Here is a 555,687-nt window from a genome sequence, read left to right on the forward strand (position 1 = left end):
TCATCCGTTATTTTTAATTATTATTTTTTTAGCGTAGGTACGCGTGTAGAGATAAAAATTGTCTAGATAAAATTTAGTCGGTAGTACAGTGTGCTTCCAATTGGAGAAACCTTTTTCAACAACCCGGAACACACTCCAGTATATTTTTGTTTTGTTGACATTTGTTATTTTTTGACATTTCCCTTCCACTCTGTCATCCGCCTTCACCACAGAGGAGGCGCTCTCACTTCAAAAAAAAAAAACTGTAAATGCCTGTCAAAACTTGTCACTGTGAGCCACACACAAGAAAAAGCAAAAAAAAAAAAATCAGTCCAAAGAACTCAACGACGACATTGAATCCCTTTTTGCATAAAGAAAAATTCAATAAAATCACAATAAAAACCAACAATTCCATTCAAATATCCATTAACATAAAACTCAAAGTGCGTCCATCGACACTATCCCACTCCAATTAGATACAAATTGCATCCCAATTGACCTCGCGCTCTCCGTCACACAGAGACCTCATTGCAAAACTTGAAAAAAAGAAAAAAAAGTAAAATAAAAAAAAAAAACACCAGTACCCGCAGCAGCCAGCCAATCAACCAACAAAACCAGGAGAGAAATTTCCAAGGAAAAAAAGTGAATCACAAAAACAAAAAAGAAAGAAATATGAATAGAACTATTTAAAATATAATATTTTCTTCTTTTATTAAATTTGTGTCTCTCTCGATTAAAACCAAAGATGATGTAAACTTGTATGTTGTAAAAAAAAAACAACAAATAGAAAAAAATCACAAAAAGAAGAAAAAAAAAATAAACCATAAAGATTTTTCCGAGACCCGTGTGCTGCCCGCTGAAGTGCGGGGGGAAATGAAGTGTTTGCAATGGGGTCACAAACCTTGGAGATACTTCGCCAAGGCGTGTGGGCCTCTCTAACCGGAGGCTGGTTCTACGATCCGCATCAGGATGTCTTTTGCAATACTGTGCATTTGTATTTGTGGCTGTTTTTGCTCTGCTCTCCTTTTGTAGCTTATTTGGTAGGAATTAGTTCTTTGTTATTCTTGACACAACTCGAAGATCTTTTCTAACATGTTGCTTTTTTTTTTGTTATATTTTCCTAGTATTTTCCAAAAACCCTAATAACATGGGGAACGTATTGCTTATCAACGACCCTTGTCATCACTGCGGTGAAAATAATCAACATGGCCTTGCACCGGCTGTACGACAAAGCGCAAGCTATGTCCGAATCCAATTTGAAAAATCCATTTTTTAAAGGCTCCAAGGATATTGAGAGGTAAAATACAAACTATTTTTTATTCTTTGATCTCTTTTAATATCTTTTTGTTTGTGTAGAGAGGAAGAATGCGGAATTGAAATGCAAGTTTTGGGAAATGATCTCCCATCGAGGACGTCAGTTGACCAAGCAATCGCAGCCAGCGATGAAAACAGTATTTTATCGATGGAAAACATCAATAGTACCATTGGTAAGATTGTTAAAGTTCTTACGGTTGATTTCTTCACATAGTTCTAGAGCTGAAACCGGTTTTAGTCCTAAAGTTAGTACTCAAATCAGTATGGACGCATTTCTTCAACCAACTACATATCAGGTCCTAAATCTGTCAATTTAGGACCGAGTACTAGCTAAGGGGTTAGGAATACCCTTAAAATGTTATAAAGTTACATTGCGAGCATTTAGGAAAAGAGGAGAGGGTTAAGTAGGAGACACCGATGTACATTGATTTTAAACTTCTATAGATTGTAATGCGGAGGAAAGGCAGAGCCATTTAAAGCATTCCACCTACAGTGGACGTCCAGTATAACGAATGATATAATGTTCGAGGTCATTCAATATAACGAGAGCGTTCGCTATATAGATCGGCTTTGGCTTCTCATTTTAAAATTCGAAATTTAATTTCTTTATGAATAGTTTATTTTTGTAGATACTGTTAATACTTAATTTAATAGTCCTGCCATTATTGTACTCAAATTAAAAAAAATATTTGAAGAAAATTAATCACGTAACGACATTATCTCACTTTTTCATATTAAGATTTAAATTGTTTAGCTTTTTTCTTGAAATTAAATAAGTTAATGTTGCTTTTAGTGCCCATCGCAAAATATTAGATAAGGAACTGGCGACTTCTACTTAGAGCTGTAGCAAATCGTATGTATTCGTTACTAAAATGCGGGTATTCACTTCAGTAACGAGTAACGAAACGTTACTTTCTAAACAGTATCGTTACTCGTATGTTTCGTTACTGGTACTGAAGTAACGAAACATACGAAAAGTACGAGATACGAAACATACGAGTAACGACGCGATTCCAGTTTCAATACTAAATCCGATGTAAGAGATACGAAATGAAGTGATACACTCAATTTGTGGCATTTCGCATCTCGTGTCGGTATCGTAACCATAGTCAGAATGCTAACTGCAGATAATTATCTGGAATTTACTTTTGTCTCGATTAAAACAGTAGTGCCAAGGTTCAATAATCATTGTGTTATCGATAATTTATACAGAAATATCAAAATAGACGTTTTTGTATTTTCTCTATTTGGCAGAAATATGTATATCCACTACGCAACCAATCTGTTTATGGCCTTGGTGTTAATGGTATTGATATTTAGCTTAAGAATGTACAAACATTTTTTGGTTTTTTCAAAAAATTAGTTAATTTTCTGTGCAAAATATTCAACACAAAAAGAAGCAGAGAAAACTAGGTTTGAAAATCACTCTCAATAGAAAAAATAAATAAAAAATTGTTCGACATGGTTGTATTAAAGTGTTAATATTTCGAGATCTGCGTGTTGCACTTTTGAAATAAAGGTCTCTAAAGAATTGTGATAAGATTACTGAAAGAATATAAACAAAAAATTACCAAAGTTTTGTCTAAAAATTTGGAAAAAAATCAAAAAAGTTTCCACGTTTGATAAAAAAAAAACGAAAAAAATTCAATATAGCTACCTTTAAACTCTTATTACATGAGAATGCTGCAACTAATTTTAATGTTTATGACCTTAAAATGTAGCTTAGATTATAGAAATTGTTATTGGTTTTTTTCCGAAAAAAAATTTTTACACCCTTATACCAATGAACGAAACATACTTAAAATACCAAACATACGAAACGTATCAAATACATGAAATATACGAAATGTACGAAACACACGGAGCATGCGAAAGTAACGAAAGTAACGAAACATGCGAAACACACGAAACATACGAAATATGCGAAACATACGATAGTAACGAGTAACGATATTATTGATGCGAAACGTATCAAATACATGAAATATACGAAATGTACGAAACACACGGAGCATGCGAAAGTAACGAAAGTAACGAAACATTCGAAACACACGACACATACGAAATATGCGAAACATACGAAAGTAACGAGTAACGATATTATTGATAGTAGTATCAAAAGTAACGTATACATGCGGGTACTCATTTTGTCGTTACTTTTACAGCCCTACTTCTACTACTTAATTTATTGGATTTCCAATAATAGTCCTACTAACAACCTGCTTATCTTCAATTCGTGATCGAGTTCAACTTTGTTGCAATTAGTTTGTTCTTCTTAATTGTGATTTTAGTACGAAACTAAAAAGAGACAAAAGCCATTTTTGGAACTTAAACAATAGAACAATGGAAACAAGGACACATTTATTGTGAATTTATCTATGGTTCGTTATATAGAATAGCAAATTGTGACCATCGTACGCTATTTAGAGATGTCAATGTAAATTTTAAGAGCGTTCGTTATATCGAAAATTCACTATATCGGGTATTCGTTATACTGGACGTCTACTGTACCAGTTGAACGGCTAAAATATGAGTCTCTATACTAGAGCTGTGTCAATGGTTCATTTTAAAAGATTCAATCGTTCATTATGTCGTTCAGTTCAATTATTTGTTCTTTTCAATCGTCCATTTTTTCAATCATTTTGGATTCTTTTCTTTTTGGTTTCAAATAAATTAACTTTTTTATTTTATTTATTTATTTTAAAGTAGGGCATGAGTCTTATAAAGTTTTGCATGCCTTTAAATTAATTTAGAGATTTGAATTTAAATTAAATAAAATCTCAGTTCAATGATTCGTTCTTTTCAATCGTTCATTTTTCTTTTCTTTTTGGTTTCAAATAAATTCCATTTTTTTTTCAGTTCATTTATTTATTTTAAAGTAAGACATGAGTCTTATTAAGTTTTGCATGGTTTTAATTTGATTTAGAGACTTGAATATAAATTAACTAAAAACTGAGCCATATATTGAAATCGTTAATTTTTTCTGTTTTATTTTTGTTGATGTTCTTATTTCCAAAACCTTTCGTTGACTCTGATCTTTTTCTTGCCTTTGAAGTTTAAAAAGGATTAAAAAATGATTACATCTCTAGTAATCTGGTGACTGCAATTAATCGATTCAAAAAGAACTAATCAATCGCGATTGACACAGCTCTACTCTATACTTAACTGTGCGGCCGGAGTTGGGTTCAAGGTAGAATATATGAGCATTCCTAGCAAGGCGTGTATTGCGGTTTGTTCTTTTAAGACTTGGTCCTAGCTAGCTTCTCAAAATCTTTAGTACTCAAATCGGTACCAAGTGATTTCTTCACATAAGTACTAAGCGCTAGTACTGTCAAATTGGGACCAAGAATGAGTTAGGACTCATTTTTAATTAGAATCTCAATTGATCTACCCCCGCGTTTCGAAGTTATTCAACTTTAAAATATAATATATTAAAAGTAGTTTTTTCTCATTTTTTTCCGATTTTTTGACGAAATTATTAGGTTTTTCAAAAAATTTGGCAAAATTTTCGAATATTTGTATTCTATGTTGTGTTTTGGTTTCACAGATTCTCTTATATAACTCTCAAACCCCTAATACTATCATATTAGATTTCTTCAATAAATTCGAATTATTCATTTTTTCAACTAAAAATTATTTCAATCAATTTTTCGCGTCCGTTTTTTTTTAATTTTATAAATGCAATTTTGTAGAGCGTTCAATTTTATACAAGAAAATGATTAAATCTAGCCTTTTTGATGAACCATTAAAAAGATAAAAAATTCTAAACATAAATACACAATCTTTCCCATACAAATCGTATGGGAAATAGAAATTTGCGATGCGGCGGTACTAAATGTTAACATTAAGGGCTGAAACTTTTACAGTATTTTTTTTTTCGTCATTTCCAACAATATTTTCAACAATGCCTTGAACAAAAAAAAAATCTAATCTAATATATTTTATGTGTATATGGCTAATTTACTTGAACACTTCCTTAACACAAAAAAACTAGTTTTTCAGAACACGAGTTCTAAATTTAGTATCGATCTATTTTTGTATGTAAAAAGTTAGTTTCTAAAACAAAATTAGTGCTCTTTCTCTGTCAGTTTTTAATGTTAAAAAATGACTTTCTGTAGGATTAAAGATAACTTTATTCTTATAACTTCTGCATTAATAACTCAAAACTTTTTGAGTTATGACAGCATTCATGAAAATGAGCGATATATAAGTACAAACGTCTGTCTGAAACTGTCGTTAACTGAATATGGTTCTGCTGGATTAAGGTCAGCGATCCGTTTATACCTCGAGTACTTGAATGACACCTTCGTCTTTTTGATGACCTGTATTTCTGCATTGTCTACATTAACCAGATCATTCAATACAGCTCTCATGAATTCTTTCTTGATTGTGGAATTTCTTGATAAACAAATCGAATTTCTTTTGCTTGTTGACTTCTTGTTAAGTTTCACCATATTTTTTTTTCTTTTTTTTTTATTATTTTCTACTTTTTATTCTGTATTTATTTTGTAAAATTGCCTTAAATATCAAAATAAATTGAAGGCTATTGTCAGTAAAAATTTCCCTGGGAATGTTTCCCATGTTTAAGTTTACCCCGGAATTTATTGGTATCGGCAATCAATTTGCCAGGGGGATTTAGACGTCATGTCATACGATTTTTTGTTCCGTGAAAAAAAATTCCGAGGGAGATTTACGATCGCACAAAAAACTCCGGGGGAAACAAAATTACCCTGGAGATTCACGATAGGGCCCATTATTTCAAACATTAAAATATTGTCAAAATAACAGACCAGTTTTATACGTATTAATTCTTAGGACCGTTTTGTAAACTTAGATCAGGACCTATATACATATGTACATATGTGAAGAAATGCTCGGGTTCTAATTTTTAAATAAGAGAGTACCATTGATAGAACCAGGCCTAGCTAGAAAGCTGGGTTAATACTTTTGTGAAGAAATTGGCCGTTAACTTCCTTTCTTTAAAGTCTCATTCTTCCTTTTTCAGACTTAAAAGTTGATGTTCATCGAAAAAACAGTTCTGAATCCATTGAGAGTATATCATTTTATGCGTCCTCTATATTGCCAGCAACATCAAACAGCCACAACATAGCCACAACCTATTACAAAGATCCCGCAATATCGACATCACATTCGATCACCATTCAACCGCATCCGTGCTCTTCACGCGGTGGTGGGGGAGCAGTTGCCAAGAGCAAATCTGAGCTAAACACTAAATACCTCGCAGTGTATCCAGAGCACGACGATCAACCGAAAGCACAAGATTCATGTTCCTCATTAAGTCATCATCGCAACAAGAACGACGACCAGAAGTTAGCACCAGAAGACGGCTGTGGTGGTGGTGTCGCAACAGCTGGTGGAAGTAGTCGAAGAAGACGACAAAGACTCCGTTTGGAGCGACAAAACAGCTTAGATGCTGCTGCTGAATCTAGTATATTATCCCGCATCGAGAGAATACCCCGCGATTCCACTAAACCAAACAATAATTCCTGTAGTCATCATCACAATACCACACAACTTAGCAAATCAACGAGACTTCAAAGACATCGCAGCTCAGAGACACACGACGAACGGCAAAAGCACAACAGCCGGCATTTGTTCCTTCCCATTCATCATGAACAACCGCAATCATCTTGGATACTGGGTTCGTCGTCGGACATGTACCTGGAGGATAATTGCTACACAAAATCCGATCTGGGCATTGAGAAAATTGAAGGCACCGCTAATCGCAACAAAGTGGGATACCTAATGCTTCAGCATCCGCACCATCATCAACCGACTCCGATGAGAAAGGACTCGAATAGCACAATGTCGGCCCTACAGCTGCCGGTGTCGGCGGCAGTGTCCATTAATCCAAAACAAAGCAGTATGAAAAAACGAAGACATTCCAATGCCACGTCCCTGTACAAGGTGTCACAACAGGCTCCATCCACATCGGGTGCGTCCACGGTGCGGAGGATCAAAAGCGCCGCTCTAGAAATTTCTTGCCCGCATCCCTCGGTGTCGAATTTGACACCACATCCGAACAGTGTGGAGGCGATATCGGGACAACAGATAAAAAATCCGTTGTCAGCTTTGTTGCCTCCGCCGAGTAAGTGCCTTGTAAGGAATCCACATCTCAATCTCTGTCCGAAATTCGGAAGCTTTACCAATTCCAATATGGCAATTATGGAACCGGTCTATCCCATTGTGGAACAGGCCGATGAGAAGACCTCTTTAGACTTGGATAGTTTAGAGAAAGTAACTGTAGATGAGGAAGAAGGCAATAATCGAGATGATGACGATGAAGGAGACGGAGAAGAAGAAGACGATGACGAAGATGGTGGGAAAGGGACTCAAGCGAATAGAGATGAAGAGGAGGATGGAGCTGGAGCGATGTCGAATCCACCAACACAAAGGCAACGTTGTTCGACAACAGAATCTGAATCTGAAGTGGAACGCCCAAGGGCCCATTCTACAGACTCTGAGACCGATAACAATGGCTCACGTTCACCCCTACTTACCAAATCTATGACCAATAACCAGAAACAACCAAAACCTCTTGTCAGTATTCGACAGCACATCATCGACATAAACCGCCAAAATAACGGCGAAGGCGGTGACTCTGGTTGTCCATCCAGTGATTGCGAGCAGGTGAGCGCCAGTTCCAAGGACATGCTGCTCGCGATCGATGTAAAAAATCCTGCTCCAATGGAGCAAATTCCAATTCAGGTTGACCAAATAGAATCGCAAGACGACAAAGCTACGACTTCGACTTCAACGACGACAACCGGAGCGGATAATACAACTTCAAAGAATCTCGGTGCTATTCCAAAGGTCGTCAAATACAGGGAAATTAATGAAACCGGCGGCGGCGATGATGGAACTGCCGACGGAGAGGATGCCAACGATCAGCAAGTGCACAAGCGAAAAACTGCCAGTCGGACGTCATCATCTACGTCGTCCAGGAGTTTAAGCGAAGAGAGTTTTTCCAATGACATTTATAAAACCTTGTACAAAGACCACTGGGTGTTGTATAGTGGGAACGGAGGAGGGCAGGCGGGTAACACAGCTTCCTCTGTTACTTCCCACCATCATCAACACCACCACCATTACCCATACTCAACAAACGATTCCCAAGCGGGAATCGGCATTGCTGGAGGTTACGCTTTCGATGGAGAGTACATGTTGCCTCTTTCTGATCGAGTGATGTACATGCGGGAAAAACTGCGACGATCTTCCAAACAAATCTCAGATCCCGGTGGCAACTCATCAATTCTCGAAGAAGAATTCCCCCCAGTTACATTGCTTCCACCGAATCGAACGGCGGCGGCAGCACTCTCCATTCAGGGTCTAATAAGTGACTTTGAAGATTCTTCCGCTGCCGCTGTAGATCAGAACCGTGCGAGGTGTGGCACTGCAGCAATGCTAAATGTAGAACCGCATTACTGTGATTATTGGCGACCGGCATGTAGTCTTGCCACTGCAGTCGCCGCTGAGAAAGCTGCTCAGCCGAAACGCTTCTACAAATACCAACTAAACCTGCTCGGAGCTCATCATGAGGTTAAGATCGAAATGGATCGCCTGCAACTTCTGGCTCTATTCGATCGCGACCTGCATTGGTGTCATGTACTGCTGGCGATTGTGTTATCAACTGGGGTATCATTTTTCGGTGCCATCATTCTGCAGCTGGAGTATTATCGAGACTTGTGTGCATTTCTGTTTTGCGCCGTGATAGCAGGCAGTCAGTATTCTCTTATGAAGAGTGTTCAGCCAGATGCTGCCTCACCAATTCACGGATTTAACAAGACTGTCGCCTATTCTAGAGCGATTTATTTTACCGTGTGTTCAGCTTTGTTGCTGCTGCTTCATCATACGCTTCAGTGCGATGCGGAAACGAACACCGCTGCTCTCATTCATCAGAAATTTAAATTCTTCGGGATTGTTTTTGTACCGGAGGTTGTGTTGGGAATGTTGCTGGATATTTTATGCATCGTTTTGCTAAGTTTTCCAATTATTTTCAGTCTGGGTCTTCTCCCCCAGATCAACACCTTCTCAATGTATTTTCTGGAACAAGTTGACATGCATATATTTGGTGGAAATGCAGATAGTAGCTTATTGGGAGCATTTTTATGCGTGATAAGATCTATGTTGGGTGTTATGCTTCTCTATGGACCATTGTATGCTGCATTGGTAGAAGGAAAAGGGACTCAATTTATTTTGTTTTCGATATTTTGCGGAATGCTCATTCCTCTTGGTTATCATCTCTCTCGATCGGCGAGTGATTTCAGTCATTTGTGGGCTCTCATCAAAACCAATATCGCCAGTACATACCGTGACGATGATGATGAACTTAGCGGAAATAGTAAAATTGAAAAGCCAAGTACTGCGACGAGTGGGGAACAAATTGAAATGTCATCACTCCCAAAGAAGTCGTCATCGGAAGAACCATGTGAAAAGAACACCACCACAAACGATGTAGAGAGACCACCCGCCTCGTTGGAAGAAGACAAAACATCCACGGGCACTACAACCCAACCCGATGTCTCAACTTTGACTGGTTCCGATTCGGAATCTCCCGATCCCCTGCCAAAGAAACTTCAATATACCGTTAATACCCGCCTCAAGAATGATTTGGTTGTGACCACTCTGTTGGCGACGATAATGTTTGGACTACATTGCAGTACAGTTTTCACTGTGCTTCAACCAGATCTCAATGTCGTTCTGTACTCGTTTGCTGGAGTGTTTGGTCTACTGCTTCACTATGTGATTCCACAGATGCGCAAACACATGCCGTGGTTGTGTTTTGCCCGTCCGATTCTGCGCCAAAATGAATTCGCTCAATTTGAGGTGTCCGATGCTGCCAAAGTTATGTGGTTTGAAAAACTGTATATATATCTGTGCATGGTGGAGCGTAATGTGCTATTCCCATTGATAGCGATATCAGCTCTAACGGCAGATTCAAAGGCTGTAGCAGAAAAGTTCGGAGTGGAATGGGGGACACTGATAATTGCCGTATGCTCCTTGAAATGTAAGTAGATATAAAAACTATCATCCTTTGGCTTATATGTTAAATGCAATTTTTAATCTTTTTTAACTTTATTTAAAAACATTGGTGCCAATATTTTATATGTTGTGTATTTTGATTCTGTTTAATGATAAACTTTTTAAATAGTTTTTAAAGCAGTTAGAAACTTCATTTTTCGATTACCCTTTCATATTTTTAATTTATTTTTGCAAGCTAAAGGTTCACCCATTACAGCTCAAAGCTGGCCACTATTACGTAAAACGAAACGAGCAGCAAGTAAACGATACTAAAGCAAACTATAGTCACGTGATTATGTAAAACGAGTAAGTCGTAAGGCCAAACTAAAACGAAAAAATGTGTTTTTGATGCGCACAGCCATTCTGACAAAAGCCAGAACGATAACTAAAAGCACTCTTTGAGTTTTCACTAATTTTCACGGCTTATCTGCTGAACTGATTTTGTGCTATAATGTATTGCTTCGTCCAGCATCATAAACAGGAACAGCTTTTATACTTGGTATGAAGTCTGTTTAAACTAGAGCGTGTAGCTTAAGAAGCGGTCTATAACCATCGTTTATAACTGAGAAGCAAATTATTTAACATTTACGGCTTACTTTTTCAAACAGAGAAATATGTTCTTCAATTCTTTTATTTTATTCAATAAATATTTTTTGATTAGTTTCAATAATCTGAAGCACGAAATTATAGAACTGTGTGTAACAGGTATAAACGGGTTTGACTGTATCTTTATGGTTTATGTTGATCGTAGACAAAAATTGTAAGGCACAAAATGTAGCGATTTTGTGAAGATGAAGTACATTTCCAATGTAAGCTTCTTTTTATTTGGCTTTTGCATTGTGGCTAGTTTCAAGTCTCACCACTTTTTGGTTTAAATGTACAAATAATGCCAAAAATTAATTTTTCTATATGTACTAAAATAAATGTTTTCCATCGTTTTCTTCGTTTTTACTTAAATTTCGACCACTCTTTGTTTAGAGTGTGTTACAATTCAAGTGATGCAAATTTTTTGTATTAAGGAATGCAAAAAAATATTAGTAGTATATATATATATTGTTTTTTGTTTTTACAATATTGTTTTTATTTTTTTATTTATTATTTATTAACAAGCACTTAAAAGTAACTAGCTAATACATAGTGTAAAGAGCATAGCTGTGAGGACTATTAGCTCTGAGTGTTTGACAATAAATTCAAATTTTAATATTTAGGTTTGATATTGTTTTTATAAGTTCCGCTTTTTTAAACCAAAACCAAAATCTGCTTGCTAATGATCGAAACGACAAACGCTCCTGTCTTAAGCAAAATTTGTGTCTCTGTTCAAGTAATGCGCAATGTACTCGTATGCTAAATCTTAAATGATGTTTTAAAGACTAGTATTAACAGGCCAATCACTCACTGACTCTGTAAAGTCAACGTAAACCAAAGTTAGAATTTGTATAAATGTCACATGAGTAAAAAAAAAAATAATAATAATACAAATTAGTATTAAAATTGAAAAAGCTTATCTTCTAACTAAGAACATGTTAACATATTCTGTAGATAGCAGAATCATTACAATCGTTTTAACTCAGTATTAACATCATTTTATTTTGTAGCTCAAGCTTAAAGCTTCAGAAGACCTCAACAAATCGTCGGTCCAAAGGAAAAACTCACTAACTACATAGGATAGGAACAGCAGTTAGTGAGTTTGTCCTTTGAACCGACGAAATACTGTAGTTTTTAACTAAATATTAACTTTTATAAAGATTTTAAATTTTTTGTTCATCAGAGAATGCACTAAGCAAAAGCTCATATCGTCGGTGGACAGCCAAAATTCACTAACTAAAATTTTGACTAAAAATTACCTAATGATGCCAAGTGATTTATTTAACATGTTTCTATTGATTATTTAGAAGCTTTCCTATACAAAATTAAAAAAAAAATACCATTAATTTTTTTTTTTGTTTAAAACGTTTTCCAGCCAAAACATCGAACTTTCTTAAAAAAGTGCAAATGCAAAGTGCATATTTCTTTGAGAAAATTATACTTTTTCAAAACTAGTTTTTTGATAGCAAGTACCTTTTTAAATAATTTCAATAGTTTTTCTGAAAAGCTTCCAAAAGCATGTGCTTCGTTTGTACAAAAATTACCAAAAGCTTTTTAATCATATCAACCTTCTCAAAGCCTTTCTTCTAAGCTACTACTAAACCACGGTTTGATTTTTTTTGGTTAGCTGAGACTACGAATGAACACTTGGAACCTTAGATTTAAGGATTTATTATATGAGTATCGGATCCTGAGGGAACTCGGCTTAAGTACTCGAACTGGCAAACTCTAGATTTTAGTTTTAGATCTGCAAACGCAGGAGTCCTTAATACTCAAAACCTTTTTTGACCTTTTTTTTGCAGTGGTTAATGATTGAATTATTTTTTTTTTAATGTATTTTCAGTTGTTCGGAATGCATATTCGGATGCAACAAATCAGTACCTGATTATAATATTCACGGTGCTTTTCTTTAAAGTTGATTTTGTATTTGCCAGCGAAACATTTCTCATTGATTATTTCTTTGTATCATTGGCCTTTCGAAAATGCTGTGATTTTTTGTTAAAGGTAAGAAAATAGCCATTTCATATAAATCTCTCGAATAAATTCCTACATTTTACCATAAATTTTCATATTTTTTAGCTTCAATTTATTGTAACCTATATTGCCCCATGGCAAATAACATGGGGTTCTGCATTTCATGCTTTCGCACAGCCCTTTAGTGTTCCTCATTCGGCGATGCTATTCCTACAAGCCGGAATCAGTGCTGTCCTATCGACTCCGCTGAATCCGTTTTTGGGAAGTGCAATCTTTCTTACCTCTTACGTGCGGCCAATCAAGTTCTGGGAACGTGACTATAACACTCGCCGCATAGACCATTCAAATACTCGACTAAGTTCACAACTGGAACGTGATCTCGGAGCTGATGACAACAATCTGAATAGCATATTTTATGAACATTTAACAAGGTCCCTCCAACACTCACTATGTGGGGATTTGTTGATGGGAAGATGGGGTAATGTTAACCAAGGAGATTGTTTTGGTAAGTTAAAGGGATGTTATTATTTCTGTTTCAATTTTTTAACTCGAAATTCAGTTCTAGCTTCAGATTATCTAAATTGCTTGGTTCACATTATCGAACTGGGCAACGGACTGTGCACTTTTCAAATGCGAGGCCTGGAGTTTCGAGGCACTTATTGCCAACAGCGAGAAGTTGAAGCCATCACCGAGGGTGTTGAAGACAACGATGGTTGTTGCTGCTGCGATCCTGGCCATTTGCCCCGAATGCTGAGTGCAAATGCAATGTTCTCTACACGATGGTTAGCATGGCAGGTGGTGGCAGCTCAATACGTCCTCGAAGGCTATTCAATTTCGGACAACTTGGCAAGTGCTACTCTTCAGGTTTTCGAATACCGAAAAGTTCTCATAACATACTACATAAAGGTAAAACGAAATAAATTCTTATGTTATGACAAGTTATAAGCTTCCGAATTTCAGAGCATTATTTACTACGTAGTTAAGAATCCAAAGGTTGAGCGATGGCTTTCAGCAACAGGACCCATCCAAGACTCTCTCGCCGACACCCTTAACCGACAGTTTGTTGATTTGGATCCAATTTTCAACTACAACTTGGACGAAGATTTTGATCTTCGAGCGTTGGGAATAACCCGATCAAGTTTTTGCTCTGTGTATCTCAGTTGGATTCAATTTTGTTGCGACAAAAAGAGAGACTTGATTGTACAACCGAAAGAACAACCCACACCATCAGTAAACAAAGAAACCATCCAACCAGAGCCAAAACTCCGTAGAGCCATCCCTACTGATCATTTAAAATCACTGCCAAATAGATCTCCTACGATAGCAAGAGACTCTTCGATTGTGTCCCTGTGTCTTGCATTAGGACTACTCGCACGGCGTTCGCTAGCAACAGCCAGTCATAGCTCCCTAACCGGAGTTGAGTTCTTCTTACATGGCCTGCATGCACTCTTCAAAGGCGACTTTCGAATAACATCGCCACGCGATGAATGGGTCTTTGCGGACATGGACCTCCTACATGCTGTTGTAGCTCCAGCTGTGAAAATGGCACTCAAATTGCAGCAGGATCACATTTCTAATCCCGATGAATATCTGGATCCTGCTGCTTTACATGAGGCGATCACATCGTATTCGAAAGATTTGGTAATATCCCATGAAGCCGATCCGGTTTGGCGCAGTGCAGTGCTGAGAGGAGCTCCAAATCTTCTCGCTCTGCGACATGTGATGGAAGACGGCTCCGATGAGTATCGAATCATTCGGCTAACGAAGCGATTTCTTAGTTTTCGCGTGATCAAACTCAATAGAGAGTGCGTTCGTGGCCTATGGGCCGGCCAACAGCAGGAGTTGATCTATTTGCGGAATCGCAATCCTGAACGTGGAAGCATACAAAATGCTAAACAGGCTTTGCGGAATATCATTAACTCGTCTTGTGATCAGCCAATTGGCTACCCAATATACGTGTCCCCTTTGACTACGTCATATGCGGATACCAACGATCAGCTGAGTAGTGTCATTGGTGGACCAATTACACTGGAATCAATCAAAACAAATGCAATCGCTTGGTGGCATCGTGTGCGCGAAAGATGTCGCGAAGGTTGCAGCAGTGGCAGTGCTACTGTAGAATCAACAGGTGACACCATTCCAGATATTCCTTCGGTATACTTCTCGCCAGCGACTGCCAATAATCCCAGTAGCATAACGTACGGTAGTCAGAGTTTAGCTGCTCCAGCAACAAGAAGTGGTTTGGTGGGGATGCACAAGCCAACGAGTTCAACTCTTTTAGCTGGGTTGCTTAATCGCGAGCGAGAGAGTCAAGAAAATGGACCCATAATTCGAGAGCCTCGAGTACGTAAAGGTCCTCCATATATACCACGAGGAGATCGTGAAAGAAGAGCCACCCTACCTATAACTAGTGGAATAAGTACAAATGGTGCTGACTCATCCAGAGAGCTTAACGAATCAATGGGTGGTAGTAGTACTACTTCCGAATTACGTCGCACAGATTTCTCAGAGAGCAGTCAATATACAAAGATGTCAACTTCATCGGGTAATCTTGGCATAGGAAATATCATAACCACACCCGGAGACTATCCGAGAAAATCAAAAGGTCCAATTAACTTAACCCGTACTGAGATTAAGTCAGAAGATAGTATTTGCTCGCCCATAGAGCTGAATAAAAAAGTCATTATAGTTGATGGTATGGAGGTAAGTTATATTAAGTATTTGTATTACATTTTTTTTTCTTTAGGTTTTCCGGAAAAAGACTGCAAATAAAAAAAACTGCTGAGAATATTGTACCATTTTTGGGTTATCATTAATTAGCAACAAGTTAATTAGTTTTAAGGGAAAAAAAGACCATAATGTGGGAATTTCCCGATTATGAGCCTTTCTCCCAGAAAACATTTCCTATGAGTATTCATACTGAATAAAGTTGAATATTTCTGACTATTTCTATTGCTACGTCAATGGTTTTCGACTTTCCTTCTCGGCGACAGAATAATACTTTATTTTGTTTATTAACTACTCCTGCATTTTAATACCAGCAAGCAGATCAGATTCTTGGTAAAAACTGATAGGCGAACACACAAAAATGCCATGTTGTGAATTCGTATGCTTCTGAGACCGTCTCGATTTTTGTAGATTGAGCATGCTATCGAGTTTATTCAGTCATTTGGCCAAATCGTCTTCAGCTACTTCAATCTGGCTGGTAGGACATCAGCAACAGGGAACTGTATTCTAAAATCTTGAAGGTCACTTTGAGCGTATTTTAACCGTTATTTTCAATGGAGAATCAGCCTTATAGCTGTTAGTTGGTTGTCTTTGCTGTTTTCTAGCTTGGAAAAGTGTTCTTTCTATATTCAACAACAGCAACATCAATTTTATCTAGCAAGGTAAACATAAGTATACATCGCTTCCTGTATCATGATTTAAATGATGCCTTTGAGAGAGACAAAAACTGAATGGTAAGCTTTATTACTTGTCTATCGGGAAAGCCAACTGAAGAACGAAGAAAAAAAAAAAAACGCTTCCGACTAAGCTTTTTTATGACCAAATTCAGCACCTGAACGTTGACCGTTTCGGTTCCTTAATGCTAAAGGAAACCGGTTATTGCAATGCAAAACCCATGATAAAATAAAAACAAGGTATGCTCGTTAAGTTTTTGACAGTTCTACTATGACGTCATCATAGTCTCGCTCGCAAATCAAGGCAGAACTATAACTGGAGAATTAGCAGTCGGCAGCTAATGTAAAAATCCTTCGTCAAGTTTCTTTGTAAACCTTCAAAAGCCTAGTTACCTATAATGAAAACCGGATGCAAATCTGTTCTGATAAGATTGTTTCAATCGAATGCGAGCACTGTTCCTCTCCGTTTCGTTCAGTTGAAACATTGAACGATAAGTTAATATCCTTAACACCGTGTAAAATTTTTGACACTATTGAGGTGAATAAAAAATTTGCAGCTGTTAAAAATTTATTGGGCTCTGGGACCTGGTTAAATTTGAGTTAAATTTCTTTTGCAGATGGGTTTGTTTTGTTTTTTTATTAAAAATGATTTTAATGTCAGAAAAGAGGCAGAGAAAAATATTAAACAATAAGCCATACAGCTGAAATTTTTTTGTTCACCTCAATAGTGTCAAAAATTTTACACGGTGTTAACTATTTAACGCAATTCACACACGGCCTTAGTATAAAATATTTTAAAATTGCTTCGGCCTTGAAATCTGCTTACTAGTTTAATAGTGCAAAGTGAAACGTGCAAATGTTGAGTGGCAATCTCACGGTCACTCTTATTTGGATTCTATTCTAAATTGGTTTTGAAGATAACAAAAAGGCAGATGATCTGGTCAGGCAAAGATCCCCTTCATGACTCACTTTCGGAAAGAGTAAACATTTTTTTTTTGAAAAGTGAATCCTTCAATGAGAAAAAATTAACTCTCAGACTGACAAATCGGATAGGCTTTCGAAAAAAATTGAAGTTTCTTAAATTCAAACAAATTTGTCCATAATCAATGGGTTCTCTTCAATTCTCTCTCGCATTAAAATTCAAGCGTTGCGCTGCGATTTTCGCTCTTCAATTCTTCCCGACAGCAAATAGTTTCGTAACCTTTTCGTACACCACAAAAAAGAGCTATGTATAAAAAGAAATTCAAATGTAAAATAAGGGCCGTGTTTACTAAGTAAACTGAGTAAACATTTTATGCTCTAAAAAACAACAAACGATTACTTTTATTTATTATTGTTGAAGGGTTAAAAAAGTATAAGTTTAGACAAAAATGCTCTCTGTAAACCAACAGATAATAAACTTTTGTTTATTCTAACAATGATTTGTTGTTGTTACCCATGCAAAATTTTACTGAGCTAAGCACTGAGTTACCAAAAAACCACGGCTAGCTATTTTTTCAACCAGAGTTATTTGGTCTGTGTTCGATATTCGCTCGGAGCGCGCTCTGAACGCACTCTGAATAATAATACTAGGTATTTTGTCAGAGCGCAAGCTTCAGAGTTGTCAAAATCAAATCAGTTGTTGTCTCTTCGTTGTTCCTCTGGAGCCGGGAACAACGAACAAACCTATAATAGTGGTGAGAAACTTCCTCACAATGTCATATTATCATTATCATCACAATAAATCAATTTTTTGTCTAAATGCGTCCGACATTTTTCTGTCAGTCATTCTTACTTTAAGCTAATAAGTTTCTTGTTAATAAAATTTGTTGCATATTTTGATAACAGATATTTAAACTTTTCTTAAATTTACTTATTTTTTCCCTTTTATTAGATCTATGACTGCCTTGATATGGGTCGACGCATTGACGTAGTTTGGCCAAATGAAAAAATGCGTGCAAATGGAGGTCGACTCTCTTGGAACGACTGGTCGCCACAAGAAGGAATGGTTGGATATGTTGTGCACTATTGGTCGCCAAATCATGCCGATCAACGATTTCGATCACATGTCAATCGAACGTTATATCTGATTGAAATCGGCGAACATTATGTGCCGGTTGGTGAACGTGGTATTAAAGAATATAATCAAATAGTTGACAATAGAGAAAGTCTTAGCCGCTCATCTACAATAACAAATGCCATCGAATTAGGATCGCCCGCCGAAGAAATTGGCACAATGACAACATACAATAGTGCCGAAGCAATAGTAGCAACCATCGACCAGGAAACCACCATGAGCGAATCAATGACTGAATTAACAACGAGCGAAGTATGACAAGTACCTATTTACACTTTTCCTCCGTCGTCGCAGTTTCCCTCAGTATATCCAGGCCGATTAAGTTTTCCTTATCGCTGGTGGCATTTTTAACTTTAAGAGCATTTCTCTCTCTCGTCTCTTTCTCTTTTTCATCGTAGATTCTTTTCTCTCTCTTCCTGTACATATTAAATGCAAAGCAAACAAAATTGTAAAAAAAAAAAACAAAACAAATTATTACCCATACATAAAATATATATATTTACAAGTACTCAATAAATATTATAGTTTTGTAGAAGGAATAATAACAAAAAATAGTTAATAAAACAAAAAACAAAAAAAAAAAAAACACAACTAAGCAAATATCAATTGATTATTATGGTTAAATAAAATATATAAATATATATTATGGATAAGCTCTCATGTTGCCTTAAACGATTAGACTGATTTTCTATTTTTTAACGGATTCATTGTCATTTTAGAAAAACAAAAAAATAAACAAAAAAAAAAAACATTAAAGCAAAACAAACAAACAAAAAAGTGTAGCCTAGACAAATAAAAAAATAAATAAATAGAGGTTGCAGATAGATAGAAGGACGCATGACCATTCTTCTCTTCTTCTTCTACTTCTACTTCACAAAAAAAAAAAAAAACAAATTTATATTTAAGAACAAAATTGTATTTTTTAAATTGTAAATAGTTATGTTTTTGTTTACTTGATAAGTTTATCATTATATCAACATTTCAGAATCCCACTCCCTCCCCCCAATCATACACACACAAATACACAAGATTCCTATCCAATTTTGTTTCTTTTCTAAAAGCGATTTTAAAAAAAAGGCTTATTCCCATTTTCTTCTTACTTATTAAAACAAAAAAATTATAACATTTTACTTCTTAAAATATAAAAAACATAAACAAAAAAAAAAAAAAATACCAAAATGCAAAACACAATGATACTTATTATAAACAAACTGACAAATTGAATTATATAAGTTTTCACAGTTAATAAAATTAATAATAATTATTCATTGAAAAAAAGTAGGAAAACAAAATAAAAAATGCTGAACTAAATTAAATCAAGAGATAAAAAAAGAAGAAATGAAAATTAGAAGAAAAATAAAAAAAAAAATGCTGAACTAAATTAGAAGAAAAACAAAATGAAGAGAAACTTATACATTTAAAAAAAGGAAAAATAACAAATAATTATTGCATTCTAGTGTATTTATTTTAATTAATTAACAAAACAACAAAAAATAGAAAAATAATAAACTTAAATAAACAAACGAAATAGAGTTATATAGGAAAAAAACAAATATAATAATAAAATAATTATCGAAAAAAAAAATACTACAAGTGTTATGTAAATAGAACAATTACAAATTCAGCAAAAACATTTATTTAATGATATTTCTCGTAAATGGATTCAATAAAAATTAATTCAAAATATATGTTCCGTTATTTTTATTTTTAAATATTGATAGTTGTCGAACCAGAATCAAGGGGCACGGTAGTGCCCAGCCAAGTTCTCTAGCAACTTTGGCACTACACCCTTATTTACAGGAAACAACTCAGGCCATTTTCGACCCCCCTCTAACTTCCACACCAAAGATGCTAGAAATTTCAAACTCGCTACATTTATTGAGCTTGTCAAAACCAAACTCCTCACAAAATTTAAGCCTTTTACGATGAGTAGTTTCTGAGATATAGGGCTTCAAAAATCGCAAAAACCGTAACTGACTGACTGACTCACTCACTCACTCACTGACAGATCATCAAAATTATGGAGAACTTCCCGTTAACGTAGAAACTTGAAATTTTACACGGTGATAGGGCTTGTGGTGTATACAAAGGGAAAAATCGAAAATTTGAGATTTTCAATTCAGGGGGCGTGGCATCCGCCCATTTCCGCTGAATTATCATCAAATATTATAGAGCACTTCTGATTATCGTAGAATCTTGAAATTTGGTAGAATGGTAGAGCTGGTAGTTTGTACAAAGGAAAAAATTTAAAATTTGAGAATTTCAGCCAGGGGGCGTGGCATCCGCCCATTTCCGCTGAATTTTCATTAAATATAATAAAGCACTTCTGATTATCGTAGAATCTTGAAATTTGGTAGAATGGTAGAGATGGTAGTTTATACAAAGGAAAAAATTTAAAAATTTGAGAATTTCAGCCAGGGGGCGTGGCAACCGCCCATTTCCGCTGAATTTTCATTAAATATAATAGAGCATTTCTGATTATCGTAGAATCTTGAAATTTGGTAGAATGGTAGAGATGGTAGTTTATACAAAGGAAAAAATTTAAAGTTTGAGAATTTCAGCCAGGGGCGTGGCAACCGCCCATTTTCACTGAATTTTCATCAAATATAGAGATTTTCAATTCTACAGCCATACCTTGCAAAAAGTAGTGAAATCACAACAAAAACATTACTGTTAAAAAAAGAGCCAAGTTCTCCTATGTTGAAATTATGCTGGCACAAAAAGTACTGAGATGTAAAAGTGTACCAAGTTCTAAAGCTTGGGTTCAAATTCGTATCAATAAAATTTTGATTGTTTACTTGGCAATTTTTGAAATAACTTTAAAAATCGGTAATTAAAAGAAAAATTGTCAAGAGAACAATCAAAATTTTATTGATACGAATTTGAACCCAAGCTTTAGAACTTGGTACACTTTTACATCTCAGTACTTTTTGTGCCAGCATAATTTCAACATAGGAGAACTTGGCTCCTTTTTTAACAGTAATGTTTTTGTTGTGATAATTTTTACCTGAATTAAATAAACGTTTTCCGCTTAGCAGCTTTTATGTTTCTTCGACTCTAAAACGTTAATGCAAAGAGTTGCCAACTGCTTTTCCATTTCACTAGAAAAAATAGTTCTGAACAAACCTAGAAAACTTTCCACACGAAATTCATAATAAGGGTAAAGTGAAATGCAATTTTTTAGGATCGAATCTTGTTGACAAGGAATATTTCAAGGCGAAAGGGGTGGTAACCATGACCCTATATCAAAAATTTTTGATTATTTCCATTGCAAACTTTTTAAACAATACTTCAAGGGGCGAGTTAAATTGAAATGAAAAATAAGTTGATACTGAAATTGAAAAAAAAATTACTTTGCAACTTTTAAAATCGGAACTTCTATGGGCAACCCTATTTAAAGTCTACATCACTTTATTCATCATATCTTTGCAATTTTCTGACAGAATTTAACAAGTAAGCTCATTTGGACCAAATATTTTGGTATCAGGAAATGACTACCTTCTACTTACAAGCAATTGTTGAAAAATTCAATTTTTCAAAAAGTCAATATAAAAAATATAAAATGCACTGCTGGGTGCTTAGTTTCACTTCTAGTACTGATATACTGGTAAACTTTTAGATTATAAGAACTCTCTTTATATGGGTAATTTATATAGAGAACCAATAATTTAAAAAAAAAAAACGAAAAATGCTATTTTCCCCATTTCCCATTTTTAGTTTTTTTTAAGAAAAACTAGAAATTCAGTTTAACTGGAATGGCTTTGAATAGTTGGAACACTTAAAAAATGTTATATATGATAGGTTTAAAACAGCTCTGAATGAAAAAAGAAAATAATTTTATAACAAACAACTACCACGAACAGGAATAACAAGTAAGTCTTAAGCAATCTTTACTCTTTAGCTTTTTAAAAATGTATCGATCGCTACATGTTTTCGTCTTTTAAATATTCTGCCCTAGCGAGGTATTCCGTCGGAGCGGAGATTTTCCGCAACGCATACTTCGTCGGAGGTTCAAATTGCATTCGAGGTATCTTTCATCGGAAAAAATACTAGACAAATACGACGACGCTCCGCATCGCAATAATTTGACATGCGTCACTTTCAAGATTTTAATAGAGATGTACAATATATACCGATATATCGATAAGTTGGTATATCTTCCGATATTTTTATATAAAAACACCTAAATACATTTAAATTTTCATATTAATATTTAGAGAGTTTCAATTCATAGTTTCTCATAAGTAAGAATGTCAATGTATGGTAAATTACGCCCGTTTGTTATTAGAAAATGAATCGATATTGCGATATTTCTATTCAACAAAATATCGAAACGAAAAATATCGATAATTTTTTTTTGAGAAGGCCATCTCTATAATTATCACAAATGACAAAAAAAAAACAACAGATGAAAAAAAAAACAATTCAAAGAATAACAAACGAGTTGAAGTTATTTTATTAAAAAGTGTCCATGGCAAGTGTCGCGTTATTTTTGGAGGCCGAGTCCAAACAAATAAGGGCAAACAAACTCAAGAAAAAAGGAGGATTTTAAAAAGTGAAAGAAAATTTATTTGTGAAAATTTATTTGTAAGGCACTCCGCTCGCCAGTGCCCGCAATTTATTTTTTGTTTATCAATAGTTTTATTTCATAGTGGACTTATGTATAGTCACGAACATCCTTTTTTCCATTCACCAACATCCCTTTGTGTTGGTCCAATTCAATACAGCCACAATTTTTGGTGATCTTTTTGTATACTTTTGTTTTTTTTTTTTCGTTTTGCCTAGACACAAAAATCCATAATAAATAAAATTTTCTTACTAAAATACTTTGTTTTCTTTATTACTTACATTTTAATTATTTATTCCGCAACAAAAACTTGTCGGAGGGTTTCGGAAAAAAAATGATTCGTATCTGTCAAGAATACAACCATAAGAAGTACTTCATCGCAAGCAATGACATGCGTTGAAATTTGTCGGAGAAAATCTCCGATCAGCGGATCGGAAAAATACCTCGAAGCAAAAAGTCTCCGATTCGTAGAAAATCGGAAAAAATCCGCTCCGACGGAATACCTCGCTAGGGCCGATTATTTTCCCGAACTAATTGTCTTTTGGCCTTTGTTGCATATCCCGATTTTATCCTATTACGCTGCTGATGCGAAACGAAAAATCCCACATAAAAACAGAGCAATAAAACTGGAATAGAAAAATTTCATTCTGTTGTAGCTACGCTGTTCGACCAGCGAAATTAAAAATTGTACAAGATTATCTGGAGAAGTCTCCAACTCTTGTGTGCGAAAAATGAAGTTTGTGTTTTTTTTCTTTATTTTTGTTATTCATTTCGTCAGTGCATGTTTTTCTGAAATTTGTGTTTGGATTAATTTCATAGTTTTTGTGCTTGTTGTAAGAGTCTTAATGGCCTTGGCCAATTACTTAGGCAGAAGACAAGTTTTGCTTGGTTTTCCTAATTTTAACAGACAACAATTGCACCAAGATTTGTTCAAACTGTTTAAAATATTTACCTGGTTTTTATTTTCAAACTGTATTCTTATCTTTGACAATTTTTTAACATCTTTTTACTTTAACTACTTTTATTACAAAAATGTTTTATTGAAATGTAATTTTTTCTTCTCATAATAAAAGGCAAATTAATTTTTCGCAAATTGATCACTATGGCGTATGCGTAACATTTTGCTCTGTATCAAACATAAGAATTTAATGAAAAAAATTCTATCGCTGGCCAATTTTGTAAAGACGGAAAATCTTACAAAAAAGATTATAATTTTGAGTTCTATAAATCGGACCTTCAAGATAAAAATTAATTTATTGATAAGAACGTTCGACCTTATTACTAATCTCACTGTGTATCGTGCCTTTTTTTGTGAATATTATAAGAAACTGGTGGGCGTGAGAATAAGCTTAAGAATTTTTATAAAAAAAATATTCCCACTCAGCTTCCTGAAAACAGAAACTGTTGAACAAGAATATGCTATGAGATCCAAACCTTCTGTGTTAAACCCCCCTTGTTAACTAACTAGATAAGAAAAATGAAAGAAAGCAAATCTATTTTTTGACATTAACATAACTTACACTCTCGTTTGTGTTTATTTTTATTAAAATCTATCTACAATAAAAAAAAAGAAAACAATTCCTAATTTATCAAGCATTTTCAATAGGTGGCCATATGTGTACCAAATCAGACATTGTCACCTCAAATAATAGATCGCAGTATTGTTGCATCAAATCTACAAAAAAAAAATATTCAAATAAGTACAACAATTTTAATAAAACTATTTAAGTTTAACTTACAATTAGGATCTTTCTCCCATTCATCTAACAACGCTTGTCTACAATGAATTTCTTTTATGAATAATGCTCTCTTAAACTTTGTCACATTTTCATTTAGATTCGACCAACTCTTTGTAATCGAAGATGGTGTGACCTTAAGTTTTGCTTTGAAATCCTGGAGTTTGGGAAAAACATCTCCATTCAAAAAGAACATACCAAAATAACTGTAAAAATAAAATAAATAATAAATAATTACATCTTCAAAAAGATAATTTAACTCACCAGCATGCTTTTTCACTTAAAGGCATTTCCACTTCAGCCAACGGTATCTCCCAGGCAGCTTTTCCAAAAGTCGCATCCACAAAACAATACACCTTTCCTTCATCGGAATTGTATTTCGGCAAAGGATCCTCCTTAATAGAACGAATATTGCACAATCTCGGAACATACAACAGCAACCATTCTGGTTCGATTGCAGTAACACCCCGAATGAAAAGCTTTGTTGAATCACCACTTCTAGTTTCATAGGCTTCCTGGTAAATCACCCATGTTGGTTGTTTTTTCTTCAAAATCGACGATGAATGCATAAAAACTGGTTCCTCCATTTCCAAACAATTGTATGCGTTTTTCATTTTTCTTTTCTGTTCTTTGTCATTGATATCATCGAGTGGTACCTTCCTGGCTACTCGATCACCCATTCCAGCAAGTAAAATTTGTCGCAAAAACTTGGCTTGCTTATCAGTGGGAGGAACCATTTCAGGATCTACACAGAGATCGACATTGGCCATGTTCAAGTTGATCTCATTCGTCAGTTGCACACGCAATTTACGAACTTCTGTGATAGCTTTGTGTCGAATTCCATTTTCATTACAAAATGTTAACAATTCACCCTTCGATCCTGCGTATTCAGCAGCTCCAACTGCTCGCAAGAGTACCATAGGATCACCAAGAAGTTCAAAATTTCCTGTCGATGCCCATGACTGACGACGTGGATGCCATTTATTACCATCGTCTTTTTCCTTATTCCCACCGACTTCGATGAGAAGTTCTTGAACGGAGAGTGCTGCCACCAAACAAACTGTATACGGAAGCATATTCTGTTGATGACTCAAAGCCAACATTTTGCCAAATCGAGGGGCCACCGGGAATCTTGATATAACATGCCCCAGTTTCGTTACAGGTGGAACACATTTTGGATCTTCTGGATTATGTTTAGGACCGAGAGCTCCCAACACAATCAATCTAGATTCGGCGGCTTGAAGCTGCACCGCATCTGGTGGAGATGGAAATGGGAAGTTGATCACCCTGTCGATTCCCATGCATCTCATTTGCATCATTAAATCATCCACTGGTTTCTTTTGGATGTCTGGCGTGCTAAACGATTCAAATTCATCGTTATAGACCGCACTGGAGTAGAGACGATAACAATGTCCAGCACTCGTACGTCCAGCTCTACCAGCTCTCTGATCAGCCGATGCTTTACTTGTGAATGTGACGACGAAGGCACTAACTCCGGTTATTTTGTCATAGAGACGGGTCTTCTGTCTTCCTGAATCCACTACGTATTTAATGTTGGGTATAGTGAGAGAAGTTTCAGCCACATTCGTACTCACTATGCACAGTCTACATCCCTCAGGAGGTGGTCTAAATATTCTACTTTGTTTTTCAGATGACAAGAGGGAATAGAGTGGAAGCACCCAAAGTGGCTGGGAAGTTCTTAATTCCTCGCCTACATCCTCATCATCAGATTCCTCGTTTTCCTCATCGATATCCTCCTCCGCTTCGTCAATGTCTTCATGCAGATCAGCTTCAGTATCATCGCTAGGAAGCTTATAGTCATCCAAATTGATTTTGGGAAGAGAAATCTGGGAAACAAACTTTTTCTTGGACTTTTTGACATTCTTTATCGCTTTTTTCATATCAAATTCATCATCGTCTTCAATGTCTACTTCTTTCTCAGGAGAATCTTCTTTTGTTTCAGCAGAGGAGGAGGTTAAAGGTTTATCCTCGACTGCTGGTTTATATGGAAACATTTTTCTAAGCTTCCTCACCAGATAGTTGACCTATTAAATTATATACGAATATAAAATTATATACGAAATCAAGTAAAAATGACAACAATTATAATAAGAAAATAAAGTAAAATTTTAAAAGTACAATAGAAATAAATGATTTAAATATATGGAATTAAAGCAGCATTGGCTGCTTCTGTGAACAATGGGGACTTGAAGTAAACATCGAAAAGTCAAAAGTTATTATATTTTCCAGATCCAATCGATCCGAAAATCCGGGCAATTACTTGTTGAATGGAAGAAATAAATACTAGTACCTGGTAGTCGAACTTAATTCAACATTGGACTACAAAAAGCACCTCAATGAAAAATCTAAAGCAGCACAAAGTCTCATAAACATAATATATCAAATTTTCAACTCAGTTATAAAGTCTACACACGCAGCACAATTGTGGGGATGAGAACGAAGATATGGAAAAAATCCAAAGAAATTTTATAAAAGAAATATTCTTTTTACCCATAAATACGCCAAATTATGCGATTTATTTGGAAACAGGTTTACTAAAGTTATTCACTATTACATTTTGCAAGCTTATTACTTTATTCAAGTCTTAGGATTTGATGAAGATCGAATGACCAACAAGATGATGCTCTATGAAGTAAGAAACAAAGATTGGTGGTTTTGTTAATGGCAGAATATTGGTGCTTCATTCGGTGAAAATCTTCAAAGGAATATAAATAGGGTTGGGGTCAAAATTCTGCCGGGGTCAAAATTCTTTTGTCAAAATTCTGCTTTCAAAATTCCTGCTTTACAAAATTCTGCTTTCAAAATTCTGCTTTTCAAAATTCTGTTTTTCAAAATTCTGTTTTTCAAAATACTGCTTTTCATAATTCTGCTTTTCAAAATTCTGCAAAAAATTAAAAAAGGGTTTGGAAAATGTTAAAAAGCGCGCGCTTTTAAACATTTTCCAAACCCTTTTTTAATTTTTTGCAGAATTCTGTAAAATCATCTTTTTGAAAAATTATCTGCTTATTTGATTACTTACCTACATAATTTGTCATTTTTTAAATGCGAATTAATTTTTGTTTTATAAATGAATAAATTTGAAAATATTAAGAAAAGGTTTTTAATATTAAACATTTCCGAAAATAACTAAAAATTTATTAATTTATCAAATAAAGATGAATATTCAAAAATTTGAATGAGAAAAGGAATATACAACATCGGTTCCAATTAGTATACATATTTTATTTGAAAGAAAGTCAGTATATGCATTTCAAAAAATATTTGCGACACTTAAATAAAAAAATTTTGGAAAGTACCAATGTTGAATTACATTAATGAGGTGTATTTTATAAAAAAAAAAAAACAGAATTAGCAGAATTTTTTTTGTTCAAATATAATGCTGGCAGAATTTTGAAAAGCAGAATTTTAAAAAGCAGAATTTTGAAAAACAGAATAGAAAAAAAGCAGAATTTTGAAAAACAGAATTTTCGCTGAAAAAGCAGAATTTTGAAAAGCAGAATTTTGAAGCCAGAATTTTGACCCGATCCCATATAAATAATATTAACGGTGCCAGCATTATATTTGAACAAAAAAAATTCTGCTAATTCTGTTTTTTTTTTTTTATAAAATACACCTCATTAATGTAATTCAACATTGGTACTTTCCAAAATTTTTTTATTTAAGTGTCGCAAATATTTTTTGAAATGCATATACTGACTTTCTTTCAAATAAAATATGTATACTAATTGGAACCGATGTTGTATATTCCTTTTCTCATTCAAATTTTTGAATATTCATCTTTATTTGATAAATTAATAAATTTTTAGTTATTTTCGGAAATGTTTAATATTAAAAACCTTTTCTTAATATTTTCAAATTTATTCATTTATAAAACAAAAATTAATTCGCATTTAAAAAATGACAAATTATGTAGGTAAGTAATCAAATAAGCAGATAATTTTTCAAAAAGATGATTTTACAGAATTCTGCAAAAAATTAAAAAAGGGTTTGGAAAATGTTTAAAAGCGCGCGCTTTTTAACATTTTCCAAACCCTTTTTTAATTTTTTGCAGAATTCTGTAAAATCATCTTTTTGAAAAATTATCTGCTTATTTGATTACTTACCTACATAATTTGTCATTTTTTAAATGCGAATTAATTTTTGTTTTATAAATGAATAAATTTGAAAATATTAAGAAAAGGTTTTTAATATTAAACATTTCCGAAAATAACTAAAAATTTATTAATTTATCAAATAAAGATGAATATTCAAAAATTTGAATGAGAAAAGGAATATACAACATCGGTTCCAATTAGTATACATATTTTATTTGAAAGAAAGTCAGTATATGCATTTCAAAAAATATTTGCGACACTTAAATAAAAAAATTTTGGAAAGTACCAATGTTGAATTACATTAATGAGGTGTATTTTATAAAAAAAAAAAAACAGAATTAGCAGAATTTTTTTTGTTCAAATATAATGCTGGCACCGTTAATATTATTTATATGGGATCGGGTCAAAATTCTGGCTTCAAAATTCTGCTTTTCAAAATTCTGCTTTTTCAGCGAAAATTCTGTTTTTCAAAATTCTGCTTTTTTTCTATTCTGTTTTTCAAAATTCTGCTTTTTAAAATTCTGCTTTTCAAAATTCTGCCAGCATTATATTTGAACAAAAAAAATTCTGCTAATTCTGTTTTTTTTTTTTTATAAAATACACCTCATTAATGTAATTCAACATTGGTACTTTCCAAAATTTTTTTATTTAAGTGTCGCAAATATTTTTTGAAATGCATATACTGACTTTCTTTCAAATAAAATATGTATACTAATTGGAACCGATGTTGTATATTCCTTTTCTCATTCAAATTTTTGAATATTCATCTTTATTTGATAAATTAATAAATTTTTAGTTATTTTCGGAAATGTTTAATATTAAAAACCTTTTCTTAATATTTTCAAATTTATTCATTTATAAAACAAAAATTAATTCGCATTTAAAAAATGACAAATTATGTAGGTAAGTAATCAAATAAGCAGATAATTTTTCAAAAAGATGATTTTACAGAATTCTGCAAAAAATTAAAAAAGGGTTTGGAAAATGTTTAAAAGCGCGCGCTTTTTAACATTTTCCAAACCCTTTTTTAATTTTTTGCAGAATTTTGAAAAGCAGAATTATGAAAAGCAGTATTTTGAAAAACAGAATTTTGAAAAACAGAATTTTGAAAAGCAGAATTTTGAAAGCAGAATTTTGTAAAGCAGGAATTTTGAAAGCAGAATTTTGACAAAAGAATTTTGACCCCAACCCATAAAAGAAGCTTGATGGCTTCTTCTTCTGAAAGCAGAATCATATAAAGCCCGCTACAATACAATCTTTATACTAACAACTATTTCTGCGATTCTTTTAACCCTAAGGTAATATCTTTAGTTTTCCAAAGAAGATGTGAATTATTAAGTCTCAATGGAAAACCTAATAATAATAGTTTTGACCAGTTTTGTTCACTATGTAACACCAAATCCACAGAAGACTGTTTAAATTTTATAAGTACTTGTATATGTACAATTTTGAATCGAGTGCTTTGGAAAAAGTACTTTCGATACAAGAGACAGTTCAGACTGGACAAAACTTATTAACTAAATATTCTATATAATTTTATAATTTAAGTAGTTTAATTAAATTAAATTAAACTACTTAAATTATAAAATGTGTTTTTGTTTATCGAATTAAGCATAAAATATGAAATTTTGTTTTATAATGGTGTTCAACTTAACTCCAGATTCTTTTGAAGTCTTTCGTAGTTTTGTTTCCTTCTGACAGAATTCTTTCTCTACTCTCATAAATTTGACAGACTTCCTTATAGTATAAGATCCCGCCATAGGACGACCTACCCTCAACGTAATACCAGTTGGGAGTTATATTTTTTTAAAGGTAGTGTCCAAAGAAACAGTTTGCACATGGGTTGGCTGGCATATGGTTGCCATGTTTTAAAGTTAATTTTTGAATTTTGTGCCACCTTGCTTGATAAGTTTTAGAGGTGTAAAAAAATATTATGTCAGAGAAAATATGGACGTTTAAAAGTCAAAACCGTGAAATTCGTATCTGCGAAATTTCTGATTTAACTTAACTTTTTGGATTCTTTGTTTTATTTAGAAAAAAATATAAAAAAAAAAAAACAAATTTAAAAATATTTTTTGAAGGGCATATTAAATATATTAAAACTGCATACTTTGTTTTTCAAACTACCTCCAAAGTCTGGATTAAGGGACAAAATCCGTTTCCGGCTTATAAGTATTAACTGATGTTAAGATTTTTTTTTTTTTTCAACTAATAAAATACATAAAATACATTACCTCTTGTTGTCCTGTGACGAAAACTAAAATCCCTCCTTCTGGAAGCTTTGAATGGATCTTCATTGTCTTCTTATAGGCTTCTTCAACATAGTTATCAACTGTTGTCTTTTGAAAGTGAATTGTTACCGGAAACTGACGTGCTTCAACTTTAATAAGCGGTGGAGGTAGACGAAACAGTTTCGAGTTTTCCAGAAAATCTTCCACCTTCAATGTAGCTGACATGATAATAAGCTTCAGAGGATTACCACGCTTCACTCGGAGCGGTACAATACGGGAGAGTAGACCAATTAGGATATCAGTATAGGCACTCCTTTCGTGAGCTTCATCAAGTATAATCACAGAATACTTCTGAAGCATGAAATCAGATTCAATTTCTTTCAGAAGTACACCGTCCGTCATGAATTTGATCTTTGTCTGTTCTGTAACATTGCCTTCGAAACGAATCAAGTAGGAGACTTCTTTTTCACTAAGATTCATCTCGTGAGCTACACGTTTCGACATGGATATGGCAGCAACACGACGAGGTTCAGTGATTCCAATCATTTTATGCTGGCCATAACCAGATTCGTAGAGGAATTGAGGGATTTGTGTAGTTTTTCCAGATCCCGTCTCACCAGCGACAATGATTATGGAGTTTTCATTTATAATTTCCATTATTGTCTGTTCTTCTGCAAGAATTGGTAGTCTTAAACGAGCTGTTTGAATCTCTGGATCACGATTGACAGGGATAAATACAGCGGGTTTGGAGGAAACCTTTGGTTTTTCTGGAATTTTTGTCTCTTTTTCAATGACAACAGGTTCTTTTTTGATTTCAGGAAGAACTTCATCATCTTTAGGCCCCTCCTCTTTCTCTCCTCCTTCATCAGACGATGAGGACAGATCACCTTCCAACCCAATTACATTTGGATTCTTCTTTTTTGCCTGGGTTTCCCCATCGCTATTGCTTTCATCGGCATCATTATAGCCTTTTAAAAGTTCTAATCGTTTGCGTTTGTTTATACCAGCAATGCTACTTACCCTGCCAGCGGCGTCTTCTTGTTGTTTTTGTTCTTTCTTTCGTTTTTGTTTTTCTTGAATGGCATCAAAATTGCCAAAGTTCTTTAAACCGATTGTTTGAACTTGACTAATTGATTGATATAAACTCAATTCATCAGGAGATATTTTAACTTTTTCAAGACCTTCAAGGATAGATGCTCTCTGGGAAAGACAAATTCTCACATGACAATTCTATTACGCAGATAAAAAAGGTTCCCAACTTACCTCTTCTTTTTTACGTTTTTTGTCAACAATAGTTTGCAAGCGTTTCCTTTGTTTTTTTGTTAGAATCTTTGTGTGTTGGATAATTTCTGGTTTGGTTTTTGTTTTACGTTTTTGAGAAGGTAGAACTAAAGGATTTGCATCATCGTAGCCTGAAGCAGTGGCAATTGAATCGCCAAGTTCAAGTTTGATCTGGAAGAGAGACGCAGATTTTAACAATGGGTTTTTTATTATAAAATTTGTATATTTGGGTACTTTTTTGACTTCGGAATTGTCGATGGTGGTTTTGTGAGATTGCCGAGCTTTGGCATTAAATACTTTTTTACCCATTATTTGTGTTTTTAATATAAAATAAAATTTATAAAGAATAGAAATTGGTTTGTTTTCGTCTTGCACATCGCACGTGTGATGAATTATGACAAGCAATAGAGGTTGATAATTTTGACAGTTCATTTGCGATGTTTTTTTCGGGGTGCGTTCGTAGATGAAATTAAACTGCATTATCGACTTAAAACTGAGACTTCATTAGGCGAGTTTGTTTTGGCAAAGCTATCCGCAGTAAGATTTCGCAAATATTTTATATGCAGGCACCAAATTTATATGCAGACTCCAAGGGAAAACAAAATGTAAACAAAACAATTCGTCAAAATTCTATCCGCAGTTTGGTTTAACTTCTATTCTTATCGGCAGCTGCGTGTTGTTTTTAGAATGCATATAAACGCCCACTGTGGTGCGTTCTTTTATTCGACAATGTTAACTATTGTTAACAATAGTTAACTTTCATCGTTCCTAAATGAGAAAAAAGTTACAAAGTGTAACATCGTGACGTCACAACATCGTTCCTAAATCCAGTGTTGAAGTGTCAAATAGTTACATTTTGTTACTTTTTTCAACTCAGCTCCTGGACTTGAGTTTCAATGTTAATCTGTCAAACACAACTAAATGGGGAAGAGAGGGGATGATGTGAGAAGAGAATTTCTTGTTTGTTTCCGTATTTGAAATTATTGAATGCATATTTTTGTTTCAATTTGCTTAGAATTCAATTAAAAAGAATTATTTCAGTACGAAATAAATTTTTTCTTGTTTATTCATTCATAAAATTAATCTCAAAAATTTTTCTTTTGACAGATCAACAAAATGTAACATTTAGTCGTTCCTAAATCAAAGTTGACATTTTGTAACAAAATCTAACAAAAACAAATACAACGATATTTTTGACATAACAACAATAGTTAACATTGTTCAATAAAAGAACGGACCACTGCGGATGCGAATAGCAATGCCAAAAAACACAGCTATTGTAATTTCTTCGATTTTTTTTTTAAGTTTTTGAACGATCTGGAATTTTTCAAAAACTTCAGAAAATATTTATTAATATTGTTGCTGCAGTAAAACACAACATTATTATGCTATTGGATGACGAGTTCCTTTGGAAGTGAAAAGAGTTCAATAATAACGAAGCCCGGTTCTATGGTGGGTGGTAAAAGTACTACAGTACATACATATTGCTTACCAAACTAACAATTTTGCTTCTATAAAGCTTTATAGAAGCAAAAGAAGCATGTATAAGGCTTTACAGAAGGAAAATTGTTAGTCGGGTATACTCCTCTTAACATGGTATACATTATAATTACCGTTAGAAAATGCAAAAAACATTTTTTTTACTACTTCGTACCTTATGCTTTTATATAAGAAAAATTATTTCAACATATTTAGTAACGGTTTTTCTTCTTTCAAGACCTGTTTAAATCTTTCCGATATCTTTTTTACTGCACGAAATATCTTAAGATGAAGTAAATGGGTTTGGCTTCATATAATCAAAAAGGAGGATAATTTCTTTGGTAGATATAATTTTCCAAGCAACTGAAGATATATCTCGGGCAGTTAAAAAGAGATTGGAAAGATTTAAACAGGTCTTATAGAAACCGTTACTAAATACATTATGTTCAAACAATTTTCTTTATATAAAAGAATGAGGTACGAAGTAGTCAAAAAACGTTTTTAGCATTTTCCAACGAGAGCTGATTATTTTTTAACGGGTGTTAACTTCTAATGTCACACCTTTTACATCTTATTTGAAGATATTCTCAGATAGCACAATAGTTAGAATACTTTTAATATTAGAAACAATAGCCCAAAATTTTAAATGATTTAGTAAAAATGGCTAAAGCCATTTTAGTAATTTATTAAGTCAAAAGCAGACTGATTTTGTCGCTTAGTAAATTACTAAAATGGCTCATTTTAATAAATCGTTTAAAATTTTGCGTCAGTGAAACACATTAATGTATTGAGTGTTAATGTAGTTAAATACTTAATTTAGTGAGTAGGTAATAAATAAGAGCGAAAAATATACAAAAATATGCCTATGCTATCATGGCATATGCATTGTTTAAATTTTAAAGAGTAGAAGAGGACCAAAAGTAAAGAAAGTCCAAGGATGGAGTTGAAGCATCAAAGGATAATAAGTTGGCATCGTAATGAAAATTCCACAACAGCTAAAGGATCGTTGGAAAAAAAGATCTATGGATACTTTTAACGATTTTCCAGAATACATATTTAAAAATTTGATACTTTGCACTTTTTGTAAATAGTGACAGTTTGATATAATAATTAGAAGTAGGCCAAAATGTATTTGGGGTGTTTTTGACCCCTCAATGCTCCATCTCTAGGTCCGAAAATTGAGTTCCAAGATTTTATTTCATTACAGTTTGTCAGTTACAAGTGAAGCTAAAAAAGCGTATTAATAAAAAATAATACTGAAATATAAAAGGTACCTTTTTCTTATACCTACCTCCTAAAAACTACATCAAAACAAAATTTCAGCTTAGTTGAAGCAGTCAAAAATTATCTGTTTTTTTCGCACTTTTTGAGGGTGCCTGTCAGGTGTTAGACTATTATTTTCCTGTATACTTTCGTGCCATCTATAATATGCAAGATCACATCCTTATTGAGAACGGTTTTTTTTGTTTACATGTTAAGTAATGTTATTAGATCACTAACAAAGTTTCATTTGTTGCAATTTTAACTTTTTTGGTCAGTAATTTTGGTCAGTGTTATTTAATAAAAACATTTAGCTACTTTCACTTAATTACTTCTTTTTGAAGTGAAACTTTTTTGCGACTTCCAACTAGGTTGCGTTAAACGTTTATAGCTACCATGGAAGGGGTATGAAAGCACTGTTGCGTTAAACGTAAAGCGCTCCTGGGGAGGGGGAATAGAAAGACAAAGAGCGTGCGTGAATGCGTAACGAAGTTTCACTTCTTCCGCGTGAAAAGACTCCACGCACCATTTTTTTTTTTTATTTTATATTAGTTTTAGAAATATATTGCAATTTTTTTAAATTCAATTCATTTAATGAAAATATATTTATATTTCTTTAGTCAACACAAAAGTTCTTGGATATTTGTTAGCCGATAAATATTAGGGCGTTTGATTATTTAATTTCGTTTTTAAGATTACTCATACGCCATACACTTTTTTTTTCAAATTGCAAATTAGTAAAATTTTATTATACTATCCTTCTCTTAAACTTTTATTTGTTCTTATAGGATGGAAAAGTACTGAAAAAAAACATTTAATCAAAATATAAAGGTAACTTAAGCTAAATACTTGCAATGCCATATTTGATTGTTATCATTTGATTTGTGGCGTATTTATTTTTTTTTTTAATATTATTCATACTGTTGCGAATTGGAATTTCCAAAAAGTTAATTTATATAACAAATACATAGGTACCTACATACATTTCCCTTAAATAATATGGAAAATCCCATTCAAAAAAAATTTCCCTTTTAACTGCAATCCATATTCAAATGATGAAATCAACTTAACTATTCAACCAAAAATATCCTCTCATCCTTCGAAACACTGAAAATATCCTTTTTACCTATTTCGAATTTAACTGAACAATACGTCCTACCCTACCACATTTCTCACCCTCACTTGATCCATTCAAGCTCATTACAACGCATACGCAAAACAACACACACACCTACCCCATATTATTGCCATATCGCCACAAAAATCTCGAACAACGAAAAATTCGAAGATTCGAATTTAATATCGGTCGGTCGGAGTTTTTATTTAGATTTTAAGGTAGACATCAATCGGAACGTTTTAGTGTATCGCAGTATCGTGTACAGTTGAAGAACTATTAAGTGCAAAAAACCCGAATCAAACATACAAAAAAAAATATATATCCTAAATTTTTGAAAAAATTTCATCAGATAACTTAACACAAGTTAAGAATCAGTTTTATTTTTAATTTAATAAATTTCTTTCTTGAAAGATATATCATGTAAAATCCTATATAAAAAAAAGTTATTCAACCAACACAAAACCAAACCAAATACAAAAAAAAAAAGAAAGGATTTTCACATAAAATTTAGAACGTAAATTTGTCGTGGGTTCAATTTTTTTTTATAGTCATTCCTTTCTTTCGTACGTACACTCATCCGCAGTGGGTATCTGAAAGTATAGAGAACGTACTAGCAGCCAGAGCAAAGATACTTTATTTTAGGGGTGTGCCTGGTAGTTTCGATTTTTTTCTCTCGACTCGAACACAACTTCTCATCAATCGGGGTCGTCGGAGTTTTCTAAATTTTTTTTTTGGCTTAATTTTTATTCCAAAAAAACGCATATACAAAAACAAATTTAACACATAAAATTACTTACATTTTTTCTCAATTCGAAATATAAATGGCTTCTTGTGGGTTTTATTAAAAAAAAAAAAAATTGAAATAAAAAAAAGATTCAAGTGAAAAAAGTGAAAGAAAGAAATTTTGGTACAATTTTTGTATAGAAGAGAAAAAAAAAATCACCTACATAAGCAAAATGTCTTTACATTTTGTTACATGTTTGTTTGCATTTGCCCTCATAAGCAGTTTAGAGGTAAGTTTTTTTTGCACTACCCGTGAGTTTTTTCATTTTACAATTTTTTTGGAAAATCAAATCTAGAAGAAAAGTCGGAATTGTGTCTCTAATTAGAATTCTAACAAGTCGGGGAAATTTATTAGAATCTTTTTTTTTTCTACCTACCTACTTCTCGAGGGTTGCATATTCAAATCTTCTAGTACGCATGTATCTGTTTTTTTTTTTTTTTTTATTTTAAATTTTAGAGAATAGATGAAAATATAAAGAACTTAAAATTTAGCATACAAAAAAAGCAAAAAAAAAAAAGGAAAAAAAAAACATAAAGAAAGAAAGAAATTCCTGTACAAGGATATCGATCTCTCGCTACAACAACAAAAACAACAACAAGAAATCGACACTTAAAGGAATTCCCCATATAGAAAGCACACCATCATCCACCAATACATGCATTTAGTGATTCACCGCACTCACTCACTTGTACGTTACACATTAGCACTATACCAAGAGCCAGCCAGCAGTAGCAGCAGCAGCAGAAAACAGCAATAGGAGCAGGTTTCTTGTTGAAAAGGTAACCCTAAGCCCTATAACCCTCTCTACATCCCCCCAACCAAAAACCACAACCCCAAACGAACTCATCGTATCGTCGTTGTCGTGAAGTTACAACACAAAACGGACTACCACCACTAATACACACAGGTATATTGTAGGTATAGCGAGTATCTAACAGCAAAGTAGCGAGCGAGCGAGCGAGCACCTTGCGCTGGGAAAAAGCCTGCCAGCTATTTATTTTCGACCTATAGATACTATACAATTCGAGATCGAGATGCCATGCCAGAGTGCCAGCTTGTCGAAGGACCTCTTTTTTGAAAAACATTTCATTTAAAATTTCAACACACTCTATACGATGGATATGATGTTTGGTTTGGTGGCTGTGCGGTGCGGTGCGGTGATGGGTGCTGCTCCTGTTAAGTCCTCTCCATCCTTGATTTATCGAGAAGAGGAGACACCGACACCACCAAGCGGAGAGAGCACAGTACGAAATTCCATCCGAAAAAAGGATAAATAGATATAGCTTATATTATATGTAGATTGTAGATGGAATAAGGTACCCAAGTACCGACCTATCTATATAAAAAAAAAAAAAAAAAAACAGCTAGGAGATGATGGTTGCTTTGCTGCACACGAGTAGGTTTTAAAGGCTTTTTTCCCATCTCCTGTGCTCTCCATCGGGCGTATAGATACTCAATTAGTCGAGATAATTGAATTTTAAAGATTTTTAATGGGATGTATGCTAATGACTGCAAATTCCATTATACTCGTTTGTAATGAAATTAACTGCAGTGCCTATCCTATCGTATTCTCTATCCTATGCAGAGCACAATTCGTCTCTTTTATTTATGATTTAAAGGATACAAAAAGATACTTTAATAGCGGCGACACTTTTCAAATGAAAAATGAAATTCTCTCGTTTATGTTCATGTTATTACATTTCATTGCATGTGTGTGTGTGTGTGTGTGTGTATATGTATGGGCTGTGTGTGTGTGTATTTTTTTGCTTTAGGTAGGAGTAGGGGAAGGACACCCTATTAATTGGTAAGGATATTGCTTGTAGCCAATGTGCTTGCGCACTCTTGCATAACTTCGTTTTGGTGAGTCACCCAAGTCCTTACGTACCGAACCGACTGAACAGAGCCAGGCCAGGATATTTCATTAGTCATACCATACACATTGAAGCAAAGGATATGAAATGACAAAATAAGTGTAGACTTTTTTTTTGCACTGTGTACTTTTCTTCGTCCTCGTCCACTTCCATATCCACCACACTCTTGGGAGGAATTTTATTTGTTTTTTTTTTTTTTATATATTTTTTTTTGTTCTGTCTTCTTTTAAAAAAGTCCTTTGTGTTATGGAAGAAGACTCTCCTGGATTTCTGGATAAAAGGATATATGAATATATGGGATATAGAGGACAAAGAACGCGTTTAGACGGCTGGCTTTTGTCTTTCTTTAAATCATCAAAAAGTAAATGTCAAAAAGATGTCACAAAGAGAAAAGGGGGAGATGGGGTTAAATGGGTTGCAGTTTTTCAAAGTTTTTTTTTTTTAGTAATAGAAAGGATTTGTGCATGCGATGGAAGTTAAAAAAAAAGGAGCAATGACCTTAGTCACGAAGTCCGTTTGTGGCGTCCACCGTACGTTACCATAACCACCTCTTGAGGGTCTCAAACAACAAACAATAACTCCCCCAAACTCTCTAGAATTTTCCAAAATAAACAAACGAATATTGTTATCGAGAGGCTTTTATCGATTGTTTTTTTGTATCTTTTACCAAAAAGAAAAAAACTCAAGACAGTTAAAAACATTAGTTAGACAGGTACTTAGGGTTGATATCTTGAATTCGAGTCACAATTAGAATCATTCTTTTGTTGTTGTTATTTTCTTTTTGGTGATTTGCTATGTGACATTATCGGTTGAGAAAGATTTGTTTTATGGTAATTTGAGCAATTATTCACCTGGGCAAGGATGAATCTCTTCCAGTTCCATGAATTTTATTATATCGTTTGAAGATTACAACTCTTACTGCTCCGAGAATATGGTGATTATATGCCTGCTATCTAAAAATATATGTCGCTCTGTGTCGTGTTCTCCATTGTATGCCACACGCAGGAAAAAGGAAATACCACACCCAGTCTCACGTGGGCTATATATTGAAAGTTTTCTATTTTTTCTCTTTTTTTTTAGAAAAAAAAACGAATTAAGAACGTTGAATCGTGTAGTAGTTTCTAAAAAAAGGACCTACATAATGCGATTTTTAGCTTCGAAAAAAAAAGATACCTTACACTTTTGTTGAAGTTTTAGTTGTGTTTTGACTTCGAAAAAGTAAGTTTTTTTTCGGGGTTGAAGTTTGTATTGTGTGCATGTGATGGTAGATGATGGATTGTTTAAGTTTTTCGTTTTTTTTTTTTTTTGTTTGATTGTGCGGAAGGCTATATTTGAATGCCTTTGGCTAGACGTAATTTCATTCACGACATATCGTCTAGATATGGTCTCCCTTAACCTATGTTTTTCTTTTTTTTTATTTCGGTTTTACGTAATTGTTATGGGGTTGATAATTTTCATTGGGGTAGTCGCATGAAGGGATATGAAAAGAAAAAATGAGAAAGACAATGGAGAAAAATCGTTTACTAATCGATTTATAATCAAGTTTTTTGTGGATTAGAACCAAAACCTTTCGGAAATAGATTCAATTTTTACTGTTTTGTTGTATAGAAGTGCGTTTCAGAAGTTTATCTTTCTAATTTTAATTTGTTCATCGCATGCGTTGCGTTGGCATTTACAATTGACAGCTTGTTCATATAGGTACACATTAGGTTACGTATACGCCAGACGCAACTGAAAAGTAACTGATTTTTTTTTTTATTTTTCTGTCTTATTCACTTGTTTTATCTTAATTTCTGTACAAAAGTAATGCGAGAATAAAAATAAAAAGTATTTTTTCAATTTACTGTTTTTAAAATGGATCATATTACGCTATTCTATTATACTGACGTTTTGTCGAAAAGTAGAATCAGACATCAATATGTTAAAGGTTTGTTTGATGCTCTTTGTACAACTGCTCACTGGAAACTGCGAAAGCCTTGATCAATGTTCGAGATTTTATTGTTTTCTGAAATTAATAATCGATTTCTGTTATTTTTCTTTAACCCTTTCGGACCTAGCGTTACTCTCATGTAACATTTTTTTTAAAAATTCGTAAAAAATATTAAATTAAACAATTTTTTAGGTTACGATGGCTTAATTGAAAGATAATAATGCCTAGTTACTGGATTATTACAAAAAGTTAGTCAAATATCATACCTTTAATTTTTTCAAATTTGAAATTCACATTTTTTTTTGCAAAAAATTTTTTTTTATATATGGTCATAATTGTGAAAAAAAGATATAAAAATTATTAATGCAGAAAGTGTTTTGTTTTTTTGCTTAGAAGAAGTAGCATACATTATAGTTTCATAAAAAGTTATTTTCTTAGCTCTCCGACTTTTTTTGGTGGTCATAGGCAATGCATGTTACTTACATGTAACATGAGAAAAACACATTAGTTTTGCTATTTATTATTTTGGAAAATAACTTTTTGCTATTCATATTTCTTAGTTGTGATGTTTTTCACCCGATAATACCGAAAAAACATTTTTTAATATTGATTTTCATAGCTTGGGTTCGAAAGGGTTAATAAGAATAATGCTTTTGCAGATCTCTCGAATTCTGCTAAGGAACACAGTCATTTCGTCGCCGTAAAGCAAAATTGTTCTAAGTCACAAAAAGCAAATTTTACAGGGCACGATTTTTAAGTTTCAAATTAGTTTAATACTACAATTTTCTTACAAGTACGTTTTTTCCTTAAATAAAAAGTGGACATAGAACAATGCTCCTAATAGGAGCAATCTTTAGTTCGAGAGAAGAACTGTGGTCTCCAAACTTCAGAGTCCAGACCTTGCAGTACAGAGAAGATCTTCCAATAAATAAACTGGCTCTTTCTGCAATCTAAGAGAAAAGTAATAAACGTTTAATTTTCTAGCAAAAGCAGTTTTAATGCTTTGAACTTTGTCAAAAGTTCTTTTTGATTGTTCTCAATTATTGAATAAGACATGCTTGACGAACTGGTGTAATGCTAATTGTGATATTGACTTGGGACCACCAAAATTTTAGATTTGCGTGATTTTATGGAAACTATAATCAGGTTTCTGACACCAAAGAGTCTTATGTTCTGTCGAAATGTTCTGTTCAGCATATCTGGTTTTAAAATATGGTGTCTGTTACGAAACTGTTAGAGTTGTTACCTAACGATCGTTCAAAAAATATATCGTTTTCATCACCAGTATAATCCGAAGGTCTCAATGCGACCAAACTTAAAGACGGGACGTACTCTTGTACTTGTTTTAGAAAATTGTGTTCTTGAGAATTTCTAGAAATAGTACCTACTTTTGAGTGCATTTTTGACTAGTGTTACTTTCATTATCGGATTGTTTCCAGGAAAAATTAAAATTGACTTCCTTAACCTATCATTCTTTCAACACTAGCTTTATAAGGCTTTGCTTGTTTAGTTTGTTTGGACGAAAGCACTACCTCAAGGTTGTTGCTATAACATTAATTGATAAGCAGGTAAATTCTAGTAACTAAGTGCCGCACAGTTGATCCTGATCGAACCTAGTAGTATGAGTATCGTTCTCGTAAAGAAGCCCTATTAAAGAAAAGAGTAAGTTTTTTGTAACTTGTAAGACCCCTATCAAATACATTTTCAGCACACATTTCATTCAATTTGGAAAATCATTTGCCTACTTTTAAGCAAAAATATATATACGGCGGATTATTTTAGTTTGAGGTTAAAGTCCATTATATTTCCCAAATTAATATCATGAAAAGTAATAGCTAGTCGCAGCTCATTTCGGCACACAGAGAAAAATATGACCCGCTAAAAACTAACAGATTGCCATATTGTTTTACCGTCCATACATTTCATAAGGAAATCTTATTAAAATCAACGATTAATAAGGTTTTTTTAAGGAGATTTCTTATTATTTTTATAGAGAAAATCTTATTAAAATTTGACTGAAAAGTTGATTTTTTTTGCAACTTAGCACTAGAACAAAAATCGCGATCAATATTTTCATGGCAGGTTGGTTCAGGTGGTAAGGTGGGCGACTAATGATTTGAAGTCTCCAGTTCGATTCCCAGCCTGGTCATCGTTTTTTTTATTTTTTTGCAGATTTTAAAACAATAAGGAAAACCCGATTGTTTTAATAAGGTTTCCTTCTTGGATGAAAACCATAGAGAAATCTTATTGTTTTTGTTCTATTTTATGTGGTCTATTTTTCTCTGTGTGAGTTCACAACTTTTTTTTTGTTGATGAAATCAATTTTTTGTTATCAATTTCTTTTCGAAATATGTTATTATAGTAAAAAACAATTTTTTAATTTTTTAAATAGCCAGTCATTGTTTAGCAAAATTGTTAATTTTCGAGACCGCTTGTGGGACAGTGTCGATAAGATAATTGTGTTTAGTTTCCGGAGTCTGGGTGAATACGAATTTAATGAGTTTGATTAAGGCCAGTGTGGCAAACAAAATGCGTTTCAAAACTGCCATCGGAATCACAGACTGCTAAGCCATAACATATTATTATTTATGGATCCAAATCATCAGAACATTCATATTTTATCAAACAAAAACTGTTTGTACCTACTTATAAAATAGTTTTGACACTGAAACTGGCCCTTAGGGACACTAGTGCTGGGTTGTTGATGGCCAAATCAGCAAACCAAAGTGTTTGACCTCGAGTATCAATGACAGCTGAATAAATGACACTTAATAAGTCTTCACTTGAGTGCATTTTCTATGCAAAAATATGTACTATATTACCTTCCCTGAACTTAATATCATTATTTCGTCAATGACATCAGTCCTGTGGTAGTTTTCATTAAGGTTAATTTTATGAATGAATATCATAGTTCTTTCGAAGGATTCACTAGTTGAAATTTGAGATTGATGAACTCTCAAAATACATAATAAATTCAATTTGGAACTGTTTTCATTGACAGGGTTCTAACAAAAGAGCATCAGTATTTCTCCTTTAGTTCCTCCTAATATATGTACCTATATCGTTTAAATAAATTTTATAAAACTTTAGAGGTTATGTAACCTCTTGAGATTTATTTCATGTCATTGACTTAAATATTTTATCAATGACATGAAATAAAAAAGCAAAAGAAAAAGCTTCCGTTTCCCTTAGAGACTTAAAATCCTAACACAATGAAACTCCTTTGGGAATAAATATTTTTTTTTTTTCAGCTATACCCTGAAGGCCAAAATGATTCATACATAGCCCTCTGAATCATTATTACACAACATTTCAATTATTTACGGATATACATACTTTAATTTACTATTAAGTGAATCAATTGAATGAAATTGAATTTTAAAGCCATAAGTGACATCAACTTTAAATGCATTTTGCCTAGATGCGACAGTTGTCTCATTTGTTACTTTACTGCTGTCCTTTTTAATAAAAAATGTACTTTCCGCAGAAAGGCTTGACGTAATCAAATTAAAGAAAAGTTTTTAGTTTTTAATGGTGCATTGGAAACCAGTACACAGTACACACATAAGAATATTATATATTGTGTAGGGTGTCCCAATAAAAGAGCGTATATTGAAAAATGCTTGTATTTTTTCTTTGCGAAAGTGGCAGTTCTAAAATTTTGACAGTTGTAAATGTTACACTTCGTAAAAAGAAGAATGGAATATTATTGGGAATTTTCAATAAAAAAATTTTTGTGTTTTTCGTTGGTTGTTAAGGATTAAAACATAAGCAAACCAACATTGTCGGTAAGGTAGTAAATGTAATAAACGAACTGTCAAAATTAATAGAAAACCTTTACATTTATATTTGACATTTAACGATCTGATTAGCTTGCTGCATTATTAAAGACATTATTTTTGTAGCGTTAAAGTTAGCAATAATAGCTTCGTTCCCTAGGATCAAAACTACTTACACTAACTGAATAGCGATTTTCAAATGAACGGACTTTTAACGAAATCAATGCAAGTTCCATTTACTTGGCCAGAAGAACATGAGTGGATGTAGTATTAAATGTACTAGATCATCGACGGAAAAACGCATGATTTTAGAATCACTTTACACCTCGTATCTCTTTCGCACTCATTGCAATAACTTCCACCTCTATTTTAAATTGCATGGAAACTCATAAAAACGATGAGTTTTCACGACTGTATAGCCAGGGTCCATGAGTCTTATTACCAAAGGAACACAGGTTTTCGTCCAACAACTTAAAATCATAGAAAATAAACGTAGTCATTAATTTAGACCCTTTGTGAACCGACTAGCCTTTAATCAAAGAACCGACCAAATTTCCTTCAAAAACTTTCTCAAGTATGTATAACATTTATAGGTCAAACTTAACCCACAATATTCTCCCAAAAATTCGTTCATTTACCCTACACTCTGTTGTTAACACTCAAAAGAAAAGTATTCCCCAATCCCCACCTTTGGGGATTAAGACCTACATATTTTTCTTTTTAATATTCACATATCATATTCATATATTTCACACGACCCAGACATTTCAATTTTTGCCCTTAATATGCTTTCACATCTTGAATTCGTAATTATTTTATATCTGTTCTTTTAGTATAATTCGTTTTAATACGTTAAAATGCCTTTTGAGTATTTGGATTAAGAATTGGTGTTGTTGTAATATAAAACGAACTTTATGAAACTCATGAATCACGATATTAAAAAAAAGAAAACATCAACTTCATTTATACCTACAGCTTCTAGTATATTTTATTCAGTTCACTCACTTAGTTTAACGATTTTCATAAGATACAATGAAAGCAACAATATATGTACTTTTTTAGGTACCTACATAGTTTCAATAGTTTACTTTAGAAAAGTCATGCAAATAGCTTTTTCTAAAAATAAATAAATCCTTCTTTATTAACCATTGTTTCTTTGTTGATCAAAAGGATAACTATAATATAAATATGAAAAGAAAAGAACTACATTTCCATAAAAAAAATACCTTTGTTATACATTTTCGAAATTAAAATAAAAGTAAAAGTAATAGTCTAAGAGCTCACAGGAAATTTTTGGTGTGAGTGATATAGCATAAAATGATGGCTATTTTTGGATAAGTCTGAATTGTAGGTTTGCTATCTCTAATGCCAGAATTTGGGAGATTTAGGGCCAATTTTTCAACAGTCAGTTAAACAGTCAGTTAGTACTTATTCTCCTGATAGAGAAAAAATCATTTTTTCAACAGGCAGATATAGCTTATTCCTATGAATAAAACTATCTGCTTCTTTCAGAGACGAATAAAAATTATTCTAGGGAATAATATCAATAAAAATACTGTGTCAATTGTCAAAGCTGCTTTGAAATAATTTTGACAAAGAATACAGAGGAACACAAGAAAACAAAAACAATTATAAATAAAAAAGACGTTTAGTTTTGAATATTATTGAATTTGACAATTTTTTTTTTGTTATTCTGTAGAATAAATTATTTTTGATTGAAAAATTCAATGTTGTTATCCAATTGTTTATGAGCCTAATAATTTTATTCGTCGAACAGTTAACTGACTGTTTATTAGAAGATGGAAAAATCGGCTCTTAGTGAAATATTAATGCAGTCTTTTAAATAATTGGTATATCAAAAAAGTGGCCACACTTAGCCAAATATTCATTGATAAAAACCAAAAGGTATGAACTCAGAGAAAAAAATAGTTAAAAATGGCTATTGATTATTATCCACATTAACAATTTTAACAAAATAACTATTTGAATAGTTAATATTTGATATTTGATAGATAATTAAACTATTGAATAATCAATTTTAACAAAATAGTAGTTAAAATTGACTATCTCTTTAGTTAATAGTTAATTTGGAGAACACTTGGATTGACTATTAATAACCATTTTTAACTATTTAAAATAGTTTTCCCGATTTTAACTATTTTGTTCTCTTAGTGTGGGCAAATTATGCGTTTTCGAGTCTTTTTAAGGAAATGAACGAGTGAAGTTCACAGAAACCTATTGTAAGAAACTTGCACATTAGGTATTTCGCTGGAAGAACGCGCCTCAGTTTCTGCTGAATAGGAACTAAAATTTTGAGACAGCAGACTTTCACGTAGACAGCTGCTGTCTTGAGCAATGTCAAAGCTTAAAAACAATCAAAATCAACACGGCCACACGCGAATGATATCCTCACTCACTTCTCACTTCTGGTCTAACGACGCTGAATAGGCCATCAAACACTCACAAAGAGTTTTGAGTAAGGAACTTGTTTATCTGAACGAATTCGCTTCGGATCTTGGGACGCTGAATGGAAACGGAAGCTTAAGACAATACCTTGTCAGGATGGATACGATTCAGCACCATGCGTTTTTTTTTACGTATGATGCAGCTATTTGACTCTACAAAAATTATACACAAGTGCGGTAATGGTGCGTAAATCTACTGAAAAATATAACCACTCGTGCGGTGACGCTGCGGGAAAAAAATTCATGCAGGTTCCCAAAACAAAGTTGCGTCACCGCTGGGCTTGTATATGATTCTTGCATAATCAAATGGCTGCGGTATGCGTCAAAAAACGCATGTGTGCACCCGGTTTTATTATGTTGATCCATAATTTCTCAAATTTTAATTGTGTTGGAAAGGTTTGGGGCTCCGGGCACGTTGTCCGTTTGTAAATGTCAAATGTTCTTTGAGAGAATCCGTCTTTAATGAATTCATTTGAAGACTTGTAGTTTTCGATTTTTTGTGCATTTTGCCAAATTGATATTAATATTTCCATGTCTGATACCAAATATGTAAATGCAGATTTAGTTGCCTTTGTGTGTTCCAGGAGTTTTTGAGAATGACTTTTCTTCACAACTGTGCTAGAACGTCTGATGCTATAGGTCTTTGAAGTTTGTTGTCGAGTTGAACGTTGAATTTTTGAAGGCCTTCTGTATATACAAAAAGAAATTTTTTCTCCACATCTAGAAAACATGCAGTGGTGATGCAATGAATGTTGAGTGCTGAAGTGACATTCAGAAATGATTTCAGCAACCAACGGATGCAATCAGGGATGATCCCGTTACTTCACAAGCCTTATGCGAATGAATTCTTCTATAATGTAGTTGTTCATGAGAATAGTTAGACTTGTGAAAGTCTTCCAGCTGGTTTCTTTTGCTTAGATTTGACGTTTGTAACTGCTATTTTTCAACATTACATAATTGAGGGTCGTTCATAACATGATTTGATGTATTAGTGTCATTAAATGGATCTCTGGGGCAGTGATGTCTAGTGCATGTATAACAAGATTTTACGCAGAATGGCTGAGTGTGAAGTAACATTGACGTAGTTGGCAAACGCTGCAGATGATGGCGTCTTGTATGGAACTGAGTTTTTCTTATTATTCTATTATTTTCTATTCCAAGAGAGTCATCTCTCTATTGTAAGAAACTTGCACATTAGGTATTTCGTTGGAAGAACGCGCCTCAGTTTCTGCTGAATAGGAACTAAAATTTTGAGACAGCAGACTTTCACGTAGACAGCTGCTGTCTTGAGCAATGTCAAAGCTTAAAAACAATCAAAATCAACACGGCCACACGCGAATGATATCCACCGTAACGCGATTGAGTACATTGAGCCTTACTTTGGACGAACTCACTTCTGGTCTAACGACGCTGAATAGGCCATCAAACACTCACAAAGAGGGCTGCTGCATTGGGCTGCATTTAACATCTAAACATGCCAAAACTATCAATAAATATACATGAGTTTTGAGTAAGGAACTTGTTTATCGGGTTTTACGCTGAACGAATTCGCTTCGGATCTTGGGACGCTGAATGGAAATGGAAGCCTAAGACAATACCTTGTCACGATGGATACGATTCAGCACCATGCGTTTTTTTTACGTATGATGCAGCTATTTGATTCTACAAAAATTATACACAAGTGCGGTAATGGTGCGTAAATCTACTGAAAAATATAACCACTCGTGCGGTAACGCTGCGGGAAAAAAATTCACGCAGGTTCCCAAAACATAGTTGCGTCATCGCTGGGCTTGTATATGATTCTTGCATAATCAAATGGCTGCGGTATGCGTCAAAAAACGCATGTGTGCACCCGGTTTTATTATGTTGATCCATAATTTCTGTGCTGGAAAGGTTTGGGGTTACGGGCACGTTGTCCGTTTGTAAATGTCAAATGTTCTTTGAGAGAATCCGTCTTTAATGAATTCATTTGAAGACTTGTAGTTTTCGATTTTTTGTGCATTTTGCAAAATTGACTTCAGAAAACGTCGTCGGGTCTACCGGGTATTAATATTTCCATGTCTGATACCAAATATGTAAATGCAGATTTAGTTGCCTTTGTGTGTTCCAGGAGTTTTTGAGAATGACTTTTCTTCACAACTGTGTTAGAACGTCTTATGCAATGAATGTTGAGTGCTGAAGTGATTTTCAGAAATGATTTCAGCAACCAACGGATGCAATCAGGGATGATCCCGTTACTTCACAAGCCTTATGCGAATGAATTCTTTTATAATGTAGTTGTTCATGAGAATAGTTAGACTTGTGAAAGTCTTCCAGCTGGTTTCTTTTGCTTAGATTTGACGTTTATAACTGCTATTTTTCAACATTACATAATTGAGGGTCGTTCATAACATGATTTGATGTATTAGTGTCATTAAATGGATCTCTGGGGCAGTGATGTCTAGTGCATGTATAACAAGATTTTACGCAGAATGGCTGAGTGTGAAGTAACATTGACGTAGTTGGCAAACGCTGCAGATAATGGCGTCTTGTATGGAACTGAGTTTTTCTTATTATTCTATTATTATCTATTCCAGGTATGACTCTCTTTCTGAACTTAAGGTTTTGTGGTGAATGATGGAATGGAAGATATTAGTCATTACACTACACAATATAATTGACTCCTTTACTACTTGACATTCATTATTGACTATGTTGAATTCTTGGTAACGGAGAACTTGCAGATCTTGTTAACGTTATCCATGGAGATGCTAATAACAATCCTTTTGTATTTTTCAATTCATAGGAAGAGTTTCAATGTTTCTATCAGTTCAATTCTGTGGAAATTGTTAGTATAATAAAAAAAGGATTCCACTATCAATTTCCGTGTTCTGAAAATACTTTTTTGCTCAAAAAATGACAAAGCTTTGTAATCGACAGTTCTTGGAGCTTTTTAAAACACGCAATTAAATATTTTGATTCCCATTTTTGTTTCACTGTTTAGAAGTTGACATTTACTCCGAATTTAATTGGAGAACTTTCTTCCTAGCCTGTTGAATTCTACTCTAATTTTTCATATTTTATTAACAAGCAGCAACATAACGAGGGGTGATAAGGGTTTTAAAATCAGGACTCGAACTTCCTTCATGTAACATGTACTCGTAGTTCTATAACGAACTAAAATAAAGTTACAACAAAAAAAGTTAATCTAAATACATGTACTTTTTGTATTTTGTTATTTAAATAATTGAAAATTTCAACGTTGCAAGTAGTGGTGTGACCTCAATGTAAACAAATTTCGAAGGTTTAACAAAAATAAAATAGCATACTAGTTGATGAAACGCACTATAAATTGCTATTTCTATAAATATATACAACTCTTACACCATTATATCAACCCTAGTAGAAAAAAAGTTCACTATGGCGTATACGTACTTTTTTTTAATTATTTTCTTTTCAGAAGAATTTTTTTTTTCATCAGTTGTAAAATATTTGGCTTAGGTAAATGAATTCCAGTACTATTGGCTTTCAGACTATATTTTGGTATTTTTTGTGAAGCAAATTACATTTTATAGTATACAACATGAATTTTTTTAACAATGAAAAGCCAGCCTTCCAAAATCACATCCAGAAGGCCGCATTTGAAATTGGGATCTCCTTGGTACTCGATTAAGATTCAAACATTGTTCACCATCACCGAACCTTGGATATGAAACAAAAGAAGCCAACTAAAAAAAAAAAAAAAAATACCATCCCATGAGGGTCATTTCATTGTGTTCTTCCCATTCCCCATAGGAATATCCTCAAAAAAAAAAAAAAAAAAAAAATTCCTCTCAATGACAAACCATCACCATTAGCAGTGTGTAATAAAAGTCTCTTAAAAAAATATTCATATATTTGAGCTAAAATAAAATATACAAAAAAAAAAAAATAAAGAACTGACTAAAACTTAACATAATTAAAAAATCTTCGCATTGTTCATCTCTGACATCTACACAAACCCACACACACACAGACACACAAAGTCAGAATTATAAGGCAAATACATGCATATAATAGGACTCTTCTGTTCTATTTTCTCCATAATTACACATTCTTTGTGTGTTATGGAAAAGAAGAATATGTTATTATGAGAAACGAGAAACATCATCATACTAGGCGAGAGCTGGAGTATAATATACTATATGAAGAGATAAGAAGCATCCAAGAGAAATAAAAAGGACACGCACACACAATGTGCGCCCCCCCCCCCCATAGCTTGTATCTTATGGAAATGTAGGGCATAGTGCAGTTGAATGGTGTTGTATAGTCTTTTGCAGTTTCATTCTGCACTGGATGTGGGCTACCCTATTTTGTTTTTTGTATTTTTTTTTTTTGTTGTATTTTTTTGTGGGTTCCTTGGGTATCACTAAAAGTCCTTCCACCCATCCAACCCAGAATGCTAATAGCAAAAAATAATAATAATATATCATTGTTAAATTAAAATTTATATGAAAATGGGCAGAAATGGGTTCTGTATTTTTTTTTTGTTTTTTGTTTTAAGTCCGAACATAGAACAATAGGCCATATCACAGAGATACTTCCCACACAGCCTCTTTAAGCTACATAGACATTATTATTATTAAGATCCTTGAGAGTAGCTCTCTGGAGAGGAAAGTATGGCGAAAAGTTATATCTTTCCTTTGCCCTCTTCTGAGGGAATATTAAGACTTCTTATATTACTCGTATGTGTGCTGTTTTTTTTATTAACAAGAAAGGAAGTGAGATAGAAAAAGTTAAAGGGTTTTATATTTTTTTATATAGATTTCATGCTAAAGGAAGATGATTGAAATTAAATTGTTGCACCATCATGAAGTTTGGTTGTTTGCTGCTTTTTATTACGATTTCAAAAAGACTTGATTAATAGGTCAAAGGGTTGTTTGTATCTTGTATATATATACTTTTTTATAGGTTTATAGAGGATGGTTTTCTAAGAAAATTTGTATTACAGTTTTTGAACATTCATGGAAGCCATCATATACTATACACCAGCTTTATTGGGTTATAACTTGTATGTAGGTACATGTGACTGGCTTTAACATTAGGTTCAGGTTAAATGGATAAACTTTTGGTCAACGTATGGTCTTCTTGGATGAATGGTGTATTCTGTTTTTCTTTCATATTATAAATATCGATCGGTCATGTGGACTTACAGTTTGGGGTGTTACGCCTCGATAAGAATGTAACACATTTTGGAGTAAATTTTGAATCTTCTCCTCTCGTTTTGAAATTCGATATCCTTTTTATCCTTCGTTCTATTCATCATCAGATTAAATATTTTTATGTAACAAAGAGCTTTATAAGAAGATCTGTCTTTAACATGTTTGTTAGATATTAAAAAAACACACCAAAAATATAAAAACACAATACGTGTTGTGCTTTGAAAGCTTGTTATAAGTACGGTGACCATCCGTCCCGGTTTACCCGGGACTGTCCCGTATTTCTACAGCTTGTCCCGGGTTTTTATTTAAGAAACCCGGGACGTATAAGTGTCCCGTATTTTGTAATTTGTCCCGTATTCGGACGTTCTCTGATTTTTGTATTCAATATTTTAAAAACTTTGTACGGAAAACAAGAAAACAGTGGCTGGAAATTAAAATTTTTCAAATTTTTCGGATAAAGCATTAAGCCTAGTATGCTGCTGAAGCAAACCGAAAATTTTTCTATGTCTCCAAAGTCAAAAAACTTTTGCTGCAAGAAAAATTGCCTGGACAAATAAATGGGAGTGACAAATGATTGAAAAATCTCCATATATTCTAGCACAGATAAGAATTTCGTTACCTAAGCTGCGTATTGTGCAACGAAAATCAAAATTTTGTGCTGGTTTTGTATGAAAATTTTCGTTTCGGCTCTCCACTAGGCTTTAGTTTTTTTTAAATGTTCGTCAATTATTTAGTTCCACCAGGTAAAATGTTTTCGAATAAAGAACAACATATGGAAGAGTAAAGAACCCAGATAAATTCCAAATTTTTTGAGAAAATGTTAAAAGTTGTGTTAAAGATCATACAATTTCAAAATCATTTAAAAAAAAAATTAAAATTTAAAAAAACAGCTCTCCCGATTTTGATCAAAAAAATATTTTTTTAGAAATTATTAACAGACATTAGCTGTGTTTTTTTGGCATTGATATCCATATTCGCAGTTGGCGTTTACATGCATTACAAAAACAACACGCAGCTGCCGATAGGAATAGAAGCTAAACAAAGCTGCGGATAGAAATTTGATGAAGTGTTTAAATTGATGTTTTCATTTTTCTTGGTGCGTGCATATGAATTTTTGGTCAATGATGATATTTGGGAAATCCTACTGCGGATAGCTTTGCCAAAAAAACACGCCTATTATTATAAAACCATTTTCTTGACCTCTGATTTCGTAAACGACTTAAATGATTGCAACAAAAACCTCAAATAAAATCGTTTAGGAAATCTTGATATCAAAATAAAGAAGAATTGAAGAATTGAAAACTCATTTAAAAAATTTGATTTTATTTGAAAAATCAATATTTTCAAAACGATCCAACGAATTTTTTATCTGTACCGAGTTTCGCTTCCAGAAATATGGTCACCGTAGTTATAAGTTACTTGGAATGAGAAGATTAGATGAAGCAACGATGGAAAGAGACAACAAAAGTTCAGCTTCAAGTGAATTTGAATTTTACAGAGAGTTCCCAAGAAGTTTAGGTCTTCCCGATTTTTGGGGACCAACATAAAAAAGGAGTCACCTATATAAATTCTCCTCCGGTGCTCTTTTTACTCGATAGAACGGTGGAACGATTACTAAGAATGTTGTTCTTGATGAGAACACTTTGGGGAAGCATTCAGTGTCACTGGCTGAATCTATAAGTCGTTGCAAGAATTCACTCGATGTCGTTGGTGCTGCTTGTAACAATTCAGCGGAAATGTTGTTCTTAAGTGTTTAGATCGTGGTACAGATCTCATCTCTACTGGGGTGTATGTGGTACGCAATCAGGAATTTGTTGCTTCGGGAAAGTCAGCAAGTACACATTTTCATCGAAAATGCGGTAAAATGCTCCTTTCCATCATATTGAACTGCTCTTCACCCGAAGCAGGTTCCCATCTATATCTTTCAATAGCTGGTTTTTGGAGCTCTGAACACCTCTGAGCTTCTTGGTTATCCTAAAGACTGTTCGCAACTGTTTGAGTCATCTAATGTTTCTTGGGTCAAAGCGTTGATATGGTTACGCTTGTAACAACCTACTTTGCACTGAACCTTATTATTTTTCATGCGGTATGTAGGTTCCAGCTCGGTCCACGGGATTCATTGGTCTAACAGTGTTAAACTTATGAATTCGGATGATTCCATCGGATTTCCAAACTGGTGGCTACATTTTATATCTAACAGAAAGGTTATTAGAATAAATGCCAAGCTCATGGGCTCATGACACATTTAGCAAAAGAAAAATGAATAACGCTGAGAAACAATACACAACGTCAAAAAAAAGTACATTTGACACTCAATATTTTTGATAACAGTTTTTCTCTTGGCTCTCGACTCGAGAAACTAAGCATGTTCATTCACACAAAAAAAAAAAAACAATGTTTAATCAATTAAAATAAAATGCACGACTGGGTCGCACGTACTTGCTCTTGTCGTTCACAGTATCTTTATCTTAAATATCTATTGGAAATTTAAGATTTTGTAGAAAAAAAATCAAAAAAAAAAAAAGCAAAAGTTTAAAAATTAAATTAAAAATTTTTTTTTTTTTTAATTTTTTAAAAATATTTTTTTTTTCACATTTTATACTTAATGATCTCTGTAAATTTTAAAAAAAATAACTAATGCTTTGATGAAATATATGAACTTAAAAAATATGTCAATTTTTGAAAAACGGCAACGCCATATTTCCGTTCTCCGCTTTTTTTTTGAGAAAAACTAAAAACGCAGTTTTGTTAGAATCAATAAGAGTATTCCGCACACCAAATTTGATCGAAATCGTTAGAGCCGTTTTCGAGAAATTTGCAATACCTCGAAAACGTTATATGGGAGGTATGCGTTAAAATGGAGATATTAGGTGTGTTTTTTTGTTTATCTTTATAGATTTTGTGCAAAAAAACGACATCGGGATTTTTGAAATCCATGCAAACATTTGGCACCACTGTACATATACTTTGGCAGCTGTCTGTCAAAAATGTTGCTTTTGTTTTTTTTTTATTTTAACTCCGAAGTGGAAAGGCCATTACATCCATGTTGGATGCAAACAAAAATTTTCATATGGCCATGGCATCCATGTTGGATTCAAAAAAATTGTTTTTTCACAAAAAACCAAAAATGATCTGTATATTCTTAGCTACATTTTAAGACCATGACCATTAACATTAGTTGCGTCGTTCTTGTGTTATAAGCGTTTGAAGGTAGCCATATTTAATTTTTTTTCGATTTTTTAAAAATCAAATGTGAAAACTTTTTTATTTTTATTTCTAATTTTTCGAAAAAACTTTGGTAATTTTATATACATATCTGTTCAACAATCTTATCAGGATCCATTTAAGACTTTTGTCTGAAAAATGCATTGCGTATATCTCGAGATATTAACATTTCAATGCAACCATGTCAAACAAATTTTTGATTATTTTTTTCTATGAGAGTTTTTTTCAAACCTCGTTTTCTCCGCTTTTTTTTTTTGTTAATATTTTCAGATATTTTTGTATGAACACAACAAATAAAGTACCTTGGCACTACTGTTTTTATCGAGAGAAAGTAAAATCTGGATAATTATCTGGATTTTTCAAAAATCTATACAGATAAAGTTTTTGTTGTTTTTAACACGTAAATTGTTTTGATTTCAAAAATCTCGATGTCGTTTTTTTGCACAAAATCTATATAGATAAACAAAAAAACACACCTATTAAAAAATAAAAAAAAAAAACGGGTCTAGGGAATTACGTAAAAATCATCTGTACCAAGTTTCAAGCAAATCCATCCATCCGTTTAGGCCCTAGCTCGATGTACAGATGGACGCACAGACGCACAGACCGACGGACGGCATGACGAAAACCACATTTTTGATCTTCTCCATCATCGTAATGTTGGTTTTGATTAAAACCTCGATGATTTTTTTTTTCTACACGAAACCAATACTTGCCCTATAGAGCAAGTAAAAATGGATGATGCCCATCATATACAGGGTGTCCGGTAGAAAATGGATAAGCCTAAAATGGCTGATAGGTGCACTTTTGACTGTTCTGAAACCGAATAGAAAAAGTTTCTATCGCAACCAGTTTAGAAAATATTAGCTTTTTTTCGTTCAGTGTACTTTAAATCTCATCATCTTACATTTTCTTTAACCACAACCACGAATGAATGAATTTTATAAATTTCTTATTTTTATAATTTTCTACAATAATTGGCTCACTACATAAGAAGTTAAAAGTTTTTAAAACTGTTGCATCTTTTCTTTAAAAAAAAAAATGAAATTAGTTTTTCGATGCAAAATGTAAAAAAAAATATTTTATGAAAATTTTCAAACACCTGTGGTATAAAAAAGATCCATAGGAACGTAGGTGGCCAACTTTTTTAAAAATATGCGCGTCCAAAGGGGATTGCAGAATGGTAAAAGTTTTTATCAAATCTAGAGTTACTAGCAAGTTATTGGTACCAAAGTGCAAAAAAAGCCTATTAATTTAATAAATTATTTTAACTGTAAAATCTTAAGTTCTTCTTAAGCAATGTGAAAGCTGCCACAAATGCATGGATTCATCAGTTTTTTTAATCAGTCATATTTGACAATAATTCTTCTTACACATAACTACTAAAAAAAGTGTTATAACTGTTGAACAATGGCTATAAAAAAATAATTTAACTTTTTTTTTAATGCAAAGTAGAAAAAAAAATATTTGTTTGCTAATTCGCTAATAACCAGTTTAAAAGATAAAATAAGAAGTGGCTCACAATATTAACTGTAAATTAAATTGCATCTAACAAATATTGGATGTTTTTCGTAGCTCAATAACATTGGGAATTGAAAAAAAATTCGAAAACATTGCAACATTTTCGATGAGGTTGCATTGGGCCAACTGGACCAAAGATCTCAATTTTTCTTTAAAAGTCAAAACTCAAAACAAGCTGTCCCGATGCACAATTGTATGCCCATGCTTAAACTGAGCAAACAAATACTTTTTTTCTACTTTGCATTAAAAAAAAGTTAAATTATTTTTTTATAGCCATTGTTTAACGGTTATAACGCTTTTTTTAGTAGTTATATGTAAGAAAAATTATTGTAAAATATGACTGATTAAAAAAACTGATGGAATCCATGCATTTGTGGCAGCAATGTGAAAAACTTAAGATTTTACAGTTGAAATAATTTATTAAATTAATAGGCTTTTTTTGCACTTTGGTACCAATAACTTGCTAGTAACTCTAGATTTGATAAAAACTTTTACTATTCTGCAATCCCCTTTGGACGCGCATATTTTTAAAAAAGTTGGCCACCTACGTTCCTATGGATCTTTTTTATACCACAGGTGTTTGAAAATTTTCATAAAATATTTTTTTTTACATTTTGCATCGAAAAACTAATTTCATTTTTTTTTTTAAAGAAAAGATGCAACAGTTTTAAAAACTTTTAACATCTTATGTAGTGAGCCAATTATTGTAGAAAATTATAAAAATAAGAAATTTATAAAATTCATTCATTCGTGGTTGTGGTTAAAGAAAACGTAAGATGATGAAATTTAAAGTACACTGAACGAAAAAAAGCTTATATTTTCTAAACTGGTTGCGATAGAAACTTTTTCTATTCGGTTTCAGAACAGTCAAAAGTGCACCTATCAGCCATTTTAGGCTTATCCATTTTCTACCGGACACCCTGTATAATAGGGTGGGTCAAAAAAATCGAAATTCTTTTTTTTGATTTGGTACTCCGAAAAATCGATTGCTAGACCCCTCTAGAATATACACACCAAATATGAGCTCTTTATAGGTATTAATGGGAAGGTCCTCCGCTTTGCAATTTTCCATTTTTACATCAAGCTTCTACTAAAAAAAAATAATTTTTTTATAAATTGACTTTTTAGCAAATTTCTTTTCATATTCTTGTAGGAAATTGAATGCTCTACAAAAAAGGCCTTAAACACTTTTTTCGTTTATCTAACCGTTGAATAGATATTTGAGGTCCAAAAATCGAGAAAATCTTTAAAAATTCGTTTTTTGTTCTTAATTTTGTAACAAATTGAAAAATTATAATTCTGTTAAGATGAAAGAAAGTATAATTTATGTCATCTAAAAAAAAATAATTTTTTCCACTTGATTTTACATTATTTTTATTCTGTTTTGGACCATAATTTGTAAGACCAAAATTTGTTGGACCAAAAATGTAAGTAGAATTACTTTTTTTTTAAACTCGAAAACAGATGGTGATATCCAGAGTATTGCTACAAGCTTAAAAATTAAATAAATATTTATGTTAATATGCCTTTTAATAAAAAATCATCGTTTATCGTATTATAAAAAAATTTGCAAAATATTGTTGCTATCACAATCTTTTTTCACACAGTACTGTAAAATGTTTAACCATAGAAGTGGTAAGTATTAAAACCTACTCCTACACTGTTTCGTTTACACAAGCCTGAAGCATGAAGCATTTGTAATTGCATATCTCGAATAAGTCGTTTGTCGTCGTTGGTTTTTTTTTAATCAACGTCACTTTGTGAAAAGATTTTGTTGTTTGCTCTGTTTTTCTCCCTCTCCTCCTACTTTTCGTCCTTCATTGCAAGGACAACAAAATCTATCAATGATTGTGAAAGCAGCTTTTTCGAGCATAGCAAGAGTATCATAGGCTGCTTATAACTAGTGGCTTTCTATAGGTACGAATTGTTGTTGTTGCTGTTATTTTGAATACAAGTTAAAAACATTCGTTAGAAAGTTCTCGTAAAATGATTTTTTTTCCTGTTCGTCATTCTTTACTCCCTTGTACCTTAGTTTTGAAGAAAAACTTTTGACTCTGACTTTTTGATTAGAAACTTTTAAACCAAAAAGTGACTGTTAAAGGTGTTAACAGCTTAAACTTAAAAGATGCTATGACATATTGTTACAATTGCACCAAGTATCTACCTTCCTACCTACTGTTCTGTTTCTGTAAACTTAATTAAAATTTCCAAGTAACGAGAGAAGACTTTGAAGTAATTTATTTATAGAATACGATGGAATAGTTTTTGAGGGAAATTTTATTTGCAGTTTATGGAGAAACTGCAATAAACTTAGTTACACTGGAAATTTTCTAATTTACTGTCTTAAGATGTGAAAAACATTTTTAGCTTTAAACTTTCTAATTAATCTATTATTGTCGTTGAGTGTTTGAATGAAAAACAAAAAATACTTGAAGCTACTTATACTTAGAATCAGTGTTTATTGCTTAGAAATCCAAAAATAATTTCAGAGTGAAAGAGTGTTTTTTTTTTTGTTAATTAAGTAGACAGCAAAAAAGGGTTTAAACTTTGAACAAAGATCTAAAAATGAAGTAATCTTTTTGGGTAGTTTTATGAACCAGTATAATTGGTCAAAGACAGCACATAATTCGACTTATTATAAGAAAAAAAAAAATATAAATACAAATTCGAAGAGGAGTATTTTATGAAAAGAAACTCGAATCGAAAATTGATTTTTTCATTCCAACCAAAATAATAAAAAAAAGTTAAATAAAAAAAAGAGAAGAAAAAAGTTTCAGATACAAAAATAACAAAAATATTACTCAATTATCTAAAAAAATTGGATTTTTCATAAATTATTAAGAAAACTTACAAACTTCTTAGAAGAAAATTGCAACGAATTGATTTAGGCCGTTTAAAGGCAAAATGAACGTTTAAAGGCAAAAAACAAGCATCTTAAACAATTAGTGAAAAAATACGCTATTGATAACTGCAAAAATAACCAAGATTTTACTTTGAACTCTTCGAAAATGCTCTCACCTTACATAACCTTAGAAAAGAATCAAACCACTTTAGTATAACGCAGTGGACGAAGCGAAGTACATACATGTTCACATGAAATCTTTGGCCGTCCATTTCTTAGCCTAAGTTATTTTTGTTATGAATTGGCCTTTAGAGCTGCTTTCGAAACACCATCAGAAAATGTATAACAAAGATCAACAAATGTCAACTCGCTTGATTGATAGCTCAAGAATAGAACAGTAGCAGCAACCTTTAAGATTAGTTAAGAAATAATGTTCCACATACACCAGAGTGACCCCTAAGAAATAAATAAAAACAAAAAAACGATGGGTAAGTAATGAAATAAGTTGACCTTTGATATTCAAACACTGACTGTCAAAGTTATATACTTTTTCACTGGTCACAAACAAAATATGTGTATATAAATGGATTCAAATTAAAAATGTGTGTGAGGCTGTGGATACTTTTCGTGGCTGAACTTTGAAATAAAAAATTGTGGATGTTTTCAAAGAATATTGATAATGAAATGAATAACACCAAAAACATGTTTGAAAAACGTACTCTGTCAACTAGAGTACTATTCAATGTCAAATACAAGCAAAACCATTATGTACATTATGTACATAGCAGATATTATGCTTTGAAAAACATGAAAAAAGTATAAAAACATCAAAAGATATTTCTTAAGGCATATAGTTTACTCATCTACACTAAAGTAGCTTGTCTCTCCTTGGGCTATTCATTATTACGCTCGATTTGAAATGTGCCTTAAGGATAGCTGAACCTTCTGATAGTTGTTTAGAAAACAGTCTCCCAGCTACTTATCGATTTAAATCAAAATTTCTAGTATACCAGTATTCCAGTTGTAAAGATTCACCAAGATTTTACTGCACAAGCTACATGTTCTTAAAATAACCAATTCAATTTTAGCAATACTTTAAAAAAGTGGAGTCCTCACAATTAATTCAAGTCAGCAGAGGATGGACTTGTATGCAAAATGAAAAAAATCTATTTTTTTGGAAAGTTAATTTAACAAAAAAAAAAAAATTCGAAAGAGACAAAAAATAAATTAATTATACGTACAAAATACGTTCAGGAACTGTATGAGTTTCAATATTAAAGACAGAAGGGTACACTTCTTATACTCATATACTTTTTCACTGTCTTTAATGGGACAAAAAATAATTTTTTTTTTAAATTTTTTGGGAATTTTTTTTTGAATTCGTAGAGCACTTAATTAGTAACTACATATTCATACTTTACCCTATTCTAAAACTAATAGCCTAAGGCATTTTTTTATATTTCCTCTGCTAACTTAAAATCAAGAAGAATATTAATTTTTTTCCTAAAGTAGTTTTACTCACCTTTTACCATTCAGGACATTTTACATGATCCAAAAGAGTTTTTTTTAACGTTTTTTGTTTTATATTCAATTTAATTAGTTTGCTTAAAAACTTACATATTCTAATTATGTTTTACTGAATTTTTAATTTTATTTAGAGCCGATTTTTCCATCTTCTAATAAACAGTCAGTTAACTGTTCGACGAATAAATTTATTAGGCTCATAAACAATCGGATAACAACATTGAATTTTTCAATCAAAAATAATTTATTCTACAGAATAACAAAAAAAAAAATTGTCAAATTCAATAATATTCAAAACTAAACGTCTTTTTTATTTATAATTGTTTTTGTTTTCTTGTGTTCCTCTGTATTCTTTGTCAAAATTATTTCAAAGCAGCTTTGACAATTGACACAGTATTTTTATTGATATTATTCCTTAGAATAATTTTTATTCGTCTCTGAAAGAAGCAGATAGTTTTATTCATAGGAATAAGCTATATCTGCCTGTTTGAAAAAATGATTTTTTCTCTATCAGGAGAATAAGTACTAACTGACTGTTTAACTGACTGTTGAAAAATTGGCCCTTAATTTGTTTTATTTTGACTCTGACAGGTAACTCGATTATGCTTTTTTAGTTTTGTTTAAAAAAAGATTACGTATACGCCACAGTTACCGGTTAAATTTCAACTTTGAACTTTGATACAAAATTTACTACCACTATAACTAAATGCAATCAGTTAAACATGAATTTAAAAGTCAATTTTGAACAGCTAAAATAAATACCTTTTTTAAAGCATTCAGAAGATTGGGGGCAGTATTAAATAAAATTCCTTAAAAAATATTAAATTAATTTTAATAAATTTAGATCATGGAGCAAGCCTTATAAAATAAATCTAATATATAAAAATCTCGTGTCGGAGTGTTTGTTACCAAACTCCTCCGAAACTGCTGGACCGATTTATATGAAATTTTGTATACATATCGGGTAGGTCTGAGAATCGGCCAACATCTGTTTTTCATACACTTAAATGGTAAGGTTGGGTCCACCATAAACTTTTTTTTATTTCTGAGAAAACATTTTTTTTTAATTTTTTATAATTCACTATTGAAAAATACATATAACTCTAAATTTTAAACATTCTAAGACCAACGAATGTTTTTAATCGCCATTTTTGTTGAAAATCTAAGTGTTTTATTATTGTGAAACATTTTTTATATTTTTGTTTTTGTTTTTTCTGTAAAAAAAAATATGAAATAAAATCACATTTTGTGGAAAACGGGGAAGGGTATAGCCTGACTCAAGACAACATGATTTTGTTCAGCCCGTATCAGGCAGCTTGACTCAATACTCTGGGGGTTTAATTTTTCATGAATTATGAAAATTTTGTTATTGGTTGGTGGTTGGAGTGGTTTAATCTAAATTAACACAAATTCACATTCTGAATATAAGCATTTAGGCTCTGTCATTTATCCTCAGCTTGAAGATATCAATCTTGACTGTGCGATCGATAGAACTCAAGATATAAGCTGTTTAATAGCCTGTTTTCACTAGAGCCCAAATGAGATAATTACGCAAATTATCGCATTTCGAATGTCGCATCGACAAGATTGAATTCTTCAGGCTTTGGGGAGATGACAAAACATCAGTCTTAATACATATTCAGAATGTGAATTTGTGTTAATTTAGCCTACTCACGTTATTCAACCCCCCCGAAAACCAGGCCGCGATTTAAAAATGCTAAACTTTTAAATTCGTTGTACGCATAAGGCTTTAAAATTGCATACTCACATTTTGGTTATATGTAGGAACTTGCACTCCCAAAATTTGCTGTAATACCAAAGACAAAAAAATTTCAAAAAAATTATTTTAATAAAAAAAATGTTTTGGTTGGACCAACCTAACCATTTAAGGGTATGGAAAATAGGTGTTTGCCGATTTTTCATTTCATAAAAATCGGTTCAACCGTTTCGGAGGAGTTTCATAAGAAACACTTCGACACAAGAATTTTATGTAGGTATAAAATTTGTTGAGAAACGATTTGTGTTTTTATTAAAAAAGGTTCACACACTACAGAGTAAAAAATTGGAAATAAACACTAGAAAAGGTGGAACGAAGTTCGCCGGGTCAGCTAGTATTTTATATAAGTTAAGAAAATAATTGTAACTTGATGAATTTTTAAATTTTGAATTCAAATCAACTGTCCGTTTTTCACTAATTGAGGTCGTTTTTGAGATATTTCAATTCAAAACTGTGTTCTTTCTACATTTTTATTTCAAATCACCCTGTCTCCACAAAAAAAATATGTCTCCTGACTGCGAATTCCACTTTATGTACTTGATTTAGATTTTATAACTCGCAATCAATCATTTGCACAATTTTTACAGCTTTTATATTCAAAGTCCCATTTCCATAGATGACTGTATTTCTGGATTTTCATCTACACACAGACCAAAAAAAAAAAGGGATGCAAATTGTCAAGTGATAGCTATGCATACATATATCTGCTTCATTGAAAAGCCATCATTATATTGATGGTACTCTGCATTAAAAAAAAAAGACCTTCTCCATTTTGTATGAACTAAAATTGCTTTGGTAACCCAGTTTGTGCGATTCCAAAAAAGAGACATGAGCTTTTGAGTTTTTTTCTATTCCTTTTATTTTTATCCCTTAAGCAGCTTCTGCTATTGACATGTTGGATATTCAATTTCAAGTAATTTTGTTCAATCGGTTCCACAACCATTCCAATTCTACAACAAATAATAAAAACTAATCAAGGATTCAAATCCGCTTTTCTCTATTTTTTTTTTCCTATACCCAATACAATAAATTCTTTATTATGTATGTATACATTATATATGTGTACATATCTACTTCAAAAAAAAGTGTATTCTAACCATTTTAAATTTCTATTCTTTTTTTCTTTTTTATTAAAAAAAATAAGGCTGCCTCACCCCGATGGGAACCACAAATTGCAGTTCTATGTGAAGCTGGACAAGTTTTTCAACCACAATTTCTATCCGAAGAAGGTCGATGGGTAACGGACTTGAGCAAGAAGACACCAAGCTCAACATGTCTCCGGGACAAAATGGATCTTTTAGATTACTGCAAAAAGGTTCGTATATACACTCTTAGATAGCCTAACATACAAGGTACATATAAACTATTATGTAGAATCGACGTAGAAAAATACGGATACGCTCTATAGATACGGATACGGATACATAAAATATACATATTAGATACACAAATAAAGTATCTACACTCTGGTACAAGTAGAATGTAAATATTTCCTCTCTCTCACATGTTGACTCCTAATGATGCGCGCTGCTATCCCAATATAGAATTTTAAATTAGCTCAGTTCAAGGCTGTTCCTTATGCTCGTGTTCCATGTACCTTATGCACATTTATATACGTTTTTTTTTTTTTTTTTTTCTTTATTATTTGTTGTCCTTTAATGACGATGACGAGAATGATGATGATGCTATAGGAAAAAGGATGTGCGATGATGTTGGCTCCGGAAAATAGACCCTAGAATTATTTTTTGTTCTTATTATGATGAGGAAGAAACGGAAAGAGAAGAAGAAATTTATGTTGAAAAGGACATTATAAGCATGGATTGCCTAGCGGCGCGGCAGCTCTTTGTACCTATAAAAAAAAAATAACTAAAAAAAAAACTAAGAACAAAAAATGTGAAAAAAGAAATGTGGGTGGTTTGTGGGCGAAAATCAATACTCTCGTTTGGTATTTTTTTTTTTTAATGCTCATCACGCATGAAGAATTTAATAAAGTTTTGTAAGTTTATAAGTCTAACCTTGGAATATATAAATACTCTTGTATAGATGTATCCTTCCTATCATTTGCTGTGCTACTCAGCAAATAATAATTACCGTATATTAGAGTTTTTTTTTCTATTTGTATATCTTTAAATATCCTTTGTGGTTATTTTTCCTTTGTCTAATATTTGCATTTGTATTGTTTTTTTTTTTCTTATGTGTGTATGTTGCAATACAGGTCTATCCAAATCGCGACATTACCAATATTGTTGAGTCATCTCACTATCAGAAAATCGGAGGATGGTGCCGTCAAGGAGCTATGAATTCAGCCAAATGCAAGGGGGTTCACAGATGGATTAAGCCATTCAGATGCTTGGGTAAGTTTTTTTTTTTTTATTTTCAAGAGTTATTAGCTATCAATTATTTTATGCATTATGTTTCATAAAAATTGAGGAAGTAGCTTTGCATTTTAAGGTCAAAGAAAAGTATTATTTAGCTTTTTAGATTGTTTAATCATCTCTTTGCGTACAATAGATTTCTGGTAATATAAAAACCATGCTTTTTAAATAATCAGGAAGGAAAATTGTGATTAAGAAGGTTATTTTGTACAGATTTATATTTTTTGTAATCCTGAATAATTGGAGACAATTGTCTTCTCTTTAAACCTGACATTAAGGGGGGAAATCCCTCTGGACGACACCTTTTTAAATATTTTTTTATGAAAAACTGAAAGCACTTATTGAAATTTGGAAAAAGACAAGATATTACTGACATTATTAAGTATTGAAAAAATTTTTTTTGAAATGAAAAAATAACAAAATGGCGGCTCTGGAGCCTTTCAAAGTTGACGCCTCTAGTTTACGCCGTGCAATGCACAGGTCCAGGAAATAATCTAAAATCAAAAAGGAAATTTTTTTCCGTTAGATGATATTAGTACGCATTGCATGAACCTAAATTTATATTTTTTAAATGAAATATAAAAATTAGAAATCAAAAAAACGAAAAAAACGATGTTTTTTTTACAAAGAAGTAGTTAAAAAAAATATTTACTGTACAAATTTTATTCAACTTTTAGGTTCCTGTTGTGGCCAATAAGTTAAGGAGTAATTTGCTTCAAATTTCAAGTCGATAGCTTCATTAGTTTTTGAGTTATATTGCACGGCGCGGAAAAAAACTAGTTTCGAAAAAATTGCGTTTAAAGTTTTCGTTTTCGTACTATGGTACGTTCGGAGCGCATTGGTTTCGGGACTATCTAGGCACTTTTGAGGCTTCATTTAAGGCTAAGACCACTGAAAATAGTTTCTTCGGTTGATAAATAAATTTACTACGCAAAAAAAAAATAATGCAAAAATAAAAAATTCCAGAGGGATTTCCCCCCTTAATTTGCGAAAATATGTGTAGAGCCTTTTAAGCCATTTTGTCATCTTTCCTATTTTACATCAGTACTGAAAAAACTACAATTAAATGTTGACATATACCACGAATGAATAAAAAATGACTTGCATTTGTTTTAATAATTGTCCATTAAAAAAGTGCACATACACCACAGTGACCCTCAAAATTCCTTCTAATTTAATCACTTATAAAATACTGAAACGAATAATAAGTCGAAAATTTACATCTGGGTTCTTTATCCACAAAACCATGCGTGAAAAACCACAAGACAAAATGGCAGAAAGTAGCAAAACTGTTTATTTATTTTGTTTATGATGGCCAAACAATTTTAGCATTTTGTTGCAACAAATTTGTATATACACATGGCCTTTATACAATATATTGAACTCCTTTTCTTTTTTATCTTCTTAAATGGTACACATTTAAAATAACTTACTTATAGTTAATACTTTTATATTCCCGAATAAAATTAAAAAATATTTTAAATATACAAAAATAAAATGTTTTCAAAGAACCACATTTATATTTTCAAGTTGTGATTGGTTTCTTTTTTGGTATTAGGGAATTTTTCAATCTATGAATTCTTCAATCTATGAATGCTTCAGTTTTAAAGCAAATGTCACATTTTTGCCCAACTAAGTACTCAAACATTTTACATGACCCTAATTCAGTGAACCGTATTTAAAAAAAAATGCACTACAATATTTCGGCAAGTTACCTTAAAAGTTGGTGTGTTCAATTCTCTTTTCAAAATGTTATAACATTGTTGAGAATATTTCATAAAAATAAAGGAAATAAAAATGTTTTTCTTAAGAAATCCGACTTTTTTTATTAGGTAATTTTTCCATATTATTTAATTTTTTGAAGTAGTAATGTGCTGATTATTTAAAAGATAAAATAAACTGAAATTATATTCTAAAGGTAATAGTTGGTAGACTATGTTTTAGAATGGGTAAGACACTAAATTTCACTTCACTGTAATGAATAATTAAAATAAATTATAACCGATAATGCACTTTTTAGTTGTTTTTCACACAAATAAATTGAATTTTGCAAAATTAATTCTTTAAATAAAAACAATCTGCTGTCATGTTGACAAAAAAAACTTTCCTAAATTTTTAGGGAAAATTTTCTTGCCTAACTTTCCAGTCAGCTTTCCAATAAAATGACCTAAATTGGAAGGATTTTTTGTGACAGCTGACCAATCAGAGACCGAGAAATTACCTAAATATTTAGTCCCTAACGTTTCTGAACCTGCCCATTGTTAAATTCCGAAATTTACTTGAGAATTTTAGAGGTCGCGTGGGGCAGACACTAAATTTCACTGCACTTTAATAAGTAATTAATATGAATTATAACCGATAATGCACTTTTTACTCGTTTTTTCACACAAATAAATTTAATTCTGTTACCCTAATTCTGTAATTAAAAACAATCAGCTGTCATGTTGACAAAGAAAACTTTCCTAATTTTTTAGGGAAAAATTTCTTGCCTAACTTTCCAGTCAGCTTTCCAATAAAATTACCTAAATTGGAATTATTTTATTTGACAGTTGACCAATCAGAGGCCGAGAAATTACCTAAATATTTAGTCCCTAACGTTTCTGAACCTGCCCATTGTATGAATTTCTGACTTCTAGGGAATGAATAAAAGTGAAAGCGTTCTTCTTCATAATCTCCAACAGAATTAGAAAATCATGTTAAATATTGACTAAGCACCATACAATTTGGAAAGGAAGAAAAAGAAACTAATGAAGTACTAATCGGTCTAACCTCTAACACCTTTCACGAGAAGTCAGAATTTTTTTTTTTTTTTTGAATCCAACATGGATGCAACGGGGCCTTACGAATGGTTTTGGTTTTTTGTGAAAACAAAATTTTTTGAATCCTTCATGGATGTAATGGCCATACCATTACCATTTTTGACAGACAGCTGCCAAAGTGTATGTACAGTGGTCCCAAATATTTGGACGGATTTCAAAAATCCCGATGTCGTTTTTTTGCACAAAATTTATATAGATAAACAAAAAAACACACCTTATATCATCTTCCCGGGATAAATTTGAATTGAAGTTGATTTGACAGATTCTATAGGCCGACAGTTTATTCGGTCTCTTAATTAGTATGAAAATGTATGATAAAGTATCGCCTGACCAAAAAGTTTGTTTTGTTTTAAATACTTGTTTTAAATACATAAATATCAGTTACGAAATAGACGAAAAATCTTTAAAAACGCTCAAGTCAACAGCAATTCAAATCAGTTACGGAAAAACGAATTTTAATGAGAAAATTGTTTTTGACCGTATTAAAAAAATCATGCAAAAATAAGAAGTTTTATGAAGATGCCGGTGTGTGGTTCTCTGATTAACGCGTGTCATATGTGAAGGAACATCATTAGGCATAAGTGAATAGACCCAAAATGCTCATGCACAATCAATGCGTTTCACATATAACCGCAATAATCAACTCTTTAAATTTTTCAAAAAAAAAAAAAACACGTATACCCCACAGTGACTCATCTTTCGATATTAAAGAATTTACCTTGTGGAATATTGACTTAAGAACTAAATTGATAGATAAGTTGATAATAAAAATCATTGAAGGATATAACTGAATTAAATGCCTATTCTAAAAAAAAAAAATGCGTCTCAAAGTGATTACAATAATGTTGTATTTTTAAGCAACTGTCAAAAAACTCAAGTAAGGGAAAAAAGGTGTTCCCCTGTTGACTTTTGATAATATATTTTTTTATTTCTTAGTTCAAAACAGTTTGCTTCAAAACTTATTTAGTATTATTTCTTCTTATCTCAACTTTGTTTTGATTTCCAAAAAACATATTAATTTTTTTTTAATTAAAAAAAAGAATATTTTTGTACTGTGGGACTAAATTTTCAATATCATTTGCTAGGTAGTCTTGTTTAAAAATAATAGAAGTTTGCTTCGTTTGTGATTCTCCTAGTTGAGCATTTGCATAACCAAGAATCTTAGTCCGGCATTGTGTTATGACATTGATTCAAGCCAAAAAACTGAAGAGCCTTAAAATAATTATTTACCTAACAATGAAGAACAAAATCTCATTTCCAACACAATCAGTAGTGCCATAGTCTTTAAGCAAACTACTTTAGAACAAAAAAACAAAAAAAAAAATATCGACTGCACTTGACGGATATGACAGCTTTTAAGCAATTGTAAACACTTTTCCGTCTGATTGCAATTGAAATTCTAGCTCACGAAAATGGAGACTCAATGACGACATTGATTGCCATAATTGTATTCATTCCAAGAAAACCCTTTTTTTTTCTTCTTCTTTCTTTTCAACGAAAAATGTATGGAAGAAGAAAATAAACGAACAAAAAAATAATGAATGTTTTAACAAAAGTGGCACAGAAAAAAAAGTGCCAGAAAAAATCTTTTTTTTTTTTTGCTAAAGTGCCAGCAATTAGTGGAGGCTTTTTGCAAGCAAAGTAGTTTTATAATATTTTTCTATTCTTAGTTCTACTTCATGGATTGGTCTTGTTTGGTGCGCTTTTGATTCATGAAGTGATCATTTTGATTCATTCTTCATGGATGGGTTATTTTTGTCAACTGAACAATTTTTTCTCTTAGGGTACTTATTCACTGTTCCTTCAGACGTTTTTTTTTTCTTTCTTTTTTTTTTAGTGTTTTTGTCTCTTCTAATGTTAAAAATATATCTTGAAATGAATAGTTTTGCTTGGTTAGACATTTTAGTGGGTAAAGTTAATGACATCAAGACTGAAGTTGCATTTCAATGCATAAATGATGCTTTGGAGAGTAAATGAGCCAAAATAAAAAAATATTTTTTTTATTTAAATTGGGTCAGTTCTGGTTGTAGGTTCTTTTAAGATAGTTTTTAAAGCAATTCTACATCAAATTAAAGCTATATTGAACTTAATATATAACTATGTTATGAGATTTTGCGCACAGCGCACGGATCACCGAAAATTTTTAAATTAAGTTCATGCGTTAAGTTGAAACACCTTAATATTTATTCAGTTATTTGGAAATACAAGAAATTACTTTTTTTTTTACAGTTTTATACAGGTGTTTTCTTGTTTCCGTATCTATACGATACGGAAGTATAGTGTTTTCAATTCAAAGCTCTTCACAAGGTTAAATCCTTAAGATCCAAGAAGAATTTCTAATGTATGCCTTATTTGGTCACTATGGCGTATACGTATATATTTTTTTGAAGCAATTTAAACAGTGCTGTAAGACAAACTTCTCGTTGGTGATTTATTATATAGACTACGTTGAATCTTCACAAGAGTGTCAGTGCTACTAAAAAAAATATCTAAAAAATAGAGGCTTGATTGCAATCCGCAAGAAGTTACCCAGTTATTTCGGAATTCTATAACTTTTTGAATCGAACTTTAAAAAATTGGTATTGGAAATCATTTGGCGGACGCAAATCAAGTTTATGTCTTAGCCAAATGCAAGTAAGACATCTCTTATGGTAACTTTATTGAATTTTTTTTAAGAAGTGAAATAATTATTTTTTTAGGAAAATTGATCCGCCACCTTTTTATCAAGACTTAAGCTGCTAGGTGTACTACTTTTCTTGGAATTATCATTAAGATTCTTTTCACCTTCTTTTTCTTTGCTGAGCTTTCTTGGAAAATTCTGAAATTTTTTTCATGAACAAAATCGAAAATATTTTTAATATTCCTTAATTCACATATTTTTTTTTTTTTTTTTTTGAAAAAAAATATGTTTTGTAATGAATTTGTTTTCCATTACCTGCAAATTAAAAGAAACGTTTGAAAAATATTTGCAATAAAAAAATGTATTTATTGCTACTTAAAAAAAATTCGCATTAAAAAAAATTTTATTGCAACTGAAAAGTATTTTCATGGAAAATAAAATTTGTGTATCAAATATTAAAATAAAAATAATTTGCATTGAAAAAAAAATCAATGTAAAATGTGTGCATTAAATATATATTTTTTTCAATATTCATCGAATTTCTTACAATTTTGGCTACTTGACCATAAATTAGGTTCAATATTATGGTTTAAATAGCTAACCAATAGCCAAATTGTAAGAAATTCGACGAATATTATTTTATAAATATTAAAAAAATTTTAAATTTTAATTCAATGCAGAATATTTTTTTATTTGATATGACAAATTGATAATAAAATATAAAAAAAATTCAAAAAGTGACATTTAAATATCATCCTTATAATAAAAATGTTAATTTGATATTTAAAAAATGTTAAATTGATATTGGTTTTTTTTTCGTTGTAACTTTGAAAATATAGACAATCAAGAAAATTGCTAAAACCTGATGTTTTGGTGAAGGTTCATTTGGTATCAATGACTTGAAATTTAAAAATAAATAAATTTGTGACACGGAACCCTATGAAGAAGCAAAGTCTTCCAAATCTCAATTAGAGAGAGAGATCTACAATTTACCGCCGAATCCTGACGGCTAAACAAAAATACACTTTTTCATGAAAATGATACTCCTGGAGGCTTTGTCAATTCCTCACAAGAGGCAATGTTTTTAGGTGGAGGAAGCTAGGATTCTTACTTAAACCTCTGGCGTAAAAGTCCATTGCACCACGACGTACTATTTTTTATTCGATTAATTCAATATACTATGGATAAGTACTTTCCCCCGTATTTAACAAATCCTTGTTTTCCTGCTTTAAGATGCAAAGAAATACAACTGCGAGATTTAACGATATGTAGTGAAGCTGGTTTATTGCGAAAACTTAAACGAACTAATGATAGTTAGTTAGATACTCAAAATGTTTTCAGATTTTTTTGAATTAAAAGTTCTTTCTTTTCAAAATATCATTTTTTTTTTCACAATAGCCGATTTTTAATTCTCAATTATTCCTTTTATCCTTTTGTCACAGAAGGTCCCTTCCAATCCGATGCGCTTTTGGTACCCGAAGGCTGTCTCTTCGATCACATTCACAATGCATCCCGATGCTGGCCATTTGTCAGGTGGAACCAAACCGGAGCTGCAGCATGCCAAGAAAGAGGCATGCAAATGCGAAGCTTTGCAATGCTCCTTCCATGTGGAATCTCCTTATTCTCCGGAGTTGAATTTGTATGCTGTCCAAAACATTTCAAGGGTAATTAACAAAATGAATCAACATAATTAAAAATAAGTATCATTTCCTTCTTCTGTAGAAGAAATTCGTATAAAGAAAACCGACTTGCCAGTAGTGGTTCCTGAAGAGATTGTTTCAGCTGATGACGATGACTCAAACTATTCGAAAGACTCTGCCGATGATGATGACGATGAGATCATGAACGACGATGAAGACGACGATATGGTTGCCGATGAAGCAGCTGAAAATGATGGTGCCGCTGACGAAGGAAATGCCGAATACGACTCCAATGAAGAACTCGAAAACTACGAAGACTTAGACGACCAAAATGACGAAGCATGGGACTCAAATGCCAAACCCAAAGCAACAGAAACTTCAAAAGTAGCCTCTTCATCGGAGACTTCTGCTCAAGTTGTCATCACAAAACCATCATCAGCTGATGCCATCCCCTTGCCACCACAACAACCCCCATCTACCAGCCAGCCCACAGCTGATCCCTACTTCACCCACTTTGACCCACACTATGAACATCAGAGCTACAAAGTAAGTCAGAAAGTAAGTGATCCTTTTTCCATTTCAATTTCACGATATGACATATTCTAAAACAAGGAAGCCCAACAGCGCCTTGAGGAAAACCACCGAGAGAAGGTTACCCGTGTGATGAAAGATTGGTCAGATTTGGAAGAGAAATACCAAGACATGCGATTGGCTGATCCAAAAGCTGCTCAAAGCTTCAAGCAACGCATGACAGCCCGTTTCCAGGTTTGTAACATGTTTGTCAAGTTGTTCAATTTTTTTTTTTTTTGTTGTAGTCGGACTCCTGGTAGGTAGGGTCCATGTGTGTGTTACGTTATGTTGTCATTTTTGATATCTTGGTGTTCATGTGGACTCTATGGGAATGTAATTTTAGACTTCTGTTCAGGCACTCGAGGAAGAAGGTAACGCGGAGAAACATCAACTCGCTGCTATGCACCAACAGAGGGTGTTAGCACATATTAATCAAAGAAAACGTGAAGCTATGACTTGCTACACTCAGGCCCTTACCGAGCAACCACCTAACGTAAGACCATTCTCCGATTTTAGTCTTGAGGATGCTGAACCATCGTACTTTCCTCCCCAGGCTCACCACGTTGAAAAGTGTCTGCAAAAGTTACTGCGAGCTCTGCATAAGGACCGCGCTCATGCTTTGGCTCATTATCGTCACCTTTTGAATTCGGGAGGTCCCGGTGGTCTTGAGGCAGCTGCATCAGAAAGGCCACGCACTTTGGAACGTCTTATTGATATTGACCGAGCTGTAAACCAATCAATGACAATGTTGAAACGTTACCCTGATTTGTCATCAAAGATTTCGCAATTGATGAATGATTATATTTTGGCTTTGAGAAGCAAAGATGATATTCCCGGATCAGCATTGGGCATGAGCGAAGAAGCTGAGGCAGCAATTTTGGACAAGTATCGTATTGAGGTTGAACGCAAGGTTTCGGAGAAGGAACGACAGCGATTGGCTGAGAAACAAAGGAAGGAACAGCGGGCAGCTGAGAGGGAGAAATTGCGAGAGGAAAAACTTCGAATGGAAGCAAAGAAAATCGATGAACTTGTCAAGACACAAGCCGACCAAGAATTGCAAGCAAAGGAAGCCAAGGAAGCAAAGGATGTTATCACAGTTGTAGATCCAACAAAAATGTCACATAGCGAGAAGGAGACAACACCAGAGGAATATAGTGATGCAACAGCAAGGTAAGAAATTCGATTGAACCTTTTTGAAAAGTTTCTAATTGTTAGCATTTTAGCACCAAAACTCAAACTGTGTTACCGACAGTCGATGATGAGGCATTACAGCGCGCTGTAGAAGATGTGGCAGCAGCTGTTGCCCACCAAGAAGCCGAACCACAAATGCAACACTTTATGACACACGATTTGGGTCACAGGGAATCGGTAAGTGAAATTGATTTTTGAGATATTTCAGCTGACTAAATTTTTTGTATTTCTTTTTACAGAGCTTCTCTCTTCGTAGAGAATTCCATACGCATTCCCCACGAGAAGGTAGAAACGTCTACTTTACGCTATCATTTGCTGGTATTGCATTGATGGCAGCAGTATTTGTGGGTGTTGCAGTGGCCAAATGGAGAACATCTCGCTCACCACATGCGCAAGGCTTTATCGAAGTTGATCAGGTAGGTGTTAATTGAAAATGATTTGTAAGTTATCGACAAAATTGTGTGGTTTCTTTGTATGGCCTTACGCCTTAATGAATATTAACTGTTAATAGACCTTTTATAAGAATTAATTATTTGTCGTGCTTCTCTATTTTGAATTATGTTAGACTGCTTTTAAGCATTGCACTTTAAGTCATTATTTCTAATGTATTAAGTCCATTGAAACAAATTATAAATTTGGAATTCGATACAAAGGAGTATTAGCTCTTCTTCCAAACTCTTCAATGTATTCTACTACTCCTGTTAGAAAATAACCAAGACTTTAATGCCTATAATAGCCGTCAAAAGTAATGTATATTTGTAACTTCAGCTCTGTGCGGTATGATTTGATATATTTTAATAACATTAAAACAGCACCTTCAGCGCAATTTAGGTGGTACAAAAATCATTTCTCAATTTCGATTTCAAAAAAAGTAACAAGTTAAAATTATTCTCTTTCGAACTTAGAGTTCATTTCTTCAGCCGAAAGTTGTAAATACATAAATCAATTTCTATACAAGTGTCTTAAGAGTTAATTCATACCCAGTAAAAAAAACGCAATAAGTGCATTCCAGCGGAGCGTAAAAAGTTGTTCAGAAAATCATTGATATGTAAAAGAAAAAAGTTCATGTTCTGAGAATAATTAAACATAAATCGAAAAAACTGTTGGTAGGCAAAGTTTTGTTGCTTATAAGCAAAGCGGATTTGCAAAAAATATAATATACATACATATACATTAAGGTGGGTCGTTTTTGGGTTTTTTTTCGAATTTCAAATCGTAATAGCGCGGAAAAGTTGTGAATGATGAAAACTAAGAAGGGACTAAAAAATATTCAAAATCGGTCAATATCTTCAATCCGCGCATCGGCTCTAAAGCTTGAAAAAATATTATTTTTACAAAAAAAAATTTAAACACCCCAAAATCTTAAGCTAAATATTAAGTAGAAAAAAAAATTGTTCAAATTGGGTAAGGACTTCCGGTCGCACATGCTTTTTGAAATTTGTCGAAATATGGCAAAATTCCTATTTTTACGATTTCTGTTTAATGGTTTAGACTATTTGGTAAATTATTATTTTTACCAAATTTGAAGTAAAAATGAAGTTGACACAATCAGTGAATGCTATGAACTCGTTAAAGATGTGAAAATCTGTCGGTCAAGAGGGATTTGACTATGTATCATTCTCCTCGTCGCACAGTGGTGCTTTATGGCGTCAAAAATCATTTGCACGGCCATTTCTTGACGAAAAGTCATGAAATTTGGGACACTGAAGCATATGAGTATGAGAAATACGAAAAATATTCCAACTTTTATTTTTTCAAAATGGTGGTTCCAGAACGGCGGACAGAACAAGCGTTTATAGAATTTTCTTTTACAAAACTGAATATACCTAAGCTATTTTTTGATTAAATTAGCACATTTTTTACATCAAAATCCATTTTTTACACACAAAATCCCTACACTATGTGAAAAACCAATTTAAGTTTAATTGTAAATGTTTAAAATGATTTTGGGTTAAAGACAACAATTTTAGAGTCAAAGTCGAGCTATCGTTAAGTCAATTGGCAATCCATTTTGCGTTTCTTGGGTATCATGACATCTCACTGTTGAAAATATACTATGATAAGCTGCAACTTAATTTTTCAGATAACAATTTAGATGTTGTTTTTTTTTCAAAGATGTTTGATATTAATTTGCATATAGTTCCTACAGAAATGTATACTAAAATAAATTCTTGATCAGGATTTTGGTACTTAGTTTTTGTGAAAAAGTTAATTGTGGTTCATATCTGTATTTTTGGTTCTAAAAAAAATCAAAAACTTCCCTTAAGGTTCCAGAAACAGCAGAAGCTATCAAGTTTGAATTTAATCGATCTTTAGGTTACAGCTATTTCAAAACCAATAATTATCCGTTTTTGTGTAATTATTGACATAAGGTAATTTCTTACATGTTTTTTTATTTTGTAAGATGTATTTAAAATATTGTACAAATTCGTTTGTTTCTTATGTGTTGAACATCGATTTCAGATCTGTACACACAGCTTATTGAAGAGATCAGGATATATAATTAAACCAGTACATATACCGATTTTTTCTTTAAAAAAAGTAGGTTTTATAGTTCAATTTTTTGAAAATACTTCCAAAGCATCCACTAGACTGATCAGAAACGACTCGTCTGATTGGAACGATTTGTTTTATGCAAAATCTTTCCAAATTTTTTGGATCTAAATTATGAGTAATAACTTAAAAATTTCATACTTGCTTTGGTCTTAAATCATTTAAAAAAAAAAAACATTTGTTTTTTCAACGACCAACAATTTAAAAAAATTTTCATCAACTGTTGTACTTTTTTAAAGCTCAAATTAATTTTAAACGATCTTCTTTTCCTTATGGGATGAATATATATATATATATATTTTTTTTTTAATTGGATTTAAAAAATCCAAGAAACTTGGCAGCAAATACAAATAGGGTAGGATGGTATAAGAGTGCGCGGTTGATAAGAGTGCGCAAAGCGATTTTCTACGGTTTGAAAGGGAATATAAGACTGAATGCACTTATTTTGGGAAGATCTAAGTGAGTTTGATCTGCTGTCAAAATTTCATGTAAATGTGTTTGTAAACAGAGGTGCTAGTTCAGTTTAAGTTTTTTAGCACTTTTTTTTCCAGTTTTTCTTGCCAAACAAATTAAATTTTCCGCTTAACAATAAAAAATAACAATAAACAAAGTATGGGACATTGAAAAGTCGACAAAAAGAAACATTTAAGGAACACGTAAGATTTTATTACCAATCATTGTGCAATACATATATATTAGGGTGGGTCAAAAAAATCGAAATTAATTTTTTTGGTTTGGTACTCCAAAAAATCGATTGCTAGACACCTCTAGAATATACACACCAAATATGAACTCTTTATATTAATGGGAAGGTCCTCCGCTTCGCAATTTTACATTTTTACATCAAGCTTCAACTAAAAAAAAATCATTTTTTTATTAATTGACTTTTTAGCAAATTTCTTTGCATATTCTTGTAGGAAATTGAACGTTCTACAAAAAAGGCCTTATACACTTTTTTCGTTTATCTTACCGTTTAATAGATATTTGAGGTCCAAAAATCGAAAAAATCTTTAAAAATTCGTTTTTTGTTCTTAATTTCGTAACAAATTGAAAAATTATAATCATCAAACGCGCAAGACATATTCTTGTTGGAAATTGATTACTCCACAAAAAAGGTCTTATTAATTTTTTTCATTAATCTTACCATTCTAAAGATATTAGAGGTCAAAGTTAAAAAAAATTATAAAAACATTTTTTACTTTGAAAAATTTTCCAGTTCACTGAAAAATTATTATTTTCAAATTAGCAAGATATATTCTTGTAGAGGCTTAAACGTTCTACAAATAATTCCTTGACATCAAATTGATTGCTTTAACCGTTTAGAAGATATTCGAATCCAAACCAATTCCCACTGATTTCAATAGTTTTCTTATGACCCACATGCATTGTGATTTGGATACGAATATCTTCTAAACGGTTAAGGCAATCAATTTGATGTCAAGGAATTATTTGTAGAACGTTTAAGCCTCTACAAGAATATATCTTGCTAATTTGAAAATAATAATTTTTCAGTGAACTGGAAAATTTTTAAAAGTAAAAAAATGTTTTTATAATTTTTTTTAACTTTGACCTCTAATATCTTTAGAATGGTAAGATTAATGAAAAAAATTATTAAGACCTTTTTTGTGGAGTAATCAATTTCCTACAAGAATATGTCTTGCGCGTTTGATGATTATAATTTTTCAATTTGTTACGAAACTAAGAACAAAAAACGAATTTTTAAAGATTTTTTCGATTTTTGGACCTCAAATATCTATTAAACGGTAAGATAAACGAAAAAAGTGTATAAGGCCTTTTTTGTAGAGCGTTCAATTTCCTACAAGAATATGCAAAGAAATTTGCTAAAAAGTCAATTAATAAAAAAATGATTTTTTTCTAGTAGAAGCTTGATGTAAAAATGGAAAATTGCGAAGCGGAGGACCTTCCCATTAATATAAAGAGTTCATATTTGGTGTGTATATTCTAGAGGTGTCTAGCAATCGATTTTTTGGAGTACCAAATCAAAAAAATTAATTTCGATTTTTTTGACCCACCCTAATATATATTCTTCGATTACATGTCTGGACGTGTAAGAGTGCGTACCATGATGATGTATAAGAGTGCGCGGGTTAAAAAAGCAGTAAATGCTTTCCAAGGCTTCAAAATAACTGGCATTTGTTCATATACCAGCAAACAGCAGCTAGAAAAAGCAATTCCAACCAAAAAGAAACCAAATACAAGTTTTACAAAAACAAGCGAATGAAAGTAACTAGGAAATATTGAAATTTTCTCGGAACCAATAATAGAAGACTAAATTGATTGTTCCTCATGCAAGGAGTGATGGGTTGAAAAATACTCTGTTTATTTAAAGATAGGCAGTTTTGTTTGCGACTTTTGTGCGAAATTACACCTGTACGCAGCTGCGCACTCTTACAAACTAAGCCGCGCACTCTTACACAATAGTGTGTATAAGAGTGCGCAAATGACCTAATGTGGTATTTTGTTTATAACTATTGAATTAATACATTTTTGTTACCAGTTTTAAGTTTTTTTCGTTGCTTTGATTATAAACTAAAAACTATATACAAAAAAAGTAGTTAAATTCTTTTTGTTATTGTTTTATTTGGTGTTTTGTCTAAAATGCGCACTCTTATACCACCTTACCCTACTCAGTCTTGCATTTTAATGGTTGTAATGATTTTTCTAGGTAAAAATGAGATTATTTAAAAAATGTTAGTTTAATGAATTGATGTTTATTAAAATTTCTAAACATGTTAGATCATAGAAAAACGTTTTAAGACCGTTTTAACTGCCCAATAAAATCCAATAGAAACTTCGTTTTTTCAATTGAAAAATATTCCAGTATTGTTTACATAAATATTATTTTTTCAAAATATTCGTTTTAAGAAAAGTTGTACGCGAAAATGTATTTTATTATCATTTTCGATTGTTTTTCCGAAAACCAAAATATTTTTCTCTCAATTATGTATTCTATATATTTTTCAGACCGCAGCATTACCAGTGACACCAGAAGAAAAACATGTTGCGAACATGCAAATCAATGGCTATGAGAATCCAACTTATAAGTATTTTGAAGTTAAAGAATAAACCACATTCACTTTCAATCTAAAGCGAACAAAATAAAACCAACTTAAAATTACAAAAAAAAAAAAAAACCAACATCATCAGTTCTTATTTTTCATAAGAAACAAAAAACCAAAAAAAAAATAAATTCTATTTTTATTGTTTGTTGTTCTTGTTTAGAATTATGTGTATCAAAAAAAAAAAAAAAACAAAAAATATATATTAACTAAGATGAAAAAATTAAAAAAAAAAAAAAACAAAAAAAAACTCAAAACACACTCAATATACTTATTAGTTTTATTTTTTAGTTTAAACAAAGAAAAAAAAAATAATACTCTCATCATAATAAGTTAAAGCAACTACCTAAGAGAAAACAATAATAGCATAATAATTTATTTAATTAAATTAAAAACAAAACAAAAAATAAAAACATTTAACAAAACAAAAAAAAAAAAACTTTTAAAAAAGGTCCTTGCTGTGAATTTGATGAAAACAACAAACAAAATCATTTACCAAAAATAAAAAAAAAAACAAAAAAACATATAATTCACTAGTCATACTAGATTTAATTTATTTTTATCTTTATTTTATAAATTTATTTATTTTTATTTTAATTAAGTGTGATAGATTATGATCTCAAAAAATTTTTGAAATGTATTATTTTTCAAAACTCAACTATTTAAATCTCTCCAAAAATTTGAACAAAAAATAAGAATAATAAAAAAAAATCGTTTCAAAAAAATGTGGAGAAAAGGCAAAAAAACAGAAATCAAGGATAATAAGTTTAATATTTAAATATAGATATTATAATTATATAATAAAGAAAAGAAATGCTAGGATATAGGCTAAAAAATACATTAAAATGAAATAAAACAAAAAAAAAAACATGTTTCTTATATATAAATATATTGGTTTTTACTCATGTAAGATATGAAACACTCAGATTGTAACTAAAAAAATAAAAGGATTTTTTCGTCAAATCAGTCAAACCCAATTCTTTCCATCAAAAAATATATCAAAAAACCAAAAAAAGAATCCATCCCAATGTGCGTTGTCCCGAACGATTAAATGTGTGTGTATTTGTATATGTTTATCCCTGTTGTTTTCCTCCCCCCCTACAAAATATAAAACGTTTTAAGCGCAATGACATGTTTAATATAAATATAAATGCAATTTTTTATAAAATAAAAAAAACAAAACAAAACATAATTATTGTAATTTCTTATTATAAAAAAAAATAATACAACAACTGATTCAACATTTACAACACATTTTTACTTAAAATCACACTCTTTTCAATACAAACAAATTATCACACATAAATAAACAAACTTTTTATTAATAAAAAAACAATGTAAATTAATAAAATTGGCAAGACATATATTTTGAAAACAATTTGAACTACAATAATGGACGAATTATGTATGTTTCACGATGAGACTGTTGGTGAGAAAGATTTATGGAATGATACCGAATTTTTTTTTTCTCAGAATTGGGTGTTAAATGTTTAACAATTCATATAAAAAATGAACTTTAGAGAAGAACTTTTCAAAAATGCATTTAGCAGAAAGCCACATACTTACTGAAATGCCTCTTACAGTGAAAGAATCTCTTTCTGAGTTACTGCAGACTTTTTTCAAGGGGTCAATATGATATCTTGCAACTCTTCAAACCTGGGACTACTTTAAGAATAATTTGCTGTATACAAAATATCTATTTGACAAGTTCTGGCATTTTTGAAACACCAATTCTTCGGCTCTCTGATTTCACTCTCTGCTAAGAATGCTGATCCACTTGGAAAGAATCCTATATTTTTACTGATTGTTCAGTAATATTGTCCGGCACAAAAGAAAATTTATAGTTCAAAGGATCGGTGGACAGAAAGCTTGTATTTCAAGTAAGAAGCTTGTTAATAATTTCAGTCTTCAAACTGAAGTATATCAGCTGTATTGTAGGCTAATTCTTTGCCGAATCTCTTAGAAGAAAGGCATAATTATGCCCTTTTATTTAATTTGCAGTTCAACAGGGTAAAGTATCAGTACTCATTTTCTATTTAGTTCGTGCTTGTGTCCAACCGCAGACCTATAAGGTTTTGTAGACTAGGCTGATCAATTTACTGAAGAAGCAGTGATCTACTAGGTTAATTGTGAAATGATTTTTTTGGTTTATTTCAAACGAAACATTTGTGAACTCTAAGAGCAATAGGTTTTGCCAGTTCTTCAAAAAATGCGAAAGGCAAACAAAATTGGTGGGTCCATAGCCTTCTTGTTGAACGATTCTCTTGAGGATTATGGATTTTTTAAGAACATTGTGTGTGTTTTCCATCTGACCCGTAAGCTATTGAGGTAAGCTTTCTGCTAGAGTTGTTACTGCTCACTTAGATAAATACCAGAAATTTCTAATATCTAGACGACAGTAATGTGGTTTGGAAAAAGTGGAAGTGCTTAAGTTTAATGAATGTTTGTGATCGTAGATGTTGCCATTTTTATAGAAGTCCTCCAAAGGCTATTGCCACCTTTAAGCTCTACCTTCACAAGAAGCTGTGGTGTTTGATTGATAGTCCATCGAAGTTTCTTGTTCATTGTTCTCCAGATGGTTCTAAGCAATGTAAGGTTTAAATAGTTGCATCACCTGCCTGGAGCTATTGTTTTTAAGTGTAGAAGAAGTTACTCTCTTTTGACATGTTTCATAAAGTTGGAAGCATTCTTTAGGCTTTGGTCGAATTCTATTCTAGAAAAACTTGTAATGGAACAATATCATAGATATAAAAAAAATGTAATATTTTCATCAATGTTGCATATCTCGGATTTTATCCTTTTCCATGGTTTGCTAAATAAGTTCTTTCCTGATATGTCGAAAACATATGGTAAAAATGCATTCCAAGGCATTAGTTTCTGCAGTGGAAGAGTGCTAGATAGCGACACACAAAGGTATGTAACATAGTAGATATAGGTTTCACTCAAGAAAAGACAAGACATAGTTGAAAGCTCTTTGTTCCCAATGACCTTTTCATCAGCGCTATCACTTCTTGGTTCACCACAGCAATCACATACCGAAGAGTATCTAATGAAGTTCTACTTCACGAATCCTTGGCTCCTTAGAAAAGCAAGTTTCAAGCTTCGATACGATTTAGGTAATAGCATTTATCTGATATTGGCTTTAAGAACAAAAAGTTTTGCCTTAAATAATTGCATTCGAAACCCCTCTTTAGGTCAACGTTAGGTTATTGCAAGAACTTCAAACATGCGATGCGATTTCAAACTCAAATGGGTGAATTGAGTACTATACCTAAATTTTAAGAAACTGTGGATCTAGAAGAATTTTCAACAATTTCGATGGTCTTGATAACTGTCTTTAAGATTCTAAGACGTGTTTTTGAACTTTTTCAAAATTTCGAGTGTAGGTCATCTCAAAAAAAAAGGGTCAACTTCAATATCTCAAACTACTGATCAATGAATTCAAAAACAACAAACTCAATTTTTTAAAAACAACTTTTGGATCAAGATAAAATGTATTAAATTTTGAAACCAGTCAGCAGTCTCAAACAGTTTCCAGACATACTCCATTTTCGTCCAGAAACAATGCACACTCAACATTTTGTGCTGTGAAACGTTAAACAAAAAATCCGAAAAATAAGTAAAAACAAAATACAAGATATTCAACAGTTATCCAAAATACAAACAAAAAAAAGTAATAATTTTAACTAAGCAAAACAAACGAAATAAAATTCTTATATACATCAATACAGAATATTTATTGAATGCTTTTTAAACAATTTTAAAAACAAAATTAAAATAAACAAAATAAATTAATAACTAAAAAAAAATAATAACAAACAATAACAATACATTATAATAATAATAATACATAATTATCTTATTCACATTATTTTTGTATAACAAAATTAAAACATAGAAAAAAATATGATAAAAAAATAATAAACACTAAAAACATATTTACAATGCTGCCCTCCAAGTTTTTTCAACAAAAAGAATATTAAAAAAAAAACCTTAAAAATTTCTCATATATTTATATATATTTTATTTATAAATAAATATATATAGATATTACCTTGCCTAAGCCCTGAGCTGCTGAAACACAAAAAAAAAAATACCAAAACAAACAAACAAAAAAATACATATATCACCTTAGTTGCACCACAAGAATCTTATAACAAAAATAGGATTAAAATTTTAAAATTTGTGGCTATATACTCTATCTCTCTATATGAATATGGAAATTATTAAAAAAAAAAATAAAAATTGCTCGTTAACAATACCCCCGCCGCCGCTAAAACTCCTCAATCCCTGGTAGGAACAAAATTTAACAACAAAAAATACTTACATAATAAAATTTCTTTGCATATTTTTTCTTTTTTTAATTTTTAAACTTGTATTTGTTTTTAGTGGATAAATTAATAATTTTTTTTTTCTTTTTAACAAAAAACAAAAAAAACTTAATAAATATTCAAAATTAAATAAAAAAAATAAATAATAATATAAAATAAAAAAAAAATAAACATCAATGATTTATATATGAATAAAAAATCATTGAAAAATCAATTCGTCCTCTTTTATGAAAATAAGCTTAAATAAAATAATAATAAAAAAACAAAAAACAAAAAACGTTAAGAGTATAAGAGCGTTTATCATATAGTTTAGCACAATATATTTTATAAAGAGAAAACCAAAAAAAAAAATAAAAAAACAAAAAAATAAAATAATAAATGCAATGTAAATGTATTCATATGTTCTTTTTTATATATAATTATTATGTATAATGAATATATGTGTATGAAATATATTTATCTGCTCGATCTATGCATTTTTCTTTTGTATATTTATGCAAAAATGCATATTAATAACAAAATAAAAATGTCTATTCGTTTTCATATATATATATATATACTTCTTTACAGAAATTCAAAAAAACAAATTGGGTTTAAATATATATATATATATAATATATATATAATCTTTAACAAAAATACAACAAAAAAATGATGATTATAATGATGACATATAAATGAAGAAAAAAAAAAACTAATATGTAAGTAATTTCATTATATTTTGCAATTTATATTGAAAAGTTTAAAAAGGAAGAAACAAAAACAAAAATCATTATTATTAATAATAAAACATAAAAATAGTAAAACAAATACAAAACTCAACTCAAAAACTCAAGAAAAAAATGTATAACACAGTGGATGCGCATTGCTTTCTTAAACAAAAAAAAAAAAAAAAATACAAAAAATAGTATATAAACAAATTATAAACAAGAAAAACAAAAAATTTTAACAAAAAAAAAATCATTATTTGTTTCTCGATATTATTTTATATTCAAACACTCATAAACAATATTTGTGTATGTACATTCAAATAAATAAGTAAGCAAACCTGTGCTGATTAAAGAAATAAACAATAAAAAAAACATCATGGTATTTGTTTAAATTTATTCACGAATTGAAATTTTAACAAATTTATGTTTCGAGAAAGACGCTTTAATAGTGGAGAAACTATAGAAAATTATTAGGGAACCCAAGACCCAACCCAACAGCTTATTAATTAAAAATATTTTAAAAAATAATATGTTAAAAATTGCCAATGTTGCCTCATTGTTTTTCAAAATTGAAATTAAGTTTTTTGTGAACAAAAATAATTCTTTTGCTAAAATTTTATAAATTGAATGATACCAAAAGACTGTGTAGGGGAGAGTGGGGCCAAATGTAACACTTTTTTCTAAAATCGATGGTTCTCCTACAAATTTGAAAGTGGGTCAACCAGACCTTTTTTAAATTAAAGACCCATGTTTTAGCTCCAAGATCCATCATAAAAATTTAGCAAAACATAACGGTAATGTTGAAAAATAAAGCTTCCAAAAAAAAAATCGTGTTGTTTCAACTTACCCCACATACGGGGCAAAGTGTAACACATACCGGGGTAGGTTGTACCAAGAACTAAAAATAAGAGAAAAATACCTTTATTTGTTTATATTTATTTATTTTTAATTAATAACAATAAAAACAAACCTCAGTCATGAAATTTTGGTGCAAATTTGTAAAAAGTGGAGCAAATCCAAGATTTCCAGAGAAAATTTGACAGTAGTCTTAAATAAAAGTTATTCGAATTCATAAATTCTTTTATAAGCTTTATGAATTCAAGTGGTGGTTCAAAAATGTGTTTCCAATTTCAAAATAAATACAAATTCAATTACAAGCATTCATATTCAGGGTTGTTAATTATATTAGGTAAACAATTTTTCAGTATAGGTAGGTTTTTACATGGTACAACTTGCCCCGGAAAAATGTTACAACTAGCCCCAGCATGAAATTTGGCACATAAAATCAATTTAAAAAAAAAGCGAAATTGATATAGACATAACATATACACGCAATTTGAGCCAAAACACAGTTGCATATAACAAAAAAACACTTAGCACTCTATCTTTTTCGGGTAAAGAGGTAGACCAAAAATAAAATTAAAAAAAAAAGTTACAAACATGCATTTTTTGGGCACCACTAGTGTAACTTCTCACCCTGTCGTCTAATCTTCATCTGAAGAAAATGTGCCGGTAGATATGCAAAAATTGAGCATTTTTCTCCTTTACGCGTTTCTTAATATTGAAAGGAACATCGCTTTTTTTAGCTGTTAATTCTTACCCCTGTTACATTTAGCCCCACTCTCCCCTACTTAGCAACCAGACCACAAACAAACTTTTGGTTGTGAATAAAGAAACCTTTGTTTTGAATGTTTCACTCGTTCAATTGGGAGAAAATTTTTGAAAATGCATTTTTTTAAGCAAAAAAAAAATGGTTCAAAAAGACCAAAACAGTAGTTTTTGAACGTCCATATTTTATCCAATTTTAGCCGAATTAAATTTTGGAGGCCATTATGTTGAAAGATAAAGTACCTATCTTCTTTTCTTCTTTCATGTTTAAGATCTATAAATGCTCAAAGGATACAAATGGACTAATTAGTAAAAACATCAAAAATGTCGTTTTTTTCTCTTTTTTGAATAGTTTTTTTTTTTCAAATATTTTGATTTTAAACATTTTTAAAAGGATACATATCGATAGGAAATATAATTATCTACAAAAAACTACTCAATACAAATTTTCAAATTTGTCTTGTTTTTCAAGTTATAGACAAAAACTCAAAAAGTAACAAAAAGAGCCTAAAATTTTGATCGTTACAAAAATGGTCATATCTTTGTATTTTATCCATAGATTTTAAAGAAAAGTATCTTGTTATTTTTTTTTCAGAAAGTGTTGTACACATGCAAAATTTAAAATTATGTGGATTCGATTTTTTCTTTTAGTAAGAATTTTTTTTTTGTCAAACATTTTCTTCAAATAATCGATTTTTTTTAATGTTGTGATAGATTGCATTTAAATGTTGTGATAGATTGCATTTAAATTTCTGGAGTTACCCAAAAAACTTATTCAAGTGTTTCTTGCTTATTTATTCAGCTTTCAGATGCTGGTTTTTCTGTTCAGAATGATTGTTTATAACTTAGACCAAATACTATAAGTATGCAAAAGACAAGAAATTTTGAAAAGTCATATCTCGAAAACCTATCCATAAACATTTTTTTAGATTATGTTTTCTGGGCTAAAATCTATACGAAAAGTTTAACGGCACTTGGTGTCCAAAAAAAATTTATTTTTTTGTAAACTAGTGTAATTGAAAAATTTTTGTTTAAACAAAAGCTAACCCGTGAACCTTAGCTTTTGAACTTTTTAAATTATGAAACAATCTTGATAGCATTTACTGGGTCAGTTCAAAAATTCTTTCCTCAATAAGGTTACAAATAATGTAAATTTATTTTATTACGATAAATGTAAGCAAATATAAACTTTTCTTGTTGAAAATTTACTGCACCCTCTTCTAAATTCACATTTTTCGAGAGGTCGATCATTTGGGTTCCAGTTCACTTGTTGTCATTTCGCACTCTTCAGCTTGAGTATGTTCTTGAGAGTGTTATTTTATTTGAAGCACTTCATAATTGGACAGCGCGTTGGCTGTGATTTCATTTATTTTTTTTTTTTTTTTTGGTATAAAATTCCTAAACTCATGCATATCAGCTCATCCACAAGTACGCTAATCATTAAATATATATTTTTTATAACTTAAGCAGGTAATAAATTAATGGAGACAATACAATAATTTTTTGTTTAAATCGATAAGCTTTTACTTAGTCATCGAAATAGAAACATCCAATGAACGGTAAGCTAGACGATTCAACCAATAATAAAATAATAAAAGACTCGATGAATTTACCAATTGATAATAATAGTTTTTGTACTAGATGGGTTTTCACTTGTTATTTTTAACTAAAAACTTATCTTTTTTGAAATGTATTTATTTAATCTTGTTTTTTTTATTTTATCTTGCAATCTTGGTGGAACCAAAAGTTAAAAAAGCTTCATAAAAATTTAAATGACAAAACTGGAAATTTTTAAATTACGAGTTACTATTTTTAATCTTAGTAAAATTAGTAAAATACATTTTTGCCCAGTTTGTCGATTTTGTTCATCATTGCGAATTTGTGGGTACATTGATTTATTAATTGATGATGATTTCTTTACCATTTTGCTGAAAGTGAAAAGGATGATATTATCAGTCAAAACGTTAACATTTGCTTATGCAATGATTGTACAAGTAGACTCAACACGTCATAGTAATCAAGACCTGCTGTGATTTGGAGTAGTTTTTAGCTCTGTTTTTTTTTTTTATTTCGATAACACACTTCAATATTATTTCCAAATTTTGTATTTATTTTTTTTCCAAATAGCTTGTAAGAGCAGCTAATCTGTTTGAAAACATTCTTGTTTTCGTGTTCAGATCAAGAGCCGATAGAATTGAAAAATAAGGGAAATTAGCTTACTTAGGGTACGGTTATAGCGGTCAAGAAAATAGACCAATAAGTCCACAGCAAATTTTGGGAGCGGAGGTATGTATAACCAAAATGTGAGTATGCAGTTTTATAGCCTTATCCGTTCTAATAAAGAATTCAAAAGTCTGGCAGCTTTATATGGTTTTCGAGGGGTTAAAAAACGCGAGTTTTCCAATTTATGTGAGTAGGCTAAGTAAGCAAAAATTCACATTCTGATAATTAGGAATGAAGCTCTGTTATTTCCCCCAGGCCTCAATACTTCAATCTCGGTGATATGACAGATAGTAATCAAGATATAAGCTTTTTTAACTAACCACATCAGCTCTCTTCTTGGAGAGTTTTGAAATCAAAATAACAAGCAAAATGTTAAACAGAAAAGTCTCCAAAACAAAGCCACTTAAAAAGCTTATATCTTGAGTTCTATTAATCGCATCGTCAAGATTGATGTCTTCAAGCTTAGGGAAAATGACAGAGCATCAGTTGCTGTATAAAGAATTTGAAATAGTTTGAATATAGCCTACTAATATTAAATCGAAAACTTACATTTTTCAACCCCCTGAAAACAATATAAAGCCGCGATTTAAAGCTGCCAGACTTTCGAATTCATTATTAGAACACATACGGCTATAAAACTGCATACTCACATTTTGGTTATACCTTCACTCTCAAAATTTGCTGTCGGCTCTTAGACTAAAATGAATCAGGAAAAATTTTCAAATAGATATTTTGTGATATTTTAGATTTGAAACAAAAAATGCTATACCATCAATCGATCATAAATGACTCAAAGAAATTTTTATTGAAAAGAAAACTTTCAATTGAACTATTTTGCAAAAATTGTTTTTATTTGTTTTCCTGATGCAAATTCATTTTTCGTGCCAGCTGATTGACATTTGAAACAAAATGAAACAAATCGTTCCCCTAAAGTGTTTCAAATTTTTCCTGTTCCACTGCAAACGAAAAACTTGTTCGTGTGTATTTCAATCAGAAAAAGGGTTTTGTGTTTATCAACTGACATAACTTTTCTTGATCGCTATACATGATAAGTAAGAAAAAATATACAATTTTATACTGTTTCTTTTTTTTTCCTGATGCATTTTCCTGCTCGCTATAACCGGCCCCTTAGAGTTAAAGACACAGGAAATATTGATTTATCATTTTCACAGTCATCAAAATAAAAAATAAAACACCAGATATAAGTGCGTCGATATCACCAGATATACGTGGGTCAATACCTATTTTGAAAAATAGGTGGCTTTGTTAACCCCTTGTAGCCCCATGTGACATTTCTGTAACAAACCGAAAAAGATCGCCCAAAAGCTGTGAAAAACATATTTGTATTCTTTTAAAGCTTCTTACATAATCTTTAAGAATTGCTTTATGGAAATAATGCGCCATATTTCTAATAAATAGCACCAATAGTTTTTAATTGGCAGTTAATGTTGAAAGTTTGGCTTTTTTGGAAAACAAGCAAATTTATGTAAAATCTACGCAATTCAGAAAAAATATTTTTCGTGCATAAACGGGGTTTTATTTTTGGATTTTAGGAATGCGCCTAAAAATAAATATTAGATAGCTTTTTGTTTGAATTTTTGCATTTATATACAAAAATAAATTATTTAAACTTTTTTTTTTACTGCGTAAATTTCGAAATAACTAAGCAAATAATGAATTTATTGAATTTTTAAAAAATACGTGTTTTATTATAGCTAAAGCCCTTTCGATTGACATTATTAATTTTAAAATTTACGATGTTGGGTTACAAGGGGTTAAAGAAATTTGGCACTACGCAGTGATTCACCATTGTATATATTATATTCTTATAGTACTCTCATGAAGTAGAATTTTCTGTTTTGCGTCGCCACCGCTGGAATCGCTAGTTTATTTTATGTTTGAACCTTATGCAGAAAATTGAAGTGCAGATCTACCAAAAGATGTCGCTAAAGTATTTTCTTCGATTGATTGTACTATAGAAATATATATACAATGGATTCACAATCAAGTTGGGTATTGTTCAATTAAATTATAAAAGAGCAATTTTGATCCGTAATGAAGTTTTTCTTTCTATGCAAACTTTTGGCTATACCCATGACATCCGTCAAATATAAGAAGTTCAACTATTTTAAACGTGATGGTAAAACAAGTAAAATGCACGATTTACTACGTCCTTGATTTTAGGATAAATGTGCTTTAATGTTTAAGATTTTTTATTAAAAAAAGGAATAGGTAGATATGATTTGATATTTTGAGAAATCTCACAAGAAATGTACTATGTGTGTATATAAAATTTATTTTATATGCCATTATTTCTGTATGAAAAGAAAGTTCGAGAAAAAAAAATTCAAAATTTTGAAAGCCACTTAAAAAAATAAAATAATTGATGTATACACGGAGAAAAATTTCATTAAATGTCTGCATATTTTATTTCCAAGATGACTTCCATTTTAAAATAAGCGGATAAATCTTCTTAAGTTTTTGAAAGTGCAAATTTAAAAGAAACCCACTTAATTTAAGCGGAAAATTATTTTATTTTTATGTGGAATCACTAGGAACCTACAACAGTTTACTCACTAGGCTTTACCATCAGCCTATCTCAATGTTGGAAGTAAATTTGATAAACTGCAAATAAAGCTGAAGTCTGAAGATAATTTTTTAATTTTTGTTGGTCTTTTTTGACGTGATAACTGATAACGTCTTACAAACCGATGAACCATGGCAGCCACCACAAAAAAGTGACGCCATTTTCTTACGTTCCACTCTCGCACTTTCGCAGTGCGGCAAAAATTTCAATTAAAAATTAAAAATAAACTATTATTTGAAAGATAATAACCTAAAGTTAAATACATTTGATGGATTTTAAAAAATTCCATCTTATAATAGGGTAAATAGGGGTAAAACAAAATTTCAAAAAATTGGCTATTTTCTAAACGCGACAATTTAAAGAGTTGAATTTTTTTTAATCAATAGATAAATTTATTGCAAGACTGACAATGGTATTGAAAAAATTCTAAAAATTTCAAAACATAGCTATTAATGGTTTTCTAAAACTAAAACATGAGGTAGACCTTTGACAAAGTAGTGATTATAGGTAGTGGAATTTTTTTTAGACAATTTGAAAAACGTCATTCGAAAGACAATTAAAAAAAAAATTAGGAGTCTGAAGGCTTGGCCACACCGGAGGGTACGCGGTAGCGGTACGGGTAGCGGCAACGATATTTGTATTGAAAAAATTCCACACCCGAACGTTGATGTGTCAGTTTGGAATTTTTTCCATACAAATACCCGTACCGTTACCTGTACCTCTACCGCGTACCCTCCGGTGTGGCCAAGCCTTGATACGGATTTTTTTTTTAAGTTTTAAGCGTTTCGAAATATGAATTTTTGAAAAACACCTACTTATTTTGGGGTATTTTTGGGTGAGTTTTGATTTTTTGAAATTTTTTGTAGCATTCAAAAAATCTCAAGCTTATAAAACATGTAGTCTATGACTGTGCGCATACATGTGTCAAAAATTGGTATTTCAAAATGGTTTTTGCCGAATAACGGGAAAAACAATTTTTTTTATCCCAAGCTTTTTGACCTTTTTTATCCGTTTTTTATTTTTATCTTTTTTTCTTCAACAGATAAATAAATGAAATTTATATTGCAGATAGATAATAGACAGGACTATATCTGTGCATGTTTTTGTATTAAAACTTGAATAGTATAATCTTGAGATATTAGGCTATTTTTCATATTACATGGGCAATCATAATTCATAATAAAGAAAATCAGATCAGTTGATAAATTCTTAGAAGTCACAGAAGAAATCTGCAAGTTTGGTTGACATGAAAACAAATTTTGAAAAATTACTTTTAACACCAGGCTTTTGTGGGAGCGGGTCATAATTCTGCTTGTCAAAATTCTGTACGACAAAATTCTGTGGGGTCAAAATACTGTAATACCATAATTCTGTACGTCATTATACTGTAAATACAAAATTCTGTACGTCAAAATACTGTATCAACAAAATACTGCCATGCAAAGTTCTGTTTTGTAAAATTCTGTACGGCAAAATACTGTATATCAAAATTCTGTAAAAAAAATATCGTTTTGATAATGTAAAAAAGTGCGCGCGCACTTTTTTTTTGACATACAGTATTTTGTCATACAGTATTTTGAATACAAAATTTTGCAACATACAGAATTTCGACCCCAACCCGGCTTTTGTTTAAAAGATTTATGTACGTTAATTTTTGTTTTCAAGATTTCAAACGAATGGTAAGTATGAAACTATTTTAATAGAATTTCACAAAATAAAATATTTGGAACAAACAAAACGATCATTTAAAAATGGCTGGCTATAGTTTTTTCCAAGGGAATCGTATTTTCAAGAGGATCCTCTTGGATTTCCGCATTCAAAATCTCATTTTATTGACATATAAAAATGGATTCAGACAATGTATTAATTTTGTCAATTGATGACGAATATTTATCTAAAATAACAAACTTCTTACGTAATATTAATTTAATTGAAGAAATAAAAAAAAACTCGTATGTCTGTGTACATACATCAAATAACAAACAACACAATTTAAGTGCAAAATAAAATTAATTAAAAACTGCAAAAATTGATAAAATACTATTTGAACGAGTATCTTTTTTTCTGTTGTTTCATTTCCTATAAAAGATTCCTTCATTTTCTTAGACAAATAATAAGTAGGTAAAATAAAATTGCAATTCTCAAAACCCTATTTTTTATCAATCATAATAAATACGTAGATACCTCGTAGAGTACTTAAATTCTTATTTAATTTTGTCCCCATTTTTCATTTTTTGCAAATAAAAAAAATCAGTCCAGTTATTCCCCCACTTATACACTTGTCTTCGAAAAGTACCTACATAATATGATATTGATAAACCCTCTCTCTCTAATGGCACAAATTGTCAGCGAACAGAAAAACCTTATTCAAACAAAACCCTTATCGGCGATATTATTTTTCTTATTTAAACAAGGAGTAAAAAAAAAAGATATAAAAGTCTAACAAAATAAATATAAAATGTCTCTCTCTCGATACAAGGTATACAGTTATCACACAGACTGATAAGGAAAAATTCGCTGCACAAATGCACATTGCACAGCAGCAGCACACATGACAGTTGACAGTAATTTATATGTGTATAGGTAAGTATATTTAATACAGTTCCTCATAATAAATATTGTCAACACGTATCACTTCCCGCTAAGCAAATATTGACAGATGACAATTCGAAAATATATAATCAATTAAAATGAGTAACGGACTGGCCCTTAGGCCCATCAGGCTTAAAAGTTGAATAAGGGCGCTAAATCTACATTCCCCTTTTTTAGAAGTGCTACGCGCATGCTCACTGGGTAATGCGTTTCAATGTTGCAGGCTATCCATTGCTGGCTTACTTACTTACTTAGGTCCTTAGGGTGACCAGGGCCCCATTGCACGAACCACTGTGCACTTTGCATTTTGCAACTTTGCAAAACAATACTTTTCTGCAAAGCAAAAGTGCAAAGTGTTTTACCAAAAATTAAAAGTTCCCCACTTTGCACTTTGCAATTTTTGATGTTTTTTTTTGCAATGCAAAAAGTGCGGCCGTTGCACCAACTAAAAATGGAACTTTGCGTAATTTAAAAAGTTGCAAAGTAAAGCAGTATATAGTTTCAACTTCTTTTCGTTGTTAAAAAAGGTTTAAATCTTCTTTTTTTTGTTTGGTGCAATGAAATCAAAGAATTCTTTGCAAATTGTCAAAACTTTGCGCTTTTTAGAAAAGTACTTTGAAAATTTGTGGTTGGTGCAACAAAATTTGCAAATAAGGAATTTTTGTTTTAAAAAATTCCTCTTTGCAAATTGGAGTTTGGTGCAACAGAATTTGCAATTTTAAAGTGCAAAGTTGCAAAATGCAAAGTGCAAAGTGATTGGTGCAATAGGGCCCAGTTCCAGCGGCACTACAAAGCATTGTGGATTTTGGCCTTAACCAACTAGCTTCCCCAGTCAGCTTTATCCTTCAAAGTAAAATTATTGAGGTCCCTTTCCACTTGCGTACATCACCTTAGACAAGATCTTTCTCTACTGCCCTCTGGGTTTTTAAAGTCTATGCCTCTGCAGGTCTGTAGCATATAACTAGACTGGGACGATAAGAGTATTGTATAGGGACACTTTAGTTCCTCCAGACTAGCCTTTTGCTGGTCAAATACCTTCTCAAACAAAAGTAGCAACGCAACGGTAAGCAAGAATAATAATTTTTCCTTTAATTTGAGAGCTGTGCTGGTGTTCTTGTCTTTATTTATAGTGAAGCCGAGGTATAAAAAGTCCTTTACTACTTCAAAATCACGGCTGCCTGTGGTGACGTTTTGTCCAATACGTTGGTTTTGTCACTTCCGCTTCGATGCTTACTAAAGTGCCACTAACATCACGCTGTGTTCCTCGAATTATGTCAAGGCGGTAGCACAGATTTAAAACTGTTCAAAAAGTTAAGCCCAGAGAAATCTCCGGGCTAAGCAACTAAGCCCAAGGAGCTAAGGTGTTGTTGCTTAGCCCAAATTGCGTTTTTTTTTTTTTGTCAAGTTAAAACCGGTTGTAATAAAAAAACACACCTTATGTTAGCTACTTGGAACTTTCGGAAATTCATAATACTGGAGTAATGTTTAACGTCTTGGGGTTTCCATGTTTCTTTATGAATGTTGAAATGCAGTAAACGCATATGACAACTAAGCAAAAGTCGTTGGATTTTTAGTCTTTTCTTCCATGGGGACGTGAGCGCAAAAGAGGCTTATTATAAAGAATTTAGCCTTGATACCGAACGTTGTGAGGCGTTTGTTAATGCTGTAGCAGTCACCGTACTAGTTCTTTTAGCTTTCTTTTACCCAGCCCTTCCCATCGCATTCAACGCCATACAACGGTCTAAAGGCCTATTTAAAGACCTAACTTTCCACGTGAAGATAACAAATTATTCTCTGTCTTTATGTATTTCGTTACCAGGGTTCGTCATCAGTAAAATCCATCCATATTCGAGGCTTTTAGTCTTTCCATAACTATGTACATCCTACTCCTGGCCGGGCAATTACCCTGACAGCATAAGCCCTAACCTGGTGAGCCAGGCCCCTTAATAACTACAAGAACTGGAAGCATATTTTTTTCAACGTTTCTATTTTTAATTTTGATCATTAACGGTGAGAGTTTAAAGTGTTTCTTCACGAAAGCTGAAAAAGAAAAATAAACAAAAAATTAATATAATAGCCCTTGGTACCTAAAAACTTAGTTCTACATAATTTCCGCCAACTTCCGCCATTTTGTTTTATGATTTGTTTTCCGCATGAGTTAGTGGGTAAAAATACTTTACCCATTTTCTGGCTTCGAAATCTTCGCATCCCATATGCAAAATTTTGACATTTATTTAATGGCCAACAACCACTGGTGTAATTGTTTAGTCCGGTATAAACTTGTTTTAACTATTTTGTTTGCGTCTTAACTGCGGGTCACTGTGGCGTATGTGTAACTTTTTTATATTAAAATATCTTATAGGTTAATACAAATAACAAAAATTGCAAAATATAGTAAATAATTTCTGTATTTATTAATTACACTTCTTCAGAACCTTGGCAGACAAGGGTGCGTTTTGATAAAAACCTATGGACAATAATGTCCCTCAATTTAAAATTTGTTTCTGTTAAAAATAATTCAAAACGAACTGCCCATTTCTGACCTGGCCAAGATAACAAACGAACGAATTTGGTTTCAAATAAATTGACCAAAAATACCAAATCAATCAAATGAGCCTCAACTAAAATTTCCTCTATTCCACCCCTGATAATAAGTCAAAAAAATAAGTAGAACTTGGTTTTGTGTCATTATTAATAACAAACAACCAACAACAATTTGCTCCCCAATCGCATCATGCAACCTAAACCAACAACAACAAAATACATATATATCGAATTTTATTCATAAATAAAAAAATAAAAATATAAGTAAATATAAAAGAATTATTTATAAAAAAAAAAATAGAAACGAAAAAAACACGTTTGTTGGAGATAAGACAAAGTTTACCTGTGTCTGATAACTTACTTTGCACACTGTGTGTATGTGTTTTTTTTTTTTATTTTATTTTTTATGCTGATAATGTATTATGTTTATTATCAACGTCGTCCTTCCTATCACAGGTATCAATCAATAAATTTTTAATACTTTATGACTTCAATACTCAAAATGTTAGGATCAGTTCGGTGGAACTTGTGATAGAAGTCCGATAGCATACGGGTTGATCGTCTTGATTCTAAATTTAAGTACTCAGTCTTAAAAAGAATTATTAACGATTTTATTTTATTTATTTTTGTTTTTGGTTCGAAACGAGATTGAAACGCGATCGCTAATAAAGTGTTGGTTTTTTTTCTTGATACCATTAAAATTATAAACAAAAATATTTTAATTGATATTTTATTGTGTTTTAAATAAATGATTATTATAAAAGAAATAAGAAAATAGTTTGAAATAAAATTAAGTTTGTGTAATTTATGCAGAAATGGCACATTTTAATCCATCAAGTTGTGGATATTATGATGAATATAGTGCTTATAATAATTACAACAATGTGTACCCGCATCAGGAGTATCATATACAAGCGGATTATGAATATAAATATGAGTAAGTTTTATGAATCTTAATAGAAAAACATTCTTAGTTTGAAAATGACACTCCAAATTATATATTTCCTCATGAATGACGAGTAATTAGTACTTTACTCTGAAATACACACAAAATCCGTCGGTAAAAACGCGTTTTTGGCAAGATGTATTTTGACAACGTGATAATCCATTCTATTTATATTTCCTAATCTTCAGTTGAAAAAATAGCCCTAAATAAAATTTGTAAAACAAAAAAAAAAATAATATTAAAAGTTCAAAAGTTTGAAAACACTATTGCACCCAAAAGAGTCATAAATCTATGCCTTACTCAGTAATTTTATCATTTAGTATAAAACATGTTGGTTACGAAATTGTAATTCAAATAATTTTTTGATCTTCGATTCAAAACTCAAATAAAAATTAAATTGGTCACGTTCAGGAAACATTAGGGACTAGATATTTAGGCAACGTCATTTTCTGAACGAAAATTTGAGGAAATTGACTAAATTAGTTTGGATATGATGCTATTGTCAAATTTCAAAATTTACTTAAGAATTTTACCGATCGCATGGGGAAGACACCAAATTTCACTTAACTTTAATGAATATATAATATTAATTATAACCGATAATGCACTTTTTACTCGTTTTTCACACAAAAAAATTTAATTTTGCTAAATTAATTCTTTAATTCAAAACAATCTGCAGTCATGTTGACAAAAAAAACTTTCCTAAATTTTTAGGGAAAATTTTCTTGCCAAACTTTCCAGTTAGCTTTCCAATAAAATTACCTAAATTGGAAAGATTTTTTTTGACAGCTGACCAATCAGAGACCGAGAAATTACCTAAATATTTAGTGCCTAACGTTTCTGAACCTGCCCATTTTCTCATAAAAGACAAGCTTTAACTATTCAGAATCGTTTGCTAAGCTTTAATAGGTAAGCAAATAACTTTTTTTTTAAATTCTGGTTTAGAAAACGACATTAGTAATTAATTAAAAGTTTTTAAAGTTTTAAGGTTAAGTTGACAGAAATTATTATCAATTCCAAAAGTACTTGTAAAAAAACTCCAGTGTAAAAATTAAATATTTTCTAATTTCTAATCATGATGATTAAAGAAGAAAGAAGAGAAAAGTGAAAAAAGGATATCTGGTTTTGCAAAACAAGGCTTCAATTCTCAACAGCGTTTTGCGACGCCTGCTTTACAAAAATGTGGGTTCAGATTCAGTTTATTGAATCATCCAACGAAGAGCTTTACAAAAAAAAATTTCCTCAAGAACTACCTACATCTTGAGACATACAAAATTAAAATAAGTTAAGTCAAATAAGAATTCAACCTCAGAATGGATGCTTAATTTTTATAGGCTTAAAGCTTTTATTTGTAAATTTGTTGGGACACCTATTCTTTAACTTACATCAAAGGTAAAAAAAAATTTATTTCGTGCTTTCCTAGGTCCAAACGGAAGATGCAAGTTCATAAAATTGAAACAAATATTTTCAAGTATTTAAAACATGCTAAACTTATTCAATGTAATCAAGGCGTTTGGTTTGTAATAAAGTTATTAATTTAACTTTTATACTGATATCATGCGTTGAAATAATCATAAATTTCGTTAGGGTTGTCGATTCGTCTTTATTTTGGTTCCTTTGAATTCATAAGTATAAAACACGCCAAAATACATTTTTATTTTTATGAACCCGCACTTTTTCTAGACTTTTGATAAAAGTTGTTAAATGTCAAAACAAAAATAGGATTTATTTCGAGTATTCATAAAGGACAACTTAAATGTAGTTCAGTAAATGAGGATTTAAATGTAGAGCATCTGAAAAAAATGTGAAGTTTAAATCTCAGTTTTCGTAATATTTGAACGAAGAATTCTTCAATATCTTGCCGAGGACTACTTGCCGCACGAAAATATGTAAAAATCTTAATGATTATTTATTATGAATCTAGCACATGATTTGTCATACACGGAGATAAAAGACCACCTTAAAAATAATCCGATTCGGTATTAAATTAAGCGGATTTCTGCATGGTTTTTGCCAACATGACTTTCGTTTTAAATTTAGCGTATCTATAGGTCTTCTTAATTTCTTGAATGTGCAAATTTTAAAGAAATCCATTTAATTTAAGAGGTAAAACATCTTATTTTTATGTTGAAACATTTTAATTTAAAATAACTGGCAGCCACTGGAAATCGTTCCTAGTTCCTACAACTTTTGGGACTCTAGGCGATCAGCCTATCTAACTGTTGGAAAAAATATGATAAACCACAAGTATAGCTGAAGTGTGATAATTTTAAAATTATTATTTTTTGTCGGTTTTTTTTAATATGAAAATTTATATTAAGATCAATGGAAGTTAAATTTAAATGTAAAAGAATTTAAGAATTTATTTTTAGCGGAAATTGTATTTTTTAAGAGATTGGGATTTAAGGTGGGCATCATCTTGTTTTAAGTTGCCCTTTTCTCCATGTAGGAACGCTCTTACGTAAGTTAGAATCCCAAACTCTTGCATTCGATATACAGAAAACCAACCGTTCAGGAAAAACACTATTCTGCTTAGATTCAAACTTCAATATTAACAAAAAAAAATATAAATTTAGCGTCTAATTGTGTATCATCAACAAGCAGATGCTAAGTCAAGTATGACCAGGTGATAAGTGCAATATCAAGAAGAACACGAAAAAACCTCCTCCTCCTTCATATTCTGAAGTTACACGAAGGATATTCACCAGGACCAATATTATTCAATTGTCATTCGATGTTTATTAACTACAAAACAATTACACATTTCCGTAAGAAATTCAATAAAGTACAAAACCGGAACAGAGTCACGCCGCACCGTGCCATGCCGACTTCGTTCTAAAGATCCACTCATTATCAACTTCCATACCTTTTCTATATGCGAATCGAATGCATCCTAAAAGATGCAGCCTATTTACAAAAGCTGTTCATACATCAGCATCAGCATCGGCATCTTGTTTTCTGAATGACTCTCCAGGCCCTCAATCAATCTTGTGTATTTTTTTACACCTTTACCTGCACTTATGTAGTTTTTCCTTCCAATAAGTGTTGGAAATCACAGTGAGCTGGCGAGTAAAACTAAACAAAGTAAATTCCATTGTGGTATTGTATCTGTATCTCTATGACTTTGAAAAACATTTTATCATTTACACAGCATAGTCTAAAAGGTCAGGGTTCCGATATGTCTATCCCCTCTTCTATATGTATTTCATGTATCCTATAGATTCTTCCGAAAGAGACAGCAAGGCGACCTTTGTGTTTGCATTATTTCCTCTGTGACCGGATGTAACTTCCTAACAATCCTCAAAAATGAATGAGCTAGGCAAAAGAAATAATAAAAAAAAAATCGAATTAAATGTATTTTTGAAAGTACATTCTCTCTCTTCAACTATTTACCGGACAGCAATAGCAATTGAATCTTGACAAATGGGTTTTAGCGTTTTAGATTTTTTTTTTCTTTAAACGTTTCGATTGCAATTTGTTTCGAATGAAGGTAGCTGCGCAAAGCATATAGATAGAGTGCGGTGTTGTTTAGGGATTGAACCTAACCGATGTGTGATTTGTCATATCCATTAAGCACCACAGTGAGTAATTGCCTATTTAGAGTTTTTTCCTTAATTTCATTATATTATACCCTTGACACCTTTTTTTTTTTAATAATATTGTTTGCGTGCAGGGAATAGGTATGGGTTTATAGGGGATGTGCAGTGGGATGGTTTTTGGTGGTGGGAATTGGTTTGCCAAATAAAAAAGAAACGACATACTTGAAAAATTAAATTAAAAAAAAAATCTAGCTATTCATAATTTTACATATAAAACAGGTTTTCTAGTTAGCTACTCAAAAGCATTAAACGTAAAGAGTTTATTGCAGATAACGGAATAATAAAGAGATTTGCAACCATATTAATAATTTAGAAATTTCATCGGGGTGATTTATTTGAATTTTATAGGTTAGGTAGAAGGAAATTGGTGAAAAGAATGTTTAGGATCGGTTTTAGTGTCTATGTACATTATGTTCAAATTTTAAAACGACATAATATACTACCAAACTCCCAATACTAGAAGTATTAGAATTTTTTTTTTTTTGAAAACTATATCAATAAAGAATGTGTTTAACATTAGGTACCTACACGGGTCGTTAGAACGCGAAACTGCTCGAAATTTTATGCACTTTAGATTTTTTGATGCAGAAATGTTTCTTGGGGTGTTAATAGTAATGTAGGTTAAATGATTTTTTAAAACCCGTTATCCAACTATTCGCTTTATCAGTTGAAAAAAGCATACTTTTACTACCTACCCTCAAATCATCTAAAAAAACTTAAATCATTGGTTTATTTTTAGAAGAAACATGAAACATTTTTTAACCGCGTTTCAATAAAATTTTTATCATTTTTAAGTCTTCTAATATTCAATTCAAAGATCATTTTAGTTTTCTACCCTATTTATCAACACTGGTCAACAATTTTTATGCTACGACAATAAGATTAAATAATCGCGGTAAAAACAACAACAGCGAAACCACTTTTGTTCTCAATTTTATCATTGGCAATAGTGATGGGAACTATCGAATAAAAACTATCAAACTATCGATAGTTGTAAAATATTCATTCATTCGATAGTTTTAAATCATTCATTCATTTAGTTACAATTTTCATTCGAATAGTTTTTTCATTCGATAATTTAGTTACTATTTTCATTCGAATAGTTTTTTCATTCGATAGTTTAGTTACTATTTTCATTCGATAGTTTAGTTACTATTTTCATTCGAATAGTTTTTTCATTCGATAGTTTAGTTACTATTTTCATTCGAATAGTTTTTTTATACGATAGTTTTGTCATTAAAAAAGTTTTTTTTATTTGATAGTATTTTCTTTTGAACATTATTCTTATTCGATAGTTTTTTCATTCGAATAGTTTTTCTATACGATAGTTTTCTCATTCGAATAGATTTTTTTGTACGATAGTTTTTTCATTCAAATAGTTTAGTTATTATTTTCATTCGAATAGTTTTTTTTTATACGATAGTTTTTTCATTCAAACAATTTTCTTAAACGATAGTTTTTTCATTTGAATAGTTTTTTAATACGATAGTTTTTTTCATTCAAATAGTTTTTTTAAACGATAGTTTTTTCATTTGAATAGTTTTTTCATTTGAATAGTTTTTTCATTCAAATAGTTTTCTTTAACGATAGTTTTTTCATTTGAATAGTTTTTTTATACGATAGTTTATATTCGATAGTTTTTATTCAAATGAATAAATGAATGAATGAAATATTCGATAGTTCAAATCATTCAGTTACTAACTATCGATAGTTCAAATCATTCGATAGTTCCCATCACTAATTGGCAACACACTCAAATAAACATAAACTCCAACAACGTTAAAAATAAAAAGCAAAAGACAATTTTCTGTTAATTCAGTTACGATAAAGTACCTTAAGATAAAATTGTGGAAAAGCATCATAAACATGTTCTGTTTTCGGGTTCGTTTGTCAAGTTTTTGGGAGCGGAGAAAATGTCTATCATGGGTATTTCTGTAATCACCTCCCAAAAAGAAAAATGTATTAATTTTAAATATATGCAACGACAAAATGACTAAAGAATGCGGTTCTGAGCCTGTACATATTTTAGACCCATAATTGAGTCTTAATTCAAATTCTAAACTAAGGAAATCAGATTCAGTTCAAATCCCCTTTTATCAGGCCCAGAAAAATATGTCAATATAAAAAAAGGAAATTTTGAATAAAGATAAATATAATCCGTTTAAACCCTGTAAAAATCAAAATGATTTTCTTTTCATTATAACTAGAATATTTTTCGTACCAAAATACCATAGCTATAGATATCCACTTATTTTACTAAAGATTCCGTTTGTTTTTAGCATGTCTATTTTTTCTCTGTGCATTTTTAATAGCCTGTTTTCACTAGAGCGCAAATGAGATTATTTCGCAAATGAGGTCAGCTCAGATTTCAAATTCAATTTTTTTTTCTACAGAATTTGACATTCGAAATGATATAATTTGCGTAACTTGGGCTCTAGTGAAAATAGGCTATGAGTTTATTTAAACCCATTTTGAAACCTGTTCCAAACCATGAAATAAATCGGTTCACGATAGATTAGCGAAATCAAACATCAATAAGAGCAGTTACTGTTAAGATAGGGGACTGTCAAACAAAATGCGTTTTTAATAAAATACTGCAAGGTATTTTTTAGTTAACATGTTCGCTGTTGATTTTGGAGACTCAAAAATTTTTCGTTTTTACTAGACTTTAATAAATTATTCAAAATCTGCAAATCAAGAAAATTAATTTTTATTTTAAAAACTTAACTTTGGTTTTCTAGTACAGCAACATATTAGATATTAATTTGTATTCAGAAAAAGAAAGAAAGAAACAGTTTATGGTCTAAAAGCAGATGAAAACCTTGAAAATAAAAAATTGAATGAAAAAATTGTAAATATTATTTTTGACAAAACTCAATAATTTCATTAATACCTAATGTGTAGGTTTGGAAATTTGTGAGTAATAATAATTTTCGACACCCCAAAAAGGAACAAAGTCTAGTGACTAACAACACTCAACCCCCAAGTGCTATTTTTTTTTAAACCTGTCTGGTTCGTTTGCCGAACGTTAGCTTCGTATAGCCCAACTTTTTTTTTTCTTTTTTCATTTCAGAAACTAATAAAATCATAATTTTGTTTCCTATGAAAATATTGTTAGTTTAAGCCCGTGGTTTGTTAGTCCAATTTTTTTTCTCAATCAACTATGACAATTCTAACAAATTCCATCACAAAAAATAAAGGGCTTAATTGAAAAAAAAGTGGCAAAATGGACAATTTTTACACTGAAACAAAAAAACTAGTTTTGATTTTCAAGAGGTTCTCATAATTTTTGAACTAAAGGTGGGCAAACGGAAAAAAAACTTTGGGCTATCCTCGGCTAACCTTGGGCAAACGACTTAGGCAGGTTTGAAAAAAAATTGCATTTGGGGGTGTCAATTTCATATAGGTATGTAGCTATTCTTGTAAATGTAGACTCCAACTGCAGAAACGGATAACGATACCAATTTTAGTAAAATGCAAACCTTCCGTCTTATGTTTATTTCAATATTGGCTGTCTCTCGCAGAATTTTCGTGTTAAGCGAGTTTTGAAAAAATTCTAAAATATAAACAACTAAATAATTTTTATGTTTGTTCTTGATCGATTGAAATAATTTAAAATTTATTGCCATTACTTTAGAATCTATAGTTGATTCAATTGTCCGCACTCTATTCGGCACTTCTAAATACTAAATAATTACCGGATTGCTTTTTTTCAGTAGTTGTTATTATTATTAAGGCAAAAATATATCAACAAAAGAGTGCTTTAGGAAGTGTAGTATGGTAGCATGCTACCAAGTGCCACCACTTGAACCGGATACAAAACCATTTTGAAGTCGAAACACTTTTCCTGAGTAACCCTTATTGCCATTTACCTATGCCTACTACTACTCGTATATTAGTTATTATGAGCGTGTAAAAGCTAAATTTTTTTGTCTGATTTTTGTTGTTATTATTGAACAAATATCAATTTTCGCTTCTTATGATTTTTATGCGCCGATGTCACGAAAACCACTTAAAAAAATTTACTTTATAAGACCCCAAAATTGTCCTGCCATGAGTACTGGTATAGCAACTTTGCATGTTTGTGGCGCATCTTGATTTTTTTTATATGTGTCTCTTCCCAGGACTCGTTAGGTAAGGATATCTATAGAAAAAAATCGTGAATCCTTTTCATTTTTTTACGTGCCAGTGCCAGTGGCATTTGTGAAAGTTCTCATCATTTGAAGTACACATAGTATAGTACTCCGCCACCGTTTGGGATTGGGATTATAAAAGACACTAAAAAAGAATTTCTCATATGTACAATCCTCGCCCAACTTGCAAACGATATGACGAGGACGAAGAAGAAGACGACCCCTTAATGATAATAATTGGGCGGGTGAAAGAGTCACTAGAACAATAATAGCAGCACGATACTCATATACTACTTGTAAACGGCAATAAAAATAATAAACATAAAAGAGAAAAGAAATTAGTTGGATATATACCTGCTGCGGTCTCCCAGGATCTTCCTGGTTAAGCCCGGTATCTGTCGTTGCTTCTTGCCGCGCAGTGCCGCACCGAAACGGTACCACCAGGAGTTAAACACGGAAATTCCCTTCAACCAAAACATATGTGAGCTCAACTATTGTGTGTGTTTTCCATCAAACAAAAACACAGCTTAAGAGTATTTCTATAATTGACATCCTATTTTTGCAAAACAGCTCAGGTATCCTTGTGCACCTTGTCTGGGATATTTTCGTTCACAAAAATAAAAATAAAAAAAAAATGTAAGAAAGTGGGAAAACATTTTCGTAAATTCCATTATGGAAACAGTATTAGATGAGGATTATCCGAGGGTATGATTTGAAACCAATTACAAGCGATCGATTCTTTGTGCAACCGTTTTGTGGATGATCCACCTTTTTTTTTGTTTTTTTGGTGTTTGTAGATGCAACTGATCCTTAGGCAAATTGGAAAGAATGCCAAAGGTGACAGAGTGGAAATAATTTTGTTTCTTGGTTATTTTTTTGTATCAATTGAATAAGAAAAGCGGTATCGTTTAATAGTTTTGACAGATATTGAACGCAAGAAATTGAATTTTGACAAAAGTGGATTTATAATTTTTTTTTGTTGCGAATATGAGAAAGAAATTTTGACAAGTTTAATTTTAGTTTTCGAGCTGGTGTTTATTCAGGATTTGTAATTATGGATTATTGCATTATTTTGCAAACTGGAGAAAGAAAATCATTGATAGAATTCAGCAAAGAAAATCGAATAAAGGTTAAAGCAACCTGTAAAGTAGAATGCATATAAACAAACCTTCTTAAGAAAATATCAAATATGAATAGGCGGTTGTGGGGCCTATATTTCGTTAGGTACATTCAATTTGGGACACAACAATTGATGTAAGACCTATAATAGTTTACAAAAAATAAGCCTCCTGAAATTTCCACACATAAGAGTGTTAGCAGCTTCAAGTTGTTTCTACCTATGTTAAAGAATTGGTTTTTAAAAGGAATGCTTTCGAGTTTCTTAGATCCTTAACATTGGTACTGTTCGGTTTTCTTTGGTTTGTTGTGACAAAAAAAAGTGCTGTGAAAACTGAAACATCAAGCGAGTGTTTTGAAAGGTTCCATGAGATGTGTCAAAATGTGTTAAATATCGGGATGGGAATAGTAAATATTATGTAGGTCTTAACGCACTTCAACCAATTTTAAGTTGCATTCAAGGTGAGTCAAAGTGCTCAACTGCGAAATTTTCAAATGTAATAGCTTTTAAAAGTTGCATTGCTTATAAAAATTAAATACCTACTGCTTTTACAATTTTCATTTAAATTAACATCTTTGGCTCGCTCAAAATATAGGAAGAAATTTGGATTTTTAGAGATTTTTGAAATACATACTATAGGTATGTTGTTTTTAATAAATTTAATTTTAGGCTTTCACTTAAAAAAAAAAAATTCCAAGAAAAATATTTTAAGCTTATATTTGTTGAAATTGAACACACACAATTTAATTTTAGGCTTTAGAAAAAAATCATTTTTTAATATAAAATCGTTTTTTTTTTTTAACATACAAAATTCTAAAAAAAGTGACGGAATGACCTATCATTATATATCTTTTTGTAAAGCAAAAAACTCTTTCTGTATTTTATGTTTTAAATCAAGTTATCTCCTCAACTTGTTTTAGAAAAATTAATACGCAAACTCAAAATAAAAAAAAAATTCAAACCAATTTTTTTTTCTTTTCAAAATTTAACGTTATCGATTTAAAGTCAAAATCTGAAAAAACGGATGATTTTTGAACAAATACTTTTGAAGGTGTAAACAAATATCTTAAAGGAGAAAAAAGAATTATAACTGGCTCTATACTTCAGTCAAAGCGTCGGAAAAAAGGGATTAACCTTGCGCACAGAGGCACTGTCAGTTTTTACTTCATGGATCGATAGGGGTATATTTAAAAGTCTTAAACCCAATTTCTCACCACCTGATCATTTTTTTATAGCGGAGTAATTCCCAAAAATGCATTTTTTTGGGATATTTTACTTCTAAGTTAATATCTTTGCTCCAAATTGTTGTAGACAAAAAAATAAACATACATTCTCTTCCTTATAATATTTTCTATCGTTGTATGTAATTTCATTGTATTTGAGTGAGTAAATACAAAATGGCATCCATTTAAAGTCAAATTCTTGTTGTTAAAAAACACATTTTTTTCATTATTTCGAAAAAAGCTTATATCATGATTGACATTTTTCTAACTTATTTTGTAGCCCTATTTATGCCCTGCATTTTACAGAAATGAGCTCATTATCACCAAAGATGGCCGAGCAATTGATAAATGAACGCATGCAAAACCGGTGCGAAAACACCCAAAAATATCGTTTTTTGGGAATAACTCGGCTTCAGAGTGTCCTACGACAAAAAATAAAGCTATTGATTGTTTGTTACAACATTTTCTATCGATTTGGTGCACATTATTTTTGTTGAAACAAATAAAAAATAAGTAATATTAAGTCAAATACGTTTTTTTGTTTAGCTAACTCTTGCCATATTATTTTGTAAACGGTGCAAGTATTGGCTAACAAAATAAAATACTGTTGTAGTCCTTTAAATTATCTACAATTTAAAAAAAAAAAATTAGCTCTCTACGACCCACGGGAGCCGAGTTATTATAATTTTAAGAGAAAAATGTTTTTATATTTGTTTTTGTGTCCATACAAATAAATTGAAAACAAAAAGATATACTTTACAATAAATTTTTTTATCGATTAACAAATTTAATACAAGAATGAAATATTTTATTTTGACAGATACATAAATGAAGTTATGGCAAGACTATATTTTTAACATTTTCACATTCAGAATTCAGAGATATTGGTAAAAAAAAAATTAGATACCTACCTTTTATCTGAAAATTTAGGTTTTTATTCAACTTCAACCGATATGAGTGAGCCAAAGACAAACGATATTATTATTTTTTCTTACATACATATTATTAAACCTCAGACCCTTATACAACTTTTGACCACTTTTATACAATTGCAAAACTAGAGTACTTTTTTCAGCCATATAAAAGTGACACACCCTAATGTACATGATTACTTACTGGTTTGTGGATTGGGCCTCAATCCACAAGCCTCTCCAGCCAGCTCTATCCTAGCTGCTTCTCGTTTCGCACGATCGCACTCCTCAATCAACTAGCGTGTGCTACCTAAGATGAGGACTTCCTCTTCTACGCCATTTTTCAGGAACTTTCCGGTCCGGAGTATCGCTTCTCATGACCTAGCCATCTCAGGCACTGCATACTCTACTGGCTAGGTTAGTGTCCTTGAACAACCCATGCAGTTCGATGTTATATGTTCTTCTCCAATTACCATATTCCATCACCATCAATGCAGACGTCCGAAAAATGTTCTTCTTGAAACAATGTAAGGAGTGCGTCGATATACATTCCATTGCTCCATATAGCAGAACTAAGTTGATAAGAGTCTGGTATAGGGACACCTTAGTTGCTTGAGAGAGGGCCTTGCTGGTCAATTGCATTCTCAAATCAAAGTTGCAGCGGCTTACAAGAGTAATCCTAGGTATGTTTTGTTTAAGCGCTGCGCTGAGTTTCTGCGTTCTTAGTGGAAGTTAGGTAGACGAAGTTTTCTACTACCTCAGTTGTGGATCTACATGATACATGTGCACTCTACGTTTTGTCCAATTCGTCAAGTGTCTTGGTTTTACTCTTATTAAGCGTTAAAACCATTTTTACCGCTTCGGCTTCGATGGTCACAGCATTCAGCTGTGCTCTTCCGATTATGACAATATCGTCGGGATATGCAAGCAGCTGGACGAACTTTTTGGCATCAAAGCTTTCTGTACAGGCGGACAAGCTTGGCAGGGATGCCCAAACCAGACATGGCTCCATACAGTTAGTCCCTATAGATACTATCGTACTTTGGCCTTCATAGTCGACATTGAATGGTGCAATTTGCCTTTGGGCGGCGGAGTTGGTTTCGTCATCGTCATTGTAGAATATGCAGAAGTTATTTACCAAATTCTCAACATCGCCCTCTACTTAACTACGATGTTTCCTTGGTCAGTGCAGAGTTCAGTTCTGGATTTATAAATGTTCTTTATTAGTTTTCTGGTAAAACTTCCGAAAAACTGTCGAACCTGTTGCATTTTATTTGACTACACGGTCGGCATATAAGTTTTCAGATTTTTGTAAAAGTTTGGTTTTTGAGATAATGTGTCTTTTTTCAAGCTATTGCCCCTTAAGAATCTATATAGTTTTGATTGATAAGTTGATACTCAAATTTATTTATGATCAAAACAAAAATATATACGAAATATTATATCTGCCATTAATTTAATCGAATTCAATTATTATTTGAACAAAAAAAAAAAAAAATTCAGCAAGTATTACTAATCTCTCAAAAAATACTTGTATAGATAATTTTCATTAGATCTTGAGTATTTTGTCAACATAAACAGTTGAATGATATTTTTTCAATTAATATTTTTGAAAAAGATAAAACCTTATTAATTAAAACAATAAAAACAACACGGTCAAAGCTCGTAACTAGTTTCTTATATTTTTCAAAGATAAGTCTGTACACTTGAAATACTATTTTAAATAATAATCATGACTTTTTTTTACAAGTACCTACCTTAAATACAAATACAAAATATATGTGTTAGGTACTTGTGGGTTTTCATTTTGGATAAATCTTATCAAAATTTAATAAAACAGAAAACAAACAAAACGGATGTCAGAAAATAATAAATTGATATGAAATTTATATAGTAGGTAGTTATATACAATGTCCAGTTCGATTTCGTAAGAGTTTTTCAGTTTATCATCATTATGCGAGTGAGGTTTTGATCTAAATCGATAAGTTTATTGATTAAATTTTATTTATTGACTTGGTTCTTGAAAAGGGTCAGAAATAAGCTTGTTGGTTGTTTTGTTTACATACAATTTAATCTATAATAATAAGCTCTCAATAATTTTTTTGGAACCATGAGCCATAAAATCTTAGACAGATGAAGGATGTTTAAATGTTTTTACCTAGTACATCAACAATTATTTTATTGTCCAGAGATTTTTTATTTTATTCACGAAACAAAAACGAGAAGAAAATTTGTTATATTCTTAATCGTTTAACATCAAAAACAACAAAAATGCAAAAGTTAAGATTGGTACACAATTATTATTGTATTTAAGATTATAATTTACAAAAATTAAACAGTTTCCCCTTCCTAGCTAAAGGGGGGAAATAGACACCCCCGTCCCACAAAATGTTTGTCTTGTTTTGACTCAATCTACATGCTCTAGTTTTTGGTATATTCCTCCCGCATATCGTTTCTCCTAATGGTTGCCAACCCAAAAACCAAGTTTCATAGCTTTGGTGTACATAGCTCTGGTTTTTCATACCTTCGGATTTTCATAACTTCGGTTTTTCATAACTTCGGTCTTTCATAACTTCGGTCTTTCATAACTTCGGTCTTTCATAACTTCGGTCTTTCATAACTTCGGTTTTTCATAACTTTGAGGCACATAACTCTGGTATTCATAGCAAAAACCAAGTTTTATACCTTTGGTGTACATAGCTCTGGTTTTTCATAACTTCAGATTTTCATAACTTCGGTTTTTCATAACTTCGGTTTTTCATAACTTCGGTTTTTCATAACTTCGGTCTTTCATAACTTCGGTTTTTCATAACTTTGAGGCACATAACTCTGGTATTCATACCTTCATCGGTAATCGGTTTCCCGTTAAAAGGGCATCATACAAAAATTTTATTAAGGTATATCAAATATCTGTTGGAAAATTTGGTTTTGTAACATTCAAAAATATTCGGACGTAGGCTTATCACGTTTTTGAACATTTAAATAAATTGAACTCAAAAAAATTAATACATTTGTGATGACTTTCCTCAAGCCTTTTATATATTTGGTTGATCCGGCTGTCAACAAAAGAGACTACAAAAAAATATGTCACAAGAAACTTAGTTTATTCATTTAATGAATATGTACTTGAACATTTCGTATGTACCTACATACTTTTTATGTATTTCTATCAACATGTTTTAATTTTTTTATCGGTGTCTTATCCTAAATCTTAGGACAATCACAATAACTGGCTATCTTTTGATAATATTAAAATTAATTAAAATTTTGATATTTGTAGTTATCTTACTTTTTAATAAATTGGTTTATAAATTTCATAATAATACAAAATATTTATACATTGTGAATTAAGTGAACATTAAAACAACTAAATTATAAAAAAAATCTAAACGTTTTGGCATTTTGCAATCAGTAAGATCGATAAAATTATATACATTTGTAAGCTCTTAGAGATATTTCATTTAAATGGATTTTTTGACATGAATACTTACAAATAATATAAATACTACATATTTATGTATATTAAATTTAAAACCAATCCTTAGAACTTGACACACTTTTATATCTCAGTGTTTTTTGTGCCTGCCTAATTATTTCAAGATAGGAGAACTTGGCTCTTTTTTTAACAGTTATCTTGTAAGCTTTTTAGAGCAGGCATTTGATTGTAATAGCATTGAATAGTTACAAATGGAAAACCGACGAAGTTACGAATACCAGAGTTACGGGCGACAGAGTTACGAGCGTCAAAGTTACGCGAAACCGAAGTTACGAAAAACTAGAGTTACGAATTCTAAAGTTATGTTAAGCTATGACATGTGATTTTTGGGTTGGCAACAATTGCAAGGAACGACATGGAATTATGGAAATACAAACAAGAGATTAACATTTTTCTCATTGGTCAGAACTTAATGAGTAAAGCGAAAATGGGTGTTATTTCTTGTAAAATTTTGATTGGATAGGTATAGATATTAGAGCGGGCGGCCACTGCAGAAACGCTCAACTCATCGAGCTAAAGAAAATTTGAAATGGGAAGTGAAAGAGGGCTATTAGTAGTTACGAAAACCACAGGTCTTCCCGTTCGCATCCTGGCACGATTGGCGTGGTAAAGTGCATCGTGCATCTCATAGAGTTAAAAGACAATATTGGTGTCAAATTAAAGGTGCTATTGTCAGCTATCAAAATTCAGAGGTCTTCCGGGCGAAAGTCTGGCAGTTTTGTCATGCAGCCCGTTTTAAGGTTAGAAGCGATAAAAGTGAGTTTTTTCATAAAGTCTTGTTTTTTGGTATTTTGGTGGATGAGTTAAGGAGTTTTTTCACTATAAAATAAAAATAAGAGTTATTAGCATTTAAATATAAAACGATGTTTTGGAAAAAGCTTGATAGTTTATTAACAATGACCCAAAGTATATGCAAAACTACGAATAATTCACAAAAAGTCTCAAATAATACGCTGCGCCCCTTACAACTTATCGAATTAAAAGGCGACTTTAATTTCAAATTAAAGCTTATAATGTCTTTTTTTGAAAACCAGAGGTCTTCCAAGCCAAAAATTGGAAGTTAGGTCACGCAGCTTGTTTTAAGGTTAGGAGCGTTTTTCACTTAAAACGTTCAAGCAGGCTGGGGGGTGAAATGACAAGATGTGGCTTGGAAGACCTCTGGTTTTCAAAAAAAGACATTATTAGCTTTAATTTGAAATTAAATTCGCCTTTTAATTCGGTAAGTTGTAAGGGGCGCAGCGTATTATTTGAGACTTTTTCGTGAATTATTCGTAGTTTTGCATATACTTTGGGTCATTGTTAATAAACTATCAAGCTTTTTCCAAAACATCGTTTTATATTTAAATGCTAATAACTCTTATTTTTATTTTATAGTGAAAAAACTCCTTAACTCATCCACCAAAATACCAAAAAACAAGACTTTATGAAAAAACTCACTTTTATCGCTTCTAACCTTAAAACGGGCTGCATGACAAAACTGCCAGACTTTCGCCCGGAAGACCTCTGAATTTTGATAGCTGACAATAGCACCTTTAATTTGACACCAATATTGTCTTTTAACTCTATGAGATGCACGATGCACTTTACCACGCCAATCGTGCCAGGATGCGAACGGGAAGACCTGTGGTTTTCGTAACTACTAATAGCCCTCTTTCACTTCCTATTTGAAATTTTCTTTAGCTCGATGAGTTGAGCGTTTCTGCAGTGGCCGCCCGGACTATATACTTACCTATATGGTTTTGTTTTTGTGAGAAGATCGCAAAAACGTTGAAATATTTAAAAAAAAACATGAGTATACTTATGTAAGTTTGGTGGACATAATTGAATTTAACTTCTTATTTGTCCAACTAATATTGCAAATACGTAATTTTTTTTTCTATTAATTAATATAATTATTCATAGCGTATTTTGTAATAACTACTTTGTTATTATTTATATTAAAATAATAACCAAACCACCCCTTATTTTTACAGACGTTATTTTGGTGTGGTGAACTGTTGTTGCAATTGTTCCCAACCCAAAAATCACATGTCATAGCTTAACATAACTTAAGAATTCGTAACTCTAGGTTTTCGTAACTTCGGTTTCGCGTAACTTTGACAGCCGTAACTCTGTCGCGCGTAAATCTGTTATTCGTAACTCCGTTACCATTTCGTTACAAATAGAATAATTACAAAATGAAGCAAAACTACCGCTATTTAATCTGGTGGCGCTAGTATCACCCGATGAGGTTTGTGTATTAAATAAATTAAAAAAATGGTTTAAGAAAATTATTAGTTGAGGCGCATTCGACGCCGATGGTGCATGTAATCTGCGGTAATACTTTACTTCTATTTCGTCCCGTTTCTGCTTGAACCTCGTAAGTACATTTTTGTCCCTATTCTTACTACTACCAGCTCTACCATTCTACCCAGTTTCAAGATTCTGTGATAGTCAGAAGTGCTCGGTAATATTTATGATAATTCCGTGGATACCACGCCCCCTGAATGAGTAAGTTAGTCAGTCAGTTACTGTTTAGTGATTTTTGAAGCCCTATATCTCAGAAACTACTCATCCTAAAGAACTGAAATTCTGTGAGGAGTTTATAAAGAAGTTATAGGGGGGTCGAAAATCGCCTGGGTTGTTTCCTGTAAATAGGGGTGTGGTGCCAAAGTTGCTAGAAAACTTGCCTGATTGAAGGAGTTATAAAAGAATAAAGGAGTCCATTTACCAAATTTAATTTTTATTTATGATAGCCTTAATTGTTTTTTAGCAGTTACTTCATAACTAAGTGACTTTATTAATAAGCGACTTAATGAAAAGTGACTCAATTATTTGGGGGACTTCATATTAATGCTGAAAACATTGCGTAAAACTAAATACGGAAAGATAGATACCAATAATGTTCCTTTATTAGGGATATCATTCATATTTTCATACGTACAATAAGACTGGAATGTATAAAAATACAGTCATTGAAAATATATTTTTCATTCTTTTGATAAAGTGATATTTTGTCTAGATAATCCTAATTTTATTCCCAGACCAAAAAAAAAATTATTTTTTTTTTTTAAGAAAACCGATAAGATTAGCCAGAACACAGGAGCGATCTGATAAGCAATTAGTCACGGCAATAAGACGTCTGATTGTCAAAACACGAGTTTAAACAATCAGTATTTGACACAAATATCACTGATTTCCTTTTTTAATTTTTATTGGTAAAACAAGTATAGCTAAAAGCTGTCTATATCTTTGGAGTATATGATTTTGTTTCAACTTGAGAGTAGAATGGTAGCCATAGCCATTGTGTTTTTGAACTTGATTTTTTTTGGGAAAATTACTGATAAATAACGTTACGTATGCCTACTTCAAGATCCGAATTCGGCATGTAGTTAAATAAAGTTTCTATAACAACAGATCAAACACGATACTAATCTGTACTTAAAAGCTTTTAAGATCCGTAAGTATTTTTTGACACTCTTGGCAATCCTCTGAAGTTGACTAAGTATTTAAAAACACTTATGACGTGAAGAGCCATTTAAGCAATCAGAAAACAGAGTTGAGCACGCGTGTTTTATTTATTGGGTGTAATGACATTTTAAGAGGCACTTTTTTGGACACTTCAAAGTGTTATAAAATATTTTGTGAGTGCGCCTACCTCAGTTATGTTTATTTCTGTCATCTTAACACTTAAAAAATCTACGATTACTTATACGATATCTGCCTACTTAGATCAATAGATACTATCAAAAATCTTGAAAAACTTAAATGTTCGACTGTCACATAATTTTATCTTTTAGATCTTCTTTAAGATGGAGTGGCATATCTTCTATCTTAAGTTGTGTAAAGATATTCAAACACATTAATAGGTACAGTTGTGAACACAAAAATAGGCATTACAGGAACATGTGCTGGAAGCTAAACTACTAGCCTAAAGTCTGCTAAAAGCACCATTACTAACGAAATAGCATGTAGGAAAATGAATTAAATTCGTAAACGATTGGCCCAAGATGCAAGTGAGGAACTTTCTATGCACTAAGGATACCAAAATAGTTACTTTTGGGCGTAGGCACCATAAGGACAATATCAAAAGACCTTTGAACTAAAAAAAACGAATGGATGATACTTTGCCAAATAGCTAATTTACCAATCAGTTCGCTAAGTCTTGATTCTTTTTAGATTACGTGTTTCGAGCTTATGCTTCTATTTTAGATGTTGCTGTGTTGCTCACTATTTCAACGGGTTATTCTACAATATCTCAGATGAACTGGTAAGTTTTTTCCAGTTTGTAAAGTTCAATAGGTAACAGAATAGGCTAATGTGAAATTTGTCTATGATAAAATGGCGGCGTAGTTCAGGATGATCGCAAACTCCTATGTTTCCATCGGGTGACCAACTAACTCCTACAGTTTTTAACCGATTCGATCGGGCTGAAATTAGTTGTGAAAATTAACAATACTATTCCCCAATGAAGTACGTATCTACGTAGGATTTATTGATTTATAAAGAAATGGCAGTAGTTTGAAAATAATTCATTTATTCCAAAAACAGAATTCGGTGAAAAAAAGACCATAAAATCGTTAATATTTCAAAATGTGGATAAAACGTGGAAAAAAGGTTAATTTTTTGATGGTTTCGTATCTTAAAGTCACATAAATCAAAGTAGTTCATCTTTGAAACAAAGATGTTTCAACTTCAATTTATTTTTTCCCTCAGTGTAGGTATCTTTTCCAGCGAGAGACTTGCTCACTGGGTCCACTGATTGTCAAACTCGGCTTTGGGTTCCGCGTACTGCGTTGCTGAATTGGTGCTGTAACCAAGTTGTTCAAGATGATTGCTGTATTGGGCAACGGCAAACATTCAGCATCCTTGCTGCCACTTAGCAAACCATTACATTACTAAACTCATGAAGTTATCTGATTGGGGTAGGTTCAGTTCAGACCAACAGTCTTTCAGGACAAAAACTATCAGTGATCTCAGTTTCGTCTTTGGCCTAATCCACACACGACAATTATATAACAATTCCACAAACAACTAAGGTCACAACCGATCCTTCTGATATTCCACCAGGATATGTAAGGTCTCTTACAAAAATTCAACCATCTTCTTGATGTGATTGACGTGTTGCTCATCAATTGATGTATTTGGATACTTGATTTCTCGATCTTCTTCAAACATACAGTCTTATTTTCGATAGAACCTGATCACAGAAGGCCTTTTCCAATATATCCTTCAAGTTTTCGCAGCTGAAAAATCTTTCCGCAAACAGAATTGCACAGAATGCAAATTCTTATCTCAATCAATAAAGCAAACATTGCAAAAGTTGAATTGAATAATTCACTTTTGGTTGATAACAAAATACAAAACTGAAGTAATACTTTGTTTTAGTATATGTTACAGTACCTTGCCATATTATTAGGCCCAAGCGAAAAAAATACAATTTTTTGCTTCATGTTGCTGAATTTTTAAAGTTTTTGTCGAAATATCTTGAATTTTTTGTTGTCTCACTTGCTTACTCTTATCATGTAGATACGGATTGACTAAAAAACATTTAAAGAATTCAAAAATTTTAATGAAAAATAACGTGTAAAAGGGGATAAGCTCCAAAAGAGGTTTTCTATGGAATTCATGACCGGAATATTCCAGACGGGTCCAATACTTAAATTTTTATATCGAGGAATAACGTGACATTCTTAACTTTATGACAAAAGCACCATCTTGCATAAATAGTGAAGCTCTGATCGTCTGGTTATTACGTAAGATTCTTAGATTTTTGGCAGTTTATTCTTTCGTAGAATACCAGACGAGCAGACCTTCACAGTATGTTATTCCAACTTTTTTTAAGTCAATCCGTATCTACATGATAAGTGTAAGTAAATGTAAGTAAATAAGACAAAACAAAATAAAAATATTTCGACAAAAACTTCAAAAACTGAGATACATGAAAATTTGTAGTTTTTTTGCTTGGGCCTAATAATATGGCAAGGTACTGTAGATACCATGTTACAATTTATATTACTAACAACCTACCTACTTTTACTAACAAATATGTATTTTTAAAATCGAAAACTAGGTTATGTCAATATCAACTTACTTTCAAACTGTTATGTTACATTATAATGTGCATTTTGAAATTAAATACCATCAAATGGACTAAAAATCTATCGTGTCAACGTAGTAATTTTCCAATCTCTAAGTCGAATCACTACTAGGTTAGCTAGGTACCTACTAAAAGTTCAATACGTAAAAAGAAAACTCCACACACCCTGTCAACAAAAATGCATGCATTACACACAAATTACTGTTTATTAGCTACTATACTCTCCATATTATTCAGAAATCCTTAAACAAGTCATGCTTGAGTGTTAGCGAACAACAACAACAAAAAAAGAATGATAATAATAACCGAACCACTAACTATTTCGACGGCACTCGTGCTTTAGGAATAAATAAATTACCCTTCTCTTCCCCCTTCAACATACAACTATCAAACTATCTACTCTAAGGATTAAATTCGTTCTTGCTATTGAAACGAATATACAAAAAAGTATCCAACAACTACATCTGCTCATTCGATAGATATCCCTCCTTAATAACAATGAAAACGTCCTTTAACACAGCAGAAAAAAAAAAACCTAAAAGGATTCACTCCAGCAATAATAATAATAAAGCTGGAGCCTATAATGCCAACTATACAAAAGAAATATAAAATACAATTCGACTAACAACACCAACAACAACAACAATACAAATCAAATAGCAAATAGTAAAAAAAAAATCAGGATACGAATTCCAGAATAAGGGGCGTGCCCATATCGGCTAGGTCTCTGAAGTACCAAAAGTACCTTCTTATGTAACAATAGCCTCAAACTCTGCACAACTTAAACCCAAAAACCAACGAACAACCCTCGCTCGCCTCACTCAAGTCCTGCAGCCAGCTTTTCGCGTGTACATGTACGGAAAGGACTCTTCAAAAGTATCGCACTCAAGTTCATTTATGCGCTTGCCTACGAATACACTCAAACGAAAAAACCTCTTCACACACCACTTCAAAACGGAGCCCTGTGATTGGCTCAGGTCTCATCATCTTCCCTTGTAATCCCTGAGTACCTAAACAGGCCTCCAGACAATGGCCGGGGGTTATGCTGTGTTCTGTTGGTTGGCTGGCTGGCTGGCTGGCTGGCTGGCTCTAGCTGAATGTATGAGTCTGTTATTGTCAGTCGCTGTGTACCATCGTCCTTGTTCGCTAAAGAGGCTAACCACTTTCCACCATCATAAGTGGCCTGCTCGTCGAGGGTTGAGTCAAGTCGATGATATTGACGGCGTATTGTACTCAACAAAAAAAAATAAATAATGTTTTATGTAAGTGTATGTTTGGCAGTGTGTGTGTGTGTGTGTGTGTGTGTGTTAAGAGGAGGACATTCGAGAGGCCGCCAAGAGGACATGAGAAGAAGCCACTTAACGTGGACTGTTTTAGTTCTTGATGACACTTCAGTTCGTTTGAAAGCGGAAAATATTTATCTTCTCGTGCCGTGTGCGTTGTCGGGAGTACGTTCGTTCAGCATCATCATACATCACGCAATAAATTATTCTCGGCTCATTCGCGATTATCTCATATATTTTATAATATTATATGCATATTTCTTATTTTTCTGTGAAACAATATAATAACCACCTATAAAAACCTGCGGTCTATTGAAACAGTTATACATTTTTGGGATATTTCCGTGCTTATTGGTTTTGAAAACTCTAGTGAATGTGATTTTTTTGAATTGGAATTTTATTACAATCATCATCAAAGTGGCTGAGAAACGGAAACGGTCTCCGTCGACTTCGCGGTCGCCGATTGAGACGGTTAGTGTCAAGGAAGAGCTAAGAATACCGTCGTTTGGACACGCAATGGGAAGTCTTATGCATCATCATCATTCGGCAGCAGCAGCTGCTGCTGCACCATTTTTGACCTGGTCACCGATATTGCTGCCTCCATGGGGACATGCATTGCTGCCAGCGGCTTTTTATCCCGCTGCTCTGAGGAATGCTTTACCTGGGTAAGGCACAGTTAACTTTTGGATATCTAAAACAATTTTGGAAAATTATAGTAGAAGTAGCTAAAAAAAAAACATCAATTGTGAGCAGTTTTTCGCCAAACTTTAGGTTTTAAGCTATTATTGTAGAATGTAAAAGTTTTCTCTTTAACTATCAAAACCAGCTAATACAACTAAAAGTTCTGTAAAAACTAGTCAAATGTTTACAAACAAAATAGCCGCCAGTACAATTTTACGCCCGAACTAGTCCAAATTTTTCCAATTTGATATGTAGGTACATATATTTAACTTTCAAGGAAAATCGAAAATAAATGACTTACAAAGATTGTGGAACGCATTCAATTTTCACTCAAAAATCATCAGTCCGAGTGAAATTTTTCATACCACACAGTTCATATATCTTGTTTTTTGTTTCTCGCATTTTCCATATTCCATTTTCAGTTTCATGCTCAAAATGGTTTGTTTATTTATTTATTAAGAAACTCAAATACCATCCACAATTTCCGTCGCCATTTTTATTTACGGAAAACTGCCGTACAGAACAGACCTACATTGCCAAATAAGTATGTTCTTCAATGTGAAAGGATAAACTTCATAGCCTATGAGAATTCTCTCATTTTAGGTCAAAATGTTTAACTGTGTCAGTTCCCATTCCCATGGACCTCAACATAAAACATTTACCCTTAGATACTAATTCTTGTGTAACGTTATCTAAATTAGGTAGAAAATGACAATGTTTTCAACTCTTTACAAATGTGAAAAATCTAGAGGCATCATTTCAGGCGTTGCAACGCGTTGGTCAAAATTATTAAAAGTTTTAGCGGATAAAATAGAAATTAAAATCCTAGTTTCTGGATGTCGGAACTCGGAAGACTGTGGTGCTTGGTCAATAGTTGATTCTTGGTTTAAAACTCTAAAGGAAATACAAGAACATTTCTTCGACGCTATTTATCTATAATTCTAACTCTAACACTGAACAATAAGAACTGAGTAAACAATCATCTTTTTAACTTCAGGAAACCCATTTCTTTCCACTTGACATTTGCTTCTTTATTTACCTCGTATAAACTATCAAAAATTAAGGTATTAACAGTAGTATACTGATGCAGGAATTTGAAAGTATTGCGACGCTACGCAAAGCCAAAGGACTGGCCAATTTGCCTGCCTAGATGTGTTAATTTATATTTTTAAGCCGTAACTTTAGTGGTACATACATTTTAAAAATTGTTTCGGCAAAGTTGAACATCCAAGTACCACAAAGCGAAAAACAAGATACAGAAGTTCAATAAATTTCTTTAAAAATAATCCAATCAAACAAATCGTTAAATTTTTTTTTGCAAATTTCCAATAAATTTGTGGCTTGCCTGTACCGAACTAAATAACATTTCTTTATTTCCATACATCATACGTTAAAGGACTAAAGGAGATGTGGTGCTCCGTACGGAAAATTTAAACAATTTATTCATTCACCCAAAAAGTTTAATCGCTAAAAAGGTTTTTCATTTTAGTCTTTTACAATGATGTGTGACATTTTTTTATTTTATTACAAAAGGTTATATGTATTTTCGAACTGTTGGACTATTAAATAATCTAACGATATAGGTACTAATTGATTACATGACCGTCAAGAATCTGGCTGCCCACGCTCTGTGAGGACTATGAAAGCTATTAAAGGAGTGAGCTACGATCGATCACCAACCTGCATTTTTGTGAAAAAGAAATCAAGATCTCGGCAAAATTAACCAAAGCACTGTTTTGGAGGGAATTGTTAAACCCAAAAAATGCTTGCAAAATAGTAGCTCATAAGGCAAAAACCAGTCAGGAATGATGTGATGATTAGCCAGCTGGTAGTCCCGAACTCAACTCTTTGGATTACAAATTGTGGTTCGTTTTATATGGAATGGCTTGATACCGAAATATATTGAGTTTTTTTAAACGAGCTCTTGTCCGCGATATTTATATTTTCCAATGAACAGATCCGTTATGACATTAATGATTTACCAAGTCTTGTGTTAAGGCAAATGGGGGGTCATTTTCAATAAAACTTCTTCAATACATGTAGCTAACTATGTATTTGAGTAAAAGTAAAATTTTTACATTCCTTTTTGAAAATATCAGCACGTTTTCATTTCGTGTAGATAAATTTTACTTATCTTATTTTTTAAGACTAGACTAGTTAGCGATAGATAGTATATTTCTCTCTGCAACCTGATTATGTTCGGGTATTCTGAAAGGTGCCACTGTTTGTGAGGATCATTTTTTTAAGGTGTTTTCTAAACTAGCAGTGTTGTTCCAAAAAATTTTTTGTGTAGTGACAACTTTTAGAAAAATATAGGTACTCACTGAATTTTTAATTAGGTTTATGAACATTTTTCTATACAAACCAACCTTGTCTGTATTCCGATTTATCCTTTCTTCAACAATAAACAAATAATTGTAACTTCCTTCTTAAAAAAAAGATTTTAACACCTAAAACGCTTGTTATCCATCTTGTCCAAAAACATTTCCGAAATTTTACCTATAATCCCATGTAAAATTATTTTCTCCTACATTAACTATAATTCCTTTTCCGGAAGCATTTAATGAGTTTCTTCATTACAGATCCGATTAAAAATAACGAACTGAGAAAAAAAAAATCAAAATTTTACTTTAAAAACCTGTGAAAAGCCAATGCACACAACAAATAAATTGAAATTAACTTCTTTCGGTTTTGGTTCGTTTGTTTATGTTTTATAATCATCAGATCATCTCAAAAATGTTTGTCAGTGTTGAGGATAACAAAAAAAAAACTTTTATTTTTGTTTTGCAATTGCCCTAAGCAAGTGCTACAACTATAATATTTAACATATAGGTAATCCCCTTAAAATCTGACCTCAAACCTTTAAACATACAAAAATTTAATTAAAAAAATAAATCTTGGGAAAATCCTCAAATAAGAGGATGTGTTGCATTACAATATTATGTAGATACCTGCGGAAAAGACATTGACACCTTTGCACCTCGCAATGCGTGCGAAATACAAAACACATGTTTTAGATTGCTTCGGGTTTTTCAGTCAATTTTCCATCGATATCTTTTGGTTTTTCTGCGATGTGTCTGTTGGAAATTTTAGAATTCCCCATAGTTTCAATATGCCAGGTTGTCTAGCAACATCAATCCTGAATTGATCTGAAAATAGTTGATATTTAACTTCTTGGAACCTTGTTTAGTGTTCACGCATTATTATTTTTTTTTTTTATTATACATTTTGGGCGAGATATGATGCGCGGGAATTTCCTTCAATCACATCTGGAAAAGAAGTGGCACCTTCTTTTTATTTATACTCTCATATCCTATTCCATTCTTAACACATTTTTAATTGTTTCCATTATTATTTACAGCCTCTTCGATGCTAAAGTTCCACCTTCGCAACGTTCATCCGGATTTCACATATCGGATATTTTGAATTTAGACGGTGCCGACCTGAAAGTTAATGGTGCCGAAGGTGCGGGTGTTATTGCTGCTGCTGGAGCAACAGCAGTACCCAGTGAAGTCACAGTCCCTCCTGTAATTGTAAATAATAATAATAATAGTACGAGCAATAACAATAATAGTTTGAATCATCAAAATTCAACGGATGGCAGTGATTCGGCCGACGCACAAAGCAATAACAATAATAACAATAACAAATCCAGTGCCGACGGCAACCATGATGTGAACGCAAGCAATCATCAAATTCATGGAGCAGCGGTAGCAGCAGCCGCTGCGCATTTAATTGGAGCTAGTGGCCATAATACTGGACAATATTTGACTGCGAATGGAAGTTTCAGTGAGGATATGGCAACGTATCCTTTGACGCATCCAATGCTACATCCTGGACGGCCTTGGATGAAGGAAAACGATCTTTATGGTGAGTTGAAATTATTTAAGGAAATAATAAACCGTAGTAAAAAAATGATAAGGTAGTGCAAATTTTTAAATGTGACATGGGACTGAAGTTTACAATGAGAAACACAGATCACTCTTACCGAACATTGAAACAAAACTTGACAAAACTTTAAATGCGAAATGTATGTGTTCATTTGTGGACATTTACACTGCCTTACTAACATAGTTTTTGGTACTGGTTTTACAGTCAACACACTGACAAAAAGGGTACCTTAAAATAAAATGATGTCCATCTTAAATCCCACTCTCTTAAAACAATACGTTTTCCGCCTAAAATAAGTGGAATCCGCTTAAATTTTGTTAATTTTAAGGTGAATTTTATTTCATTTTAATGTGAATTTTTATCTTAAAAACCGACAAAAAATAAAAAATGGCTGCCAGTTCTTTTTAAATTAAAACGTTTTCATATAAAAATAGGATGGTTTTCCGCTTAAATTAAGTGGATTTCTTTTAAGAAGATGAAAATTAAGAAGATTTATTCGTTTAATTTAAGACAGAAGTCATCTTGGCCAAAAAAACATGCAGAAATCCGCTTAATTTAATTTGAAATCCGCTTGTTTTTAGGTGGTCTTTTTCTTCGTGTAGATACAAGAAACAGGGATTTCCACAGCTTTTAACTTGTTCTGAATCAAAACTCTAATAAGTTTATTGATCAATCTCAATCTAGATATAGATGTTTTGACCATGTTGTGACGAACGGAATTCCTTCTTCGAATTCAATCAGACACTTGAGCACAGTTTTGTTTTGATATCTTACTGATTTCTTTATGATCTCGTTAGCAACCCATCGAAAAACGATAATACAAAAATTGTGGTGAAACTATTATTTTTATCTCCTAAACTTTAGATAATTTAGTTTCTAGGGGGTTTTTCTAATATCAATCTTGTTAGAAAAAATCTTCAACAAATATAATGATGAAATTCAAACTATCTCAATTTAATAAAGCTACTTTTTTAACTGGTTTTCAATGATTATGGCAAACTGGTTTTCTATGATTACGGCAAACGTCATTGAACCTATTTTTAAAAACTTTCATCTTATTTCAAAATCGAAGAAATAATAAATTTGACGTCAAAATGACGCAATTGGTAGCTATTGTTCGCCATAATAAACTATTTTTTTTTTAATTAAAAGAGAATTCTTTACTTTTTTTAATTAATTAAAATCTTACTTAGATATTAAAATAAAATATATTGACGCCAATCGATTGAAAAGCATAGACATTTTGTTCAAATCCGAATAAAAATTAATTACTTAAAAGAGATAATCAATACTAAATTTGTGTAGATTAGAAATTTATTGATTTAAAAAAAAATAATATTGCTATCTTTAAAGTGAAAACAATTAATCGAAATTATTATTTTATTTTTAACTTCTGTTGTTGTGGTGATAATCACAAGAACAAAAATAGAGTTAAAATTAAAAATAAAAATCTAATCCGTCTGGGGAAATTCTGAATTTAGAAAGGGAATTCCTTGGATTTTGTTCCTAGGTAAAATTACAAAATTCGTGCTAAATATATTGTTGATAACGGAAATAAAATAGATATATTTCAAAAATAAAAACCAAAGATAAAAGTATTTCTTATAATTCGATGTTACTTCAATTAAATTAAGGGCCAATTTTTCAATAGTCAGTTAAACAGTCAGTTAGTAGTTATTCCTAAGGATAGAGAAAAAAATCAATTTTTCAACAAGCAGATATACCTTATTCCTATGAATAAAACTATCTGCTTCTTTCAGAGACGAATAAAAATTATTCTAAGGAATAATCTCAACAAAAATATTGTGTCAGTTGTCAAAGCTGTTTTGAAAGAATTTTGAAAAAAATACAGTGGAACACAAGAAAACAAAAACAATCATGAATAAAAATGACGTTTAATTTTAAATATTTTTGAATTTGACAATTTTTTTTTTGTTATTCTGTAGAATTAATTATTCTTGATTGAAAAATTCAATGTTTTTATCTGATTGTTTATGAGCCTAATAACTTTATTCGTCGAACAGTTAACTGACTGTTTATTAGAAGATTGAAAAATTGGCTCTAAATTAAATTAAATTTTGTTCATGAAAAATAGGAATCCACTAAGATCTGTTTAAAGATCTTAAAAGGTTTGATATTTGGTACGAATGACGAATCTAGCTTAGGATTATGTCCAGTTGCCAAAAAGCCGCCACATTCGTATTTTGTTTTATGTATATGTTTTATATAAATCGTACTTTAGGTATTATAAGTAACACATTAAATGTTTATTTTTTGGTTTACGACATACTGACTGCAGCTTAAATATTCGTTTAGACGCAAAGATTTTTTGAAAAATGTAGGTTCCAGGCATTTTTTTAAGTCAAAAATAAAACGATATTTCTCATTTATCGGTTAAAATAATAGACATCAAGAAATATATTTGTTTTGGTAAGAAAAGTTTTCATTTCATTTTTATTCAATCTAATATACATATGTACCTGAACCCGAAAAAAGCGTTCCAGGAACACTTCCGTAACTCGAAAACTGAAACTCGAATTGCTTAAGAACACATTAGAGTCAATTAGATTAAGGTTTTTCTTTTCTTAAAACCACATACCTATACACAATATTCTTAATAAATTTGTACGTTTCTTATCCATCTAACGTACAAATGAAAGTTGACATTATATAAATTTATCATTGCACGATGCACACCTATTTTATTATGTAGATTAACATATTAAATGTTAAGTTAGTTTTAGTTTCATTTGTAAATAGCGTACATCAATTATCCATCATTCCGTGAACGCTTGTTTAGGGTTATAGATATTTAGATTCAAATTTAATTTTTTTAAGTGCTCAAGATCTACTCAAGATCAAAAATTTTTCGTTTGTGATAAAGCCAGAACCATAGTTGGCGGATGGAGTCGGAAGCTACTGTCAATTGTTGCTGTTTTCTTTGTATTTTCAATAAGTTTTCATCCGTTGAGTGCGGTTGCGAGTGCTGTTTTCACCCAGAGTACGCACCTAGTTTTGAAAAATCATTTTTAACAAAAAATTAATAAGTAGTAAATTCCCTATTAGCTGGAGATGTAAGATGTTCCTTTGTTCCATAGATTTTCTAATTTTGTTTTGGGTTGATTTCAAATATTTTGTCTGTTTTTTCCTAATGATATTTAGAGGCGTAAAAAACATACAAATATTTCACCTCCGCTCCGCTGCAAACTTGACGTATTTTCAAATCCTTCCAAATCTTCTTCATGTGTGTCGAATTTACATGACTTCTCTAAAGCCCTTAAATAAATGTTTCTTTCATTGTTTTAAAGGAAAATAGTTTAACCTACTAAAACGTGATTGCTGAACAATTTGGAAAGTACCAGTTACTTCAATCTTCTAAGGATTTCCTTTTTTGAATATTATACAATTCCAATGATAAAGTTGGAAAAATATGTATGTTTTTTTCCGTCGGCAATAGATTTAAAGTTAATCGGAGGATTATTTTACCAAAACTTTGGCATTGTTTAGTGACTAGTACTCATACTCATAAACAAGGACTAATGAATAGAAAGTCTCTCCAAATTTAAAAAAAATTTAATTAGGTAATTAAATTTTAAAAAAATTAAGATTTTTATTGAAGTTTGTCTAAGCTCTTAACTCTTTTCGAAAACGACATCTCATTATCTACTACCACACACGCTTAGTGACTATAAAAAATAAATTACAAATCAAAAACCAAAACATAATCATTTAGAAAAACATCTGCCTTTTTATAAAAGAGGACCCTTTACAATAATTGGGATCGATGATACCTATACCAAAAACCAAACAAACATAAAAACTCACAATACTCGTATATAACTTTTTAACTTACAATTAATGAGATGAATAGGCAAACGCGTATCAACTTTTAATGTAAGTTAACATGGAAAATTGTTTTGGGGTTTTTGTTTCGTTACACACACACCCCTAATTCATCATAGAAGAGTCGATTTATTTCTATTATAGATATAAATGTAGGTCGTATAATTTGTTACTCTGGGATGTTTCCGTTTACACCTATAAATGTGTCCTGTAAAAGGCTTTTTTCCATCCCTGATTTCCAATTCGATTGTTTGATGAATAATACTGACTTAAACTCGTTGTATATCGTTTTTTTTTTTTCTAACCCTGATTTGTCACTTTCGTTTACCTTTGAATTATTATTGTAGCTCTATAACCAGCAACCCTCAATAATAGAGAACATAGTACAAGGACACACGAAACGGTATGACGATACAATGAAATAAACACAATGACACAATATGAATTCCGGACGAACCCCTATGGTGTCAACCTCAAATAGAGGTGTGATCTAATATGCCATCCTTCCGGTCTGCTGTGATGTTCGACAATTGTTTAGAGTTGTTTCTCTACTATCAAATGAAGGAAAAACGAACGTTAAGGATGTTTTAATGGTATCTCACTATAATAGTGCGGTATGTGCTGTACCTGCGCGCGAATTGACAACGTTTAGCGAAATTTAACGGTTATTTGAATCCAACCCTCCCCTAATAACGCCTATAAAAAAAAAAGATTGTGATTTGTTTTCTTTCAAATATTTGTAGAGCTTCTATGGTAATGATTAAAACGTTTTATTTGCTTTAAGTAAAATCTGTTTAAATTAACCAGATATCTTTTAAGATGATCAAAAACAAGAAAAACAGAACTTTTTTGTCCAATTTTTCAACCAGGATTTATCAGAGATTTACAACTATCATATAATTATTATACAACACTATCTAATAAGAACCATTTTTTTATGATTTCCAGGTATACAACAAACAGCCAGTCCAGACAGCACGTCGCCAGTAACTTCCGAGGTCTCCTACACCTATATCGGTTCCAACTCTAACTGCCAAACATCACCAGCGCTATCTTCCGACTACAAGACCTACAGTCGATCTGCCGACGAATCCACAGATCAACTTCAAAACCTCTCCAATCCAAATGCAACCATCAACAAGAACAGCGATGACAGTATCATTGAAGATGGCATCGATGAAGAAATAATCGACGATGAAAACGATCAAGACTCGTCAGGAGGTGCTGGCCAAGATCCATCTGTCCCGCATAAAAAACGAAAACGTCGAGTTCTCTTCACCAAATCACAAACATACGAACTTGAACGAAGATTTCGCCAACAAAAGTACCTAACTGCCCCAGAGCGTGAACACTTGGCCAGCTTGATACGATTAACTCCAACTCAGGTAAAAATCTGGTTTCAAAATCATCGATATAAGACAAAACGTGCCCAAAACGAGAAGGGCGTTTATGATATGAACGGTTCAATGCATCCTCATCCGCATCATCCGTCGGCGCTACCATCGCCACGAAGAGTGGCTGTTCCGGTTCTAGTCAGAAATGGAAAATCCTGCCTGGATGGCAAGCCACAGGATTGTTTAACCTCATCGATGCAATCGCATCATCATTTGGTGCTGTCGGCAAATGGGGCTTATCAACATGGTTTACTTCCGCCGCCAGGTCATCCAAATCGTGGTTGGTGGCCTTAATGGTTCTAGAAGAATCGTTTGACGATTGGAAATGAAATAAAAAAAGGCAAAAAAAAACAAAATAAATACAAAAAGTAGTGCGACTCGAATATTGGACAATAAATTAAACAAAAACAAAAAAATTAAATCAGAGATCAAAAGAATTTATAGGATTTGTGAATTTAGTGCAATAAAGTAGGTGAAAAATATAAATTTAACAAATCGCTCCTAAATGCACTGCAAATAAATAAATGGCTGCCGCTGGCTTGGCGCCAAAAAAATGAGAAAACAAAAACGAGTACATAACTAATCAATAAACAAAAATAATAAATAATATTTATTCATTCTATAACTGTTGTCTTTTGTAAATATTTACCAATTTTTTTTTTCTTAATTCAAATTCAATCTGTTATTATATGAGTGTAAATAGTAATTTGTTCATAATTTATAATAATATATAACTAACTTTTAATACTGTATAGGTTAGAGTATGTACAAATTAAATAATGGGCATTAGTGACCATAATTAATTAGATTTTTTTTTAATTATTATTTATAATTGTATAAAGAATGTATAAAAACAAATTATTTTCAAAGACAAAAACCACCAATTTATATTAAAAACAAAAACTTATAATAATAATAGTAATTTGAGAATTGTGTAAAATTTAAAAAAAAAGAAAAAGTTTTAATTAAATAAAATGAACTATAGATAATTTATTTTAAAGCAATAAATGAATTTTGTTTTTATTTTTCAATGCATTCTATATCTTTTAAAACTGTCTAGAATTTGACAGTTAATTTTGAGAGTGGAAATACGTATAATTTAAGTATGAAAACCAAATTTTGTAAGAAGTATAAAGGAGTTGAAAAGTGTAGCAGCCTACTTGTAAAAAATGGTTTCCCTTATTTTTTGTGGATTCAAACTGTGAAGTTTTTAATAAAAATCGTGGCGTTACAACTTTGAGATATTAACGCGTGAAATTCGTATTGCGAATGCATTTTGCATGATAAGGTAATTTCGTTATAGGTACCTTGTTCCATTTTTGGAAAACAGCCTCTTTAATTTGTTGTTCTAGAACACTTAGAGAACATTTATACCAATAATATTCTTTTGTTTTGCTACGAAAGCACTCGACTTTGTAAATTGATAAAAATCTTTGTTAATAATCTTTTTTATCAAAAAACAAAACCGACTTCCATGGATTTTATGGTTTTTCTAATAGTTCCTATGTCTTTAACTAAACGAAATTGAAATGGGACCACATTGCAGCCACCAGCTTTCCAATACAAAAAGAATTATCAAAATCGGTTCACTCAGTTCAAAGTTATGAGGTAACAAACATTAAAAAAAAAAAAAAATACAGGCGAATTGAATACCTCCTCCTTTTTGGAAGTCGGTAAAAAACATTTTATTCGAAAATTATTTGACCGTTTTCCAAAACTTATTAATTACATGGTTTGTCCGTCATTCGAATTTCCACTCATTCGATACTATGTTTACTAACATGGATTCTTTTTATATAGTGGTAAATAACCATAATGTCCGTTTTCGCAAAAAAATTGCGACGCCATTTTCCCACTATGCGAATTTTTGAAAAAAAAAAAACTAAAACTGCAGTTTTGTTAAAATAGCTTTGACTCTATTAACCACACCAAATTAAATCGAAATCGTTAGAGCCGTTTTTAAGATCAATGCAATAAATCGAAAAATTTTTATCGGAGGTACAAGTTCTACGTGAGATAAGCCCTCAAACGATCGCCTGGACAGCTTTGCAGATGTTTCGAAATTGAAATACCTAATATTAATTTGTATTTGGCTCTTATAAAATTACTTAGTTTTGTTTCTTCTCTTTATAATCTTTTGTGGGGCCCAAACATCTGTCTTATTTTTGGACTGATTTTCTTTAAAAGAAGGAAAAATCATCGTAACCGTGTTAACTGGTGTAAGAAAAAGGGCAAACTGCTGAATAAATCCAAGTGAAATAGTTCTTACTCAACTTATTTCAGTTAATAAGAAATACTTCTTACTTGCATACATTTACTCCTTTCTTCAAAATTCGATGTTTTTTGTCAAAATACTTTTACAAAATTTTAAACTTTTAACCAGTTTAACCTTTCAAATTTCAAATAAGTGATTGAAGTTGCTTACATTTGGTATATGCCGGTGCTGCCAGATTAGCTAAAGAAGTGTTATCACAAAACCTTCTAATGCTTTGTTATTCTACGATTTCTAGCAAAGGGGCCATTTAACATTGGTGGGCTATAATTGTAGACCACCTCCTCTATCTATCGAGAGCACATAATAGTTTCTGGTTTCATACTTTTTAGAGAGTCATTTTATGCCTTAATACTCCTAAAAATGCAAAATCACAATCAGTTGGCCTCAGAAATGGAGTAATCCAAAACTAGACAGCTTGCCGCCGATATCTAAAGTCAACCCTGAGTACCCCACAGATGGATCAGTATAGTGTGAAGCAGATACGTGAGAGGATTATGATCCCCTCTAGATCTAGATCATAACAGCGCCGAGTTATAGGAAGAAGGTAGGTCTAAAACATGTCTTTTCATTCGATGCAATTAAAAAAAAATCATTCAGCGCAGGAGTTTGTGGATTTTGCTCCCAACTTTGTTGATTGAAAATTGAAAAGCCTTTTGAATATGTGCAGGTACATAGGTACATTGAAGTTTTGCATCAGTTAACTTGTTAACTATTATTTTTGACATTATGCGGGCTAGGGCAACTTCAGCATATCAGCGAATATATTTTATTGCGGATTTATAAGCTTGCTTAAAATTTAGGATTTTTTAATTGCATATAGCGGAATTAAAAACAAAATAAGTTTCAATACTTTCCAAAAACACATAACCATTGTTTATCGATTTAAAGTCAACTAACTCATTCCTAGAAAAAAAATTGAATCATATAAAATGAACTTTAAACTCAATTACAGAAAAACAATGTGATGAATCGATGGATACTATAATTTTCACATAAAACAAGATATAATCTATAAAACTTAAAATATATAATTAACGTAGAATATTTATCAAAATCGATTAAAATAGCCAATTTTATTATTGGTTTATCTACTCATTTATTCCCGCATTTAGATATCTTTGCACAAAGATATACCAATCTATTAAAAGGGCTTAGAAATATGTGGCTTTTTATTTACATGTAATACGAAGATGATTTTTTGGCGGTGCTTAGATTAATACTAAAAATAATTCTGTTGTTCATCACAGGTAAAATGGTTATCAAAAAGTTGTGTATCAACAAATAACTATTACAACTCTACAACAAAATCGTTATCTGATTAATTTGTCTTATCATGACTTTATCAGCAGGTTGATCGACAATATTCATTTTTAGTTATTGTATTTCATAAAAATGTATTTATATTTTTTTTTTTGTACATAGATACCTTAGCTGCCTATAACCACTTGAGAGCATTTTTTTGTATTTTATTTTTATTGGAACACATAAATTATTTTTTTTCAATAATCAGTGCAGTGATATCTACAAATGGGTAGGGTATTGAATTTCAATGGGAGGAGTCTTTGAATTCGATTTGCTGGAAATTATTGTAACACTTTAAATTTTAAACTAATGAACACATTGTTAATGAATTGGTTGTTGAATTATGAAAAAATAAGAAAATGGTGTGTAGCTACGATTTGGTGTGGTGGAATGTCAATACCTACTTCGGATTGCACATGATGAACCGCTTGAAGTCTTTGAATTTAAAGAAAAAATCAAAAACATGGATAAAGATTAATAGAAACATCTAAAATAGTGCAGTGCATTCATAATTTGACCCAGCACTCTGTAGCGTCCCCAAATTTGTTTTTCCCATTTGATAGAGGATTGGCTGAATATCATTACAATGAATTTTCACACTCGTGAAATTCACCTTTCGGCCGCCATCTTAGATTTTATTTTTTGTTAATTTCTATTTATCCAACATAAAAGTTGTATATAAAAACGTAGACAATTAAATTTCGCGTCTTTTATTACCGACTTCCAAAAAGGAGGAGGTATTCAATTCGTCTGTTTTTTTTTTTTATGTTTGTTAACTCATAACTTTGGACGGATTGAATCAATTTTGATAATTCTTTTTGTATTGGAGCTGGGGCCTGCAGTGTGGTCCCATTTCAATTTCATTCAGTTGGCTATATAAACTATGAGAAAAACCATAAAATTCAGTTTTGATCCATGGAAGTCGGTTTTGTTTTTTTGTTAAAAATGATTATTTTAACAACACTTTTTCGATATTCTGAATAATAAAAAAGTTACAAACCAAAAAAAAAGTAAAAACAACGAAAGTAGTCCAAAGTATCTTTATCTTAAATATGTAAAGAAAATTTGACATTTTGCTAAGTCCCGAGAAAAAAAAATTTTTTTAAATCGAAAGTTAAAAAATTAAATTTTTAAAATTTCTTTTTTCAAAAACTTATTTTTTTAATTTAACACTTCAAAATAATACGAAATACATGTCTGTAAATTTTGAATAAAATTGGCTTATACGTTGATGAAATATATGAACCTAAAAAATATGTCAATTTTTAAAAAACGGCAACGCCATATTTTCATTCTCCGAATTTTTTGGGAAAAACTAAAAACGCAGTTTTGTTAGAATCAATAAGATTATTACGTACACTAAATTTAATTAAAATCGTTAGAGCCCATATCTCGATGTACAGATGGACGCACAGACGCAAATGACGGCATGACGAAAACCGCTTTGTTGGTCTTCTCCATTATCGTAATGTTGGTTTTGATTTAAACCTCGATTTTTTTTTCTACACGAAACCAATACTTGCCCTATAGATACGGTGACCATATTTCTAGAAGCGAAACCCGGGACGGATATAACATTTGTTGGATCGTTTTGAAAATAATGATTTTCAAAAAAAAAAATTTAAATGAAATTTATGTAGCTTTACTCTTCCATATTATGTTCTCCATTATTCGAAAAAACTTTTCCTGGTATAGCTTTTCAACCTGAAAAATACAGGCTGGAAAATTTTGCTTTTCGTTGCACATTACCCAGCTTAACCAACGAAATTCTAGAACATTTGGAGTTTTCTGTCGTTTGTCACTCACATTTAGCTGTCCAGGTAATTTTTCTTGCTCCTACAGAGTTTTTTACTTGGAAAATTTTTCGTTTTGCTTCAGCAGTGTACTAGGCTTAAAGCTTTGATCCGAAAAATTAGAAAAATGTTTAATTTCCAACCACTGTTTTCTTGTTCTTGTTTTGCATACAATAAGGGACTGTCCCGGGTAAACCGAGACGGATGGTCACCGTACCTATAGAGCAAGTAAAAAGATAGTTTTTAAGTTTTTATTAAAATTATGAAAAAACTTTCCGAGAAAAGATTGTTCACCTTTAAATTCTCTACAACTCTGCTGTACAAATTTTATTTGTATCGCTATACTTAAAAAAGTAATAAAACTTTTTAATACAAAATATTAAAAAAGAAAAACAAAGAAATATCATTATACGAGTAATAAACTGAAACTTTAAATTTATGAAAACCTCCTTGATTTTCAATTCAAAAAATTAAATTTCATTAAATTTTAGCCTAGTACGCAGCTGAAGCGATATGAAATTTTCCATACAAAATTTCGTTAACGAAATCTTGAACGGAATTAATTTTTTTTAATTTTCGCTTTAAAACTTATTTCAGATGTTTTTTCTTGATTTTTTTTTATTTTTATTTTTATTATTTTTACTTTGCTATAATACCTGATGGTATTTTTTCGTTCCCATGTTCGTTTTTGACTTTGGAGACTTCAAAATTTTTCGTTTCGCTTCAGCTGCGTACTAGGCTTTAAGCTAGAACTTCATCGAAACACAAAAGCAAAAAAAGTATACAAAGTAATCAAAGTATAGAATAACAATAACATTTAAAAATTTAAATTATTTGATGAATTTGAAACTTTTTGTACTTTTTTCACTTTGTATTGCTATGTAGTTCAGGCTTTAGTCTTAAAAATTTAATTTATTCAAAGTATTAGAATTAAATAAAATTTTGGTGTTGCCACAATTTTTTCGTAGAATCTACTCCAACATTTTTAACAGCATCTCTAGGAAACTCTTCTTTTCAAGTTTCCTACGGGGTATATCGTAAATTTTAATTTCCGAAGTTAAAATTATTTTAAAATCTTTAAGCAATCTTAAACCAAGTCACAACTAAAAAGTTTCACAAGTTTTATAGAAGTCTTATACAAGCTTTTAGATATAATTCGTAACATTTAATTTTTTTCATATAAGAAACTGAAATGTTACTTGGGTAGCTGCAAAATTTGTTCTCAATCTTGTTAGTGTAATTATCCAATGTGTATGAAAATTTTGAAATAAAGTCATTGAACATACATACAATAATAAGTACCTAATTGTTTACTTTCCGGATATAGATAGAAAATAAGTTGTTTCATCTTATATGTACATAAAAAACTCATATTTATGTAAGAGGTCCAAATAGTAAACCTCACATTACCTTTTATTTCCCAGCAGATTAAATTCTTTGTTTGCCTTTCACCAAAGACCGTCAAAATGTCAAACCCTCTCAGAAGAATAAAAAAAACTACGCTATGAGTTATGTCCAAACTTCATCCTTTCATACACACTCTTTGACAGCCACTGTCTCCAATCAGAAATCTTCGGGGTACAGCATCGAACGCTATAACGTATAAATTGATTTTTTATTATCATTTTTTTTTTGTTCATAATACACAAATACAAAATTTATTTACTACTTCCGGATCTAGCTGACCGACAAAAAATAACAACATCTCCTAAAAAGAAGAATCAAGTTATTTCTTACGTTATTGTTTGATGATTTTCCGGTACCAGATTTTTTATAAAGAAAAAAAAACTAAATATACAAAAATTAACAATAGAATAAAGGAAGTGGAAATAAAAAAATAGAAAATCCTAACAAATGTAACTACTACAATAAGAGTTTTACTTATTTTTTTGCTTTTCCGCCTCTTGCTCAGACTTGGACTTGGACACTCTGATGCCATACACGAAGGACAACTAGGCTAAAAGTCAATCAATGACATCCCTGTCTATTGTATCTAATGGCATACAATAAAGCGGCTCTTATGGGAAGAGAGATGCAATGTATCTTTGAACTATAATACACATTATATCGGTGGGGAGGATTGATACAGGAAGAATGTAGACAAAAAAAAAATATTTTACTGCGCAAAGACGATTAGCCTCGTTGTGCTTGTAGAGGATATGGTCATCATCGCACGGAATCAGCCCTAAAGGGTAATAAATCTTTCAAAATCAATTTTTGTTTTTTTTTTTATATTATAAGAGTGTATTATGGCCTGATAGGTCTAAAGGACTTAAGTCAGCAAATTAAGAGTGTTTAATGTTGTTTTTGATCAAATAAATAAAAAACTAGTAAAATAGTCCAAGCAAGAGGATAATGTAATGAAAAATAGGAAAACTAATAGCGACATTTAAGTAAGATACAAATAAATAAAGAAAATTTACATTGCTAAAGTGATGCATTACACTACATCCCCAATATCTGGTAGTTTTAATAAACTTAAACTTAACAACTTCAAAATCACGCTCCATAAAGTATATAATTAAATGTTTTAAACTTTCATATTCGCGGTTTGAACACATTTTAATTAAGTATTTTTCGGACTTACCGCGACATATTTTCATATTGTCATATTTTATATGATTAAAAGTTTAATTGTCGCGGTAAGTCTGAAAAATACTTAATTAAAATATAATTAAATGGTTAGGTATGTGATAGTTAAAATAGCATATGGAGTCAAACTTTCTCAAGCGGGACACCTAAAATCGACATTCATGGCAAATAATCTAGTTTCGTCAAATTTTCACCAATTTTTCATTTTTTTGACTGTTTAAAGGTCTTAACCCCTTGTAGCCCCATGTGACATTTCTGTAACAAACCGAAAAACATCGCACTATATTTCTTTCCTGTAATATTAATTGATCAGTTATAAAAATTATTAATATTGAGTATTTTTAATTTAGGCTTTTATGGTCATTGAATTTTTAAAGCAATTAAAAGACTAATCCATTAATTTTCCCGACGTTTCGTTTGGTTTTTTGCCAACATCTTCAGGGGTTTTTTTTAAATTTTATTAGACCTTAAATACAATAACAATTTTTTAGAACATTTCTTTTTTTTTTCTCTTAAATTAATAACTTACTTTTGTCGTGAAATTACATTTTTATACATAGCTATTTTTATTATTAATTGTCAAAATTTGTTTTTAATTTTAGTTTTTATTTAATTTATCAAATAAAAACTAAAATTAAAAATTTAATTTATTAAATAAAAACTAAAATTAAAAACAAATTTTGACAATTAATAATAAAAATAGCTATGATTACAGGAATTTTTGTAGTGACCTCTTCAAATAGTATATATATGAAAAACTTTGATGCAGGCTCCAGGTCAATGACCTGGTTATTGACCTGGAGCCTGCATCAAAGTTTTTCATATATAAAAATAGCTATGTATAAAAATGTAATTTGACGATAAAAGTAAGTTATTAATTTAAGAGAGAAAAAAAAATTAAATAAATTATTAAATAAAAACTAAAATTAAAAACAAATTTTGACAATTAATAATAAAAATAGCTATGTATAAAAATGTAATTTGACGACAAAAGTAAGTTATTAATTTAAGAGAGAAAAAAGAAAAAAAAATGTTCTAAAAAATTGTAAAAATTTGTTTTTAATTTTAGTTTTTATTTAATTTATTAAATAAAAACTAAAATTAAAAACAAATTTTGACAGTTAATAATAAAAATAGCTATGTATAAAAATGTAATTTCACGACAAAAGTAAGTTATTAATTTAAGAGAAAAAAAAAATGTTCTAAAAAATTGTTATTGTATTTAAAGTCTAATAAAATTAAAAAAAAAAACCCTGAAGATGTTGGCAAAAAACCAAACGAAACGTCGGGAAAATTAATGGATTAGTCTTTTAATTGTTTTTAATTTGTTTTTACCTTCAAAAAACACTAAAAAGTGCCGATACGATAATCATCCGCAAATGACTTCGTACTCGGTGAAAATGGACCCCAGCGCGTGCGGTATCTGGGGGGGAAAGAGGCGTGGGAATTTAAATAATTGCTTTAAAAATTCAATGATCATAAAAGCCCAAATTAAAAATACTCAATATATTTCTTTCCCTTTAAAGCTTCTAACATAATCTTTTGCTCTATCGAAATAGTACGCCATATTTCTAATAAATCGCACCAATAGTTTTTAATTGGCATTGGCAAAGTTGAAAGTTGGGCTTTTTTTTTGAAAATAAGCAGATTTGTGTAAAAACTATGAAATTCAGAAAAAATAGTTTTTCTGGATAAACCAACGGGGCTTTATTTTTGAATTTTAGGAAAGTCCCTAAAAATAAATATTGGATAAATTTTGTTTGAATTTTTACATTTTTAAATTAAAATAAATTATTTAAACTTATTTTTGTACCGAAATAAGTAAGTAAATAATGAATTTATTGAATATTAAAGAAATACGTATTTTATTATAGGTAAAGGCCAGTCGATTGACATTATTAATTTTAAAATTTACGATCTTGGAATTGAAAAGTTGGTGAAAATTCAATAAAACATGTGGTTTGATTGAATCAAAAATATAAATTCTAAAATAATATTTATTTCGAAATCAAACGAAGTACTTTTTATAGAAAACGGTTGAGAATTTTTGAAGTTGTTTACATTTGCTTTGTTTGGTTCATGGTCGTCATTGCTATAAAAATTATTCACATTCCATTAAATTAAAAGTCACCATTAAAGAGATGAATTTTTTTATGTGATTTGACACTGTTTGCGGAATAAATGACGTTTTTTTAACAAAACATTAAAACACAAAAAATATTTGAACACAATAGCAACACAATATTTAAATACACATATTTAAAAAGCTATAGAAGTTCATTCCTATCTGATAAATTTAAATTAGATAGATTTAATGAAAAGTTTTTGAAAAAATGGTCCTCAAACTCAGAATTATAAAAAAAATGAATTAGTGATTTTTTTTGCTCAAGATTCTTCGTATTATTTTTCAAAATTATTTCAAATTTGTTTGCTTGCTAAGCGCGCATCGTGTCCCATTTAACGCGCTTCTTTTCTCTCTTGAAGCGCGTATTTTTTGAATTTGATACTAAATTTAAAGTTCAGTAAGTATTTATTTAAATTGGGTTGGGGTCGAAATTTCATAAACCAAAATGCAAAAAGTACGGAATTCCGAAAACCTAAAATCTCTGTGAATTTTCAGTGAACCTTAAATTTGGTTCAAATTCAGAATGGTTCGGTTCGGTGATATTATCATTGAATAATTACAAATAGAAGTGGACACCCAGGGAAACTTCCGCTGTAAAATTGTCGTCGCTAGTATCGTGCGTTGAATTAAAAAAGCAAAGCCAACAATCCAAAAGCCTATCCAGCAACCCAAAATCAAATCCTAAACAGCTTATACATATAGATAAAAGTTTTCCTATTTCAAAAAGTGAAGATAGCCTAGAGGATAAGGTGAATGTCTGTTAAGTTTACCTGCCCAGGTTCGAATCTGACGGGAAATTGAGATTGTTTTTTTTTACATTACTAGAATAAAAATTAATTAAATTTCTCAAAAAAAAAATCTCCGCAAAAAAAAAATTCAAATTTTACCGGTATTCGAACCTAGGCCAGTAGGAGTAAAAGGCATCATCCTTGTTCTCTAGACTAATATGACTTTTCAAAATACGAAAACTTATACACTCCGCTTCAACTGAATAAGCACACAAATTTTCAAAGGTATTTTGTCCAATTTTTTCTAAGATTGAGCTTTCATGTAACATTTGATGATGTTAACCGTTAGCTTGTGATGTTGAGAAACCAAATCAGAAAGAATAATTCTCAAAGTACCGCTATTTTTTTTCGTGTTCTCTTACAAAGCGTCCCTTATGAAAAAATGCAGTATTTTTTGCGTCAACTGAATAGACACACGGTCTTTAAAGGTCAATATCTTCGTTGTTTGTGAGAGTTTTGAGGTGATTGGCATACCAAATGAAAGGTTGAAATGTTCTTAGTGAGATTTTGTCATTTCATTAAAATTTAAAAAAAAGTAGTAGGTTAAAAGCTTTGAATACTGTCGACAGAGCTAAAATTAATTTCTTAACGGAACAAGTACTGACCGGGTCTGCTATAGCTACCAAAATTGATCGGAGTTTTAGTGTGTTGCCTATTCGTACCTCAGAAATAAAAGTTCGTGCAGGAAAAATATGAATTGCGGTAAAAAACGGCAAAAATAGCAGTTAATCGACGAGAAATTTTGAGATCTGGCTCCAATTCATTTGATTCTGGGGCAAAAATCAAACAAAAAGCTGGTGTTTCTGCAAGTGTTTCAACACTCAGCAGAGTAATTAACAGCACGGATCATTTTAACTCATTGAAAGTCCAAAAACAACCACCTTTAAACAAGCAACAAAAAGGTATTCGTTTAGAATTTTCTAGACTCCATATGAGCTGGAAAAATGAGTGACGCAAAGTGGTTTTTTTCATTCAAAAAAGGTCAATTTTGATGGCCCCGATGACTTCAATTATGAATCCATCAAAATTGACCTTTTTCGAATGAAAAAAACCACTTTGCGTCACTCATTTTTCCAGCTCATATGGAGTCTAGAAAATTCTAAACGAATACCTTTTTGTTGCTTGTTTAAAGGTGGTTGTTTTTGGACTTTCAATGAGTTAAAATGATCCGTGCTGTTAATTACTCTGCTGAGTGTTGAAACACTTGCAGAAACACCAGCTTTTTGTTTGATTTTTGCCCCAGAATCAAATGAATTGGAGCCAGATCTCAAAATTTCTCGTCGATTAACTGCTATTTTTGCCGTTTTTTACCGCAATTCATATTTTTCCTGCACGAACTTTTATTTCTGAGGTACGAATAGGCAACACACTAAAACTCCGATCAATTTTGGTAGCTATAGCAGACCCGGTCAGTACTTGTTCCGTTAAGAAATTAATTTTAGCTCTGTCGACAGTATTCAAAGCTTTTAACCTACTACTTTTTTTTAAATTTTAATGAAATGACAAAATCTCACTAAGAACATTTCAACCTTTCATTTGGTATGCCAATCACCTCAAAACTCTCACAAACAACGAAGATATTGACCTTTAAAGACCGTGTGTCTATTCAGTTGACGCAAAAAATACTGCATTTTTTCATATGGGACGCTTTGTAAGAGAACACGAAAAAAAATAGCGGTACTTTGAGAATTATTCTTTCTGATTTGGTTTCTCAACATCACAAGCTAACGGTAAACATCATCAAATGTTACATGAAAGCTCAATCTTAGGAATAAATGGACAAAATACATTTGAAAATTTGTGTGCTTATTCAGTTGAAGCGGAGTGTACCAATATAAGCTCTTTGAAATGTATAATAATAATTATTATTTTTTTTATGAAGGTTTAAAAAAATTATTAGTTAAGACTCAACTCGAAAATACATGATAGTTGAGGCGCAAATCTGTAGTTCATCTATCTTCCGGTACTCTTAGGGCCAGTTGTACAAACGTGGTTCAGCCTCGGGTCAGGAATTTAACCCACCGATTTCGGTGGATTAGCTGCGGGTCAACTTCGGTTCAAGCATGGATGTGGCTATTTTTACATATGTGGACCTTGCACGGGTGCTAAACCGGAACCTTACCACCGATTTCAGAAGATAAAAGTTGCTGATCCACGGATCAAATATTTGTACAACTGGGCCTTATAGTCGCATGAGTAATCTGCGGTGTCACTTCTATTTGTAATTATTCAATGATATTATATGGTGTAAATGAATGAATATTTCAAATTGTAGAAGCTTGAGACTTAGCCATTCTCTACTAATAAATCGATTTTTAATCCAGGAAATTTTAGCAGCTAGGGTCAGAAAAATTAATTTATGATTTTGTATGATTGGTATCGCCGTAGACTTTCATCCTAAATAGCAGGTTCAAAGCATACCAAAATTATTTTTATGAAAAGATTATTCGTTTTGTTCAGATCAGCATTGTAAAACCTTTAAAGATAAAGTAGTTTCATTTCACATACCAATAAGAAAAGCCAAAAGCGTTCCATTTATCCGCCTCTTATATTTGCTGTTTGAGTAAGTAACTGCAAAACTTGCCGGACCCTGGTTTGTTATCCTTTCGTTCATTTCAAAACATGACTATGCACTTAAGGACAACTTAAGTTCGTTGAATAGTCTTTATTCTATGGTCAAGTAAATGACTTATTTTGCTGAATTAACTTGACCACTGCGATGAACATAATGGTTTCGTATATCTACATTCTCATTCTTATCCTTTTCGCTGACACATTGTTTCTAATTCTATACAAGTATGATGCTTTATAATAGTAAAGCGCATTTCTATATAAATCATCTCAGTTATTATACTTACATACACTCTCCACAGTCCACACACAGAATTACAAGCTTATTCTTTACTTCATATAAATATCTATAAGTTTTTATCTATACTTTCCACTTAAATGGGCACACACTTATAGTATATCATTGTGTGTGGGAATAGTGGTCATAAATTGAGATACAAAGTTGTCAACACAAAAATATGCTCTTTTGAGCTCATCCACAGGACACATGCTACTTGATCGAATCCGGAAGTATAATATTCAACCCCATAATCAACCAATAGAGCATGAACTCATAAATCATAAATCGAACAAGATTCTAGAACTTGATTAAAGGTTATAATAGAATGCTTTCTTTATTTTTTTTACGGACATTTGCATCTTGACCAAATGATGTGTTAACTTTTAACACACATTTTTGGAGATACCCCGCATATTTTGATGGGATTTGTAAGGAACAAGATAATTTCGACCTTACGTTGAGTGAGAGTCATGACAAAAGTTATGAGGTTTTTTTTTTCAAATCAGTTAAGCTTATTTATGGAAGATTCTATATTTTAACTTTACATTTGTGGGAGACATTTGTGGATACAAAACTCATGTTTTAAAAAGTTTAACGTTTGGAAACTTTAAATAAATATTTTTTGATCACTTTTTAATCATGGCTGCATGGCGTGACGCCATTTTCTCCCGTTTCGACTGACGTTTTTAGCAGTATGGTGTAAATTTGCAGTTTAAAATTAAAAATGGAATATAACAGATACAAAAATCGGCTATAGTTTATTTGAAAGTTTATAACCTAAAGGTGAATTATGTACCAATAAAGGATTTTTATTGAAAAAATTAAAAAAAAAAAACACCACCACCAATTATGATCTCAGGATTTCCAATTTTTGGAGATCTCAAGAAAATAATAGAAAAAAGACAACTGGAAAGTCATAGTCGAAGAAGCCGACGAGTATAGATCTGTCACTGAAGAACTGAGCAAACACAAAATTCAATGGCACTCATACGAGAACAAACTACAAGGCCAATAAAAGTAATAGCCAGAGGTCTTCATTCCTCGTGCTCTCCCGAGGAAGTAGTGGAAGATCTTGTACAAAAAGGCTTCAAAGCTCTAGATGCAGTCAATCTATTTAAGAATGAGACAATAAAAAACTCCTCTGGAGAATCGACGACAAGTAAGAGGTTACTACCTTTATTCATGCTAACTTTTGATAGTAAACAAAGTGTCGAGGAGATTTATAAAGTAAGATCAATCTTGGGCATAGCTGTTAAAATTGAACCACTCCGAAAATCTAAAGTTGTTCCGCAGTGCAAACGTTGCCAAGCTTTTGGTCATACCCAAAAATACTGCAACCGCGAGTTTGCTTGTGTAAAGTGCGAAGGAAAACATGCAACTAAAAATTGTCCGATGAGCAAAGATCAGAAAGCAAAATGTGTGAACTGCCAGGGTAATCACCCGGCAAGCTATAGAGGCTGCCCAGTTGCCAAAAAATTCCAAGAGTTCAGAAGCAAAAATACATCTGCTAGAGACAAACCCAGAAACACAGTAAATACCGATTTAACTGCTGAAAACAATACTAAGAATGAACCGCCTAAAAAAGCTGTTCAAAGTAAAAGCGATGAAAATAAAGCCTATTCTCAGATTCTAAAAAATGTGCGGAAGAATGAAGAGACTTCCATAAAAGAAATGCTACACCTCATTCTTCAAAGAATTGATAAACAGGATTTGAATATCAAACAGTTAAGCGAAAAAGTCGCTATGATGATGGACAGAACACTTAAAATCGCTGCATGGAATGCAAACGGTCTTTTACAACACTTATCCGAATTAAAAATCTTTTTAGATCTAGAACATATAGATATTTGCCTGGTGTCCGAAACTCACTTCTCCAATGGGCAAAGTCTAGATAATGTAATAGAAAACTATTCATGTTACCACGCTCCACATCCAGCTGACAAGGCAAGAGGTGGATCGGCGATTCTTATAAAAGAAAGCTTAAAACATTATGAAGAAACCAAGCTTACTAATGAAAATATGCAAGTAACAACTATTAGTATTGGTATGAAAAAGAAAGAGTTTAAGATAGCAGCTATATACTGCCCACCAAGGCGCTCCCCGACAGAAGATGACTGACTATACAGATCTATTAAATCTTCTTGGGCATAACTTTCTTGTTGGTGGAGACTTCAATGCGAAACACACCCATTGGGGTTCAAGACTTATATCAACAAAAGGCAAAAGACTTTTCCAAGCAGGCCGTAAATACAATTGCGAATTCTATTCCTCCAGGTCGCCTACTTACTGGCCTTCCGATACTAACAAAATACCAGATCTTATTGACTTTTTCGTAGCTAAAGGAATCAAACGAAATCACATTAGTGTCGAAGGTAATTATGACTTGTCATCAGATCATACTCCAGTGATTCTAACACTAAGTGAATCGGAAGTAATAGAAAAAAGTAATCCAAAGCTTGTAAATAAGAAAACAAACTGGAGTGATTTTAGAGAAAGGCTTTTAAGTTTTATAAATTTAAGATCTCCCATGGATACAATCGAGCAAATTGACCATGAAGTGGAACAATTTATTGCTGATGTGCAACAGGCCGCTGAAGAAAGTACTCCAACATTTTCTAATAAAAGACAAAATGAAATAAAATATCCTTTAGAGATAAGAGAGTTGATAATAGAGAAAAGAAGAGCTCGAAGAAAATGGCAAAATACTAGATTTCCAGATGATAAAACAACGTTTAACCGTATAAGCAACAATCTTAAAAAACAAATTTATAAATTCAAAAATGATTCACTCAGTACATTCCTAAAGAATTTAACGACTGATGCTTCAACCGATTTTTCGCTATGGAAAGCAGCCAAGCGCCTGAAAAGACCGCAGTTACTAAACTCTCCCTTGAAATCTCAAGATGGGAAATGGATCGGTAACCCAAAAGAAAAAGCTAACCTTTTCGCGGAGCATCTTGCGAATGTTTTTAAGCCATACCCCCAAACGCGGCTGAAAATAGCTTACAGCTTGTTGATAAGATAGATGAAAGTGAAATACCAATTGTAAGATTAAAAGAAATAAAAAGTATGTGTTTACATCAACTATCAAATAAAAAATCACCAGGTTACGATCTAATTACTGCTCAGGTTATGAAAGAAATGCCTTTGAAAGCCTTCATAAAACTCCAATATATAATAAATGCATGCCTTAAGCAACGGTATGTCCCACACCATTGGAAAATTGCTGAAGTTATTGTCATACCCAAGCAAGGTAAGCCACCTACAGAAGTGACGTCTTACAGACCAATATCGCTTATACCAATTATGGCAAAAGTTTTTGAAAAACTGCTTCTGAAGAGACTTAGCAAAATTATAGAAGAAAGAAGGTTAATCCCAAATCATCAGTTTGGCTTTAGAAATAAACATTCCACGATAGACCAAGTTCATAGAATAACGGATGTAATAGAAAAAGCATTAGAAGAAACACAAGTCTGTTCAGCTATTTTCTTAGATGTTGCTCAAGCCTTTGACAAGGTTTGGCATGAGGGACTTGAGTACAAACTGCAAAGGGATCTTCCCAGACAGTACTATGAAATATTAAAATCGTACATCTCAGACCGATTGTTTAGAGTAAGGTACGATCAAGAATATTCGGAATTGAAGAAAATAGAAGCCGGTGTATAACAAGGAAGTGTCCTAGGTCCTACCCTGTATTTACTATACACAAGGGATATCCCAGTTGGGAATCACACCATAATGGCTACTTTTGCAGATGATACCGCAATTTTGGTACCCGACAAATGTGTCTCTAGGGGAGCAGTAAAGCTGCAATATGCCGTCGACACAGTCAGAGATTGGACCGAAAAATGGCGTAACAAACTCAATGAAACAAAATCTTCACATATAAACTTTACAAATAAAAAGATAAACAATATTCCAATATTCATTAATAATCAAGCTGTACCTTACGCCAATACGGCCAAATACCTTGGAATGACTTTGGATGCAAAGCTAAAGTGGAAAGAGCACATCAAAAAGAAAAGAGAAGAACTAAACTTGAAATATAGAAAAATGTACTGGTTACTTGGTAACAACTCTGATTTATCAACCCAAAACAAAATAATGCTGTATAATCAAGTACTAAAGCCTGTTTGGACCTATGGTATCCAATTATGGGGCTGCACAAAGAAAACAAATACCGAAATCATCCAAAAATTCCAAAACAACGTCCTTCGTGGAATAGTTAATGCACCTTGATACCTAAGAAATATCGATCTACATCGTGACCTACAAATAGACGCGGTTACAGAAGTTGTTAAAAAATACGCTGTATCGCATAATCAGAGACTGCAAAGTCATACCAATTCTGAAATGGTGTCCGTCTTGAATACAAGAAACCATGTTCGGAGATTAAGAAGAACCAAGCCTCATGAGCTTATGGTCTAAAAAAAACATGGGAAAGTATTAAAAGTTTAAACTTCCCCCAAAGTGATTTTACAAAGTTAAGAAAGAAAAATCTGATGTCGATCTCTCAAGATTGGTCCTGATAAAGAGGTGGTTTTAGTGGTTAAGAGTCCCACACTTCTTGGTGTCGAATACTGCCAAGTGTCTTTTGAAGATTTCCTCCCGTCAAAAAAAAAAAAAAAAAAAAAAAAAAAAGTTATGAAGGGTTTTTTAAAACAAAAACATGAGGTAGACCTTCGACAAAGTGGTTATTATGGGTAGGGGAGTTATTTTACATAAATTTGTGTTAGTACGGATTTTTTTCATAAGTGCTGCGCTTTGGAATATGAATTTTTGAAAAAAAAAACCTATAGGTACTTTGTTAAGGGTATTTTTATGTGTTTTTTTTCTATTTTTAAGATATTTTCAAAGCGTTACAAAGGTGTAATTTTTTAGTCAGCTATGATTTGTTTTAAATGTTTGGTTTGCGTCCTAACTGCGGGTCACTGTGGCGTATGGGCAACTTTTTTTATATTGAAATTTCTTATTAGTTAATAATGGTACACCCTTTAACCAGAAATATTTTGATGGGCATATTTTATAATTTTTTCTATATGATATATTAAAGTGCATACAAAATTTCATCAGCTTACCACTTATTTTCAAGGAGTACATGGTAATTTGTTGGCTCCTGTTCTCTAAGGAAATGACTATTTAAAAAGAGTGAAATAACATATTACATGATGGTTCAGACATTTTGGTACCGACTTTATTCGATCAAGCTTTAAAAAGTACCTCGAAATCATGTATTATAATTAATAACGCTTGTATCTACCCTCCCGGCTGGAATACAAGGTGGCCCAATATCTCAAAATAACTCTTAAATTGATTACTACCAACGATATAAATTTCATGCTTTTATCACAAAGTGCACGATTTTGTGCACTATAATGAGAAAAGAAAAAAAAAAGGTATTTTTTTTTTCTTATGAGTTTATGATTATCGTCCGTAAACCGATTTTACAGACAACCACTTTTTTTATAGATTCATTTATAGATTCTTCTGGCAAGGCAAATACAAATAATTAAGAGTTACACAATATTTCATATAATATTTTTGCATGGGGTTAAAAATGCAATAACTTTTAACCTAGAACCCATCCAACACAAGGCCAAATAAAGAAATCGTTCCTGAAAATCTCTTTATCATATTACCATGCAACTACAAAAGTTCCTACATACACTGCTTTGCCATGGATAAGGATTCAGGCCATTAAATTCCGGAAGCGTCTAGAAAAACTTCAGTTCTTTTTTTGTGTCCAAATAACAACCATATAATAATACACAAATAACAAAACTGTCATAGAGAGCAATGACATGGTCGTTTGCTTAACCGATGTCAAAACGGGCAACCCAGCAGCATCATCAACCCTTCCGTCTAATAAATTAACAATTTTAACAAACTGTTGTTATATTTTTTTTATTTTATTATTGTGCTCAACTTTAAAATACGTTATCCCACCCACAGTCAATCTGGGGTTTTTTTTCAAGTGCGCACTAATTTCCTTGGCTTCCGTTTGCCATTTACGATTTTGTCAACTCCTTTTCCCATACACTCTAAAGCCATTTTTTGACAATTTTCTTCGAAATGTTTAAATTTTCCGGAACTCGTGTATTGGATGATGGGTAATTTAAAATCGTTGATTTTAAAATTTTGCGTGTGAGTATGGTGACTTCCGATGGGCTCTTGAATCCTTTTTTATTCTTTTTTTTTTTTATTGAAAATATTTCATTAAGTAAAGTGATGGTTGTAGAGGGTTTATTTTTTATTATTCAAACGGGGGTGATTGGTCTTCTATTCTTGTCAATTGATTTTGACTTCGAAGAAGGGAATTGAGGATATTATGGCATGAAGTAAAAAAAAAATAGAAACGTTTTATACGTTCGATATGTCTTTGGAAAATTCAATCTTCCGCACCAAAGCATTTTGCTGTCGTCAAATCCAGTAGTTTGCAAATTGTATGTGATTTATTGAATTAAGAAAGCAAACAAAATAAAGAAACTATAAGATTGCAATTGATTGTGTAGTGAATATTTATATGTTTTTTGTTTCTCAAATCATGGCAATTGGATTTAATTGAAAGAGTAAAAAACATTGGAAATATGTGGAAGCTATTAGAGAAATTGTAACTTATCGTTAAGATTGAGCAGACCAATCATAGTCTAAGATCCCGCCTAGGACGACCTTGCCTCATCGTTATACCAGTTGAAAGTTATATTTTCTTAAAAGTAGTGTCTAAGTCATATACAGTGATTTCTCAAAAGCGTTATGACTTAGTTTTTGGCTCCTGTGTATTTTAGAAGTATTAATGTCATCATTTCGCCATTTCATATTATTGCCATCTGGCTATTTCGCCTTGTTGCCTTTTTTAAGTCTATTTTACGAAAAACCATTTTCTAACCACGCTTCATTTTACGTGAGATAAATCCATCATTGGCCAGGTTTTCCACAGAACCAAAATTGACCTGTGAAATAGAATAGCTTATCATCAACAAATAAGCAGATTATTTTAAAACAGTCATATATCAACCGGATTCCGGTTTAAAAAAAAAATAAAAAATGATATTCAAAAGGATACATTTCCGATCTCTTACATTTGCTTACTTATTAACTATTTAACCACTCGCATTTAATAGTTGTATTCTTATCTGAGCCTTAACAACATCTAATAGCTCGAAAAGACAATATTGTTTCTGTTTAAATCCACTTGGGGTGATAACACCGATTACACTAACCGTGGGAGGGTTGTTCTTATATCTTCATTCTTTGAACAAATTCTATTCATCCCCTTGTCTTGTTTGTACCGATTTAATATAAGGTTGTTCTATTAAGCCAATATGTTTTGTCGAGCGGGCCAATTCAGATCTCGTTAGAAGATTGAAATGCTATGCGCATATAAATGTATTTTACCACCAACTGTGCGAGAACTGGGGAGGAAGACGGGTGGAAAAGCATACGTTTGCATTCACACGCCGCCGACAACCCGAAGAAGGGTGCTTTGACAACAATTGCCTTTGCCTTCGTTTGTAAGTCTTTGAAAATGTGGTAATAAAATTCGACAACCACCAAATTCATTAACACACATATATTTATTCTAAATTTTATTCATCGTCAAGAACCAATTGTCGAGCGTCATCAATCAAGTTGCGATTAATTTAAAAATAACAATATCTCATTTAATAGAGATTTTATTTTATTCATGAGGGGATTTATAGTGGGCTGAAAATGTATTTAACCTGACTGAGAGAAAAAAGGGATGCGGTTTTCAATTTGTGCGGTTTGGTGTGTGTTGATTAAAGAATTTTAAGTCTCATTTAACAACTGCGTGTTTGGTTTTTATTAATCTAGTTTAGGGTTTCGTTTCCGATTGCCTAAGTAAATTTTTGGTAACAAAAAATCTAATAAAACAGCTTTCAATCTTAATTAGAATAAGGGTTGTATGTAATTTTACTTTGGTCTTTTATATGATATCAGATATTTAATATAACGGGATTATAAGTTTTAACTTTTAAGTATGAAGGCAACCATTTTTTGTATATTTTTTAGCAGTATTCGCTTCTTTGAAAAAAATTCTAGAAGATATGAATTCTTATCCATAGGGAATGAAATCCGGAAAAGTTCGTTTTTTCTGGCAACACTGATCAGAATTATTTGGTCATCGAATTCCAAATAAAGTTATTTTGCCAGGAACCCCGTCAACACCGGTTTTAATATACCAAAAAAGGAATAACGGAACTCTTCTTTACAAACTTTAAACCGCTTTTTACCACAACTCAACTTCAAGAACTGCTAAACTACATGATACGTCGCAATGTTCATTTTTCGGGAGCGTATCGTAATCCCGCTTTTTAAAATCCAGTTTTTCGAAAATCGCGAAAAAAAAGGTTTAAAATCCCGTTTTATAAAATAGCGATTTTTTTTAAATCCCGTCTTCTGAAATGCCGCTTATTCAAAATCCAGATCAATTATAATCCCGCATTTTAAAATCCCGTCAAATCCCGAAAATCCTATTTTTTACAAAATACATGCATTAAACTAAATAAAAATTAAATGCACGACTGGGTCGCACGAACTTGCTCTTAGAGTTCAAGTTGCTTGCATATATTTAAGACTTTTTAAAAAGAAATTTGGAAAATGTAAGTACCTACTATATGGGTACAGAAAAAAAAATTTAAAAAAAAATAAAATTCGTTTTTTAAAAAAATAATATATAATCTGAAACCAAATTGCCCCCCAAAACAAGTATGCAGTTTTGATTGATATATTAAGATGCATTTTTAGAAAAAAAAATTCAAAAGCGTTAGAACCGTTTTTTAAAAAACTAATTTTTCCTAAATAATTTTTTGGAAAAAAAGTTTTAAAACAAAATTGGTATGCTATTTTGTAGAAATCACTAATCAATATCTAAAAACAAAATTTCAAAAAATCTTCAAAATTTTTTTAAAAATCCAAAAATTATTTTTTTTGAAATTTTGCTTTTAGCTTATATTAAAATTATATAAATGCTTCTTCACAAAACGTTTCTTCGAAGATAATCGGATTTGAAAAAACGGTTCTATGGGAGGTACCGTTAATAATGATTCTCAAAACAAATTTTTTTCATTTAAAGATAGACCTTGTCTTAAAACTTGCATTTGAATTTTTTAAACAAAATCGTTGGAGCCATTTTTGAGCAATTTTAATTTTACTAAAATTGTTATATGAAAAGTACCCTTGGTCCAACAAAATGAATTCCAAAACCCCGCTGGAGAGTCCCCAAATAATGCTACATACCAAGTTTGACATCGATCGGTCCATCCGTTTAGACACGGACACGGACAGACAGACGGACTTCCGGGACCCACTTTTTTGGCATTCTCTATCATCGTAATGTTATGAAAAATGCTATCTCAACTTTTTTTATTTTTTTACGAATGCATAACTTGATATATAGTATGTACCTATATCGCAAGTAAAACTCATGAGAAATAGACAAAAAATGAGCAAAACTGATTTTTTGCGTCAAAACCCCACAGTATACCTTACCTACAGGTGAGCACTAGGGTGGTTCTTATTTTACTCTTTTGCGAAAATTGATTGCGATGCCCCCTAGATTGGTTCCAAATCAGGAAAACAAAATACCCTATTTTTTCATATTTGTATGTCTAACCCTTCCTGGATTAAAAGGAAGAAAGATAGTTACTCCAATGTCCTTTTGTGCCAAAAACCATCACAACTTCAAACGTTGAGCTTACATATTTACGGACTACTTTGAAAACCATTTCCAATAACTTCCATCAGGGGATTCAGAATATAGGATAAGTATTCAGCTAGCGCAGTCGTATTAGGAAAACGCTGCGCTGGGTTCAGTAACCAGTGACCTAGAGCCTAGACTTTTCCAAACCTGAGAACATCTGAGAGCTAAGCTCGAGACATCATTTACAGTTTTGATAAGATCTTACATCTTAAGGCTTGGCCACACTGGAGGGTATGCGGTAGCGGTACGGGTAGCGGTGAGGGTACTTGTATGAAAAAAATTACAAACTGGCACATCAACGTTCAGGTGTGGAATTTTTTTAGTACAAATATCGTTACCGCTATACCGCATACCCTCCGGTGTGGCCAAGCCTTTACTTTGTCCTGAACAAGTACCCCAATTTGCGGAAATTTTTCGTCGGATTTTCTAATTTTAGTAGGACCGGTATTGCAGTGATTTTTTTGCGATTCCTGAAATTAAGCGTGACATGATCTATTTAGAACAAGAATTTCTGTCTTTCATAGATCATAGATGTTCTTATAGAAATGCTTAATCGCTAATATCAAACTTTTTTTACAACTTTCAATACATTTTAAGATAAAACAATCAACTTCACAATTAACATAGAGATTCCTAACAATCGTGTCGATTCACTTCCGCTTCCTGCACGTTTCATCAAAATCTAATAAAGCCATCAAGCCACTTTGGATTGCCTTTTCTTTCCAGTCTTTCACTGCACCCATTAAAATTCTATACAATAAACCAAAACTGCACCCAAAACATCATAACACGCAGTCTATCTATATTCTCAAAATACAAAAAAAAAATAGTATATTCTTGTATCCTTTTATTGATGTAACTTCCAAGTCAATTAAGTCAATCACACGCCCTTTTAGACGAATTAAGTGCTGCCACCGAACAATAGCTTAGAGCGTTTGCTTGACACGAGCAAAATAAAAGGACTATCCGAGGAATCAAAAACCATGGTATCACCACCACCCGCACTCGATCAGGTTCAGTCAGTGAGGAATCAGGATATTAGAACAGGAGCTAGACCGAAGCCTGAACCGAAAGTAAGCAACACCAAAAAGAACAACACAATTATTGCATTTGGTGGCTTTGTGTGAGGATGTATGGACACGTGGCTGCTGAGTTACCAAATTGAATTTCTCTTGTTGCATGTTGCATGATGGGTTTGTTTGGTTCTTGTCTGTCTGTCTATTTCGGTTTTTAAATGGGGATGGAAGTCCTACATTTTCGAACGCATCTAAATGACTGTTCAAATTAGTTCGCTCATTTACATACATGTGAGAACGGTGAATGAGTGCGTGCGTGTAATGTGCTATGCAGTGAGTTAAGCAATTATGTCAGCGATGAGGTTATTTGTTTGTTATTTTACACCTTCCACGGCGATGAAACGAGGGCTAGCTACCAAGCACAATGGCTATCATATAACTTTGCTTTGGTTATGTAAATGGGTAAGTAAGTACAAGCCTTTTGTGTGGCATGAAGTCATTAGAAGTCATCATCAATTTAGAATTTTTTTAAAGATCGACTCAGATATGAAAGGCTGAGAAACACATATTCAAATGAATTTGCGCAGCTCGTGGGAATCAATTGTCAAAAGGATGTCATTGGAGAGTGAATTTATTGTTTCAGGAAGTGAAGGTCGTGGGATAATTGCTTCGTGACAATAAATAAAGGCTATGTTTTCATAATATGTAAACGACAAGAGACCTGGGAATTGCGTGGTAAGTTTACTTTGGTGCTAAAATCAAAACAAATAAACTGGATTACAGCTATAATTGACTGTCAATACAGCATTACTAGGAATTGCAATACCACTAGTAGGAACTGTCAAAAAAAATCGAAGTCTACATAAGAATGAGACATTTCAAATTGATGATGAAGAATGCCAAAAAAGTCGGTCCCGCAATTCATTTTGTCTGTCTGTGAATCTCTCTGTCTTAATCTTAAGCTAACCACTAAGGTCCATTTTCTTCACTCGGAGTTGAGAAACTTGAGAATTTTTATATTAAAAATTCTCAAGTTATGTTCAACTCCGAGTGAAGAAAATGGACCTAAGTTGATTTGCTTCAAACTTGGGAGTCAATTTCAAAGACCCGCACCAATTTAAAAAAAATCTGACCTGCGTCAGTTTTCAAAAAGTGACGTGCGTCAGTTTCCGAAAATGACATGATTCTGTTTTGAAAGTGACGCGTGTCAGTTTCCAAAAAATTTCAGTTTTCAAAAAGTGACGCGAATCAGTTTTCAAAGAGAGGCGCGAGTTAGTTTTCAAAAAGTGGCGCGGTTCAGTTTTCAAAAAGTTTGTACACAGAGAAAAATATGACCCGCTAAAAACTAACAGATTGCCATATTGTTTTACCGTGCATACATTTCATAAGGAAATCTTATTAAAATCAACGATTAATAAGGTTTTTTTAAGGAGATTTCTTATTATTTTTATAGAGAAAATCTTATTAAAATTTAACTGAAAAGTTGATTTTTTTTGCAACTTAGCAGTAGAACAAAAATCGCGATCAATTTTTTCATGGCAGGTTGGTTCAGGTGGTAAGGTGGGCGACTAATGATTTGAAGTCTCCAGTTCGATTCCCAGCTTGGTCATCGTTTTTTTTTATTTTTTTTTGCAGATTTTAAAACAATAAGGTTAGGTTAGGTTGAACGGGGTGATAATCCGACAAGTCGAGTTATCCCACTCGGATCTCGATGGATCCATTGTGATCCCCAGGGTTAGGGTGGGCAGGAGTGAGGATGGGTAAGGGAAGGGTTTAGGGAATTACGGGTTGGAGTTAGTGTTGTGGGCCTCCCTGAACCATCCTGAAATTTGGATAAATTTCAATATGTTTTTCAGTGGCAAGGACGAGACGTCATCTAACTCATCGAAGAAGTAATCTCCGAGAGTTGTTTTCCTACTTTTTGCTAAGCTGGGGCATTCACAAAGGAAGTGGTATGAGCCCTCCTCCGCCTCTTCGTCTTGACACCCTCTACATAAGTCTGATGAGACAATACCCATCCTACTCATGTGGGTTCCCATTGAGTTGTGACCCGTAAGGATACCAATCAATAGGGACAACTGAGGCCTGCTTAGCTTAAGTATGGTTTCAGTTTTGTTCTTAGAAATGGTCGGCCACAGATTTCTTGAAACACGACAGGTTTCAAGAGCTGACCATCTATCGTTTGCAGAGTTCAAGAAGCTTTGTTTTATTCTGCAACAATAAGGAAAACCCGATTGTTTTAATAAGGTTTCCTTCTTGGATGAAAACCATAGAGAAATCTTATTGTTTTTGTTCTATTTTATGTGGTCTATTTTTCTCTGTGTAGTGGCAATCTAAATGGACGAAATGATCGATTGTTTCTATTAAAGTGAGAAATTGCTAATTGAAGAATTTGTTTTCAAAAATCTTCAAAAGTATACCAAACTAAGGAAAATTGGATGCTCTTCAACTTTTATGATGAGGAAAAACTTTGTTATTTATTATCGTCTATGTTATTTATTATAGAAAAAATAAAAAAAAAAAAACCGAAAAAAATAAAAATTAAACGACATAACCTCAAAAGTATTGTTTTCACAGAAAAACAGTGTATGCACAGGAAATGATTTTTATATTATCTACAAAGTTTGATTGCATAACTTATTCGGTGAAGTCAATAGTTTGGGAGATATAGACCAATTTACGTTTTTCAGCTTTCACCAGGGGTGGGTGGTGTCCCGAAACGCAGGACTTACGCATTACGCTTTTCTAATACTTTTATCTCAGATTTGAATAAATCAGCCTTCCTATATTTCGTTTCACAAAATGCCTGTTATTTTACAAACTTTCCTGTATTAACTTTCACTTTCAATATTTTTACATATTTCCAAAACATTTTATGTTCTTATGTTGTGAAAATTGAAGACTTACAAGATTTATCAATGATTTTTGCGATTTCACTGCTGTTATGTTTTTATACCTATGATAATTTGAAAAATTTCAAAAATGTCTGATGAATTTCGAAAAGTCCACTACAAAAAATCAATAATTTTTGGCCACTTGAAATATGTACAGAAAAATGATGAACATTTTTAATACAAAATACATACATATAATAATATTTTGTTTATCAAAATTACCGATTCAATTATTGGAAAAATAAAATACACGACTGGATTGCACGTACTTGCTCTTATGTTAAAAGTTGCTTGGAATATTTAAGTTTTTTAAAAATTCATAAAAGATGTTTTTTTAAGAAACTAATTAAAAAAACGTAAAACAATATAAAATTTGATTTGGAGTTAAAAAAATATACATATATCCTAAAATGGTTTTGAGTTCAAAGCGAAATCTGCCATTTAACTTCTTGAATAACAAAAAATTTTTAGAATTTTTTTTTGGCAAATCGTTTAAGCCGTTTAAAAAAAAAAAAGTTTTTACATAAAAATTTTCAAACGAAAATTTGGTATGCCAATTGAAAGAAAATATTAACTGACACATAAAAATAAATTTTCAGTTAAATTCATTTATCCGTTTTCAAAAAATTGATTTTTCAAAAAAAAAAAAACTTGAAACATTTTTTTTAATCCAAAAATTTTTTTTTTGGGAATTTTTCTTAATTTTAAAATTGAAGCTACAACAAAGTTCTTGTACAAAATTTTTCGTTGAAATCGGTTAGTTCTTTAATGAAAAAGTCTGAAATCAAGAAAACGGTTCTATGCCAAGTACCGTTAATAACGGTTTAAAAAATATTTATTTAATTTTAAAAGCACTTTACTATCGCATAGTGTACATGTATTTTTTTTAAACAAAATGGTTAGAGCCGTTTTTAATAAAAACTGCTTTTTCCATGCCTAAAAATGTATGGATTTTGTTTATGTTATGATTTATTTTCTGCACATAGCTGCTAAAGAATTGACTTTTTTCTTTCCCACTTTATGCCTTTGATATCTTACAATATAAGTACATTTTGACAGTCAGAAAAGGGTAAACAAAAGTCAATTTTTTTCAAAATTTAATCTGTTGCGGTTACTGTGGCGTATGCGTAACTTTTTTTAATCGCAAAATCTTAACGTTTAATTATTGTTTTATTCTTGATTTTTGTTGGCTCTGTGACATTTTTAAAATCTAGTTACTTATAGAGCTGCCGCCCACTACAGAAACGCTTTAAACTCATCATTAAACATTCTGTTGGGGACAGAAAAACATTTCTCGGGTCAGTCAGTGTTTGATAATATATTTATGTTCATTATTTATTTTTTAATTCTTTTGTCTTCCGATTCAAGTATGTTGGACCCTCATGCATAACACCAAAGCTGATAGAATTTTGACTTTTTGAATAGAAAAATGTGTACCATTGTCCTCTCTATCAACGAACAAAATCATAGTAAGATAAACTATTTTTGAAAAGATAATTGTCCAAAAATGCACAATCTTGGCCTTGAACACAAAAACACGTAAATTTCTAGCTAGACTTCAGGGCATGGGATAATATACAGTTCAAGGTTTGTTTTTTTTTTCTCCTAAATTTCTGTTCCATGTACCTATAGTAAATTTCTCATATTGATTCTTAATACCTCTCCCAGGTTCCGAATTTGATTTGCGGGTGTGAAAATACTTATTTCCCCTTGTTGACTAAATAAACTAAAAGTTCTCAAAGACTTCATATCAAAGTTTCCCAACGAAATAACACAAACCAACCACCGATATGAGTCGTCAGTCGTCGTCGTCTAACACGTTTGGTAATGGTTATGACTTGATGGGTCGTTTCCAATGGCCATGAATAATAAACACGTGTGTAATTTCATTAGACATCTCATAGAATCGTCCTTTTAGTATTCCGCATTGCATCATCACCCTTGTTGTCTAAAATGAAAAATCAGTTAACGTTGTTTACACCGTAGAACACACAAATTACACGCCTAATACACTTAAGACGATGCACGAAGCATCACTACCAAAAAAAAACGAAAAAAGTTTGCTTTGAAAAACGAGCGATGACTGTGGGTGGTGGTGGGCAATCCAATATTGTATCTAAAACCAACCCTTAGGATTTTCAGAAATAGATATGTTGTTTTAGAAGAAAAAAAGGAACAAAGAATAAAAGAGGGTTGTTGTTTCCACTAAACAAGGCATTCATTTCTCATACCAAAGCAGTCAGCGGTGAAAGTAAATATGTACCAAGTACCAACATATTTTCAAAAAAGAAAGAGGAAGAACTATATTATACATGGAGCAAGAGCATGAGCAGGATCAAGCTATAAGGATGCAGCAGGAGGGTGATAATTTGTTTTCATTAAATTTGTATTTTTTGTTTCCAGGGTATTAAGGCGTTGGCAGGTTATGACTTTATTAATTTCTTCTTTAACGCTTTTCTGTGTTTTTTTTTTCTTTGTTGTTGTTGTTATTGTAGTTGTCTTCATTCTTTCTTGAATTTTCTTTTCTCTCTAGTTTTTTTTTGTGATGGGCTCAGATTTATGAACCTTTTTTCTAATTAAGATTCTTCTTGTTACTTGGATGGATAAGTGGGAGAAAAAACGGGGTATATAAGGTGTTTTTCACACGTCTAATGTAATCCTTGATGATCCAACTCTATATAATGGTTAGGAGTTGGAGATGATTGAATAAAAATGATGAGAGTTTTCCTGATGTATATTTTTTTTGCTACCTACAGGATGTTAATGAGATGAGATAATCTTGTTCGCGTTAGGCTTATATATCTCCTTTTTTTTAATAATCATAAGAAACAAAATTTGACAGAATGATGAAGCTGTATTCAAAATACTTGCATAATAGCTCGCGTTATTTCTTATAGAAGCATAATGCTATTAAGAATGTTTTTTTGTACAAAACATTTTTTTCCCAAATGTTTGGTGCGGTTTTTAATGAGAAGAGACGTTGCTGAGCGTATTACTTAAACTCGGGCTATTAAAGGGTCTTCTAAAGAAGGAGTGTCTCCACCAAAACACTCCCAAACAGATGGGGTAGCGGAAGAATTTATTCAGAGAACCAACGAACGCTGGCTTCACTAGTTACCGGTTAGATTGAGCTACATGGCAAACACTATTTCGAAATATTCAGACTTCAGAGCGATTTAAACGAGCTCGTACTAGTTGCGTGCTACTACTGGGGAAACTTCCCGACGCAAAGGTAAGACTTCTAGTTATGTACCTAATACAAACCTCGGAAAACGAAAATAGGACGGTTGATTTGACAAAATCAAGGAAGTATTTTACTACTTTGTTTAGAAGAATTACGAAGGCAATATTATCCTTACAGACTTGAACAATATCGAAAATAACCATCATGCAGCTACAACCATAGAAATCTTGGGATCAATTTACCGTCAACCAGATAAACTGTGTTTTGAAAGACTTTCCCGTAGTATTATTGGCTTCCGAAAGTTCCGAAGACCTATCCATGATCCCCATGATTGTATTAGCCAATGTTCGGATCCGGATATCCATCAGACCATCAGATCTCTGCCGCGGCAAGAGATTGCAGATTCATTTTTTTTTTTCGATCGCCTCTCAAATAACCATTTAAAAAGCCAGCTGAAAACTTTGAGAACCACTGGCATTTTGGCATAATTGACAAGACTAGAGATACCACCACTGACGTCCTCGGTTTTACAAACAAATTCCATTTCTGACGAAGAACATAGACAGCTCCGAAAAAAGACGACAACACGAGAAAAGGGATGTAAAAGAAATTGAGCGATACTACTGCAGAAATGAGTTTCGGAAGCTTTCCCAGAAATAAAAAAGGACATCTCATGGATACAAGACCAGAACTGAAGCTTACATAGAAGAACAAGAGATCACCGTACACTGAGGGAAAAAAACAACTTAAAATCAAGGAAAACCACGTTGATTCAACTTTTCGAAATGATTTTGCGTTGAAGACGATAATTTTAAAATCAAAGTAGAACAAGTTGTTTCATCTTTGAAAAAGAGCATCAATAAAAAAAGGAAAACATTTACAGCTCCTCCTGGGTCGAATGCTTTATCAACCTGCTGTCTCACTATTGGAAATTAGGGTGATAAATGCAAAAAAAAAATAAATTGCACGACTGGGGTCGCACGTACTTGCTCTTATGATTAAAGTAACTATAATGTTAAAGCTTTTTATTCAAGAAATTTAAAATTTGATATTTTGAAGAAATTTCATAAGTAGTATAAAAAAATTAAATCTGTTTTTATAATTAATAAAACACCGTTTTAAAATATCTTTAAAAAAAAAAAACAAATATGCCAATTTATTTTTTCGTATAAAAAGGTATTTTTAGAAAAAAAAATTTGAAAATTGTAGGAGCCGTTTTTTAAAAAAATAATTTTTTATATATAAAATTTTTTTAACATTTTTCAAAAAAAAAGTTGGTATGCCATTTTGAAGAAATAATTAATTTACACATAAAAACTAAATTTCAAAATTTTTCATTGATCCGTTTTCAAAAAATTGATTTTTCAAAAAAAAAATTTGAAATATTTTTTAAAAAACCAAAAATGCGTTTTTTGAAAATTTTCTAAAATTTTAATATTATCTTTACTTACACACTTTTGTATAAAAATTTTCATTTAAATCGGGTTAATTTTGTACGAGATATTCAGAAACGAAAAAAAACGTTCTATAACAGGTACCGTTAATAACGGTACAAAAAATATTTTTTTTATTTAAAAAGTTGGCCCTTATGTGTAATACTACACACAAAAATTTTAATCAAAATCGTTAAAGCCGTTTTTGAAAAAAATTACCTTTTCTATTTCCGTTATATGGCAGGTACCGTTAGTTTTGGTCATAAAAAAAAATTTCAATTTCCCCTCTAGGGAATCACCAAAAACTGCTAACTACCAAGTTTGAAGAAAATCACTTCACTCGTTTAGGCTGCAGCTCCAGATAGAGACAGACACACAGACAGACAGACAGACAGAATTGCCGGACCCACTTTTTTGGCATTCTCCATCATCGTAATGTCATGTAAAATTGTTATCTCGAGTTCGATTTTTTTTACGAATCCTAAACTTGCCCTATAGTACCTATATCGCAAGTAAAAAGCTTAGTCCGACAAAAATTTAAAATTTTCTTACGTTGCACATAGGGGTATTTATATGTGAAAGAGTGTTCATTTGCTTCCACAAATCCTTAAACTAGCTCAACAGGGGACCGCAATCAACTGGGCGTGCTGGAAGCAGCAGCTTAATAATACAGCTGGCTGGAGAAGCTTTTTGGTTGAGGCCCGAATCCACAATGGATTGTAGCGTCGAAGAGTAGAAATTATCATAAGCCCCTCCACAAGCCTACCCAAGTGAACTTGCACCTTGATTTAAGTGGAACCAACTTTACCCAAAATATTTCTAGAGATGAATACTCTTAGCATGCCTGTAATATCTTTTGGTATGATATTGTGAGGTGTAATTAATAATTACAAAAATAGATATTTCAATATAAAAAGTTACACATACGCCACAGTGACCCGCAGTTCAGACGCAAACAAAATAGTTAAAACAATTTTATAGCTGACTTAATAACTACACCAGTTGTTGACCATTAAATAAATGACAAAATTTTGCATAAGGGATGCTAAGATTTCGAAGCCATTAAATATCGGAAGCGAAAATGGGTAAAGTATTTTTTACCCACTAACCCATGCAGAAAAGAAACCATCAAACAAAAAGGCTGAAGTTGGAGGAACTATTTATTTTCTTACCTGATCGGAGAGAATAAGGCGAAAATGATGTAGTACTAAGTTTTAAGGTATCAAGGGCTACTATATTACTTATTTGTTAATTTTTCTTTTTCAGCTTTCGTGAAAAAAACACTTTGAATTCTCACTTTAAATGATCAAAATTTAAAAAATGAACCTTTAATTGAAAAAAAAACATGCTTTAAATAAAATTAATATACCTCTATATTTAAAGACAAAGAAACAAAACTTCAAAATTAAAACAAAAAGCTTATAAAAAAACACCCTTAAACAAAATCGCACCAAGAAAAAATTCGATCCGGCAAGCACTACCTTTCCATTTAGAATAAAAGAAACTAAATATGGTTGTCACACGATGCAGTGCCTATTTATCTTTGACATAACCGGTTAAACTTCTTTTTTTTTATTTTAGACTTTTGATTAGCTTGTTGGTACTTGTTGCTTTTTACCGGGAAAGTTTAGACATAAAGTAATTCTTCGAATGCATGTAAGCAGATTTTTTAGTATCAAATAATTAAGATTCATTGTTGTGCTAAACATGTATTTAATATTAATATTGCACTTTTTCAGGAAATACCTACTATTTATGTAGAGAAAAATATATATCTTATCCAATAGTGAAAACTGTTTTTTTTTTTTTTAATGTCGTAAAAATATTTTATGTGTATAGCTAAATGTTGAAAATAAAGCTTCAAAATATTGAAATAAAAACGTCCGACTTTGAGAATGAACAAACTGCAACTGAGTTTTTTTAAGAAATAAATACGAAAATTTAAACACTTAAAAATGTAAAATCAACGCACAGTTTAAACTATAAATAGATATAAAAATCTTTGATATTTTATTTGATACATAGGTATAAACTTGAAAGTTAGCACTAAGAAGGGATTTTTCGAAATTCAAAAATTTAATAGCGTAAATAGAGGTAAATAGAAGAGATAGTAAAAAAATGACTATATTTTCTAAACAGTAAGTCAGAGACAGTTGAATTTTTTTTAGTCCATTAATTTTATTTTTAGGATAATTAGTTAACAAATTATGGAAGTTTTTTTTTAATGAAAACATCTCGTAGACCTTTGTCAAAGTGGTTATTATAGATTTTTTTTACAATTTTACAGATAGCATTAGAAAGTTAATGAATAAAAAAAAATTAAGGCTTCTGACAAACACCTATTTTTTAAGAGTATTTTTGAGTGTTTTTTTGTTTTAAAGGATTTTTTCTGAAAACTTGAAAAATTTAAAACTTATAGGGCACATACATAGGTATTAATTTTCGATATAAGCAGGTTTTTATTTTAAAAAAGTTGGAATTTCTTTGCTATCTCAAGGGCTTACATATATTGTTGGAAATAAATTTTAAAAAAATATTCCCCAGGTTTCAAGTCTCTAACTTAATTCTAACCCGTGCCTCCAAGCGGTTGAAGTTTCTTATGGGAATAACATGGGGTTTTGGACCTTGTCCGATAAATTTGAAACCTTACAGACTTATACCTTATAGTTTCAGATTTTTAACTGTTATAATTTTCGAGATTCATCTTAGTAAAGAAACCCATTTTTTCATACTTTTTCAAAAAATCGTTCTTTTTGCGTTTAGTGTAAAAAAAAACAAAAATATAGACATTTTAATTTACAAATAAGCATAAAATGTAAAAAACAAAATAAAATATTTAAATTTTATTATTGTTATTTTATTATTTGGTTGTGTAGGTATTATTTACTATTGTACTTATTTTTCTTGCATCGGGAATATGTTTTTTTAATAGAGATGCAAGTTGAAGTATGAATTGTTTTTGTTCATGATTTTTAGTTATAATGTTGATTTACTCTTTCGTTGCTTTAACAGCCCTTTCTGCGACATAATTTACAACTTATTAAAACTCAAACGGTATTTAGTGGAGTAACTAAAGGAAATTATTAGGGAACCCGGCCAAACAGCTCTGATTTTTTTTTTCAAACGTGATTAAAAATACTTTAAAGTCTATAGATTAAAAATTGCCGATGTTGCCGTATTGTTTTTTTAAATTAAAATTAAATTTTTTTTAACAAAACCATTTTTTTGCTTAAATTTCATAAAACAAATATCAAAAGATTCTCTAGGTAATTTAAGGAAAAAAAATATATGACAAAAAAAATAAAAGACAATCTTCCATCGTTTAAGCGATAAATGCAATTTTTTCACAAACTGACTTCAAACACAAAAAAAAATATTTTGAACACAACGGCAACACCTACAATATTTACAGACACATTTATAAAAAGCTAGAATCTCATTTTTATCTGTAAATTTAAATAAGAGTTTTTGAATGAATGGTCCTCAACTCAAAATTTTGGAAAAAAAAAGTTATTAAAAAATTTAAAATGGTTTTTTTTTAAACTTTTCGTAGTAAAATATGAATTTATTTTAAAATAATTTTTGGCCATAAATATTATCAGTTGAATTCCGAAGAGGAAAAGGTAATTTTGAAAAAAAAAAAAAATATAAAAATTACTTCAATTTCATTGGATTTTTTGATAAAAACTGAATTTTTGCATTGCAATAATTGATTTTCTCAAAGATTTTGGTAAATAAGAACTTTTTAACTTTTGCTATTTAACTTTCAATAATAAGGGCTATTGAATGAATAACAAATACTTTTATATTTAAATGCTGAACTTTAAAAAAAAACTAAGTTAAATTTTTTTCAAAAAAATGAAATACTTTTTAATTTTTTCAGAAACCGTAATACATATTGACACTTCCTTTTATAATTTCAAATCATAATAAATGTGTCAGAAAAAAATTAAAAAATGATGCATTTTATATTACGAAAAAGTTTTAAAAACGACATGTTAAAATTTTTTCAATAATTTTTTTTTTCAAAAATCTGAGTTCAATTACGGGTGTTTTCATAAACGTCTGCCTAACTTAGGCCTGCGTTAGTCGTGTTCATAAAGTCAGATCTGCGATCGGACTAACTTAGTCCAACTGCAGTTCTGCTGTTCATAAACGTCAGTATGTCGTCAACATCGGGCAGATTGCGCAGCCAAAATTTTATTGCTGCAGAACTCAAGAAGAAATTTATTTGACTCTTGATTCGATTTTTTTTGTTAATAAATGTAAATATTGTTTAAAAAAATGAAAAGCAAACATATTTATTAGGGTGGTGCAAAAAAAGTTTCTTTTTTCATTTTTCGAAAAATTTAAATTTTAATGACACAGAAAATTTTGAAATCATGTTTTTTGAGATAATGAGTTTATATTAATTTTATTCGTATTAGGGTGGCTCTAAAAATTGTTTCTTCTACAGTTGCTTAAAGAATTCCAAAACTCAACGTGGATATTGTTTTGACCAAATTATCCAAGAAAAAAAAATTCCATTAGGGTGGTTCAATTTTTTTTTTAAATTAATTAAAAAAAAAATTATTTTTCACTGCAGAGAAAGTTTGTAAAACATGGTTTATGAAATATAATGTAAAATTGGAATAGGTATTTTCCAATTAGGGGGCTCAGAAAAATGGTTTATTTAACATTTACGCTTGGAATTCAACCAAATTCAATTTAATTAATTTGGCATGAATTTAATATTACTATAGCAAAAACGCACATAACAAACTTTCTGTGCACTAAAAATCATTTTGTTTTTCAAACGAATAAAAAACTTTCTTGAACACCCTAATTAAAAATATTTTTTCCATAGATAATTTTTTTTAAATGTGAACTACTCGGTGTTTTTATTATTTTTTTTAGAAGAAAGTATTTTTTTGGCCACCCTAATGTAGCACGGTTTACAAATTTTTCGTGTTATTAAAAACAATATTTTCGGGAACTGAAAAAGAAATATTTTTTTGCTTAAACAAAACTCATTCTGTGGTAATTTTTTTATGACGTTTATGAACACTCAGTGACTGCTGAAAATTGTACCAACGCAGGCCTGCAAACATTCTGCAGAATTGGTGTGTTCATTAATGCAGCAAAGCAGAAAGACGATTGGAATGACGCAGATTTCCGACGTTTATGAAAACACCCTACCATTCTTTCAAAAGTCCTTCATTTGTCTGGCGGTGTCTGGCGGTGAGGAAGATATCTCTGATCCAAGTCACTTAAAATTAAAAAAACCAAAAGATTCATTTTCAGGATAGACAGACGAATGCAGGAAATGAACGAAGGAATAGTCAAAATTTTGATTTTTGACAAAATGGCGGCTTCCCAAAGAAAAAAATCGTTGTTTTTCACGAAACTTTACACTTTAAAATGGCTTAAAAAATCGAATTATTGTCAAAAATCTTTTTCCTTCGTTCATTACCTGACAAAAGTATCTAAGAAAATTGTGTAAAAATTTCAAGCCGATTACTCCAGCCGTTTCGGAGAAATTTTGCTCACCGCCAGGCACCTTTTTTTGAAGGTCGTCTAGAAAATCTACTACAAAAATAACGGAACCCAATATTTTTTTAAATACATAGCGAATTATTTTAATACATTAAATTTGCTATATGGATATGTATTCTTTATGTTTATATAATTAAATGCCTCTTCACAAAAAAGAAGGTTTTTTTGCACTTACAACTAGATATAACCCCTTAATTTTAATTTTACAAATAGGAATAAGCTTCTAGCTTTTTAAAAACGTGGTGCCGTTGTGTTCAAATATTTTTTTTTTGTGTTTGAAGTCAATTAATAAGAAAATTACATCTATCTCTTAAACGATGGAAGATTGTCCCTCACTCAAATATATTTTTTTTTCCTTAAATTTCCTAGACTATCTTTTGGCATTGATTAATTTCTGAAATTTAGGGTGCTTTCATAATGCATGGTTGCTTTGTTTACATGCGGTCATTTGCGATCAGACTAATGTCAGAAAAACTATCTGCGCATGTATTTTACTTTGAATTTATGAACACTTTTTCTTTTTCATTTGTCAAAATATTTGAGTTGCAATTCAGCCTCTTCTCCAAAATTAACAATGTATTATCTTAATTCCATCCTTTAAGAAAAAAATCTTTTTTTTAAACATTTCTGTCAATATTTACAAATTTAGTATATTCAAGAAATTCGCTTCTATTTTTGTTATTTTGACTTGAACTTTGAATTTTCAATTAATATTTTAACAGAATTGAGAAACAAAGAAAAGCTGTATCATCTTTTACGTCATGTTCCTTCTTTCTTTAAGTTTAAATTCATTGCGCATGAGAATTTTTTTATTTGCACATTTGTGCTGCAAATATTTGCGTTTTACATTTATGAACACCTGACATTTGTCATTTGCATTAATGAAAGCTTTGCATTCGTCAGACTTGCGCAACCATGCATTTATGAAAGCGCCCTTAAGCAAAATTTTTGAAAAAAAATGTTCTTTGTTCACAAAAATCTTCAATTAAATTTAAGAAATCAAAACGGCAGCACCGGCAATTTTTAATCTATAGACTTTAAAGTATTTTTAATTACCGACGTTTGAAAAAAAAAGATCATCAAAATCTAAGCTGTTTGGCCGGGTTCCCTAATATTGCCATTTTTTTAGCTTTAGCTACTCTACTAATTCTGTAGTTAAGAGGAAGTTCTACAAATTTTGCAACACACAGCAAAAGAAAAAACGTTATTTTTTCTTTTGTTGTGTGTTGCAAAATTTGTAGAGGAAGTTCTACAAATTTTGCAACACACAGCAAAAGAAAAAACGTTATTTTTTCTTTTGTTGTGTGTTGCAAAATTTGTAGAACTTCCTCTTAACTACAGAATTAGTAGAGTAACTAAAGCTCAAAAAATGGCAATATTAGGGACTTATCATGTTTTGAAAATGAACAGTTCAATTCCTATTACAAACGAAACTTTTTCACCAAGTTTAAAAAATAAACAAAATTTATGTCAGCAGTTATGGTACCTTTCTTTCACAAATAACTCAACCCCTCAAAAAAAGAGAACATCCACACAAAAAATATTTTTGAGGACTTTCCTTTTGCCAGCTTCATCTTAAATCCTTGTTCCGAATTTAATCATGGTTTTCATATTGGTTTCTGTTATATTACAGCTGCACTGTTACCTTAAATCTTCAATAACTTTTCTTAGAGTCGTCATTTTGACATCATGATGTTGAACAGCAAGCAGAGATGCACTTTTCATGGCATTGATACTATATTCTTCGAGGCCTCGGCACGTCCTGCTTTAGAAGGTGTAGGCTGGGAATCGAACTTAGACTTCTTCCCTCAACTAAAAAATACACAACTTTTTCTTTAGTATATTTTTTTCTTTTTTTTTTTATTTACGATTCCATAATTTTTTATCACATCAACTTAATTAAAACTTAAAATTTAAAAATCATATTTTTTTTTCTAATATAATTTCTGTATCTACAAATTTCATCTTTTTTTTTGTTTTGTTTTTAATTTCAGTTTAAATATATACTTTTATTTATTATTATTATTATTTATTTTTTTTTTGCAATATTATAAAACTTATAGATATAAAAATGATACTCATGCTTATTATTCACTTTTATAAACTATTATTATATAATATATATTTTTTTAAATATATATTTATAAAAAAAAGACTTAATACAGAAATAAAAAAAATCCACATAAAGATACATTCGTAACTTAATCTAAAGACATCGATTTTTTTGTTGTTGTTTGTCTTACACATTGCCAATACAATTGCTCTATAAAATAGTTAATGTATTTTATATGTACATAATAATGTTTATAATGTTTGTTCTTTTTGTTTTTTGTTTATTCTTATTTTATTTTATTTTTTTTTTTTTATTTATTTTTATTTTGATAAAATCTTAAATCTTAAAACTAATAATAATTATAACTACTTGCATTCGAATTTAATTAATTAAAAAAAAAGACCATAGAGCTGCACTGCACAAGTCAACATCATTTTTTTTTTAATTTTTTGTTTGTTTTAAAATTTGATATACATACTGAAGTATGTTCTTGTGTAAGATTAATATTAATAATTTTGTTGGTTATAAAAAAAATAATAAGGAAGACTCTTCTTTTTTATATTTTTTTTAAAAGAAATAAAATAAAGGATTCTTACACGATTTAATTGCAGAGGTATTTTTTTTTTTCCTTTCGGATCATTGCCATGAGGTGTAGACTTTTTGTTTTATTTATAAATTTAGAAAGTTTTTTTTTTTGCTAGGAACAATATTGCTTGGTTTTTTTTTCTTGATTTGTATGTTTTTTTTTTTTTTTTTTTTTTTTAGTTTCGATTTTTCTTCAAGCGCATTTTAAATTTTTGTATCTGTTTGGATTTAATTTAATTATTAAGTTTTAAATTTTTAAAATAATATAATTTAAAACTCACTGTGAAGCATTATAATTCTATTGTGTTAAATATATTTTTTGTGACCTACTTTATTTACTTTTTATTTGCACCAGACAAAAATAATAGTTTTCAATTTATTTTGTTTAAATAAAATTGGAAATGGCAAAAAAATCAAACACACATTTTTTTAAGAATTGTTTTTGAGAAACACAAATATTCGATGATTGTATGCAAGGCACCATTGATCGAAAAAATAATAGAAATAAATATTTTCATAATATTTAACAATCCATACTTTCTCAAGTCATAAAGTCATTATAAGACTTTTTCTATTTAAAGCGTTTAAAGAAAATGCTTTCAAATGTATCATGTAGCGGTTTTGAAAAGATGGTTTAAAATGCTTACTAAGTGTATTATTTGTATTAAAACGAGGAACTTTTCCTATAAGTTCCTTCAATTTGAATAAAAGTTAAATACAAGCCAAGACGAATGTTCCATTTGAGTTTAAAAAAAATAAGAACTTAATTTAATATTTTCATTCTACTTGTTCTGAAAGATTGATACAAAAAAATTGAGGAGAAATGGTTGAGCAATTGACGTTATCGCAAGAATCCTTAACTGTTTCACAAGAAATTCTTCAGAGCTATGTGTTATAGTCCAAAGAAGATAGTTTTTTTTGTCATCAGGAGATTTTTAAAACAAATAAAAGGCACCAGTAAAGAGTCGGCCATTCACGACTTTTCACGAGTTGATTATCGTCGTCCAACAAAGCTTTTCGGCGTAAGTCGACCGGTGTGAAATTAAGCCGCAGTCGAATTCCCGATGGAAAATTTTTAATCAACTTTTGTCTAGTGGCATATTGTGTGGCTAAAATCCATTCGTGGAAAGTCGGCATACGCCTTCCTGGATGAAGTACAATAAGAGTACAATATTCGAGCAAAAAAATGTTCTTTAGATCCTTGTTTTTGGAAACACACATCAGCATCGGTCTAACTGGAGAAACAAACGTGTTGTGGTCGGATTGTTTCATTCGATTAAGAGATTCATTTATTTGGCTGCAATAAAAAATCTATGTCAAAAGCTCAAAAAACACACATTATGACCTTAAAAATGAGGAACAATCCCTCAAAGAAGTTCGAGGTCACTCTTCTACGTTAAAATTTTATTACTTTTCCGTTAGAATATATCCACTCGACTTTACGTTGGAGAATTTTTACGATTGAGTCAAACAAAATTCACAACAAAATAAACACATTTTTTCTAAGAACTTGGAAAACTAATCTCGAGATGTAAGGGGACATGGTATTGAAAAATATTAGAAATGAAAAAAAATGATGGCTTTCCACAAAAGGAAACCCAATATTTTACGAAGTTTTGAATATATATGCTCTGAGTGGAGAATGTGCATAGTAGTATTGAATTATTTGAAACTTGTCAAACAAACAACTTTCTACTAATTTTATTTTCGATTGCTCTCATTCTGAAATCTTATGGTTTAAATCGCTCCAATTGTCTTCAAACTAAAATGTTTAATACCAAACGGACTACTATTTAGTCGACTGAATGTGCGCTTACTAACAACCCAACCTGGCTAAAGTATCGGCCGATAGAAAGTCTTGAGTGTGCAGAGACTCTAATTGTGTTTAAGTTTATATTTTATTTGTTGTTTTTCATTTCTAAAATTTTGAATTTAAAAGTAGTTTCTTCATGGTTCATATAACTACTCAATAAAAAAAGAAATATTTCGGCTTACAAAATTAAAAACGGTATAATGTAAGATTTTAATATCGAGTTATCCTTTCGGTAAAAAAATTTCTTTCGAAATCGGAAAATTTTCAATCGTTTAACCTTTCCGATTGATGTACCAGTCAAATCTTCCGACTCAGTTCATGATTTTGCCACTTCAGAATACCTACTCTCTCTAATCTCAGTTACTGAACATATAAGTTAATGTGGTGACATAAAATAAGCACCTTTTAGAAAGCAACGATTTTTTGCAAAATTTCCATCCAATTGAAAAGGATTATGCAAGAATAATCTAAACAATATTCATACTTATTATGAATTCCTATTGAATAAGATTCCATACGAAAGAATTGCGTTTCCCTATCACTGGAAAGTTTTCGACATGAATGTGTGTGATTTAAATGTATTTGACCAAGCAAAACGAACAGGGTTCTGCTAATACGGAATTGTTTCTTTGCCTTTTTAAACTATTACCAGTAGTAAGTAAGTAAGAGTCCGAACTATTTAAAACAGTATATTTGACAAGAGAACTTATCACTCCAAAATTTGAAAATGCATTAAAAAAATTTTAATTGGTGATCGACACAATGGCCACTTTCCTGATATCTTCTCTAAAATATAAATAAGAGATGGAAAATTAAATTACATATTTATTGACTGGTATAAATCAAAAAGCTCAAAATCTCATTTTTGAGTTAAAAAAAAAAAAACAAAATAACTGGAAAAACTTATTTTCGCATCTTTACAATTGGATTAGAAAAAAAAGGAAAAATTATTTAGAATAGAACCTCCTGAGTGAAATGTGGTAAATAAAGCTTCTTAGTTCAAAACAAATTTCATATGCAATTAATGGTTGAATCTGTACAATTTTTGAATCGAAGTGTCTGTTATAAAACAACGTACATGTCGGCTAGTAAATCATCCTTATTTAAGTATACATTCCGGTGATTTATTCGAAAAATTTGTGTCGAGATATCTGTTCCGAATGACAAAACTTCCGACAAACTTAGAACTTAAATTCAAAAAAATTCGACTTCTGCTCGTTAAATTTCCTCCAAAATATCCCAAGTATTGAAACTGTACACGATTGTAGAAAGGATTGAAAAGCAAGAAAAACTTAAGGCCAAACTATGTCAAAACGGCATGTGCACTCGCACTCGATTACACATAATCCCATGTGACTGGCCACATACATAACGCATAACGTTTAAATTTCAAAGAAGTGAATTAAAATAAAATGGATGTTAGGGAAATGATCTTGAATTTAATTTTAGAAAAACTATTTGAGAAATATTTGTGGGTAATTCAACGTGATTTTTTTTTAAACAGATGATAGAAAATAGAACCAAAAACCTATTTAAAATGTCATGAATAGAAGGCGGAAGTCGATCTGGAACCCGGAGGAACTAACTCAGTAGAAGACCCGACTTGGATGATGTATCCAAATTTAGAGAGACCTCAACTCAGTAGAATATTATTTAAGAAATTATAAATTTTAATGGTCGAGTTTGTAATAATAAATTATTACTTAAGTGAATGTATACCTACATACGTAAGACCTGAAGCATTTTCATGCAATTTGCCCGGCAAACTAAAACAAAATGAATAGCCAAAGAAATAAAAAGAGAGAAAGAAAAGGATCCAAGCCTTATATACTATAAATAAGTTTTAGACTGTCATTGAATTGATTCAACATTTGAAGCGTTGAGAATGAGAAGGGGTTAAGTGACATTTTCGAAAATTTTTATTTTTTCCAGCGAATATAGGGGTCATAAGACAATTTAAATTTTGTTTTCATCCGCATTCAATTAGTCTTAAGTTTAGAAGTTAGCCTTAGATGATTTTTCTGAAGCTCTCTCATTTGCATACAAAAAGCCATAAACCAAAAACTTCAAACGACTATTACTCAAAACTCGAAATAACTTACTTAACCCCTTCTCATTCTCAACGCTTCTTTATAAAATTTTGAGCTATGGCTAAGTAAGTGTAATAAAAGAATTTTCGAAATCCAATAAGAGAACAAATATTCTTTAAAATGATTGCAAATAAAAAATAATGTTCCTTAAAACACACATTTTCATTAATATTTAAAATGTGTTTAATTTATTTGTTTTCAGTATTTCATAGTATATGTATTACTTTTATATGTTTCGGCTACAACCTCAACTGTAAGGCTGTAATATAATATTTTTTTGTTTTTTTGTTTTTTGAAAATATACAAGTACAAGTAAGTATAAATAAACAATCATCAAGAACAACATATAAAAGGTACATCTTTTTGCTCTTGTTGGGATATCATTATCAAACAAACATTTATCCCGGTTATCTTTTCAATATTTTTTTTATTTTATTATTACTATTTATTTGTTTTTGTTCAAAAATCGGTTAATCAGTTTTAAACTGAAGTTATCTATTTTTTGTATAATTGTTTTTTATTTTTATTTTAATGTTGTTCGAACATTTTTTTCTTGTGCAAAAAAAAAAATATATTTAACATTTTTTTCTTAAAACTTATATTTAGAGCAATATAAAATCAAATTTAAAAAAAATAATTAATTACTTTTGAAAAATTAAAAAAAAAAAATCACACACAAAAAAAATTAATTAATATTCAGATTTAGAAGAATTTACAATTAGTTGTCCGTGAAACTTGGCTGTATGACGTACTAAGGCTAAATGACTTTTAAATACATTGCAGCACAGATTGCATAGGTAAGTTTGTTGGGGTTGCATTCTCATTAGATATCTGTTCTCTTCTAAAATAGCCTGAAATATATACATGAATATATATATATATTTGTATATGTACATAAATTTTTATTGGGATTTTTTTTTGTAGTTGTTGTTGTTTTTTTATAATAATTGCACTGACTTTTTTATATAATAATTTTTTTTTTTATTTTAAGTATATATTTTAAGGTAATAGTTAGATGAGAAAGAATGCAAGATATAGCAGTGTTGTATGAGAATGTAATCTTTTTGAAATGCATTCCTTATAAATTATAAATTTATATTCAATTGCATTCACCGTTCATTAAGCGGATCAAAGGATTGCATTCTTTTTTAGAAATTGCATGTTTTGAATTAAAATAAATTTATTTAAAAGAAAATATAGTAAGAAAGAAAAGAAGAACAAACAATGATTTAAAGAAAACAACAAATTAATAAGATTTGATTAAAAAAGATTGCAATCAATTGGAAGTTAGAATGCATTACAAAATGATTGCATTTATTTTTTTTTTTACAACTTTGCACGAAATTTTGTGTACAACTTTGAACTGTGAGATGCTTTTAATTGTTATGTGTGTGTTTTGTGTGTGTTATGTGTTAATTGAGAATTGATAAGAGAATTTTTTATAGCAGAACAAAAGTCAAGTCAACAAAATGGGAAAACAAAAGTTCTGCCAACAACATCTGCCCCTAACTGACCACAAGAACAAGAATGATTTTGATTTTCGGAATACTTAATTACAGGTATGCATGAGGAAACATTTGTTTTTAATTACGTAGCAAGCCGTTACAGTGTAACATAAATATGCAGCGAATACGTGAACCCCCTTTGTGTTTGTAATTCAAAGTTATCTGGTACATGAACCAGATAAATTTTATTTCATGTTCAACAGAGAAAGGATTCTCTGATGTTTTAATGCTCTTACGTATTTTCTAAAAACTCAAAACGCACAGTTATCTTAGCAACCAGTCTTCTGTCTGCCTTTTTTTGTATGAATTTTGACGAAGAGAGTAAAACATTTTCGATTTAATATGGAAACTCAATCGAGATAATTATGAAAATCGAGTGGTATTTGTTTTTGGAACACATCAGTCTAAGGGCCCAACAGTTGTTTCAGCACTCAGAAATTAATTTGTATTTGCATATAAAAGCGAAAATAACAAAAAAAAAACCAACAAACATTACAAATTTTGAGGAAAGTAGTTGAAACGTTTGACATTTTTTTTAATATAATTTTTTTTTATGAATTAAAAAATTCAAATCATCGAAAAAATGGAATTATCTCGCTAAAATTTCCGTGGTTTCGTTATTACGATTTCAGAGTCGGTTTATCGAAAAATGGATTTGACGAAAAAACACCATCGAAGACTGGAGTGTATGCATTTTACTGTTCAAACTGGGGGGACTTCACTCAAAAACTAGCCAAGTGAAATTAGCCCAAAAGAGCTATTATGGGAAAAACATGTAAGCTGTGTGAAATCTGATTGAAGAAGATCGTTATGATATCACAAAATTGAGCATGAGTTAGCATCAGTAGTACCAGCAAAAGCTGTGCGCGCGTTGGATTCCACACAAATTGACAGTAATACCGCAGACGATGGCTCCCGATTCTGGCCATTAGTAAGAAATATAGAATTTTTTTTTTCTAATTTTAGATTAAAAATAATGCATTCCTCAGGAGATTTTCATAATTTTTTAAAAGAAACAAAACCTTTGGAAAGGTAGTATTCGACTGCATGAGTATTCCGGGAAAACCAAATCAACACGTCGACCTATTTTATTTTTATTTCTAAGGCTAACAATTTTCGAGGTCCGAAAGAACGTTGAATGTGGCCTTTAATTCAGGCCTTTTTTGATTTTGTATGATTTTTAGTATGTTTTCATTTTATTTGAAACAGAAATCCTTATCGAAAGCGTAATGAATTTATTTATAATTTTTGTTGGCTATGACGAATATAATTCTGACACACAAATTAATTTTGGAGTGTAAGCTGCTTGCTATAGTGAGGGAATAGTTGCAATGATTTGAGATAATATTTTAAAATACGAACAAAATTTTCCGTAGCTTTCAAAACGGTAATTAAATTGTTTAGCGAACATAATTCTATAAAAACGACATTACGAATGTTATGAAACGCAATGAAACTATTTCTCAAGACTTTCGAGTTTCAAAATATATTATGAATCTGGCAACATAATAATGTACGCACTGAATGATTTTTGAATAAACAGGAAAAAAGTCAAATTTGGTACCAACCTATTTAGGACCTTACTGAAATGTTGCATGTTAAAATGCCCTTTTATTGCAGAAATAGGCGCCAATAGCTCCAAAATTGATACATAACTGATTTATTGATATGAGGGAACAAAATTGCGTTTCAATTGAGTAATACCTGCGAAAACAGCTAGTACCAATAACATTGTTTGCGTTTTTAATACTCATTATAGGGAATTTGACCAAATATTATCGTATGGTATCAGGATGGTATTGGATACTAAAGTATTTATGGTGGCATTAGATTTGGTATTAACATGCTATTCACTGAAATATTGGCGGTAAAATCGTATAGATACAAGCAGTATGTCACGGGTATAACGAACGTTTTAATATAAAATTTAAACAAATGTGTTGTGTGAAAAATTACTAAGCAACCCATAGAAGGACCGATCACGTATAACGGTTATTACCAAAAAAAGAAGCAAATATACGAATCGTCTTGTTAACTTTTTAAAAAACGCATGACCGAAATGAACCACTTCAAATAGAAAAAGTTATCAGAAAGTTTTGCAACACTTTTCAAAAATGGAAATATGTATGTAGAAAACTGAGAAAGATGAGGTGTGATTATTAATAGCAATTATGCTCCATAAGCTATTGAAACATGCATAAGCACTTTATTCGCAATATCTGGAAAGGTTTTTTTTTTTAATCCAACAATTTGATTATACAAAGAAATAAAAAAAAACTTTCAAAATAGCACTCATTAAAAAATTGTTAATGTTATCCCTATATTTAAGATTATTGCTCTAACTCTGAGGTGTATATGATTATTTCTAAGGAAGAATAGTGAGGAAGATGAATTTCACATGCTGAAGAACTATTTAGATTAAGAACTGATTTAAGCAAGGAAATACTTTTTCTCTCTCTCTCTTTCTCTCTCTTTTTTTTTTATTCATGTCCAGCTATTGATATTTGAATATAAGCAAATTCTTAGCATCGGACGAAGTGTGTCCATTTTGTAATAGTACCTGCATGAATCTCCTTTCGGGATGCTTGTAGAATATATGCTCCCTCAGTTCGTTTTCATTTGTAAATAATACACCGCAATCTTGGCATTTAAGATCTTCGCCGCTATCAACTTGTGTCTCGTGTTGGTCTTGTTCTTGTTGGTGTCGAGCATTACCATTTGTGTTATTGTTGATCAAAGCTGCCTGTTGCCCGACTGTTGTCTGTATATTGGAATTTTAATTTGTAATGATTTTTTGTTTGGTTTGTTATTTATTTTGTAAATAACGAACTTTGACTTGACTGCCCCCAACAGTTACTTGATGTTGTTGTTGTTGTGGTTGCATATGATTAAATTGTATTGTTGCACCGCCACCACCTCCAACATGATCCTGCAACTGAGCTGGCAATTCGATCTTAATTGTTTGAACATTTGAATGATTTAATTGTTGCTGTTGTTGATTCTTCTTTTTCGGAGGACGACCACCTGCAAATGAACAAAACAATTATGCATTAAACTATTCTATGTTTGAGTTGTGGTTATAAATACGGCTGCGCTGCCCGGGATTCTGGTGTTGTATCGACAGTGGCTGCCCAATCATTTGTACTGACTGATGGATCGAATGGTGCTGCTTTTTAGAGCGCTTAGGCGGCGGCAGTTCACTGTGAGAATGGCGAGTAAGAAGATGTTTCGATAAGTGTTGTTTAACGGCGAATGCTTGGTTACAATTAGCTACCGGACATGTAATGTACCTTTCAAAGTAGAGTACATTGCAAAAATTATGTTTCAAACAATTTTTTACACAATTCGCTTTTTTTTTTTTTTTGTAAATGACAGAAATATACATATATACAAAGTGATACAGGCTTCGAGATAGATAGGATAGAAATGAAGAAGAAGCACACAAGAACAAACAAAACGAACAAAAACAAAAGTAAATAACATAGCAAGAAGACAGGCCACTTACCTTCCTTCGATGTGTCGCTGAACATGCTTCTTTAGCAACACTTCTTGATTGAAGGAGCTCGGACACATGTCACATTTGAATTTGAATTCGTCATGCATTTTGTTGTGTTGGTCGAGGTGTGCTTGTTGCAAGAATTTTTCATCGCACTTGTTACACTCATACGGGAAGGCGAGACCATGCGATTTCATGTGCGTATGGAGTTGTGATTGCTGTTTGAAAGTTTTCTCCGGACATCGGGGGCAATAATAGCCTGTAATTCCGGCATGAGCTTGAAGGTGCTGATTAAGTGACGTCACTTGGGTAAATTTCTTCGAACATTGATTGCAGCAATATTGCTGTACTTTGTGATGGGTCTTCATGTGATTGTTGAGATTTGTGACCTGAAATAAAACAGCATTACATGTTTATTATTTCGTTTTTAGCTAGTTAAAAAATATAATGGCGCAAAATTTTAAACGATTAAGTAAATTGCTAAAGCCATTTTAGTAAGCCGCTAAACTAAAACGCAGACTATTTTGAACTTTTGAACTAAATGGGTTTAACAATTTACTAAATCATTTAAAATTTTGCGCTAATATATCTTTGGCACCGGTAATTTTGATGAAAATGAGATTGAAGTTTCAATTTTCGTTTGTAAATCAGAATATTATTATTTTGAAAAAAGAATGATGCAGAACTATCATCTATAAGATCTTTTTTAATATCCATATGCTGTTGACCAGAAAATGACCGTTCTTAAAAAAAAATTGTTACTTAACACTTTAGAGCCATTTAGTATTCAAAAATAAACTTGGTCCAAAGGTGTTGAGTCAAGAAAAATCTATGTTTGTTTACCTTGATAACAAAGTTTAATTTATAAAAAAAAGTTGGAAATATCAATGTGATTAATTACAAAATGTGAGAATTCTTTTTGAACTAATATAATACTGTAGAAAAATATCTTTTCATTTTCTGTCTTCCTCTTGTATTAACGCCTTTGGATCAATTTTTTTATTTAATATTAAAAATTAATGCCAAAACAAAGGAGTTAAGTCAACTTACGCCCTAAGTACCACACAAATTTAAAAATTTTTGACTTAAGCCCTTTGTACCGAGACATTTATAACGGAAGGAGATATGCTAGAGCTATGGCGATAGGACCAAACGAAAGAGAAAAAAAAACTGACTAAAGTCCAATAAAAATCCGAAAATCGATTTTTTTGACTTAACCCCTTTGTACCCGGAAGGAAAGATATATAAAACGAACGAAATGGTAACGGAGTTATGAATACCAGAGTTATGCACGACAGAGTTATGCGCGTCAAAGTTATGAAAAGCCGAAGATATAAAAGACCGAAGTTATGAAACACCAGAGTTATGAACACTAAAGCTATGAAACTAGGCTTTTGGGTTGGCAACCATTGCGAGAAACGATATACGGGAAAAGCTAGAGCGTGTAAGTTGGGTCGAGACAAGACAGGTGTCTATTCAACCCGTTTAGCCAGAAGAGGCAATTTTCTAAAAAATTGACTTAATTTAATTAACAAGATAATAAAAAAAAAGCTATCTCTCAATGGTTCCCAACTCAAAAACCACGTTTCATAGCTTAAGTGTTCATAACTCTGGTTTTTCATAACTTCGGTTTTTCATAACTTCGGTCTTTCATAACTTCGGTTTTTCATAACTTTGACGCCCATAACTCTGTCGCGCATAACTCTGGTATTCATAACTTTGTCGGCTTCCCAAAACGAACTAACAGACCGCCACTTTTACCAGATCGAACATTAAATTATCGTTAGTGTGGAAAGGACTTGTAACTTTATATTCAAACTCACAAAGCTTGGAGTCCCTAGTGGAGGTTTTGGAATTTAAAGTTAAATAACTCTGCAGTTTTGTAAATAATTATGATACCAAACAAAGGTTGGTATGCCATTTAACTTATTGTATAACAAATATTTTTAAGAATTTTTTTTTTGAAAATCGTTAGAGCTGAAGTGAAAACTTCTTTAGCATCGTTGTCATTTAAAATTCTATGAAACGAAAAAGCGATAGTTAAAAGAGACCCGACACTTAAGATTTGAAAGAAAATGAGATAGGAAACATTATACAATGTTTCTCTAGTTTGTGGATCTCTTTTGTGCTCTGCTTCTTATCGGGTTGCATATAAAAAACTAGCCGCAATACTATCGCCCTGCAGAAAGTCTGTAGAGTGCTCTTAATATTACAGCTACTCAAACACTTCTGTGCATAACCTTAAACTTAATTTTTTTTTTTATTTTGTTCTATAATATTATGATAATCTAATAGACTATGAAACCAAAAATTAAGGTTTTCAATATGAAGAAATTGATAAAAAAAAATACTTACTTGCGCAAAAGACCGTCCGCATTCTGGTTCAATACATACAAATGGCCGCTCACCCGTGTGCAATCGGCGATGATTATTCAAATTAGTTATCTATAACATAAACAATTTGGCCAAAGTATAAATATTATTATTTGAGTTTATTTTCTTAATCAAAATATAAAATGTAGAGTTTGCGAGTTCAAAAATGCAATATTGTGAAAATATTTAAAATTCGAAATTATTAAAAATTATTGGAACTACTTTTCAAATGTATATAATATCAGAAAGTTTGTAGAGAAAATTAACAGTTTTGAACTCGACTCTCCGATTTGGAGCTTATAACTCCTATTTTCTTACCTGTGTAAATGTCTTGCCACAATCAATGCAGACATAAGGTCTATCATTTGTATGTATGCGCTCATGGTTTCGCAAATTTGCGGCTTGTGTAAAGCCTGTTAAAGAGAAAATAGAAAACAAATTTTATTTAGCAAATCCAAAAACATCAACAACTTTTTAGTTCAACTTACCCTTATGACAAAATGTGCAAACATATTTCCTCTCGGCCGAGTGATTTCGAATATGAGTTAGCAGAGATGATTTCCTTGAAAATGTTTTCGAACAAAGCGGGCATGTTCCTTCTTCGTTGAAAAGAAGATCGACCTGATTAAAAAGAAAACAAGCAGAAAAAATACCGTTAGATAACAGTTTTGTTTTGGAAAATATGAATTTTTCAATTGAGAAGACAACAACAACAAAACAAAAGAAAAAAAAGGAAATTATAACAAAAATTGCAATAAATACGTCTATGGTCTGAATGGTCTTCTCCAAATCAAATGACATTGTTTCGGTTTTTTTCACGCCGCCGTTTTGATTGGACATAGAACCACTTAGTTGTTGGCTATTTATCTAAATTGAACAGAGAGAATGAAAGTCTCATTAGGATTCTACTCTCTAGCTACTCTCTGGTTACTCTTGTGGAACTTACATCGTCGTCTGGTGGTGTGCTCGCTGCTGTTGTAGATGTTTGCTGTTGTTGTTGTTGCTGTTGTTGTTGCTGCTGTTGTTGTTGTTGTTGAGTTATTTGTTGAACTTGTATTGTGGTCCCGCCACCACCATTTGTTGTTGCGGTTGTATTATTTGCTACTGTAGTAGTTGTAGTTGGTAAATCTTGTCTTATTGTTTGATAAAAGTTAGCTGTTATACCGGTAAGACCGTTAGTGGTCAAATGCTCCGAACATTTGGCACAAGTTGGAAGATTATAGCCAGGAACCTGAAACAACTAAAATAAAAGAACAGCAATCAGTAAAAGATAATTGCAATATTGAACAAGGAACAATGAAAGGCAAGCAACATTTAAAAACAAGCCGATTGTGCGTAGATCAATCACTGATGCTATGCTTCGAAAAATATATGTAAATAATAGGACACATAACAATTGCATATTTTAAGGATTGTTAGAGCTTGATGAATTTGATCTTAAAGTGTTGTAAATAACAAAAAAAAAATATGTAACAAATTTTAAGGTAAGGTATTTAATTTGGCAATGTTTGGCCTATCGACATTTGGAACGCCTATCGACATTTGGAAACAAATGCGGTTGATTGCCCGTTATCTACAATACATCGTGATGGCCAAAATGGCGGGAAACCCTATAAAAAGACTAAGTTCAAGAAAACAGATAGACCAACCGCTTGTCACTCTTCGGAAACAGAAAAGGTACCGTAATGTAGGGAGTAGGGTCCATTTCCATTCAAAACTACCATTCGGAAATAGAACAGCATTCCTATATAGTATACGGACATCAATCAACTGCAAGGAATCTATTCCTGACTAATTGGTGTGGTTTAATTTTTTCTTTTTTTAGTCCAGTAGACTAATTGGTGTCGTTTAACTTTTTCTTTTTTTTAGTCCAGTGCATTTATAATCTAACCAAATTGGCCGAAAACCAAAACCCTGGGTTTTTACACTTGCGAAATTCATCTTTTGGCTGTCATTTTGGATTTTGGATTTTAGCTTTTATCCAATATTCATAAATTTTTTATTTATCAAGATAGGAAAATAGGAAAAAAAACTTGTATAGGTCGTTTCAAATCAAAAGTCCTGACTCAGAGTTTATTTTCTCCCTTCCAATAAAATTGAGAACAAATAAACAAAAAACTCAATTTTATTTGCTCATTGCGACAAATCAACTCAAAAATAACAACAAATCATGCTTGTTTGAATGAAAGAAATGCTAGAGAAAAAAATAAGCAAACGAAAAATCTGAATTTGTTTATTAATGATTTCTATGGTGACGACTCCAAAATAATTGAGAAATAAAAATAAGATATTTACTGCGCAATTATACAAATGAAAAGATGTGAATACAATTTTAAGTTATGAATTGCTATCATATAAACTGGACATTTCTGGTCCATCTTCACCTAGTCCTATAACAATATCTTCGGCAAAATTATCCCAACTGCCTTCAAATGATAAATAATTAAATAATTGTATGTTTTTTTGTATTGTCCGCAGATATGGAGTGATGCAAGCCCGGGAGACTTGCCTCCGCTTTCTGAGGCTAACCCAGTGAATCTCACAGACGGATCAATTAATTAAAATACTGATATCAAGAACTGTTCTTCATTATTTTATCGTAATTTTAGAAAAAGTTCAGCTGCCTCATAACTGCTTCCTTCCAGTAAGAGAATGAGTTTTTTTTATTTTTGCTCAATTTTCCATGGGACTTTTGATTTGAAACGACCTATATGACAATTTTAAACGATTTATAAACGATTTATTAAATTTCAAAAAAAAGGTACTTAAAAAAATAAAAATTTTCGAAAGATAATATCGAATAATTTGTTACAACATAAAATATAGGAAAATTTTATTTACTTCACTGTCTTAAAAATTTTATTCTACGATCAACACAAAATAATACCCAAAATTTGAGGTGGTGTAAGCTGCTAGGTCACCCATACTAATTTTAGAAATTTCATAAATGCAATGTACTAGTACCTATTTTACCTTTCCAAAAAAAAAATAGTCCAGCGCCCCTGTTCTGTAACTCTATAACTGGCGAAAAACATTTTTGAATGACTTTAAAATGGATTTTATCGCATTAAAATAAAAGGAATTTTGTTCAAAATCAAAATTCATAAATTCTTAATTTAATTCTGCTTTATGAAATAAAGTTTTCGAGTCCAACCCAGAGGGACGGCGCAGTAGAGGAAGACCTCGTCTGAGGTGGCGCAACCAAGTGGAAGGGGACCTCAATCAACTTTGCGTGCGAAACTGGAAGCAGCGAGCTAAAGATAGAGCTGGCTGGCGAAGCTTGTTGGTTGAGGCCTAAATCCACAGCGGATTGTAGCCGCCTTACGGCGCTGGTCACCCTAAGTAAGTAAAGTAAGTCATGAAATAAGCTGAATTTTATAATATGTAATTCAAAAATGTGTATCGCCAGTGATAAAGTTACTGGACAGGGGTACAAAATTGGTAAAAAGAAACAATACGAGCTCACATCCTAGATACTTAACAATAAAAATATTGGTAACAGAAGCTCTGCAGTTCATGAAATTCTGAGCTAAAACCTCGCTTTATATAAACTATCTTCACCTGTTATTTACAAAAATCGAGCATTTTCTTAAATAACAAGATAAATAACAAGAAACACTTGAATAACGTATTTTGGATCATTGAATCAAAGCATTTTAAAAAAATCGATTTTTAAAAGAAAAAGTATTCTTACTCAAAGACATATTCGAAATCTTTCGAATCTTTTAGTTTTAAATATTGTAAGTGTAAGTGTAGTCTCATTCCTGGCAAACAGGTACAAGATATTTTTCTTAAAAATCTATGGATTTGTTATAAAGATATGATCATTTTTGTCATTATAAAAACAATTCTACACACAAAATTATATACAAAAATTTACTTACAAATTCGGCTTGCTTTTCAATTTATAGACAAAAACTCAAAAAATGGACATATCATTATAACATATCCATAGATTATTAAGAAAGAATAATATTTTGTTTTCTTTGCCAGGAATCAGACTACACATACAAATTTTAAAACTACAAGAATTCGAAACATTTTTAATTTTTTTTTTTTAATTTTTAAAAAATCAATGGCGCAAAATTTTAAACGATTAAGTAAATTGCTAAAGCCATTTTAGAAAGTTACTAAGCCAAAACGCATACGGACTTTTAACTAAGTAACTTACTTATGGTGTTTTCGTTTGGTAAAAAAATCAATATATTTTTTTATCTATGTATGTAAATCTGTCAAAAAAACTGTTGTTGCGAATACTTAATTGTAATTGAACAGATCAAAAATTGTTTTTTTTTTTTTTTTGACAAATTTATATTAAAAAATACATTGATTTTTTTACCAAACGAAAACACCATTAATGGCTTGAGCAATTTACTAAATCGTTTAAAATTTTGCGCTATTATTTATAAATGTTTTGATTCTTTGAAGTTAACCAAAAAAGTTATTATTTATTTAGCTTTTAGGTGCCTATTTTTGTGTTCAGATTGGTTATTTCAAAATATAGCCACAATACAAAATTTGCAACGACAAAAAATTTTAAAAATTACATCTCGAAAACATTCCCCGCGTAGGTACAACGCAGGCCACCTGAACTTAAGATCTGAATTTTCAGAGGCTCTGATTGGTCAGATGTCATAAAAAGTTGGGTGGCATTTAGTTACGTTTTTTGACATTTTGTTATGATTTTCAGGTGGAATTTTTTATCTGAAAATTCAGATGGGTGTGTTTGTGTTGGTGAAGTTGGTAAACCTACCAAATGTGCTACACACCAAAATTGAACTTTGTGATTTTAATACAAGTTATAAATGGATTTGTTTATATGTATTTCTTTTGTGCTTGGACATTTGTTGCGGTGTTATTGTTATTTGTTGATATGATATTACAATGCATATGTAATTAATATAATTTTGTGTTCTTCTTCCGCATGTTTATATGCAGAAATTGAATAATGAAAATAAATGAGGAAATATAACAACTTAATGAATTTGGGTACCAAAGCAACATAAAACATACATAAGTGGGTAGCATATAGCAGAAAGGGATGTTATGAACCCAACTACATAATTTTTACAAATATGTACTCAAGTGATCTCACTGAAAATATATATTAATACATATCTAACTCTGTTTTTACAATCAGTTGAAATATTTTTATTATTCTAGAAAAAAAAAATGGTCTTTTTTTAAAGTCAATTCAAGTAAAGAAAAAAAGTAGATTCTTCGTTTATATCACTTGAAATTCAGATAATTTTTTGCGTTCAACGTGAAAAAAAATCTGAACTTAAGTTCAGATGTTGCGTTGAACCCGGCCATTGTAATATTTTTAATGTGATTTTTAAATCTCTGATGTCAAATTAGGTTAGAAAAAAATAGTGGCTGTAAACCATTGTAATATGTAAATAAAATTAATTGTTTGTTGTTGCTTACAGTAGCCGTGTTTTATTGGTAACTTAGTACTTAGCTCAGTAAAATTTTACACGGGAAACAACAACAAAACATTGCTAAGTAATCCATTTTGTTGTTTTAAAGCATAGAATGTTTACTCGTCTAAAATGTTTACTCAGCTAAACACTGAGCATGAAGCAACTCAATTACACGGGTCAACAAAATTTAACTTTTTTTTTTTTGCCACAAGAACCAAAATATACTTTTCTAGTAGTTTTTGGGGTGCTGAATCCGAATCTGAAAAATTTGATTGGCCTCCGTTTTTTAAATATTACCGTTATAAAATGCTAAAAAACGTCATTTTGTCTGTTTTCGAGATTGTTTTTATGTGGGGTAATTCATTATAAACAAATTTGTAACGGTTATTATAACAACATATATTCTTCTTTCAAAAACTGTTTAAATTTTCCCGATATCTCTTTTATTGCTCGAGATATCTTAAGTTTCATTTAATAAGCCAAAGAGAAACTAAACTTAATCCAAAGTATAGGTCACTGGTCACAGAATTTTTGCCACAAGAACCAAAATATACTTTTCTGAAGGTTTTCGAGTTGCTGAACTCAAATCCGCAATCGGAAAAATTCTATTAGCCTCCGTTCTTGAAATATAACCGTTATAAAAAAAACCCTTTTTTTGCATTTTATAACGGTAATATTTCAAGAACGCAAGGCTAATAGAATTTTTCTGATTGTGGATTCGAGTTCAGCAACCCAAAAACCTTTAGAAAAGTATATTTTGGTTCTTGTGGCAAAAAAAGTTTAATTTGGTTGGCCAGTGTTGTTTCTGATTCAAAGACCGCTACTTAAATTTTAAATATCTCGGGAAATAAAAGAGATATCGAAAAGATTTAAACATTTTGAAAGAATAAAACTAGCTCTTATAGGCAACGTTACAAATTTATGCATAATGAATTACTCCACATAAAAACATAACCTCGAAAACAGCCAAAATTACGTTTTTTGACATTTTCTAACGGTAATATTTCAAAAACGAAGGCCAATCAAACTTTTCAGTCTTCAGATTCGGATTTAGCACCCCCAAAAACTACTAGAAAAGTATATTTTGGTTCTTGTGGCAAAAACCTTGTTGACCAGTGTTATCATACCCAAATACTGATCCACTAACTAACTTGATATTTTTTAACGAAAAACCTGTTTCTATAACTACCAAATTTTTTAAAATTAAACATTTGACCCCAAGCCAAAGACTGATCTACGCACAAAATTACGTTAAGATAGGAAAGCACAAGCGGTATATATAGGAATGGTCTTACTGGATTCTTCAGTCCAAAAAAACATTTATTTCAATGCAAAAGAGAGGTAGTATAGGTAAGAGGTACAATGAATATATTTGTATATATATTTTGAGAAACTTGTGCACAACAATTATTATAATTATTATTTAAGAAAAAAAAACTTGGCGCTGCTTTAGCTTACCGGTAAGCCGGATTCTTAAAAACATACTAGCATGCACCCTACAAACAAGAGTCGCTCTAACTAAATATTTTGTTGTCCACAGCACACTTCTTTGGCGCGCTCTTTTTTTTCTATTTTATTTTTTCGTGTCGTCGTTTTTATTTGTTTAGTATAATTTTTTTGAATTTATGATTTTTTTTCAAACTAACACTCTTTTTTTGAAGAAAAAAAAATGACGACTGAAAGAAAAAAAAAAAAAAGAATGAGGAAAAAAAACAAAGCAAAACAATGAAGATGGAGAGAATGTGAATTGAAATTGCCGCCTGGTGGCTTTGCTTTGCTGGATGGGACTGGGCGGGCTCACGGATGGATGGTGCACACAATAATTCTATGCGCTACGCTGCCACACTTTCTCCGCGCGCCTCGCCGCACTTTGCCCTGCCCTAAGTTTGCTTTGGATTGGAAAAATCGATAAAATAAACATTCAAGACGAAGACGATTTTGGATTTTCTTCGCTTCGGCCTTTTTGTCTTCTTTAAAGAGTTTGCAAAAATTTTACTAAAGATTGATTTTTTTGTCTATTGTAGATTTTGAATGTATTTTCGTACCGCTGCTGGTTGAAAACATAATCTGCAGATACTCTCCATGGCCTCGGTGACCAAAATAATAATACCACATCGAGGCTCTCCGCGGTGGGAGTCGGAGTTGTGTTGATTTCAGTTGGTTCTTATTTTTGTCCTCTTGTGTTTCGAAAATATATTTTTTTTTTCAACTTTTTGACAAAACAAAAAAAAAAAAACGAAACACTCGCTCCGGATCAAATCGAATAGGAAGAAAAAAAAGAGGCTTTTCTTTCTTTCTTTTCTTTTCCACAAAATTTTTTTTATTAATTTACGTGCAAATGGGTGGCGTTCATTTGCGGCACTTCGCGGACTTTGCAATAAATATTTTGAGAAGAAATTGTTTTTTGTATATTTATATTTTGATAGAACTTTTTTTTTGTTTTTCTTATGCAAATTGAAGAAAAGTAGAGATTAAAAAAAAAAGTTTATTGTTTGTAAATTGAGGAAAATGTTGAATTTTTTTTTCTTTTTTTTTTTTAGTTCGCGAGTCCGCCTCGATGAGGGAATTCTGAATCTGATTTAAAAAAAAAAAAGACATTTTGTTTCTTTTCAACGCACTTGTGTGGTAGAACGGTGTGAGAGGAGGCTTTATTTTGTTTGGGATAGAGGGAGATGGATATATAGAAGTGGGTGAATGCTCGGTGAGTTGGTAGAGATGTGTAGGATTACTCGGTGGTTTTGTTGGGAATTCGTTTGTTTTTGGGGGAAATTTTTAGGCTGTGTGTATACTAGAGCGGTAATGTGATTCTAATCAAATCAAATTTTTCTAAAAATATTAATTCTTCTATAGGGGTATTCACGATCCGATGCAACTGGTCTTGTATCATTGCAAAAGTGTAAAATCTTACAACACTACAACAAAAAAATATATGGATTGAAATTTTACAATGGTCTTGCACTTTTGCTATACCCTAACCCTATTGCAAAATAAAAATACAATGGTGTAAATTTTTTTGACAGATGGCAGCTCGCCGTCGCGTGTCGTCAATGATGAACAATTTATCTTTTTTATTCTTATTCTTTTTTATTTTGTTTTGTAATTTGTGAAAATAAATTAACCCGAACACAACAAAGAATGAAATTATAAAAAATTGAAAAAAAAGAAGAAGCATCGGTGGAAAGACAACTCCGTAAAAAAAGAGAGTGAAGCTGATATAAATCATATCATGGATTCCATTCAATATTTACTATAGATAAGAAGAGGTGCGTTCACGATCTATTGTAAAAAAATAAAATTTTACACTTTTACTAGGCCTGTTGCACCAGATCGTGAATACCCCTTATAATTTTTTTTTCATTTGTATGTATTTTGTATGTATTTATTTTGAATTTAAATGGTATTACAAACTAAAAGTGTGATGTAGGGCTACGGATGTCTATCAAGAGAAACAGAACAATCACAAAAAGGAATATGTCAGCTATTACACGAAGCCTCAAAAGGCTTGACTCTTTTTTTCTAATTTTCTTTTGATAATCATTCTGTGAGGCACGTACTATTACACGACGCCTCTTGAGTCAAGGACTTAAAATTGACATTTCTTTTAAAAATTGTTGTTGTTGTATTGCACCAAAAAGAAAAAAAGAAACGAAAGGGAATGTTGAAAAAAGAAAAAGTGGAAAGAGAAACTATCTGCGGTCCAAGTAGCGCTATAAAGGCCTGACCACACCGAAACGTAAGTGGTAGTGAAGACTTGGCCACACCAGAGGGTATGCGGTAGCGGTACGGGTAGAGGTAACCGTACTTGTATGAAAAAAATTCCAAACTGACATATCAACGTTCAGATGTGGAATTTTTTTCATACAAATATCGTTACCGCTACCCGTACCTCTACCGCATACCCTCCGGTGTGGCCAAGCCTTGAAGCCTTGAAGACAAACTTTAATTTAAAAAAATAAAAAAAAAAATCCTGTCGCACAGTTTCGGAGTTTCAAGTACGCAAACCATTAATTGCGTTTTTCTTGAAAAAGTGCCAATGGCGTACGTATGGAACAAAACAATTTTCCGGGACGACACGTCATGTCTTCTTCTAAAGCTTAGTACGAAGCTGAAAGCGACACAATTCTCCAACGAAAAAATATCATGCGTGTATTTTTTCATATTCAAAATAAAAAATTTCCAAATTTATTTGAAATTAAGAAAAAAACATCAGAAAATAAGTTTTTTTTTAGCCTTAAAGCCTAGTACGCAGCTTAAAGCCCAGTACGGAGCTGCGCTAAACTGAATTTTATCTCGATAATTTTTATCTCTACACGCGTTCGCTAAAAGCCAAGATAAATTTAAATTTAAAAATAACGGCTGAATCACAGTTTCATTTACTTATACCAGCTTACATTCAATATAACATTACATATTTTTTTTACCTGCAATACCTTTTTTACGCTTTTATTTTGTTTTATTCGTCTTCTTTTATATATTCCAAGGTTTTTTTTGCCTCTTATTCCTTGCAGCAACAACAACAACCACAAAAAAAGTCAAAATTTATCTGTGAAAAAATGCGCTGAGCATTATTTCGCGAGCTAAATTGAGTGGAGACTTTTTGCAAAAGTAGTAGATGAGAATTCAAATTTAGCGCGTGAACTGCGTACTACCTGGCTAAAAATCCTCGCTAAAATTTATCTTTGGAGGAAATTTGTATGAAAGATAAATTTTAGCGCGATCTGCGTACTAGGCTTAAGCGAAAAGAAATATTCCATACAACATTTCGTTAACGAAATCTTGAACGTAAAATTTCGTTTTGCTTTTCGTTTTTCAGTACCGCAGCTCTAGCGAAAAATTGGAGAGTTTTCACTCATTTGTCACTTACATACTTTTTACTGTTTTGTGCATTTTTCTTGACTCAAAGAGCAGAGTTGACGGTTTTTCACTTTTAATTAATTTATTTCTTGATTTAAAAATTATTTTCTATTGATTTTTCTTGAATTTAAATTAATTTTGAATTTTTTTATTTTGACTTTGACAGAATACTCGATAATATTTTTTCGTTAGCATTTTCGTTGTCGACTTTGGAGACTTGAAAATTTTTCGTTTCGCATCAGCAGCGTACTAGGCTTAAGGTGCCAAAATAATTGGGTAGTTTTCCCTAGGTAATTTCTCCAACTTCAAAATTTTGCGCAGGATTAAGAAATGTTTTGTAGAGATTAAAATTGTAGAGATAAAATTTGTTTTTTTCCCGATCTGCGTACTTGCGAAACTAACGCATTTGGGCTGTAGTGAAAACAGGCTATAACATTGAATAAACACGTTAATATGCATGATTTTAATAAATTCCAAGAAAAATAGATTTAAAAACTGTTGTTTAATTAGCTTTATAGTAAGTCAGCTATTACATGAAGCCTCAAGAGGCGCGCCTCTTTTCAAAACTAATGAGTGCAAAAGAGATAGAAGATCAAACAAAAAATTATCCAACCGGAGAGTCGTGGGCCAAAATTCTGAGACTCTTTTTTGACGTTTCTTTTTCCACTCTTTCTTTTTTCAACATTCCCTTTCATTCTTTTTGCTTCTTGGTGGAATACAACAACAACAATACTTAAATCAAAAGAGAAATGTCAAATTTGAGTCTTTGACTCAAGAGGCATCGTGTAATAGTACGCGCCTCACAGAATGATTATGAAAAGAAAATTCGAAAAAAGAGTCAAGCCTCTTGAGGCTTCATGTAATAGCTGACTAAGTATCGGTCAAGTTCATCACAGTTTGGGCTGTCTCATTTGACTTTGAGGGATTCAGGAAATTCCCTTTTTACTTCAAATTTGTATCCATTGCATTCGGATAAAATTGGATATATATCCAAACGCACCCCAAGCAAACTCGTTATTTTTTCGGAACATATTTTCTTACTCTTTTCTTCATTCTCATTTTGGTCTAATTATATTCTCCTTCCCGTTCTCTTATCTAATTTTGTTTCTACCTTCATTTCATTTCGTTACGTTCCGCATGATTTGCTTTTTCTCTTTTTCTTTTTTTCTCTCTCATATCCAAGGCTCTTCCATCTCCTTCTTTCTTCATTAAAAAAAAATAACTATTCTTCTTGTCCATTGTTCCATTCCATCTTCCATCCAATTTCTATTTTTCTACCGTTCTCGGCATCGGCGGATAATTTATATATTTTTCTCAACTGGAACAGAGAATATTGGATGAAATATGAAACTCAACTTTGAGAATGATGTGATTGCTTTGGTTTTTGTGGCTAGTTCGTCGTTGTGTTGCGGAAAGATGAGTATTGTTTATTTTAAATACATATTCGCGATGTAACAAGGAGATGAAACAAAAAAAAAACAACTTACTTCTTTTTTTAATTAATTAAAACATAAAACTACCCACTCTTCTCTCTACTCTTAACTCGAATTGCAATAACAATAAAACAAAACCAAAGAAATCAATATAAACAACAACAGTGCAGTGAAATTTAATTTAATTAATTTAACAACAACACAAAATCTATTCTCTACCAATTAATTAGATTTGTATGTTCAAATTAGACGAAGGAAAAGAGAAATAAAAGAAAGAAATTCGCATTAAGTTTTTTATTATTTTTTTCTATTTTCGAATTTCGTCTCTAAAAGTGTGGCTATTATAGAAAAAAGAGAATTGAAAAAAAAAAATCATTAATAATAGTACAACAATTGTTGTGTGAGGCAAAGAACACAGGTTCCGTTATGCTCTGTGGCGATTGCTTCGACTGCAAAACATGCCAATAGACGACGACAACAACAACGACAAGAAGAAGGAACTTGCTTAGATGGGAGCTGCTGGGACTGCGACTTCTATTATTTGCCAGTGCAAGTACCACCACCAGCTTCAGCCTAGAGTCTCTCTCTATTCACTTTGGGTTAACTCTATTTTTATGTACCACATTGTTGTTGTTGTATTATGCGTTTGTGGTTCGAGTTTTAACTTGAAATAGAAAAAAAAAAAAGAACCAACTCTGGGCAAAGATACACAAGGCGGAAGAGAAGCACAGTGAAAATAGGAAACAGTTATAATAACCCATTTGGAAACGGTAAGTTTGTTGTTGTTTTTTTGTGTCATAATAATAGTCATAAGGATTCACTTGGGCAAGGGACTATATTTTTTATTCATGTACATTTTATATTAATTTTCTCCTCCCTCGCATTTGGCGACACTTACATAAAAAACGAACAAACGAAAAAATTAAATGCATTTTTTTCTTCATTTTTATTGAATTTAAATTGGTTCGCCTTAATTGGAGGGAATTGCAATTAATTAGTCTCGATCTCGATGAGATGGTTTCTGTTTGCATTCACAACTAAAGCCATTGTCAGTCGCCGGGGCTCAGTCAGCAAGCTCAAGTGTTCCGTCATCATCGAAAAAAGTTCTATTCTAATTTGCTATTGTTGCTTTTTTTCGGATGACAACGAAATCCGAATCAGCTTCGGCGACTATGGCAAACGACTGTGTCGAGTCGACGATGACTCCACAAGAGCACCATGCACGCCGCTTAAATGATGGTTGATGATGGGACGGATGAAGTTTTGCCATTGGCTTCGTATATGTCTCATAGCCATTTTCGGTATCAGTGTTCATTGATCCGCCGGCTGTTTAAGAAACAGAAAAAAAAAAAAAACAATAATGAAATTTATTTCTGGTGCCGAAATAAGAATTTCATTTTGTTCTTCTTTTTTTGCTTGTATCGAAAGCGAGCGTGAAATAAAAGAAAATATATTAAGTAAAGAAATAGAAAAGCAAAAAAAGAAAGAAAAGAAAGAACTATAAATCAAGAAAACAACCTAGCTTGCATACACAATTAGATATTAGAAGACTGGTTGGCATGGAAGAAAAAAGACTTGTAGGCAGCAGTTTAGATTTTGGGCAAAGGGACAAGGAGAATGAAGATTTTTTTTTATTCAGCTGGCTTCTTTGATGGCTGTTTGTCTTGTTGTTTTTATTTATTATTATTATTATTTTGCGATGGTGGATGATGATGATGATGGTAAAATAGAGGGTCGTTGAGTTGGTTTTTTTCTCCTTTAGGAATGCGTCGGAATATGAAACATGCTGCAGTGTGTGTTTCTGTTTGATTTTGAGTTAATAAACAAAAACATGAAATGAGTGGAAAAGAAGATGATTATTTTGAGTGATTTTAAGACAAAAAAAAGAAAAAAAACACCGATACTTGAGTAATTAAATATCATCCTCGTGCCGCTTCGCTTCTGCCCGGCTACGTCATCCACAGTCGGAGCACTCATGTGAGTGAAAAGCCATATAATTATTTATTTTTTATTTGAATAGCATAGCTCTATCATCTCATCAGGCGGTTTTTGGGGCTGTGGCACTGCTGCTGGCTTGTGGGGAAAAAGTAAGCAAAACAAAAAAAACAACACAAATGGAAAGTGTATAAAATGATGATGGAGAAAACACATTTTCAAAAAAAAAAAATTGAAAGATGTGTATAGAAAATAGGTATAGGTACTTTTAGCAACACTAACGACTAACGATGAATAGAAAAAGGCATTTAAATGAGCAGTGGAAAAAAAAAAACACCTTTTTTTTATGATAAATGGTGACATAATTGTAAGTCCAGGGATTGGCATAGGTCAAGGATGGGTTGGAAAAACTATGTTGTAGGTATGAGAAGGGTATTAAGAACATAACTAAGTAGGTAAATTATGTAGGTATCTAGGTTTTACATAGATAATTTAGAATTATATAACACACCTACTTCTCCAGGTATAGGTACTTAGGTATTAAGCCAAATTTGTGAATTGTTTTGGTTAAGTTTGTAGTCTTATCTTAGTTCTTTTCAAGTAATTGTATCGTTATTTTGGAAAGTTGTTATAAATAAATCCATGTTAAGAGCAATGTAATTTTCTGTTATACCTAATTCAAATTTAAATTCAAATTGTTTTTCATTTAGGCCCAATTTATTGACTCTCCATTAAACTTAAATCGCCATTAAAAAAGGGAATTTTAAAATTAAAAACCAATTTCGTTTAATTCAGTCTCTTTTAAGGATTTTTTTTTAAGTTTGGCATAATTAACAAATTGAGCATTAAATTTAAAAGTCGTTTTAGTTAAAACACCAAATTCGACCTTTTAGAGGGATTTTTAGAGTAAATGAAGGTTTAGTGTCAAATGTCATTTCATTTATTGTTTGATTATTATTTTATTTGAAAAATGTCAAATGAGCTAAAGAAATATTAAAAAAAAAACATCACAATTATGAATAAAAGTCCAGACTAGAATTTTTTTGAAGGTATACACATAGGTATGCATTTGTACCATAAATAAGTAATAGGTACATTATATAAAATGACTGCGGCTCGCCAAAAATTCTATCATTGTTATCTATGGGTAGATACAACACTTCATTTAAGATTTTTAATAGACACAAAATTCAAAGGAATTAATGCATTTCTTGTCTACTTCGCACAGATAGTACTAGATCTACTAGATTATATTCTCCACTTCAAAACTAATCAGCCTTGAGATGCTGCATAATATAAGCATCTCAAAACATTGCAATTAAAGCCATGAGAAGAAGAGATCTAAAGCTTACTTCTAAACTAATGACGCTAGATGAATGCCGATAACACCTAAATTTAAGTTGTTATTTGACACCGCTGGAAAAAATTTAAAATTTCACTTAACTCCTTCTTCTTCTCATAGCTTCAATTGTACAAAAGGTTCTCGAGCATTTTCGCCTGGCGTTATCAGCTGCAAAATACTTACGGGCCATAGTTTTTATGGTTTTTCTTCAAATTCAAATCTATTTGATTTGACAAAATTGAAGCTTTTGACAGATTATTTAAAAAGAAAAAAAAAACCCTAGGATATTTTTTTAACAGAGTTTTAAATTTAAAGTTTCCATTAAAAGTAAGGACTTTAACTAAAGAAGAGTGAATTAAATGAATTTTTAATGATGTATACTTAAAGGCGTCAATAGTTTAAAAAGGCCGTTAACTAAAGCGATAAATATCAAAATTTAATGGAGGCTCAATAAATTGGCCCTTAGTTTTTCTAAAGTGCTGTGATTTATGTTTTTATTTTTTATTTTAACTTTTATTTATTAAATTTCAATAATTTATATTTTTATTTTAGAAAATTCAAAAGTTTTTAATTATTAATCATCTGTCAATTAGTAAATGTAACAAAATAATATTTTCATGTAGATATGTTCAAACAATTTTTGTAATAGTGTAAAAAGTTTTCAATATAATATTTTTAACAGATTTAATAAAATACCCCTGAAGAAGTCGAGAAATTACGACGAAACGTAGGGAAAAAGTATGAAAAAAAGATTTTTATTTGCATATAGAAGGAAGTTACCAAAAAAGCCCGATTCAACATAAACAGAAAAACACATTAAGTTAACGTTTACTGGCTGAACAGAATGGAAATTCGCTTGTGGCAAAGAAAAACGCCGTGGTACAAGATGTCAAATAAAATCGCTCAAAATGTAGAAAAGATGAACAGAATTATGTGGCGCACTAAAATGTCAATTGCCTTGAAAAAAAATAATATTAACTGAGCAACCACATTAGAAACGTCAAAAGTCATTGCGCTTGTAGCTTGAAGTAAAAGTCGACTCGACTTGTACCACAGCGAATTTCCTTGCCACAGCCACAGCTACGTATTCTGGCACCAATATACTAATTTCATACTTTTTAACTTTGACAGCGACACAAGACACAAGCCACAGACACACATTCTGGTCTACCAGTTAAATTAAACGCAATTAAAAGGTATCTATAAAAAAAAAATATTGCAAGCGGTACCTAGGTACCTAGTTACCTACCTACATACAGTGACGAGCAAAAGTGGTCAAATGTTTTGCCTTTTTTGAAAAAGTTGTTTAAAACTTAGTGTTCTTTACATAAATTAAATCTTTTTTGTTTTATTATTTTTCTATATTATGCCACCATTAATTTTCCTGATTAAAATTTTAAAAAGTGCTTCATTGTCCAAAAAGAGTATCATATTGGTATTTGGACTTGACCAATTCTGCTCGTTTTTGAAAAAGGCTTTTGTTTCAATATATTGAGTGTACTAGAATTAATTTTTACCACTTTTAACCACTTTAAACAATGCCTCGAGATAGGATCTATCAATCTGTGAAGAAATAATTTTAAAATTCGGTCGTATTTCAGCTTAATGGAAAGCTCAAAGCTCATCGCTTTTAGACTTGTTTTTTTTTTACTGCGCTTACAATTTCTTCAAAAATTTCAACAGATTTTCAGCCAAAATGGGTCAGGGCCTTGTGCTGACTACGCAACTGTCTGAAATTTCTGATTTCCGAAGCAATATTTGACAATTTTGAAGAAATTGTAAGCGCAGTAAAAAAACACAAGTCTAAAAGCGATGAGCTTTGAGCTTTCCATTAAGCTGAAATACGACCGAATTTTAAAATTATTTCTTCACAGATTGATAGATCCTATCTCGAGGCATTGTTAAAAGTGGTTAAAAATGGTAAAAATTAATTCTAGTACACTCATTATATTGAAACAAAAGCCTTTTTCCAAAACGAGCAGAATTGGTCAAGTCCAAATACCAATATGATACTCTCCATTTTTGGACAATGAAGCACTTTTTAAAATTTTAATCAGGAAAACAAATGCTGGCATAATATAGAAAAATAATAAAATAAAAACGATTTAATTCATGTAAAGAACACTAAGTTTAAACAACTTTCTCAAAAAAGGCAAAACATTTGACCACTTTTGCTCGTCACTGTACATCGTTTTGATATTTTTATTTGTTTAATTGTTGGTTTTGATTGAATAAATTGATGTTTTTTTAATCACTTACAAAAAAACAACAACACCATTGTTAGGTTATTGACATTTGCCACTATGTATCCAATAGCCAAGTTTGACATATACAGAATGTAAAACAAAAATATCCACAAATAAAATAGGTACCTACTCTTCTTTTGCAGAGAATTAAAATAATTCTTGAAGCGGAAACTAGGAAGTTAGGAAAATTAAAAATAATCATAATTTACGTAGGTAGGTTGCAAAAACTTTTATGTAATTACACCTGTGAATTTGTTATTTAAAGTTCTGAAATTAGAAAGACAACTTTTGGGGAATACCTACTTAAGCTAATGGGATTTTCGTTTGCTACAAAAATCAAAATCAAATCATCATCATCAAAAAACTGATTGTGACAATTTTTGCCATCGTTTGGCTAAAAAAAATTGATTTATTTTTTGATCTGAGATCAATTTTTTGGATCTGATTTTTCGGCAGATTTACCCCTCTTTTTCTATACTATAGCAAATAAAAATCAATCTGAAAACGTATTCGTTTCGTAACAAACAAATCAATTTATAGTTGAAATTATAAATTAAACAAACGAAAACCTCATAAGTATACACGATTGCAAGATCTTCCAATATTGCCCGATTTTTTCCAACAAATTTTCACCAATTTTCTATCAACCATGTAAACATTCAATTTTATCTGTGACAAAAAATAAATTGGCAGCTAATTTTTTGCCAATTATTTTCTATCAAAAATTTAGCACTTTTTGGTCACTTTTTCTATATGCAAATACGATTTTTTTATTTCATACTTTTTCCCTACGTTTCGTCGTACTTTTTCGACTTCATAAGAAGAATTTTAGTAAATCTGTTAAAACTTGAATTAAAATGTTTTCACACTATTACAAACACAGTGGCTACACAGTATTGTGCCCAATCACGTTCAAATTCACATTTTCTAGGAACCAACGTCAAAAAGAGGAAAATCCTCACCCCTCTTGCCTACAAATTGACTGGTTAGGCGATTGAAAAATCACCGTGTAGCCCGGCACTTTAATAATTATAATTATTGATAAATGATTTGAAACTTTGTAATTTTCTTAAATAAAAAATATGTTATTGACATTAAATAAATAAAAATTAATTAAATAAAAACATACATTACAGCACTTTAGAAAAACTAAGACCCAATTGTGTTATTGTGTTGTCTCGATCTTCTTGAGTGATTATTGTTTTTTTTTTTTTTTTTTTCTACATATATTTGGTTGAAAGTCGTCTACGTACATATACATATACTTTAAATTCGGTCAAATAAACATAGTATATGACAAAAAAGAAATTTCATGACATAATTTGCCCTCATAGTTAGCCCTCAGCCTCCACTTGAAATAATAAATGTTTCATGAGCAGTCCCTCATTTGGATTTTACATATTTTCTGCCATGGAATTTCTCTATTTATTCTTCGTAGAATAAACAAGAAACAAAAAAAAAATAAAAATTGTATACTATTTTGAATAAAAAAAAAACACCAAAAATTGATAAAAAAAAAGAATCAAAATCTTTTCTTAATATGAACCGTTTTTGAGAAAGTTAAGTTTTTCCTTAATTTTTTTATGACCGTTATTTTTAGTATTGAAAAATAATTTCAAACCCCTCCTGGATCTCTGGGGAGTACCTACAAAAAAAGTTTGAAGGGAACCCAAATTTATTATAAGAGCAAATACCATGTTTTACTACCAATTCTACTAGAGGATTGAATTTTTATAGTACGCTTTAACTTTGGAAAGACAGAATAATAAAAAAAATTGTTTTTAATTTGAGTTCGCACGATATTTCTTTATTTATTAGAGCCTCCGCACACTACAAAATTTCTATCCGAAAGTTGCGTCGCTTTGGGATATTAGTGCGCACACTGTCGATCAAATAGTCAGGTTTGAAGTGAGTGCACACTAGACTAGTTGTTTAAGAAAAAATATAACAAAATTAATTAAACTAAAACTAATAATATAAAATAAAATAAAATAAAATAAAATAAAATAAAATAAAATAAAATAAAATAAAATAAAATAAAATAAAATTAAATAAAATAAAATAAAATAAAATAAAATAAAATAAAATAAAATAAAATAAAAAAATAAAATAAAATAAAATAAAATCATTGAATAATTATATATAGAAGTGACACCGGAAAAAACGTCCGCTATGTTTGAGGGGTGGAGCCACAATCGTTTGAGGGGTGGCGCCACAGTCGTTTTAGGATTGTGTATTCGATGGCCGAAAAATCCCTGAAAAGGACTTTTGGTTACTAAGTAACCACATGTACAATATTATTTTTATTTGGTGTATTTGTATTAGTTTTGTTTTGTGCTAGTAGTGTGTTTGTTTATTTTTGTTTCTGTAATATTGAAATTGAATTTATTTTAAATTTTTGTAATATTTTGAATTGAATATTTATTTTTGAATGTTTGATTCTTATGTATATTTGAAAGGATTTTGTTTTTTGTTATTATTAACGACAAGAAGATTTTCTTCAGTTATAGAAGTGTTTATTTAATTTTTATTAGGGTGCTTTTTGTAATAACATCTAGGCCAAAGTTGTAGTTCACATTATTTGAATGTTTTGCACATGCACTGTGGCATATATTTACTATTTTCTTGAACCGCATAATGCAAGAGTAGGTCAGGATCAAGTTCATACAATATGGCCATATTTCACATTATTTTAAAGTATTTTAATACATATTTCAAAGTATTTTAATACAATACGAAACAACCTCGTTTATTTGCTTAAACTGATTTATGCTTGCGAACAAGAACTTTGGATATACGGCTTTGTTCAAATTTGCAACTTTAAACGAAAATTTAAAGTTTTTATGAAATGTTAAATTTTGAAAGAAAAAAAAAATCTTTTCGTAACATTTTTGGATACTTTTCTTTATTTTTAATTAAAACATTTTTTTTATCTAAAATTTAAACGATATTTATTAATAAAATGTTCAAATAAACTCAGAAGGTAAAAAGGCCCATTTTGATCGCAAATGAAAGAAAATGTGGATTTTGGATAGTTCCAATGATTTTTCTATTTCACCATTTGAAATAAAATATTTGGGTCTAAAACTAGAACAATGTAGTTTTTACATGCTTTTTATTTTGTCATGATACTATATTGTCAAGCTATGCATTCGTACAAAAAAAAAGTTGAAATAATAATCAGACATGGGATTCCTATAATAGCCCTGTTCCACTGTAGGTGGTAGTCTGCTAGTAGTAGATTTTTTGTTTAATCTAGTTCTATCATCTACCTACTCATGCTCTTCTTCCCGAGTGGATACGATGTATTGAATTCGTTGAAAGTGCGTTCCATTGAAAATCGCTAGTAAACTACTAGTAGTACTTTGCCACCTCCCAAAGGAACAGGGCTTATAATAGAGAACGCAAAAAAGTGGGTCACGGAATTTCCGTTTGTCTGTCTGTCTACAGCTAAACGGATCTACCGATTAACATCAAACTTGGTATGAAGCATTTTTTGGAGAACTTCCAGATAGGCTTGTGTAGTTCGCGAACGAACTAGTTCAATGAACTAGTTCATCTTGGTGAACTAGTGAACTTAGTTCACTTACTTAGTTCAATTTAGTTCGCGAATAGCGAAAAAGATTTGTTTCAACAAACTAAACAGCAACCTAAAGCAGTCGTAATATGACATAACAAACAGCTTGCGCTCATCTTACATTAACCTTTTTTTTTATATATTTTTTGGGTGAAAGGAAGTCGCATCTGTAAAGGGAATTTTCAAATTTGGTCCTTGTCTCCTTCTCTTATACGACGACAGCCCCTTTTAACCCGACAGACGTTTAAAGAAGGGGTGCAGAAACCAAAAGGCATATTAAATTGCATCCAATTCTTTGTTGAGCGAAATCAGTTCTTCTGCTCTTCCTCAAAATTTAGATGTCGGTAAAACAAAAGGTCGCTTGCGCCAGTATCTATCAGCGTTTCTTCTTCAAGCACCACTTACTCTTATTTCTGAGCAAGAACAAAAAACAAGTAGCATCTTGGTCCTTGCATTACTATGATTTCGATTTAATGAAAGCAAAACGTACTTCTTCTAGACTTTCGTCAGGAACCAGAAAGCTCGACAAGTATATGAACGAAATTAAGAATATTTTTAGGTTGTATTTGTTTTATTATGTAGAATGCGTCAATTTTACATAAATTTGGATACAGTTTGTACAAACTAATTTTGGTTTTTAATTCTAACAAAACCAGAGTGATTAAAATAAATTGAACTAAAATGAACTAGTTCAGAACTAGTTCAGTAGCGTGATTTGAACTAAAGTGATCGATCACTCAAATGAACTAAAGTGCCCAACTCTACTTCCAGAGGGGTTTTTAGAACTAATTTGTTTTACCAAAAATAACGATATCTGTCATAAACCAATTTCGGAAATGTTTAATTTTCTCGAAAACGGTACCAGTGATTTTGTATAAAAAAATTATATAATAGTTTTTGGGCAATCATTGAAATTTTTCAAAATTATTATTAACCTACCGTAGAACCGTGCCAAACTACCAATTCAATTTCAACGAATTTTTTATACAAAAGCATATAGTTTATATATAAAACAGAAAGAAAATTTGGGAAAATAATAGTTTTTGGATTAAAACAAAATTGAACACTTTTTTCAAATTTTCGAAAACGGGACATTAAATTTTGTTGACATTTTAGTTTTGAATGTTGATTAGTAATTTCTACGAAATTGCATACCTACCAATTTTATTTTTGAATTTTTTTTAATTTATTTATAAGGTTCCAACGATTTTGAAATTTTTTTTTTCTAAAAATCTATCTTAGAGCCGATTTTTCAATCTTCTAATAAACAGTCAGTTAACTGTTCGACGAATAAAGTTATTAGGCTCATAAACAGTCAGATAAAAACATTGAATTTTTCAATCAAGAATAATTTATTCTACAGAATAACAAAAAAAAATTGTCAAATTCAAAAATATTTAAAATTAAACGTCATTTTTATTCATGATTGTTTTTGTTTTCTTGTTTTCCACTGTATTTTTTTGAAAATTGTTTCAAAACAGCTTTGACAACTGACACAATATTTTTGTTGAGATTATTCCTTAGAATAATTTTTATTCGTCTCTGAAAGAAGCAGATAGTTTTATTCTTAGGAATAAGCTATATCTGCCCGTTGAAAAATTGATTTTTTCTGTATTCTTAGGAATAAGTACTAACTGACTGTTTAACTGACTATTGAAAAATTGGCCCTTAGTAGAAGAAATCAAATTGTTCCTTTAACTTTTTGGGCTAGTATATAAAAACAACTCAGGTTAACCCTTTCCAACCCAAGCTATGAAAATCTTCAAGAGAAAAAAAAATTAAAAGTAAGATATTTGACCAACTTTTTGTAATTATCCAGTAACTAGGCATTACTATCTTTCAATTAAGCCATCGAAACCTAAAAAAATATTTAACGAAATATTTTTTACGAATTTCTAAAGATATGTTACATGAGAGTAACGCTGGTACCGAAAGGGTTAAAAACTAACGCACGGTTAAATTTTATGGTTATGAAACTCAACTATTAAAATTAGCCAAAAATAAACAAAAAGTTTGAGCCAAACCGGCTTATTGGTTTGAGCTCTTACCTGATTTACAATATTACGTTGAGTTTTTTTTAACACTTTTCTTTTTTTCTTTAAGGGCCATTAGCTGAAACGAACCTTAAATAATTTATGTTGAACATAAACGTTTAGGCTCTACTTTTACTTCAGCGTAAACTGACACATAAGGCTTTGTTGTAATTAAATGCTTAAGTTTCGATTCAGCAAAAATAGGCTCTAATTGTTACGCATTTCATAATATTGCAAAACAAAATATAATAGAAAAAAATAGCAATCTCTGTGGGGATACGAACTCAGAAATCAAAATTAAAGAGCAATCACCTTGTCACCTACGCTAATAGGTTATTGAAATAAGGGTAACTTTCATGCCCTATAAGCTATAACTTGCCTAGGATATACAACAATAATATTTAATTTTGTTCAAATTCTCGTCGTTAATAAAAAATTTCTTGTTTTTAGCTTCGAGTTACTATGGATACATTTATAATGTCAACTAACTTTTCTATATTTTTGTTTGATATTTGTGTAATTTTGAATGTATGAGTAAAATTTCCTTATTTTCTTTTTTCATTTATAGGATGTCGATGTTTCGATACGATTTATTTTTGTTTGATATTTGTTTTATGTTTTATGTGTGAGTAAAATTTCCTTATTTTTTTTTCTATTATAGGATGTCGACGTGTCGATACGATTTATTTTTATTTGATATTTGTTTCCTTATGTTTGTGTTAGAGAAATTTCCTTTTTTAAAAACAAATTTTTGGAAACATAATTTTCTAGGACAAGCTCCATTCTCTCTGGGGATTTTTTAGTACATCCGATTGCCGAAAAAAATAAAATTCTGTGGCGCTAGAAACTATCAGTGTCACTTCTATATATAATTATTCAATGATAAAATAAAATAAAATAAAATAAAATAAAATAAAATAAAATAAAATAAAAAAATAAAATAAAATAAAATAAAATAAAATAAAATAAAATAAAATAAAATAAAATAAAATAATATATAAAATAACATAAATAAAATAAAATAAAATAAAATAAAATAAAATAAAACAAAATAAAATACAATACAATACAATACAATACAATACAATACAATACAATACAATACAATACAATACAATACAATACAATACAATACAATACAATACAATACAATACAATACAATACAATACAATACAATACAATACAATACAATACAATACAATACAATACAATACAATACAATACAATACAATACAATACAATACAATACAATACAATACAATACAATACAATACAATACAATACAATACAATACAATACAATACAATACAATACAATACAATACAATACAATACAATACAATACAATACAATACAATACAATACAATACAATACAATACAATACAATACAATACAATACAATACAATACAATACAATACAATACAATACAATACAATACAATACAATACAATACAATACAATACAATACAATAAAATACAATAAAATACAATACAATACAATACAATACAATACAATACAATACAATACAATACAATACAATACAATAATTTACAATACAATACAATACAATACAATACAATACAATACAATACAATACAATACAATACAATACAATACAATACAGTACAAAACAATACAATAAAATTAATTTAATTGAAAAAAAATTAAAAACAATTTAAAAAAAATTAAAAACAAATTAAAAAAAAAATGTAAAACAAATTAAAAAATAAATTAATTAAAAAAAATATATTAAATTAAAAAAAAAATAAAATTTTATAAAAAAAAAATAAAATTTAATAAAAAAAAAATAAATTAAATAAAAATAAATGAATTCAATTAAAAAAAAAAATAAATTAAATTTAAACTAAATTAAACAAGATGCATAAAAAAAATATTCGCAAGAGTAACAAATGAACAACAATGAATTTTTCAACTTTGAAATTATATAGAGCAGTTGTTCCTAGTCCCAAGTCCAGCTGACCTATTTCAATATAAAGTATGCATATGTATTTGTAGGTATATAGAATAAGAAAACAAGAAGAAAAGGTTTTTAAGTCAAATTGGAAGGTATCTCCATCTGAAATCAAGAAATACAAAATTAATTGTCTGAAAGAAGGTAGAACACCTATTGTCTACCTAGTACGTTTATTGAAATACATCAAAAATGAGAGTTATCTGGCAACAACCTACCCTACTGATCTTCGGCATCTCGCTCTCGATTGTACTTCTCCTTGTACACTATCTCTTCTTCATAAATCGTCATATTGGTGAGATCGTCAGTTATATATACGGCATCATCATCCATCAGAGAACTTGAATTGTCGTCATTTCCCATTTCGTTTGTATTTACTCTGCTGTGCCACTTCCAAGAGCGTACCCCTACTGCTATTACTGCTGGCCTTTTCTTACCCGTTTACCTGTTCCAATCGGTAGTCTCTCAGCAGCAACACACTTCGATGGAGATGATCACTCCGCTTTGGCTTTAGATCGTCGTCGGGTCGTTTTTCTTTATTATTTTTTTTTTTGTTGGCGTGTATTGTTTTTTTTTTCTTCATTTTAGTATTATTTCTTTCTCGTCGCTTTGATTTTTTAGCTTGTTTTAAAGTTCTTCTTGTATTGGAAAGAAAGAAAAAAATATTTTGCAGTACCCAACATTTATATCGCGCGTGTATCTATTTTATTTATTTGGCTGGCTGTTTACGCATTTGATTCCCACACACAATATATAAATGCATAAAGCTCCAAACGAAGGTCACGCAAAATGACAAAGAACTAGATATATATCGCCCCATAAACAACAAGTTATTATATTTAATTTTCCTACAATATTTATTCAGTGATTCATTCCAAGAAAAGATAACCGACATTTTGAAATAAATGGAAAAAAGCAAAAAAATGAATAAAATAAAACAGAGTACTGCATCTTGGTTGGCTGAATAGAAAGAAGCTTGAATTCTTGCTATATACAAAGATAGAAGAAGAAATAAAAAGAGTTCCCCCTGAAAAAGAAAGGAAAAATCCCAAGAACAAAAAAAAAACTCCCTTTTTAAGTTGATTTTTTGTAATTTTTCTTATTATTTGTATACTTTACCTACTTGTTGCACATTTTGGTTTTTTTGTTTTTGTTACAACGCATTTATGTATAGACACTTGTATAGTATACACGATTTTTTTTTTACTTTGCACATGATGCATGCAACATCGCGACTTGGCGACATATTTTCACTTTTTAATCTCTTGACACACTAAACGGGGAAAAATCATATATGCGACGACGACAACGAGATTGAGAAACAAATCACATAAAAAAAAAGAAAATTTTACTGAAATTATCACAAAAAAAAAAAAAAAAAAACAAGAAAAACAACTTAATTTCCCTTCTTTAGCAAAAAGTAAAAATCTTTATAAAAAGAAAAGAAAGGGGGAGTGGCAGAGGCAGCAGCACATAAATATTCCACTTGTTACACATTTTATTTTTTATCAAATTCTGCACAAAATTTCACAGAAATAAGCGTAGCTTTTTGAAATAATCAAAAATGATAAAATTAAAATCGTTGTTTCGTAGAGGGCAAGGTCCTTCTGGATCAAAACGAAGTGGCGGCGGAGGAGCTGCATCATCCTCCTCGAGTCTAGACCAAGATAGTTTACCCACATCACAACAGACAAGTAGAAAGAAACAGACTAACGAATTGGTTGACTATGCTGGGAAGCCTGATAACGCTGGATACAATTATAACTACAAGGATAATCAGAATAACTATCGGACTACTAATACTGGTAGTGGTGGAAGGAAGAAGAACAATAACAACAACGCCCAGGTATCGAATGTAATGCCTCCAGTTGTTGCAGCATCAGGAGTAGCAGCAGCAGTACAACCACAATCCCAATCAACTTCAGCAGCAAATGTTACACCAACAACAACAACGACAGCTAATAACAATTTAAATAATGTAGATGCTAATGAGTGGAACAAGGACTACAAGTTAAATAACTATTTGGCAGCTGGAAACGATCATTTAGAGGTTTGTATTTAACGAATTTGAATTGTAAATTTTATATATAAATTTTTCTGAATTTTATTTAAGGCTAACATGATGCAAGAACTTCAGACACAGCTTGAGAGGCTGGGAAGAGAAAATATATTATTGGAAGCTAAAATAAATGAACTGATGCCGTATCAAAGTGAAGTAGTAAAGCTACGAAATGAGCTACTTAGAATGCAGGTAATTTGATACAATTGAACAATTGGTGCCAAATAATATATCAGTGTTTCCAAAGTTATTTTTTCGTGACCAATTTAATTTGACAGAACAAGATCTATGTCGATTCATATAATGTATGTGCATTACATACTTAAGAAATCTCAAGTTTATTCTTTTAAAGGACAATATTTTACGTCAAGGTAAATCTGAGTTAACTCGAGATCAGTTAATCCTGCAATTATAATTTAGCACAGTTTTTACGTGCAGGATTAACTTTATTCACTTTCGGTAGTTCCTGCGATATTTTCATAATCTCTCCATTTCAATAGATTACGAGACTTGCTTAGCTTAGTATTTATTCAAAGAATTTATCTACAGATTTGTGGAATTTATCAAAACCTTATTACGGGATTAACGCCGAAAGGATCGATCTTATGCTGAAAAACTAAACCTGAATCAGTTTAGAAAAAAATAATTTTTATTATTTTTCATAACCATTCAAATCTTTCAAGAATAGAAAAATTTGTTACTAAAAGACCTAAGAACTGATTTCTTTAAAACAAATTTGATATTTAATGTTGCTTGAACCTCAAGTGTTTAAGCTTAAGGTCCATTTTTTACACTCAGAGTTGAACATAACTTGAGAATTTTTATATTAAAAATTCTCAAGTTTCGTTCAACTCCGAGTGAAAAAAATGGACCTTAATCAACTGTTTTCTCATACATGGCGTATGTTAGAAAATGAACCTAGTAGATATACAATTAAGGTGATCCTTATATTGCCGTTTACACGGTGGAAATAGCGAAAAATGTTCTCTAATTTTTGCGAATTTTTATTTCAACTGCCTAGTCTCCCGGTACAATCCGGAAAACCCCATATAAAATTACAAAATTACCTAAAAACATCAAAGGAAATAACGTTTTTCATTAAAATTTCACGTTGAATCCGGGATAGGAACCAAATAAAAATCTAAAAGAATTAGGGAAATCTTTTCTCAGCATTTCCAACCGATGGCGGCTATCCAACTGCATGCAAATACGGACTACCCTAATATACATATATGTACATGTGCGAAAATTTATTTATTCTTCTGTCAAAATTAACCAGTGGACGTCATTACAGTTTTTATTCAAATTTCATGTCTTGTTTTTTACCAGAAAATTAACATATTCGGCAAAGCTTTCATTTTCATGTTTCAATTTGATGAAATCGGATACCAACTTTAATCGATTGCTTTGGTAGCCGGTTCAAAAATGGCTTTTTCGGACTGAGATGATTCTGTGTCTTTGGTGAGATGGGCAGGGTGTCGTTTACAATAAACTATTGAGACTGTAAATGACAATAGCTACCACTTACAATTCATTAAATAGCATCGTGCTCTGTAAGACAAAGGTCGGGTCAGCAAACCCATACTAATACACTTTTCCACCACTTTAAGGCACACAGTGGTCCAAAACTCCTAGGCTAACCATAACTGGAAGGTTTGCCTCAAAAGATAATTATATTTTTGGTGTGATTTTTTAAAAGTTTTTTAAGCGGAAGTCATAAGTCTTACCAAAAATGGGAAGGTCATAAATTGTTCCTAATTTCTTGTTCTTTTATTCATCACAATGCATTTTTGTATAAAGCTCATTATAGGTACGCAACAAAACTCACTTTCTACCTTTTCCGGTAAAATGCTGGCCATGAGACATCTTCAGATTCGTGATCATTACCCGAAAAAAAATACAAAGGGTTATTATATACAAACAATAACTATGTGTATACAATGTATTATAGTGGAGTAAAATTGAAGTTAAAGTAAAAAGTTCGGTGTATTTCAAGAAAAAAAAGAAAACGGAAAATCCAAGAACAACAAAAACTGCAAATCAGATGCGAAAGCTGACTTTCAAGAGCTTTCAAATGTGTTTTTTATACATATATCTTTTCCATACTTGCATATATTAAACATTTTTAAATGAACTACAACCAAGTTACCACCAAGTTCATAGGCTAGAGCTATAGCTATTTGAATCCGATCATCAGTCTCCTTTAGTGGTGCTATGTGGCTTTGCGTTCAATTAAAAACGTAGTTGACTCCTAATTTCAAGCTACAAGAAAATACCATGACTTTTCTCGTCTAATGGACGTAATTGATTTCATGCGGCAAATTTTCTCCGAATAGTCACCCTCCATTTTCGTATTGTTCCATTTCTGAAGCTAACTAAATGCTAGTGTTCTTGCATGTGCTTGTACCACGAGTTTCTAAGTCTACTTTTCTTCTTACCTCACGATCGCATTGGAACGTTCTATGATATTGCCTTTTTGACGGAGTTTTCAAGATCTTTCCTTTTGAACATTACAATACCAACACGACCGGCTCTGTTCATTTTTTTTTAGAGATGGTATTTTTAACATATAACCTTCCTTGGGTCTTCGTACTTCTAGTGTAATGGTTAATTTAACAAAAATTGAGCGTTCTTATTTTCTTTAAGTAGTTTTCATGAATTGCTTGCCTTTGAGGCATAGAGTTCTTTAATGCTTAGTTTTGAAAAAAAAAACGTCATTCGGATAAAAGTAACCAAATTTTCCTCATTCAGCTATAACTTCTAATGTATAGTATGCTAATTTTAAAACTTAATTTTTTTTCTAAGTCAAATCAAACAATCAAAAGTCTGAAGTGAAAAAAAAAACTGAAATGAACCATGAAATAGAACTTAATCGTTATTTTTCGTTTTATTCTTTTTTATGACCATTTTAAATATAAAAGCTAGGAGAACTTACTTTAAAATATCTATAATTACCGTTATACAACTTTGAACTTAAATAAATTATTGAAGAGCTCATAAAAAAAATTATTAATATTAATACAGAATCATACGGTTAGCGTTTTATCATTTTAACAATGTATTAATGGTTGTTAGACTTGGTTCAAACTTTTATTTCGTTTCTTAACTAATCTATCAAATTATGCAAATGTGAATAAATTATTCCATAGTTTGTAAACAATAGATAGACTGATTGTTAACAGTGGCAAAAAAGGTTAACAAATGATAGGTTTCACATGGGCACTTCGAAGAAATATTTGAGATTATCCCGAACTTAAAATTGATATTGTATTGTGATATTGTATTGAGCTTGTATATTTGATCTAATAAATTAATGTATAATAAAATAATCATGTTTCTTAGCCCTTACACATGTGTCCAAAACTTAAAATTTATCAGAACTGAAAATTTAAAAGACAATTCAGTAAATTAGTTACTTGGTTATTTTTTGCACTTCAATCTCGTAAAGCTAAAGGTTGATTTCAAATCTGTCCTCAGTTTTTTTTTTTCTAGCAGCTTTAGTTTAGATATACAGGTACTAGGGGAATGCTTATTGAGATTTTCTAATGGGAATGTCTCGAAAACTCGAGCTGATAGAAAAATGCTGATTTCGGATTCAAAATCACGCAAAACCTCAAGCAAAAAGTTGCAAAATATCGATTATTGAGATTTTATTAAATGAATATCTTTATAAAGCGAGCTAATAGAAAATTTTTGACTTCAGATTCGAGTTCAGCACCCCAAAACCTTTGTTGCCCAGTAGAGTACTATTATCTGTTTGATAATTCATTTTTTGTTTATTTTTCAAGGTCTTGATTAAAAAATAAACCTCTATGATTTAAAAAAAGCGAATTTATGACCTCAAAAAATGTAATTAAATTTCCAAATTTCTAAAGAATTGGGGCTAAAATTTAGTGTTATGCGAAATTTAAATTATACATTATTAAAAGAAAATTAGATTTCCTTTAAAAAAAATATGCATATATGTACAATACATAAAAAGTATAAATTCTTTCAACAGCACCTAATTAATTTTAGAAAATAAATTGTGTTTGAAAAACATTGAACTTCTTAAAATACCACACGTTTACTAAATCCAACACTCAAACGCACTTTGTTGTTTCATTTTTTTTTTTCTTTTTTGCTTTTTTATAAATTTTGGCAAATTGCCGGTATTTGTTAGTCTTATTTCAATATCTGTCAGCCTATTTTTTTTTAATTCATTAAAAGTGAAATGAGTTTTTTTTTCATTCGTCTTTGTTTGGGTTGGAAGAAAGTCATTTTTTAGTTTTATTATTATTTTTATTTTTACGTCATTTGTCGGATATTTTTTAAATTTTTTAACTTGATGAACTGTAATCCATTTATTAGAGTGGCGGCAAGATATTTTACATTTTGAGTTTGGGTTTTTTTTTTTGGCTCCTCGATTAATCATACTGAGAACATTTAGTATTAAGTAGATGAAAAGATTATTTTCTACTTGAAAAATTTTCATATATTTCATAGAAATAGAAGGATAGATTGAGAAATGGAAAATATGAATCTGTAGGCCAATAAACAAAAATTAAACTGTTTAGTATATTGTAGTATGTATGATTTATGTCGCAAAGAAAAAAACAGATTCGAGCATTGGAACTATACATTAGGGTGGTCCTTATTTTACTCTTTTGCGAAAATTGATTGCGATGCCCCCTAAATCGAGGCCAAAAAATCATTAAAAAATACACTATTTTTTCTCTAATTTCTCTAACCCTATTTTGATAAGAAGTTACAAGAGAAAAAAAAAACAAAAACTTCTTAATGAAATAGGGTTAGAAAGGGTTAGGAATAAAAATTTGAAAAAATTAGGACATTTTTTTTCTGATTTGGAACCAATCAAGATGGCGTCCCCAATTTTTTTTTTCCTAACGACAACCCAACTATACCTGTATTGGAACAATTTTACAACCTGGTGATACATACAAATTTAGAAAGCACCTTAATATGAAATATTAATAAAATAAAGAAAATTGTCATTTAAATAAATACAATTTTTTTTTTAAGTATTGCAAGTATAAACATAAGTAGATAAGTCTATTGATTTCTTTATATGCTTTTTACTTATTTGCTTAAAACATATTATAAAGCAAATACGAAACCTTTTTCAAAAAAACGAAAATAAGGAACTGTTCAAAATAATAGGAGTATTGCAGTGAAAGTATTTTAAAACCGTGAATTTTAAATACTGCTGCACATCTACGCACAGAGCCTCTCCTGAGATTTACTGTACGCCATTTTTTTTAAATTTGCGGTATCCGTTTTGCATTTAAACGATTCTAAATACCAGTTTCAAATTTCAAAAAATCATCATTTATCGATTTGTGATACTAAAGTATGCAGTAAAACCTCATTATCTCGAATAAACTTTTTATGTAGTTAGTGAGTTTTGGTGACACTGGTCGGCAACGAAAATAGAGCTTAACCAGACCACTTTTCTAAAGGATTTTTGTTTGCTGATTCCAAATCCGATGACAAAACAACTTACGTAATCTCTAAAAGTGAAAAAACATATTTAAAGCCTAGTACGCTGCTAATGCGAAACGAAAAATTTTGAAGTCTCCAAAGTCAACAGCGAACATGTTAACGAAAAAATAACATTGGGTATTATAGCAAAGGAAAAATAATAAAAGTACAAATCAAAAAATTCAAGAAAAAACAGAGAATAAGGTTTAAAGCAAAAACAAAACAAATTTAACTTCGTTTAAGATTTCGTTAACGAAATTTTGTATGGAAAATTTCGTTTCGCTTCAGCAGCGTACTAGGCTTAAGACGGTAGTAATATAATATGTGTTTTTTTCAAAATTATTTTTTCTAAAAGATATTTCATATAGAAATGTATGATATCTCAAAATCTTGGTGGTTAAGGTCATTTATTGTTTTTTTGAAGCAAATTTGAAGTAAATTCCAGTTTTCGGCTCCTAATTTGGATAAAAAAAGCAAAATATTACGGACACTGGACATACACACATACATACATGTAGCATGTAGATTTTTCGGAAGCTAATCCGATCAACACACTCCTTGTTCTTTCTTTTTATATAACACATAACCGACACATTTGTATTTATAAAGTAAAACGTATTATTTATAAGTGGAAAACAGATTACGACAAAACTTCTCTATATTAAAAATGTTAATGTTCTAAAATTTTAAGTATCGGAATTTTATTTTCAATATTTTGAATTACATACTTTTCAAATTATGTAACTCGTTCATAAAAAGTAATAGTATGAACTCCTTTTGACGACTAGATGAGCTTTTCAATTTTCTTAAAAATTAAAAAAAAAACAATCGTAATGGAGCTCCGTTGTCAATCGACACAACGACGTTACACTCACACTCACTCGAAGCAATGGCAGACATGCCACATGCCAATAAAAAAAAAGTACAAAACAAATAAATATATCTGAGGCTGGAAAAATACAGAAAAATATTGCATCCCTTCCTCATTTCATATTGCTTTAACTTCCATCATTCTATTTTGCAATTGTTGTCTGTGTCACATTCATTTTCCATCATCAGATCTGTCTCATTTCTCCCCTACCACCCTCTTCGAAGCACCTGACTTAACAGACTTGTGGTAAATATGGTCCAGATTCAGGGTCTTTTACTCTCTGTCTAGCTGTGTGTGGCAGGTACTTCCATCCTCGCGCGCACTTTGTTACTTCAACCCCTTTTAGGCTTCAAAATGTAATCAATCGTGAAACCGCAGTGAACGAAGCGAACACAATAAATAAATAATTGCGGCACTAGATTCAACAATATACGGCATTGAACAACAACAAACAAATTAAAAATTTATTTTTTTTCTCTCATTTTCTCCCTAAAATAAAAAAAAAAAAAACAAATTCAAACTAAAACAGAACTTGCACGAGAAGAGCAACATGGAAATCCAAAAGCTTAAATATGAAAATGAATCTTTACGTAATCGCTTGCGGGACGTCGTCAACTCACCCCTGTCCGATGCTGAGAAGCATCAGATAATTCAAGATTCTCAGCGGTTGCACAGTTCCGCACCAGCATCTATTGCGTTGCCCAACGTAAGTGTGAACGAATATAGATTTGTATTGTTCCTTCTAATACAAGTTATTTGTTTTTGTTTTGTTTTTCTTCATCTCCGACACAGGCCAATGAAAATGATGGAACGCCGTGCGTTACACCAGATTGGGACAAGAATTCATCTTCCAGTGAAATATCAGTAGCCTGTTTGCAGGATAAAATAATTCAGGTTAGTATTTTGTACACCAAACAAAGAATGTATTTAAATACTTCAATATATTAGATGGAGGAAACGCATTACTCGACGAATGAGGAGCTGCAGGCAACTATTCAAGAGCTTGCAGATCTACAGACTCAACTAACTGAACTACAATCAGATAACGAGCGTCTTGCGGATGAGAAAGATGTACTTTTCCAATCGCTCTGTCGGCAGACGGAAAAACTCAAAGACTCCCGCACTCAAATCACGACTCTGCAAGAGCTGCTTCTACGTGAATCCAATCAGGTTGAGGTTGGCACTAGTGAACGGGAAAAGAAGCTCTTGGATTTAATCAAAAACTCGCAGGAAGAACGAGAAACAATCTTGCTCAAGCAGGAAGAAATGAATTCCGAACTAAATGAGCTACGCCAGTCAGTTGAGTGCGCTAGCAATGACAATAGTCGTTTTAGGGAACGCATCTGTTTGCTCGACTCGACTGTTGACGCTGCAAATGCCGAACGGAAGCAAACCGAAAGTGAACTACAACAAGCCAAAGAGGAATCTTCACAGAAGAGTATAGAAATAAGCCGGCTAACAACTTTGCTGGAAAATGCCCGAGCCAAAATCGAAGAACTTGAACAGGATTTGGCACGTGGTGAGAAGACTGATTTAACTGATCTGCTAGATGCGGCCCGCAAGGAGAAAGATCAGTTAGAGGTGAAAGTAGCCTCATTGCAAGAGCAATTGTCCCGTAGTCAGAATGAGATAAGAAAACTAAAAGATCAGCTGCTGGGTCTTACTGAAGAATGTAAAGTCGCCAAGAATAATGCAAAGTGTGCATTGTCTCATTTGGAGTATCGCTATGAAACGCTTCAACAAGAGAAGGACAAATTACATTCGGAATACCAACAGTTGCAGGACAATACGGCGGAACTACAAGTGCAATGCAAATGTCATCTAGAAGATAAGGCACAGTTGCAAAATCTTCTTGGTGAAACACAAAAGCACTTGGACGATGCTGAGAGAAAACTTGGCGAAAAGGATGAACAACTGCAGAAAGAGACTAAATTGAGAAAACAAGAGGTATAAAAAGATGATGATGTTAATTTACTTTGATTTTACACACGGTTTTTTCTAGGCTGAAGAATGGCAGCAGTTCCAATCGGATTTGTTAATGACTGTTCGAGTGGCAAATGATTTTAAGACTGAAGCGTTATGTGCGCGTGAACAATTGGTTTTGGATAATAAAACACAACGTGAGAAAATACGAATGCTAGAGCAACAAGTTGAGAAATTAAACAAACGTAAGTTCGAGTAGGGGAAATGTGTAATCAAGGTTTGATGTTGTATTTTGTTTTTTTTTTTTTAGAAATTTCATCGGCAGATACAACACAACAGTCACTCTTGACAACTGTTCAACAGGAAATGGCTTCGCGACGTAGTAAAATCTCATTATCGAAGCAAGATTCTAGGTTGTCGGTAAAGACGCTGATTGAAACTATCGAGAATAATAAACAAGTAATATATTTTTCTCAAGCTGTATGAAGTTGCATATATAAATAACTTTATTTTGTTTAGACCAAATCCGAAGAATCTGAATCCCGCTATAGCTCTAATTCGAGTCTTAACAGTGGAACCTCAGAGCTAACACATGGGACAAACCCTAACATTCCATCTGACTGGTCAGAAAATGTAAGTCCAAATAACTTAAGCCTTAGTTAATTTCTAAAAAATATTTTATTCAAAATTTAAGGTTCGAATACAAACAACGACTGGTCTAAGTGCGACAACTACAATCACGACAACTGCACCGACTCCTACAAACACAACCACAAGCAGCAGTGCCAAAGGACCGCTGCGAGAACAGCCTCAACCAACCATTGTACCAAGCAGTATGCATTTTCATAGTATTAACAATGTCTCAAAGTCGTCGCTACAAAGTGCTGGTGTTGGTGGGGTTGGCAACGGCAGTGCAAGTGTTGAAAAGAAAGACCAATTTATTATTTCAAGAACAGAGAGTAGCAGTCGGTTTCTCACGGCTTGCGAACGAAAGGATCCATTAAATATGCTCGTCAAGAATGGTGGTTCGAAGAGAAATGCTCTACTTAAGTGGTGTCAAAATAAGACAGTGGGCTATCGAAATATTGACATTACGAATTTTAGTTCGTCATGGAATGATGGGTTGGCATTTTGTGCAATTTTACATTCCTACTTGCCGGATAAGATACCATATGATACGCTGAGTCAAGCAAATAAGCGGAGGAATTTTTCTTTGGCATTTGGTGCTGCGGAATCGGTTGGAATTCCTACAACTTTGGTAAGTTAATATCCCTCCAATCCAATTCAATCAATGGTGTTTTTTTGTCTAAAAAAATATGGACGGAATATATTTTTGAACTATTTTGAAAATGATTCTCTTATTTTAATTAGGATTTTGCTAAATTAATAAAAATGAATGTAGCTTGGGCTGTCTAAATTCAAAATTAAATTCACTCCACAAATGAGTGCTCTCTTCCTAGCCAGGGCAAGACATCGACAGAAGAAGTAATCGGTCTTTTCTTTTTGTTGCTGATCGAAACAGTTTCGATCCTGTGCGTACTGCAAGACAGTGTTAAGCTATGGCCGTAAGGCTGAGAAGAGGGATGGTGAGAGTTTTAGTTTTGGCTATAATAAGCATCAGTTCATTTTTAATTTGACTATCTCATAGTAGTACCCAGCGGCATAATGCTTAGTGTGATGACTATGACTCCTGACGAAGTCTGGGTTCATTTCCCATCACCTTAAAATATTTTTTTCACGGATACTGCCTCTTGCAAGAATTGACAAAGACTCCAAGAGTATCATTGTCATATAAAAGTGCATCTCTGCTTAGCCGTTCGGACTTCCCGGTAAATTGAAGGTCCTTTCCATTCATGCAAACTAAAATACACACACAATAATGGTTGAGAGTTGTTAGTCAATAGGATCGTGCCATAAATTTATTATTATTGTCATAACTCATAGACTACAGATAGTCCTAGTAGTCCCTATACTAGAACAACCGCATAATCCGCATATTCCACTGTCTTCAATATGTATTACTAAAAGTGTTTTAATTGATTTCCAAAATTATTGATGTAATGATATGTCCGATATATCACTGCAGTGGAAAAAGCCGACCTCACACAAAAAATTTTGGGAGTTGTTTCTTGAAAACAAATCAAGACAACCAACAAGACAACCAACAAATTTTGTTTAATCTCTTCATCATATTTCGTCAAAAACAATCTTGAAAAATATTGTTCGATTCGTTAAAATACGATTTACCATTTTTCAAAACATCAAAAATAAGTGTTTGTCCTGCGAATCTGTACAAAAAAAATTTCATAACTGCAACAAATATAAACTTAATCAAACGGTTTGTTATAACTTCATTTTTCAAAAAAGTTCCGCTAGAATGTGAAAATTTAACACCGTGCGGTGGGTTTCCGAAATGCTATTCTCTGAACTTTACCAGAGACTTCATACAGATCCACGGTAGTAAAAAATAATCTTTTTCAAAGCGAAATCACACGAACAGTTCAAGCATTAAGCTTTGATACTCAATCGAAATACGAACGCCTAGCTGGACACCAAGTAAGAAATTGTCAGATCTAAGGCTTGCTAATTTCAGCGTAGTATGAAGTACATAATGTCCCCCCTAAGCCATAACAAATTTTTTTAACTTTGTTTCCTTCATTAATAAATAATTCGTTGTTCAATAACTAAATATTTTCGAAAAGCTTGTCGGAATAATATATTAATGTTTCCAATTTGTCAATGTTGAATTCGGTCACAATTTACGACAACGAAGTTTTCAATTTTTCACATTCATGCTTTTTGCTTGAAAGGGACGCTATGTATTACATTGTATGCTATAAAAGTGGTTTGGGATGATTCCTACAAGATTTACTTGACATCAACATGTTTTATTGCAGTCATTCCCTGACTTTAAACTCGCTACCAAATCAATTCTTTGATGAGGTCAGCTGGATGTTGGATTTGTTTGTTTTAAAAGTTTTTAGATCTGTATCTTCTTATCTGTTCTTTTGTCTTTTGCTATAGCCTTTTGATTAACTACATATTGCAGCAGAGGATTATCCAATTTTGAAGTTATGGCTAATCGAAAAAAATTGATATTTTTGTTAGTTTTTTAGTGTTTAGTGACTTAAATATTTTTTTTTTGTTTTTAAGATAAGAACACTTAAATATTCTAAGTGCTCAATTCTGTGGTGGAATCGGCTAATGCAACAGTCAATAATCAATATTTTGCTTCATAAATTGTCGATTTTAATTATCAACTATCGACTATCGCATTAGCCGATTCTACCCCACTATTGTATCAAAATTTAATGACTCTAACTTCCTTAATTTCACTTTAAAGCGGAACATTTTAAAAAACTGCAATTACGTTAGTGTTGGTACAAGAGTGCAATATAATTCCATACCATCTATTACCATTTTCTTAAGCAAAATTAATTATTTTATTAACAAAATCCTCTTTGTTTTTTCATTACAGAATATAAATGACATGTGTCAAATTGAACGACCCGACTGGACACAAGTTATGAGTTATGTAACGGCAATCTACAAGCATTTCGAGACCTAGAAATCCTCCATTTGTTAAAAGCACTTTTAACAACCAAGTTAAGTGCGATTCAAAAGAAGAAGAAAAAACAAAAAAAAGGAATAACAAATTACATTAGATAACCATTATTTTATTATTATCTTTAATTTTATTTTTGTATATATTACTCTTATGACTGTGTCTTATTTATTTGCTAAGGAAAAACAAATTTTATATAATATATACACGAGATATAGATTTGAAGAAGAAGAATAGTTTATTAAAAAAAAAAACACATTGCTTTCGCATTATATTACCTATACTAAAAAAAAGAACAACAACAACACACAGGAACAATATTACACGCTATATAAATTTTTAATAAGAAAACTACACACATTTTGTAACTAATTTCCCCAAAAAACAAAGCAAAGCTAAAATTAATAAATGAATTTAAAGCTTTTTTATTATTATTGTGATTTAGGCCAAAATTAAAGCAAGTTATATAAATATGAAAACAAAAATACAAAAGCTGGAACTTAAGTGCTTAATATTGATGCGAATAGATTTTGGGCGAAGGGGCGAGGGGACAAGAGAAAAATGGGGAAAAAGAAATAATTAAATAAAATTAAATTACAAGTTGAAAATTTGGTTTTCTTTATTTTCCACTTCTCATTGCATCCAATTCATTTTGAATTCCCTCAAATTGATTGTACAAATTGAGTAATTCATCATGATTCATTTCCCAGTTTATGTCCTCGCCGGCGGCAGTCTTCAATTGGAGCACTGCCAAGGCTGTCTTCTCCTTTTGTTGACAATGTGATGAGATTTGGACATTGAGCTTCCAGGCGACATCTTCAATTTCATTGGATTCGTACTTGCCCTCTTGGAGATTGTCAAGAATTGGTTTGGTATTCTTGATCCAGAGCTTAATTATAGCATCGACTTTGTCCTCGTTGAGCTTGAGCTTGTCACGTAATTCCATTTGGAGTTTTGTTGGTTTAATGATAAAAGTAGATGTTCGCTTGAGAATGTACGAGAATGTTTTGATGAGGAGAAGGAAATCAGCTCGAGGAACACCAACGAGCTTTTCCAATTGCTCGAGGGCATTTTCTGGTTCGTTATGGTCTTCATTGGGACTCATATTGCGATGGACATAATCGAGGACTGTACAAAAGACATCGTAGTTGAGGGAATTGATGATTTTAATACCCTCGCGAGCTCTGAACAGTGGAAAATATTATAACGAGTTACTTGTATAAAAAAGGTAAAATATTTTTTTATTTTTCATTTTACCTTTCAGTAATTTTAATCCAATTAATACTCATTTTGTTTGTTTAGTTGTTGTTTTTTTTCTTGGGTTTTAAGGACTTATTGGAATGTTTTGTGAGATTCTTTTTTATTTCAAAGCAGAAACAAGTTTTAAATACTTTTTATTTGGAGATCTAAATTTTTTTAATCATAGGCTTTTATATTTATTAAATTTGTGCAGTGATTTTAAAGAAATTAATTTTTCGAATTTTTACTTTTTCTCACGAATGAAATTTATTTTTGTTTTTTATTTTTTTACATCACGTCATGTCATCAAAACATTTTTTTTTTTGTTTCAACTGTCACCATTGACCGCGTTCATAAATAAATCAAATTATGTTTTGTGGGATGATTACATTCCGACTTCAGTAATCTCTAGGTGTGTTTTTTATTACAACCGGTCTTAAGGCTTGGCCACACCGGAGGGTACGCGGTAGCGGTACGGGTAGCGGCAACGATATTTGTATTAAAAAAATTCCACACCCGAACGTTGATGTGTCAGTTTGGAATTTTTTCCATACAAATACCCGTACCGTTACCTGTACCTCTACCGCGTACCCTCCGGTGTGGCCAAGCCTTTAACTGGACAAAAAAACGCAGTCTGGGCTAAGCAATTTACATGTTAAATACAACAACACCTTAGCCCCTTGGGCTTAGTTGTTTAGCCCGGAGATTTCTCTGGGCTTAACTTTTTGAACAGTTTTAAATCTGTGCTACCAGACTAATTTTTTCATAAATTGTTTAGAATTTGTTTAAAAACGTGAAAACTCACGTTTGGAAGGACAAAATGTATTAAAATAGTTGTGCTAGCATACATTTTTGTATCTCTTTGTAAAACATACATGAAAAATACAAGAAAATGACGAAAGCGAAAAATATGACAACTTTAAATTTTTGTTGTGTCGGCTGTTTTCGGAACATTCAATATACAGTGCTGCCAAGATTTCAGGTTAAGCCCCGAGGCGTTTTTTTTTGTCCAGTTAAGACCGGTGGTAATAAAAAACACACCTTCTGTGTGCCATTGCACACTACCGCAATCTTATAGCAAAGTAGTTTTTGGGATTTTTGCTTTAATAGCACACGAGTATGGGATTATGTATGTTTATTGTTTGTATATTGCATTAAAAATAATTTAATTTTATTTTTGTTTCAAAAACAAATAGCAGAAAAAATAGACTTTTAAGACTTGGCCACACCGAAAGGGTATGAGCTAGTGGTACGGGTAATTGTATTAAAAAATTTATGTAGCTGAATATTGATGTTCCAGTTTGGAATTTGTTCCATATTAAAGGCTTGGCCACACCGGAGGGTATGCGGTAGAGGTACGGGTAGCGGTAACGATATTTGTATGAAAAAAATTCCACATCTGAACGTTGATATGTCAGTTTGGAATTTTTTTTCATACAAGTACCGTTACCTCTACCCGTACCGCTACCGCATACCCTCCGGTGTGGCCAAGCCTTAAGGCTTGGCCACACCGGAGGGTACGCGGTAGAGGTACAGGTAACGGTACGGGTATTTGTATGGAAAAAATTCCAAACTGACACATCAACGTTCGGGTGTGGAATTTTTTTAATACAAATATCGTTGCCGCTACCCGTACCGCTACCGCGTACCCTCCGGTGTGGCCAAGCCTTTAAGGCTTGGCCACATTGGAAGGGTATGCGGTAGCGGTACAGGTAATTGTATGAAACAATTCTAAACTGGAACATCAATATTCAGGTGTGGAATTTTTTTCATACAAGTACCCCTACCGCTACGTAGACCGCTACCGCATACCTTCCAGTGTGGCTAAGCCTTAACTACCAGTACCGCTACCGCATATACCCTCCGGTGTGGTCTAGCATTTACTTTCGTAATTTAAGAGCCATTTGTTTCCCACTTTAAAATATCACAAAAATCTAATTGTGGAACGCGTCTATTTTTTGTTGTTGTTTTGACAGCTGTATCAATCCATTAATGGAGAAATCAAAAAGAACTCCGTGTTCTTGTTTGAAGGGAAGAAGCTGAACAGAGCTTATTATGACAGAACACAAATGATGCATCATGCGGATGCGGATGCAGATATCAACAAAGCAACCAAATTTTTGCTGCCGGTTTTAATTTTTTCTAAACTTTTCAATACAATTTGATTTTCAAATAAATGGACAACAATTTATTAAGCGAATTAGATCAATACATTAAATCCGCAAAAACTCGTTTACAAACTATTCTTACAACACTTGATTGGACGGTAGCGGATTCTCTGAAGGTGAGTTGTTGTGAGCTTCGACAAGGTCACTTGTGAGATTTTATGTTTGTTTTTTTAAATTTAAAACGTTTCCTTCTTAGAACGTTTAGAAAGAGCAATCAATAAATTGAGTCTTATGTTTAATATTTTTTTGCAGGCAAGCACTTGTTCAACTAGAAAGGAAGAAGAATATTTTAATAGAAATGATCCGCCTTTGCCGGAAAGTTTTGGTTGCAATAATTCTGTCGTCATTGGTAAGTCCGCTAATTTTTGTAAAGATAATATACCTTATGATTTAATTCTTATCTTTTTAGTATCTATTAAAATAGCCCTTTTTACTTATAGTTCTCTGGTCGCATAAACTTTTAAGCTTATTGTACTCTTCTATCTATCTAGAGCTGGTGGGATAAACTTTTTTCTAGTTCCTTCTTCTTCTCCTTCCTTTATCGGCGCTGTTATGATCTCTTTCACGTATCTGTTTCACACTAGCAATGCGCCTGTGGGGTTCGTCGGATTGACCTCAGAAATTTGCGCCAAGCCTCCCGGCTTAGTATTGTTCCATTTCTGAGGCCAACTGTGTGCTGGTGTTTTTCAGTTGCTTGTAGGTACCAGGAGTTTTTAAGGCATACCTTTCTTTATACGAAGCATCTTCATCTCAGCTGCCGTTAACTTACTTTCATACTTTTTGTACATTGTCCAACATTATGAATTGTATGTTAGTGCTAAAAGCACAACCGCGTGTAGCGCCTTCTTTGACTTAATCCACCCTACGCTTACGCAATGATTGATATCATCTTCGTCATCAGAAGTAGCTTCACTATTTATCATACATAGACCCCAGATATTTGAACTTTTCACAATTGGGAAGCATTACTACATTCAAATAAATGTTAGGAAAAGGCATGTGTGGATCAAAAAATGGGCAGCACAGGTATTCTGTGTTTTTCTCTTCCTTCTAGAACATCCACCCATACATCAAATGCTCGTTGCAGGGATATAGGGTCTTCGTTTATGATGACTCCATTGTCAGAAAAGAATAACTGATGCACTTTTGCGTGAGTCACTTTGCCTTCAAGCAGGAAAGAGGACTCAAGACGCTTCCCTGGTGTACACCTATTGTGATTTCGAATTCTTCGGTGACTCCAATTGCACGTCTAACTAACTGCTCCATCATACATGTTCATAATTATCCGCACATTATATGCAGATCTAGGGGTTGTCGATCGAATGCTTTTTTAAAATCAACCAATACGATATGCAAATCGTCCGAGGAATTCCGATGTTTTTCCTTAACTCTGGATTGCATCTGTTGAAGACTTACCTGCACTGGTCATCAAGCAAGATTCGCTCAACGATTTTCATGGTGTGTGACATCAGCTTAATCGAACGGTAATTATCACAGCTTCGGGTAAGAGTGCCCCTTGTAGATTAGAGGAAGGTAACTTTCTCTCCATTGATTAGGCGATGATGCGATTTTTCTAGTTCCTAGGTTCTGCAAAACCTTGTGTCAGCATAAAATAGATGACTGTTCGGGTCCGTTTCGTCAGTTTGAAGAGCGTTCTCTCAAAAAAAGTATTACTTTCATAGCCAACTTGAGAATTTAAGAATATAAGATTTTACAAGATTTCTGTTTGCATTCGAAATATATACTAGGCTATTATTTGGCTCGATAAGCACTTGGAACCAAAAAAAAAAACATTCCGGATTTTTTTGTCATTTTCACCAATTGAAATTTTATAACACAAAACTGGAACAAAATATTATTTTAATATTTTTTCTTGGTCGTTTAAGCAATTTCAACAGAAAATAGTGATCTTTAATGCATACAAAAATTTTAAAAATTGAAAAATGAAGTAGAGTCAGAATTCAGCTGTGAAAAACTAACCGGATTTTTTAATGGTAATTTTCAAAGTTAATATTTTGCTCAGTAACCTTTCTTTTTGAAGACTGCTTGGCACCAACGAGACTTGGACTAGGCCAAATTAAATAAAATAGAACTAAGAATATGCTCCTAGTCATTTTTCAAAGCTAAAAGTTAGTTAGTTGCTGAGGTGTGCTTTTTCTTTTCTACCCGTCACTTAAAGATGGCCCAAAAAATTTTTAATCGGGTTCAAGTCGGCTAATTGTTACGGTTATTCTAAGCCAGGAGTATTGTCTGCCCCAAACTATTGTTTAATGAGCTTTTAAGAATTTTTGGCATCATAACTTGCAGAAAGAGGCGACGTAAAGGCATTTCTTTCTCCTTTAATGGAGCCATTATCGACTCCAACATCTCTCTATTCTGGAAATTTGGTGTAACGGACTAGAGCCTGCAGCTGAAAAACCTAAACCATCACTGATCCTATGCTGTGCTTCACGATAGAAAGCATATTTTTTTGGTTTCAAACATGTACATGTTTGAGCCATGTCACAATCGGAACAAAACAAGCTAAAATTGCTTTTATCACTGAAAAGCATATTTTTCTGTTTTGTTATCGAGCAACTCAGATGTTTTTTTTGTAAATACAACCATGATGAAGTATTTTTATTTTCAAATTTAAAGTGTTTCTTAAGATCCTTTCATTGCTTACCTTTTTAGACAATGCTTAGTATAATGAAATGGCCTTTTTCCGAGCCGAAAGACCAAATCTCTCAAACCCTTTCTTACTGTACTTGATGTTGAAGGCAAATTAAGCTCCTAATAAATCGTTTAAGAAGTCGCAAAAGGATCTTTTATCAAAAAACTCATCATTCGCATATCAGTTTTTAGGGATATTTTGTGATGGCATACCAAAGGGATAATATTTTGTTTTATTTCGGCTTGAAAATGTTCTACAACTCAGTAACGAATTTGATGACTATAACGCGTTTTTTTTCCGTTATTCCATTAAATAATTTATACAATTCACAAAGCTAACAACTTTGTTTGTCACTGCAAACAAAATTGTGTTGAAGTTAGTCCGGTTAGTTTTTCACAGCTGAAGTTCTGACTCTTCTTCAATTTTTAAAATTGAAGAAGAGTCAGCACTGTATATATTTCAATTTCAGATGAAAACCAGCTGCAATCGATTCTGCAAACGACAAACGTTTCGATAGCTAAAAAGTTCTCAGGTATTCAATTAAATTTTACAAGAGAACAAAAATGTGAACTCTACGACCATGTTATTGCTAACACTGCAAAGACTTCGGAACCAGAACTCAAAGTATCGTAAGTTTCATACAATTTTAAGCCTAACGTTAATTTTAAAAGTATGATTTATTGTAAACCTTTTTCTAGACTTCCCAATGACCAAACTGATAATGCTATGACATTTGCGGAAATTGTAGCGAAAGCAAAGAAAAAAGAAAAGAAATTGCAAAGAAAATATCGAACAAGTAAACCAACACATATCGAAGAGGTTCGCAATTTAGTTTCCCTGCAAATGCAAGCATTAGATAAATACTTTAATCCTGAGACTGAAACTAAACCGGACATTTCAAGATATAAAGTTACTTATGAAGAACGGTTTCATGATTATAGAAGGTCTCGTCACAGAGACCATTTAAAATATGTAAAAAGAAAATCAAGAAGTCGCAGCAGTGATGAAAGAAGTCGAAATTACCATAACCGTAGAAGAAGTGATAAAAGGGAGGAAACTACGAGAAGGCGAAGTCGAAGTTATGATCGAAATAATCGGTTTTCGAAAAGAAAATCTCCCAGTATCGAAAGAAGAAAACACAGTCATGAAAGAAGGAAAAGTAAAGACAATCTACATTTATTAAAAAAGATTAAAAAAGAGAAATCAAGAAGTAAAAGTCCTAAAGAGAGTAAAAGTAAAGATGATTTACATTTAGTAAAAAAAATCAAAAAGGAAAAAGTTAGAAGCAAAAGTCCTAAAAAGAAGAAAAAACATAAACACCATCGAAAGCATTGAATCATAATTAAAGTGAATAAAACAAATTCAAACTCATAAGCACATCTTTTTTTTTATTATTATTAATTAACTTTGTTTTTAAAATATTTGAATATCATAAGCAAAAATATGCGCTACAACGGTCTTCAAAAACATTAATTTTTGTGTGTCGTGTCTAAGATTTTTTGTTTTGTTTTGAACAATAATTTAAATTAAGCTAAGCTAAATTTAAAGAGAAAATATAACGAGGCGTAATAGAGATTTAAATTAAAAATATAAAACTTTACTAAACACTAAATGATTCGCCACATCCACATGTGCCCTTGATGTTCGGGTTGTTGAAGACAAATTCACTGGAAAGTTTATTTTCAACATAGTCCATTTCAGTTCCTGTAATTAATAAAAAAATAAGAGGTGATTTTATTTGAAAGTGAAAATAAATATGATTGCAAGCCAAATGAACAGTGATCTCAAGAAATCTACATTATACTTCAATCAAAACTAGAAAGTCATTCCCGGAGTAGAAATTTAAAATATCTGAGGTAAGTTTTACAAGTATGTATTTTTATTCATTATCAGCAAAAGAAAATGCATTAAAATGAAGTGTTGGTAGTTTTTACTGCAAAAATAAGACCTTTTATACTAAAATACAAGAATACACTTTTAAAAATGTGCTTTTTAAAAATGTATTACTGGTGATGTCATTGCGTAGGATGTTCCAAAATTTTATTTTGTTTTTGTGGACAATGCATTGGGGCATACATTTGTAAATTTGAATAGCAGACTTTCTCATTATGTTATGGTTATTTTCAAGAAATGAAAATTAGTTGGCGTAGTTTCAGTTTAAATGAAAAAAAAAATGAAAATTCCTATGTTAAATGACTATGAAACTAAAAATTCAATTTTTAATATTTAAAAATCATCGTTTGTAGAGATAACACTCCTAAAATCGTAAAAAAAATAATTTATAAGCAGAAATTCGTACAATTTCCAATAACATTTTTCTATTTATTAATTAATTTTAAGAATTTAAATTTATTTTTGGTCATACTAAGTAAAAAGCTAGATTCAAGATGAAATAAAAATTTTGCACAAAAGCATAGAAAACAGTTAGTCAAACTTATTATTCACGACCCATATTAAGGTTGTGAGAAGAACCTGTTCTTCCAATTTGGTACGTAGAACCGTAGTAGGAACTTTTACCAAAAAGTTACCTTCAACACGTATCTTAACTTTGAAATAGATTACTTGCTACATAAGTTCAAGTGGTTTTAGTGCCGTAGGAGTTTTACACTTTAATGACCACGCGTCCTGGCAGTGTAAATTTTGCCAATTTCATAGGTATACATCTTCGCAATAGCGTATATACACTCCGCTTCAACTGAATAAGCACACAAATTTTCAAAGGTATTTTGTCCATTTTTTCCTAAAATTGAGCTTTCATGTATCATTTGATGATGTTTACCGTTAGCTTTTGATGTTGAGAAAACAAATCAGAAAGAATAATTTACAAAGTACCGCTATTTTTTTTTTCGTGTTCCCTTACAAAGCGTCCCATATGGAAAAATGCTGTTTTTTTTGCGTCAACTGAATAGGCACACGGTCTTTAAAGGTCAATATCTTCGTTGTTTGCGAGAGTTTTGAGGAGATTGGCATACCAAATCAAAGGTTGAAGTGTTCTTAGTAAGATTTGGTCGTTTAATTAAAATTAAAAAAAAATTAGTAGATTAAAAGCTTTGAATACTGCGAAAGGGCTAAAATTGATTTGTTAAATAAACAAGGACTGACCGGGCCTGCTATAGCTACCAAAATTGATCGGAGTCTCAGTGTGTTGCCTATTCGTACCTCAGAAATAAAAGTTCGTACAGGAAAAAAATGAATTGAGACAAAAAAAACGGCAAAAAAAGCAGTTAATCGACGAAAAATTTTGAGATCTGCCTCAAATTCTAGTGACTGTGGCAAAAATCAAACAAAAAGCTGGTGTTACTGCAAGTGTTTCAACAGTCCGCAGAGTAATAAATTAAATATATAAATTAAATATAAATAATAAATATTATTATTAAAAAAAATTGCATCCTAATATATTTGTTTTAAATAAAACTGTATTTGGAGGAATTTTTCTAACTTTAAAATGCATTTATCTCAAAAGGACGATTTTGGACTTATGTTGTTAATACCAAACTCCATAGATATTTTCTGCCATCCCGCTTAAATTCTTTTCCTTTTTCTGGATTCCAAGAACATTATGATTCTTTGCCCTTTGGTACAAAGGGGTTAAGTCACAAACTTGCACTTTTCGGGTTTTGATGAAATAATAATAAGCTCTTCTCCTTTATTTGGTTTCAAAAATATAAATTTAGAGCAACTCTTTCCTATAAAAACAAGAGGATCAATTCTCAAAAATTCATCGATTTTCATACATTAGCTCAACTTCGATCGCATTTTCTGGCAAACTAACATTTTTTGACTTCGGCCATTCCAAAGTAACGGAGAAGACATACTGACCTTGTTTCCAATTTATCTCGTTGAAGAAGAAATCTTTATTTTTGAAACTTAGCAGGTCTTAAGGGCTCATATGATAAAGTTGATATTCTAGAAGTTTTGTGGAAAAACTAATTAAATGTAGCCAAATTATTTGCAGATAAAGCGGTAACGGAGAAGACGCGTACAAGTCTTCTCCGTTACCGTCTTTGTCTGTTTATAGTTTAGCTATTTTAAATTAGTTTTTCTTGAAACTTCTAGAACTTCAACTTTATCATGAGCCCTTAAGACCCACCAAGTTTCAAGAAAAAATATTGCTTTTTTAACGAGATAAACTCGATAATAAGCGTGATAATGTCCTAAAAATGCAAATGGAATGGCCGACTTAACCCCTTTGTACCCGGCAAAGAATTTTACATCTTAAACATTCAGCAAATAGAGAGAATTTGTTGTTTGCTATTAAACAGGGACAAACTGGTTCTACTTATGGAACATAGACAAATACCAATGGAAATATGATTGGTTTGAAAGAAAGATTCTACCTGTGATATTTGGCACAGTGTCCGCTGAGATTTTTTCCTATTTCGGATATCTATTTTCAATTTTTTTTATTTTGTTGATGTCTTGAAATGATTTCACATTATTTAAAAATAAAAAATGATGAATTTGTTTGTGAAATTCATTTGAAGCGTATTAGGTTGTTTTTTTTTTTTTAATTGTTTGCTTAATATAATGAAATTCTACTCTATCATGGAACCAAGAACTCTTTAAAGTTCAGTTCGTAAAGAAAGCTTTGAAAATAAGTCAATCTACTTTCAATTTTATGGCGGTTGTTTCAAATTGATTATGCAATAATCCAGAATGGATGCATAACCATTTTAACTAATTTCTAGCAAAAAAAAAAAAATGTCAAAATTAATATAAACTTAGGTATGTCTTATCGCTTTTATCTGTTTTTTGAGATTTTAAATTTAAATAATCTCACCTAACAGTGACAATTGTGCTTTTTTATCGATAAAGATTTTAACACCATCCTGGGCAACTTCTTCATCAAGCTTGTCTGTAAAATAAGAAATTTCATTTAAAAAACCTTAACCAAATGCAAGTTTAGTATCTTGACTCACCCTTTTGCTTAGCATAGTCTAAGGTGTATGATAAACCATTGCATCCTCGCTGTCTAACACCAACTTTGAGACCGGTCTGAAAAGGACCAAATCAATGTTATTGTTTATTTGCATTAAACATTTTCAAAAAAAAAGTCTCTCTTACGTATTCGGGTTGCTGTGAGAGTAGTTCCTTAATACGTTGTACTGCAGAAGGTGTCTAAAAATAAATAACAAAAAAACTACAATGTAAAGAAGCTGCGGAGATCTTTCGATTTTTTATTATTTTTTTTTTATTTTACCAATGTTAGAGCTGCGCGTGTTGGCAACAATTTTCTTCCCTTCAAGGCACGAACTGTTGCAGTGGCGACTACTTTAGTTGCCATTTGAAAATTTTATAATATTTAATATTATTGTATAATAATAATTTATTGAGAATTTTTTTTCTTTACACTTTTTAAATTTCTTCCTCTATTTTTCGCGACTTTTCTTTTTGTGTGATGAGTTTCACAACAAAAATCGATCAGCTGATAAGTTGACATAAACTGATGACAGTTCTTTACGTTGTGTTTTGATGCGTAACTTGGCGTTCCGTAACATCAGTTTATACTGCTCAAAAAATTTAGGGGATATTTACTTAATGGGGCAACATTTGGTTGACATAATACTCGATGATATTTTTTCTTAAAATGTTCGCTGTGCTGGCTTTGGAAATTGGCAAATTTTTCGTTTTGCTTCAGCTGCGTACTAAGCTTAAAACAGAAATTTTGTTTTTGTTTTAATTCATAAAATAGGTGTGTTTTTTTGTTTATCTATATAGATTTTGTGCAAAAATAACAAATTTGTTTTGTGCTTCTTGTCGGAAAATGGTCAAATATTGCTAACAAAATTAGTTGTATGCGTGGTTTATTCAGTTTTTGTGCGTTTTTCACCGGTAATTTAAAAGTGAAAAATTTCAAAATAAATTATATATTAAGCATGGTACGCAGCTCGCGCTAAATTTTAGCTACCATACAAATTATCGATAAATTTTATCTGAGCTAAAATGGTACTCATACAAATTATCGATAACTTGTATGGGAATTTTATCTCGGCTAAAATTTAGCGCGAGCAGCGTACCAGGCTTCAAGCCTGGTACGCTGCTCGCGCTAAATTTTAGCTTCCATACAAATTATCGAAAGTTTTTAGCCGAGATAAAATGGATCCCATAGAAGTTATCGATAACTTGTATGGGAATTTTATCTCAGCTAAAATTTAGCGCGAGCAGCGTACCAGGCTTTAGGTGTGTTTTATCAATATAGATTTTGTGCAAAAAAAGGACATCGGGATTTTTGAAATCCATGCAAACATTTGGCATCACTGTACATACACTTTGGCAGCTGTCTGTCAAAAATGTTGCTTTTGTTTTTTATTTTAACTCCGAAATGAAAAGGCCATTACATCCATATTGGAAGCAAAACAAATTTTCACAAAAAAACAAAAACCATTTGTATGGCCATGGCATCCATGTTGGATTCAAAAAAATTTTTTTTCACAAAAAACCAATAAAATCATTGGTATATTCTTAGCTTCATTTTAAGACCATAACTATTAAAATTAGCTGTGTCGTTCTTGTGTTATAAGCGTTTGAAAAACGTGGAAACTTTTTTATTTTTATTTCTAATGTCGTTTTCTATTGACTTTTGAGATTTTTGTGTAAAATCCTCAGATTTTCAACTGCAAATAGAATATGGAATCTAGTTTTGTAATTGTGTACGAGATCTGAGCGTATACAAAAAATAAAACAACAACAAATGTTCAGACAAATGTCAAACAGAGGAGTGTGTGTGAAAGTGTGTGTGTTTGTATGCGTGAATCTTGATAAAAGTCCAGATTCAGATTTCTGATTCTCAGATTCATTTTTTTGTCATTTTTTTGAATCTCTAGACGCAAATAGATCATGAAATCTGAGATTTTTCACTATTCCCCCTCTTCACACCCCCCCCCCCCCCCCCTCCTTTCAGCTGTCAGATTCACAAATCTCATTCTGAGATTCGTCAATAGAAAACGACATAACTTTTCGAAAAAAAACTTTGGTAATTTTATGTATATATTTGTTCAACAATCTTATCAGGATCCATTTAAGAGATTTTATATGAAAAGTGCATTGCGTATGCGTATATACCGAAATATTAACATTTCAATGCAACTATGTCAAACAAATTTTTGATTATTTTTTTCTATGAGAGTTTTTTTCAAACCTCGTTTTCTCCGCTTTTTTTTTGTTAATATTTTCAGATATTTCTATATGAATACAACAATTAAACTACCTTGGCACTACTGCTTTTATCGAGAGAAAGTAAAATCTGGATAATTATCTGGATTTTTCAAAAATCTATACAGATAAAGTTTTTGTTGTTTTTAACACGTAAATTGTTTTGATTTCAAAAATCTCGATGTCGTTTTTTTGCACAAAATCTATATAGATAAACAAAAAAACACACCTATTTTCAGATATTTCTGTATGAACACAACAATTAAACTACTTGGCACTACTGTTTTTATCGAGAGAAAGTAAAATCTGGATAATTATCTGGATTTTTCAAACATCTATACAGATAAAGTTTTTGTTGTTTTTAACACGTAAAGCCTGGTACGCTGCTCGCGCTAAATTTTAGCTCCCATACAAATTATCGAAAATTTTTAGCCGAGCTAAAATGGATCCCATACAAATTATCGATAACTTGTATGGAAATTTTATCTTGGCTAAAATTTAGCGCGAGCAGCGTACCAGGCTTCACATTTGGCGCAATAATAATGTGGGTGACTGTAACTATGTCTGTTAAATGTCAGAAAGCGAGCAAAAGTTCAGTCTGGTTGGATTGATGGTTGTGCTCTCGTAGTGACAAGACGTATTGTTCCAAATAAAATAAAAAAAAAAAAAAAAAAAAGATATTCATAAAATCATAAAAAGTTATAAGCAGTGGTTTAAAATATTAAAGTGTTTTAAATAGAACTTATAAACTAAAGTGCCTAAGCAAGAAAATAAAAAAAAAACTCATCGAAAGATGAGTGAAAGTGGTGGGCGGCAGAAAAAGCCACCCGATAGTAATGATAACGGGACTGTGAAAATAAATGTGAAAGAATCAGAAGGTGGAATTACACTCCCTTCACAATTAATCACTAAGAATGATTTTCAAAGCATTTACCATAACGTTGAAAACAATTATAATAATCATGTTCATGAATTTCTAAAATCCCCAATTATAACGGAAAACGTCAGCTTGTCGCCGACAAACGGTGATTTACCAACATCACCAACACCATCATCATCACCAACACGTACAAATGATATGTCAATGGATCATTCAGATTCATTCGGAAAAGTGATACCAAGTGCACCAAATGGAAACTTGGAAAATATACTAAACAGAGATGTCGAATTATTTAAAAAAGTAGTATACAGAAAGAGAAACTCAAACGCAAATGAAGATGCAGCAACATCATCCAGCAGGAAGAGAATTTCCTTGAACTTACCGGACGGATCTCAACAAAAACCCTCGGATGTACATATTAATAGAAATAACAGGTTTGACATTTTTAACAAACTAGAAAATAACAATAATGTAAATAATAGTATTGATAAGTCTAATTTAAAAAAATCTGAATTATGTCCTGTAATAAAACTGCAAGGTATACAGTCAAGCACAATTTCTGAATATTTAGATAAAAAATTCCCAGATAAAAAAGATGTTGTAAGTTTCGAAAACAGGGGCTATGGAAGAGTTTGGCTTTATGTTGCAGATATTGAGCTTCATAAGCATTTTATTGAAATATTTAGATCGTCGGATGTAGAAGGTTTTTCATTTAAACCGAAAGCTTTGAAAAAGGAAGCTGTTTTATTGAAGGGCTTGTCTGGTTTTAGGAGTGCGGATGTGGGACGGGAAATCGTACGAATTGATCCGTCTATAAAAATATTTGAGGTTAAAGAATTTACTACCGGTTGGTCTCGGAAAAATAATATCTGCTTAGATACGTTTACTTGTCTATTAGAAGACAAAGAAAGCTTAAATAAACTCAAACAAATAAGATTTTTGCTTCACCATAGGGTCAGGTGGGAGAAATTTGAAAGAAAAGGTCCTTTACAGTGCTACAGATGCCAAAGGATTGGGCACTCAAGCCAGTATTGTGTTAACGTCGCAAGGTGCGTTAAATGCCGAGAAAAACATGATTTCGGGCAATGTAAGGTGACACCAGACATGGGAAGAGAAAAGACGGCATGCGTCAACTGTGGAAAAGAGGGTCATCCGGCTAATTTTTCTGGCTGTGAATATAGGGAAAAAATAATCTTACTTAGAAATAGCCAGAAGTTAGCTGGTAGATCTTATGCAGATATGGCACGAGGGAATATTCCTAATGTAAACACTGGTTCTTTTGAGAACCACAGCAGCAAGACTGCAAATAAAACTGCGAATAAAAATGAATTTGAAGATTTTCTCAACGAATCTAACGTCCTATTTGGAATTCCCCTTACAGAATTGATAACGAAAGTTAGAGCTTTTTGGCCTTGGTATACCAAACTAAGTCCAGATCAAAAATCTTCAGAGTATCTGAAGTTCGTTTTCAACCTCTGCAAATAAATAAATATGTCAGTACACCTAATAACCACAAACATAAACTCTTTAATTAGCAATGATAAGGTAGTTGAACTGGGTCTCCTTCTTGAAGACATTCAACCACACTTTCTATTATTACAAGAAACTCGTCTATCGGGCAGATACAACAGACAATTTAAGGATTACACTTTTATTCGAAATGATAGTGAAGTGGGAACGGGAATATTAGTAAAAAATTCAATTTCCTTCAGCAACTTACAAATTAGATCTTTGCTCTTTACTGCAACAGCAATATCAGTGCCTTTTTGGATCGGATCGGTTCAAAAATCATTAATAGTCGTTTCGCTTTATCTCCCAGGGAATCTGGGCCCTAGACTTCCTCATATTATTAATTCGCTTTTCTCAGCTTTAAATTTTCCTGAATTTTTCATAATAGGTGGCGACTTTAATTCTAGACACCCGTTTTGGGGTGACAGTAAAACAAACTCAAATGGAGCGCACTTATTTAACTGGTTCTCAGATGGCCACTTTCTTGATATGGATTTAATTCGCACAGACGGACCATCTTTTCCTAGGTCCGCATCTTATATTGATTTCTTTATAGCGTCTAACAATCTTACAAGTCCACCGCAAGTTCCTAGAAACTATGCTTGCGTAACACTAGATTTGATCTCGGATCATCATTCAGTTTTCCTGTCCATGGATCTTGGAGGAATTAATTTTCTCACAGCTGTTCCAAACCTTACTCAATCATTTACAAACACCAACTGGCGCCATCTGAACGCGGACCTCTCAAGGAAGTTGGCAGAAATCGGCATTCCTAATGACAGAAATCTTTCTAATAATGAAATTGACAATTACATAAGCTTAATAAATTCTAACATCGATGAATGCGTAAATGAGCATACAGACCAGTTTACGGCAAAAACGTATCAGGTGCGTATTTCTGCTGGCACCCTTGAGTTGTTCAGAACGAGAAAGGTTTGGAAATCAAAATTAAAAAGAATTTTTCATAGAGCTGGAAATAGAACATGCCAGGAATATATGGCACTTTCCTCCAGGATTTCGTGTCTTAGCAAAATAATCAAAGATTCTGTAAGGATAGACTTAAATAACAATTTCAAAGCTAGGTTACGCAAAATCATCCCATCTCATAATGTCTTTAAAGAAATAAATTCAATAACAGGTAGAAAAAAAAATTGTATATTAAATCCTTATGACACCCTGATCTATCAAGGTGTGTCTTACAACACGGATGAAGAAAAGCTTAATGCAATTTCTCAATTTTACTCAAACTTGTACACGCCCAGGTCCCCTATTGACGATTTTTCTGAATTAAGCGTAAGCACATTAACGAACTCGTATTTCTCTTGGACAGCAAACAATCCGATCTGCATGTTTTCAGAGGCGACTCCCTCCCACCTCGCAACGCCAAACCACTTCGCTACCTTGACTTCAATCGAAACTATACTGAATAATCTCAACAATAAAAAATCTTCAGGCCCGGACGGCATTTCAAACTTTCTTATCAAGAAAGTTCGGTCTACGATCACTATTCCGCTGACTATAGTAATAAATAACTGCATCAACAATAGTTATTTTCCGACTGCTTGGAAACATGGAAAACTGATACCGTTAAAAAAGAAAACAAATTCATTTGATGTGGAAGACTTAAGACCAATCTCGCTGTTGTCGAACCTGGGAAAGATCCTTGAAAAAGTCCTATTGGAAAAAATGCTAATCTTTGTCTCTGATAATAACATCATCCCGAATTCCCAGTTCGGATTCAGAAAAGCTCATTCCACGGAGCATGCACTTTTATACCTCCAGGACAACATTTTAAAAAATTTAAGAAATAAGCAGTGCACAGTTGCATGCTCAATAGATCTTAGAAAGGCATTTGACTCAGTGTGGCACAAGGGCTTGATCGCAAAACTAATTTCTTTGCATTTTCCAACAAATTTAATATTTATCATTAACAATTTTCTTTCGAAACGCACGTCAAAAGTTTTATTAAATTCCTCACTCTCAAGAGAATTTAGAGTCGAATCGGGTGTCCCGCAAGGGTCAATTCTTGGCCCGTTGCTTTTCAATATATACTTACATGACTTTCCAGCTGTTGAAGAAAACAGCTCTATGACAATTCAGTACGCTGACGATACGCTGATCTTGGCCAATCACGAACGACCGTTTGAAGCGCTTGCAAAAGTAAAAATTCACCTAGAACTTGTTTTAGACTATTTCAAAAACTGGGCAGTAGATATAAATAGCAGTAAATGTGAACTTATATGCTTTAGGAATGCGTCCCCTAGAGGGCACCATTTGGCTGTAAGAGAGAGCAAGCAATTAACCTTAGCTATCCAAGGAACTAACATTCCAGTTAAAAACAACATTAAATACTTAGGGATCACGTTAAACGAAAAGCTTAAAACTAATATACATGCCAGGCAAACTTTAAAGAAAGGTAAAGCAGCGTCAGCAATGCTAAAAAGGCTACTGAATTCCCGTGAACTAAACGTCAAAACAAAAATCCTTATGTATAAGACCCTAATAAGACCGGTACTTGCGTACGGGTTTTCATCCTGGTTCTATATCTCACCAACTGTGGCAAAAGAATTGCAGAGATACGAAAGAGTCATCATTCGTAAATGCCTATCAAAATTCAGACGACCTTCTGGGAAATGGTTTCACAATGCAACGCTTTATAGCGATTCCAATATAACACCGCTATTGTCTTACCTCACAGATTTAGCCACTAAAAGACTGAAAAAACTAGAATTCCATGAAAATCCTTTAGTAAAAAATATCTATGATGAAAATATATTAGTGCCAATACAAAGCAGATACTACAATTCCCCGATAAGTTTAATTAATCAAACCTCATTACAACTTTTTGATATTGATGATGACCCCTCCCACCTCCCACATTTCTATGCCAAAGCAAGCCCTTCAAACCTCAGAGGATAGCCTCTGTTTTCGAAAAAAGGTATAAGCAAAAAAATAAAAATAAAAGAGAAAAAAAAAATAATAAAGAAAAGAAAAAAAAAATGTATACTACTATTGAAATACAATTTTAGATTCAATTTTATTGTCAATTAAAAGTACAAAAAAAAAAATAAAAAAAAAAACACACAATCTATAATAATAAATAAATGTACAAATAGCTACTATTTTTTAAACATACAATATGAGACTGTAATAATAATGAACTAAAAAAGACTTGATCGCAGTTAATAAGTTTACTAATAAGTACCTATTTATTGTTTTTATAGTTTAAGTCAATACATTTTATAGAAAGTAATATGTTACTAAAAGAAATGTAAAAGAAATACTTTATAAAAAAAAAAAGAAAGAAAAAAAATGAAGTCTTGAAAAATTGTGATAAAGAAAAGTACAAATAGTACTTTAGTACTAAAAAAAAAAATATATCTTGTAAACAATGTATACTGGCAGCACTTTTGCTAAATGGAAGGAGTAGTTTATGCCACCAGTACACATACAGTGTACTGTGAGTTTATGCTGCTACCTTCTCTTTCCAACCTTTGTTATTGTTTTCTAGTTTTAAGTATCTCACTAAACGTACAAAATTGTCATCGTGCCTTGAGCAACACGAAATATAAAAATTTATCTTTGTTTTGTTAACTAGTTTATTTAATGTTAATACACATATTTAAAGTGTAAATAATAATTAATACCCTTAGACCAGACCAATTCTAAGTCGGTCGAAATAAAATACCTATACTTAAGCGAATGTAAAACACCAATGTATATGTAATTTCTTGAAGTCTCAATAAAGTTCATTCATTCATTCATTCATTCGTTCAGTCTGGTTGAACTTTTGCTCGCTTTCTTACGTTTCCTTACGTTTGTCAAAAAAAGCGTACGTAAGAAAAGCGTCATTGTGTGAGGATACACAGATTTCCTATAGTTGAACTTTTCGCAGTTGTCAAAATCGACGGCAAAGCGTGATTGTGTTTCAGCTTTGATTGTGTTTCAGCTTTAATAAATTTAGGTTTGAGAACAGCTGAACGTAACGTAACGTAAAATATCGACACGACACACGAACACATATTTGACATATTTGCTCCAAGTAGAATTTTTTTTCCTTCCCCCAAAAAGAAAAAAACAAAAATTTAATTTTTGTTTTATTTTACTTCTTTGAACGGTATTAGTTGTTCGGTGTACACGTTTATTTCATTTTATTTTGCAGTAAATAATATACAAAATAAAAATATTACTTAAAAATTTACTCTTCATCAAAACAACCAGCAGCAGCAACCACCACCGCCCAAAAAAAAAAAAACAATGTCAAGAATCTAACCGCGTAAAGACAAAAAAAATTCTAGACACAAACAATAAATTAATAATTATACTAGGTGGTGGCCTTCCCTGCTTCCCATTCAAATACCTTGCCATAAGAGGATCTCTCTTCTAGAAAAAAATGGACAACGAGAATGAAGTTTTGTGCGAAAAAATCATCAACGAAATTAATGCAGTTTTTGTCAAGGATCCTGATTTGTGAGTTTTTTTTTTGTTTTTAATTGTTTAATTTAGAATTTGCGTTTTGTTTGTTTGTATGTTTGGCTGGCTTAATAATTCTAGTTGGTGTAACTATGTATGAGTGATTGATTGATTGTGGCGCTTTTGTATCCATCATCCGCGACAGATGGTGGCCCCAGGGCAGAAAATTAGTTCTCTTTTTTTTTTATTTATTTATTTGGGTAATCATTTTATTTACTCTTTTTGTTTTGTCATCTTTTCATATTTCCGTTGCAACTTGTTTTGTTGTTGTTGTTTCTATCTGTTTTGATGCTTTTTTTTCCATTGGATCATTATTCATTGTTTTGCAATGTGCTCTGATGGCCTTCATACATAATTTGCAAGGCGACGGGAACGAAGGCAACCCCAATCCCCCAGATGATACATTTTTGACAGTGATGTTGGGGGTTTTGTTGTTAGTTTTAGTTTCTGCAAGAAACACAAAAGCCTGGGGGCTTTTAATTTGTAACAATTTTTAGACAAGGATTGTTTGGGGCGGAGGGAGGGAATTTTGATATAAAATCTCATTTTGTTTTAAGACGTTGAGGTTTTGATGGAAAATAAAGCTCAATTGAAGGTTCAAGATTAAAAGATTTATGCTATAGCAAACTTTTAATTCGGTCAAGGGCGTACCTGATGGTTTCCTCAAAAAGTTTTTTTTTTTTATTTCTTACTTTTTGATTAATCAATAGACAGGACTTAGTTTGATGTCAATATGGACTGTCTGCAAAATTTGAAAGTAATAAATAAATAATGGAAGGTGAAGGTTGAGTTATTGACAGTGTAGGTGTTGTAAGTATTTCAATAGTATAATGAAGGGTAGGTAGTAGCCAAGGAAAAATATTGTTCCCTTTAATGAGAATGGCTGGCAGGCTCCCCAAAGAGCCAGTTGTCTGCAGTCAATAAAAAAAATTAGACACCTTAAAGCTAACCGCTCAAACCGAAAGCATCCAGGGATCAGCGTTTTGGCTTCTGTTTACCAAAAACTGCTCGAAATTGAATTTTTTGGAAGTATTCCCTCGTCAATAGTACATCCCATTAATCATTATTAATGTTATATACTTTCAAGAAAACAAGTCTTTATTCAACAAGCTAACAATTTAATTTAATTTTCATTTTCATATTGTTCTATTACATTATAGCAAAAGCTACTTGATTGATTTCAATATAAATAGTTAAAGTACAATATTGACAAGTGTTTTTCTATAATGCTAACACCTCCCCCTTTTTATTTAAAATATGTTAAAATCTTTAAACAAGGCTGGAGTACGAACGACTCTTTCACTTCGTCTAACTTCGTTTTCTGGAACTCTAGGAACTCTAGATTCAGCAATTGGACTGGAACTTGTAGTTGGTTGATTTTGTTGTTGTGAAGATTCTTCTATTATTTCATTAGGCTCAATAGGTATTGGTATAGATTCTAGTTCTTCAACGGAAGGTGGATTTACGTCATTTGACACAGATGGTATCATATTTAATTCATAAAGAATGTCATTTAAGTTGTTTGAAAACTTCTTTTTGATAGAATTGGTGTTATCAGGAGTATCAGGAGCATAGCGAGTTTTTAGCTGGTTTGCGTGTGAACGGATAAGTCTGGAACGATTTGGAAATTCTGTTAATACATTATAATTGACATTACCTATTCTTTCAATGATGGTCCCAGGAATCCAATGGTTCTTATTTCTTTTGTAGAACTTAGCATATACAAGATCGCCTGGACTATACTCTCGTTTCTTACAACCATGTTTGGAATTGAAGTATTGATTTTGTTTGTTTGGTACGGTTGATAAATAATCTTGATGTTTATGCGTCATCAGATCTAAAGCAGTTTTTATCTTCCTACCAAGAAATAGTTCTGCCGGTGATTTGTTGTTTATAACTTTGTTTGGAGTTGATCTATATGTTTGAAGAAATGTTTCCAGGTTCTCTTTACTCGTCCCTTCGTGATGAAGCTTTTTCAAGGCTCTTTTTAAAGTATCAACAAAACGCTCTGCTTGTCCATTTGATTGTGGATGGTATGGAGCTGTACGCGCATGATGAATACCTCTTGATTGAAGAAACTTTTGAAATTCTGAGCTCGTAAACTGTGTTCCATTGTCAGACACAATTTGTTGACAATCTCCAAATTGGGAAAACATTTTATTGAGCTTTTGTATGATTGTTGATGATGAAATGCTTCGAACTTGGAAAATTTCAGGCCATTTAGAAAATGCATCTACTATGATAAAATAGTATTTGTCATCGCATGGACCTGCTATGTCTATGTGTATGCGTTCCATTGGTGCTAAGGGTCTTGGCCATGATGATAAAGTTGTCTTGATCGGCGATTTTGCAGCAGTTGCACAACTTTGACATTGTCGGACATATCCTGTAATTTCATCATCAATGTTGGGCCAATACACGTAACTTCTGGCGATTGATTTCATCCTTTCGATTCCTGGATGGCCACGATGAAGCTGTTTCAAAACACGTTTATGGAAACATGATGGGATTATAATTCTGTCATTGAAAAGTAGACAATCGTCTACTACTGAAAGTGCATCTCTTCGGTCGAAATATGATTTAACCTGTGCTGAAATTGATTTCTTGTCTGGCCATTTAGATCTCATGAAGTTGATGACTGTCTGGAGAACTTTATGTTTTGAGGTTGCTTTCTGAATCATTTTGTATGTTAATGGCAAGTTTTGTAATTGTTCATTCAAATTTTGTGATATTTCGTTTTCAAAAACTGTACATGCGACTACATATTCTTCATCAGGTTTTGACTGGGACTCGATAAGACGGGATAGGACATCTACACACCCAAATTCTTTTGTTGATACGTAAAGAATTTTAAAATCGTACATCATCAGTGTTAGAGCCCATCTCTGTAGTCTATTTGCGGTATAAACGGGTATACCTTTCTTACTTCCAAAAATTGCCAAAAGAGGTTTATGATCGGTATGCAAATTAAATCTGCGTCCATAAATCATTCTATGGAACTTGGTCACTGCAAAAATGAGACCTAGAGCTTCTTTTTCGATTTGACTGTACTTCTTTTCAGATGGAGTCAAGGCTCTTGCTGCATGCATTACTACTTTTTCTGTTCCATCTGGGAAAATGTGGGCAATAAATGCTCCTATGCCTTCACCTGAGGCATCAGCTGCGACTTTAATTGGCAATTCTGGGTTGTAATGGGTAAGAAGTAAGTCTGATGAAAGTATTTCCTTGAATTTGTCAAATGATTGCTGGCATGACTTGGACCATTTGAATTCTACTTCGGCTTGTAAAAGCTTATCTAAAGGCGAACGGATTTGACGCATTTCCTTGACAAACTTACCATAGTAGTTGACAGCTCCAAGGAACGATCGAAGTTGCGTTAAATTCTGCGGTGCTGGCATGTTCTGAATTTTATTGATTTTCGCTTGATCTGGTTGTAATCCATTCTTATCAATTATATGTCCAAGGTACTTGATTTTTGATGCGAAAAATGAACATTTTTGAATTTTTACTCGAAATCCATAATCAAAAAGGCGCTTCAGTACCTCGTGAAGACTTTGGAGATGTTCTTCCCAGGAGGAGCCACTTATGATTATATCATCCAAGTAAGCTGCAACACCTTTCAATCCTGCCAGTAGAGTATCCATAAGTTGCTGGAAGGCTCCTGGTGCTGACTTCACTCCGGGTGCTAAGCGATTGACATTGTACAAACCTTTGTGAGTGTTGATAGTCAGAAATTTTCGTGACTCAGTAGAAACTGGTATCTGGAAATAAGCGTCAGTTAGATCGATATGACTGAAAATATTCTTGTTGCTGAGTGTTGCGAATATGTCATCAGGAATTGGAAGTGGATACTGATGTGGTTCTAGAGCATCGTTGAGGCCTGAAGAATAATCTCCACAAATTCTGATGTTACCATTCTGTTTTCTTACTGCTACAATTGGTGCCGCCCATTCGGAAAAGTCCACTGGGGTTATGATACCAAGATCTTCCAGGCGTTTCAGTTCTTTTTCAATTAATGGTATTACAGAATATGCCACTGGTCTCTTTGCTCTGAATACAGGAATAGCTCCTGGCTTGAGGTGAAGCTGAACGTCGACCTTAACACATGCTGGTTCATCGCTGAATAAACCCTTGTATTCTTGACGAATACTTGCAATGGCTGCATCACGATTGTGTGGAGTGTGACTGATTTGGCAACATACATTGCTAAGAGGTTTATCCCAAAGATTGAAACTGTGACATAAGTCAATCCCGAATAAATTCAGGTTTATGTCAGTTACGAAAAACTTTCCCTGACTTACCTCTCCAGAACGGAGACGAATGCTGCAGGTGAAATTAGCAATTAGTTTGATGTTATGACTGGTTGCACTTTTTGCTTTTTCACTTAGACGTGACCCTGGTCTGCCTAACTTATTCCACACTGATTGACTTATGATGCTGATGTCGGACGCTGTGTCTATTTGAAGCTTAATAGGTGTGTCCTTAATGTGTTTAGCATTATGTACATCACTGATCTGAACTGTGATGAATTTTCGCTTGCTTGAATGTTCAATACAATTCACAGTTGTTTGAATTGCATTGCTCTGAAAAGATCGTTTCTTGAAAAAATGTTTTTTATTACCTTTAAAATTCTTCTTTTGCTGAACACCTTCTTGATTTGATGATGAATTTGATTTGTTGTAACAGGAGCAGTAACCCTCTTTTAGTCCTATCTTTTTGCATTGAGAACATTTGTGTTGTGAATATGTACAGTCCCGAGAGAAGTGCATAGCTCCACATTGCCAACAAGGTGTTCTTGGTGTCTTGGTTGTATCAGATCTTTGTTGGAATGACCCATTGATGAAACTTGATGAAACTGCATTGACAATTGAAGACGGCTGTGGTGTATGTTCAATCATTGCAGTATCTGTTTTGAGATTGATGTATCGATGAGCTTCAGAAATTAATTTGTCGAGTGTGATGGTTTTTGCTTTTTCTTCATCTTCAAGTGACGCTAATAATCTTGTTCGGATTTCCGAGTCTTCTGGGGCTTGTAGTCCAGTCACAAATAACAGACATTTGAATTGATCGATGGAAAGGTCACTCAATTTGAATTCTTCGCAATTTTTGTTCACCAATGATGCGTAGGTAACCAAATCGTCTGTCTTTCGTTTGATTGTTTGAAGACAGCTGAAACGAACATTGAATAGAGTACCTTTACGACCAAACATACCTTTGAGTTTTTTTATTGTCTCCTCAAAACTTATATCCTTGACTTTTTTTGGTAAAATCAAGTTGGCATATTTCTCATGAGCGATAGAGTTCACTTTTCTCATGAGAAGACGAACCTTTGCTGCATCATCAAGAGACGCCCCATCGACAATGAAAACGTCTTCGAAACGGTTGTACCAAGATTCAAAAGTCAATCCATTTGCAGGATCATAGACAAATTCTTGAATGTTGTTTGCCAATGTATCCATTGTGAATTCCTGACCTCGGCGTTCATCCTTTTCCTCGATAATTGATTGCAAAAGTTTGCTTTGTAGTTCGAGAAGTTCCAGAATCTTCGGATCAGTCGCCATTTTATTTAAGATGAATGTTGGTTTAATAATTACGAATTGAGTTCTTAAATAATCCTCGTCGCCAAATTGTTATATACTTTCAAGAAAACAAGTCTTTATTCAACAAGCTAACAATTTAATTTAATTTTCATTTTCATATTGTTCTATTACATTATAGCAAAAGCTACTTGATTGATTTCAATATAAATAGTTAAAGTACAATATTGACAAGTGTTTTTCTATAATGCTAACAATTAACATCGTTAATATCGCCTAGTAAAAAATTAACCAACTAGGTGCTCTATTTATCCTTTCTAACTACGTTGGCAACAACGTAAGTACAGATTACATGACCCCTTACTTAGACTTCAACAAGTCTTTTAATGTCAGTTTCCCAAACAGACAAGATTGGGAAAACAGTGTACCTTTCTCAAATGAGTCGACTATCGCCATCTTTACTGATGGTTCGAAAATGAATACTGGGGTTGGTTCAGGTTTTTACTCAGAAAACCTTAACCTTGCCAGTTCTTTCAGGCTTCCCGATCACAGCAGTGTCTTCCAAGCCGAGATATTGGCAGTGAAAAATGCTGCTAAACAAATATCCATGATGGCGATATCACCTGCTGACATCACCTTTTTCATTGATAGCCAAGCGGCAATAAAAGCGATTTCTGCCACCTTAATCAAGTCAAAGCTTGTTTCTTGCTGTCGCGAAGAGCTTAGGGTTCTTTGTATGCAGCATAATGTAAGACTCTGCTGGGTTCCCGGCCACAGTGATGTGTTCGGCAACGAAAAAGCGGATGAGCTTGCAAGGGAGGGCTCAGTTCTTGATCCCTCTCTCATAGACCATAACATCAGAATCCCACAATGTGAAATAAAACGAAATATTGTCAACAATATTTCACAAAAAACAAATGAAAGATAGAACCTCCTAGAATCCTGCGGTCACACCAGGAAACTATGGCCGAACTTCGACGAGAAAAAATCAAACAAGATCTTACTACTTAGTAAACCTTCCTTAAGATCCCTAATAGGCATCTTAACGGGACATAACCTACTAGGATACCACAAAAAGAAAATGGGGCTTAGTACGGATGATCTATGCAGAGGCTGCGGCAATGAGGACGAACAGGAAAACACTGTTCACTTCCTCTGTCACTGCCCAGCACTCTGTCGCACTAGGAAAAAATTCTTAGGAAACTACTTCTTTAATGAATTAGAAGAACTTTCGGAACTTTCAGGCAATAGCCTACTGAACTTTGTAAAGTCCTCCAAATGGCTCGAACAACCATAGCATTCATAGGTTATCACTTTTTCATGAAGTTACAATACTTCAGGGTATCACAAGGGATCTACATTGATCTAAGTGTGACGGTAACAAGATCAACTGTCAGCCCATTTAACCTAACCTAACCTAACCTAGGTGCTCTATTTAGCAATAACAACAAAGGAATAAGGCATATTGTAGGGAAATAGGTTTTATGGGTTGCAACGACTATGGTATAATGATCATAAATTTTTTTCTTTTTCCGATCCCGTCTTGAATAAACTCTACAAGTCCCACACAAGTATAGAGCAACATTGTCAAGAAGCCGCTTCTGGCGAGTTAGGATTCACTAGGCCACGACACCAACTTCTGGTTTGATGATAAATGCTGGCAAGCATAGCATCTAAAAAAAGCTTACAAAGCAGCGCGGCGCTGCAAAGAAAAACTAGAACTGCCAAAGACTTCTACAAAACGAAAAAGTACGGTGGAACATGGGCTTCACAGCAGAAAAAAGAGCCCATACGAGAAACGAGCGATCGAGAAAATAAAGCGATACTATCACAGAAAATATCCTTAGGTGTGTATATACAATGATGGTGAAACCAATTATTACATATGGGGCTGTCGTCTGGCACAAAGTAACCGTATTGCCTTATAAAAAGGCATTAAACAAAGTTCAACGGTTAGCCTGCACATAAAAAAGTGATGGTTCAATGAGGACTTGCCCTACAGCAAGAATGAAGGTCATTCTGAAATTTGATAATTTCATACTGGGTAACTGCAAAGCAATAATGCACCAACTAAATAGATCCCTGGAACAGCAAAAGGTTGTACCAAAAGAATCAAATATCTCAAAAATATAAATTTGGAAACATGCAGCAAAATTGGTGGGACGTGCAATTTCCCCATATACAAACATTCATTCATCTTAGGAATGAATTTCGGAAGTTTTACCAGAATGTTAAAATAACATTTCAAGGTTATAACCTGGAACGGAAATCTGCAAGACGAACAAAGAAACGTCGTAGTACAATCGCAAACAATGTTGAGAATTTGAAGAAATCATTTCAGCAATCTCTACATTGTAGAGATGACGTAACCATTAACCAACCCCGCCAAAAGGCTGATTGCAACATTAGAACATTACATGACGAGAGCCAAAAATTCCGTACATCCGACCTGGACAGAGTGAAGGGGGTCATTTGGCATTTAAGTCCAATAAATCTGCTGGAGCTGACGTCCTTACTGCTGACGTGTTTAAAGCAGCAACTAATTTGTAGAATATGGTCGAAAGAATGTATGCCCGCAGAATGGAACCTCAGCATTGTCTGCTCGATCTTTAAGAAAGGAAACCCTCTGAACTGCCTCAACTATATAGACATGAGCCTATATTATAGACATATAAAATCCTCTCTGCCGTATTATGTGAACGTCTGAAGCTCTTGGTCAACAATCTGAGAGGTCCATATAGTGTGATCTTAGACCAGGAAAGCCAAATCGATTTCCATTTTTGGAAGTTTTTTGATTGAGGAGATGGTCTCATAAGTAAATAAGTTATTAATATTATTAATAAAACTAATGTTAGTATGTTTATAAAACAAAATCAATTAAGTTACACTATTTATAACTCAAAAATGGATGGACTGAGTTTCATGATCTTTAATTTGTTGAATTTGATCTCACTCTGAATTATTAAAAGATTGAAAAGTGCATAAAAAAAAATAATAATAAAAAATGATTTTCTTATACATTTCGTATGTAGAATTTTGTTTGTTTAGGCCTTGGATAGATTCCCCTTAAATTGGAAGAGTTAAATCCATTTACAACACCATCTATGTTTTAGCACATAAACTTTACACAGACCACAATGAAGATGGCAAATTCCATTATTAACCGATTCATCTGCCGGAACTACTGACAACGGTTGTTTAATTGCCTAAAATATTATTACCGGGAGGGTCAGAACAAAGTCTGTAGGGAGAGCTAGTTTCTACATAAACTTTCATTTTTTTGCAAGTTTCCTTCTATGATGAATTTTCAAAAACAAAATTTTTGGTGCTTTTGTGTGTGTGTGAATGTTTTTAATATATTAATGCGGTGGCGGTGAATATCTATAAGTACATAAATCATACAAAATATGATTTCAATTTGCATTTCTAGGTGTTCTTTCGAAATAATTCCTACAGTTTTGAATCAAAACAAATCACCCGTCATCCACGTCGATCACAATCTGGGTCTTGAGTCGTGGTGTGCTAAACATGTCTACGACTATGCGCACAAAACAATAATTTCATTGAAACTCTCAAATCGATATCTCTATAACGATTCAATCATCAAGTACGTTAACATTGCGCTTCTAATAAATCCAGATGTGACATCGTTTTGGCACATCCGCCGTCAGCTTATCCAGAAGAACAAACTCAAAGTGCACAAAGAATTTCAGTATTCCGCTCTTGTTTTGAGCAAAAAACCGAAATCTAGTGAAGCCTTTGCCTATCGTCGATGGCTGTTTTCATTTCAAAGTAAGTATGAATCAGAAATGTTTGAATAATATGTATTTAAAATTCTTATATCTTTAAGGCATTGAATCGATCGATTGGCCAATGGAAATTGGCATCTGCGATCGCTGTGCAGATAAAAGTTCGAGTAACTATCATGCCTGGTCTCATCGGCAATGGGTGTTGCAAAAAGAACCGCAACTTCTAAAGACCGAAATTATGCTGACGGAAAAATTTATGCGCAAGCACATAAGCGACTATAGCTGCTATCATTATCGACAAATGGTTCTTTACAAACTCTTCGAACTGAGTTATTATGATAGCGATGAAATCACCAGCAACCTTAACTACATAAGGGACCTTATTAATTTTTATCTCATTGACGGAGTACAATCAACCGAAAATATTATAAGTACGTTATTGCCAGGAAGCGATTTACAAGCAATGGGCGAAGAAAGACTCAAGTCTTTTCTCTTCTGTTGTAATCTGGCTGCCTATGATATTAAATTCTGTGATGATCAGAAAAATATGTTCGGACCAAGAGAGTCGTTCGAGAATCATCGTCGTGCGATGTTAAAATTTATAGTCGATCATTGTGTTAAATTTAACAGTACGAGTGACTTTTATCAACAACCACTTTCCAAAGTCTCAAAATATGACTATTCGTCGAATGCATTTTTGTCAGCGTTAAAAAAATCAGAAGGCTTAATGGGTGAACGCCACCGTCGATGGTGTAACCTGTTTTTAGGCTTTGACTATAGTAATTGATATTCTTCTATTTCTTCTTCCTGTTTAAATAAAACATTGTTCGCGCACGTTTTTGTATTTATACGTTGTCGTCTGTTAGAATCTTTTTCTTCCAGTCTTGTTCTATTTAAGCTGCTAAAATGCTATCAGTGAAATAATAACACGCCTCTGCGAAATATTTTTCTCTCTTTTTATTTTTATTTGTTATATCAATAACTTTTCATTGCCAATTTTGAAAATATTATTATTAAAAAAATATTCTTTAAGTAGACGAATTGTAGATTATATTTTAATGATAAAAGCATAAAAAACAAATAAAATTTGCACGTTATTTTAAATAACGGATATTACCTCGTATATAATAAATAAAACTAATAATGTTATTTAAAAGTTAAAAGAAAAAAAAAAAAAAAAAAAACAATTATAAAAAATAAATGAGTTATGTTATTAAATTAAGCGAAATTTTATGCGTTCCACTGGTTTAATTAGAGTCGGTTCATTTTGATTTGGTAAGCTATTTCGAGCTTATAAGATTTAATGCGTTCTAACTGAATAGGTTAACATTTCACACAAAAAAAAATTATTCACAATTCCTATCTCCTGGGATGGCTTTAATTTAAATTTGAAAGCAACTACTACGTCACCAATAGAAGTGGAAATCTTTACAATGGTATTTTCGGATGGAAGGAGATATACAGCCTTATACTGAATGAGAACTCCCTGCATGTGTTTGGGTAAAAGGCTCCCAATTAAAGCGCTTCTATAATATTTGCTCTCTTTTCGCGTTTCAATCATTATTAACGCAAAAAGAACAAAACTAAAACGGAAAATTAAATATATTCTGGAAATTTAACGATTGGGTGCCCTTCTCCCGAACACATTTCCTGGGAGTTTTCATTCACAATAGGGCTGAAAGTTTTTATGTAAGTTAACCAGGTTAATCTGAGGAAGAATTAATCTCAATGGATCATATGCAAAAACTTTTCACTTTTCAGTACATTTTCTTGAAATCTATCTCAAGAAAATGAGATTGATCGCAAAATATGTACTGAAAAGTGAGATAAGAGCTTAAGCTCATTTTTATTGCATACGACCTAATATCTGAATTAAAAAAAGATTTTTTTTCAATGTATGCAAGTTAGTTACAGTAAAACTACTTGAAAAGAATTTTTTTAAGAGACTTTTCCTGAACACTGCGGTGATAAATGAGGGATACATAATTAGATTACCTTTCAGAAAGTTTCTTTGCGGAACGATTTTTCAAAATTCCAGAAAGTTTTTAAGAATCTCTAGCATTTTAAATCGTAAAGGTATAATAACTACATTACATAGACTACTTTTTGCAAATTAATTTTGTAATTTTCAAACTTTTTGCAAAAAGTTTCAATTCGTCGGCGGAAAGAAAGATTGTTATACCTCCATAGGATTTGTTAAGGACTTAGAACAATTTTGCTCCTACAATTTTGTAGTTATATGGAGATACATATCGTCGGCGTAAAGCAAAATTGTTCTAAATCCACTTTTTACCGAAAATGAGTTAATGATGCAGTTTTACTAATTTGAGGGTGCTCTTTCCGAATTTGAAAACCGTTTTTGTCAAAAAAATTTCATTCCGCATATAATATAATTTAATGGGACATAGAACAATAAAAACAGGGAAGTAGCCTTTTGAAAATGAGCCCGAGTATTCTTGATTGTTCTAAGTCCCATCATATTTTGTTCTAAGTCCACTTTTTATTTAAGGAAAAAACGTACTTGTATAAAAATTGTTCTATGTCCAATTTTGGGTTTTTAGTTTTAAAAAATATTTAAAAATAGTATGCACCTACTAATGAGGTAAACTTGTATATTTTATTTAGAAAAGAACAAACTTTATAAAAACCATAACTTGAATGGCAAACGAGCAGAAAATTGTCGCTTTAAACCAATTTGAAACTTAAAAATCGTCCCCTGTAAAATTTGCTTTTTGTGACTTAGAACAATTTTGCTTTACGGCGACGATATGTATATGTATCTAAAGCCTTCAAAGCTTTTAAAGTTACTTTGTTCAGTACCGAAATTTGCAAAGTATCCAGGAATTTTCCGGAATATACACACCAAATATGAGCTCTTTATGTTTATATTAATGGGAAGGTCCTCCGCTTCGCAATTTTCCATTTTTACATCAAGCTTCTACGAAAAAAAATCATTTTTTTATTAATTGACTTTTTAGCAATCTTTTTTACATATTCTTGTAGAAAATTGAACGCTCTACTTTTTTAAATTATCTAACCGTTTGGTAGATATTTGAGGTCCAAAAATCGAAAAAATCTTTAAAAATTCGTTTTTTGTTCTTAATTTCGTAACAAATTGAAAAATTATAATAATCAAACGCGCATGACATATTCTTGTAGAAAACAGATTGCTCCACAAAAAAGGTCTTGATAACTTTTTTTATTAATCTAACCATTCTAAAGATATTTGAAATTATAAAAAAAATTTTTTTCTTTTAAAAATTTTCCAATTCACTGAAACTTCATTATTTTCAAATTAACAAGATGTATTCTTGTAGGGGTTTAAACGTTCCTTGGCATCAAATTGATTGCCTTAACCGTTTAGAAGATATTCGTATCCAAATCGCAATTCATGCGTGCCTAAAAACATATAGAAAGATAAAACTGGTTCCTGGTACATGACATTTTTTTAATTTTGTGTACCGGTGTAATTATTGATCACAAAATTTTGTCATTAAATATTTGTTTAAATATTAGTCGAATTTCTTACAATTTCAACTATTTGGCCGTACATTAGGTTTAATTTTATATTGGAAATACCTAATGTATGGTCAAATATCCAAAATTGTAAGAAATTCGACGAATAGTAAAAAAATATTTTTTTTATCATTTTTTTTTTTCAATGCAGAACATTTTTTATTTGCAATAACATTTTTCTAATGCAAAATATTTTTAGTTGCAATAACATTTTTTTTTTAATACAAAAATTTTTCTGTTGCAATAATTTTTTTTTGTGTACATTTTTTTCAGTTGCAATTAATATTTTTTTTTTAAATTGATATTTTTACAATCCTGTGACGTGAAGGATCAAAAGTTGAAAAATATGTACTTACATATTCATCAGCGGTCTATTTAGTCAAAGCATTTATCCCCGATACTTTGTCAAGATAACGACTTTAAATTATATTCTAGGATGACAGTTTGGTTCCATCTTTGAATCACGATAGAGATTTGGAATCCAGGATGGAATCTAGGATGACAGTTTGGTTCCATCTTTGAATCACGATAGAGATTTGGAATCCACACCACAAATTGGTTTTTATCTATAAAATGTGGCATTTATCCACAAAAAAAATCCTTTAATGCGTTTTCTTACTTTTCATTTAAGACACTTAAATAAAGATACGATTTTACACAAAAAAAAGTTTCATGTAATTTCGAGGAAGTAGGGTGTGTATTATTTAACACAAACCAAATATAATGTTCTAATCTCCAATTTTATGAGCTAGTTATAGCGACACCCATAAAAAGCTTTATTTGTTTCTTCTTTTTTTTTTTTTTCTTCCTAACAATAGCCGGCCGGTTGGCCGTACATAAGTTGTTGTATGCATTGTCAAGCACTTGAAAGTTGAAACACTTAACCATACTCTTGGCTGTTTACACATTTACAATACAATATATTCCCATGCAATGCTCAAGAGAATTACAATAAAACAAAAATTGAATCGCGTGCCGAGACATTGTCGATGACGTTGCGCCATACAGTAGATTATTTCATTTAAAATAATAGAACAAAATTGTAAAATAATAATAATTGATTGTCAATTTATTGATTTTTTTTAAAATGCAGTAAAAAAAAGTTAAATGATGTATGGCGTATGAGTGCTTTACAAAAAATAAAAAAAGGTGTATGGCGTATGAGTACTTTTGTTGTTGTTGTGGATATGTGGACTTTCAATACGTCCTATTATTTAAGTTGCAAGTTATAAGTTTTTTACTTATTTTTTTTTAGGAAGACATTCTCAGCTATTTAAGCTGTTTGTAAGATTAAAAAGTTTGTTTGGAAAATATCGACCAAATTTAATTTTTTTGGGTAATTCACGAAGTTTTCATTTCACGACCTAGGCTTTACAAAAGAAGACTATTTATTCCTTTTTTGTTTTTAGTCAGATTTCCAATGCTTATAGTCCCATAATAGACCACAGAGTCGTATCAGAAGACAGCATTGTCAGTGGGAGTTGGGATTAGCTAGGCAGATGTTTTATTTTCTTTTTTTTTGTCGTTGTCATTTTCGAATGTTAAATAACCAAACAGTAAAATTGATTTTCTATTCGGCTGATATACGCCAAAACGGTTTAGCTCCGACGAAGGAAAACCTAATAAATCGCGTGAGCTATCTTCGCCTCACGCCTGATAGTTAAACAAAGTAAAATAAGTGCCGTAGTGTTGTATAGTTTTGGCGACAGAAAGACGTCGTAAATGGATTACTTAAAAGTGAATGATATTCCTGAATTGACAAAACCCATATGGTCTGGTATTTCTAGATCCCTCTCGGTGGAGCTCTGGAATAAAGGTTACCCAAAAAACTTGCAGTAGTGTAGCTAGATAGATAATTGTTATTAATGTTGTGTTAACTCTGCTGTGATTTATTTGTTTTGTATTGTATCGTGTATGTGTTTGTATAAGTGTGTTGAGAGTACTAATCCGGATGTTTCCACGTGCAGATACCAACAGCGGTTTTGCGTATCGTCCTCGTCCTCGATGCAATACCGATCCAGGACGAAGTGAGCCGTCGTTGTCGTCTTCAGTGCAACAAAATGCCGGAGCACTAAAATTGTTAGTGCGACAAAGCTTAAACGTTACATCAGCTTCTATTGGGATTGCCGCAAGGAAGAGGTAAGCTCCTATAAAAAAACACGTATAGTTTATTCTAATTTGATAAAAATTAATGTGACATCATGCAAATGTGGAGAGTTCCAATATACACCCTTTTGTTACCTCAAACCAAAGATTTTGTATCTTTTTTTTAGGTTTTGTTGTTGTTTTGGTATGATTAGAAAAAACTTCAAGGACATGTTTTTTATTTTTTATTTTTGGTTGTTTTTCGAGCGCGCACCCATAAAGCTTTTTTTTTTGTTTATGTGACCTTGAGGAGCTGTTGTCACCTGATTTCTTGTTGTTTTTTTTTTTCTCTTATTATATATTTATTTATTTTTTTTGGTAAGGACTGTTATTGTTGGGAAATAATTTACCATGTGGCTATGTCCGTCTGATATGTATGAAATTAGGTATTTTCAGATGTGAGGTAATAATCGTATATTGTATATTGTTTTGAACGTTGCTTTAAGTTCAAAGGTAATTTAAGAGACTTGTACTTAAAAGCAGTACAGTATTTTAAGAATTAAGAAAATATTTTACAGTGAAGTAAAATAAAATTAATTTTATCCTATGCAGTTCGAAAAAAACTTGTTAATTAGAAATTTTAAACAATAAGGTTTAAATTTTAGTTCACAAAAATCAAATCCTTTCCATTGTATTTTTTCTTTTGTTTTTTTTTTTTTCCAATTTATTATTTTTTTTTTAAACAAGTACCTATCTAGAGTTGGGGTCATTTGTATATTAGAGTTGGGGTCATTTGAACTTTTAAAATTCAAGTATCTGCATCTGCATATTTCTCTCAAAAACAACTTCGCACGCAAAAGACACCACAGCGTCAAAATTTGTTATTGCACAATTATTATAGATTTTATTTCACTTGTTTTACTTATAAAAACATTCATCATTGCATAAAAAGGATTATAGCTTTTCTTAGGGTGGTTACATAAAAATATCTTTGCTCTCACTTGATCCTATATTACAAATTACCCTGAAACAATGTGCCATATCGTCGATGAAACCAGAAAAGTGTGTAACTCCAAATTTTCTGAAAATTAGATTTGAATGCCATCTGTTAGACAAACCTAATATTTACCGTTCCTTAAACAATTGTATATATATTCTTATAGTACTCTCATGAAGTAGAATTTTCTGTTTTACGTCGCCACCGCTGGGATCGCTAGTTTATTTTATGTTTGAACCTTATGCAGAAAATTGAAGTGCAGATCTACCAAAAGATGTCACTAAAGTATTTTCATGGATTGATAGTACTTTAGAAATATATATACAATGGTTTTTATTTTATTAGCAAATTAGAAAATGAAAACTCATACAAATGCCTTCAAAACGATTTTGTTTTTTTGCTCTCCTATAAAATTTGCTAAAATAGAGTTACACAGTTTTCTGGTTTCACCGACGATATGACAATTTCATACGCATACATTTTGCAGCTTGATACATGATACACCTTCACTTCCTTCTTGAACAAGGTTTTTGAACTTGTTTAAGAGGGTGAAAAATACCAATCATTTTTCCCACATCCACATAATTTCTGTGGGCCTTTAGTCTAAAATGGATATTTTGTCAAAAAAAAAACACTTCCCTATTTCTCAAGACTTATAAGTCTATTTATATAATTTCTAAATTATAAGTTCTAATAAATTATGGACTAATAAAACTGAGTTTCATAAAAAGAAGTTCTTAGACTAATATGTATAATGTTTATCCTTTGATTTGCCAGGGAAATTATAAGTGAAAAATTTGAATATTATTATTAAAAATCCCAAGCAACTTATTTGGGTAAAAGTTTTCATTAAAGTCAGGTTGCCTCACACTCCTAACGGTCTAGATTCGTTCCAATGTTGATTGTTTTTTTTTGTGCATTGCATACTAGAATAAAGATTAATTCAATTTATCGAACAAATCGCAGTATTGTTGATTGCTTCATACGATTTTAAAACAGTTTTTTACTTGCAATATACGTAATGTATATAGGACTAACTAGAAAGCTAGTTAAGGGTTCGTAAAAGATATCGAACTCGAGTCACTTTGTAATGATAGAAAATTCCTGAACCAAGGCTGATCCGGGTTTGTACAACTGGCCCTAAGATGAAATTGAAATTTTATTTTTAGAACCAAAATTAGCGGTACATGCAATATGACCAAAATGGAATCAGAATTTGTTTTTATCAATTTTTGAAAATGGATCAATGAATTTTATCTAAACTAAGCTTTTATGTCGATTAATATTATCTCTTTAATACCATACTAAATTTTCCCTTGGGAAAATGAAAACAAAAAATATTAAAAAAAGGCTTTACGATTTTCAAACATTTTTGTCTCAAAATTGTTTGTCATACAAGAAATTTCGTTTGTAGGTCAAAACCATTTAATTAGATGTTTTTGTAACTTTAAACGTATAATTTCACATTATTTTTATATTACTTGGAATTTTTAAAAAACATTATACAATTCCAAGCAACTTTGAATATAAGAGGAAACTTCATTTTATTTAATGCTCCTGTCTCGTCATCTTGCAATATTATAAATCACATTTTTGTTTTAAATCCTGAGTAATAAATTCTTTCAAATATGTATATTGCTTAAAATTAAAAATGCATTTATGCATATAATTTATTCTAAAATATATATCATCATCATTTGTAAAACTTAAAGACCATTTTAGACATTCCATCATTTTCGAATGATAAAAATTTACTAATCTGGCACTCCTACCAACGTTTCTGGACTAAAAGAAAAAAATATTATTATAGTTACTAGTGCGGCTGACATCTCAACTAATAAATTTGTTGTTTTGAATTTTAATTTTCCTGGAGTAATAATTTGCCACCAATAACATAGGGGCTGGAGAGCAGGGTTGCTACAAAACTCAAAAGTGAGCTGAGCTCAGCTCACAGCTCAGCTCAAATTTTGAGCTAGCTCACATTTGAGCTTGTTACAATAGCTCAGCTAACTTGAGCTGAGCTAAAAGTGAGCTGAAAGTGAGCTGAGCTGATGGGTGAGCTGAGCTGTCGGTGAGCTGAGCTGTTGGGTGAGGTAAGCTAAAGTGAGCTGAGCTGTGAAGGTGGGCTCAGCTTAACCATCAGCTCAGCTCACTTTCAGCTCAGATCACTTTTAGCTCAGCTCACTTTCAGCTCAGCCAAATGAGCTGAGCTATGGTACCTAGCTCAAAAGTGACCTAGCTCAAAATTTGAGCTCAAAATTTGAGTGACCTAGCTCAAATTTGAGCTGAGCTGTGAGCTGAGTTGAAATGTGAACTTTTTGTATCCCTGCTGGAGAGATAAAAGTTTTATGAAACACTATATTTGTATTTCAAAAATGCGACTTGCCAGTGAGTTTTTGACTACGGATTCACACTCAGCTCCATTTTCATTGCCGATCAGTGTAATTATTAGACTATAATAAATTTATGAAATAGGGCCCAGCTATCAAAATCATTTACAAAATAAGAAAATGTGAAAGTTAATTAATTAGATCATTTTGTGAGCGACATAATTTTATATTACCTCTTTTAGTATATAGAAAAAAAAAATGGTACGTATTCGCCACAGTGACCCTCAAATCGTTTAATGTCAAATTTATTCATTTTCAAAGTTCAGAAAATTTCTGTTTTGTGGTTGTGGGAGCGTGGTTGATCCTTTGATGTATCTTTGTAAAATTTCTTCATCCAAGCCATAAAGAAACCCCTTCTAGTTCAAGTTTTAATTTACCTAGCGCTTTCACTGCCATTTAAACTTCTCTTATTTAAGATATTCACTTAAATAAAATAGCAGAATCGTAATAGTATGTTAACTATAAAAAATTTCTACTCCATTCATGCTCTTAAATACTTCAACTTCATAATCTACTTCTTCCAATTTTTTGTTTTCTCATGTGTTAACTATTAAAACATATGTCTTACGACTAATGACGTATTGAAATCTATTTTTAAAAAAATACATTTTTTTGTGGCCCATATAACTCATCAATGTATATCTGTTTACTTGCTTAACTCCTACGAGTATTCTAAATTTTTTCTTCTGGAACTAAGTTTTTTTTTCATATTTATGGGATGGTAAGGTGCATCTGAAAACTAAAAATACAAATGACGCTTGAAAAAAACTTTTTCAAAAAAAAAAAAAAAAAAAAATAATAATAAATCCTCAAAGAAAAAAAAAAAAAACAAAAAAAGGGAAAAATATTTTCTCTTTCATACATGCCTTTAGTTTGCAAAAAAGTTTCTCTCAAATTCCATTCTTTAGAAACAATGACAAAATCCAACAAAGACCCATCATTTACACACCACCCACCATTTGACAGTCACTGCTGTTGTTCTGATGATGTTCGAAAACAACGTAAACAAATTCAAAACATCTTCCCACACATCAAATAGCTCTTTAAGTATCATCAACAAATGTTCACCTTTTCGGTTAACCTTGCATAATATTATTGTATAATGTCTGCCAAATTTCGAAAAATAATAAAAACAATAATTTCGAAATGAATATAAATTCCTATAACCTTTGCGCATGTCAACAAATTTCACCAATACCTTTTTCTATTCACTTGCTAAAACTTTTTCTCTTTCTCCTTTTTCGAAAAAAGGTTGTTTTTGTTGTTTTAACAGTTCCTCTGGCTACAGACCACTCACTCACATCCTCTTTTCGAAATTCAAACATCCGATAAATGATAACAAAAAATTTCGTATCTCTCAAAGCCGTATACTAAAGCTGTTTTTGCCATGTTCAACAAGGGTTGCTTATAGCAGTAGGTAAATATAAAATACCCCTAACAAATGACGACCGACGTAAGAGCGCATAGCCAAAGTTTTCTGCCATTTCAGGCCCGGCATGGCAGTTAAAGCCTGACGAACTTTCGAAAATACTAGTTTACTACGGTCTTTCTTAGCTTAGGTTTTCTCGATTCAACTCAAATTTTGTGTATATTTATTTTTTGTGTTTTTTGCAAAAAAAGAAAAAGATGTGACATTTTTATACTTTTTGTTCTCTAAAAAAAACTAACTTTAATCTTAATACAAATCAAATAAAACTCCAAAGAAATAATGTTTGTCTTCCCATAAAAAAAGGTGTGAGAAAAAAATCCAATTTAATGCACTAACAAGGATTGTGGCTTTTTACAGCTTGAATATCTAATATTTTGTTTATTCAATATTTTTATGTATGTAGTGTTATGGGGTTTGTGAATAATAAATAATTCAAGGACATTTTTATAATGTGAGTATTTTCATTAGTGAGGAATAATAATTATTTAATTAGAAATGTCGTTGATTAAGCTTTTGTAGCTGTATTTTTAATGAGTATCCTATGGATAGGATTTTTGTGAAACCCATAAAGTATCTATTTATTTTATATCGTAAAAAAATATCCTTCGGTATTGCTATTGATTTTGTATCATAAGATGCTCATATTTATTTTTTTTTTCACATAATAATTTAATGTGAAAAATCCATCAATATCCTTAAAGGAACACACCCATTTATTTGTTCTTTGTTTCGTTTTGACACATGTGCAATATGCAGTCAAATATAAAAGAAAATACGAACAAAATACTTCTGTAGGTATATTACGTCACAACACAAATGAAGGTGAAGTTTCAAACAAAAATTAATTTTGCGCTGAAAAGAAATTGATTTGCATTGTGAAAGTAAATTAAGGTTTTCTTCAAAAGTTTCGAAGAGTAAAAGATTTAAGAATAAACTTTGCATAAGTTTTACTCTCAGTTTAAATACATAGAAAGGACATTAAATTTACATATCGAAATGAAATTGAAAGGCAAAATTGTGTCTTAGGCACTTGTTAGTTTTGTGTCAATTGTAAATGCTCACTCTCTTAAACTCCTATAATAGCAAATGCAGTATTAAAAGCCGGAAAGAGTAGAGAGTAAGGTTTTCTATGGCATTTTTAAGTAATTTTTTTCTAAACTTGAACAATATCAGCAATATTGCATTTGTATCTTTAGTATTTATTTTTTGTTTTTACTTTACAGTTTGTTTTTTTTTTTTTTCAAAATAAAATTAGAAATTAAATCAAAAAATTACAAAATAATTTTCTAGAAATTTTTTAAAATATAATAATCAACTCATATTTTGTACTTTACACATTCAGTAAATTTGGATTTTCTTATAGTTTACAAAAACAATAATATTTTTCGATTTTATTCGAAAAAAATCGCTTTTTTCTGTATTCTTTAGTTTCTGTAAAATGTTATATTATTGGAAGAACTTAGTGGTATTTACCTGCTATAATCATTTTAAATAAACATTTTTAACCGATCCGCTTCTAGTCAAACAGTAGGTAGAAAATTGAACATTTTTCTAGTTTTTTTAGTTTAATTGTTTCTTGTTATATGGACTTCATGAAAAAGTGTAAACCTATGATTGCTATGCTGCCCATAATCTCGTAAAGGCCCTAACTACAAAATTTTCGATTTTGATTTTTTTGCATATTTGGAGTTAGGGCATTGTCTCTGATTTATTCTCATTTATTTTTTTAGCCTAGGTCTTCAAATATGTCAGAAAATTCAAAATGTACTTTTGATTTTTTTAATTTTTATATGCAAATTGCGATATTAGATTTAGTGTTTTGCTCTATAACTCAGAAGTAAGAAATGTGTAGTTAGGGCATTTACGAGATTATGGGCAGTATGGTAGATCGAGCCACTTGGTGGACTTGACAAAGTTCAGTAGGCTGTTGCCTAAGATTTCTGATAGTTCTTCTAATTCATTAAAGAAGTAGTTTCCTAAAAATTGTTTTCCTAGTTCGTCCTCATTACCGCAGTCTCTACATAGATCATCCGTACTAAGCCCCATTGTGGGTTGGGCTAAATAGGATACATTTTTGAAATTTATACATATGCCTCAAACACGTTTTTGGATTTAAATTTTTTTCGTTTTTAAGGATTAATGAATAATTTTTTTTAAGAATTGCGTACTAGATTTTGGTAAATTTAAGATAAGTTTTTATTTAAAAAAAAAACGTCTCTAACTATTTTAAGTTTCGTTCAAGGATTAAAACAAGATGTTTCAGCCAGTATTGTGAAATCAAATTAAACATTTTTTACATTGCTTATGAATTTTATTCAAATACCAAGCTATTTTTTATACTTTTCTGAGAAAACATTTTGCTCAGCTACTTTTACCATAGAAGTAAGTACGTGCAACCCAGTCGTACATTTTATTATTTAGTTCAATCTGCAATTTTGCGGATTTATTTCAGGTAACTTAAGCTTCAGTAAATGTAGCCTAATTTTTAGTTTTAGAGTAAGGTAAAGTTTCTTAAAAACCGAAAAAAGGCCTATATGGATAGCTTTTCTAAATTTATCTCAAATGCAAGAGGTGTTGAGGTATTAAAAGTCAAAGTCAAGAGGATGCGTTTTAAGGTTGATGACTAATATTACAGGCTAAAAGAAACTTGAAACTAAATAAATAGCCATTCTAAAAATAATACCTAATCATTTTATCAGAAAAAATATTGGCCAGGTTCAGAAACGTTAGGGACTAAATATTTAGGTAATTTCTCGGTCTCTGATTGGTCAACTGTCAAAAAAAATCCTTCCAATTTAGGTAATTTCATTGGAAAGCTGACTGGAAAGTTAGGCAAGAAATTTTTCCCTAAAAAATTAGGAAAGTTTTTTTGTCAACATGACAGCTGATTGTTTTTAATTTCAGCAAAATTAAATTTATTGTTGTGAAAAACGAGTAAAAAGTGCATTATCGGTTGTAATTAATATTATTTATTTATTAAAGCGAAGTGAAATTTGGTGTCTGCTCTAAAATTCTCAAGTTCATTTCGAAATTTGACAATAATGGCGTATCCAAACTAATTTAGTCAATTTACTCAAATTTCCGTTCAGAAAATGACGTTACCAAAATATCTAGTCCCTAACATTTCCTGAACGTGCCCATTTAAACTTACTTATGAGGAAAAAAAAATAAACAAAAAAATAGGAAAATTTTGTTTTTTTGAACAGTTCCAATGAATTAGCTATTTCACCATTTGAAATGAATTATTCAGTACTTAAATAAGAAGAAGAAACAATCCAACATTTTCTCTGCTCATGTCCTGCCCTTTCCAGTAGACGTAAAAAATACTTGGAAAAATATTTCTTAGAAGATACTAGTGAACTAATCAATACTGACATCTTCAACCTTCACCGCTTCATTAAAAGCTCCAACTGGTTTAATTAGTCAGGAATTTCCTTACAAAATCATGGTATCACAACGGACCAATAAATGGTCTAAGTGTGTCAATTGTTTTCCTGACAGTCATTTCTACCTAACCTAACCTAAATCCTTAAACTAGAAGAATATAGCTTTAACATGCTTTTTATTTTATGATACGATCATATTTCACTAAGGGCCAATTTTTCAATAGTCAGTTATACAGTCAGTTAGTACTTATTCCTAAGGATAGAGAAAAAATCAATTTTTCAACAAGCAGATATAGCTTATTCCTAAGAATAAAACTATCTGCTTCTTTCAGACACGAATATAAATTATTCTAAGGAATAATCTCAACAAAAATATTGTGTCAGTTGTCAAAGCTGTTTTGAAAGAATTTTGAAAAAAATACAGTGGAAAACAAGAAAACAAAAACAATCATGAATAAAAATGACGTTTAATTTTAAATATTTTTGAATTTGACAATTTTTTTTTTGTTATTCTGTAGAATAAATTATTCTTGATTGAAAAATTCAATGTTTTTATCTGATTGTTTATGAGCCTAATATTTTTATTCGTCGAACAGTTAACTGACTGTTTATTAGAAGATTGAAAAATTGGCTCTAAATATTGAAAATCACTCAAAAACAACGGTAATTTTTTTGTTACTTCAATTTTTTGGGCAAGTGTATTAAAAAAAGATATTCGAAAGATTTTAAATAAAGGTTGGCAGAATTGAGATTTAGAGCAAAATTGAATATAACGCTTGATTTCCCGTTTAGCAGAATTAACATATTCCGATCCAAAGTTAAAAAAATATCTGATTTTGTGAGTCTTTGTTGATTTTACTTCGAGCGTTTTAGATAAAATATGGATAAAAGATCTTTTTATGAAATAACTCATTAACACCGATAGTTTCTGAAGCTTTAAATTTTATATCTTGATCAACTGTCTTCTCCTCCCCTACTCTTGCCGTATGGTAAATGGGCAAAACAAAAAAGAGCACGTATACGCCACAGTGCACGTGGACAACTTGCTAATAATGTGAATTACAACTCTAGCCTAGATGCTAGCACATCCTAATCGAAATTTAATAAACACTTGCACTCAATAATTGAACAAAATGTTCATCTTCCTGTCGTCAGTGTATAAACAGAAAGACAAAATCCTTTCAGTTAAGAATAAAACTGTGTCTGCATGGTGTATGATGTAGGTTGTTATTAATATTGTTTCTGTATCCAATTTAATGCTTTCAATTAATTTTGCAGCTATAGAGCGGGTATTGTTGTTGATTTTTATTATTAAATCTTTGTATCTAATCCTTACTAAGCCATTTCTGTATCTCCTTACATTCTTGCTCCTTTTTCTGCCCCTTTTTGGTGTTTTCTGAAAAATACAATGAGTATAGCATTGAACTATTAAACATATTTTAAATTTATTTTATAATAGTGTCATCTATCAGTATTCCAAATACATTTTGCACTAAAGATTTTAAGTCTACAAATGAACTGCTTCACTTGAAATCATTGAACAAAACATAAGTTTTCGGTCACATTCATCATTTGAATATTTCATTCATCTTTTAAATGTGAACAAAAGTTCTCTAATTTATATATTTATGCTGCCTTCAATAATATTAATTAATATTAACAGCATTTAAAATCCAAATTTCAGATCACCACTACGTTATTCTGCAAGATTTGTCAATGATGGTAAATTCAAAGACGCTAAGTAAGTACTTTTAAATTTCTTTTGTATCATATACAGAACCTTTATGGTAAATATTATTAGCGGCAACAGATTTAATAAGCTCTTTTCGCTATTAAAAAAAAACTGTTGCATGGAAAACTAATATAAAAAAATATTAGTTTTTTTTTTCCTTACCCCTTTAAGAGCTCTTTAGAAATTTTAAGAGGCGAATATGCATTGAAATTAAATCGATATAAAATTGTATCTAAAATAAAATGTAGGTTTTAAATACAGGTTGTTTAAATGGTCCGATCGATGCTTTGAACAGCACTGTAAGCTGTAAAAATAGCTCATGTTCTCTCAAACAATAGATATAAATAGTTATTCGTAAAACAATAATTCGTATTGAAAAATGATAATGAGTATTGTATTTATATTGAAAGTTTCTCATTTGAAAGTTTTTTTATTACTATGATGTAGTTTGGTTGGAAGTACATAGATAATATTCTGTACTTGTAGAAAGCTTAGCCACTATAAAATAAAAAAAATTATGGAGTGATACGTGCGTGTGACATATGTGGAGTGAAATGTTTAACATAAATAATATATGAATGCATTATCTCATTCACTTACTTTACACTTGTTGCAATAGAACCATTTAACCTTGTTAACTTCGCTATGACTACAAATATATTTATTTTTATGTAGGTAGGTAGACTTCAGATTAGACTTTATTGATAGCTTAAGTTAGAAATAACCGGATCTGAATTGCGAACTTGGGTTTTATTACCAAATTTTTGTCATCGATGCTTTTTTGTTTAAGTTATTTCTGAAATTATTGTCTGCTTTAAAACTTAAAACCGATTGCAAAACTGGTCTTACAATCAACAAATATCTTTTCTTGAGTTTTTTTAAATTTCAGCTTGTTAGATTGTTAAAATTGAAAATGTATGGCATAAATATTTTTTGTGGATAATTTTATTTATTTTTGGGGGTTTTTAACAGAAATTTGAAGATTTTCACAACAAACTGGAAAAAAAGTTAAATTAAAAGGGAATGGAGTGAAGCTTAGTAAAATTTAAAAAAAAAGTATTACAAATTAAATCTATCGCATATAATAGCTGCGTTCCTTTGGAAATATTTATCTACTGCTTAGTACTTAAAACTACTTTGAACTACTTTTGCTATACTGGAAAAGTAGTTGAAAGCAGCTTTAAGTACTAAGCAGTAGATAAATATTTCCAAAGGAACGAAGCCAATGAAAGTCTCACAAAATATGTTAAAAAAATTTGAATTTATTATGAAAATAACGTTTAAAAAAGCTACAAAGGGAAAGATCCATATAGTGAAGGGTGTTTTTTTAAACTAAAGTGTGAGATGATGTTTTTTTTTAAAGCTCCGAATTGACTTTTGGTCAATCAATATTTATGCAATATGGTCCTGAATCCAAAAAAAATATCTCAAAAATATTACTCTTTGATTTAAATAAGAAAATCAACTAGGTAGTACTATTTTTAAAACACATCTAAATTTTGCTGAAAAAGTTTTTTGTCAGAAAATATTTATGAACTGTATTTGATTTTAGTTTTAACTGTTTAATAATACACCAGGGCATTTAGACATAGACCCAGATAAAATACTACCAGCCGTATTTATTAGATTTGCCTAAATTGGTTCTCAAAGGTTATTTAGTTAAGCTTGCTTAAATATTTAATTCGCCTTTAAGCAACGTTGCTTAGATTTGTATTTATAATCGAATTTCCACAGATGATTAACTAATCGATAGTTGTGTCAAAAAATGAAGGGGAATTGACTAATCTAGTACAAAAAACTATTTCATTTAAGAAATATCACGTGGTTTTTGACAGCTTGAGGGTATGTATTTTTGTAAACAAAAATTCTTAACGTTGACTGCAAAAAAAAACACATTAGGTCATTGACGATGATTTTGCTTTCGTCGGGTTACTTAGTAAAATGCACAGAACAAAGTCAGAGAGCATTGATTTTTTTTTATTTGTATTAACCATTTTAATTTTTTTTTTAACATTCTTTAATTTTAATTTGAAATTCACTCTCTTTTTAGGGAATAATTTCATTTAAAACCAAAATGCCGCCTTCACCCCACACCCTTGATAAATTATTACCATGATACTGAGCACACGATCTTAGTAATAATTCATATGTATGTGGTCAAATCAATCTTAAAATGGCTCTAAGCAACCTCAAATATGCAGTTTTAAGTTGATCTACCTATATCTTTTAAACTTATTGTTCTTCAGAGATCAATAAAATGCCAAAACAAGCTTATTTGTATGCTCAATCCAACAAAATCAAAACCATATTTATACGACTACTCTAAGTGACTATAAAAGTACTTTAATGTAGTTACTATATTAAGTGCAACAGGTACATACATATACATACATACACTTCCCATGATGGTATAGGAATAAATTTTAACATTTGCAATGAGAACCAAGAACCAAACTTGTGCATCGAAATATTTTAGATGAAAGGGTGTTTTTTCTTTAATGCCATAAAGTTTAAATTTGCAATAAACATTACTCAGTTATAGATAGGGGAAGACAGGGCACAAGCACCTCCGTTTTAAAGCGATAGATGTGTGACCTTGTCAAAGAGTTTAATGCAATATCGAACGTGGCCATTTAACTCCTCGGTTAGTGAGTGGCTTACAAAAATGATACTAGATGCTGAGGGAGTAACCAATTCCTATTTTTATAAGTGTGATTTTTGTATTTTTATCTAAAAAAAAGGCAAAAAAGGGGAATTATTTTTGGTTCAACACTACGAATGGTAAACAAATTTGTTCGTAAGAAAATATTCTTAGCTCTTTTGTTTATTAGCCCTTTTTTTCTACAACTCAGTTGTCAGTTACTAATTTTTTTGTTTTTATTCGAAACATAAAAATAAAACTTTTGTAAAATGAGTAACTACTAAGTATTAGAAAAAAACGCCTAATACAAATATAAAAAAATTGTAGGCAAATTTTGAGTTTAGCAAACATTGAATGAATAACTTTTTAAAATTTTAATTACAAATCCGCTTGAAAAATGAACAAATGAACTCATATGTACAATTTACAATCACGATTTAAAAATTGATTTTTTAATTTTTTTCTCGATTTAAATCGTGAATAACTTCTTCAGAACTCAATTTAGGGAAAATTACTACAAGACCTTTTTTGTAGAGAATTAAATTTCCTATAAGAATCTGTCGTGGTTTTATTTTTCTATTCACTTATTTTCTTCACACAAAATTCCAAAGTGAAACAGTCAAATTGAAAAAAACACTTCGATTTAAAAAGCTTAATTACTCGAATACGGCTCGTCTGACGAAAATTTTCAATCAGATCTTTTTTGTAGGAAATTTAATTTTATATAGGTACATAAGAAAAAATGAACAGAAATTTTTTTTACTTAGATCGTATAGCAGTTCTGTTGTAACACATCATATCATGTATAAATAAAAAACACCGATGATAGACCTCTTAAAATTATTTTTAACGGCTCAAATTTTCACCAAATTTTTTTTTCATCATCCTGAACAAGATTTTCGAAGTAACTTTCAAAAAAAAAAAATATTTTATTTTTTTAGCCCAGTCTAATGTACATTATGTATATTTTCAAACATTATTTTTCTATTACAAACAAAACTGAGATTATTTGATAAAAAAAAATTCCCAGATGGCCGAAAGATGAATTTCGAAAGTGCGAAAAATCAGCTATTTTTATTATCGTATGAAAAAAAAAAATTAAAAAAAAAAAATAATATAAATTATTTTTATTTTAAGTGGAGCGATTGAATATACTGGGGTTATAAGTACTTACCTACCATTAAACTCTGTTTTATCAAGCTATAATAACTCTTTTGTTGAATGTATAAGACCAATTCCAAATACAAAAAGTGTTTCTCTGCACAGTACTGTTTTAAAATTTTTCGTCAGTACTGCCAGATTTACTAAGTTCGATTTACAAAAGGGTCTTGATGGTAAGATTGGGGTTCTAAAAAATCTTTTCGCGTGTTCTTCATCATCAATTCGCACTTTTTTTTTTTTTTGCACACAATAATTCTTGACTTGATTCATGTTTCTTTCTTGTGTTGGTAGAGGAGAATGATTCTTGTTCAACATTCGTTTTGCCATACCATCGGGACCTAACAAAAAATTTATTCCTATTCAAGTTTAGTCGCAAAGAAGCCGCCACCATTAAACGTGTAAAAAAGAGTTACGCTCAATTTTTTTTTTATAATTTTATAAAAAAAAAATAAAACTTGACAACTTTTTAGAATTATGTATTTGTTTTTATCAAAAAAAAGAAACTTGAAACGACTAATTAATTAAACAATTAAAGAGTAACAATTAGCGCTTTCAATCACCGCTTATAATAGGTATAATATCGGTTATATTGTTGTTGTTTGTGGTTGGGTATCACTTTCTTAAGAGACTTTTTAGTTGCAAATAAAAACAAAATAATCTTGAATCGTTAAGTGCGCTGTATATTTTGTATTTATTTGTTGTTGTAAAATGGAAAAAACGAAAGTTGATAAAATCGAACATTGAGTGAAAGAACTATCTATATTGAGATAGAATAACTGTAAAATAATGTGTCTGGTATCTTTGCGCGATATACAACTAAACCTACATTCGTGTAGCGCAAAATAAAAAATTTTGCTAAATTTTTGCAAAAATTTACCTCCAATGTAGGTGTAAAAATAAAATTTTGTGTTGTTTTATTTTATGTTTGTGATATCAATCTGAAGGTTGTTTATAAAAATGTTGACATCATATTCCAACAAAAGAAAACAAAATTAGTCTTCAACCAACAGTAGGTATTGTTATTAATTTTATGTACACTTTTACGTTGATAAAATTGTTTGATCGGTATTGTATACTGTCTGTTGTTTTGATTTACGGAAGAGATTTTGTTTACATGATATTAATTATATCGCGTACGACCGGTCTTAATAGTTGCTGCAATTAAGTGAAAGATAGTTTTGTTTTTAATGATAGCAATGGGAAATAAAAATAAAATGTGTAAAGTAACGAAAGGCAATATTTTATTTTATTTCTATTTGACAATTTAATTAAGGAAAATTGTACAGACAAATTGAGCAATTTATTGAATTTTACTCAGAATTTTGTTTCAACAGTTTACACAACTCAAATGAGTTTACATTTTGCCTACACCGAATCCAAGTCTAGATTTTGAGCAGAACCTTAAAATTTCATCGAAATCCATAAATTTTAGCATACCTACATTTTCTGTTTTCATAATCTATATTTCAGAGTTGTTTTCATTTGAATAGGGTTGCCGCATTTGTAGGCTTATGTTCTTTATATTATTTTATTAACTTTTTTGTACCTAATATATAGACTTTCCTTTGGCATTTAAAAAAATTTTTATCCGGCCAAACAACAAACAGTATGAATTTATTAGTTATTTTCCTTTAAATTTATTTTCCTTTAAAATAGGATTGCCAGATAGATGTTCCCATTTTAGAAGTGGCAACCCTACTTTTTTATTTTCAGTATCAACTTATCTTTCATTTGACATAAATTGTAACCTTTAACCTTATGAGCTAAGTAACTCGACGGTCGCCGCTTGAACTATTATAGGGTTGCAAAAAATAGAAAAAATAGGGACATTTTTATATCAAATGCATGGGATTTTAAGCTGTTTGTATTTTTTTTTATTTAGAGGATCTTGGGAAAAATGGAAATGCTAAAAGAAAGTTCAACGAGATTTTGTACTCTTGCTGCCGTATAATATGAGATATCATCGTTTGGTGTGAAAAATTTAATAGAAAATGAAGGTACCAAGCGAGATTTGTAAGTCCTTGGGGTAATCAGCTTTTCAGCTTATACTTCCCCAGTTTCTATATAATAGCTCGCAGCTTTTCAATCACATGTTTATCACTATTAAATTTAAAGTCGCCACTTAAAAGGGAAAATTTAAAATTGTGTTTGCTTTTGTCAAGAAAAATTTTGAAATTGAACTAATAAGGGAAATATTCAGAAATTAAAAAAAGGTTCTTATAGGAGTCAGCTTTTTCTCTAAAAAGATAATACTAGTACAAAAAATAGCACTTGATTTTTTTTTATCAAAATCGTATTTTTGAGAAAATTTTAATTTTCAAAAACTCTTTTATGACAGGTACCGTTATTAGGTATTCTGCACAATCTCCACAAAACCGCTACACATCAAATATCCGGTGAATCAACTCAAGTGTTTACGCCTCAGCTTCTTGAACTTTAAACTTCTCCTTTTTATTTTAATCTTTCTTTTGAAATCTTTGTTCAAAATAAAATAAAAATTATTTTAATAAGACTTTTTTTTAGGTTTTGTTTTTATTTAAATTTAAATTTGTGTTATTAATCATTTTAATAGAGAATTTTATTATTTATAAAAAGTGCCTCGTGCAGTTAAATTAGACGAAAGTTCGAGGATTTGCATTTTATTGTTTCTTGAGGTCTAAAGTCGTAAGGTTTAAAATAGAAATTGGCGTATTCTCCCTTCATATGTCCCTTCTGAGTTTTTCAAATTGATTTATTTAAGCACTTGACTTTAGTTATTATCAAACACTTTTTTTTGCCAGTCAATTAGAAATAAAAATAAAATATGTATTTTCTACTTAACAAATGCAAGCAAAAAGTTATCAATAATATATATTCAGACTCTTTCCAAATAAATCGGACTTTGTAAGTCAAGTGCGAAAAAATATTTCTACTGAATTTCTTACTTTAATAAGCATGTAAACATCTTTTCAAGAAAATCAAACTTTTAAATAAACTGTCTGCTACAGATTCTAACATGATGATATAAAAGGTTTAAAAAATTTTAATGTATTGTTGTAAAAATAAGAATTACTAATAATTTTAAGAATTCTGCCCGCTGCAAATTCTAACTCTATTATTTTTGAAATTATTTCAATTTCTGTTGGTTGCAGAAATTTATTGATCTAATCTCATTTTATTATTGTAAAATATTCTAAACACTAGTAAAATATTTATTGACAATAAGAAATGCATTGTTCTCATAAAATTTCTCTAGCTAAAAGAGAGAGCGTATAAATTATGTTATCTTTTCAAATTATAAAAATAAAAGTTTTTACGCTCGACCATGAATTAATCAGCATTCTTAAGATTGAAATAATCTGTTTATATTTTTTTTTAATCAGCGTTTATTTATGTTCTTTAAGCAAAAGAACAAGATACTGCGGTACATCTGACCCAAACGTGCACTTAAAAATATAGGTTCATTGAATGAGTTTCTCTTCGTTAGTGCTGAAATAATCAAATAAAATATTAAGTAATTGAATGAACACAGACATCTTGGGAGAGCAAGACCTAATTTTTAAATAAATTTGCACTTTAGTGCACTGGTGTGCAATAAGTAGTTCAGATAAATAAAATAAACAATAGATTCTTCACACAAAAAAATGGAGATTCCTTTGTTTTTCATTACAACGAGAATAAAATTGTAGGCAAATTATTGAACTAGATTCTAACCTAGTTTTAATTCATCCGCAAGAGCATTGTTCATAAATATTTTTTTTTGTGTGGACATTTATGTACATAGGTTTACGTTTAGTTTTTATTTTTAACTTATTTTTGACGCCCATGAAGAATATGAAAGGAAGGTCTATGATCACAAGAACACAATTTAAGATATAGATTACATACTTTTGGGGTAGGAATACCTATACCTATACCTATACCTACATTATACAAATTTAAATTTGTGTAACTTTTAAACTGTGAAATATAGAAAATTTCAAACCTAAATCAGATACGACTTTTTGAAACACATTTTTCTCATTAACTTTTTGTTTTTGACATAAATCCGAAAACCATTTTTTTTGGGGTCCTGATCCTTTAAAAAGGTGTTGGATAGTTGACAATTTTCTCAGATTATAAACTTACAAGAAAGCCACTTGTTCAGCTTCTTACAAAATTTTCACTGAGAAATATGGGAACCTTGTGCTGGCTTATTTTTGTGTTCAATTTGACACCAGTCTCCAGAAAACCTATTAGCAAGAATCAGATCAATGAAAAGGGTTTCAAATTTTTATTGAAAAACAAAAGTAATTCAAAGGTTTAATTTGCGTTTGACCTGGAGTAAGCAATTTAATTGTACCTAGGGGAAATTAAAAAAAGTTATAAAGTTACAGAAAAAACTGTTTTCAGTTAAAACTAAATGTTACGCAAGTTGTATGAATGGTTATAAAATAACCATCCATCACACCAAGCAATCCATTCTTGAGGTCTTAACGTGGGATACTTGGTAATCGGTAGCAGCTGTTATTGGTATCACTTTGAAAGTGTCAAATGACTAATACTTACCTTTATAATGGTATTATCAAATCGAAATATCATTATCACATGCAATAGTCATTTTGACGAATGCATATTTTCTAAAACAAAATGAGCTATAAATCGTCTTATGCTACACACTAGCCATTTAAAGGGTGTTTCGCATTGTTATTGATTTAAATTTAAAGTAATATACAAAATTGTAAAGTAACTCAGCTTCCTAATTGTTAACTTAGTCCGCGTTTTATTGGGAGCAAGACTTAACATTCAATAAGATCACAAAATTTGATTTAACTCTGGATCAATGGAATTCATGCTTAATGTTTGTTAGGATTAAAAACCCAAAATCCAGAATGGGATCCCGAAATCCTGAAAATTTTTTCGGGATTTCGGTTTCGAAAACAATCCTAAGGTCCAATTTATTCACACTCCATTAAATTTAAAGTCACTATTAAAAAAGGGAAATTTTAAAATTTTTATCCGATTTGACAGATTTATAATTTTTAATGGGGACTTTAAATATAATGGAGAGTGAATAAATTGGACCTTAGTGTGTAATTAAGGTGTTAACACGTAAAAAACAATAAAAGTGCATGATTCCGTTTATATCTCTTTTTTACATGATTTCAAGTTCATATTGCGCTTTCAGCAGTCTTTTGTTGTGATTGAGTGAAGTTGGAAAAATCGTTGAACTAAAATCAAAAGAATTATGAGTTTTAATATTTAACTTATTATAATAATTGTATGTTTAAATTGTTATTGAATTGGTTTTAATTTTATGTTTCAGTTAAAATTTCATTGAAACACAATTTTGAAGAGTTTTTTTCTTTTTTATTTTCGGGTTTTCAGGTTTTTGGTTTTTCGGGATTCTGGGTTTTCGGGATTTTGGGTTTTCGGGATTCTGGGTTTTCGGGATTTTAAGTTTTCTGGTTTTTGAGTTTTCGGGAATTAGGGTTTTCTTTTGAGCTTTCTGGATTTTGGATTTCGGGATTCTGTCCGTCTCCCTTCTATTTCTTTATTCATTATTACAGTCTGGATATTCTCCATAAACTATTTTGTCTCGTCGGTCTATTCTTTTCCATATCCGGAAAAAATAAAGAAACACACTCCCTCCCCATATTACCAGCTATGATTAAGTGATTTATAGCATTCGCACTTTTAATTAACCTAAACACAAATTAGTTTCACCTTTTAACAAATATATTTCACCCTTTAGCAAATATATTTCACCTTTTAGCAAATATAATTAGACTAAGGGCCGGTTTGTTCACACTCGATTATCTTTTAATCAAGGAATTTTGTATGGAATAATCCTTGATTAAAAGATAATCGACTGTGAACAAACTAGGGCTAAAAGCAAATCAATAAAACCTAAAAGCAAATATAATTAAACTTAAGCAAACTGTTTAAACTTTAAGCAAATCTATTTAACCAAAAAACAAATTTATTTCACCTTTAAAATGAAAAATTATATTAATATGAAAAATTATATATTATCCGTTTCGACATTAGAATAAGTAGAATAATGTCAATAACATTGCTAGGGCAATCTACTTTTATCAATTATCAATTACTTCAATTACTGCAACCAAGTTATGGTCCATGTTAATCTTTCGTTTAAGTCGTCCGTCGTGCTTATTTTTCAAAATAAGATATGGGAGAAAGCAAGATAATTGTATTTTCAAACCAAAAAAATAAGCAAATTTCCTGTGCCACAAGTCGTTTTCGACATATTGAGAGCAATGCGATTGTTTAAATAGCGGATGTCCCACCCAACAAAAAATTACGTAAACTGAGATTTACACTGAAAATAAACCCCTCTAGAAAACTGTATCAAATCCTAGGTGGAGTTTCTTTTGTTGTTAGATTTTTCCATATTAACTGAAATGTTTAAAGGGTCTTATTGTGGTTTTTGGGGTGTTTCATTGATTTTAGTGCTACGGACAGCTTCTAAATCCTAATCCCTTATTCATAGCTCGATACCAAAAGCTTTTTCTAGATAAGGTTTCAGTTTGCGTTAAGTTTAATAGATTTGCTAAAAGTTTAAATAGTTTGCTTTAGTTTAATTATATTTGCTAAAAGGTGAAATATATTTGCTAAAAGGTTAAATATATTTGTGAAAAGGTTAAATAATTTGTGTTTAGTTTAAATAAAAGTGCGAATGCTATATATTTATATATAGGGGCGCCTTTGCAAAAATTAAATTGTTTGGAGGAATATTAAGATTGTTTTAGTTTTCCAAAAGAAATTGGGGCGCCTTGTTCTTCAAAGATGAACGAAGATTTTGGAGACCATTGTCCTTCCGGAAGCCAAACAAATTAACCCAAAATTGGGGGCGCCTTCATTCTTCAAAAAGTTGAAAAAGTAAAATAGAAAAAAATGGGGCGCTTTTGTGAAAGTAAAAATAAATAAAACATCGATTAGAAAGACTTCGTTATTTATATAACTTTTGTAAAAGTTCGGCCCCTCAATTCTTGCGCCCCTGGGCGACGCACAATGGGCCCAAAGGACCATTTGCGTCTCAAAAATGGTTTTTATGAAATTTTAATTTTTGGTAATTTCTTTACGGAAATGAATCAAGGGAAAGTCAATCTATATGTTTTCATTAAAAATTGATTTTTAAAATGAGTTCCTCTATTACAAAATTGTATCTGAAGTCTCCACTTGAAAATACTTTGTTTGAGTAACAAAATAAACCAAATCTTCACGATACGTTTTCAAAACTATATTTGAATAAATTATATAAGTGTTGTATGTCGTTGGAAAGCTTATTTTAACTGCTATTTATATTGCTGAAAATAAAAATTTTTAAAAATATATTTTTAATTAATATTATTTTTTTCAAACAATAAGCTTTTATTTGCAGTTTTTTAATTTCGAATTGAGTTTTAAATGTTTCCGCTGTCTTCCGCTGTCTACTTTTTTTCACAAATTTGTTCTTTGGTTTATGTACTAAAAGATACAAAAAGAATTGGCTGCTTTTATCTGCTTTTCTTTGATAGAGAACGATATATCTGTCGAAAGACATAGTACAAAAAAACGTATTTAGGTGCACCCTGATCTGTTTCAATACATATCTTGAGTTCTATTGATCGCACTGTCAAGATTGATGTCTTCAGGCCTTGGGGAAATGACAGAGCATCAGTCCTTATATTCAGAATGTGATTTTGTGTTATTTTAGCCTACTCACATTAATTGGAAAACTCGCGATATTTAACCTCTCGGAAACCATATAAAGCCGCGATTTAAAGCTGCCAGACTTTTGAATTCGTTATTAGAACGCATAAGGCTATAAAACTGCATTCTCACATCTTGGTTATACGCTATACCTCAACTCCCAAAATTTGCTGTGGGCTCTTAGACTTAGTATATGCACCCGAAATTGAAGAAATTGAAGATATTTGTATTTTGAACAATTCAGTAATTGTACTATTAGAAAAAGTCTAAGGTAGCAGAAAAATGTTAGAATTTAATATTGTAATTGTTGAAAAAAATTTCATCTATGGAAAAAGTTAGATAGAGATTTTATTTACTGATTTTGATTTTACCCGAAGATTTTCAAAAGAGCCGTTTAAAGTATTTAATTAAGAAGGATTTTCGTGAAAATTGACAACCATTTTTTTTTTTTTGTGATTTCTTTTTTTTTGCTCTTTTCTCAAAAGCGTAGTTTTTCTACTATTTCACTTTGCCTTACAAACGACTTTATTTAAAATGAGTATAATCAATATTTTTCTTATAATTTTTCAATAAAATAGCTTTAATTTCAAATAACGTAACATAAACAAACTACATTGAAATGTATTTTTTCTTTATTTTATACTCATAAAAATAATTAAGTAATTTTAAGACACGAAGGGAAGGCCTTTATAAAATTAAGAAACCAGTTTTATCTTATTTTGCAAAATTTGAGAAAATAATCTTTTAAGATACAAAAGTTACAGATTTTTGAGACGTTCTAGCCTAGTCAAAATCGTAGTTTTTTAGCTTTGAATAAACGTTTAATACTTACCTAAATAAAAATATTAGCTAAAAAAACAGTGTGTCAAATAATTTATTAAACATTTCAGGTAATTTATATTCCTAATTTGAGTTAATTATTTTCAGACGCGAAGAAATGACATAGTCGAGCCAAAATTGTAATTTTTGAACTTTGCCTAGCTTTTCAAAGCTCAAAAATAATTTGCATTTAAAAAAAGCTGCGCTCAATGATTTCTGATACATTAAAGATTATATGTTCCAAATTTGTTTTAATTATTTCAGGAGACAAAAAAGTTACAGATATTTTTAAATACCCAAATCAAGCGAAAATCGTACTTTTTGAACTTTGACTAATTTTTAAAAGCTTAAAAATAATTTTAATTTAAAAAAAAAGTAAGTTGAATGATTCGTTATATATCAAAGGCATTATGTTCCAAATTTGAAGCAATTATCACAAAAGACAAAAAAGTTACAGATTTTTGAGACGCCTAAGGCCATATGGGCCCACTGTGCGACGGCCCAGGCTCCCCCCCCCCCCTAAAACCGGCCCTGTAAGAACCTTTAATGAACGAACGTATATTGTACTTTCGAAAAATCAGTTATTAGAAAGACGTAGCTAATATCGTTCAGTGTCGAGTGTCGAGAGATTTTTTTACATTCATACTCAGTCGTAACCTAGGCAGACCAGTGCCCTAAGGCTCAATCCATTGTGGATTGAGCCTTATCTGTCAATAAAAATCTGACTTAAAACTTTTCCTTTATAGTCTTGAGCAGAGCAAGTAACGCCGCTCGACCAGACATATTGAACATTTCTCCTGGAAAGTTTATTTAATGCGAACCCCAAATGATCAAATACTGTTGAAACGATAGTATCATTCATCCTAGGTAAGACTTCAAAGGGTTTTGTGCGTCAATTACGAATATTTGATTGAAAAGCACTTTATAGACTGATTCAGAGAATCTTCTTTGTAAAGAATCAAAATAAACAATCGACTTTGCGAAACTACTTAGAATTTTTTAAACAAGATACAACTAATGATGTTCAAGTTCAGAAAATAATTAAAAAATATCAAATATGTCAGAATCAGAAACACCCTGTAAACGACCAAACTCACATTTTATTATCTTAACAGAAAAAAAAAAAATAGCACAGGTGTTATTTTGGCAATACAAAATAAAAAAATGAAAGGTACTATGATTAGAGTAGCCGACATAATTTAGCAGCTGATAAGACAAAGATATATATATTTTTTTATTCATTCTTATAAATTACAGGGCAATCGAAAATTATTTCTTTAGTTTCTATTTTTTGTCTCTTCTGTTTGTGCTACAAAATTTAAACAAAAAAGTCATCTTCTAATTTCATGCGTCCATATAGAAAAATTAATGTGCGCTCTTTGATATTTATAATAATAATAAAATTACGGATAAACAGCTAGCTGCTAGCTATACACGGAAATGAATGAAGAGAAAAGATAAAAATGTATATTTTTCGCCTGACAAAAATTACGTAATGAGAAATTTTTATAACAACAAACTAAATACGAAATGTGAACGAGAGAAAAGCGGCAAGATACATTCAGTTAACAACACGAATCGATCGGCGGACGACACATACGAGCGTTTTGCGAACAAAATTTCGACCCGAACGAGATAGAACACCTATAGAATAAGCATTTTCAGAATGTATCTGCTGCTGACGGGATCGAAATACTAATTGAATCTACAACTTTAATAACAAACGAGTATATCTTTATCGTAAATACGAGTATATCATTTTTATGATGATAATTAAATTATTATAATGACAAGAATGATAAATTAAAATGTCACAAACAAAACATGACAACAGTCCACGGTCTTCGGTTAAAAGTGCTCCGAACCAAATTCCATCATCTGGCGGTGGTTCGTTGAGTATGGAAGAAACTCTTCCCAAGTGTAAAAGTGAATTAGATTTAGTTAAGAATAGGAGCAATTTGTTTCTCATCAAATCCTATAGTTTCATTGATAAGTCATCAAGGTATAGAAATTCTAATAAAAATCATCATCATAACAACGACAACAGTGACGTGCTAAATCTCATTGAATTGTCAAAGATGAAATCGAAATCGGGTACAACTTCCGCGGCGAATGTAGATTCTTCGACAAATTATGACGATTTGTTGTTATTGCGAAGAAAGAGTGGTAATGGCGAAAGGTTAGTACGTCCGAAATCACTGCCATCATCGGGTAATAGTATCAAACGTGAATCGTTTTTAAGGCAAAGCTTTCAGAGCATTCGAAGGAGTTTTACTAAAAAATCATCATCATCATCGGCGGGAGGTGGTGGTGGTGCATTAGCAAGTGTTGTGTTAAGTTCGTCATCAAGTGGCGGTAGTGAAAGAACTAATTGCGAGAGTGATTTTGAAGTTGTCGAAGTGAATGGCGGTAGTGTTAGAACGCGAAGTATTCTGGGCGATTTAAAAGAAGAGGAAGATGAGTCTCGCACTTCGAAGGGTAGCAGTATTCGGGCCAAAAAGGCGGTAAATAGGTGAGTTTCATACAAAAAATTGTTTTCTAATTTGACCATTATATCTTAAAAATAATTGACAATGGGTCTTACTAAGTATTAAAGCAACGTCTGTTCCAAATACTATAGAAACACTGATCAAGAACAAGCACCTTATGCAAGCAATAAGTAGCGAAAAAAGTTGCTGAAAGGGTACGAAAAGGTACTAGACACTGACTTACTGAATGATTTGCTGGTTGATTGACTGCCCTTAAGTTGAACGTAGGGCTTAAATAGGTGACATTATATATATCCTGTGCAGTTTTCAGCTTGATGTCTAGAAAACTGATAGAATATGAAACTTTAGATAAAGCCAATATTTAAAGAACCTAAAATACCTTATTACTCGTCAATTTTTTGTCCACGTTACACGGCTTTGGAACACCTTACCGATCGCGATGAGAAACTTAGTTTTCAATTATTTGGCAAATCATTTATAAAGCAGGTCATCATTTTTCATTTTTCTCTAGTCTTCTTTTTCCTATCTGTCATAGATACATTTTTTGTTTTTGTATACACTTATAAATGTCTCAATAAAGTTGCTGAATTTTATAAATCACTTAAGGCAACAGTCGCGCTATGTGAAGTTGGTTAATTGAGAAAAAGTTTAAAAAGGACAATTTTTACACTGAAAAAAAAACAAATTTTGATGGTTTGCTATTTAAAAGGTTTAAAATCACCATACACATCATAAAATATTTGTTGTTACTTTTTAAAAAAGTTTAGATAGATTATACTAAGCATGGGTATATTTGTATAATCTAAAACTCAATGATTTGTAGGTACACTTGAAAAAATATTTATATTTTGTGGTTTTTTTAAGGTGAAATAAAATAAATCAACTTAAGCTTCTTAACAGGGATGTTATATGGACTACATTCAATCAAGTAAGAATTCTAAGTCGAAAAAATAACGTTTGAGGTTCAGTGACCACAGTAGTGGATTTACCTTTTCTAAAAATTTCACTGTGGCGTATGCGTACTACTTATTTTTTATTTTTAGGTGAATTAAAATTATTGCGTCTATAATTTGTAAAATAAGGCTAGGACAGCGAAAATAAAAGTCGGGCTATCTTGGGCTAAATTTGAGCAAACGAACTACAGTTAGGTTAGGTTAGGTAGTAGTGGCTGTCAGGCAAATTACCCGACACACTTAGACCCTTATGGATCCATTGTGATACCACAAAAGACTAGCAAGTTGGAACTCACTAGCCGAACCACTCGGTGCTTCTTATGAATGAAGATAGACTTTTAACGTCCGTTTTCACTAGATCGCTAGTGTATTCGTAGAGGAATTCTCCTAGATGGAGTTTTCTTCTATTAGAGAGAGCAGGGCAGGTGCACAGAAGATGTTGAACAGTTTCCTCTTCTTCTTCATCCATGCAGCTTCTGCAGAAATCGTTGGAGAACACGCCCATTCTTTTTGCGTGTCTACCTATTAGACAGTGTCCTGTAAGGACACCTATGGTGGAGCTAATATGCATTCTGTTTAAATTTAACAAACCCTTTGAACGTTTCAAGTCTATACAAGGCCATATTTGTTTAGTACCTAGGCAAGTATTACTCTGAGTCCATCTGAGGTTGGTTTTCTTTAAAGCGTCCTGCTTTAGCATAAGTTTACATGTAGCGATAGGGGTTCCTATATTGTTCCTTTCTGGTTGAAGAGGAGTAATTGTTCCTAGTTTGGCAAGTTCGTCTGCCCTGCAGTTGCCTGGGATGTCTCTATGTCCCGGCACCCATACGAGGTGAATGTTAAACTGCTCAGACATCTCCCTTAGAGATGTTTGACAGTCGAGGACCGTGATTGAGTTTGTAGAGACAGAGGCAAGAGATTTAATGGCTGCTTGGCTGTCCGAGAAGATCCGAATATCCGAGTTGGATATTACGTTTTCTCTGAGCCAAGAGAGAACCTCCTTAATCGCCAGAATTTCTGCTTGGAACACGCTACATTGGTCTGGTAAGCGGAAGAAGAGACCAGAGTTGTAAAAGATTGCAATCTTTTTTGAATGCAATCTTTAATGACTTCAATCAAAAGATTGCATTCATTGACTTACATTTGAGACTTAGACTTCAAATTTTGCAATCACCAATCATTTTCCATGAAATGATTGCAATCTTTTTTTTTTCCAATCAATTGACTGCATTCAAATGATTGCAGTCTTTTGGGACTGCATGCAGTCTTTGCATTCTTTTTGCAATCTTTCCATTCCTTGGCAGTCTTTGCATTCCTTGGCAGTCTTTTGCATTCATTTGCATTCCTTGGCAGTCTTTTGCATTCATTTGCAGTCTTTTGCATTCATTTGCATTCTTTTGAATTCTTTTGAATTCTTTTGCATTCTTTTGCATTCTTTTTGCATTCTTTTGAATTCTTTTGCATTCTTTTGCATTCTTTTGAATTCTTTTGCATTCTTTTGCATTCTTTTGCATTCTTTTGAATTCTTTTGCATTCTTTTGCATTCTTTTTGCATTCTTTTGCCACACCCACACCAAACGTATGGATTTCACAAAAATTTTAACATTTTTTTAGTTCAAGGATGAATTTGATAGTTTTAAGAATTAAGTTCAACTATAGTATCATTGTCTGTGCAGGAGTAATAGTACAGTCAAATACAGTGAAAAAGGGGTATGCCTCGGAATGAATTCTAATAATAATATTTTTTTTGCTTAATATCTTCGTTTTGGCATTCTATAACTTACCTCAAAAATCTCATGTTCGGAGGTCGTGATTTTTAAGGCCAAACCACAATGGTATTATATAAACATATGATACATGATTTCAGAGATATGTTTTTGTTATGATTGTTAATGATTAATGGATATAAAAGCCTTCATGCAAAATTTGGTTACTCTACCATAATTTTTAAAGGTTTTTTGGTAGTAAGTTTGCAAGTGTTTTGATAATATAGGTTGAAAGATGAAAAAGAGTTCCTGGATTTTAGTTTTTTTTTCATCATTGAATAATACCATTGTCTATTATTGCTTATTTCCAAAATCTTAATTTTGTGGTTTGGCCTTAAAAATCACGACCTCCGAACATGAGATTTTTGAGGTAAGTTATAGAATGCCAAAACGAAGATATTAAGCAAAAAAAATATTATTATTAGATTTCATTTCGAGGCTTACCCCTTTTTCACTTTATTTGACTGTACTATTACTCCTGCATAGACAATGATACTATAGTTGAACTTAATTCTTAAAACTATCAAATTCATCCTTGAACTAAAAAAATGTTAAAATTTTTGTGAAACCCATACGTTTGGTGTGGGTGTGGCAAAAGAATGCAAAAAGAATGCAAAAGAATGCAAAAGAATTCAAAAGAATGCAAAAGAATGCAAAAGAATGCAAAAGAATGCAAAAGAATTCAAAAGAATGCAAAAGAATGCAAAAGAATGCAAAAGAATGCAAAAGAATTCAAAAGAATGCAAAAAGAATGCAAAAGAATGCAAAAGAATTCAAAAGAATTCAAAAGAATGCAAATGAATGCAAAAGACTGCAAATGAATGCAAAAGACTGCCAAGGAATGCAAATGAATGCAAAAGACTGCCAAGGAATGCAAAGACTGCCAAGGAATGGAAAGATTGCAAAAAGAATGCAAAGACTGCATGCAGTCCCAAAAGACTGCAATCATTTGAATGCAGTCAATTGATTGGGGAAAAAAAAAGATTGCAATCATTTCATGGAAAATGATTGGTGATTGCAAAATTTGAAGTCTAAGTCTCAAGTGTAAGTCAATGAATGCAATCTTTTGTTGGAATTGTGTAACTGAATGGCAATGACTGCATTCACAAAAGATTGCATTCTTTTACAAGCCTGGAAGAGACTGAGATTCAGTTTTTCCGAAAATATACCACTTCCTACACCTTCGTTGGTTTTTGAACCGTCAGTATAGAAGTGTAAAGAGTCATTTTCCAGAGTGCTCAGGTTCTCCCATTCAGTTCTGGAGGGAATAGAGTTCTGGAAATTATTATCGAACACAAGTTGAGGTGTGGTATAGTCTAGACGATCCGGAAGGAATCCGAAGTTGTTTAGAATGTTTGTGTGGCCAATATAATTACTGGTCCACTGAGAGGTTGCTTTTAGACGAGCAGCTGAGCTAGCTGCTACTTGTTTGCTGAAGATGTCTAGGGGTGTGAAATTTAGAAGTATGTCTAGGGCGTCAGAAGGGGTTGACCTCAGAGCACCGCTTATGCACATACTTGCTGGCCTTTGGACTTTGATAAGCTTGTTTAAGTTTATCGTTTTTTCCAGTGCGGTCCACCAAACTACCATCCCATATGTAAGTATTGGTCTTATGACCGATGTGTACAGCCAGTGTGCAATGTTAGGAGAGAATCCCCATTTGCCACCAATGGCTTTTTTGCATTAAAAGAGTGCCACATTGGCTTTGTTAACTCTTTCTTCAATATTGAGCTTCCAGGCCAGTTTTTTATCAAAAATGAGTCCTAGATATTTAGCTTGATCGGATAGAGTAAGTGTTACCTCTTTAATTGTAGGGAGTTTGAAGTCTGGAATCTTGTATTTCCTCGTGAAGAGGACAAGTTCCGTTTTGTGGGGATTAATATTCAATCCACATCCTCTAGCCCAGTGAATTAGCTTGTTTAAAGCTGTGCACTACAGTGCAAAACCAAACATTTTTACACTGAATAAAAAAAAATATTTTTTGTGATTTTTGAGGTGAGGTTTCAAATTTTTAGTAATTTTAGGAGAAAGTCAGAAATCAACAAAACGGTTCTGTGAAAGGTTCCTTATTTGGCTACAATAGATACACGTTTTTTTTATATCAAAATCGTTAATGTCGTTTTTGAGAAACAAGCCTTCCTATTTTGGTCATATGGCAGATCTCGTTTATTTCTACCTTTAAAATAAAATTTTAACATCCTCTTTAGAGAATCTTTCAAAACTCATAACTACCAAGTTTTAACCAAATCGCTTCAGTGGTGTGAGTTGCATCACGAGCACACAGAATAGCGGAACGCACATTTTTCGCATTCGTTGCATTTTGTCGAGCCTGATTTGAATACTAAATTCACCCTATAGTACCTATCGCAAGTAAAAATAAAATAAGCATAAAATAATAAATACTCCTTCGAGACACACGCCTCCAAAAACTAAAATGATTATCGTTATCTTTTTGGTAATAAAATACATTCGACTTTAATTAAATTAAAAATATACAATAACAGTATGTTCAAAGTATACTAACAACAATAAAATAAAATACAACAATTTCTATTATGTGTTGAATGTACGTTACTAACTAATAAAACAAAATATATAAATTTGCAATTGGTGGCGCTTAAACTAAATAGATAAGTAATGTTGGTACTAACAATGATAATGACATTGCCAAGCTTATTACTCATTCAACAGGGTGTGTTTGGCTGATTCAATGGTCGGCAACGGAAATAGAACAGGAAGCAAAATCTACTTTTCTAAAGAATTTTTGTGTGCTGAGTCCAAATCCGAAGTCAAAATTTCACTGGCACGTCACGTTTTCCAAAATACTTGAATATTAACAGGTCAAAAACGCGTTTTTTTTGGGTACATTTGACGTTAAATTACATCACCGTTATGCTATTTTTTTTTTGCAAAACTACTTATGCAATCTCGAAACGACATATTAAAACGTCCTTAAGGTAATTATTTTCTTCAAAATTATTTTTTTTCTCGAAGATATTGAAAAAAGAAATTTATGATAAATACCTCAAAATCTTGCTTGTTTTTTCCATAAAGTTTACATACATTTTAAGATACTAATTGACAAAACCAGCAAAAATATTGAAATCCTACAGTTTTTATTAAATCCCGAATGAACAAAAACATCTTAATTAAAGAAAATGTAAAATCTCAACGCTCAACGAAAACTATAATAAAATACATTAAAACAAATTTATAAGTGCTTTGTAATTTTATATACTATTTTTCTATTTAGAAATATTTTATTTGTGATAAACCATACGATAAACTGCCTTGTAAAGCTTCAGATTTATTTCTCCTAGGAACAAAGGTATACTTTTCTTATGGTTTTTGATGTGCTGAGTTTGAATCCGAAGTCTATTACTTCAGGATTTTGAGATTAAAGAATTAAAGAATCACAAAATCAAGTTTTTTTTAGAAAATCTCAAAAACTACATATATCTAAAATCAATTAGAAAAGTATATAGTGAGGCGGCTTAGCAACAAAATCGTGCACTTTGTGATAAAAGCATGAAATTTATATTATTGGTAGTACTCAATATAAGAGTTATTTTGAGATATTGGGCCACCTTGTATTCCATCCAGGAGCTTTTCAGTGTTGCACACGCATTGCTGCATATAGCTAATAAAACCTTTTTCTTAATATAATACATGATTTCGAGGACCGTAACTAATTTTCGAACCAAAATTTTGGTTCGAAAACACAAAAAATGGGTTTTTGAGATTTTCTTACGGGAATATCTAAAATCAATTGCAATATGCCTGGACCGTCATGTAAAAAGTTATTGCACTTTTTATAAATAGTCATTTACTTAAAGATCAAGAGTCAAATTATTACAAAGTACTCCTTGAAAATAAGTGGTAGGCTAATGAAATTTTGTATGCACGTTTACTAAACCATATAACAAAATAATAAAATATGCTCATCAAAATATTTCGGGTTAAAGGGTGTTTTTTTTAGTGAGAAAGAACACCATTGCACCTCATGGAAAATGTTTGCATTTCTTTTAACCGCATATGTATTTTATGCATCGTATGAGAATCAAAAATAATCAAAAAATGAATTATATTTACCATGGAATATTGAATTTTCATGCAAAACTTAAATTGCTTGCTTTTATTTTTTATTAAATTTCCATACAAATTAATGTTTTGAAGGAGTGAGGTGCAAAAGTAAAAGTATGAAAAATAATTGTGCAGTTTGTGATAAAAGGATCAAATTAATAGGATTGTTAGTACAATATGTAACCCTCATTTTAAGATATTGGGCCACTTAATATTTCATCTAGGAGGATGTTGATAACGATGCACAGAAAGCAATTCAAATTAAATTTTGTGAAATTTGTGATTATTAGATGGCTGCATATCATAGTATAGCTAATGAAACCTTTTTCTTAATATAATACATGATTTAGAGGACCGTAACTAAATTTCGAACCAAAATTTTGGTTAGAAAACAGCAAAAAATGGGTATTTGAGATTTTCTAACGGGAATATCTAAAAAAACGTGACTTGCTGGGCCAATTTTGATTTCGAATTCGGAATCAGCACACAAAAATCCTTTTGAAAAGTATAGTTTTATTTAAAAGAGAATTTCCTTGCAGACCAGCGTAATTTAAGCTGAAAGTATTTACAAAGTAAAACTAAAGTTTTAGGTATGAAAAGAAGATGGGGCCAAATCCGACTTGTATGAAAACTTATCTTAGTCAGAATCAGAATTTTTCTTTAAACTCTTCCAAAACAGATGGCTTAGTTTATACTAGCTGACCCGACGGACGTTGTTTAGATCCCAATTTTGTTTTTTTAACAAAATAGATAAATCGGTCCAACATTATTTAATTTTATTTATAGATAACTAAGCTTCATTAAACACCCTCTAAGTAAAGTATTGTACAACACAGTAATTTGCTACTTTGGAATAAAAACTGTGATGCACATTTGAATACACACAGCTTGAGTGAACGAAAAAAAAAAAAAAAACAAACAAAAACAATCATCATCATAGAGATGTTGTGATCTGTGATGTTTTATAATCTTTATCACGTACTCATAATCAGCTTCTCCAATCCTCTATGTTGTTTCGTTATTTAGATTATTCAGTTGGTCATCGTCCGTCATTCGAAAAGTCCCGTTATACTCATCAACGCACGGGTGATGATTCCATTCATCATAAATGATTTCTAATTATTATTTTAATTTTAATTGAATCCATTAAATATCTTTAACGACCGTAAGGTGTCTGCAAAATAATTATTGTGCAATTTTTTTTTAGAAGCAATCAATCTATCTATTCTAACTTTAGATTGTTCTATCTTTGATGTTCCTATGTTCTTATTAAATAAATTAAAAAAAAAAAAATAATAATAATAAAACTCGTCAAGATACTGTAATGTGAATAATTTATAGTTTGTGTATATAAAGTCAGTTTGATTTGAAATTGATGAAATTATTTTCAAATTAAATTTGCTCTAGTTACGCTTGAATTGTGCCGGGAATCGGTTGTGTGATAGTGCGATGTTTGTCTGATGATGATCGTTTGTTTTTTTGCTCGAATAACATTTTGATCCCAAATGTGAATGTTAGAATGCAAAAAAGTGATACAATAATTCTAATCCAAAAACTAGAACATTCGTTTGTTTACATTTGAAAAATAATAAGTATCTGAGTAAATTATGGCGAACAAACATATTTGCGAAGAATTAAAAGGGTAAGCTTCACGTTTTATCTCCATCTCTTTATCATTGGAAAATTAATATCAAATGAATTATACTTATACGGTTTGTTGTTATAATTATACTGAATTGTATCAATAATGCCATAATTTTAAGAGAATTTTCAGCAAAAATGAAAATAACAAATAAATTAAAAGTCCGTTTGGGTACATTCTGGGCTAAATTATGAAAAGTGTCAAATTTTTAGAGTGGGGATGAAATTCTCCCAAAAACTACAGAAAATAAGAACAAAAATTTACGCAAAAAGCAAAAATTCCGGATGCTTTTAATTTTAATTGTATTCTCTTTAAATATAAAACGATTCACTCTTTGAACAAAAAAAAAAAAATTGTGCAGTGAAAAAATGCCGAGCGAAATAACTCCGAATCCCAAAAATCGGCGTTATTTCACTTTACGAAATAACGCCGAATTTCCAGATTCGGTCTTATTGCACTTTGTCAAAGTGAAAAAACGAGTCCCACCTGTGAAATAAGGCTGAATGCTAAAAAAGTTAGAATAGATAGAAGCAGACACAGGGACATATCGTCCCGTTTCGGCTTGAACCTCGTACATTTTTTTAAAAGATTTTTTTTTCGGTTAAAGAACAGATAGAATAGATGCAAAGGTTTAAGTGTAGAAATAACTCAATCAATATGCTTTAAACATAACTTAATTGCCCATTGTTCAATTCATGTTTTGAGAACTGAACAAAATTTGCCGTGTAGATACGTGGTTCAGGCAGAAACGGGACGATATATAATACCAAGGTAAACTAGCCTTTTTTTTTTAATTTGAAAGGTATACAAGGCCCAAATTGATTAAGGAAAAATTGTCCCAAAATCAATTTGTGCTTATATCTATCCTATCAAGGTATAGGGTCCAAAAAATAAGAAGCCCAAATTCTGAGAATTTGCGACCAGAAACTTTTAGAATTTCAAAAATTGCTCAATTTTTGAAATTTTTGAATTATTTTGTATAGTAAATTGTTTTGTGTTTTTTAAACAAAAATCGGTTGAAAAATTATGATGCTAGAACTTTTCAAATTGGTTAATTTAAGAAAAATCAACGGTAGAATAGTTTAACATAATATGCAATATCTCGGTTGTTCATTAAAGTATTTTCTAATTTTTTTCACGTTAAGAATTGAAATTCCCCCATCCCCCATCTCTATTTTTTGGCCTTCTGCTGCTATATAATCGATTTTTAGCCCTATGTCTATAAAATTTATCCTATCTCTTCATCAATCATTTTCTGCTTATAATTTCTTCAACTTTTGGTGTCTTCTTATGGCTTTGGTACTGTTCTAATGTTCAAACAAAATCAGAGACTAAAAATTTTAGAAGCAATGTTATTTGTAAAAAAAAAACTTTGAATAAGTTAAAAGTCTTCTTCGACTTTACTTTTAACTTTCCTTGTAATATAATTTTAGGACATTTAGGCTCTAGGACAGTTATTGATTTTGTGATTTTAGTCGAAACCTTGACGTCAAGACATGAAGCTGCATGCTGTCTAATCTCCTACTACAGTACTATACTTCTTCATACATGCCCTGAATCTTAATAATACGCATATATTAGCTGCGTTCCTTTGGAAATATTTATCTACTGCTTAAAACTACTTTGAACTACTTTTGCTATATTGAAAAAGTAGTTCAAAGCAGCTTTAAGTACTAAGCAGTAGATAAATATTTCCAAAGGAACGCAGCTTTTAATTGAGAAATTCGACTAATTAGAATGAACAGCTCAGCGGTTAAGCCATTAAGCAATGAAATCCTATGATGTGCTTATAATGCAGTTTTTCTCAAGCATCTTCACAAATATTATAATATTTTTTTTCTAATGCGTAAGATGTAGGAATATTGAATGTTCACAGAATTAATACAATTTTATCAATCCAAATAAACTTACGGATTTGTATGCTTGATTTTTTTTCAACAAAAACAGCAATTGATTACTTGTTATCAGCATTTCCAAATTTGAAAAATGGATTTAATTGAAATTCTTATCTCAAGATGTTTACATAAATATGTTTACTGTCAAAAAATAATAAGTAAAGCTATTTACATAAATACTCGTGGGAAAATGAAAACAGCAACCAAAAACAACGTAAGTACAAAAGGGTGTTTCTTGTTATACATTTTTTAAATAGAAAAAAATCGTTTTTCTTTAAGCTACAGGCAGTTCGACAGAAAAATATTTCATGTACACGCAATTGAGAGGCGTTTGATAGTTAAATATATTTTTATGATTCCAATACCAGCCCTTACCTGTATCTTAATTAAAGCTAGGAAAGCTATGAGTAAAGATATAATTGTTCTTAAAAAAAAGTGCATGCTTCTGTTTCGCTATTACACTGACTGACGTTTCTAGTGCCGGGCTACTGACCTTTACGAGGGCTCACAAATATGGAGCGGAACTACTTTTTTTTTAAGTTATTTTATAATTCCAAGTTGAGTAACCTTAAAATGAGAGACAGACTGACTATTATAACTAACGAGTGAAGCGTCGTCATTATTGCAAATTTCTTTCGTGATGGAAACAAAAAAAAAATTGTAGTTTAGTTTATAATAATTAATGTCAGGAAAAAAGGGTAATTTTCCTCAACACGCTATGTATGTTTTTAAAACGTGGAGATAGTGAAAAAAGGGAGCATATTCATTAAAAAAAAACACACATGTTTTCTTTAACAATTACATTCAGGCACGTAGCCAGGGGGGGGCTTGAAATGATTTTCAAAATATACAAATTTTAATAATGTTCTTCGTCCTTTTTTATAAAAAGGACTAAAAAGCAATTTCTTTTAATAGGTGTGTTTTTTACTACGACTGGGTTAAATTTTACAAAAAACACAGTCGGGGCTAAGCAATTTACATTTTAAATACAACAAAAACTTAGCCCCTTGGCCTTAGTTAAGCCGAGGGGCTAAGCTGGCCTCAAATTAGCCCCTCGGTTTAACAAGTAAATTGCTTAGCCCCGACTGCGTTTTTTGTCCAATTCAGCCCAGTCGTAATAAAGAATACATCTTATGTCTAAAACATATAAGTAGGTAATAATACTATTACCTATTATTACTACATTAAGGTGTAATAACACCTTGTAAACCACAAAATCGAGCGTCATTTTCATCAGCGTATAAAACAAAGAAGAAATATTATTTTCTTTTGGTGTTTGTTTCGTTTAATTAAGTATGTTAATAGGTAACAGAATAGGCTAATGTTAAATTTTTTAATGATGTGAATTTTTTTAAATGGCGGTGTAGTTCAGGATGATGGCAAAATCCTGTGCTTCCATCGGGCGACCAACTAACTCCTACAGTTTTGAACCTATCGGGCTGAAATTTTTTGTGAAGCCTAATAATACTATTCCCTAGTGAAGTACGTAGGATTTTTTTGAAATATTAAAATTTCAGCCCGATAGGTTCAAAACTGTAGGAGTAAGCTGGTCGCCCGATGGAAGCACAGGATTTTGCCATCATCCTGAACTACACCGCCATTTAAAAAATTTCACATCATTAAAAAATTTAACATTAGCCTATTCTGTTACCTATTAATATACTTAATTAAACTTTTAGTCACGGTAATGATTTGAAATGGTATCCTATTTTAGAAATATAAGTCGATGAATCTGTAAAACTAGTATAGAGCTCCTCTCTTCACAGCTCTCGATTACAACAATTTTTAAAAAATACATCTGAATGATATGAAATCGTTCAATCGGAATTGCCGTCTCATTTTAGATTTTGCTCAAACTTTGTAGGGATGTTCTCTAGGACTGTAAGGAAGCAAATCCATGACGATTTAATTTTAAGTTGAGTGGTTTCCCGGCTACCCGCATTTGAACTTTTAGTAAACGTCATTTTCATGTTACTATAGTTTTGCGACTATTTAAGATATCTTTTTGTTTGAAACGGCATTTTAAAGCTTGAAATTATAAATTTTTGAATTAATATTAAAAAATCATGTACCTACTAATTTTACCTGAATTTGAAATTTTGAAAAACTGTTATTTTGGTTATTTTTCATGGCTTTTGACTCATTGACTGGCTCCAGAACCTTGGCTATTATAGATATGTAGGAGGCTTATACCTACCAAATATTAAATATAGATATTTTTCAACAAAATAAATCTTAAACCAACTCGAAAGCTGTACTCCTTGTGCAGCAATTTCGAAAATTGTTTATGATTCAGGGTAATACGTAATTTTTTAATATTTATTCAAAAATAACTATTCTTAACCTTTAAAATGCCGTTTCAAACAAAAAGTTATCTTCAAGACGCAAAACTATAATAATATGAAAATTACTTTTACCAAAATTTCTGGTTTATGAATGTTTTTTATGAATCCATCTTGCCACAATATGCACTTAAAGTATGCGTTTTCAAGTGCATTTTACGTACAGAAGGCAGTATTTATACCGTTTTGAACTTAACCTTTTCGTATTGTGGAAGAAAATTCAATCATATGGTATCGTTTTTTTTTTCTGGAATCATCCTTATTTAAGGAAGTGCAGTTTTAGTGCACTTTATTTTGGACTTAGATGACTAGACTCTGCAAGTATTTCACATCTAATACATCCGAATTTAAGAGCCATCCAAGATGGAAATTATTTTATGTTATCAACAGATCCACATAATGGCTGTATGTTCTTATCTTAGTCCATCATGTCTCATGTGTATTTTGCATTAAAACAAGAAAACAGCATGTCGATTTGTCGATGATGAATCTCATGGAACTAAAACCAAGACAATCGGATTTCCTGAAAATGAGTTTTGCATGAAAAAACACTATTCATAATTTGAAATTAAGAATCGTCATAGCAACTTTCTGGGATGGTTTATGAACAAAAAAATCATGTTGATTATCTACTGTTTTTATTACATTTAGCATGTAGTATGTAGGCAGTCTTTAAATTATAACAAAATTGTTCACAAGATTTTGAACCAAGCCCCCCCCCCCGAAACGAAATCCTGGCTACGTGCCTGATTACATTAATTATACAATCATTATTATTGCAAGTCAATTGAACACATTTTGTAGTACATATATAGAATAGGTAGATTCATTATTATAAATTCGTTCTTTTGTAGTTTTAATACTTTAAAGTTTAAAGCATGAACAAACAAAAATCGAATTAAAAAACTTGAAAAAAGAGAATTGAACAGAAGCATCTTAAACTCTTACGGCCATATTATTCACTAGTTTAAAATATACACCTGGATGTAAAATTGTCAAATGTCAATAAAAATAAAACCAAATCCAAAATAGTTATCCCGATTTTAACTATGAAAATAGTTAAAAAATAGTTAAAAATGACTACATTTTTCTCTGTGTGATAGTGATTATCATGGATTTGGATTTATTTTTGACATTTCAATTTCTTTACATCCAGATGTATTTTTTTAACTAGTGAATAATATGGCCGTTACAGATTTCTTTTTTAACTTCGATTTAGGAATTAAGGAATTCAATTTTTTAAGAGGCACGATCCTACCAAAAGAGATACAAAATTATTTGAGAAATAAAAAAAAAAAAAAACAGTCTTATTTTGATGTTATCCAAATCTTCTCCAAAATTACTAACTTCGTTTCTAATTCCTGTCAATTTTTTGAATTCTTTATTTTTAGAAAAATAAGGTTTTGTTTTATTTAATTATATAAAAAATAGCTTACCAACTTTAGGCTAATAAAACTCAAACAACAAAATAATACCATTATTTATGTTTATGTTTATTGGAGTTCTTTGAACATTTGTTTGAGTTTTTCTTCTTCTTGTTTACTTCTTTAAACTTTAAATAAAATTTTATAAGGAACAAAATTATTATTAAGTTGAAGTCCCCTCCCTATTACATTTTTCAAGGCATTTTTATCCCAACAAAAGTTTCAGAAGTCAGCCTCAGCCTGTTTAAATTTTAGGGATCTATATCTTTTTTTATAAGCTACTTTAAGGAGTTAGACAGACTTAGAACAAGAAATGTTTAAATTTTTAGGTATGCTCAATATTTGTTACCAGCAGAAGTTTCGTTTCCGACCAACAAAAATTGAAATAATTTCAAAAAGGGTAAATCAAATAGGCGCTTACCAATAATTGAAAATTAAATTTTTTTAATTTTCTTTCTTATAAAAATATTAGTTTTGTCTTTTAGTGAATTAACATAAATTTTTATAGAGATAACAGAATGTAGTCAAAATATTCAAGTAATGATCAGATTTGTTGATGTTGGAAATTCGAATTTTTCGATAAAAATTCAATTTTATCTGGAATTTATTTTGGAAACATAAACAAATAGCTGTGGGTAAATGTTGACATAAGACATGGCATGGCAAACAAAAAATGTTTATTTATAGAACATCCCCAGTTTGTTTAAATAAGATTTTGTATTTTATTTTTAATATCGTATCGTCGCGGTAGACAGTTTGGTATGATGGCATTATTTTTTTCGACTCTGTTCTGTACCTAGGCTTTTAATTGAATAGTGGAATCAATTTAAATTCCTGTTTTTATTTTTCTATAGCTAAATGCATGAGTTAAAATAAAATAATTTAAGAAATTCTTTAATTAATATATTTAATGCCCATGTCATGTCATGACTACACTATTTATAATACTTTAATGTTGTCGCTGTCACATCATTCTTTATGTATTTTTTTTAGACATCACCACATAATAAAACAGTTTATGTTCACTTTAAAATAGCAAAATTTTTTTTTCTTAAAATAAAAGTACAATTATTCGACCTTTAAAACAACAAGCATTCAATTTAATATACAGCAATCAAACCGAATATCCCAATTTTTGTTTTGTTTAAAATGCTTAAAAGGTATTTTTGTATCACTTTTGATTGGGGTCAGTGTGATTTTTTGCAAACAAACAAAAGCAATTTTTTTGTTTATTATTTCCCAATACAAAATAAAAATTAGGTCTGCAAAAACATTGACAATGAAAAATTGCAGTGCCGGATTGAGACATTTTGGGTACCTACCTTACCTACTGATAAATGATGTCATCATGATAACTACAACTAAAGAAGCTGACATTTTTTAATGAGCGATGTGTTGGCAATGGTTGTTATGGTTCAATTCATGAACAATATTTTCGTGCAATATAAAACATCTCTAGCCTTTTGAATTTTAATATTTAATTTGGACAAAAAAAAAGAAAAAATAATTTTCTATCTGAGCTTAATTGCATACCTATCGTCCTTTCTAAAATCATTTATTTCAAGGCTCATTTTATTTTTGGTTCCCATGAGCAATAAAACATTTTTTGCTTAAGTTTTCAAAAGTACTGCACGAATAATTGGGTTTTTGGGACTTATTACCAGTATGTACTCACTCCTAAAAAAAAACACCCTTTCTTCCAAAATAATTTCATTCTTGGTTTTTATTTCAAGAAGGGTAGCATTTTTACCAAATTTCATTGGAGTATTGTCACACAAAAAAAAAAACACTCTTTCATCCATGATATTCTTATAGTATATCCTTTAGATTAGTGATGGGAACTATCGAATGATTTGAACTATCGATAGTTAGTAACTGAATGATTTCAACTATCGAATAGTTCATTCATTCATTTATTCATTCGTATAAAAACTATCGAATAAAACTATCGAATAAAACTATCGAATAAAACTATCGAATAAAACTATCGAACAAACCATCGAATAAACTATCGAATAAAAACTATTGTATAAAAAAATATTCAAATGAAAAAACTATCGTTTAAGAAAACTATTTGAATGAAAAAACTATCGTATTAAAAAACTATTCCATTGAAAAAAAACTATCGTTTAAGAAAACTATTTGAATGAAAAAAACTATCGTTTAAGAAAACTATTTGAATGAAAAAACTATCGTATTAAAAAACTATCCAAATGAAAAAACTATCGTTTAAGAAAATTATTTGAATGAAAAAACTCTCGTATTAAAAAACTATTCAAGTGAAAAAACTATCGTTTAAGAAAACTATTTGAATGAAAAAACTATCGTATTAAAAAACTATTCAATTGAAAAAATTATCGTTTAAGAAAACTATTTGAATGAAAAAACTATCGTATTAAAAAACTATTCAAATGAAAAAACTATCGTTTGAGAAAACTATTTGAATGAAAAAACTATCGTATTAAAAAACTATTCAATTGAAAAAACTATCGTTTAAAAAAACTTTGGAATGAAAAAACTATCGTATTAAAAAACTATTCAATTGAAAAAATTATCGTTTAAGAAAACTATTTGAATGAAAAAACTATCGTATTAAAAAACTATTCAAATGAAAAAACTATCGTTTTAGAAAACTATTTGAATGAAAAAACTATCGTATTAAAAAACTATTCAAATGAAAAAACTATCGTTTAAGGAAACTATCCAAATGAAAAAACTATCGTTTAAGAAAACTATTTGAATGAAAAACTATCGTATTAAAAACTATTAAATTGAAAAAACTATCGTTTAAAAAAACTTTGGAATGAAAAAACTATCGTATAAAAAAAAACTATTACAATGAAAAACTATTCGAATGAAAATAGTAACTAAACTATTTGAATGAAAAAACTATTCGAATGAAAATAGTAACTAAACTATCGAATGAAAATAGTAACTAAACTATCGAATAAAAAAACTATTCGAATGAAAATAGTAACTAAACTATCGAATGAAAAAATTATTCGAATGAAAATAGTAACTAAGCTATCGAATGAAAAAACTATTCGAATGAAAATTGTAGCTAAATGAATGAATGAATGAATGATTTAAAACTATTGAATGAATGAATATTTTACACCTATCGATAGTTTGATAGTTTCTATTCGATAGTTCCCATCACTACTTTAAATTCTTGGTTCCAATCTCATATGCATCATCAACAGGGTATCATTATTTTAACTTGGTACATTTGTAATTCACCTAAAACAAAACAAACTTTGGCATACAAAAAATTTTTAGACAAAGTTCGTATTTATACCATTGATTTTGTGGGACTAAACTTAAATGTTCTCTATTAAAAAAAAAAAACCCTTTCAACTAAATTATTTGTATAGATTCGTTTGATTCTTAAAATCTTTGGTAAATGAAAAATTTGTACCAGTTTTTATTGGGTTAGGTATGTATCATTTTTTACTGAAAATAAAAAACATGTTTCCAATTTAAATAATTTTGTAGACCCTTTAGATTTCAATATCTTGTAACGAACGAAACTTTCTCATCAAGTTTAGAACATACAAATATTATGTCAGTTTGTTATAATACCTTTCTCACATAACACATATCCCTCAACCCCTAAAAAAACACCATTTGAACAAAATATTTTTAAAGATTTTATTTTTTTTTTTACTAACTCCCTATTTAACGGGCAATATTATAATAACATTAGAAACCTAAGTACCAGTTTCATTTTGTAATAACGTCAAGTGCAAATTCCTTCCTAAATTTCTGCTATTTTCTTTTTAAGTTTGATGAAATTGGCAATAATAAAGAGTATTAATCTGTTGAAATTTTAAGTTTTTAAAGACTGACAGTCAAAATTTATTGAAGAAATGTGCGTTTGTGAATTTATTTCTTTTTTTTTGCATTCAACTCTTATTTTTTACATTTTTTTTTTAAGAACAATCAATAAAAACTTGCAACGTAATTGAAATAATTTTTAAATATTTTTCAACTTTTCCTTCACCCTATCTCAAGTAAGTTTAAGCATATTGTGTAACTCCTTCAAAAAATGTACCTCTTGTATAATGTCCATAAAATTAACTAGATTTATTTTGTGCTCATTCGAAAAAGCATAAATACGTTCAGAATACATAATTCACCATAGAAATCAAAGTTCTAAACGATCAAAAGAAGTTTAGTGACCTATCCAACATCAATTTCAATGAGGCAAATGAGATAGTTTTCCAAAATTACCTTCCACACTATACGATGTGTGCATATAAATTAATTTAAAAAAATGGAAAAAAAGAAGTTCACGGAATTTGAAGAGATCAGTTGAGTTAGGTCTATACAACGTTTTCTTTATATAGTAGCTGAAAGAATAAGAAAGAAAGAAATAAAACCGTCAAGTCTGATAGAATTTGCTCTGAATTCCGTCATGCCAAAAATAATTACAAAACATTTTCGATGAACTTGCGACATTAAGCTTTTAGCCTTTCGCGTGTGACGCATTTATAGTTAAAAGCACTTAAACTTATTTTTATTTCAATTAATGTTGTGAATTTGAATCTATTTAAAAAAAAAGACATAATAATTTTCTGTCTGGTTTGTTCGGTCCCTATCTCTGATGCACACGCTATTTGGGCCAAGTTAATTACATATGTACGTACGTACTCACCGACCACGAGGTGGAAACAAAATATTGTATGCAATAAATTGAAACAGGTGGAAGGGTTGCATTTATTAAAATCGTTTCTATGACATGTTTATTTAAAAACGAAAATATTTTTATTGTAACATTGTCTCTGTAAAGTCTAGCAATTTTTTTTAGCATTTTATCATAATGTTGTCTTAACATGAAGAGTGAAAAATATTCTATATTACGTGCAAACATCAACATGCACAAAAGTCGTTCACCGTTCCGGCGTAAAGAGTAATAGAGACCGTATATCATAGTATGATGACGTGCAAAAAAAATGTTGAACACAGTGAAGTGTATTATTAAAACAACACTCTTGTTTTCAATTCCACTATATCTATATTAATATAAAAACGTTAAGAATAGTTCATTTGGCTACTGAAATTTAACTAAATTCAAATTGAACTTGAAAAGGTGCTGAATATAGTTTAAAATTGGCCAAATTAAATTCTATAAGACAAGTTTTCCTGAAATAACCAAACCTATGAAAATGCATCATAGCTGCATTTTTGTCTCGGAAACTCCCGGAAGAAGATTTAGAATAAATAAGCAACAATAAATGTTAACAAAGATGCTGTTAAATGTTTTGTTGGAGTCATTAATTGGAATGGATTTTTTTGGAAATTCGATGAGCTCTTATTTTGTAAAATACTATTTGTTTCCGTAAAACGCTTAGTTTACAAAAAAATACTTTACGAGCTACCCAAAAATTAGGAACTTATCGTAATTTAACATATGATCCTTAGAAGTGTCTTGCTCATCATTAATGTCAAATAAAATTTCATTACGAAATAAAGCCCCAATGAAATATGACCCCAACACTAATTTTGGGGCTTACATTTATTTTATCTTATCAATAAATTATGTACCTACATTGAATTTTTAAGGATGTTCTTGTTCATAATTTAAATTTTTTTTATTTACTTACTTACTTTCAAATGACCACATAACGAAATATGACATTTGATTTCTTGTACAAGAAGTAATGAAGAAAAATGTTTTAAAAATCTAGACCTGTTTTCAAAACAAACAAAAAACATACAACGAATTCCTAACATTTTTAAAAAAAGTGTTGGTATACTATTTTTGAGAAAAAAAAAACTTATAAACATTAAAAAAAAAAAAATTAACATGCTATGTATTTTCAAAAAATTGGTTTTTTTTTGAGAAAACAAAATTGAATTTTTTTAAGGTTTTACGAGAAAATCAGAAAAAACAATGCCATCTTTTGCAGGTATCTACCGTTAATAATGGGTCACAAAATATTGTTTTATATTACAAAAGTAACACCTCATTTGAAACAATACAGACACAAATTTTAATCAAAAATACTATAGGTAGTACCTTTCTACCTTTATAGCCAGTAAAAGTACACAAATTTGGACAAACAGATTTGCCGGAACCACTTTTTACTCATTCTATGACATCCTGTTTTGATTCGATTGTTATTTTGAGTTCATTTTTTAACGAATAGTATGTATGGCCTCAATTATGGGTGCATTCAATCACCTATCAGATAGGCTATCTCAAATATTCTTATCTTGAATATTTTCTTAAACAAGAGATATATATATATATCTGTATCCATAAAATTTGTCAAAACAGTATAATATAAATACCTACTGAGAATAGAAAATAGTTTGATTGTGACCAAATTTCTATTTTTATCAATGCAAACCACTTGGACAATAGATATATCTCTGTCGATTTTTGGCGATTTTATTTTATTTAAAAGCGAGATAATCGCTCTCAAAGTAATCAAAACAAACAACAATCTTAGTACCTATTATATCTACTCATCTTCGGGATATATCAGATTTTGATAAATAAATATGATTTTTATCCCTGCTATTTTTAACAAATATATGAGCATTAGGGTGGGTCAAAAAAATTTAAATTTTTTTTTTTATTTTGTACTCCGAAAAATCGATTGCTAGACAACTCTAGAATATACACACCAAATATGAGCTCTTTATATTAATGGGAAGGTCCTCCACTTCCCAATTTTCCATTTTTACATCAAGCTTCTAAAAAAAAATCATTTTTTTATTAATTGACTTGCAAATTTATTTACATATTCTTGTAGGAAATTGAACGCTCTACAAAAAAGGTCTTATATACTTTTTTCGTTTATCTAACCGTTTAATAGATGTTCGAGGTCCAAAAATCGAGAAAACCTTTAAAAACTCGTTTTTTGTTCTTAATTTGGTAAAAAATTAAAAAATTATAATAAACGCGCAACACATATTCTTTTAGGAAACAGATTGCTCCACAAAAAAGGTCTTGATAACTTTTTTCATTAATCTAAGCATTCTAAAGATATTCGAGGTCAAAGTTAAACAAAATTATAAAAACATTTTTTTACTTTTCCAAATTTTCTAATTTACTTATCATTATCTCGATTATTATCAAGTTTGCAAGATGTATTCTTATAAGGGCTTAAACGTTCTACGAAAAAGTTCTTGCCATCAAATTGATTCCTTTAACCGTTTAGAAGATATTCGTATCCAAAACAATGCCTACTGATTTCAATAGTTTTCTTATGACCCGTATGTATTGCGATTTGGATACGAATATCTTCTAAACGGTTTAATCAATTAATTGGACTTTTTTGTAGAACGTTTAAGCCCCTACAAGAATACATCTTTCTTATTTGAAAATAATGAATTGGAAATATTTTAAAAGTAAAAAATGTTTTTATAATTTTTTTTAACTTTGATCTAAAAAATCTTTAGAATGGTTAGATTAATTAAAAAAGTTAATAAGACCTTTTTTGTGGAACAATCTGTTTCCTACAAAAATGTGTCTTGCACGTTTTATTATTATAATTTTTCAATTCGTTACAAAATTAAGAACAAAAAACGAATTTTTAAAGATTTTCTCGATTTTTGGTCCTCAAATATCTATTAAACGTTCAATTTCCTACAAGAATATGTAAATAAATTTGCTAAAAAGTCAATTAATACAAAAATTATTTTTTTTTTGTAGAAGCTTGATGTAAAAATGGAAAATTGCGAAGCGGAGGACCTTCCCATTAATATAAAGAGCTCATATTTGGTGTGTATATTCTAGAGTTGTCTAGCAATTGATTTTTCGAAGTACAAAATCAAAAAAAAAGAATTTCGATTTTTTTGACCCACCCTAATGAGCATTATATAGATAACGTTCAATATTACAAATATATCATAATATACATTTATTAGGTCAAAGGTGTTAAAACCTTAACTGAAGTTATTTTAACTTAAATAAAATTTTTTTAATTATTTCTGTGTGTGTATTTTTTAACGCCACTGTAATTCTTTCTTAAATATTATTTACCATTTTACCATCCAATAAAAAAAATTCTTCATTCAACGAGTGTCATAGAGCTTCACTTATTTTTATTTTCCGTGGTCTCTGTCTCATCACCATGTCCTCCCTTAATAACAGGGGCAGATTTAATGGTTTGTAGGCCCTTCTTTTACTTAGTGTTGGAATTTTTTTTTAAATTTATAGCTTTGTTTTGAATTAACCTTAAAAAAATTCTTCTGTAGAGCAATTTGCACTTGTCACACCAGTGATTAAAAGCGGTCCGACCCGTGACATAATAACTCACTTTCTTAAATAATTTTAATGTTAATTTCTTTTTTGTAAGAAGCTACAACTGTTTTGTATAGGGAAACTCATATTTCATAATATGAAACCTGAATATCTACAATTCATCGATGATGTGCATTAGGTATATTTACTCCACCGAAGCAAAAGTTCTTGAGGTATCAACTATATGATTTTTAAATTGGTTTCAAGACAGTAGTTGTGTGTAAAAGAAGGCGCCCTAGATACATCTTCTCGTGATAAATCCACTCCTGGCATACTTACTCGCAACTCTCGCACTGTTTTTCATATGGCAGCTAAGTTTGCCTCACGCTGCTGGCTGCCGCTGCATATTTATACATCAACATAAAACAAAACCGACTACTAATTTATTTGATTCAATTCATGGTTCGCTCGCATTGAAACGCTCCGCTCCTCAACTCTGAGAGCCTCAAAGTTCCATTCCACATCCATACAATAATTTTCCGGTGTGGGATTTCAGTTTTAATGGTGTTGAACTCATAGTCAGTCGTGCAACAACGTCCATGTCCATAGCAACAGCTGTTTTGTTACGTGTTGTGTTGTTGTTTGTTGTCTCTCACCATCATAGTCATCAGATATTATTATGTCTTGCATGTTAATCGATAAATAAATAAATCCAACAAAAATAATTATGAAAAAAGTGCAATTTTTTTTAAGGTAACTTTTGTTCGTTGTCGGTAATAGACTGTGTCCTGTGATTGTTGCAGTAGTCGCAATTTTGTAAAACGTAATTTTTGTGTGCGGAAATTTAAATCAATGCATAGCAACAGTATGTTGTGTTTTGTTCAAGGAATCGCCGGGATGAATCCTGAAGGAAGAAAACTTAGTATTGATAAGGATAAATCACCGCGCAAGCGACATATGATTAAGGCAAGGTAAATCAATTTTATTCTAAAGAAGCGCTATAAATGCTGTCATAAAATGTAATAAAAGGGAAATAAAAAGAAATCCCAAAGCAATTTTTTTGACTTGCAATCCAAAGAACGAGCATGCAAGTTTTTTTCGTTCTTCAAAAGATGAATTTGTGCGAACTAAAAATGAATCAGCCAACTTAAAGTGGGCTTCTGGTACCTTTATTTATTCATAATACATATAGTTAAATATACTACAAATAAGTTTAATTTACCAGAAATAAGGTTAAAAATATCAGAAGTAAAGTTTTCCCTGCATTATTTTCTCTCTGTGTGAGGATGAAAATCATTATGAAAACTTTCTCATGGATTTTTTTGGTATCGGCAATAAATTTCCAAGGGAATTTAGCGGCCATTTCACAGGATTTTTTGTTCCCTAAAAATAAATTTCTTCAATTCTTCTCTTCAATTCCGAAGCCATGGTCGCTTAGTAAACAATAAGTGACAAAAGATAACTAGTTTATTTTGTCTTTTTTTATCTACTACTACATTCAGCGACTCAATGACTCATCTACTATACACGGAGAAAGAAGTAAACCTCTAATAACAAGCGGATTCCGCATTAAATGAAGTGGATTTCTGTATGCTTTTTGCCAAGATGACTTCCGTCTTAAACTAAGCGGATGAATATACTTAATTTCTTGAATGTGCAAATTTTAAAGAAATCGACTTAATTCAAGCGGAAAATCACCTTATTTTTATGTTCAAACATTTTAATTAAAATACCATCAAGCTATCTCGCTGTTGAAATAAGTATGAAAAACTGCAACTAAAGGTGAATTCTGACGATACTTTTTTAAGATGAAAATTTACACAAAAATTAAATGAATTTTACCTTAAATTTAATAGAATTCAAACGAATTCCACTTATTTCAGGCGGAAATCCAATTGTTTTAAGGTGGTGGGATTTTTTTCTCCGTGTATGTGTATACCCACATATTGGGCGAATTTCGCAAAGGGACATCTTCCTTCATTAATTACAAAATTAAATTGATTCAAAAACTAATACCTACGGTGACTTGACTGTTTCACTGTTGAAATTCCATTTTCCTGCTAATGGATTTGAAGGGCAAGGAATATGACACGAGTCAGGTAAAACTTTCGTTTCTCATACTAAGATATACATAGGAGGGTGGTGAAACTAAGCGATTGTCATATAATGTTGTTCGCTGTTGAAAATCAATAAAAGGCTTCGCTATTTACAAAGTGCAATATATGTGAGATAGTTTTTTTCTCATACCTACGAGTATATAAAAAAACCAAACAAAATTAAGGTGGAATGTAGACATTGTAAGCTCGCTTATCCATCCATAAATATTTAAATATTTATGATTTCAATTAGCAAAAGGGAGTAAATTATTTTATATAGTTTATAATAGCTCAGGGCAATTAGTCAAAATATGGGCATGAAATCGCATTTTTCGCGGGACAAAATTTTTTTCATGGAATGTGTTCGGGTGGTTGTCCTTATCATAAAAGTCAATTTGTTGGGAAAATCGGAGGTTGGGAACAGCCGCCATCTTGGAAAAGAGATTGGTAGCGTTTTTATTGAATAGCTCCATTGTTATTCATTTTAACAGAAAATGACAAAGGTAGGACTTATTAACAATAAAATTATCTAAACAATGATATACAAAACAATTCCGTGAGTTGATTAAATAAAATTTTATAGTTGGTCAAAGTGCGGGTTTGTATCGCAAGGTTGGGACAAAATGACATTTTTTCATATATCTGACGAACTTTTGATTTGTTTGGATAATTCTTCAAGAATGAATTATAGTACTTATAATTACCTATAAAATGAGCCCACAATCGTTATTGTCACCATCGTATTGTAGAAGTAATCTAACTCCGAAACTCTCCATGTACTAGTCAAAAGTGAGAAAAAAGCTAGTTTTTTGCTAGTAGGCCGAGAAAATTTTGGGAGTAGAGGTATAACCAAAATATAAGTACGCAGTTTTGCTGCCATACTCGTGTTAATGTCGATTTCAAAGGTCTGACAACTCTAATTTTGGGCTTTATACGGGTTTTGGGGGGTTAAATAACGTAAGTTTTCCAGTTAACGTGAATGGGCTAAATTTATACTATTTGAAATTATAAATATACAAGCTGATTCCCTATTATTTTTCCTAAATCTAGACACCCCAATCTTGAGGATGTGACCAATAGAACTCAAGATATAAGCCGTTTATACGATTATGTTTTAGAGGCTTTTTTGTTTCGATTTTTGTTTGTTTATTTGAATTGAAAAGCCTGATATGGTTAGTTAAAAAAGCTTATATCGTGAGTTCTATTAACCCCATAGCCGAGATTAAGGTGTCCAGATTTAGGAAAAATAATAGAGCATCAGCTTTTATATTTATAATTTCAAATAGTATAAATTTAGCCCATTCACGTTAGCTGGAAAACTTACGTTATTTAACCCCCCAAAAACCGTATAAAGCCCAAAATTAGAGTTGTCAGACCTTTGAAATCGACCTTAACACGAGTATGGCAGCAAAACTGCGTACTTATATTTTGGTTATACCTCTACTCCCAAAATTTTCTCGGCCTACTAGCAAAAAACTAGCTTTTTTCTCACTTTTGACTAGTACATGGAGAGTTTCGGAGTTAGATTACTTCTACAATACGATGGTTACAATAACAATTGTGGGCTCATTTTATAGGTAATTATAAGTACTATAATTCATTCTTGAAGAATTATCCAAACAAATCAAAAGTTCGTCAGATATATGAAAAAATGTCATTTTGTCCCAACCTTGCGATACAAACCCGCACTTTGACCAACTATAAAATTTTATTTAATCAACTCACGGAATTGTTTTGTATATCATTGTTTAGATAATTTTATTGTTAATAAGTCCTACCTTTGTCATTTTCTGTTAAAATGAATAACAATGGAGCTATTCAATAAAAACGCTACCAATCTCTTTTCCAAGATGGCGGCTGTTCCCAACCTCCAATTTTCCCAACAAATTGACTTTTATGATAAGGACAACCACCCGAACACATTCCATGAAAAAAATTTTGTCCCGCGAAAAATGCGATTTAAATTACTAATTTCCCTGGGCTATAATAAAGTTCACACAAACAAAATTAAAAAAAAAAACAATAGTTAGAAATGGCAAATGGGATGACAACCGGTGATGCAAGAACGAAGTTAACAAAAATTTTCTTTTCGTACCCCAATGAAATTTGATAAAATGTTTACAATTATTGTGATAGGAATTGAAAATCCTGACCTGAGAGACCATGCAATTACTTTTGGTTTAAGCGTGTTTCCGAGGAAGAAGACAAATTTTAAATTTCCAAAAAAGTCATTGATTTTCAGGCTACATTTAACACATTTTGATTAACTAAACAAGACTAAAATAAGTGCAAAAATTTTAACTTACAACTTACTATCGAAAAAGCCACAAAAGGCCCGTATTTTCTTGATTTTTCAAATCATAGCAAAAAATATTTTTTTTTTCCAAAATTTTTTTGGGAAATGTTTTCAAGATTTCACAACACTCATTAATTTTTGTGCAATCAGCGCCAGCGGTTGCTATGAGATAATGATGGTTAAAGACAAAAAGATCTTTTTCTGTTCAAAATTCGATATCTCAGCGTCGAAATGTACGTATCGAACTTAAGAAAAAAAGAAGAAAATTTAAGCTGAATGAACAAGTTTTCGGATCCATATAGTGGTTTTGTACAGTAAAATTGAGCTGAACACGTGCTTGAAAATTGTCATTTTAATTGTAATTTCTCAAAACTAGAAAGTTCGAGCTTTAAAATCCTCTTTTAAAAATTTCAGTCAGTGCAACCATTTTTAAGGAAAATACATTCACTTGAAAAACCTCACAAAATTTGGATTTTTTTTTTGTATCCCTTAATTTTTTCCGACACTGTATATTATTCAATAATTCAAACCATCATACCAAACTATAAATTTTTATATCGTCCACCTTCATGAAGTTTAATGGTTCAGTATTTTTCGCTTTTTCGAGAAAACATTGTTGTCAGTTGCATTTACTTGCTTATAATTTTTTCTCTCTTAGTCATTGTAACATTTAAAAAATTAGTAAAAATTGTAGGTGCCCTGAAGTAGGTAATAATAATTTTAGAAAACCTTTTCTCACTATATTTCTGCTAAAAAAATAATAAAATCAGCGACCACTCTCTCACTCTCCTTCTCCCTAGTTTCGTTAACTGTTTTGATGTTCAAAAAAGCTGATTATTTTTATCATATTTTGCGAAATTTTAATGAGGACATTGACAATATTTATGCTTGCATATGGTTTGTTTATTTTTTGTGATTGCTCGCAAAATTAACTTTGGTTATAATTTGCAACCATATGGATATTGTGTTTAAATATTGTATTTATATTTAAACCTCATAATATCCGTAATTGAATTCGGTAAGTACTTGAACAATTGTTATATTTTGTGCGAATACATTTATGAACTAAGAGAACAACAAAAAAAAGACCTATGCTTGCGAATTTATAAATTTTCTGCTTTCAGTGCAAACACTTGAGTGTTTTTTTTTTACTGAAAGTAGGTTATCTAAATGATTATGATATGTGTTCAAGTATCAATTTTAGTACACATTTAAGGGGATGATAATTTTGTAATGGAACAAGTTACATAAAGGCCACTCACTGTCCCTACTATACCTACTCTGTGCATGGCAGATATCTGTTAAGATTATGCTGAGGAAACTATGTCATCAAATTCATAGCAACAGGAAAAAATAAATCTCTTGACACATTAATGACATAAATTATGATTATGATTTAATTGGGAGTTCCGCCTTGGATAAATTAATTTAATTACTTGTTAACGTTTTTTTATGATTTATGAATGTTTCAATTAATAAGTTGTAAAAGTTATTTGATTTTGTCCAGACAACTTAATGTTGTGAAAATCAAAGTTGTGCGGGCGTTGGATTGCTGGTTCTTTTCATTTTATATCACTTCTTTTAAATTTGTAGACCCTGAATTTGGTTGTTTGTTTTGGACTATTTTTCAAAATGGATGCTAATTTTTTTCAAAAACATGGTAATTCAATAAAACTATGGAGCGAATCAAATGCTTTGCAAATAAGATAGTGTTTTCCAGCATTACGCAAAAAAAAAAGTGATTGATAAATAGCAATGATCCAGATTTAATTATTGTAAAAAAATCCGAACCTATTTTTATAACTTACAATTATTGGTAATTTCGTGAACGTAATTCTAAAATTTTAAGCTGTTTTTAATGGACAAACAAAAATACAATTCAAAAGCCTCAAGCTTATTTTCGGGAAAGCTCTCGCACTATGACACTGACAAAATTGTACCAAAAACTGGTATTGATTAAATTTTGTTGATACTCATTTCAGCATATTTTCGACTAATTACTTTCTGATTAGTATTATTTTAACTGTTTCTTACGCTTATTAGCGTTTGTTAACATTTTTTCAATAAAAATAAGAAAACAAATACATAAATATATTCCAATAAGGTTTACGTCTTGCTCACTAAAAAATCATAGACGCCGTTTTTTTTTTTGTGTACTTTTATTTTTGGTCAATAAATTTGGTATTCCAAAATACAAATTCCAGAAACATGCATTGATGAAGAAATCGTCAAAAATAAACAAAAATATCAAAATATGTACTAAATTTCAGCAAAGGCGTACGTTGAGTTACCGGGGCCTCAGATCAAGACTAAATTTTGGGTCCCCTTCGATATTTGGGGCCATACTTTTTTTTTAACCCAGATGTATTATTTGTTCATCGCTGAGATCATACAAATAATATTTTTTGAGGGTCCTAAGATAATAATAAAAAGTATTGCAAAGCGTTCGAGGCTCGTTAGTAAACCATAGTTATAGCCTCAACGGCTTTGCTGTTAACTCTTAAATATCGAACTTATTTAAAACGTACCTATTGTATATTTGCTTTATAGATTTTTATATTATCTACAAAAAAGTCATGATCCTTTTTTCCGCATAGAAGAAATCAGTTACAAGATTTCGCTATCGCTTAAAAGTTTTAAACGGTATTAAGACGTTCAAATTATAGGTTTCTTTTATAAAGCTCTTTGAATGCAAATTTCATTAAAAAGCAATATTAGGAAAATTATGGAATTCGCACAGCCTTTCAGATTTTAGGATACCTACAACACTCTTGAACTCATAAAAATACTGCGTGCGAAAAAAGACTGAAAACTTTATAGACGCAATTTGAACGTTAGAGACCATTTTTTGAAGTAGGTAAATTGATCCATCCAAAGATAATCATTTTCATACAAAAGACTTTCATTTGCCAAAAAACTCATAGTCCAAGATCCCAGGGCCGCCAGACATTACTTATTTTCTCAAGAAAAAAATGTATGGAATTACGTAGTGTTAGGACATACTATTAGTGAATGGATACTGGCTATCTTGTGCCGACGGCCATTTTACCACTAACAGGTGCTAAAGGTACGAAAAATACGTAGTTAGATTTCTTATTTTCTCAAGGCTGATTTTTATATATGATACTCAGGGAACTAATACATTAATTTTTGTAAGCTGCCAGACCCGTCGGATGGGCCTAACACCTTGCCAGACACGCATAATAGGAATCAGGAAAGTTAGATTTTATTATATGGGGGTCTGGGAAAAAATTTATAAAATATTTTGACTTCAGGACTCGAAAGAGTATCAAGACACGCGTCGAAAACCAAATTTTGCACAATCGCATCCAGAGTCATTTGGCCGCCATTTTGTTTTTTTAATAAAAATTGCAATTTTTCACATAACTCACGTATTTTTGAATCTACAGAAAAAAAATGTATTGCAAACTTGAAGATAATTAATTTACTACAATATATGTTAAATTACTTTTTTCGATTATACCTTCGGTTTAAGAGTTAGGGTGGTTTTTTTTTGAAACCATATTTTCGTCATATCTCATTTATTTGAGCTTTTTTGAAAATTAACTTGAAGTAAAAGTTGTAGATCTTTTTATTACCTTCAATTATTACATTAACGGTTTTTCGATTTGACAGTCCGTTTTTGATCTGCAGGAAAAAAACTTCAAAAAGGTTCCAATTTTTTAATATAGGAAAAAGGTTCTAATACAGGGTAATTTGCATTAGCAATAACAACAACCTAGGCGTGTAGGTTGCACTCAGACAAGAACAAAATCGTATAACTAACACTGCCAGACCCATTCCGACAGCCATTTTTTTTGCCAGACACCTTAAAGCTTTGAAAAAAATAGTTTAACTTTACTTATTTTCTCAAGCTTCATTTTTATACATGATACTCAGGGAACTAATTCAATAAAATTATTTTGTTAGCTGCCAGACCATCGGATAGGCCTGACACCTTACCAGACACGCACAAATACTCGCTAGATTTGTTATTAATAAAATCTAATGGGTCTTCCGTAGTATTGAAGTAAAATGTTTACGCTTAATAATACCAATAATTACTACATTATTAAAAATATATACCTACCTTTAAACTCATAATGAATTAGTTCCATGGGTATCATGTATAAAAATGAAGCTTGAGAAAATAAGTAAAGTGAAAAATTTTTTTTTGAAAGCTTTAAGATGTCTGGCAAAAAAAATGGCTGTCGGAATTGGTCTGGCAGTGTTAGTTATACGATTTTTTTTTTGTCTGAGTGCAACCTACACGCCTAGGTTCTTGTTACATCTGATGCAAATTACCCTGTACTAGAACCTTTTTCCTATATTAAAAAATTGCAACCTTTTTGAAGTTTTTTTCTACAGATCAAAAACGGACTGTCAAATCGAAAAACCGTTAATGTAATAATTGAAGGTAATAAAAAGATCTACAACTTTTACTTCAAGTTCATTTTCAAAAAAGCTCAAATAAATGAGATATGACGAAAATATGGTTTCAAAAAAAAACCACCCTAACTCTTAAACCGAAGGTATAATCGAAAAAAGTAATTTAACATATATTGTAGTAAATTAATTATCTTCAAGTTTGCAATACATTTTTTTTCTGTAGATTCAAAAATACGTGAGTTATGTGAAAAATTGCAATTTTTATTAAAAAAACAAAATGGCGGCCAAATGACTCTGGATGCGATTGTGCAAAATTTGGTTTTCGACGCGTGTCTTGATACTCTTTCGAGTCCTGAAGTCAAAATATTTTATAAATTTTTTCCCAGACCCCCATATAATAAAATCTAACTTTCCTGATTCCTATTATGCGTGTCTGGCAAGGTGTTAGGCCCATCCGACGGGTCTGGCAGCTTACAAAAATTAATGTATTAGTTAAATGAGTATCATAATATAAAAATCAGCCTTGAGAAAATAAGAAATCGAACTACGTATTTTTCGTACCTTTAGCACCTGTTAGTGGTAAAATGGCCGTCGGCACAAGATAGCCAGTATCCATTCACTAATAGTATGTCCTAACACTACGTAATTCCATACATTTTTTTCTTGAGAAAATAAGTAATGTCTGGCGGCCCTGGGATCTTGCTCTATCAATTTGTTAAAAATAGACTCAAATTACGCAATATTACCTTGAGATTTTAACTTAAAAAAGAAAAAATATTTTAATCGCGGTCTTTTTCACCTGAACATTTTACAGTTGTGTTTTTGTGATCATTTTTTTTTTTTTTTTGGGAAAACACAGACATTTCTTTTCCTTTTTATTTTACTTGAATATGTGATAGCTGACGATCCCATTATCTACTTTAATCTTGTAATATTGTTTATATATTTTGTATTTGTTTGCTTATTAAGCTTAGCACAACAACATTGTAAAATCGTGTTCTTTACACATCTTAATTCGTAAACAAGAATCACACCCTAAAGAGGAAAAAATCAACCTTGAAGGGCCTTGATAAAATGAAAATAATTACATAGGTATAATAATATAACCTAGTAACCAACTGAACTATTTACCTATAGGGTAAATTAGGGAATTATGGCATACCTAAGCACAAACTCAAATAACTTTACTACGGACAACAATTTTGACTTTAATCATTTTTTTAAATTTAATTTCATAAAAACGTAACATATATAAACTATTAAATAATAAAAATTCAAGCTTTTTAACAAAAAATAAATTAAGTTAAAAATAGTCCAAAAAAAACCATATTGCCCTATGTACGGGCAATATGGCGAACCCCATTTACTTCGGAGCCCTTTAGTTTTTTTACGTATATTCGACATTTCTGAAATATAATAATTGTAAATAAGTTTCATAAAATTAACGTTAAATTGAGGTTATTTTCAAATTTAAAAAAATGCAGAGACATAATGTAAGTTACTTTTGGAATTAGTTTTACATAAGGGCATTGTGGCGCAGTCGGGTATAATGTAGCGCCATAATGCCCTTATTGCATCTGCGCCATATTGCAAAATATACACATATTCACAAAACTCCAAAAACTAAACACAATTCTTACTTCATTTAAAATATAACAAGTGATATAACCAAACCAAAACTGTACTCTGCATTTCACTTCTTACAACAAACACGTGCACTGTATACTTACCGAGATACACACAAACAAAAACAAAGCGATATTATATTGGAACCCAGAACCGGTATATTTTTTTTGTTTTCTTTTTTGTTTGGTACAAAAATAAAAGCACTGACCTGCGATCGTCACAAGGCTAGTGTTCGACGAAGACCAAAGTTTCTGCATTGGTTTTATTTAAATACGAGTATTGGAAGTATGGTAGTTGAGAGGTGCGCCATAATGCCCGGTGCGCCATAATGCCCGAAGTTACCCTAATGTTTATCAATCCAAATTAACTTATCTGAAAGTGTTTCAATTTTCAATCTGATTTGATTATAGTTCGTTGAAAATATTTCAAGTTCAATGATAAAAAACGAAATTTAAGAGAAAAATATAAATTTTTGGGGCACCAAATAATAATAGAGATTCGAGTGAACGTTGAAGGTTAAAATAAATTTAGGTACTGGCACACCCGCTATTTCATAACTGAACCTTGCGAGCTTAAATGTCTATTAGGTAATCGACAATAATGAAGTCTACGTATATTCGTCATTTTCAAGAATTCACATTCAATTATATTAAGAAAATATCTCGCAAGTTAAAATCTTCAAATGAAGTTTAAAAAAAGATTTATTTTACCCTTAGGTACTTTTTCCCAAACTTTGATAATTGGCTGTCTATTCTAACCAATTTACAGTTTTTTTTGTTCCCACGCATTTTTTTTTTTGCATTTCTTTCTCATCTCATTATTTTAATTTTTATTTTGTTCAACCTTGGCCTTTGCTACAGCAATTTTTCTACAACAGCTGTCATCTTCTTGATTTTTATTTTTACTGAATCATGCATGTGAGACGATTATTTTCATACCTGCAGGAAAAGATACGAACAAGATGCGGTTTTTCTTGCTTGCCAGACAGGTTGTTTTAGATACAGTATGAATAACTAGATTAGGTGCATGGTTTTAATAAATTGTAAGTTTTCCTTTAAATTTTTACTTTACTCATTCTCTCCTTCAAGCTTTTTCTTCTAAGAATCCGCAAATCAAACTTGAATCAATTTAATCTGTAACTACAGATTGATCTCATTAAACATTCAAACATAATTTTTTTTTTACTTCGATGTGTCTAACTTAGTGATCCGTACTGTAAGTGTGGATTTGTAGTTCAATGTTCAACCGGCAAGCTCAGCAAACTTGTTTGTCAAGTTTGTTGAACTGATCTTCATTGAATTTCCGCCCGTCACTATACATAATAAGATGTATTACTCTTACTTCGTTACACTTGAAGGCATCTTTATCAACTCTGTAATGTTTATAAATTTAAAATTGAAAACAAACACATGCAATAGATTCTTTTTTTTTTTTTGCTCTTTTTTAATTAAATGGGAAATCTATACACTTTGTTCGTTAGCTGTGGTGTCAATCCCAGACTTGATGTCTTGGAAGTATTGATATCCAACTAATTATGATTTATCGTTTATTAGAAAAGGAGTGTTATTACTTGAGAAAATTGTATGGACGACACTTTTATTTATTTATCCACGCAGACGGGTCCTATTTTTGTATTACATTTACTGATACGATATTTAAATAACACGGTGTTACAAAAATGAGCGGAGACCTATCACGTTTTGTAAAGCTAGTCGCACTGATTACGAAACGGTATTTAAAAAGTCCCTAACACCCCCAAAATCTGGAGTTAGGGGCAAAAAACGGTTTTTTGGACCTTCACCCATTGAAAAAATTCTAGCTTCGTCAAATTTGTACCCATTTTTGATTTTTTTTACAGTTTCTGATAGGAGATAAACAACATTTTCTCAAAAACTATAAGACAAAGAAACATATAGTTTTCACTGTTCGATAAGGAATCAATTGAGGCAGTTTTCTGTGTGAGTAATTTTTTTTATTAAAATTCACAGTCTGGACAAAAATAGTATAAAATGAGTTTTAAAAAAATGTTCGCCTATTTTTAACTTTGAAATCGATTATTTCAAAAACTATTGGTTAGAATATATTGATTTTAATTAAATGTACAGTTTTGCCTTTCGGAAATGGTATCATTTATTACTGTAAGTGTTGCCGTTGTTTTTTAATAATTTTTTTTTATTTTGATATTTTTTTTTTAGAAAACTGCCCCTCCCACCTAAACGGGGGGAGATAGACCCCCCTCTCAAAGAAGAAAATTTTTGTATTGAACTCCTCTACACAAACCTGTTATCAAATCCTGGCGTCCAAGTTATCCTACTACGTGCCAAAACAACATTTTTGTTCCATACCTAAAAGTTCGAATTTCTGTATCTGGGTTGAAATCGTAAAATTTTTTTTTCTAAGCCAATTTTAAACTGATTTTCATAAAAAATACGTCGTTTGATTTGGAAATAAACATTATTTTAGAATATATTTTTAAAACAGCATGTTGTTGTGAAAATATATACTTTAATTTGATGTCGAAGTTGGGTAAATGACGAAAAAAATGGAATTTTTGAACTTTGACAGCTTATAAATTCTAGGTGGTTTAACCGAGTTACATGTTTTATACATTGTTCAAAAAGTATGTTTATCTCCTATCAAAAACTGTAAAAAAATTTTTTCAATGGGTGAAGGTCCAAAAAACCGTTTTTTGCCCCTTACTCCAGATTTTGAGGGTGTTAGGGACTTTTTAAATACCGTTTCGTAATCAGTGCGACAAGCTCTACAAAACGTGATAGGTCTCTGCCCGCGTATATTTTGAGTGTTACACCGTGTTATTTAAGTTAGACCTAAAGGCTAGGCTTATGTAGTAGCCTTCTTAGAAATAAGATCTGAGGTTTAATTGACAATAAAAAAAATTGACCTTAATTTTGCAGTCAGGCATACAGTCTGTACCATTTAGTGACCCTTTGATAAAAAAAAATTGTTATGACACTGAATTGTCAGGAATTTTTTTAATAGGTTTGTTCCAGACTTTTTGTGCACTAAATTCGGCAGTCTGTCAAATTAATGAGAGTTGGGAGAGAATTCTCTCAGAAGTAAATAAAACTACGAAAGAATGCCAAAAAGTCTGGAACAAGTTGAACACCATTATACAACACAATTTCATATTTTTTGATTTATTCGATAAACATTAACACTTTTTTAATGCAAACACACGTAAACGCGATTCAATTTAAAAAAATCACTACAATTTGATTTGTTTTCTTCTCAATATATTTGTTTGACATACGTCAACTTTTCATTTGACAGAACTCATATTTCTGCCGGAAGAAATTCTCTGGGCTAAATTTGTCAGGGTGGGGAAATTTTTTACTCTCTCGTGAGCCCTCTCTTCTACACAATTTTTGAAGTTGGGAACAGACTCTGACCAAAAATAACCAAAAATTACTAAATTCGGCAGTTGCAAACTGAGTGTGGAACGGACCTAATATTGTCACAAATTTCCCGAAAAATTTGTAGTGACAGTTATTGTGACAGGCAATTGAGTTTCGGTCAAGTATTGAGAGGGAAGTGAAAAGTTCGATAAAAATTGTTAAATATTTATCTTCTCAAATGAAAGTGATGTAAGTTCTCAAATGCAATTGCGTAAAGTTCTCGTCTTAGAAAAAAAGAAAAACAATTACAAATAATTATTTTAAATCCAAACTATGAGTTTTGGCAACCACAAGGCTTTGTGGTCCAGAATTCGGGTTTTGGTCGTTTATGAAAAGCCAAACTTGAGTTTAGTCGTTTTTTCAGTCAATAGCCGTTTTTGGGGGTTGAATTAAACATAATACATTATGTAGAATGTATACATATAAATGTACGCACGTACAAAAAATTGAAAAAAATGTGAATACAAAATTATTTTTAAAATTCTTGAGTTAATTTAGTCTAGATTCGTAAACAAAACTTCATGTTTTATACATTGTAAATGTCTGAATGTCTTTCAGGTTCATTTCTTCCCATCGAATGATAAGCGTAATCTTCATCAGCCAATCTTAAAATTCATGTCCTTAGTGGGCTGGAGCGTCGTCTTGTTCGTAATATGAAGTAGCTAATTGAATTGTATCTGGTAAATCATATTGGAGAACCTCCATCAATTAATATTAGCAATAAAACCTAAAAAACGGGCTCTATCAAGCACACAAAATCAAGATAAACTTTTTAAATAATTGTTGTTACTAGGTCTTAAGCAGAAATAAACTTTAACTACAAAAATAAATTTTTAATTCGTACCTATTTTTGACTAAAGCAAAAAAACACATTTTTTTAGAGATTTTACCTGGTGCAGGTTTTCCCAAATATCATAAAATATATAAGTTTTCTGGCAAACCTGTGAACAACATTTTTGTTCATTATTGTTTTCTTCATAAGAATAAATTAATCAAACACTATGTTTATAACGAAGTCAAAAATTATCATGGATAAGAAAAAAATAATTCCCTTTAAAAATTAATATCTGAGCAATTAAAAAAGATATTAACATTTTTTAAATGCAGGAACAAAGAATAGCATTTCTTGTAAAAACTAAGACATTAAAAAAGTTTTTTATCGTAAGTATTAACGGAGTTATCAAGGGGCACGGTAGTGCCCAGCCAAGTTCTCTAGCAACTTTGGCACTACACCCTTATTTACAGGAAACAACTCAGGCCATTTTCGACCCCCCTCTAACTTCCACACCAAAGATGCTAGAAATTTCACAAAAAACCTCACAAAATTTCAGCCTCCTACGATGAGTAGTTTCTGAGATATAGGGCTTCAAAAATCGCAAAAACCGTAACTGACTCACTGACTCACTGACAGATCATCAAAATTATGGAGAACTTCCCGATATCGTAGAAACTTGAAATTTTACACGGTGATAGGACTTGTGGTGTATACAAAGGAAAAAATCGAAAATTTGAGATTTTCAATTCAGGGGGCGTGGCATCCGCCCATTTCCGCTGAATTTTCATCATATATTATAGAGCACTTCTGATTATCGTAGAATCTTGAAATTTGGTAGAATAGTAGAGCTGGTAGTTTATACAAAGGAAAAAATTTAAAACTTGAGAATTTCAGCCAGGGGGCGTGGCAACCGCCCATTTCCGCTGAATTTTCATAAATTATTATAGAGCACTTCTGATTGTCGTAGAATCTTGAAATTTGGTAGAATGGTGGAGCTGGTAGTTTACACAAAGGAAAAAATTTAAAGTTTGAGAATTTCAGGCAGGGGGCGTGGCAACCACCCATTTTCACTGAATTTTCATCAAATAAAGAGATTTTATATTCTACAGCCATACCTTGCAAAAAGTAGTGAAATCACAACAAAAACATTACTGTTAAAAAAAGAGCCAAGTTATCCTATGTTGAAATTATGCTGGCACAAAAAGTACTGAGATGTAAAAGTGTACCAAGTTCTAAAGTTTGGGTTCAAATTCGTATCAATAAAATTTTTATTGTTTACTTGGCAATTTTTGAAATAACTTTAAAAATCGATGGTTAAGAAAAATTGTCAAGAGAACAATCAAAATTTTATTGATACGAATTTGAACCCAAACTTTAAAACTTGGTACACTTTTACATCTCAGTACTTTTTGTGCCAGCATAATTTCAACATAGGATAACTTGGCTCTTTTTTTAACAGTAATGTTTTTGTTGTGATTAACATTAACATGAGTAAAGACATACCAAAGTAAGCGTTTTCTTAAATCATCGCTAAAGGGTATCAACTTTGCAGATAGAGAGTTATTGTAGAACAATTTTTTTCTTAGAATATACCAAAGAATAATCCCTCAAAATTTTCTTATCTCATTCCGGGACACCCTGTATAATGTGGAAATAAAAAATATTTAAAAACTATAATACACCTCATTTATTTAAAATTGATCCTAAAATGCGTTTTTTTACCAAATTCGAAAAACTTAAAAATTATATTCACAGTTTATCTAATTTAAGGACCACCCTAATGAACATGCTAAAAACTGGTTTGATTCCTTCTTCGTTCCCCCAAAAGTATACTTTTCTGGAAAAAAATTACGCCAGCCATCACTTAGTTCCATTTCATCGATTTATTGAGAAAACAGAACCCTTTTTAAAATTGTATAATTATATTGTTATCGTTTAAAGTATTATTTTTTTTTAAATATTGAGCAGTTTTCGTTCTTTTTTTTTCTATAATTGATTCTTGATGTAAAATCTTCAACGTCGCCTTTTGTCGTTCGTAGACGTATTGACCGACAAAATGTCTCACATGGTTTTATAATGAAAGTTATACATTTGTCCAAGATAAGATTAGGTATACTTGTAATTATGGCCATAATTGAAATGATGATGTTTTTTTATTTATATATTTTTGTTACTCTAGCAGTATTACATTGACTCTTTAAGTATGTGCGCTAATCTGGGTTATTATTAGGGGCTCGCTCGTGATTCTTATATTGATAAATTTATTTATTTATATTTATTTTTGTAGATTTGACTTTTGTTCGACTTTATATCAATTGATTTGATAATGCATTTTTCAAATGAGTTTAGTTGTAAGTCAAGTGATAGCTGACGATCATACGGGTTTTGTGAATTAAAAAACAAATAATTTAGTTTGAATATTATTTTTTAAAGTGATTTACACGATTTTATACATCTTCATCGCAGTAAAAATGGAAGAAGACAACGTTCTAGATATCAGGCTTGTAAAAGAATGCAATCTTTTGTGAATGCAGTCATTGCCATTCAGTAACACAATTCCAACAAAAGATTGCATTCATTGACTTACACTTGAGACTTAGACTTCAAATTTTGCAATCACCAATCATTTTCCATGAAATGATTGCAATCTTTTTTTTTTCCCAATCAATTGACTGCATTCAAATGATTGCAGTCTTTTGGGACTGCATGCAGTCTTTGCATTCTTTTTGCAATCTTTCCATTCCTTGGCAGTCTTTGCATTCCTTGGCAGTCTTTTGCATTCATTTGCATTCCTTGGCAGTCTTTTGCATTCATTTGCAGTCTTTTGCATTCATTTGCATTCTTTTGAATTCTTTTGCATTCTTTTGCATTCTTTTTGCATTCTTTTGAATTCTTTTGCATTCTTTTGCATTCTTTTGCATTCTTTTGAATTCTTTTGCATTCTTTTGCATTCTTTTGCATTCTTTTGAATTCTTTTGCATTCTTTTGCATTCTTTTGAATTCTTTTGCATTCTTTTGCATTCTTTTTGCATTCTTTTGCCACACCCACACCAAACGTATGGATTTCACAAAAATTTTAACATTTTTTTAGTTCAAGGATGAATTTGATAGTTTTAAGAATTAAGTTCAACTATAGTATCATTGTCTGTGCAGGAGTAATAGTACAGTCAAATACAGTGAAAAAGGGGTATGCCTCGGAATGAATTCTAATAATAATATTTTTTTTGCTTAATATCTTCGTTTTGGCATTCTATAACTTACCTCAAAAATCTCATGTTCGGAGGTCGTGATTTTTAAGGCCAAACCACAAAATTAAGATTTTGGAAATAAGCAATAATAGACAATGGTATTATTCAATGATGAAAACAAAACTAAAATCCAGGAAATCTGACGTCTCTAAAAAAAAGTTTTAACTCTTTTTCATCTTTCAACCTATATTATCAAAACACTTGCAAACTTACTACCAAAAAACCTTTAAAAATTATGGTAGAGTAACCAAATTTTGCATGAAGGCTTTTATATCCATTAATCATTAACAATCATAACAAAAACATATCTCTGAAATCATGTATCATATGTTTATATAATACCATTGTGGTTTGGCCTTAAAAATCACGACCTCCGAACATGAGATTTTTGAGGTAAGTTATAGAATGCCAAAACGAAGATATTAAGCAAAAAAAATATTATTATTAGAATTCATTCCGAGGCATACCCCTTTTTCACTGTAGGTATTTGACTGTACTATTACTCCTGCACAGACAATGATACTATAGTTGAACTTAATTCTTAAAACTATCAAATTCATCCTTGAACTAAAAAAATGTTAAAATTTTTGTGAAATCCATACGTTTGGTGTGGGTGTGGCAAAAGAATGCAAAAAGAATGCAAAAGAATGCAAAAGAATTCAAAAGAATGCAAAAGAATGCAAAAGAATGCAAAAGAATTCAAAAGAATGCAAAAGAATGCAAAAGAATTCAAAAGAATGCAAAAAGAATGCAAAAGAATGCAAAAGAATTCAAAAGAATTCAAAAGAATGCAAATGAATGCAAAAGACTGCAAATGAATGCAAAAGACTGCCAAGGAATGCAAATGAATGCAAAAGACTGCCAAGGAATGCAAAGACTGCCAAGGAATGGAAAGATTGCAAAAAGAATGCAAAGACTGCATGCAGTCCCAAAAGACTGCAATCATTTGAATGCAGTCAATTGATTGGGAAAAAAAAAAGATTGCAATCATTTCATGGAAAATGATTGGTGATTGCAAAATTTGAAGTCTAAGTCTTAAATGTAAGTCAATGAATGCAATCTTTTGATTGAAGTCATTAAAGATTGCATTCAAAAAAGATTGCAATCTTTTACAACTCTGCTAGATATACTGTGAGTCTATTTATAAATTGATAAGAAAACTATGTAAAGAAGTTTTGATTAAATGGGATCAAGAAGATTAAAGTGTTTCTTAAATAAACTTAATCCTTGTGACACGGGTTTTTGTTTTCATTTCGAGTCAATTTCTATTCTTGTCCTTGACTCTATTATATTCAACTATTCAACTTTAGCATTTGTCAAGATAAAAGTACTTAAACTTTGATACCTGTTAATCATTATTTTGACAGGAAAAAAAAAAAACAAACAATTAGAATTTGTTATTGTTTTCTTACCCCCAATGTGCCTGTCTTAATTGTTTTCGTTAAATGTCAGGCCATTTCTAAAACATGTTTTTATCCAAATTCTCATTAACTTGGGATGTCTGCCAATTTCGCACATTTAAATTGTTTATTTTTGGTTTTAAAAATACAAACTTTAAACGAAAGGTTAAGATCTCAATATTTCTTAAAATAAACTATAAACGTCATCGTATCTTAAAAGTTTTATGCCCACCATGTGTCCAAGGAGGTCAATAAAAATATTAAATATTTTTTTTTTTTTTAATATGCGACAATGTTGTGATGTTTATTAAATTCTTTCCTCTTTTGACTGTGAAGCTGAATAGTTTGTTCATTGAAATAAACACAAATATTTTGAAGGAGAGATACAATAATATTTGTGGGTATTTTTATTTATTATATTTTATCAATGAAACTTTATTTTTGAAAATATACATAAATATTTTGAATTCTTGTTAATGTTTTTTTTTCTCTTTTTTAATTTATTTACAGATCTACAAGCAGCGTTAGCACACTTTCACATTCAGCACCTGGATCTCCTATGGCACCATTGCAAGGGCACTCAGAAACACAAAGTGTAAATTGTTTAAACGATATTGGCAAAAATAGTTCTAGTCCTTTAAGCTTAACACAATCGAATAGCACAATTCCGTTCACAATTGCATCCAAGGGGGATAACAAGTAAGTAAAGATTTTTTTTTATTATAGCCCAAATTTTATAAAAAAAAATATAGAAACCGATTTTGTTCAGTTTGCTAATCAATAATAAAGTAAAGACAAGTTTAAATTATAAGTTCTTTCTATTCTTGCAAATTAATAACATACACGCTAGATTAGTTGAAAGCTGTGAGTGACTAAAGGCCATGCTCCTTCATGGGTTGTCGTGCTACGAACTATTATTATTATTATCTGAAGATTGTACCTACTGTTATTGGAATGTGTCAAAGATATGTCTATGCAAAATGATTCATGTAAAGTCAACGTGACGGCGCGCGGCCGGCGCTTAGTTTCGAACATAACAAATACACTAGGTCAGTTTTAGCTTGATTATTCACCCGTCTAACAAAATTGATTGTTGATTATCAATTGGTTTTTGCCATCAGATAAATATGACACATTTTTCATTAGGAATGAGTAATTTATTCAAGTTGTAATAAAATAAAATTTGTTATTATCAATAAGAACATTTGGATACTAATAATAACAAGAGGACCTTTTGTTTTAAACAAAATCTATCTTTGGTCACTGTGCCGGTGTCTTTCATCACGCTGCAGCGCCCTGAAATATATACTAAAACTTTGTATTGGTATAAAAACATACTTCATTTTCAAAATGATATTTAGGGCTATTTTGCTTAAGCTATGGTTTAAGCCTAGTATGCAGCTAAAGCGAAACGAAATTTAACAAAATCTTGAACGAAAATAAATTTGTTTTGTTTTTGGTTTAAAACTTATTTTCTGATGTTTTTTTTTGAATTTTTTGATTTGTACTTTTATTATTTTTACTTTGCTATAATATCCGATGATATTTTTTCGTTAACATGTTTGCTGTTGACTTTGAAGACTTCACAATTTTTCGTTTCACTTCAGCTGCGTACTAGACTTTAGCGATAAATTTTGTTAGCATTTGTATAAATTGAAATTGTATTGGCCCATGTGGCGTATACGTAACATTTTTTTTATTATTTTCCTAATTAATTGAATCGTTTATTTTGAGAAGTGGGTAGGTCTACTTTTTAGTCAAATTGAGTTATCATCGGTTTTATGTTGCTTTAGAGGTTCTAACTTTTATGACGTGTTTTATTGATATCATATCCTTTACAAATCAAACCACCAGGTTTTTTATTTCTCCTGAAAAGTTTTAAAAAGTGGACTTCAATTGTTGTTATAAATGCATAACTGTACCTTAAGACACTTACCTATATATTTGTTAACAATAGGATTCCATAAAATCAACAATTTGTGTATGGTTTTCCAAACAGAATAGGTCACTTTCTGAATTACATAACATGTCAATGTAATAATGTAATTTTTATTATTTGTTGAATTTGACCAATTTTTTAATGTAACTATTCCACTGTTTTTTTATTAGACTATTTTGGTCTACTCATAGAAAATGCGAATAAAACAAGTTACATCCAATTATTTTTTCCCAACGTTTCTAAGGAGTGTGCGAACTGCATATTTAAATGAAAATTAAAAATTTATTCAAAATATAAGATACTCTATCATTTTCATTATTGAAGACAAGTATACTAAGTGGCTTTGTTTTGGAAAATGTTCTGTCTAAAATCCTAGTGAAATTAGACAAAAATTCGGAGGTGCGTCCCAATCATTATAAACATGACTTACTTTCAGAGCCACTTAGAATCATTTTCTTCAATAATGAGGTCTTCAAGCTTATGGAAAATGAAAGAGTATCTTATATTTAGAATTTGAATCAAAATATTATTTTGTAAATTTCATTTAAATATGCTTTTGATAGGTACTCTTATCCCACACAGTTAGCACACTCCTCCAAATACATATTCAAAACAAAGACATGAGGTTTATTATTTTTCAAAACTTATTTAACTTTTTTAAAAGTTATGTATACGTCATGTCATGTACGTAAACAATAATGGCCGACGGATATGAAAAAAGTGATTGTACTTTTATCTCAAATTATTGTTATCAACATCAAGTAGGTACAGAAATACATTTTGAACTTCATTTAAGTGTTCTGGCCCATAGTTGATTTGATTGATAAAGTATGTACGAGTATATTTTTATAAGTATCATCCGATCCAAACAAAAGTATAATCGAAAGATAACCGCAACTACATAAATAAATTCAATCCATGAGGTACTTTAAAGGCTGAGGTTTAGTGTACCTACTTAAATAAAAAAAACTTTTCTTTTTATAAACAAAACGCATTTGATCGCAATGTGATTAAACTGATAAAATGCAATAAAAAAACACATGCTTCGCATATGACTTCGGAACGCACTCATAAAACTCATGTTTTAAAAAATTAAAAACCATATGACTTTCATTAGAGTTCAGAAAGTGACTTATACAATTTGAAAATCAAACACAAATGGTTGGTTTTATGTTTTTTCTAACAAATAAGGAGATAAAGAGTTAAGACATTTTCAATCACTTACTAGTTTTTTTTAGGAAACAGTTATGCATTCTTAAAAAAGTGAATTTTAGGAGAAACAAAAAATATCACGCATACGCCAGAGGGACCATGTAAATATAAACTTAAACAAATGATAACAACATTTATCGCTGGACCAAATTGTTTAAATCTTGGAACCTTATTTTCACCAAGAAAAATAACAGCACCTGAGTATAATTGCTTTTATTTAATAAAAAGTTCTTTATATTTAATAAAAGGTGATTAGTTCAAAAAACGAATGGAAAATACAATGTTTATAAGTTTTAACAGAAGATACTGTTGGTGAAAATGTTATAATGTGAATTAGAACGCAGATGTCCTTATTGATAGTAACAAATTGTATGTTGTTAAAACTTGAATAAATTAGTCATTACCAACGCGAAATGTGTCATCTTTATCTGATCAAATTTGTATTGAAGCAATCAGCAATCAATACTGTTAGTCAAGTGAATAATAAAGTCATAAGATTACGAATAAACTGACTTATTTATTTGTTATGTTGGAAATTTTTTATTTATTAAAATTATATTTATATAATTCAATATAAATATAATATAGGTAATATAGTAGAGTAACTAAAGAAAATTATTAGGGAAACCGGCCGAACAGCTCTGATTTTGACGATTTTTTTTTCAAACGTAGGTAATTAAAAATACTTTAAAGTCTATAGATTAAAAATTGCCGATGTTGCCGTATTGATTTAAAAATTAACATTAAAATTTTTTTGAACAAACCCATTTTTTTTGGTTAAAATTCAAAAAACAAATGATGGCAAAAGATTCTCGAGGTAATTTAAGGAAAAAAAATATAAGGGAGTAAGGGACAATCTTCCATCGTTTAAGCGATAATTGCAATTTTCTCACAATCTGACTTCAAACACAAAAAAAATATTTTGAAAACAACGGCAACACCTACAATATTTTAAAATACATTTTTAAAAACCCAGAAGCTCATACTTATCTCTTAAATTTAAATCAACTAAATTTAATTAAACGTTTTTGAAAAAATGGTCCTCAAACTCAGAATTTAAAAAAAAAATGTTATTAAAAAGATTTTAAAATGACCTTTTTTCCAAACTTTTTCTAATAAAATATGAATTTATTTTACAAAAAATTTTGGCCATAAATATTATCAGTTGAATTCCGAAGCAGAAAAGGTAATATATATCACACTTTTGAAAAAAAAATTAAAAATTACTTCAATTTCAATGGGTTTTTTTGATAAAAACTGAATTTTTGCATCGAAATAATTAATTTTCTCAAAGACTTTGGTAAATAAGAACTATTTAACTATTAACAGTTAGGGTCATTAAATGAATAAAAAATAATTTTATGTTTAGATGTTGAACTGTGAAAAAAAATAAAATCAATTTTTTTTCAAAACTTTTATTAAAAAAAGTTCTTCGAAAATGAAATACTTTTTAATTTTTTTCATAAACCGTAATACATATTGACATTTTATAATTTGAAATCATAATAAATGGGGCCAAAAAAATTTGAAAATAAATGCATTTTATATGACGAAAAAGTTTAAAAAACGACATCTTAAAATTTTTTCAATAATTTTTTTTTTTTTTCAAAAATCGGAGTTCAGATACCATTCTTTCAAAAGCCCTTAATTCAATTAACTTAATTTTAATTTTACAAATATGATTAGGCTTCTAGCTTTTTAAAAATGTATATTTAAATATTGTAGGTGTTGTTTTTTTTGTGTTTGAAGTCAATTAATAAGAAAATTGCATCTATCGCTTGAACGATGGAAGATTGTGCCTCACTCCTATATATTTTTTTTCCTTGAATTTCCTAGACAATCTTAAGGCATCAATTAATTTATGAAATTTAAGAAAAATTTTTGAAAAAAAATTATTTTCTTCACAAAAATCTTTAATTAATTTAAAAAAATCAAAACGGCAATATCGGCAATTTTTAATCTATAGACTTTAAAGTATTTTTAATTACCGGCGTTTGAAAAAAAAGATCATCAAAATCTAAGCTGTTCGGCCGGGTTCCCTAATGTTGCCAATTTTTGAGCTTTAATAGATTAAACAACTTTGTAAGTTTATTTAAGATAGTTTTTTTTTAAGTCATATGAGAAAAAATGTCGGAATTGGCAGACAGAAAATTTTCAAAGACCTTTCTGATTGAAAAAAATAATAATTATCTCTTTCTCCTTAGGAAAATGGTGTAGTAGAGAAAGATACTTATATTTCCAATCTAAAAGGTCCTTCCAAATTTTCTGCCTGACAAGTTGTTCTCTAGTCATTTAAACTAATACGTTTTTCAAAATGGCGGACGCCACAAGAATCATGTTAAAAATAAACTATATTTTATCTATAATACCTTAAAAAAATCTCTATAAGACAACACAAATTTATATTTAATTTTTGTGTGCTGTTTATATTTTTAAATGTTTTGTTAAATGTTTGCTAAGTGACATAAGCAATTAATTTGGCATGAAAATTCTAACAAAATTTCACATATAAACTTAAACTTAAATAAAAAGATAAACAATATTCTAATATTCATTAATAACACTGTGCTCGAAAATGGAACTTTTTTTTCCGACAGAGGGCTCTCATATCTACTAAAGATAATTCGAGTATGCTGAACACGATGGCGTTCTTAGTTTTTCTGGATTAGGTCAAATAAGAAAGATTTTTGCGTTTGAAATTTTGTTTGCACATGCCAAAACTGAGGGTATAAAACACCATATATTTTCCAATTTTTGATTTTTATCAATGAAAAATGATGGAAAATCTATTTTTTCGCAAGTATTATTCGTAAAAGAAGTTATTTGAAAAAAAAAATCTGCCGAATGACATTTTAAATCATTATTTTATGGCAAAAAAACGTCAATTTTTTTCAATTTTTCTGATATTTTTCGTATTAGGTACTTAAATTTAAATGCAGCACTAGGTGGCAACGATTTGATGTTGTATTTCAGGATAGAATATGGCTTTGTTTACAAATACGAATAGGCAGTTCCTACCTATCTACAATATTGGTTAAGCTTAAGAGTGAAAAAGTAGCAGTAAAACACTGTTTTTTTTTTTTAATTTTTAAGTTTATAAAATAAAAAAATTACAAAAAGTTTAAATGCAATACATATGTAGGGGAAGTGGGGGCAAAACGCCTATGGGCTCAAGTAGCATAAAAACCCGCTTAAGAGAAACCCTCTTAAGAGAAAAACCCGCTTATCTGAAACACGTTTCTGATCTTTAAATATTTTCTTCAGTTAAACGGGGACTGTGACAAATATATTATGTGTTGTGTATGTAAGCTCATATAATGCAGATGGAAGTAATAGTAAATATGTTTTAATTTTAAAACAAATTGAAAGAAAAATGATTTTTTGAACTTAAACAAAAATTAAATAAAAATATTGATACCATGCCTGATTTTTTAATTAAATATCTACATCTACATATGTATAATATTCCAGAGTACTAACACATACAAGGTGTGTACAAAAAATGTTGAATTTTCGCATACATTTGTACCTTTATAGTTCAAAAATGTAAGAAAAATTGAAGAAAAATCGACGTTTTTTTGCCAAAAAATAATGATTTAAATAGTTATTTGACAGATTTTTTTTCAAATAACTATTTTTACGAATAATACTTCCAAAAAAATAGATTTTCCATCATTTTTTTATCGATAAAAATCAAAAATTGGAAAATATATGGTGTTTTATACCCTCAGTTTTGGCATGTGCAAACAAAATTTCAAACGCAAAAATCTTTCTTATTTGACCTAATCCAGAAAAACTAAGAACGCCATCGTGTTCAGCATACTCGAATTATCTTTAGTAGACATATGAGCCCTCTGTCGGTTTTTTGAACTATCGCAGTGTAATCAAGCTGTACCTTACGCCAATACGGCCAAATACCTTGAAATGACTTTGGATGCAAAGCTAAAGTGGAAAGAACACATCAAAAAGAAAAGAGAAGAACTAAACTTGAAATATAGAAAAATGTACTGGTTACTTGGTAACAACTCTGATTTATCAACCCAAAACAAAATAATGCTGTATAATCAAGTACTAAAGCCTGTTTGAACCTATGGTATCCAATTATGGGGCTATACAAAGAAAACAAATACCGAAATCATCCAAAAATTCCAAAACAAAGTCCTTCGTGAAATAGTTAATGCACCTTGGTACATAAGAAATAGCGATCTACATCGTGACTTACAAATAGAAACGGTCACAGAAGTTGTTAAAAAATACGCTGTATCGCATAATCAGGGACTGCAAAGTCATACCAGTTCTGAAATGGTGTCCGTCTTGAATACAAGAAACCATGTTCGGAGATTAAGAAGAACCAAGCCTCATGAGCTTATGGTGTAAAAAAGCATGGGAAAGTATTTTATGTTTAAACTTCCCCCAAAGTGATTTTACAAAGTTAAGAAAGAAAAATCTGATGTCGATCTCTCAAGATTGGTCCTGATAAAGAGGTGGTTTTAGTGGTTAAGAGTCCCACACTACTTGGTGTCGAATACTGCAAAGTGTCTTTTGAAGATTTCCTCCTGTCAAAAAAAATAAATTGCACGACTGGGGTCGCACGTACTTGCTCTTTTGCTTAAAGTAACTATAATGTTAAAGATATTTATTCAAGAAATTTAAAATTTGATATTTTGAAGAAATTTCATAAGTAGTATAAAAAATGAAATCTGTTTTTATAATTATTTAAACTCCGTTTTAAATTATCTTAAAAAAAAAAACAAACATGCCATTTTATTTCTTGTATAAAAAGGTATTTTTAGAAAAAAATTTTCGAAAATTGTAGGAGCCGTTTTTTTTTTAAATAAATTTTTATATATAAAAATTTTTTAACATTTTTCAAAAAAAAAGTTGGTATGCCATTTTAAGAAATAATTAATTTACACATAAAAACTAAATTTCAAAATTTTTCATTGATCCGTTTTCAAAAAATTGATTTTTCAAAAAAAAAATTTTGAAATATTTTTTAAAAATCCAAAAATGCGTTTTTTGAAAATTTTCTAAAATTTTAATATTATCTTTACTTACACACTTTTGTATAAAAATTTTCATTTAAATCGGGTTAATGTTGTACGAGATATTCAGAAACGAAAAAAACCGTTCTATGACAGGTACCGTTAATAACGGTACAAAAAATATTTTTTTTATTTAAAAAGTTGGCTCTTATGTGTAGTACTAAACACAAAAATTTTAATCAAAATCGTTAGAGCCGTTTTTGAAAAAATTAACTTTTCTATTTCCGTTATATGGCAGGTACCGTTAGTTTTGGTCATAAAAAAAAAAATTCAATTTCCCCTCTAGGGAATAACCAAAAACTGCTAACTACCAAGTTTGAAGAAAATCACTTCACTCGTTTAGGGTGCAGCTTCAGATAGAGACAGACACACAGACAGACAGACAGACAGAATTGCCGGACCCACTTTTTTGGCATTCTCCATCATCGTAATGTCATGTAAAATTGTTATCTCAAGTTCGATTTTTTCTACGAATCCTAAACTTGCCCTATAGTACCTATATCGCAAGTAAAAAATGAAAATTCCATTATTTTTCTAATTAAAATAAATTAATTATCTTGAAATTATTTATAGATTATTTTGTAGAATAGGTATGCATGCAACTCTTTGTTTTTAATTTTTCAATATGACTTACTTTGTTCAAAAAATCAACAATGGACATATATCAGGTTTAAAGATCTCATTTTTACCCCAATCCTCCCTTAAAAATTGTTTAAACTTTTTTTGAAATTAAGGAATGAGAAAATCATGGAAAAAGTTCTGCAATGATCTATCTGATATACAAAGCAGCGCTCGCATCCACAGAATTCTCGCTAAAGAGCACACTAATCATATTGGTCTCTTAAAAAACACGGATGGCACGCGTGCGGAAAATGGTCCAGATACGTTACAAATCCTTACGGACACTCACTTTCCAAACTCTGTAGTCATACCCTCAGATCTATCTAGTCCTTCTCCCCAGTTCAGGCTTACCAGACCAAACAGAGAGGATTGGAAAAGAGCAAGGGATATGTTCTATGAGGGAAATATAAAATGGGCAATAAATTCCTTCGACCCATATAAATCTCCCGGAGAAGATGGAATCTTTCCAGCACTCCTTCAGAAAGGAAATGAGTTAATTACACCTATGCTAATAAACATATTTAGAACAAGCTACGCATGGGGTTACTTACCAACAAGCTGGAAAGAAGTAACGGTCAAATTCATTCCTAAATCAGGACGAAGACCAACTGACCAAGCTAAATCCTTCAGACCAATTAGTCTTACCTCATTCTTCCTGAAAACAATGGAAAAGATACTAGACAGGCATATCAGGGACGGGCCATTGAAAACAACACCTCTTCACAACAACCAATATGCCTACCAGCCAGGAAAATCAACCACGCTTGCTCTTCAGGAATTAACAATGCGGATTGATAAATCCCTTAACGACAAAGAGACTGCAATAGGTTGCTTCCTAGACATTGAGGGTGCTTTCGATAACACTGATTATGCCCAAATACAACGCTGCATCCTCAGCACAGGGGTAGATCCTACCACATGCAGATGGATTCAACATATGCTCAGTCACAGAAAAATTAATGCCACATTGGGCAATGACAAAATCAGAATCACAGCTGCAAAAGGATGCCCTCAAGGCGGGGTTCTCTCCCCACTTCTGTGGTCCATTGTAGTTAATGAACTGATTGTCATACTTAGCAATGCTGGATTTTATGTTCAGGGCTATGCTGACGACATTGTGATCCTCATTAAAGGTAAATTCGAAGACACGATCTCGAATCTTCTACAAAGAGCACTCAATATAGTCGCAAACTGGTGCCTAAAAGTTGGACTTAATGTCAACCCTAAAAAAAGTACCATAGTCGCCTTCACCAGAAAAAGAAATAAACACAAACTTATAAAGCCTACTCTTTTCGGTGAAGCGATAGAATTCTCAAAGGAAGTTAAATATCTAGGGATTACCCTAGACGAAAAACTCAACTGGAACTCTCATATACAGAAAACCATTGACAAAGCCAGGACTGCCTTATGGACCAGCAAATGTCTAACTGGTAAAAACTGGGGTGCCAACCCCAAAATCTCTCGCTGGCTCTATACAGCCATTGCCAGACCAATTATAACATACGCTGCACCGGTCTGGTGGCATAAAACAAAACAAAAAACAGTACAAGCCAAGCTCAATAAACTACAAAGACTAGCTTGTATAAATATTACAGGAGCAATGAGAACAGCCCCCACAGCAGCGTTAGAAGTTATCACAGATCTACCACCACTCCATCTCCTACTAAAGAAAGAAGCCATGGTCAACGGCTACAGGCTCATCGCAGAAGATAACTATAATTCCAAGATAATCCACTCTGATATTCTCACTGAATTAAATAGGGAAGAATTACTTAAAATATGTCTAGTAGACAATTGTCTCCCAAGATATAACTTCACCCAAAACTATAAGGTCACATTCCCCTCACGACATGAATGGGAACAGAACAGACCCATCTTCAATAGCGAGTCTCATGTATGGTACACAGATGGCTCCAAAACAAATGAAGGTGTTGGGGCCGGAGTATTCGGAATGAACACCAAAACTTATCTGCACCAGAGCATGGACAGCTTCAATTCCGTATTCCAAGCAGAGGTATTCGCAATTGAACTCTGCCTCAGAGAAAACTTAAACAGAGCTGTAATAAACAAAAAAATTTATATTCTCTCTGACAGCAAGGCGGCACTCCAAGCTCTTAGGAGCAATGAAGTCACCTCAAAGCTGGTATGGGACTGTATACAACTTCTACACCAGCTTGCCAGTACAAACAGAGTTCAACTCATTTGGATACCTGGTCACAGCGGTCACGTTGGGAATGAAATAGCAGACACACTAGCCAGAAAAGGTTCCGCATCTACATTCATGATGCCAAGACCATTCTGTGGCATACCAACAAGCACTGCAAAACATTACATTAATAAATGGCTAAGAGATATGGCTAATCATTACTGGACGCATACGGAAGGTAACAGACAAGCCAAAAAATTTATACCAAACATCTCCCACGCCAGAACGAAACAACTCCTCACACTCACCAGGAGTCAGATTCGCATAACCACAGGCTTCCTTACTGGACACTGCTCAGTAAAAAAACATCTCAAGACCATGGGCATCACACAAGACGATACCTGCAGAATGTGTAACGAAGACGAAGAAACAGCAGAACACATATTGTGTCACTGTAATTGCTTAATCAATACACGTCGACGTCACCTCGGAGGGTATTATCTCGAAGCGGAAAACATTGCCGCTAGTTCACCCAAAAACATACTAAGTTTTCTAAACTCAGGATTTCTACGTGAACTCTAAAAAGAGGACATCACAATAGGCCCATCAGAGGCCGCAGTGATAAGGCGAATTATTCCCACCTCTCACCCTAATCTTAATCTTAATCTTAAGGAATGAGTTCAAGATAGCATTTGTTTGCAGATGTTTTTAAAAGCTCCTCCCTCATGACTTTTTAAAACTTTTTAATGAAACCAATAAGCATAGATAACATAGATGCAAGTAAAAGCATTGAAATGAAAGTCATCAGCTGTATAATAATAATTTTATTATAATTCATAGCATATTTAGAAGTAATATTGATTAAAATATGAATATTGTAACAAAACATTGTAAATCTAGTTGGTTTTACAGTGAGTATTCTCAGTCCAATTTTTGACCGCAGTTGTTACATTTTATTGAAATATGTCTCTTAAATAATACGAGATGAACTACATTAGGAGTTTCGTGACCTTATTAGCCTTTTTTGTAGCTCAGTTATTGAAAATAGAAGCTGAATTTGACTCTCAATTCTTAAAATTTATTGAAAATATCAACAAAGTCGAGCAATTTGAAACTATTTTCCTTTTCCAAACATTTAATTTTGATGACAAATTCCTACAAAATATTTCAAATTCACTTGGTATTCCAGTAATTTTGTCAACTGGAGTTACTTCATTTTACTTAAAAGGAAAATTTAATGAAAACATCTTGACAATTGTTAAAACTGATCCAAATGATTTATTTTTTCATCAACAACTTTTGGATAATCTCCAACATCTTCTATTCTGCCGAACAATTTTTGTGCTCGAGAATTCTTCAGAAAAACATGCAGAACTAAATAGTCCAAGCGGCGACCGTCGAGTTACTTAGCTCATAAGGTTAGAGGTTAAAATTAGTGTCAAATGAAAGATAAATTGATACTGAAAATAAAAAAATAGGGTTGCTACTTCTAAAATGGGAACTTCCATGTGGCAACCCTATTTGAAAGGAAAAATTGTCACATAACTAATACATTCATATCTTTGTTGTTTGGCCAGATAAAAACAAATTTGAAAAGCCAAACGAAAGCCAAAATAGTACAAAAAAAATAATAAAATAATATAAAGGACGTGACCCTACAAATGTGGCAACCCCATCCAAATGAAAACAACACTGACAAAAATCTTCTTTGAACAAAACAGTATAACTTTTTATGCACTAGAAAGTTAAACTATACGCCATATTTTAGATAATACTCTCTTCTATCTAAAAAATGTCGGGTGCCACCCCGCAAATGTAGACAAGTACTCGGCAACCCTACTCAAATGCTAAAAAACGCAGAAACCACTTGTTTTTTGGCCAAAGTGTATAATATTTGATAGAGTTAAAGGCTATAAAATACATCATGTATAGCTTAGACTCTCTTCTATCTAAAAATGTCGGGTGCCACCCCGCAAATGCAGACAAGTGCTCGGCAACCCTACTCAAATGCTAAAAAACCCAAAAATCACTTGTTTTTTGGCCAAAGTGTATAATATTTGATAGAGTTAAAGGCTGTAAAATACATCATGTTTAGCTTAGACTCTCTTCTATCTAAAAAATGTCGGGTGCTACCCCGCAAATGCAGACAAGTACTCGGCAACCCTACTCAAATGCTAAAAAACCCAAAAATCACTTGTTTTTTGGCCAAAGTGTATAATATTGTATAATATTGATAAAGGAATGCAAATCTAATCCCTGCTTATAAACTATTTTTTTCTTATTTTGATCACTTGAAGAACATATAACAATATTATCACCATATTTTTTTAACAATTTGTACTGTAAGTTGGTAGCTAAGTAATAATTAAAATCACTTTTTGTGAAGGAAGAATCGATTTCAAGAAGTGAAGATTTGTATTTTAAGTACAGATCTTGTAAATAGAATATTTTGTTCTCAATAAAAATATTTTGTTCAATAAAATATGTGAGTGAATCAAATGCCTCTTTATGGATGAGACGTAATGCATGCCACTTGGTTGATGATATTTTTTTTTCTATTTTTTTGTTATATTTGTTTTTTAACAAAGCCTTACAAGAGTGGTGATACAAGAAACTGTCACAGTTTCTCAATCTATCTATTAAATCGGAATCACCAACTAATTCCGCATACTGTTTTGTAGCTTCAATAACGTCTTTTGATGAGCATATTGATGTCGCAGAGTAATAGCTATTTTTTTTATATGTTTTACCACAAAAAATACATGGCTTTCTGGATTTTACCTGTGATTTCAGTACTGAACATTTTGTATTTTCATCATTGCACACATTTCTCACATCCAAGGCTAATGAAGATGGGGAAGACGCTCCTTCGACCTGTAAACGAAATTCATATTATACAATTGAATATTTGGAGAAATTTTAAATATTTTATGTGGAGTCTTATATAAAACAATATAACATACCTCATTCGTTGGAAGCGTACTATGGCCAAAAAACAAGTGATTTTTGGGTTTTTTAGCATTTGAGTAGGGTTGCCGAGTACTTGTCTGCATTTGCGAGGTGGCACCCGACATTTTTTAGATAGAAGAGAGTCTAAGCTAAACAGGATGTATTTTACAGCCTTTAACTCTATCAAATATTATACACTTTGGCCAAAAAACAAGTGATTTTTGGGTTTTTTAGCATTTGAGTAGGGTTGCCGAGTACTTGTCTACATTTGCGGGGTGGCACCTGACATTTTTTAGATAGAAGAGAGTCTTAGCTAAACATGATGTATTTTATAGCCTTTAACTCTATCAAATATTATACACTTTGGCCAAAAAACAAGTGATTTTTGGGTTTTTTAGCATTTGAGTAGGGTTGCCGAGTACTTGTCTGCATTTGCGGGGTGGCACCCGACATTTTTTAGATAGAAGAGAGTCTAAGCTAAACATGATGTATTTTACAGCCTTTAACTCTATCCAATATTATACACGTTGGCCAAAAAACAAGTGATTTTTGCGTTTTTTAGCATTTGGATAGGGTTGCCGAGTACTTGTCTGCATTTGCGAGGTGGCACCCGACATGTTTTAGATAGAAGAGAGTCTAAGCTATACAGGATGTATTTTACAGCCTTTAACTCTATCAAATATTATACACTTTGGCCAAAAAACAAGTGATTTTTGGGTTTTTTAGCATTTGAGTAGGGTTGCCGAGCACTTGTCTGCATTTGCGGGGTGGCACCCGACATTTTTTAGATAGAAGAGAGTCTAAGCTATACATGATGTATTTTATAGCCTTTAACTCTATCAAATATTATACACTTTGGCCAAAAAACAAGTGATTTTTGGGTTTTTAAGCATTTGAGTAGGGTTGCCGAGTACTTGTCTACATTTGCGGGGTGGCACCTGACATTTTTTAGATAGAAGAGAGTCTTAGCTAAACATGATGTATTTTATAGCCTTTAACTCTATCAAATATTATACACTTTGGCCAAAAAACAAGTGATTTTTGGGTTTTTTAGCATTTGAGTAGGGTTGCCGAGTACTTGTCTGCATTTGCGGGGTGGCACCCGACATTTTTTAGATAGAAGAGAGTCTAAGCTAAACATGATGTATTTTACAGCCTTTAACTCTATCAAATATTATACACTTTGGCCAAAAAACAAGTGATTTTTGGGTTTTTTAGCATTTGAGTAGGGTTGCCGAGTACTTGTCTGCATTTGCGGGGTGGCACCCGACATTTTTTAGATAGAAGAGAGTCTAAGCTAAACATGATGTATTTTACAGCCTTTAACTCTATCAAATATTATACACTTTGGCCAAAAAACAAGTGATTTTTGGGTTTTTTAGCATTTGAGTAGGGTTGCCGAGTACTTGTCTGCACTTGCGAGGTGGCACCCGACATTTTTTAGATAGAAGAGAGTATTATCTAAAATATGGCGTATAGTTTAACTTTCTAGTGCATAAAAAGTTATACTGTTTTGTTCAAAGAAGATTTTTGTCAGTGTTGTATTCATTTGAATGGGGTTGCCACATTTGTAGGGTTACGTTCTTTATATTATTTTATTATTTTTTTTTAATATTTTGACTTTCGTTTGGCATTTAAAAAAAAACTTTTATCTGGCCAAATAACAAAGATATGAATGTATTAGTTATGTGACAATTTTTCCTTTCAAATAGGGTTGCCACATGGAAGTTCCCATTTTAGAAGTGGCAACCCTATTTTTTTATTTTCAGTATCAACTTATCTTTCATTTGACACCAATTTTAACCTCTAACCTTATGAGCTAAGTAACTCGACGGTCGCCTCTCCGACTAAAAGCGAATTTTTAAATTTTGCTGGAAAAATAAAATGATCAATATTCTCGTAGTATTTCAAGACTTTTTCATTTCTTCGGCTTACTACAGTTACAACAATTTTACAAACTTTACAATCGAAGAGCACATCTGGAACAAAAATGATTGTGTAGTATTTCCAAACCAAATGAAGGACCTTAAAGGCTCAACATTACCGGTATTTTTTGGTGGACCAGAACCAGCGCTGATTGTCTCAAAATCAACTAACGGTCATACAGTAATTGGTGGCTATATTGGACATATCTTCAATTATATTGCTCAGAAACACAATGCCCAACTGAACACCTCTAATGTGAACACTTCAATTTCGTTCCACGATTTGCATACATTTGTATTAAATGGAACATTTGAGATAACAGGGTCTCATCTGTTGATTTTACGAGACACAAATGATTGGCATTCATATCCATATATTATGATAGATTGGTGTTTGATGCTGCCAATAGAGTCAAACATTCCCATTTATAAGGTGTTTGCATTTGTATTTCACTGGAAAGCATTTGTGTTAACGATTGGAGTTTACATTTTTCTTTCTGTGTTGCTTGAGTTGGATAATGAATTTTTAGGATCACAACGGTCCGTTTGCAGATGTAATTTATTTTTCAATATTGATTGTTTTCGGGGAATACTTGGACAGTCATTCTCTGAATCACGGAATCCATCTATCACTACCAAAATCATTTATTTGCTTCTTTTTTTGCTGGGAATCATGATGGTTACTTCATACGATGCATTTCTTCAGTCTTTCATGACCGAACCGCCAAGAGAGAAGCTTATAAGATCCTTTGATGATTTGGAAACGTCTGGTTTAAAAATCTTTGCATTTAAAGGTGATATGGATGAGTTATTGTACAAACGCAGACCTAATTTAGCGAAAAGGTATTCAAAGATTTTCCGAGTTGAGGCCAATATTAATGCTTTTTTAAAATATCGAGATACTTTAAATACTAAATATGCCATCACAGTTAATAGTCCCAAATGGGAAATTTTTAAAAATCAACAGAATTTTTTTGGTCAGCAATTGTTTCGTTGGTCTGATGAATTGTGTCTTTTGAAAAATTTACCAATGTCTATTGCTATAAATGAAAATTCAATTTATAAAAAATTGTTAAATTATTGCATTTTAGAAATGCAATCAGCTGGATTGATTGATTTTTGGAAAAGAAGAGCCTTTCAGGAGTTAATGGAAATTGGAAGAATAAAAAAGTTAAATTTTACAAACGAAACAAAATTGGAGCCAATTAAAAGTTGAAGACTTGAAATGGATTTTTATAATGATGATTTTGGCATTTCGAATCGCTATCTTGTGTTTGATTGGAGAAATACTGATTTTTAAATTCAGAAATTGAAGAAATACTGGTTAAGGGGATATTTAAATTTTAGACTTTTTTTTCTATTAATGTGTAATTTACTATCAGATTAATAATAATAAACAATATGCAAACATACATTTTTACTCTTCAATACTGCCTCCAAACTTAGCTGACGTCATAACTTCCTCATTGCCTCAACTATTTCGTATCGTGGAAGAAAGGATACCTTTGTGGTAGAGTTTTTTTTTTCTTTTTATCATCTTTATTTGGAAAACTGCATATAATGAATGCAATTTGATTTGGAACTACACCCCCTGTGTCTAGAAGAATTTTTCATCTTTTTTTGGACGTTTTCCTTTGCTTCGAAACACAGTTCTTTGAATTTTATTTTTTCTCACAGAACTGTAAATTAGCCTTTTATAAAATTTTTATTTTTATTTGCGGTATAGGTAGATACTAGGGTATGGTAAAATAGGCATTTAAAAAAAAATTGTTACACTCATGAAACTTGGCAAAAAGTTTGCTTTTGGGATAAGAACCAAGTACAAAAAAAGTCTATACAAAAAGTTGGGTGGAAGGGTGTTTTTTCGCGGACAAGAGGGAGGGAGTGAAGTTCAAAAATATACTGAAAAAAATTGTTTGTCGAATATATTCATATGACACATGTTTCCAAGGTATTGTTTGATGCTGAATATCATAAGATTCAAATATTTGTATAGAATGTTCGGGTTCTTGGTTTCTGTTATAAATGAAACATTTTTACCAATTTTCATTTGTGTAACAATTTTTTCCTAGTTTTTGTGGTACTAATTCCGAATTTCATCATTTCTTAAAAAAAACACCCTTTCACTCAAGATAATTTTGTACACTTTATAGATTCTTAATTCTTATACCAACCAAAACATTTACACCAAGTTTTAAAAATTTATAAAATTTAAGTCAGCTGTTATGATACCTTCCTCACACACAACTTAACCCATCAATCACCCTTGTTTTTAATCAAGCACCCTTGTTTTTAATCGGTAATAACTTTTCTTAGAGCAATCGTATTGACTTTATTTTTATGTCATTAGATTCAGCATCAAAAAATACATGTGTCATATGTGACAAACAATTTGTTTCAGTATATTTTTGACCTTCACCCCCTCCTTCTTGTCCACGAAAAAACACCCTTCCACCCAACTTTTTTTATAGACTTTTTTTGTACTTGGTTCTTATCCCAAAAGCAAACTTTTTAAAAATATATTGAAGGTTTCAATGAACCAATTGATTGCAGGCATCTTAACTTTTCTTATGAAAAAATTTCTTCACATAATTCCTTACTTTTGATAAGAAACAGCTTGATCAATTGGCGAGTTTTCACTTAGAAAAAACTTATCTTATCAGAAACACAAATTAAACAAAAAAGAGGAACCAATTTCCCTTGTAAACAAAAAGCGGTACAAAAATCATCAAAAATCAAATGTATCTTGATCAATCAATGTGTGGCTGAATCTTTTTCTAAAAAAGTTCAACAGATAAAAGTCTCAATAAACCTATCTCCCAACAAAGGTTTAGAAATCAAATTAAGTTAAAATTATATCGCAATTAAAATGTTTGCACCAAAGTGCCAGTACATTAATATCAGATCAATAAATACTCTCACTTTTTTATTACAACTTGAATAAATTAGTCATTCCCTTGAAACGAAATGTGTCATCTTTATTAGAAGTTAAAAATCAATTAATATTCAACAATCAATATCGGCAGTCGCGTGTATTATCGGTTGCCTAAACTGACCTATCTATGTTAGAAATTAGGGGTACTCAACATTCTATGATTCATAGTGGGGCCTACCTTTGACTCATTCCTTGTCATAACAATAACATCAGGAGGATAAGACTGATACTATCTGATATCGTAACTATTTATGATTTCAAATAGAATGTCTGGATTTTGCATGGTTTGATAAAAGGCTGATTTGTTTTGAACTTGAACTTGGTACCTTGTGGGCCTATACTTGTAATTTGATATAAACTGAGATACAAAAGATTAGGTTAGATCATTATCTCAAAAAAATATGCTAGGCATAAGAAGGGTAGGTGTTTAAACTAAGTTGACTGGAGCGGATGGTCCTACGTGCCTAAGAAGGCGCAATATTTTTGTTATTAATAGAAACGATCTCATTTGGAGTATCGTATCTTTGGTGCCTCACAACTATTTTTGGCAAGCTGCAACTTTTACTATCGAAAAAAATTAATTGGAATTTTGTTAGATAATGGCCGTCTAAAAACGGATCACTGTGCAGGAGTTCCAAATGAAAGTAACTCAGAGTCTCTTTGATCCAAGTTGGTTAGCAGTACGAGTCTCTATGGAATCCACTATCGACCAGTAACGCCGTACCCTAAACTATAATCATGTTTATGTCAAGCTTTGATATTGTCAATATTTTGTCTGCCTTTTTTAATAACCGAAACAAGACGGCCGTTTGTGCAAAATAAAAGAAAGACTTTTTTATCGTTATCTTAAAACCTTATCGATAAATTTCGTATATTTTAACAACAGTCTTTTGCAATGCTTGTGACAGTTATAAATTAGCTTTATATGAGAGAGGTGTTATCGTCTCTTTTTGAACTGTTTTTGTTTACGAATTTTATATAAAAATGGTTCGAGATTCATTTTATAATTTAGTCGGAAATGCAAAAAGTGCTTTTAAACATCGTTCTTCAAGTATGAATATGGTTTTGTTTGAAAAATATGTATATGACAATTATTTTCAAGAAAATGATACACAAGAAACATTGCGACGTTATTATTCTGTGGAGTGAGTGAATGTGTCTCAAAAACTTTTTTTAAAAACCTTGAAAATTTTTTTTTAATTTAAAAAAATTTTTAATTTCAAAAACTTTCCGTTTTTAACATAAAAAAATGTGTTTTTTTTTTATAAATTTTTAGAGCATTGAGGCAAACTAATTCAACCACATTGCCCCTGGTGTCATCTTCGGCAAACCTTCGAAGTCTAAGTCCCCACTCAAAAGTCACCATCGTGTCGAAAAATGATGTTGCGCAGAAGGAAGAAAAAAAGAGAAAAGAAGTATCCAGCTCTAGATTGAAGAAATTCCATCGACATTTCACACAAGTCTCAAAAGATGAACGAGTTATTAACTGTAAGATTGATCATTATTCAAATTCTGAACTTTAAGTGACTAAATTTAACCTAATTACAGATTTCTCATGTGCACTAGTCAGTGATATTCTATTGCAAGGACATCTTTACATTACAGATCATCATTTTGCATTTTATTCAAATGTTTTTGGTTATGTTACTAAGGTTAGAAACGCCTATTTTCAAATGAAGTGATATATTTTTTAAATTAATTTTTCTATTAAGGTTGTCATTCCAACATCATCGGTTACTAAAATCTCTAAAGAAAAAGTAGCAAAAATCATACCAAATGCTGTTGGAGTGGCCACTGCTGATGAGCGTCATGTCTTCGGTAGTTTCCTTAGCCGAGAATCAGCCTTTCGACTGATGTGCAGCGTTTGTCCAACCGAAACACCAGCTCCATTGATTCAAAAAGCCCTTCCCGACGTCGAGATATCTGAAGAGTGTTCGATTGAGGATGACAGTAGTTGTTCCATTAGTGGCAATGAAAGTCCACCTCAAGCCCTAATTGCTGGAAGGCCTTTAACCGCATCGGAATCAAGTCACACATTATTACGTCGAACAGGCACAGGCGGCAAAGGCACTCGATCAGATTCCCCAAATGCCAAAAACTCTTCCACCGGCACATTAGGAAAAACTCGAACAGCGCCACCTATCCCAAGCACAAACACCACAACCACCAATACATCAAGTAAAAATCAACAACAAGCATGTTCTTCTTCTTCAGCAACATCTTGTGCTTCGTCCAACTCATCACTTCCTACGGCTACATTAGTTGGTGTTGGTGGTGTTAGTACTATTGTTGGTCCATCATCATCATCAACCATTATAACATCAACTTCCTCAACTTCATCAGCATCATCTGTTGGTAATGGTCAAACATCATCCTCATCATCTTCACCAAATACTGTGGTGTTTTCTCCATCGACTGCATTTAAAGCATTTTCAAAGAGCGCAATTGTACGTTTGAAATTTCCCACAGAATTCAATGTAGTTTATATGGGTGTGGTGCTGTCACTTATTTTGGCCATATTCTCGGGATTCCTACTTTACAGAATATTGGATATTGAGGCCAAAACTAGTTTATATCGATCTACAGTAGAATTTAATTGGGTAAGATTTGAGACTTAGTATGGTTTAAATAAATAATAATTTGAATTTAATATTGTCATATCAGGGATCTGGAAATGATGCTGATGTTTTTGCCGAAGCTCTTCGATGGCAGAAGGAATTGCAGTCAAAAAGCACAGAAGAAGCTCAGAATATATTACACTCAAATTTGCAACAGATTGCCAAGGTATGTTAATTTCATTTTCTCATTGTTTCAGATACCAAGTACCTAAATATTTTTGAAAATCTGTATGAATTCATGGTTCAGTAAATCTGAGCTAAAATTGTATCACAAATGTTCGTTCTTGTTGATTCTCTTAAAACAGTATGAATAAAATATTAGTCACCCCTACAAGCCAATGAAGTTTCGTAACCGCCAAAAAGGAAGTAAAATTTAAAAAACCTTTGAGAGAGGTGTTGCCGTTCCTTTTTACAAATTTAGGTATCAAAATAGTTCGAGATTAACTTTTTAATTTAGTTGGAAAATGCAAAAAGTGTTTTTCAACATCGTTCGTTGAGTATCAAATAGGCCAGAATCAACTTTCAAAGCACAGAAGCATGGTTTATCATATTTTATTATTAGTTCACTCAAAATCGAGACCACCATCAGTGCTACGGAGCTTAATCCTTGTCCATATTTGTCCGTTGATTTTCCAGGTTCGCCTGATGATTACCGGAATTCGTTCGTTTATTTGTGAGGTACGCTCATTGATTTACCAGGTTCAGCCTATTAATTTGCCAGATTCTTTCGCTGATTCTTCGAATTAGCCCTTTAATTTAACAGATTTAGGGGTTGATTTCTTAGCGCAGTTAAGAGGTTTTTAACTGAACGGTAAATGGAATTACTGCTAATTTACCTAATGAATTGATGCAATCTTCTAGCCAATGAAACTGGGTTCGTTGTAATGATATTATAGTACTAATTCAGGCTCTTTACCCAAACACAGTAACTTCTGGTTTAACAATTGAATTGCAATCTTTTTTCGGTGTGGAAGGTGATTCTTTTTTTCATGTCAAAAGCAACTTATTCACCATCCTTTTCTGTTTGTGGACCTTCTGGCAAACTGTGCTGTCCAGCTTTGAACTCTTTCTGTCTTTATGAACGCGTTTTTCGATGTTCACCGTTTAGCAAATCATTTCGTTGTGATTATCGTGTTATACTTAGTAAGTCTTTAATTACGATAAAGCTATCTCTTTCCAGTTACCTTCAATAAATGCTGCCGACCTAAACACTGCTCGAGATTTTACTAGAAACACGATCGAATACGAAAGTATCGATCTTAAACTCCTATCATTCGGTATGATCCCAAGAAGTTCTGATCGAAACAAAAAAAGCTTGAGACTTTCATGATACTTAAGAATTGATAAAACGTTTTAAAGGTTTTTCCTTCTAATGTCAAATCTCTATAAAATTTTAAGGAAACCCTCCGTTTCTCGAGCTTTTACTCCTCAAACTTATTTTCTTTTCTGCCGGGATTTCACCGCAAATTACATCCAATCCGTTGGTCATCAATTTTGTTTAACTATTGGAAACCTTTTTTTCTGCATTATGCATAAATATGCCTGCATCCCAAATGCAGCCGGTGTGGTTCTTCAAGGATTACCCTCTTCATAAGAAAAATTTCAAGATACTTTAATACGCTCATCGGCGGACGGCCCTGACCTACCGGAGTCGCATTATCAGTAAGGAATTAGGCCAGGTGTGAATTATTTAATTCACATCCATAATTATATATCTTTCTGACGGCTGTATCTCGAAACAATTAGGTTTAAATAATTTCAAATCTTGATATCGAGAAGAAATGGAAAACAATAAACTTCAATTTCTCAAAACAGCTGCACAAAATATTATCTAATTAAAAATAAAAGGCTATCAGGAACAAACACTTAAGTGTTGTCCTAAATACATACTTAAACCATAACTTTCTAATCTTTTTATTCGTCCATTGACCACCACCGTTGTCTAGCATTTAACAATCGTTGCATATATTTGAAGTGTAAACAATACCGCAACACCTGTGCAACACCTGGACTTGCGAATATGAGGCCATTACTGACATTTTTTATCTTATCATTTTTATTTAAGAAAAAAAAAAAACTAATATTAAATTTTTAGATAGCACAGCATTTCCCTATTTAAAAAATATAGGCACTTAAAAATATGCTTGCTGTCTGGATGTTTAAATAATATGCATATCTACGTATAGTAATTAACTCTTGAAGTAGAAGTTCTGCTTCAAAAGTGAAGCTTTTGGTCAATTACAAAAAAAAATATTGACAAATTACAATTATTCGTGAGTCACATGAAAGTACTTGACAATAAGTTGTTGGCAACTGATATTTGTAAATGACGTTGAATATAAGCAAATGACTAATTTGAGGGTATCCCTTTATGCTAAAGCCCTCAAGTTCATATAGATAAATCAAAGCACTTGAAGTATTAGTACCTATTATAGTTTCCCGGTGACCAAATTATTAAAGTTACAAGTGCTGTATTATGTTGACAATTTGAAGTGTTTATTCTAATCGACGCTATAGATCATATTTGTTATTTTAATTAACTTATTTGTTATGTAACTAAGCTCAATAAATTTGTTGATATGGTGAGCCCTTGGCACTTAAATATTTGGATGAATAAATGATTGAGATAGTTGGCACAAATAGTGATATGTATAGTATCGGCCGTAGGTTTTCTTATACAGAAAACATAGTTTCTGATAAATTTAAGTAAGGGAAAAAATTTTATGAGCTAGTAAAATTATTATCATAATATGGCAATTATGCTTTGAACTCATCAACTTATCATGTCACAATCATAGGACAAGAAATTATAGACAGTTGTCACACGATGATATGTGCAGTGATATGTTATGTTGACTCGGGCAATCACATGAGACAAATCACTAGAACATGTGAAATATTAATCTTTTCCACTGAAAACGGGTTTAACCAGTTTTGGAAAAGCTATGAAGTCCCAAAGAGTTTCATCTCCGTTGTTCATAGATAAATCCGATTTTCTGAATATTATTTTTGTGGTCCCACAGGGATCTATTCTCGGACCAATAATTTTTTGCATGTTTATCAATTATCTGCCGTCTTACTATTTACATGCCTCAGTCCATTTATATGCTGACGATATCCAACTCCATCTATCAAAGCCCTTCAATCAGCTTAATGAACTTTCGATCATCAAACAAATGCTTGGTCTATCGCCAATGGGCTACTCTTGAACCTTGCTAAGTCACGAATCATTTCTATGTATATATCCAAAAAAAAAAGTTTGATATCTGCATCATTCCAGGCATATGGCTGAGAGATGATAAAGAAGTTCTTAGTTTCTGAATAAGCCAAAATAATATAAATTTATTCCTTAGATTCCATACTAATAAAAATGTTAAGGAATTGATAAGATTACTGAGCTTTTTGTATTTTTATTTAATTATTGAAATAATCTTTATGTAGATTTAGCAGATGGCAGACTGGCAGTTAGCAAGTTCACTCTAAATCGACGATTTTAAATAGTGTATAAAAAAGTGTCATAAACCTTTCATTGATCTCGAACCCTTCTATCAAGCTCCTCCTACAACAACTCTATAAGCAAGGTCTATATCCGGAGATTGCAGTGCCCATATCATGACTTGAAGGATTTTTTCGTCTTCTCTCTGTTTGAGCTAGTCCTGGTATAACTTGGTTGTGTTTTTAGGGTCATTATCCTGTTGAAATTTTGAGAAAATTGCAATGTCTCCAAACCGTTATATGGGCGGTATAAATAAACTATACATACGGACAAAAGTCTTTTTGAATAGGCTTTTTTCAAAGGCACAAATTCGTTCAATATCAACAATATCGCCCCTAGATTTTGATAAAACAAAGTGATTGCCATTTATTTTATGAAAATCAGTCCATTATTAAATTGGTGACGAAAGTCCAAAATTATGTAAAATCATTTTTTTGATGTTTTTTGCTTAGACTTTTTTGTTAAGACAAATAAAAAAAAAAAAAACTAAAAAATAAAGCCCCTAGATTTTGATTAATCGGAGCGATTGCCATTTATTTTTGCGACTTTGGTGGCTGTCCAAACCTAGGCAAACAAATTGTCTGCAAAGTTCAAGATCATACAATTTTGTATTGTCTAATATGATTCCTTACCATCAAATTCCCTAAGTTCATCCAAATTTTGTACAAAATAAAGTAGAGGTTAGCTTTTTGGATAATATGTACCATATTATTTTTTTTTTGTTTGTGCAAAAATGACAGAAATGTAAAAATAAAATTTTGTAACCAATTAGTTTTGATAGAAAATTTTATTTCTATGAAAATCGTCTATTAAAAACTTTAAACGGACCAGTGTTGCGGTTGTACCTGAAATGACTCCTTCTTAATTTTATATGGCACAACAAACTAGTTTTTTTTTTATCGCATTAGGAAACTTATTTTAAGATAATTTGACCCAATTTTTTTTACTTTTCAAATGCTTCCACAATTTAATATAATTAAATTATCCATTCATTTTTTCAGGTCCGACGAAGTTTAGAGACCCTTTCCATGTTGATCCATGACAGAAGTTCATCAGCATCCTCCACTAGTAAGTCTGAAGGAGATGTTGACCGAGATGACACTGACTGAAATAGCTAAAAGCTAATTTAATCTAAGATTTAAAAAAAAAAAATCAGCAACAAACTTAGTAAATAATTTAAGCAAAATATTTAGTTAAAAAAAAATACCAACAAACAAAAAAAAGAAAAAATATCCATTAATATAATTATGATACAAATTATAAAATATTCTTGCAGCATTTTCGCTTTAAAACAATCAATTTAAATCAGAAATATGCTTAATTCTTACACAAAAAAAATCAATATTATGATATAAATGTAAAATTATAGCATTAAATTATAATGAAAAAAAAGAAACTTTCGTTCTTAAACGAAAGAAAAGCTTATTAATAAATCAGATAACGATTTGAAAAGAAACAAAAAAATATAAAAATAAATTTTTGTTGTAAATTTATCCACATACAAAATAAACAAAGATGTACTTTAAAATTTAAACTTAAAAACAAAATGTATGTAACATTATTCGCCCCCTTAACTAGCATTTAAAATTAAATCAAAAATTTAGAATGTTTTATTGGAAAATGGATGTGGATTGGTAGATTAATCGTAAATGGATATTTATGTGTTTTGTTGTTTTTTTATTTGGTTTTGTTTCGTACTTCCCCAAGCGTAATTTTAATAATTGTGAATCTTTCAATTTTATGTGTTAAAATTGTTTATTATTTTACTTTTATTTCGTATGTAATTAAATGTGTAGTTTTCCTTGAAAATAATTAAGGAAAAATAGAACTGCTGGGACATTGTGCAATGTCAAGTTTATACTTTTTGTTTATTAGATTTTAGTCGCGCAATTTTGTCAATGAAAAAAAAAATGAAAAAAAGATATTTTGGAAGAAAGAAAAACTTTTTATAAAAACGCTGCCCCGTGTTTATATTGTGATATTAAGAAATAAAATAAAAATTATAATTTTCGTTCTCGTTTCTTTACGAATAAAATAACGAATTGTGTTTTATTTACGCTTAAGCTCTTTATCCAATCTAGGAGTTGTAGAAATTGAAAACATCTGTTAGGATTTTCATCATGGATGCATTTAATTATATTGAACATCAATAACTAAAAGGTTAAAAGGTATGCTCCCCAAAGTACATGAAGAAAACTACAATTGGATTTAGTAAAACGACAGCACTGGCAAATAAAATGCATTCGCTAGAAAAGTGATGCTGAAGAAGTAGTTAAAAAGGAAGAAAGAGAGACATAAGTATTTCCACACAAACATACATAATGTACATATTTTATATAAGCTTTGCTAAGGGTAAGCTTATTTTCACACCAGCTGAGCTGGTTTGCAATAACAAACATGTGAGGTGAGTATCTTATAAAAAGCTTAAAGGAACGCAAAAGTAAGTTCATACGTACTACCTCCGCATGGGCGCCTGGTGATTCGTGATTTTTTTTTTTATTTTCAAAAGCTTTGCATCACTGCTGTCAGATTTTTAGAGAATTAAGGCAACATGGAAGAAGATGAACAAAGGTCAAATATTCGAAAAAAGTTATAATGTTAAATTTAAAATTACACATCCAAGTCAGAAAAATTATTGACGTCAGGTTTACCTATGCGATAAAAACGAATTTTAAAGTTATTGAACCCTATTCTGAATGAATCCTCAAGGGAATTTCTTTTAGGGAGAAGAATTAATAAAAAAGAACGAAATTTAAGAAAAAGAGTAGCTCTATTTTGGGAATCGTATTCATAAAAGTAAGTTTTTATTTAGAATAGAATAAGTTAGGTATATGCGTCTAAACATGCATCTCTGTGGTTGTCAAAAGGTTATACATAATTGGCAACAGTTTAACATTAAAATGCTTAAACTAGTGTAGAATTGTTTTGTACGTATTAAAAGAAAAATTCAAGAAATAGGATAATAATAGCTCTAAAAGTATGTTTAATCGTTTCACATAACATTTCAAATTTTGAGCCAAATTGGAAATTAAAATTCTTACTTTTCACTGAATGCAAATGTGAATTTTTACGTCAAAATTCATGAAAAGCATTACTTTGGGTTGGCCGGCATGGGCTGTTAAAATTAGGTTTTGTACTTCATTTCTTTTGTGTATCAATGGTGCTGTCGTTGGAGTCTGTATTATACTTTCAAGGATGATATTAAAAAAAGTCGAATGACTGATCGTAATCATAAAATGTTTGTTTCTTAAATTTTTTATGATAAAAGTACGTATACACCCCAATGAACCATTTTTTTTTTTGTATAATGTTTCAGTACAATCAAACAAAAATGGTTATATTATAACTTATACAAGAATCAAGAGTAAGCATAGCATCATAAGCATATCATACCTGAAAAGGTTAAGTCTACAAAAAGTATAGGACTTCTTTTCAACTTTACTTGAAGAAGTAGTTTTTTGAATCTCAGAAATATTTTTTCCAAATTCGCAGCAATTTGACAGATATGTATGTACACTGCCGCTCATCTGAATAGGTTCACATTTTAGTTCATTTTACTTTTAGACTGTCTCGGTATTTAATGCAATGGCACATCTTTTTTGTATATGTAACGAGAGAACACCTTTTTGCGCTTAGTTTAGGAGAAAAAAAATTGTCTTAGGGCCTACCGTTCTTCTCACACGGTAGCTAGACCAAATCTATTCATGAAAACAAGCATATTTTTTGGCTCATCTGAATGGGTTTAAAAGCAAAAATGTTAATAAATGATGAGTTGCATGGGTCAGTTGGACTCAAAATTGTGTCTGTCAATAAATCTGATTGAGAATAATCTGTAAGGGCGAAAACGCAATATCCAAGGGTATAGAAACAATATTAAAAGTCGAAGTAACTCAGTCACAGCATGGGCCGATAGATGTGCAATCATCAGAACAGCATGACTTCACGCTAAAAATAAAGCTAAAAACCGGTGTAAAATGCAGTTTAACGACGGCAAAACGGGTTGTCAGAAGTTGTAAACATTTGAGAAGAACAAAACTTCTCAAAAATTACCAATTTACAAACCACGAAAAGAAACTCGACAGTCGACAGATGTGAACCTATTCAGATGAGCGGCAGTGTATATACAAAATTTTCACGATAAAATGATGAGTGACCTTTCAATATAGGTAAAAACACTGCAATTTCTCAGAAAATAGAAAAAAAAAAAACCTCGAATTTGTAAATGTCCATATAATTTTAGTTTTGCACCTATTTTCAGAGTACGATTTTCTAACGTGGCTCAATTATAATTGAGCATTGGAATGTGGAGTACAAGACTGCACAATTATTTTTTTTTTTTAATGTGAAAAAAACATTTTGTCCCCTTTGAAAAATCACTCCTCAAATATCATTGATGTTAAGGTAAGCTTGAGTTTGTACGATGCAAATGGTAATTTCAATAATTTTGTGTGATCTTGAATCTCTTCTGTTTCGGAACTTGCTCCAAGCAAATATGTACCTTGATTGGGCTGATCAGAACCAAACCAGCAGATCATTGTCTCATTGAAATAAAGAAACAATTAAATTTTTTGTCTACACAATTTTTTTTTCTGCTAAATATTGTAAATAGTATATATTATTATAATAATATTCAATACATTGCTGTTTTTGTTCGCCTTGTTTTTTTTTTTATAATAATTGTAAACAATACATTAGTAACTAGCTTTTTTTATATAAAAAATTACAATTACGATTTTGCATTATGATTTTTGTATATTTGAATTTTAATTTTTTTTTGTTTTGTATGTTTCTTCTAAAATTCAATCATAAATGTTTACGTACACGTCTTTATTGTTTATTGTATAATGTTAATTTAATTTTATAATTATTTATAATATTTTATAATGAGTCATAATATCTAATTATTTTTTTTTTATTTAAAAGAAAAATTAGAAGCAATTTTTTTTCTTTATACAGGGTGTCCCAAAAGTAATGGATCAAACGAAATATGCTGATAGGCCAACTTTAGGGCTCCCAGAATTTGGTAACTTGTTCATCCCAAATCCTTACGGTTTTCGATTTAATACAGTTTTTGTGAAATTTCGAAAAATCCCGACTTTGCAACAGTATTTTGCTTATTCCGCTCATAATTGATTTTTGTTTTTCACAATTCTTTCACTAAAACATTGCCTAATAATAAGAAATAATTAATTAATCAAAATATTTTTCATTTCATACGCCATTTTGCTGCAAATTAATTAACAGTTCCATGTTTTATAAAAACTCAATTTCTTTCTTTTATTTCAGAGCAACAACCTGAAAAAAATTTGTATGGTGTGGCACTGGTTTATTATTTTGAAAACTTGCCGTGTTATTGCAGTTTTCAAAAATGTATAAAAGTTTCCAAAGTTGAAGTTAGAACTGAAGATATTTCAATTTAAAAGCAACAAAACAGGGCTTTTCAGAGAAAAACAACAAAGAAAAATAAACACATTTTCTCGACTGTTGTTTGTTTATTTCATTTTGAATAAAAGCCTCGATTTTTGTTTGTTATTTTGCTCTGAAAACGTCTGTTTTTTTGCATTCGAATTGTAATATCTTTTGTTCTTATTTCAACTTTGGAAATTTTTATACATTTTTGAAAACTGCAATAACACGGCAAGTTTTCAAAATTATAAACCAGTGCCACACCATACAAATTTTTTTCAGGTTGTTGCTCTGAAATAAAAGAAAGAAATTGAGTTTTTATAAAACATGGAACTGTTAATTAATTTGCAGCAAAATGGCGTATGAAATAAAAAATATTTTGATTAATTAATTATTTCTTATTATTAGGCAATATTTTAGTGAAAGAATTGTAAAAAACAAAAATCAATTATGAGCGGAGGAAGCAAAATACTGTTGAACAGTCGGAGGTTTTCGAAATTTCACAAAAACTGCATTAAATCGAAAACCGTAAGGATTTGGGATGAACAAGTTACCAAATTCTGAGAGCCCTAAAGTTGACCAATCAGCATATTTCGTTTGATCCATTACTTTTGGGACACCCTGTATACTATATGAATTGTTTTTTTTGTTATGTTACTTATTTATGTTTATTTTTTTTTTTGTTGAGTACGAGAGAAAATATTTTAATAATAATATTATGGTGCGTTGTGTTAAGCTGAAAAATCATCTTTTGTTTTTTATTATGTTGACGGAATACACAATAGAAGAAGAGAGATAAAATTAGATATTAAATACTTTTTTTTTTGTTTGCTGTTGTCAAAAAGATATTTTTAAGCATTGAACAAGATAACCTAATTGACAAGTTTCTAATACTATTTCAATTTTTTTGTTTTATTAGTTTTTTTTATGTTAGATTTGTTTTTTAAAACCTATTTGTTTAAGAAAAAAGAGGATTAAAGACATTACATACATATATTTATATGATTTTATTGTATCGTAGTTATTTAATTTTTTTTTTAATTATTATTTGGTGTTCAATGGGATGAGCGCAGCAGTTCACTATAAAATTTGTTTGTTTGTTTGTTTTTTTTTTTTTTGTTATAAAATACCTGATCGTGAATTTAGTTTTTTTTTTTTTGTCTTTTGTTTATTTTTGTGAAATTTTACAATTTTTTTTTTTTTTCATTGGTAACAAAATGTTTCTTAACTACTTGGAATTTTTGTTGATTAATGGGCAAATATTTGAAACAATGAACAATGGCGAGAAAAAATGAACAAAAACAATAATTATTAATTATTTTATTTGTATCTTTTGGGTAACGAAAAGTGCCATGTCTCATCATAGTGATTTTTTTCAAAGGTATTTTTATAAAAATTATGAACTGATATTAATAAAGGCAGCTTTGTACTACCATTACGACTTTAGCTGTTGGACAACGCTGAAACAAATACATTTTCGTCCAAATATTGTTTAATAAATTGCATTTATTTTTGTGATCTATTCGCGACTGTTATTCAACAACAAGCGACAAGCTAATTGTCGGTATTAGTGTATTGAAAGCAACAATGGGTCAAGTACACTTAAAATTTTTTAAGATAAGTTTTAGATTCAAATGTTATACAGGATTTATTCAATTCTCCCTTCACACAGGTTGGCAAAAATAGTGTGTTAACATCCTGTGATCGCGTCCGGGGCCACAAAAAGACCTGAAATATTTTAGAATGCGCCTAAGGATGCACGTACCTATAAACCTACGTTCTGACATGTAGATTATAGTACGAAATTATTAATTGAAAATCGGCTTTAAGTCATTAGAGGCTTGTTCCAACAGACAATCACAAACGGTTTGCTGACAAGACTCTCATTTATTTGCCAAATTACAAACTTATTTCTGGTGGTTGGAAATCTGACTAATGATCACGTTTGGGTTGGAACGCTGTTTTAAAACCTCTGCTTGGACCTAGGTGAGCTTTGTTTTTATTCCACAATTTTATAAAAAGGTCAACGTGTAATCTCGATTATTTATCATTTCCATATCGTCTTTGAACCATTCATAATAATATGTAATTGGAAAACCTGTTACTTTTACTTTTCTTGGTACTTTTACTTTTCATATGAAAATTTCCAAAAAACTTTTTCCTATTCTGTTCTGATCTAACTATTTCCTCATTTAATAAAACTCATGCCAAGGAACGTAATTTCTACTTGAACTACATTTATACTGTGTTAATGATTCTATTTTAAATCTTCCAAATATAACAGTATCAAAAACTTAACTTGACTAGAACTATTCAATTTTTGTCAAATTTGATGAAGTTAATTTTCAATCCAGGTAAAATGTATCAGGTCGACGGAGAAGGTTTAAGACCAAATTATACTCGTAGGACATTTTATTGGGTTTAGGGCGAACTAGTCTTTTAACGCCAGATCACTGAAAAATTTGGATGTCGAAACTTTGTTTTGTATTTCTACAAAGTTGCGCTTCACTTTTGTGTTGGTTAACATAAGATATTCATTAGTGCATTTTATTAAAGTACCAAAAATCAGATCTACCGAATTTGACCCACGGCCTACAGAAACAATAATCTTACTTGGCTAATATTGCTTTCCAAAGTCGCCATTTTAGACTGAAAAATAACGAAATTCGAAATTACAGGCAAAAACCAAAGAGTTTTTAAAAGTAGCATGCAATCAATTCGAACTCGAATCTCAAACTATTCAATACCAAAAAACACGAGTGTAAAAAATTGCACTCTACATACAAGACATTAAGTCGGTTTCTACGAACAGGATAGAGTCCCACTATGGTAAACATTTTTTGCTTCAGAAGTACCCAGTAGACTAAGAAGAAATCAAGCAATTAAAAAAAAATTTTTCATTTTCGATGTTCATTGTTCTCGCGCCAAATTTCAAATATTCAATTAATAAATAAGAAACAACTAAAAAATGTACTCATATAATAGCGATTAATTTACTTATTGTGCGTGTGAATTTTTCCAACACTGTACACTCATTTTAAAGATTTACATTCTTTGACTAGGTCGCGCTGTTGCATTCATTTTTTATAATTTTTATTATTTTGTTTGTATTACAGAGCGATAAGGAGGAGAGTATTGTTTCACTAAATGGATAACATATTATCATATTTTTTTTTCCTTTTTACGAAAACACACAAAGAATAAGTTTGGAACAAGGACAATAAATTGAAAAGAAATGCTGACAATTTATAACTGCCATTTCATGAATTATAAAAAAATGCAGCATGTTTTTTTTACTTACTAAATAGAAAATACTCTGATTTTCTGATTTCTGTTTTTTGTTTTTGTTTTGAAGACAACTTATTATAATTCTTTTAGCTTAACTTATCATTTCGCGATATTTGAGTTTGTGCTTCGTCAGCATATCAGTGACAGTGACCAGTTTTTTTATCGACATAATGCTTGAGAGTTCCTGCAGTTGTGGCAAATAGGAAACGCAAATGTGATGAAGCGTTGCCAATTCACGACCTAGAAAATATATTTCATAAGAATTTATAGTTTATACATTTATAAGGAGTCTTGGTTATTAAATATTTACCAGTGTCAGAGCAAAGGTTGTTGCTATTTTGCTCAATAAACATTCCTGGTGGTGGATTTGGATCGGTTACCGATGACAATTGGTCCAAAAAGACAATCATGCGTTCCTTATTTTTAAGGATGAAGGGATTCACAACCTCCATGTAGGGCTCCTGTAGAAATAAAACATAAGAAGAGGTCTTCTCTATTTCACAATTTTACTAACCTTTCCTCCGAACTCAATCAGATTGGCTAAATTTTGCAGACACTTAGCTACCATTATTAATGAGCGAGTGGCCGCTGTCGCTGGTGTCTCATTCACCAAACCAAATTGGCGCGGATTTAATAATGATGGACACAATAGCCGCAGGAATATGAACCCAGACACAACCCTGGTGCGCACCAAACGCTCCGTTGGCCACTTAGTAACCACTGCCTTTTGCAGACAATTACAAATATATCGGACTGTTCGTGGACATGCATCCGGCGATGTAAAAATCGACTGGGTAACGAGATCCAAAATCTGAAGCAGGAACTCTGCATTCGAGCATGCGTCATCGTTAACATCCATTTTTGTCGGATTCAGCTCGGCTGACTGCTTGCTCTCGAGTATTCGCTGTACCGTCTCCGACACAGCCGATTGTAAGAAGCCATGGCATTCGGTTCGCATGTAGAGATCCATTAAAGTAGTAGCCAGTGATGCACCCCGAAACAAGGTTGTTGTCTCGTTCTCTCTGGCCACCTCTGCTTGGCACAAAACCCGTATCAGTTCAGTTTCACGTTTTTCGTGACGGAAAACGCGCAGCAGTGAAGTTGCCAATGGCACACGATCGTTGTGGCAACGTTCAGCGAGTGCTTTTACTGCATACAACTCTGGTTCGAGTAACAATTGTTGCAGTGGACTATATTCCTCGCATGGCATTATCAAATCATCAAGATACCTCATTCGGAGACGAAGCGATCCCCATTCACCCATAGGAGTCATTCCTGTGAGTTGGTACCATTCCTCTGTTTCTTGGCCGTTTTTCAGGCTCGCCAAATCAATTGTTAGCTCAGCCACTTCTGAGTCTTTACCACGTTTGCCACGGCTGAGTAGTGTAATTGTTAGAGTAACTACATCTGGCGGTACATCATCGAGTACAAACTCCTCTTCCCAAACTGGATCGGGGGCAATCTTGACACGAGTCTTACCAACTTTCACTTGATTAAGCGAAATCGTACAATAAGGATGTGGCACAAGTTTAAATGGCAGACGATGTGCCTCGAGCACATGTAAATTCAGGCAACGCAACTCCCTCAAGCGCGGCACCTTTTTCTGGGCTCGACTTAGCTGCGAGCCACACTGCGCCTTCAACGCATTTATCCATTCGACGTAGCTTTCTTGACTAGGAGAACACAAGTACGTGACCGTGGCCAGACATGGCAGGGCTCTCTCAACAATCTGGAAGCAATACGGGCGCTCCCAGAGTGAGTCATGGCACTGATATAAATAAGCACAGGACAAATCAATCAATCCTTTTGGCTTGGTTTTCTTCGGATTATCATAAAAGCAAAGATGTGTCTCAGAGCCTTCAATGATAAGAGCGAAGTAGAGCTGTTTCCATTTGGCAGTCTTGTCGGATTTCTTATTCAAATGACCATGTTGCTTTATTCCCTTGATTTTCTTAAGACCGATTTGGTCTCGACACTCACGCAATGTAGCATAGATTTTTTCGGCTGCCTTTTCGACAACAAATTGCTGATTGAATTCGGGTTGACTTCCATTAACCACCTAAAAAATTAAAAAGCATACATTATTTAAGAGTTATTTTGAGTCTTATTTTCTTCTTACTGGATGATTCAATGTGTGTCCTTCAACAATTTGTTCCTTGCGATACCGATTAATTACCGCATCTAAACATTCAAAAGTTCGTCCTCCCATCAAATAACGTACACCTTTCTTTTCAATTCGAAATCTTTGAATCTGATTGTTGATGTGAAAGAACAAGGAATAGTCACCGGGTGAATTGTCACTCGGACGGACTAGGAAACTACCAGGGCCAGCTGGAAAATAAAAATGATTTCTTAGAATTCCTTTCTTGTTCCTTAAAAATTATATTGACCCACCTTTGACTAACATATCAACAGCCTCATTTTTAGTACAATTTGGATGAAACCATGGAAAAACCGTATTGGGATCAATGGAAGCATCTAAATCATCAACCAATTCTCTGAAAATCATTCCCTGCTCACCAGTACGATGAGCAGTTACCCACAACCATCCGTCACCCATGTCGTTGTGTAAAAAGAAAATATCGCCTTTTTGGAAACTCAATTCATCTGTGTCGGGCATTTTGGTATATGGAAGTATGGCAACAACACGTTTCTTGTCGTTAACTGGTTCTGGTGGAGCTACCGGTATAACAAGACGTTCGCGTTTAAGAAGATCACTACATGAAGTGTAATAGCCAACAAGATCACTTAGTGAAATGAATTGTCTGCCACCAATATAAAAGTCACCACAAACGGCTGTAATTCTGAAAATGATATGCAATGGAAATTAAATTTTAAAATTATAAGAAATGGCAATTACACTATATTAAACTGTTATATTTAACTGAAAAATTTATTTATGTACATACTTATAACCTATAGTGTTCTCTTAAATTTTTGTTATGAACAATAAAAATATCGTCGGCCTAAAATGCAAACCTGTAAATGCAACCTGCTAACTCTACATAAAAATGACATCAAAAATTAATTAACAATACAAAAGCCTTTCAAAATCGTATAAATTCTTTTAAATTTTATTATGATGGTTCTGAATTATAACTTTATATTGGATTTATTCAAAAGTTTACAAATATATTTTTATTTTTTTTTTATATTTTTGTCGGGAGTTAGCAGGTTTGCATTTTAAGCCGATGATATTCGGAACCGTTTCTCTCATTATTTAGTGACATTATTTAGTGGCGCATACCATAATGAATGTTTTGTGTATTGGTACAGTGACTTAACTTATGTCTTTTCTTATCTATCCATTGTATGCAATTTTTTTCGATTCAGCTGAAATTTGAAATTCTATGGTCGAGTAATCTGAGGTCGAACTACGGCATACGTTCGTTAGCGTTTTGACTATGGCTCTCTATATTTAATCAGAAGAAAATGATAGAGACATAAAGAGTCTATACGTTAACGAACGTATGCCGTAGTTCGACCCCTGGTTTTTGGAATCTGTAAATTATGTGTGTAAACCTCTATTATTAAAAATCACAAACATGCCGTGAGGCTTAGCGTATACAATGTGCTATGAAATCGTTTCAAAGAGGTTACTGAAGCATGATCAGTAAAAATGATAACATGATCAGCAAAAATGATAAGACCAAATTTGTTTTAACTCTTTTTTCGCAACTGAAAAAAAAATTAAAAATTTCAGTACAAATTGTTATTACTTATCTAGTGAAATACATAGTCAACTTAAACTAAACTAAAACTAACTTTTAAACTTTTTTCTTCAAACTGAACCTTCTCAGAAACGACTCGATAGTTTACAAATTAATTGACTCTTACTGCCATATTATTAACAAGTTTAAAAAATACATCTGGATGTAAAGAAATTGAAATGTCAAAAATAAATCCATGATATTCAATATCACACAGAGAAAAAAATAGTCATTTTTAACTATTTTTTAACTATTTTCATAGTTAAAATCTGGATAACTATTTTGGATTTGGATTTATTTTTGACATTTGACAATTTTACATCCACGGGCCCAATTCCGCAAGAGTGAGTTTTTCTGTGTGAGTTTTTCTCTGCCTTGTTTCTAAGGCAATTAACACGTTTTTTTGTGTACACAGAGGAATTCACTCTTGCGGAATAGGGTCCCAGATGTATTTTTTAAACTAGTGAATAATATGGCCGTTAATATGTATAACGTACATATGTAGCTTCTAAATAATAATAGCTAATAAGTTATCGTGCTGAGTTAATTTTGTAAACAAAGTGAACCCTTTTTGTGAATTTTATCAATTTTATAAAAACTGCTTAGTAAATAAGCACAAATAAAATTGTGTATATACTACCAAGTCCGTCTTACAAAAAAAAAAAAAAATTGGGCTCAAATAGTTATGTATTTTTGTACTGAATAAAGAAATGGTATTTTTTATGTTTTTTTGTGTTGACAACTGACAAAATGGCGGCCAAAAAACGCTATATTTAATAAAATTAAGGATTAAAAAAAAACACATCAAGTCAAATGAAAGTATTTTCTTACTAAGAAGGAATGGGTTGGGGTCAAAATTCTGCCGGGGTCAAAATTCTTTTGTCAAAATTGGGATCGGGTCAAAATTCTGGCTTCAAAATTCTGCTTTTTTAACGAAAATTCTGTTTTTCAAAATTCTGCTTTTTTTCTATTCTGCTTTTCAAAATTCTGCTTTTTAAAATTCTGCTTTTCAAAATTCTGCCAGCATTATACTTAAAGAAAAAAATTCTGCCAATTCTGTTTTTTTTTCTATAGCATATGTGCTGACTAAAGAAAAATACACCTCATTAATGTAATTCAACATTGGTACTTTCCTAATTTTTTTTGTTGAAGTGTCGGAAATATTTTTTAAAATGCATAGACGGACTTTCTTTCGAATAAAATCTATAACTTATTGGAACCGATGTTGTTTGATACAAAATATTCCTTTTCTTATTCAAATTTTTGATTATTCATCTTTATTTGATAAATTAAAAAAAAATTTGAATTATTTTCGGAAATGTTTATTAAAACAAAAATTAATATGCATTCAAAGAATGACAAATTATGTAGGTAAGTAATCAAATAAGCAGACAATTTATCAAGAAGATGATTTTACAGAATTTTGCAATAAATTAAAAAAGGGTTTGGAAAATGTTAAAAAGCGCGCGCTTTTTAACATTTTCCAAACCCTTTTTTAATTTTTTGCAGAATTTTGAAAAACAGAATTTTGAAAATCAGAATTTTGAAAAACAGAATTTTGAAAAACAGAATTTTGAAAAGCAGAATTTTGAAAGCAGAATTTTGTAAAGCAGAATTTTGAAAGCAGAATTTTGACAAAAGAATTTTGACCCCGGCAGAATTTTGACCCCAACCCGTCAAAATTCTGCTTTACAAAATTCTGCTTTCAAAATTCTGCTTTTCAAAATTCTGTTTTTCAAAATTCTGTTTTTCAAAATTCTGCTTTTCAAAATTCTGTTTTTCAAAATTCTTAAAATCATCTTCTTGAAAAATTTTCTGCTTATTTGATTACTTACCTTCATAATTTGTCATTCTTTGAAAAAATTAATTTTTGTTTTATAAATGAATAAATTTGAAAATGTTAAGAAAAGGTTTTTAATACATTTCCGAAAATAATTAAAATTTTTTTAATTTATCAAATAATGATGAATATTCAAAAATTTGAATGAGAAAAGGAATATTTTGTATCAAACAACATCGGTTCCAAAAAGTTAAACATAGATTTTATTTGAAAGAAAGTCAGTCTATGCATTTTAAAAAATATTTGCGACACTTAAACAAAAAAATTTAGGAAAGTACCAATGTTGAATTACATTAATGAGGTGTATTTTCTATAAAAAAAAACAGAATTGGCAGAATTTTTTTGTTCAAGTATAATGCTGGCAGAATTTTGAAAAGCAGAATTTTAAAAAGCAGAATTTTGAAAAGCAGAATAGAAAAAAAGCAGAATTTTGAAAAACAGAATTTTCGTTAAAAAAGCAGAATTTTGAAAAGCAGAATTTTGAAGCCAGAATTTTGACCCGATCCCGAAGGAATATGTACAAATTTTAATTTTTTTTTAACTGGGAAGGTCACGGCTAAAAGCTTTATTTTTTTGTAATCTTAACCATTTCAAAGAACAACAAAAAACAAAAGAATACTATATGTGATGCAACGTATTTGCTACTAATGCGGTGATCGGAATAACCAACCAAATACATTACATCCAGTACTGTTATTGGCTCTTCTGAATTACCCTAAAATTCCTTATGTTAGTATCTTATTAAAAATTCTATCAATGCCCAAAACTCTAGCTGAACATTATCTAATTGTTAACCAAGCCACTCATGTCATTTGAAATGCCTTTACAAATTACTTCTGCAATTCCTTTGTATGAATAAAAAGGATGGAAAAATTCATGAATAGTTCTTTTTGAATATACAGGGTGTCCCAAAAGTAATGGATCAAACGAAGTATGCTGATAGGCCAACTTTAGGGCTCTCAGAATTTGGTAACTTATTCATCCAAAATCTTTACGGTTTTCATTTTAATGCAGTTTTTGTTTTGAATGCAAAAAAACAGAGGTTTTTAGAGCAAAATAACAAACAAAAATCGAGGCTTTAAATAAAAAAGAAATAAACAAACAACAGCCGAGAAAATTTGTTTATTTTCCTTTGTTATTTTTCTCTGAAAGACCCACGGCAAGTTTTCAAAATAATAAACCAGGGTCACACCATAGAATTTTTTTTTCAGGGTGTTGCTCTGAAATAAAAGTAAGAAATTGAGTTTTTATAAATCATGGAACTGTTAATTCATTTGCAGCAAAATGGCAATTGAAATAAAAAATATTTTGATTAATTATTTATTTCTTTTTATTAGGCAATGTTTTAGTGAAAGAATTGTAAAAAACAAAAATCAATTATGAGCGGAGGAAGCAAAATACTGTTGCAAAGTCGGGATTTATCGAAATTTCACAAAAACTGCATTAAATCGAAAACCGTAAAGATTTGGGACAAACAAGTAGTTAACAAATTCTGAGAGCCCTAAAGTTGGCCTATTAGCACACTTCGTTTGATCCATTACTTTTGGGACACCCTGTATAGATAAAATTTCTGAAAAAAAAATATTTTGTAAAGTACAGATATTTTAAGTCGTACACAGAATTGTTTGAGTCTGCATTACATATTACGAATTTGAATTTGCCTAATGAAATCTGGGATTTCTCAGTATAAGCCCTATATTGATTTTCTATTATGCGTTATGCCTTATTTAAGCAATAACATTCGGTTCTTTTTGACAAAGAGCACAGTTTCAGAAATTAACAAGGAGGTGATTTGGGATTTATTTTTGAATAAAGGTACCGTTATTATTGAAAAAGATCCAAAATCAGATTTACATGTTGTATTTGATTTAATTGTTATAATGTCATTGAAAACATAAAATGAAAGCAAATTATTTCTTTAAATTACGGCTGTAACTAATCTTAACAATTTTTTTGCTCAAATTTCTTTGAAAAATTAATCTAGTCCATTTTTTCAGATTTTTTAAGTTGCAAATGAAAAATAAAATGTAAACAAAAAGTAATCAATTTTAACTATAAAAGCAAGTAAGTGCGACACAGCATTGCATTTAATTTTTTTTTTTTTGTTAAATTGCCGAAAACATTTTTCGGCTTTGCTTACTCAATTTATAACCAGAAAAGATGCGTGATTCACTCATCATAATAAAAATTCCAAACAAACAAATTTGGATTCTTGAATTTTTATCACTTTCGATTTCTAAACAAACTTTAAAATATACTGAAACTTACCTAAAATGATTGATACCCGTACGGCCCAAATAACTGAGTACATAGGAACCTGGTTTTCTGTCACTTTCTCGAACTGTTAATTAAGATAGAATTTTTTTTTTTTTTAATTAAATAAACTTCATTCAACTATTCAATACAACCCACCTAAATAGCTTCCCAACTTGCCTGTACCCCTCAATCGGGATTCAGCCGAGTATCTATCCAATCGGCCATGATACCATTCACTTTCCGGTGGTGCAATGATTGCCGGTCTTTCACCTGCAATGAATTCAATAAAAATCAATTTATTAAATTGTTCAATCAAATTTTCAAATAAAAGAAAAACAAAATTTATTGCAAAAGAACACAAATTAACAGGAAACAACAGATTAATTTTAAAAAGTTATTGCATCATAGGTTTTTGTTTGATTCATCGATCAACCAAGTGCAATAATTCTTACCATTATTTCTGCCACTATTGGAATCACACGTTCCAGTGCTACCAGTGCTTCTTAAAGACATTTGATTTCTAGTTTCTTAAACTCAAAAACAGCAAATAATTCCCTGATCCCAATTTTTCTTTAAATATTATATTTGTACAAGATAAACAACTCCTCATCGAATTTCCACACAAAACCTCTTCTGACTACTGGCCCGCTTCTATAATATTGCTGAATTGATTATTATTGGCATTCGGTTTCGATGGAAATCAGACGGTAATCGATTCATTCGGGGACAAGGCACACAGGGCAACAAGGCAACAAGAGAATACAAGCGTAGAAGCACTCAAATTCCACACAAGGTTGTTGCTGGTGCCTCTGCTAGCTTTGTCGTCGTCGACTCGACTCGACTGCCTTTAAGTTGACGATGTTGTTATTGTTGTTTCTTCCTTTTCTATGACAGACAACGATAGTAGGTAGTAATGACATCGGCCACTAGCCTCTCCAAACAGTATCTACATAAATTTTATTTTGTTTCGTTTTCTGTTTCTTATTGCTTTCATTCATTTATTTTGTATTTTTTATTTTGATTTCAATGGAAGTCTTTTCCAATTTTTGATTTTTTTTCGTTTTGTTTAATGATGTGTGTAATAATAATTAACAAAGAAACTTTAAATATACACAATATACATAGACGTTAGTCAATAATATGAGACAATAACAAGAGGAATGAGAAATGAGGCACGACAACGCAGCGCAAAAATACACAGAGAGAAAGAGGTCAAACTAAGTAAACGCTCGTTCCTGAGATTTCGATGGAGAGATTCACACATAGAGATGACTCATGATATGGAAATTAAGAACTTTGTGTGTTGAAAACCAAACACTGGGAATATGTGAGGTAATTTGATTAAAACAAATAATACCCTATGGGTTGACAATGGGGTGATTAAGAGAAGAAGAGAGTATGATCTGTCCGTCGCTATGTAATGAATGTATGTTTTTTTGTTTCAAACATTTTCTAAAGGAGTGTCATTTCAATCTACAAATTGATTCAACATACATGTTGATACAAAATCTATATAGCATCAACGTCATTGGATGCGTCATAAGTATCTTAACATATCCGGGTAGCTTTGTGTTGTTGTAATTCCATGATAAATCACAGATGATCGTGAGCAAATCGCTGGCTGAGGCATGCTGACTGTTATAAAAATCCGAAGAAATCCTAAAAGCTCCTGCATACTCACGAATCAGTTGGAAAATTTCTAATGGATATTATGGGTTGGGCCCTTTAAGCCATTTTAAGCATTGCGGAAAATTATACTCAATTGGAACGCATATGGAATAGACATTAATAACACTGTGTTGCAAAATTTCAAGTTGTCAAAAAAAAAAAAACGTTTTTCAAAAACTTTTTACTAAGTCATTTTTCGGTCAATTTGAGATGTTTTTACAGTTTTTAATAGAGGACTATAACTCTAATTTATTTTATTAATGAAATAAAATAATAAAGCGAGTAATGCTATATTATGATATTATGTACTTTAATATGTAGGTACTTAAAAACAATTTTATCGTAAGAGGTCTCAAAAGTTGCGTATTGAAGAGAAGACTCTAAGGGTATATTTACTTTTTAATTTCGAGATAGCTTTTGCGCCTCTACTAGCGATTATATAAACACCCTATTTTTATCCTAAGAACAATTTTAAGGACCGAAAAGTTATGTTTAAATCATATTAAAAGCTACTCGTTGGTACGAAACTTTTGATACCTCTTTCGATGAAATAGGAGCAAAAACAAAAATCATCATAAAATGACGGGACACTCTAGTATACATTAGCCTCGAAACTAAAGCCCCAACACAAAATGCTAAGAACAGAATTCTCAAATCTAAAATCTCCAAGATCAAAATCACCAAATCCAGAATTTCCAAAATCTAAATCCTTAAGCAAAGATTCACTATATTTCGAGTAGGTGGGTCAAAAAAAAAAACCGAAATTCTTTTTCTTGATTTTGTACTCCAAAAAATCTATTGCTAGACACCTCTAGAATGTACACACCAAATATGAGCTCTTTATATTAATGGGAAGGTCCTCCGCTTCGCAATTTCCATTTTTACATCAAGCTTCTACAAAAAAAAATCATTTTTTTATAAATCGAATTTTTAGGAAATTTCTTTACATATTCTTGTAGGAAATTGAACGCTCTACAAAAAAGGCCTTATACACTTTTTTTTGTTTATCTGACCGTTTAATAGATATTTGAGGTCCAAAAATCGAGAAAATCTTTAAAAATTCGTTTTTTGTACTTAATTTTGTAACAAATTGAAAAATTATACATAATTTAATTACAAAACGCGCAGTAGGAAATAGATTGTTCCACAAAAACGGTCTCAATAACTTTTTTCATTAATCTAACCAATCTAAAGATATTCGAGGTCAAAGTTAAGAAAAATTATAAAAACATTTTTTACTTTTCAAAATTTTTCAATTTACTGAAAATTGATTATAATCAAGTTAGCAAGATGTATTCTTATAGGGCTTAAACGTTCTACAAAGAAGTAATCGTCTAGTTTCATTTTGCAAAAATAAATCAAAAAATAATCCGATGGAAAATTTTTAAATTTGACAAATAAAATTTTGATTCATTTGTGAAATTGAAGAAATTGACATCGTTTTATTTTGTTTGTCAAATTCAAAATTTTTTTCATCGCGTTTTATTGGTAACTCAGTACTTAGCTCAGTATAATTTTACACGGGAAACAACAACAAAAGATTGCTAAGGATAAACAAAAGTTTTTTATTTGTTGGTTTATAGAAAAAAAATTTTCTAAACTTATATATTTTTGATCCTTCAACAATAACGATCATTAATAAATAAATAAAATTAATCAATTGTTGTTGTTTACAGCATAAAATGTTTATTCAGTAAAATACTGAGTACCAATAAAACTCAGCTTCAAATCAACCTTGGGAACCAGATATTAATCCCGAAGAATCATTAAAAAAAAAATCCAGCCTTACATCCTGAATAAAAGAACACATTTTAAAAAGAAGAAAAATGTCAGAAAATGAAGCAAATTTTATTTCCACTAAAAAATTGTTGCAGATCTGCAATCGTCTATCAACCAATTGCCACACACATAACATTACATATTTTCAAGCCTTCCATAATAATATATAAATTTTCATTATTAAATTGAAAAATAAAGTAAGCTATGAAATTTAAATATTCAATGTGTCAAAGAAAATTTTTCTTTTCAAATAAAAAAATTTAAATCGAGGTATGCTGTGGATATTTCAAACGGAATGAACGAAAAAAAAACGATTTTAATCGAGGTAAGCTATGATTTTCAGAAAAAATAATATAAGCTATGAAAAATAGAAATCAAATCAGTTTATATTTTGAAGCGAAATCAGCAGCAGCAAATTGTGTGAGCTGAGGAAAAAATCAAAATACTTCAAAATGCAAGATATTAAAAATGTAAGTAAAATTTAATTGTGTTAATTAACGAATATTATATTGGAATATCATTTTAGATTTATGAAAATGTGCTGAAAATGGCAAGAAAATGCAGCAACAGAATTCGTGTCAAACGAATCAAAAATTGTAAAGGTAATAATGTATAGGTATTATTACAAAAATCTCTTTGACAGAATTCGTGGCATTCGCCACCTAACTACTTTCGAGCCCGACAGGGCTTTTGACAATTCGACATGTGACTCCAACAGACCAACGTGTTTCGTCTTTGCTCGGGTTAATCGAAGAGTCCGATTTAACCCGAGTTGAGATGGCTAAGCATCGATTCTTTTGTGGAAGCACTTGAGAATGGTGGCATCAACACCGTTTTCAGGATGTCTCTGCGGAGGATGAGATGTTTTTTATGATTTTTATTTATTTTATTTTCAGGATTTGGCGTTAGGCACAACAGTTGGGTTTATCAGTTGGGTAATGTTGTATCCTTACAAGAAGCAAGGGGTAGACATTAACTAGCTGATAAGCCGGATTGTTGTGCCTGGGTACGATTGTTGGGCTCGTCGTCAGAGGGTGTTGTATCCTTCCAAGAAGCGAAGGGTAGACACAATCTGGCTGATGAGCCCAACTTTTGTGCCCAAGGACAAGCGAAGGGTTGACACAATCTGGCTGATGACCCCAACTTTTGTGCCCAAGGACGAGTCGGTGACGGATGAGCCCAAATGTTTTCTTGGTTTGTTGAATTTTAATTGAAAATCTTGAGAATTCTTGCATTTATTCTTGATATTTTTTGAAGTAGGTATTATTCGGGTTCTTTTATGATGGTTCCAAAGGTTCATTACCGAAAGAATCATATATCCAGCATGAATATGATGTATGTGCATCAGTTATTCTTTGCTGACGATGGAGCCATCATAAGTGAAGACCCGATATCCCTGCAACGAGCACTTGATGTATGGGTGGATGTTCTAGAAGATAGTGGGTACCGCATAAGCGCGAAAAAGACAGAATACCTATGCTGCCCATTTTCTGATCCACACAGGCCTATTCCTGACATTTATTTGAATGGTGTAGTGCTTCCCAAGTGTGAAAAGTTTAAATATCTGGGGTCTATAATAAATAACGAAGGTACTTGTGATGACGATATCAATCATCGCGTAAGCGTAGGGTGCATGAAGTGGCGGGAAAATTCTGCTATCTTCTGTGATCGAAAAATGCCTCCTAAGCTGAAAGGAAGGCTCTACACCGCAGTTGTGCGTCCAGCACTCACATACGGTTCACAATGTTGGACAATGTACAAAAAGTATGAGAGTAAGTTAACGGCAGCTGAGATGAAGATGCTTCGCATGACAGCAGGAGTAACAAAGCTTGATAGAATTAGAAGTACAAAGATCCGAGGAAGCCTTCATGTTAAAAATACCATCTCCCAAAAAATTGAACACGACCGACTCAGTTGGTATTGCCATGTTCAAAGGAGAGATCCTGAGAACCCCGTCAAAAAAGCAATATCATATAACGTTCCAACACGAAATAAAAAGAAAGGTAGGCCTAAAAACTCCTGGTACAAGCAAATGCAAAAACACCAGCATTCAGTTGGCCTCAGAAACGGAACAATACAAAACCGGGAGGCTTGCCGCCGATTTCTGAGGTCAACCCGGCGCACAGTGCGGCGACTAGTGGAAAAAAATCAAAAAAAAAAAATTGCCAAAAATGTGGAGCAAGTATGCCAAATTCAAGGTAATTAGTCTGAGTGAATGAATCAACAGTTAATTTATGATAAAGTTCAATCTTCTGTCGTTAGAGATGCTCAGAAGATCAATAAAAAAAAAAAAAAAATAATGAGAGTAAGATTTTTAGTTAACGGTCAAAAGAGCATTTGTTGAAGAAAAAAAGAAGATATGATATTTTTTTTGCTAGATTCATATTCAGGAGAGAAAATATAATTATTCTAACTGCATTATTTTTTTTTGCATGTAAATTTATATTTTTTTTGAGAGTCCAAATCAAAGCTTCTTTGTGCGTGTTAAGTACTAACTTCGATAAGCTATATATTTTTGGAGGGGTCCGATGGGAAAAAAGTGTTTTTATTTAAAGAAAGTAAACAATTATACCTTTTAAAAAAAGTAAGTTTTTTTTGCAGAAGCCTGCTATTTCGCTTGCAACAAGTGTTTGTTTACGAGTATTTTTTACATAATGTGTTCCGCTAGGGAGCTTTTTGATGCTTGTTTTTCCAACCCAACAGCCCGATTGCGTGGTGTTTTGCAGTTAATGAAGTCAATCTGCAATCAAATTTAGAGCCTGAAAATCAAGAAATCTTAGCAAAACACTTGTTTTTTTATTTTTTCCCGAATTCCCATACATACAAGTTCCTGGATTGAATAATGTATACAAAAGTAGGCGTGGCAGGGGGCGAATAGGGTCGACACTATTTTGTATTTTTGAACTCGCCTAGATAATCAAATTTCTTCAATTTTATTCAAATTGTGCAAGCCGTTTTCTAGATATAAATATGCACACTCAGGAGTGGGCGTGGCAGGGGGCGTGGAAATTTCGCTAAAGTTTGTAAAACGTGTTGTAATAACATTTAAAAACAATTTTTTTTCCAAACTCAACTTATTTTCAAAAATTTGATTTTTTTCCAACATCTCCATACAATCGACGCACTGTGCGGCGAACCCCACAGGCGGATCACTAGTGTGAAGCAGTAACGTGGGAAGGTTATGATCCCCTCGACATCGAGATCATAACAGCGCCGAGAAAAAGGAAGAAGAAGAATATGATGTATTTTACAATTTATATTTCATTGAATTTTATTTCGATTAAATTCTAAAATTTTCCATAGAAGTCGATTTCAATGCTGACTTGATTTGAAATATTTTTTTTTGATAGGAAAAAATTTTCCATTGAAATCAATTTCAATGCTAACTTGATTTCAAATATTATTATTTGAGTACGAAAAATTTTCCATTGACTTATTTTATTTTATTTTATTTTATTTTATTTGTCAAATTGAAATTCTAAAAATTCATAGCTGACTTCGATTTTCATTTTTTTTTTCTGTTTTGACTTAAAAAATAATTATATTTTCAAACCAAGGAGCCTCCTGCCATTTTAAATAGTTGATGACTTGATTAGAGCAAATTACTCTTACTTTCAAGTTCCACCAAATGAAGTCGACTTAAACAAACAAAAAAAAAAAACGAAAAACAAAAAAATTGAAATAAAATAACCTCTTGCATATCGAATAGAGTGTCCCGTCTTTTTACTTTTCTATTTGAATATAACTTTTGCGCCCCTACCGTTGGTTTTATCTGTTAAAAGAAATAACCCTGATTTGATCGCTTGACACAGTACAAAAAGTTATTTTTGATCGGTAATCTAAGATTCTTTCCTCAATACCCCACCCATAACAGGTGAAAAATTGAACAAAACTGGCATATTCACAATCAGCTAGTGCATTACCGATTGCTTATTTTTCAAAATTAAAGGCTCACTAAGGAGCATTTCATGTCAAAAACCGTACAAAATTATGTTTACAAGTGTAAACACAAAAAAGTATATTATTTAATAAATACAAAATTTGAAATTGGGCTTAGTTTGATTGATCAGAATAAATAAATGTGTTGATTTTTCCCGAACGGCTTTTCCGATTTCAAAGATTTTTTGTACATAAAATGAATACAGATGCCTTTATACATATTTATGTAATTTAGTTTGATTATTTTCCAAAAACATTTTTTTTTTGTTTTCGTTTAAAAAAAGTTTTAATTTAAATTAGCAAAATTAAAGAAAATAAATGAAAACTTTAAAGCATGTTTTTTTTATAATTGGTGCAAAGGTGTTGAAAATGTTTTTATCTTCCCAATAAGTAGGTAGCATGTTAAACCCAGCACATCCATTACGGCACTTCTAATGGCCCTTTTATAGTCTATCCACTAGTCCTCTGGATTTGGACCTGGAGGTTGTTCCTCTGAAAGATTACGAGAGGCGCGGTCAGCAAAAATTTTTGCGGTATCCTGAGCTTGAAGTCTTTTGAAGTCAAACTTTCTAATCATAGGTACCAGGATTAGGGTCCTACGACTAAAATAATTGGGTCAAATACATCAAAGAAATAGGTATTCAGTCATAGAAAAGTCTACAAATATTACCACTACCCTATTCAAATAATATCGCAACTTGGAAGCGCATGCAAATAAAAGAATATCTAAAATAATAAACTTTTTAAATAAATAATAATACAGAAATGTATGCAGGTAGAATGTAGATTCACACTTACCATTTGACATATTTGGTCCATCAAACTCATCTTGATCCAATTCGTGAGCTAAATCGGCCAAATCGAGTCCACCGGCTGCCACTGCACCCACACCACCACCCAAAGCACCCAAGCCACCCAATCCGCCTAATCCGCCCATTCCACCGTCTTCGGATCCCGTCGACGGAGATCCCAGCTTATCTTTTTGTATTACATCGATATTGCCCAGACGCAAGAGATCTGCCATTATGACTATAGTTAGTTAGAGCCGACCACCTCTCTCCCCGAACCCACCAACAAATCAAAAAGGCGAAGCAACAACTTTTCGACCTTTTTTTCTAAACTAAAAAAAACTACTTCTTCAAAAAGGATAAATCCGAGGACAGTAAAGAAAAAGGACAATATTAAAATAGCGCGAGGAGGAAACACAGGAGACGATTTCTATGAGCACCGGAAACACTGAAATGGTGGCAGTGGCAGCACCCAAAAAGAATAGAAGACAACGACGACGACAACGAGACGGCTAAAAAGAAAATTTTCTTCGTTTTTTTTTTTTTTGCAAACGATGATGGCGATGACTCAAAGAAGCTTTAAAATTCAGATATATTTTCTTTTAAGAACTCTGCACCCGTTGATAACCTTTTATAGAAAAAAAGACACAGGAAGTGACACTTTTTTTAAAAGAGAATTTCTATCTTTTTTTCATAGGTTTTTTCTTTTTTTTTATCTTTTTAGATTCTCCTTTCAATATGATTTTCTTCAACACACATCGAACGGTGCATTAAACGCATGAAAACAAAAAAAAAAAGAAACACAAGGCGACAAAATTAATTGTTATTTATTTACTCTTTTTTTTCGTATTTTTCTTGTATTGAATTTATTGATAAAGTTTATCGTTTTATCGATTTGTCATCATTAATTTGATAAGATTCCATTTTTATTGGGAATTTATAAAAGTTTTCTTGGTACAAAAAAGGAAAGAAAAAAAATTTTTCCCAACTCCAAATTGGCCGACGACAACGACGAATCGAAGTGAAATTTTTTTTTTTTGTGTTGAAGTGAAGAAAAAAAAAACAAAATTCAATTCATATTCTGCTCACATATTGGAGGGAGAAGAGTAAGAAGATTCAGTAAGTAAGAAGAAAACAAAGTATTTTTCGTACTTCACCCTATTTTTGTGTGGTTGTTTCGCTTGCACTTATTTGGAGAGATTTAGTACCGCTTTTATGTGATACTGTTGTTTCGTTTTAAAGTTGTCTCATTTTATGTATATATATATGGTGAACCTTTTTACTCATTTTATGTTAACAGAAAAATTTTGTTTTGAAGTGTACTCTGTAGACTACAGAATATTAACATTTTTCTTTATATTTTATGAAAATCGCAACTGCATTATCATCAATGGAAATTGATGAAGTGTAGGTTTGTTTACACGAGACAGAAAAAAGATAGATTGATGTTAACGGCCATATTATTCACTATAGTTTAAAAAATACATCTGTATGTAAAATTGTCAAATGTCAAAAATACATCCAAATCCTAAATAGTTATTCCGATTTTAACTATGAAAATAGTTCTCTCTGTGCACAGTACACATAAAAAGGTAATATATTCCGAACTGACATTGGTCGCCAGATTGTCAAAGCATGACACTTTGGCGACCAATGTCAGCTACCGAATTCTTAATTGTTTAAAATACCGACGAAAAACGCACAAAAACCGATAAACCACGCACACCACTAATTTTTAAACAATTATTTACCATTTTCCGCGATGAAACACGAAGAAAATTTGTTATTTTTCAATTTATAATATTTTTAAATGACATTTTATAAATTAAAACAAAAACAAATTTCCTGTTTACTGCGATTGAAATATAAAAATTAAAGGCCGACCTGACAGATTGGTGCTCATTTTTGACAAACAAATTTTGACAACGTTCGGAATATATTACCTTATTATGTGTACTGTGCTCTCTGTGATAGTGAATATCATAGATTTGGATTTATTTTTGACATTTCAATTTCTTTACATCCCGATGTATTTTTTAAACTAGTGAATAATATGGCCGGAAGGAAGGTACACTTTGGCCATATGTTCTTGAGAAATTGTGCAAAAATAGGTCCACACTGGAAAGATATTCAGTAGCGGTACGGGAAATAGGTAGTAGAAAAAAATTACACATCTGAGGCCCATTTGCTGAAACGAGTCTTAAATATTTCTGTGAAACATAAACCTTTAAGTTCTACATAATGGTTATTTGCACGAACTTCAAATTGTGTCATAAATTCCTTTAAGTTTAACATAACTTAGGTGGAAGAAATTGTAGAACTTAAGCAGTTTATGTTTTACCTAAGCAAATTTATTTTACAAAATACGAGGGAATATAGCTTAAAAAATGCAACGGGTAGTAAAAAAGATTACTTAAAATTGAACTTAACTTACGTGCAAACATATTTTTCATATTAATCATCCGTGGAGGGTAAAATTTTCTACACAAGCAATTTTGCAGCACACAAATTTGACAGTTTATCCAACTTATTCAAAATTTTAGGTTTATGTGACGTTTTTAATTTTATTCTTGTGTCAAATAAAAATTTTTAAACTTTCGAAATATTAGTAATTTTTCCAAAAAAGATAAAAGAACACACAAACAATTCAGGCCCATTTGCTGAAACGGAACATAAATCTTTATGTGAAACATAAACCCTAAAGTTCTACATAATCGTTTGCACGAACTTTAACTCGTGTCATAAATTCTTCTAAGTTTAACATAACTTAGGGGCAAGAAATAGTAGAACATAAGGGTTTTATGATCTACATAAGAAATTTTTATTGAGCAAAAAGCCATAACATCCCTTAAAAATGATATTGTCTATAAAATTAACATCAGTAATTGACTAAAGAATGGTCAACTCACTTTTATACGTTAACCATGATACAATTGTTCGCATAAATGTTTACAGAAGTATTTGTCAATTTTTTTTTAATATATTTGTCAATTTTCTGTCACTTAATTGTGACACACAAACACATTTGTAAAAAATTTCCATCATATGAATAATTTTTTTTATCAAATCAAACACACATTTTTTATCAGTTTCACTATATTTAATTAATTTTTGCAATAAAAAAGCACAAAATAACAAAATTATTAAAAAATTTCAGCTTAATTGCTCAAAAAAAAATAAAATTAACTGACGTTTGTATCGATTTGACATTCGAATTTGAAGTTCTCAGCGATTTCTCGCATGAAAGTAAAACATTGCTAGGTTAAACATACATTTTTTTTAACAACTTAGAATAAACTAAGTAAAACACAAGGGCTATGTTCGACCTAGCTATGAATCAAATTTATGATTCGTATGAGCAAATGGGCCTCAATATTTAACCACATTTATTATTATTTAATCAAAAAAATTCAGAAAACATGAAAAATAATTGAATTTAAAATTTATTTGACATTTGAATTAAAATTCCCAGGGATTTCTAGCATGAAACTAAATCATTGCTAGGTAGAACATAAATATTTTTTAGAAACTTGGAATAAACTAAGTAAAAAATAAGAGCTGTTCGACCTAGCTATGAATCAAATTTATGATCCGTATGAGCAAATGGGCCTGAATGTTGATCTTCCTGTTTGACATTTTGTTCCTACAAAATACGAGTATTTGAATATTTTTGTAGCATACTTTGGATTTTTAGGGCATAGTTTTGGCTTTTAGGGTATATTTTGGATTTTTTATGGCATGTCATTTTAAGCTCATTTTGACGCACATATTTTGTGTTTTTTAGGGCAAACAAATCCGGACAATGATTATGACCAACGATCCACACAGATCATGATTGCAAAATAAAACGATCAAAATAGAAACAGATTTTTATTTTCATCTATTGTTCGCTCATTGTTCATTCACCAACTACAACCGGCCACTTTTTGCAAAAAGTGAATATTTTCAAACGCATTTTGTGATAGTTCTTCTCACAGAAAAATAAAATAATGATGCAGAAAGCTTAGTTTTTGGTTAAAAAAAAAAATTGTAATTTCTTTCCAAGAACTAATGGCGCTAATAAGAAATACAAGTTTCTACTTTTTTAAAATCAGTTTTTGCTAGAAGTAAAAAAGTGAAAATTTCCAAACGCATTTTGTGATAGTTTTAGACAGAAAATAAAACAAAGATGCAGAAAACTTAGTTTTTGGTTTCAAAAACAATTTTTTTCCCATACAAATCATCGAAAAATTTTAGCTGAGCTAAAATCTATCTCATACAAATTATCGAAAACTTGTATGGGATTTTTATATCGGCTAAAATTTAGCGCGAACAGCGTACCAGGCTTTAAGGCTTAACTACATACACCACTTTTTGAAAAAGTACAAAAGTGAAAAGATTTTTTTTCTGAATAGAGCATTTGTTATGTGATAACGAGTATACAAATTGTTTTTTAGACCAAAAAATAAGCTTTCTGCGTCATTTGTTTTAATTTTTCAATCCGAAAAACCATACAAAAATGCATTTGACAATGCATTAAGGCTTAAAGCCTTAACTACATTGCAAAATGGCTCAAAAAGTGAAAAAGTACAAAAGTGAAAATTTTCAAACGCTTTTTGTATAGTGTTTCGGCCTGAAAAATTAAAACAAATGATGCAGAAAGCTTATTTTTGGGTCCAATAAACAGTTTGTATACTCTTTTTCACAAAACAATTGCACTAGCAAGAAAAAAAATATTTTCACTTTTGTACTTTTTCAAAAAGTGGTGTGTAGTTAAAGGCTTGGCCACACCGGAGGGTACGCGGTAGAGGTACAGGTAACGGTACGGGTATTTGTATGGAAAAAATTCCAAACTGACACATCAACGTTCGGGTGTGGAATTTTTTTAATACAAATATCGTTGCCGCTACCCGTACCGCTACCGTGTACCCTCCGGTGTGGCCAAGCCTTAAAGGCTTGGCCACACCTGAGGGTACGCGGTAGCGGTACAGGTAACGGTACGGGTATTTGTATGGAAAAAATTCCAAACTGACAAGCCTTTAAGGCTTGGCCACACCGGAGGGTATGCGGTAGCGGTACGGGTAGAGGTAACGGTACTTGTATGAAAAAAATTCCAAACTGACATATCAACGTTCAGATGTTGAATTTTTTTCATACAAATATCGTTACCGCTACCCGTACCGCTACCGCATACCCTCCGGTGTGGCCAAGCCTTTAAGCCTTTAATCCACAGTACACATAAAAAGGTAATATATTCCGAACTGACATTGGTCCCAGATTGTCAAAACATGACACTTTGGCGACCAATGTCAGCTACCGAATTCTTAATTGTTTAAAATACCGACGAAAAACGCACAAAAACCGATAAACCACGCACACCACTAATTTTTAAACAATTATTTACCATTTTCCGCGATGAAACACGAAGAAAATTTGTTATTTTTCAATTTATAATATTTTTAAATGACATTTTATAAATTAAAACAAAAACAAATTTCCTGTTTACTGCGATTGAAATATAAAAATTAAAGGCCGACTTGACAGATTGGTGCAAATTTTTGACAAACAAATTTTGACAACTTTCGGAATATATTACCTTTTTAAGGCTTGGCCACACCGGAGGGTACGCGGTAGCGGTACGGGTAGCGGCAACGATATTTGTATTAAAAAAATTCCACACCCGAACGTTGATGTGTCAGTTTGGAATTTTTTCCATACAAATACCCGTACCGTTACCTGTACCTCTACCGCGTACCCTCCGGTGTGGCCAAGCCTTTATGTGTACTGTGCCTTTAATCTATCTCTAATTTTTCTCCCTACCGACAGACAAAAGCCACCTGTTGACCAAAATAGGAACTAATTTTTAGTTCAATAAAAAATGATCATGACAGAATAGAGAACTACACGTTGTTTTGGTTTTCATGTTAAATTGATCCAGATCCACGTGAATAATTTATTTATTATTATTTAATATCACAAACACGTGCAAAGCAAACGTTAAATCACTCCAGCTGTCAAATTCAACGTAAACACAGTTCAAAACTAAACGAAAAAAAAAGTGATTCGCTCTAAAAGTTTTGAAAAATGACAGTAGACTTATTATATTACTAATAAACTTCACCACGTTTGTACAACTGTTGTATAAAAGTGGTAAATCCTTGGTTAAGTAATTACTGCATTACCGACTCAAACTTTCAAATTAAAATCTTCTTAAATTTCGTTAATCTCATCACCTGAACAAAAACTTTTATGTAAATATATTCATCTCTTTCCCACAAAAGAAAAATTTTCATTCATGAACGAAGGAGGTAAACAAAAAATTTCATCTGTCAAATTCTTTTTTACCGTGAATATTTCTGTCATTTTGTGAATTTTTCTAAAAACAAATTCAATCCAAAAGAAATTCAATTAATTAACCAATTTTATTTATTATAAAATTCTATTCAATATAATCAAACATGACTGGTTCCATTAACATCGAAGATTGTCGCAAACTAGTTAAATTCTTCATAGATATGCGTCGCTACAACACCGCATTATTTTGGGCTGAAAAAGTCTCACTAATGAGTGAAAATGATCCTCGAGATATTTACATGCAAGCTAATTGTATGTTCCTCCTAAAAGAATACCAACGTGCTGTATATACTATCAAAATTCATGGTCTTGAAAAGACAAATATCATGTGTTTTTACTTGGTACTTGAATGTTTATATGAGTCCAAAGAATACAATGAAGCTATTACACTCATGAATTCGACAGACTTTGAATTCCTTTCGACATCTTTCATAGGCAAGTCTGGCCTTGTGGGAGACAATAGTAGCATTTGGTTAGATGAGAGCAATAAAAATAATGTTCTTGCCTCAATTATTTTCTTTAAAGGCAAAATCTACGAAGCCATGGACAATCGTGGTCTCGCTGTAGACTATTATGTCCAGGCTTTACACAAGTCAGTATTTTGTTTTGAGGCATTGGACGCCTTAACTCAGCATGACATGCTGATGGCAAGTGAGGAGAATGAACTCCTCCAGCATTTGCCATTCTATCAGCAATGTACTGAAGCCGAAACTAAACTTGTTTCAGCTTTGTACTCGAGTAAATTGAAAAAGTACTATGAGACTGATGGATCGGACATGAATGCCGATAGTCTGGCAAATAGTCGATTTAGTAAATTCAAGTCAATCAAAGATCTCACGGGTAAAATAATGAAAACTTTGCCTCACGAAGTCCAATTGAATAAGACAAAAATCTCGAATCTCGTTGCTCCAATTCCTCCAACGAGCATTTTGTCTCCGGCGAATAAGCTTCTTGAGGATTTGAAAAATGTACAGACATCGTTCTTTAACAACAGCTTGTCCAAGGTGTTTCCAAGCGAAGGTGATTCAAATCGGATGAACTTTAGTAACTTAAACACCTCCAAAGACACCGATGAAGCCAATATGATTCCTTTGTCTGCTTGTTTGGCTAGAATCGAACAGAGTACTGACTTGCTAGCCGGCAAGGCCTTAAAGCTCTTTTACAACTGTGAATATAAACATTGTTTGCAGGTTTTGAATGAGTTACTTAAGATAGACCCTCACCACCGAGATGGATTGACTGTTCAGATTGGTTGTCTGGTAGAATTGAAAGACTGTAGTAAACTGTTTTACTTGGCACACAAACTGGTCGATAATTATCCCGAGAAGGCGATTTCTTGGTATGCTGTTGGTTGTTACTACGATTTGATTGGGAAGAGTGATCCAGCGAGGAGATATCTTCTCAAGGCCACTTCACTAGATCGGCTTTATGGTCCAGCATGGTTGGCATATGGTCATTCATTTGCCAAGGAGAATGAACATGATCAAGCTATGGCTGCGTATTTCAAAGCCACTCAGTTGATGAGAGGGTGCCATTTGCCACTATTGTACATCGGTGTTGAATGCGGTATGACCAAGAACCTTGAATTGGCGGAGCAGTTCTTTTACAAAGCTCTATTTGTAGCCCCACTCGATGTATTCATTCTACACGAACTAGGCATCATTAAATACGAATATCAATGTTATGATAGCGCTGAGGATATATTCCGAGCTACAGTTGAAATTGTAACAGCTCGTTCGAATAAAAACATGGAAGATATTTCACCAAAATGGGAATCGCTCTTTAATAATCTTGGACATTGTTGCAGAAAAAACAAGAAATATGAAGAAGCACTGAAGCATCATCAATTTGCTTTGCTATTGAAGCCACAATCAGCGCAAACATACACAGCTATTGGATATATTTATGCTTTGATGGGAAATTTAGAGGAAGCTATTGTTAATTGTCACAAGAGTCTTGCACTGAATAGAGATTGTGTGGTGACTTCGACGATATTGAAAAACTGCATTGAAGATCATATGGAAAGTCAAACGGAATCTGGCGATGAGGCAACATTATTTTTAAATATTACCAAACAGAAAAATATTCTTTAGATTTGTAATAATAAATAACAATTTTAAGATTAACTTGTTAACTTGCTATAGTGATTTGTAAAATAAAAAAATAAAAATAAAGAACTGAATTCGAGGAGGTATTTTTTGTTTTTAAATTTTTGAAATTAAATCAAAAAATCTTTTAATAAAAGATTTTACATTACCTTACTTTATTGATGGTCATCGCTTTACTTGACTCTCTACTTCTTTACACTTATGTGAAGTAGATACGTGGGAGAGTTATAATCCTCTCCAGATCATAACAGCACCTATTTAAAGAAAGAAGAAGATGATTTGGTGGGCAATTTTCTCACCTCCATCTTCATTGGATTCAACTATAATCTGATGTGAGGACCAAGTGAAAAAATGGTTGGTTAATATCGTCCAGGTTAAATGGTTCACTTTACTTGACAACTGGATTCAATGTTTCCTTGGTGGTAAGAAGGTACTTATCCATATGTGCCCTTAATTATGAAAGTGGACTAAGTCACTCCTAAAAATGCCATCAAATTTAGCCTACAAATAATTATTATTTAAAGGGTAAAGTTTTTTTGAAAGCGAAATTGCAGTAAATAAACTTCTTTATTGCTCCTCTGGTGATTTCATAAAAGAAATATAATTAAATCGTTAAAAGAAAATTATTATGCAAGTTCTTCTTTAAATAATGCAAAAAGTGACTTAGTCCACTTTCATAATCATGGGCACATATTGTTTTCAAATCAGGTTTCCTTTTGTTTCGGGGTAAGACATAAATCCGAGGTAGAATGGATTTAAGATCATACATATTACCACTGGGTTACAAAACTTAGTTCTGTCGTTCAAATGCGATTAAGTATTACGATAATCATTTTATTTCTACGATACTCGTTAATCTTCATGACTGCCATTTGCCTATCGTTTGACTTTTTTTTTCATTTAGGTGTAATAATATTGTTGCGTCTTCCGTTAAAATGCATGTGAGTATAGTTATGAAAAGAGCTTAAAGAGACCTTTCTTTTGATGTCTGTCTCGATGAAGTTGGAGGAAATTTTTTGTAATGCACTTTTTTCGGCAAGGGGTTAACCTTGATTTTTTTTTCTCGAAAAAAAAGAAAAAAAAAAACCTAATTTTTTTTTTTGCCGAAATGCATAACACTGATCACAGTGAACTCATATCTGTAAACCAAAACTTGTTTCGGGATTTTGATGCGTAAACATCTGCTTCTGAATCTAAGAAAAAGAATAGAGCTAAAAGTATTTTCTTTGGATGACTCACTTGATAAAGAGAAAATAAAATTGTATTGTCCCGGGGACTCTGCAGCTCAACTTACGCCTCTGCCAGCTACAAATTTCATGGTTCATGTTCAAAGATTTGAGAAATGTGAACAGGATGCAGTTTTGCTGTCAAGTACGTAAGTATTGTTGAAACAACATGAATTATATTGTATGAATTCTTTTGTATTTTTTTTTAGAACGAACCTCACTGTTTTTAAACGAAGGAATTTTTAGAAAGATCTTTCTGTAGAATTCTATCTCTGTGCTTTAAGTACTGTTTCAGCGATATTTGATGGATCGTGCCGTGCTCAAGTTTTTCGTTAAGTAATAGATAACAGTGAACAACATTTAATTGTTTTCATTCCATATTACAGCGCTAATAATATTGTATCAGTTTTCAAAGTTTAAACCTTAACGTCAACCGTGGCGTATGCGTACTATTTTGTTTAAAACTGTTTTTGTTTGCTTTTAACTTACTAACAAACAAGTTAAAAATCTAGTAAATTATTTAAATGTATGGAACTTAATCTTTGGGTATTGGGGGATTCGAAACACAACAAATCAATTTTAGTATATGTAGAATGGATGCAAATGGTTTTGGGGGCTTATGCTATAAAGGACACTACTTGTATGAAAAATTGTTTTCACTAGAATGTTCCATTTTTAAAAAAGTTTAATTTGAGTCAAAATTGTGAAAAAAGTGTATGTAAAACTTTGGTGCACCAATACCTTAACACTCGATCCTACGATTTGGTCATGTCTATAGTGTTCAGAATGTCAAGGGTTTACTCCCTGTAAATCCGAGCGTGTCATTTAATTTTTAAAATAAAATAAGTTTCGGTTATAATTTTAGAACGATTAACTATTATATTAACTTAAAAAACTTTAAGATTTATATTATTCACCTTTATTTTTACTCTAAAAAATAATTTACTGACTAGGAAAATCCATACATTATATATTTTTTGTTTTTGTTTAAAATTTTTTTTTTTTTTGTAATTTTTTGTTGTTGTTTGATAAATGCATTTTGCATGCATTTATATTCATTTTATTACTTTACACAATTACATACTTTTCCATCGTTACACTATTAAGTTTTTTTTTTATTTATTCATCTCATTTGATTTAAATATATGAAAGAAATTTTAATGAACATAAATTTGTATGTGTAATAAATACTTATAAAATGTGACAAGGACATACAAAAAACATTACAAATTTAAAACTTAAAAATACAAAGTTGCACCGTGCTGCCTTTTAAAGTTAAACGGTTCAATAGCTGAATTTTTTAAGACTTAAAATTAATTGTTTATTTTTATGGCAAATACAGGCTAAATAAAATAACCACCCTTTTTGGTTGGTTTTGTTTCTTTTTGGTATCATTTCTGGGTCTAAACAAAAAAACCTAGACTAGTTTAGGAACAACATTTGTACATCTCTACAAACAAAAAAATTAAATAAAATAAAAGCCGACTTATCATTGACACAGGGACTAAGAATACAAATTAAAAAAAGAAATAAAAACTAATCTTACACACGTGATGTGAGTTTTCTTTGAAAATAGCCAATTCTTGTGATTGTGACTAGCTTTGGCCATGATGGCCATTCATCTTTGGTATGTGACACGGACAACCGTTGTGGCCGGTTATTTCCAGCTTTCGGGTCAGTGTTTTCCAGTACTCAATTTGTGCATTCAACAGGTCGATCTTACGCTTTCGCTCTTCGATGGCCAGGTTGAGGAGGAACTCATTTTTATTTGATGCAGACCCACTTGCATTGGACATACGATTCGTCGGACTTGACGGTTCGTTCATGTTTCCACGGGGATAGTTGTTGTTCATGGCTTGTCGCACACTATTTCGCATTGCTATATCAGGTGTAGATTGTGCAGGTGGGCGACTAAAGAGCTCCTCATCCTCCTCCTCCAGACACACTTCAGGAATGTCTTTGTTGCTAAGGCAATCGTCGTCGTCATCGTCATCCATGTCACCATTGTGCACCGAAGATGATTGATCGTTGTCGCTGATATCTTCAGCTTTTATAACAATCACATCGCTATCGAATGTGCCGGTCATCATCTGTAAAAACAAATAAAATAAAATAAGATAAAAATGTGATCTAGATTGAAGTGGTATTCGAATGTACTTACCTTGGTGTCACCATCGAATTCCATTTTTGCTGGTTGTCGACCATTGAAACCACTCGGCGATCCTGTCGACGAGAGGTATTGATTAATAGAATCCTGTTGTGAGAGTGCCTCCAAAATGTCCATAAATGACTTTGAGTTTTTACTATCATTGCAGAGGTCTTTCTTCAACAGAAGTTTCATATTTTTGTATAATTGTCTAAGCTGTTTGGACGATCGCTGATGATATACCCGACAATTGAACTCTTTTGCTATCACTCGCCACACTTCGTCCTTTTTGCGATTCGATTCGGCATCTGTTCGCTTATTTTCAATAACGTCCTTGTATTGGGCAGCAAAGCCCAGTACCATATTTCGTTCACGTTGAGTGTAGCGTGGAGTTTTCTCCATGTTGATTCGTTTAATATGCGCCGCCGTTTTGAAGCTACAATAAGAAGATGAAAAAAAATAAGAATACAAATATCAAGTCGATGTATTCGAGGCGTATTTAAAACCCGTACTGAAACTGAGTAATATTCTGTGTCTCAAGAGCTGATAAGAGAACCCAAACCACACACGGCAATACCAATAGCAACTTTTGTTGAAACAAACGTACGTAAGTACTAGATAAGTGTAAACAGTAAGCGCGCGTTTACCTTTTTGCTCCATCCGTACCTGTGATTGAATATCTTATCTTTAATTGAAGATTACAAAACCACACAAACACACACATAATTCAAGTTATTTTAATAATTTGTCCTTTGGATGTACTCTCATCTACCAACAACGTAATCGTCGTTTGAGAGTTGAAAGCTTAAGTCGAGTTTGAGGCATGGCACCAACATTGTGAGTGTGGGCTAAGCAAACACTGTGCCGTATACAGGGAAATCATAATTGAAATGAATTTTTGCTGTTGATAAGGTTATTTTTTTTGTTATCAGAGATAGCTTTCAAGACTCATAAACAATAGTGATGAATCTATTGGGAAGCCTACAATGGAGATTACGATAAAGCTATGATTAGTTTTTTTAGGGTTTATTTTGTTTTTGTTGGGTTTTATATGATTTTTGGATAGAATCTTTGTTTTACTTTATTTTATGTTCTAATTACTTAATTTTTTTTTTTCTGAGAATTAAGGTGTGGTTTGTGTGTGCCTATTCAGAAACACAGCTGTTTAAAGTTGTTAAGCTTATCAAACTGATTGGATATAAATACCGTCAATTGTTAGTTTAAGTTTGTTTTAATGTTAAAATGATTTTTCTTTATATGTGGAAGTAAGAGTTAATTGAATAATGTAGCTTAGAATTTATAAGATGTTAGGGGTTTCCGAGCTTTTTAATATAAAAACTTAAAATGTATTTTGTGTCTTACTATTTTATGTTTATCATCATGAAATGGAGTTTGATAAATTTTGATTTCAATTTATCTTTAGCTTAATATTATTGAATTGTTAACAAATATACTTGTAGAAAAGTATAAAGAAAAAAGTTTATATTTTTTTTTTTCTTTTTTTTGGTGGAAATGAAGCAACTTAAGCTGACTTAAGATTTAAAAAAAGTAATTATTTTATTTTCGTAATAAAAGTTTTCAAGAGTTCATTAGTACAGATTTTCTTGAAATTTATATAGTTTTTAACTTAAATCTGAGATTTTTTTATCACTACAGATTTTTTGGGCGGTCATAAAAGGGATTTTGTAAAAGTATTGAAACTTTGCAGAAGTCCAAAAAAGTAATTTCGATGACCCGTTTTTACGTGCAATATTATGTAATACAGGTAAAGTTTAGGATTCGTAAAAACATTAATTAATTATTTTTGTTTTTATATATTTTTATTTTAAATTAATATATTTTGTTTTAATGTCTCGAATAACAATATCTTAAGAAGATCATACTAATTATTTTGTGATTTTTTTTTGAAAATTTTTATTTAAAAATATTTTAAAATTCCTTGCATTACATGAAATTAAATGAAAAAAATGAAATCCATTTTTACATTTTTTTATAAAATTAATTTTCAATGTTAAAGTTAAACATTCTATGCAACATAACACATTTTCTCGAAAACAGCTAAATTGCGATTAAAATTGATGTACATATCTGTGGTGTTTGGTATAAAAATGGTAACTGCATTAAAAAATAAAAGGCTTCTACAATACTTTTAACCAGTTTTAACCATTTCTTGAAGTTTAGAGGTGACTTAAATTGTTAAATATGCCATAAGTTTACCAGTGCTACAAACGTACTAAAAGGTATCACAGTGTTCAGAGCCTCAGTGTTCAACATGATCAAACATTGTACATTTTGACTCAAAAAGACAATAGGTTGCATTGAAATGGGTTGCCTCGTTATAACCCCTTGTTAAGATGATGCATGCTATTTTATCATTAAGTTTTCCATTTCAAAATTGTATGTTTTCGTTTAATATCATGTGACCTATTGTTTTTCACCAAATATTACCCCTACATAATGAGGTGAGTAATCCAACGATTGTCTCTCTGGCTCTGGCTATGAGAGTGAGAAAAAGCTCACATATGTTTATGTATAACTTCTTAGCTAAGAGAAAAAGAAGAGAGACTTTTTTTGAAATGTTTCTTGGGATCTTATTTTACGACTTCGTAGGACAGGCAGAAAAAATAGTCCATATGGGGTCATTTACATCACTTCCGCAACCGGACCAGACTTTTTGACTTCGTAGCGAAAAGAAAACATTGCGATTCAAAGCTTTGTAAATGGGGAAGAGATAAAGACGCAGAGTCTATTTCGGATAGCGCAATTATGTTAAAGGAAATTTCCAACGACTTTAGGATATGAAAAAATAGGCTAAATCAGTATATTTAGTTTCCATATCTTTTCTGTGAGCACTTTAAATTTCATCCTTTCACTTGGTTATTATTTGAAGATGTATTAAGAACTTATGTATATGCGAAGTTTATGTTGGTATCTTATTTTTGTTTTGAAAAATACAAAATGCTTTCTCGAACATGTTTCTTTTCGTAGTCTTTGGAAAATGATCAAAAGTCTTATTCACAATTTAATTTTCACTCTGACGACGCATCCCACTCGCATAGTGGCAAACACAAGAAAAATAATTCTTCAATAGTTTATCAAGGAATGCAGTGTCGAAAATTGTCTATTTATTTTAAAGTATACATAGTCACATGATTCAATATCAATTTTAAATAATTCTAGAGCAAGGTGTAAACAAAATAATTTCTATGAACTTTCTGATAAATTAAACATTTCTTTTCGAACAGATAAGCAGCAAAGAAAAAAATATGAATTCACCTAGGATCCATTATTTTAAATCGGAAATCCTTTAAAAAAATATAAAACGTAATTCAAATTTTCAGAAACAAAAGACGAATTTGTAAAAAAATTCCAATAATCAAGTTGATGTTGCAGCGCGAGGCGTAGGTAATGCCTGATGGTGAGCAATCGAAAAGATTTTTTTTGTTGCTTCTAAAAATAACCACATCAATTTTCTTCTACGAGTATTCAATCATTCTATTAGAAAATAAATTCTAGGAATATATGAAATACTATTATAGTCAAAACCATAACTCATTTAGGCTTCACAAAAGGATCATAAAATCTATGTTATCCGAAGGGAGTAGAGACAACCAATCTACTTAATCCTTGAATGTAGGTATAAATTATTTTAAACTCACGTTTATATTTAACTGCGATATAGAAAATTGAAAAAAGAGGATTTTTTATCCAAATATTGAGCTCTCTGGATACAAGAAAATGTACACGAACGAAACGAGATCAATTCAGAGATACAGCGTCGAGCAACTGATGAGTGTAGAACTAGCCAACAAGCGTGGATGGTTGGCTGGCTGGCTTTCGGTTGCTGCTCGTGTTTTGCTTGGCGTTTCCTCATCTCACTTCGAAAACTAAAATTAAATCACATTGCCGTCGTAAACACAGAAACGAACTTCTTCGTTTTCATCTTCTCGGTCTTCTCATTCTCTCTCACCATTACAGCGCATCACTGTGCCAGAAAACAAATCCTCAAATCGAACTCCCTGCGCCCGCTCGCCACGAATCTGCTTAGTTTCAAGATACATCTGCAAGCATCACAATCGGATTCAAATCTAAACATTTCATAAATTTCGGGTATAAATAAACTTAGAAAATAGATTCGCGGCGGTGGATTGCTTTTGAGTGTTCGAAACGGATGCTTGCTAGCTAGCTGGCTGGCTGTGCTTTCTCGAAACACATCATAGACCAATCGAGAGTACAGCTTGTTGTTACTTATATTTTTTTGGTTGTTCTGTTGTGTGGATATGCAATCAGAACAGGGGCAGAGTAAAGAGGGTGGAGAAGGCAAGCGAGTATAAATGTGTATCATCATATCACAAAAATTCATGGCTGAGTTTTCCGTAAGGTTTTTAGATTTTTTTTTTTTGTTTTATTTTCGGCTTCGAAGGCAGTTTTGAAGTGTGGACGGAAATTCTTTGAAACAAATACGAATATAAATAAACTTTTTTTTTTTTTGTTAACATTAAAAAAATACCATGTAACTATACAAAAACTTATATAGGAATGAAAAAACCTGCCATGATTTGATCGTCACTTGGTATTTAGTATTTCGAAAAAATATACGTTTGAGATGGTATTTTTAAATATGTATATGAATTTGAACAAGCTTACTAAAAGGTTTCTTATTTAATACTAATAAAAATAAAATAAAATAAAATAAAATAAAATATGTAAACTTTCTTGGTCGTCCGACAGAAACTTTTCAACACAAGTGTTGATGAATTGACTTGTTATACTTGATTGAAATACTCAGGTAAAATTAGAAAAACTGAAGAAATTAGAAATTCCCACTTCACAGAGTTCTTTGCAAATAAGTAAAGAAATTTTATGTAAGCGCTACTGTGGACAAAAATAAATAAGAATATGACAGATTGTGTATGTTTTCGAGATTATCCTTTATATGCTGATAGCAGTATGAAAACCTGATGTACATTTATTTGTTACAACAAAAACAAAAGAAGATCAATAAATTTTGTGTGAGTTGTTTTTTTGGTTCCACAATTCGTTAAATTCTAGTAAAGGGTTGATTTACTACACCGTTGTTGTTGTTGCTCCTTGAAAAGGCAAGGATGGATACCTATCACGCTTGGTAGACCTCGTCGCACTGATTAGGAAACGGTGTGTTCAAATTTCAGTACACAACAAAAATCTAGACAAAACAAACGGTTTTTTTGATCTTCAGCTATTAATTTAGCCCCTTCAATTTTTAATAGATTTTAGTGTTTGTAACTTTAAATGTACTATAATTTTATGGCTTTTATCCTAGATCTTGCATCTTCATTAGAAGAAAACAGTTTTTTTTTTATTCTAGAATTTTTGTGCGCTCTCGAAATACAGGAAAATCAGGAGGTATATAATTATTTTTTTACCGACTTCGGTTCTTGAGTATTTTCATGAATTCTCAAAATGTTCCTGTAACACTTTTTTTATCTTTATCTCCTTTGGTTGTTCGGCGCTATTATGATTTAATATTGGATGGATTAGAACTCTGGTTCACGCTAGTAATCTGTCTGTGGTATTCCCTGAGACTTTTTTAGACTTTTAAATAAATTAAAATTTTATTCAGAAATTTAACGAAATTATCGTACTCCTATGAAAGAGATTCAGGGGCCTTACTATTTAATAGAGCGGGTGGCCACTGCAAAAATGCTTTATTTATCGAGTGAAGGAAAATTTTAAATTGGAAGGGAAAGATGACTTTTAGTAATTACGAAAACCACAGGCCTTCTCGTCCGTATCCTGGAACGATTGGCGTGGTGAAATCCATTTTGCATCTCATCTAGCTAAAAAATGATATTGGTACTAACACCTTCTCTCCAAATTTATAGGTTTTCCGGGTCAAAGCTTGGCAGTTACGTCATGCAGCCTGTTTTTTTTAAAGGTTAGAAGTGACGCCTGAAGGCGATATAGGGACTATAGGGCAAGTTTAAGATTCGTAAAAAAAATCGAACTCGAAATAACAATCAGACATGACATTACGATAATAGAGAATTCGAAAAAAGTTGGTCTCCCAATTATGTCTGTCCGTCTATCTGCTTGTGCAGCTGTCTGTCTGTCTCTATCTCGGGCTGCAGCCTAAACCATTGAAGCGATTGACTTCAAATTCAATAGTTAAGAATAATTGGTAATTACCTAGAGGGGAATTTGAAAAATTAATTAAAAGACAAACTTCTTATACTCATACAAGAATATTATTTATTAAAAACGTTTTCGGAAATTACAATTTCCATCTTCAGATTATTAGCAAAATCTAAAATTATTTAAATAAATTTTTGTCGTCAAATTCTAAACATAATTTTTTAAAAATAATTTAAAAAAGTAATAAACTAAAAATATCATAAAGTAAAAGTACTTGCCAAAAAACGACTCTAAAGAATTTGATTATTTAAAAATACATGTATTGTCGCAAATATGGTCCTAGTTTTCGTTAAAAAAATTTGGTCTGTTATTTACGTTACCTGCAATAGAACAGTTTTTGATATCTAACTTTTTAGTTTAACATTGTACGAGGATAAGAAGTGATTTGTTTTATTATACAGGGTGTCCCACAGTCTCCTCCCCAAACGAAAACCATGGGTTCCTGAGGTCATTTTAAGTCGAAAAACTTAAGAGGTAATTTCTCGTTTTCGTCCCGTTTTCGAGTTACCACGGTTTTTATGATTTTTTCTCTCTTGCCCTTTAACTGGCTTTATCTTTGCCAAACGACGTTTTTTTCGAAAGATTTTTTTACGACCAATCAAGAATTTATTAAACTATGATTACACGGTCAACGAAATGGGTCAACGCGTTGACTCTGACGTAAAAATGACGTCATAATCTGTCCCAAGAGTGTCACGTCGTGTGATCGTCAACGAAAACTGCTGTCATTGCATTGACGGGTACGATGACACTCGCGTTGACACACATTTTTGGGTCAACGCATTGGGCACGTTCAAACACCTATCGGATAGGCTATCTGAGATACCCGTATCTGGAATATCTTTTTGAACAAAGAGGTATCCAGATAGCTTGCCCAAGCAGCTACTAAAAAAATATGTAAATATTGAGAAGAGGAAACTTTTTCTTTTGAGCAAATTACATTTTTTTTATTGTTGAATAGTACTTGCACAATCGCTTTGACTTTATTTCTTGCAATTTTTTTTTATTTTGAAGCTGAATAATCGCCCGAAAAGTAATCAAAATAAAAAAAAGCCAAATGTATATCAGCTGATCACTCGGATACCTGAGGTATACCAGAAATTCTGGGATACCTTCAGATTATTTTTTGACAGAAAATGGTTCGTTTCCTTGCTAATTTTTAACATTGTTTACAACAACAAAAAGCTATCCGATAGCTTTATGTTAGCTCTTTGAACGTGCCCATTGACTAATCTCTCTGTCATTGCCATTGGGACGCGTTGACAGGGTTTTAGGACTGGGTGTCATCGCAATGACCCTGTCCCAGCGTTGACGCGGCAGAATTTAATACCGTGTCATCGTTTCAGATTGACATTGTTTTTTATATAGAAATGTGATGAAAGTTGGATGGGGAAAATATTTTGTAGGGCGATTTTTTGAATGGAGTACCGTTTTGGAGGGAGGGCGGTTCTCATTTCACCTTTTTGTTATTTTTTTTACAAAAAAAAAAAAACTTTTCGGTATGGCCATGGCATCCGTGTTGGATGCAAAAAATTTTTTTTTTGCAAAAAACCAAAAACCATTTGTATTTTCCAAACTACATTTTAAGACCACAACCATTAACATTGGGTGCGGCGTTCCTATGCTATAAGCGTTTGAAGGTGGCCATATTGATTTTTATTCGATTTTTTTTAAATCAAATGTCGAAACTTTTTTAATTTTTTTTTCTAATTTTTCTTTGGTAACAAATCACATTTGAAGGGATGCAAGAAAGTACAAACATCAACCTTATGGTTTGTTTTTTTCTTTCATATGGAACATCATTGTCATATATTCCTCTTTTGAAAACAAAACCAGAGCAAGAAGGATTTATACTTTACTTAAACTAGCAAAAGGTTATCCCATTTCAATTCAATCCAACCAAGTATTTAACTTGATCCAAACAAGTCTACACAAAAGCTCAAATTTATTGATTTTCAATTGAAAAAAAAATCAATTAAATTTAATGAATTGCTTGTTAATGTATCGACTTGTTTCAATAATATCAAGTTAAGTGGTAGAAGGCTTTAATACAAAAGCCCAACCAAATACCTTGCAGGCCACAACTAACCCCAAGTCCACCCATGACAATTTTGTTACAATTAAGACTTAACTTTTTACGCCCTTCAGAATGTAACATCTTCACTCTACTATCTTATAAAAGCTAGTAAATGACACTCTACTATACCAATACTCTACCAACAACAACAAAATAAAAACCTTCATCTGCTAACCCTTATACCCACCCCTGAACTAGGATAATCCTACTTTTCCACAATAAACCACTCCTTTTTCTCCAGATGTCATTATGAAAAAGTGAAACAGAACAGAACCCGAAGGGTAGATTACGAAAGCAAGAGAAGAGATCCCAGATTCGTTTTTAAGCCGTATCTAATTTCAAGGAGAACAAAAAAAAAAAACAAAAAAAAAGAGAATTAAGTAGATACAAAACAAAACCTCCATTAGGTAGTTTTTGAAGATGCAAACACGGAAAACATGATCCACGTTCATTAGTCAGTCCATCGCTCCATACCATAACTACACACAAAACGACAGAAGACAGAATTAAAACTGAAGTAGGTACCAAAACCAAAGTAGGAACATAGACACAGAACAGAGCAAAGCAGAGTAAAACAGAACAGAGCACCCATAAGCACCACACATTCAACATTAATCTCAGACTATTTATAGAAAAGTTTTTAATGTTCCTCCTCGTTTAATGACCGGGTAGTATAAAAATGCGCTCAGCGCTTTTCCCTCACCGTTTTCCGTTCATTCTCCTCCTCAACCCTCTTGTAAGTCGCATTATCTTCACCCCCGGATTCACCTCTTGGTCTCCCGCTTGGCAAAAGCCACAATACTATCTACTGACAATTCTAAAACTAATCGATATCGAGTCAGAGACAAGCAACTAGGATTAGTGTGCGACAGCGACTCAAAATAGGGCTGGGGTTAAAACAACGAACGAAACGATGAACCAACCAAACCAAACCGAACCAACTTGACAATCTTTTTGCTATTTTTTCCTTCAAGGGGGGTAAACTCGCTACTCTTGGGTCTCGTCGGGTGAGGGTGAACAACGATAATATACAAATACAAATGGAATATAAAAAAACAACAACAAAACAAAAAGAAAACTTTTTGCCTTGAACAGAAAGAGCCCACAACTTTTTTTCAACCTCAAAAAGAGAGACAAATAGACAATCGTCACTTTTATAAAATCACAGGAGGAAAATCTCTCAAAAAAAAACTCGATTCAATTTCAATTTCAAAAACATTTTTCAAAACGATTTTGTTTATTTGCTATTTATAGAATCGAATGAAACAAAAAAGAAAAGAATTTATTGTTTACCTGTTGCAACGATATTTAAACACTTTCGACATCAAAATCAAAAAAAAAAAAAAAAAATCAACACACACGCACACCAACTTAATACTAATTAAAGAGATGAATTTTCTTCTTTTTGGTATATTTTTTTTTCCCTCTTTAATCACTGATGGGAAATCATTGCAAAAGGAAGGTACAGATATTGCGCTTTGTGCTCTAAGACAAGGAGACACGACCGACAACCGAGTATAAAACTCGTATTACTAGCTCAAGATGTGCTTTTCCGATGAGACGAGAAGAAAACTCGGACTCGGATCAATTTTCAGCTAGCAAAATTCATCCCTTGTTTTCCTCATTTGACAGCTGTTAAGTTGTGTGTGTTTTTTTTTTTTTTGACATGACAGCTGGCTGATTGGAAAATGGCTGAAAAAAATATGATGACTTTTCTGTTTGTTATTTTGAAAATGTAGATGGCGATAGTTAAAACTGAGAGAATTCTCTCTATTACAGCCATGTTTTTTTTTGTTTAGAGTACATGTGAAAGAACTTCCTTATCGACAGTGGCAGCTGTCAAAAAAGTTCTTTTCCGGTTTAATTCATTAAGAAGAAGGTACGAAAAAATCGCTTGTAAAAATTAATTTCATCGCATCAATGTGAAAATCAATGAAATTCATAAAATAGACACAAATAATATGTGTAGAAATGTTTTATGCAGTATATGGATTTGTTATTTTTGCAAGTTTCAATATAAAATTGCTGTGAAATTATAATTAGTGTGTGATGGAAAGTTTTTGTAATGTGGATTTTTTTTTTATTATTTTATTACAGAAATTAAACACACATAATGGGACGTTACTCTCGTGAGCCAGAGAATGCAACCAAGTCCTGCAAATCGCGTGGACCAAATCTACGTGTTCATTTCAAGGTAAGATTTCGATACAATAGTAAAGTAATTCGTATGATAAATGTTTATCAATTTCGTGATGGGTTAAGGAAGCGCCAGTCGTGTATTTTGACGTCTCTTTATTCCGCTTGGAGGTCCTCTGAAGATGGTCTTGCTGAGTTCAAATGCTTGGATTTGCTTCGGAACCATTTATCCGGATTTTGATTTTAGTGCGTTATCCTCTTAAATTTGTGTATTTTTCTAGTTCATTGTTGCATTCGGTTTTTTCGTAAAAGTGTAACAAGAAATCACCAAAGTGGGGAATGTCCAGTTTCAACTGAGCTTACAATATGAAGATTCCTGATTCATTTGTCGAATTGTGGTTCAAAACAAGTGGTTCCTTCAATTCCTACCTAGATTCCACAGCCCAAAAGAGTACTTTTATGGGCCACTTTTCCGGTTTTGCTTATCGGCTGGTGGAGTTTATACTTTACAAATAAGTGCGAAATGCTCATCAGATTCCATCATAAACTCGTTTGTTTACCACCTAAAAGTTTTATCCCACGTGTTTATACCAAAGCGCTTACATAGTTATGTTTTGAATGAACTTGCTAAGGTTGCAACTCCACAATTGATTAATTACAAATTCATCGAATACGTGTTTTGGGCTTTTTAGAATGGACTTATTAATAGAGATTTTGGTCTTCTTTGTTTAAAGCTTCACGGTCAGTTAAATTAACTACTTTTTATAAAAATTTCAAATTTGGGTGAGATGGGAATTTCAACTGAAAACACTATTTGATAGAAACGAATCACTTTTCTACTTGTAAATAAATGCAAAAGTATTTTAGACTTAACTACTTGAATAAAATGCTAAGAAAATCGAATTCTATTAAACTGTCATGCTAGTCATTAAAATCGTTTAGCACAACGCAAAGGTATTTGAGGCGCACCAATAAGTTTCTACCTCTTCAAACAAAAAAGCAAAAGGATAATTCTGTTGAACGATTTCATTACTATTAGGGATATTCACGTAAACGCGGAAAACCCATAGAAACCGTAGAATTTTCTATCGGTAGAAATGAGCTGTCAAAATTTGTATGGGATGGGAAAAATATTCCGCAAATCGTAGAATTTTATCTCACCAATTTGAAGCAGAAACCGTAGAAAAAAAATCTGATAAACTTTGGGTGTGTTCAATCACCTATCGGATAGGCTATCTGGGATCCCCGTGTCTGGAATATCTTTTTGAACGCGATTTATGTCTTATTATTCAAATAACCACAAATAAAATATGTTAATATTGAAAAGAAAATATTATTTTATTTGAGCAAATTACATTTTTTTTTATTGTTGCATATTATTTGCAAAATTAGCTTGACTTAATTTTTTTAATTAAACAAATTTTATAAGTTCAATTTGACGTTTAACAAACAGCTGTTTATTTCCCTTGTTTACGCAATTATTTTCTGCTGGGGTGTTCATTTAAACCTTTTGCGGAATTTTCTATTTTTCTGCAAAGTAGAAAATTATCTCGTTACGCGAATACCCTTAATATCAATAGAAAGTGCACTTTAAGGAATCAAGTTTCTAGCTAGAAACTTGTATACTTTTTAATTTTAAAAGTACTGCTTTAGTTTCACCATTGTTTTCAATAAGTAAACAAAATCCAAAGTTTATGCAAATTTTCATTTCAATTTGGTTTCATCATGGTTTCATGAAAACAAAGCAACTAATTTAAATCCAGTGTATGTCTTCATGTCACTAGCAATATCTCTATAGTCTCCTTTAGCAAAACTTTCAATGAACTTACCTATTTTATTGTAATTTTTTGAATTTTTTGGATATTTTTAAGTCAGCTTACAAACCCAATGAACTGTGTCAGATCGAGTAAAAAATATACCTATAACCAATTGACTACAATTACATATAAACATACAAATTTTGTTTTCATCTAACCGCTGCAGCGGTGAAAAACTTAAAAAAAAAATAGAAACGAAAATAGCTCAATTAACCCTTAACCCCCTACCCCCTATTTCAGTCACTTAACCACCTACGTGCGGTCCAGGAGACCGCTACAGAATTTTACCTCTATCTCGCGAATTCTGGTACTAATTTTTTTTTTAATAATAATATTGTTAATAATACATTTAACCATTATTTTAATGACTAAAATAACATAAATTTAATTAATATTTTGTGATTTTATCAAAAACTTTATATATTGGCGCTTTTAGAGCAAAACATGACTGTGCTCATACATTGAGCTCTGTTACAGTAGGAACTTAAAATTTTGAATTCTTCGTACTAATTGTTATAAATTAACATATCAAAGAATTAAATAAAAATAAAAAATGGAATATAAAAAAAAAATTTCAACAAAATTGCAAAGCGCCAACATTCACAATTTTTCGCTGCAGTTAGTGCAAATTTTGCTCGGGCACTCGTAAGAAAATTGTTTTTCTTTTTTTTGTACATGAAACATAAGTAAACCGTCTCCCGTTTCATTTTGGGATCACAACTGGAGCTTGTTTTTTGCATTTTAAGCTTTTCTACACTTAGTAGGCTCGATAAATATTAACTTATTTGTAGAAAACGGCGAAAAAAAAGTCATAACTACCTAACGCTGGAGGAATAAATTTATTAACCTAGGCCGAACGCGTGCACGTATTAACGCCCAAAGCTCATGCGTGATGCAGTTTCAGCTGTAGAAAAGGTACATAGATGCACATTATCGCACGACACACACACAAAGAAATATTTGCATTTGAAAAACCGTTGCGGTCTGTGAGACCGCTGGTAGGTGGTTAAGCGTTTTCAGATAAAACGACATTACAAATGCGTGGCTAAATAACAATTTACAAGCAATTTTTCACAAAATTGTAAAATTTTAAACGCATACAAAAAGTTATAAATTTGTTTAAAAAAAGAACAATTACAAAATTGTGATTGTAAATTGTACTTGTTGAAATAGGCCACTGGACTACCTATCTATTTCTCTAGGCTATGATGATGGGTTTAAAACCATTGTGAAAACAATGGTTACAGCTCCGTTTAAATTAAAGTTCTTTTCACCCATGGAAACAACCATTTGCTCAACCTTGTGGTTTTTCGTAAATTTCAGTCGTTACTTCTTAGGAAAAAGATTATAATGGAATTGACGGAATAAATAGCAGCCTAACTGCAAGTTTGGAAACATACGAAAAAAATAATTTAGGAATGTTGTTTAGAAATGTGTTTTGTTAGCTTTCGCTTCAGCAAGAAAAACTGGGGGTGTATTTTGGAACTCAAGATTCGAAACTGGAACTACTCCAAATGATCTTCTCTTGCTTTGTTTTCGATAGGAATCAGAATCTCTCAAATAAATTTCAAGTTGCACACAACCCGATGTGGTTTAAATTTTTCCTAATAGCACTGTTTATGAATTTTACCTTGAAATTAACTAAACCATAATTTAACATTGCATTTTTACAATGAAAATTTTATTTTGCAGTATGCTAATAATTCGGAAAGTGCCTTTATTCAAGTGAAACTGATTTTTTTGCTACTTTCTTTGTACCTCTGTAAATATGCTCTATCTTATTCACGGTATAGCCCGTTATCACCACACTACTGTCGGAAATAAAAATTTTCGATGATGCATTTTAATGATACCTAAAACCGACCTTTAAAAAACAGTGTTACCTTTAATTTAACCATAGTGTATGTCGTACAGGTTTCATTAAAATTATTACCATGCTGCTGGCTGGAATCGTTTACGACGAAAGTTTGAAGATTGGAATGGTTCCATCTGAATCACTCTTAATTACGTTTCACATGAGCTGCAAATCGTAATTTTTTAATCCATTTTTTTCTTTCAATGTTGGAAGAGTTCATGATTTACTCACTTTGAACAATCCAAATGCAAATAATCTGATATTTGTCTTAAAAAAAATCTCTTAAAAGTAGAGTTCAAAATGAATTTTTTTTTTTTCTGATGAAAGGTTCTTAGTTTGGAGTATGTTTGCTAGCGTAACTCTTGTCGACAATCGTCTCCCGCCGCATTTTTTTGTGTTCCAGTATATTTTGAGCGAAATAATAAGTCTTTTTTTGTTCCATTAAAAAAAAAAAACAAAAACTTGATTCTCTTATCATACAATTTTGTGAATTCCCTTTTGCACCTCCATATTTATGTCTTGAACAATTCCAGTTCATGACATTTTTTCAGGGTGCTATATAAAATTGGCTTTGTATCGGCTAGTTAACAAAGAATTACTTTGTTAGCTTTCTAGATCTGCAGCTACATTTTTTTTAAATTTGTTTGCGGGATACCTATGAGAAATATCATGTTTTATAATCAGGGAGTCGGAAAACAATATGTATATGCTAAATTCTAACAGATGGTATTTTTTAAAGATAAGTGCTAAACAAGTTATTCTTGATTGGATCGAACTCCTCACGATGAAGTTTTGGCGTAAAGAAAACGACTTTTGAAGATGATGACATCCATCGTGTAGAAATGAAATATCAGGTTGCCATAAAGCCAATTAAAGACTAGGATTAATTGCAAATATTTATAACTTCTTTTTTAATTTATTAAAATAAAACAAATTGCCTTGCACTTAAAATCAGTGTCTTGAATATAATTCCAGTTCATGACATTTTTGCAATTGTGCTAGATAAAAGAATATTGGCAGAGCTCCAGCAAGTGAATAAAGTACATTTTTTATTTGCTTTCTAGATCTCTAGCTACAAAATTAAAAATTATTCGTGGAAAATTTAAAGCTTATTTCATCATCAGATTAAAAGTACAGTGAGTCAAATCTCTGCACTATTTGTTGTCTGTGTTAAAAAAAATTGAACTCGGACTATGTTGTAGTGCTAAATCAAAGGTTAAAATTTTTGTAATTAAACAACGAACTTATTTCGATTACTTTTTAAAAATTTTAACTACTCTATAACTGTCTTTTCAATACTATATCGGCGGAATAAGGTTGTCTTCCAAAAAACTTACTTGCTTATGCGAGCCGAACCGTTTGGTCTTTTTTAAGCCTAGGTTGCTCTTCAAAAGATTGTCCATATTGCGTCTTCTTTCATTTAATGAATGCAAACTTAATCTCTGCCCTGTTTTATAGAGTTGAACTCAGACTATGTTGTAGTATGTAGTTGTATCATTCTTTGCTGGTTCGTGTAGAATCTAGAAAAGAAAAAGAAAAAATGCGCTTTTTATTACATCCTTTTGTTTTATGATTTTAAAAATTTATTAAAATACAATTGGACATTATAACAGACACAGATTTATGGATATAATCCTTCTGTGCACTTAATACCATTGTCTTGGGTAATCGCTTGTTCATGACAATTTACTATGGTGCTAGAAAAAATATTAGGCCAGGCATCAGAAAGCACATGAAGAAAGTATATTTATATGCTTTCTGGCAGTCCAGCCACAAATAGATCACCACCTTTTTCTTTCTTTTTTTCTTTTTCATTTTATTATTGCTCTTATAATCAGGTTTCTAGGACGTTTATTGAATATTATAATGATGATAATATAGGCTTTGAAATAAGAAACTACCATTACCTTTTTCAAAGATGTACATCTTATATCTCGCTTTCATTGAAGCTATATGCTCAACATTCCCCAAAAGTGCTTCAGTTTTTAAGCTTTTCCTTTATCGATCCAAGAAAGCCTTAAACAATCAATAAAATACACATTCAACTCAGTGCCTTTCCCAAATCTAAGCTGGTGCTCTTTCAAGGTGCGCTACGTTGATTGAAGTGAATTTATCGTGTGAAACTGAAAGCAAGCTAAGGAAACTGTAAGCAAGACTGGAGAAGCTTCTTGGTTGAAACCTAAATCCACAGCGGATTGTAGCCGCCTTACGGTGCTGGTCACCCTAACAAGTTTTTAAAGGCACTTGAGTCCCAAGGTCGAACAGTTTTTTGCCTTTGGAATGATAAGAAATGCGAATCTTACAGCACTGGAAATGCGGTAAAATTTATATAATTTTTTTTTTATCGCTTCGAACACTAAACAGTGTTCTACTTTGCGAGCTTTCAAAAACTTTTCTCCTGAACTTTCGTCCCTACTCTTTTCGCGCAGTTGAGTTTCTAAGTTTTATCAGTTAATTGGTACCCACATATTTGACTTTTTTAAAAAGGCTTTGTGTCAATAATTCTTCAAGGAAATAAAACTCTTACCACGAACACTTCTTAAATTTTGTTTAGTTAATTTTTCAATATTAAATCTTACACCGAACCAACTTACTATTTGAATGAAATAATTTTGTTTGCACTTAAAATCAGTGTCTTGAACAAATTTTTTCAGTTCATTACATTTTTGCAATAGTGCTAGATTAAAAATGGCGAAGCATCAGCTAGTGAACAATGAACTTATTTTGTTTGCTTTCTAGAACTTTAGCTACATTCTTTTATGTCTTTTTAATTTATTTTTATTATAATTTTTTTTTTAATGAATACATAAAATACGTGATTCTCAATTGACGCTAGCTCATTACAATGGAATATTGAGCTTACGAATTCAAACTTACAAAATCTCTTGGAAAATCATCTTGCGATGGTGATTACGAGGGCATTTTGTAAAAATGCAATACATCCAACCCACTGTAAGAAGAACAATTAAAAAGCTGAGGTTCAAAAATTATATTCTTCGTAGATTTCTTGAATTAAAATTAATTACTGTGCACATGTTAACAGTGTCTCGAGTAAAAATCCTATTATGACATTATTTTAATGTGCTCTGTAAAAACCACGACAGAGCTCCAGCAAGTGAATAAAGAACAACTTTTATTTGCTTTCTAAAATTATAGCAACAAAAAAAATTACAAGTTCTGTTAAAGTACACTTAACTTGTATTTAATTTCAGAGTCCGATTCCTGGTCTCACTTTGATATTTGAATGAAATTATTTATTTTTTTTGCACTTAATCAGTGTCTTGAACAAAACTTCTAGTTCATGACATTTTTGCAATGGTGCTAGATTAAAAAATAGCGAAGCATCAGCAAGTGAACAATTTTATTATTTTGTTTGCTTTCTAGAACTTTAGCTACAATTCTTTTACATTTGTTTTTTATCTTACAATGTAATGTGATTCCCAGTCAAATTGGCAATTGAAGGTAATTAAGTTTTTGCACTTAAAATCAGTGTCTTGAAGAAAAATTTAACTTTATGACATTTTTGCAATAGTGCTAGATTAAAAAAAAATATGGCGAAGCATCAGCTAGCGATCAATGAATTTATTTTGTTTGCTTTCTAGAACTTTAGCTACAATTTCACTTTTTTTGTTCATTTACTTAAAACGAAAATGGATTTTCATTTTGTTTTTCCAAAATCAATGAAAACGACGGCCAAAATAGTGCCAAATAGTTAAATTTCAGTTACAGTCGCACAAGTATAAGGTTACGCCAACCATTGTGCCTTATTTTTAGTAGATCGAACTATGGTGCAAATAGCCCCCTCAATCAATTGATAACAATATTCAATAAACTTTATTTTTGTATCGAGTCTGTTAATGACAATTTTAAATGCATTAAGTTCAAAACTATGTTTTTCAATAGCTTAGAGTAATAAATTTAGATTTAAGTATTATGTATAAATGTATAAGTATATTCAAGTTAGTATTTAACGAATTGAAATAAATATAATATTTTTGAGAGAAGGGCAACCAATCAATGTCTTTTTGGGAAAGAATCTAAGTGTAAATGGAACTCAATTTTGGGAGTTATTCGATTGGGCGGTTTCATTCCAAAAACATTTTGAACGGGAACGCGAATTCAGAGTGAAAACTATTTTAGACTTGATACTAAATAAGCTCATGAAGGATCAAGCTCTTACACTTTCAACTATTTTTGTAACGTCCATTACGCTCCGAGCTACTTATTTCTGCTGTAGGATTACTTTACTTCTCGATCCCTTGTTACTCATGTTGTCTTTTCTTTTTACTTTCGAGAAGCCGTTCTTTCTATACTTCCTTCTCCTATTAGAACTCATGTTAAGCTCAGGTCATCCTATGACTACTGGCGCCACTGGTCATCAAGTCAGGGATGTAGTGGACCCACTGGTCATCAAATCAGGGATGTAGTGAACCTCTGGCATCTCCAATGGCTTTTCGGCATAGTCGCCACAGTTTCTCAATGAAAAAATTACTTATTTCAATATTTTATCCGACTTTGAAAGATTCTTTTGAGGGTGCATCTTCAGGTTCCCACTTTTTGTAGGAGGGATAGTTTCCCACCGAAATTTAACTCGATATAATCTCCATATAACTAACCTCTTTGAATTTATTGAATTGAAACGAATAGCTCCGCACTTCTAATCAGTGTTTTGAATATGAATGCAGTTCATAACATTTTTGCAATTGTGCTAGATTAAACAAATTGGCAGAGCTCCAGCAAGTGAATAAAGTACTCTTTTTATCTGCTTTCTAGATCTCTAGCTACAACTTTTATTATCTCTTGGTTAATGAATCTCTAATGACGACTTTTTAAAAATATTCCTTAATCAATCCATCTGCACTTTAAATTAGTGTCATTGAGTAAAACCCCTGCTTATGACATTTTTCTTTGGTGCTAGATCAACAAATTGGCAGATAATCAACAAATAGTGTACGAAGTACACCATTCGTTTTGCTTTCTTGATCCTTAGCCACATCTTTTACCATAATATTTTTTTTTAGAATTAGCTGATTAGTACATTTGTACAATTTATTAATTTTTGTCATTTTTTTTATTTTTAGAACACTCACGAGGCCGCTCAAGCCATCAAACGCATGCCCCTGCGTCGTGCTCAGCGTTTCTTGAAGGCTGTCATTGAAAAGAAAGAATGCGTTCCATTCCGTCGTTTCAACGGTGGTGTTGGCCGTTGTGCACAAGCCAAACAGTGGAAGACCACCCAAGGTCGTTGGCCCAAGAAATCCGCTGAATTCCTTTTGCAGTTGTTGCGCAATGCTGAAGCCAACGCTGATTACAAGGGACTCGACGTTGATCGTTTGGTCGTTGATCACATCCAAGTGAATCGCGCCCAATGTCTGCGCCGTCGTACATACCGTGCTCACGGTCGTATCAATCCTTACATGTCGTCACCCTGCCACGTCGAAGTGATCCTCACCGAAAAGGAAGAGGTCGTCGCCAAAGCACCCGAAGACGAGCCAGCCAAGAAGAAGCTCTCCAAGAAGAAGATGCAAAGGCAAAAGGAGAAGATGATGAGGAGCGAATAGATGCAATTGGTTTGCATTAATTGATTGGTGTTTATAATTACTGGAGAGTCCAATAAAGCTTTGGACTTTTTTTTAAGAAAAAATCAAAACAAATGTGTTTTTCTTTCTGAGAATTGATTCGCTCTTTTGCCAAATCTCATCTGTTCATTGAATTCTTAAACTCATGATATCAAAAGTTCATTGATCTATCTCTCCAACTTGACTGGGAGAGAGGAGAACCCCTATAATCTAAAACAGGCCTTTATTAAAAGTTTATCAAAGAATAATTTACCTAGAAACCTATTTATTTTAAATGCATTGCTTAGAAGTAGCGCGACACAGCAAGTTGTTCTATACTGGTTATGTGTTGGATGATGCCAAGTGGAAACAATTTACTCTTGGCGGCTTATGTACTCATCGTCGATCGTCGTTGTTGTACATTCAAGAATCTTTTTCTCTCCTATTGTATTCAAATTCTTTTTCGCTCTTCAGAAATTTTAGATGGCGAGAATAGCACGTCAGCGAAGTGTACACGACGCGTCACCTCAGTTCTACTACTACTAATATATATTTATATGAATCTTAAAAGGCTCAGGCATTGAATTGGTTTATATTTTTTTTTACCTTATTTTTGTTTTATATTTACTGTTATTGTCCCACAGCACGTACATACACTGTTTGTCGTCGTCACTGCGATTTGTATAAATTAGTTTAAGTGTAGTCAGTGTAAAAGCATTGTGCTTAGATTAAAGAAAAGAAAAAGAAAATAACTAAATCATATGATGGTGCCGAACAAACGCGGATGTTCTGCGAATAATAGAATTTGAATGTCTCTTTTCTAACAATCGAGTTATGATATTAGATTAAGTTCTTAAATCGAAAATGAAATGTAATTCCAACAGTGCGGATTGCAAAAAGGTACTAAACTAATCGATGAAAGGAGAAGAACACATGATTAAGTTAATTTTTGATTTTTTTTTTCGAAATTTTGTTTCAAATTTTGAAAAAAAAACATGGTTTAATCCTTGATGAGGCTCATTGTTTTCTTTACGGTGAACTTATTTATAAGATGGGTACTCTTGGCTTTAGCCTGGATGGTATGCGGAAACTCTATTATAATTATGCTATACAATCTTTTCCTTACTTTTGTCTTACGAATTATGCTACGCAATATTTTGCCTAATGCATAGGAAGTAAACAAGTATCACTATGGAAACAAAGTTCTCCTGGATATTTACGATAGGGCTTAAGGAAAACGGAAAAATAGTTCTGCGAAAAAACAGAATTTAATTCCGGTGAAGCTCACAATTAGAAAAATTGTTTGTTGATAAAAGATTGAAAGCTCCTCTCGCTCTCAAGAAAATCCAAATATACCTACCAAAATTAAGACGATCCGACAACCATAAAATACATTTGACATATATGGACTTTTGGACCTTTTTCATGCATGAACCTTTTTACTTTTTGCATGTATCATCTTATATTAAAGTTAAATTATCATAGAAAACCCTTTTAATAAGATAGTAAATTGATTAAAGGACATTAGCCAGTGCTCTATAATGGTTTTGAGGGTTTCCAGATATTTGAGTCCGAAGTTGGGGAATGAAAAACCAGAAAAATCGGTATATTCGAAATAAAAAGCTAATAGCATTCGAAGTATAGCATCTAGAAACACAATTTTGGTGCTAAATGCTAAAATCAGAATAGTAACTTTCAGCTTTTCACTGCATTTCTTTCATATGTATATTTGAGTAGAGTTTCCGAGTACTTGCTTATATTTCAGAGATGGCATTCAGCATTTTTTCGATAAACAGGAGTTTAGCTAAAGTTAATTGTATAGTTTAACCTTTAAATGTGTTAAAAATTATAATAATTTAAAAACTGTTCAACGGTTTTAAATAAAAACAGCAAGTGCTTTTTAACTTATTTTTCAGTCAGATCAATGCGATGTAGCAACGAAGTAAGTGCTGAATATTACTAATATTGTTAACTTATTTTCAAAATGAAGCATTGATTAGAAGAGCAACAAGATTATCGTTAGTATTATACAACTTTTTTCCCATATCTTATTCAACAATCTGAACAGCAACACAAAATATGAATAAAAAAATAGTGTGTTTCTATTGTACATGTATAAATATACGCACTAGGTATATATATGTTTTTTTTTTAAATAATGAAAATGAAAGGTTCACTGTGGCGTATACGTACTTTTTTGTATTATTATTTTAATAATGGGTTTTAAACATGAAAACATACCTAGGGTTACAAAAGAGTGAACTCTGACTTAATTTATTTGCGCCCTATAAAATCAAATTATAAACATGTCGGTTAGTGGATTACTATTAGTTCAATCAGAATTCAAAATAACCTATTAGAACAGACAACATTTGATTGTATAATTTTTCCAATACTGAGAACGAATAGGATACCATTTGTTTTCTTAATTTTAATTTCAATTAAAGTTTAATTTCTCAAGAATACATATACAAATTAACATCGTTTCCAATAAGCTTAGAGAACAAAAACAAATAGAAATTTTCTGTAAACTGTAGCGGGAAAGACTCGATATGGTCACCTCACAAATAAATCTCATTAAGGTATCATCTTATTTATACTCTGAGTGGATCTTGATTCTCAGCATCTACTGTTCGGTCGAATCAATTGAAGTACAATCGACTAAAACGTTATTTTTTTTGTGTTTTGTTCGTTGTGCCGTAGTATTAATCCGAACAGAGGGCATATACTAGTGCTATGGCTTAGTAGCCGAGTCGACGAATTAATTTTTGTGTATGTTCCAGTCTAAACACAATGGTATACTACTCTCAGTTTCGCCAAGATCGCCGAGAGAATCACTAATGCTAACCTAGCTCGAAAAAAAATACACGAATTCTAATCTTAAAAATATATTCCCAAACCAATGTTATTGCAATCTTCCAAACATAAAGATATTTACATTACTTAACCTATTATCGCCCTGGTGTATATAATATAATATAATCTAATTACAAATCTTCAAGTGATGATAAGTAATTTTCGTTTTACAAAAACATAAATTATTCTAAAAAAATATATTTTAAAAAGATTTAAAAAAAAGAAGAAAAATCCTTGTTTCAAGTCACGATATTCAAAAAATCTTTAAGATAAAGCTTTTATGCGACCGACGACGACTTGAGTTTATAGTGTATGTGCGCCAAATATAACGTACTATAATTTATATATCTTGATATATCTTTTGTGCAATGCTATTTCAATTAATATCATTTTGATTTTTTCGATTGAGAGTGTTTTATTTGTTTGATTAATCAAGAGAAATAGTTCATTGATCGTGTCTTATTGTATTGTCTGCTCTGTTCTGCTCTGCTCTGCTCGTCCAGTTTTGGGAGATTTGGAATTACAATTTGAATGGAAAATATTTGCTGCATATACAACTGCCACCATTGTTGTCGGGATATATCTGGCATTTTGAAATTGGATAACTTAAAAGGTAAGAGGCAGTAGCCTAATCTAGGTTTAGGTATGCCAATTCTTTAGATACAAAGTAAATTTTAAATTTCAAACATTTAGATGGAAATTAATAAAATAAACAAGCTTCTTTAATGGGTTTAAAAATAAAAAAAAAATAACTTGAATAACTTGAATAAAAACCAACAAAATTGATATGGAAAGGATAGACAGCTGAGTGGATGTATATCTTAAATCCGAATGTATAGCAGTTTTCAAATCATCAAACAAATGCATTTTATTATTTAAAGAATTTTAAACAGTAACAAACAAAACCAGCTGAAATATATTTCGGGCCAAATTTTATAAGTAGGTAATTTAATTGCAATTTGTAGAATGACCCACGGCAACAAGGTTGTAGATTAGTTTGGTGAAGCTCAAAATACATATTTAGCGATACTATTTTTGTTGAGGTTTATCTAGGAAATTAGAAATTCGATCATTTTTTAGTAGAATTAGTAAAAGTTTTTTTTTTTAATGATGACAAATTATAATAACAAAAAGAAGGAGTGGGAGAAAATAATGTATGGTCTCTTGTTTCGAAAGATTAAACAAAGACCAAAAGAACCTTTAAAGTCTGTTCGCGGTTTTATACGATCTTTGAGAAGTCATAAAATATAATGAATGTGAGAAGTTCAAATTTACTTTTTACACATTGTAAGTACATATACATACATTAAATATTAGTAAAATATTTAAGTCGTAAATGTAAATCACAGATAAGTATTTTAATTCGAAAATGTGGAGGCTTACTGATTTTTGTCAAAAATTAAAAGTGGCCAAGTGGTCCACTTAATTTTTTTTTTGCTGAAGCCAAGGTGGTGGCTCTGGTGCCCCTTAACGTTTACGTAATGATTGTTAAAATTAATTTTTTATTGAAATTTCTCAGTTTAAGTTCTTTGAATAAGACGCACTGAATTGTCTTTTAAAAAAAATTATACGACCCTGAATTAACCTTTTTCTATGCGGGCATTATTTCGTTTCTTATTTGTGGAGAATTAAAGATCACTGTGAAGATCTTCATTTCTAATACTTTGCGTTGTATTTATTTTATCTTAATATTATTGTTTTTAAAGTTTGCAAATTATTAAAATTCGTAGGTACCTATTGCATTTTAAGCACTTATCAATATAAAGGAATCAAACAAAAAAATAAAAATTACGCAAATTTTTATATTCACACCTCAAAATTGATTCTGGAAAAAAAAAAAATTTCCACTTGAATAGATTGTCAAATGAGGCGTTCAGAATAATAAATGGGTCAAGTCCACTCCTCCATAGGTTGGATGTTTTAAGGTACTTAAAATTAAGGGTTTCTTTATATATCAAAAACAAGTATGGAAGAAAGAGATTCTCGAGAATAGAGCTGTTGATCTGTGAAACATTTATTTCAAAAGTGCCTTTAGTTATTGAAAAAAAGCTTCTCAAAGTTCAAAATAATGCAGAAATTTCAAATGGACTTGCACCATTATTATTCTGAACGCCTCATATGAACAAATGTTTAACCAAGTTATAATACAAACATACAAATATTGGCGTCTGCCTGGCAAAGTAACGAAGCTGCGTGAGCGGTCCGCTTGGGATATTTAAAATCGCCAATGTCGACAGTCTTTTCTCCAAATTATTGTCTTGTCTACCACGGTTCGGGGGTTCCAAGCATTTTATATCCCATTTCTGGTCCTATGTCCCGCTCAAGCCACAACGTTGCTCCGTTAGGGTATACAAAGTCACCAAAAAGGCGCTAATAACAACAGTTAACTAAATTGTGCCTTGTCCAGCAGATTTCAATAAAAAATAAAAAGGAACTTATATATAGGGGGGTGGCTCCGCGGTCTTAAATCATTTTTAGATTCTTGAAAACGGAATTTCGAAATAAACAACATGCTGATTTCAAGATTCTTTATAAAAAGTCAAATTAAAAAAACACGATTCTTTTTCTTCCTATTTCACTTCTTCTTGGTGAAAGTTAGATTTAAGTTAACATTCAGAGGGAACGAAAACCACACATTTTTTTGCAATAAGATTATCACCTAGCATGGGAACTAACTCCACTTTACTAAAGTTAATTTCGTTCCCACTGAATGAGAACTAACTCTCCCAGTGGACTTAGTTCTCTGCACAATCCAGAGTGCACTTGACATTATCAAGACGAAATTGCTTTATTTTTAAGATTGTCTGGCGCAAAAAGAATATACTAGCCTAAAAAATTTAAGCTACAAAATAAAATTCGTGATTTTATTTTTTGTAATTTTCGATAGGCTATATCCTAATGAAAAATGATCGTATGATAACTTAAAGCGCATTTAAAAAGCTACCATCTTAGTACATACCACACCATATATTCTCATGAGTTTATTTGCCAGTTTATTAATAAACATCGTTTAAATTTAATATAAACCAAAGAAAAATTAAAAGTTTCAAAATAAGTTGATTTGATTTCTTAGACTAGAAAAACTGTTTGATTAATGAATCTGTTAATTTGCAGATTTATCTCATATTAAGCTTTATAAAATAAGAATAATTTTAATCTTATCAACTATAGCTTTAAAAGAAGTAACGTTTTCTAAAAAACCGTAAAAAGCCTATAAGACTCGGCAGCCACGGCAGAAACGCTTTACTCATCGAGCTAAAGCAAATTTTTAAATTGGAAGTGAAAGAGGGCTACAAGTAGTTACGAAAACCACAGGTCTTTTTTTTTGTCCTTTAATTTGTTGGGCTAGTCGCTAGTGTATTTCACAAAAGTTATGGTAAATGAATCAAGCCCTAAGAGCCTTGAAAAAAATGTTTATGTTTCTGTTTTGTCTTATTATTCTCTTGATTCATCAACGCCCAGATATTTTTTATTCTTCACTTCCAAAAACTACTTCAGACTTCTTCACAATTCCATATTGTATATAAATGTATGATTTATGACAGGAAAACAAAAGAAAATGCTTATGAACAATCAAAGAAGAGTATCAAAAAAACTTTATAAAATCTGGTTTCAAGATTTTATAGCACCCTCTTCATGTGGAATTTCGAATGGCCAACTATTTTATTCCAAAAATCTATAAATTGTCAAAAAAGATTTATATTTTTGTTATTTAGTGAACTATAAAAAATGCTTAAATTTTTTTAAAGTATGTTCTTAAACTTAGTGGGTCACTGGGGTGTATACGTAACATCAAAAAGGTTAATTTTATTCGAGGAAAAAATAAAACTTTAAAAATTGGTTATTCCAAATCCACATTAAGGTTGCTAATGTTTTGAATCATAAATCTTTTGATTTTGATACTAAAGGAATACGAGAGAGTTGCAATTAACATATTTTCCTGGATCAATCTAATTTGTCATTTTCGATTACATGTTACTTCATTCTACATTATCTAATAAACTTGGCTTAAGTAACTTTTTTTTTCAATTTACTCAAACAAAAATACCATTTTCCTTAAGCTTTTTATTAAGAATTTAACATGATTTAAACTGTATATAACATTATTATGTATAATCTTCAATTCAACTCGATCTTAATTCTCAAAAATTAACCTATCGTCTATAAACCAACACTATCTTATCTAGACATGGACATGAACACCATAAATGAAGATTGATTGATAGCTTTCTGGTTCCTATTGTTGCACTGAGATGATTTCATTTTTAAGTGTGTAACTTAACTGCACTAGTAGTTTGTCATAGTCTTGAGAGTTGATAGTATACAGAATACACGATTCTGTTTTGACGCAACAACCGAAGAAAAGGGGGAGAGGCGAAAAACAAACTATCCTGCTGCGTCCTATATTATATTTGAAAACAAAACAAATCACGCACTAAAAAATGTGTTGTCTCGAGTCAAAAATTTGTGTTTATACATAGGTCACGCTCACAAACAATTTAAAACAATTTAACGATTAGGTTTTACCTACATAATATATTATAACTTGTAGATTTTTTTTATGTTGTTTTGAAATGCCGGTCATATTTTTGTTTTTCTTATTTTTTTTTTTTATTTGAATAGCAACCCTCATAGTAAGTATATTGTATATATGTTCATATATGAGCACTTCATTGGTCAATTAAAAGAGCCTTTATCATTGTATCCAACATTCATTAAACAACTTATCCACTTGAATCTGATTCTAGAAGTGCAGCGAGTAGGTATAAAGAGAGCAAAACAAACGCATTAAAACGTCCATCTATGTTTTGTCGTTTGCCCATGAGCTCAGCCGAGATTTGCTCGCGCGCCTTCCGATTTTTTGTAATCATAAACTGGGTGTTTTTTTTTTATGACAAAATTTACTACATAACAACATAACTATACAAATACATCATACCTTAAACAACTTGAAGTTTATTTCGATGAACAAACTAGGTATTCAATAGAAATCTTTTCCCTCGTAAAAATAAAAATCTTTTCCCTTTTAAAATGTAATAATAGTAACGCCATCCACATTCTCGTTCTATATAGAACATATTAAAAATTTAAAAGGGTAGGTATTCTGAATGTTTTCACACGACGCGTCGTCGCCGAAAACTAATGAACCGATTTTAAAGTGTTTTTTTTTTTTTTTTTTTGTATTTAAAAGCTGGTGTTTCCAGTTCTGACATGCCACCCATGAGAAAACTTTATTATAAGTTTCGAGGGGTTGGATACGAAATCCCAATGAATAAAATCCCGTGTAACGAAATCCCGCCGCATGAAATCCCGAATAACGAAATCCCGCCGTTTCAGCACAGTGCACAGATATTTGTTTTCATAATGTCTAGTGGCTCAATTTGTTGGAAATCCACTATTTCCTACTATTTTTTGGTTTACAGAAGGCAGGAATATTGAAGGAATAAAAACATAAAGTTACCGAAAAAAACTGTCGAAAAATTAGGAACTAATGTTGGTGTTTATTGTAGTTTTACAATTTTGCTTAGACAATACAAACAATACACCCTTCATTGACCCCATGGCCCTTTACCACTACGAGGATCTAACCGTTGCGTTACTGAAAAATATTTGAAAAACTTTTGTTTAAATAAATACTACGCTAAATACTAATCTAATTACTAAATAGAAGTAGAAATAGTACTATTTGGAGGGATTTCGTTACCCAATACCCTCCCAGTTTCGGAGCCATAGAAAAATTGTTTTAGTCGGTGAAAGAGTGGTTTCCGAAGTGTCTCTTAATCATTAAATTTTTGGTAGGTACAGTTTCAAAATCATTTGGATTTAAATAAAGTCCTGAGTAAGTTCTTCATTGGGAGAAAATCAGAAAATACCTTTTTATTAAAATGAATATGTGGCATTCTTTCCTATCTAAAAGAAGGTGAATGAAATATGAGAATTCTTTAGTGACCACCCCTTTCTCAAAAGCGAAACTACAATATTATTTTCATAGTACCTATTTGACTTTTTTTTTAATCTTCTTCTTCCTTTTTCTCGGCGCTGTTATGATCTCGATGTCGAGGGGATCATAACTATCCCACGTTACTGCTTCACACTAGTGATCCGCTTGTGGGGTTCGCCGGGTTGACCTCAGAAATCGGCGGCAAGTCTCCCGGTTTTGTATTGTTCCATTTCTAAGGCCAACTGAATACTGGTGTTTTTGCATTTGCTTGTACCAGGAGTTTTTAGGCCTACCTTTCTTTTTATTTCGTGTTGGAACGTTGTATGATATTGCTTTTTTGACGGGGTTCTCAGGATCTCTCCTTTGAACATGGCAATACCAACTGAGTCGGTCGTGTTCAATTTTTTGGGAGATGGTGTTTTTAACATGAAGGCTTCCTCGGATCTTCGTACTTCTAATTCTATCAAGCTTTGTTACTCCTGCTGTCATACGAAGCATCTTCATCTCAGCTGCCGTTAACTTACTCTCATACTTTTTGTACATTGTCCAACATTGTGAACCGTATGTGAGTGCTGGACGCACAACTGCGGTGTAGAGCCTTCCTTTCAGCTTAGGGGGCATTTTTCGATCACAGAAGATAGCAGAATTTTCCCGCCACTTCATCCACCCTACGCTTACGCGATGATTGATATCGTCATCACAAGTACCTTCGATTTGACTTTTTTTTTTAATAATTTTTATAATATTATGCATTTAAATATTTAATATTTTTTTGGGCCAATTTTTCAATAGTCAGATAAACCTCAGATAGAGCTTATTCCTAGGATAATAAAAGTCTATTTTATATTGACATTTATTTTTTTGAAATTCTAACTGACGATTGAAAAATCAGGCCGTAATGATTTGATTTTGACACAAACAAATTAAATATAAGGAAATAATAAAACATCACTGAACCAAATCCTTACGTAAATACAACAAAAAATTCGTTGAGCCAACGAAAATTTAATTAATTTTCAGCCGATGAAAAATTTAATTGGCTCAACGAAATGGCTTTCATACGCTAATGAAGAACTTTATCAATTAACGAAAACTTTCGTTTTTTAATGAAATTTTTCATAAAAATTTTTAATCGAGAATTTATGAATTTTTACATCACGAAATTTTTTCATCAATTAACGTTAAATTTAATTAAAACTAACGAAGTTTTTCGTAAATTTTATGAATATTTAAATTAAATTACGAAAAAATATTCGTTAGCTAACGAAACTTTTCGTTGTACTAATTATTCTTTTAGTAGATTATACATACTTTATTTTCGTAAGCCTATGATTTTTTTTGTAGGTCTACCAAATTTTTGCGTAGGATTACGAAGTTTTTCGTCCATTTTTCTTCCCAAAATTTTTGAATAAAAACCTGAAATTCAAAAAAAGTGGAGCGGAGCGAAAATTTTTAACCATTTAAGAAAACAAAATTGTTATTTTAAATTTCAATTTTTAATCATGGGAGGGAATATTCTAAATTACATCGCATAAAAAAAAATTAAATTCAATACATTGAAAATTTTGAATAATATGTACATATGTATATAGTACCTATATTAATTAAATTTTCGTTACATTGAAAATTTTGAATAATATGTACATATGTATATAGTACCTATATGGTGAACTTTATCGTATCCGTTATTGTTTGGAACAGAATCCATCCAAAAGGATTAGGATGACATCTATGGAATCTGAAATAAAACAAAAACACAAAAATAAAGTTATAATATTTAAAGAGACAAAATTTTTTATATGTAAAACATAGGAAGCAATAATCGAATGTTACTTACTTTCCTCTATCTCATAGTTCATCCACTCTTCATCCACTTTGCTTGGAGAGCTTGGTCATGGTGACGCTCGTGGTTGGACTTTGAACAGCTGTAGAAGGATGTCTGGTTTTTGAAGTCCAATAAGTGGTCTTTTTCGATAGGAATTCCAATTGATTTCCTCCATTTTTTCGGCATATTATTTTGCTTCCGGTTGTTGAAGTGCAGGTAATGTGTCTCTTTTCATTGTTTTGAGAACGTTGTCGTGCACCTTTTTATATTTTTGAAAATATGAAAGAGAATCATAATTATAAGGAGTCAGTTTACAATTTACATATCTTACCTTTTTTTTTTTTTTTTTTTTTTTTTATAAAATGCTCGCGTAAAAGGCCCAAATTCTAGCTAAAAAAAAGTTATTTTAACTTCTCTTGCTCAACTTTTTGTGCGCTTCCTAATAAAAACACCTCTTATTTTCTTACACAATATTTTTTTATTTATTCTGCGTGATAAGTCTTCGCACTTTTGGAGTTTTCAAACTGTGACTTCGACTACCAGAGAAATGCACACAAGAAACGAAAGTAAAGCTCGCTCTGTTTCCATTTATTCATTAGTCTAGGTTTTTTTTTTTTTTTCGTTGGCACGTATTTATTTTCATAAACAGATGTATTTTTTCATAAGCCAATTCTTTATTTTCATAAAATGATGAAGATTTTCGTTAGTTAATGTTGAATTTTATAAGTTAATGAATTTTTTCGTTACATAATTAAAATCTTTATAAAGTAAGGAACACATTCTTATTTTTATTCTTTAAAATGAGTATGAAATTTTTCGTTAAGTGATGAATCTTTTCATTGAAATGGATTTTTGGGTGTATGAAAAGATTTTCGTATTTCGTACGAAAGTTATTATTTTCAGTGTAACATTTTGAAGCTCAGAGGGTTTAAAATGTAGAAAAGGAAAAAGCCACCTAAATCCAAATATTTTCGTTGCTTCGTTTTTAATCATACATCCACTGATATTTTGTTTTTGAAAGCCGTTGTTGTGTTCAATAAACAAAATTTAAAGGCCTGTGATCGCAAGATCTTCTGTTTTTATTATTTAGTTACCAAAAGATTATGTTTCGAACGTTGTTTATTTTTTTTTTTAAAGGTTCCACATACACCACAGTGACCCTGCCAGTTAATTTTAGACAAAAATCGAATTAAAAAACAACGACTTACTTACTAAACCGAGATTAACTTTATTCATGATAATAACACTCTTCTAGGGAGTAGAAGTCGGTTTTTATCTATATTTGTATACATAAAAACATGATGCTCTTATTACGAAAGTATTTATTTTTGCAATTTGAAGATTAAAATGATTCTCAAAATCTGAAATTCCTAGCCTTCATCCTTAGATAAATATCCAATATAAAATAACTTGTTTAAGACCTACACTAAATGATTCATAATGTTACAAGTATCGCAGATCTAAATACAGCACATTACATTACATGTTTGCTTAGGGTGTTCCGCAGATAAACGATGAACTTGAAATCTGAATATTTTTACATTAGTCTTTCTTTGTATGAAACATATTGCTGACCATATAAACATCGAGTGATAAACAACAAAATACACCCTACCCCTACCTAACGTATACGCAAAACGCAATATAATTGTTAATGAATTAGAATTAAGATAAACTAATTAGAACAAGTTCATTAGCCCAGATTATAAATGAATTTGCTTATTGCATTTGGCATGCGTCAAAGTTAAAATGCAATACTTAGCAATAATAAATATATGGACGCTGCACAATATATAACGCTTGCCAATTAATTACTTATTAGAGCGCGTTAAACGTCTATTGCTTTTTGCATATACAACACCCACCCACCACTTTATCACTACCGGTCAGCTGGCGCGACGCGGCCCGTTTACCTGACGTTCTATCAGTCAGTGTTTTTGTTTTTTTTTTTTTTTTTCAATCTGTCGCATATGTCAGCATAACTTGGATTCCGTATCTCTCTAACTTTGCATTTGTGTTTTATTCTGTTTTTCATTTTACTCATTTTACTACCTATTTAAGATTTATTCAATCTAACAAGTTACAGCCGCTTTAAACTGGTGCATATCGGTTAATCAAGACGCTCGGTGCGGTGCGTAGTTTTTGCTGCAAATGTGTTCTGTTCATGATTATATTTCTCTTAATTCTACGACAGAATAATGAATGGAAAAAAATGCCATGTTCTCTTTTGCATTACTTGCTGAGTGCTGCTAAAACTGCGCGATGTTGATGCATGAGAAGGTAACAATTAAATCCGCTTAATCAATCATAAACAAGAAAATTTGCATTGTATATTTGAATATATTTAAAGTTTTTTTTTGTAAATAAATAACAAATTCAAAAGAGGGTGGGATTAATTTAGTTGATATTATTAAATTTGTTTTCCTTTAACATGCATATCTACGGAAGAAAAAACAAATTCAAACAAAAATCAACAACGCTCAATGAACAAAAACAACAACAATAGAGCAACGAATCTGCGTTCTCAAATGGAAACATTCAAATTTTTTGTTATTCTACGACGTAACGTCTACATTGTTTGGAATTAATATTGCCACTGTGCTTAATAGTTTTTAGTGGCAAATTGGTTGGTTTGAAAGTTTTAAGTGGGAAACACTCTTATTTATATTTAAACAAATTCTCACTGCATATTATGAATTCAATTTTGGAATAGATTCTTATAAAAAAAGCTTTCATATTTTATGTATATCTAAAATAACTAATTAAATAAAGAAACAAAGATACAAGAGTTTTCGATTTAAGGTACTTATGTTTGCATAGTAACTCAGTCACAAAAAAAAAATCTGTTAGCTTGAAAAATCCTGGGAACTGTTGAAATTCAAATAACAAAAATTTACAGCTTCATCAAAAATAAAGTTGAAAGCTTTCCCGGTTAAAAACATTTTTGATCTAGAATTTTTAAATTTTCTAAAGCTGAACTGTGATCGCCTGAAGAGAGTTCATTATAATTCCAGCCCCAGCTCCTGCTTAATATCGCATCTTATCCAAATCACCCTGTATGATAAATACTAATGGGAATTATAGGTACTTTAGCAGAAGTGACTTCAAAAATGAACTGACAATCTTTTTAACAAGCATGCCTTCCCACCGAATTATCGTAGGCGACATGGCGCTTATACGATGTTTTTGTTAACAGAAAAATCATTATATTCTAGGGTGTCCATTTGGGACCTTACTAAAAAGAGAACATTTTACTCTTGAACCTTTAAAAAAAGAGGACTAAGAAGAAAAAAAAGAGAAAAAAAGAGAAAGCAATTGATAAGAAAAAGCAAAAACCAACGTAACATAAGCAGTACAAATTTCTAAACAGTTACTAAAAAGTAGTGGATCTAGGACACTGGATTATACTTATCAAACAGGCATTATGTTAAAAATGATCAAACATTTGTTTTTTTTTTTTTTTTTCGAAGAAAAACCCTATATTCTCAGTATTATTGTAAATCTTTTGAATGGATGTTTAACTTCTCTAGAGAAGTTAACTTTGGAATAACTTCACAACTCACAAGTCTCTTTTTTGGAATATTTGGTTTTAAAAAAAAACTTAACATAAACCCAAACCTCGCATCCACGCATTATCTATTCGTGAGTGGAGTCGAGGAGGGTACTAATTAGTATATTTTTGCATAATTATATTCTAAGTCGTCTGAATCAGCTTTTTTACGAGCCACAATTTATTTAAATTGTTGAAAAGTACCTAGATAAAAAAAATTGAAATACAAAAAATCGAGCTTAAAGACAATTAGAACAAACTGAGATCCGTGTAGAATATGAAATTATAAAATATAGGTATAGATCGAAAAAGAAAAACAGAACATCTCTTTTAAATCTAAATGCGATGAACACTTTACCTTAACTGTGAGTGGGCAGAGTTGAAACAAATTTTAAGATGGGAGACGTATACCTAATCGTAACAATCTTGAAAAACTATGGACCAAAATAAAAAAGGTACTACAAAGAAGACATTTAAAAAATAGAGAACAAAAAAAGAATTTTATGAAAAAAGAGAGTTTAAAAAAGATAAGAGTTGAAAAAGAGAACATGTTCTCTTTAAAAGAGATGTTCTGGAAACCCTATTATATTCTTTTGTTTTTAGACTTATTGGAGAGAATTTTGATGTGAATGTATTCTAGAACAATTGTTGATTATATTAACACCCATACTCAGTTGATAAAAATTAAAAAGAAAAACTAAACTCCTTTTTTTCGCTCTGAGAATGTCACAACTTGAACTTGTTTCGTTATTTAGTAAGCGATTTAACTGAAAGGGTCACTGTGACGTATGTGTAACTTTTTTTTATAAATTTTTAGTTTTTTTTCTCCAAACACTTAAAGACACTAAATTTCCTATTATTTGCTTTCTATACATTGTATTTTTTTTGGTTGTTGTTTTCACAATTATAATAAATGAATTTGTTTTATTTTCGACGCATTTTGGACTTTTTCCATCTACAAACGAAATGTTTCGCCCGAAGATGAACAAAGTCCGAAACGCATCGTATTAAAAACAAAAGTCATATATTAAAGTTGTGAAAATATCCCAATGCATTTTTGTGCATAGCTCTGCTTTAAAGAATGGTGAGGTGGATCAAGTTTTGGTTTAAGTTTTTTTTAGATAGACCTCTATCTATCCATGAAATAAAACTGTTCTGTTCTAATTTTGCACAATTATACTAAATAATATCTTATATTATGAGTAATATTGCATTACAAGATATTATGAGAAATACATAGGTATATTCTTGAATCATAAAAAATTCGAAAAGGAAATCCAATTTTTAGTACCTTCTTTATTACACTTTTTTCTAGATTTTTCAAAAACGGATCAAGTATTTTTTTTTTTGCAAATTTTGTCAGCACGTTCACGTTTATATGCAATGTTTAAATAATGTTGCATACCAAAAATTTTTAAAAGTGTTTTTATTGGAAAACTATTCGAATTAACAAAAAAATTAAAACACTTATGCAAATTTTTAGTATGCAACATTATTCGTTTCGAATTTTTTTGATAATATAACAAAATTCATAAAATTTTTGAATTGGCACTGTTTATTTATAAAAAATTTTTCAGCTTAAAATTAGAATGTTTTTTTTTTTTGTGAATTTTAAAGAATTTTAATTTTCTTAAAGAAATTTTACTAAAAATTTACTAGTAATAAAAGATTTTTCACAAATGGCAACCATAAAAGAAACAGTTATAAATCCATCTTTTTGGAAGAGTACATATTTGTTTGCTTGGAAAAAAAACTGGACGTTTTGATAGGACAAATAGACAAAGTCATACCATTCAACATTTCAATTGTAAATAGAACCGTAACACGAACTAATATACGGTATTAAAACAAAACAAGACTAATTCCCTGTCACGTTATAATCCTAAGATAAAATCCGAGAACACCCACGTGCATATTTAAACTTCGTTACAATTTAATATGTTTTAAGGTTTTACTTTTTGACCTTGCCAATGGCATTAAGCGTTAAAGCGCACACAAATCGTGTGGAAACTTATCAACAAACACAAAAAAGGCTTTGATTGATGTTATAGCACGCAATATGATGACAACAGGATGCTTTTGACATCCTCTCTTAACTTACCGGCAGATATGGCATGATACTCGTACATTTATTATAAATCGCCACTGCCGCCATCGCCACCGCAAAGCGTTCAAATTCGAATTATGTACGTACGAATGTGGGCGGAAGTGACAAAGAGAAGCACTTTCGTTTTTGTGCTACTCGGTTTTTTATAATTTTTTGTTTTGTATATATAGAATATGTTTGTCATTATTATTGAACTAAGCAAAAGATGTACTCGTAGCAATTAATAGTAATTAGGTGTATAAGGTTTTTTTTGATACAAATACAGTTATAGAATCAAATAAAACAGATATAGACCATAAAGTGAGCGAAAGAGTGCGGCGCATAGAGCTTTCATGTTTTTCATTAATTGGCATTGAAGCCAATAATTGTTTATATTGTTACGGTATACAGCTGTACTGCATGTCCCACTAATTCCAGAAATCCAAAGCACAAAACGCAAGCTAGTGACCACTGGTTATAGCTAGATGAATAAAAATGACAAGGATTTTATTTTAAGCCTTTGCTAACTCGAACAAAATTCTTATTGTCATCGAATAATTTGGTGTTTTCATTCATTAAATCGATAAACAGGGTGATGTTGATTTCGATTTGAAATTGATTCGACAATTTTGTTTTTATGGACGTACTTAAGAGATGTAGTTACCATCATATCTGTACATAAATATATAAAAATCATGTTTCCTAGCCAAGTGGAATCTTTACTTGGTACTTTAAAAAGTATTTCTGTTAGTGTTTCGAAGTCAAATTCAAATTTTTTACTTAACAACTACCTACCAAATTATTTTCAATTTAATATTAAGGTTCTTTTGTTCGATGAATATTGTTTCAATTCGAGTCGTAAATAATATTTATGCATTGTTGTTTCTTTTTACTTGCTCTACTATAGGGCAAGTATTGGTTTCATGTCAAATAAAAATTGAGGTTTTAATCAAAACCAATATAACGATGATGGAGAATTTCGAAAAAGTGGGTAACGCAATTCCGCATTTCCTAAAAGGGTTGACGGATTTTCTTCAAATTTGGTACAGATGATTTTTATGTGCTTAGAAAGTGTACCTCCCGCATACAAATATTTCAATATAAACAAAATATCTTGAAAACAGCTCTTACAATTTTGATTAAACTTTGCAGACGTAATATTTAAAGCGATTGCAAATTGCAATAAAACTGCATTTTTATTTTTTCCAAAAAAAGTCAAATAAATTTTTTTTTTTTCATGTCAAATGTCGGCTCTTCCCCAATATTATTTTTTATTTTTTAAATTTATATAGAGCCAGCTCTTAAAATCTGCAAGTAAACTAACAGAAAAGTGCTTTGAGCTGCAAGAGCAAGTACATGCGACCCAGTCGTACATTTTATTTATAACTCTTCCCATTTTGATTGTTTTTAAAGACAATTTTTCATTAAATGACCGATTTTTAAAGTTGTTTGAAATCTTTCCAAGAAAACTAATGTAATTAAAATTCCATCAGTTGAAATTTAAGTTGGCATCTTTTTTAACAGTTTTGTTTTTGTTGATATTTAGTGTATTTGGGCTCAGAGCTCCTATTCCGGTTCTATGATAAACTGAAATGATAAATTTATCACAATTAAATTTAAATTGTGAAAAGTTTTTTCACTGAATCACAGAACCAGAATTGCTTAAAAAGCACGCTGGTTCCTTTTCAGGAGCTCCAATTTGTGAGATATTCTAATCACCTTTTGGGGCAGCTTCATGCTATTGTTTTGGTTTTTCTTATATATCACATTCATTTTTAAAGTTTTACTGGAAAAAATTATAAGAAATATAAAGTCTTTCGTAAAATGAAAAAAAAATAAATAAAAATAATTTTTCAAAAGTTTTTTTTTACGATAACGAGAAGTGCTCAATAATTTTAAAGATCTGCCAGTGAGTGAGTGATTAATTCACAGTAAGTTATAGTTTTTGTAAGTTTTGAAACCTAGCATAGGGTATCATATGATAGAAACTACTCAAGCTAAGTGACTGAACAAGTGAATTTTATTGGATAAGCTCAACAAATGTTATAAGTTTGAAATTTTTGGATTTTTTGGTATAGAATTCAGATGGATATCGAAAATGGCCTGAGTTGGATCCTAAAAAAAGTTATGGAACAAATCGAAAGCAATGAATTTTAGGTTTGTCCAAATATGACAATTAAACGAATCTATGAAACATACATTCGAATTCTTGAAATGACAGCTGAGCGTGGTCAAATATAATATATTTGGAATCGATTCTTTAACAGCAAAATCAATATTTATTTTTATATTTTTTTTTTTTTATAAATTCGAATTTCTTGTACAAATAAAAAAATTTAATAGTTGTAGATGTTCGAGCGAAGTCGAACGTTTATCGCATAAGTTGAGCAATCACTGTCCAAATTCTTCCAATTGATAATAGCCAAATATGTATGTTGCATATGTGTTTGTTCCTCTATTATCTACTCTCCTTAAATAGAGTACAAAAGAAAAAAAAAACACCCTGTTATTGTTCAATAATAATAAAAAAAGACCAACAATAAATTAATCAACTTATTTTTGTTTAGCATGAACATGAACAACAATGACCTACGCAATATCTTTCATAGTATGTTTGTATAGTATATGGAAACATGCCGGTTTCATTGCATAAAAGTCTAGTTTTAGTTTGTGAAAATAAATAGACAAAAGCTTAAAGCAACATGCGGGTGTGAGTGATAGCTAAATTTGATTCATAATATTGGATATAAAATAATATTTTTGAATTATATACAAATGTTATTCTTTTAAATCCTCAATGACACAATATTCCTTAAAAATGCATTTTTATAAAAACAAATTATTTCTTTCCTGATAAGTATTATGTAGCATTTATTTTCATTGAAGAATAACATTACATAACTGCCTGTAGTTACTAAGTGCCATTTTGTAGAATTCCAAAAACTTCAAATTTTTATGTGGAAAATTTCTTTTCTGACTTAAAAAAATATGCTTAACAATAATGAGAAAACTGATGACTCAAGTTCGCTTAGAAATAAATCCTTAATTAAAAACTAAATAAACCATGGAAATTTTCTTAAAAACATATGACGACAGATGATATGTTTATCTCATTTTGATGCGTACATTTCAACTTTAACTGTATGCTGTATCTTCTGTTAAAATTTACCCTAATTTGTTTACATTTATTTATTTATCCAAAAGGCACTTTTTTACTTAAGCAACATTCATACACTTACTAAATTACACTTCGTTTTTTTTTTTTTTTAATCAACTTCATTAGATAAATTAAATCATAAATTATTGAAGTACATACAATATGTATTTTTAAAATAAAGAAAAAATTTGCTGGTCAGATTATTTTTAACAGAAAAATAAAATCCAGGTATAAGTTATTTAAAATAAAAAAAATTGCAATAACGGCCGGAAGATTGAAGCCTTCAAAATAGTAAACAAACGGAAACACTTAGGGCCAGTTTGTTCACAGTCGATCATAAGTTATTTTTAGGACTTTAAATGATGTAAAATATATGATATTAAATAATTTGAAAACATCTCATTACTGACATTTATTGAAAAATTCTACCCGAAAATACGTTTTTTTTCCGTTTTTGACAGTATTTTCCACAAAAATGGTAGCAGCAATTTATTTCTAAATTTTCAATACTCAAAAATTAATATTTTGCTTCAAACTAAATTAAAGCATATTTTAAACATACAAGCGAACGTTTTTACGAAATTTTATCAAAATCAAACTATTTCTGTCAAAGGTATAAGGGTAATTCCATGAGAGCATATAGGCATATTTTTTTATGTTTTTCGCTCTTATTTATTAACCTATTCACTAAATTAAGTATTTAGGCCCATTTGCTCATACTAGTCATAAATTCTAATCTTAGATAGGTCGAACATAACTCTAAGGTTTTACTTAGTTTATTCTAAGTTTCTAAAAAATATTTATGTTCATCCTAGCAACGATTTACTTTCATGCGAGAAATCGCTGAGAACTTCAAATTAAAATGTCAAACGACACAAACGTCAGTTTATTTGAATTGTTTTTGAGCAATTTGCCGGAAATAATTCAACAAATTTATTGTTTTGGCAATTTTAATTGCAGAAAAAAGTGTAAAATAGTGAAAGTGTCAATAAAAGTGTATTTAATTTAATAAAAAAAAATATTTATTTGACAGAATTTGTTTTGTAAATATTTTTGTTTGTCAAAAGTTAATATGACCAATATAAAAACAAAAAGTGAACAGTGTTTCAAAAATGTGTGTTGTAAATTTTACCATCGGTAAATGGTTAATGCTAATGAATGTGAGTAAATTTATATTAAATTGATAATTTATTTCCTTTTTTACCACATGCATACATTTTTCAAGCCGCGTTCATTCTGTTTTGGTCAATAAAATACTGTAAGTAAAACATAAAATCCTTAAGTTCTACTATTTCTTCCACCTAAGTTATGTCAAACTTAGAGCAATTTACGACACAATTTTAAGTTCGTGCAAACCACTATGTAGAATTTAAGGGTTTATGTTTCACATAAATATTTAAGACTCGTTTCAGCAAATGGGCCTTAAATACATAACTATTTGTAGATAAGTACATTAAATTGTTTTATTGTTCCTAATAAAAGTATTTTAACTATTGTGCTGTCTGAGAATATATTCAAATACGATGTAACGGGTGTGAGTTTCTAACGTCACACCCGTTACATACATCTTATTTGAAGATATTTTCAGACAGCACAGTTAGAATACTTTTAATATTAGAAATAGAAACAATGATACACATTTATGTACTAAGAAGTGTTGTTGCATTAAAATACTTAATTTAGTGAATAGGTAAATAAATAAGAGCAAAAAACATACACAAATATGCCTTTATTCTCTCATAGAATTACCCATAACATTTAATTCAACAAAGGTCACTGAATAAGGAATAATTATAAAAAATATGTATGTATGTAAAAACTCAAAAAATTATATTTAACATATAATTTTTTCGATAAGAGGTACCAGGTACACTTTTGCAAGAAACCGTTAAGAACCCTGTTTTTTACCTACCCCGCCCCCTTTTTCACGCCATCATCTGCGATACAATCCATATTTTGCTTTACTTGCATAGTTAAACCTAAATTTGCCCTATAATAATCTTTTCTAACAATTTTTTCAAATCGGTTTTGACACTTACCTATGGTATTTTCTTTTTCTGTTTTTCAAATTGTTTACTAAATATGTGATACCTGAAGTTCAAAACTACTATTTAAAATAATCACCCACGATTACCTGCAAATGTTTTATAGTTTTTTGAGTCTTCGCTGACTTAGTATTTATTAGATACTCTTGGTTCATCCATCAAATTTATTTTTCTAAACTTTAGTATTTAAAAAAATTATAAAACGCAAATTCTTTGTATTCATGAAAAACTGGTTCACTGTGGTGTATACGTGTTATTTTTTTTTGTGTAAAATTAATTATTTAATAAGAATAGCAAAAAAAAAAAACATGTGCACCTATTTACTTTTCTGTATTGCTTAGTAGCAAATAATTTTTGATTCAATTCAAATTTCAAAAGAACAATAAATCTATACTAAAGTCAGTAGTATATTTGTTTTGCGAACAAAGTAAATAATTCATGTGACAAAAACACCAATTGCGGCTTCTTTAAGTTAATATTGCTAATAACAATTACTTAAAACAAAAGAAAAAATATTTTCAACACGCGCAATTGATGTTGTATACTACACTATTCATTAAAATAAAACACAAAATTAATTAAAAGCTTGTAGGTTAAGGTTGTTTTTGAGTACCTACTTTGTACGAAAAGATTACCAAAAATAAATATTTCAAAGTTCTTAAAAATGTCAATATCATGTGATAAAAATAAGATCAAATGGCGTTGAGTTTAAGAAAAATATTTATAAATTATAAATTGATATTTTTGGATTAAGTAAATACGAGTACTTAAATAAAATAGACCTACAAAAATAAAAGTTGTTGACTTTAAATGCGCTATGATACAACTATATTGTACAACCGCGCGTGTTTTTAAATGATTAAACAGCTGTTAGACAGATGTAAATATCAAAATTTAAAATTGAATATTATCAATATTATGGTGCTAGGGTTAAGGAAGGTATATAAAATTGATGGGATAATATCTAAAAATAATTTCATGACTGTAGCGCCCCAGAGCAAACTTTATTAAATGTTGCGTATTTTGACTTTCGTTAATTTTTTAAAAATTGTTCCAAAGTTGGGACAGTGAAAAACAGTTCGCTGACATGAAGTCTTAAATTAAGCTATGGATTTTGATCTTACAGATCCTTTCTTTTGAGACAGCTTTCTAGAGACCGAGCTAGCTAAGAAGAAGAAAAAAACACGCTATAAGCTTGGAAAATCTTCAAATATCAATGCCTAGCTTCAAAACGACAATCAAAATGAATTTTGACTTCAAACGCCATAAAGTGAATGTCATTAATTTAATTTGGAATTTTGTTTTGGAAAATTGAAAAGAAATAGTGTCATAATGTAAAATTTTTTTACGGTCTGGGGCCAAAAAGTTTAAAAAAAATTTAAATTAATGCGTAGTTTTATTCATTAATATTTACCATTTCACTATAATTATAAACAAAAACATGCAATATTTATGTGAGTATCAACTTTCAGTTAAAAACAGCTTAATGCAAGGTAAATAACAGCAATAAATAATCTGCATATTTTTTTTCGTAAATACTGTTTGTCAGTTGTTTTAATGCTAAATAAATAAATAATAAAACATTATACCTCAACGTCATCGTCAACATAAATTCAGTTACCAACGTTAGTCATATGATTTTAAGATTTATTATGTTTATATTTTTGAATTGATGAATCATTAAAATTTATTTAAGGCAAAAAAAGGTAAACATACATACGTATGTAAATCAGATAAAAAAAAATTCTAAGAGAACGCGCCGTATTATTAGAAATGTATTAAAATACAATGTCTTATAAGATTCTTATCTATATTCAACCTGCTGCTGTTAAAAATTTTGTTATTATGAATTTTTTTAATACTCCAAAATTGTTTGAGAAAAAATATATCGAAATTACTTAATGAATTTCTTCAATTGCTATCGACACAAATTTGCACACTTTTCTATAGCATATCTGAAATCCTCCGAAGTCCGTTTTAAGATTTTTATATGGGCTTTACGGGAGTGGAATGATCTTTCCTTTTTTCAATTTAAGGATATAAATTATTTACGAGTTTTTTTGACTTAAATAATATGAAAGTGTTAAAACACTTAAAAACGAAGAAAATTGGGTTTGATGCAAAATTGCGGAGAAACGGTTGTCCGCAGAAAAAGAAGTTTTGGGACAAACTAAAACTGTTATAAATTCTTGATTGGTTGTAAAAAAAAATCTTTCGAACGTAGTTTGGCAAAGATAAAGCCAGTTAAAGGAAAAGAGAGCTAAAATCAAAAAAAAAAACCGTCATAACTCGAAAACATTTAAATGCGGACCTAACTTTTTATTTCGAGTCATCCCGTAGCATATCGCCAGATTAAATTAAGCGGATTTCTGCTTGATTTTTTGATAAGATGCCTTCCGTGTTAAATTAAGCCGACAAATCATCATAATTTCTTGAATGCGCAAATTTAAAATAAATCCACTTGATTTAAGCGGGAGATCATCTTATTTTTATGTGGAAACATTTCAATAAAAAAAAAAGAACTAGAAGCTACTGCTACTGAGGATAGAACCTTCAACTCTTGGGTCACTAGGCGAATGCCTTACCATTGTCCTATCTCACTGATAAACTGCAACTAAAGCTAAAGTCTGACTATAATTTTAAAATTTTTATTTTTTGTCGGTTTTTTAAGATGAAACTGCATTTTTTTAAGCACAACAAATTGAACTTTTGTTAAAAAATCTCAGCAGTTGGAAAATTTGTTTGAGTACAATTTCTAAAATAACACTGCATTTTTGTTTTCAAAATTTGTAGAAATATTTTTTCTCATTAATTTATTCAGAAGTAGTTTTGAAGGTATGTAAGTACTGTAATCTGTCTATATGAAATAATACTGTTTTATTGTGTAATTGGTTATTGACAATTAATATTTTCTCTAATTTATTAGACAGCATAAAACATGCTTAATGCTAATGCACACTTTTATGACACTGGAAAGTTTTTTTTTATCAATTAAGGAAATTACTTCTATCCAACCAGTTTAAAGAGAAAACAAAACAACCATGAAATTATGATTTCAAAAGAAGAATGAATCATTCCAAATCAAGAAAACAAAATGCGTCACAATTTTTCCATTGCTATATACCAGGCTCATCAAACTTGTACCACTGAATGATGAACGTCATTTAATTGAATTAATTGATCTAGAAACAAATTTTTGTATCAAACACAAACAAAAAATTATCGAGCTGGGTGTAAAAAAGAAATATTTTTTGTTTTTATATTTTTCTTTATTTTTAATTTGTATCAGCAGACTAAGGTTTTTATAGGTAATAAATGCGAAACGACCCACACTTTAAACTATTTTGTTCTTGTACGATCCATCTTTGTTGGAGGTTAAACTTCTCATTAAGAATAAAAGCTTATTTTATAAAATTTTTCGTTTTAATGATTTTGGAATAAAACAAGAACTAAAAAAACAAAATTGCAAATTTGCATGTCAGATATTTCTACTTAATTCGCTATTAACATATTAAAACTGAAAAAACTGAAATGATACTAAGGATACATTTTTCAATTGTCAGATAAATCGCAGTTAGAGCTTATTCCTAGGAATATCTATTTTTGTATAATGAAATTATTCTTTTGATAAAAAATCATCAAATAAAAATAGGGATACATGAAGTTCAATCAAATCACAGTGTTTGGGAGTCCTTAAAAGGGTCAAACATTTTTTAAACCTCTTCTGAGTCACTTCTGTTTTCAAACTTCTACTGTTGTAAATATTTTTGCAACTATTTTTAATACTCTTCTATTTCTATAAAAAATAATAAAAGTAATGATAAATTTGTTGTAATCTTGACACACATAATCCATCTCTCGACACAGACTGACAATTAATAACTATATTTTTGTTTTCCTTTCGAATATTTAAAAACATTTTACGTAAATTGTGATAAATTTGTAGTTTTTTCTTGATTTTACTCCTTTTTGTATGTTTAAATTATAAGATTTTTTTTACTTTAATTTGTTGTATAAATAAACAGAAAAAGATTAATTAAAATCTTGAAAAAACTCATCACTTGTTCTACGGAACAAGTAAAATAAATAAAACTACCTTCATACAATGCATCTTTAAAGTGTGTTTTTTTTTTAAGAAGTTTGATTTTTTAAGATACAGACTATAGGCTTTTTAACTTTAATGAAAATTTGGTGTTATGAAATTTATTTGCAGAATCAAACAATAAAAATAAATTTAATGTTTTAGAGTGAAATTCAATTACATATTATATTTGTTTTATTTTAAAAATTAAGATGATTCACGTGCATTTCCCCAGCCCGGACCTATCGCACAATTAAAAATAAAGTATGCAGAAGTTTTGTACAAGTTTTGTACAGTTTTTTACAACCAAAGCCGAGTTTTGTACAAGCTTACAACGAAAGTTATAGCCAAGTGAAAGTACCGGGCTGGGGAAACGTTTCCCCAGCCCGGAAATTTCTCAAAATTAAACAAAAAAAAATTCTACATTATCTACGAGTTTTGTACAGTTTTGTACAACAAAAATCGAGTTTTGTACAAGCTTTGTTAAATAATTAGAGCTTATTTTAGTTTACACTAAGTACACTACGTACCTAGCCAGCTATACAGTGTGATTCAGGAGTAATGTGCCAAAAAGGTAGAGCGTGTAGGTAAGATTGAGACAAGAAAAAACTGTATGGGAGGGGGGGTCTATTCCCCCTCGTTTAGCCGGGAGGGGCAATTTAAAAAAAATTTATTTATTTTGGAAAAAAAATTATTAAAAATCAACGGTTTTACTTACAATAACGTGCTATGCCTTTTTGTAAAGTAAAAACCCTAGTCTTAAAAAAAAATTTAAAGAAAGCCATTTTATGGAACAGTTTTTGAAAAATTAATTTTCAAAATCAAAATTTTGAAAAAAAATTCGAAAAAAAATTTCAAACTAATTTTTTTCAAAATTTTATATAATTAAGTACTAATTTAGTTTTTAAAATTCAATGCTCTTATTTATTTTTAAACAAAAACAGAAAACCGAATTCAAAAATATCTTGTCATTTTCGAGAAATTAACAAAAAGCCAAAACTACTTTTTCATAAAAAACCTCTTTATATTCTGTTTTTACGTGGCTGGGCTTGTTGATAAATTAATTTATGAAACATTAACCATTCGCCAACTATTTTTTAAACATTTTTTTAACATTCAGACTTAAATAAGGATACCATAAAGTGATACAGTATTGGATTAACCCTGAATTGATCAAATTTTTTCATTGATAACACCTGAAAACTTACCTGAGAATTTTTCTTACTATGTCTGGAGTGCTCGCCGCCCATGGATTCTAGATTTAAGGGTTTTTAGGCAATAAAATTGTTTTATTTGAATGAAAAACAATGAAATAATACTTGCGCAAGCAGTTCAAAATAAAAAAAGGACCTTTAAAATCATATTCTTTGATTTTTAAAGGTTTCAAGAGAATCATTTTTTCCTAGATAACATTGGAATTCTTTTCCTTCGTACTTGCCTTTTCTTATCATCGATTTATCTTTTGGATTTACATTAGTATTTGTTATTCAAGTTTTACTAAGAAATTGCGATTTTATTGCCTTAAAGCTTTTAAAGCTAGAATCCATGGGCGGCGAGCACCCCAGACATAGTAAGAAAAATTCCCAGGTAAGTTTTCAGGTGTTATCAATGAAAAAATTTGATCAATTCAGGGTTAATCCAATACTGTATCACTTTATTGTATCCTTATTTAAGTCTGAATGTTTAAAAAATAAATTAATTTATCAACCAGTACAGCCACGTAAAAACAGAAAATAAAGAGGTTTTTTATGAAAAAGTAGTTTTGGTTTTTTGTTAATTTCTCGAAAATGACAAGATATTTTTGAATTCGGTTTTCTGTTTTTGTTTAAAAATAAATAAGAGCATTGAATTTTAAAAACTAAATTAGTACTTAATTATATAAAATTTTGAAAAAAATTAGTTTGAAATTTTTATTCGAATTTTTTTTTCAAAATTTTGATTTTGAAAATTAATTTTTCAAAAACTGTTCGATAAAATGGCTTTTTTTTAAAGACTAGGGTTTTGACTTTACAAAAAGGCATAGCACGTTATTGTAAGTAAAACCGTTGATTTTTAATAGTTTTTTTTCCAAAATAAATCAATTTTTTTTTAAATTGCCCCTCCCGGCTAAACGAGGGGGAATAGACCCCCCCTCCCATACAGTTTTTTTCTTGTCTCAATCTTACCTACACGCTCTACCTTTTTGGCACATTACTCCTGAATCACACTGTATAGCTGGCTAGGTACGTAGTGTACTTAGTGTAAACTAAAATAAGCTCTAATTATTTAACAAAGCTTGTACAAAACTCGATTTTTGTTGTACAAAACTGAACAAAACTCGTAGATAATGTAGAATTAAAAAAATTTTTTTTTTGTTTAATTTTGAGAAATGTCCGGGCTGGGGAAACGTTTCCCCAGCCCGGTACTTTCACTTGGCTATAACTTTCGTTGTAAGCTTGTACAAAACTTGAATTTGGTTGTACAAAACTGTACAAAACTTGTACAAAACTTCTGCATACTTTTTTTTATTTTGTTTTCAATTTTGAAAAATGTCCGGGCTGGGGAAACGTTTCCCCAGCCCGGTCCTTTCACTTGCCTATAACTTTCGTTGTAAGCTTGTACAAAACTCGGCTTTGGTTGTACAAAACTGTACAAAACTTGTACAAAACTTCTGCATACTTTATTTTTAATTGTGCGATAGGTCCGGGCTGGGGAAATGCACGTAGATGATTCACCTACTAAATGTTTTAACTTTGTTAATTTACCCTTGATGCCAGTCCCGCTCCACTTGGGAAGGAAGTATATACTGCATTCCTTTAAAAAGTCGATATAGTAGTGCAGTTTTCCTGCAATTTAGTATATACTCATTTATGGTTTTATTAGAAAATAAAAAACAAAACAAATAGGGGAATTATGCTCAAGATGAAACACTTTCCTTAAAGTTGAAGCTAATTTATTAAATTGTAATAAAGTAAAACCATTAAATAATTATGTAGGAGAAATGACACCGGGAAAACGGCCGCTACGAATGAGCTATGGTGCCAAGTTGCTTTACAGAATTGTGTATATGTTTTTTGTTAGTTTCGTTTTTGAGCAGAATATACGAGGCTAATATGAAGAAAAAACTAAAAAAGATTTTTTTTTTCTGTTTTTTTATTTTTTATACATGTAGGATGTGATGTAGGTATACAAATGGGAGGAAGATATTAATCCATTAAAGACTGCAAATGTTTATTTAATTTCAATCTCGGTGTGTTGGCGTGTGTATGTCAAAATTGTTATTCACACTATTTGTGCGTTCTTCATGTACACTGTGGCGTATACGTATTATAATTATTATTTTTTACATATTAACTTCTTGGGACTGAGTTTAAATATAAAAACATTTTAGGCTATTTTGTTCACACAATCGTATGCACGTTTTTCAATTTCTTTACAAAGTAATTGTTTCACACGTTTTTTATTTTCGTAAAAATGTTTCATCAATAATTGCATTTTAAAAAATATATTCATCTAAAAATAGTACTAAAATTTAGTAAAAAACAGCAAACTTATACTTAACTTTGGTAAAGTTTTTCTAGAATTCTCCCTTTAACTGTGAATACATGTATATTTGTTCGTTTTGAACATACTTATATATGATGTTCAAAAATCCGGGCCTGTAAAGCGATTTATGTATTTTTTATATTTTCATACGGGTGTGACATTTGTTTTGATTGTCTATGATTTAAAAACAAAATAAAGTTTTTTATGAGGAATTACTTAAATTATGTTTAGTTCAGAGCCTCATCTTTATATATTATACTTCCTATTTATTAACATTGAATACATAAAACAGTTAACAAAACGTTATTAAAATACCAAATTTATTACCAGATACTTAAGACTATGAAAAAAAGTAATAAATTATAAAATTAAATTGTTAGGTATATTTATTTGAAGTGACACTTTTGCTAGTTTTTTTAAGTGTCCATTTGCATGGAAACACCCACATAATAAAAAAATAAGTGCTACCTTATATCATATCGTTCTTAAATCGCAATCGGTATATAGGGTTTACATGATACTTTCCTTAAAATACCATTAGTCCTACAAAAATAATTTTAGGTTACCATTATTTAAAATTGTATGACCTTTAAAGCTATGACAAACCATTTTTCCAAAAATAGCTCCTTAAGAGCTAAAACCAAAAAGGGCTGAAAAATTCGATTATTTTTTTTTTTCATTTTTGACCATATTGCGTAGAACACTCAAGTCCAAAAAAAGGCCGTTCATTGGGCATCATTAAAATTAACTTATGACCAGAAAAGTATCTAAAGAATGTTGAAAATATCACAGACCTAACAACAACAGAAAAGATTTATCACAAAGAAAAAATGAAAAAAAAACACCCTTTAATTTCTCTAGGCGATGCTATCCGATGACAAGATAACGTTAAGACAATATGAATATAGGGCTTAGATGTCATTGATTATAAATAAAAGAGATTATCATAAGTCACACATATCTTTCAAACTTGACATCCACGCACACAAAAAGCTAAAACAATTCCCAGATTAACCGTGCAAACATATCACAACGAGGATCCCATTTTGCATTCTTTGATTTGTCAATTTAATGATAAATCATCATGATCATCATCATCAGTATCATTATCATGATCATCAGAACAGCGAAAACTTAAAGCTGAGAGTCTGCTCCATAATAATATAAAAGAGAGTCCAAATTGAATAGACTCCCATTCCCCAGTGGTTTTTTGAGCTGCTAGCTCTCAAAACTATTTCGTTAAATTTTGTTCGTCTCGTTTGAAATTTATTTTTATTAATTTCTTTTTTATTATTATTTTCGCACCGCGTGTTTTGTGTTTATTAATAAAAAAATAAAAATATATCAGGTTAGTGTTTGGAAAAAATTTAAATAATAATAATAAATTTGATCATCAATTTATAAACTTTTTTTTGTCTTAAGTGTAGACAGAGACTTTTTGATTTCTGATAACACAAAAAAAAAGAGTGCATTGCCCGTTAAAGAGATTTGCTTTCAGTTTTTAAAAGAAATTAAAAGTTCAAAAACAATAACTGCCAACTATACTTACTGGCAACTGACGCAAAAAGGAGGTTATTTTATCTCAAAACGGAAGTGATATGTTTTAAAAATAAGACTTTTTTTCTTAATTTAGGAAGTAAATTACTTTTTTTCTTGTGTTTACCGGCAAGTTCTAAATTTATAAAAAAAATTATAAAATCAAAAAATTCATTGACCTGTGAAAGGATTACGTGAATGTTTTACTAAAACAAGAATCCTTAAAGTGTTAATTTATTTGAGTTACATCATAAACAGAGTAATTCAAACTGGATATGATATGGTTTAATGAGTTTTTATATAATTTTGAGAAATCATCAAAAAAAACTTAAAACATGATCTGTGTGTTAATTTGCATAATTTATCTTCAATTTAACCGAAAATACGTCAGGATATTAAAAAAAAAATAGAGAGAATGAGAGAGATTTATTAGAGAGACGAGACACCCTTGTTTTTGTTTTTTTTTTTTTTTTAACTTTATTTTTCAATTAAATGAGAACAAATGTATGATTTTTTGCAGACAACTGGGTCATGCACATGATAATAATAAGAGAGTCAATAAAAAAGTTTAAATTTTATTTGATACTAAAAACAAAGATGATTCAAGAGAAAAAAGCTATTTCTGTAACTCTATCATTTTCTGTCTACAGAACTTGGCTGCTAAGAAACTTTACGACTAATTCACAATACCAAGTTCGTCTGCAGGGTTCTTATAATACTATCGTTTATATCTGTTATTAATGACGTCAATGTGTGGATCTCTCAGACAGATAAATAATAGATTGAAAATGTTTAATAAGTTCTTTCTTTATAAGGAACTTTTAGCAAAATAAATTAATTTTCGTTTTAATTGGGGGCGTTCATTGTTTTTAAGGTCGGTTAAACTATTGAACGATTAACTAGCTTGAAGTCCATCTTTTTTTATGTAGCATTTTAAACGATCACCATCACGTGACCGTTTTTTTTAAAGAAGACGATTGTTCTGAATGCATATAAACCCGCGTAAGACTACTAATCGGAATTAAAATTAGTCAAACAAAAGGCTCGAAAATATCTAAGATCAAAAGTGTTTTTGTTTTGAAGTCAAGAGCAAAAATAAAATGTGAATCATTCAAATTAAACAATTTTGTTTGAATCGTTTAAGCAAAATAGAGCTGAGGATTTTTACTCAGAAAAATGTATGGTCATTAAGAAAAAAAAATTAATTTGTTTACTATTTTTTTTAAATCCTTTTTTATAACAATAATGCTGGTAATTATTTTCTCTCATAAAACATTAAGAAATTCATCCATTTTCATCAATACTCTGTTGTAGTTGTTTCTTTAACCTTAACCCAAAATCCTTTATCGTTGAGCTGGATTAGGTTGGTATTTATTTTTTACTTCGACCTTGCTCTTGGAAATGATTTTTTGTTTTGTTTACATTTTTTTGGCAAAATAAATCCTTTCAAGGACTTCCTTTCAATTAGTGTGGGATTTGTGTTTGTAATCGATTTAAAAAAATTCCTGTTCCGTTTTCCTGAACCTGATAGGCCCTTTAGTAAGAAATCTCTAAGTGGAACAGGTAGATATACATAAAGATAAAGGTCAACAAAATCTATGAATCATTGTCAATGTAGTATTTTTTAAAACTTTGAGGTTCATTTTTTGATACAAAAAATTAAACATTTAAGTTGTAGAAAGAAAAAAAAACAAAACATTTACAACATCAGATTACGATACTTAACAACTATGTTTTTGCTTTTTTATCCTTTATGCTAATTTTTTTTAACTACTTAATAGGTTGCTTCATTTGTCATAAAAGTAGTGTACAAAAAAGATCCCATTAAATAAAAAAGTAGCTTTCGTGCCACTTTTCAATGTCAAATATACTTCGTCGAATCTCTTTGGACGTTTATCAGCAATCGATTAAAATTTATTCAATTTTTCCTCAAATTACACACATTTTAAAATTTTTTAAAATATAACAAATTTGTTGTTAATAATATTACATATGTACATGTAACTCAAAATACGCCATTTGGTATTTAATGAAATGAGTATTAAATTTTAATTATTTCTATCTTCGTGACCTTTTTTTAATATACAATATTAACTCCTAAGTGGGCTTGAGGTCAATTTTGTTTATCCTAATATTTATTCGACGTTTCGGTTGTGATTACAACCTTCTTCAGGAATCTATAATAAATATTCTTAGTCTAAAAAATGATAATTAAAAATAAAATAAAAATCTATACTTACAATGTTAAGCTTAAAAAAGTTTAAGATCTATTTAAAATCTTAAATTTTATCTGGATTGGTTTTTTTAGTTTTTTAATATTTCAAAATTCAATTAATGAAGTCTTGAAAAAGACGTTTCAATCAATCGAAATTTTAAAATAATGAAATCTAAATTTCACATTTGATAAGAAATTCAAAATTTCGAACTTCTAATCAAAAATGATCTTCAAAATTCAAGTCAAATATACCTAAATATTTAGCCTAAAATATTTCTATGCACAAACTGACTATAAATATTGCTCAACCCTTCAGTTTGTGCATAGAAATATTTTAGGCTAAATATTTAGGTATATTTGACTTGAATTTTGAAGATCATTTTTGATTAGAAGTTCGAAATTTTGAATTTCTTATCAAATGTGAAATTTAGATTTCATTATTTTAAAATTTCGATTGATTGAAACGTCTTTTTCAAGACTTCATTAATTGAATTTTGAAATATTAAAAAACTAAAAAAACCAATCCAGATAAAATTTAAGATTTTAAAGATCTTAAACTTTTTTAAGCTTAACATTGTAAGTATAGATTTTTATTTTATTTTTAATTATCATTTTTTAGACTAAGAATATTTATTATAGATTCCTGAAGAAGGTTGTAATCACAACCGAAACGTCGAATAAATATAAGGATAAACAAAATTGACCTCAAGCCCACTTAGGAGTTAATATTGTATATTAAATTTTAATAATCTAATATTTTGTTAAGATCAGAAAAACAAAATTTTTTTTTATATTTTTTTATTAACTCTTTAAGTTAATTGCATAGCATTTTTCATCAGTACTTTTTGTGTCGTTTGTTAAATTTGTTAAGTCAATGAAGTTTTGTAATTATTTAAGAATATTTAAGTAGGTAAATAAATGCTTCTAAAAATAAATTACAAATTTTTGTTTTTTATAGACACAACATGCTAAATAGTAAATTAATATTTTAATATGTTACACTTTTTTTTTTGCCATTCACCGAAAAGATTTTACATAATATTCAATAAAAGTTTAGTTTAATTTATTTATTTAAAAATTTTCTTTCCAAAACGATATGTTTCTCCATTTTGTAAAAACAAAATAGTGTGTTTTTCTTTTCCATCAGCACTACTGAGGCAATTATTATAAAATTTTACTTTCAGTTTCGTTTAAGGCCCAAAACTGTTTTTTCTTTGTTAATATTCTTTTCAATTTGGTTTCATTAAAAAATGATAATTAAGATAAAATGTATTTAAAAAACCTTTAATAATAATGATGCCCTCGTAATAAATCAGTTGCAGCACCCGAAATGATGTATATTAAAGTTATCTTCAAGTTATGATTTAAATGTTATTTGTTAAAAATTCCGACAAGTCAATGGAACCAAAATAGTAATATAAATCTTTTTCCAGGATTTTTAAGAAAACCGTAAAAGTAAAATAAATTTAAATAACCTGCTAAAATTATAAAGATTAAATGAAAATAAAGGTATATCCACCTCAATTTAAAAGGATTCCTTTCTTTAAATTTGGTTTTGGACTCACATTTTACACCGCAGATGCTTTGTTTAGGTGCAAGAAATTAAGACGAAAGTCTTCTTATAGCAATAAATCCATATAGATTAAATACAGATTCCATTTGTTTTTAGCGTTTCTATTTTCTCCAATTTTTTTTTTGCATATCCGCATGATTTCATTATTTTAATCTATTTACCTACATCATTTTGAAATAGATACTTTTGGTCTGTCAAAATACAGTTCTAAGCCATTCAGGGCTTTGTACTTAAAGAATTTTGAAAGACAGCACGTATTTTGAACACAAAATTTTGACCCATGCCTCAAGTAGCACAAAAGTCTAAAATACACCAAAATATTTGGTGTATTTTTTGCACTTTCGTGATATGCATTTTGAATATAAAAAATACACCATTTTCTCGTATATAATAAACTCCGGTGGTTAAAAAAATATACCGATTTTGGTGTATGAAAGGCATTAGTGGTATATTAAATGATCTCGTTTTTGGTGAAAATTATCCCTTTGAAATTGAAAAATACACAATAAATCTATGGATAAAATACACAATTTAAATTATTCTGATTTAAAATTTGAACCAAAGTTTATTTTTTACCTCAAACAGTTTGATGAATTCTAATTCACACCATTTCTTATGAAATAAATGAAAATGAACTTTTATTCACTTTCATAATATTGCCATAAGAAACTAATGGTTAAATATGAATTTGTTTGCCTAATTTAAAAACGAAACACATTCTGTCTACTAATTTTAGATACTACCCCCTCTAAAAATCAAGCGCCTCAAAAATGTCACTGAATTAATGATTTTTTTGTTCGATTTTAAAAATCAGTTTTTTAAAAAATTATAATTTTGTTGTTGTTTTTACATTTTTTTAGAAGAGTTCTTTTATAATATAATATACCGAATGGAAAAAACAAGAATACGGGATAATTAAATCAGTAAATATACTATTATAGTAAAAAAAATAATTGCTGTCTTCTCTTTTTAAATGGCGGCCATTGAAAAATATGGCGTCTCCCATTTATGCATTCTGATGAATTTTATGTCCACAGGGTGTGCTTCCTACACCAAAGAGAGTGTACAAAATATACCGTTTTGGTTGATTTCAGAATCGAATAATTTTATGCACCATTAATGGTATATTATAAAAACAACTGAATATCGGTGTATTTTTTGCACAGAATCTTAAAAAAATGTTGAAATTTTTCACAGAAAAGACAGTGGTATAGTTTTTATACCACTAATTTTGAGAAATACACCATATATTTTCAATTTCCTCAATTTTACACCAAAATTAATGAATTTACACCAATTTATACACCAGTGTGCTACTTGAGGCTATTCCATCTCATATCGCTTTGGTAATGGATAAGACTTTTTATTTATAACTCTCGACTTCATATAACAAAACCTTATAATTTCCCTGGTTCACTTGGTTATTTTATATGCATAACTCACTTTACTTATCCATCGTTCCATTTAAACGCTAACAGCTTTCAGCATGTATTTAAGCTATACCATATCTGCTAATTAAATACCCTCTAATTACATCCACCTTCCATCAATATGGTTTTAAAACAAATTTTGCATCATCCATCAAGTCATTAATATCAGCTAAACTTAAAAAAAAAATCAAAAATTCGCTTTAACACTAAATGAATTAAATTATTAGTTCAAATATTTTGAACAAATCCACATATAAAATACAAAAAACAGATGGGGGAAAAAACTACATAAATTTAAATTGCAAAAATATTATAACAAAAAATAAAAATAAAAACACTATCATACAAAACAAACAAAAAATTCTACAAATTTATTATTTTAAACAAAAATGATTCATTTAATGTGTTAATTAACTACAAAAAAATCTTTTTTTCGCTCTGGTCAAATATGATATGTATAATATGAATATTCCAAAGTACCTCGTACTATACCTTCCATTTCAATTATCACTTTTCAGTTGATAATCAAATCGTAAAAAAAGAGAAAAAAAATCGACATATTTTTACGAATTTAGCTCAACAAATTGAAAACAATTAAAGCACGTTCCACGATCGATCCGCATTGATATCGTACCAAACCAACCAACAACAACAAAAGTTCATTGAGCTGCAACAGAGTACTACTGCAGAATTCTCAATACAAATCTCACCAAATGTGCGCTATTAAAAAATGAAAAGTATCTCGTGCTTAGTCAAACAGATAGATAGATAGATAATTATGTGATAGAAATAAAATCACTACCATTGAGAGGGAGATATAAAATTTTTGTCACTTTTCTAAAGTATAGATAATCAGTCGCTAACGAGACTTGCTGCTGACTAAACCCAACAACCGTTTAATTACATAACGATCGCGATCGCCTAAAGTATAAAACCATAATTCTCGCAAAAAAATAAAAATAAAGATACATCCATTCATGATCCATTCCATCCCTTCAAAAATAACTGCTCCAATACCATAATATAATTTTGTATCTCATTGTCGTACTCGTGTGTATCTGTTAGTTACACTACCTGCTGCTTGCATATTTCGAGCAAGTGTATCTGCTCTGTTATTCCACTAAAACGCGTATCGATTTCGAACGATAATATTCTGCGGTGATCAGACAAAGCTCAGTTTCTGCGAAGCTTTTCCCGCGTTTGGACCGACTTACGACATCGACATATTGAATTCTGGCTGGCATTCGTTGCATATAGAGTATCCGAGAAATATCTGCATTTTTGTTAAGTGTTGTTCTGCGTTCTTAATCTATTCCAATTAATTATTTGTATCCAACAACTCTTGTATATTCTTTTAACATACAAACAAACAAAAAAAAAATAAAAGAGAAAACTAGTTTAACCAAAAAAATAAAAATAAAAAGTAATTCAAAGTTTACTGGTTTCTTGCTGTGATCGCAAATTAAGTGCAAATATTTTGGTTTGTTTATTTTTTTTAAACAAAAAATTTAATAATAAAGAAAAAACGATCAAAATAGTGTAAATTTGATAAAAAGCTGGGAGTAAAAAATTCTGCGAAGTCGATGTAAAACGTTTTTTATGTTAGCCAAAAGTTTAGCGATACAATATTTAAAAATTTACAAGTGCAAACGCGGGACTAAAAAGGACGAAATTAGCTTCAAATTATAGCATTATCCTTTTTTTGAAAGGTGATAAGTATATTACTCGTATATCAAGATCGTAAAGATACTTTGAGACTTTTTTTCAAGGACTCAAAAAAAGGTATGTTATCTACTTCTACATGTGCATAGCAAAAATAAGCTTTATACATGTGTTTATTAATTTTTTTTTATTGTCAAACAAAACCAGAAAAATAATGTTGTGACTTTCGCCTTGATATGTTTTTTTTTATTTTTTTTTTTTTATTTTTTTATTTCTTCAATTAACTGCAATTTAGATACTTTTGAAAAGAAAAAATAAATGGTCTTTGGTTTGTATGATATTTAGTTACCCTGCCGACCGACATAAACATAACATTGTGTACATATGTATCTTTTTTGGTAACCTATTCATTTCGAGCAATGATCATATTCGTTTCGATTTTTCTTTGAAATTAAAAATGGAAAAAAATATTTTGTGAAGTGTCTTGTTACTTTGATACTTGGTTTTCCAAATTTGTAGTTTTTCAATACGAAATCATTTTCGTGAAGTTTTTTTTGTTCAAAGTTGTGGAATGGAATGTAACCAAGATATGGCTCTCAGTAAAGGTTAGATTAGGTTAAAGTGGCTGTCGGACAAAGATCCGACTCACTTAGACCCTTAACGGTCCATTGTGATTTACCAAAACCAATTTTGGAACTCACTAGTCGTCAGGAAGGTTAGACAAGGTTCTAAAAGTGAGCAGATGCCTTTGATTTTTTTTATTTCTCGAGTCATTCTCCATAATAAAAATGTATGTTTCTGTAGGATTAACTATAATTCTGGTTGGGTGTGTAAAGCACTCACCTGTTAGGGTAGAATACTTCTTGTTGTTTAAGCTAATTTTTATTTTTAAATTTGACGTCACTTAAAAAAACATGTGGGATAGTCGTGTAATGAAAATTAAAAGAAATAAAATCCACGACTGGTTCCCACTTAGGTACTCATGGTAATAGTTGTATAGAATGTTTAAGTTTCTTTTATAGTACATATACATAAAACAAAAACTTTTATTTTATAAGAAATGTAAAAAAAGATTAAAGATTGTTTTTTGAATTAGCGAAAATATCTTAGTATTTCAAAAAATAGTTTTTTTCTTTAAACAAAAATTAGAAAAAAATTATAAAAAAAAAATCAGTATGCCTTAAGAAATTATTATAAAAACAAAATACCAAAAAAATTAACAACGAAAAATTGATTTTTCAAAGTAAATTGTAGACATTTTAATATAACAACTACTCAGACACTTATGTATAAAAACTTTCTGCTAAGGTCAACAAATTTTTTTGTATCAAAATCGTAGGGCCGTTTTTGAGAAAATCAAGATTTTTCATTTTCGCAACTGGTTTAAGGACACTGGGTACATATTGAAGTGGTCGTTTCATTCGCCCATTTTTACTGCCGAGAAACCTATTAAGTTTTTTTTTTTTGTCAAAAACTCAATTATTTTTCACACAAAATTTTAAATAAAAAGGAAAGGAGTTCCTTTTATTTTTTTGTTATTATTTTGAAGTCACGTGTTTTAATTGTTGGGTCACACATGGGTTGAGTAATATATCTAGGTGTGATTGATGGCAATCCTACTCATATTTCAGTGATAAATTTTATTACATTCCTGTGAACAAAATTTTATCATTATTTTTATGGCAATACTTAAAATTTTAATATCTTCCTTATTTCGGTATGATAAATGATAACTAGCTTTCAAATTGCCAATATACTAAATAAACTTCCTTTAGAGATTAAAACCTCTAAAAGAAAACTTTATGAGCTACTGTTTCGTTTTATATTGTTTTTTATGTTGATATGATGTGTGTAAAGAAATTCTCTTTGATTTTCCATCATATCATGACAATGAAAACAAACAAAAGATGACAAATGAAAATAATTCGTTGTCAAGCTAAAATTTAATTGTAAACAAAAAAAAAAAAATAATAAACCTACCTACTATATTGTGTATAATATATTTCATGAGAACAGCTGCACAAAGCAGCTAAAGTATGCAGAGTAAGCAACCATGGAACTGATGTGTGATGGTTAAATTGAAGTCGAATATGACAAAAAAAAAGTACTTTTTGATTTGTTTTGTTTCTATTTGAAAGTTTATGTTTCAAATCTGTTTTATTTCCTGTTAAGATTAAATTCTGTAATGTTTTGTTGACTTAGGTCCATTTCTCATACCAATAATAATTTGAAAAGAGATACATTTGTTTAAGGGAACAAAAACAATACATTTTCTTTGAGCATCAATTAGGTAGTGTAGCTATAAAGTTTGTTGACATTTTTTTTATCAAAAAATTTACTAATGACTGAGTATTTATGATGGACATTGTCTTTATACTTTATGGCTGCAATTTAACCTTCACTTTGATTCATCGCCCTGGTATGTTATCAGTTGAAACTAAATCAGAGAACTATAAAGAAGGTAATTAAAAATAAACACGTTTACCAGAAGCAAAAATCATTATTATCTCCATTTATTTATGAGTCGATTTGTTTAATTTCTTCACAAATCTTTAGTTATCAGTTATCAGTGAGAGCACATGACTTAAGGACAATGCCCTAATATCTGCATATGGAACGTGATCCTTGGACTAACAACAGTCCTTCATATTTTTGTATAGATTAACTTTTTTTCTTGACTTTTAAGCTCTTTAAAGTTTACTGTTCATCTGTTCCACCATAGCTCCTAAGCTACTAATCATAATTTGACAAATGAGGTACCGTTGGTAGCGTATTTCCTGTACGCTAGTTAAAAGCTATACGACAATGCGTTAGATTGAGTATTGTACCATCTAGAGGCGAAAATTATGAACTAGTTTTTTTTACTTGACTTCAGCAGATCAAAACAAAGGCTAATGTGTTTGACAAGCATGAATTTTTGTATAAAGATTTTCTCAGACGTAAGTGACCGAGTAAAATCTCTGAATATAGTAACTTGCTCATCCCGAATCCTTATACGGTTTTCGACCAAATTTTTGAAATTTTGAAAAAAATCACTCAAACTTAACACTTGTTGCAGATTGTGGAATATAATCTGGCAGACCAAATATACTCCAGTTGCAATATGGAAGCCTTATGGTTTTTTTCCACAATGGAATATTCCGTTTCTAAAAAAAGGCTTTCAAGAATAGGCACCTTAAAAATGTATATCTACGTGTTTATGGTGTTGATGCCTTGAAACGTTGTGTTTATTTATGAAACAAATACTTTGTGATTCATTATATTTCATTTGAAATAATAAATACAATTATTCATCACGTGAGAACCAAAAACAAATTGTTGAATTTATTTACCAAGCTAAAAAAATAAATAAAGAGTCTCCAAGCTGCAGTCAGAATTTTACACATCTGTTAATTAAAATAAACCTAAACCTGAAGGCAAACAAATCTCAAAATTAAAATCCCTTAAAAAACACAGTAAACTAAACCTTTTAAGAAAATTAACATAAAAAATAACTCATTGAATTCCAAAAATATAAACTAAATATTCTTTTTAAAAACAAAAAAAAAAAAAAAAACAAAGTAAAATAAACAAACAAACAAATAAATAACAATATTTTCTATTTATTTTTTTTTTTTGTTATTTTTAAAGTTGTTTTTTTTTTTATTTTATGGGATTCAATCCGTGTAGTAAAAAGAACAATAAATTATGAAAGTATTACCGTCGGAAATCAAATTAAAAAAAAAAACTCTTTTAATGACGTATTATGGTTGTTACGTTTAAAATCTATATGAATAATTGTGGAATTTAAAGTCTAACAAAAATTGAATGAATTTTAGAAATTCTTTTGGGTTAATTAAATTTTATTGCTTTCATAAAGTTAATGATTTTCAACTACATACGTATCTGTATTTAAAAATTCTATGTCTTTGTTGTGGATAAGTTATGTAAAATGTCAAGTAATGTTATATATCAGAAAAACTGTATGATAACTTCATAAGTTTTTAAATAGTCCTAAGATAAATTGATCCTAAGATAAATATTTCCAGCGTAAGTTTCTTAGCAATACTCGATTGTGAAATATACCTTTTACTCTTTTTTCATGTTGGAACATTAGAGAACTATCGAGAATGGACCGGGCAGATTAAATTACGTAAAGAAATGTTTCACATTCATCATTTTTCAAAATCAAAATTCGCTTAAAAACTTAAAGTGGGCTAATGAATCTAACGTTCATTCTTCATACTTTCTGACTTTTTACTATTTATGATTAACAAATTCCTTTCGAACAATAAATTGCACTTCCTCCTCTGTTTCGACTCGGTATCCATTTCTTGTTTTGTTCAGCAATAAACAACGTTAACCGACAGCAAAATCAGACTTAATGCAACTTCTAAGTGCGAAAGAACATGATGGAAGCGCTCATTTTGGTACTGTCAATCATAGGATTCATAAGACAACTTACGATAAACAGCCCATCATGGGAGAAGTCATCACAAGGCTCAATTGTAACAAATTATTTTTGACTTCATTTTCTTTGGATGTTCTTTTTTTGGAGAGGTGGTTGTGATTATTGTTTTCACTTTTTTATTGTTTCTTCCGTTTGCTGAGCTATCCATGATGACTTACCCCATGATTAGCTGTACAGTGATAAGTTGAGTTGAATGTTGGTTTAAGAAGTGAAAACTTAGTTTCCTATCCTGATGCCACTTAAACCTTATTGCACGAAATGGCGCTTAAAGCATTCAGCTCAGAGACTCTGCAATCTAAAAGCTTAAGTTGTCTTTCCTCATAAAAAATAGACTTTTTGCTAGGAACTAATGCTGAAGTCTTTAAAATCTCAAAATGCCAAAGAATATTTTGATCCTAAATGCTGAATTACTAAAATTTAAACTGCTATGGTTCGCCATACCAGTTTACCAGCAAAGCATCATCTATTTGCATTAGAAGTGGTACTGCATTATTTGACATCAAGAGCCTCTTGCGCAGAAAAATGATTCCGAGGTTATTCTTTAGGCGTGGCCACACCCTTGAAAAACAACTAACCACTTAACTAAGTACTTTTGAGTTTTATGAATGAATAATTATAATCATAAATTATATGTGTTGATAAAAACAAAATTATTTGTGATCTTAAAAGTTTGTCCTCATATATTTTCTAAGTCAGTTTTCTTAGGACGTCATTAACACCTGCAAGAAATAATTTATAATTAATTCTACGACACTTAATCTTGGCACTCGCTCTACATAAGTCAGATCTTCCGATATGCATTGCTACCTACAAGTAGTTGTAGTTGAACGTCTCAATATTCCATCTGTGAAAGACACTGCTTTGCTCAACTTGCTTTTTTAATCTTTTAAAGATCGGTAGGAATTATCGAAAGTGTTGCCCAAAAAGGGCCAATCTGCAGTTTGTTAATATGAGAGATTGACCATTTGGTCCTTTTTGCTCAACACAATCAAGATCAAGATCTTACAATTTTTTCGATTATAAAAGACTTTTTTCTTCAATGATCTTTTAAGGAATTAGATATGATTTGCCACTTTTACTTTTTATTTATGTACAAAATCAGCAAAAAATATACAAAGTTATTATTAGACCTAACTGTTATTGAAAAAGAAACATGAAATTCATGCATAAAACATTTTTATTGTCAAAAAATTAAGTTTCTACTATTTCAGTAGCTTGTTTGGATGGCAAATGATGATAAACTATTATGTGTTAGATGAAGGTGATAATTATAGTGACTTGTGAAGTTTGATTAGCATTAAATTTTGTATAAGTATACTAAAAGAAGATAGATGATATTGGTAGACTCAATGTCTACTACGCTATTTGATTGACATAAACTGTGTCTTCACAAAAATATGCTAAATTGTTGAATTGTACACCTTGGTGTAAAATTATTAAAATGGTCCTTTACTTTTTTTTAAGAATTGGTTCATAAAATAATAAATAGGTTTGAATTTTTGCACTAAAGTTTCCACTGGGAATAATAATAATACAAAGAGGTTTCACTACGAAAAAATTAAGAATCAATAAATCGTTATCTGAGGTGTTGAGAAGCTATAGTTTACTAATCGGACAAAATTTATTGATTCTTTTTTGACATCGCAGAATCAATAATTAATGGTGGTTTAATGTCATTTAAAGTAGGTACATATTTCAAGCAACTTATTAATAAAACACATAATTTTATTTTATGAGATTATTTTTAAACGATCTTTTGCATTACGTCATAGGTCTTTATTGTTCCTTATTCATATACAATTTATTAATAACTACTTCTTGCATTATTTTGTAATGCGTCATGAAAATAACCCCAAGTATTTGACCCAATTGATGAGTATAATGTATGTTTGGTTGTCTTTCAATTTTTTTTTTTTAGATGTTTCATTTAACACCAATAACAACCAGATATGGGCAGTTTTGGTGTTCAATCCGCCCCTCACAATGAAAAGTGAACATACTATACAACACTTTCTCTTGTTTTCTATTTTTTTATTTAAGTTTTTGTTGCTTTATTTAAAGGCAAGAGTTATGATTTGTCCAATCAATCTCAGTCTATTTGTATATTGTTATCGATTGTAATATGTATTCAGTAGCAAAAAAGCGCGTAGGGTAATGTATTAAGAGAGATGAGGATTTGTACCACTTCAAACAATTTATTGGCATCATAAACTTGAAGTGTTCAATGAGCTTCACGTGATGCTTTGAAAAATATCTTCGAGTGCCTACAGGTTAATTTTTCAGTCAAGAAAGTGCAAATTTGGTAGTACATTTATACAAAATACCAAATATAAAAGTTGCAAAGTTTAAAAACCTTTATTACTTTAAGATTTCATTTTCTATTTGCCAGGCAAAATCAGGGAGTTTTGCACAAAAATCTCAAATTACCAATATAAATTTTTGTCTCAAATTTTGTAGTTTAAATCTGTCAAATAGTGTGAAAACACTTAAGAACAGTTTCGTAGTACTTTCGGTTGGAGCTGAGACTGCTAATGCGATAGCTTCCCTTAATCACTCTGCTCTTGCACTGAGCAGTGAACAGTTGCGATTGCTCTTCAGTAAGCTGCTGCTGATGAAAAAAGCAAAGATGTAGAAAAAAGCTTAACATAACTTAACTTTCTATAATGCATGTTAAAACTAGCATTGCCTTACTATCCCCAACTTATGTATGTGTTGAGGCTCAACTATGATATACGGAAGAAAACAGATAAGAGGCTTAAAAATAAAGGAATAGTCTCTTTCCGTTCTGTTAAACAAAAGAAATGAATGAAACTTTCAGTCAGATGTACATATTTACATCCGTAAAGTGCCATAGGGAGCGCTTTTCACGTTCGAAAATAAAACTGAACGAAACTGAGTAACTTCCTATTATGGGTGCGCCATATGATTTGCTTGTATTCGCTATGCTTTGATTGTATTTACGTGTTTTCGTGCTAACTGTTTCCACTTTTATAGTTGGGGCTCTGACTGTGAAACTAGTCGTCCAATATTTGAGATAAGTGCAACTTTCTTAGCAACACCGCCTTACCTTCTTACCAATTAAATATTCTTAAATGGATGTTATTTTGACTGCGAAGTGATTTGCAATCGTGCACATTATCAAAAAATAAGATGTTAACATATGCGAAGTATACAAATAGGGCAATACACATTTTCAAGATCTTTCAAGAACTTTGCGGAAAAATTTTATTAATCATCTGTTTGCGTGGGGATTTCTGACAACTCGAAACCGGAGTTGGGGGACCATTATTTATTGGAAAATTCAAATGATTGACAACGTTTGTCCCTGTTATAAAAGTTTATGCTCGTATTAATAAAAATTTTTACAAAGATTATACAAAATTCACAAAAAACAAAGACTCATCCCAGAAATTATCATCTTCAGTGTCTACTTAAGCCTACAAAGAAAGCTTTTTACACTCAAAACAAGTGACATTTAAAAAAATGGAAAACATTTGCAAATCAACAATTTAGTTTCGCAAAAATAAGTAACCGTTTGTTTTTGCAAAAAAAAAACAAAAAAACAAGGTAAAGCAACGCAATAACAACGTGGACTTGTAATGCCGCGTCATTATCCTCTTTGCATAAATTCTTGAGAATGATTTATTTATGTAGTAATGTAAGCGTTGCAAATTCTTAGATTGACTTCAAACTATAAACAGGTCTTTCATCTATTTGACTGCTCTCAAAGATTCAAACTAATAAAATCATGCGAGTGTAGTGTGTATTAAAGTGTTAAGTGTCGTTTCCTTTTTTGTTTTTTTGAAATATGTCTGAACTTCCGATTTACCTTGCACTTGAGTTTGAGTTTTATCTGGCGCGACATGGCCTCAAGGAAAACGGGAAACCTGTGTCAATATACAGAACACAAAAAAAAAACTTGAAAATTAACTACATTGTTTTTGAGATAGGTTTCAATTTGAGATAACAACAACCAACAACAACAAAAATTGCATTAAAATTGCGCCTCTGAGCAATTGACTGGAACCAGCTTTAAGCTGTACCCACAAGTTGGATCGTGGGAGGATGTATTTAAATTATGTTTAAGTAGCTCCGAACGGGTGGCGCTGACTAATAATATCAATTATTAACTAGGTACTACTAAACACGTGGATGACTATATTTTAATTTATTCTAAATAATTTAATAATAATTTTTCATAAATGACTTCATTGGATTTTGATGCGATGATGCCTGAAGATATAACGCACAAGTTTAATTAACTAATTAAGCTTTTAGAAAAAATGTCAAACTATTGTGTAGTGTTTATCTTGTTTTTCAATTATAAATTGAGACGTTTAATAATTATTATTAAATACTGAACTTGTTTTAATGAAATTCAAAAATATGTACGTTGCATTCCAATTTTTAATTGAAGCTTGGTTGGAAAAGCCGCAACAAGTTATTATAATATATCTTTTGCAATAAAAAAGATGATGTACATTAATTTTGAATTACAAAGAAGTTGTTAAGATTGATTTCTTTGTGCTGTCCTTGAATAATATTTATAGGGTCTAGATCATAAAGGTACTCATACTTTATGTATTCTTAAATAAAGGGTGTTTTTTTTTAATGAAGACGTTAAAGTTGAAATACAACTGATTTTTCAGCCCCACAAAATATATCGGTTTTAAGTCAGCTGCATTAATTGTATAATCAAGTAAAATATATGCGAGTAATGAGACCACCTTAAAATAAACGGATTCCATATTAAACTAAGCGGATTGCCGCATGGTTATTCTCCCAGAAGACTTCCATCTTTTATTAAGCGAAAAAAATCTTCTTAATTTCTTGAGTGGGCAAACTTAAAAGAAATCCACTAAATTTAAACAGAAAATCATCTTATTTGTATGTGGTAAAGTTTTAATAAAAAAAAATCACAAATCACATATGAAATGAAGTTCACTTTAAATTTAACATAATTTAAGAGGATTCCACTTGTTTTAAGCGGAAATCCTATTGTTTTAAAATGCCCTTTTTTCTACGTGTAAATATTGTGATCATTTTAAAACGTATTTCTGTAAATAAGGCTTTATTACCCGGCAGCCCTTATTACCCGCACCTGCCTTATATTTATTTATTTATTTTTTTTTTTCTTGTTTGTTGTCTAAGAATTATTATCAAAATCAAAAAAAAAAATAATTTTAAAGCCCAAGTCACTATCAACTGTTTAAACACTAAGCAGATGTCTAAGTATATGTATGTGTTTATAATATGTTTGTTGTTTTGTTTGTTTCAAGTCTAAAATTAGACCTACACAAATAGCCTAAGATTCATGTTCAGGAACCAAATTCAAACCAAGCTACTTTTTGCTTTATATTTAACCTACATTGAAAAATAAATAAAAAATATACTATATTTACTTTGTCTATCGTAGATACCCATTGAATATAAAAATGAACATTTAACTAAAAAATAAACAAATTTTGTGACAAAGATTAACTGATACATACATTAATTTTTGGCTAGAAAAGTTTGAGAAAACAAAACGATAATTTAGAATTTAGCTTTAATTTTCAAAATAAGCTTATTACCTACCTGTTAAATGCACTACTGTTACTGATATCACACCCAAATTTCTCAAACTTAGTATTTTTCCTAACACATTCAGCATATACAAAACTTTCCATATAAAAACAAGGGTTATTAAAATTTACCCCTTCTCAATCAAAAGTGTACATTATAATACACATAATTAAAAACAAACAAACAACCATCAACCATCAGAGAGCCATTTAATTGAAAAGCTTCTATCAATCTAACCTTCAAGAGGCAGTTTATTATTTTTTTTGTTTTGTTTTTGTTCATTGAAAGTGTCTTAAAATAGACCGTTAATCTTTCATTCTGAAGCAAAAAAAAAAAAATAAAATATTATATCCACAGTAATAAATATTAGTTAAGAAGATCTCAGTTAGCACATTATAACATCATATCGTTTTGCGGACTGAAAACATTGTGTTGTAAACAATTATAAACATAGCACAAAACAAATTAATTTTCACCCAATTAATTAGAAACAAACAAAAAAAAATAAAATATCCCCTCTTCTCTTCCTCACCACGCTTCACTGGAATTAAACAAAACAAAAAAAAATCATCTTTGTCAAATAAAACATGTGGTCCAATAAAAGTGACCATGCACATAAAATCTTTCAAACGGATAAATAATATACACGACCGGATCGTTGTATATTCTTTAAGCACTCATATAATTGTAATAGAATTGATAGACAAATTTTATAGCAATTTATTGACAGTGATAGCTTTTTTTTCAGGCTTTGCATAATTTGTCTGTATATATCACTGTGACTCAATAAACTTTTAATGTTGGGACACTATATTTTTCGTAAATATTTTAACGTAAAATATATCAACTTAGTACAGAAAAAAGACCACCTAAAAACAAGCGGATTCCACCTTAAATTAAGCGGATTTCTGCATGGTTTTTTGCCAAGATGAGTTCCGTCTTAAATTAAGGAGCCAAATCTTTTTAATTTTTTGAATGCGCTCATTTAAAAGAAATCCACTTTATTTAAGCGGAAAATCATTTCATTTTTATGTGAAACATTTTAATTTAAAAAAAATTGGCAGCCTCTGGAGATCGAACCTATAACTGTTGGGTCAATAAGCGAGTGTAGAATTTATATTGTTTTAAGGGGTAAGAATTTAAGGTGAATTTTAAGGTGTCCTTTTTCTCCTTTGTTCTATACTCATGTAATTTTAATCATTTTATTTATGAATAAAGTGAGAATTTCTGGTTTGAGAAGTTGTGGAATTCACTTCCATCTAACAAATTCCATTAAAGTCTCATTTTCGAAAAAAAAAATAAATAAAGGAGTTACACGTTTTACTACGTTAAGTATGTCTATTACTTCGTGAACAAGTTAAAAATGTCAAAATAAATCTTTTATACACAATTAAATGTCATATTATTTGCTTGTTTAAGACTCCTCCATAGGTACCTACTCCCTCCTTGCATACACGAATGTATGCAAAATGTAAAATTTTAGTGAAACGTTACGAGTAACTCTCCTTTTCTACTTATTGTCCAACATTCGGAGTCTTTAAGAACGACTTACTTAAAATAGTTTGTAGGATAAGATAATGTCCCAGTCTGGACAATTCTTGTTTTCGCTTGATTTTCAATGTGACGTTTTTGCTCTATACGGATTGCTAAATTTCTATACTACGATATTGCGTAATCCCAAAAGTTTTATTATGCTCGAACCCAGTACTTAACAATGTAGGTACATTTTTGGAACAAGAAAAATATGTAGTTACAGAGTACAACCCACTCATTTTGTTATCACTTCAATTTTGTTTATGTTTGCAAATTACCTACTTTTTGATATACATAAATAAGGCCACCATGCACTAAAAGATATCCCAACTAATAATTTTGCTTCTATAAAGCTTTACAGAAGATAAAGTTGCATCTTTTAAGCTAAATAGAAGTAAACTTGTTAGTTGGGATGTGTTTCTATTTTCTCGAGTAACGCCTGTCTTCAATAGAGAAAAAGTACTCCACAAAGCCCAGTGAATCACACTTTATAATAATATCACATTTGAAGTAAGTGTGAAAATAATCTGGTTCAACTCTGAATCACATTGAACGTGATTAATTTACACATTCGATTGCGTAGCAGCATGCATATCTGCAATCTAGTGTCAGCAAAAAAAATTCTGCAGTTTACTTTTGTTTTGTGGCATTCAAAAGCTGAAAAGCATCACACAGATAGATAGAAAAAAAATTAAACATGTTTTTCAAAAAACGTTGATAATGCAGATAATTTTATTGTTATATGAAAATTTTTAATTTTTGTTTTGTTTTCATTAATTTATGCTAAAGAAGAAGAACAATAGAAATGTTATATGAATTAACACGAAAACTTTATGTAAACTTTGTTAGTGAATAAAAAATATAAAATAAATTATTCAATTACTTATACTATACCAAATTTAGAAAACACTGATTTATATTCAAAGTCAATTGAATGAATTTTATTTCCTATGAATGAATATATCTAGTTTTAACAGTTTTTGTTTTGTTTGTATTTTTTTTTTCAGATCGGTAAAAGTTACCAAAAATCTTTCCTGATATACGCCAACTGAATAGAATTTGTATATTCTTCAGTCAAATAAGTGCAAACTTAATTTAAAACAAAATTTTTAATTTCACATCTCGATTGGATCAAGCGAGAAAAGAAACAATAACTCGTACTCATAGAATGGTAGAAGGTGATTCTGGTAGAAAAACAACTGAAAGTGAGTATATGTAATTGTAAAACTAAGCAAATTAAAATGTTTTGACTTTAAAGCGATTAAACGTTCGTAAACTAATAAAATGAGTTATTGAAATTATTTTGCGTAGTACGGGTAGTTAAGAAGTTATGATTTACAAAAGAGAGAGTAGGAGAGAATATTTTCGATTATTTAAAATTTAAATGCACAAAAAATTAATTTTAATTGAACTTTGTAACCAATGTAAAAATATATAAAATTTCTTTTGAAATTATAAAAACTCTTTTTTAAAATGTTTTAAAATCCGTTTTCAAGAAATTTTTTTTCAAAAAAAATCTGTATGCTTATTGAAAATTTAGTCAACTTATTTTTGATTTTCATGAATGTTCTTTGTCATTCTTTATTTTAAGTCAAATAAGACATAAACTTTGTTCGCTTCTACTTCCACTACTAAAAAAGCTTGGTCTAGGTTCTTGGGGACAACCTCAATAACAATATTGAAGCAATTAAATACCAACTTTTGCTTGTGGTAGTTTTTTTTTTTTTTGTTCGAATGTTACTGTACTATTTTATTTGTTATTCCAATTTTTTTAAACGAACCACAATTTATATAAGTTGGTTTATAAGGTTGCAATCATCGCAAAATCCACACTTTCACAAAATAAAATATCCTTTAGAATTCCTGACAGAACAAACCGTTTATATTTTAGAAAAAAGGTATTTTAAGTTAAGCGCATTTAAATCCTTATGGCAAACTCCTCTTTAGTACAATCAACTCGTTAACTCAACTTACATTCGCAAGAATAAGCGTTTCAAATCTGACTAAGAAGTCATCTTCCTTCCTGATATTTTTTATCACATTACACGTGCAGAGTTATCGAACTTTTAATGTTATCAAAGTGATTTTTTAGGTAGCCTCGTTAGCGTCTTGGAAAATTAAAATTCAAGGTTTATCATAAAATTCATTTTCACCATTGTATTTTTGCGAAAATTATTGCAAACATTATTATAAGTAGGTATAAACTACCTATGCATACTATGTACCATGAACGCACTTTGCGGTCATTTTCGGCACGTTTCTTTCTTTTGTTTGAGTGATTGGCATTTATGACAATTTTTGTAGGCATGTTAGCTTTTGTAACATGCTTGGACACATCAAGAACATTTTCTGTCTACTTTTGTTCATGCATCAATTGTTTCAATTGTAAAACACTCAAAAATGACATGTAAACCAAGCGTGAAAATATTTTCATTCATAATAAAAAAAGAAAATAAATAAACTAATGTTAAGTGTTGCCAAGCAAACAAAATTAACTCAAATTGAGAGTAGTTAAAGTAAGTTTTCATAACAAGCTTATAATTATGTATAATTAAAATTTATGTCATAATAATTAGTTTATGGATTTATAAACATTTGGTTGTAAACATATTAATTAAAACTTAACAAGGTATTTCAATTTTAAGGAGAGGTACTCACATTAGGTTCACTCAACTGATTTCTTTTTAAATACCAACGTTAGGCTTAAATTAAAAATAAAAGTGTTTACAAATTAAATTTAATATTTTGTATCTTTTCTTTCATTTAAGACTGTAATGTAAAGGACGACCTACAGCCGCAAGCCCTTGCAAACACAGGCAATAACAATCATTCAATTCTAACACCTTACTCAATAACCTCGGGCATTAAGGATAAGGAATACCAGATAACAAGCAAAGATGGCTACGACCTTACACCAACGCCCCTCTACAAGCATGATTTAGAACGTGGCAATGGTGTGACCGCCATCAGTAATGCAACTGGTGGTGGTGGTGGCAATGGAGGAGGAGGTGGAGGCGGTGGACCCGGTGCTGGTGGTGGCACCGGATCTGAAGTCGCCATCCGGGCCGATTTCGAACAAGCCATCGAATTAACCGGCTACGGAAAATTCCATTATCTCCTGCTAGCGATATGTGGTCTCGTTAGTACGAGCGAAGAAATGGATGTTATATCGATGTCCTTTATCCTGCCATCGGCTCAGTGTGATCTCGATCTAAACACTCAAACCAAAGGATGGCTTAATTCGATTATATTTATTGGTATGATGGTGGGTGCATATTTCTGGGGCAGTATAGCTGATTCGATGGGTCGTAAGAAGGTGTTGATTGTGATCTCGTTCATGAATGGACTTTGTATAGTGGCATCGTCCTTTTCACAAAATTATGAATGGTTCATGCTGTTTCGTTTTCTTAATGGTGCTGCGTAAGTATATTTTTTTTTATTCATTTCATCAAATATCACGAGCTTTTGTATACCCATTTTGTGACCTTTAAATGTGTTAATCGACTGTTAGCATCATCGGACTTTCAACAAAAAAAAAAAACCCTATACGGGTGTTAATTTTGTGATTAATATTTTAGGTCGGGGATCTTCTTCTATATTGACTTGAGCTTTAGGTGAACTAAAATTATTAAAATAAGAAGAGAAAAAATGTGCAAAAAATGAGGTGTAAAAAAGTAAACAACGTTCATAAGTGGGTCGTAGATTAATGCTAGAATAAAGTACGAGCAAATATCTATAGAATCACCAAAAAAGATACATACATATATCTCCCTTTGAAAAAAGAAGTAACTTTTAAAAAAGCTCTTTCTCAAACAATATCGCTAAATTTCATGTGTGCTGAACTGATATTTTATATTTCACTGTTGTGTTAATATTTGTTATTAAGATCGCTGACAAAAGGAATCACCTTACAAGCTTTTTATAACATACATTTTTTGGTTAAGTAAGCTATCTTCTTAAGCATGCCAAAAGCAAAACATTTAAATTCACCAGCTGCAAGTTGCAGTTTGGTATTAAAAATTTGTTCATGCTGCAAAGGGCAAATACACTAAATGATCTTTATTGGTTTTGAAACGTTTTCTTAAAAAGCTTTTGATTCACTTTTTATAATTCTGATTAAAGCACAACTTATAACTTAAAATGTTCTTGATGATGTATGTAAATCTTATTACAGTTCAAATCACGCTAAGCAAAAACTTTTTAGAAAAGCTTTCAGTTAAGAATATTATGCTTATTTTCTCCAACGATTTTTCGTCAAAAACGCATAATCAACCAATCTAGTGGTTATAAAGGACTTTTATGAGTTTTAAAAAGCCAAGCAAAATCTGCAAAGTTAATCTGATTATATAAAGCTCAGCTGTGAGCTTTCACTAAAACACATTAATTGACTTAGATTTCTATTAGTACGCACCTTTGTATAGAAGAATTATAAATCTGTTTAGGTGAGAATCATGAAGAACAAAGCTCTTTATTAAAGCTTTTCCGTGAAGAAAATATGCTTGTTTTCTTGGTATGGGGATTCTTAAAGGTTTTTTACTGGTGTTTACCCGCAAGGCACCGTTCTGTCACTAACTTTCTTTCTTCATTTTTATGAAACTTATCCAAAGTTTCTGCTTTCCATAATTACATTGCAGATATATTAAAGATTTCCCTCAGTGTTTTTAGATTCGTATCTAATGCAAACATTTATCAAACTTTCTCAGATCTTGATAGTTTTTTCCAGTATTAAGAACTAAAGAATCGAGATCAATGCTTCGAAAGCTCAATTTGGCCGACTATTGCTAAAATGCATCAAGAGTAGAACTGTGTCAAGGAAATAAGCAGTTCAAAAAAAAGCTTTAAAATGATAAGAAAACAAACGGTTGTCAAACTCTTTTTAAGTCAGTCCCCGCGCAAAAGCCCGGTTGTTTTTTGAATTACTATATTCAAATCTCAATTATTACTTACACTTACCATTCTGCAAGAAAGCTGTTGAAATTCAGGAGGCTGCCTCAGAACATACCCTCTTTTAGAGATTTTAGAGACTTATCTTGCAGCACAAATTTGTCCCTAAAAAATCTTCGGACTTCTAGAAACTCCACAGATTAGCTCCTGGGATCTGTAGGGATTCAGTTGGATCTGTCGTACCCTTACTAAGATGCCTTAAAACAAAAATAATTTTTATTATTTTTTCTGTAGGGATTCTTTCTGCTGCACTACTCGAATGTGGAATGCGGAATAATTTTATTAAATTATATTTTTCCTTCAGTCAGTTTAGGCTATATTAAATAAAGCCTTTATTGCTCCTCTAATGGACCCAAATTAGTTTCATTTATTTAATTCATGTCCATAAAATTTTTCCCTTACAGATTATTATTTCCAGTGAATAACCTAGATTTCTTTGTTTTACTTACAGACTTGGAGGCAGTGGTCCCGTCATTTGGTCATACTTCGCCGAATTCCAACCGAAAGCCAAACGTGGTTCCATGTTGAGTTTCATGGCGGCGTTTTGGACATTTGGTAATCTCTTTGTAGCCGGGCTGGCCTGGTTAATTATTCCCACAAATATTGGTTTTGTAACACCATACTTCAAATACAATTCCTGGCGTATTTTCTTGGTCGTCTGCTCAATACCATCATTCATTGTAGCCTGCCTACTATTCTATCTACCAGAATCGCCCAAATTTCTACTATCCAAAGGCAAACATGATCGTGCTTTGGCAATTTTCCGTGGAATATTCGTCACAAATACAAAGAAACCTCAAGAACTTTACCCAGTTAAAGAGTTGGTTATCGATGAAAAGCTACAGCAGGAAATTGCTGCCAATAAGGCTTCCCTTAAAGGAAAATATCATAAAATGTTGACTGGAATGGTGGAACATAGTAAACAACTATTCCGTTCGCCAATTCTCAAATTCACCATTGTCTCCATTATTATCAATTTCACATTCCACATTGGTTACTATGGTCTTATGATGTGGTTCCCAGAATTATTCAATCGATTCGATGAATACGGACAAGCTCATCCTGGTGAAACAGCTGGAGTTTGTACGGTCACCGAATACGTTGTCAATCTTGGGACACATGCAACAGAAGCAATCTGCTCATCGCATATACCTAGTGCTGTCTTTATGGAGTCACTTATATCACTGGCTTCGGCATTGCCTGCTAATCTTATTGCTATCATCGGAATGGATCGTTTGGGTAGAAAGTTCTTTTTGATCTTTGGAACAATGACGTCTGGTGTGTGCTCGGCAGCAATGTACTTTGTATTCAGTAAAACCCAGAATCTCATTGTGACGGCAATATTCAGTGGTGCCATTTCGGCAGCAAATGCTGCTTTGGATTGTCTTATTACCGAAGTTTTCCCAACGAATTTAAGGTAAATTTTTTAAAATAGCCTAAAATCCATGAAACTTGATCTAATTTCTATTTTTTTTTCTTTATTTCTATAGAGCAACTGGTGTAGCAATTTCAATGGTTGCAGCTCGTTTGGGTGGTATTGTTGGTAATGTGGTTATAGCCACACTTCTCGATACCTTCTGCCCGGCACCAACATTCATTGTGGCGGCTCTTCTGATCGGTGGTGGACTGATGTGCCTGTTATTGCCAAATACCACGCGGACATCACTCAACTAAGGGAAAAGAAGTTCGCTGAATTCGCAATTCAGTTTAAAATTTAAAAAATAAAAAAAAAAAAACTTCACACAACCAAAATCTGTGCCAAAATCAGATCAGAGAATTTATATAAATTTTTACATTTTACACACAAACACACACACACAAAAAGAGAAATAATGCTTTTTGCGCAAAACCTTTACCGTAAAGGTATTAATTTATTGAAATTATTGTGTATTACCTCTATCGTAAACTTTAATAATTGTATTGTACCTAATGTAAGTTTTTTTTGTTTTTAACATTTTCTTTTATTTTTTTTTTTTATTTTTTTTTTTGTTTATTATTTACTTTTTTGTATTTTTAGTAATCGACGTCGATAATTTAGTTTTAAGACATTTATTTTTTTTTTAAATAGTTCAGAATGTATATAATGTTTAAGTGCAAAAAAAGTATTTTGTTTAGAATTTATGATTAAAAAAAATAAAATGATACACAATAAAAGAAAATATATCAATACAATTTGCTTGTTTTGTTTTTGAAATAAATATTTTTTTTTAATGATCAAGGTGAAATTACAAACAATTCGATTTAACAACTTGTGGATTTAATTTTAATACGAAATACGCTTGTAAATTCAGGGCACAGAAATCTTCAAAAATGAATCGCCAACAAATAACCTGAATCAAAGTAAACTTTATATTCTCCCATTATTGAGAAAAATGATATTTTTAATGCTCAGGAAGCTATTATACCTTACCATTTATGATACCTTTTACAAGCGCTAACTATGTACTTAAATAAAAAAAAAAGTACACATACACCACAGTGAACCACCACACATCAGACAAAGAGTTTGGACTGATAAGTTGTTTTTTAGAATTCAAAACTTGTATACCTTATTGAAAACTGCAATACCGGGACAAGTTTTCAAAATAATAAACCAGTTTCACACCATACAAATTTTTGTCAGTGTGTTGCTCTGAAATAAAAATAAAAAATTGAGTTTTCATAAAACTTGGAATTGTTAATTATTTTGCAGCTAAATGGCGAATGAAATAGTAAAAAAACAAAAATCTATTATGAGCGGAGGAAGCAAAATACTGTTGAAAAGTAGAGATTTTTCGAAATTTCACAAAAACTGCATTTAACCGAAAACCATAAGGATTTGGGATGAACAAGTTACCAAATTCTGAGAGCCCTTAAGATGGCCTATCAGCATATTTCATTTGATCCATTACTTTTGGGACACCCTGTATATTAATATTATGTTTTAAATGCTCCACAAGCTATAGACCTTACGTTGAGACAATTTTATCAGTTGATACCTTAAACTTATGCAAACGCAAAATTTACACAATGCACGAAAAAACAAATATTTTAAAAAAAAAAGTACGCATACGCCATATTGAACCATACTTAATACTTATCAGAAAAGTTTTTCATAGATCTTAAAATATAATTAACTAAATGAATTTTTGAACTTTATTTTGACGCAGAACTTTAAGCACTAAACATATACATTATGTACATACTGCCATGTTATCTAAAATTGCCGTATGTAACTGAAAATTTAGTACCTTGGTGAATGACACCAAAATTGCCGTATGTATCTGAAAATTCAGTAGGTACTTTGGTGAATAACACCGCAAATTTTTAAATCATGTTAATTTAGATGAGTGTAAATTGAAATTTGTATGTATTTGAAGTTTATATGGCTCAAAAAATAAATGTTATCTTAAACAATTGCTTGTGCAATTAAAAAAAAATCAACGTGGATATTATTTTAACCAAATTAGTATCTATTAATATACCAAAAGAAGCAGTTTACAAACTTTCTGTGCACTAGCTAAACCCTTTTTTAACACAAAAACAAAATTTTTTTGAACATCCCTATGAAAAATATTTTTTTTCATCCATTTGTTTGAAATGTGAACCACTCAATTTTTTTTATTCTACTATGTATTTATAGTAGAATAAAGTTTTATTTTTTTGTGCCTTTTATGTAACACGGTTCAAAAATTTTCTGTTTTATTAAAAACAATATTTTCGTGTTGCTCAGTCCTTATTAAACCAATTTCGATTGCAGAATTGGTTTGTTTATTAATACAGCAAAGCAGAAAGATTGTATCAACGCAGATTACGTTTATAAAAACACCCATACGCAACGCATATAAAAAATAAATCTTTATAAAAAAAAAGTACGCATACGCCACCGTGAACCACACATTAGAGAAAGTCGTACAAAGAGCTTGGACAGATAAGTTGAATTAATTTTTGTATATTATTCTGACGCAGAATTTCTCTAGATACAACATTATCATAAGAGTTGCCAAAGAAAACTCGTATTTTTTTTCTCTGACGGAAATATCATAGAAAACAAATGCAATGTTGAAAACGAAGCTCATGATTTGAATTTGAAAAGCTCCATCATCGAATTGAACGATAGCTAACTTAAATACCTATAGTTTCCTTTGACGTTAATACAAATTTTTGTAGTCATATCCATGTTAATATTGGAGAGACTCATTTTGGAGAGGCCTTGCTTTTGAAAGGCCTCCATCGATTTAGAGAAAATTTTTACAAATGCCTATTTTTTGGTTTGATTTTTTCTCGATTATCTTAAAATAATAGATTCGTAACACACTATTAAAATTGTTTCGAGACCTTGATCCGAAAATATCTGCTTCCGAATGTAAGATGTAAGAATGTATGAAAAATAAAATACATAGCTACTTCGATTGAAAATAATTCAGCAACTAGACCTTCCAAAAAGTTTTTGTTTTCAGTTATGTGGTAAAAGTGCAATGGTGTTGCATGAAAAGTGTTAAAAATGCATTCAATGCACTTTTTTCCAAAAATGTTTGAAACAGTTAAATAAAGTTTAAAACAGTCAAAAGTAGTGCTTTGAATGCATTTCCAACACTTTTAATGCAACACCATTGCATTTTTCCCCCAAAATTTAGAAACGACTTTGTGTTGAACTGTTTTGACCATTTTTGAAAAAAAGTGCATTGAATGCATTTTTAACACTTTTCATGCAACCCCATTGCACTTTTGTCCAAAATTTACCACAGACTTTTGCACTTTTGTCCAAAATTTACCACAGACTTTGGTGTTCAACCGTTTTGAAAATTTTTGAAAAAAAGTTCATTGAATGCATATTTAAAACTTTTAATGCAACACCATTGCACTTTTGTCCAAAATTTAGCAAATACTTTGTTTTGTTTTCAGCTGTTTTGAACATTTTTGGTAAAAAGTGCATTCAATGCATTTTTACCACTTTTAATGCAAACAACATTTTTATACATCTGAGACTAATTCATAGTTTTTAGTATTTTTGAAGGCAAAATTCTCACATTCAAATCTTCGAATTTTTGTCTTACAAAAAGAAAAAAAAATAACTTCATTTAAACAACTTCGAAATATGTACATTGTACATAATATATAACTTATATGTTGATAAGAGTTCAAAAAACCACTGATTTGACAACCCAATTAGCGCTGAGTGAGCCATTTTTTTACCAATACTCATGAAACCTTTGAGTAATTTGTGAATTTGTATGGGTAAAGATAAGGAAAAAACTAAATGGTCCTTAAACAAATAGCACCAGTCCCCGGAAAATTTTTCAACACTTTTCGTGCAACACCAAGCTTTAAGAGGGCTTTTTTTGATGTATCACCCGATCGATTCGGAGGAAATTAAAAAAAAATATACGTATTTGTATTTTCTTACCTGCTCATTGTGAACTCATATCTGTAAACCAAAACTTAATTTAAATTTATATTATTGTTTTTTTTTTTCTGCATTTTCTTCATTTTTTATTTCGGCGCTTAATTATGAGTGTGACGGATAAAAAATGCATATTTGGAGAGGAAATACTGATTTTTTAGCTCGGTGAGTAAATTGTTTCTGCAGTGGCCGCCCGATCTATACAAGTATTGAAGTGAACAAAAAACACAATACAATTATTATTCAATTTTCAAAATATTTTTATTTGTTTTTTTTTTCCGAAAAATATGATTTTTTTTTGTTTTTTTTTTTAGATTTTTAAATATAGTTTTCAAATTAATAATATTGGTATATATTATTTTTAATAATAAACTAAAGAAATAGGGAGCAAACACAACAAGTTAATAATAATAATAAATTTATAAAAAAAAATTAAACAAATTTAATCCAATGCATGACATTTTTTAGTTTTTTTTTTTGTTAAAAATAAACAAACAAGAATAAAATATTAAGAATACTTTCATTAATGCATCATGTCCAAATTTGAAACTTATTATCTGATTAAAAAGGCTTTAAGGGTTTTTTTTAAATGAGGTGAATCAAGAAATAAAGGACGTTTATGTTTTATTTTCTTTAGTTTTTTTGGATTAAATTTGATTTTTCTTATTTCAATTTATGTGAAGAGATTTATTCGGTTTATGGTTTTTTTAGGGTTTCAATTTATTATTTTTTTTTGTTTCTTTTCCACACAAAGAACAATAATATATTTGTTTAAATGTCTCTTTTTTTCTAATTGGATAGAACAACTATATCCTAGCATTATGTTGTTGTTGTTCTAACTATTTTTAATTGTTGTATTATATTTGTTTGTTGTTAATAGTTTTCAAACGAAAAAACGCATTTTTTTTCTGTTTTTTTTGTTTTAATATTTCTTACAGTAAGAGTTTTATGTTTAATTTTTTTCTTCTAGAATTTTTTTTATTTACAAGGATTACACACGGCTCCGCGCCTCCATTTGATGGGGTCGGGTGGGGTTGTTTTGGTTTTCTTTAATATTTTTTTTGTTGATTTTTTTTTATTTTTTAAGTTTGTTCTCTCTACATTACAACAAGAACAGAAAATCAAAATACAATCTTCACACAAAAAAGAAGAGATTGTAAACTAGTGAATTACAAATTGAAGTTGTTTGTTTTTTATTATTTTTTTTCTCACACATACACACACCTGAATTGCTTGTTTATTGTTGTTTCTATAAAACATTATCTTTTGTTTTTCTTTTCATACATTTTGATTGGTGTTTTTTTTTTTTCAACTGGTTTCTAAAACAATTTCTTTGTTTTAATTAAGCGCGTTTTTGTTGTATTTTTTGTTGTTTTTCCTTTCAAAGTGTTACGTGCTGTATGGTTGACAAAATATTGTTTCGTCTATTTAACTTATCAATCTGTGTAGTCCCACCATTCTTTTTCATAGCCTTCATGTACATGATCCAATAGGACTTTTCTACGCTTCTCACAGTACCTAGAATTATAAATTTTAAGTAAATGATTTTTATTAAGAATACACAAAAAATGCAAACTTTAGAGATTATTTTAATATTTTGTTGTAAAAGTTCGAAAGTTGCCAAACGTAAACTGATCAATTTTTATAAGAGACAATGGTTCAAAATTGTATCGCTATTATTAAAAAAAAAAATCTTGCGAAAATTATCATAAATGTATTTAAAATTATTAAATTTTTATTTATTTAACGCAGTAGGTTTTAGATTTGATACAACGGCAACGCATAAATTGAAGCACCCATAACAAGAACCAAATAACTCTACTTTTTTTTAAAACAAGCAAATAAGCTTCGTTATGTGTTTATAAAAGTCATCCTACGGCGAGCGACTCTAAGTAGAGCTGTGTCAATTGTGATTGATTCGGTCTTTTTGATCCGTTCACCGAAAATTCTGAGTGATTGCAATCACTATAGACCAAATCAATCAATCCTAATATCAATCTCGTTCATAAAATAAGAAAGTACGAAGCGGAAAAGTACGTTTCGTTCATCCAAATCGTTTACAATCAAAAACCACGAAGTGGAAAAGAAATCAAATCGTTCACAATCAAAAATCATCTAAACTCGGATCTCGTTCATTCCATTCATTCTCAATCATCATTTCGATTCAATTCATACAACTGATGCAAGTTTATATGAGCTTGAGCAGGCTCAGGCGTTCAGAGTTTGAATTGAATCGGATTCGATTGGGAATTTCTATCGAACATCTGACCTTGTTTCTTTTTATTTTTGATGTATCTATTTCGACGTTAAGAACTTAGCGAAGACAAAGGCCTTACTAATAATCAAATTTACCATTAAAATTTTCCAAGCAGAGAAAAGCAGAGAAAATTTAGATTTTAAAAAAGCTCTCATAGAAAATATAAACGAAAAATTGTTTTATATGGTTGCATTGAAATGTTAATATTTCACGATATACGCGATGAACTTTTCAGACAAAATTCTCTAAAGAATTGGTATAAAATTATTGGACGAATATAAACATAATATTACCAAAGTTTTGTCAAAAATTAAAAAAAAATACAATAAAGTTTTCAGGTTTGATTTAAAAAAAAAATCAATATGGCTACCTTCAAACGCTTATAATACAAGAAGGCCGCAATTAATGTTAGTGTTTATGGCCTCAAAATGTAGCTTAGATTATACAAATGTTTGTTATTTCTCTCAAAAAATTTCCACCCATTATGGACCCAATAGGCCCTAACACCACCAAAACAAAAAATTTAAGGAAGTATAGCAATATTAAAAGTACAAAAGTAAATATATTTTTTCTCTTGCTATCGCAATTGGTTTATAAAAAGGAGTTTATAAAAAGTTTTTTTTTTTTCCTAACCAAATTCTAAGTTTTCTGCTTCATTGTAGTAAAGTTTCTACTCGGAAAAACGATCTAAAACTACTTTTGAAAATGTTCTCTTTCAAGAGAATGCGTTTCTGTATTCGGTTTTTCAAGTCTTCTTTTTTTTCTGCGACAGTGAAAACAATCGCCATGTGTAAATCTTTAGTATAAATACTTTTATGAAAATGCAAACACTCCCTTTTCCAGACTTGTTTTATTTTGTCGTACTAGGAAACACATTCACTATTCCTGTTTCGATTCCATAAGTTTCTCCGATTTCTTATTTCTTCTCTCATTTGTCAGAACGAAATGAGTGAAAAAGAAATGGTTTTGATTAAATGAACGAAAGAACGATTGATAGAAAAGACCGAATCTTTGGTGAAATCAATCTTTGAACGATTTTACCTTTTGAAATGAACGATTTGCCCAACTCTAACTCTTAAGGTATTATAACGCAATTTTGCGTTGGAGTTAACCAATTCTTGCACCGAAAAACGTTTTCTCATAAATTTAAAATATTTGACGATTTGATAAGAACAAAAGTTTGGTCTCTTAAAAGATATGAACTGTATTTTGTATCAAAGATGATTTATTGACCAATTTGGAGTTTATATTCGAATATTGATATCCATTGATATCCCAATAATGTCGTCTATAAACTATTTAAAAATCGAATAGCGGTGAAGTCTTTATCAATTTTTATTAAAAACGGTGCACAAAACAGATAATTCCAAAAACAAAAATTATAATTTTAAATTAAAATCAATTTAATCAATAATTTTTTTGGAAGTAAGTTTTTTGCTATCTTTACATAATAAATCAATTTTTACCAAATGAATAGGTTCCTAATTTTAGGAACAGTTTTTTTTATTTTTCTCAACTTTCAATAAAATGGAGGTATCTGTTTTTTATTTCTGGGAGATTCAATTGTTCGCATGCAAAATAATTGTCTGATTTCTTTAGGAAACGTTTGTTCATAACACCATAGTTATCTCAAGAAATAATGATTTTGAAACAGAACAGAGAAAGTTGTTCGATTCACTAGTGACGAAATGAAAGTATACTCGTGGCAGATAATACATTTATTATATGAAATGATCCATGTAGCTATGCAGCCCTATTCTGAATGAAAAATCTCGTTTAAATGTATTGAGGAAAAGGGCTCCAATTAAAAAATCTTCGGGAAATTTTGCTCCCTTTTTGCATTTCCATCATTGCCATTCTGGGAGCACTTCTCCCAAACACATTTACCCGGGAGTTTTCATTCAGAATAGAGCTGCTTACATGTATTTCAAATAAGATGACTTCAAGTTTTTATACAGGGTGTCCCACAGTCACCGCCCCAAACGAAAACCATGGATTCCTGAGGTCATTTTAAGTCGAAAAACTTAAGAGGTAATTTTCTCGTTTTCGTCCCGTTTTCGAGTTACCACGGTTTTTATGATTTTTGTTCTCTTTTCCCTTATCTGGCTTTATCTTTGCCAAACTACGTTTGATTTGAAAAATTTTTTTTACAACCAATCAAGAATTTATTACAGTTTTAGTTTGTCTCAAAACTTTTTTTTCTGCGGACAACCGTTTCTCCACAATTTTGCATCAAACACAATTTTCTTCGTTTTTTAAGTTGTTTTTTACACTTTCATATCATTTAAGTCAAAAAAACACGTTAATGAGTATTAATTTTTTGTGCTTTTTATTTAAGCCCAGTTTATTTTCATCAAAAAAATAAGTTTTATTTCATAAAAAAGGCTACTGAAAGTAATTAAAAAAAAATAAACAAACTGAGTGAATTAAAAAAAAAATAATTTTTAAATAAAAAATTAATTTAAATGAATTAAAAACTTTTTCTGAGCTATTTTGGTTAAGAAAAGAACAAATAAATAAAGCTCAGAAAAAGTTTTAATTCATTTAAATTAATTTTTTATTTAAAAATTATTTTTTTTTTAATTCACTCAGTTTGTTTATTTTTTTTTAATTAATTTCAGTAGCCTTTTTTATGAAATAAAACTTATTTTTTTTATGAAAATAAACTGGGCTTTAATAAAAAGCACAAAAAACTAATACTCATTAACGTGTTTTTTTGACTTAAATGATATGAAAGTGTAAAAAACAACTTAAAAAACGAAGAAAATTGTGTTTGATGCAAAATTGTGGAGAAACGGTTGTCCGCAGAAAAAAAAGTTTTGAGACAAACTAAAACTGTAATAAATTCTTGATTGGTTGTAAAAAAAATTTTTCAAATCAAACGTAGTTTGGCAAAGATAAAGCCAGATAAGGGAAAAGAGAACAAAAATCATAAAAACCGTGGTAACTCGAAAACGGGACGAAAACGAGAAAATTACCTCTTAAGTTTTTCGACTTAAAATGACCTCAGGAATCCATGGTTTTCGTTTGGGGCGGTGACTGTGGGACACCCTGTATTTATGTAGGTCTATTTCTCTTATTTATAAAAAAAAATAAAAAAAACTTAATTTAAGATTTCTCGCATTTAACATGCTGACATGTTTTGTTAATTTCCTAGGAATATTAATTAATGATAATGTATAATACCACTATTCCAGATTCCAAATTTTAGTTATACCCGACATTGCAAATTAAATGATATTTCCCACACCAACTCGACAGAGAATTTTGTAAAAACGCCACCGCAGTTATTAAAGGATCTTTGGGAAGGTCGTTATACCATGTCACCCCATTATTGGAGTGATCTAAACGGCAATAACATAGTTTCAAGAAAAACAAGTTTAAGTTTCAGTAGAAATAAAAAAAAACTTTTTTAACACCGTACACGTCATGTGTATCATCAAAATTTCAAAAATGCCTAGAATATCTCAATTTTTTTGTTATTTTGTCCTTAACCAATTCCAATATGAAAACATTCTGTAATTTCATCAACTTAATTGCGTCCCGAAACAGTTAAATTACTTCAAAAAAATCGAATTAAAATTTATTTTGTTTTTATTTCGATTTGTTAAAAAAAAAATTTCAAATATTTTTAAGAAATCCAAAAACATGTTTAAAAAAATCCAAAAATATTGTTAAAGATCCAAAAACATTTTTAAAATACCCAAAAATATTTAAGACTTTGACAGAGTTTGACAGATATTTATTCCTTTTTTATGGTTCAAAAATCTAATACAGATTTGTTATGTAATGAAAATCGACACGAAATCGGTAATAGGCATAATTGTATGAGGCAAACATTTGACCTCTCTTCCTTCCTGTGAAGTTTCCCATTTTCATAAAATTATGTGTTAACAAACATGAAGCTGTGTGGGGTTAGCTTTAAAAAATAACAACGTTAGCTCTACTCGTATAGTGATTTTTTTCCGCACTACTTTAAGCTTTTAAACCTTTTAATGATTCTAGTTTTCAAAAAAATAAATATCTATAGCAAAAATCAGCCAAAAGCAGTTTATACTTTAGAAAGAGAGCAGGATATGTACAGAAAAGCCAAAGAATATTTTCTTTTGACTTTTCTACTTGTTTACCAACTGAAGTAAACAAGTGAAGAAGCTTGTATAGATAAGTTTATTTTGGTTTCAAAAAAAAAGTTATCCATTAAATATAAAAGACCCCGCACATTTTGTAAGGGAAGTGGCCCTCGGTGAAATTGTGTGAAATTTTAGTATGTTGTTCTCTTGAAGCTCTTGATCAAAAGTCGATATGGGCAGAAAGTAAAAAAATGGGCAGTTTTTAAGATAACGGGTTTTTTTTCTATGACTATCTCAAACGTTTTTTATAAGGGATAGTAACTCTATATATTGTGTTTTGAGCCATTTTTTAGTGGAATCCGAAATCCGAAATCCGAAATCCGAGGTCCATTTTGCCTCATCAGGTAAGGTTTTCAAGATAACCTCAAAAAATGTCACAGCCTCAAAAATTTTTTTTTGTTTTGATCTGTGAGTGCTATATTAAATTATGTTTTTTGGGTCGAAGAAACCAGATATTTTGCCCTTTCACGTCAGGTTTTCGAGATAACCTCAAAAAAGGTGTTCGTTACTTTTTTGAGGTTATCTATTTGAAAACTTGCTTCAAATTTAACTACGCATTATTTTTCAAATGAGGCTGTTATTTACTTTTTACTGAAACATTCACTTCACTCATCTCAAGATTAAACATTTTTTTAAATTTTGCGCGGTTAACTAATTTTATAGCGGTTAACTTTAAACACTTTAAAATGTTTTGTTCCAACAAAGAAGCTAAGAAATAACATTTTAAAGTTATTTACATTAAAAACATTATTTATAGAAAAATATAACAATGACTTATCTGCTTTTAAGATCACAAATAAAATAACATAACATACAAATTACAAACTATAAATTTAACTTACCTATATTTATCCTGAACTTTCTGTTTTATATCAGCTAAATTTTCTGATGTAATATCACGTTCCAAATACTCGGAGAGTTTCTCTGTGGCGCTTTCCAAATCTTTTTGGTTGTCTTCAAAAATCATGGACTGATTGTTCTTTTTGAGATAATACGCAAATACGTATGTGTACATTAGAGTCTGACGACATTGACATAAAATATCGACAGCTTTCTTAAGAAATTGGACCTACAATTTTTAAATAAAATATTAAATTTAATTCCAATTTGTGCAAAGAATAAAAAATAAACCTCAATCCATGACATGTTGTGTTGTTGCATCTCTTCCATTTTGTGCTTAACAGAAGCATACAATTTGTTTTCGAACCTCAACGATTGCATGTGATTAATATAACGATTGTAATAGTGAAGGTACCTATTAAATTAATGAAATATTAAGAGCACATCATTCCAGAAAGAAAAAATGTCTCACCTCGCCAATGAAGACCTTAATTTTTCCTGAGCATCGCGAGCAGCCTTTGCCTCGTCCTCATCGAAGCGATTGCAATTATACCACGACGATCCATGTGGTTCCCATGATCCCAAGCACACCCAACAAAATTCATGCTTGCAATTCTGATTCTTGCATACCATGTGGTTGCAACCGCCATCCTTTTCGATCGTCACATTGCACTTGGGACACTCCTTGGTATTGGCTGCTATCCAGTTTGATGTTTCTGAATCGTCATCACATTTTTTAATCCATTTCCTCAGAAGTCTACATTGCACCGGATCGTGCCAGTTCTCGCCACAATCAAAGCAAAACGAGTGTCCGCACTTACAACGTACCGGACGTGCATCCACATATGTAACTTTGATCGCATAAGTGCAATTGACGGACGGACACCAGCGCAAAAGCCTATTGCACAGCACAAAATTATTTGTAATAAGATGCTGATATTTGACTTTCACCCGGCGATCGGTTACTAATTTAGTAACGGTCACATCGTCGACCAGAATATCACAGCCATGAGCTGCACACGCAATCGATTGGCCATTTCCTTCGGTCACGATTTTCGTTGTGAGATATTCACCCCAGCAGGGCTTGCAGAAACGATGTCCACATTCTAAACCTGTCATTGTCTGTTTTTGGTAAAAATAATTGAAATTTTAAATAAGAAGAAATTGAAATTGAGTTAAAGTTGGGACTTACATTCGGCGGCAGCAATGTGAAACATATCTCACATTCTTCAGCGACAGAGGTCGATATCTGTTGCTAGAAAAAATAGTTTTTTCTTCTTTAGTATGGCAACTCACAGATACATTTTCTGATATTTTGAGCTTACCTTTGGTTTGTTCACTAAATTTGATTTAATAAACGGATTAATAACATGTGCTTCTCTAAAGAAATCTTCTTGATTGCCATCGAAATATCGTTCCATGAGCCTCTCCTTATCCCATTTGTAGTGATTCAATAAAATTCTAGTTATGGTCCTTGGCAACTGAAATAGGAGAGATAAAGAATTAATTAACACTTAAAATCAAACAGCAAGCTTTAAAGCGCAAACTTTTGAAACTACGCTGCAGACCCCAGTAAATAAACTTTCAATACATGAACTGAACATAATACCGAAAGTTCTAGAGAAAATAGGTTGCTGAATTCAGAAATGGTCCATAGCGGATTGTGGGACTTGTTGAGTAACTGACTGACGAGGAATAAAATATGCGAAAAAGCTGCTATAAGAGCTTCAACCAGAAAATTGAAACAATCTAACTAAAGAATAAAAAGTATAATTATGAAAAACAAATTGGTCGTTACGAATTAAATTGTTTTTTTTTTTTTTTTTTAATTTGAAAAATTTAAACTTAAGTTAGATTGCTACTATTTAATCCATTTTTTGTTAAAAATTTTAATTTCATTTGTTCCTTCATTCGCTCATTCGTTGGTCGCTCTCAAGAGCAATGGGGTTAAGTCTTATACTCTTCAGGTTATCCATTAATGACCTGTATTTATGAAATAGCAGTGTAGAAGCGTATGAGTAACTCCCTGCATGCATTAAGTGTACGCTGATGTCAACAATACGCGTCACTATAGTTATTTCACAAAAAAGTGACATAATTTCGCAACTCAACTTTCGTATGAAGAAAAGTATTTCAACATACAAACAAATTCTCATTCAATCAAACCCACCTACAAAGCAATAGAACGATAAATTAAATTACAAACTCGATAGTATTTACCTATTGTGTAATGGCTTGTGCGATAGATTGTCATGCCGGAGTGGAGATCAAGGGTCGAACACACATTGTTTAGACAAAATATCGTTTAAGATATTAAGCAAGGATTAATGAAGAAAATTTACTCTAGGCGATCTTGCTGTCAAACATCAAGCACATAGAAATATCTGACAGTTGTTAATATCGTAAGGAGTGATATTAAATCTTTCAAAGAGTTTGATTGAAGGAAAAAATACCTAATTGCTTATGTTGATCATGCCAAGGAGAGCGGTAGTGCCAGGATAGCAACTTATCGCCTTTTCGAAAGAAGAGCTTGATGCCCAACTCTTTGAAATGCCTTTGAAATATCGAGCGCAATAATCTTAATTTCTCTAAAACAATTTGAAGATTTGTTCCTCTGATTGGTGAGATAAATCATCAAATCACCAATGGACTATTGGACGAAAGCCGTACTGCCGGTCATTGAGAAACTTCCGGTCTTCAAGATATTCCTTTAGCTTGAAATTAATCAGCGTTTCCAAGACCTTGGAGAGAACTGACGTGAGTGCATTCGAACGATAGTTGGAGGATGAGGAGGATTCGCTTTTTTTAGGGAAAGGCTGGACAAATGCTGTTTTTCCAGCGTAAAAGAATACCTTTTTAGAACTATGGATTAGGGGAGAGCAAATATGTGTATGTCAAGATCTTTAAGAACTCTTGCCACTGCACGAGAAAAAGATGGATGCCATTAAACTATTTACTCGCTTAAGTGAAGGGGGAGTCATGACACTTTCTGCTAAGGTTGAATTAGCAGCAATCTGCTTGACGAGAAGAACTTTTCAGGCACGAATGATTCAGTGATATGTGCCGAACAACTCTAAGAGCTGTTCAATGAAGTATCCATTGGGCACAAAAACTCTCTAAAGCCAATCTGATTTGAAATCGCATTTTGTATGTATGTTTCAAATTAATTCCCAGTAAGTTTTTGCTGTTGGAGTTTTTACCGACTGGACTTTGAAGTAAACGGAAAAATGGCTGAACAAATACTGAACAGAAATTTACCAAGGGCTGCAAAAATGGATAAAACAGTCTGGAGTCATTCAAATAAGATTACTATCGCTTAATTTCTAATTGGATACTTTTAAAAAACTTTATCCTAGTAGACTAGACTAATAGGTTAGTTCAGTTTAAAATTGCTGTCGGCGGAAGATCCGACTCACTTACCTATAGACCTTTATGGGTCCATTGTGATACCACAATGGCAGTCTAGGCCCGTGATGGAATTTGTAGTGACATAGGCTAGAGGCTTAATAGCCGCTTGGCTGTCCGAAAAGATTCGAATATCCAAATAGGATATTATGTTTTCACCGACCCAAGATAGAACTTTCATAGTCGGCATAATTTCTGCTTGGAACACTCTACAATAGTCTGGTAGGCCAAAGAAAAAACTGAAATTCAGTTTTTCCGGAAATATACTACGTCCTATACCTTCATTGTTTTTTTTTTTTTTAACATTAGTGTAGAATGTAAAGAAACATTGTCCAGAATGCTTCGGTCAATCCCAAACACTTCTGGACGAAAATTATCTTCGAACACCAACTGAGGAATTAATCCGAAGTTGTTTTGAATGTTTGGTAAAGATATCTAGGGGTGTGAGATCTATTTGTACGTCAAGGCGTTCGACGGTGTTGAACTTGGCGCCCGCTTATACACATACATACTTGCCCATATTTGGACTTTGATAAGCTAGTTTAAGTTTATCGCTTTGTCCAGTGCGGTCTACCATATTATCACCCCCGTATATAGGTTAGGTTAGGTAGGTGTAAAGTTAGTGTGAAATGTAAGGAGAAAAATCTAATTTGCCACCAAATGGCTTTGGCTTTTTTTACTCTTTCGTTTTTTTTTTATCAAAGATGTATTTAGCTTGATTGGATAGAATAAGTGTTACATCTATAATTTTCGGGTGGTTGAATTCTGTTATCTTGTATTTCCTCGTGAAGAGTAAAAGTTCCGTTTTGTGGGAATTAATATCCAATCTACATCAGTGAATAAGGTTGTTTAAAGCTGTTAAGCAGTAGACTAGACTACCAGACTAATTTGCGATTCAACATAGATTCCCTAATTGATTCTCAAAGTAAATTTTACAAAAAAAAAAAACAAAAACCCTGCACCAAATTGCATTGCAACATCAAAAAAATAGGTAGGTTAGGTACCTGTTTTGTAATAATCATCAACTACGCAAAACAAATAAAACAAAAAAAAAAACAGAAAAAAAAAAACAAATAAAACAACAATAAAAAAAAAGTGAGTATAAATTCAGTTTCTAAAAATAAAGAAAACGAAATTAAAATCGATTAACAAAAATAAAAAAAAAGGCACACAGAACCAAACCAACACGAACAATACAAAGTTGTGAACCCAAAATAAAAATAAATACAAAAAAAAACAAAGGAAAAGAAAACAATATACATTTTTTTTGTATGTAGGAAAAAGCTCTTCTTCTTTCTTTTGTCAAGGCAAATTGTACCTAGTCGCATACCTACAAGAGCACTAATGGCACTCGTCATTTGTTTAAAAGGAGCACCCCCAAAGCCCGAATTGTGACATTGCTGCCAGAGTAGAATAAATGGATATATAGTTGTTATAAAGTATACTTACGTTAACAACGACATTCACGTCATTGATGCAATCGATCATGTGCTGAACAATCTGGTCTGTGGTCAGCACTTCGTACTGATATTCCTCTGGCTCCTGTTGGCGTTCCTTTGAATTGGGAACGTCCACTTCCATGGCAAAGTCATCGTCTTCATCGTCGCCACTCGACACATTGCCAGAGTCGACATTGTCATTGTCGAAGACATCATCATCTGAATCCATAGCTGCTGCTATTTGTTCTTCTTCTGCTCCTTGGTCACTCGTTGTCTTGTCTTTCTTTTGTCGTCGTCGTCTTCTTTTTCAAGGGCTTCTTCTGTTTCTTTAGCAAATGACTTTTTTCAATTTTCAAATTATGCACAGAGCGCGTCACTGTCCTAATTGGTGCTCGAACAATTAATTAATATTGCCTTGTTTTAGTTTGCTAATGCTTCTTCACAATTCTTGATTGTTTTTTGTGTAATGCACTTGAGTTTTTTTTTTATTGTTTCGTTTTTCTTCTATATTTTGTGTGTACAACACAAATAAAAATAAAAAAGAAGAGATTTCGTCACTTGACCTTGTTTGGAAGTACAATTTTTTTTTTTCTTGACTCACCAACAAATCAATTCGACACAACTTCTTTCGTGGAAACTTAAAAGTTGCAGTATTTTCCACTTGCTTGTTTATGGGTTTTTCCTTCTTTATTATTTTTGCTGTTTTTTTGTTCACCTGATTCAACGTAGCATTTAAAAATTTATCAAAATTAATGGCTTCCGATACTTTTCATCAACGAACGCACCAAGAAGACAAAAATTTGTGTTCGAATTCGAAGAAGAAATGAGAAGAAAAAAAAAAAAAAAAAAAACAATTTCGTTTTTTTATTTCACTTCAAAAACTCAACGAGAGTGGTGAGGTGGGGGTTGGTTTTGTTTTTTTTTTTTCTTTATTTGCTTCAGCGAAAACGTTGATGTTCGTATTTGCTCTCGTTTTTATCTGCTGAATCGAAACGAGACAAAATAATAATGAAAACGAAACGTCAAAAACAAACTGACTATGATTTTCTCTTTTACACTCATAGATTTATAATATACACTGCAAGTTGCATTTGCTAACAATTGTTATCCTTTTCTTTGATATAGCTATTTTCGCAGCTTTAATTTTCTTTTGGATAGTTTTCACTGAAAGTATGTTCGTTCACTTCACAATCAAGCAAGAGGAAAAGAAAAAGAAAACTGAGAAAACGGGGCCGAGGACGAGGAAAATATTCAATAAATTTTTTCTTGTTGGAAATTAGAAATGAAAAAAAAAAAATAAAAAACAAAATGTCGTTTTTTTTTAGGTAAATTTTCTTCTTTTAGAGGATTTGAAACAATTTCTATTTGTATTATTACACTTAAATCGATGTTTTGAACGATACAAATTGATATAAAATGAAAAACAAAGCAGAGACTTAAAAATCAAGGGCTTCGACGTAGTTGCTGACCTCCGAAATTTTTTCTTGTTAATTTTCTCAGTGTTTTTTTTTTCAATTTTAATTGAATATTAAAATTTAATCGATTTATGCTTCAAGTACAATTTAAAATGCACAAATTATTAGAACATTTTCATTTACGATTTAAATTTGTGTGATGTATAATTTTTTTCCTTGAATTTTTTTGTTTAACTTGGATTTTACTTTTTTTCGCTAAGTTTTTTGTTCACATCTCACATACGAAAACCAAAACCAAAGACTACACATACACAAATGATTATGATGTTCGAATAACAAAAACAAAAAATATTTCTAGTTGGATTATTTCAGTATTTGTTTTTCTATATAGTTGGTCTTTTCTGTTGTAAGTGGAATTCAAGCAATGAAGTGAGATGGAAATATTCAAAATGGTTGATGAATCATAGGATGTGTTCATAAGGTTAATCATTTTTCTATTTGTTCGAAACTTAAGGCAGAGATTACAATATGCACTTTGGTTTTTAGGGTGAAATAGTGAAAAATATAAAAGTGAACATTTTTAAACTGTGCCTACGTTCTGTAACTCTCGCATCGAGAAATTTCTCGCATGAAACACGCAAATCGGAACAAAAATAATGTGAATCGACACAAAAATCATTTTCTCACATTCGTTTGTTTCTATAAACAAAATTTTTCTCGCCTTGAAACATTTCTGAATGAAAATGCTTGACAGACTGGAAAAATGTGAATAAAACTGTGTCTGTAAGAAAATAATAGAGAAAATTTCTCGATTGAACTGCCAAAATTTCTCATAAGCAAAAAGGATGCGAGAAAGTAAGATATTTGAAAAAAAAATTGATAATCTTGCATTAAATGTGAGATGTTACTACTGAAAATGTGTTCACGTTAATTTATTTTTGTGTCACTTAAATTTTCAAAATAAAAAAAAAAATATTAAAGAAAAAAAAATGAAAAATTTTCATGTCCTAAACGTGACTTGAACTCGGTACCCTCCACTCGCCGACCGAATGCTCTTCCTTCGGACTACCGAGACTTGGGATATTTAATGTAAAACTATGTCCATATGACCTTTTATGGCCAAAGGTAAAAATATTTTCCCTTTTTTTGACAGTTTCCAATATACTCCAATGGAATAAAAAACTTACAGGGCTGCTTCTCACATCGAGATACAGACACAGGTTATTTTTCCAAATAAAGAAACGTTTGGAATTTTTGTTTCAAAATTTTTCGATGCGAGAAGTTCTCGACTGAGTTATAGAACGTAGGCACTGATTTTGTTAATAAAATGCACTAGCGAGAAAAAAAGTATTTTCACTTTTGTACATTTGCAAAAAGTGGCAAATGTAGTTAGGGCTTAACAGCCCTATTCTGGCAAACCTTCTTCAGAGCAGTGATCGCGAGTGATAAAAGTTACTGAACAGGGGCACATCACAAATTCGAAAGTAGTTGTGATATGAAAACCTCACAAAATCAAATTCAGCTCGCCTTGTGAGGTTCTTTTGACAGCGGTTCTATATAATTTCCCCTCCCGTAAGCGGAGGTAGATATATCACCCCCTTCCCCTGTAAAAAAAAAATACATTAGGAGTATTCATGAAACCGGGTAAACATGGTTAAACGAGCTGTCAAAATTTCTATGGAAAAACTTTACCAAAATATGGTAAACTTTCCCCCAAGTTTACCATCTGAATCTGGTAAATGTGGAAAACTTTTGAAATTTAATTTTGACGATAAATTAAACTAAAATGACTGCAAAAGGTGCAAATATATAATTAAATAGAAAAAATGATTATAAATACTTTTTTTCAGTTTCTAGCTCCAAATAGACTTCAAATAAATCGCCACATTACCACATTTTGATTTAAGGGGCGTTGTTGAAACGTGTTTGTTAAACTTTTCCATTTTGCGGTGTGGTAAAGTTTTCATGAATACCCCTATTTTGAATATAGTCCCATAGCCTCTTCCTCCATCTGACTATTTAAATAGTTACAAATAATTTTAATAGTTAAAATTAACTATTTAATAGGACTATTCACGATTCGATGCAAATGGTCTTGTATCGTTGTAAAAGTGTAATATTTTCTTAAAATAAAATAACCAAATACACAGACTAAAATTTTTTTACACTTTTACACTTTTGCTATACTCTAACCCTATTGCAAAAATAATATAAAATGGTGCAAAATTTGTCTCTTGTAGATGTAGATGTAGTAGTCGAAAAACAAAATTTAGCAGTTTTACCTTTTTGGTTGCACTGGATCGTGAATACCCCTAATATTTAATATGGAAAATACTTCGATTGGCTCTATTAAAATAGTCACCAATAACTATTTTTAACTATTTAAAATAGGTATCCCGATTTTAAATATGAAAATAGTGAAAAATAATTATTTTTTGCTGTGTGTACTGGAGCAACTATGAAAATAGTTAAAAATAACTTTTTTTTTTGTGTGTACTGGAGCAAAAATTGCTCCTTCGCTAAGTTCACTCGAACTGAGCGAAAATTAAAACAAAACCAAAACTAACAGAGCAAAAAAATTACCGTCAATAATTAGCAACAAAATATGAACCTAGTTTGCATCGGATTCAGGGAGGGGGGAGGTGTGGGCTCTCAACAAACAATTTTGTTTCTGAAAATTCTTTGCCCCCGGGTACAAAGGTGCTAAGTCATAAATGATAGTTCGCTAGAAAATGCGATTGAAGTTGAGCTAATGTATGAAAATCGATGCATTTTTGAGCATTGATCCTCTTATTTTTATGGAAAAGAGTTGTTCTAAATTTATGTTTTTGATACCAAATAAAAGAGCAAAAAGAGCTTATTCTTATTTCTTCAAAACCCGAAATTGCAATTTTGTGACTTAACCCCTTTGTACCCGGGGGCAAAGAATTATAACGGAATCATTTTTTTTCACCTAAATAATCACAAAAAATTAACTTTTTTATTCAATGTAAAAATTGTTCGTTTTGCACTGTGGTTTTTTTTCCCAACGTTAGCCCAGGATACCCAACTAACAATTTCGATTTTATAACGATGGTGAGCAGCTTCTCGTCATGACTAATTTCACACCTAAAAGACTCATATAACCCTGTTTATCATCAAAAAGGCCCCCTTTTTCAAGTGTAAATAAAACACTTTCCAACTAACATTATTATACTGTGACACTATAAGTACTTCCCAACATCATTATAGTGTGACACTAAACAGAAGTCCAGCGAAGCTTTATACAATGCTTACAGAGAATTTTTCATCGCACCTATAATCCCACTATAAGATACCCCTAAGAAATTTCTTAGGAGTATAAATATCAGCGTTTACTGATAATTTTTTACCGTGGTTAGTATACCAGTTTTATAGGTGCGAATAGCCCTTTGGGCTCGAAACCCGGAAGCAAAAATGTTAGTTGGGTAGCCCAACTGTTTTTTCTTTATTCCACTATTTTTTCAAAAGATAAAACAAAAAACTGTGTTCATATCAGAAATCTCCAATTTTAAAACTGCTGGTGCCTGCAGTGTGGTCCCATTTTTCTTTTCTTCAGTTCTGGCTATAAACTATGAGAAAAACAATAAAACCCAGTTTTAATTAATGGAAGTCGATTTTGTTTTTTTGATAAAAATGATTTTCGCTATCCTACGCTTAGTTTAAAAATTATAGAAGCATTTGTACAATAGTACAATACTAACAATTTTGCTTCTATAACGCTTTACAGAAGCAACAATTGCATCTGTAAAGCTTTATAGAACCAAAATTGTTTGTCGGGAATGGTGCAGTGGATGTAGTGCTTGACTGCTAGTCAGCATTCTTTTCTTTATCCCCCAGCTTGGAAGCCACCCGTGGGATTATATGAGATAATAATTATCTTATTCTCAATTCACTGTACCAACAAAAAAACTTTCCTATCTTTCTATTACTTCTAACTAGTGCCGTGCAGTATGCATTTAAAAGACCTTAGGTCTTACAGGCAAATACATAGTTAAAATTATTATATATTATATTAATTATTATACTTTACAGAAGCAAAAATTGCATCTGTAAAGCTTTATAGAACCAAAATTGTTTGTCGAGTAGTACGTTTAAAACAATATCTATATTTTGTGGTTTTAAAGGTGAAAGCTTAAGCTTCTTTGACATTAATGTTATATGAACTTCTTCTTAAGTAAGAATTCTTAGTCAAATGAATAACGATTGCAGCGCAATGCCCACACCAGTGGATTTACTTTTTCTAAATTATAAATTAAAAAGGTCACTGTGGTGTATACGCACTATTTTTTTTTGTGAGATGAATAAAAAAATAATGCTCCTATAATTTTTAAACTAAACGGAGGATAGCGAAAATAAAAATTGGGCTATCCTGGGCTAAGGTTGGGCAAACGAACCAAAGTGCAAAACCAACAATTTTTACACTGAATAAAAAAAATATTTGTTGTAATTTTTGATTCGTTAAGTTCACACTCATTCAATTTGTATGCTTCTATTCAATGGTTTAGCTCGAGCGCTACTTTATCTTGCAGAATGCATTCATTGGATTACTTCTCTAGATACATTCATTATTTTGTGTTCAGTCTGACAAAAAAAAATGCTTTCTGATTCTTCTTGCGCCATCTGTTATTCAAGTCAACCAACATTTGAGTTGATGTTTACCTCCCTCTACCATCATCCCATTTGTTTATAATTCTGCATGCCAGTCTATAATGAGCGGTAAATATTTTTTGTTTAAGTTAACTTTAGCACCTGCTCCTGCAATCAGGTGCTCATGTTTGAACTAAATTAAGTATCAACTAAACAAAGGAAAACATAATGAAAATTATTTTTATATTTTTTGCGTCTTAGCAAGGGTATGATAGCATCTAACTGATGAGCCCACTGTACTACTTGGTCGAAACGCATAGGGAGTTGAGGTCAATTAAACAACTAACTACTTCTAATCATTGTATATATATTCTATATATAATATATATAAGTACAATGCTTCTAATTAGTTAAGTAGAAATTAAAACAATAGAGTAGAATATTTCTTAGTCTAGAATCTAGATACCTAGTAACCATTTGATATTGATTGTTAGTTAAGGTAGACAGCAATAGGTAGCTTTGTATTTCCAACATAATCTTAATTTATTACCTGACCCCCAAACCAATTTGCACTAGCTTCTGATAAGATTGCAAGCATAATGTGCTGAGGTAAAGTTTAAGGGTAAATAGGTGCATACGTCATCCTCCCAGGGTATAGAAATAGAAACAGATCTAAATTTCCGAAAATTTGATTTCCTAAAATGTATGTATGCAGATGTATTTGTATACATACTTGCCTTTGTGTGTACTTATCTACATACGTATTTTGAAATTTGACCCCTGGCAGCTTACATCTTCCTTTAACAGACCCCACCGTAAGCATTTATCCCTCCCGTACAGCTGCCCGCCATTGGCATGTGTATCGTTTTGTTATGAGCTGAACGAGCTATTTAGATATACATACCACTACTCTATACCTACCTGTTTGGTATGTATTTGTGTGTATATTTCTCAATTTTATTGTGCGTCGTTCGTTGGTGTTGTGTATCTGTATGTTTATCCAATTTCGCTCGTGTTGCAGACAAACGGCAGCAGGGCCTGGCAAGAGACTATGATATCGTTAGTTTATTTGGTTTATTTGGAAAAGGAGGAGAGGTACCTAGTACCTACACCGTTAAAAAAAATAAAAATAAAAAAAAAAGATAAACAAAAGAAAACCATCGCTGTACGTAGCACTACCAATACCGACCGTGGCGGCTGGAGTGGAGCGTGGAGGCCGTCGCTGTCGAGTACTATAGTGTACAGAAATGTTTATATTGTACCTATTTATGTAGGTATATTATGTACGTACCCGCTTCCTCGAACCTCTTCTTCTAAACAGAAATGTAAAATGCACTGCAGATGCAGACATAAAACAAGACCGTTTCTTTTGGTTGGTAGATATAGGTACCGATGAACCAAACAAAAAAGCACAATTTCCAAGAACTACATGGAGTTTGGGTTTGAGACTTTTTTGGTGTGAAATGTGAATCGCTGATTGCAAAAGAGGAAATGGATAAGGGGAAGGGGAACTGAATACATTGAATTATGTATGAAAGGTTTGATGAACGACATGATGTCGGTCGTCCACCGGATATATGTAGCATGTAGGTACCTACCTAACCAAACCAAATTTATTTAAAATGCTTATTTCCGTTTGTCGTTGCGTTTGCATTGGAAATGATTGAAAACAAAAACTTTTCCTTATTTTTTCAGCGTTGACGTAGGTAGATTGTTAACTAGGTACTTTCACAAATTTCACTTTGGGGCAGAAGGGGTGCCTCTATACCATTTTAGGGCCCTAGAAAAATTAAATGGATTTTTTAAATGGTGCCCGAGTAAAAATGGAACTTCGCCACTGCACCACGTCCGCACCACTTTCCGACAGCCGCACCACCGATGCACCACGTTCGCACAATAATCAGAAATTTCTATTGCGCCGCACCACGACTGCTCCACATCACACCATATCATTTTGAATGAAAAATCAGGTGTACCACCGTCGCTCCACGACTGCACCACTTCCGTACAATTTAATTTTGAATGCAAAATTCGGTGCACCACTGCCGCGCCACGTCTGCACCATGATCAAAAATTCTATTCTCGTACTTATACAAATGTTTAAGTCGTCTTCAAAGTTTTTTTGACTTGACTTGGTGGTCGTGTGGTTAAGACGTTGGACTTCTAATTGAAAAGTTCTTTTGACTTAAGCAATAAAATGCCAGTTCGTACAAACATCCCGACAAACAATTTTGGTTCTATAAAGCTTTACAGATGCAATTGTTGCTTCTGTCAAGCATTATAGAAGCAAAATTGTTAGTAGGGATGACTTGGTGGTCGAGTGGTTAAGACGTTGGGACTTCTAATTGAAAGTGCTCTGGATACTCGGGTTCCAATCTCCTTCTCGTCGGTAGTTTTTTTTTTTTTTTATTTTTCAATAATCCAAAATTATGTATCATGGTGCGGCGAATTTTTCATTCAAAATGAAATGGGCGAACGTGGTGCAGTCGTGGTGTGGCGGTGTTTTGCGCCGAAATTTTCCGTCAAATGGCGGCGCTGGTGCAGCTGTAGTGCGGCGGTCAATTTGTTCTTTAAAAATCAAATACCTACCAAAGTCAAAATTCGGCTCGGATTTTTTTCCCACAGATCCATATAAACATTTTTAAATTCTCCGTATTACCTTGTACATTATGTGTGGTAAAGTACAAAAATAATTTTTTTTGTTCTATGTAGCATGTAGGTACCTTTTCAACAAACTTTTCACGATCATAAAAGTAGGATAATTCTGCACTTTGATGTTAAAATCAAGAAAAAAAAATTAAATAAATATGCAAATTAAAAAAATACAAAGCTCTTCATTATTTTGGTTGACACCACCCAATCTCCTTTTTTTTTACCTCCTACGCACCCATTTCCAGTCAGCCATAATAATTCCACCCACAAAACTTGAATTCCACAATGCATGATTAGGGTCCGGGTATAGGTAAGATCTGCGGGGCTTATTACTTTTTCTTTTTGATTGTTGTTGTTGTTCTTTTGCAACCAACTGGCAAAATGTTTGGGAGGCATACTGCCTACAAAAATGCAATCGTCATCATAATAAATGTATGAAATTCATTCTTCTTTCAGCAAGATATTTTGAGGGGGCAGACAGCAGACGTCATGCTCCACCACTATGTTTGTATGTTGTATCTTGTATGAATGAATTTAATTATGTATAGAGACAGATACAGAGAACATACACAAGACACAACACACCCTATTATTTTTGAGTTCACTTCTTTTTTTTTTGCATATAAAGTGACAAGTGTTGCAGTTGCAGCTTCATGGTTGAAATTTGTTCTCATCTGTACACTATAGAGTTAAATCGTATCTAAAGGTAAACTTTAAGGTGTAGATAAGTAGGTTAGAAAATTGCTTATGCATTATTGAAATCATTGCGTTATTCAGAGCTGATTTAACTATTACTTATCGTTACCCCCTCTAAAGGGGTCCGTCCAGGGCCACCCTGTAATTTTGTTGTTATTAATTTTGTTTATTCATTTTTAATCAACCCTTTAAACTACTTAAGAATAACCTGATTTTGAATTTTTTTTTTGTTCAGAAGTACCTACCGCAACCAAGTACTGGTGTGGGACAGGGACCATTTTTCAATATTTTCAAATAAAATTTTACAATGATTTTCTTGAGCCCCTTTTTTAATATTGAGTTGAATAAAAATATTCCCGCCAAAAGTTTTGGGTTTTTTAATTAAAAATAAAAAAGTTAATTTTTCGGTGTGCATGATATTTTGGGGGAATCATCTGTAGATTGTAGTAGGTATTTTTCTGCAGCGAGATTATGAATTGCTTATAACTTTTTCTATAAGCTCTTGATAAGATTTTTTTTTTGCGTTTTGAGATTGCATGCCTAGGTTTTTTGTTACATCAATTGCAAATTACCCTGTACTATGTAGAACCTTTTTCCTATATAAAAATTGCAAACTTTTTGAAGTTTTTTTCCTACAGATCGAAAACGGTCTGTCAAATCGAAAAACCGTTACTGTAATAAATGAAGGTAGTAAAAAGATCTACAACTTTTACTTCAAATTAATTTTTAAAAAAGCTCAAATAAAAGAGATATGACGAAAATAAGAAAATCACCCTTTGACTTGCTTCAAAAAAACCACCCTAACTCTTAAACCGAAGGTTTAATCGAAAAAACTTATTTAACATATTCTGTAGGAAATTAAATTATCTTTAAGATTGCCATACATTTTTTTCTGCTAGGTCCAATAATACGCGAGTTATGTGAAAGAGTAAAATAAATACATTTTCAGAAAACTGCATTTTCGGAAGCGTCTGCCGGGGGTTTGGCCCCACTCAAAATGTCTGCCATGGGTGTTTTTGTTATCAGGGAGTCCACGCTACAGGATGCGATTAATTTTAGGTGGTTACCCCAAAGTCTAAAAACGCCAAAAAAAAAACGCATTTTCGGGACAGTCTGCCGGGGGTTTGGCCCCACTTAAAATGTCTGCCATTGGTATATCTGTTATCAGTGAGTATGTGGCGTTGGTTATCTATAAATTTTAAGTGGTAACCCTCACTTAATCGATTTTCAGAAAAATGGTACTTTTGATGCGCTTTTTCTCGACAACGCCCCAAATAAATGCAGGCAGACTAAGGTATTCGTCATCACCATGACCCACGCTACCTCTGACATTCATATGAATCGGTTACCTCTCACGCAAGAAATCTGCTCCTGGCTCTTAGACTATATAGGCGGCAGAGGTTTAGCACTTCTGCTTTCACATTCATACTTAGGAAGTATATCTTAGTCTTCGCCAATTATTAGGTTTGCTATACTTTTGCCGCCACGGAAGATATTGTACAAAAACTAAAACAACGTCTAAAAAAAAAACACTCGCACTTTCATATCCCTTAATTAATTACAAGAATTTTTTTTCATTTTTAAAATAATAAATAAATCTTCACATCTTTACCTTTCATGGACATATTTTATATTTAAAATGGGACAATAAATAACAAAGTTATTAAAAAACAAAAGGAACTTATTTCTGTACCATTTCCCAATTGCAAATTTCACAACGAACTTGTCAACTTTGATAGCTTGTCTAACATAGTGCAAGGCATGAAAATTTAAAAAAAATGCATTTTTCATATCATAAATACAGTATACTTTCAGAAAAGAAAAAGTTTTTTCTTCTTTCGACAACATTTCAAAGTGACCTTTTGCGCACTGATCTCTATGGAGCTGCCCCAGTGTGCGACGGCCCTTGAGAAGGATTTTTAAATTAATCTGATTCTGTTGGCGGCAGGAATGCGGGTTAGTTGATTTCCTTATTTAATGGTCTCAATTCATTGCTGTCCTTTTGAAATTTGATCTTGCTTAACTTTTTAGCGATTTTTACAATTTCTTTTCTTTTTCGATCATTTGTAAAAGAATTTTGACTAAGAATTACCATTTTCCTGCAAATTAAGTAACAATCCTTTTACTACTTATAAATTAAAACGTATCTTCTTGTTGAACTTCCTACTTTCCTACAAATGTTATGAACTTTTGTAGGGATCTATCTTAAAAAAAAAGGCAAACAAAACACAATTTAAAATCCATTTAACGAACTCGGACCAAAGTGGCGCCAATATATTTTTCTAATTGAAATCGTTCGCAGGAGGTTCCCATATTTACCCAACGCACAGCCAGCATCTCTCGAAAAAGGGCAGAAAATACACTTACTTACACCTACATAAGTGGTTATCCATTGTTATTTTGTATATAAGTTAAACCATTTTGTATGACATCACTTGGACTCGACGCACGTCGGCTATCGAACTCGATCATTGGACTTGGATGTCGGTTCACGTTCCTAGTCCTCGTCCTCTGAAATCTAATTATCATTATCATTTTAAAATTAAACGGAAATCTGCAGTGTCCAGTATATAGAAATCATTATAGTATGTGTGCTTTCTATATACTGCAGTGTGATAATATACCTACTATTTTCGATGAATTTTACGTTTCTCTTTCTAGCAAAATGTTTGAATTTAATAAACAAAATATGTACATAATGTACATACATACATATATAGGTACCTACACAGGTTGGTACGGAAAGGAACATAAACATAGGTAGGTATTTAAGGTAGGTAGTCAATTTTTATATTTATTTGGGATTTTAAACACTCTCCTTCCAATCCAAATACACTCCGCTTCAACTGAATAAGCACACAAATTTTCAAAGGTATTTTGTCCATTTTTTCCTAAGATTGAGCTTTCATGTATTTTTTGATGATGTTTACAGTTAGCCTGCGATGTTGAGAAACCAAATCAGAAAGAATAATTCTCAAAGTACCGCTATTTTTTTTCGTGTTCTCTTACAAAGCGTCCCATATGGAAAAATGCAGTTTTTTTTTGCGTCAACTGAATAGACACACGGTCTTTCAAGGTCAATATCTTCGTTGTTTATGAGAGTTTTGAGGTGTTTGGCATACCAAATCAAAGGTTGAAATGTTCTCAGTGAGATTTTGTCATTTAATTCAAATTAAAAAAAAAGTAGTAGATTAAAAGCTTTGAATACTGTCGACAGAGCTAAAATTAATTTGTTAACGGAACAAGTACTGACCGGGTCTGCTATAGCTACCAAAATTGATCGGAGTTTTAGTGTGTTGCCTATTCGTACCTCAAAAATGAAAGTTCGTACAGCAAAAATATGAATTAAGGTAAAAAACGGCAAAAATAGCAGTTAATCGACGAGAAATTTTGAGATCTGCCTCCAATTCATTTGACTCTGGGGCAAAAATCAAACAAAAAGCTGGTGTTTCTGCAAGTGTTTCAATACTCCGCAGAGTAATTAACAGCACGGATCATTTTAACCCATTAAAAGTCCAAAAGAAACCAACTTTAAACAAGCAACAAAAAGGTATTCGTTTAGAATTTTCTAGACTCCATATGAGCTGGATAAATGAGTGACTCAAAGTGGTTTTTTCGTTTGAAAAAGGTCAATTTTGATGGCCCCGATGACTTCAATTATGAATCCATCAAAATTGACCTTTTTCAAACGAAAAAACCACTTTGAGTCACTCATTTTTCCAGCTCATATGGAGTCTAGAAAATTCTAAACGAATACCTTTTTGTTGCTTGTTTAAAGTTGGTTTCTTTTGGACTTTTAATGGGTTAAAATGATCCGTGCTGTTAATTACTCTGCGGAGTGTTGAAACACTTGCAGAAACAATAGCTTTTTGTTTGATTTTTGCCCCAGAGTCAAATGAATTGGAGGCAGATCTCAAAATTTCTCGTCGATTAACTGCTATTTTTGCCGTTTTTTACCTTAATTCATATTTTTGCTGTACGAACTTTCATTTTTGAGGTACGAATAGGCAACACACTAAAACTCCGATCAATTTTGGTAGCTATAGCAGACCCGGTCAGTACTTGTTCCGTTAACAAATTAATTTTAGCTCTGTCGACAGTATTCAAAGCTTTTAATCTACTACTTTTTTTTTAATTTGAATTAAATGACAAAATCTCACTGAGAACATTTCAACCTTTGATTTGGTATGCCAAACACCTCAAAACTCTCATAAACAACGAAGATATTGACCTTGAAAGACCGTGTGTCTATTCAGTTGACGCAAAAAAAAACTGCATTTTTCCATATGGGACGCTTTGTAAGAGAACACGAAAAAAAATAGCGGTACTTTGAGAATTATTCTTTCTGATTTGGTTTCTCAACATCGCAGACTAACTGTAAACATCATCAAATAATACATGAAAGCTTAATCTTAGGAAAAAATGGAAAAAATACCTTTGAAAATTTGTGTGCTTATTCAGTTGAAGCGGAGTGTATATAAATATAGTTACATATTGAGCGAGAAGTTGAATACAGGAGATGTTAATGCAGGGGGGAATAAATAAAATGGTTTTGTTTTATGTTTAAATACCTAAATATTTTGCTTATGTAAAAAACAAACTTGATTTGAATACCAATCTTGCCAAACCAATTAGAAAATATGTATACCTACCTACCTACCTCCGTCTTCCGTACAATAAAAGAGGCTATACGCTATACAATAAAAAGGTACCTAAAATGGTGCATAGAAGAATCATTAATTTGGTGGACTGCTACACTGAAGTTGTGGGTTCTAGTGTTCGAGCCTTGCCTTAGGCAGCATCAGAGATACCTGTGTTAGTCCAGTCATTTTAGATTTGGTTGTATGGAGGTCTGAGAAATAATTCGCAACTGCAATTCGTACTCAAAATATGAAAGTACACTAGTACAGGAACTAAACCCCCCATTTTCCGAACAAATGTCTGGACGACTTTGGCCGCCATTTTGTTTTGAACAGTTTTGCGACTATCGCTTGTAGTTCGGCTAGTTTTGGTCTTAGAGAAAAATGTTATGAGACAAAGTTGTAGCAAATTTTATTTCCCACAAAAAATGTTAAGTAAGTTTTTATTCTAAAACCTACCATTTAGGAGTTATAATGTATTTCGTAAAATGCTATGCTCACTTATTTTTTATATTCACCATAACTTTTTTTTTCAAACTTTTATTAAAAAATTGTTGTTATAAAAGTTAAAGAGCTACTAATTATCTATGTTTGTCTCATACTAAGTTTTTTTGTCCGAGTTGCCGTTTCCTCACTAAAACAAAAATTCAATAAAAAAAAATTTGCAAAAACAGGGTGATTCGAGTAAGTTGAGTTGAGACAAGAAAAAAATCGTACTGGAGGGGGGGTCTATTCCCCCCCATTTAGCCAGAAGGGGAAATTTTCTAAAAATAATGGCTTAATTTGGAAACAAAATTATTAAAAATCAACGGTAACACCTACAATAACCTACAATTTTTGAAAGCTCCTTGTCTGGTAAGGATCGTCTGGTAAAGAAAAAAAAATGATTCATATTTTTCTGAGCAGACAAGATATCTGTATGATTATATTATCTGTGCCTTAAGTTTTCTTAACCGCAGCTGTAGCTGCTGGTTTAAAAAAAAGCGTCCCGTTAGGATTGTTGGTTGAGATCCTTTTTCATTTTCCTGTGTTGCTTTGATTTCAACGTTATATTTCAAATTGGGGAAATAAAAAATAACAAGTCAAGCGGTTTTCTACTATCTTAGGTTTCTATGGTTTTTCATATTGACGCACTCTATTATCGACGCACTCTATTATTATTATTAAAAAATACTCTCAAATATGTAAACAAAAAGCATACGATTTAAAAAAGGGTATTTTAAAAAACCTACACACTAATTAAAGTTAGTAACTCCTCAGATCCAAGAAAAAAATCAAAAGTAATTACCCTTTGTCTCCCAAACTCCATGGGGGCACGTATAAATCCCTAATATTTATCATATTTATGTCGCCGCAACAAAGTTGGTTATGTTTATTTTTTACTTTCTCGAAAACTACAAGACATTTTTGCAGCGAGTTTTCTGTATTTAATTGAAAACAAATAAGAGAATTGAAATTCGAAAACTAATTTAGAACTTTATCACACACAACTTTGAAAAAAAGTTCGATTTTTTTTTTTTATTTTCTTTTCAAAATTTCGATTTTGAAAATTAATTTTTCAAAAACTATTTCATAAAACAGCTTCATTCAAAAACGAAATACAAGACAAAGTTTTTATCTTCACAAAAACTTATAACACGTTATTGTAGGTGTTACCGTTGATTTTTAATAATTTTGTTTCCAAATTAAGCCATTATTTTTAGAAAATTTCCCCTTCTGGCTAAATGGGGGGGAATAGACCCCCCCTCCAGTACGATTTTTTTCTTGTCTCAACTCAACTTACTCGAATCACCCTGTTTTTGCAAATTTTTTTTTTATTGAATTTTTGTTTTAGTGAGGAAACGGCAACTCAGACAAAAAAACTTAGTATGAGACAAACATAGATAATTAGTAGCTCTTTAACTTTTATAACAACAATTTTTTAATAAAAGTTTGAAAAAAAAAGTTATGGTGAATATAAAAAATAAGTGAGCATAGCATTTTACGAAATTCATTATAACTCCTAAATGGTAGGTTTTAGAATAAAAACTTACTTAACATTTTTTGAGGGAAATAAAATTTGCTACAACTTTGTCTCATAACATTTTTCTCTAAGACCAAAACTAGCCGAACTACAAGCGATAGTCGCAAAACTGTTCAAAACAAAATGGCGGCCAAAGTCGTCCAGACATTTGTTCGGAAAATGGGGGGTTTAGTTCCTGTACTAGTGTACTTTCATATTTTGAGTACAAATTGCAGTTGCGAATTATTTCTCAGCAAAAGTATAACTTGACTGGACTATTTCTAGTCTGTTTTTTATTGAAAATTTTAAATAAAATAGAATTGTAAACTCTTTGAAATAAAGTACATACCTTCAACTTTAAGTTCCATAACAAAAAAAAACTTTAAAAATAATTTTAACCGAAAAATACACTTTAAAGTTTAAGTTGATTCGGGACCAAAAATAAAGCATTGAAATCAGACTTTTTTCGACAACTTTTCATGGTCGATATGAAAAGTTCCGTTATTTTCTCAAAATGTCTGTTATGATATCTTAAAGAATAGGCTTTTTATAACAAATATAACGAAAAATGACGTCATTATATTGACATCGATATTTCGGCCTATGGCCTACTACGGAACCACTGTGAAGCCGTGGGATTACATGAGATAATAATCTCCTTATTCTCAATTCACAGTTTCACATGTATCAAAAAATCTTCTTTCTTTCTTTCCTATCTTTCTACTCTTTCTAACTATAGTGCCGTGCATTTAAAAGACCTTACAGTCACATGGTATAAGGAGACAAGGTACCTAATATCATTACCGTTTTCATTTTCGTTCTCTTACGCGCATCTTTGCAAAGTGGTATCGTAATATTATGACGTTTGATGTCAAAGTCAAAAGCAACAGCAACTTCCAAAACAAACAACAACGATTTCAATAACGCAGCTGTCAAAGATATAGAAAGCCATTTTGAATTCCTTCATCTGACAGTTATCAGTACTGCTAACCTACGCATGATTATCTTGTCTCACCGTGCGTCACCCAGGAAAAAGGACTCAAAACGGTTCAGAACTGAACACATAAATCATGGTTTTATTCACTTATGTGAACCAATTATGATCCAGTTCTGAAGGGAAATGTTTGCTCGGAAGTACCATGTTACAGATACTTATATAGCTTACAAGAAAAAAAAAAAAAACATTGAGCAATCTGAAGTTGCTCCGATGTTAGATAAGGCCCTATGATCTACACCCATTCTTCTGACCATATTCATTTGCCTAAAATGCCTCATTTTTATATGGTTTGACATCCTAACCCCTAAGGTGTGAGCGCTGTCGGCATTCATTCCTTAAAAATAATCGGCCTTATCACGAATTCCATTCTTATCGGAAAAATTGCTACGATTCCCGAAAAGAAAATATAAAAATCCGATCGTAGTGACGATTGGTATGAAATTTTCCATTACGAACGCATTCTATGATTTTGTTTCGGGAATCAGGGGCGGATCCAGGATTTTTTTCTGGGGGGGGGGCACAAGGGACGGATTGGCAAAAAAAACAGCAATAACAGTTAGAAATAAAGTGAAGTATCATACGACTGACTAACAAGCAGAAAATTTTAACGACCCACAGTGGTCTAAAACCTGGCCAAAAATATTTAGGCACATTTCCGACATCAAATAGGTACCAAATGACCAAAAAGTTATTCGGAAGGAAAAATTTTCATTTTCTTGTTACAGTAAAAGCCACTTAAGTGCTTACCCACTTACCCCTGGATTAGCCGGAAGAAAGAAAATATAAAAATCAGAGCATGCACTTACTTTCCTGTGCTATATTAAAGTAAGTAATCTATTCTTTATTTAATTTTTTTACTTAAGTTGTTTCATCAAATAGTTTTTGAGAAATTAAGTTTTAAAGATGAAATTTTGAAAAAAAAAATTTTTACGTTTTCTAATTGATTTTGTATAAAATTTTGCAATATTATGGACATAATTATACCATTAGTTAATGACCTAGTAGTTTTTAGTCAAATACTAAAGACTTCATTCTAATAAATATTAAAGTTCCTAAGAATAACAAAAAAAAACTGAATCATACTTTTTTGCTGGGAAACCCAGTTTTGTTTTTTTTATTTGCATCAACCTTTTGTAACCCAAGGTCGTAAATTAATAAGTCAATCGATTGGCCTTTATCTTTAATAAAACACGTATTTTTTTTTAAATTCAATAAAATCATTATTTACTTAGTTATTTCGATATTTATGGAGTAAAAAAAATTTTAAATAATTTATTTTTATATAAAAATGCAAAAATTCAAGCAAAAAAAATAAAACCCCGTGGGTTTACTAATAAAAACTTTTTTCTGAATTTCGTAGTTTTTACACAAATTAGCTTATTTTCAAAAAAAGCCCAACTTTCAACATTAACTGTCAATTAAAAACTATTGGTGTTATTTATTAGAAATTTGAAGTACTATCTCGATAAAGCAATACTTAAAGATTATATTAGAAGCTTCAAAAGAGAAAAAAATAGTTCGTAGAGCTTTTATGCAATCTTTTTCGGTTTGTTACAGAAATGTCACATGGGGCTATAAGGGGTTAAATTGTTTTATATATCAAGAATATTGTGTTCAAATTGTAGGTCTCTTGGAGCCAAATTGACCAAGTTATGAGTATTTTAATACTTCCCTTAGGAACGTTTTAGTCTTTTAGTCCAGAGTTCAAAACTTTAAATTGTTATCCCCACAACTAATATTTTCAATGCCGGTGATCCTCATTACTTTAAAACTACTGCACCGATTCTTTTGAAATTTGAAACACTATTTTTTTTACATATTTTTAAAGGTATCCCTGGAGAAATTTTCTCAATAAAATAATATTTATAAAAATCTATAAGTAAGGGTCGCTTTTGAGGAGTTTTTTTTCAAGGGGTCTTTATTTTCGGGGTGCAAACTTGGACAAACTTCTGAAATGCAAGTTTGTTCCACATATCTAGCAGTTCTATAATATATAGTTTATGCAATGTTGTGGCGTGTTCCGCTATTTAAAACAAAAATAATGTTAAAAAAAAACAACGAGAAAAGTGCAAATTTTTTAACCCCTCCGTATGAAAAAATAGAGTTGCATATACAATTATTTTTTTTTTTAGAATATCATTCAATGTCATTCGATGTCCATATCAAAATTTTTCACCAAAATCATTTTGAAAATTCACTTTTTTTTAAATCGAAAAAAAAAATTCGTGTGTACCCAACAAATAGCCATTTATTTATTTTTGAGGTGGAGCTTTTCATTTGAAAGGGATGCAACAAACAATAAAATTCGCATTTTGAGCCAGAAATAGACAAGAGTTTCACTCAAGTTATTTCTGTTACTATTCATATATTTTAAAAACTCTTAAAGTTTGATTTCCTTTAAGTATGAACTTTAAGTTCTGGGGGGGGGGCACGTGCCCCCGTGCCCCCCCCCCCCTGGATCCGCCTATGTCGGGAATCATAGCAAATTTCCGATACGAATGAAATTCGTGATAAGGCCGAATACTACAATGTTGGAACGTAATAAGTAGATACAGATAAATATTACAAATTTCATAATTTAAGTAAGATTTTCTTAAAACTTTCTTTCATTTCCCGTCATAAATCTAGATTTCTATTCATAGGCGTATCTATGGCTGTGTGCCATACAAATATAACCACAAAACAATTTCGCAAAAATAAAAAAAACAAAAGATGCAAAATAGGTATATGTAAAATTAACAAAAATCAGAAAAAAAAATTATTATAGATAAGTAGGTACCTCTACTACATTCATAGGTACATAGTTAGGCAAAAAACAAGAAAATCATGATAATCTTGTTTTGTGACCTAGGTTATGTATCTAACCAAACTTTTCGTTGGTATTCGGAAGTGTGTAGTAGAAAGACAGAGAGAGAGAAAAACTGAAAAAGTAAATAAAGAAACCCAAGCCATGTTATTGCACGATACCTCCAGGGAATAAGATATAAAATTAAAATCCAAAAGATACCCGGAGCCAGCTGTTGTATAGATTTTATAGTTGGAAGTTGGAACTTGAAAGTTAAAACTACCAAACTGAATAGTGGGATGGATAGTTCCGTCTCCGTCTGTTTGAATGTTTGGTATATGTATTTCTTTTTTTTTTTTTCGAAAGGCTGTGAGGCCCCGGTTAATTCGAGTGTGCAACTTTTTTGTTGCTAGCTAGCTGTGTAGCTGTAGCTGATGATGTGCATGGTGGTGTGGTGTGTGGGGTTTCCGTTGTGCTGATATCGATAATGAGATATTTATGTATCTACCCAGACAGACTCTTGCTGTGCAGAATGTAGTACATAATATGTATTTATTTACATTGGTGTGTAGAGTTGTAGGTACATAGTTACAAAATGTAATTATTGTAACACATGTTAAATTATAAATTATATTGATGGAGAAATTTGTGAAAGTGAGTCAGTATCAGAGGACAGGGGGTTAGAAATTGTTATTTGATTTATTGAAATTTTTGGTTTTGTATGTTTTTTTTTAAGGGTAATGGAGGTTGTAGGTTATTTTATTTATTAAATCGCTTAAAGCCAGAACTATAATTGTCGGATCGTCGGATGAAAACGGAGGGGAACAGCGCTCGCAACCGCACTCGACGGATGAAAACTTGTCGAAAATACAAAGAAAACAAAAACAATTGACAGTAGCTTCCGACTCCATCCGCCAATTATGGTTCTGGCTTTAGTCTCTACAAGTAAAAGTTCTAGGTACAAACTACTGTAACTTTCTTCGCAAAATTAGTTTCCTCGCTTTTTGGACAGTAGGAGTAGGATGAAAACATTTTCACCTTAGATTTTGACAAATCTTTATTTTTTCGTCTATTCTAGCGTGTTCATAAACTTATGTGAAAAAGAAACGAACTGAGCTAAAAGATAAAGCTTTTCCTCTACAAGCATCTCATAAGGCTAATGATCACCCACTGTTCTCTTATCTGAGTTACGGTGAAAAAATCTTCCTTAACAATTTAGTAATTTTCCAGGAAAAATCTTAAGGATCTGCACTGGCGGCATCAGTATACAAAGGAAACACATAGGTAAGCAACAAGAAAATTATTAAAAAGCCAAAATTATAAAACTCAGATGTCTCATTCAATCAAGATCATGGAGAAGATGCTATGGAACAAAGAACATAACCAAACACCGTAACCCATGCACCAACTCATCTGCCGAATATGGTCGGAAGAAAGTATGCCCGCAGAATGGAACCTCACCATTTGTATCTTGTATGACCAATTAAGAGACCCCTAAACTACTCCAACTTCAGAGGAATCAGTCTCCTAAACATCGCCTATAATACCGTCTGTGCCGTATTAAGACTTGACCACTCCGGAAGGGTATGCGGTAGCGGTACGGCTAACAGAATGCAAATAATTCTGAACTGGAACATCAATAGGGTAGAGTTGCCCATTTTGGGCCGTCTCCAGTTTCCGTCCACCTTTCGGAAAATCATTATAACTCGGGATTTCGTCGGGTTTATTCCAAAATTTTGTTCTTATGATGGAATAAACCCCTTCGAAATCACGATTTTCCGAAAGGTGGACGGAAACTGGAGACGGCCGAAAATAGGCAGCTCTACCCTATTCAAGTGTGGATTTTTTTTTCATACAAGTACCCGTACCGCTACTCGGACCGCTACCTCGGTGTGGTCAAGCCTTTATGTGAACGTCTGAAGCCTTCATCATCAACAATGTGAAAGCTTCTTATCAGTGTGACTTTAGACCAAAAAAGTCCACCATCGACCAAATATTCACATTACAACTCATCTTAAAAAAAATCTCATCAGGTACATCAAAGCGATAAATGGCCGCGTATGACATTATCAAGAGAGACGAGTTTTATGAAGCCATGTCTAGTTTTGCATCAATGAAAAGGGTCAAGCTCGTTTTATCAAAGGAATTTTTAGTTGTAAGAAACTAGTTTGCAGTTTCGTACCGGACAGTCGATGCAAACGATTATTTTTTTTTTCAAACTCGAATCCATTAAAAACGCATAAATGTTCAACCAATATGAGATCTTTATTTTTATATTTGTAGTTTATTGTTATTTTTAGAATCTAATCGTGGCATATTATTACTTATTATTTCTAATTACTAGAAGTTTAGAACAAACATTTTTGTTTTCATGGTTTTTGTTTAGTTACCTATGTTTATTAAACAAAGAGATATTTTGCATTCAAAATATAAAATTATTTTGACAAACATAAATGTTGTGTATCTACCACCTCTTTTTATTAAATTCAATTTAATTAGTCACTTTTACTGCCTAATTATAAATACCATAAATATCTATATATAGCTATAACATAATTATATAAACTGTTTATATTAAGCTAATATAGCACGATGTCTAGAACTGCAGGCAAAAGCATTACTTTAATGATTGTATCTGGTTGTAAATGTATGTTCTTGTTTGGCGATAGATAGATAGATACGTACTACACAGTTTATATACATAGGTATATATAGATACAGCCATATGCCATAGGTGTACATATGTGGGAACTTGACTTTGTTTTAGATTTTAAATTTGACATTGAGGTTGAGGTTGTAAAACAAAGACAAAACAAAAAAGTAAAAGACAAAGAATTTCAATTTCTTGAGAAACCGTGAGAGTTGAGGTTTATAAGAAAAATTAAATCCATTTCAAGAGTTCAAAAGTTAAAAGATACATATGTACATACATTGTAAAAGTAACAAGATATAAAGTGATAGATAAATAGAGATCAATGACTAACATATTAGTTATTAAAATGATAGAAATAGGTACGGACTCCGGAGATACTACTACTTGGAACTGTTTTAACTTTATCATTTAATTTCTTATTAAAATTCAAAGTCTTACAAAAATAGTTTGATTGATTTTCATTTTTTTCCCCAAATTTTGATTTTTTAATCAATAATTTCAAAGACAAATGATTGGAATAGGTAACTTGATTTAAAAAAAGAGGTTGCCTGTAAAGTCGGTTTACGGACGATAATTTTACGTGATAAAGTCGTAAGAAAATCGGTTGTGTGCTTTTGTTTCAAACAATCATAATTTACAAAACTAAAAAAAATACCTTTTTTCTTTTCTCATTATATGATTTTTTTTATTTTAAAACCTTACAAAAAAAAATTATACCATTAAAAAGCCAAATATTTCTTCTAAACAATAAAGCCATTTTTAAATATTTAAAATGCGCAAAAAGTATTAAAATAATTTGTTAAAAACAATAATTTCTTATGAAAAAAGTGAAAAAATCACTTCCATCACCCAAAAATCCATTTTTTGATATAAAAACCTATAATAAATTTTATACCACCTGAAAGCTTATTGCTTCAGCCCATATACATATCGATCATGTCTATTAGACATCTACAAAAAGAGCTAGAATTTTTTGAACTCGATCAATTTTCATCAAAAAAAGCAAAAAAAAAAACATAATAATTTTATCTTCTCCCGCTATTGAATCAATTTTTTTCAATAACAACCTATAGAAAATTAAACCATTGAAAGCTCATTATTTCACCATTCAAATGTGGTTTCAATCTTATTTCTGAGATGCCTAGAAAAAAAGTTAGAATTTTTTAAAGCCAACCATAGTGGCTGTTCAATGTTCATGATCAACAGATCTCCACAGGTGTTTTGAGGTATTTCGCAAGTTTTTAATTTAACATTGTGTAGCTTGTAATAAATGTATAGTTATGTGTGATATATAAAATGAAAGGTAATATTATCAGGATGCTCAATAAAGTTAAATCAAATTTGTATCTTCTCTAGATCAAAAGATATAACCTGTTGAAAAATAGAACTTTATTTTACCTTTATCTCAAAATTGTGTTTACGAAATTTATTGAAATTTTGCACAGATATAGTCCTGTCTATTATTACCTATTTACAATATTAATTTCATTCATTTATCTGTTGAAGAAAAAAAGATAAAAATAAAAACGGTTAAAAACGGTCAAAAAACTTGTTTTTCCCGTTATTCGGTCAAAAATCATTTTAAAATACAAATTTTTTGCACATGTATGCGCACGGTTATAGACTACATGCTCTATAAGTTTGAGATTTTTTGAACGCTACGAAAAATTAAAAAAAAATAAAAACTCACCCAAAAATACCCCAAAATAAGTAAGGGTTTTTCAAAAATTCATATTTCGAAGCGCAGAGACCCAAAAAAAGACCCCTAACGCCTTTTTTTTATTATCTTCCGAACGACGTTTTTCAAATTGTCAAAAAAAATTTCCCCTACCTATAATCACTACTTTGTGAAAGGTCTATTTCATGTTATAGTTTTAGAAAACCATTTATAACTTGGTTTTGAAATTTTTTAGGATTTTTTTCAAAACCATTGTCGGTTTTGTAATAAATTTGTCTATCGATAAAAAAAAATTCAACTCTACATTGTCGCGTTTAGAAAATAGCCAATTTTTTGCAATTTTGTTTTACCCCTATTGTTTAAAATCCTTCAAATGTATTCAAGTTTAGGTTATTATCTTTCAAATAAGCTATAGAAGATTTTTGTATCTCTAATGTCGTTTTCTATTGACTTTTGAGATTTTTGTGTAAAATTCTCAGATTTTAAACTGCAAATAGAATATGAAATCTAGTTTTGTAATTGTGTGCGAAATCTGTGCGTATAAAAAAAATAAAACAACAACAAATGTTAAGACAAATGTCAAACAGAGGAGTGTGTGTGAAAGTGCGTGTGTTTGTATGCGTGAATCTTGATAAAAATCCAGAATCAGATTCTTGAATCTCAGATTCATTTTTTTGTCATTTTTTTGAATCTCAAAACGCAAATAGATCATGAAATCTGAGATTTGTCCACTATTTTCCCTCTTCACCCCCCCTTTCAGCTGTCAAATTCACAAATCTCATTCTGAGATTCGTCAATAGAAAACGACATAATAGTTTATTTTTAATTTTAAATTGAAATTTTTGCCTCACTGCGAAAGTGCGCGAGTGGAACGGGAGAAAATGGCGTCACTTTTTTGTGGTGGCTGCCATGGTTAATCGATTTATAAGACGTTATCACGTCAAAATTGGTAACAAGTGTGGAATTCGGGTTTTTAAAGAAGGTAGCTATAATTCATAATTGTAAATGTTGCCGTTGCTTTTAATTTAAAGTCATTTTTTTTTAACTTACCCTCGCCCTAAATATGAAGGTGATGTCAGACTTCCTGCCCTAGCTAAAAAAGCTTGTATTACTTTGTTTTTGAAGGGTCATAATTGTACAGTGATTAATCAAATTATTACGGCCACCATGAAAAATTTCGTATTGTTTAGTTAAAGTGTAAATATAAGGATTAATGCAGAGATCAGTAGGTATATTTAGTAACGAAATAGTTACGTAATTGTTTATTCTTGATAATAATCCTAATAATTTGATCGCCCACTGTTTTAAAGTTTAACAAAAAATTTTTGTACAAAAAACACAAAAAACAAATCCTTTGATTTCTCTTTAGCGATTGTTTGTTATTGTTTAAATACTGAGAAAAATTTTACTGAGCTAAGCTATTTTTAAGTAAGTCAAGGTCTTACTTCGTAATTAATTGCAATTACTTAAATTCTAGTTTTACCAGTATCTAATTAATTACAACCTATTGCTAGTTAATCTTACAAAAAAAAACTATTTCTGTTCCGTTGACCTCAATTAACAGCAAAATATACTTTTACACATCAGCGAATGAAACTAACTGCAGAAATAAACAAGAAAGAAAAACAAAGTACAAAAAGAAACCTGTTAATATATAGCATATAGGTAGTGCAATAAAAAATAATAAAATCCCCGTACATATATATATACATATGTACATTAGGGTGGAGTGAAAAAAAATTTGTCTTATTTTTTGTTCTACATAGCCAGGATGGGTGCCATTTGGAACTTAAATAACGGCAAAAAAGTTTCAGATCGATGAAAGAAGTTTTAGAGGGTTCACAAGTCACTTGAAAAAAATTAAAACACCATAGAGGTTAATTTATGGAGTTTTTTGCGTTTTTACTGTTTTACTCAGTTTTTTTTTTTATTCGAAAAACATGTACATTATTATTTATTGAAATTTGTTTTTTCAAAATTTTGATTTCGAAAATTAATTTTTTTATTTAAGTATAACCGTTGATTTTTAATATTTTTTTGTTTCAAATTAAATAATTTCTTTTTTAAATGCCCCCTCCCCGCTAAACGAAGGGGAATAGACCCTCCTCCCATACGATTTTTTTTCTTGTCTCGACCGAACCTACACGCTCTAGCTTTTTGGCAGATTGCTCCATCATCCTGGTATGTAGAAGAAGAAAAAAAAAAAGAAAAAAATTGCAGTTTCACTCCACCCCAATGTACATACATCCCTATGTACCTACACAAGGTTAGTAAGTTTTTTTTAGTAAAAGCCAAATAAATAAAACTAAGCTGATGGAGATTGTATTTTGTTTTTGTTTTGTTTATCTTTTTCTCAGATTTTCTAAGCTTTCCCATTTAAAGTAAAGATTGTATATATGTAAATATGTATGTATGTATACAATTCACAATTCAGTATGTACATAACTAGAACTATACCTACGTACTTATTTCGAATTTATTTTCTGATCTCTTTTACTGATTATAGAAAGTTGATAGGCAGGTACATAATGTACAGACTTGAACTACAGATAACATCAATTTTAAGTATAAATAATTGTAGTTTGCACGATGATGGTTCATGAAACCCAACGTTTTCTGTTAGTTAAGAAACAGGGGGGACAAGGGAAATTTTATGGTTCGAATTTGTTGCCCCCAATGAACACGCAAACAGGAAATAAATATAAATAGTGATTACTTGCATTATAACAATTTAAAGATATTCGAGGTCAACGTTTAAAAAAATTTAAAATTTTTTAATTTTCTAATTTACTGAAAAGTAATTATTATCGTAATGAATAAAACATAAATTCTTGTAGGATAGGAAATTTAACGTTCTACAAAAAAAAAGATACTCAGAGTTCAATGGATTGTTTTAACCTTTTAGACGATATTTGTATCCGGATCCCAATGCCAACTAATTGTATAGTTTTGTTATAATACAAAAAAAAACAATATCGTACCTTTGACCCACCCTAATGCATACAACAGTGATTCGCAAAAGTTTTCGTACAGCGTTGAAGTATTGAAATAAACGGTAAAATATATCTATATTATGATACCTATGTTGCAGTTTACTAAAGTACACATAAGTTTAAATAATATTCAATTCGCAGCTCTTTATAAGACTTTTTTTTCTCAATTCCTTTAAAGATTCTTCCAGTACAACTGGTTTTATTCTAACAATATTTGGCCAAAAACTTTTTCAACTAGATAGGTACTAGATTAACATTTTTTTAATACTTCATGTTTTTCACCATGTTTTTAGCATGCAATATTTGAACTTGAACAGTTCACGATTCGATGCAAATGGTCTTGTATATGGTTGCAAAAGTGTAACATTTTCTTAAATTTAAACAGCCAAATATACAAACTACAGATTTTTTACACTTTTGCTATTGAAAAAATAAAATACAAAGGTGTAAAATTTTCTTGTTGTAGTTGTAGTAGTAGAAAAATAAAATTTATCAATTTTACACCTTTTCGTTGCACCGGTTCGTGAATACCCTTAATATTTTAAACAAACGAAAAAAGAAAAAAAATCATGTGTGCAATTCACACGTGGTAGAAGTGAAACCTTAAAAAATCATTTTTCTTGCAAAAATAAAAAAATAGAAAAAATCTACCTATTTTTATTCTATCACCTTCAAATCCATGTTTTTTATATGACAACCTATATAAATCTTAAATCATCTGAAAGCTTATTGTCTAAGATCAAAATATATATATCGATCAGTTCTATGAGACATCTACAAAAAGAGCTAGAATTTTTTGAACTCGATCAATTTCCATCGAAAAAAGCAAAAAAACACGTATTTTTATCTTCTCACGCTATTAAATCCATTTTTCTCAAACAACCTATACAAATTTTTACACCATCTGAAAGCCTATTGTCTTAGCTCAAAATATATATATCGATCAGGTGTATGAGACATCTACAAAAAGAGCTAGAATTTTTTTAACTCGATGAAATTTCATCTAAAAACCAAAAAAAACATTTATTTTTATGTTCTCATGCTTTAAATCAATTTTTTTGTTTGACAACCTATAAAAAATTTTATACCATGTGAAAGCTTATTGTTTCACCTTGTATAATTATGCATAAATCTTATTTCAAAGATGTCTACAAGAGAAGTTAGAATTTTTTAAAGTCAACCATGTCGAATTTTCAGACTGAGATTACGGTACTTCCTACACTGATAGGTGGTCATCGCCAACAGATCTCCACAGGTGTTTTGAGGTATTTTTAAATTTTTTTCAATTTAAGATTGTGTAACTTGTAGAGCACGTAACGTTATGTGTGATATATCAAATAAAAGGTTATGTTAGCAGCATGCGTATTAAAGTTAAATCAAATTTGTATGTGCACTAGATCAAAAGATATAACGTGTGTTCGAAAAGAACATCTTTTTACCGTTATCTCCGAATTTTGAATATGAAATTAATTGAAATTTTGTACAATAATATATTATTTAATTACCTATCTACAGTACAAATTTCATTCATCTATCTATTAAAACAAAAAAGTTATAACAAGTTGAAGTCGTGTCGCGTTTTCGTTTCATTTTGTTTCAAATCACTACGATACTAAAGAAGTTTTCACTTCAAAAACTCTCAGAAGTAGGGCTATAAACGACTTCACCTTTCGAGTTAATAAAAACACATCGTCGGTTTCATAAGGAAACCTCGTAACTCCGAAAATCAAAATTTTACAGGAGAGACGAAAGAGTAAACAAACAACAGAGTAGTTGGGAAGAAACGCTCTGTGCAAAATTTGAATTTAAGTCTATTTAGAGTTTTCGGAATGACTCCAAACTGTTCTGTGGTGCTCCGCTGACATATTTTCTAAAGAATGGCATTCGAAAGTCATTTTTGAAAAAAAGTGCAGTTACGACGTTACGAGGTTTCCTTATGAGACCGACGACATGGGGGGACTTGTTCTTCAAATATGGTAGAGTGAAAAATAAGAGCGCCTTTGTGAAGTCAAAATAATTTGAACAATGGTTGGGATGTCTTCGTTTTTTTTTATAATTCAGGTAACCTTCGTTTAAAAAAAAAGCATATAGGACGTAAAACAGGGGCACCTTACCTTTGTGGAAGTCAAACAATTTTAACGAAGATTGGGAGCACCTACGTCCTTCAAAATGAATAGGTCCACAAAAGGACGCCTTTGCGGAAGCCAAACAAATCAGCCCATGGTATAAAAAGCTAAAAATAGGGGCGCTTTTGGAAAAGTAAGAACAATATTTAATGCAGATTAGGGGCGCCACTGTATTTCAAAAGAAGTAGGACTAAAAATAGGGACACATTTATAAAAGTTTAATTAATATTTGGGGTGCATTTGTTCTTCGTAATAAGTATCGTGTATTTTTGGCTAAGACTTCTTGAACAAAAAATGGCTAAGAAAACCTTCTTAATAATATGTGTGATTTCAAAACTTAGTTTGACTTTAGTACTATAAAGAGATATTTCGTTATTCTTGAAACTCTATGATGCGTAATCTGTAGAATTGTTTAACATTTTTAGTTTTATTTGATATGTAAATAAAATACATTAAAAAGGCAAAGAGGGGAGTGTATTCAATCTACACTAGAGGTAGTGCATTGCTATTCTTCGCCACTCGCCACTGGTGTTTTAAAAAATGGGCTTAGTTATCTAATAGAATATCATATCATACACGAAATAAATTTTCATTTTTAAAAACCCACAAAAATTTTTTTTTAACTATCGACAGACTTCAGCTTTAGGTACTTGCAGTTAATCTGCTTAAATTAAGTGGATTTCTTTTGAATTTGTAAATTCAAGAAATTAAGAAGATCTGTCCGCTTAATTTAAGATGAAAGACATCTTGGCAAAACTCATGCGAAAAATTCGCTTAAGAAATCGTCTTATTTTAGATGTTCTTTTTTTCCGTGTACATAACGTTTTGAATAAAAAAAAATCAATCTTTTAATATTCTTCTCGGTATTTAAAATTAGTTCACCAAATTGATCCAAAAATAGTTTATGAGGTCATTTAATATACATTTTGTCTCCATGTCCCATGCATACTCCCATAATAAATAAAATATCAAAGTAAATCAATGTTGTGGAAGTTTAAATTTAGAAAATTATATCCAAAAAATTGTATCGATTTCCCTTATTTTTAAGAGTATCAGTTTTTATCGTAATCTAGCATGTATCTACCCACTTGCATGCACCTTCTTCTATCTACTGGAATGTCTGTAAGATTTATGTTCTCAATCTTATGTATTATCGACCCCAAATTATTAAGTATCTAGCTTCACTATTTTTAGATACAAATTTGTATAAAGCGAGATAGAAACCACGTAAGGCATTTTTCTTTTTAACACAGAGCGCAGCTTAATATAAAAAAAAAGTATAAAAAACGCATGAATGCACATAAATTGTTCAATTTTCCATGGTCGCTATGTGGTGTTTGTATACCTAATATTTCTTATGTGTATGTATGTATATCCACTCTCATCTCAAGGGTATCATGTGAACCTATATATAAATATAAATGGTAAAATTTTTCTATTTATAAATTTGTATCGTGTGGCCCATGTCAAAATGACGTAATGTTGCTGATACGCAATTTTTTTATTCGCATATTTTTATGTTTTAATTTAATTTTTTTTTTTGCTCGCTTCGGAACCACTGTGGAGAATGAGAAAGTTTATATTCCAATAAAGGTTAGGAAGGTAAGGTAGGTAGACATGAGCAACCTAATAGATACATTTGTATATACCTATACAAATAGCATATTATACGAATCTTAAAATATTTGGAAATTCTTAAGAAATAGTAAAAGATACCTACCTACAACATGTTTTCTTCTTGACAACATCCAAGGAAGCAGCGTTGTCACAGCAATGGTAATGCAGACAGTCTCGAATAACGATGTTACTTGGGTTGGGGTAGAGAGGAAAAGATTCGCATCCTTTGCAGAGGTACAATTTACTTACGTACGTTTTACTTTCCAGTTTCCACCCTGCTTCCGATTTGCGCTTCTTCTTGTCTGAATATTTGACATACGAAAAAGATCAAAAAGTGTTTTTAGAGATACATTACATAGGTATTATTTGGATACACAAGACCAGTTTATGAAAGTTATATTTGACAATGTAAGGAATCTTGCTATGTATTTTCCAAAATTCGTTGATAATTTTCATATTTAAATGCATTATTATTCTCGAGAGATCCATATAACAAAAGCTTTTGAAGGCAAATGGGTCAAACAGTGAAAATTTTACGTTAAGTATTTTTCACTGTAACGCTGAAGAACATCTCTAATAAAAAGGTTTTGAACGCACTCGTTGTTTTCAATACAATCGGTATTATGGAGAAGTATTCTTAAAGAAATACTTATGTCGTGTGCAAAAACGGTTAAATTTTGACGTTTGGTTAAAAAAAAGGAACAAATTTATTTTATTGCTGTGCGAATTGGGTATAAATGGGTTGAATGCGACTTTTTTGGCACTACTTTGATTAAAATTTCCTCAAGATAGAACAAAGAAAAAGAAAATTATCGGAATCACCTGGTTTGAGTTCTCCCCAAAAACTCCCACTAAAGGACTTCCTTTGATCGAATAACGCTGCAATGTATTGGCCAAACATGAACTTTTTGGAACCGCTGCCCATCAATGTTAAAATCTTTAATAATAAATCCGTGTTTGTGTTCTTTCCTTTTAGAAAAAAATCAGCTAAACAGTCCTTAAGCCCATTATGGAGATTTTTACATGGGTCCAATAGCATTGGACCGATATTTTTGGGCGTTTGTTTTTATGTTCTGGGATCTTTTGGGAGCCCTGGAATGTTGGGAGAAAGACTCTCAGATAATTCGCTAATAGCTGAATTGCTAATTAAATATTTTGAAGCCCAGCTGGAATTTGTTTAAAAGTTATCCCGTTTTCAAAATTGTCTTCACTTCTCTAAGACAGGAAAGAATTAGAAAAAAAAATTGGTATAGCTCTTAGGTATCAATTTGGTTCCGTTTTGAAGTTCACTTTTAGTTTTGTAAAAAAACACTTGAGAGTTTGGTTTAGTGAGAAAATTTGTATTAAGTTTTTTTTTTAATAATTCTCAGTTTGTGCACTCAACACCGCTTATAGCTCCAATCATTTGCTAAAATTGAATGAAACTGGAGCATTTTGTGTTTGCATTGTTTCTGTTTCGACCAATTCCCGTTATGTATTTTCAAAAACAAATGAAAAGGACATTCACTTAGGGTCAGTAGTATAAATATTTGATCAAACTTTTATCTTCTGAAATCGGTGGTAAAACTGAGGTTTAGTACTGGTTCAAGCTCCATATGTGTCCATGCTTGAACCAAAGTTGAACCACATCTAATCCGCCGAAATTGGCAAGTTAAATTCTTGAACCAAAGCTGAACCACGTTTGTACATACAACTGGCCCTTAATGGGCTAGGTGAAGTTGCCACCCCTTATTACAATTTTTTTTTTTAAACCTGGTTCGATTGCCCAAAGTTAGTCCAACTTTTTTTTCTTTATTCCACTATTTTTTCAAAAGATACTGTTTCGATAGCTCATGTTTAACCGCTTCTTTACCTTGAGTTCCAACGCAAGAAAAAACAAATCCAAAATTTTAAATATATATATCGTTAAAAAATTGAATGTTTTTAATTCAAGGGATATTTTTCAATAATAAAATTTATGACAAAAATTAGAAAACAAAAACTAAAAATTAATTAACTTAAAAAACAACAAGTAAATATATTTCTATTCTATCCAAAGAACTTGTAGTCGTCTATAAAAACCCAATTCCATTTGCTACTGCGGGCGGCAACAGATACAACAAAAAACTTTTTTTCATATCAGAAACCGAAAAAATTGTGATTTTTTACTTGCTCTAAAGGGCAAGTATTGGTTTCGTGTAGAAAAAAAAATTCGAGGTTTTAATCAAAACCGACATTACGATGATGGAGAAGATAAAAAAAGTTTTTTTCGTCATGCCGTCCGTCGGTCTGTGCGTCTGTGCGTCTGTGCGTCCATCTGTACATCGAGCTAGGGCCTAAACGGATGGATGGATTTGCTTGAAACTTGGTACACATGATTTTTAATTCCCTAGACCCTTTTTTTTATTTTTTTAATATCTCCTTTTAAACGCATATCTTCCATACAAAGTTTTGGAGGTATTGCAATTTTCTCGAAAACGGCTCTAACGATTTCGATTAAATTTGGTGTAGGTAATACTCCTATTGATTCTAAAAAATTGCGTTTTTAGTTTTTCTCAAAAAATGCGGAGAACGGAAATATGGGTTACCGTTTTTCAAAAATTGACATATTTTTTAAATTCATATGTTTCATCAAAGCATAAGTCAATTTTATTCAAAATTTACAGACATAATTTTGAAGTGTCAAACATAAAAAAAAAAATTTTAAAGTTTAAAAAAAAAAATTTTTTTAAGTTTAAAAAAAAAACATTTTTTAATTTAATTTTTTTAACTTGCAATTTTTTTTTTTTTTTTATTTTTTTTTTCTCGACACTTTGTTTAGTGTTTAAACAAACAAACCGTGGTTTGTTTGCGTGAAATCACTTCACACACCGTTTTATATTTGTTGTTACTTTTGAAAAATGTTTGGAAAGATTTTATTAAGCATGTAGCTTTTCTAGGTGCTTATATGGCAAACGAAAAAATCAATGATTTTTAAACTTGAATAAATATTTGTATGATGTGGTTTTTAAGGTGAAATGAAACAAATCAACTTATCTAAGCTTCTTAACAGGAATGTTATATGGACTTCATTCAATCAAGTAAGAATTCAAGAATTCTAAGTCAAATAAATAACATTTGAGGCGCTATGGCCACACCCACTAGTGGATTTACTTTTTCTAAATTATAAACTTAAAAGGTCACTGCGGTGTATGCGTACTATTATTTTTGTTTGTGAGATGAATAAAAACTATAATACTTCTATAATTTTTAAACTAGCGTAGGATAGAGAAAATAAAAGTTGGGCTATCCTGGGCTAACGTTAGGCAAACGAACCACAGTGCAAAACCAACAATTTTTACAATGAATAATATAAGAAAAATTATTTTTTGTGATTTTTGAGGTGAAAAAAAAAATCATTTATAATTTTAGAACTAAGGGTAGGCTAACGAAAAAAATCTTGAGCTATCCTGGGCTAATTTTGGGCAATCGAACCAGGCAGGTTTAAAAAAAATTAGTATTTGGGGGTGCCAACTTCACATGGCCCCCTTAATATGAATGAAAGTGAACGCACCCACATTATGTGAAGGAAATTTTGTGCAAACATTCATGTTTAATCGAGAAAAGTGAATGTTTTTCGAATAAATTTTCTTCACATAAACAGGGCGTTTATTGCATATTCACAAAAATGTTTGCTGGGAATGTACAGTGGTTAGTATTTATTAAATGGGAATTTAGACTTAAAGGAAATGGTTTAAAATGATTTGGAGTATTTACATATTAAAATCAGAGGCCGAATTGGCTAAGGAGGTTTTTGATAGTTAAATTAATCATTTGTCTATGATCTAAAGCCCGTGAAACAACAACAATATGACTGTCAATTATCAAGTTTCATCGTCGATTCGACCCCAGATTTTCCTTCCTCTGAAACGACTGAAATTGATGCCTGCTAAAAAAAAAATGCTATATTCTGTTTAACGTAGTTTTAAAAGCTCAGACTTTTATTAAATTCTAATTTAAATCACATAGGTACATAACAAAGAATTAAAATTAATTTTATTAAAATTCCTTTGTTAAGTTTAAGGTTGTTCTTCCTTAATTGTAAAATTATTATGATCTTGACGCATCATGACAGATTTCATCTCATTTAACACATTTATTTTGAAAGTAATTTTCTGCAGGTCGTTCATGTTTTTCATTTCGGGTAAAAGAGATAGAAGAAAACATCTATCTGCATCAAGACATTCATGATGATTTTCTTGACGATTTTTATTAAAAGACAATGAATCATTTTCCTCATCATCATGATGCTCTGAATCAATTGGCAAGCATCTATTGGTGGCTGTTTCTTGAGCTGAGGATGACGTCTCTGCCGTCGTTGGTGGTGCATCATCAAGGTTTGCCAAAAATTGTTCAACTTCTAAAATTTCTTGAAAAGGCATGTCTTCTTCATTTCCACTCAGCGATGCGTCTTGTTTTAGTTCTTCTGTTTGGATATCACACTTTTCTGTTTTCTGTATTGTTAATAATGGAATTTCCATTTTGTCTTTTTGTACTGAGGAAAAGCTGAGAAAATTAAAAAAAAAAATTTTAATAATATTTTATGTATTATATTTTATATGTTTTTGATGATTATCATGTTAACTCTCATCTTTGTAGGAACTTCATCAAAGTTTTTTCCTTTAAAGCTATATATATAAAAAAAATTACCCCATAAGTCAATACCTATTTATTTAAAAATTTAACAATCATGGGGCGCCAATTAAAAATCTGAAAAAATTATGGGATTTTTTAAATAGTTATTCCACTTAGAAACTTGATATTCGGAAAACCCTTAAATAACGAATGCCCTAATGTCCATGAATACAGATCATTACAAAAACATTTTGGAAACAAAAACCTTCTAAGGAATTTTAAATAAAAGTGTCCTGCATTACAAAGATTGATTAGAAAGGAACCTTTTAAGTTTTAGCAATATTTGATTGGCTTTTATAGTATCTCGTTTGATCAAACATCTTTGAAATGATCACAAATAAACTTTTAAGCTGAATTTCGAGGTGTCTTTAGGCTCATTGAACTGATTTTCAGTTCTTTTATGATTTATGGCACAGAGTTCAACCTTTTTGGAAATTTTTTTTTCGACACCAGTGCAAAAAATGTTATAAAACAACTCTTTTTTAACAAAAAAAAAATAAAGATTCAAGTATTTATATATATTTATATAATTTATAGTAATAAGAAAGAACTTTCTGAAAAATAAAATTAAAATTGATTGCATGTTCGTGTTTTATTTTTTTTTTTGAATTATTAACTTAATGGCTAAATTTTAATTTTATTATTTTCCAACAATATGTAGGTACCATTTTATTATAACGTTAAAAATTACATTTAACTCTTTATTTTTACAGATAAAAAAATTATAGTCAAAAGTCTAATGATCTTCTAATCATGTGATCAGTAATGAGTCACTGTATCTGGCAACCCTATATGCATACGAGTGTACATTCAAAACTCAATTTTTTGGCCTTAAATGTTTTTTTTTTTTTATTGGAGGGCCTTTTAGTTTGTATGAACTGAAAAATGTTTAACCAAACAATAAATAATGATATTGTGTGTATGAAAGAAATACTTTATTGTATTTTAATTTTTAACTCAAGTTAAAACACAACCGAAAATGAGAAAAACTCATTCCATTTTCAATGCCGAATTCTTCCAAAATCTTTAATCGAAAATATCAAATTCCGCTTCGAACAAATTAAAGATCGGTTACCTTTATGGGGCCTCCGAACAAAACTTCGAACTCAGATTCGAAGATTTGTATCTTCGAATAAAAACAAATATTGAAAATCTAATTTATGTTGGTAGGTATAGTTACCTACCCTTAAAATAAAAAATTAAATTTTGAAGTATCTGCCTACATACATAAGTAGGCGTAGGTTACTTACTTTTTTCTCATATTTCTGGCCTGATGTTTACTAATTGCCTTCCGGCTCCTTCGTGTTTTTTTAAGCGTGTGGTTACCCATTTTGTTTCCTTTTATTCTACTTTTTGTTTATTCACTTATTTATCACTTGATGCTTGCTCACTTGTATCTACTCTTTGAATGATCTGTTTTCTACACTACTTGTTAGTTACTTTCGCAATCTCAGGCAACCATTTGCCCCTCAATGTGTTAGGTAGTTACTTTTCTACCTCAGGATATGTACCACATTATCACATTCGCATACCCTGGCAAGAATGTTTCTTGTATTGTTGTATTTGCATCTCTTTTTGCCTTCCTCTGTACTTCGTTTGACTTATCTCTGTCTAACATCCGCAATGTTATTAAAAAAATATACCTAACCCTTTTTTTCGACCTTTTTATGTGCATGCCTGTGCACTACTGTAGAAGTGGATTGATTCATACCTCACATACATAAATCATCATACTTGTTTTTTCTCAATCTTCTTACTTCCAACCTGTTTATGTTCCAACTTCCAACAATAAAAAAGATGTATCTTCAAAATAAAACCCATGTGGTAAATCGATGAACTAAATACAAAAAGTAACGAGTAACGACTTTTGTATAAAAAAAAGAATTTTATAAATTGTGTTATTTTGCAATAGTAAGTAACTTTTTGATTTTTTTTTTGCAACAATTAAATAAAGTACTTTGCCATTTTGGGGAGAGTTAAGTTGCTTTTTTTCTTAACTTAACTTCTTAACAAATATATGTACATTAGAAAATGAACAATTTTAATGTTTTTCAAGAAATGATTAGGTATGTATTCGAAAATAGGGCCCAAAACAAAAAATCCACTTCAGGTATGTTCTAATTTTACTCTTTAGATACCTGTGAAGTGACGTTAATATAATTTGTATGTGTTTTCGACTTTAATTCCTCACAAAATACACATACAAGAAAAAAGTAAATTTGGGTAATTTTGCAAAAACTGTTACTTAAATATTAAATTAAGGTTCGAACAAAATACAAAATTCAAAAAGTGGCTCAGGTATGTTCTAGCTTAAATGTCAATCTTTCATACAAAATTAAGTTTTTTGCAATAAGTGTTCTATGGACCTCACAAACTGTACAGAAATTTCCCAAATTTCTCGTTTTTAATTTATAAGAGTTTTGATATCATACTTACTCTATTGTTGAAGTGGATTCTGATTCTATTGTATTTGTAGGAGAATTTCTATATCTTGCCGGTAAAGTTATATAGCGTTGATAGCAACGGCTGTGATATAGTTGAAAGTCGTCCATTTGCTGCGGGAATATTATTCCATTTTGAGACAAATTGTTTTTGTTTCGTATTGTTGATATTTTCCTGCACATCATCAATGTTCTTTTCGTAAAATGCAATAAAGATGGCATGTTGTTTTTGCAGAAAACACATATGGGCCCTATGTTACACATTGTCCTAGACAAAGAACAAATACATTAATAAAGCTATCAAATAATTAAAAAACATATTCATACTCATTCTAAAATTTTCAAAAATATTAATATTTTAATATTGTTAGCTGAACCCTGGCAAAAGGAATTTTTTTGATGTTTTTATCAATATAATTGCATTTTGTTTTAAAAAAGGACTAATAGTTTAATCAATCACTTCAATAAGAAAAATATTTTCGCTTTTTTCTCTGAAGAAAAATCTTAAAGACAAAAAAGTGAAATTTTGGTTTTAATACTGGTTTTAATTAAACTGTTTAATTGCAATTTTACTTCAAGGCTCTGTCAAAATTTATACCCTTTAGGACTTGTTATTCTCCCAAATGAGTTTGAGGTACAAAAAAGTATGAAATTTAATTTGATTTTAGTTTTTTTGCAGAATTTTGAAAAGCAGAATTTTGAGGGTCAAAATTCTACCGAGGTCAAAATTCTGCTTTTTAAACTTTGATTTTTCAAAATTCTGCAATAAATTAAAAAAGGGTTTGAGATTGTTAATTTTAATTTTTTGCAGAATTTTGTAAATCAGAATTTTGGAAAGCAGAATTTTGAGGCTCAAAATTTTGCTTTTCAAACTTCGGTTTTTCAAAATTCAGTTTTTCAAAATCCTGTAATAAATTAAAAACGGGTTTGGAATTTGTTAATTTAAATTTTTTGCAGAGTTTTGTAAATCTGAATTTTGAGGGTCAAAATTCTGCCGAGGTCAAAATTCTGCTTTCAAACTACGGTTTTTCAAAATTCTGCTTTTCATAATTCTGCTTAACAAAATTTTGCAATAAATTAAAAAAGGGTTCACATTTTTTAACAGTTTCCAAAACCTTTTTTAAATTTTTTGCAGAATTTCGTAAAACCACCTTTTGCTTAATTGATTACTTAATACTTACTTACTTTGTAAATTTTTTAACATAAATTTTTTTGATAAATCAATAAATTAAAAAAATTGAGAAAAGGTTTTTAATGTTAAATATCTTTGAAAAATAGTTAAAAATTTATTAATTTATCAAAAAATTATATTCAAAAAATTGTATGAGAAATTTTGTTTAAAATCCAAAAATTATTTTTTTCAAAATATGTATGTATGAACCTACTATTTTTGAATTATGTATATTGAAACTTTTAAAATGTTTTTGTATTAAAAAATTTCGTTGAAATCGAACAAGTGTTTTGGATAAATTCAAAATTTCAATAAACGATTTGCGAGTCCTACCTAATCGGCAACACTAAAAAAAAAATCGTATCTAGTCTAGAGTCTAGAAACATGCATAAATTAAATCTTACGTACCTTTTTCGCTTAGAAGGTGGTGCTTCATCTAAAAAGCTGAGTAAATGCGAATAAACATACTTCTTGCCTTTCCAAGTTTTGCTTCCTTTTATGTAGTAATCTCGAATATTTTTCCACTTCCGTTTAATCGTTTCTACCCTTTCATTTTGCTGGCTCGCATTAAGCTGATTCCAGTCTGTAAACAAATTTTCTCCAACCTCAAACCATTGTTTGGCACGAAGTCCTCTTTCTAAAGGTTGCTGATATGAACAATCCCATAAACTGCGTTTTTTTCTTACTTCTTCAATTAATAATGATGATCTAAACATTTTAATTTATCAAATAAGATGCATAAAAACTTCGTTTATATTTTTATTTTGTTGAAAATTCTACACTTAATATAGATTATTCAAACTACGAAACAACCGAACACATCAGTTTGAAGTTTGTTGTTTGACTGCGGAATATTCCTCTTGTGCGATTAATACACAAGCTCTATAGCTGAAAGCTGAGTGAGTATTCGGAACGGAATTTTGTTGTTTGCGTCTGATTTTTCCCCTACTGCTACTGCTGGCTGCTGTACAACTTGTTGAGTCGGCTTTGCGGTATTAAACGACACAAATTGTCAGCGTATTATGTATATAGTTAAAAATGAAAAAGTAAAAAATTCAATATTAGGTGTCGACTGCGAATGTGCAAGACTAATTTTCCGCATCAAACATATTTATGATGCGTTTAAATGGATTAGATGGATTAATTAAATGAACGAATGTTCAGTTTACCTGTTGATTGAATACGATTGAAGACACGTGAATAATAATAATTAATAATTATTCCAGTTTCAGGTAGTTAATGTTTTGAGTTTAAGGGGAGTTTTTATTTTAGTTTAAATGGGTTTCCAATTCTTGGAAGAATAATTGATTATTTCAAAGCTAGTTAAGAATAAGAAGAAGAAGATAAGTATACCTATTTATAGTTATCCATGTCATTTGTAATTTATTAAATGTTTATAATTTATGATAATTATCATATTTTTACAATTGAGGCATTTTATTTTACTGCTGTATTAAATTATTTCTAAATAAATAAACGACTACAAAAAAGGCGGACCCTGTTTATTAACATAAGAGTTTTAATAGTTAAGGCTTGACCACACCGGAAGGTATGCGGTAACGGTATGGGCACTTGAATGAGAAAAATTTCACAACTGAATATTGATATTTCAGCTTGGAATTTTTTTCATACAATTTCCCGTACCGCTACCGCATACCCTCTCGGTGTGGCCAAGTCTTTAAGCTTCAATTTTATTTGAAGCAAAATATAAATTTTTGAATATTTTTTAATTTTCTTTCCGTGGGTGCCTAGGTTTTTTTTTAATATTTAAGAATGTAATAAAAGTAGGGCTACATAAAAGCTTTAAAAAAATTGCTTTGTTATCCGCAACCGCAATTTATGCATGGATGCAATCGTTCGTTCCGTTTTTTTTTAGTTAAAATAGTTAAAAAAAAAAAGGGTTGTGGTATTTTGTATTTACTATTCATTTTCATCCAAAACAAAAGTTCTTGGGCTTGTGTTATCATGGGCAAAGAAAAATGAACAGTATTTAACATTTATATCTGAGCAACCAAAAACGATATCAAAATTTTTAAAACGCAGTTACAAAGAATTAAATTTTTTTAGAAAATAAGACCATACAAAATTTTCTACCATTGGTATGAACAGAGCAATTAGTTTTTCAGTTCTTCGATTGTCGAAATTTCTTTCTCGAGTAAAAAAATCATCTTCCACAATTTTAAAAACGTTTTTTGAACTTGAAATTTTGAGGATCTAGGAAAATTTCATTTTATTTTGTTTTTTATTTTGTTTACTCAGTAATGTACTCAGTAATACCTACAACCTCTGCTAGGTCACTTCCAAAGTAATAAACATGATTTTTATTTTGTAACACAGTGCTATTAAAATAGTCACAAATATGTAACTATTTTCAATTATTTAAAATAGTTATGGCGGTTTTTCCTTTGAAAATAGTTAAAAAATAGTTATTATCTTAGTTATGACCTTTTTTTATCTGAGTGCAGAAACCAACCCCCACATTTTCCTTATCTACTTACGAGAGACCCTTTATAATATCGCAAGTTAAAATTCAAATGTTATTATTAACCCTCTGTCGGCACACGGGTGCGAATTTGGCAGGACAAAAATAAAAAATTACGATTTTTCAAAAAAGTGGTCACAAAAAAGCAGAGATACCCAAAAGAGATGAGAAACTTCTGACGTCATACGGGTTTGCCTACAAGCTGCTTTAGACATTTTTGGATAAGTATGCGTGAAAAAATAGACATTTTTGGCTAAGTATGCGTGAAAAATCGTACATTTTTGCTTAGGTGTGCGTAAAAACACCGTGGCTACACTATGTGTGTTTTTCACATTTATTCACGAATACAAGAGAGATTACAACAACACGAAATAAACAAATGGGTTTTGGGGGGTAAAACGTACGAAAGTTTCCCATCTCCTTTGGGTATCTCTGCAAAAAAGTCTCTTTATAAGGGTGAAAATATTTGTTTTCGGTATTGTGAATATGTACATTGTACATTGTACAATATTCGAATTTCTCGAAATATTCTACATCAATTTCATACTTGATTCTCTATAAAATATTGTGACCGAAAAAAGTTCCAGCGACATGAAAAAGTATAAACCAAATTCGCACCCGTGTGCCTATCACGTCACAAAAAAGAGGTGTGAGTACAGAGGGTTAATATAATAATAATCAACGAATAAAAAAAAATATTTTTAAAAAATGGCTTCAACGATTTTGAATTTTTCCTTTGTAGACCAAATTTTATGGATTTTTAAAATTAAATTTTGTACTAGCAAATGCATATAAAAAGTTTTTAAATCTAAGCAAAGAAATTATAATTTCAAGCTAATGCGTTTCTTTTTTAATTTTTTTTTATCAAGATTTTTTGTTTTCATTTAGGAATCTCTTAACACTTACCTACCATAGGCGGATTTAGGGGGGGGGGGCACGGGGGCACGTGTCCCCCCCCAGAACTTAAAGTTCACACTTAAAGGAAATCAAACTATAAGAGTTTTAAAAATACATGAATAATAACAGAAAGAACTTGAGTAAAATTCTTGTCTATTTCTGGCTGAAAATGCGAATTTTGTTGATTGTTTCATCCCTTTCCCATGAAAAGCTCCACCTCACAAATAAATAAACGATTTTTCGATTTAAAAAAAAGTGAATTTTCAAAGTGATTTTGGTGAAAAATTTTGATATGGACATCGAATGACATTGAATGATATAAAAAAAATAATTGTACCTATATGCAACTCTATTTTTTCATATAGAGGGGTTAAAAAATTTGCACTTTTTTCGTTGTTTTTTTTCAACATTAGTGTTTTTAAAATAGCGGAACACGTCACAAAATTGCATAAACTATACATTATAGAACTGCAATATATGTAGAACAAACTTGCATTTCAGAAGTTTGCCCAAGTTTGCACCCCGAAAATAAAGACCCCTTGAAAAAAAACTCCTCAAAAGCGACCCTTACTTATAGATTTTTATAAATATTATTTTATTGAGAAAATTTCTCCAGGGATACCTCTAAAAATATGTAAAAATAATAGTGTTCCAAATTTCAAAAGAATCGGTGCAGTAGTTTTGAAGTTATGAGGAGCACCGGCGTTGAAAACATTAGTTGTGGGGATAACGATTTAAAGTTTTGAACTCTGGACTAAAAGACTAAAACGTTCCTAAGGGTAGTATTAAAATACTTATAACTTGGTCAATTTGGCTCCAAGAGACCTACGATTTGAACACAATATTCTTGAGGTATAAAACAATTTAACCCCTTGTAGCCCCATGTGACATTTCTGTAACAAACCGAAAAAGATTGCATAAAAGCTCTACAAACTATTTTTTTTTCTTTTGAAGCTTCTTATATTATAATCTTTAAGTATTGCTTTATCGAAATAGTACTTCAAATTTCTAATAAATAGCACCAATAGTTTTTAATTGACAGTTAATGTTGAAAGTTGGGCTTTTTTTGAAAATAAGCAAATTTGTATAAAAACTACGAAATTCAGAAAAAAAATAGTTTTTGTTAGTAAACCCCACGGGGTTTTATTTTTGGATTTTAGGAAAGTGCCTAAAAATTAATATTAGATAGTTTTTTGCTTGAATTTTTGAATTTTTATATAAAAATAAATTATTTAAACTTATTTTTACTCCCAAAATATCGAAATAACTAAGTAAAAAATGACTTTATTGAATTTTTAAAAAATACGTGTTTTATTAAAGATAAAGGCCAATCGATTGACTTATTAATTTTTAAATTTACGACCTTGGGTTACAAAAGGTTAATGCAAATAAAAAAAAAAAACTGGGTTTCCCGGCAAAAAAGTAGGATTCAGTTTTTTTGTTATTCTTAGGAACTTTAATATTTATTAGAATGAAGTCTTTAGTATTTGACTAAAAACTACTAGGTCATTAACTAATGGTATAATTATGTCCATAATATTGCAAAATTTTATACAAAATCAATTAAAAAACGTAAACATTTTTTTTTTTCAAAATTTCATCTTTAAAACTTAATTTCTCAAAATCTATTTGGTGAAACAACTTAAGTCAAAAAATTAAACAAAGAATAGATTACTAACTTTAATATAGCACAGAATTGTACGTGCATTTTCTGATTTTTTATATATTTTTTCTTCCGGCTAATCCAGGAGTAAGAGGGTTAGCACTTAAGTGGCTTTTACTGTAACAAGAAAATGAAAATTTTTCCTTCCGAATAACTTTTTGGTCATTTGGTACCTATTTGATGTGGGAAATGTGCCTAAATATTTTTGGCCAGGTTTTAGACCACTGTGGGTCGTTAAAATTTTCTGCTTGTTAGTCAGTCGTATGGTACTTCACTTTATTTCTAACTGTTATTGCTGTTTTTTTTTGCCAATCCGTCCCTTGTGCCCCCCCCCAGAAAAAAATCCTGGATCCGCCCCTGTTACCTACCTAATACTAATCAAAATCACTTACGTTTTACGTACTATTTAACATTTAGGTACCACTTTTCACTTATTTACCTCATATTATTTACCACGAACCACATAAATTAACTACTTACCTATTATTTACCACTTACATACTTACAACCAGGGCTGCCACCTTACTCCTTTAGCAGTAGATCTACTGCGTTTTACCCCAAATGAAAATCTACTGCGCAGCAAAACGAATCTACTCCCCTTTTAAAAATTTTAATAGTACCTATTGTTGTCCATTTCAAAATTTTAAATACTGAGCAACGTTAACTCACTCTAAATGCATTCACTGAAAAATTCAAATGCAGCCATATCGTGAGTTTTACGTGAACAAAATTCTAAACGAAAAATTGAATTTCACTTGTTACTTCTGAGTTGCGGGCGAAAAGTAGTTCATGTTCGGGAAACTAGCCGTATTTTTAACTCTTTTTCAGGTAATTCGAGAAGTTACCGACATCTTTTAGCTCATTTTTATTTTGGCTACTGGTGAAAAGTGAAACTCGCAATACCTGTTAAGATTTCGGGCGAAAAAAATGATGTAAAATGACGTGGAACTGAAGATAGAGCTGTTTTGTTTTTTTTTTTTACTGTTGAGCTAATTGTTTAATTTGTGTTGTAGTAAAATATATTTCTGTGATTTCAATGTTGTTTGTATATTAAAAAATCTACTGCGGTATATTGCAATCTACTGCGCTTTTTCTTGAAATATACTGCGCTCAATTATCTTTGGGGTGGCAGCGCTGCTTACAACTAGTTGCTATCCACTTTCAATTTGTCATGTCACTTGCGAGTTGTAATTGCTACTTATCACTTTTTAACGTTAAATTAACCATTTTATGGTTATACCTACCTATCTAGAAAACGCATGTGCATAGGTATAAACGTAAACGCCGGTAAAGTATGAATAGACACAACATCATAATAAATCAAAATAAATTTAGAGAAGATATCTACTATATGAACGCATTCCTTAACTAACTAGACTAGCCTAAGTTCACTTTGTATTGGTACCTAACTACCCACCTGCTAGGTATGCCTATAAACAAATTTTCAAAAAACAAAAAATCAAAACAAAAATTATTTGTAAATAAGATTGAGGTATGTACGTGATTATTACAAAAGTATCGAGTTGTATTTGGTGTATCTACTCAACATTCATCCCTAGTGTTAATAATAATGTGCAATTGTTATTGTTACAGACTGATGCACTGAGGCATTCTTCTTTTTGTTCAAAAGAAACCCGTTATTCACTATTCTCCCTTTTACTTAACGCTTTGAGTCTATTCTATACATATAAAGATATAAGCATAGGTATTATGTATAGGTACAACAATTTCTATTCCGTCGCTGTGTGTAAAAGTTTATTTCCATGAGGTGCCTTTTCAAAGCAACATTTGTGTTTGTTTTTTTAACACGCTTTTATTCGCTTAACTTCTGTCTGAGATGTAAACTAACTACCTAACTAGGTATAATTAAAAAATATTAAAAAAGCCAACTTTGCATGCTTTCTGTACCAGTTATAATATAAATTATTATGAACTTATAAAATTAAAAAAAAAATAAGAATAGTAGATAGGTACTTTTTAATAAAAATAAAAAAACCATTTAATCACGCATTCGTTAAAATATAGTAAGAGTAAGCACCTACTTTTGCATTTTTCTTTTTGACTCCGGTTTTCGGTAGTTCTATTTATTAGTATTCTTGTCATTTCTGTTACAATCGAATGGTTAACTCAAAAAGCATGAAGCAATTTGTCTCCTTTTCTATCTACCTAAACTTCCTACCACCAACCAGGGCTGCCACCTTACTCCTTTAGCAGTAGATCTACTGCGTTTTAGCTCAAATGAAAATTTACTGCGCAGCAAAACGAATCTACTCCCCTTTTAACAATTTTAATACATAGTACCTAACCAAAGTTTGATTGTTGTCCATTTCAAAATTTTAAATACTGAGCCACGTCCTTCACTCTAAATGTATTCACTAAAAAAATTCAAATGCAGCCCTATCGTGAGTTTTACGTGAACAAAATTCCAAAAGAAAAATTTAATTTCACTTGTTACTTGTGAGTTCCGGGCGAAAAGTTGTTCATGTTCGGGAAAGTAGCCGTATTTTTAACTCTTTTTCAGGTAATTTGAGAAGTTACCGACATCTTTTTGCTCAGTTTTATTTTGGCTACTGGTGAAAAGTGAAACTCGTAGGTAATACCTGTTAAGATTTCGGGCCAACAAAATGATGTGAAATGACGTGGAACCAGGGTTCGGACTTCAGTTTCAAAATTTCGAAGCAAATTTGAAAAAAAAGTGAAGTAGATCCAAAATTTCGGAAGTAGATTTCAACACTAAACTTTCAGAATATTTATTTCCAAAAATTTATTCAAAAAAAATTATTTTTCAACAAAATAATTTTTCTTTACTTTTTTATTATGATCTTTTCCAAAAGATGGAACGGTGCTTAAGGGTAAAACGGTTAATTCAGCATAATCTAACAAATTTTTGATCCGGAATTCTTCAAAATCAGTCAAAATTACTTTGACAAACTTTATTTCTATCTTGAATTCGAAGAATAATTGGCCTCCCATTCATCTTTTGAGATATCAGTTGAGCTTTATTTCTCAATGCCTCGACCAGATTTAAAATTGAAGTTAAATCCCTTTCTCTAAATTTATTACTTGAAAAATATTTTTCAATTAAGAAATAGAAGTAGATCCTGAAAAAGAGAAGTAGGGAAGTAGATTTTATTTTTTGCCCAAAATCGAAGTAAATCTACTTCGATCGAAGTAAAGTCCGAACCCTGCGTGGAACCGAAGATAGAGCTGTCTTGTATTTTTTACTGTTGAGCTAGTTTTTTAATTTGTGTTGTAGCAAAATGTATTTCTGTGATTTGAATGTTGTTTGTATATTTAAAAATCTACTGCGGTATTTTGCAATCTACTGCGCTTTTTCTTGAAATATACTGCGCTCAATTATCTCTGGGGTGGCAGCGCTGCCACCAACAAACACACACTGTGCCATGTACTTTGATAATGTTTATGTGTATCTGTGAATATCCATTGCTCATTGATTCAATAAGAAATCTGTTGGCAGTTACACGACGGCGAAGTCAGCAATTGCTGTTTTGCTCTCTTCATTCCGCCGATGTCGCTTACTCAATTCGGTTCGGTGTTGTCATAAAACTCGTGTGTTGATTTAAAGACAAAAAAAAGTTAAATGTTTAATAGTAATTTTAGTGACGTGACGTCGGACTCGGCTGACGTTTATAAAGATGAATTTACAGAATTGGATGAAGTTGTACTCGATAACGATATGAGGGATCTCATTTGTAGACAGTTTGGTCTACCAGAAGAAGTTTATATGCGATTAGTGGGTATGTATGTATATAAACAAAGTACAATTTTGTAGATGTAGGTAGAGGAAGTTCGGGTGATGCTGATGCTGGGCACGTATGTATTTTATTTCTAGCAATTTCTAGATAAACAACAACTTGAAGTCTCCTTACCTTGTTGCTTTTAAAGAAAAGTGAAGGGTACGGGTAAAGGTATTTTCATAAAACAAAATAAATTACAATGAGGTCTATAAATCTGTTTCTCGAAAATCTGGAATAACTAATGCATAATACCTACTACAGCTTTAAAGTATTCTTCATTAACCGAAAGGTGTTTCCGACTTTAAGATTAAACAGGGTGCACCATATTTTGTAAAGTAGGTTGTTGTTGTTGTTAATCGTTCAAACTTGAAACTTTTTCCTTAATTGTTTTCCCAAAATTTATTTCCAAACGCGATTTTTAAGTGTTTTGTTTTTACTTTTTCACTTTGACGTTATTTAATTTAAATAAAATGCAACTGGGTCGCACGTACCTGCTCTTATGATTTATAGTAAGAGTAGGTCTTATCTTAAAGGTTCTTATGAAAAAAATTAGGGAAAATTATAATTTGATTTTATTTAAGCTATTTCTGATAATGTAAAAAATTCGACATGCTATTTGATTTCTTGAATGAAAAGAATTTTAAAAAAATGAAAACCGTTAGAACCTTTTTTTAAACAATTTTTTTATAGTAGGTATATACAAATTTTCTAGCATTTTTTCAAAAAAAAAGTTGGTATGCCATTTTGAAGAAATAACTAATTTACACTAATACACCAAATTTCGAAATATTTCACCAACCCGTTTTCAAAAAATAAATGTGTTTCTGAAAATTTTCTAAAAAATTTAATATAACGGTTACTTTAACGCTTTTCTGTATGAAAAAATTGGTTTAAATCGGGTCAGCCGTGTAAGAAATATTGAGAAACAAAAAATAAACGGTTCTATGACAGGGACCGTTATAATGATTCAAAAAATATTTTTTTTTCTAGCGCACAAAATTTTTAATCAAAATCGTTAGAGCTGTTTTTGAAAAAAATTTACATTTCTATTTAAAATTAACGTTATAATGCAGTTGCCGATAGTTTGTGTCCTAAAAAAAATGTCTCCTCTCGGGAATCACCTAAAACTGTTAACTACCAAGTTTGAAGAAAATCGCTTTACTAGTTCGAAGCATTCTACATCATCGTAATGTCATGTCTGATTTTGTTATTGAGTTCGATTTTTTTTTCCGAATCGCGTCAAAATATATGAAGACAGGTAGGCCCGGCCAAAAAGAGGCTACGTTTTTTTGGAATAAATTGTATTGAACCAATAATATCGCTACCGCCAATTTGGAAAATTTTAATTTTCTCGAAGGGCTCCAACTACATATTTTGTTCAAAAAAATTCAAATATATTTTTAAAATAAGGAGAATCTTTTAGAGAAAGACTTTTTTCCATAACTCGATAAGGATAAAAAAATAATTTTCAACATATATGGTAATCCTGCCGGGATATCGGGTTGTAGACTGCATTTTTAGCTTGTACTCTTGTTATCATTTTAATATTTTCTCAATTCTTGTCTTGAGTCTTGAGAAAGACTTTTTTCCATAACTCGATAAGGATAAAAAAATAATTTTCAATTATAATTTGTAGACTGCATTTTAGCTTGGTACTCTTGTTATCACTTTAATATTTTCTCAATTCTTGTTTTGTTTTGCTATCCCGTCAATCATTGATCAATACGAAAACTCTAACGGACCCAGCAACTACCTCGTTTGCCAAGGCATTTTAAAAAATATGTTTTGAAAAATCATAAACATATCCCCCACGAAAAATTTCCTTACTAGTGGTCCAAATTACACGCCTACTTCCTCTCACCCACATTTACTCAATTGACATTAATTTTTTTTAAATCTTCTTTTAAGAATGCGGAATGGACGTAGAAAGTCTCATATTATTAAAAGAAGAAGACATGAAGGAAATATTTGGCACAAATATGCTTGGAACAAGAATCAAACTTCGTACATGCCTGAACCAATGGCAACAACAACATAAGGTAAACAAAATTTCATTTAAAATTTTAAAATCATATTTTTACTAATGAATTATTTTTCAAAAAAAAGTCTCAAAAACTTACTTTACCACGAAGATTACCCGTAGTTGTACCACCAGCTCCAAGAGCTTCCGAGGTAATACCATCACCTGCCATCATACAATCTATGATCTCATCGTCTCCAAGGATTCATAATGATCATCGACCATCATTGTTTAATCTTCTTCAAAGTTCGTTCAAAGGTCAATTTGTTTTAAAATTCTTTGAAGAGAATAAAAAATTAATGGATGAACAGCGAGTTGCTTTAGTTAACTCTATAGTCGATTACTATAAAGACAGAGAAATCGCTATGACGTTGAATGATATAATTCGAACTACTGCAGAAATTGGAGTTCTATTTCCATCCGAAGAAACGGTTAGCATTGACTTGTATCTTTTTGAATAAAATACTCATTTAAATAAATTTTATTTGATTTATTTTAGAGGTACTACTATAGCGCTCGAAAAAAGGGACGTAATCCAGTAGGAAAGCTTTACGACAAGGCAATAAATGCTCGTAGAAAAATAAAGAAAAATCGTCCAGATAATAACAATGCTACTACACCCGGAAATATATATGATTTTGATGAAATACCAAGTAAAGATGAATTGGATACAAAATCTTGGCTCTCTCAGAACCTAAAACCATGGAATGAAGTTCTGAACAAATGGAAACAAACTTTCAGAATCAGAAGAGCTGATGTTTTAAAAGGAGAAGATGTTTTTCAAAACTGGCCTCTATTTAAGAATCCGATGGGTTACAACTTGGTATGTGTCCAAACAATTGTTTCAATTTTAAATGAATACGTGTTAATGAATACGTTTTTAGATTGACATTGATTTTTATGAATTGCATCCGGAAAGTCCAAGGGATCTTTCAAATGAATGGGAGTTTTTTAGCCAAAGTATTCTACCATATCTTAGGCACAAGATCAAGGATACATATTCAAGAGAATTGATGGAAAAACTGGATGGCGACATATCAACAGGTAATTCAAAATATTTTTTGTTTTCTAATTTTACAAACTTAAAAGGTTTCTTTTTAGATTCAAAATACTGCATGATAATACTTCTTCTACATGCAGTTATAAAACCACCATTTATATCGATAAACGTATCATCTTCCGATAATGATGGGAATAAAAAACGAAAATGGAAACCTACCATTTCGGATGCACAAAATGCAACAGTTATGCACTGTCTTACCGAGATGGATTTTCAAATCAAATACGAAGAACTCAAATCGGAAGCATCACAAAATAATACAATATTGCAACCAATATTGGCTGTGATTGGCGAAGATCTCACAGATCTTGAAAGTTTTTACGTTCTCTATGACTGCATTCTGTATAAAGTTGATACATTTATTAAATCTCTTGATATTTTGTTTAAAATTTATTATGTTATGAATTTTGAGTTCCGTGTTGAGACTAAGCATGTGTATGAATTTATTGAAAGTTATTTTTATAAGATTAAAAGTCCATCGAATCCAAATATTATAAGCTTGATAAATTATATTAATGATAATAAAAAATTATAAATTATTATTTTGTATTTTATTTAATTTCAAACTCAAAGCTTTTCTAAAATAATTGTAGATGTGTACATGCAAAACAACTTAAAGAATACAGGAAACTGGCATCAACTGAACTGAAAAAGGCCTGCTAATTGAATAACTTCCGGAATAAATTGTTGACAATTTGGTTTACGATTTTTCCAACCGAAAAATAAACGAGATTCAAGCGTAAAGGGAATAGTGTATGCATTTATAGATTATTTTTTGTGTGACACCGAGATATTCGTCCCTATTCTGCTATTCGGTTCACGTGAAAGTCTAAAATAAGAAGCGTTTAAATGGATGTTAAAAAAACTTAAGCAAATTTGTTTTCTTTAGAATTTCTAAAACAGACGGAAGCAACGCTTTGCTTAACGTGATAAAGGAAGGAAATCTTTCGATTCACGTGAATCGAATAGCAGAATAGGGCTGATTGAGAAAAGCTTTAAAAAAAACGACTCTAACGATGTTGATTCAAAAAAATCTGTGGACTTTGGAAAATAATGCCCTATACTTCTAAAACAAAACAAATGCTTTTTACGATAGCTGCCATATAAGCGTTTTCTAGATTTCTGACTTTCTCCTTAACGACTAAACTGATTTCAATGGGCAGGTTCAGAAACGTTAGGGACTAAATATTTAGGTAATTTCTCGGTCTCTGATTGGTCAGTTGTCAAAAAAAATCCTTCCAATTTAGGTAATTTTATTGGAAAACTGACTGGAAAGTTAGGCAAGAAAATTTGAAAAAACATGACAGCTGATTATTTTTAATTATAGAATTACGGTAACAGAATTAAATCTATTTGTGTGAAAAACGAGTGAAAAGTGCATTATCGGTTGTAACTAATATTAAAGTGAATTGAAATTTGGTGTCTGCCCCATGCGCTCTATAAAATTTTCAAGTAAATTTCGAAATTTGACAATAATATCCAAACTAATTTATGTCGAATTCCTTTCAATTTTTTGAATCGCCTCAAAAAAATGGAATTTTTGGTGTTAAAAAGGAACATGAAAACAGACCGAATTCTTTTTGCGATTGTATGTGTGTCATTTGACAACAATTTTTACACAAACGTCAAGCTGAAACCAAAACAATTTCTGCAAAATAAAACCAGAGATTCCTTTGATCAATAATTTTGTTTATTTTCTTCGGTAATATAGATTTATTTTAATCAGAATCAAAGGGAAATTGCAGTTATTATTGAGATCTGAGTGAAGATGAAGTAGAAGGTTATTATTTTGGCCGTATGCTGTGGTTTTACAGAGAAAAATTTTTCTGACGATAATTACGAGAAGAAAAGTCACAGTAATTTGACTTTTTCACAAGAACTATGCCAGGAAAAAATATATTTTGATCGCACATTGTTTTTTTTATTTATTTCATATTTTTCCGCAATAAAAATACGATATTCAATTAAAATTTTCTCTTTATTTGAAGTTGGTTTTCTCAAATAAACAAACAACACGAAGAAAACTTTCAGCTGACGTTTGAGAAATGTCAAATGTTCCAAGTGTGTGTGCAAATCCGTGTAAATCTCTCAAAAAAGAAGGATTAAAAAAAATTCGAATTCTGCTTCGTTTGAGGCGAATTTTTTTTCTATGGAACATGATTTTCAGAAAAAATTCGCTTCGAGATCGCCGAAAATTCGATTTTTCAATTGAAAGGAATTCGACATTAGTCAATTTGCTCAAATTTCCGTTCGGAAAATGACGTTGCCTAAATATCTAGTCCCTAATATTTCCTGAACGTGCCCAATGACAATTTTTATACAGAAACATATGAGTAACAGTAAAGGCTTAACTACATTGGCTTAAAAAGTGAAAAAGTACAAAAGTGAAAATTTTCAAACTGATTTTTATATAGTTTTTCGGGCTGGAAAATTAAAACAAATGATGCAGAAAGCTTATTTTTTGGTTTAAAAATTAATTTGTATACTCTTTTTCACAAAAAAATTGTGCTAGCCAGAAAAAAAATATTTTCACTTTTTAGTCCAGTGCATTTATAATTTGACCCAGCAGTTTGTACCACCCCCAAATTTTTTTTGCTCATTCGATAGAGCATTGGCTGAATATTATTACCCTGATTTTTCGCACTCGTGAAATTCACCTTTCGGCCGCCATCTTGGATTTTAGTTTTTGTTCAATATCTCGATTTCTATTTATCCTACATAAAAGTTGTGTATGCAAGAAACGTAGGCAATTAAATTTCGCGTCTTTTATGTTAACAACACTTTTTCGATATTCTGACTATTAAAAAAGTTACAAGCCAAAAAAGTAAAAAAAACCGAAAAAAATGACAATTTTAAAGTTTTGAGGACTTTTTATCAAAATTATGAAAAAACGTTCCGAGAAAAGATTATTCACCTTAAAATTCTCTACAACTCTGCTATACAACTTTTTTTTCTATCTCTATAAATACAAAAGTTATTAATATTTTTTTCTGTTAAAAATGCTCTTTTTTGTTTGTGTTTTTTATCTTTACTTTTTTCTTAAATTTTTTTTTACCAAATCTTGAATTTTAAATGATTAGTGAGTATTTTAAAGCTTTATGTTACAAGAGAAAATTCAGGACCTGCAATTTTTTTATATTTAAGTCTCTTCATTTCGTAAAAAAGGGGTATTTTTTAACAAAAAAGTATTAATAACTTTTGTATTTATAGAGATAGAAAAATAAGTTGTATAGCAGAGTTGTAGAGAATTTTAAGGTGAATAATCTTTTTTCGGAACGTTTTTTCATAATTTTGATAAAAAGTCCTCAAAACTTTAAAATTGTCATTTTTTTCGGTTTTTTTTACTTTTTTGGCTTGTAACTTTTTTAATAGTCAGAATATCGAAAAAGTGTTCTTAACATAAAAGACGCGAAATTTAATTGCCTACGTTTCTTGTATACACAACTTTTATGTAGGATAAATAGAAATCGAGATATTGAACAAAAACTAAAATCCAAGATGGCGGCCGAAAGGTGAATTTCACGAGTGCGAAAAATCAGGGTAATAATATTCAGCCAATGCTCTATCGAATGAGCAAAAAAAATTTGGGGGTGGTACAAACTGCTGGGTCGTCCATATATGAACATCATAAATGCACTGGACTATTTTGTACTTTTTCAAAAAGTGGTGTATGTAGTTAAGCCTTAACATTGAAATAAACAAATATTTTTGAGTTTTTTAAAAGTACAGTCGAATCCCTCTTAGTTGAATTTTCGTAATCGAATTCATATAATCGTTTTCCTTTTTTTATTGGAAAAAAAAACGGGTATAATGATTTTCAAAAAAATTATTTGTAAAAACTTTATTAGACAACTTTTTTATGGCGATTATTAACATTTTTATATTTTCGGACTTACCACGATTTGTTATTTTCTTTTAAAAAATATTTTTTTTTTTTATGAAATAACTGAACTAAACCAAAACCCTGATTTTTCGCACTTGCGAAATTCAACTTTTGGCCGTCAATTAAATTTTTCCGTTTACAAAAATAATTTTTTTTAACGAACTAGGTTCTCAATTTTGTCAAAATTTTATTTTGGTGGTAGTGAAAACTTTTTTTCATCAAAAGACAGAAATTGTTTAAAATATAATAGGTAGCTAGGTACTTGAAAAAAAAAAAATCGGTGGGGTTTTGAAGAAATTTATAAGTACTTTTCTGTGATTGGTATAAGACAGGTACGAGGTACCGGTATTTTTGGTCATATAGGTAAAATTAATTCCAAAAACCACTTTGTAAAATCTACAAAATTGCTTAGCCCGTTTATGCTAAAGCAAAGGCCATAACAAAATGTTATGGCAAATAAAAAAATTTGCATTGAAAATAAAATTTGTATTACAAGTAAAAATATTTTGCAACTTCAAATAAAAAATTTTCTGCATTGAAAAAAAAAATTCAATGCAAAATGTATGCTAATTCAAAATTAGCTATTTCAACTATAATCTTGAAAAAAATACTCAAAATGTCAAAATTTCAAGAATTTTGACTAATATTAAAAAAATAGTAGGTATTTGCACATATTTTGCATTGAATATTTTATTTGCAATACAACTTTTTTTAATGCAAAATATTTTTATTTGCAATGAAGAATTTTTTTTTCAATACAAATATTTTTCGGTTGCAATAAAAATTTTGTTTTTAATGCAAATACATTTTTTCCAATAAATATTTATTTGAATGGATTTTTTTTTAATTTGCAATAACAGGTACCTATTCAATTTAATTTTACAAAAATTTTATTTCGGTTGTAATTTCCCCGGTGTCTATCCTCTCCTACATATCTTCCACTCAAAATCTAGGAAGGTTAGTCCTACTATAATTCCAACTAGGTACAAACCTAAGAGCTAAGATTAATAATAATATGCGATAGGTACGTTTAACATTTCTTCCATTCCAAGTTCAAGCCAACCATTCCAAGAGATCCTGGGTTTCATAAGGCTAAATGCTGCAATTTCTACTTTATATTGGATTACAAAAGTTTTTTATTTGTAAAATATTCTTATTTTTGTAATTTTACTAGGTATTTAAAGAATACGAATATTACAGATTTGTAGGTATTAGGTATTTTAATAAAACTCAAAAATATTATAACATTTAACATTCTAAATTCACTTGTAACAGAATTGTTAAAAAAAAAGAAATATTAAACCTGTAAAAGTAATTTACGTGATGTGTTGCTAAAATAACGAGTAAATGTAACTGCGCCTTGCCCTAGTTGATTTATTTAATCACGATTCAATGTGTAAATATCATAGCATAGCGTCAATATCTAATTCTTTTGCATTGTCGATATTTTTTTTAATTCAAAACGAAACCTCATCAACTTGAATAAATCTTGTACCTATTTTAAGTCGTATATACTCGTATATACTTTACCTACCTACCACTTGTATGGGTTTATTTTCAAGGGGTGTCTTTTTAAAGCAACAATATTTGTTGGCGCCTTTTTAATCTTCTTTTCATTTTTTCTTTTCTCTTCCTCAACTAACACGAAAACACACTGGTGTGTTGGTTTTTATATTTTTTGTGTGTATATATTCCTCTCTCTTTGATTTAATGAGATATCTGTTCCTAGTAACAAGACATCTGTTTTATTGCTTGCTCTCCGTTCTCCGCTCATTCCGCCGATGTGTCTTTCACAGTTCGGTTCTGTGCAAAGTTCGTGTGTTGTGTGTATTCTGTTTGGATGATTTCGTAAATTTAACAAGAAACAAAGAATATAATAATCAATTTAAAATGTTTAGTAATTTAAATGATGTGACATCTGATTCTGTTGATGTTATTAAAGAAGAAGTGAGAGAATTAGATGAGATTTGTTTCGAAAATGATTTAAGAGATCTCATTTGTCGACAATTTGGTTTAAGTGAAGAAATTTATTTGCGGCTTATTGGTATGAATACATTTGATTAGCCCTTTTCATAAAAATGCTTTTTAGTATTTGATTGAATAATTAATACTGATCTACCTACCATCAAATAGATATGTTTTTATATCTATTTAATCCAAACAGTAGGGTATGAAAAAGGTTCTGAATATTGTATATATTTTGTAAAACGGGTTTTGAGTAGGTAACAACTTGATGTACATAGGTACCTATAACCTTGTACAAGTGGAATTTCACTGTTCGGAGGCAACCTGTGTGATAGGTTTGAAAGTGTAAAGTGTTATTTAGGGTTAGGGGCACGGTGGCGCTTACGATACTTAAGGTTACAGTTAAATCTTAACTATCATTTGTCCTTAGACTTATTGAAGACAATTTTGATGTGAATGTTTTCTTCAATTATTGGTGATTGGCGATCCAAGATTAACACAAAAAACTTGTAAAAAAATATTATTATTATGTTGTCCTTAATTCATAATTTATTTTGGCCCTTACGATACTTTGGCAAGAAGAGCTCGACATAACAATCTATTCAAGGTAAAAAAAAAATTAAAAAAAAAATTTATTATAGAGAAAAAAATTTCTTATAGATTTATAATAATTAGTAGAGTAACTAAAGCAAATTATTAGGGAACCCGGCCGAACAGCTCTGATTTTGCCGATTTTTTTTTTTCAAACGTAGGTAATTAAAAATACTTTAAAGTCTATAGATTAAAAATTGCCGGTGTTGCCGTATTGTTTTTTAAAATTAAAATAAAATTTTTTTTAACAAAACCATTTTTTTTTGCTTAAATTTCATAAAACAAATTATAGCAAAAGATTCTCTAGGTATGTAATTTAAGGAATATATATAAAAGGCTGTAAGGGACAATCTTCCATCGTTTAAGCCATAAATGCAATTTTCTAACATTCTGACCTCAAACACAAAAAAAATATTTTGAAAACAACGGCAACACCTACAATATTTTAAAATACATTTTTAAAAAGCCAGAAGCTCATTCTTATCTCTTAAATTTAAATCCACTAAATTTAATCAAGACTTTTTGAAAAAATGGTCCTCAAACTCAGAATTAGAATAAAAAAAAATGTTATTAGAAAAATTTAAAATTACTTTTTTCCAAACTTTTTCTAATAAAATATGAATTTATTTAAAAAAAAATTTTAGCCATAAATATTATCAGTTGAATTTCGAAGCAAAAAAGGCAAAATATAGGTATCAGAATTTTGAAAAAAAAAAATGAAAAATTACTTCAATTTCAATGGTTTTTTTTTTATTAAAACTGAATTTTTGCATTGATATAATTAATTTTCTCAAAGACTGTGGAACTTTAAATTTTTGCTATTTAACTTTCAACAGTAAGGGTTATTAAATGAATAAAAAATAGTTTTATGTTTAGATGTTGAACTTTAAAAAAAAAAAGTTACATTTTTTTTCAAAACTTTTATTAAAAAAAGTTCTTCGAAAATGAAATACTTTTTAATTTTTTTCATAAACCGTAATACATATTGACATTTCCTTTTATAATTTGAAATGAAATAATGCGGCCAAAAAAATTTGAAAATAAATGCATTTTATATTACGATCAAGTTTAAAAAACGACATGTTAAAATTTTTTCAATAATTTTTTTTTTTCAAAAATCTGAGTTCAGTTACCATTCTTTCAAAAGCCGTTCATTCAATTAACTTAATTTTAATTTTACATATATGACTAAGCTTCTAGCTTTTAAAAAATGTATATTTGAATACTGTAGGTGTTGCCGTTGTGTTCAAATATTTTTTTTTGTGTTTGAAGTCAATTAATAAGAAAATTGCATCTATTGCTTGAACTATGGAAGATTTTCCCTCATTCCCATATATTTTTTTTCCTTGAATTTCCTAGACAATCTTTTGGCATCGATTAATTTATGAAATTTAAGAAAAATTTTTGAAAAAAAATTTGTTTTTGTTCATAAAAATCTTCAATTAAATTTAACAAATCAAAACGGCAACACCGGCAATTTTTAATCTATAGACTTTAAAGTATTTTTAATTACCGACGTTTGAAAAAAAAAGATCATCAAAATCTAAGCTGTTCGGCCGGGTTCCCTAATATTGCCAATTTTTGATCTTTAGTTACTCCACTTAAATTATAAAATTTAAAAAAAAATTAATTCTTGGAGCCCTTGTACAAATAAATGAATATTTTGTTGAAATATTGGTCTTCATATCATGCTTTTCTGCATATAACTTTGCTGTAAAAAATTAGATCTACACACGAACTAGTTCTATTGTTTTGTCAACATTCACTAGAATGGTTTTAATTTATTTTTAAGCAGAGGCGTACTTTGAGTTACCGGGCCTCAAGCAAGACTTTTGGCCCCCTTTGATGTTTGAATCCTCTTTGATATACATATCAAATAAGAAAAAATAAAAAATTACGTATACGCCATACTACTTTTTTTTTATAGGGGAAGGCTTCTGATGTATTATTTTGATGGTCGCTTAGATTGTGCAAGTAATATTTTTTTTTGAGATGATATATAATATGTGACTGGCTTCCAATGCATTATGTATTACACTGAAGAATATAATTTCTCTCTTGTGTCCGAAGTGATTCATATCAAATATCTTATTTTTTGCTTCGTTACTTCTTTATAATAAGAATAACCTTCTCTGTATTGTCTCCAGGTGGGACCCTAGCCTCGGTCTGGGGCCCTGGACACCGCCCCTCTTGTCCCAATAGTGTATACTCCCCTGTTTTTTAGAATTAAAATGTTGGTATGGTGGCCGTACTAAAGAAAGTATTAATCTACAATAAAACCAAAATTTCAACAAAATTCATGAACTCGTTCGGAAAACATTGATTATTCAAAACAAAAATTGAAATATGTTTTTTTCCAACAAATTCTTAAATGATATATGAGCAAAACTATATTAAAAAAAAATATATTTTTTTCTTAACTTACTCGAAATTATTGCTGAATTTAAAAGTGCGAAACTTTTTTTTTTGTAACTCTGTGTAGGTATTAATAAAATACACGACTTGTCCTAACGGTTAAATCTACTTACATTATAAATATAAAACTTGCACTTCAAATAAATAAAAAATGTTGCAATTGGAAGTAGTAAAATTTAGTTTGGACGAACTATTTAATGTAGACATTTTGAATTGTAATGTTTTTAATGCAAAAAGTTTTCAAATTGCAATTACATTTTTTGAAATTTTGAATTTTTTTTTTAATAATATTTAATTTTGTAATGGAAAAAATTGCACTGACTTAAAAAAAAGCGCTCCACTAAAGTTTCAGAAGTTAGTTTCCTTTGTTGGCTTGTGCTTTTTTTGATAGTCACTTTAAGCAGTAGTAGGTAGATATCAAAGGCTACAGACAAAATTACATTATTTAAAAACCAATGCAAAAAAAAATTTAATTTCAAAATCGTTTTGCCGTTTTTTAAGGAAATGTTCAACTTGTTTTGTGAACAAATCTTACACAGTAATTTTTTTTTAAATGTACGTTTTTTTCTGACTTCGGATTTAAGAGAGAGGAAAAAATTTTTTGAAAGCTATTGCCCATTTAACATTTAACGCAAGGATGCATGTGTTTTTACTACAACCAAAACCCATGTGAAACACATTATACATTAATGAAATTTGTGAATTAAGGTTTAAGATAAAGCAGCAACAAAGTTGTCATAAATATATTTAGTGAAATGTTGTTTTTCGAAGGGCTGAGCTAGGTAAGAATTAAGTTTCTAAAAGGCTTAGAAAAAAGAATAAAAAAATTCAGAAAGATTAGCATAAAAACTGTAACAAAAATGATATCCCAATGCCAATGAAAATTAATTTAAATGTTTCATTAACAACAGAAACTAAGAACCTAAGCAGTCTATGAAAATATTTTAGGTTAAAGGGTGTTTTTTTGGGAAATAAGGAAAATGTACGATAAGTCTGATAAAACCTTGATTCCTATTAAAAAAATTTTTGTTTCATGAGGGTAACAATTTGTTTTGACCTCAACTAATATATAATAAGAGGCTGAAATAAATTTCGAAATTTTTTTAGATGAAAAGCCAATGTATGAGTGTGTACTGTGTATAGTACAAAGTTTCTATAATGTATATTTTTCCTTATATTTTAAGAATGCCGAATAGATATTGAAAGTCTATTGTTTATAAAAGATGATGACATAAAGGAATTATTCCCCACCAATATGCTTGGACTACGAATTAAATTCCGAACAAGTTTGTCCCAATGGCAGCAACAACACATGGTACACAAAAATATATAACTAAATTTTAAATCATAATTATCAAATTATTTTATTATTATTTTCAATATAAACAAAAAAATAGGGTCAAAAAATCAGTCCACCAAAAAGAGCACCCATCAGAGTTATTTCTCCAACTCCAAGAATTTCTAGAGTAATATCATCATCACCTGCCAGAATGTCTGTTCCAACTCAAAGAAGAAGTGTCGATCAATCGCAGTTGTATGTTCTTCTTCAATCTTCTGTAAAAGGTCAAACTATATTAAATCATTACGAAAAACATTCGAAATTATTGGATGAACATCGAGTTGCTTTAGTTAGTGTTATTGTGGATTACCATGTAGATAGAGGAATGGCCATGTCTATGAGTGATATAGTTCGATATACCGAAGAAATTGGAATTGTATTTCCAACAGAAGAAAAGGTTTACATCACTTTCGAAATAAAACCATTTTTGAATGTTAACAAATTGATTTATTTTAGAGATACTACTATAGCACTCGAGGAAAAGGACTTAATCCAATGGGAAAGCTTTACGACAAAGCAATTAATGCTCGTAGAAAAGTCAAGAGACCTTGGCAATCAGAAGAAGCCCCAAGTCCCAAAACTAGAAATTCTGAAATTGACATCGTGGTTGCAAGTGCTGATGAACTAGCAAAAAAGTCTTGGCTTTCTCAGAACATGAAACCATGGGATGAAGTTTTAAACAAATGGAGAAAAACTTTCAGAGTTAGAAGAACTGATATTTTGAAGGGGGAAGATGTTTTGGAAAACTGGCCTCTTTTCAAAAATCCAATAGGTTACAACTTGGTATGTTCTTAACAATTTTTTATTACAACTTGAAAGTTTGATTAAATGGTATTTTTTAGATTGATGTTGATTTTGTTGAACTATATCCGGATAGTCCGAAAGATATCTTGGAGGAATGGCAATTTTTTAGAGAACATATCGTACCATATCTTAAAGAGAAGATCAAGGATCCTGATTCAAAGGAATTGATGGAAAATTTAAATAACGAACTTTCAACAGGTTTCTAACTTAATGCTAAAGGTAGAATCTTTCACAAACTAATCTTTTTTCTTTTTTTTTCAAGATTCAAAAGATTGTTTAATAGTTCTTCTTCTAAATGCTGTTATAAAACCACCATTATTATCATCAAAACTACTAAATCCCAATGGTTCTGGAGATAAAAGACGAAAATGGAAACCATCCATTTCGGATGCACAAAATGCCACAGTAATGCACTGCGTTGACATGGCGGATTATCAGATAAAATGCGAACAAGTAAAGTTAGAAGCATCTGAAAAAAACAAAACTCTACAACCATTGATAGTGGTAGTAGGCGAAGAACTCACAAATCTTGAAAGTTTTTACGTTCTTTACGATTGCATTGTTTATAAAACTAATTCTTTTATTAAATCTCTTGATATTTTAATTAAATTATATTATGTTATGAACATGGATTTTCGTTTAGAAGCTAAATATTTTTATGAACTTATTGAAAGTTATTTTTTAAAAATTAAAATTTCATCGAACCCAAATATTATAAGTTTGACTAATTACTTAAATGATAATAAAAATTGAGAATACAAGTCTTATGATTTTTGTTTCTTTTTTTCATTAAACCAGTATGTTCACAGTATGTTTCTCAGTCATCACCGTAGGAGAAAATATGGGATCCTAAGGTAATACTCAGCTGAAAATCTTTAAAGGTATTTTCTTCGTTCCAAAAGCCTTTGTTTTGGGCGGATAATTATGGACATGTATGATAAATCGGTTACTTATGTGTCTAGCTGGAGTAAGTGAAATCACAGTCTCACATTTTGATGACGTGCTTGAAAATTAAGTGACGAACCAAAGAATACATCAGTTATTCTTTGCGGACAATGGAGTCATCATAAGTGAAAATCCAAGATCTCTAAAACGAGCTCTTGACGTGTGGTTGCAAGTACAACAAACAACAAAATACTTAATGCTGCCCATTTTTCAATCCACACAAGCTTATTCCCGAAATTTACTTGAATGGAGTTTAGAGAATATCCAGCATCTTTATTTCGAATTTTAAGATATCTCTTATTAGTAAAAGATAATATCAATATTTTTAGTCTTCTTCAAGGGGCACGTCTTATTAAACAGAGAAAAAAGACAAATAGGTACATATATGATTATTGCGTAAATAAATACATTAATTTTTTTTGAAAAGAAATCAAACTTAGGAATCAATTTTAAAGAGCTTAGAAAAGTCAAATTTTTCTTTCCATCGCCTTCAGCCCCTGATGAAAAGAAGAACGGGATTAGGGCAACCAACGAAAATCTTGATCTACAAGCAGCTTCTGCGACAGCGGCACAAATACTATAGCAATAAGCGACTAAGAGGAAGCAAAAATCATACCATTGGACAAGAATACTACTGCAATTAGCAAAGATACTTTTAGGCATGACTAACCAACAAAGTGCCTTAGATATATTGGATGACCACATTATTTTAGCGGGCAACGAGGATGCAGATAACTTTTACCCCGACAAAAAGTCAGTATACCTATAAGCTACCGCCAACATAACCAAACCAACTCAATGGGGTCCATCTAATGCCAGTTATATGTGAGGATGTAAACAAACGTTTTTTGTACTGAAAAATAGCTTTTTTTTTGTTGTAATTAGCATTCGAAAATGTTTGTTTACCTCTTCACCAGAGCAGATCGAAAAATGAGAAAGAAGTGGAAAAGCCCCATCAGCCCTACAATTGGACATCCGGGTCTGAACACTTCGAGGACAACCTAGACCTGTTAAATTAAGTCCATATAATTTGTATAAAGTTAGGCCCCCTTTGTATCAATCAATGAATCTTTAAAATTAGTCAATTGTAAATAGCAAATTCAATTAACCAAAATTGAAATCAAATCCCCACCCACTCCCTCTTTTTAAATGCGTTTCATTTTATCTGATTTACGCCGTCACTTAATTTCCTATTTTTCGTGTATTTTAAGATTATGGAAAGGAATTATATTTTTACGACTAATTGTTTTGATTTTGCTTAAGATTAGGTATCTGACATGCTTAGATTAAACTAAAATTAGTATTTAAGTTAAACCTCACCTCTTTAATCGCCTTTTAAACGCATATGTTGTAGAGGGTTGTTTTTTTTTTTTACCTGAGATAAAAATCTACCTCTTTGGTATCTTAACACTTATTCTGAATCTAGATTTAAATTCGATATAATTTGTATCTAATCTGACCTATAAATCATTCATTTGAAAATGCTGCGGGTGTGTAAAAGAAACAAGGAGATTTCAAATGGATGTCGAGTTGCAAAAAAAAAAAACTTATTAAAAAGACCGGACGAGTTGATCTTTTAAAATAATCTGGGCCTCTTTTCTATAAATCTGGAATTGTGAACAAAAGACTTGAGCAGCAATGCTTGAAATTATTTGTTCTTAATATGTGACGAAGTGATCGATAACCTTTTCTCCAAAAGAATCTATTTCTAGATCTTTTATTCTTCTTCACCTCGATATTACTGAAGAAGTGAAGAACGGGTTAATATGTTTAAAAATTAAATCATTACATAGTGAAAGAAGCACTAAATATTTTGCAGATGTTTCAATTCTGGTTGTAAGACATAAACCAATGAACCTGCGCCCCTGTTCTGTAACTTTATCACTAGCGATTTTTTGAACGTTTCTAAAATCCATTTTCTTCAGATATTTTTTTTTTCAAAATAAAAATTATGAGTTGAGAAAGTACCTATGATTTTGAACAAAATCTTTTTATTTTGATGAGATAAAATATATTATAAGGTCATTCAAAAATATTTATTGCCAGTGATAAAAGTTAAAGAACAGGGGCACAGATCTATATTATATATGATGTAGGTATTTGAATTTTTTCCGTTTATCGGAAAATGCAACTCAACCTTAAAGTTGGAATTTAATATTTGGTCTTTGATTAGTCAACTGACATCAATTTAATTGGAAAGTATACTGGAAAGATAAGCAAGAAAAATCTCCCTAAGTCGATTTAATCGTCTTAGCCCTGATTTTTCAATCATCAGTTAGACTATCAGAAGAATAAATGTCAATATAAAAAAAACTTGTATTCCTAGGAATAAGCTCTATCTGAGGTTTATCTGACTATTGAAAAATTGGCCCTTAGTAAATATTCGTTCAGAAAATTACTAAATGTCTAGTCCCTAATATTTCCTGAACGTGCCCACTAACAGTATCAGGAACTATCATAAACTTAGTGTTTACTTTTTGTTTAATTAGCGACAAGTGCTTCCAGGCAGTGCATACCAAGCCTGTTGATTTTTTTTGTGGCAACTCTTATTTCTCGACTTTCTTGCACCCAATTACTTCTTAACGATAGCCCACAAATTTTCAATTGGATTGAGGCCCGGCGCACAGTGGAACGTCTAGTACAAAATTCCGGACATTGGGTGAAATTTTTTTTTTCATTCTTGTACATATTTTTTGTTTGTTAATCATAGAAAATTGTCCCTTCTTTCATAATCCACAAGTTATTTTTATCAAAATGTTTTGGTTTCCAAGATACAGAGTCTCAAGTCGGGACTATTTCACAAGAAAAAAAATGATGTTTTTCTTAGAAATTTTCATACTCTTATATCTGGCTCATTTTTTAAGATATCTTTTTGAAATAAATTTTGTTGATAAGATACTGATATCTAAAATATATATTTAAGAAAAAATCCTAAAATTTTATTTCTAAATAATTCTAAAACACGTTTTTCTATAACCCTTTTTGAAAATTTCTCTTCAACTTTGAAAAGGCTTTTAAAAAAATGCTCACATATGCCCGCTCTCTTAGTAGTCTAGAATGAAAGCTTAATAGTTCGTGTATAATATTTTAAAAAATTTGGATCCGACCGAATCCGACCCCGTTTTTTAGAGCACCATCTTTATAAATTTAACCCTTTAGGTAGTATTTTTTTATTTATTTTTTTTATTTTTTCCTATCTGTAAAGGGGAGGGTTGGTGTTATTTGGCTAGCTTAGAGTAACATGGGGTAGTTTAAACCAAGAATGTAACTACTGAATACATAACGTAAGACAGATTGACCAAAAAAAATAAAGAAAGAGTGAGTAAAAACAATTAATTTTTAAGGTTTTTTTAAGAGTAAAGCACTGTCAGAGTGATCAACGAATGAACGAACTGTAATTTTTTATGTTTATGTATTTTCTAACAAAATCTGGATAATAAAGTAGCAATCTAACTAAAGTTTAAATAAAAAAAAAAAATATATATATATATTTCAATTTCTAAAGCCCAGTATCCTGCTGAAGCGAAACGGAAATTTGTATAAAAAAACAGCACAACGAAAAATTTTGTTATGCTTTTCGTTTCACAGCACACGAGATTGACAAACGATATTACCTAACCTAACCTGTACTTAAATACTTGGAAAGTTTTCAATAATGTTTTTTCAGGTAAAATTCCTTGGTCCAAAAGAATTTTGCACTTTGTGAATTTTAATTTCTTCAAAATTCAAAGACTCGCGTGTATAGGTACCACTAGTGCCATGAGAACCACACCCACATCAGCCCTAGAAACATTCCTTTCACTTGCCCCGATCGACCTTTTTACAAAAGAATCGGCGGCCATAAGTGCCCTTCGTTTGAAGGAGGGCAAGAACTGGAAAAGGGGCCTCTTGGGTCATAAAACAATATTGAACTATGTTGCAAGTAACATTCAAACTGACTATAATCTTCCATTCAATGATTTCAACCCAGTAGCGCTCACAGACTTCCCTACAAGGGAACTCTGGGAGTCAAACAGGGTCATTATTACAGATCATGTCTCGGTTTTCACTGACGGGTCTAAATCAGACCTAGGCGTAGGGTCAGGCATCTTTTCAGATAACCCTCCCATAAACAAATCACTGAAACTCCCTGACTTCTGTAGTGTTTTTCAAGCGGAAGTTTTTGCAGTTTGCGAAGCAGCGAACATACTCTCCGCGCTCAATTTAATGAACAAAAATATTGATATCTTTATAGACAGCCAGGCAGCAATTAAAGCCATTTCCTCTATTGTCACGAAGTCCAAACTAGTTGACCAGTGTCGTAAGGCACTAAGGTCCCTAAACATAACGAACATAGTTACCCTTCGATGGGTCCCAGGACATCGTGATATACAGGGGAATGAAAGGGCAGATGAATTGGCCAAAACAGGATCATCTCTTGATCCGTGCCAAACAGCTTCATGGGTGCTTATGCCAATGGAACACGAAAAAAGCAGAATAAAGCAAAGCTTCTTGAACTCTGCAAACGATAGATGGTCAGCTCTTGAAACCTGTCGTGTTTCAAGAAATCTGTGGCCGACCATTTCTAAGAACAAAACTGAAACCATACTTAAGCTAAGCAGGCCTCAGTTGTCCCTATTGATTGGTATCCTTACGGGTCACAACTCAATGGGAACCCACATGAGTAGGATGGGTATTGTCTCATCAGACTTATGTAGAGGGTGTCAAGACGAAGAGGCGGAGGAGGGCTCATACCACTTCCTTTGTGAATGCCCCAGCTTAGCAAAAAGTAGGAAAACAACTCTCGGAGATTACTTCTTCGATGAGTTAGATGACGTCTCGTCCTTGCCACTGAAAAACATATTGAAATTTATCCAAATTTCAGGATGGTTCAGGGAGGCCCACAACACTAACTCCAACCCGTAATTCCCTAAACCCTTCCCTTACCCATCCTCACTCCTGCCCACCCTAACCCTGGGGATCACAATGGATCCATCGAGATCCGAGTGGGATAACTCGACTTGTCGGATTATCACCCCGTTCAACCTAACCTAACCTAACCTAATTTCTTCAAAATTATTTTCAAGTTTTAATTTATTGACATTATTTAATTTTGACTTTCGTTGCTGACTTTGGAGGCTTTTCGCTTCAGCAGCGTACTAGGTTAGCTTAAAATAATGTTATGGCTTCGAAATTAAATTTGTCTTACAAAACAATTCGTTCTCGGAATTGTTTCTTATTTAAGAAAATAATATGTATTTTTTTTTTTTTTGGTTTTTTGAAAAATTTAAACTCCAGTTTTTTGTTAAGAAATTTGTTCTAAAAATATGTACAATTTCATTTGTTCGTTCATTTGATCATTCGTTGGTCGCTCTTATGTACATTGTACATTTTAATTTGCAATTTTAGCTACTTGTCTTTCATATTTAGCTGTACATAGCTTTATGATTTTTTGATAAATAATTTTAGTGTATAAGTAGGTATGTATATCGTATTTTGTTTGCTTTGTTGTTTTTTTTTAATGAATCCATCATTATCTTTTAAATTAATTTCATTATTAAGTTGACAATATCTATATTTTATCATATTTTGTATGTTTATGTTGGTATTTTCATAATAATACCAATTCATTTTTAAATAACACATATTTACATAAGATAATCCTTTTTAAGCTTTTTTTTATTCATAATAATTTTTTTGCAAATAATCCGTATTTTAAAAGACTGTTAACAAAATATGTAAACGCTTTTTTTTTACTTAATAAATAAGACAATAACGTAAAGTATTAATTTTATGTGTAGTAAAATAAGGATTTGGTAGTTTTTGTATGTTAACAGCTATTTTAAGTAAAAAAAAATTAAAGAACTAAACATTTTTTGTGATTTTTTATTGGATTCAATTCTGCGATTTTCAAGAAGCAATATAGCGAAAACCGTTTTAGGATCCGTTCATTAGATCAGAAGTTACAGTCCCATGACCACTTTTTCATAGTTTCGATCCACTGTGCGGCGCACAGTGGTTCCCTTCTATGGAGTAAGTGGAAAAAACCTATAAAAACCGAACGGGTGGACTGATTTGATTGAAATTTGGTATATAAATTAAATGAAACGAGTTCTCATCGTGGTTTTTTTAAAAGTTGTATTGATTAATATATTTATTCTTTTTATTTCCTTTTTTTGTTCTTTTTTTTTTCTTAAAAATGTAAATGTCTCTTACACTTTAAGGCAAATTAAAACTGAATACAGAGAAGGTTTTTCAGAAAGCAAAAAATTAAAAAGTTTCATAAGTATTATAGCACCTTAAATTTATACTTACTAAACTAGCCCAAAAAATTAAGGGAACAAAAAAAAAATTGTTATTTTTTTAGTGATTTTCGATAGATAGTATAAAAATTATCGTATCATGACAAAACAAAAAGCATTGAAAGCTACATTCCTCTATTTTTAAACTAAATATTTTATTTCTAATGGTAAAATAGCTAAATCCAAGGAATTATTCAAATACCAAAATTTTCCAATTTTTTTTTGTTTTTACTTTTCTCTAAAAAAAGAACTATTTGGCCTTAAGATTCTTTTTGTTTCAAACTTCTACGATTTACGATTTAGATTGCAATATCAGTGATCACACCAAAAACCATACTTTTGACTTTGACTATCAATATCTCAACAACGGATCTTTTTAAAGAGAATTTAAGGATACATTTGAAAATTTCACTTAATTCTCTACAAATAAATTAAGTTTAATTTGTTAAATGTTTTCTTGCATTTGAGATCATTTTAGAAAAGCTATCAAAAAAGGCCTTTTTATGGGTTTTTAAAAAATGTGCCGCTGTTTTATAACTATGGGTGATTATGAGCAAAATCAAATTCTTTTGAGTTTATTTGAACATTTTATTATTAAACACCGTTTAAATTTTAGATAAACCAAAGAAAATTACAATTTTTCAAAAAAAAGTTAAATTTTGAAAAAAAAATTCATATCGTTTTTGGATATTTTTCCTTTTTTGGAAAATTTTTGATTTTTCTTTATTATTTGGCTTATCAGTGATGACTACATAGACCTCTTATAATGTAAAAAAATTTATTTTATCAAAAAAGCCGTTAAATTAGAAACGATAATACCGATTTCAAGTGCTGTTTGAGTGACACGCATTGCTACACTCAAGAAGCTCTTATGGGAGAATGGGTCAAAATGAGTCATTTGTTTTAACACCATAAATAGTATATATCATAAGCTTTAAATTAATACTAAAATGAACGTGGAGCATCGTGGAGCTTTTTTTTTATAGGCTGACAAAGAGTAAAAACTACTCGCTCTAGAGGTGTCTTTATATAATATTCTGGTTTTTCTGATTCAAAAGCAAATTCAACAAACGGTAAATGTAGACTTAAGGACAAATATACCATTAACAACATTAAATACTTTTTTTAAAAAAAAAAAGCTCTATTCTTTAAAAAAAAATCGTCAAAAGTTGCAGAAAAAAAGAACGAAATTTCGAAAATCTTAAAGAATCTAGTTTGAGCTAAGTATACTCGGGACCAGGGCTATGCAAAAAATTAAAATTGATTGCATTCTGTATTTAAATATATTGTTAATCGAAAAACCAAATCAAAAAAATTGAGAAAATTGTTTCACTTTTTTGGGTTTTTTCCATGAGGGAACCACTGTGCGGCGATTGGGTAGGCCAAGATACAATATCAATCCTATGCTCCTCAAGCCATCTTTGAATTGAACTGAAGGAGAGGTATGTTTAGAGACATTCTCATGCATAAACTTCCATTTCAGGTAGGTATGGTACCATTCCCATTCCTAATAGAAAAGCATGACTTCTTCTAAGATCTTGGCATACAAAATGCTGGTCAATGTTTTTCTTAATCCAAATATTGGACCCACTCTGTGTCAAGAAAAACATCTCACATTATGCCGTTTCCACCCCTATGTTTAAGCTTTCCTCTTTTGTGTTGTAGTTTGAATGCTGCGTTCTCTGAACGTCTGCCATCTGATCCCATTAATATCAAATTACTTTACTTTCTCTGGATCTGGACCACATATTTCATTGTATGGGCAACTCCAATTTAAATGGTTTTTGGCAAATTGAGGAGTGGAACTTTCCTGAGGATTCTTTCGGAGAGATGCAGTTACTTGTCTTCATCTGAGCGTTCTCTCACTTATGGACAAGTCAAGCTCTTATTTTATGTCCGAAGTTCTCTTCAAAGGGACAATTATTGCTTCATTTTGAAGTCGTCTCTTTGTGAAGTTTTTAGGGGTCTGCCTATTTAACCATGTTCTTTTTGGGGCTGTAAACTGTAATACATACATAAAACCTACTTACCAATGAAAAGCTAAATAAAATGCTTCTACACAAATATCCATGATGGCGATATCACCTGCTGACATCACCTTTTTCATTGATAGCCAAGCGGAAATAAAAGCGATTTCTGCCACCTTAATCAAGTCAAAGCTTGTTTCTTGCTGTCGCGAAGAGCTTAGGGTTCTTGGTATGCAGCATAATGTAAGACTCTGCTGGGTTCCCGGCCACAGTGATGTGTTCGGCAACGAAAAAGCGGACGAGCTTGCAAGGAAAGGCTCAGTACTTGATCCTTCTCTCATAGACCACACATAGAAAAATAGACCACATAAAATAGAACAAAAACAATAAGATCGCGATTTTTGTTCTAGTGCCAAGTTGCAAACTAAAATGCACTTTTCACTCAAATTTTCATAAGATGTTCTCTATAAAAATAATAAGAAATCCTTATAAAAAAACCTTATTAATCGTTGCTTTTAATAAGATTTCCTCATAAAACATATGGGCAGTAAAACAATATGGCAATCTGAATCTGTTAGTTTATAGGTGGTCATATTTTTCTCTGTGCATAACATCAGAATCCCACAATGTGAAATGAAACGAAATATCGTCAAACATATTTTTCAAAAAACCAATGAAAGATGGAACCTCCTAGATACCTGCGGTCACACCAGGAAACTTTGGCCGAATTACGACGAGAAAAAATCTAATAAGATCTTACTACTCAGTAAACCTTCCTTAAAATCCCTTATAGGTGTTTTAACGGGACATAACCTACTGGGCTACCATAAACAGAAAATAGGGCTTAGCACCGATGACCTATGTAGGTATGTAGAGGCTGCGGCAATGAGGACGAACAGGAAGATACTACTCACTTCCTGTGTCACTGTCCAGCACTCTGCCGCACTAGAAAAACATTTTTAGGGAACTACCTACTTCTTTATTTAATTAGAAGAACTTTCAGAACTGTCATTCAATAGCCTACTGAACTTTGTCAAGTCTACCAAGTGGCTTGACAAACGATAGGATTCATAGGATTACACTTTTTTAATGAGGTTATAAATACTTCAGGTTATCACAAGGGATCTACATTGATCTTAGTGTGACGGTAACAACATCAACTGTCAGCCCATTTAACCTAACCTAACCTACCAATTAAAAGCTAAGCAAACATTTTATGACCAAAAACGACCACAAGCAATAATAAGTCGATATTTATTATGGATAGGTAGGTAGGTTACCTACACATTCTAAACTAAATTCCTTCATGTTCATTTACATACCTATACATAACATAATTATCTGTCTCTACATAAGTTTTGATTCTTACATTTAAAATAAACTAAAAAAAAACATCTTTTTGTTCATTGTTAACTTATACTTACATGCATACATATTTACGTACAACAAAAGAGTTGAACAATAAAAAAAAAAAACATTCATCATTTAACGGAAATGAAAAAAAAAACAAAGAGCAACAACAACCAACATACACACGACACACATACCTACCCAGTGAGTACACTAAAAATTATTGTACCAACCAGCAAAATTATTAAACAGGGGCCTGGCAAGAGACTTTGTCTGTACCCAGGCAAGGCAATGCCAACAAAAAAAAAAAAAAAAAAAAAAAACAAAAAAAAATTCCCATCACGAAACCCGACCACATAGTGAGTGGAAGTGGAAGAGACGGTGGAGAAAGCGGAGCCCCAGATACCGAAATGAAGCTAGTATACACAACAGCTAGCCCGTAACAGTGAGAGCGAAAGAGACAGAGAGAGAGAGAGAGAGGAATTTTAACCTAACAACAACAGCAGCAGCAGAAATGCCGCTTGCCTTCGGCAACAAAAAAAACAACAAATATACAAACCAAAATGACCCCCTGAACGCCCTCTCCCCTCTAGCTTTTAGTCTTATCGTTATTCAATCAGCACTTTGGTCAATGGAATCGGAATGGATAGGTCTTCTTTTGGGCTGATTCCCTTATCGTTCCTCACAGTTTTCACCCTTGCCCTCTCCTCCAACAGCTTGGATAGATTTGTATATAAAGATATGACAAGCATCGCATAAGATCTTTTCACAAACATCCCCTAAGTATATAAAAAACATAGGGAAGCACCTCATGTGCAAGCGTATATATAAAATACATACTTACTTCACATCGCACTATCAATTCAATGTTGTGTTGTTGTTGTTATTATAAAATGATATCTCATCTTGCCATCTTGGCATAAGCAAACAACAACTCCGACGTCATGTCTGGTGTTCGTGCTTGATTTTTGATAGGAACTGGCAATATCCTGAGAATTCTGCCAAAAGGGACCCCAAACCATTTTGGGGAAATACAGTGTTGTTGGTACATATAATTAGGTTTATTTTTTCCCCGGCTACCTACCTAGGTACCATACATTTGGTTGCATGTTGCATGTACATAATGTAGGTATATGTTGGTAATTGGTATGTAGGTAGTCACTTAGCTGCGAGTTTTATCAGCAACTAGTGGTCCATGCGGGTTTCTGTTTTATTTAATATTCTCCTGGGAATTCAACCCTCATTTTTTATGATTAGGAGAAAGAGTGGTTGCGTGGGCGGCAAGGTAAAATTCGATTGAGAATTCTTTCTTAATGCAAAAAGATAAACAAAATTTATTGCAGTAGGTATCTCTACCTATGTAACTATGTATAGGTAGCAATTTAGCTAAATATTCATTGGTTTGTATCAGTGGCGTATTGAGGGGGGGGCTCAGGGGGCTCAAGCCCCCCCAAGCCTTCAAGATCATGTTATTATTTAGCTGATTTCATCATAATGTACATGATTAACTGAAACTTATTAGAAAATCTAAGAGATTTAGAGACAGCTCAGATGCTCGAGCCCCCTCCATATTCTGAATAGGCTACTTGTGTTTGTTTGAGTAAGAGTCTTAGCTGACGTTGACAGTTGGAGTATTTTTTTTTTTTTCTGATTTTAGCCCAATTCAGAATTCTTCAGATCAATTTTTTAGTATTTTGTTGGCGAATTACATCAAACTTAAACTTTTCAAAACTTCTTATGCAATCGTCTTAAGAAGTTATATTTCCTTTTTTTTTAAACAATATTTTTCTCAAAGATATTGGAATAAAAAATTTGTATATCTCAAAATCTTAGTGGTCAACATAACTAATGGTTTCTTTAAGCAAATTCCAGATTGCGCTTCTGATTTGGATTTAAAAAACCAACATATTACGAAAAAATATATATTTCGGATTAAACATCAAGAAGAATTTTATTGAAAATTAGTTTTTGAGACTTTCACGTTCTGCATTTGACTTTTTGCTCATTTAATTTCACCATTCAGATTTTCTGATCGAATTCAACTCACTTTGTTTCTGTTCGTGAATTTCCTTTTTCAATGAATTTGCAATTTTTGGACAAAATATTATCAAAACTTATATTTTTGTTGGTTTGTAATGTTTATTTGTTGTTAATTTAATACCAAAAAACATAAAACACATGAGGCATGAGTCATGAAATATAATAATTCATCACTGCCTATGTTTTTGCAACCTCATTCGCTTTACCTAAAACATTTTTCTTTAAAAATTTGCAAAATGTATCTTCTTATTTTTTCTTTTAAATACTGCTTTTTTCCATTCCTATAAAATTGATAAGAATAAATCTTTAAACAGTTTTGAATTCAGCACAAAGACATTCAGACAAAGTTCGAACGAAAAAAATTTTTTTTTAAGGATGGCTCAACATGTTGCTGTGTGTGTAAAATGTTTGGGATACAAGAACTTTGAAAAAACACTACTTTGAACGTGAAAAGAGGAGACAGTAGTACGAAGCTGTATATAATACATACCACTTTCAGTACCGCAGCACAGCGCTTCACTCTCGATCAAAGATGAATAAAAAGGAGAGAAAATTTGTTCGTACATTTACCCTCTAAAAAATTTTTGAAAAATTTTCCAGCCCCCTCCAAATTATTTCCTGGATACGCCACTGGTTTGTATCTATCCTGAGATGTAATAAAGGTAATAAAGTTTAAAAGTGGGGATGGGGAAAGTGAAACTTTTTTTTTTACATTTTTGTATCTTTTTCTTATAAGATTGGTTTGTATGTATCTTTAACTAGGTTTGTTTATTTGTTGTAAAAAGAAATTTTAAGAATGTTTGTTTGTAGGTATACCTAAGAAGATACAAATATGTACATAAATGAAATGAAAACAATATTTTGTGTGAAACTAAGTACCTAGGTAATCCACAGTATAGATTCTTTTCTTCTTGGGTCTTGGCTAGGGTTGCCAACCGTACTCTAAAAAAGAGTATTGTACTCTATTTCACGTATGTGTACTCTATAATCTATAACTCTGATAGAGTACGTGAAAATACTCTTTTTTTTACTTAAGGCTGAGTGTACCACCACATAAACATAAGCATTTTAACGTTTACAAATTAGTGGATAACATTCATATTTCTAAAGATAGAATTGAATGAAAAAAAGAACGAGGCTTAAAATATTCGTCCTTATAATTTCTAAATTTGAACAATTGTAATTTAGAGAGTACAAAACACTATAATTTTTGTCGTTGTTTTAGTACGACCTATTTGTTTAATTCAAATTTTGTTCTCTATTTTACTTTGTTTTGTTTAAGTCCTGAAAATATTAGATATTTTCTTGTAAAATATCAAGGTATTTAAAATTGAGTTAACCTTCTTATATATTTTTATTTCGATGAATTATATTGATAACTGCAAAAATTGAATTTGAACGTTTAGTCATACACATATTTTAAAAACAACAAAAAATTGTTATGTACTGTAAGAAGCAAAAAAAAAAATACATTTTTAAGACTTGAAATAAATGGTACTCTTCTTTTTTCAAATGTACTCTTTTTTTTTCGTCTCTGAAACCAAATATACTCTATTCCTTCTTAAAAAAGTTGGCAACCCTAGTCTTGGCGCTACTTCCTCATCAGAGTTGTTGGTAAAAATGAAACTGCCTTTATTCATTTTACAATGCGATATACCTAGGTACCTAATTGTTAACTAAAAAAGTTGTAGGTACATAAACTTAAGTACCGCAAACAAAATCCAGGGTGATTAGATGTAGAAAAATCTAAAATAGATGGGTACCTAATTAGAGACCGATTGGGTTCATTCTTAAAGAACGAAATTCTAGAATATAAAAGGTATATTACCTACGTACCCACCTGTTTTGTATCAATCAATAAAAATATGCTTCTTACAGAGAGCAGGTAGGTAACTAACCATGTTTATGCTATACATACTACATACACTTATGTCCAAGGACAAACTAATTTTAAACGCATTTTGTACGAAACAAGTTGGTTTTATCAATTTTAAGTTGGTCATAGGTAATTCTGTTGGCTCTGCGCTGATCGCATCTCACGGGTCGTTTGAACGCGACACTACTCGAAGTGTCTTGCACTCCAAATTTTTTGATGCAGAAATGTTCCTTGGGGTCTAAATAGTAAGAAAAAAGCCTTTTTAAAATTTTCTATCGAGCTATTCGTTTTTTGCGAGCTTAATTAGTTATGAAAAAACGTACTTTTACGTACTTTCACTCACGTTTTTGTTAATAACTCTGTTAATAATAATGGTAGAAACTCAAATAATGGCTCTATTTTTAAAAGAAATATGAGTATTTTTAACTGCGTTTCAATCAAATTAGTGTCATTTTTAGATCTTCAGATATTCGAATCTAATGTCGTTTTCGATTGGTTTCACTCAAGGATTCACTCATTCTGAAATCCAATAAAACAGTTTCAATCTTTTTCATTCAATTCTGAAATTTTATATCTGTATTGGTGAATAATCAAATACAAATTTTTTGCTTTTCTACTAGGAAATTTTGTTTGACATTTAATTATTTAAATATTAGTGATTTTGAGTGAATTCTGTTTTGAAATCAAGAAGAGAATTTTAATTCTGAGAAGCGTTCTGCCTGTCATATTTGGACGAATAAAACACTTTCAGAAGGCTTCTGAATGATTCCGGACGCTTCGGGAGAGCCAATCGAAAACGACATAAGTCCGTTCATTTTTTCTGCCCTATTCGATTTCACTAATCAAAAAGTTTTTTTTTTATAGAAGTCAAGGTATACTTTTCTAATGGTTTTTCGTATGCTGAACTCGAATCCGAAGTCATAAAAATCCCATTACATCAAGTTTTTGAGATATTACCGTTAGAAAATCAAAAATACCCTTTTTTAACAGTTTTTGAGGTTATGTCCTTTTGCGTGATAATTTTTTATAATTACATTTGTAGCGGTTTCTTACAGGAGTAAATTTCTTCTTTTAAAATTCGTTTAAATCTTTTTAATATCTCTTTTCCTCTCTGAAAAATCCTAAGTTGAATTCAACATGTTTGGTGTATATTTTCTATGCAAAAAATCTTATGTTCGTTTGGCGTTTCATGGCAAATCTCAAAAATTTTCTTACCTATAAACTTAACAAAAAAACTTAAAGGAATGCAGATAGGATATTATGTCAAAATTTTAAAGCGAATAACTTTTTGAGATTTGCCATGATACGCCAAACGAACATTAGAACATTGATGTGATGGAATTTTTTTGACTTCGGATTCGAGTTTAGCATACGAAAAACCATTAGAAAAGTATACCTTGACTTCTATAAAAAAAACTTTTTGATTAGTGAAATCGAATAGGGCAGAAAAAATGAACGGACTTAGATTCGAATATCTGAAGATCTAAAAATGACACTAATTTGATTGAAACGCAGTTAAAAATACTCATATTTCTTTTAAAAATAGAGCCATTATTTGAGTTTCTACCATTATTATTAACAGAGTTATTAACAAAAACGTGAGTGAAAGTACGTAAAAGTACGTTTTTTCATAACTAATTAAGCTCGCAAAAAACGAATAGCTCGATAGAAAATTTAAAAAAAGCCTTTTTCTTACTATTTAGACCCCAAGGAACATTTCTGCATCAAAAAATTTTAAGTGCAAGACACTTCGATTAGTGTCGCGTTCAAACGACCCATGATCTTTATATTACTACCGTGCTTAAAATTACAGTATACGTTAAGTGTACCAGTTCCCGGCCACCTAACACATTTTCGTACTTTAAAGCAGTGGATTTTTACCAGTTGATACCCGGCCACTAAGATTTTAATAAACAGTAATGGTTTGGTCCAGTATCTGGCAAGGGACATTCTCCACCGTCCGCCTCTTCCCCATTTTAAATTAAATACCTACATCTGCTCAAAAATATACTTCCATTTTCCATACAATTTTCTGCTTATTTTTTGTCTGTCTCTACGTGACGTTTATCTGTTGTGTTTAAATCCCTAAATAAAGTAAGTAAGGAGCTAAATTTTTTGAAGAAGATGAGTGGTCTGTGCGACAAATGCAACTTATAGGAATTTCTTCAAATGAGAAAGTCTGAAAATTTGAACAGTAATGAGGCAGGTTTTTCTGTACGTGACGGCAGCCCCATATTGATATGTACCTACGTGACCATGGAATGCAACAAAAATTGTTGTGATTAGTATTCTGTACTATTAGATTAGTGTTCTGGTGCAGCTTGTACTAAATACCAACCGTAGCAATCTTTGCCCTTCAGAATGAGCATACCACTAGTGTAAGCTTTGTGTAGGAACCCTCTTCAAATAAATGTATAGTTGCAAAATTTGGTACGAGTATTTTGTTTGCTCCTTATGGCATAATATCAAAGAAGCTAGGTATCAGTAATTGTATTTGACTAGGTTAGATTTAAAATATAAACGAATCCATGATGGAAAATAGTAGGTATACTAGAAGAAAAGTTTCTGAAATTTATTACAAAGTATATGCCCAATTGAGATCGTCAAAAGCCTAATAAGTTTTGCTTCTTTTAAGTTCTCACTTTTTTATTTTTTCACATACCTAATGAAAATTCATTTAACCGGGTCAACCGAACTTTTATATTTGACCTGTTTGAAGTTACTGGTTTTGAATCCAAATACATATTCAAGCTCAAGACATAAGAACCTGATGCGTTTATTTTTGTTGCAGATTTTTACTACACTATTAATTCATAACCTATTTCCTCAGGATTTTTAGATTTCTGGTCTCATGAAGTCTCTATCAGCCCAGGATATTTCAAATTAAGTAAGAACCAGTTATTTATGAGACTGAACTTATCTACTCATTAAATCCATTTTAAAAAACTATTTGTTTCCGAATGAAATCCATTTAACATCATTTAATGCTTCCTAATCGTTGTGTTATAAGCTATTCATTAGTTCGCAATTAACTTTCTTTTGTTGCTAATTTTCTTTTTTCTTAGAATTTAGGCAGCTGAAATAGAGAACAAAATTGAAGTCCAATCAAAATGGCAGAATTTCTTCTGAAAACATACACCCTGATTTAGAGTGTGTGAGAAAATTTGATTTTGAACAACCACCCTAATGTTTAAAGCCTTCCACAAAAATATATCATAAAAAAATACGTAGATACAGATACCAACGCATGTCTTACATAATAAAAAATATAAATATAATAGTGATTAATCGATTGAGCTATAATTAATTTATCGCTTTTATTTATAAACCAATTTTGTAACTTCTTCCAAAGATAAATTAATAAAAACGCACTCAACCGTTATTGATTAGTATAAAAATATATATTGATCATTATTTATATTTGTATGAGTATGTACTTGGAAACAATTTTAGAAAAGAACTAACAATGTAAATTGGTGTCTACATTCTACAAACATAAGTAGGTGCATAGATCAAAAAATGATGTCATCATGTGGTAATCCAAAATGACTAAGTAAAATTCCATATAGCATGATGGTTTTATAACAAAAAAAAAACAAACACCAAACAAAACAGCAACTCGAAATAAATTCCAATGAGTCAGAATCGTACAAAAAAAAGATCAAAGTGATTAAATAATCAAAATTACACATCCGGTATGCAACAAGATTATAATAAAAAAAAAGGAAAACTTTAACAATAGATAGAAATCTGCAATGGTTTTTGATATTTTTTGAATGGACCTTTTTTCAAAACATGTTTAATTAATTAATTTAGTTTTTAGCATAGCTATTGTTATACTTTTGGGGGAGGGGGTTCAGAACACCCTCTATTGTTTGTTGATAAAACTTGAAACATATACATATAACTTGGCTATTTTTTGGAATTAAGGACTAAAAGAGTTAGATACTACAAATCTTTATCCATAAACTCCACTTAGATAGATATAAGCTCTTTCTTAGCACTTATCCAAACTATATATATCTTATTTTGACAATAAAGTTGTAATTTTATACAAACTAATTATTAAAGTAAAAAAGTAAATCAATTGTAGGAACACAAATCATTCTTAAACAAACAAAATACATTTTACAAACAACTGTCAAAGTCAATATAAGGCCGTGTGTGAATTGCGTTCAATAGTTAAATCCGTGTTAAATTTTTGACACTATTGAGGTTAATAAAAAAATTTCAGCTGTATGGATTATTGTTTAAAATTTTGTCGCCCTTTTTCTGCCATGATACTCCTTTTTAATAAAAAAAAAAAACAAAACCATCTGGAAAAAAAATTTAACTCAAATTTAACCAGGTCCCAGAGCTCAATAAATTTTTAACAGCTGAAATTTTTTTATTCACCTCAATAGTGTCAAAAATTTAACACGAATTTAACTATTTAACGCAATTCACACACGGCCTAAATTTAATTGTTTTGCAATCAGTTTTAGGAATGCATTGTGGTTTAATTCAGATTATTTTTTAAATAAGTGAAGAGTTTTGTTTTCTCTCTCCTTTTTCCGTAGCTCCTAATAAGGTACCTAGATAAATCAGCATTAGAAGCTTGCCTCTTGATTAAGTTGATATTTTATTAATTCACAATAAAACCTCTTTTTAATAAATCTGTATTTCAAAGTTCTGTAAAAATGCTATAAATAATATCGTTTTGATAAGGTCAAAACGAAGACCTAGGCTAAAAAAATGAATGAGAATAAATCAGAGAGAATACCCTAACTCCAAATATGCAAAAAAATCAATATCTAAAATCTTGTAGCTAGGGCCTTTACGAGATTATGGGCAGTATGCCAGTATTGAGAATTGGGCCTGACCCATTGTTGTTCTGAATTCCTCACATGTTAATTAGTAGAGTAACTAAAGCAAATTATTAGGGAACCCGGCCGAACAGCTCTGATTTTGACGATTTTTTTTTTCAAACGTAGGTAATTAAAAATACTTTAAAGTCTATAGATTAAAAATTGCCGGTGTTGCCGTATTGTTTTTTTTAAATTAAAATTAAATTTTTTTTAACAAAACCATTTTTTTTGCTTAAATTTCATAAAACAATTGATAGCAAAAGATTCTCTAGGTAATTTAAGGAAAATATATAAAAGGCAGTAAGGGACAATCTTCCATCGTTTAAGCGATAAATGCAATTTTCTAACATTCTGACCTCAAACACAAAAAAAATATTTTGAGAACAACGGCAACACCTACAATATTTTAAAATACATTTTTAAAAATCCAGAAGCCCATTCTTATCTCTTAAATTTAAATCCACTAAATTTGATCAAGACTTTTTGAAAAAAATGGTCCTCAAACTCAGAATTACAAAAAAAAAATGTTATTAGAAAAATTTAAAATGACTTTTTTCCAAACTTTTTCTAATAAAATATGAATTTATTTAAAAAAAATTTTTGGCCATAAATATTATCAGTTGAATTTCGAAGCAAAAAAGGTAAAATATATCTTTTGAAAAAAAAAATGAAAAATTACTTCAATTTCAATGGTTTTTTTTTTATTAAAACTGGGGTCGAATTACGGCACACGATTACGATCATACGTTAACGTTTTGACTATTTCTGTCTCTATTTAATTATTAGAAAACGATAGGGACACATAGCAACCATTCGTTAACGAACGTATGCCGTAATTCGACCCCTGAATTTTTGCATTAAAATAATTAATTTCCTCAAAGACTGTGGTAAATAGGAACTTTAAATTTTTGCTATTTAACTTTCAACAGTAAGGGTTATTAAATGAATAAAAAATAATTTTATGTTTAGATGTCGAACTTTAAAAAAAAATAAGTTACATTTTTTTTCAAAACTTTTATTAAAAAAAGTTCTTCGAAAATGAAATACTTTTTAATTTTTTTCATAAACCGTAATACATATTGACATTTCCTTTTATAATTTGAAATCATAATAAATGCGGCCAAAAAAATTTGAAATTAAATGCAATTTATATTACGACCAAGTTTAAAAAACGACATGTTAAAATTTTTACAATAATTTTTTTTTCAAAAATCTGAGTTCAATTACCATTCTTTCAAAAGCCGTTCATTCAATTAACTTAATTTTAATTTTACATATATGACTAAGCTTCTCGCTTTTAAAAAATGTATATTTGAATATTGTAGGTGTTGCCGTTGTGTTCAAATATTTTTTTTTGTATTTGAAGTCAATTAATAAGAAAATTGCATCTATCGCTTGAACTATGGAAGATTGTCCCTCACTCCCATATATTTTTTTTCCTTGAATTTCCTAGACAATCTTTTGACATCAATTAATTTATGAAATTTAAGAAAAAAAATTTGAAAAAAATTTGTTTT

The 555,687-nt window shown here is 31.2% G+C and overlaps 20 protein-coding genes and 2 long non-coding RNA genes across 45 annotated transcripts; 13 read left to right on the forward strand and 9 right to left on the reverse strand.

Moving 5' to 3' along the window:
• Positions 1-248: 248 nt before the first annotated feature.
• LOC129918803 (protein pecanex) lies at positions 249-19,218 on the forward strand. Its single transcript, XM_055999529.1, has 9 exons — positions 249-1,019; positions 1,104-1,276; positions 1,336-1,466; positions 6,299-10,321; positions 12,764-12,924; positions 13,000-13,399; positions 13,454-13,800; positions 13,855-15,597; positions 18,169-19,218. The coding sequence occupies exons 1-9, from the start codon at positions 867-869 to the stop codon at positions 18,607-18,609; spliced, it is 7,572 nt and encodes a 2,523-aa protein (XP_055855504.1). The 5' UTR covers positions 249-866; the 3' UTR covers positions 18,610-19,218.
• A 5,177-nt stretch (positions 19,219-24,395) lies between these two features.
• On the reverse strand, positions 24,396-32,914 carry LOC129918804 (probable ATP-dependent RNA helicase kurz). Its single transcript, XM_055999530.1, has 6 exons — positions 32,516-32,914; positions 32,264-32,452; positions 31,004-32,200; positions 24,919-26,699; positions 24,658-24,860; positions 24,396-24,593 (listed from the first exon to the last, which is right to left on the reverse strand). The coding sequence occupies exons 1-6, from the start codon at positions 32,759-32,761 to the stop codon at positions 24,508-24,510; spliced, it is 3,702 nt and encodes a 1,233-aa protein (XP_055855505.1). The 5' UTR covers positions 32,762-32,914; the 3' UTR covers positions 24,396-24,507.
• Positions 32,915-36,374: 3,460 nt separating this feature from the next.
• Positions 36,375-80,879, forward strand: LOC129918805 (amyloid-beta-like protein). 10 transcript variants are annotated; one of them, XM_055999536.1, is made up of 11 exons: positions 36,377-37,150; positions 64,180-64,350; positions 65,251-65,389; positions 72,292-72,513; positions 72,572-73,047; positions 73,102-73,254; positions 73,403-73,552; positions 73,613-74,229; positions 74,283-74,427; positions 74,490-74,666; positions 79,789-80,879. In XM_055999536.1, exons 1-11 carry the CDS (start codon positions 37,094-37,096, stop codon positions 79,888-79,890), a joined length of 2,409 nt encoding a protein of 802 aa, XP_055855511.1. In that variant the 5' UTR covers positions 36,377-37,093; the 3' UTR covers positions 79,891-80,879. The 10 variants fall into 10 exon arrangements, with proteins under 10 accessions (XP_055855507.1, XP_055855506.1, XP_055855510.1 ...); XM_055999540.1 differs by having other exon boundaries at positions 73,415-73,552; XM_055999539.1 differs by having other exon boundaries at positions 72,572-73,035.
• Positions 80,880-96,970: 16,091 nt separating this feature from the next.
• Positions 96,971-129,844, forward strand: LOC129918687 (homeobox protein vnd). Its single transcript, XM_055999381.1, has 3 exons — positions 96,971-97,415; positions 123,308-123,816; positions 128,629-129,844. Exons 1-3 carry the CDS (start codon positions 97,294-97,296, stop codon positions 129,366-129,368), a joined length of 1,371 nt encoding a protein of 456 aa, XP_055855356.1. The 5' UTR covers positions 96,971-97,293; the 3' UTR covers positions 129,369-129,844.
• A 43,423-nt stretch (positions 129,845-173,267) lies between these two features.
• On the reverse strand, positions 173,268-188,500 carry LOC129918686 (zinc finger protein 883). 3 transcript variants are annotated; one of them, XM_055999378.1, is made up of 11 exons: positions 187,967-188,500; positions 181,445-181,738; positions 181,261-181,365; positions 180,987-181,119; positions 180,817-180,911; positions 180,481-180,570; positions 178,135-178,514; positions 177,717-177,919; positions 177,460-177,653; positions 177,190-177,390; positions 173,268-173,975 (listed from the first exon to the last, which is right to left on the reverse strand). In XM_055999378.1, exons 1-11 carry the CDS (start codon positions 188,003-188,005, stop codon positions 173,814-173,816), a joined length of 1,896 nt encoding a protein of 631 aa, XP_055855353.1. In that variant the 5' UTR covers positions 188,006-188,500; the 3' UTR covers positions 173,268-173,813. The 3 variants fall into 3 exon arrangements, with proteins under 3 accessions (XP_055855353.1, XP_055855354.1, XP_055855355.1); XM_055999379.1 differs by having other exon boundaries at positions 177,717-177,829; positions 187,967-188,499; XM_055999380.1 differs by lacking the exon at positions 181,261-181,365 and having other exon boundaries at positions 187,967-188,499.
• Positions 188,501-205,636: 17,136 nt separating this feature from the next.
• Positions 205,637-219,566, forward strand: LOC129918684 (cytospin-A). The gene is made up of 10 exons (XM_055999371.1): positions 205,637-207,366; positions 207,430-207,567; positions 214,257-214,433; positions 214,520-214,621; positions 214,676-215,674; positions 215,730-215,895; positions 215,961-216,109; positions 216,170-216,283; positions 216,345-216,908; positions 219,129-219,566. Exons 1-10 carry the CDS (start codon positions 206,881-206,883, stop codon positions 219,216-219,218), a joined length of 2,985 nt encoding a protein of 994 aa, XP_055855346.1. The 5' UTR covers positions 205,637-206,880; the 3' UTR covers positions 219,219-219,566.
• Positions 219,567-219,809: 243 nt separating this feature from the next.
• LOC129918690 (COMM domain-containing protein 10) lies at positions 219,810-220,752 on the reverse strand. The gene is made up of 2 exons (XM_055999384.1): positions 220,473-220,752; positions 219,810-220,399 (listed from the first exon to the last, which is right to left on the reverse strand). Exons 1-2 carry the CDS (start codon positions 220,502-220,504, stop codon positions 219,835-219,837), a joined length of 597 nt encoding a protein of 198 aa, XP_055855359.1. The 5' UTR covers positions 220,505-220,752; the 3' UTR covers positions 219,810-219,834.
• A 1,723-nt stretch (positions 220,753-222,475) lies between these two features.
• LOC129918689 (U2 snRNP-associated SURP motif-containing protein) lies at positions 222,476-226,716 on the forward strand. Its single transcript, XM_055999383.1, has 4 exons — positions 222,476-222,738; positions 222,875-222,971; positions 225,745-225,904; positions 225,974-226,716. The coding sequence occupies exons 1-4, from the start codon at positions 222,631-222,633 to the stop codon at positions 226,608-226,610; spliced, it is 1,002 nt and encodes a 333-aa protein (XP_055855358.1). The 5' UTR covers positions 222,476-222,630; the 3' UTR covers positions 226,611-226,716.
• Positions 226,641-230,704, reverse strand: LOC129918691 (iron-sulfur cluster assembly 1 homolog, mitochondrial). The gene is made up of 5 exons (XM_055999386.1): positions 230,476-230,704; positions 230,340-230,393; positions 230,195-230,270; positions 230,056-230,130; positions 226,641-226,979 (listed from the first exon to the last, which is right to left on the reverse strand). The coding sequence occupies exons 1-5, from the start codon at positions 230,557-230,559 to the stop codon at positions 226,876-226,878; spliced, it is 393 nt and encodes a 130-aa protein (XP_055855361.1). The 5' UTR covers positions 230,560-230,704; the 3' UTR covers positions 226,641-226,875.
• An 8,361-nt stretch (positions 230,705-239,065) lies between these two features.
• Positions 239,066-249,704, forward strand: LOC129918688 (protein prenyltransferase alpha subunit repeat-containing protein 1-B). The gene is made up of 3 exons (XM_055999382.1): positions 239,066-239,286; positions 248,257-248,618; positions 248,677-249,704. The coding sequence occupies exons 1-3, from the start codon at positions 239,210-239,212 to the stop codon at positions 249,360-249,362; spliced, it is 1,125 nt and encodes a 374-aa protein (XP_055855357.1). The 5' UTR covers positions 239,066-239,209; the 3' UTR covers positions 249,363-249,704.
• A 3,870-nt stretch (positions 249,705-253,574) lies between these two features.
• Positions 253,575-347,366, forward strand: LOC129918685 (GRAM domain-containing protein 2B-like). 5 transcript variants are annotated; one of them, XM_055999374.1, is made up of 9 exons: positions 253,575-253,907; positions 254,059-254,230; positions 264,063-264,119; positions 320,953-321,141; positions 340,491-340,702; positions 340,763-340,866; positions 340,927-341,814; positions 341,879-341,998; positions 346,330-347,366. In XM_055999374.1, exons 1-9 carry the CDS (start codon positions 253,814-253,816, stop codon positions 346,435-346,437), a joined length of 1,944 nt encoding a protein of 647 aa, XP_055855349.1. In that variant the 5' UTR covers positions 253,575-253,813; the 3' UTR covers positions 346,438-347,366. The 5 variants fall into 5 exon arrangements, with proteins under 5 accessions (XP_055855349.1, XP_055855350.1, XP_055855348.1 ...); XM_055999375.1 differs by lacking the exon at positions 264,063-264,119 and having other exon boundaries at positions 253,576-253,907; XM_055999373.1 differs by lacking the exons at positions 253,575-253,907; positions 254,059-254,230; positions 264,063-264,119 and adding an exon at positions 277,849-278,917 and having other exon boundaries at positions 340,927-341,392; positions 341,684-341,814.
• Positions 347,367-353,705: 6,339 nt separating this feature from the next.
• Positions 353,706-370,748, reverse strand: LOC129918091 (ras GTPase-activating protein 1). Of its 2 annotated transcripts, none has more exons than XM_055998442.1 (8): positions 370,013-370,748; positions 361,985-362,098; positions 361,841-361,913; positions 356,417-356,826; positions 356,142-356,353; positions 354,537-356,081; positions 354,333-354,483; positions 353,706-354,262 (listed from the first exon to the last, which is right to left on the reverse strand). In XM_055998442.1, the coding sequence occupies exons 1-8, from the start codon at positions 370,236-370,238 to the stop codon at positions 354,114-354,116; spliced, it is 2,880 nt and encodes a 959-aa protein (XP_055854417.1). In that variant the 5' UTR covers positions 370,239-370,748; the 3' UTR covers positions 353,706-354,113. The 2 variants fall into 2 exon arrangements, with proteins under 2 accessions (XP_055854417.1, XP_055854418.1); XM_055998443.1 differs by lacking the exon at positions 370,013-370,748 and adding an exon at positions 362,281-362,466.
• Positions 365,677-370,803, forward strand: LOC129918092 (uncharacterized). The gene is made up of 2 exons (XR_008772922.1): positions 365,677-366,469; positions 370,727-370,803. It is a non-coding gene; the product is annotated as an uncharacterized LOC129918092 (long non-coding RNA).
• A 5,493-nt stretch (positions 370,804-376,296) lies between these two features.
• LOC129919118 (cell division cycle protein 16 homolog) lies at positions 376,297-378,529 on the forward strand. The gene has a single exon (XM_055999966.1). It carries the CDS (start codon positions 376,440-376,442, stop codon positions 378,426-378,428), a length of 1,989 nt encoding a protein of 662 aa, XP_055855941.1. The 5' UTR covers positions 376,297-376,439; the 3' UTR covers positions 378,429-378,529.
• Positions 378,530-380,601: 2,072 nt separating this feature from the next.
• Positions 380,602-391,710, reverse strand: LOC129918027 (uncharacterized). Of its 4 annotated transcripts, none has more exons than XM_055998322.1 (3): positions 391,360-391,710; positions 381,831-382,251; positions 380,602-381,759 (listed from the first exon to the last, which is right to left on the reverse strand). In XM_055998322.1, exons 1-3 carry the CDS (start codon positions 391,389-391,391, stop codon positions 381,265-381,267), a joined length of 948 nt encoding a protein of 315 aa, XP_055854297.1. In that variant the 5' UTR covers positions 391,392-391,710; the 3' UTR covers positions 380,602-381,264. The 4 variants fall into 4 exon arrangements, with proteins under 4 accessions (XP_055854297.1, XP_055854296.1, XP_055854298.1 ...); XM_055998321.1 differs by lacking the exon at positions 391,360-391,710 and adding an exon at positions 390,770-390,988; XM_055998323.1 differs by lacking the exon at positions 391,360-391,710 and adding an exon at positions 385,475-386,249.
• Positions 391,711-391,863: 153 nt separating this feature from the next.
• On the forward strand, positions 391,864-401,518 carry LOC129918028 (60S ribosomal protein L17). Its single transcript, XM_055998325.1, has 3 exons — positions 391,864-391,945; positions 392,164-392,260; positions 400,956-401,518. The coding sequence occupies exons 2-3, from the start codon at positions 392,180-392,182 to the stop codon at positions 401,433-401,435; spliced, it is 561 nt and encodes a 186-aa protein (XP_055854300.1). The 5' UTR covers positions 391,864-391,945; positions 392,164-392,179; the 3' UTR covers positions 401,436-401,518.
• A 17,503-nt stretch (positions 401,519-419,021) lies between these two features.
• Positions 419,022-419,643, reverse strand: LOC129917832 (uncharacterized). Its single transcript, XR_008772880.1, has 2 exons — positions 419,410-419,643; positions 419,022-419,277 (listed from the first exon to the last, which is right to left on the reverse strand). It is a non-coding gene; the product is annotated as an uncharacterized LOC129917832 (long non-coding RNA).
• Positions 419,644-431,686: 12,043 nt separating this feature from the next.
• On the forward strand, positions 431,687-457,578 carry LOC129917831 (synaptic vesicle glycoprotein 2B). Its single transcript, XM_055998005.1, has 5 exons — positions 431,687-431,846; positions 451,470-451,667; positions 453,231-453,882; positions 455,858-456,823; positions 456,897-457,578. The coding sequence occupies exons 2-5, from the start codon at positions 451,631-451,633 to the stop codon at positions 457,078-457,080; spliced, it is 1,839 nt and encodes a 612-aa protein (XP_055853980.1). The 5' UTR covers positions 431,687-431,846; positions 451,470-451,630; the 3' UTR covers positions 457,081-457,578.
• Positions 457,579-461,508: 3,930 nt separating this feature from the next.
• LOC129918308 (E3 ubiquitin-protein ligase ariadne-1) lies at positions 461,509-474,540 on the reverse strand. Of its 4 annotated transcripts, XM_055998776.1 has the most exons (9): positions 474,330-474,540; positions 473,462-473,625; positions 472,871-473,364; positions 469,342-469,497; positions 469,209-469,271; positions 468,489-469,138; positions 468,308-468,431; positions 468,019-468,245; positions 461,509-462,307 (listed from the first exon to the last, which is right to left on the reverse strand). In XM_055998776.1, the coding sequence occupies exons 3-9, from the start codon at positions 473,087-473,089 to the stop codon at positions 462,226-462,228; spliced, it is 1,521 nt and encodes a 506-aa protein (XP_055854751.1). In that variant the 5' UTR covers positions 473,090-473,364; positions 473,462-473,625; positions 474,330-474,540; the 3' UTR covers positions 461,509-462,225. The 4 variants fall into 4 exon arrangements, with proteins under 4 accessions (XP_055854751.1, XP_055854750.1, XP_055854752.1 ...); XM_055998775.1 differs by having other exon boundaries at positions 472,871-473,625; positions 474,459-474,538; XM_055998777.1 differs by having other exon boundaries at positions 472,871-473,575; positions 474,330-474,520.
• A 33,099-nt stretch (positions 474,541-507,639) lies between these two features.
• LOC129918753 (uncharacterized) lies at positions 507,640-512,967 on the reverse strand. The gene is made up of 3 exons (XM_055999467.1): positions 512,396-512,967; positions 510,812-511,084; positions 507,640-508,246 (listed from the first exon to the last, which is right to left on the reverse strand). The coding sequence occupies exons 1-3, from the start codon at positions 512,701-512,703 to the stop codon at positions 507,760-507,762; spliced, it is 1,068 nt and encodes a 355-aa protein (XP_055855442.1). The 5' UTR covers positions 512,704-512,967; the 3' UTR covers positions 507,640-507,759.
• LOC129918752 (uncharacterized) lies at positions 510,549-524,406 on the forward strand. Of its 2 annotated transcripts, none has more exons than XM_055999466.1 (6): positions 510,549-510,673; positions 522,696-522,826; positions 522,894-523,238; positions 523,307-523,630; positions 523,692-523,851; positions 523,909-524,406. In XM_055999466.1, the coding sequence occupies exons 2-6, from the start codon at positions 522,704-522,706 to the stop codon at positions 524,400-524,402; spliced, it is 1,446 nt and encodes a 481-aa protein (XP_055855441.1). In that variant the 5' UTR covers positions 510,549-510,673; positions 522,696-522,703; the 3' UTR covers positions 524,403-524,406. The 2 variants fall into 2 exon arrangements, with proteins under 2 accessions (XP_055855441.1, XP_055855440.1); XM_055999465.1 differs by lacking the exon at positions 510,549-510,673 and adding an exon at positions 520,484-520,787.
• Positions 524,407-529,178: 4,772 nt separating this feature from the next.
• On the forward strand, positions 529,179-535,617 carry LOC129918198 (uncharacterized). The gene is made up of 6 exons (XM_055998587.1): positions 529,179-529,794; positions 533,906-534,036; positions 534,119-534,457; positions 534,517-534,843; positions 534,903-535,062; positions 535,127-535,617. Exons 1-6 carry the CDS (start codon positions 529,461-529,463, stop codon positions 535,615-535,617), a joined length of 1,782 nt encoding a protein of 593 aa, XP_055854562.1. The 5' UTR covers positions 529,179-529,460.
• Positions 535,618-555,687: the final 20,070 nt, after the last annotated feature.

Source organism: Episyrphus balteatus, chromosome 4 (assembly GCF_945859705.1).
Source record: "Episyrphus balteatus chromosome 4, idEpiBalt1.1, whole genome shotgun sequence".
NCBI lineage: Eukaryota > Metazoa > Arthropoda > Insecta > Diptera > Syrphidae > Episyrphus > Episyrphus balteatus.

Coding starts and splice junctions, on each gene's coding strand:
- LOC129918803 (XM_055999529.1), top strand. CDS start 867: ATGGGGTCACAAACCTTGGAGATACTTCGCCAAGGCGTGTGGGCCTCT. Junction 1,277..1,335: donor GGCTCCAAGGATATTGAGAG/GTAAAATACAAA, acceptor TTGTTTGTGTAG/AGAGGAAGAATGCGGAATTG. Junction 10,322..12,763: donor TGCCGTATGCTCCTTGAAAT/GTAAGTAGATAT, acceptor ATGTATTTTCAG/TTGTTCGGAATGCATATTCG.
- LOC129918804 (XM_055999530.1), bottom strand. CDS start 32,761: ATGCAGTTTAATTTCATCTACGAACGCACCCCGAAAAAAACATCGCAA. Junction 32,201..32,263: donor AAAAACGTAAAAAAGAAGAG/GTAAGTTGGGAA, acceptor TGTCTTTCCCAG/AGAGCATCTATCCTTGAAGG. Junction 26,700..31,003: donor TCGTCACAGGACAACAAGAG/GTAATGTATTTT, acceptor ATAATTTAATAG/GTCAACTATCTGGTGAGGAA.
- LOC129918805 (XM_055999531.1), top strand. CDS start 37,094: ATGTCTTTACATTTTGTTACATGTTTGTTTGCATTTGCCCTCATAAGC. Junction 64,351..65,250: donor TTTTAGATTACTGCAAAAAG/GTTCGTATATAC, acceptor GTTGCAATACAG/GTCTATCCAAATCGCGACAT. Junction 73,255..73,402: donor GCATGACAGCCCGTTTCCAG/GTTTGTAACATG, acceptor ATGTAATTTTAG/ACTTCTGTTCAGGCACTCGA.
- LOC129918687 (XM_055999381.1), top strand. CDS start 97,294: ATGGCACATTTTAATCCATCAAGTTGTGGATATTATGATGAATATAGT. Junction 97,416..123,307: donor GATTATGAATATAAATATGA/GTAAGTTTTATG, acceptor TATTATTTACAG/CCTCTTCGATGCTAAAGTTC. Junction 123,817..128,628: donor GAAGGAAAACGATCTTTATG/GTGAGTTGAAAT, acceptor TATGATTTCCAG/GTATACAACAAACAGCCAGT.
- LOC129918686 (XM_055999378.1), bottom strand. CDS start 188,005: ATGGAGAGTATCTGCAGATTATGTTTTCAACCAGCAGCG. Junction 180,912..180,986: donor TTGCACATTTTGTCATAAGG/GTAAGTTGAACT, acceptor TCTCTTTAACAG/GCTTTACACAAGCCGCAAAT. Junction 180,571..180,816: donor GTGGCAAGACATTTACACAG/GTAAGAAAATAG, acceptor TTTATGTTATAG/ATAACTAATTTGAATAATCA.
- LOC129918684 (XM_055999371.1), top strand. CDS start 206,881: ATGATAAAATTAAAATCGTTGTTTCGTAGAGGGCAAGGTCCTTCTGGA. Junction 207,367..207,429: donor CTGGAAACGATCATTTAGAG/GTTTGTATTTAA, acceptor ATTTTATTTAAG/GCTAACATGATGCAAGAACT. Junction 216,909..219,128: donor TTGGAATTCCTACAACTTTG/GTAAGTTAATAT, acceptor TTTTCATTACAG/AATATAAATGACATGTGTCA.
- LOC129918690 (XM_055999384.1), bottom strand. CDS start 220,504: ATGAGTATTAATTGGATTAAAATTACTGAAAG. Junction 220,400..220,472: donor TGGATTAAAATTACTGAAAG/GTAAAATGAAAA, acceptor TCCACTGTTCAG/AGCTCGCGAGGGTATTAAAA.
- LOC129918689 (XM_055999383.1), top strand. CDS start 222,631: ATGGACAACAATTTATTAAGCGAATTAGATCAATACATTAAATCCGCA. Junction 222,972..225,744: donor CAATAATTCTGTCGTCATTG/GTAAGTCCGCTA, acceptor TTTCAATTTCAG/ATGAAAACCAGCTGCAATCG. Junction 225,905..225,973: donor GAACCAGAACTCAAAGTATC/GTAAGTTTCATA, acceptor ACCTTTTTCTAG/ACTTCCCAATGACCAAACTG.
- LOC129918691 (XM_055999386.1), bottom strand. CDS start 230,559: ATGGCAACTAAAGTAGTCGCCACTGCAACAGTTCGTGCCTTGAAGGGA. Junction 230,271..230,339: donor TCTCACAGCAACCCGAATAC/GTAAGAGAGACT, acceptor GGTCCTTTTCAG/ACCGGTCTCAAAGTTGGTGT. Junction 230,131..230,194: donor AGACTATGCTAAGCAAAAGG/GTGAGTCAAGAT, acceptor CTTATTTTACAG/ACAAGCTTGATGAAGAAGTT.
- LOC129918688 (XM_055999382.1), top strand. CDS start 239,210: ATGGACAACGAGAATGAAGTTTTGTGCGAAAAAATCATCAACGAAATT. Junction 239,287..248,256: donor TTTGTCAAGGATCCTGATTT/GTGAGTTTTTTT, acceptor TTGCATTTCTAG/GTGTTCTTTCGAAATAATTC. Junction 248,619..248,676: donor ATGGCTGTTTTCATTTCAAA/GTAAGTATGAAT, acceptor TATATCTTTAAG/GCATTGAATCGATCGATTGG.
- LOC129918685 (XM_055999372.1), top strand. CDS start 278,214: ATGTCACAAACAAAACATGACAACAGTCCACGGTCTTCGGTTAAAAGT. Junction 340,703..340,762: donor AGATGAACGAGTTATTAACT/GTAAGATTGATC, acceptor ACCTAATTACAG/ATTTCTCATGTGCACTAGTC. Junction 340,867..340,926: donor TTTTTGGTTATGTTACTAAG/GTTAGAAACGCC, acceptor TTTTCTATTAAG/GTTGTCATTCCAACATCATC.
- LOC129918091 (XM_055998442.1), bottom strand. CDS start 370,238: ATGGCAGATCTCTTGCGTCTGGGCAATATCGATGTAATACAAAAAGAT. Junction 356,082..356,141: donor GACACACATTGAATCATCCA/GTAAGAAGAAAA, acceptor TTAATTTTTTAG/GTGGTTAATGGAAGTCAACC. Junction 354,263..354,332: donor CAACCTTTGCTCTGACACTG/GTAAATATTTAA, acceptor TATATTTTCTAG/GTCGTGAATTGGCAACGCTT.
- LOC129919118 (XM_055999966.1), top strand. CDS start 376,440: ATGACTGGTTCCATTAACATCGAAGATTGTCGCAAACTAGTTAAATTC.
- LOC129918027 (XM_055998321.1), bottom strand. CDS start 390,813: ATGCGACTTACAAGAGGGTTGAGGAGGAGAATGAACGGAAAACG. Junction 382,252..390,769: donor AGGAGAATGAACGGAAAACG/GTGAGGGAAAAG, acceptor TTCTTATTGTAG/CTTCAAAACGGCGGCGCATA. Junction 381,760..381,830: donor AATTCGATGGTGACACCAAG/GTAAGTACATTC, acceptor TTGTTTTTACAG/ATGATGACCGGCACATTCGA.
- LOC129918028 (XM_055998325.1), top strand. CDS start 392,180: ATGGGACGTTACTCTCGTGAGCCAGAGAATGCAACCAAGTCCTGCAAA. Junction 392,261..400,955: donor ATCTACGTGTTCATTTCAAG/GTAAGATTTCGA, acceptor TTTTATTTTTAG/AACACTCACGAGGCCGCTCA.
- LOC129917831 (XM_055998005.1), top strand. CDS start 451,631: ATGGTAGAAGGTGATTCTGGTAGAAAAACAACTGAAA. Junction 451,668..453,230: donor TGGTAGAAAAACAACTGAAA/GTGAGTATATGT, acceptor CTTTCATTTAAG/ACTGTAATGTAAAGGACGAC. Junction 453,883..455,857: donor CGTTTTCTTAATGGTGCTGC/GTAAGTATATTT, acceptor TTTTACTTACAG/ACTTGGAGGCAGTGGTCCCG.
- LOC129918308 (XM_055998776.1), bottom strand. CDS start 473,089: ATGGATTCAGATGATGATGTCTTCGACAATGACAATGTCGACTCTGGC. Junction 469,498..472,870: donor ACGTGAATGTCGTTGTTAAC/GTAAGTATACTT, acceptor CTCCTATTTCAG/TTGCCAAGGACCATAACTAG. Junction 469,272..469,341: donor ATTTAGTGAACAAACCAAAG/GTAAGCTCAAAA, acceptor TATTTTTTCTAG/CAACAGATATCGACCTCTGT.
- LOC129918753 (XM_055999467.1), bottom strand. CDS start 512,703: ATGTTTAGATCATCATTATTAATTGAAGAAGTAAGAAAAAAACGCAGT. Junction 511,085..512,395: donor CCACCTTCTAAGCGAAAAAG/GTACGTAAGATT, acceptor TTCTTTGTCTAG/GACAATGTGTAACATAGGGC. Junction 508,247..510,811: donor GAATCCACTTCAACAATAGA/GTAAGTATGATA, acceptor TAATTTTCTCAG/CTTTTCCTCAGTACAAAAAG.
- LOC129918752 (XM_055999465.1), top strand. CDS start 520,631: ATGTTTAATAGTAATTTTAGTGACGTGACGTCGGACTCGGCTGACGTT. Junction 520,788..522,695: donor AGTTTATATGCGATTAGTGG/GTATGTATGTAT, acceptor TCTTCTTTTAAG/AATGCGGAATGGACGTAGAA. Junction 523,239..523,306: donor TATTTCCATCCGAAGAAACG/GTTAGCATTGAC, acceptor GATTTATTTTAG/AGGTACTACTATAGCGCTCG.
- LOC129918198 (XM_055998587.1), top strand. CDS start 529,461: ATGAGATATCTGTTCCTAGTAACAAGACATCTGTTTTATTGCTTGCTC. Junction 534,037..534,118: donor AATGGCAGCAACAACACATG/GTACACAAAAAT, acceptor ACAAAAAAATAG/GGTCAAAAAATCAGTCCACC. Junction 534,458..534,516: donor TATTTCCAACAGAAGAAAAG/GTTTACATCACT, acceptor GATTTATTTTAG/AGATACTACTATAGCACTCG.